The following is a 576,716-nucleotide window of genomic DNA, read 5'->3' as shown; positions in this document are numbered from 1 at the left end:
CATTCTGGATGTCTTTCTACCCCATTGAGAATCAGTGACTCGTTCATCCACTTATTCCTTCATTTTGTAAAACACTGTTATTTATAGTTCCCTGTTTCTCTGTTTCTTTGTCCTTCTCTTTGTCTATCTATACCATCCTCTACCTACCTACCTATTTACAAAAGAAATGCTGCTTTAATAGAAGATAGCCTTAACACATAGGAAGAGTTTTTGCCAACAATATCAGAAAAATCCATAAAAATTTTATTCTTTAATATCTGTGGAGGCTATAGAAGATTTTACCATGCTTCGCTGCAAAAACAAGAACCACTTTGAGAAACACATACTAAAACTCCCATGAGCAGAATGACCGAAAACTGCAGTAAGGATAATGAGTTTCTGTTCAGTGGCATTTGAAGTACCTAGAGGATGTTTAGGAGGAAATGTTAGGTAGAAAGGGATATATGAATGTATGGGTTTGTAGAACAAGAGAGAAGTCTATTTTGAATAAATAAAGTTAAGAGTTTGAGCCATTATGAGGTAACTTTGGTGTATGTCGCGGCCAGCGCGACAAACACCGAGGTCAGGGTCCTGAGGGTAGGGGAATGCAAGAAAAAAAGAGAGCAGAGAAAGTTTGGGAACAGGAGGGTCCCCTGGGCTGATGGCCCAAGTGACGGCTTTATTGTTGCTGTACACAATCTTTTATAACCAGACTCTTATGGGTTAGGTCACTCTAAGAATAAACAGGTTTCACATAATTGCTGCCCACCAAAACATTTAGTTCTGTGTTTCTTGTGCATTTTCTAGATGGGTCACAAGACCTTGTTGATAAGATTGCTAGCAAAACACAATTCCCATGTTTGTTTCTATCTGACTCGGGGTAGAAAAAGGGAGGTAGCATTACTGCCAACACCTGCAGACCACAGGCTTCAGGAATTAACTTTCTCAGCCTTGACAAGGCTTCCGTATGCCCTTGAAAGTGGGGGAATGGGAGGGGGAACCACCGGGTTGGCTTGAGTCAACAGGGAACATTGCTCGACCCGGTCTCGGTCTCAGCCTGGCGCCGGGGCCTGGCCTCCCACATGAATGGGAGGGGGGACCACCGGGTTGGCTTGAGTCAACGGGGAACATTGCTCGACCCGGTCTCAGCCTGGCACCGGGGCCCGGCCCCCCACATGTCCCCCTATTGTTTGTAATTGCAACATGTGCATCCTGGCTTGGTATGTGGTAAAGGCAGTAAGACCCCATCTCCAGAAATAACACAGCAAGACAAGTATAACAGATATTACGGAAACAATTCCAATAAAGATCCAAAAGGAATGCTGAAGAATATTAAATGGATTAAACCCATTAAGTTGGTGCAGTATGGTTTCAGCGAGATCTCCAGGGTCAGGGAAACTGAGTGAGCTACTTGCAACAGCATTTATCTCTTCTTGTAGCTGTAAGAGGTCTAAGCTAGTATTAGCATCATGCCAAACCCCTTGTAAATGACGACGCACTTGTCCCCATGTGACATTGGTATACTCTAAAGGGGTAACACAGATATGCTTATATGCATCATGACAAATTAAAGAAAGTCTGGTACGCAAAACAGCAAACTGATCACCAAGATACATTAATGCTTCTTGTAGTGCCTCTAATTGGGCTTCCAATTTACGATCTATTCGTTCTTGAGTGGCAAACACCTTGGATACATTATGAGCCAATTCATTTACATGGGATGCCATTTGGGCACTTTCATGTAAGGATATTACAGATACAGTTGCAGAGGCAATTACAGTCACTGTTGCTATGAGTCCAACAATTAAGAGTCCAAGAAACCGTTTGGTCCTGCGCAGCCGTTTACTGATTTCTAAAGCCAATTGCATCCCATAATTAGGATACCAAGGTCCTGTAACATATACTGGCAACATCCAGTAGGGAGGTTGTAAGACCAGATAAACCTTCATTCCACTTCTAGAGGGTCCATCTACTGGTAGACAATTGGTCAAAACACAAGCAGGACACGTCAGCCGGTATAACTGATGACCATCTTCTTTTACTGGAGTAATGGTCCCATCTCCAACAATCAGATAGTAGGGTGGAGGAACACAGGCACGCAATTGCAGAACTGGAGAAACATAATATTCTGGAAAACTAAAGCTGTCATTAGTATATATTTTATCAAAGGTAGCATATAACTTCCAAAGATCAGAATGAATTCTTCCTTCAGGGGATTGCAAAATGGTTTGTGGGATAATCTTATGGTGTACCTGTACCTCGCTAGGAGGTGGATCCACGACCCTGGGATCAAGAGTCTCATGCTCTACCGACTGAGCTAGCTGGGCCTTTCGGGAATAATCTGTAATGGTATAGTTTATGTCTTTAGGAGTCATCCTCAAAGAAGAGGATTGGGCACATATACCCCAAGGTGAGTCCCCAGTAAGGCCTTGACCAGCTGAGGGACATATAGGAAGATTCTGAGGGGGATCATGCGGTCCAAAAAACATCCATTCTCCTAATAATTCTCTCTTTTGCCAATAAGCGGCAACAGAGCGGGGTACCCATTCAGAAAGACGCTTGTCATTTTGCCACATAGTATAAGTAATAGACCGCCCTACTGGTTTCGTACCCAAACACCCATAAGCAAGTTTGTACGGCATAGACTCCCTTTGCAGGCAGATGGGTACTCCTGCAGAGAGTGCCGTCCAATTTATAGAGGCCGACACAGTGGGCAAAAACCCTGCATCTTCCCCTCCCATAAAGGTGAGATTAGTGTATACTATGGGTGTGGGGTCTCTCCATGTTACAGGTTGTACTGTAGGAGGACCTACCATGTATGCCCAATAGAGGGCAGACTCTCCGGTTGTAGTTAGAATGCACAGGCATGCCAAGAAGACATGTGTGGCCGTTACCTCTCTACCTGAGGACATCACTACATCAGTGGCCTGGGTCAACAGGTTCTTTATCTGTCCCCAGGTGGGTGTACCCGCCTTATGACTCCGCCGTTGTCGCTTCTGGGGGGGCTCCGTCTCTGTCAGTTTGGCCATTTTTCGGCGCAACCGTAATGTCTCTGAGGAGCCGAAGTGGGACCCAGCGTGGCGCTTCCTCATCCTGTGGAAAAACACAAGCATACCCTCGCCCTTTTCGAAGGACTGGGTCTGGGCCTCACCAAATGCCTTCCAGCATATCTTTCCATCTAGCCATCAAGAGAGGTTCTTGACTCTTTCCCCAGCGACGCTCTGCGGCAGTCATCCCTGCTTCATTGACATTTAAAAAATTTAAAACATACAACACAAGAGTGAGATGTACATGTGGGGAATACTTTATCTTTCCCTTTAATATCTCCCCTTCTTTAAGTTTTTGCAGATATTGTTTTAGAGTCAGATGAGCTCGCTCAACAATAGCCTGTCCTGTGGAATTATAAGCAATGTCAGTTGTATGCTCAATTCGGAGTCGGCGGCAAAATTCTGCAAAAGATTTAGAAGTATAAGCACTACCATTGTCAGTTTTTATTTTATGAGGTTTGCCCATTGCTGCAAAGGCAGAAAATAGGTGATTTTGAACATCAACAAATGCTTCTCCTGGGTGGGCTGAAGCATGTATATAGCCTGAGCAAGTATCTACAGACACATGTATATATTGCAGTTTCCCAAAAGGTAAATATTGGGTGACGTCCATTTGCCACAAATCATTGGGCCGAAGACCTCGGGGATTAATGGCATAGACCGGCTGTGGGAAGAATTGCGGACAGATGCCGCACTGTTTAACAATTTGTCTGGCCGCTTCACGAGATATTTTGAATTCTCGTCGAAGGGCTGCCGCATTCTGATGAAAATTATCACGACTCCTTTTGGCTGTTTCCAAAGGAGTGGTAATGGGCAGAACTTGCAATAAATGGGTTGCTGCATCGGCTATCCGATTCTCAGCAACTAGGGGACCAGGCAGATTGGTGTGAGCTCGACTGTGGGAAATATAAATTGGACTGTGCCGTGAATTAAGAAGTTTTTGTATAGCATGAAATAGATGATACAGTTCCTCATCTGCTGTCAGTATAAAGGCAGTGGGAAGTTGCAACACGGCGTTGACAACGTATTGACTGTCAGAATAGACATTTATAGACTCTGGGTAAGTTTTTAGGGCTACCTGTACAGCATAAAGCTCGGCCCTTTGGACAGATTTAGTCGTATAATTTAAAGTGATCAAATTTTTATGTTGGGAAGTGACATAATGCACTGCAATTTTACCCTCTTTACTAGCATCCACAAAAATGGAAGCAGCATCTTCAATCGGCTGACAAACAATAGGATTATAGGGCAAAATATCTATAAGACTGAAACCTTGTATTAAAGAATCAGAAGGTAAATGAAATTTAATTTGACCTGTAAAATTAGCCAAGGCAAGTTGCTATTCGATGGACTGAGCAAAAGCAGCGTCCACCAGCTTCTGTGTCAGAAAGGCACATGCAATAAATTCTGGATCGTGTCCAAAGAGCTGAACAGCTCGGGATCTTCCTCTAATGATGAGAAGACAAACCATAGATAGTAAAGGATTAATGACATGCAGAGAGTGTAAGGCTAAATGTAGCCATTCAAGTGGACCATGAGATTGCCACAGAATTGCAAAGGGGATGACCTGAGGTTTTAATATTATTAGATACAAAGGCTGAGAAGGGTCAATTCTAGTGACTTGGGCCTGCTGAATGGCCTGTTCTATATGTCTTATAGCTTCTTTAGCTTCCTGAGTGAGACTTCGCAGGGATGCTGGAGAACTATCTCCTTTTAGAATATTAAACAAAGGCAGTAATTGTTCTGTGGTGACTCCTAGTGTATTTCTAATCCAGTTTATATCTCCTAATAATTTCTGAAAATCATTTAGAGTAGTCAAATGTCCAGTTCTAACTGATACTTTCTGAGGTCGGACAGTTGATTTGGAGATGAGATACCCTAGGTATTCAAAAGGTGCTTCCCTTTGAACTTTCTCAGGGGCAACAATCAAATTATATGCTTTAAGGCATCTTTGGAGAGAAATAAAAGCCTCCTGTAATAATTCCTCAGTTTCAGCAGCCAAAAGTAAGTCATCCATATAATAGATGCAATATACATGGGGAAAACTCTGTCTAAAAGGGGCAATTGCTCTGGCCACAAACTCTTGACATAAAGTCGGACTGTTAGCCATGCCTTGCGGTAAGACCTGCCACTGATACTGCTTAGCAGGTTCCTGTAAGTTAGTGGAAGGCAGGGAGAATGCAAAATGTTCTCCGTCGTCAGGGACCAATGGAATGGTAAAAAAACAATCTTTTAAGTCCAAAACTAGTAATTGATATTGTAAAGGAATGGCCGATAGGGAAGGGAGGCCAGGTTGCAAAGCCCCCATGGGCTTCATGACAGCATTAATTGCTCTCAAATCTTGCAGCAACCTCCATTTATTTGACTTTTTTCTAATCACAAAGATTGGGGTGTTCCAGGGACTGGTGGAGGGAACTAAATGACCTAATTGCAGTTGTTCCTCTATGAGGTGAGCAGCAGCCTCCCTCTTAACAGTAGGTAAGGGCCATTGGTCAACCCACACTGGAGTGGAAGTCATCCACTGGAGAGGCATAGCGTGGGGAGTTTCCAATGGCCCTAGGAAAAACCCAATCCGAAATGGTCTCTTTTAGGCTCGGGGACATATGGCTCAGGTTTCCCTTGTAACTCCTTCCCTAAGCCTTTCCCCTCAATATAGCCCATTTCCTTCATAAGGTGCATAGCAAGATTAGCCTGTTTTTGAATCGGGACTGCCTTAGTCTCCAGAGTCAAATTCATTGCAGTTAATATGTCCCTGCCCCAGAGATTAAGATCTATATTCAAAACAAAAGGCTGAAAAGTTCCAGTCATACCATCAGGCAGTCTCCAATGTAAATAATCAGAGCCTTGCAAATGGAGCAGAGGCATAACCAACACCTTTAATTGGAATATTAGTCACTTGAGTAGGCCATGTGACAGGCCAATTTTTTTGAGCAATAACTGAGACATCTGCACCTGTATCCACTAGTCCCTCAAAAGGGACTCCTTGGATATGCAATGTAAGCATGGGCTTTTCTACAGAGATCACTTTAGCCCAATAAAGATCTGTGGAGCCGAACCCCTGATTTCCCCGATAAGGTTTAACAGCCTTATTATTGGAGGATATCCGGGGTATCAAGATCAATTGTGCTATGGGAGTCTTGGGCTCAAGCACCAAAGTTCCCATAGTTAAGCCAGCCAAAATTTTTATTTCTCCAGTGTAATCTTCATCAATAACTCCAGGATAGATCATCAATCCCTTAAGAGTCCAGCTGGATCTTCCCAATAATAACCCCCAAGTATTCCTGGGTAGAGGCCCCCATATCCCTGTGGGGATGGCTTTAGGGGGCTGCCCTCCTTCGAGGTAAACGGACTGAACTGGGGCAAGATCTAGTCCTGCACTGGTGGGGGTGCCGCGGTGTAGTTGGCTAATACCTGGGAGGTCTCCAGTGTTTGACACAATGGGTGAGAAGGCGCCTGTGGGAACATTGCCGCAATTGTTTGAGGGGCCTGCAGCTGGCCCCGCTCCCAGTTTCCCTGAAGAGGTTTGCCATTACAATCAGTTTTAGAGCGGCATTCACTGACCCAGTGATACCCCCGTCTACATCTGGGACAAATAATTGCCGGCTTATTATTAATGTTAGGGCCACTTGGCAAACTGGGGGTGGTTGGAATTATTTTTGTACTATGACATTGGGCCTTCATATGGCCCTTTTGGCCACATTTGAAACACACTATTCCACCCAACTTCCTTGGATTAGTTCTTACGTTTTTACCCTGAAGCTGGGCATGCACCTGTAAGGGGTCTATTCCCTTTAAGACGGCTGCCAAGGTAATGCCCTGAATATAAGATGGTCCAATCTCAGCACATAGTCTGATATAATCCTCCAAGGTACCCTGATTTTTCCAAGGACGAATGGCTGCCTGACATGCAGAATTAGCATTTTCATAAGCCAGTTGTTTTACAATAATGGTACCTGCCTCCCCATCAGTAACGATACAACTGACTGTAGTCAAAAGGCGCCCAATGAAATCCTGGTACTTCTCATCTGGCCCTTGCCTAACTTTAGACAATTCCTCAGTTCTGCCCCCTGTGGAGGGGAGTTTTTTCCAAGCTGTAATGGCACAGGTATTAATTTGATTATATGCAATTTCAGGATAATTTAGCTGGAGGCCCACATCATAATATTGTCCTGTACCTGTGAGCATGTTAAAATCCACTGGTATGTTAGTTCTTTTATTATACATAGCCTGTTTTTCAGCATTCTCTGCAAATTCTGCTTTCCACAAGAGGTTATCTCCCACACTCAAACAAGCCTGAGCAATGACCTTCCAATCTCCTGGGCATAATGCCTCCCTGCTCAAATTATCAAGCATAGACAGGGTAAAGGGAGCTGTTGGACCATACTGGGCTGCAGAGGATTTCAAATCTTTCAGCAATTTAAAACATAGGGCGGAGTACACTCTCTGTCCCCCCTGCTGAATAACAGGGTAAGTGTGAAAAGCAGAGGTGTCTTCCCCATACTGTGTTGCTTGATACAGAGTCCGCTGCAAAGGAGTAGTTCCCATAACGGGGTAAGGTTCAGTGGACTGTTGATTCTGAGTAATAGGGAAAGCCATCCGAGGTAAGCCTCTATCTGTTGCCTGAAGAGAAGGTCGTTTTAAAGGTACCTTCTGGACCAGAGGGGCCAAGAAGGCAGGCTTCCTCTGATCTTCCAAATACGGCCCATCATCTCCCTGATCCCCAAAAGGAGAGTCATCACTATTTTCTGGATCTTGCATAGATAACTGTTCTAGGAGGGGGAGAGGAGGTAAAGGTGAAGGCACCGTGACTGTCCCAAAAGGGCATTGAAAGTAGTTTCTGGAGGGACAGGAGCATCTGAAGTCACTAAGGGTTGGGCTGCTTCTGAGCTAAGAGAAACTATTTCAATAGAATCCTGCAGATCAAGGACCTCCTTAATACAGGTCCAAGTAGACCACAAAGTCCCTGGAACCGCAGCTCCACGAATCTTCATTTGATTTTTAAGTTCCTGACCAACTCGCTGCCAATCCTTTAAATCAACTGTACCCCCGTCTGGAAACCATGGGCAATAATCATGCACTATGTCAAAAAATTCCCTAAGGGCTGACTGAGAAACCTTAATTCCCTTCTCCTTCATAAGAGCCTGCAAGGCAGTTATAAAATATCCCTGTTCCATAGACTGTTTCTGTCCCATAGTTTTACTCCCGTCATCTGTGCTGCTGGCACAGTTCCCCTACCTGAATTAGACGCCGCGCGGTCCGCTTTCGCTTTCCTCCTTGTTGTGTCAGGTCCCTGTTCGGGCGCCACTTGTAGCGGCTGGTGCGACAAACACTGAGGTCAGGGTCCTGAGGGTAGGGGAATGCAAGAAAAAAAGAGAGCAGAGAAAGTTTGGGAACAGGAGGGTCCCCTGGGCTGATGGCCCAAGTGACGGCTTTATTGTTGCTGTACACAATCTTTTATAACCAGACTCTTATGGGTTAGGTCACTCTAAGAATAAACAGGTTTCACATAATTGCTGCCCACCAAAACATTTAGTTCTGTGTTTCTTGTGCATTTTCTAGATGGGTCACAAGACCTTGTTGATAAGATTGCTAGCAAAACACAATTCCCATGTTTGTTTCTATCTGACTCGGGGTAGAAAAAGGGAGGTAGCATTACTGCCAACACCTGCAGACTACAGGCTTCAGGAATTAACTTTCTCAGCCTTGACAAGGCTTTCGTATGCCCTTGAAAGTGGGGGAATGGGAGGGGGAACCACCGGGTTGGCTTGAGTCAACAGGGAACATTGCTCGACCCGGTCTCGGTCTCAGCCTGGCGCCGGGGCCCGGCCTCCCACATGAATGGGAGGGGGGACCACCGGGTTGGCTTGAGTCAACGGGGAACATTGCTCGACCCGGTCTCAGCCTGGCACCGGGGCCCGGCCCCCCACAGGTGTAGATGGGGGTCATAGAAGAGAGATTGCAGAGAATGAAAGAAGAATTGAATGATCACTATTAAAATGTTTCAGGGGGCTTCCCTCTCTTTCATAACTATGCTTAATCAATATTACAGCATTGCTTTTCTCATAAAATGCCATTTTTATTACATAATTATAAAACTAAATCATGAGAGAAAATAGTAAATGCAATCCATCATCAGTGTTCACATCTCATCAATGGACTATGCCAAGAAGTCTCTTCCATTCCTGCCCCCTGTCCAATTATTTTTGGATTCTGGTTGTTCCACTATTCTTTTAAAGCCTGAAGTATTTTCTTGGGGACATTTCTGGATAGAGATATACAGACCAGAGTAATCCTTTTCATAAAAATAACAGAGTATAAAGCCTTCAGGAAATGGAATATGTGTAGATAATATTTCATTTATTGTCTCATTTCTTCTGAACCATAAGGTCCTTCATTTCTGTTTGTAAGCATTTTAACAACCAACATGAAATGGCTCTGAAAAGACTGCTACTTTTCTTCTATGAGACTTACTACTTTCTTCTTGATTGAAACACTGCTTGGACATAGTGACACTATTTGGACTTTTTATGCTGAAGCTATTTCTTTTAGAAGTCAGATTCTAGGGGTGCCCAGTTGGCTCAGTCAGTTAAACATCTGACTTCAGCTTGGGTCATGATCTCGCGGTTCATGGGTTTGAGCCTCCCATCAGGCTCTCTGCTGACAGCTGTATGCCTGGAGCCTGCTTCAGATTCTGTGTCTCCGTCTCTCTTTGTCCCTTCCCAGTTTGTGCTCTCTCTTTCAAAAATAAATAAACATTGAAAAAAATTTTAAATAAAATATCTGTAGAATCTGACTTTTTAATTTTTTTTAATGTTTATTTATTTTAGAGACAGACAGAGACAGAGAGCAAGCAGGGGAGGGACAGAGACAGAGGGAGACACAGAATTTAAAGCAGGTTCCAGGCTCCAAGCTGTCAACATAGAGCCCCATGCAGGGCTCAAACTCACCAACCGTGAGATCATGACCTGAGCTGAAGTCGGATGCTTAACCGACTATGCCACCCAGGCGCCCCTCCAGAGATATTTTAAATTCAACACAATAACTACATCTTGCACTATAATTCAAGTTCCTAATTATAAAACCATCTTTTCCTGCTTTCATTAACTCCTTTGTGGTCAGGACTGGTATCTGTCTGTGTGCATGACATCTACAGCATAGCATCTTGCAAACCAGATGCATTTGCATAATGAAATTGCCCTGAAAAAAAAAATTTAAACTTTTGACTTAGTCTTTAATTATTTGAAAATCTTAAATTATTAGGAAAGAATATTTTAAAAATCTTGTCTTTGTTTTCAATTATTAGAAAATATATTGGGGCGTTTAGCATTAATTTATACATGTCAGTGAACAGAATCGTAGATGTGTCTCACTATTCAATTTCCTCTTAGTGCTTTAAGAGATTTTCTTATGTTTTTCTCCAAGAAACCTACTTATAACTTTTGTTTTAATTGAAACAGGGATTGTTTTTTGACCAAGATTAAAATCATAAACAACATTCATGGGGTGTCTGGGTGGCTCAGTCGGTTAAGCATTCAACTCTTGATTTTGACTCAGGTCATAATCTTTTTTTTTTTTTTCAATATATGAAGTTTATTGTCAAATTGGTTTCCATACAACACCCAGTGCTCATCCCAAAAGGTGCCCTCCTCAATACCATCACCCACCCTCCCCTCCCTCCCACCCCCCATCAACCCTCAGTTTGTTCTCAGTTTTTAAGAGTCTCTTATGCTTTGGCTCTCTCCCACTCTAACCTCTTTTTTTTTGTTTCCTTCCCCTCCCCCATGGGTTTCTGTTAAGTTTCTCAGGATCCACATAAGAGCGAAAACATATGGTATCTGTCTTTCTCTGTATGGCTTATTTCACTTAGCATAACACTCTCCAGTTCCATCCACGTTGCTACAAAGGGCCATATTTCATTCTTTCTCATTGCCACGTAGTACTCCATTGTGTATATAAACCACAATTTCTTTATCCACTCATCAGTTGATGGACATTTAGGCTCTTTCCATAATTTGGCTATTGTTGAGAGTGCTGCTATAAACATTGGGGTACAAGTGCCCCTATGCATCAGTACTCCTGTATCCCTTGGGTAAATTCCTAGCAGTGCTATTGCTGGGTCATAGGGTAGGTCTATTTTTAATTTTCTGAGGAACCTCCAGACCGTTTTCCAGAGTGGCTGCACCAATTTGCATTCCCACCAATAGTGCAAGAGGGTTCCCGTTTCTCCACATCCTCTCCAGCATCTATAGTCTCCTGATTTGTTCATTTTGGCCACTCTGACTGGCGTGAGGTGATATCTGAGTGTGGTTTTGATTTGTATTTCCCTGATGAGGAGTGACGTTGAGCATCTTTTCATGTGCCTGTTGGCCATCTGGATGTCTTCTTTAGAGAAGTGTCTATTCATGTTTTCTGCCCATTTCTTCACTGGGTTATTTGTTTTTCGGGTGTGGAGTTTGGTGAGCTCTTTACAGATTTTGGATACTAGCCCTTTGTCTGATATGTCATTTGCAAATATCTTTTCCCATTCCGTTGGTTGCCTTTTAGTTTTGTTGGTTGTTTCCTTTGCTGTGCAGAAGCTTTTTGTCTTCATAAGGTCCCAGTAATTCATTTTTGCTTTTAATTCCCTTGCCTTTGGGGATGTGTCGAGTAAGAGATTGCTACGGCCAAGGTCAGAGAGGTCTTTTCCTGCTTTCTCCTCTAGTGTTTTGATGGTTTCCTGTCTCACATTCAGGTCCTTTATCCATTTTGAGTTTATTTTTGTGAATGGTGTGAGAAAGTGGTCTAGTTTTAATCTTCTGGATGTTGCTGTTCAGTTCTCCCAGCACCATTTGTTAAAGAGACTGTCTTTTTTCCATTGGATGTTCTTTCCTGCTTTGTCAAAGATTAGTTGGCCATATGTTTGTGGGTCTAGTTCTGGGGTTTCTATTCTATTCCATTGGTCTATGTGTCTGTTTTGGTGCCATGCAAACTAATTTTAAAATTGAGCAAAATAAACCTCAAAATTTAACTGTTGCACTCTCTACCATGCAGTCCACAGATAATATTGATTTTATTGGACAATGGACTTAATAATTCAGATATTTATTTATTTTATTTATTTTTTTTTTTAAATTTTTTTTTTCAACGTTTTTTTATTTTATTTTTGGGACAGAGAGAGACAGAGCATGAACGGGGGAGGGGCAGAGAGAGAGGGAGACACAGAATCGGAAACAGGCTCCAGGCTCCGAGCCATCAGCCCAGAGCCTGACGCGGGGCTCGAACTCACGGACCGCGAGATCGTGACCTGGCTGAAGTCGGATGCTTAACCGACTGCGCCACCCAGGCGCCCCAATAATTCAGATATTTAAACAGGACAACATATGTAAAGTACCTAGCACATCAATCAATCTTGTTATAAGTAGTACCAACAGATGGTATGGTTGAATACATGGTAATCCCTTTTGCTAGACCATTATTCTACTTGTTAGCAAACTCATTAAATGCCCATGCATTATTTTTTTAAAATATTTGTTAATGTTTATTTATTTTGAGAAAGAGAGAGAGACAGAGCATTAGTGAGAGAGGAGCAGGGAGAGAGGGAGACACAGAATCTGAAGCAGGCTCCAGGCTTTGAGCTGTCAGCACAGAGCCTGTCACAGGGCTCGAACCCACCAATCACAAGATCATGACCTGAGCTGAAGTTGGATATTCAACCAACTGAGTCACCCACATGCCCCACCCATGCATGATTTTTAAAAAGTAGCCAGGGTAAACAAAACATAAATATTGATATTTTATTTGTGATTTTTAGAATATGATGTAATACTTTTAAATTTATTGCTATTTTTAAAAATCAATTAATTTGAGTGTTAAGCGCCCCTAAGCAATCTACAGCTACTATTCCTGTATGGCTGCTTGACTGCTTTCCGAAGTTTGATAGCAGAATACATAAACTTCGAAGTCACTTTTACTAAACATAAGATTATCTTTTAAATATCTAAAAAATTTAATATAGATCTGTAGTGGTATGCTTTTCCTAAGAGGTAAATGACTACTAATCTAGGCTAATGAGTAAATTATAGTATTATATAATATTATATGAAAAGTAGCTCTGACACAAAAGATTATTCCAAGGAAAGGAAACAAATACCAACTGTTATGGTTACCTATATAAACATAGTGTAATTGAATGACACAATCCCAGGGTTGCAAGTTACCTTCATAAGATTTATTACTATTTCCTTCCTCTCTTCCCACCCCCTTCCCCAAAATGTGTCTGTTTCTAATCAGGAAGAATAAATTTCATGGCTGAAAGCCAGTTTGGAAATCCAGATGGGCAGTAGGAAACCACAGATCTCATTTTCTGTTTACAGGTCCAAATAGAGAAGTTGACATGGTCTATCAAATTGACAGGGTTGGTTATTAATAGTTTATTCTTTCCCTGAGCCTGTATACAGAGGTAAAAGATAAGGAGACTCAGAATAGACCTAATGTAGTACAGTGACATTACAAGTGGTGAGATAGATGTAAGCAGGTCCCAAGCTCTTGTCAGGAAATGGTAAACATCACCTTTCAAGGAAATGGTAAACATCACCTTCTCCTATGAGAAGGAGGAGGAGGAGGAGGAGGAGGAGGAGGAGGAGGAGGAGGAGGAGGAGGAGGAGGAGAAGAAGAAGAAGAAGAAGAAGAAGAAGAAGAAGAAGAAGAAGAAGAAGAAGAAGAAGAAGAAGAAGAAGAAGAAAGAGGAGGAGGAGGAGGAGGAGGAGGAGGAGGGTGGGGGAGAGAAGGGACTGTGCACTGAAACAACATTTGGAGTTGGAGCCATCCTTGATTCCCCTTTCACACCAATAGCCAAGTCATCAGCCAATTCTACTGCCAAGATTTTTCCAGGATTCAGTCAGTTCTCACCACCTCCACAGATATCTGGTGCTTTCTTCTTCTTCTCATATCTTATTCCCCACTACACTACCTTCTTCTCATATCTTATTCCCCACAGTAACTACCCATTTCTGCTCTGCCTACCATTCCCTCCTACGGTCTGTTCTCTGAGTGTGCCTTTTAAAACATAGTCAGGTCATATCACTCCTTGCCCAGAACTCTAATCACTTCCCATGTCACAAAACAATAGTAACAATCCCAAATCCCTTCCATGGTCTGCTTTCCTGACCTTACATGATCTAGCTCCCACCAACCCTCTGACTCTCCTCCTTTTACACACTGTGCCCCAGCTGTACTGACCTTCTTAATGTAACTTGAACATTCTCCAGCCTCAGGACATTTTAACTTTTCTTCCCTTTCTCTGGAACTTTCTACTTCCAGGAATCTACACAACTCACTCCCTCAGTTTATTCGGGTCTAAACTCCAATATCACTTTCTTCATCCCAGAGGCCTTTCTAAACCACGCTATTGAAGATAGCACCATGTACCCCATCATTCCCTGTCCCCTGATGTTGGTCCTATACTTGACCAACACTGCCCAATGACAACATGCCATTGTATTTGCACTGAGATATATAACCACCTCACAGGAGTATGAACTGCCTCACACAGAAGAATCTGAAGCTCTCCCTTTGAGTTGTTATAATCTGCTCTTGAAATGCCAGGAACTAGGTTTCCTGGACTTCAGAGGTGTCTTCTCTGAAACCCATCCAGCAAAGTAGAGGCCAGAGGCATAGCAAGTTGTGAGAAACCCTAGATAGCACACAAATGACCAAAAACACATATCTTTTGCAATGCATTTATTTCACCCTTACATTACAGAAGCTATTTGCCTAGAGCACTACCTAACAGAATACCTTTAAATATATAAACACTTCTAAGAAATTTCAGAAAAAAAATTTAAAATAAATTTTTCCCAAGGAAAACTGCAAAATGGTCTCTTCTCAAGAGCCATGATCTCAGCTGCAGAAAAATCTCAATGGTAGTTAAGTCTCAATGATAGCTGGTTGTTATCATGTCACCCAGAACATCTCTGAGGATAGTGAAGACTATGGTTTGCCTGCTGTAGGAAAGACATCTGAATTCTCCCAGTGGTGGGAGAGTTGCCTGTGATGGTTCACAGCCAAGTCCTTCTCTAGGCCTTCCCCTTAGTGGAAGGGAGCTATCTCACCCACAGTTATATTCCCTACCTGGGGACAGCCCACATCTGATGACTAGTCAACTTGGAGATAAAAGACTTGATGACTATACTTCAGTTTGAGATAATTCTAATGGCTTTCCCAGCTTCAGAGCACCTTATGACTGGCTGTGGCCCTTCTTTCAACTGATTCACCAAACCTTGCTTTCCTCACTCCCTCACAGGAAGTTATGTGCCTAAGTGTGCCTCCCACTTGACTGCATTCAAATCTCAATCTCAGAGTCTGTTTCCCAGGGTACCCAACCTATGACACTGAAGCAATTCAATCTAATCATTACAGTGGCCAAAAGAACCAGCCTGCAGTGTTTGGGGGTCAAGTTATTGCCACTGTGGCTGATTCAGGAACTTGGGGAAATGTACTGACTCTTACAGACTGCTAATGAGTAGTGAGTCGCAGAGCCAGGGCTTAATCCCCATCCTCCCTTTCCAGCTAACTCTTTCAGAAGAGAGCTGGACCCATTGGAATGGCATGCCATCCTCCTAGGCTTCCCCACATTCCAGCCAGACTGGACTTTCAGTTCTTCCAACATGCTGAGCCTTCTCCTGATTCAGGGCCTTTGATTTTGCTATCACTTCTTTCTTAGTAATCATTTCCTGCAATCTTGGCTTTTTGTCCGCCTCAAGGTTTCAGCTTAGTGCTGTATCCTCGGGGAAGCCTTTCTGGAATGACTCTACCAAAGGCGTTTCTCCCACCTCACTAGATTCCCATTGAGCTCATCTCCTCCTCCCATTGAGCTTATTTCTTTCAGTGGCCTTACTCTAAATTATCTTGCTTGTTTATGTCTACTACACACAACTATTTTTCATTTCTTCTCTTCCCCTAAAGAATATAAGCTCTGTGGAGGTAGAAATGATGTCTATCCAGTTCACTGCTGAATTCATAGTGGTTGGAACAGCACCAGGCACATGGTAGGTGTTCAGTTAATGTACTGGATAAAAAAATGAACATCCTTTCTATCAGTCTTGTCTCTACACACAATTAGAAGCTATCTGAGGGGTGTCTGGGTTGCTCAGTCAGTTAAGTACCTGACTCTTGGTTTTAGCTCAGGTCATGATCTCAGGGTTCTTGGCTTCAAGCTCCTCATCAAGCTCCACAATGCCAGTCTCTCTCTCTCTCTCTCCCTGTCCTGCCCTCCCACTCTCACTCCCCCCAACATGTGTATGCTCTCGCTTTCTTTCTCTCTCAAAAATAAATAAACTTTAAAAAAAGCTATCTGAGACAACTTAAAGACACACAAGTACAAGTGCAAAAGCTCTTATACAAGGAATTGGCCAGGGGCCAAATTACAAGGTCTGGAGAGAGTTTTTATTTTTATTTTTTTCCTATTGTCTGTGTTTATAATGCTGGAGAGGGTTGAAGGGGGTGAGGATATTTGTAATATATGAACAAATTGTGAAACTGAGTATTGGGGACGGGAGTGTGGGTGGGGTGGGAGTTTCTATCTGATGCACTGCCTCCAAAGTGACAAACTGATTTTCCTGGAACTGTTCATTTAATGAGAATGAAACTTATATGGAAATATGGAAATAGTTCCGTATTTCTAGCTGGGATTCAGAATAGAGCAGTCTTTGAAGCATCAGAGAAAGTTCCAGCTGACCAGCTGTAAGTAGAAGATGGATAGAAATGAGACAAATGTGTGTCTTTATGTGTGCTCCAGAGACCTTGCAGGAATAGAGGATTCACACTCTCATGCGGCATCCTTTCCCCACCAGCCCTACCACACTTGTGAAAGTGACAAGGTGCTCAAACCCACATGCATTCTCCCAATCCATATCCCTGCTAGCCTCTGCTAGCATACAGGATACCTGGTAGCACACAGGATACTTGAGGCAGAAGGGGCTCACCCCTGCAGTGCTTTTTTTATGCTGGGTCCTCTGCTTTAACCACAACAGCTCTGCTTTTCATCCATTTTCTGTATTTCACTTAAGAAAGGCAATATACTTCTGAAGAAATTAAAAACTACTGAATATCCCAGCCCTTCATGTTAGAGTCAAGGAAACCAGAATCCAAAGAGGTGCTTTGAGGAGCTATAGTCCTGTAACAATTAGTGACAGAATCAAACTATGACCGTGGGTGTTGTGTCTTCAAACCCAGCTCCATTTCTCTACCCCATGCCTTATTGCCTATGCCAATCACTTGATATGGCATTCTTTGTTACTTAACTCCCCCATATGTTAATATGATTTCCTCCACCAGTTCTTACAGGCCTTAAGTGAAGAACAGAGCACAGGATGGCACCCTTTGTGTCTCTAAGCCCCACATAGCCCAGCCCAGGGTACTATACCCCCTAGGTATTTAGGAAGCCCTTAGTACTTGAGTGATTGCAGCTGCCCTCTCCTGGCTGCCCAGAGCCTGAGAAGTAGAGCCAGCTCTGTCCTCTTCATTTGGCACAGTGCTTCCCTCCTGGAGTTGTAGAAAAATGCAGAACTATGAAAAAAGTAGAAGATGTGGTTGCTTCTAAAGCTGATCCATCTGGTCTGTAGAGTCTGCTCTTCACTCCTTTCACCCTACCTCCCCTTTTTTTAATGGGGGGATTTGGTGGCGAAATTACAGACAAAAGGGGATATATTAGTAAGCTATTGGTGTGTAACAAATTAATGCAAATTTAGCAGCTTAAAGCAACATGCATTATCTCACAGCTTGCATGGGTTAGAAGTCCAGGAAAAGCTTAGCTGGTTCCTCTGTTTAGGGTCTCACAAGACAGCATTCAAGGCTGGCTGCAGCCTCATCTGAGACTCAGAGGTCATCTTCTAAGTTCATGTGGATGTTGGAAGAATTTATTTCCTTATATCTGTGGATCTCGTGACAACTTGCTTTTTCAGGGCCAACAGGAGAAAGAGAATCCTTGCTGTCTGGAGTCTGTGAGCTTAGGGAAAGAAGAATCTCTCTTTTAAAAGGCTACCTGATTAGAGTATGCCCATCTAGGATAATCTCCTTTTGATTAACTCAAAGTCAAGCTGATTAGAAACCTTACTTTCACCTGTAAAATCCTTTTATAACCCAACGGACTCACAGGAGAGCTAGCAAAACCTACTAGTTAGAAGCCAGAAGCAGGTTTTGCCCACACTGTGAGGAAGAAGGTTTCAGGAAAACATGGATACTGGGAGGCAATGAGCACTGGGATCATCTTAGGATGCTGCTACCAGAGAGAGGTTCTTAGAAGAAGAATAAAAGCTAACTGAGGTTAATTCAAGATAAGGAAGTGAAGGCTCAAAAGGGTCAGAAGCTTACTCGTGGTTATCTCATGGCAGAACCAAGTCTCTAATTAGGATTGCCTGAAGTTAGGGCTTATTCATTTAATGTCTATGCCCTACATCATATATTTGAAAAACAACTGAAGACTGTTGTGAGGGTCAATGGTAAGAAACCTGGACAGACAACCAAAGACCTGTTTTCTCTTCCAAATTTGTCATCCTATCTGGGTATATAACCTTAGGTAGCTCCCTAACTCTGTGCCTCATTCTTTCTTCCCCACCTGCTTTTTGTGAGCATTAGTGAAAAGAACAAAGCATTGCAAACAGTAGGTACCTGTAAATGTGCTCCTGAAGGCAAAGTAACACCCTGGAGCAATTCTGAGCAGCACAGTTTTAGGATCAGATTTCTGTTTCATAAAATTTGCTCTGATGGTGGAGTGAGAGACCAAATAGGAAGCTGCTACAAGTGAGAGATAATGTTGACCTGAATCAAGTCCAGAAAGGGCTGGAGGGGAAGGGAAGGGCCTCTGTAGATACAGAACGTATAGAATTTTGTGGTCAGTTATGTGTGAGGATAAATAAGGATCTTAAAACAAAGTCTAGAATAATTGCTAAAGAGTTAGGAATAAAAGCAACAAGGTTTCCTATGAGAAGATGACAATTCCTATCATAGTCACCATTTCTCTTGCTCTTTGAGGCTCAGAAGAGAGGGGTTTATCAGAGATGTAATAGCAGGTGAGGTGAATAAGACCACACCTAAGTCTGGCTCCCATTGCTCTCATTAGCCTGGAACTCTGGGATTGACAGAAGTATCACCTGGGAACTTGCTAGAACTTGTTCCACCCCAGACCTCTTGAATTAGAAACTAGGCATGGAGCCTAGCAATCTATTTTAACAAGCCTTCCTGATGATTTCTATGCACACTAAAATTTGTGTGCTTCTCTAGAATTACAGTTTTGAAAACACATCTACTCATAAAACCTCTGGGCAGTTAGGGAAAATGGACGTATAGCCAGGGATCTGAAATGGGCCAGGACTCAAGTTAAGGAACAATTGGCTAGACATATCAGAATGTAATGAGGAAAAGGGAAAAGGTTTACCTTTCATCTCCACCTGAAGATGCTAAGTGAAACCTTCCAAATTCTCAAGAGAAAGAAGATGCCTCTGACTCCTGTCATGTTTAAGTCTTGCTCAAAAGGAAAGACAAAATGAAGGAAGGAGGGAAATGCAAATGCCATATAGTGTTGCCTTTGGGAATGCCAGACCTTGCTTCCTCACCTTGCATTTTTAGTTACCATCCCCACAGTTTGCTCAAAGGCCTTACCCAGAATCCCCTGATGTTTTAGAGTCTGTAAGGGCAGAGGGTTGTGGATGGAAGAGGGTGGCATTAAGGATACCCCAACTCTTCTTCTCAGACTCATTCAACCAGGTGAGGATTCCAGTGAAACTTCTAGAGTGAGACATTCAAACTTCCCTCATCACTGCAGCAAGAGGATAGGCAAGACCTGGAGTGAGACCTGGGTGTGAGGCTGTTTTCCTGCTACCTGCAGAAGAGACCTCAGGATTAGTTTAATTGTGCACTTCCATCTCTGACCCTTGGATGCCTGGTCCTGAAAATGAAAGAGACAAGCTAAATGGTATACCTGGTATTTTAATTTTTATCTATTTTTCATGTTCCAGTATTCTTGGCCCTACAGATGATATCAATTTAGTTCTCCTGGCAAGAGAGAATGCTACTCACCTGGATCTATTATCGAGGGAAGATTTTCAGAATTGTGTTGATCCTAAAGCAAGGCAAAGCCAGTCAAACTCATATACTCCAAAAGAGTTCTGTGAATATTTTTATCTTGTATATCTAGAGCTAGCATTTTTTTTGGGGGGGGGGGAGGCATTAAGTGTCTATTTGACAGAGAGATTTGAAGTATTCAAAAGTGGTAGTTTCTCCAACCTTTGAAGTGGTTCTAGAAGAAAATTTTGCAATCTTTCAAATGTCTTTGAGACACAGAGAAAAAGCCCTCTTTCTGGAGAAGCACCACAGACCCGCCATTCTTCAACACCTTAGCTTCATCTTCAAATTAAGGCACTGAATAAATTAGGTTGTTTTCTTTTCTTTTTAATTTTTATACAGTTGTAGCCAAGAGATTGCACAGCTGTGTTTTCCTTCCACACAAAATTAGGTCTCTGCGTTTTAATGTTTCTTTCATTCTTTTTCCACTTGAAAAAATACTTTGAGCAAGACTTAAAGGCAAATGGAATATGAATCAGAGGCATCTTCTTTCTCTTGAGAATTTGGAAGGTTTCACTTGGCAACTTCAGGTGGAGAAGAAAGGTGAGCCATTTCCTCATTTTAAATGTCTAGCCAACTGTACTTCAACTTGAGTCCTGGCCCATTTCAGAGGATTGTAAATCCGTTTTGTCCAACTGCCCAGAGGTTTTGTGAATGGGTGCATTTTCAGAACCAAACATAATAAAAGTAAAACATTCACACAGAACTTACTGGGGAAAAAAAAAAGACTCTGAACTGCTTTTTCAATTTCAGCAACTATGGTACTCTTTTATTACAACTTGAACCGAAGTATTCTTGAACTGAAATGCACTTCCTTGTTTATTCTCTTACACAAATGCTTGTGTAATTTTGCCTTGCACGTAATCTCTCCCTGCAATTTTTAGAGTAACTGAAAGCAATTTCCAGAATTATTTTGAAAGTGAAATGATTCCTCACAATATTTCTGTGATAAGTATTTGGAACGAGATTGGAATAATTGTTTTCAAATAAGAGTAAGGGCAAAGAAGGAAGAGGCAATAGATTAAGACTACCCAATGAATTACGGTCTGTACTAGAGCAGAATTTAGTTCATTCAGTAAATGTTCAGTAATGTTCCCTTTATAAATATAACTCTTCTTTTTTTTTTAAACAAAAAACAATTTTATTGTCTCACAGTTCTAGAGGATAGAAATCTGAGATCAAGATGTTGGTAGAGTTGGTTCCATCTGAGAGTTGTAAGGTTGTTACAGGTTTCTACTCTCACTTCTGGTGGTTTGCTGGCAATCTTTGGCATCATTTGACTTGTAGAAGCATCATCCTTATCTCTGCCTTGTTCTCATGGCATTCTCCTTATATGAGTATCTGTGTCCAAATTTCCCCTTTTTTAAGAACATCAGTCATATTGGATTAAGGCTCACCCTAATGACCTCATTTTACTTTGGTTACCTCTGTAAAAACTATCTCAAAATAAGATTATATTCTGAAGTACCAGGGTTAGGACTTCAATATATGAGTTTTCGAGGAGGATGGGGAGAAAAATCCAAAAAACCCCCCAAAAAACTGTGTAATATAATAGCAAAAACAGGTTTATTATTGATTTAAAAGTATTTAAGCATCCACTACATGTGAAACATTATGCCCATGTGCCCTTTATTTTTTTTTTCCAATATATGAAGTTTATTGTCAAATTGGTTTCCATACAACACCCAGTGATCATCCCAAAAGGTGCCCTCCTCAATACCCATCACCCACCCTCCCCTCCCTCCCACCCCCCATCAACCCTCAGTTTGTTCTCAGTTTTTAACAGTCTCATGCTTTGGCTCTCTCCCACTCTAACCTCTTTTTTTTTTTTTTCCTTCCCCTCCACCATGGGTTACTGTTAAGTTTCTCAGGATCCACATAAGAGTGAAACCATTGCCCATGTGCCCTTTATAGGAATAATCCTATCCCAATATTTTCCTAATTCTTCCTAAAATACGTTCTGAACGTACACAATTACATTATCAGGAGGGACTGTTTGCTACTCTGAATCCAAAAAGAAAAAAAGGAGAAGAGGGAAGAAAAATAGAAAAATTAACAGAAGTCCAAGAAGGCACACTAGAATGATTTTTATCCGTCAGCTGTAATAGAGTAAAATGAAAGGTTTCCCAAAACAGAACCAAGATTTTCCCCTACCCCCATTTAGCAGTGACTTTTACAGAAGAGCTTCTGTGCAATTTATCTTGGTGTAACTCCTGATTCAGAAAATCCTTGCTATGAAATACTAGGTAACTTCAGAAGATTAAGATATTATAACTGAAATATGTATTTTATAGATAGTACAATACTCTCCTACTTAAAAGGATAAAAGATTGCTAGATCTAGAAAGGACTCCAGAGATCATCTGTTTCAGGCAGGTAGTTCCCATCCTATATTGTTTTAATATAGTTTTTATTGTTATTTAGGTATAGTAGGGCCAACAGATCAGGAAACAGCTGCCATTGAAAAGGCAGTATGTACTATTCACAGATCCCAAGATAACAGGGTATGTGATGCCATGAGGGAGAGGCATATGGAGAAAGTACAGACATCAGGCAGAGGCAGAGGGAGAGGGAAGAATTCTGGACAAGAGCTGGGGGGAAGAAATGGGCAAGGCCGGGTAAGCAGGTTTAGGATTGACTAGCTTGAATAACTTCAGCAGAGTCTAGGATTTAGGCACTACACCTAGTTTTCTGGTACCTGGCCCTGGGGGTGATTAGGACAGGTGGATAATGGCTCAGAGTGTGGCAGCCTGATAAAAGAGGTAATTGTGATGTGGGCTCTATCTTTGCCAGTTTGTATTTGAAAAGTGTGCACCTGGACAAATTGTTTTCTATCTCTAGGACTTGACTAACTTTTGGAGGGGCAGTCCCTCTAGGGCCAGCAAGGCCCAAATATCAAAGTGTCAGAACACAGAAAATAAAAGACATATTTAACATACATGTGTCATTTATAATTGATAGGATAACCTAGATGGGATGTTGATAAGGATCCTGGGATCATATATATGGGCTCAAAAAAAAAAAAGAATTATGTTTGATTTTCAATGTCTGCTATGGACACTGGGTGGGGTGTGACCATGTATTGATCATCACACATTTAATCCAACTCTTCCTTATTTAGATGATACAGATGGGGTCCAGTGAGGTAGATTGACTTGCCCAAAGTCACACTGCTAGTTAATCACAGGTCGGTAAATATAACCCAGATCTTTTCAACTCCTAAATTAATATACCCTGCTAAGCATACTGGCTATAAACTACTCACAAAACAGAGGTACTAAGTGTAGACGTAACAGGATTCCAGCACAGTCCCCTACAACATCCCACATCACCTATAATTTTTGAAGGAAGACATTTTTTTGTTCTGTGTCCTATCCCTGATTAATTATTCCCATGAAGTGTTCTGCAAGTTCTTCTATAAGCTGGGACATCCTTATGGGTCTGTTGTTTTTCATGATGATCATGCTTGTTCTCCTTTGTCAATGAAGCTCCCAGCCTAGTCAGAGACTCTCCAACCCATCCAGAGTAGTTGGTATTCTTCCAGGGAACCTGGATAGCAAGCAGAGTGTTGAAGAGTCTACCCTCCTGTCCCAATTAGTTAACTGGTTCTTTCACCAGACTTTCTTTGATGTTCAGCTCTTGACATCAGTTTCTTCTCTTGACATTCCTGGTCCTGGCTGTAGCAGTATTAGTCTCCTTCATAGTCAAAATGATCCTGGGATATATTGTGACTTATTGAGGGAAAGTATTTCTCAGTCCTCTAGAGTAACACTCAATGCCCTGGGCTGTAGGGCAGAATTATGAACACTCAGCACTATTTACTCATTTATTGTCTGTCAGGCAAGCATGCAGTAGTGAGCATGTACTATATATAAGACACTTCTATAACCATTCTGGGGGTTTTAAAAATCAGTAAGAAATGGTTCTTAAAATAATAATCAAAAAGGGGAGATCAAATAAATAGTGGTAGAACTAGGGTTATGGCAAGGGCTGGCTAGCTGGTCACCCAACCCATTTCCTTTAATTCCTTGTTACGGTGTATGATTAAATTTCCCAACCTCCCATGTGGTTAGCTGTGGCCAGATTACCGAGTTCTAGTCAAAGAAATGGAGAGCCAAACTTATATGTACTTCTTTCAGGTCTGGCCTATAAAAACTCACTTTAAAAACTAAAAAATCCTTTTCTGCTCTTTCTTTTTCTCTCAGCTTGTTACTGACAAACATAGAAATCTTGGAAGTGGCATCTTAAAGATGACAGAGCCATAAGGTAACAGGATCCTGGGCCCTGTATCACCACTTGGAAGAAAGCAGCACACAAATCACTAATGCACGTTTGGATTTTCCTGAATGAGAAGTAAGTTTCCATTGGGTTTAAGCCTTTATAGATTCGGGGATTATTATAACAGATAGGATTATCTCAATTAGTATAAACTAGAATCCAAGTGTCCTCAATCCTAGTTCAGTTCTGTTCTCTTCAAATCACAAACCCACATGAAATAATTTGGTAATGCCCCAATTTTAACCTTAATAAATACTAAATTCACAATCTAAGTCATTAAAAATAATACATGAGGAGTCAAAATAAATTGGTATTAAGAAGCAGCACCTTTTGGGGCACCTGGGTGGCAGTCAATTAAGTGTCCAACTTTTGATCTTGGCTCCAGTCATGATCTCATGGTTTGTGGAATCGAACCCTGCATCAGTCTCTGCACTGACACCATGGAGCCTGCTTGGGATTCTCTCTCCCTCTCTCTTTGCCCCTCCTTCACTCTCTCTCTCTCTTTCTCTCTCTAAATAAATAAACTTCAAGAAAAGAAGGGGCACCTGCAAAGCATGAGTGTGTGAAACAATGGAGAAACAAACCCAGTGTCCAGTTTATTACACAGTTTGTACTTGAGGCCTTGATTTGCCATTGCAGGATTCCAAGGTTGAAGAGTATTCTGAGGGTTTTAATAAGAGGCTTCCCTTGGTTGATCTGGATGTGGAATGCTACAAACTCTCATCTCCCAAGGCTCCTTGTTTCTACATCTTGAAATCCCAAATTAAATCACCAAATACTAATGATTCCCATGGTAGGACACAAACTATTGAGACACATGGCTGACCCTAACTGCCTCCTCAAGCACAACTGATGGACACTAAAAAGGCTCACACAAATGGCAGGCCAGAAGCACAGGCAAATCTATTATGTAGACATAATTTTTCTTTAATATATTAAAATTTTACTTTTAGAAACATTCTCCACCCTTCTCATACTTATTCTCTGGAGCCTCAGTACATGTATTCTCTTAGCTAGATGCCCAGGGTCCCCAAATTTAGCACTTTTCACTGGCCCTCCTTTTTAAGTGTCACTGCCTACCTCATCTTTTATTCACATATTAAAAAGAAAAAAACTACCCAAATTATGAGCTAAAAAAAAAAAAACAACTAAGGTAAGCGTGGGAGTGTCTACCAGCTTATGCCTGTTATATTGCCTGGAAGAGAACCTAGTCCATTAGGTTACATCTGTCTACAATTAACTGCATAACACCAATTAGCTGGGTCCAAAAGGAGGCAGTAACTTAGAGAATTGTCAACGGAATAGGAATAGGAAAGTAGAGATCTCTAGGTAACAACATCCCTGGCTGCCCAGAGTAGGTTGCAGGAAAAAGGGCTGTGATAACTTCCTTAGGAAAAGAATATCTTGCAAAAGAGAAGGGAGAAGCTGTTAGAGCAAATATTGCCTATTCTGCTTAAGAACAATCCTAACTTTATGACATCTTTTCCCCAAGAATACATGTGTAAGCAAAAATAGTAAACTGCATACACCCATGAGAATTGAATAGATCATATACGTTGCACAATGTACGTTGCAAAATACCAAAGTTCATTCTTATGCTGTAATATTTAGCATCAGTAGTTAAGAATGCCCTTGGTAAGTTGTTTGCCTGACTGAAGAAACAGCATCCTGTTTTTTATAAATATTTTGAGGGGGTGGAAATAATAGCTTTTGTTATTTTGTCTTGTTTTTATAGGGTACTTTGAGACTAGCTTATGAATTTGGGCTTGTTCTGATTTATAAGTGACATTTGGATGAGTCTGCAGTTGTTCCTGGAATTTATACCACAGGGATTCCCTTTCTGTCCTCCTTAGTTAGTTATCCAACATATCACACATAAATGCAATGAGAAGGCAAACATTTAAATTATTTTCAAAAGGAAGCTTATGTTGGAAAATATTTGAGCTACATCCATCTTGTGGGTTTCTTTTGTCTAATTCAAGCATTCTTTCATAATTTAGTCTTCCTGATAAATTATTACTCAAAAGCATTTAAGCTTATTGTTCTTTCTTCAGAGTACTGGTGGTAACCCAACAAGCATTCAGACGTTGCCTCTGACTTCAAGGTTTGGTAACCTCACCACACTATTTAATGAAATGCTTCATGTAAAAGGTCACCCCTAAGATATCAATTCCTGAGAGGGAGAAATTTCCCACTCTGCTGACAAGTTAGTTTCTAAGATCTAGAAAGGACACTTGAGAGATAAAAAAATGCAGAGAAGAAGCTCCTTCTAGAAGCCATGGATATTTGTCCCTTTGGTGACCTGAATGACAAATCTGGGTAGGACAGGCAATGGGAAAGTGATCTGCCTGCCAGAATATCAGCAGATGTCCTCCTGGATGCCTCATCTGTATTGCTAAAAACACATGGAAGTTGTTTTCCACAGAGGCAAGACTCTGCCCCAAATTTGGCACTAGATGAGTTCCATACTGGGTAATTACTGGGAAAGTTTTTTCCTTCAATACCACTGTAATTATGCCACTTCCTTGATCAAAAATATCCCATGGTGTGGTACTGCTATTGTCCGAATATTTGCATACTTCCCAAATTTATGTTAAATCCTAACCCCCACCGTGATGGTATTAGGAGGTGGAGCTTTTGTGAGGTGATTAGAGAAGTGTCCTCATGGATAGGATTAGTGCCCTTATAGAAGAAGACTGAGAGAGCTCCCTTGCCTCTCCCATCAGGTGAGAACACAGCAAGAAAGCACCAGCCAAGAATGAGGAAGTGGGCCCTCACTACAACACCATTGTGCCAGCACCCTGATCTTGGACCTCCCAGACTCCAGAACTGTGAGAAATGAATTTCTGTTGTTTATAAACCACTCATCTATGGTATTTTGTGACAGTAGCCCCAACAGAACAAGAGAGTTAGGCAGAATAATGGTCCCTAAAAGATGTTCATGTTCTAATCCCCAGAACCTGAGAAGATGTTGCCTTACATGGCAGAAAGGCCTTTGTAGATGTGATTGAGGTGATGGACCTTGTGATGGGAGAGTAGTGTCAATTATCCAGGTGGATCCAATATATTTACATGAGTCCTTAAAAGCAGATAACTTTTCCCAGCTGTCGTCAGAGAAATGCCAGAAAGAAAGAGAAGGAAATGTAACAGCAGGGTCAGATGGCTCAGAGCATGGAGCCTGCTTCTGATGTCCTGTCCTCCTGTCTCTCTGCCCCTCCCCCACTCATGCTCTGTCTGTCTCTCTCTCTGAAAAATAAATAAACATTAAAAAAAGTAAAAAAAAAAAAAAGTCAGAGAGGTGAAGTGGAAGGAGAGATTTGAAACATGAAAGGGACTTTTACTGCTTTACTCAAAGTCCTCCAAACCTATCCTGACTGTTCCTACTACTACACCTTTTCTCACACTGTTCCTCCTCTGCTTCTCCCATTTGAATCTTAGCAGCCTGTGGTTTGCATGCTATTCTGGTACAACGCCAAATCCAACCCATAATTCTCTAATTTTGCACTCCTGCACACTTACTGCTTCACTGCACGGTACATGTAGCACAGAGATTCTCAAACTTGTTGGTCTAAGGATTTCTTTACATTCTTAAGAATAATTAAGAACTTCAAAGATCTTTTGTGTAAGTGAGTTATATTTGTAATATTGATAGTATTAGGAACTAAATAAAATTTTAAAACAATTATTAATTTATTTTAAAATAACAACGCCATTTCATGCTCAAATAACATATTTTAGTAAAGAAAGCTGTGTTTCCCCAAATAAGAAAATTTAATGAGAATTGTGGCACTGTTTCGCGGTTTTGCAAATCTCTTTGTTGTCTGGCTTAGTAGAAAACAGCTAGATACTCCATCTATGTTCCATCTATTGCTATATATCATTTTGGTTAAAATATTTGAGGAAAATTTGGCATCAAACTAATTGCAATTGTAAAAGGGAGATTATTTTAAATGCATTTCCAGATAATTCTAGATACTCTTCTTTGATATTACACCAAAACTCAGTAAGTAGTAGTAGTAGTTTCTTAAAGGTTAATTGCATTGTAGAATGACAAACTATATCAGTTAATACTCTGTTATATTAAAATCCACTGGTTTCCCTTGCACTTTGAAAGTTTTTCCCCATCCATGATTTTGTAGCATGCATGGTTGGTCATTTGGAAAATGCTGGTTTATTCAGTTATGCAAATCTTAACAAGTGTTGACACAATTTATTATGCAATATCAAAAAATTGTGTTTATTAAAATCACCACCAGTCTCATCAGAAAAGTATTTATGTATTGAGAAGCTGTCAAGTTCATAGTGGTGAATACAAGATTTCAAAAGTTCTAATTTTCTCTTGAAAGCTTAAATTTTATTGTTGTCAACAAATATTGTCAGTTATTTTGCTTGATGTGACAGCTCATTTCATTCATTTTTGAGAAAAAAAAAAGTGCTGCCAAATATCCAAATCTGAAAACCCAAAGTGACCTAATTTGTCAGTCCTTATTTCATGAAAAAAGTGGCAAGTCCAGCTTACAACTCGAAGTGCAATGAGGCAAGTCATTGAAACTCAATGAAACCCATGAAATGCTTACATCTAGAACAGATTTCCCTATAACTGAGCATCAAAGTTTCAAAGGTTCCATTCAGTGTTCCTTCACTTAGAGTAGTCAAGTCCACACAGGCATGTGCCAGCCCCAAGAGAAATGGGTAATGTTCCCATACAGATCCTGCTTGGCTCAAGATGGTAGGGAGGCAGAGCTGAAGGCAAAGTTGGTCTGGCCTTCTGTTTTTTTTCTATATCCTCTCCTTCTGAGTCATAGAAATCAGGAGATGAGGAAGAGTATATGAGGAAGGGGCTCTCCCTTGAGCTGGTTCAACGTCTTGATGTCAAGCTAAGATTGAGCAAAAGGAAGAGGAGATCTAGAGAGGAGTTCCAGTAGAATCAACTAAACTGAAGCAGTGGGATTCCCAAATACATCCCCCACCCCTTCCCATTCTATTCTTTAAGGACACCGGGCCCCAACCAGAGAGATGTAATAATCAGAAAAGAACCAACATAAAACACAACCCAGAGAGATAGCAGACAGGGGGTGGAGAGAAAGGAAGGGAAGACAAACAAAAGGAAGACAAAGATAAATTTATCTTTTGCTAAATAAAAGTTAAATAATTTAAACAAATAGTTACAGCTTCAAAGAAATTTAAAACTTAAAAGGCCTAATAAGATATAAAAAGGAATTATGAAACAAAGGAAGATGATAAACAAAGTCATATAGCAATTTGGAAAAGAACATATTACATACAGGGATATCATAATTAAATAATAAAAATAGAATAAGTACAATTTGAAATTAAGCCTATAGAAAAGTATACAGAGAAAATGCAAAAAAAATCACAAAAGTATATAATTTATAGAAAAGACAATTATGTGTAAAATATATAGAATACTCCATCTTCCTAAAGAATATAGGGGGAAAAAAAGAAGCAAAAGTATTCAAAAATCTACTAGAAGACATTTTTTTTCAAATATTTGAGTCTGTAGACAGAAAAAAAAAAAACTGCCTACTGCCAAGAAAAATCAATACAAAAAACTACTGTGGCACATCCTGGTGAAATTACTTAGCTTTAAGGATAAAGAAATAATACAGGCATCCAAGCAGAAAAAAGAAGCGTAGTGTTAGTGTTAAAGAGGGAAATTGGGTCTTCCTCAAACTTGTCCATAGCAATAACTCTTACTACCAGAAAATAATGGAACAGTCTGTACAAAATTGAAGGGAAGTATGACCAAAGAATTTTATGCCCAGATAAGTTGTTTTTCAAATGTAAAGGCAACAGGCATTCTCAAACATGCAAACCCACAGACTATAGCATCCATAATTTGTTCATCAGAAAAAGAAAAACTTCTCGAAAACAAAAGCAGGCTAACTAAGCAATAAATCAAAATTTAAAACTTGGGAATAAAGAATCTATGGTTAAAAAAAACAACTGTGACATGTAGTAAACAAATTTAAATATAAAATTAAGACTAAACAATTATAAAAAATATGGTTACAGTAAAACTATGGCTATTACAAATCTTTACATTATCAGAATAATATAACAAAAGTCAGAAACTAGAGAAAAGGCAAGTTGGAATAATGTTGAAGTGTGCTAATTTTCTCTTCACCTACAGCAAGTGATCAAAAGATGATCTGCATCGGTATCTGGATGGTATATCTCCCTCACAGAAGGACAGTGCCTTAGATTGCTTTCTGAAGATACTATCAACAAATCTGTTCATCAGTAGTAGTGTCTTTGGGGTCAGGAGAAAAACAAGTTGCTACCACATCTCCAAAATTAACAAAACAGGCATCTTAAAGAATGGAGACATAATTTGGCTTCAACCCCCGAGATGGATTTGTTTGGAGGCAAATCTATGGTTAATAGGGTTTTCATATTCATCTAAAAAAGGATATGTGTAGGTTAAGAAAATGTTTCCTATTCCCTTGTGATTACTAGGTTATACAAGAGCTGTCAGCAAAATGCTTGAAAATTTTTTCTTCCTGATTTTGTTTATGGTTTTACAAAAAATAACCATATTGACTAGGCTAGGTTTACCATTGGTGGTCATTTTTTTCCTATTTAGCAGTGTTATAATTGGATACATGAGAGTGATTCATATGACCACACTTACATGACAACAAAAGCAGAAAAAGAGTACATGAGTACATGTGGTATAATTTGGCTAGAGAAATGTATAAATATAAAATTACAAAGGAAGATGAAATTTCCAGTGAGTAAACAGTTCTGCATAACATGTCCCTGCTATATAGGTAACTCAGAGGAAGCACAATTAGAAGATGGACTTGCACATTTGTTTAGATTTCATTTCAGAAATATAACAGAGCTGAAAGAACATGGGCACTGACATCATGTAAACCAGATTCTAAATTCTAGCACTGCCTCTTTTTTATTGAATATCTTTGGACAAATTAGGCAATTGTTTCCTCATTTATAAAATAATAGCAATAACAACAACATCGCCTACCACAGAGTTGTTGTAAAAACTGGCGAAATTATAGATGCGGTCAACTCAGTAGAGTGTGTAGTAGGATAGGTTCTCAATAAATGGCAGGTGGATATGGCCAATTAAGAAAAAAAAACAATATGAAAAACTTAGATCTAGAAAGCCATTGTGGAAATATTCTTAACTAGTTGAAGAAGGCAATCAGTTGCTTTTCACTTCACGTTGCACGAACTGTCAACCAGATAGGAGTCAAGTTCTAACCCAAGATCCTCCATTCATAATGGACCTTGGACCAGAATATTTCTTTGGCTGTATGATAAGGGGATCACTACCTACTGATGTTGTTAGAGCCAAAAGAAATTTAGAAGGTATAGTAAGAACTCTGAGAAATATGGCATTCTATGATGGGGAGGAGACAGAAACAATTATGTTTTAGTTTCTATACTTGTTCATTTCACTTCACTATTCTTTCTCTTAAACTAAGGAACTAAGAAGCTGTGTGATCTAGGAGGGGGGAATTTTCATGTCTCTGTGCCTAACCCTACCAAAGACCCTTCTAAATGGAATACCCGTCTCTCTTATTGTACAGAAGCCCTATTTATCCCTCAAGGTTCATTTTAAAATTCACTGCTCTTTGAGCACTTCCTTAACTATACTCTTATCTGTGTTCTTCCTAGTATACTGTTTCTTTTGCAGTTCTTGTTACATCGTCTGGTGGTTATTTCTTTATGACTCTGTCTCCCAGTATCGTAGAGCAACTAGAACATGAGCTGCTTACAGTAGAGACATTTTTTTAAATCACTATCATCTAGCAGAGTAAGTAACTTCGAGAAGGGGCCCAGTAAATGTTTTGGGGGAAACACAAAAGCTAAAGTAGAGAGGAAATGACAAATTACTAAGTTTCAGGCACATACAAAACCCTTCTCATACAGTATCTTATTTAATTCTTATATCACTGACATCCTTTTTTTGTATTCATTCAACGAGTATTTACTGACCCCTATACTATGTCCCAGTCACTGTTCTCAATGTTGGGAATATAGCTATTCTTACATGCTTAGATCCAAGTGAGGGGAAACAGACAGCAAACAAACAAATTAGCAAAACATATATGCAAATGTCAAGTGGCGATATATTCTATGAAGAAAAATAAAACTGGATAAAAAATAGGGTTATAGGAGTTGGGATAGTTTTCTATTAGATTAAGGACCAAGGAGGCAGTTTGTGATCAGGGGACTTTTGAACAAAGACTGAATGAAGTAAGTGAATGAGTTACAGGTATCTGTAAAGAGAATGTTCCCTAGAGAGGGAAAGGCAGTGCAAAGGATCTGAGGCAGGAGCACAGATGGTGTGTTTGAGGGCCAACATGAAGGCCAATAATCTGAAGAGGAGTGATCAAGGAACTGAATGATCTGTAAAGTCATAGAAATAATAGAAGAGAAGCATGTCATGTAAATTCTCATGGGGAGACCATGAGAAGGCTTCATAATTTTATTCTCCATGAGAGGGGAACGCATGGGAAGATTCTGACCAGAGAAGTGATCTCTTGGATGCTGTTGAGAATATAGACTATGGGAGAGCAAGGTAGCTGGAGTGGGGAAGGGCACTTACTCCTTTATTGCAATAGCCAAGGACAGAGGCGATAGCAGATGACAGCAGTGATGGCACTGGATACAGTTTAAGTTAGGGCCAGTAAATTGACTGATGGATTAGAAGTGTGCAGTGAGAAAAAGAGGCTTTAGGACAGAGAAATTGGGCAAGTGAAGAGGCTACATAGTGAGGTTGGGAAGGTTGTGAAAAGATGAAGTTTGAGGAAGAAAATGAGTTCAGTTCGGACATACAAAGTTTGAGATGCCTATTATATATCAAGTGGAGTTGTTGAGTAGGCTATTTGACTCCAGAGTTTAGGATTTGGGGGAAAGTTTATGGCTTTTTGAGAGTCTCAGTGTACAAGTGATACTTAAAGTCAATCAAGTGGATGAAATTATCTACGAAATCAAGGTAAACAGGTGAGAAAAGAGGTCTGAGAACTGAGTCCTGAGCACTCCAACAATTCAAAGTTGGTAAGGTAAAAAGAATTCAGCAAATGAATCTGGGAAAGAATGGCCAGAGAGCAAGAAAGGAATGAAGAAGGAGGAATGTCCCAGAAGCTAAGCAGAAGCTAGGGCTCATGAAGATGGAAGTGGTCACAAGGGTCAAATGCTGCTCATAGGTCAAATGAAGCCTCAGAAGTGATTCGCTAGAATTAATTGTACTGTTGGATTTGGTCATTTTAGTAGACAGCCATCCTTATCCCTCTTTGATATATAATCAAATTGGGGTTCAAAGAGATTTAAGGGGGTGCTTGGCTGGCTCAGTCATTAGAGTGTGCAGTTTTTGATCAAGGGGTTATGAGTTTGAGTCCCACATTGGGTGTACAGATGACTTAAAAATCAAATCTTAAAAATTAAAGATTTAAGCAACTTACCCAAGTTTAGACAGCTAGAAAGTGAGAATTGTGGCTGAAACACAAATCTGCCGTCTTGGAAGCCAATAATCTTTTTCCTCCTCTGGTCACAGTTGTGCAAGTCATGCCCTACACAAGTCACCTAGCCAAGGGGACAATTAGGGACTGAAATCTAGCCTGTGCTCTGCTTGCCAAGCCAAATGCCCTGGAGGAAGGGAGGGAATCTGATAGAAAGGGTATCTGTTTCAACAACGGCAAAGAGACTTGGGCAGTGGTAAGGAGAGTGATAAGAAACCATGCCGAATCACGCCAAATACAGTAAATCTGAGCTTTGGCTGTGTATCAAAATCTCTTGTGGATATTTAAAAATGTACAGATGCCTAGGCACCACTCCAGACCTATTAAATCAGAATCTCCAAGAATGATCACCTGTGCACCCTAGCACTTACAGGTAGACTGTACATTCCAACATCAAAGACATTAAGATCTCTTCACACTGAAGGGCGCCTGGGTGGCCCCATTGGTTAAATGTGCAACTCTTGATTTCGGTTCAGGTCATGATTCCTTGTTTCGTGGGGTCGAACCCCCCTTTGGGCTCTGTGCTGACGGAGCCCACTTGGGATTCTCTATCTCCTCTCTCTCTCTACCCCTCCCCTGCTTGTGTGCTTGTTCTCTCTCTCTCTCAAAATTAATAAATAAACTTAAAGAGGGAGAGAGATCTGGGGCACCTGGGTGGCCCCGTCTGTTAAATGTCCAACCCTTTCAGCTCAGGTCATGATCTCATGGTTTGTGGGTTTAAACCCTGTACAGGGTTCTTTGCTGACAGCTCAGAGCCTGCTGCCTATTTCAGATTCTGTGTCTCCCTCTCTCTCTGTCTCTCTCTGTCTCTCAAAAATAAACATTGAAAAAAATTTTTTTTAAAAAAAGGTCTTTTCACACTGAAATGGTGTCCAGAAGACTGTGGCTCTTTGAATTTGAGTGGGATTTCCAACCCATGCAACAGCACAGAGCAGTGGAGAGTCTGGAATGGATTTTCTCACTCTATTCTGGATATCCCTACTCCTGTCCCCTCCAATATATTCAGGGTCTTCACTCTGGTGACCCTCATATGCCAGCCCCTTGTGATCAGCAGAAAACCTCTTTCTTTTCCGCCTTCTTTTTCCCTTTCCCTCTCCCAAGGCTCTTCAGATTATATACCTTGCCAAACCTCCCTTCACTTCCCATGAAAATCTAGTTATTTCCAGTTGAGCTGGGATGGGTCTGGATTCTGTGAGAAGAGTAGAGACAAAAAGTAAGCTCTGAAGCATTCTTTCTCTAGCCTAACTTCATGGTAATTATCTAAGAGGCTATGAGACCTTTTGGTTGTCAAGGTTAACCTCCTACAAGAATAGCTCCCATATATTATTCTGAAAGAATGTGTCTCCTTTTGTCATCCTAAGTTAGAATGTGCCAAGCCCCCAAATGGACAAGGTGGGTCCCAATCAATCACATTCAGGAAAGCCAGAACTGGCTCACTATAGCAACATGGAAAATACAGAGAGAGCTGTGATGTTGTTCCTAATTAGCTCCAGATAGCATTGGGAGAAAATTTCATCTGCTACAACTGCCTAATGGTGCTTTGGCCAGTGGCTGTGGCATATCCACCTGAGTTGGTCTCACTGCTGGGGTGGCATCCCAAAGGACAGGCTTATCTTTCTTGCTTTGCTTGCTAGCTACCTCTGACAACACACTAAAGCCTTGGCTTGGGGTCCCACTGGTTTGTGTAGGTTAAAATTTTCAATTATCCCCACACAAAAGGTTATGCAAACAACCTTTATTTAGCCACCATGTCAGGAGTTGAGGGCCCAATAATTTACTTAACTAAAAAGAAAATAGAGTGTTTCTTGGGATCCTAAGAACAGGTATTTATGTTAGTAGCCATATTAAATCCCCTCTTGCTCTTTGGAACAAAATTGAAAAGGCAGCTGCATGATCTGTGGAAAGTGATAGGCAAAGCAGAGACCCTGTGTTGAGGGGTCGTCACTCTTTATTGCTTCCAGGGATACTTCTCTTCCAGATCAGGAGCAGGAAGTCCAGTACTGTCCCCTCTTGATTTGCCCTTTCAGCTAAGCCTTCCAAGGCCCTTAGTGCTAGTGAGATGCTGGTCTCCCAGGAACTGGAGAGAGTCCAGGGCTGAGCTCACTATGACCAGAGGAAATTCAATTCATGCTAGTGACTTGTGGTGCCTGCCAGCCTGAGCTAGATGCAAGACAGAGATTCAAGAAGCCAAAGGTTCTGTGTCCTTTCACTGTCCTCTGGAGTCATCTTGTTTCTGCCATGCAGTTTCACTTGATGTTTCCCAGACAGAGATAGCCAATAGAATCCAAAGGTCTTCAGCCAAGCTTCAAGATGAGACTAAGCTTGAAAAGTTGGGTCAAATCTGGTATTCTCTTCCATTGCCTATGCTCTGCTCATTGTCCCTTCATACCTCTCAGTCCCTATTTACACTGATTTCACTTTCAGTTTATGGGGAATTTTTTCTAGGAAATGCCACCTGGAGGCTTCTAAGCTCTGAAGATTGACTGCAACTGATCCCTGTAAGTCTTAGTCCCCTGGACCTGGCTGAGCATCAGAAATGTTTTGTAATTCCTAAGCCCTATTCCATGCTACTGTATCAAAATCTCTGTGGTGGGGCCAGGTATTAGGGCAGTGTCCTAGGTTGACAACAAGTTAGCCCTAGTACTCTACTACTACTAGATTACATTCATCTTTCTCCTGTTCCAGACTGAGAATTGGATCTCCTGACTCCTAACCCTTGATTTGCCACTAAACTTGCTACATTACCTTGCCTACCTAAGTCACTTAAATTTCATAGGCTTCAAGTTCCTTATCTATAAGAAGGTGGGAGTGAGAGAGAGGTGCTAGATCCTATTAGTTATTATCAAATCTAATTCCCCAACATGTTCACTTTTGAAGCTTTTGAAAAATTTGAATGTGATAATTCAGATTTATTTCTCTGCATTCCCCTCCAGTCCCCACCATCCCACAACCTTTCTGGGGCTTGGGAGGTTCTAAGCTAGGATGACAAAAGAAGACATGCATTTGTGTGTGTGTGTGTGTGTGTGTGTGTGTGTGTGTGTGTGCGCGCGCACAAAGGTGATTTTTATTTTTTTAAATATAATTTATTGTCAAATTGGTTTCCATACAACACCCAGTGCTCATCCCAACAGGGGCCCTCCTCAATGCCCATCACCCAATTTCCCCTCTCCCCCAGCCCCGCCAACCCTCAGTTTGTTCTCAGTATCCAAGGGTCTCTTATGGTTTGCCTCTCTCCCTCTTTGTAACTTTTTTTTTCCCCTTTCCCTCCCCCATGGTCTTCTGTTAAGTTTCTCAAGATCCACATATGAGTGAAAACATATGGTATCTGTCTTTCTCTAACTGATTTATTTCACTTAGCATAATAAACTCCAGTTCCAGACATGTTGCTGTGAATGGCCAGATTTCATTCTTTCTCATTGCCAAGTAGTATTCCATCGTATATATAAACCACATCCTCTCTATCCATTCGAGGAGACACACATTCTTTCAGCATAATGATATATGGGAGCCATTCTTGTAGGAGATTAACCTTGACAGTGTAAAAGTTCTCATAATCACCGTGAATCAATACTGCTAGTCAGTCCTGCCTAGGATAGGATAAGTGTTTGCTGCACAGTTAGGAATAAGTATTAAAGAAGGCTGCCCTCACCAATAATACCCCACCTCTATTGTCTTCCCTAAACTTTGTATCCTCTTCCAAAATACAATTACTCCTGGAAGATTTAGCACATTAAGTTTATTGAGAATTCAATTATAATTTAGTATAATTTCATTGGTTTATGCTCAACCTATTCCATAGGGCTAAGAATATTGAGTTTGTGCTTATGTATGAGGGGCTGGGGAAGGTGATAGGGGAAACTTTCAAGGCTGTGATTCCAGTGTGAGAGTCTATAGAACCAGAGACAGCACTGCGGACCTGGTGGTAGGTGAAGAGCCATTAGGATAAAAAGCTAAGGAAGGAGGAGAGACTGTGCCTTACATCAGCATTTCCCAAATGTTTATATGACTAACTCAATCATTTGCAGAACTTATAGAAAACGCAAACAGTAGGACTCTATCCAAAGATCCTGTGGCTCAGTGCGTCTGGGGTTGGACCAACTAAATTGAAGAACCACCACCTTAGGTGCCCTTTATCTACCTCACAATTTTTCACAGGGTCAGCTGCCTTAATGGCTTTTTATTACAAACACTTTTCACTTGGAAGAATAATCTGTTCTCCCTCATTGGTCTTCTCAGCTGAGAACAGAATAGAGCAGTAATAGCAGACTCAAGTAAGAAAGACCTCCCAAATGTGAGGTAAATAAGTCAATCCCTCTCCCAGGCCTGAACCTAAAAGGGGAGCAGGATTTCTTGAAGTGGCTCAGTTTCTAGTGGTTGAGACTCTGGCTTTTGTTGACCCTTATAGTCCTTTAAGACTTGGAATTCTGTCAGTCTCTGAAAGTATGTAAACACATATCCAAGGGAAGATAAATTTGAAGCTACTACCTTCTAGTAAGAGATGCTGGTGAAAGCCAATGAATGATGGAAGCTCTTTGTGCTTTGTTAGTGGCAGAGTGTGGCTGGTAGCCTGGGAGGTGGGTCTGATTAGTCAAACAGGGACAGCTCTAGAATGTCCTTGAGACAACACAACCATGTTGAAAGCCTGTGAGTGATAGGAATGGGAGGGGGTTAACAGGGAAGATTTGTAAGGGACATCTCTTATTCCTCAAATACTTTGATGATACTTAATATTTTACTGAGTTGAATCTGCTCAGTGTCTGAAAGGATTCAAATCTGAAAACATTTCAGCATGTAGTTTGTATCAGGCTCTAATTGGTCCAATATTTGAACCAGTTTGGATTTTCATTTAATGAATTCCTTATCCAGATCCAAATGACTCTGGAATCATTTCCAAGCTTGAATTGATTCAAACTGTGACTATTTCTGAATGATGTTAGGTTGGGTGGTTATTTCATGATGCCCTGTGGAGCTATGTGGGAGGGCTAGGATAGGAGCAGCCATGGGATCTTTACACATCCAACTCTCAGCAGTTGAAGGGTTCTGTAGCTGGACAATCCAGTGCCCCTGAGCCAGAGAGCACAGAACTATCACTTGTCCCCTTGTGACTCAGTAAAATATCCTGACACTCCACACTCCCCCCGCCCATAAGAGAAAGTAAGACCAGTTTGTGTCCAGAACTCCTGTTACATTTTTCATCTGTAGGGAGAAATCAAGTCCAGGCCTGGGGTTACATTTGCTTGAGTGAGAATCCTATAAATCTGGATTCTACATTCAGAAGGGCTCAGAACAAGGTATCACAGGCTGGTAATAATCAGTGTTGCTCAAATAATTCAACTAATGACTTTGACCCTATAAAACAGGTTGTTTTCTACAGAAATAATCAACTCTCAATGACAACAGAAACAACTTTGGAGGAGATACATGATTATTTGGAATCCTGAGATTATAGGCAACTTGGACATATGCCAGATATGTAGATATAACTTTTGTGTGGATATGAGTTTACATATCAGAAGATGAAGCTCCCATTCTCATAGCTAGGATGTGAGCCATTTAATGACTCAATAAGACATCAAAAAATGTAAAAATAATAGTGGCCATCTCTAGCTTATGAGCAATATCATAGTGAATTGTATGAACTCCTTAAGCCAAGAGAATGAAATGGGTGTCATGTGTTGCTTTATATTTCTTTGTCTTTGTGAGAATAGCTGAAAAGAGAGGTATAGTGCATATTTGGTAGGATTCTAATTAGAACTATAGGATCATGATCAAATAATCTTGTTTTTCATTAAAATTATAACCCTGGGTGAAGGCCAAAAGTGTACCAGCAACGCTGACTTAATGTACTTAGCTAATATATAACACTCTTTAGTTCTTCCTGTTCAATTCATTTTCAATAAAAAACAAGATAGAAGTATACAGTTTTAATGATTTGTGTAGGAAACGTTTTCTCTGATAAGTATACTATTTTGTTTAAACTTCTTTAAACTTTTCTTGGCACTAGTTGAAAATTTCTAAGGGTATTGGTCAAATTAAATTATAAACTCATATTTTCCATTAGTCAATAAACTACTTGGACCAAGGGAAAAGCTATCATGATATGTTTATGTTCTTTAGATGATAGCCCTCAAATCTGGTAGGTTTTATTGCTGGTCCCTGAATATGTTGTAGGCATCTTCGCAAAAATTGAAGGCGAATTACTGGCATCTTTTCTTCATTCTATTAAAAAAATATTAATCTAAATCTCAGATCACAGGAAAGTCCTACCCAGCATTTAAGTCTGAATTTATAAAAGCATAAAGATAAGAGAACTAATTCTGATTATCTCTTCATCATGTTCTAATTCATTATGAAGTTGTTAGAGAAGGACTTTGCTGGGAGAGTTTCCATGCTCCATATTGCAATTGCTAACATCCAAACTAAACAGGTTTCAGTACTTGAGATAACACCTGGGGCTTTTAAATTCCTTCTTATCACTAGAGTCCTGAGAGGGACTTGACATTTACTTAATTTGGCTGGCAATACTCAAATAAGAACCACAGTGGATAAAATGACTTTTGATTTTTCAAAAGTCACTTTGCTGCTCACCACCTGCAGCAACAAGTTTATTTAAAGGAAGACTAAAACTTGAATTCTTACAATGATTAACTGTGGTAAATCTTAAGTTGTACTTGAGTGAGAACTTTGGAGAACAGATAGACAAGATGCTTGTCTCATCTGTTCCTTTCTATTCTGCTGAATTTATCTTGTAAAAATGAGATTGGCCCAATTTTTCATGCCTCAGTATCAACATCTGGAAAATATGGGTTATTTATCCCCTAAGGTTACTGGGTGTGTATATGCATTAAAAAAATAAATGAAAGAAGGGAATTGTTCACTTATGAACAGCGTGAGGAATCTTCACTACAAACCAGTCCAGCTTTACACTTCATTTATTTAGCACAGTTTGTACTTTATACAAATTTAAGATATGATGGTAGTAATTTGTTCCATAGATTTTTGTCAGGTCTCCTGGGCTTAGCTCTTTGACTAGAATAAAAATAAATCCAGAAATTCTCTGCTTCCAGAGAAGCAGATCTGGAGGTCTCAGCATCTCCTTTTAAAGTATTTGTAATATGTTAGTATCTATAAGAAATTTCTAAAATGACAAAGAATATGCACTTAATTGAAGTAAATCTGGGCAATGACTGGAAAAAAAATCAAGAATAGTTTCCTCAACAAGATGGTAGCAGTGTTTTTAAATTCTAGACATTCAGTAATGAATGTTTGAGTCAAATATAATAAAAACGTCTTCATATAGGCTTCCATCCTTTCTCTCAAATTTTGGTGTGTTTCAAAGCAGAAAACAATATTGCCTATCTAGCTATTTGAATATTAAAACCAATACAGGAAGAACAAAGAGACTATGAGATAAGAATTAAGTATCAAATAAAGAAACAGGGAGATAATCTATGTGAACTCTTTATTTTTTTATTTTATTTTTTTTTTTCAACGTTTTTTATTTTTATTTTTGGGACAGAGAGAGACAGAGCATGAACGGGGGAGGGGCAGAGAGAGAGGGAGACACAGAATCGGAAACAGGCTCCAGGCTCCGAGCCATCAGCCCAGAGCCCGACGCGGGGCTCGAACTCACGGACCGCGAGATCGTGACCTGGCTGAAGTCGGATGCTCAACCAACTGCGCCACCCAGGCGCCCCAATCTATGTGAACTCTTAATGTGACTATGAAGATTATATAGATAGTAGTCCATACGGCTTTTGATTGCATAGATGAGTTAAAGGCAATAGACTATGTTTACTTATGACTTCACAGCTATTGAAAAACAAAGCAATTAGTCAATTAAAATAAATACTCTAAAGCAATCATTTTTATTTAACTAGATGGAATACAGTTTTTCATTACACACAGGCTCTAAGTTTGGAGAGGAGAAAGAGAGGAAGAAAGAATACAGTCTTAGTTAACATAATGAAATAACAAGAACCAAAAATCTTTCCAAAGTAGGGAACTTTAGTGATTTTACATGTATGCAAGTGTTAGAATAATTAAACAAAGAGTCCATTAGGCTCAGGGCAGTGTAAGTAAGCAAACTGAAACCTAAGCCAGAATTGATTCCTGTAAATGCCTCAGGGTTAAGAAATCAAAACTTAAGAATAACCAATCACAGCCAACTAAGTTTTCCCAAATAAGGCAATGGCTTAAGCTATAGCCAATCAAATAACTTCCTTGCTTTGCTTCTGCGTCTGCTCTATAAAAACCTTTCCCTTCCTTCCTACTGCTGAAGAGCTCCTACACATTTTTGGCTTGGCACTGCCCAATTCAAATCAATGTTTGCTCAAACAAATTCTTCAAAATTTTAGTGTAGTGCAGTTTGTCTTTTACAAAGAAGATTATTTTTTCCCTGATGGGAACTGATCTAGAAATAGAATATATTTCAGTCGGTAAACACAATCTGATGTACAAATATTTGCTTTAGAAACAACATGTTTAAAAGGTACTCATTCAAAAGGTTTGTTGGATGCTGGTGGCCAGAGTTAGTATATCTTCAAAAAGCTAGTCACATAATCTTTCATGGGGTAGACCAAAGGACTTAAGCATTTAGAGGTTTAAGATACTGCTAAGGAAGTATCATTGCAGCGTGCGTTAGTAACAAAGGATCACTAGAAGCAAGTATGAGGTTTAGCATCATCTGCAAGGCAAAAATAAAGTAGTGATCAGGCAGATAAATACACCCAAATATTGATGGTCAAGAAGAATCAGGAAGACTAAAATAAAGTGGTGATTCAAGTTAAAAGTTCATTAAGATATCTACACTCGAGCACTTTCAACAATAGCCAAATTATGGAAAGAGTCTAAATGTCCATCAACTGATGAATGGATAAAGATGATGTGGTTTATATATACTAAATATCTACTATTTAGTAGTATACTAAATAGAATATACTTAATAGAATAGTATATAATATATATATATATATATATATATATATATATATATATATATAATAGAATAGTAGTATACTAAATAGAATATACTTAATAGAATACTACTTGGCAATGAGAAAGAATGAAATCTGGCCATTTGCAGCAACGTGGATGGAACTGGAGAGTATTATGCTGAGTGAAAGAAGTCAGGCAGAGACAGACAGATACCAAATGTTTTCACTCATGGATCCTGAGAAACTTAACAGAAGACCATGGGGGAGGGGAAGGGGAAAAAAGTTACAGAGAAGGAAGGAGGCACACCATAAGAGACTCTTAAATACTGAGAACAAACTGAGGGTTGATGGGGGTGGGAGAGAGGGATATGTGGGTGATAGGCACTGAGGAGGGAACCTGTTTGGATGAACAGTGGGTGTTGTATGGAAACCAGTTTGACAATAAATTATATTAAAAAAAGATATCTGCACTGGAAAAACATAGTGAATACAAAAAGTAATTAATGAGGCAAGGGCTTTACAGAGTCTGAGTGAACTCAAGGCAAGATAGCTGCTCAAACTAGGCAAAAAGATAAGAACAAAAGTATATGATTCCAAACACAGGATCAAAGACCATAGTTGAAAGCCCTAAAAGAAGAACACAAGAAATAATTACCCACAGCAAATGCAGCAGGTGGTGCTCTCCATGCTTGAGCGAAAAATCTGGACTGCCAATATAAAGCACTTCAATACTAACAACTTCTATCCCATCTCACTTCCTACTACAGCAGTCAGTTTTAGGGCTTAAAGAATTCAGTCTGAAGGTTGAGGCAGATAAATCAACTCAAAATTAGTATCTTGGCTGAAATTGGGAGTATGAGGACAAATCAGTGGGCATGCATACTTAGTTCATTTATTCATTCACCCATTCAAAAACATGTACTAAGAATGTCAATAAAAATGGAGGAAGGACATCTAAAAATCCTTTTTTATTGAAAGTTAAAAGAACATTGGCAACAACACAACAAATTTATCAGAATCAACTTTTTTAGAAATCTGGAAATTAATCAAAGGCTTAGTGCAATCTAAAGAGCATTTATTAAAGAAAAGTAGCTGACTCCTGAAAAGAAAAAGCAAACTTTGTGGTGATTTTATTTGTCCTATTCTCACCTTGACCTTCCCACTGCTCCTAGCTTTGTGTTAGCCTTAAAATCCAACAGCCTACAATCATGGTGAAAACCAGCAGTCTGGTAGCCAGTGGAAGAGACCAAATGAAATTGGAACTTCTACAAAGCCACTTTGTAGAAGAGTCATTATTTGGCCTATCTGGTGGTTCCATGGAAGACTCCACTTTAAGGCTGTCTTTATTTGAACTGACACAGAGCTTGCCCAGTGAAAACAGCCTTTTCTAGAGGAGATTTGTCAAAAACAGTCACAGACAGTAGTGGCTGCCTGAGGCAGTGGGTAGCATTTATAGCAAACACTAGGCTATTTACAGAGCTCATATCTGATAAGGATCTGATATCTATAACATATAAAGAACTTTCACAACTCAACAATAAAAGGACAACCAAATTTTAAAACGGGCAAATAATTTGAATATACTTCTCTCCAAAGAAGATGTATGAATGGCCAATAAGCACATAAAAAGATGCTCAATATAATTATTTATTAGGTAAATGCAGATCAAAGCCACAGTGAAGGAGGTGGAGGCAGGCAAAATGGATGAAGGGTTAAAATGTAAAATTTTCTAGTTATAAAATAAATAAGTCATGTATAATATGGTGACTATAGTGAATAATAATGTGTTGCATATTTGAAAGTTAAGACAGTAGATCTTAAAAGTTCTCATTACAAGAAAAATTTTTTATAACTTGTATGATAACAGATGTTAATGATTTATTGTGGTCGTTTCACAGTATATACAAATATCAAATCATTATGTTGTACACCTGAAACTAATATAATATGTCAATTATATCTCAATTTTTAAAAACCACAAGACCCCCTTTATATCCACTAAGATAGCTATAATAAATAAAAGAGAAAATAACAAGTCCTGGAGAGGATTTTGAGAAATTGGAATCCTCATACACTGCAGATAAGAATGTAAAATGGTGCAGCAACTATGGAAAACAGTTTGGTAGTTCCTTAAACAGTTAAACAAAATTACCAGAGATTATACTCCTATATATCCAAGAAAAGTGAAAACATACATCCATACAAAAACTTTTACATAAATGTTCATAGTGATATTATTCATAATAGCCCCAAAGTGGAAATAACCCTAATTTCCATCAACTATGTGCTATATCCATATAATAGAATATTATTCACTCATGAAAGCAATAGAGTACCGATTCATGCTACAACATGGAAGAGTCTTAAAAGTTTTGTGATAAGTGAAAGAAATCAGACACAAAAGGCCACATATTGTATGATTCTATTTATTTGAAATATCCAAAATAGGCAAACTTATAGGAAAGAAAATGGATTAGTGGCTGCCAAGGACTGGAGGGAGGGTAAAATTGGGAGTGACTGCTATTGAATATGGGGTTTCTTTTTGCAGATGATGAAAATATTATTGGGTTATATGGCGGTAATGTTGTACAGCTTTGTGAAAAACCACTGAATTGTATACTTTGAAAGGATGAATTTGATATTGTGTACATTTTATTTTTAAAAAATTGTACTGAGGATCTGACAAGTTGCTATTTGAGGCACTGAAGAAGAGTAATGCAGTGAAAGTGTAATGAGGAAGAAAGTCACAAATAATGTCCTACAATGAAAAGCAGTATTATAGATTACCAGGAAACAAAGGGAAACCAGAAGATGTTCCTGGAATATTAAGACAAACAAACACACAAACAAACCAAACAAAAAAAACTCACAAAGGAGTTAACATCTTTGAGTACTAAAGCAGTTCACCAGAAAGGCAAAAGGGAGAAGTATATTCAAGGCATAGGGGAAAAAATGTTCAAAGATCTAGAAACATGACAGAGAAGGCTCTGACAGAAATTCAGTACATAACACAGTGACTTTCTATTTCTGAGTTTACTCTAAGAGAGACACTTTTAAAAATGAGACCAGGCAATGAACAATGTAGCTATGTCTCATCAGCTATGTCATGTCCCCAAATAGAAATTCACGTTACAAGAACTGTTTATACCAGTCAAGATTAGCTACATGTATACAGTGAGGTTTTTGTCAAAAATCACTTCTGGGTGACCCCCTACATGACAGGCAAAAAAATGATTCAGAGTAAATAAATGAAGTCGTTGGCATACCTTTAATGGACTAAAAATGTGTGAAATTCAGTCCCTTGAATCTCACTAAATATAGACTCAAGACTAGTCTCAAGTTTTTGTATGCTTTAGATGACTTTTTATTCAAATAAGGGATGGATTAACAATGAAGGGAAAGAATCAAAGAACTAGCTCAACTATTTTTCACATAATGAAGCAATTTCACTAATTTGTCATTTCATCAACATTTATTTTATGTTTATTTTGTGCCAGATGCTGGGCTAGTTGTTCTTCAGTTATCTAAAGCTAGATAAAAAGGAGTAAGGATGAGAAGAAGTATGAGAGCCATACCCTTCTTTATATGCAGAAAGATATACAAACATATTTGAAGGCACAATAGGGTTGTGGTAGAAAGGTTTACAAACATAATTCTTTGATATATTTCATACAGAAAGCTTTCTCAAAGCTTCAAAGATGATAGGATAAAAGAAACATCCTATTTGTAAAGTTTAAATAAAAAATAATTCAGGGAATCATTTATATTGCCATCCAGGTAGAGGTCAGACCAGACACTGGGACCAGGTTTTATATAGAAATTGTTGGACTTTCTTTGTAAACAGAATACAAATATTCCAAATCAGTACTTCAAGAAAGAATATGCACTTCTCCTAACTATGACAGAATAATTAAGAATAATTATAAAAGCTGAATAAACTACCATAAGACAGTAACTTGTAAGAGAGCAACTAAGGCAGCTAAAACTTGAGGAGCCAATATCCCAGAAAGTAGGTGCATGCATTGAAAAAAGTCTCATATTTGCCATTGATTTTCCTCTCAAGACATTTTCCAATATAAATCACAGAGCATGAAATCCCTAAAGTGGTGGCCTAGTGTTGTGATAATCTCACTGAGTTGGAAAGATAAAACATCCAGGTCTTGAGGGGGCAAGTTCCCAGAAAAAAGGGAACCAAAGAAAAGCAAGTCTAACTTTCTGCATGAGATTTTGTTTTGGTGCATTCTATGGCTCCTAAGCTGGATGTGTGTGATGTAAGAAACCAAGAATCAAAGCAGAAAGCAGCTACCAAGAGGCTAAAATACTAACAGATTTTTGGTAGTCTATAGTGGTAAGGATATAAAAGCTGGAGTTCGGAACCCTTTAAGTAGGAAATGGATGAAATACCCCAGGCTTTCAACTAAGATTTCTAAAAGGGCTGTACCCTAAAAATAAGGGAATACCAAAACAGACCAACCTTGAATAAATCAAGATGTTCTGTCCATATATTATCTGCCCACCAGAAGAAAATTAAATGTTCCATGAAGATGATAAATCATTCAGAACCCTTACAATATTCAATATTAGAACTAACATACAATTAAACTTCACTAGGCATATAAGAAGACAAAAAAAAAAGAGAAGTGACTGAAAAAATAGATAATAGAAACAAACCAAAAGATGACTTAGATATTGGAATTATCAAATGTAGACTGAAATAATCATGATTAGTATGTTCAACAAAACAAAAGATGGAGAATTTCACTAAACTGCAATATGTGAAAAAGGAAGGGAAATTTTAGCACAAAAAATGCAATAATTGAATTTAGAATTAAAAGAATACATTTAATAGCATATTAGACACAGTGGAAAAGAGAATTAGTGAATTGAAAGATAGGTCAGTAGAAAGCATCCAGAATAAAGTCCAGGCATAGAAAAAATAAGAATATCTTTAAGAGATCATAAGTGATATGTGGAACACCATGTCAAGATCTAACATATGTGTAATCAGAAAGACTGGAGAAGAAACAGTACTTGAAGAGCTACTGCTTGATAATTTTCTAAAACTGACAAGAGATGTCAACTCATAAGTGCAAAAAGATCTGCAAACCTCAAACAGAATAAACTCAAAGCAAACCATACCTAGGTGCATCATAGTAAAACTGCTTAAAAGCAAAGAAAAAGAGAAAACTCTTCAAAGAAGCAAGGAAACCCACAAATTAGCATCAAAGAGGCAGCAAGACTGATAGCTGACTTCTCAATAAAAGCAACAGAAGCTATGAAATAGTGGAATCACATCTTTGAAATAATTAAAGACAATGTGAACTGAGAATTCCATACTTCAAAAACATATACTTCAAAAATGAAGGCATAATATATATTTTTTCAGACTAACAAAAAACTAGAATTCATCACTGTTATACTGACCCTAAAAGAAATAACAAAAGGAGTTCTTTGGGCAGAAGGAAAATGATCTTAGAAGCATAATCAGGGGAACCTGGGTGGTGCAAATGGTTAAACATTGGACTCTTAATTTTGGCTCTGGTCATGATCCCACAGTCCTGAGATCAAGCCCTGTGTTGGACTCTGCACTGGGCATGGAGCCTGCTTGGGATTCTCTTTCCTTCTTCCTCTACCCTTCCCCCATTCACATATGCTCACTCTTGCTCTCACTCAAAAAAAAAAAAAAAAAAGCATAATCAAAAAGGAAAAACAGAAAAAACTATAGTGGGAAATATAAAAAAATATTGTTTAAAAAATAATGTCTGTGGGTTTTTTAATATCTGTACAATTGAAATATATAAAAGAAAAGCACAAAGAGTAGGTAGTTGAGTCCTTGAGGGGCATTGTGATAAGTGCAATACGTCAGAGAAAGGCAAATACTGTATGATCTCATTTATATGTGGAATCTAAAAAAGCCAAACTCATAAAACAGAGAACAGATTGATGATGTCAAAGGTGGAAGGTAGGAAGTGAAGGAAATAGGTGAAGGTGATCAAAAGGTAAAAACTTCCAGTTCTAAGATAAATAAATGCTAGTGATATATGGCATGGCAACTATAGTTAACAATACTGTATTGTACATTTGAAAGTTGCTACAAGACTAGATCTTAAAAGTTCTTATCACAAGAAAAAAATTATAGCTATATGAGTTAATGGATGTTAACTAAACATATTGTGCTAATCATTTCACACTATATACATATATCAAAATCATTATGTTGAACACCTTAAACTAATACAATATTATATTTCACTTATATCTCAGTGAAATTGGAAAAAATATATTTAAAAAGTGTTATACAGTTCTTCCATTGCCTGGAAAGTTGATAAAATATTAATTTAGGGGCGCCTGGGTGGCGCAGTCGGTTAGGCGTCCGACTTCAGCCAGGTCACGATCTCGCGGTCCGTGAGTTCGAGCCCCGCGTCAGGCTCTGGGCTGATGGCTCGGAGCCTGGAGCCTGTTTCCGATTCTGTGTCTCCCTCTCTCTCTGCCCCTCCCCCGTTCATGCTCTGTCTCTCTCTGTCCCAAAAATAAATAAAAAATGTTAAAAAAAAAAATATTAATTTAAAGTAAATTCTAATAAATCAAAGATGCATGTTGTAATAATCAGGATGCAAAATTAAAAAGTATTAAAATATTAATAGAAGGGAAAACTGAATAATTAAAAATACTTTAGTATTTAGTATTACTAGAGATAAAGTAAAACTGTCATATGCAATAATTCTAGATATTGCGTTGTTTTTGACAAATTCAATAGAAAGTTTTAATACTTCTAAATATTTTAGTGTTTGGGGCACCTGGGTGGTTCAGTCGGTTAAGCGTCCGACTTCAGCTCAGGTCATGATCTCATGGTGCGTGAGTTCGAGCCCCGCGTCGGGCTCTGTGCTGACAGCTCAGAGCCTGGAGCCCGTTTCAGATTCTGTGTCTCCCTCTCTCTCTGCCCCTCCCCTGTTCTTGTTCTGTCTCTCTCTGTCTCAAAAATAAATAAACATTAAAAAAAAAATTATAAAAAATAAAAATAAATAAATAAATATTTTAGTGTTTAATGTTATTAGAGATAATTATTTTATTATTTTGTATTGATAGCAATTAAGAGGAATATTTTATAGTGATAAAATTATCAAAAGGAAGATTCATATATATACACTTAATAATACAGTGTTAATGAAAGATATAATGTAACAGAATTAAATGGAGAAATAGATTCACAATCACACATTCAATAACTACAGAATGCACAATATTTTCAAATGTACATGGAAATTTACCAAAATTGAGCATATGCTGGACAAGAAAACAATTTCCAATAAATGATAAATAATTGAAATCATATTTTTCCTGACCACAGTGGAAATAAGCTGGTAACATATAAATAGATTATTCCTAAAATAACTAGAAAATAATGTTTAAGAAGGGCATTTAGCAATAAATAGACTAGAATATATTCTTTAATAACAATGGAATAAGATGCAAATCCTTGGCTTAGTCACCATCTTTTCATTTGAAACTTCTTTTTGACTTGTCTGTATACTTCAACTAATGCATCTATCAAGCTTGATTCTCCCCTCCCGTCAAAGGTTGAGTGCTCTCTTGCACTGGAGAGAGAAAAAGCTCTTCTGACTTTTACCGCAAGTCTCCCCATTTTTGTGAATTTCTACGTAAAGTTTTGTATTTGTAAGTTTTTTTGTTCATTTGCACATAAATGCAAAGAAAAAAGGTCATCTGGACATTGGAAACAAAATGAAACCAGCATATGTTCAATTGCTATAATGGACAAATCAGTCTCTAGCCTTCTGGAGAATAAGTCTGACCAAATTGAGAGGTTTAGTATGACAAAATGTTCTATGAACAAATGAACTAGTTAATGAACAAATTCAAGATAACTATGACCAGGAAATCTCTTTTCTTGGCTTGTGCCCTATCTGACTTCATGAATGACAATACATAATTGGGATGCAGCCTTCTTGAATGAGGAATCAATGAGTCAAAAACCAAAACTGACTGGATTTTGACTGACTCAACCACTGTAACCAGCAGATTGGGTAGGTACCCATGGCCTTAGTCCTTCCACAGTGTGTTCCACCCTTCCCTTCCTGGCCAGTTTATCTTTTGTAGTAGATTGGTCATCAGGCTAAAGAAACATGTATGCCCTGACTCTACTAGATTATTCAACAGATCTCTTAGGATTAATAGGGGTTAATACTTCACAGAGTTCAGAAAGCCACCATCCCTTCATGTGGCTGGGTTGTCAACTCCTTATGGCTGCATCTTCTTTTGCTTCATGGATCTCTGCCTCTTCTCTTGCTGTTTCCTCTGCCTAGAGCCCTCTTCATTTCTCAGCCATTTGCAATGAAATAGTACATGGCCCTTTCTGACAAAATGAATAGCTATTTTCATCTGTGCTTTACTGTACTTTTTTGTGTGTATGTTGATTATAACACTTTCGTCTTGATATAATTATCCATCTCTTTAAATAATTACCTTCCCCTTTATACTATGAACTCCACAAATTGGAGACTATGTTTATTTTTTTAATGATAATATTGGGCTCTCATTATGTGCCAGACACATAACATAAGCCTCACAACAAACCTCATTATAGATATTGGTGTCAGTCATGCTTATTTTATAGATATGGAAAAACTCTTAGAAAAGTGAGGTAACTTCCCCCAAATCCACAGCTATTTAAGTGACAGAGCAAAGAGTGAGCTCCAGCTGGTCTGACTCCAGAGCCTAGTTCTTATCTGCATTGTCCATCTTAACCAATTTCCCTTCAGAGAAAGCCCTTTGGTGCAAGTGCCCAGTAGAACATATTTAGAATAGTATGTCTGTAGAACTGATGAACATAGAAACCATGTGTCTAATAAAAAGATCTCTCTCTACTTATTTTTAACCAATAAGTAAACAAGCAAATGCACTGAATTCAAAGGATGTATCTTGCTGATGAAGGCAAAGGGACGACATTGCTGGAGCCTGGGAGTGATTGCTTAAAGAGATTTGGGAGGAGTGGCAATGCCAAGCCCATAAGCAGAAAGAAGGGTCACAAAACTGCTTTACTGAGCAGCAGACCATGGTTGGGAAGTCCAATTGATTTAAAAGTGCAGATTGTTCTCCACAAGAAAACACTGTGTGGGGCCCAGCCTTACACTGCCACAGAAAGTCACCACCCTTCTCATCCTTGTTGCTGTTTATTCTGATGTTTAAAGTGGGTCCATGAATTCTTTAGAAATGTAGAGTCAGAGGTGCCTCAGGTAGCCCAGAAATATACATCCCCCTTTAGTCTAATCGCTTGGAGGTTTGTGTTGTCACTGAGGCAGAGGGGGGGCAGGGATGCTACTATTCTGAGTCAGTTCTGATTTTGGCCGACAGTCCCATGTTATGAGGTTTTATACCCCTCTTGTGTCATTAGTTGTTTTGTTTTCTATTCTTAGAGGCCTTGCCAATAACAACATTGCCCTGAGATATAGGTACAGTGTTGATTTTCCATCTGTGAAAGGAGGAACCAGAGCAAGTCTCAACAGCTCCTGTCAAGAAAGAGATTAGAGTAACTGGGAGAGCTCAGATCAACTATTCCATCCCACTCCTACAGACTCATTTGGGAAGGGTGGGAATAATAGCAGCTTTTTATAATGTTTGAATGACTATGAAAACTCATTTTAAGCTTGTATGTGGAATATAAGGACAGGTCTGCCTTCCAGACAAATGTTCCTCTTAGAGCCTGGGAAAACGTATGCAAAGCAATTTCAAAGACAATGCTGTCCAATGATTTTTCCCCCCTTGCTTTGTCACTTTTTTCTTCTTTCAGTTAAAAATTGGTGCATTGGCTTCCTTTCTCAGAAAATAAACAATTCTTCCTGCCATACTTACCCCTTGGCAGGAGACAGAATTGATATAGACACATGCAGCTGAAGCAAAAATTTTTTTTGACTATACTTAATTTCCATGTTTTGGTCTAAGTTAAAGAGTGGGAAAATTAGGAGGTTGTTCTCTTCACTTTTTTTTTCCTGTGTTCATGTCATTCGACATTAATAATCAAGATCTCAGATACATGCTTGGAGTTTCTTTCCACTCACTAATTCACTATTCCCTGACCTCAGGGACTGTGTTCTACATCTCATCATGGACAAGAGTGTTCTTTTGCTAATTAATACTCATCATGTGTATGCAATATTATGAAACCCAAGCCTTTCATAGAACATAGAATCGTTATGGAATGCACAAACAGTATTTATTGGAACCCATACCAACAATTCAGTGGGAGGGGTATTGGGGTAGAATTCTGGTTTAAGGCTAAAGGAGTGGCTAGGTCCCAGCAACAGGTACATAATCTTCATCTCTCCTCTGGCCCACCTCAGTCAGCATGTTACCTCAACTGCCAAGACCCCCAATGATGATTGCTCCTCACCCTCCAATGGACAAGAATTGAATGAAAATTAGCTTAAGGATCTCTTCCTCACTATCTGTTATAGAGTTACTAGAGTTTGTTAACTGCCCAGAGTCTGTTGCTATCAGTCTTTTGGCTAAAGTTGTCTCCACACTTTGATTTATCCCTCCGCCACTCGTCTCCTGCCACACCTCTATCTTCTATCATATTTTGAAAGGCTCATCCCTGGCCCCAGTCACTGGCAGGCCATTTTCATATTGAACATGGTTCTCATTTCCTTATTTATTTTTGTTTGTAAGCTGGTAACCATACAAGTTTCCTCCTAGGGCTGCAACATGAAATGCAAAAATAAGCCATTTAGTCTGCTCCTTAGCATTATGGACAATTTCTGAGCACCAGCTAGGTGGAACCAGGAGTTGGCAATAGGCACCCAACCCAAACCTGATAGGCCTAGTAAGAGAAACTGAAGGAAGAGATGTCTTTATAAAAGATAAGAGTCATTTGATTGGCTGTACCAGTGCCTAACAGATTCTATATCAAATATGTTCCTTCTACTGGTCTCAAACATTGACACATTATACTGATTAGCAAAAGGAAATAAGTAAGCTCATATGTTGGAACGTGGTAGAGGATAGAGGAAGAATATGGACTGTGGGGTCTGTAAGACCTCAGTTTGGAGGTGTGGACATCTCCATCATTATTATCTCTATCTGTGATCTGAGCAAGCTCCTTAACCTTTCTAAATTTCAGTTTCTTTACAATAAAATGGGAATTATAATAGAAACCTCCTTTCCAGTCCTCATCTTTTCTGTGTAAAATGGGAACTATAGTAGTTCCTACACTGAAAAGCATACAAGTTCTTCCCTTTAGTAAATATTAGCTATTGCCTTTATTTTTGTTTTGATTTTTTAAAAGTAAGAAAGAAAGATATCACAAGCCCAAGCTAGAGCCCTAAGGCAAAGATTACTTTGATCAAAGACAAAACAATCATATTTCACTAAAGGGTTCATTTCAAAATATCTGTCAGATATTAGCAAAAGTAAAATCCAAATACTCAGGGACTGAAAAAAAAAATAACCCAAGATATCCAGTGATTTTTTTCTTAGTGACAGGCCTATGAGAAATTGTTTTTTCTTTAAACATTTTAAAAACTTAAAGTCTTCTACAGTGAGCATATGGTACTTTTATATAGTCAGAAAAAATCATTACCTTTTTTAATAGATATACACAATTATCAGATGATAGTGCATGGACTTCGCCTCTTTCCTCAATGTTTCAGATTTACTTGAATATCCTCAAGGTGCTCTTTGCTGGATTCTTTGGTTAAAGATGGTGCCTAAGACTGGAGGGTTGATAAAGTGTGAATGTATGGTTATATATATATATATGTGCATGAATGGATGACTGCATGTTATATTAGCCTGATTTCAATTTTTTTCTCTATTTCATCTTTGCAACATTAAAATAAAACACCAAAACATAAAAATAACCCACTTTCAAAAATTATCAGACATTACTAGTCCTTTTTGCTTCAGATACTTTGTTTATATAGATAAAATAGAATATTTTAAACAAAATTCAAGTTCCCTTTGTTTCTCTCTCCAGGTTCCATCTCCTTATCTGTTCTCTCTAGGGGGGCATTATTATGACTTTGTAGGGTGCCATTTCAGTCCATATTTTTGTATTTTAATTTCATGTATATGCTTTATGAACAGTAGATAGTATTGTTTTATATGCTTTGTAGTGCAGTGTTTACAGATTTTTTTTATATTGTATCTATCATTTTGTAGCTTTCTTATTTTAACTCAAATTATATTTTCTAGATCAGTGCTCTCCAACAAAAATATAATATGAGCTATATATGTAGTTTAAATTTTTCTTATGGCAATATCAATTAAAAAGCAAGAAGAAACAGATAAAAATTAAATTTAGTATATATTTAGTTAACCCAATATATACAAAATATTATTATTCTAACATATATCTTTAGCCACTTTTCAAGTGCTCAGTGGCTTTATGTAGCTAGTGATTGCCACATTGGAGAGCAAAATTCTAGATCTACGTAATATTGATACATACTCACTGAATTGTTGTAGAGTATCTCACTAAATATATATGTGGTATATATATCAATATGTATATCAATATACATGTATACATATATACATATATGTGTATAATATATGTATGTATATTGATATATATATAGGTATATGCACACATACCACAATTGATTTACTTATTCACTTATTGATGGACAGTTAGGTTTTTCCCTACTGCAAATACTGTTCACTGAACATTTGCTTCTGTGTAACCTGCTGCATATGTATGAGTTTGTCTTAGTGAATACCATGGGTGGAATTTCCAGTTCATAGGAGTGAACATTATTTAATTGTAGGACTGTTGCCAAATTGCTGCCCATAGTGGTTGTACTAGTTCACATTCTTAATATTCTTAACAAGCTGAGAATGCTTTATTCCTACATATTCACTATAGTCTACCAGAATGGAATCCCACCCCTACATCTGAAGTGGGAGACCTTGGCACACTATTTTACCTCTGTTTATCTGTGAAATGAGGCTAATAAAAATAGTAACTACATCACTGTTGTTAGTGTTAGATGAGTTAATACATGAAAAGAAAGCACTTAGAACAATGCCTGGAAAATGGTAATTCCTCAATAAATGTAAGTTACTGTTATTTTGTCATCATCTAATTTTTTGTTCAAACTATTCCATATAGTAAGCCAGGACAGTGTTATTACTACCAAGATAAGAGGTTGGATAAGACACAATCCAGGTCTGGAATTCATTAAATGATGTTAAATGTCATAGCTATAAAGAGATAATTTCATCCAAGTTTGGAGAAGAAAAAATTTGGATTTCCTGGGATTTTAACTAACAACTAGTGTCTCCAAATTGATTGGAGTATTAGAGACTAGAACTAAGTATTCTTACTCTCAGATATTACTAGTTGTGTAAATCCTTCCCTTTCTCAAGAAACATTGGAGTAAACATAAATTAGGTCAGGATCTAATGCCAAAGTTCATGGGAAATACCATAGATGTATAATCTCCTTTAATAGAGCGAGGATTTATAATACTTTCTTTGTATATCCTTGTATTCAATTAGAATTTAGTTTCTGTCTGCCACCACTGCTACCACCAGCATCACTAATACCACCATCTACCCTCTTTGCCATTGAAATCAGACCTACTTCAACTGGGATAGATGATGCTGAATAATTATCAAGTGTGTCTTCATAAGGCTGAGTGAGTAAATTAGAGCCTCGTGCTTAGAAAAAATACCAAAGCCTAGACAAGTAGGAAGGATACTAGCATTGGGAAAGCTTCTCTTTTTTGCCTTAAATTCTACTGAAATTTCTCCTTCTTTTCCATTCATTGTGTGTGTGTGTGTGTGTGTGTGTGTGTGTGTGTGTGTGTACACATACACACGCATACATATTTTTTTTCCCTTAAGTTTTTGGACATATTTACTATGGCTGCTTTAAAGTCCTTGTGTGCAGTTCCCATCACCTGGATCCTCTCAGGGTAGGTTTCTATTTAATGCTTTTTTTTTTCTTGAGTATCTTTTATGATTTCTTTGTACATCCAATGATTTTTGAATGGCAGTGGGACATTATGAATTATACAGTGTAGGGTCTCTAGATTCTGTTATGTTCTTCGAAGAGTAATTCTTATTTTAGAAGGAATTAATTTGGATGAACTCAAACTCCCAACTCTGTATTCCTTGTAGGAACAGTAAATGAGCTCTCCATACAGTTCGTTCAGCTTTCAGCTACTGTTATTTTTCAAGACCCCCTAGGGCATTCTTGAGACCATGTAAAACAGTCATCCAAGGTTTTAGGCAGATTTTATGTATGTTTGGGGCTCTCCTCTTGTGCAGCTCCCTCCCTTCCAGGATTATCCCTCTAACTTTCTGCTCTGCTTGCCCCAGACTGTGTTTGATACCTCAAACCAGTAATATGGTGGCTTTCACTAGAAAGAGCCTGCAAACCTTCAGATCTCATTCATGGAAATTTTTCTTTCAAGGATTCTTCTAGTTTTGATTTTGGTCACTTTCCAATTCAATAATTAAAAAAATATATATATATTGTCCAGATTTTATAATTACCATCTGAAGGAAAGCTAGTCCAACCAAAATTCTCCACTATTTCTGAAGGTACAACACCCTGGCAAGTGTCTGTTAACCTAAAATAGCTCCACCTTCCCTGCAGCTATTTAGTCACTGAAGAAATCAGATATGAGTTGAAGATGGATGAAATCATTTGTAGCATTCTCTATTCTTCTGAAAATGTCTGAATTTTTACCTTAATAGAAACTTTAAAATGAAAAGATTACTTCATGAGTGGTACTTTATATTTCCTATTATTTGGTAAAAGGAGCATGATATTTTGTTGTTTAACTTTTAATAATATTAAGACTACTCTACCTAGTTGGAAGTTTTCAAGAAACCTAGGCAGAAATCAAGATCTCAAGGGGGTGTTGAAAGCATAACATCTCTCAGTGAGATGAATCATTGCGTGCTCAGGTGTGGAGCCACAGGAAAGAAAACAAACTTTGATTTGACATATTATTTTCTGCATTGCTTCTGAGAAACCTGCAAACTCAGGTCAGATGAGAAGAGAAATACAATGATCCAAGAACTGAGAAAAAGTCTGACAAAGACCCCAGAGAACCCTTATAGAAGGATTGTTAGTAAAATTGTGGAGTACTGAGAGTCACTGGAGTTTCATAATGGAAAGGGCCTCATAAAGCCACAGAGTTCAGTGTCAGGAGCTTCTTGCAGGACATGGTTTTATACTCCTGTGTTGCCTGTTCTTCCTTCACTAGTAGGATGATATTGATAACCTCAAAGGTCCCATACAGCTCTAATAGTCTCTGATTTTATAATCACCATCCCCTCCCAACTTTATACTGATAGGGAACTGGGGTCACATCTTAAGTTCGTGGCAGAACTAGAATACAGCATGAATTTACTCTCTTCTACTCAGTATTACTTCCATAAGAAAAGGGGCTAAAATTTATTTGATGTAGTGAGCATTTTATATATCACATATAATTTAATCTTTACTATAACCTACTATAAGGTAGGTACTATTACTATCCCAATTTTTAAAATGATGAAATTAAGACAGAGAAAACTAAGCAGTTTAACAGATATGCCTAAAAAGCATATCTCAATCCTTTTATTTTTCTCACCAGCACTATCACTATCATAGTCCCAACCTATGCCAGCTCTCACCTAGATTCTTGTAATATAACTTCTCTACTTGTTGTCCTACTCACCCACCCGCCCCCAGTCCATTCTCTCTCAGCAGCCAGAGTAATCTTTCAAAAATGTAAATCAAATTGTGCCACACTTCTGCTCAAACTCTCCAATGGTTTTTTATTGCATTTAGAATAAAATGTAGATTCCTTATCATGGCCTTTGAGGCCCTTTGGAACCAAGCTTTTATCTGTCCTTCTGATCTTACCTCCTGCCACACTGCCCTGGAGGATGCTACTAAGATTCCTGTCTTTACATTCCCCAAACATGCTGCTCTTTCTGGGCTCCAGCCCTTCACATTGCCCACCTCCTCCTCCCCCGCCTATTTATATCTCATCATTTGACTTTCAGCTAGAATATAACATGCCCAGAGACATCCTCCCTGCCCATATAAGCTAAAGAATAAAGTGCTTCCTCCCCAAACCCCATCCCTGGTGATCAATCTGTTCCAGTCTGCCATTTTATTATCCTAAACAATCTTCACTATCTGAAATTACCTTATTATTTACATGTTTATTTTCTTGTATTCTCCAATAGAATATATGTTCCATATGTTTGTCTAGGTTTCCTAAGAAGCAAACACCAAGATTATATTAAGTATGCAAGGATTTTTAGTATGAGAAATGCCAGAGAGAGAAAATGGGGAGTGAGCACAAGTTTGAGAGAGCCATCAGAACTTGATGAAAGTCTGACCCTGAGTGAAGGAAATAAGGCAGAATGGGAAGAAACTAGACCACTGTGTAGTATAAGGATGTTCAGCAAGACCATCATTGAGTTCTCAAGTCATAATCAACCATTTTATGAGTACCATGTGTCCCAGAAATGTACTTGCCTTAGTACATTGCCTGTCACAGTCAGTCACTAGGGGGAAAACAGCCTATGGGAAATGTGGTCTTGTACAAATGGTATAGTGGATTTCAGAGGACAGAATCTGAGGCCATTGTGCTACTGTAGCTGGAGACCTTTGAGGCATATTCTCATGCCTGACACACTCTATAAGAGCAAGGGCTGTGTTCTCCCCCTCCATTACCAGAGATTTCCACAATGTCTGATGCACAGATGATGCTCAAGACATACTTGGACAATGCCCATTTCTTCACAGGATTATTTCTTTTTTGGGTGTTGAGTTTGATAAGTTCTTTATAGATTTTGGATACTAACCCTTTATCTGATATGTTGTTTGCAAATATCTTCTCCCATTCTGTCAGTTGCCTTTTAGTTTTGCTAATTGTTTCCTTCGCTGTGCAGAAGCTTTTAATTTTGATGAGGTCCCAATAGTTCATTTTTGCTTTTGTTTCCCTTGCCTCCAGAGGCATGTTGTGTAAGAAACTGTTGTGGCCAAGATCAAAGAGGTTTTTGCTTGCCTTCTCCTTGAGGATTTTGATGGCTTCCTGTCTTACATTTAGGTCTTTCATCCATTTTGAGTTTATTTTTGTATATGGTATAAGGAAGTGGTCCAGGTTCATTCTTCTGCATGTCACTGTCCAGTTTTCCCAGTACCACTTGCTGAAGAGACTGTCTTTATTCCATTGGATATTCTTTCCTGCTTTGTCAAAGGTTAGTTGGCCATACATTTGTGGGTCCATTTCTGGGTTCTTTATTCTGTTTCATTGATCTGAGTGTCTGTTTTTGTGCCAAGGACATACTTGAACAATGAATGAATGAATAAACAAAAGAATGCACAACCTTGCCCAAGATCACATAGGTGGAAGAATAGAATTTGGGAACCTGTTTTCCCAGTCCTAGATAATTAGTGTTACAACTGCTTTTTGACTATGCCCACTACATTCTACTGTCTCTAAGACCTTAAACCAGAAAAAAATAAAATCAACTATATCCCTTGACCAGACCTCTGAAGTATATTTATATCACTTCTGCAATGTATTGCCCAAATATTCTACTTTAACACATTTTTTTTTTCTTGGACCTGACAAAGAGAAAAGTTTATCACCACTGTGCAGAAGTATTGTTAACTGCCTTCCCTGCCACCAAACATATTAGATATACAAAGTGTATTTTTTTTTTCTTCTTCAAGAAAAGCTACAAAGACCAGAGAGAAAATAGAAGCCAATGCTCTTTCAGAGAGATTAAGAGTGGGCATCAACCCTATACTCTCAGCAAATGTCATATAAGGAAAAGCAATGCATTCATGTTACCACTGTTTAATACAGTAATCAATTAAGTCTGGGAAACTCAAAGACATTGTTGAGTTTTATCACAAAGGACAAACATCTAACTTGACCATCTTACAAAAATGCTCAAAAACAGAAGAGACATCTTAAAACAAGCTTCAATGCATGCAAGGCAGGCAAAATAATAGAAACCACATAAAATTATTTTTAAATGTTATACTTTGAAGCTGATAGCTCGAGATCAAAGACAGTGGTGAATTGCTTATCTAAAATATCTTCTTCTCAGAAATTTGGATGGCAAAAATAAACAACTTTGCTCTAGGCTTTAATACTAGTTGTCCGTAGACAGAGTCCAATGTAGTGAGCAAGTAAAGAAATACTGGTGCTGCATAAGATGTTACAGTGACTTGTGTGATGCAAAAGAGCTAATTTTCTGTAAATAAACCTTTGTTTTGAAACCCTGGATATTTCATCCTACATAGTGACTTGGAACCCAGAGAAAGGAATACCTTTATGATTAGCCTGGGATCTTTGGATTGTTTTGACTCAAACAAAAGGGATTGGAGACAGGTGAGAAGAAATGAAATAGGGAGAGATAGTTAGTCACAAAAGAAGAGGTAGAATTTGCCATTGTGGGTCACCATGATTTGCATAGGTGAAAATTAGGCAAGTGGGAGAGGATTTAATATGATGTAAGAGGGGAAGAGAACAACAGCTTGATGATGGTGGAAGGTTCTAGTGGTGGCAAGGGTGAAAATGTTAATTTTGTCTAATGCTATTGTTTCTAATCTTAATTTATAGGCAAATTCCCTGTGTTCCACCTCAGACTTACTAAATAAGAATCTCTAGGAATGGGTGCTGAGGAACCACCCCCCCCTTTTTTTAAGACCAAAAATTAATTTGCATGGTCATTCAAGTCTGGCTGACTGGCTCAATTTGAATTATAGGTCTCCAGTTGTTAGGAAATTAATGTCAGCAAACGTCACTACCGGTATAGATACAGGCAATATACACTTTTGTTTGCCCAGCTGAAACCAGCAAGAATACCCTTGAGCAGACTGCTTTGAGTCCTTTAAGATGTCACTCTGAGTTTAGACAGTGTTGCATTCCTATCTCCCTTATGTGGTAGAAAGGAAAGAGGCTGGAGTCAGACTGGAGATACCACACAGGCATGATAAAGATGAATACAGATGATTGCCAAGCCAAAGAAAATGAAAATGAACATTTTTAACAGTTCATTGAAATGTAATTGACTTACAAACAAGGGCATATATAGAAAGTGTACAGTTCTTTGAGTTTTGATATAAGTATCTATCTTTAAAATCATCCGCACAATCAATATAATGATCTTATCTGTTGCTTTCCAAATTTTACTTGAAATCCCATTCTTCCATCTTTCCCTGTTTCCCTTTCTTGCCCCTAGATGACAATAAATCTTCTATCAGTTTAGTTTTAATTGTCTAGAATTTTTGTTGTTGGAATCACTGAATATTCTCTCTTCTGTCTGGTGTCTTTCACTAAGCATAATTAATTTTATATTAATCTATATTCTTATTATATCAATGGTTTATTTCTTTTGTTTGCTAAGTCATATTCTATTGTATGGATATACCAGTTTATTCACCAGATGAGGAACATTTGGTTGGTTCCCAGTTTTTGACTATAACAAATAAAGCTGTTATACACATTTATGATAGGTCTTTACTATGGACATGTTCTCATTTTTGTAGGGTAAATACCTAGGACTAGAATAGCTGGATTATACATTAGGTGTATGTATTTCTTTTTAAGAAACTATCAAACTGTGTTCCAGAATGGTTATACCATTTTACACTCCTTCAAGCAGTGTATGAGAGTACCATTTCCTCCACAAGCCAAATAACACTTGATCTAATGTGTTATCAATTTTTATAAATAACTGGATTTCATTTGCTAAAATTTTGTTCAGGATTATTGCATCTATGCTCAGGAAGGCTATTGGTCTATAATTTTCTTATGTTTGCATGGCTTTGGTATCAGGATAATACCGGACTCATAGAATGGATTGGGAAATAATTTCCCCATCAATTCAATTTTTTATAAGACTTTGTGTAGATTTTGTAATATTTCTCCATTAAATGCTTAGCAGATTGATCAGCAAAGTCATCTGGGCCTGGTATTTTCTTTGTCAGAACATTTTTTAAACTAAAAATTGAATTTCTTTAATAAATATAAATCTATTTAGGTTATTGGTTTCTTCTTGAGTAAACTTTGATAATTTGTGCCTTTCAAGGAACTTGTCAAGAGTAACTTTGAAAGTCAGAGTGAAGCAATGCATTAGAAAGTCTGAGAGAAAGTTATTTTCTATTGGCCAAATAATTAGGCATGAGTTAGAATAAAGATATTTTAGGTGTGCAAGCTCTCATTCTCCAGAAGCTGCTGAAGGATATGCTCCCCCACAGTAAGAGGTTGAATCAAAAGGGAAGAAGACATGAACCAGGAAATAGGCTGTCTGGCATAAGAAATGGTAGAGTGATGGTTATACCTACAGAAAACCAGTCCAAAATAGAGCAAAAGAACTCTACAATGGAGACCTCAAAAAATTATTTAGTTCATCAATTATAAATAAATAAACATGCTTTTGATTATGTGAAAAGTAGAATTGAAATAAATTTTTTCTATTATTATATTTGGGGAAAATTAGTAATAGGTACCTAGAAAACTAAGCAAATAAAAGAGTGAGGCAGGAAGGAAGAAAAACAAAATTTGTATAGAAAAAAATTATCATATATGCCTAATAGTGAATAATATTTATATAAATATAATAATATAACACTGAATACTCAATTAAAAATAGTGATTAAATTGATAATGCCAATTATTAAATTGATAGATTAGGATAAAGGGAAATGGGATAGAAAAGAGAAATAGGGAGACAAGAAAATTCTTATCTTCTATAACATGAAGTCAACAGATAATTTTTAAAGTAGATAAATAAAAAAATAAACATAGTATTTATAAATATGAAGATAAATTACAGAAGAGAAAGCTAAGAAACAGTACTTACTGGGGCATAGGTAGGTACATAGCTTGGAACTAATTTTTTTTCTTTTATAAGCCTTATAATACTATTTCACTTCTTAAACTATGTACGTTTATTATTTTGATAAAAATAAAATTAATTTTAAATCAACTAAAATTATCACTACATTCCGCTATAATATTGACAGGAAACTTACTAATGGACCTTCCTTATTATAATACCTACTAATAATAATTTACATTATTTATAGAATAAAGATCTCAAGCTTCTTAGCTATTGCTATTGCAGGGTAACAAATCACACCTAAACATAGTGGCTTAAAATAATAAGCATTTCTCATGAGTTTACAGGTCAGCTGGGTGCTTCTTATCTTATTAGGGCCCATTCGTATGGTTCAAGTAGGCAGCTCTCCTAATTATAGACAATATTCTCTCACATGTGTGGAAATTGCTGGTTCTTGGCTAGACTAGGATGGCTCTGGCTGGGACAACTGGGCTCTCTTTCACGTGGTCTCTCATCCTCCGGCCTAGTAGCTGGACTTGTTTATGTGGCAACTGGCCAGGGTTCCAGGAGAGTGAAAAGGGGTGCAAGGTCTGTCAAGCCCTAGGCTCAAAATTGGCACATGATTACTTCTGCTATTTCATTGGTCAGTGCAGTTATAAGGCCAGCCCAGATTTAAGGGGTAGGGAAATAGATTTTATTTCTTGATGAGAAGGGCTACAAAGTCATGTTGCAAATGGTATGAATATGGGGAGGAAAAGAAAATTATGACCGTTTTTGCACACAGTCTCCCTCAGTATTGACGTTCCCACTTTCCTTCTTACATGGGTTTCCAAAATCTATATACATTGTCTTAGTTCAGGCTGCTTTAACAAAAAACATCATAGATTGGGTAGCTTAAATAACAAACATGTGTTTCTCCTAGTTCTAGAGTCATGTAAATCCAAAATCAAGGCTCTAGCAGGTCTAATGTGTGGTGACTGGCTTGTAGACAGTGGCCTTTTCAGTGTATCCTCACATGGCCAAGAGAGATCATCTCTCATGCCTCTCCTAAGGGCAGTAATCCCATTCATGAGAATTCCACCTTCATGAACTAATTACCTTTCAAAGGCCACACTTCCAAACACCATCATATTAGGGATTAGGGCTTCAGCATATAAATTTTGGAGGAACACAAACATTCATTCTGTAGCATACATATAGGCCTCTATGTTGTTGCCTCACCCAGAGGGCTTTTCCATACCTTGTGTAAAGTATTAAAAATCTTCCCACCCACTCAGATTCTAGATCAAGTCTGTTTCCCCCTTTTAAGCCTTTCCTCGCCTCTCTAAGCCTTTTGTGACCTTCTCTATTGTCAATATCACTCATTTGTCAATCACATTTATCATAGAGCTATCTTAGCCCTGAACTGGACCATACTTTCCTTGACAATAGGAATTGTATTTGCAATATTTTTAAAATACTGCCTGTTACTTGGAAGACTATCCTTAACGATTTACTGGAAGGGTGGATGGATGGATCGACGGACAGATGGACAATCAGGCTGCCTCCTATGACTTGGGAAAAACTACTGCCTATATACTATTAGATGAGAAGATAATTGGATAATATTCTATAAAACCATGCTTCCAGAGTATGTAAGTTGAGCAATTCCCTGGAATACAAGGGGAAAAGAGAAAGAAAGAAAAAAGAAAAGTAAGATACTCTTTCTTTTCACCCCCACAAAAGCACAAAGCACACTAATGTAGGGTCACTGAACCTCCTCCTGGACTAAAATTACAAAGGCTGCTCCAGCCTCTCCTGCTGAGTGTACTACTTATCTCTATTATGTTGGAAAATGCTCTTCTCCTGCCTGGGCTCCACTCTTGGCCATGTGGAAAGGGGGAGGAATGGAGGCATAGTGAGAGTCTTTCTTCCCTTTCTCATGCTTCTTTCCTGATGCATTAGTATCTTGGCCCAAGGCACTTTGGACAATCTCACAAGAACTAGAGACTAGGCGTCCAACATTTTTTTATTGATTATTATGAGAAGTTGAGTGCCAGTCTGCGGGGAAATTGGCCCTCCTGCCGACTGCTGGCTTCCCTTCAGGACAGAGAGAACCTATTACCATGTCTCCTAAGCTCTTCTGCCAATCTGCTGTTGTTGAAACCTCCTCTTTTGCCCATCTGTATTTGATCTGCAATATATTTTGTTGCTTGTTTCCTGGTAAAATATTTTAAAGCTTAGGTATTTGTTTTTTAGTGGCTCTTATATGCGTTCCATTAATTCTTCATCTAAAGGTACCATCTTTTCTCTTACTTTAACTCATGGAATTTGCTGCTGGATTGTGCTGTCACCACTAAAGATTCTGACAATCTTTCTTTTCCAATTTAAATGCAGGCTGTCAGCTGCTGAATGGATTTAAGATTCTTTTGACTAGTAATAAGACTGTCCAAATCAACCCCACTCCATGAAATTAGGATTCTCCACAGTGCTGAGCTGGCACCATCTCAGGCCTTTTTTTTTTCCTTCTATTGCCCCAGAGTTTAAAAGAGACATTGCAGTTTAGTTTAACCCTACATTTTGAGGTACCTAAAACTAGCTGTAAAAAATCTGATAAAGATTAAAATGTTTTCAAAGTTTAAAATGGTCTATGTGTCTCATAAATATTACTTAATTTCCAAGTTGAGACATCTCATTATTTTGACAGTTAAGCATCAGTTGATACAAGTAGAAAATAAAAAAAAAAAAAAAGAAGAGAGGAGGTGGGTAGTGTTTGAATTGTGTGGGCTATTTGCATTGCCCGTGATGAAGATGCGTATAAAACAAAACATAATTAGTAGAAACTAGAAGGGAGACTAATAGCCAGGATGCTATTAATCTTTATCTCCTCTTTCAGATTCTGGGTAAGAAAACTACATAGGTGGTCTATGTGGCCCTGGGCACCTCCAGGCATTCTTTTCTTTTTCTTTTTTTTTTTTTAATTTTTTTTAACGTTTATTTATTTATTTATTTATTTATTTATTTATTTATTTATTTTGAGACAGGGAGAGACAGAGCATGAACAGGGAAGGGTCAGAGAGAGGGAGACACAGAATCTGAAACAGGCTCCAGGCTCTGAGCTGTCAGCACAGAGCCCGACGTGGGGCTCGAACTCACGGACTGTGAGATCATGACCTGAGCCGAAGTCGGCTGCTTAACCGACTGAGCCACCCAGGTGCCCCCAGGCATTCTTTTCTTAAAGAAGATCCTGGTGTTTGAGACCATGTACACATATGACCTTCTCATTGAATATTGCACAATACCATCTAGTAAACTCCCTGTAATTCCTCAGTGTTTTATTGGTTTCTTCACATTCTCCCTTTTGCATCTCTCTCACTAACCCTGTAGTCACTTAGCAAAGAATCCCTCAGAGTTATATGTCTATTTTCTAGTTAGATGGAAAAAAAAATTTTAACTATCCCAACCAGAGAGGAATATTCTATAAAGATAATGAAGCTTCATCTCAAGATTTCTCACTTACATGTCCTTTTCCAAGGCTCTATACTTAATTTCATATTCATATTATTTTTCTCAAAAGCACTCTTGTAAATCATTTAAGATTCAGGTTCCACAAAGCCCATATATGCCCCTGGTGTCTTCTCACTCCTGGATTCTGTCTTGCCTATTAATCCATTTAAAATCAAAATACAATAAAAGAAGCACCAAAATTGCTTTCTCTTTGAATTTCTCCATCAAACAGACAATTCATCAAAGCTTTCTTTTGAAAGGTATCTTTTTCTTCCTGAGTTCTTCCCATATTTGCACATCATCATGTTTTTTTATCAACTGAAAAAATTATAGCTTTAAACTAAAAAATTTGGCTTCTCTCTATCAGTTGATTATCTTCAAGGTAGAGAATTAAGTCAAACTGGGAGACAGCTCTTAGCTTTCCATCATGACTCAGGACATCTCCAGTCTCCAAATGGAAAAATGCAAGGAGGGGTCCTTTAAGATGTATGCCTTGGTAAAATGATAAAAAAAATTTTTTTTTAATTAAAAAAAGAAGATATATGCCTTTGTACCTCCCAACGGACTAGAGACTTTTCTGCAATGTATTATTTCCTTTTCCTTTCCTTAGAACTGGGGTTTCATAGTCTTTGGGAATGAAAATGAGGTCATGATCCCAGGGTCAGTCTCTCTGTCCAGTAGAAAAGGCCCTAAGTCCATAGTTTTGTGATGACTTGTGATGTTTATTCACTGGGTGAGTCTTCACACACCTGAATAAGTGATACCAGGCAAGGAAACAAGAACACTGGGGACAGGGAGTCATGACCCATTACTACTAACTACCTATACTGAGTTTGACAATCAGATAGGCCTGATCCCAGGGTTGAGTCTGAAACCCACTGAGTAAGGTGCTCTAGGGATGGGGAAGAGAAGCAAGTGAAAGAGGCAAATCCTTAGAGCTGTGTGTGTCCTCCTTCCTCTGAGAGCCCATGTCCTCTCATTAGCTAGAAAAATTTGTAAAGTGCAATTCCCATCTTAGAGCTTTTATTTGGCCTTCTGCTTTTCATGCCTAGTTTTATTTTAGGAAATTTGGTTACAACCACCCAAGAATCAGTTAGGAACACAGGTCAAGCAGCGCTGGGATTGCTTCTGTCACGCATTTCGGCCTTGGGTTAACCTCATTAAGCTTCAGTTTCTTTATGGATAGAATGGGGCTAGGATTAATGTGTTCATTAGAAATTAAACAAAATGTCAGTAGAGTCCTAAGCAAATAATAAATGTTCAGTAAATATTAGCTATTGTTATTGTCGTGATTATTTTCCAAGAGTCTCCTAAACAAGGTGAATCATTTGGTATTTGATAGGTAAGAGCCAAATGATATAATACCAAAGATGATAGAAAGACATGCCTATTGCCCACTCACCCAATTCTTTTCCTAGACCCACTGGGATCCCTGAGATAGGGGCAGACTGGAGCGGGGGGGAAGAAACAGATGGGAAGAGAGGGAAACATAGAGAACAATAAGTGTGTTAAAAGAATATGAATCCTCAAGGGCTAGAACTGCTGATGACCATCAGATTCTTAATGTATACTGAGAACCTTCCTCAAATTCCGGAGAGGTTTCTTCCTCCAGATGTGTTTGATGAATCTCAAAGTCTGGGGGGAGCACCAGAGAAAACTGTAGTCTAAAGAATAAGTTCTTCCTATTGGCAGAAGAGTTCTGGTTAAACTGGTCAAGTCAGATAAAATACATATACTTACTCAAGCTAACAGGTTTATGACATTTTAAAAGTAGAGATTATTAGTCTGTTTCATAATGGAAAATTATGAAGCTGTTTTAATAAACAGTGTCAATTCAAGTGTCACAAACTCTTATGGCTAGAGAGCAATTTAAAGACCATTTGGTTCATTCCTATTGTTTGTCAGATGATGTAACTCAGGTTCAGAAAGGCCAAATGACTTGCTCATGGTCATGTTGCAATTTTAACCAGATAGCCAAAATAAAATCAGCTAGGACAGACAAACAATTGGCTTGGCTTTTAACTTTTTGTTAACTCAGACTTGATCAGTTACATTGGTTTAGAAATGTAGATACAGATTAAGAAGTGCCTATAAGTAAATGGAAAGAAAATAAAAAGACTTGGCCTATATTTATACTGCTTTTTCTTCTCTAAAGGATAATGTTTATAAAGACTTGTTATTGTCAAGCCATAAACTTTGAGAAGGTGGTTTTACTTTTTACTCCTCAGTTTTTCTTTAAATATGGAAAGATAACATGATAGAATACAGATTATTAATGTCCAGATGTCCCCTCCACCCCTGTCTGTCAAAGAGTAGCTCACCCCTCCCACCCTACCTCCAATCAGCTTCTTAAAAAAAAAAGGAATCTTTCCTCCAGGAGAGTAGTAAATATGGAGAAAAACATTTTTTGAGTGTAAGTAGAGAGGAAGAAAAGGGAGAAAAATTCTTAGTGATGTTAAAAACAAAATTCAACTGAGTAAATTTGAAGATCTAACTGGCTTTATTTAATGACCCATGAATAAGGCAACATTCCATCTAGCAAGTAGAAAGGAGCTCCAAAGAGCTACAGAAAGGGAAAGACTTTAAAAGGCAGGAAAGGAAGTCATAAACAAACAAAAATTTCAGGTAAGATCACCTTCCTTTTGGGGACTAAAGGGTCTTATTAGGTGTATTACCCTACCTGTGCTGACTAAGAAATTCCAGACTGGTGAAGATTACATTCCTGGGGAAGGTTGAAACTGCAGTTAGGTTAGATATTGAGCCTTGATCTCTGGCCTAGCATCAGAGACTTCCTTTTGGGCCTGTGATTTTCTTTTTAACAGTGGTTTGAGGTAGAAGAGGACAAATTTTATCAGGGAGTTGGAGTAATATGTTTTAAATTATATATTTCAATCTCCTCTAATATTTCTAACTACTTTTTGTTCTTAAACTGTGCTTGTTCCAAAGAGCACTGCTATAAAACTAAACCTCCCTAGAAGCCCTTCTGCAGGTTTATGAGGTTATAAACAGTGGTTTACTGAAGCCAACTTGCATTTGCTCAAAAGAACAAATTCAGCGCATTTCTTCCCAATTGCATTTAGTGGCCTCACATTGGTAGTGAAATTTGCCAGAGTAGGAGTATTTATGTGAAGCCCCTCCCTAAGGAATGTGGTGAAATCCTCAAGACAAGGAAAGGCAACCTGGCTTATGTGCATGTATGTGACATTCCTCATGACTGTAACATAGACCACCCAATCAGACTGTATGTCTGTATGTTACCATGTATGGGAGACAAAAAAGTAGAAATTGTTTAAAAGGCTACACCCCGCTGCACTCAGGGCTCAGTTTTTCAGTTACAAACTCACTGAGCCTGTGCTAGTACATCGAATAAAGTTGCTCCCTGGACAAAGAAAGCCTTGGTGTTCCATCTCTCTGTGAGATAATCCTGCTATATATACACCACAGAAACTGACAAACATCACAAATCAGTGATGTAGAAAATGTTGGGGTTTGGACCTGAGGGCCAAGAAAGAATTCTTGAGATGTCTTTGGTGCAAAAATGTGGTTTTATTAAAGTACGGGAACAGGACCGGTGGGCAGAAAGAGCTGCATTGAGGTTATGAGGGATGACTTATCATATACTTTCCAGTTGGAAGAGAGTTAGGGATAGTGTAAGTCACTAAGGAATTTTGGAAGCAAGGTTTCCAGGACCTTGAGGGGGCTAGCTATTGTTCAGAAAAGGTCATTTGTTACTGTCTAATAAAACCTTAGTCATGAGACCCTTCAGATGTATATCAGTGGGCCATCTGCTTGGAAGATAATTGCCAGCCTGTATCATGGAGGGTAGAGATAAATTTTCCAAAGGAATCTTTATATGTTAAAGGAGACTTACAGGATCCTGGAGATTGGGATGATGTTAAGCTAAGATTGCCTTTTGCCCTTAGCAAAGTATCAACATCAAGGCAGTTGAATTCCTAGAGGGTCACTCTGCCTGTCTCAAGGACTTGTTCATAGTCTGTATGTAGCTGGGAAATTTAATTTTTTTTCTTTTGCCTTTATTTCCCACATTATCAGGACTTGTTTTTCTCCCCCTAGAGAGCCAGTTTACCAGCACACTACTGGACAAAAAACACAATGATAAAAGAATCCTCCTCCCAATTCTCATGTTTGGATTTGGGTGTTTTTTTGTTTTTTTTGAACCATGAAAACTGTGTTCTCCCTCGGACCCTCCATTTAAAAAAAGTGCTTCTAAAAATAAATAGCATTGGGAACTGGAAGATAAGCAATGGAAAACTAACCTCTCAGTTCTGTCAAGTAATAACTCTAGTGTCATTTGTTTTAGTTAACTCATTGTGTTAGAATGTGTCACTAACAAAACAGAAAAGTCACTGTATGCATCCTGACAGTCCCATTTTCTTTTTTCCAAGAGAAAAACCCTTTTTCCAAGATGACAGTCCACACAGGCAGCTGTTTGTTTCAGGAACACTTGTACAAAGGAATTCCAGGAAGAGAGGTTGAGGGAATGTCTGTAGTTCCATTCAAACCCACCCCCCACCATTAAGATAATAATATGAGCTATAAAAATAGATGAATAGTATCTCTTAGCATATGAAAGCACTTTTTTTTATCTCTTAAATATTTAAATTTATTGTTAACATTATAACATTCTCCTAGGAACCTTGGCACCTGTAAAATATTTTCTTAAGGATTCTTATCCCCTATCTGTCATAAATAATTCTGAAAATAATAAAGTAATATACCCTCTAACTGGAAAGAAAATATAAGACAAAAATCTGCACCCAACTTCAGTTAACTCCAGGTTAAGAAACCTACCCAAAGATAGATAAAGCCCCTATTCTCTAGGCATTTGCAATCTCCTTGGGGGAACTTTTTTGGTAACTTCTATTCTGAAACTCCCTTAAAAATCCATAACACTTTTTGTTCTTGATCTTAGTAGTCACATCTATCTCCTCTTGGGTTAAATTCAATTTATAAGAAAAAAAGCTAAAGGTCATTTGGCACCAAAGTTGATAAAGTGGGCAAGGAAGTTGGATATTACCTTTTTTGGTAAAAAAAAAAAAAAAAAAAAAAAGAAGCAGAGAAAACTAATAGTACACTTTCTCTTTCTGACTCATAAACTTGCTCTGTAAGCAACTCCAAAAGAGGATTTCTGGAAAAGATCTGGGCAATTGTAACATCATCAAACTAAGTGGGGATATTCTTCTCATTCATATAACAAATAGTTAAGGGGCAGTTGATAAGGGAAATTGCTCATTTGGATGCATAAATTCTTAATTCCCACTACTTTAGTTGAAAGAAATCAGTCTTATTACCATATATCCTATTTCTTATAATTAACATGCATCATATTTTCATCATGTAGCTGGTACTTGTTATGCTTTGTGAGATATACATATATTGCTCGTATCTTTAATTTATAAATGAGAAAACAGAGGCTTAGAATGGTTAAGTAACTGGCAGCCTAGAATTTGAAACATGATTCTTCTTCTCAATCCTGTGTTCTTAAAAACCATTGAGAGTGCTTCCTCCTGTCCACACATGAAAATCATATACCAGCTTCCATCACTAAACAAAAAGCCTACAGAATGAAGCAGATGAGAATTGAAAAAGGAGTTCAGAAGAAGTAGCCACCTGTGTGGGCTGTGATATAAGAGAACTGTGTGGATGAGGCAAAACTTTGGCTCAACAAGATTAGGACAGAGGAGAGGAGTGGTTGCAGGCAGCAGTACTAGCAAGGGGAAAGGTTTGAAGGTAGAAACAGCAAGGTTATTTTGCTAAGGGAGAGCTCAAAGAGACAGAACAGAACAGGCAGAATGGCAGCAGGGAAGACAAGTGAATACGAGTGATGGTGGCAGCTAAGAGAGACAGGGCAGTGATTACTAGATAAACAAAAAGCAGCCATGCTGCCACCTAAACTCAGAGGGGGAAACCAAGAATAGCATCTAATACAGAAGTTCTCACTTCAAAGTTTTCAGGGAACTTAAAAAAAAAAAATCTCAGTCCCAGGACCACAATATACCGCCCCCCTCAATGAATCTGGATTTCTGGGGGTGGAGTCCAGGCCTGAGTTTGTTTGGTTCATTTTGGTTTAAGCTCCCCAAGGATGAAAGCCACTGGTCTAGTACTTTTGGTTAAAGTGGATGAAAGAGAGAAGGAATGGAGTTTGAGTATGGAATAATGAATTTGCAATCTGAGAAGCAGGCCAAGAACAGGGGACACAGGCAGAAAGGCAGGAGGACACAAGTGTGGGCTGGTGCCAAGAGAACATGGGTAAGCAACAGGTTCTTGGGTTCAAACCAACTCTGCTTACTCCAAACAGAGAGAGAACCACATCCAGATGCAGAGAGAGTACAGAGGTTTGATTACAAGTAGACACTCTACCACTCCTTAACTATGGGAACATAGGCAAGTTACGTGACCTCTGCGAGCTTCAGTGCTCTCATTTATAAAATGGGAATGAATGTTAATCGTATCTCTCCATCAATAACATACATGCACACTAGGCATAGGAAAAAAGATTATAAGCTGACAGTTTTCTAGGAGATGTAGATTCTAAAACAGGTTGAAAACTGAAGTGAAAAGTGCACATTCCTGAGAAGGAGGAGATGGCAATAGAAAAGTAGATTGGTGCCAGGTGGTAGGAGAGCTCACTTGCTTTTTTGTAGTAATAATGGGGAAAGAGAAGCACAACATTTTTGGAAAGCAATGTGGAAAAATATATCACAAGCCAGAAAGATGTTTATACCATCTTATCCAGTAATCCCACTCTTGGAATTTATCCTAGCGAAATAAATCAACAGAAGAAAAAGGAGCTACAGTGTATAAAGATCTATAATATAAAAGAATGGAAACAACCTAAACTGCCAAATATAGGTCAATGACTAAATAAATTGTTACAGGTCAGCTCAGTGGAATAGTAACTTTGGGATTCAGGAACCTTGTCTGATTCATCTTCAAATTTTTAAAAGTTCATCCTTAATTATACAAAGAATACCTAAAAACATTTAAAAATAGAGGAAAAGCTAAAGTCCCCTTGACCAATCTTAGTTTCCTATCTAAACATGGCTACTGTTAACAGTTGGGTGTGAACTCTCCCAGACAATCTTCAACATATTTACATACAAACATACTTACAACATATACATATATGTTGATATATGCATATACACATATATACTTACACATTCATGTATCTGTACAGCTATATATTTTGGTTAGCGTGTGTGTTAAGAAAATGCTATCTTGGTGCACTTATTTTTCTGCCAACTTTTTTTGTTTGCTTTCTTGTTTACTTAGCAACAAGCCTTGGAAGTTTTCCAGGTCAGTATTGATCTATAGAACACATTCTTTCTTTTCTTTTTTAAAAATGTCTATTTATTTTAAGAGAGAGAGAGAGTGGGGGAGGGAAAGAGAGAGAATCCCAAGCAAGCTCTGCACTGTCAACGCTGGGCCAAATGCAAGGCTCAGACTGAACCATGAGATTGTGACCTGAGCCAAGATCAAGAGTCATATGCTTTAACCAACTGAGCCACCCAGGCGCCCCAAAAACACATTCTTGCTAAGAGTAAATATATCACAGTATATTTTACCATTCCAAATACTGAGGAGCAGTTACGTGATCTTCAATTTGCATGATTACAAATGTTGTTATAGTGAACAACATCCTTGTTTTTGTCTCCTGAAAACAAGAAACTTAGCAACTGTTTCATGAGAGCAGATATGGAAGAGTGAAATGGCTAGGCGTAGAGGTTTGTGCATTTTAAATGTGAATAGTTAAATGGCTGCACTAGCTTACACTTGACCAGCAGGAAAGGGGAATGAATATTCATTGTCCTACATCTTACTCTAAAAGTGGATATTAGCAAACTTTTTAATGTGGTCAAGTTGCTAGGCAAAAATAGTTAACTGTTGCTTTAATTTGTATTTCTTGACTTTTTCTTAGGGTAAGTCCTTCTTTTGGCCATTTATATTTCTTTTTTGGTGTGTTTCCTGTTCATCACCTTTGCCAGTTTTTCTAATTTATCATCATTTTGATATCCCTGTCATGTAGCACAGTCATTTTTAAGATAAGTGCTCAACAATTAAGTGAATTAAATTATACTGTTAAAAATTATAATTAAAGCTTTCATAGAAATACATACAGTATTTATGACATAGCATTAGATTGAAGGACAAATATAAATAATGTGCAACATGAAATGACATCCACACATTTGGACACATGCTGGCAGGGAACACTTAAAATAATAACCATAAAACTAGAAATCATTGTTAACGTTTATAGAACACTTAGCAGATTCTAAGCACTGATAAGAAAGTTTTACATACATTAATATCCTTATTCCTTACAACAATCCCTACTAGATTTCTTTGAATTTGCTAAAAATCACAATTTGCTTAAATGGCAAAGCCAAGATTTAGTTGATAAATCTGGGAAGTCTGATTCCAGAAACTGTATTCTTTTCTTTAAATTTTTTAAAATGTTTTATTTATTTTTGAGAATGAGAGAGAAACAGAGTGTGAGTGGGGATGGGGCCAGAGAGTGGGAGACAGGCTCCAAAGCAGGCTCCAGACTCTGAGCTGTCAGCACAGAGCCTGATGTGGGGCTCTGGCCCACAAACCGTGAGATCATGACTTGAGCCAAAGTCTGATGCTTAACCGATGAGCCACCCAGGCGTCCCTCCAGAAATTGTATTCTTAACCACTACATTACACTAATATAACTTCGTTTTTGATTAAGGAATGATTTTCAGTTTACCAGATGGAACAGACTTGCAACATAGTCTGAATAACTTTTTAAAAAACATTTCTTTACCATTTCATGATATTATTTTTACGATAGAAAATAGCAGTAGAGAGAGGTTGGGGGGGCCTTTTTAGTCATGGATATTTTCAGTCAGGGTATCTGCACCTTAGGAGAGTCATCGTGCCCTCTTTTTGGCAAATTCATAAACTCCATCTTGGTACATCCATGTGGCAAGGACCCAGGGAACTGAGCCATGTTAACGAAATTCACAAGAGATTGACTAATTTATAAATCAGACCTATGTCAATTTTGTTCACTTATACTGAGAGTTTTCATTGCCACGAGAAATACAACATTCATGGTAGTCCAAACATGTTCTTCTTGCTGGAAAAGTCTAAACTGGAAACCAAATTAAAGATTAAAAAGTTATCCAGTGAAAGCAGAGGCAAAGCAATGGTAATTGAATAAGCTTGGGAAGTAATGTCATCACAGAGTAGTTAGAGTGAATCCCAGTCCACCAACACAGGTGTACAAGAACAATGACCCCTTTTTATAATCTAATTTCTCTTCTTCCTCCCACCAAGCTACCAGGAAATCTAATTCCAGTCATTTTCTTGTTTCCATCTCCTCTCAGTGATTTCTGGAATCTTATGCATGGGGGTGGGGGAGGGTCACACTTCACATCATGTGATCCTCCATCACCAGGCCACCAAAGTTGCCAGTGAGATATCCTCTGTCTCTGTCAGCAGGCTGTCTGCTGCTTCTGTGCCATTCCTGATGTGCAAGAAGCTTTTAACTGCCCTCAAACCCCACTCAGGGCCAAGGCTGCCTGTCATCCCATTATCCTCATTTCCCATGCAGCCATTCCTAGGTATGCCTTCTCACTCTCCCTTCCAAAACCAAGAGAATTGCTCTTCTAGGCTGTGGAAAATCCTGCCTTTATGGTTCTGGCCATCTCTGGGCTGTGTATCCAAATCCAAGATGACTATTAGAACAGTTTCTTGCTTTTGTGCTGGCATACCTCTCCCTTGAGATAGTGAGCACAGAGATAACTGTTGTCTTGGGATTGGGGTAGAAAGGTAAATATACTAAAAATTAAGTGCAGATCTATGCAGATTAAATAGGTAGATAGATATGAATATTATCTCAAGGTACACTGGCACATAATCTTATTCAGGGATGAGAATATCCAAGGATCTCTCTTTCCTGGACAATGTTGGTACTCAGTTGGGTCTATACTAGCCACTATAATTTTTTTTTATGAGTTCTATATACTTATAGAAACCCTCTGTCCTTCTCTGGTTATTCTGAGAGACATAGTGTATTCATTCTCCATCACATTTTCATTCTGTTGCTTTCCCTCCAGATATCCCATGGACAGCCAGGGCCATCTGCCTACATAACTATTGCTGATGTGTAGGTAAGTCTCATTTGCTCCCAATGACTCAACTGAAGGGTAGCTGGAATAGCACTATTGGGGTCTTGCTGCCCTGAGGATAGAGCCAACTTCATGGACATGCATGTACAGTAACATAGGACACCACATTTAGCTTAAAGCACTTCCATCATCATCCTTATTTTTCTTTAAAAAATTTTAATTCCAGTATAGATAACACACAATGTTATATATATTAGTTCTGTATGTCATATTAGTTATATATATATTAGTTTCAGGTGTATAATATTAATTTCAGGTGTACAATATAGTGACTCAATAGTTCTATTCATTAGTCAGTGCTCATCATGATCAAGTGTACTCTTAATCCCCTTCACCTCTTTCACCTATGCCCCTACCAACCTCCCCTCTGGTAACCATCAGTTCTTTATAGTTGGAAATTTGATGTGTGTGTGTGTGTGTGTGTGTGTGTGTGTGTGTGTGTGTGTGTGTTTTGTTGTTGTTGTTGTTGTTTGTCTCTTTTTTCCTTTGTTCATTTGTTTCTTATATTCCACACCTGAGTGAAATCATATGGTATTTGTCTTTTTCTGACTGACTTATTTCACTTAGCATTATACTCTCTGGATCCATCAATGTTAGAAATGGCTAGATAGATAGATGGATGGATGACAGTTACTTATTTTTTAAAGGTTTTATTTTTAAGTAATCTCTATACCCAATATGGGACTCAAACTTATAACCCCAAGATCAAGAGTCACTTGTTCTACTGACTGAGCCAGCCAAGTTCCCCTTCTTGTTTATCCATTCATCTGTCGATGGACATGTGGGTTGCTTCCATATTTTGGCTATTATAAACAATGTTGAAATAAATGTAGGATGCATATGTCTTTTCAAATTAGTGTTTTCATATTCTGTGGGTAAATAACAGTGGAATTACTAGATCTTATGGTATTACTTCCATACTGTTTTCCACAGTGGCTGTACCAGTTTGCCTTTTCATAAACATTGAACAAGGGTTCCTTTTTCTCCATATCCTAGTCCACAATTGTTGTTTCTTGTGTTTTTTATTTTAGCCAATCTGACAGGTGTGAGGTGATATCTCATTGTGGTTTCCATTTGCATTTCCCTGATGATGAGTGATGTTGAGACTTCATGTATCTGTTGGCCATCTGTATGTCTTCTTTGGAGAAATATCTGTTCGTGTATTCTTCCAAGTTTTAATTAGATTATCTGGGTTTTTTGGTGTGAAGTTGTATAAATTTTTCACATATTTTAGATACTAAACCTGTGCATATGTATATGTCATTTCCGAATAGCTTTTACCATTCATTAGGCTGTCTTTTCATTTTGTTGATTGTTTCCTTTACCATGCAGGTGCTTTTTATTTTGATGTAGTCCCAATAGTTTCCTCTTGCTTTTGTTTCCCTTGCCTCAGTAGACAAATCTAGAAAAATGTTGCTATGGATAATGTCAGAGAAATTACTGCCTGTGCTCTCTTCTAGGATATTTATGGTTACAGGTCTCATATTTAGGTCCTTGATCCATTTTGAGTTTATCTTTGTGTATTGTGTATGGTGTGTATGGTATTGAGTTTATTTTGTGTATTTTGTGTATGGTAAAGTCCCTTGCATGTGGCTAACCAGTTTTCCAACCACCATTTGTTGAAGAGACTGTCTTTCTCCAATTGCATATTCTTTCCTGTTTTGTGAAATATTAATTAACCATATAATTGTGGGTTTATTTCTGGTTTCTCTGTTTTGTTCCGCTGATCTAAGTGTCTGTTTTGCCAGTGTCATACTGTTTTGATTACTGCAGCTTTGTAGTATATCTTGAAATCTGGAGTTGCAATACCACCAGTTTTGCTTTTCTTTTTCGATTGTTTTGGCTACTTGGAGTATTTTGTGGTTCCATACAGATTTTAGGATTATTTGTTCTAGTTCTATGGAAAATGCTAGTGGAGTTTTGATAGGGATTACATTAAATCTGTAGATTGCTTTGGGTAGTATGGATATTTTAACAATATCCTTTCTTCCCACCCATGAGTGTGTAATATCTTTCCATTTATTTGTGTTACCTTCAATTTCTTTCTGAATACAGGTCTTTCACCTCCTTAATTAAGTTTATTTCTACATATTTTATTATTTTGTTGCAGTTATAAATGATACTGTTTTCTTTTTTTCTTTCTTACAAATGAGTTTTATTTGCATTCTGACCCAGCACAGATCCCACAGACAGATTTCTCATCTGCAAAATAGTACAGTAGCAAGTGCAAAATATGCTTTATTTCAGGTACAAAAGACAATGTGGCAGTATGACAATTTCTGTCTCGATGCCTACCTCCCCCCACGACCCTTCACGCCCACTTGACCCATCCAAGGCCCATGCCATCCCACTAGACTCCCACCACCTTTAGGAAAGGGTCACCCAATCTGGAGAAAGCTGGGGAAGTTAAATTTTAAGAAAGAATAACACTACATACAGGAACATTCGAAGACACAGTCACCAAGTTTTTACCCAGCAAGGGGAGGGCCAGGGGGTGGGAGGAGGCACACAAAACAATCCCCTTCTCTTGTAACAAACAACCCCCACAAATGTTTCCCCAAACCTGGTGATGCAGTCTTGGGATAAAAGTTAGCACTGGGGAAGGAGCTAGCCCCCCAAATCTGGCATGTGAGAATGTGGGGTGTGGATGTGGGACCCAGACTCAGATTATTATCCTGGCTCAGTCCACCAGTAGCTGTAAGACCCTGGGCCGGCATCTGGATACTATTTTCTTAATTTCTCTTCCTACTACTTCATTATTAGTGTATAGAAATGCAATGGGTTCCTGTACATTGATTTTATAACCCAAAACCTTATTGAATCCATTTATTGGTTTTAGTACTTTCTTGGTGGAGTATTTAGGGTTTTCTGTATATAGTTATCATGTCATCTGAAAATAGTGAAAGTTTACTTCTCCCTTACCAATTTGGATGCTTTTTATTTATTTTTCTTATCTGATTGCTATGGCTAGGACTTCCAGTGCTATGTTGAATAGAAGTGGTGAGGCTGGACATCTTTGTCTTGTTCCTGATCTTAGGACAAAAGTTCTCAATTTTTCACCATTAAGTATGATGTTACCTGTAGAGTTTTCAAATATGGCCCTATTATGTTCAGATATGTTCCCTCTAAACCTACTTTGTTGAAGGTTTTTATCATGAATAGATGTTGTACTTTGTCAATTGATTTTCCTGTATCTATTGAAATTATCATATGGTTTTTAACCTTTCTCTTGTTGGTATGATCTATCATGTTGATTAAATTACAAATATTGAACCAGACTTGCATTTCAGGAATAAATCCCACTTGATCATGGTGAATGATTTTTCTTCATTGTATTGTTGGATTTTGTTTGCTAATATTTTGTTGAGTATTTTCCTGCCAAAGTTAATCAGAGATATTGGCCTTCACTTCTCTTTATTTGTAGTGTCTTTATCTGGTTTTGGTATCAGGGTAATTCTGGCCTCATAGAATGAATTTTGAAACTTGTCTTTTCTTCATTTTTGGGAATAGTTTGAGAAGAATAGGTAATAACTCTTCTTTTAAGTGTTTGGTAGAATTCATCTGTGAAGCCGTCTGATCCTGAGATTTTGTTTGTTGTGGGGTTTTTTTTTGATGAATAATTTAATGTTATTGTTGGTAATTGGTCTGTTCAAATTTTCTATTTCTTCCTGTTTCAGTTTTGGGAGATTATATGTTTCTAGGAATTTATATCCATTCTTCTAAGTTGTCCAATTTGTTGACCTATAATTTATCATGATATTCTCTTGTCATCCTTTGTATTTCTGTGGTGTTGGTTTTTACTTCTTCCTTTCATTTCTTATTTTATTTCTTTGAGTACTTTCTCTTTCTCCCCCGCCCTTTTTTCGTTGATGAATCTGGCTAAAGGCTTATTAATTTTGTTAGCTTTTCAAAGAAACCAGAATCCTGGTTTCATTGATCTGTTCTATGGTGATTTTTGTTTGTTTGTTTTTAGTTTCTATTTCATTTATTTCTGCTCTAATGTTTATTACTTCCTTCCTTCTTCTGGTTTTGGGTTTTGTTCCTTACTATGTCTCTTGATTGTAAGGTTAGGTTGGTTATTTGAGATTTTTCTTGCTTCTTGAGATAGGCCTATATTGCTGCTATAAACTTGCCTGTTAGAAAGCTTTTGCTGCATCCCAAAGATTTTGGATCAATGTGTTTTATTTTCACTTATCTCCATGAATTTTTTAATTTCTTCTTTGATTTCTTGATTGACTGGTTCATTGTTTAGTATAATGTTATTTAGCTTTCATGTATTTGTGGTTTTTTTCCAGACTTTTTATTATGGTTGATTTCTAGTTCATAGTATGCAGTCAGAAAAGAGGCATGGCATGACTTCAATCTTTAAGAGATTTTTTAAAATATTTTATTTATATTTTCAAGCAAGAGAGACAGAGCACAAGTTGGGGAGGGGCAGAGAGAGAGGGAGACACAGAATCCAAAACAGGTTCCAGGCTCTGAGCTGTCAGCACAGAGCCCGATATGGGGCTGGAACTCACAAACTGCGAGATCATGACCTGAGCCGAAGTCGGATGCTTAACCAACTGAGCCACCCAGGTGCCCCATGATTTCAATCTTTTTAAATTGTTGAGACTTCTTTTGTGGCCTACTATGTGATCTGCTTTGGAGAATGTTCTATGTGCACTTGAAAATTGTGTAATCTGCTGTTTTAGGATGGAATGTTCTGAATATATCAGATCTATGTGATCCAATGTGTCATTTAAAGCCACTATTTCCTTGTTGATTTTCCGTTTGAATGGTCCATCCTCTGATGTAAGTGGGGTGTTAAGGTCCCCTACTATTGTGGTATTACTATTGATTACTTCTTTTATGTTTGTTATTAGCTGTTTTGTGTATTTGGGTGCTTGCATGTTGGGTGCATAAATATTTATAATTGTTATATTTTCCTGTTGGACTGTGTAGTGTCTTTTTTGTCTCTTGTTACAGTCTTTGTTTTAAAGTCTATTTTGCCCAATAGAAGTACTCCTACCCTAGCTTTCTTTTCACTTCCATTTGCATGATAATTGCTTTTCTATCCTTTCACTATCAATCTGTAGGCATCTTTGGGTCTGAAATGAGTCTCTTGTAGGCAGTGTATGGATGGGTCTTGCCTTTTTATCCATTCCATCACCCTATATATCTTTTGATTTTTTTTTAAGTTTATTTATTTAATTTGAGAGAGAGAGAGCAAGTAAGAGAGTAAGGGAGAGAAAGAGTGAGAGTCGGGGAGAGGCAGAGAGAGAGGGAGAGAGAACCCCAAGCATGCTCTGCACTGTCCTTGCAAAGCCCTATATGGGGCTTGAACTCACACACCGTAAGATCATGACCTGCGCCGAAACCAAGAGTAGGATACTTAACCAACTGAACCATCCAGGTGCCTCTCCATCACCCTATGTCTTTTGATCAGAGTATTTAATCTCTTTACATTCAAAGTAACTATAGATGGGTATGAACTCATTGCCATTTTACTTGTTTTATGGTGGTTTTTGTAGTTCTCTGTTCCTTTCTTCCCGTGCTCTGTTCTTTCACACTTTGTTGGCTTTATTTAGTGATATACTTGGAATCTGTTCTCTTTGTTTTTTGCATATCTATTACCAGTTTTTGATTTGTGGCTATCATTAAGTTTATATAAAATGTCTTATGCATATAACAGTCTATATTAAGTTGATGATCACTTAAGTTTGAACCCATTCTTTACTCTTCCTCCTCCCTATGTTTTAGGCATATGATTTCACACTTCATATCCTTTTATTTTGTGAATCCCTTGCAGTCAAGGGACTTTTTTTTTAAGATATACTTATTTTTACTGCTATTGTGCTTCCTACTTTTCTTACTCCTACTTATGGCCTTTCCTTTCCACTCAAAGAGTACTCTTTTACATTTTTTATAGGGCTAGTCATGAATCTTTTTAACTTTTGTTTGTCTGGGAATCTCTTTATCTCTCCTCTCATCTAAATGATAGCCTTACTGGATAGGGTATTCTTGGCTACAGGGTATTTTTCTTTCAGTGCTTTGAATATATTGTGCCACTCCCTTCTGGTCTGCAGAATTTCTGCTGAGAAATCAGCTGGTGGCCTTATGGGGTCTCTCTTGTATGTAATCGGTTTTTTTTTTCTCTGAGTTTAGCATTCTTTACCACTACTTTTTGCCATTTTAATTACTATGTGTTTTGGTGTGGACCTCTTTCGGTTGATTTTGTTGTGGTCTCTCTGTGCTTTCTGGGTCTGGATTTCTGTTTCATTCCCAAGATTCCATTAGTTTTCAGCTTTATTTCTTCAAATGAATTTCCAGCCTCCTTTTCTCTCTTCAGAATTCTTCTGTGGTCCCTATAATGCAAATGTTAATACACCTGATGATGTTGCTGAGTTCACTTAGCCTGTTCTCATTTTTTATTTTTTTTCCTTGTTCAGCTTGATTGCTTTCCCTTACTATTTCCTTCAGGTCACTGATCCATTCTTCTGCTTCCTCTAATATACTATTTATTCCATCTGGTGTATTTTTAATTTCAGTTATTGAGCTCTTTACCTGTGATTGATTCTTTTTTATGTTTTCTATGTCTTTGTTGAGGGCCTCACTGAGGTCCTCCACTCTTCTAAAGTCCAGTGAGTAACCTTATGACTACTTCTTAAGTTGTCTGTCAGGCATTCTTATCTCTGTTTCATTTTGCTCCCTTGCTGTGATTTTGTCATGTTCTTTCATTTTGGGTATATTTCTCTGTCTCCTCATTTTGCTAACTCTTTGTTTCTATGTGTTTCGAAAGTCAGCTATGTTCCCTGCTCTTGAAAGTAGTGGCGTTATGAGGAAGAGGTCCTTTAGGGCCTTGTAGTGCCATGTTTCCTGTTCACCAGACCCTGGTGCTTCAGAGATATCTCCTATATGTGTTGTTTGCACCCTACTGTTGTGGCTAAGCCACTTTTGCCTTCAGTCCAGTCATCTGTAATGACCCTCTTTGCCTATTGGCAATGTTTGGTCCCTGTATTGTTATTGGGCCTGTTGAAGGCCCCCTGGACTTGAGTTTAGTTGGACTAGACATTTTCCAAAGATGCAGTAGCACTGAGCTGTGGGGCACTCTCCCTGTGTTGTCTCCCGAGAAACTATTGTTAATGGGTATCGTCTGCATTCAGAACAGCTGTCTGCCCCAAGCCAACTGCTGGGGCCATAGTTGGCCTGGTGTGGGTGGTTATTTTCCCCTCCTCCTGGGGGTGGGAGTCACTTTGGAGACGTGTTGGCCCCTGCTGGGGCTGCTTTTACACTGCCAGTCTTATGGCACCACTTTGGGTGGGCTCTAGCCAAGGGGATTAAAAAGGGTAGGTCATAGGAGTATGCAGGGATGGGATGCACAATGCCAACAAGATCCACTCTGGTCTGTTGTCAAGGGGATCTACAGTTACCCAGGAAAAATTGTGCCGAGGCATGCCCAGTTGGAGAGGGTGGATCTACAGAAGGAGCACAGGGATGGGCAGGTTGTTAGCAAGCTCAGTAGAGTGTTGGATTTGCACTGGTTCCCAAAGGTGTCTGTGTATGCAGCCAGGGTATGAGAGAGGGAAATAGTGCCCACCAATTCTTTGTTCTTGGAGATCCCCAAAATCCCTGCCCCTGTAGCACATGCTCTGAGATTAGTAAATAAATCTCCTTCCAATATTCCCCATGCATTTTCAAACTGCTGCTTCTATTCTATATCCTGTGGGACTGTTTGTTGTGCTGTCTCTTTAAGAGTAGGGACTCTGCCCTTCTGGCTTTCCCAGAGCTGCTCCCACTGATTTTTAATGTTCCAGGTGTTAAGCCCCACTGACTGTTAGGTCCCTCTGGCTTTCAAAGCCAAATATTATGGGGATTTGTCTTCCCCATGCAGGTCTTCCATGCCTGCAGTACCTGGTGTGGAGGTTTAGTCCTCTTTACTTCTCAGGCCCATGGCATCCCTCCCTCTGTTTGGCTCCCAATGGTGTCTCTGCCCTTTCTACTCTCTTTGATGTAGCCTCTTCTCTACATTTAGCTATGGAGAGTGTGCTCTGTCAGTCTTCAGGTCATTTTCTGGGTTATTTACACTGATGAAATGTTATCTAGTTGTATCTGTGGGACAAGGTAAGCTTAGGATTTTCCTATTCCATCATCTTCCTTGAAAGTCCTGTCTTTAAATTCTCAATGAGTTTTTAACAAAGGGTCTGTACTTTCATTTCGCAGTGAGCCCCACAAATTTTGTAGCTGGTTCTGTCAAATGGTTATCAATTCAAAAGGGAATTTGCCATGTCTGCATTTGGAGATCGTCCAGGATTTCTGAGACTGAGAAACTATGAAGAGACACCAGATTACGATTGTATTGTCAATTATAGATAAATTTGTTAGGTTTGGTACCTTCTAGGGTCCTTTTATTTTTTTTTAGGTTCAAAACTCTTAGTCTTTTAGAGTGATTTTAGAACTCTAACAGTTTCATTTGTGAACTTAATGTGCATACTCTATTCTTCATCTGTGGCTATATCCATACTTTCATTTATGTTTGTAGTCCCACATATACAAACTGATTAGAGTAATAGAATGGTTGCAAACTATATGTTGGAATTAATTCAAACAACTGTTTTTAGAATAGCCAGTGGTTTAGGGGCACCTGAGTGGCTCAGTGGGTTAAGTGTCTGACTTTGGCTCAGGTCATGATTTCACGGTTCGTGGGTTCGAGCCCCTCATTGGGCTCTGTGCTGACAGCTCAGAGCCTGGAGCCTTTTTCAGATTCTGTGTCTCCCTCTCTCTCTGCCCTCGCCTGCTCTCTCTCTCTCTCTCTCTCTCTCTCTCATACACACACACACACAAAAAAAAAAATTTAAAAAAATTTTTTTTAGAATGTCCATTGGTTTGGGGTGCCTGGGTGGCTCAGTCAGTTAAGTGCCGACTTCAGCTCAGGTCGTGAACTCACGGTTTGTGGGTTCAAGCCCCATGTTGGTCTCTGTGCTGACAGCTCAGAGCCTGGAGCCTGCTTCAGATTCTGTGTCTCCCTCTCTCTCAGCTCCTCCCTCACTCATGCTGTGTCTCTCAAAAATAAATAAACATTTAAAAAAAAATGTCCAGTGGTTTAATTGGATGGTGTCTTTCTGCAGCCCAAATGTCTGTTGAAGCCTAACTGGACCAAAGCCATGAGCAACCCTAAGCCAATTAAGTTTATGTCTCGTAATTATTCATGGATCAGTAGGTACCCTTTGACCATAAGCTTCCCATTAGCTGTGGCATTGGCCTGAGACAGAAGCATGACACCTAAACTTTGGGCTCCCTGATAAGGTTCAGAGAGATTGTCAAGAATCCATTTTATTAGCCAGTCCTGTTCCATTCCATCCTGGTAAGGATAATAAAACACTCAAGGAGTTACAGGAAAAAATGGTAACACATCTCCAAAGAATTATAGCTTTAAAAAATATTTGTGTTATTTCCTGTCAAGTAAAAAATAACTCAGGCACAGAGGATCTAGATCAATGTAGTATTCTGCCAGTTTGGAAGAGAAGCCACTCTTCAATTTACCTCTACATTTATGAGAATCAACAGATGATTCTGTCTTCAGATGAGGATCTGTACAACCTTCCAGAGAACCTGGAATGTGTTTCATCGCAGAGGAAAGAATGCTGTGGTCTATTTCCCAAGATGATTTATCGGGATAAGTTTGGGTCCCCAGCCTTTGACTGGCATACATTGACTTCCCCAATAAATAGTCCCATGCTGAATGTCTTTTGACACTTAACAAATTACATATGTCAGGTGCATGTATCAACCACCAAACCAGGAAGGCCCTGTCTTCTCATTCATGCTGCTCTTCTTTCTTTATTAATATTAAATATGCTAATAAGGAAATCAGAGAGTTTTTGTTTTGAATGTTTCTACAGTCTAGAGTAGAGATGTATTATGGTCCAATGAATGATATTCAATGACAAACTGAATTAAGGGAGTTACAAAGTAATGGAAAGAATAATGGGAGCCAGGACTCATGGATTTAAGAATTATTTCTGCCCTAGAGAACCCAGAAATGGACCCACAAAAGTATGGCCAACTAATCTTTGACAAAGCAGGAAAGAATATCCAATGGAATAAAGACAGTCTCTTCAGCAAGTGGTGCTGGGAAAACTGGAGAGTGACATGCAGAAGAATGAACCTAGACCACTTTCTTAGACCATACACAAGAATAAACTCAAAATGGATGAAAGACCTCAAGGTAAGACAGGAAGCCATCAAAATCCTCGAGGAGAAAGCAGGCAAAAACCTCTTTGAACTTGCCTGCAGCAACTCTTACTCAACATGTCTCCGGAGGCAAGGGAAGCAAAAGCAAAAATAAACTACTAGGACTTCATCAAAATAAAAATCTTCTGCACAGTGAAGGAAACAATCAGCAAAACTAAAAGGCAACTGACAGAATGGGAGAAGATATTTGCAAATGACATATCAGATAAAGGGTTAGTATCCAAAATCTATAAAGAACTTATCAAACTCAACACCCAAAAAAGAAATAATCCAGTGAAGAAATGGGCAAAAGACATGAATAGACACTTCCCCCAAGGAAGACATCCAGATGGCCAACCAACACATGAAAAAATGCTCCACATCACTCATCATCAGGGAAATACAAATCAACACCACGATGAGATACCACCTGACACCTGTCAGAATGGTTAACATTTACAACTCAGGCAACAACAGATGTTGGTGAGGATGCAGTGAAAGAGGATCTCTTTTGCATTGTTGGTGGCAGTGCAAGCTGGTGCAGCCACTCTGGAAAACAGTATGGATGTTCCTCAAAAAACTAAAAATAGAACTACCCTATTTGAACTTACCCTACCCTGCCATTTGCAACTATTTGCAATTTGGATGGAACTGGAGGGTATTATGCTAAGTGAAATTAGTCAGAGAAAGACAAAAATCCTATGACTTCACTCATATGAGGACTTTAAGAGACAAAACAGATGAACATAAGGGAAGGGAAACAAAACTAATATAAAAACAGGGAGGGGGACAAAACAGAAGAGACTCATAAATATGGAGAACAAACTGAGGGTTACTGGAGGGGTCATGGGAGGGGGGATGGGCTAAATGGGTAAGGGGCATTAAGGAATCTACTCCTGAAATCATTGTTTCACTATATGCTATATCCAACTAATTTGGATATAAATTAAAAAAAATAAAAAATAAAATAAAATTTAAAAAAATAAAAAAGAATTATTTCTGCCCTTATCAGCTGTCTATCTCAGGACAAGTTACTTAACCTCTCTGAGAGCTCCATTTTTAAAAAATATTCAAACTGAAGATAACATGCAAATGTGCAAATAAACTAATATACACATTCAGACTGTTTCAAGTGGTTGTTTTGAGGTTTGACAGATTATTTTGGTGAAAAATTTTTTAAAGGGTGCTCTTGAAAACAAATGGTGATAAAAAATTGAGACAATACAGGAAAATTCTGTGTAGTTTTATTAATTCCTAAGACAGTGATCCTCAATCTTGGCTGTTTTTAAAATTCCCAATGTCCAAGTAGCAACCAGATCAATTAAGTCAGAATCTCTGATATTGGATTCAGAGATCAGTATTGCTTTAAAAGCTCTCCAGGTGATTCCAATACACAGTCAAACTTAAGGACAACACAAGGAAGAAAAAAAGAAAACGGAAAAAGAAAGCCACTTTCATGGTTTGCTTCCTGTAGCCTGACCAAGCAACTTACCAAGATGATTTGGTTACAGGTTCCCTCGGGGACCCGGGATGCTGGTAAGCAAATTGCAATTGCTAAAGAAATATTCTGTTGATAACCCCTTTAAATGATTATGAAGAGAGATGAAAATGCTTCACATTAAGTTCATATTATTGCAACTCTTGTTTAGTGAGTTATTCGGGGAGAAAGGGACAGCAGTGCCTGTCAAAAAAATTTAAAGGACTTGGCATGAAAAGTCAGGTGGCATGTTGATCACAACCACATAGAAAGTAATAAAAGGAAGCAGAAGAGAAAGAATAAGCTGTGCTGGGACCTGGCCAGCATGTGGTGTGCAGTAGGCAGCCTTTGGTGTCTGGCTGATCATGGAGGATGCCAGAAAAGTGTAAAAAGCCTTATAAATGTGTCCGCTGAACATCACTGATGAGTGACTGGACTCTAGCTCTCCCATCTGCCTCTGGCAGCATTGCCATCAGCCTTCCAAGTCTGGGAAAGCAGCTGATTAATCACTCAGCGGCCTGGGAAAGTCAAGTTTTCTCATGGTGGAGAGGTGGCTGCCCTCCAGGTAGTGGTATCTATGAGAGAGAGCAGGCTCCTGTGAGCAGTCCCATACATGGGCTAAGGAAAGGCTTAGGGAGGGTCCCCAGAAAACCTAGAGGGACAGATATTGTTGCACTGGGCTGGGAATTTTATATATGTGATCACATTTAGTGCTCATAACAACTCTGTAAGGAGGGTATTTCGTGATCTCTGCCTTATAGATTCATAACTTAAGGTTCTAAAAACTTAAATCACTCTCTGCAGGCTGCATAACTAGGAAGTGACAGAGTGGGGGACATAACCAAGTTGTCTGTCTCCAAATTTGTGACTTCTCTGTCATAAGGACCAAAGGTGATCCATCAATCAGCTAAGTCTATACTCAAGCCAAGAAAATCTTTGGGGTTACTATCCATGCTTATATCTTTCTTCCACTCTTTACTCTTATCTATATTATTTTCATCCCAAAGAGGAAATCAACCTACTACAGGACTGCATAGTATCACATAAAGCTTTGCTACTTAGAGTGTGATCTAGGAATAACCAGCAACAGCAGTTGGGAGATTAGCAGTAATGCAGAGCAAGCCCCCTGCATTTTAGGGATTCATTAAAGTTTAAAAATCACTGACCTACACCATGTAATTCTTTATCTGAAAAGGCACTTAAGTCAGTAATTCTCAAATTTGTGTGCATTAGAATTTATCTTGGTGGAAGGGGATAAAAATGCAGAATCCAGATCCTTTGCCAAGGTGTTTTTAATTTGGGAGTCACAAGGTGGGATGTGAGGAATATATGTGTTTTAACAAGTAGACCAACTGATTCAGCTAGAGGTGATCTGAGAACAAGACTATGATTAACATGGTCTCAAGAAGTATAGCACCTGCCTTCAGTTACAGATGATGAGACTGAGGTCAAGAAAGGGGAGGTTATGACATGTAGTGGTTAGTGACAGAACCAAGATGAGGACTTCAGTCCTCGAAGCAGACTAACCACATCTGGTTCAAGACTTTAGGCTTTGGAGAAAATTGCTGTCAAGCCTCTGCCCCTTTATTCTTTCTAGAACCTTAGAATTCTTGACCTAATTGCAGTTGATTGACTCCTTGCTGAGAAAAGAATATTCTGCACATTCTGTTGGAGGACACAGTGGGTGTCACTGTATTTCACTCACTGAGGTCTTTGCTTTCATAGACCTCGTTTTTAAAGTTTGTTTTGTTCTTAATGAGTTAAGAAAAGGAAAGGGTTGGGATGAGTTGGGAAGCACAGAGACCTGAGGGAAGCAGCAATACTTCCACTAACATGTGCTTACGTGTACATTATCTCATTTAACCCCTGCAACAATCCAGTGAGGTACCCTTTTACAGACAGTAAACTGCACCATCAGGGATGGAACCCAGCCTTTTGGCTTTAGGGATTTCTCTTTTGTACAATTACCACCTCCTGGGGAAAGTTAGGAAATTCCACCTAGAGATTTTAAGAAGTTGGTGGACCATGGTTTGTAAACCCAAGAGAACCAATTAAATTTATTCTTAGATCATTATTTTAATTTTCTTGTTCTTGACCTTGGAAATTTAACATCACCCTTAGCCCTTTAGTGCATCCCTGAGAAAGAAAGGCGAGAAAAAAGAAACCCCATTTATAAAATGCTTTTATTCAGAAATCGTTCTGTTCTTTGGGGATGTGACATGACTTAGTGGGAAAAGTGTAAAATCATGCCTCCTCCCTTTATTATGATACTGGGCAAGTTTTTCTAATATCTCTGAGGCTAGTTTATCTCATCTGTAAAATATGTCATTGTGAGAATCACATAGATCAGGTTAATATTTAGTCTAACACAAAACCTGGGACCTAGTAAGCATTCGATGTCCCTAAATGATTGCTGAAATAGTATTAAAAAGGGTTCAGAATTTGTTTGCAATTCTTCCTGCCTCACCTCTCATACTCAACCTTGTCCAAGACTGTGGGTATATAGTAAAATATTTGTGTTCATAAATTTACTTACATTTATTTATATATTTATTATCAGTATGGACTCATGAATTTTAATTTTCATCAGTGATTTATAATTCATCATTGTACTTAATGATGCTCAAATTATCCCAGATTTGGCTAGCTGTAATTCTTTTCAGCTAGCACATTAGTCCTTGTGTCATGACCTTCTAATTTTAAAAAATGCCTTTTTATTTTCTAGAATAACAAGATGTTCCAGGTTCATCTTTTGCCTATTCTGCCCCATTCCTGGAGTCAGTCATTTATCCAGAGAGTCTTGATTACTTTTAGTGGATAATGGTGTTAGAGATCAAGATTTGGGTTTCAGATATGATCTTTGCTACTGGGGCATCTTTAATTCTTGGTCCTTTGAACAGAGCATAAAATAGTTAGATGTATATAACTTCCTTCCTTCCTTCTTTCCTTCTCCCTACAGTGTGATTATCATATTTATTTGAAATACAATTTGTTTCTTTCTACTTTCAGTTAGCTCTTTCCTTCCTCTTCTTACTGATTTCATTTTAATTTTTGAATATGTAGAACATTTACATGCTTTACAAAGCCAAACTTCTTTTTTTCTCACACAGAAATTAACATACTTTGTATATTCTTTACTTTTTTACTTAATGTTATCTCCTGGAAATTATATCATATTTGTTCATAGAGATATCATAATTCTTGTTTATAGCTATATACTGCTACATAATGTAAATGGATCTTTCGTGGTGACAAATTCCTTCAGTTTTTGTTTGTTTGGGAAGACCTTTATCTCTCCTTCTATTCTAAATGACAGACTTGCTGGATAAAGGATTCTCGGCTGCATATTTTTTCTGTTTAGCACACTGAAGATATCGTGCCAAGCCTTTCTGGCCTGCCAAGTTTCAAAGGAGAGATCAGTCACGAGTCTTATAGGTCTCCCTTTATATGTGAGGGCATGTTTATCCCTTGCTGCTTTCAGAATTTTCTCTTTATCCTTGTATTTTGCCAGTTTCACTATGATATGTCGTGCAGAAGATCGATTCAAGTTACGTCTGAAGGGAGTTCTCTGTGCCTCTTGGATTTCAATGCCTTTTTCCTTCCCCGGTTCAGGGAAGTTCTCAGCTATAATTTCTTCAAGTACCCCTTCAGCACCTTTCCCTCTCTCTTCCTCCTCTGGAATACCAATTATGCGTATATTATTTCTTTTTAGTGTATCACTTAGTTCTCTAATTTTCCCCTCATACTCCTGGATTTTTTTATCTCTCTTTCTTTCAGCTTCCTCTTTCTCCATAACTTTATCTTCTAGTTCACCTATTCTCTCCTCTGCCTCTTCAATCCGAGCCGTCGTGGTTTCCATTTTGTTTTGCATTTCATTTAAAGCGTTTTTCAGCTCCTCGTGACTGTTCCTTAGTCCCTTGATCTCTGTCGCAAGAGATTCTCTGCTGTCCTGTATACTGTTTTCAAGCCCAGCGATTAATTTTATGACTATTATTCTAAATTCACTTTCTGTTATATTATTTAAATCCTTTTTGATCAGTTCATTAGCTGTTGTTATTTCCTGGAGATTCTTCTGAGGGGAATTCTTCCGTTTGGTCATTTTGGACAGTCCCTGGAGTGGTGAGGACCCGCAGGGCACTTCCCCCGTGCTGTGGTGTATAACTGGAGTTGGTGGGCGGGGCCGCAGTCCGACCTGATGTCTGCCCCCAGCCCACCGCTGGGGCCACAGTCAGACTGGTGTGTGCCTTCTCTTCCCCTCTCCTAGGGGCGGGATTCACTGTGGGGTGGCGTGGCCCGTCTGGTCTACTTGCACACTGCCAGGCTTGTGGTGCTGGGGAGCTGGCGTATTAGCTGGGGTGGGTAGGCAAGGTGCACGGGGGCGGGAGGGGCAGGCTTAGCTCGCTTCTCCTTAGGTGATCCACTTCAGGAGGGGCCCTGTGGCAGCGGGAGGGAGTCAGATCCGCTGCCGGAGGTTTGGCTCCGCAGAAGCACAGAGTTGGGTGTTTGCGCGGAGCGAGCAAGTTCCCTGGCAGGAACTGGTTCTCTTTGGGATTTTGGCTGGGGGATGGGTGGGGGAGATGGCGCTGGCGAGCGCCTTTGTTCCCCGCCAAGCTGAGCTCTGCCGTCTGGGGGCTCAGCAGCTCTCCCTCCCTTTGTCCTCCAGCCTTCCCGCTTTCTGAGCAGAGCTGTTAACTTCTGACCTCCCAGACGCTAAGTCGCGCTTGCTGTCGGAACACAGTCCGTCCGGCCCCTCCGCTTTTGCCAGCCCGACTCGGGGGCTCAGCTTGGCCGGCGAGCCGCCCCTCCGCCCCGGCTCCCTCCCGCCAGTCCGTGGAGTGCGCACCGCCTCGCCGCCCTTCCTACCCTCTTCCGTGGGCCTCTCGTCTGCGCTTGGCTCCGGAGACTCCGTTCTGCTAATCCTCTGGCGGTTTTCTGGGTTCTTTAGGCAGGTGTAGGTGGAATCTAAGTGATCAGCAGGACGCGCGGTGAGCCCAGCGTCCTCCTACGCCGCCATCTTCCGGAACTCCCCTGTAAATGGATCTTTCAACTGAACTCCTACACTTAGATATTTAGGTAGTTCTTTATACTTTGTAATTATAAATGATGCTGCATTGAATAACTTTGTGTATATGTATTTTTGTATTGTTGGATATATATGTTCAGAGTAAATTATTAGAATTAGTATTACTGGTTGAAGGGTAAATGCATAATGAAGTTTTATTACATGTTTTAAAATTCCTCCTCATGGGAAAATATACCATTTTGCATTCTACCAGCAATGTATGAGAGAGCCTGTTTCCACACAGCCTCGCCGAAACAGTGAATTTCTAAGATATTGAATTTTTGCCAATCTGCTAGGTGAGATTATCAGTATAATTTTAATTTGGATTTTACTTATTATGAGACTGAACATCTTTTTGCGTGTAAGGGTCATTTTATTTACTTTTGTGAATCATCTATATATTTTGCCTATTTACTATAATATTTTGTATTTTTCCTCAATTTTTTTTAAATTTTTTTTTCAACATTTTTTATTTATTTTTGGGACAGAGAGAGACAGAGCATGAACGGGGGAGGGGCAGAGAGAGAGGGAGACACAGAATCGGAAACAGGCTCCAGGCTCCGAGCCATCAGCCCAGAGCCTGACGCGGGGCTCGAACTCACGGACCGCGAGATCGTGACCTGGCTGAAGTCGGACGCTTAACCGACTGCGCCACCCAGGCGCCCCTTTCCTCAATTTTTAAAGGTTCTTTATTTTTTAAATCATTTTATGTTATTGTTTTTCATTATGATAAGTGTAATCTTTAATCCCCATCCCCTGTTTCCCCCATTCCCTCTATTCACCTCCCCTGTGGTAACCATTAGTTTGTTCTCTATAATTAAGAGTCTGTTTCTTGGTTTGTCTCTCTCGTTTCCTTTGTCCATTTGTTTTGTTTCTTAAATTCCACATATGAGTGAGATCATATGGTATTTGTCTTTCTATAACTAACTTATTTCACTCAGCATTATACTCTCTAGCTCTATCCATGTCGTTGAAAAGGGAAGGATTTCATTCTTTTTTATGGCTGAGAAATATTCCATTGTGTGTGTGTGTGTGTGTGTGTGTGTGTACCACATCTTTATCCATTCATCTATCAATTGGACACTTCAGCTGCTTCCATAGTTTGGCTATTGTAACTAATGCTGCAATAAACATAAGGGTGTATGTATCCCTTTGAATTAGTGTTTTTGTATTTTGGGGGTAAATACCAAATAGTGTGATTTCTGGGTAATAGGGTAGTTCTATTTTTAATTTTTGAGGAACCCACATACTGTTTGCAACAATGGCTGTACCAATTTTCATTCCCACCAATAGCACAAGAGGGTTCCTTTCTCTCCACATCCTCACCAACACTTGTTGTTTCTTGTGTTTATTATTTTAGCCATTCTCACAGGTGTGAGGTAATATCTCATTGTAGTTTTGATTTGCATCTCCCTGATAATGAGTGATGTTGAGAATCTTTTCATGTGTTTGTTGGCATCTATCTGGCTGTCTTTTTTGGAGAAATGCCTTTTAATGTCTTCTGTGCATTTTTAAATTGGATTATTTGGGTTTTTTATTTTAATTTTTTTTAAGTTACATCCAAATTAGTTAGCATATAGATAAAATACAGGTTGCCTAGTTAAAGTTGAATTTCAGATAAATGATTTTTTTTAGTATAAGTATGTCCCAAATATTACATGGGACATAGTTATACTAAAAATATTTGCTGTTTGAGTTGAAATTTGAATTTACTGGGTGATATGTATTTTTATAAATCTGGCAGCCCTAATCCTGAGGAAAGATAAATCCCTAATCTTGGCATATACTCTGTTGACCATTTAGGTTCTTAGAAATAGATCAATCCTCCTGACTTAGTCCTCTTGCATTCCATAGTTGTCTTAATGTCATTGTTTGACCAGTGCATCTGCTCTTTCTTCTTTTGTCAAATGATTTCTGGTCCATCACAAAAATAAAAATTTTCATAGATCAGTAAGATAGAGTACATACAGCACAGACCTGGCTTTTAATTCTGGCCACAGAATCCTGGAAAGGTTATTTATTGCATTTGAGCCTCAAGTAAAATCTATCTTACAGGGCTTATTTTGTATAACTAAATGAATTAAATAGTGTTTACATACTATAAATGCTCCATAGTTTTTATCTATTATTATATGCTAAGCTCATAATTTTAACAAATATAGTTAAAGTAGGTCTTTTTCATCAGCAAAAGGGAGATATATAGTCATAGTATCATAATCTGTTAGTGAGTATACTCATTTCTCAGATAAGGAAACCAACATACAGCTAATAGTCATGATGCTGGGGCAGGGCTCTTCGAAGATGCTTCCCAGTACAAAGTTAGCCCAAAAGTGAGATGGGAGGTTGGGGTAACTTGGGATGGAATATGGCATTGGGAAGGAGTAAAATGGACACAGGAAAGAGTCAGGGAATGGAGGGCAGGGACTGACCGGTAAGTCAAGACAGACAATGGGAGAGACTAAGAAGTAAAGAGGATGAAAGGTTAACGAGTAAGGGAATACTTAAGGAACAGAGTAAAAGTGCAAAAGCAAGGATAAATGTGAGAGAAAGAAGAAATAGAAAATATTTTTAAGTCAATTACAGAGAAAGGGAGATCATATGAATAAATGGCTAGACAAATAAGTGGGTGAATAAGAAATCAGTGAAGTGAAGATGACCATGGGGAAAGAGTCGGCTCATATACTTTATAAAGTAGCTTTTACCTATAATGTCCTATTTAATCTCCATGGTAACTCTGTAAGGAGTGAAAAGGGTGGATATTATTTTCCTCATTTTACAGAGTGAGAAATCCCAGGCTCACAGAGGTAGTTAAATCACTTGCCCCAGACTGCCATATGAATCAATGCAGAGCTGAAATCAGATCTCAGAGCTCATAGCCCCTTCTCCAACACTACACCCTTCTCCTTAGGAACTGCAGTAAGGAGACTGAAGGGCATGAGATCTAAATGAATCCAGGGCACCTAAAGAATGCAGACATTTGGTATGTTCTATCCAGAAAGAGACCCAAAGGCCCACTCCATGGCAGGGACCAGCATTCAGGTTCTGAATGTTTCAATCCTTGTAAAAATATAAATGGAATTCTTATGGCTCCAAAACTAGGAGGCATACTCCTCCAGATTGTTTCTCTTTTATCTAGGTGATCCTCTACTATTTGCAAAGCGAACCATAAATTTGGTTTCACTTCATTTCTTCTCAAAACCTGCAGGCTACCCACTTGTCACAGAAGCCAGAGTACAGCCTCCCGTCTCCAAGCTCATCTTCCAGACTTTAATCCGTGTCCTTTTGATGGGGCCAATGTATTAATTGGCAGACAATGGGAAGAAGCACAATTTTCCTATAACCATTCTGAATTCCTCCTTTGATGTCCAGTTACAATTCTCTCCACATGCTGCAGTGCATACGATCTCATCTGAATCAAATTCAGCTCCGATAACCCTGGGAAGCCACGACACTGCTTGGGGAGAAAGATTTATACACACAATTCTTTTCCACAGTAAGAAGAAATCATAGTAGAAAATATTGTCATCAAAACACTGGTGCTTCTCTCCTAAAGCTTTCTGCTGTCTGTGTGAGGTGACTTACTCAGTCTTCACCCTTTTTGGTCATGGTTTTATTAGCCATTCATTTTCAGGAGAGAGTTAACAAAATAAACACAGTCCCTAATGACAGTAGGAATACCATCTTGGGGGGGCAACAAAATACTTTTACATTCCCTCACATGACTTGAACTCTTGACTCTCAAAAGTGGCTGGAGAAGGACTACAAAGGAGGTAAGTGTTGGAATGTGGCAGGAATCTTGTAAGGTCCAAGAACAACAGACATGTTGCTTATGTCTGCTCTCATAGCATGAGTTTGGTAAGTGTACCTATCTCAAAATTCTACTTGTCTCCTCTGCATCTGTTCCTGTTTTTTTCACAATTTGCTCTCTGTCTGGGAGAGACTTCCTAAGACAGGACCCAAGCAGAAAGTAATGCTTCATCATAGCATTTCCACTTGAATTTCTACCATGTGCAAGACTTTGAGCCATGTTCTCCTAGTTGACCTCATCTCTTATGCCTGCTAATTAGCCTTAACACAATTTATAACCCTTGAAACATAAGCATAATAATTTTGTTCTTCTTTCTAGTTCTAATTGGCACCAGTCATCATAGACTGGGCTAGGCAATATCTAAAATGCACTGCCCTCCCCACTGATCTCTGCCTTCTTTGTAAACCCCTCACTTTGAGTGTGGTCTGAATCTAGTGACTTCTAAATCATGGAATATGCCAAAAAATATGTTACTTCTAAGATTATGTTACAAAAGGCTATGATTCCTGTCTTGCTCTTAGTCCCTCAGTTGTACTCTCTTTGCCCTCTTACTTGCTCACTTTCATGAAGCCAGCTGCCTTGTGAACTACCCATTAGGTAGTTCTGTAAGCTAAGGAACTAAAGGAGGCCTCTGGCCACCAGCCAGTGGGGAACCAAGGCCCTCAGTCCAATGACTCACAAGGAACTGAATACCACCAACAACCATTTAAGTGAGGTTACATGGATATGGAAATGGAAATTTCTCCAGTCAAGTCTTCAGATGAGACCGTAACTCCAGCCTTGTGAGAGACCAAGAGCAGAGAACGCAACTAAGCCATGACCACAGAAACTGTAAAATCATAAGTGTTGTTTTAAGCCACTAAGTTTTAGAGTAATTTGTTATGCAGCAATTGAGAAGTAACACACAGGCTTTAACTCAATTAGGCCACTAAGTTGACATTGCAACACATTAGTTCCATCACCAGCCCTACCTGCCTTCCTTCACCCTCATGAGTTAAGCCCCTTCCATTCTGTGTACATTGCTTTATAGCATTGTTCAGTTTCCATATTCTCTTGGCCTGCTCTTAGTCCACTCTGTCATTACTCAATATCATTTCTTCTGGTAGCACCTGTATAGCTCATAACATTTTTATTTTTCCTTATCACCAACTAGCCTCAGCACATTCTCCAATCGTAGATGCTCATTAAATAATTGCAGATGATTTATTTTTTTAAATAATTGCAGATGATTTAAATGTCAACATTCATTTTAAGTAATTCACTTGAAAGATTTATTGAGTACCTATTACATGCTAGGTATCAAGGATAAAGCAATGAATAAATAATAGACACAAGCCCTGCTCTCATGGAGCTTACCATCTAGAGAGGAAGTTTGATATTGACACCGGTCAATTACATAGCAAACCTATTAGGTATTAAGTTCCCTAAAGGAAAGGTAAATGTGCTGCAAGAATATTAGAAATAAAGGGATTTTACTGAGCGAGGGAAATGAGGAGACACTCTGAAAAAGTGGTAACTGAGGCAAATTCTCAAGGGTTAGTGGGAGTTAACTTAGCAAAAGTGAGGAGGGAGTGGGGGATGGAGGGAGAAGGTGAAGCATTCCAGACAAAGGGAACAGTGTGTGCAAACTAGCATCTTTGAAGTGCTCAAAGAGAGCCAGTAAATCTCGAGATTAAAGACTGAGGTGGGGTGTGATATGAGATGAATAGAGAGGTAGGTGAGGGCCAGACCTTACCCTATCCTATTCTAGGCCAATTTTGAATAGTGGGCATTTCAGGAATATCCAGAAATTTCCTGGAACAACTGCACTCTTTTGGTAGCATTACAGCCAAACAGGTGTCAAATATTCTTGGGCCCTATTTTAGGGAGTTGTGTTTTGAGACTTGCTTTGATGACACCCTTAAGTCAGGACTGGGACACCTGGGTGGCTCAGTCAGTTAAGCATCCACCTCCAGTTTGTGGGACTGAGCCTCATGTTGGGATCTGTGCTGACAGCATGGAGCCTGCTTGGCATTCTCTCTCTCTGTCCCTATGCTCTCTATCCCCCCACCTCTCTCTCAAAGTAAATTAAAAAAAACATTAAAAAAATAAGGACCATGAAGGAATGAAAAGATATGGCCCTTTGACCACAAAGAGTGTGTATTCTAGTTGGAGACTTATCATTGAGAACACAACAGTCTCTAAATCACAACAATATAGTGCACGTAAAATAATAAACCTCTAACTCACAATTAAACCCTAAGGGGGGAAGGGGAGATGAGTGAGGCATGAACCCCACTTAGTCTTAGGTCTTGGCTACACCCAAAACCACTGTCAAGACTCTTTTTGGCTAAGTGAGTATCAGGCTCTTAAAGATGTTGTACAGTCTGGATCACGAGAGGAAGAAATCTCAAAAAAATAAAAATGGAGACAGGGTCCCATGAAACTCATGAAAGAAGGCAGAAGCAGAAGGAACCAAGAATACTTATAAGGAATTCTGTCCTGAATAGCTTAAAGCCACCATTCTCTCAGGGATCCTACTGCTCTTCTCATTTTATACAGAAATGATAGCGATGGCAAGCACATGTGACTCACATAGATACATATCATGCTGAGTAGATACTAGTTGAACAATTTGGGGAAGGGCCATTATAGAGGAGACCCTTCACCCACTATGGAGTCAGAGTTTTCCACAGAAAGAACCACATGGTTTATGAATGGAATGTCCTGGAGCCTTGCTGAGATATCCTGTCTCCTTCTCCTCTTCCTCTAACTTCAAGATGCATCCAGCCTGTGTGGATAATCCCACAAGACCTCCTGTAAGGGTAGACTACTGCAGCAGCCCTCTGCCATGGGCAGAAGAGGTGGTGTGTGAACCCATCCATGAAAGCTTTGCTCATGCACTCTGGCCATATGTGTACAAGGACTCACCTCCTGAACTGACTCCTGAATACTTGAAATTTAATTGGATCTTGAAATAGTCTTCAGTGATCCTGACTGCATGGTTGTAAACTCAGATGCAACCATCCATGAAACAAAAACATGAACATTAAGTTCCAAATGTGCCATAATTTTTCAAAAAAAAAATCCTCCCATGGAATTTTTAGACATATGCAGATCTTCACTGATTAAAAATGGCCACCATTTGTTAATTACAGTGTTCCTGGCACACTATATGTTTTATCTCAGTCCACACACAAAATCTTTAAAGATGGTGCCATTATCTTCATTTTACAGATGGAGAAACCAAGAGTCAGAAAGATTAAGATAACTTCTCCAAGATCACAAGTAGCAGACCCAGGTGGGTCTGTTTCTGGGAACCAATAGCTCAACACCAACATCATTTCCTCCTTGAAGCCTTGTGTGATCTCTTCAATCACTATGCCCACATTGGACTTTGAACCCATTTATATTATAAGCTGAAAATACTATATAGTGATTATTTAAGATTTTATGTAATTCTCTTTGAGGGCACTCCCTAGCACTGTGTCTGGCATATAGTGGGCCCTTCATTACTTCTAGAATAAATAAGTGTGCAGTAAGGCCATCTCTCTAGGAATAAGGTATGGACTAATTTTAGAGAAAAGAGTAACAATTATGCTAAGGAGCAACCAGAAACTGCTTACTGTCCTCCTCTTCTGACCCCAGAAGAGAAATTATTTTTTGAAGTGGATACTCAACGTCTTCCATACCTGCCAGAGGGAAGCAAGAACCTCTCTACCCCACCCTACCCCTCCTGCAGGCCTCCATCACAAAGCATCCTGGTCTGAGCACAGAGCCTGGGACCCTAGGCATGCATTCTCTGGCTTCTGTAGTAACATCTTTTTCCATGAGGCAAGACCTAGGAATGACTTAGCAAAACTCAGTGGGAGCCCAGGGAAAGTGAGGGCTGCTGTGGTTTCTCCTCTTCCTGTGGAAAGGTCAGCTGATCCTGGGCTCTCCCATGGGGACTGGGCTGCTAGCCTGATGTCCCTGATCTATTCACTTGGTCCCACAACTCCTTCTTCTCTTTCCTCAGGGCCAGGATGACACCTCAGTGGACTCACATCTGAATCATCCCAGGAAGTCTAGAGGGAGGAAATGAGAGGTGAGAATACATGTTCCTTCCCTGGCTGAGTGCATAGTCCTAGTAATCATAATAACTGGCAGTCACTTCAGGATCTTCAGGATAAAAAAAAAAAAGACAACTTTTTAGCAGATTATGCATCCATTAAAAACACCTACAATCATATTTGAAACAAAAAATCTAGCATCTTGAGAGAGAGGAAAATTGGCGGTGTTTTTCTAACAGTAGCCAAAAGTGATCTAAGAATTTTAACCCTTCAGAACTCTAGTGCTGATTCAAAAATGTGGAGCTACCACTTCTGGCTGACCTGGCTGGAGAACAGTTTCACGGCCATAAAAAATTTAGTATGAGTGCTGAAGAATTTACCACTATTGGTAAATGCTATATGGAGGAAAGCAACCCACATATAGAATTTATTGTGATTGATTTCAGTATGTGTGTTTGGAGAACCCCCAAAGCAGGGTTCCATAGCAAATCGACATTCTGTACCAGCCACTATTCCAGGAGCTTTATAAGTATTAACTCATTTAATCCTCACAACAGCCCCATGAGGTAGACCCTACTAGTCTTATCATTTTACATATAAGAAAACTGAAGCAGAGAGAGAAGAACCAACTTGCCTGGCAGCTGGAATGTGGTAGAGAGGGGTTCAAACCCTGGCAGTCTGGCGTCAGAGCGTATTATATAAGCTAATCCTTGAAAAATCCCTCTGCAGTGGCTATCATTCTTCTCATTTTACAGATGAGGAAGCTGAGGTTCTGAGGATGTTAAATGATGGAGTTAGATATAGAAGCAACGAACTGACATAGGAAGTGACTTCATTCTGCTTCCAGAGGCTGAGCTCCTGTGGCATTATGCTTAACTGAAGCTCAAATGGAGTCTGTAACAGGAAATATTATCACCAGAAAGGCAGGGATTGTTCTCTAGATGATTCTAGGACTGCTAATTTTGTCCTTGCAGGATGTCCTATTCACAGAATGGCAGATGCCACCACCCAGAGACAAGCCAAAGGCCCCTTCTCAAAACTCTGACAAGTAGGGGAAGCAAGCCAGCCTGGCTCCCAGCTATACCCAACATGTCTCTTTGAATCTCACTTCAGGACCTAGGAAAGAGCTCGAGGACCAGGCCACAGGCTGTCTGTCCTACCTGGTAAGTTCAGACTAAGAAGTTAGGATGCCAAATGAAATCCCCCACATGTACTACCTTCCTTCTAATTTCCAGCCCCCTCTGCTGTTTATGAAGAGTAAAAATTGACAGCTGCCTTCTAAGGAGCATTAGGTGGCCTAACCAGTACACAGTGATTTTCAGGACTGATGTTTGCAATTATTCTACACTTTTGACCAATGCCTGGTCCATGGAAGAAGGGTTCATGACTAAGATAAGAAGGTGCCACTTATGTTTGGCCTCTGGGGGAACTATATTTGCCTTGACTCCTCTCCAAGCATGTGGTTTGCATTACCTTGGCCAGAGACAGCAACTGGGCCCCAGTCTGCACTGTGTGCACAGGAAACTTCACAAAGGTTTTCGTATGGAAAGCATTTGAGGCTGTGTCAGTCTTGGCTGTTGGGACAGGTGGGGTGCAGCCGGCAGCTCTGCTCTCAGCTGCCAGACTGCAGGGAGAGACTCTTGCCTCTTTCTGCAAGGTGTTTCCAATAAGAGGGGCACATTTCCTTCATTAGAAATAAAACAAATACAGATTGATGATGTTATGGCGTTTCTCAGGAAAAGAGGAAAACAGTTTTCAGATGTCCTTATTGAGCTTCTCTCATGTGCTTGTGGGTGGGGCTGGTATGGGGAGGAGAGAAGTATATTTATGGCGAAAGCAAGAGGAGCACCCCACAATTCAACCACTGATCCTGCCTTCCCAAATTAGAGGGGTGGGGGTGGTACCTGCTTGGCTACATCATAGACCATAAGGGCTTGAAGACACAGAGTCCAGCCTCCCTGTTTGGCAGATGAGGAGGGAGGCCAAAGACCTCCACCAGCAGTCGGGGTAGAGCCACAGAAAGAACCTGCAACTCCTAATCCCAGTCCAGTGTGCTTTCTGGAATATTCCATTACATAGGACCATCTCAACAATTAAACATATATCTATTCATGTATAGCTTTAAGGAAATGGTTCTCAACTTGGATTTATGTAATAAATGCTTTGGAAGTTTGCAAAAACACCATTATACCCAGGCCTACACAAGGTCCAAGAAAAATTCAAGTGTGATCATGACTGAGCTATCTATGTCTAAAGGACTAATTGGAGTAATCACTACTGTTTATTTCACCTAAGCAAAGCTTACTCACCTTTCCAGGACTATCTCAAATTATTCCTCTTCCATAAATCCTTTTTAACAAGACAACAAATATAGTTGGCATACCTCTTCTCTGAACTCCTACACTATCCACCGGCTATAAGCAAACAATTTAGCACTAAATTATATACAATTTCTATTGTTAAGTTATATTAATCATGAAATGAAGGCTTTCGCTTATTCAGTTCATACTATGTGCCAGCCACTCTGCTTCATGATTTCCATGCTTTGCCACCAATATTCCTAGGAACTCTACCATACTCCATCTGTACCCATTATACAGATTAAGAATCTGAGACTCATAGGTGTCAAGTATGTTGCCTGAAATGAGATAGCTAGGAAGGGCAAGTAAATCCAGGTATGTATGCTCCAAAGTTCTTTCCAATGCCTCATTTTGCATCAAATATAAACACTATCTATTATAACATATACTCCTGATATGATTTTACAAGCTATAAGCTTCTTTGATGTTCATTCTCTTATTTAATCCTGACTATAGCACCACTGTCCTTGACAAAAAAGGGCATAGAATTTGAAAAACTTAGGTAAAAGGCTCAAGATTCCATGGCATAGCCATGAACCCAGGTATTCTGACTCCAAGTGCAGGGCTATTTTCGCTGCTCTCCTGTGCCATGTGCCAAGCTCCATTTCTTTTGATCTAAAGTCCCTTAAGGATCTATACTGTGTTTTACATTGCTCCTATATTCCCCACAGATACCAGATAGGCAGTCTAATGCTTTATTACTTGATTTTCCAAGAAGTAGAAAGAATGTCTTCATGAGGCATTCTGTCCCTAAGGACCTGAAAAACAAAACACATTTCTTTGGGGGTTGGAAAGAATTGATGAGGAGGCATAACTGATTCTTTTAGTGCCTTAAGTCACTGTTTTTTGTTTTTTAAAGCCTTCCAGTCACTTCCACATATTTTTGAAGGTATGATTTTCAACTATCTACACAACTAACAGAATCAAAGGGTAATGTGAACTAAGTGATCTACCTGTGATCATGGAGTGGACCATGGAAGAGAGAAAGAACTTACATCCACCTCTCCCAAAAGTCTCTGATTTGAATCCCTACCTAGGAGTTGGCAGTGTTTTTAAAATTAGTCCTGTCCCATATCATTATCCAAAGGACTCAAAGTGGCTTGGAATATGAATAGATAAAATAAATAATGGTAAAATGTAAACAAGTAAAGATAACCAAGGCTGGGTAAAATGAAAATATAAAATGTAAATTCAAGGGGAAAATATTAATCACAGAGGAAACGTTGCCTTAGAGCCCAAAATACTGCAGTGCCTTTAAAATAGATATTCCATGTGTGGGGTTCAGTTGATGATGTATTTTTAAGATTTTAGTAACTCCTGTGGGGTTTCACTTCATGCCAGATATTGACCAAGAATGATTAAAGCAGTGAAACTATAGAGTTTATCTCCAGGATGTGGTCAATACGCAGTATTCATACATCCGTGGTTAAATAGGAGATGTGTTTTCCAAGTCTAATGTTGCCAAAAAGACCACGTCAATGCTTTGTGCAGAACAGTATTTTTATTTCAAAAATAAGTCTGAATCATTACCATTCATTTAGCAAATATTATGACAATAAATTATCTGCCAGGAACTGTGTAGTGCACTGGAAATTCAAAGGCAAATATGACATGGAACCTTTCCTATAGGACTTCTCTGTCTAGAGAAACAGACTTAAAATATATAATCAGTACAACCAAAATAAGTGTGATTATACAGATGGGTACAGTGGGTGTAAAAGCAGAGACGGGGTCAACCACTTCACTGAGGTTGGCTGGTGTATCTTATCTTCTAACCAATACTCATCCAGTTACAAGGACATCAGGGTTCTGGTGCCATCCTTAATCAAGTGAACCTGGGGGGATCATAGAATAAATGATTTACCTTTGTGTCCTGCTAATTATCTCCATATTTCTGATTTGATTGTGTGGAGAAATAAGGCAGGGAAAATGCAGTGTCCAGCTTAAAAACAGTGGCCAAGAGGAACAGAATGGAGAAATGTGAAGAAATGCTATAGCAAATCTTTTATAACAAACAGGTTAGTGAGAATAATTTTTTGGCATGGCATAGGCATTTTGTCCTTGGCAATCCTCCATATAGTAAAAGCATCTTCAGGATAAAAAAAAAGACAACTTTTTAGCAGATTATGCATCCATTAAAAACACCTACAATCATATTTAAAACAAAAAATCTAGCATCTTGAGAGAGAGGAAAATTGGCGGTGTTTTTCTAACAGTAGCCAAAAGTGATCTAAGAATTTTAACCCTTCAGAACTCTAGTGCTGACTGAAAAATTTGGAGCTACCACTTCTGGCTGACCTGGCTGGAGAACAGTTTCATGGCCATAAAAAATTTAGTATGAGTGCTGAAGAATTTACCATGCTATATGGAGGAAAGCAACCCACATATAGAATTTATTGTGATTGATTCCAGTATGTGTGTCTGGAGAACCCCCAATGCAGGGTTCCATAGCAAATCGACATATGCCTGATGTTATCTCAAGGCAAGTTTCTACTGTATAAACAAAAGCAGATAAAGAAAATTTAAAGAAAATAACTTCCTCTTTTCTTCTTTATATTTACTCACAGATTGGAAGTTGAGCAAAAAAACTTAAAAAGAAAACGCTAAGAAATGCCAAAGCTGGATATGTCAAGGGATTAGATAAAGTAGAGAACCTTCATGAGAAGTGTGCACACTTGTGATACAAAGCTAAGCCACCAGGAACTACAAGGACTGAACCCAAAGTCTAAATGTATGTGAAAGATGGCATTGGATTAAGAACACACAGGCCATGAGTGAACGAAACTCCCAGAGTTGACTCCCAGCTCCTCCAGTGATTCCATGACTCTGGGTGAGTTACCCGAACTCTCTGGGGTTCAGTTAGTCTTCTCACTTGAAAACGGGTTGTTGTGAGAAGTGGATATAATTCATGTGAGGCTTAGCCCAACCCCCAGCACTTAATAAAGGCTAAAAACATGTTAGCTGCTATATTATAATCATTCTCTGGTGTAATCCTCTCAACCGTTCAAGGAATGTCCAATGATCCTCATTTTCCTGGTGGGGACATGGGCATGGAGATGGTAAGTGTCTTTGCTAAACAGTCCCACAGTTGACTTTCTAAGTCATAGCCATGCCCTGACTTCTTCCTTCTCTCCCTTTCCCAGGAAGATAGACTGCACACAGTATAGATGGTCCTTCATGTCTTTCTTAAACCCATCATGTCCCATGGCTTTCTCTCCAGCAACTCCCCCTTCCTAGTTCCCCAGGATCCCCACAGCTCTTTTTACCATGGGAATATTGTCTGTTTTGTTGCTGGCTTTTTTTCCCCAGCTATCACATGCCATGGACACAGAACTACCCCACGCTAAGCAGTGGTATTGGGAAAACCCTGACCATTTGGACATCAGCTTGCCAATCTCTGGAAACTTCTCCAAATATCACCTTTCCCTCAGTTTCTATTTTTTCCATATTTTGTCAGCCTCAAGGTACTTCCTCCCAGATATGGACAAGGTGCCCTGTGAAGATGAAAATATTTTAGAGGTCAGGGATGATTCCAACTTCCACTGTCAGACTGCAGGCCACTTCAGTCAGTGGAAGCTGTGATGTGATAGGGAAGAAAGGAGTACAGAGGGAAGAACTTCTGTTTTCTAACATTTGAGGTTCTGTGATGAGAGACTTATTAAGTCTTTTCTCCAAGGGCAGAAGCAAGCACAGGAGTCTTGATTACCGATTCAATTTCATTGCTGGTAATTGATCTGTTCAACTTTTCTGTTTCTTACTAATGCAGGTTTGGGAGGTTATGTTTCTAAGAATTTATCCATTTCTTCTTAGTTGTCCAATTCGTTGGCATATAGTTTTTCATAACATTCCTTTAAAATCCTTTCTATTGCTGTGGTGTCAGTTATTTCTCCTTTATGATTTCCAGCTTTGTTTATTTAAGTTCTCTCTCTCTCTCTCTCTCTCTCTCTCTCTCTCTCTCTCTCTCTCTCCCACCCCCCCTCCTCTGTCCTCTCTCCTCTCTCTCCTCTCCTCTCTTTTTGAGGAGTCTGGCCAGAGGTTTATCAATTCTGTTGATCTTTTTAAAGAACTAGCAGCTCTTGGTTTCATTGATCCGTTCTATCAGGGGTTCTATGTTTGTTTATAGTTTCTGTTTCATTTTTGCCCTAATGTTTATTTTTTCTTTCCTTTTACTGGTTTTGGGTTTTGTTTGTTCTTTTACTAGTTCCCTTGGGTATAAGGTTAGGTTGGTTGAAATTTTTATTGCATCTTGAGGTAGGCCTGTATTGCTCTAAACTTCCCTGTTAGAACCATTTTTGCTGCATCCCAAAGATTTTGGACCACCATGTATTTTTTTTTTAATTTCCTCTTTGATTTCTTGATTGACTCATTCATTGTTTAGTAGCATGTTATTTAGCCTCCATGTATTTGTGTTTTTTTCCAGACATTTTATTGTGGTTGATTTCTAGTTTCATAGAGTTTTGCCCAGAAAAAGATGTATGGTGTGATTTAGATATTTTTTAATTTGCTGAGACTTGTTTTGTGGCCTAGTATGTGATCTTTTGTTCCATGTGCACTTGAGAAGATTATATATTCTATTTTAGGATGGAATGTTCTGAATATATCTGTTAAAACCTATGTGATCCAATGTGTCATTTAAAGTCACTGTTTTCTTTTTGATTTTGTGTGGGATGATCTATCTCTTGATGTAAGTGGGGTGTTAAAATCCCCTGCTATTATTATATTATTGATTACTTCCTTTATGTTTGTTATTAACTGCTTTATGTATTTGGGTACTCTCATGCTGGATGCATAATTATTTACAATTATTATATATTCTTCTTGGATTGTTCCTCTCATGATTATGTAATGTCCTTTATATCTTCTTAAAGTCTTTGTTTTAAAGTCTATTTTGGGGGCGCCTGGGTGACTCAGATGGTTGAGCATCTGAATCTTAATTTTGGCTCAAGTCATGATCCAAGGGTCATGGGATCAAGCCCCATGTCAGGCTCCCCACTGAGCATGGGACCTGTTTAAGGTTTTCTCTCTCTCCCTCTGCCCCTTGCCACTACTCATGGTCTCTTTCAGAAGAAGGAAGGAAGGAAGGAAGGAAGGAAGGAAGGAAGGAAGGAAGGAAGGAAGGAAGGAAAGAAGGAAGGGGAAGGAAGGAAGGAAGAGAAAAGAAAAAAGAAAAAGTCTATTTTGTTTGATAGAAGTACTCCTACTCCAGCTTTCTTTTCACTTCCATTTGCATGATAATTGCTTTTCCATCCCTTCACTTTCAATCTGCAGGCATCTTTAGGTCTGAAGAGTCTCTTGTAGGCAGTGTATGGATGGGTCTTGCTTTTTTAATCCATTTTGTAACCTGTGGCTTTTGATTAGGGCATTTAGTCCCTTTACATTCAAAATAACTGTTGATATTGATAACTATTGATAGGTATGTACTTATTGCCATTTTGCTACTTGTTTTATGGGTTTTTGTAGTTCTTCTCTGTTTCTTTCTTACTATCTTCTCTCACAGTGGGCTAGCTTTCTTTAGTGATATACTTGGAATCCTTTGTCTTTATTTTTTGCATATCTATTACTAGTTTTTGATTTGTGATTACCATTAGGTTTATATAGGATATCTTATGTCTAAAGCTCTCTATATTTAGTTGAGGGTAACATAAGTTTGAACCCATTCTTTACTCCTCTTCCCCCAAGTTTTAGGTATATGGTGTCACACTTTACATCCTTTTATTTTGTGAATCCCTTGACTGATTTTTATAGATACAGTTTTACTGCTTTTGTGATTCCTTTTCTTACTCCTACTTATGGTCTTTCCTTTTAACTGAAGTATCCCCTTTGACATTTTTTGTATAGATGGTTGAGTGGTGGTAAATTCCTTTAACTTTTGTCTAGGATACTCTTTACTCTCCTTCCACTCTCAATAATAGCCTTACTGGATAGAGTATTCTTGGTTGTCGGTTTTTTCTTTCAGGACTTTGGATTTTTCATACTACTCCCTTCTAGTCTACAAAATTTTTGCTGAAAAATTAGCAGATAGCCTTATGGACTTTTCCTTGTATATATAACTCATTTTTCTTTTCACCTTGTGCTTTTATAATTTTCTATCACTACTTCTGCCATTTTAATCACTGTCTCTCTCAGGCTGATTTTGTTGGGCTGTCAGTACCTCCTAGATCTGGATTTACTAGATGTTTCCTTCCCCAAATTAAGTAAGTTTTCAGCTATTATTTCTTTAAATAAATTTTCTGCTCCCTTTTCTCTTTTTCTTCCGAGATCCCTATAATGCAAATGTTATTATGCTTAATGGTGTTGCTGAGTTAACTTAGCCTATTCTTTTATTTATTCTATTTATTTTTTTCTCTCTCTCCTGTTCAACTTGATTGATTTCCATTACTCTCTCCTCCAGGTCACTGATCATTCTTCTGCTTACTCTCATCTACTATTCATTCCCTCTGGTGTATTTTTAACTTCACTTACTGAGTTCTTCATCTCTGATTGGTTCTTTTTACATTTTCTCTTCGTTAAGGGTCTCACTAAGGTCTTCCACTCTTTTCTCAAGTCCAGTGAGTATCTTTATGACCATTACTTTAAATTCTCTATCAGGCACATTACTTAGCTCTGTTTCATTTAGCACTCTTGCTGTGATTTTGTCATGTTCTTTCATTGGGGATATATTCCTCTGTCTCATTTTGTCTGTCTATTTCTATGTGTTTGGAAAGTCAGCTATGCCTCCTGCTCTTGCAAGCAGTGGCATTATGAAGAAGTCCTGTAGTGACCTGCAGTGCAATGCCCCCGTTCACCAGAGACTGGTGCTTCAGGGGTGTCTTATATGTATGCTGTATATGCCCTACTATTGTGACTGAGCTGTGTTTGCCTTCAATCCAGTCATCTGCAATGGTTCTTTGCCTGTTGTAGGCAGGGTTTAGTCCCTGTGTTATTGCGCCAGTCTAGGGCTGCCTTGGGCTTGAGTTGAGACAACCAGCTGTTTGCCAAAGATTCAGTAGCACTGAACTGCAGGGTGCTTTCCCTGCTTTGTCCTATTGAAACTTCTGTTGGTATGCAGGCCTGTAATCAGACCAGATGTCTGCCCCTAGCCTACTGTCGGGGCTGCAGTTGGACTGGTGTGTATGTGTGATTATCTTCCCCTCTCCTTGGGGCAGGAAGCACTTTGGAGTGGTACTGGTCCCTGTAGGGGCTGCCTGTACACTGCCAGACTTATGGAAATGCTTTGGGTGGGCTCCACGCAAAGACTATTTGAGGGGGCAGGTACAAAAGAGAATTCAGGGTGAAGGAGCACTTGCTTGCAAGGTTTATGCAGGACTGATGTGGGAAGGGACTATGTCCACAGTAGAACATGGGGGCAGGACAGAAGCATTAGCAAGGTTTGGGCTGGTCTGCTGTGGGAGACCAGGAACCAAAGCCTAGCTGGTAGGGGCATGTCTGTAGGAGAATGCAGTGACAGGGTGCACCGTTAGCAAGTTAGCGAGTGTCGGTGCTGTGCTGGTTTCCACAGGTGTCCATGTGTCTCAGCTCTGGGTGGGGAGGGAAACAGTACCCGCCAACTCCTTTGTTCCTAGAGAAGTCTCCCAAGGATCCCTGCCCCTCCAGTACACACTCTGAGATTACTAAATCCCAGGTATTTTTCAAACTGCTGTTTCTCCACAGGGCTGTTCACTGTGTTCTCTCTTTAAGGGCAGGGGCTGTTTCTTATTGCCTTCCAGACTCTCCCACAGCTGAGCCCACTGGTTTTAAGTTCCAGGTGTTAAGCCCAGCTCATTGTAAGAACTGGTGAAATTATGCCCTTCTGGTTTTCAAGGCCAGATGTTACAAGAATTCATTTTCCCTGTGCGTGGGGTTTCTAGTGTGAGGGTCTGGTCGTCTTCTTCTCCATGCTTGCTAAATCCCTCCTTATTGAAGATAGTTCCATGGGTCCATTTACCTCCCAACAGCATTTCAGCCCTTCCTACCCTCTTCAACATGGCCTTTTCTCTACATTTAGCTGTGGAGAGTCTGTTTCACCATTCTTTGGGTTATTTACACTCATACTGGTGTTATATTGTTATACCCTGGGAGGAGGGGACCTTAGGATCCTCCTAATCCACCATCTTCCCTGGAAGTCTTATATGATGCTATTTTAGACAAAGTTTTCAGGCCACTTGCTGGAGGATCAGGTAGAAAGTCCACGTCAAGGGTAAATCGTAGTTGATAAGAATGAGTATTGAATAGACTTTGAGAGCTTAGGTCTGATACCTTTGATTTAGGTCTAGTGGATGGATTAAGGAACACCACCATGGTGTCGGGGGATAGGGACAGCACAAAAGCCCTACAAGCAGCTTGTATAGACACACATATCTCATTCAACTTCTTCTCAGAATAAGATGATAATGATAACTGTTACACAAAATAGCAAGTCAAAGAATTATTTAGTGGGTATGGGTTTGCTCTATAGAATTATGATGTAAAAGTGGCACATACTTTTACCTTTCTATATCCAATTGGACTAGCTTGAATCCCCAGTCTCCCCACTCTATCCCTTTGTCTAAGAATCTCAGATCTTACCTTGCCCCAGGAACTAGGGAAGGGCCTAGTCTTTATTTCAAAGGCCCATCTGTCACCACTGTTATTGCCCAGATGTGTAGAGCCAGACATTAGCTCCCTATTGGGCACAGACTAAGCTACAGAGACAGGGGTCATTGCTCTGAAGGCTTGGTATTGGCTGACCACATCCCCAGGCATTTAGGTGTCACACCACTTGCCATCTCTTGGGGCTTTTCAAGGCAGTGGAATTAGGATCGCTGCTTCTCTAAAGAATGCACTATCCCTTCATTTCCCAGGCTTAAGAAATGCAGATCCTTCCAGCATTCAGTCACTGAGACTTCTCTTCCACCCCTCGGGTCCCTCCTTCTTTCCAACAATCCAGTTCTATCTAGCCTCTATAAGCCAAAACTTTTAAAACAAAGTCCTGTTAAATCTCCTCTGGGCAAGTGAAATGCAGCCCTCTGCAGTACAGACCTGCAGTTGCTCTTTCTGGTAAACTACACAGCTTGTAGTTATTTGTGTTTATTTAGCTTTTTGTGCTAGGCACTATGACAAGTGTTTTGCAATAAGCATTGTCTCATCTGATCCTCACAGGAGCCATATGGGTAGGTAAGATTACTTTTCTTACACATCAGACTGGAATAAAGTTTGAAGTGATAGTTAAGGCACTTGCCTTGGCTGGAGCAAAACCCAGGCTACCGACTCCAGAGCCCAGACTCTCATTCACCACACCATCTGCCTTTCTCTCTAAAATTAATAAGTGAATCTCATTTTTTTCTTTGTGAGGATGCTGCAGCAGAAAATAAGATACAAGTAAATTATCAGATTAAGTTGCCAAAATGATAACCAATTGAATCCCAAGGACTCCATAGGCTCCACAGCAGAGTTCTAAGAAGGAAATGATGCTCTCTCAGCACTGGGCAAAACCTGTAGGTCCTGGGAAAATGCCACAAAGGTATTTATCCTGTGGGGTACTGGGGGAGTGCATATGCTGGGGGATAGTTGCTGCAGTGCTCTCCTTGTTCTAGGCATCACCAGTGCTCTGTGAAGAGGCCCTCTGATATGTTCCCTTGGGAAAGTACCCTCTTGCTCCTGTCCCTCCAGGCTCTCTCCCTTTCCCTTGGCTGTAAAAGAGATCCTATTTCCTATCCCCAAACAAGTGAAACTAATATCTTCAAACATCTGAGAACAGTAGTCACCATACACTGTAGTTTTCCACCAGCCATTTCTCAATCTCCCACAATCCAGAAATTACCATATTTTATATTTACAATTAGCAAATTTTTTTATTTTTAAAATAATATATAAATGGTGTATCTTTGAAATGAATTCAATGAACTATGATATGTGTAAGGCACTGTAGAAAGATTCTAGATTGGAACCTCCCCAAGGGCAAGAAAGAGAAACTTTCTGCTTCTTATGTATCCTATCCACTCTCCTTCCCAAACCCGGTGCTTAGCCTGGTAGTGCTAAGTGTTTTAGCACATTTCATCTGAGATGACAAAATTACTGGAAGTAAGCAAAGTATAAACCTTATGCTGAGAACTGTAAGGAAGAAACAGAGCCATAAAATAAAACCCTGCCCATCAAAAAGATATTTCCAATGATCTTTTCTATCGCCAAAAAATGTAACTAAACTCCCAAACTCCTGAACCATAATTATTTACAGGTTTTTTAAATTTATAAAACTATTTGATCAATAATAGCAATTTGTATAGGTAAGAAACCATTTACAATACTTAAGGATACTTTACATTAATGTTGTACAGTTAGAAGCTATTTCTGTTGTTTAATACCCATCTTACAGCTGTTAGAAATATAAATTATTACCTTATTTGTATAAAGAAATACCAAGAAAATATTTTGACCTTCCCTATAGTATCTATAAATTGCTTGGCTTAGAAAATCTTTTTTCTATCTGCTTCAGACCAAGTAAGTATCTTATAAAGAAAAATAAGAATTGTTTCCATATGTGACTTAGAATATGGTCAGAGTAAGAATGAGGGCCAGCTACCATTAGCAGTGGGGCAGCAAGTTATTAATAGCCTCTGTCCATTCTTATTATCTCTCCTAATCATCTAATTATCATCCCAATTTTTTTTCAAACATCATTTAATGAAAGTGACATCTCAAGAAAATAACAGGAGTTTTATTCAAAACTTTTTCTGAGGGTGTTCTGGAGTCAGAGTGACTGCTCTCCAATCTCTGTGCATCAGCTGTATTTATATATTTATTTATACAGCGTTTGCACACTGAGGAGAAAGAAAATGCACTAGAGGTAAAACTACCAACCATTAAATAAGGTATCCTACTCACTGCTCATATTTACATAGAAGAAAGCAGGGAGTACAGAAAAAATGGTGACAAGAATGAAATGACTAGATTTCTCAATCATTATTTCTAAATTAAGTTAGCCATAATTTCTCCATGTATCCTGGTTCAATAAAATATTTTTGTATAAGCCCAGGGCTGCAGTTTATTCAAAATTTAAACTTGCCCTTATAAACCTTACGGGAATCTGAATGGAGATAGCCAGAGATTCTGGCCAACTCATCATTATTATTTCTTGAACTCTGGACATTTACTTACGCAGCTTTAAACTGATTTGCATTCTGCACCAGTTACAGGAATAGATCTGCCAGGAAGTTTTGAAACTCTAGAACAGATAGGCCCCTTTCTTGGTTAAGTCATAGCTCCACATGTACAGATTAGCCCAGTGAGGGCCTCCAAATCTTTTGCAATGAGCATTTTGAAACACATGGGTCATTTAGTTCTGGCTTCCAGGCAGTTCGGCGAAATGCTTAGTCTAGAGAATTGCAAAAGTTTATGATTTTTCACTGAGGAATGAAATGTGACGCAGTAAAGCAAACTTCAGACGTTTAACACCAGATGTTAATGTAAAAATTGGAAAATTGTGGCCCCACATGATTTTCTGACCCCTGACCCACAAAAGCCCATCACAGTCTGAAAGCCATCATTATTGCTAGCTTCTTCCACTAATAAACTTCGTATCTAATTTTTAAAATGTGAAATAATAATTTTGAGGGTTTAACTGACGTAATTAGATCACATCAATATCAAGGCATTTTGTGCACACACTAACAGAATAATGCAACTCCTTACCATAAAATTCAGAATTACAAACTTTCTGATTTGTGGTACTTTCTAGAAATTTTAAAAATAGTTTGAAGCGTGAATATTTCCCTTGTTTGCACTCTATGCCTATGTAAGTTCATGAAATGCATAAGACAAAGGAAGCAATGGAGGAAATCTTGCTTATTTGCATTGAGAGAAAAGAGAACTCCTGAAATATACCTTTCAAAACATGTTGACCTTTGTTTGCTCTTCTTCCCTAAATCTGGACACTTGAAAAATTGGATTACTGCTTTAGAAGGAAGCTGGACTATTTGTTTACAAATCCCATGTCTATGAGGAGATCCTGGTGTGAAATGAGTAGTTATAGCTAAGAAGCTCTGGATTTGGTGGCTGATCTGAGTGGGTTCTAGCTTTTTTATTTTCTGTGGGATATTGGACAAAGCACTTAATCTCTCAGTGCATCAATATCCTCTTCCTAAAAAGGGTTTAACATGAACATTCTGGAGGATTTCTGGGAAAGATGGTGAAATAGGAGGATCCCAAGCTTACCTTGTCCCATGGATAGGACTAGATTACACCCACACCAATGTAAATAGCCCAGAGAACAACCTAAATGCTAACAGAACAAGATTCTCCACAGATAAATGTAGAGAACACATGGAAGATGGTAGGAAAGGTGGAGATGCAGTTAGGAGTGAAACTGACCCACAGGACTGTCTGTGGGAGGGAAGGACCCAGTGGGCACAGAAAAGGTAAAGAAAAAGACCCTCACATCAGACACCCCAGGCACAGGGAACCCACACAGGGAAGATGAATCCCCATAGCATTTGGCTATGAAAACCAGAGGAACCAAATTTCTCCAGTTCTTATAACCATAATTGGTTATAATTGGTTATAATTTGGCTTAACACCCAAACCTTTAAAAATCAGCAGGTTCAGTTCTAGAAGAGCCTGAGGGCAAGAGGAAAATGAGTCCCCAACCTGAAAGAGAGAGCACAATGGCCCTGGGAAACAGGGAATGAGATTTGTTTATGGCACAGGGACCCTTGGGAGACTTCTCCAGGAACAAAGGGGCTGGCAAGCACCATTTACATCCCCTGCCCCCCAGCTTAGACACACAGACACCTGCAGAAACCAAAGCTGCACCCACACCCACTTGCCAGCAGCATGCCCTACCCCATATTAGACTGCAGACATGCTGCCTCCATCCTGCCCTTGTCTCCAGGTCCCCTCCCCCAGCAGACCTTCAGAAACCTTCCTAATAAGTGCATGCTCCACCCTGGTGTTCTCCTGTGGACTTTCCCCCTCCAATATGACTTTGAGTAGAGCAATCCAAAGCAGTCCCACAAGCCTGGCAGTGTGCAAGCAGCCCTGGAAGGGACCAGCACCATTCCAAGGTGGACTCCCGCCTCCAGGGAGAGGAGAAGATAAAACACACCCATCCAACTATGGCCCTAGGGTGGGCTAGGGGCAAATATCTTCTTTGACTTCAGGCCTCCCCAGTTAATGACAGCTTCTCAGGGGACAACACAGGGTAAGTGCCCTGTAGTTCAGTGCTACCGCATATTTGGCAAACACCTGTTTGGCTCAACTCAAGCCAAGGCAGCCCCAGGTTGGCCCAATAACAACACAGGGAACAAACTATGACCACAACAGGCAGGTGACTGAACGGAAGGCAAATGTGGCTCAGCCATAATGTTAAGGTACACACAATAGTACATATAGCCAAAACCCCTGGAGTGCCAGTTCTGGTGAAGAGGGGACATTGCACTGCATGGCACTCTTCTTCATACAGCCACTACTTTCAAGGGCAGGAGATGTAGCTGACTTTCCTAACACATAAGAACAGACATACAAAATGAGGAGACAGAGGACTATGTCCCAAATGAAAGAACAATACAAAATCAGAAGCAAGAGTCTTAAGCAAAATGGAGATAATATGCCTAGTAGAGAATTTAAATTAATGATCATAAGGATACTCATGAGACTTGAGAAAAGAGTAGAAGACCTTAGCGAGACATTTAACTAAGAGAAAATATAAAAAGAACCAATCAGAACTCAATAAATGGAATGAAAAATGTACTAGATGGAATGAACAGTAGACTGCAGGAAGCAGGACAGATCACAACCTGGAGGACAGAGTAATTAAAAGCAATCAAGCAGAATAAGAGAGGGGAAAAATAATATAAAATAGACTTCGGTAACTCACAACACTATCAAGCATAGTAACATTCACAGTATAGGGATCCTAGGAGAAGAGAGAAAAAAGAAAGAAAATTCATTTGAACAAAGAACTGTTGAAAATTTCTGAGTCTGAGGAAGAAAATAGAAATACGGATCCAGGAGGGACAGACAACTGCCAACATCAATCCAAGGATGTCTAGACAAGCCACATAATAATTAAAATGGCAAAAAGAATTTTAAAACCAGCAAATGAAAATGATTACAAACAAGTGAAACTTCATAAGGCTTTCTGCTAATTTTTCAGTAGAAACTTTGAAGGCTAGAAGGGAGTATAATGATCTGCTCAAAATGCTGAAAGAAAAACACCTACAACCAAGAATACTTTATCCAGTAAGGCTATCATAGAGAATGGAGGGAGAGAGAAGGAGTTTCTCCACACAAACAGATTAAAGGAATTCATCACCACTAAACCAGACATATAAAAAATATTAAAGGGGACACTGAGTGGAAAAGAAAAATCATAAATAGGAGTAAGAAAGCAACACAAAAGCAGTAAATTTAATTATATCTACAAAATTGAGTCAAGCGATTTATAAATTAAATGGATGTAAAATATGACATCATATACCTAAAATGGGGGGGTGGGGTGGAGGAGTAAATAATGGATTGAAACTTCAGCAATTATCAACCTAATATCAACTGCTAAAGTATAAGATGCCATATATAAACCAAATGGTAACCACAAATCAAAAACCAGTAATACACAAAAAATAGAAATCCAGTTATATCACTAAAGAAAACCAACCAGTGTGAGAGAAGATAGTAAGAAAGAAATGAAGAACTACAAAAAAAACCCCATAAAACGAGTAAAAAAAATGGCAATAAGTACATACCTATCAATATGTACTTTGAACATAAAGGGACTAAGTGCTCCAATCAAAAGACATGGGGTGATGGATTAAAATAAAGATCTACCTATATGCTGCCTACAAGAGACTCATTTCAGACCTAGACACATGCAGAATGGAAGTGAAAAGAAAGCCAGTATAAAATGCTTATATCAGACAAAATAGACTTTAAAAAACAAAGACTGTGAGAGACAAAGGACACTATATAATCATAAAGGGAACAATCCAACAAAAATTAAAAAGTGTAAATATCTATGCACCTAACATGAAAGCACCCAAATACATAAAGCAGCTAATAACAAACATAAAGGAAGTAATCAATAGTAATATCATAATATTAGGGAACTTTAACTCTCCACTTAGGAGGATAGATCATCCAAACAAAATCAACAAGGAAACAGTGGCTTTGAATGACATATTCAAAACATGCCATCCTAAAACAGCAGAATACACAATCTTCTCAAGTACACATGGAACATTCTCCAAAGTAGATCACATATTAGGCCACAAAACAAGTGTCAGCAAACTAAAAAAAAAAAAAAAAAAAAAAAAAGTCATGCCATACATCTTTTCTGACTGCACACTATGAAACTAGAAATCAACCACGATAAGAAGTCTGGAAAAATATAAATAGATAGAGGCTAAATAACATGCTATTAAACAATGAACAGGCCAATCAAGAAATGAAAGTGGAAATAAAAAACCACATGGAGAAAGATGAAAATGAAAACACAATGGTCCAAAATCTTTGGGATAGCAGCAATATAGGCCTACTTCAAGAAGCAAGAAAAACCTCAACCAACCTAACCTTATACCTAAGGGAGCTAGTAAAAGAACAAACAAAACCCAAAACTAGAAGAAGGAAGGAAATAATAAACATTAGAGCAGAAATACATGAAATAGAAACTAAAACAACAAAACAATAGATAAGTGAAATCAGGAGGTGGTTCTTTGTAAAGACTGCCAGAATCGATAAACCTTTCACCAGACTCAGAGAACGAGCGGGAGGGGGCAGAACTTAAATAAACAAAATTGGAAGTGAAAGAGGAGAAATAACAACTGACACCACAGAAATAGTAAGGATCATCAGAGAATATTATGAAAAATTATATGCCAACAAATTAAGCAGCCTACAAGAAATGGATAATTCCTAGAAACATATAACCTCCCAAACCTGAATCAGGAAGAAATAGAAAAATTGAACAGACCAATTACCAGCAATGAAATTAAATCAGTAACCAAAAAACTCCCAAAAAACAAAAGACAGGACCAGACAGCTTCACAAGTGAATTCTACCAAACATTTAAAGAAGCATTAATACCTGTTCTCAAACTATTCCAAAAAGTGGGATAGTAAAGCAAGCTCCCAAATTTATTCTATGAGACCAGCATGACCCTGATACCAAAACCAGATAAGGACACTAGAAAAAAAAAAAAAAAAAAAGGAACTACAGAACAGTATTTCTAATTTTTTTTTTTTAACGTTTATTTATTTTTGAGACAGAGAGAGACAGAGCGTGAACAGGGGAGGGGCAGAGAGAGAGGGAGACACAGAATCTGAAACAGGCTCCAGGCTCTGAGCTGTCAGCACAGAGCCCGACACGGGGCTCGAACTCACAGACCGTGAGATCATGACCTGAGCCGAAGACGGACGTTTAACCGACAGAGCCACCCAGGCGCCCCAACAGAACAGTATTTCTGATGAACATAGATGCAAAAATCCTCAACAAAATATGAGCAAACCAAATCCAACAATACATTATAAAAATAATTCACCATGATCAAGTGGGATTTATTCCTGGGATGCAAGTGTGGTTCAGTATTCACAAATCAATCAGTGTGATGCATTTCTTCAATAAGAGAAAAGATAAACACCACATAATCATTTTAATAGATAACAGAAAAAGCATTTGACAAAGTACAACATGCATGCTCTACAAAATAGATTTAGAGAGAACATACCTCAACATAATAAAGGCCATCAATGAAAAATTCACAGCTAACAGCATACTCAATCATGAAAAACTGAGAGCTTTTCCCTTAGGGTCAGGAACAAGGATGTCCACTCTCACCACATTTATTCAACATAGTATTTCAAGTCCTATCTGCAGCAGTCTGACAACAAAAAGAAATAAAAGGCATCCATACTGGTAAGAAGGAAGTAAAACTTTCACTATTTGCAGATAACATGATACTATATACAGAAAACCCTAAAGATTCCACCAAAAAACTATTAGAACTGATAAGTGAATTCAGTAAGCTCAGAGGATACAAAATCAATGTACAGAAATCTGTTGTACTGGTACGTACTAAAAATGAAGCAACAGAAAGAGAAATTAAGAAACAGTCCCATTTATAATTGTACCAACAATAATAAAATACCTAGGAATCAACCAAAGAGGTGAAATACCTGTACTCTGAAAAGTATAAAACACTGATGAAAGAATTTGAAGAAAACCCAAAGAAATGGAAAGACATTACATGCTCATGGATTGAAAGAATATTGTTAAAATGTCCATATGATGCAAAGCCATCTACAGATTTTATATAATCCCTATGTAATCCCTTAAAATTTGTATGGAACTACAAAAGGCACTGAGTAGGCAAAGCAATCTTGATAAAGAAAAACAAAATGGGAGATATCACAATCCCAGATTTCAAAATATAATACAAAGCTATAGTAATCAAAACAGTATGGTCCTGAAACAAAAATAGACACATTAGTCGATGGAGCAGAATAGATAGCCCAGAAATAAACCCATGATTATATGGTCAATTAACTGACAAAGGAGGCAAGGTTATGCAATGGGGGAACTATAGTCTCTTCAACAGTGTTGAGAAAATGGGACAGCTACATGCAAAAAATGAGATTGGACCACTTTCTCACACCATACACAAAAACTCAAAATGGATCAAGGGCCTAAATGTGAGCCCTGAAACCATAGAAATTCTAGAAGGATCACAGGCAACAATTTCTCAGACATTACCTGCAGCAATATATTTTTTAGATAGATCAACTGAAGCAAGAGAAACAAAAGCAAAAATAAATTATTGGAACTACATCAAAATAAAAAACTTCTGAACAATGAAGGAAACAACCAACAAAACTAAAAGGCAGCCTACTGAATGGGAGAAGGTATCTGCAAATGGCATATGGGATAAAAGGTTAGTATCCAAAATATATAAGGAGCTTATACAACTCAACACCCAAAAAACAAATAATCCAATTAAAAAATGGGCAGAAGACACAAACAGGTATTTCTCCAAAGAAGACATACAGCTAGCTTACAGATGGCTAACAGAAACATGAAAAGATGCTCAGCATCACTCACCATCAGGGAAATGCAAATCAAAACTACAATGAGATATTTCCTCACACCTGTCAGAGTGGCTAAAATCAAAAATACAAGAAACAAGAAGTGTTGGCAAGGATGTGGAGAAAAAGGAACCCTTATTCAATGTTTGCCGGAAGGCGAACTGGTGCAGCCACTGTGGAAAACAGTATGGAGCTTCTTCAAAAAGTTAAAAATAGAACTACCCTACAACCCAATAATTGCACTATTGGGTATTTACCTGAAAAATATAAAAACACTAAATGAAAGGGATACATGCACCCCTGTGTTTATACCAGCATTATTTACAATAGCCAAATTAAAGAAGCAGCCCGAGTGTCCATTATTACATGAATGGATAAAGATGTGTGGTATGTTTGCGTGCACGCGCGTGCACACACACACACACACACACACACACACACTGGAATATTACTCAGCCATAAAAAGAATGAAATCTTGTCATTTGCAACAACACGGATGGAGCTAGAGAATAAAATGCTAAGTAAAATAAGTCAGAGAAAGACAAATACCATAATTACACTTGTATTTGGAATTAAGAAACAAAACAAGTAGCAAAGGGGAAAAAACAGAGACAAATGAAGAAATAGACTCTTAACTATAGAGAACAATCTGATGGTTAACAGAAGGGAGAGGGGAGGGGGATGGGTGAAATAGGTAAAGGGGATAAGAGTACACTTATTAGGAGCAATGAATTATATATAGAATTGTTGAATCACTATATTGTACACCTTAAACTAATATAACACTGTTAACTATTCTGCAATTAAAATAATAATAGGGCTAAAAAAACAAAACAAAACAAACCCCAAAGAACCATAAACATCTTGACCACCTCACAGGGTTGTAAAGGCTCAAAGAATCCAATTTGTTTAAATACGGCGACTTGCTACATAAAGTGAAAAGTTTCAGATGATGCATAACTGAAAAGTTCTATATAACTATGAAGGAAATTACTCAAGCTCTGTTGTTTTGCCTTGAATCCTAAGGAAGCAAAGGCCTAAGAGACCTTAGAGAGACTCTGGTCTCTCTAAGCCCAGAGACCAGGTAGAGATGACTTAAAAATGGCCCTCTTCTTATTGGGCTGAGTATTGTACCTTGTATCTGTATACCATTGATATTTAAAGTGGCAGAGGGGGAGAGAGAGTGTGGGTATAAGATCTCAGTGAATTATTAGCAAGAAACTTCAAGTGTTCAACTGACCTAGGTGAAGCATGACTATAGGATTTAGCACCTCTGTGGTAATATGAGAGAAGCCTTGAGACAGCAGGGCACCAGGGGTTGTTCTAGAGAAACACAAACCAGTACAGGACCCAAGCTTTGCACTCAAGAGAGCATCCAGCTTAATCTATCTCTCCCTCTCTCTTTCAATCTCTTTCTCTCTGTCCAATCAAAAACAACTACAAATACACTGTGGGCAATATTGGCAAGAACAGTTCACAGAATGGGTGGATGAGAAAGGGTCTTTGTGACCAGACTGCCCAGTTTCTCCATTGATGGACTGAGATACTAAGGCCTGGGCAAGTCAGGTGGCATATCCTCAAAGAAAGCAGCAGCCTTACTGTGAGGAGAAACCAGAGTTCCTGGCCCCCTTGCAAACAAAGTTTTCTTGGTCTCAAACCAACTATGAAGGAGGTTTTAGTATTTACTTCTCAATTACAATCGATTTTTTCCTTGAGGAATTAAATTTATTTTTCTGAAAGTCCTATCACCTGGAAACTCTTTTCTCCCTTTCTCCCTTCTTCCCTTCATTCCCTTTTTCCTTTCTTGCTCTATGGCTATTGTTTTCTTCAACCCTCTCTCTTTCCTTCATAGGTATGTATACCTGTAGGCACAGGAGAGAGACAAAGATAGCAGATCTAAGTCAAGGGAGTACAATTTGCAACGGCCTAAAACAGCTCAAAATTTACGATTGAGAATTTAAAACACAACTTACCAATTTCAGTCCTGAATCTAGAAAAAAGGGTGCCCCCCCAAGTAATCTGATAACATTTATGTAAAATTAAAATTTCATTATTCCCCAGAGCACCACCATCATCACCCACTCCTCAGGCTCTTTATCTTCAGGTTCAAAATAATCCTTGGCACTAGGAATTGCATGACCTCGCAATGGGTGTGGCAGCTTTTTTGGATCTCGTGGGGCCAAAGGGAGTTGATAATGTGTTTCTCTCACAATCATCCACATTATCTGTTTTAAAACAGCCTTATTTAATTTGAACTGAATTTGCAAACTTGGATGATTCCTAATCTTTCCCACTCCTTACACTTAGGTCCCATCAGTTCATTTGATTCTTGACTCTGATCCTAAGAATGGTATACATTTTCCCCAGCCATGTAAAGGAGAGGGAAACTCAGGAGGAGAAAAAACTCAGTTAACCAATGTGACAAAAACTCTCCCTGGTGAGTTCACAATAAAGAAGACACACAACATCAAACACCAATAGCGCCAAACCATTTACTGGAGGTTTTCAAATCTTTCAAAAATGTTACAAAAAGTGAGCAAACAATGAAACTAATCACAAGTTTGACATCAAAAACTAGTATCTGGGTAAGTCCATGCAGGCATGTCGGGAAAAAGGAATATCTATGAGTATTTACTATGATCAAAACACTGGATTAGGGTCTTTTACACATTATCTTATTTTATCCTATTCAGGAAAAATTATCCTGGACTAGGAAACTATGAACAACAACAACAACAACAAAAAGTGGGGGGGGGGGGGGCGGGGAAGATTGTGTCATCTCGTGTGCTAACCCATTATCCATCAAACCCAGCCAAGGGCCATCTGACTCTCTTGGGAAAGACAACTTTGAATAATAATTCAACAGAGACCAGATTAGGGACCTGGTAAAGTTGGAGATGGACTTGTAGAAAATTGGTAAAGCATGATGATGTTTTATTTGTACTTTCTGACAGAGAAATTTACCTCCAGGGCGATAGTTCTATTTCTCTGTAGCACACTAACCAGTTTTATATCTTATTTTGCAATCTCATTCCAAGGCTTTTCCTACTGACTAGTTAAATTCCAATTTCACATTCTCTTCAAATTGCTGCTATTCTGATGATGAGTTAAGTGGAAGTCTATTCATATGAAAAGTATGTTTTCAATGATTTAAGAATTTGTGCTTTGATAATCCCCAAACAACCACATGAGGTAGGTAGTATATCCTCATTTACAGAGGAAGAAAGTGAGTCTCAGAGGAGGCACATTTCCTGCCCAAGGTTATAGAGGTAAGAAGTAATAAATCTGGAGTCTGAACACAAATATGCCTGAATTCTTTTACAGGAACTACAGTGGTAACTCACATATGGATTCAAAATCTGGACTGGAACATCTCCATATATGTAAAACGAACTTTACATATACACTTCAATTATAAACACAAGAGCTGAATATCGAAAGTGACTAACTCTGAATGACCTAAACCTGAGTACTTAAATAGTAATTGAAGATACTGTTTATTAATTTGTTTGGTTTCAAATCTGAACTTTTTAAAATTGGAAGTGTTGAAAGTATTTGCCTATACACTATTTGGAATATTCTCATTAAAGTGTGAAATTCCAATGCTATGCTGGTTTCATTAATGGCACCGGATGATGCAGGGCAAGTTACTTCTGAGGATGGTATAAAAGTCATAGAAAAGTGTCCGGAATACTTACTAGAGAGCCCCTCTTGGACATTTCATGAACATGTCCCTGAGGGTTTGTGAATACATTTGACCAAATTCGCGGTTTTTATCCCACTATAAAGATGCTCCAATCTACTCTGTCTTCAGACCAGTAAAAAAACCCAAACAAAAAAACAAACAAACAAAAAAAAAAAAAAAAGGAGGAATATCAACATGTTTTTCTATTCTACAGGCATGAAGGTGATGTGTTTGTCCTAGCTGAACACACATGGTATGTAGATATCCAGACTTGAGAGTCACAAACAGCTGTTAATCTGAAAGCACCATAGTACACATTGTACATCTTAAAAATGTATTTTGGGAAAGGCTGATCTCACATATACATGCTTATCTGTCAACAAGCATGCTTTTCACAGCTGAGATGTATACCTTTTGATTGCACTCGTTTTATCCACTTGAAGATCCATTCAATGTATATGCAGAATTACAAATTTTTCTCCATTAATAAGATTCTAAAGTTCAATCTAGGTTGGTAAGAAAAACCTCTGTTTGTATTGTGAGGCCTTTGCCCAGCAAATCACAAATTAGACAGTGACCATCTGGCCTGGTTTCCCAGAGAGTGCACCCGTATTTGGTGGGCCCTGGCAGTTGTTTGCCAGAGATTTGAACTGAGGCAATCTGCCCACCTCAGCCCCTGATCACAAACTCTGGAGCCAGCTGAATTTCAGCTTCGGCTGAAGTGAAAAGTAGCTATGTGGTTTAAATTCATCTTGACTCACAGTTTCACTGTTTTATCCAGGCTAAAGCTGCTCACTGTGTCTGTGGTTTTCTTACATAAATTTTCAATCCAGCTAGTGCTATTATACAGTGTCTTTTCCAGCCCTGGTGTTGGGGGTGGATTTTTAGCTCGCATATTTTTTCCAGATGTGATAAGCTCTCCATAGCCCTCTTGGTGAGCAAAAGCATATCCAGATCTTCTTGAGCTTGACCTGCGAGTCTGAGGCCTTCGGCTACGTGAGGGCTTTGCCTTCTTTTGAGCTTTTTGCCTCCGACGGATCTAGAGAGGAAGGAGACCCAGAGTGAGATGATGCATCCAAATGACAGACTCTAGGCCCTGGGCCACTTTATGAAGAGATGTTTCATGAGAAACATCAACCATAACAAAATACCTTCATTGCAAAAAGAAGTGTTTCACCACAAAACCAAGAAATTTTCCACCCCAAAGACTGTAGTGGGCACTGGTCAAGTTTTACTCCTACCAAGAGACTATTAAGTAAGCAAGAAGTATTAAGACAAATTTCATTACTGTCTCCATCTTACAGGTCCATCTTAAATGAATAGGAACATACTTTTATACAGAAGGATTTTCTAACATGCAATACCCAAACACAGTCAGAATACTGATCTATAATCCCAGTCTCCGAACACAGGCCTTTCCCCCTTTCTCTTAAAGATTCTCAAGATCCAATAGTCATTAGTAACTGGACTAAGAGAAAATTTAGAAAATGAGAGTCAGAAATTTCCAACTCTTGTGGTAGGTCAGTATATCATGAGATTTTCAGGGTTTTGATTTCTTTTAGTTTTTTTGTTTGTTTGTTTATTTGTTTGTTTTGCAGCCTTTAGAAGAGCTCAACATCATTTGGGTAGGTTTCCAACATTTCTTTGATTTCCCTGTAAAGCTGAGGAGAAAAAGATCCAAGGTTTGGTGTAAGCTGCATTGTTCTCTGATTCAACTGATCTCTTGGAGTCTGACTTTCATGTCAGGAGAAAACCATTAAAAGCATAAAATCATGACCTGACTACATACTGGAAGAAATGAACATCATCTTCCTTCTTTCAGCTCATCCATCATTTTCTGGGTTTATATCAGAATGAGCTCATGGAGCCAAAGGGAAAGGACAGACCTAACAGGGGAATATGTGAATCATTTCAGAGAGAATCTTCTCATGCTTTGGCCCCAGAATGTGGAGGATATCCTTGCCTCAGTTCCTCTCAGCATCATTGGCCTGGTCACTCACTCCATAAGTGTTTGCCCCCTCCTCACGATGCAACTACAAAAGTGTCTCCCCCTTATTTCTCCTTTTCTGTTTTTTATCTGGTTCCTAATCTAACTTGACATAGTCTTGCTTATACTACTCTTCTCACAAAACACTGAAATATATACTGTTAATCCCTTAGTTTAAGAATTTCCATAATCTGTTCTATTTTCAACTTTGTATTTTCCAATCCAGTCATCATGTTGCTGTTCCCTTTCTTAATCTGTTCAAAAGGTAACATCTCCCCCATGTTTCTGAATCTACTACCACATTTCTACAAAAATTTAGAACTCCTTCACCTGATACATTACTTGTTTCTCTTTTACTGCATCCTTTACTTGCCCCCATTGTCAATAACTTTCCCTATAGTTTGCCTTTGCCTTAGAACAGTTTTGCACTCATATTTAGTCTAGACATTTATCTTCATTGGCATTCACAAAGCTGGTCCATTCAGATGTAGGCAGTTCCATCTACTGTGATGTGATGCCATATACCTATGGGTATTTCTGGCGAGATGTTCATTATCCCTTTCCTAGGTTTCCAATCAGGCACAGAAGGACAGGATTCCAAGAGCCAAGAACGAGCCCTTCAAATGCTCATCAGCGCTGCAACATACCTGGTCACTCAGGGCTGGGCATAAATCCACTTTCAAAAATCTGAATGCCACCACAGGCATAACAGAAGCCACTGTCGTTAAGAGAATAACAAGCCAGATGCACTTCTGGGCCAAAGAATGTCGTGCATTTCCTATTATTAAGGACAAAAATATACACTGTGGTTATAAATAGGACTGAATTATTGAATTAATAGTCTCTTTGTCTATTGCCATAAGGCCTTTTTTGAAATGGTGAGGTTTGGACTACTAGGGAGGACCACTAGGTGTCTTCTCCAGTATATAGTATGCTCAGAGGTGATGGTAAGGCAAGAGTGGTAGGATCATCACCCTTGGGAACTGCCTCATGGTCTGATCACTTGGAGACAGCCAATCAGAACCAAGTATTCTCTGATACAGACTCAGTCCAGCTCACTCAAGAAGCAGAATTCTCTCATCCAGCCTCAAGACCCCTTGACTACAAAGCAGCCATTATTTTTAAAAGGCACATTTGCTCTTAAAGACTCTTGAATAAAACTGTCATATCAAAACTATACAATATATGTCTGGGATGCAGGTACAATCTCAATAGTCTTGGTGACTGGCTATGCCATAAAAGGAGAGCTTTAGCTACTACCTTTACAACTCAGGCAGCAACCTCAGAAAACCTGCCTCAAAGGGACTTGCTGATCTCTCTAACATTTACTTGGTTATGAACAATTCAAGGTTCCAAGGAGATCAGGGATGTTCTTGGGTTTGTGAAAGGAGCATTCCTCTCACTAGGAGGCTTCTGATGCAGCCATCCAATATGCTAGTGCAATACTGTGGTGAAACTCATCACCAAGCCTGAAGCCGGTTTCCTTACTTTATACTCACACCTCATATCCTGGGGTGTTTGTTTAAAGAAAGCAATAAGGGTCAGTTAAGCAGACAGGCAAATTCTACAGAACCATGTCAACCCTACTTATATGACCAAAATAAACATCTGTCCCTGTTGGTTTTCTAGGGATTTGCCACAATACCTCCAATTAGCCAGGTCCCCTCTCTCAAAGTTAAAGTGTTAACCCCATTTGAATGTGTTTGGGGTATGAGGGCTTGGCTACTGACTGGTATGTCTGCACTTTCTGGCTTTGGAGGATAGAATTTGCCCACCAAAGAGCAGTCGATTACAGTTGCCTAGGCAGAAACAAACTTGACTCAATAAATTATATGACTCTTTGAGCTCCTTGAAGCTCAGTACCCCCAGGCACAGTTGGAAAAACAAGCTTCACTTTAAAACCACACTCCTGCTTGCTGCTGGCTACTAAGGAAAAAAATTTTTTTTTCTTAAACCCCAATGTTGATCTAACTTTTGAGAAGTCTCATTGGAGCTCAGTAATTAATTCCTGGAATGGCATGTGTTTAGCTGAAGAGAGTGGTCCCCACACAGACTACTTTCTCCAGTTGAGGCATTCCAGTCTCATTATGCGTGCTAAAATGCTCTCTTAGGACTAGAAGTCTTCTCATCAATGCGCTGAACTTTCAGATTTGGCAACCAAAAAAGAAAAGAAAAAAAAAAAGGAAGGAAGGAAGGAATAAAAAGAAAAAAGAAAAAAAAAACTAAAAATAGTTAAATGTCTGTCTTTCGTAACATGCTTATTCTTATTCATAACCGTCATATTTCTACATGGTTGAAATCTTTTGGTAAACAAAGTATTAATGTTTCATGCTAAGTAAGAGTGGTGCAATTTAAAGATTTCCATAGACATGCAAACTGAGGCAGAAGATGAAAAAGAAGGTTCTTAAGTGTATGTGCGCATTTAATTGGAATTATAATTTCAGGTGCCTTTGCATCAGTGGAAATACATAGCCCTATAGTTGCTCTTATTTTGCCTTCTACATAAGTAAGTTTTCCAAGAATTGTTTTTCTGGATTCCTTAGACTGAATTCCTCAACTGGTGGATGAAAATCTCAGTCCTGCCTGATAAAGCTCAAGAAGGCTGACACTATACATCTCTCTTTTCCACGGTTTGCTGGGATGAACTGAGAAACATCACTGTTACCAACTTATCTTACACATATTAGAGATTTCAAAACTTCTGAGAAAGTATATTAATAGCCTCCTTGTGGAATAAAGCTCAGTGGCCCTCTGGGAATACAATGGTGGCTTACACCATTGTAGTATTATAGAACAGGGTGTTAAGGTATTTTTGGAGTTCTTTGGCTACCCATCTGCTGCTCAAATCACTCTGCAGTGTTCCCAACTAATAATCAAGACACAGTTGCTTGAATCATCATCATCACCATCATTATGGTTAGCATTTACTAAAAAAGTACTATGTACCAGGCCACATGGTAACATTTTATATGCAGTATCTCGTGTATCCCTCACGTTTCCTATGAACATAGAAACTATTAATATCCCTGGTTTAGAATTTAAAACATCAAGGCATGAAAAGGCATCTGCCCAAGGTCATCCAGCATTCAAGTAGTGGAGCTGACAACTGAACCCTGGATGTCTAACTACAGAGCCCACTCTACGTGCCACTTATAGACGAACATGCAGCTTTTTTTTTAGATGGCTCTAAATTATACCTCATTTCTTTCTTAAATAAATGCAAGTGAGTTCTACAGGTGAACTTTGGCAGTGTAATTGGTGATCACGTGGGATAAAAGGGAGAGCCTAACACTTCTTTCTCTTCTTTGTATTATACATGACCTTTTTACAGACCCTCATATAACCTTGAAATATGTGTTATGCTTCTTGTTTGCAAAGGGACAGTCTGTTGCATCTAGGCTGTTGGAAACCTATATGCAGCTATTGTAGTGACTCTTCTCAATCTGGCAGGGAGAGCAGAAACTAATCTCTTGGAGCTCTTCTCAAGCCTGAAAACCTTTAGATGGCTGGCTCAATCCATTCCTAGAGAAAAGATTATTGGTCATCCCTCATCCCACCCAACACAGAAAACATCCCACCCAACACAGAAAAATAAATGACAGCATGACACTAGCCCCCATAGACAGTAGGACTCACTTACCAACGAATGGAAACTGGTTTGGGAAGATGCCAAAGATGCCATTACTGTGCATTGTAAATAAAATGGAGAAATAAGTGGCAATGCTCCCCCAGATGAAGACATGATTAATGATAGTCCAGTAACTGGTATCCAAGGCTATCTGTAAATGAAGTCGAATGCAAAGGGGAGGGCTTTGAGGATTACAAGAGTATCATTTTACTGAGTGATGGTTCCCCAGGACTGCTCTGTGAAGACACAGTTGCACCTGTCTAGCTACCAGCCAACCACAGGCACTCCTACTTTCTGCAAAACATTGGGAACTGACCTGACATTTCTGGTAGGCAACTGACTTCAGAACTTATATCTGCAAGCCATTATATCTGTCAAGGGTGAATCAGAATCAGGAGATAAAATGTTAAACTTCTTTTAAGTGTGAAATAAGAAAACAATGATTTCTAATTTCAAAGTTACTTTCCAAATTGCTCTTAAAGCGTTTCTGTTGGGAAAAAAATTTTTTGCAGTAGTGAGCAAGTGCAACATTTTATAATCCATACATAGATTTTCACAAGACTGCGGTGCCAGGGTGGCTCAGTTAGTTGAGTGTCCAACTCTTGATTTCGACTCAGATCATGATCTCACGTTTGTGAGTTCCAGCGCCACATCAGCCTCTGTGCTGACAATATGGAGCCTGCTTGGGATTTTCTCTCTCTCTCTCTCTCTCTCTCTCTCTCCCTCTCCCTGCCCTTCTCTCTCTCTTTCTCTCTTTCTGCCTAGTCCCCGCTTGTGCTCTCTCAAAATAAATAAACACTGAAAAATTTTTTTCACAACTATTTTACATGGGTATAATCTGTTATATATCAATATTCTTAATCATTTTCATAGTCTTTTTTCTTAAATTATTTAAATAATAAAGAAAATTTTTTTTTATTTAAAAAAATTTTTTTTAACATTTATTTATTTTTGAGACAGAGAGAGACAGAGCATGAACGGGGGAGGATCAGAGAGAGAGGGAGACACAGAATCTGAAACAGGCTGCAGGCTCTGAGCAGTCAGCACAGAGCCCAACGCGGGGCTCAAACTCACGACCGTGAGATCGTGACCTGAGCCGAAGTCGGCCGCTTAACCGACTGAGCCACCCAGGTGCCCCAAGAAAGAAAATCTTTAATTCTCTTTTGACATAATAAAATTCAGAAGCAAGGATTCAGAGAAAAACAAATAGGTTCTGGCAACATTATTTGCATCTCAGAGGCCCCAAGTAGTCCAAGGTTTGCATTTCTAGCGGAGTCTGGTGCAAAACAACTAATTTCTCACTTTCCTGAGGGGGCCCTACTTATACAGTAAACAGATCCTTCTCTGCATCTGCAAAGGAAGACACACTTCCTCCCCTCACTTGAAGGTTACTGTTTTTTATCTTGCCCCATTAAAAAGATGTTGGCAGCCTTGGATATAAACTGCAGGAGTTTTAAAAGGACAGCTTTTTCTTTCCGTAAGAGGCCTAAGAACAGAGAGCTTTGCCATTCATCCTTAACAAAGAGATGATGGTTTTCCAGTTCATTTGGCTGCCAACACATTAGGTCAAAATCCTCAACTGTACCTTCCACCAGCTGTCAATTCATCACCATCAAGAGATACTAACAGCTTGGCCTGTGTGGGTATGAGTAGAAAAATCACAACCAATTAAAGAGGACTCAACTGAAAAGAAAGAAAAAAAAAAAAAAAAAGACCAGGTGGCTCCTATTCAGGCAGAACTAATGGAAAAGACAGACAAGCACTATAATAATAATAAAAAAAAAATGTAATGAGAACTCTTAAGGGGATGCAATTAGATCACGGGGAAAAAAAATGAATTCTGGAAGAAAAAAAGCATTATTCCTGAATTTAAAAATTCAATAGAGAAACCAAATAAGAATAGTCACTGATGAGAACTGAATTAATATTCTGGAAAAAACAAATGGAAATAATATCTCACAACAGAGAGCAAAAACTTGAAGAAATGGAAACCATATGCAAAAAGATATGAGACATGGATGGCAAAATCCATAGATGAGAGACTTATGGGCCCAATACACAAATAATGGCATCTTAGAGAAAAAAGTATGAGAGAGAGAAGTAACAATCAAAGAAATGACAGAAGAAAATTGCTCTGGTATTGTGAACAAACAAGATTTTCAGATTGAGAGGGCACTCTAAATCCTAGGAAGATTAATGAAAAAAGTCACATTCCAGTGACATTTGTGAAGCCAAAAGACAAGAACAGAGACTTGCAGATAGAGACCAGATTACTTACAAAGGAAAGAGAATCGACATAATATCTGAAACTGGGTATAGTGGAACAACATTTACAAAGTTCCTAAAGCAAAAGTCTCTGACTCAAGAATCTCACACCTGTCCAATATATTATTTAAATGTAAGGACAAAAAAAGAAAGTTTTTTTTTTTTAATTTTTTAATGTTTATTTTTGAGAGAGAGACACATACATGAGTGTGAGCGGGGAAGGGGCAGAGAGAGAGGGAGACACAGAATCTGAAGCAGGCTCCAGGCTCTGAGCTGTCAGCATAGAGCCAGATGTGGGGCTCGAACTCACAAACCGCATTATCATGACCTACCTGAGCCGAAGTTGGACGCTTAACTGACTGAGCCACCCAGGCATCCCCAAAGAAGAAAGCTTTGAGCTCAAAAGTATAATATCTCTGTACGCTTTCTGAAAAAATTACTCAAGGAAATTGCTGCAAATAAAAATTCAATGAGAACAAAGACTTCAAAAGAGTGGAAGACAAAGAGCATAAAAATGGTGATGAGATGATTTTTGTACATTTATAGTTGGCTCTATAAAGAAAAAAAATTACAACAGTCAAAACATATGTTAAAGGAGAATTTAGTAACACCATGAAATTACAACTCTAGAATATTAACAAACACAAGAGTTGGGGAGGGGAGTAGGAGCAGGGAGAGAGAAATAATAATACATTTCCAAAATTGTTTAATTTGGAAGCAGATGAGGGAAGGTGTAGACAGGATAGTGAAACGTTTGGTGAAGGATTTAGTTATTTCATTTTGGTATCTCAGTATGGAAATAGAGACTTAAACGACTACAAAAATAGGGAGAACTCACGAGTAAGATGGGAATACAAATAGTAACACTTATAAATTATTTATGACAAATAAGATATTTAAAGATCACAAAGCATGAAAAGGAAAAAGTGGAAATAAAAAAGTATTAAAAGTAATCATAAAATAACATGAAAGGAGCAAGATAAAATATAGGGTAGTAACAATAAAAATGAGTAGTTTAACTCCCTTATCAAAGGACAAAAACAACAGAATGAGAGAAAAAAATGTTGAAAAGGAAGGGATGGGCCTACATTACATATCAGGACTAAAAAAAGCAATAGAAGTAAAACTAATATAAAAAATGAAATTTAAATAAGAACATTTTATCATAAAAGATAAAAGCTACAGAGAACAAATAACAATCAAGAGCCATTATATGGCAAATAATATAGCCTCAAATTATATAAGGTTAAATCTCCTTGAAACACAAGAACCTGATAAGAATCATAACCACAAGGGAAAACTTTAATACACTTGTCTCACTATTTGATAAGCATGGTGGTTCTCTGGAAATCTGTGGCTGACCTGGCATCCAGTCCCCAGTGTGATAAGGGCCAAGCTGTTAAGAGGTAGTTATGGAATTTACACTACAATAGTGCAGTCATATGGTTGCGTACTGTTCCCAAAGGTGACAGGCCTAGCTGTGGCTCTCCCTGGTTCCCTTACCCTCTTGAAGAGTCTGGAGCTACCTAACTGCTTTTAATAACTCTTTTTTAGTTAAACTGAAGAAGTGTCTGTTGTCTGCAACTATGATCCTTTTTGGAAAGTAATATAACAATATTAATGAAATTTAAAATGTACATACTCTCTGATCTATCAATGCAAACAACAAAAGACCATTCTTCATCTGATTAGGTTGTTAGGAATTCTGACTCCAGAAATTTCATTTCTAGGAATTTATCTGTCAGTACATAAAATGTATATACTAGTATATGCATTGTAGCATTGCTTTAATAACAGCAACAACAAAAGAAACATCCTGAATGTCTATCAATAGAGGATTGATAATGATTATAGATAATTATATATATTATTATATATGTTATATATATATTGTGAAATTCTGTGCAGCTCTGAAAAAGAGTAACGTAGATCTGAATATGTTGGGTTGGAAAGCTGTTCAGAATGTCTTGTTAAGAAAAGCATATTACAGAATAATATGCATAGCTATGCTCCTTTTGTCTTGAATACATATGTGTGTGTCCCAAATCAAAGAAAAAAATATGGAAGGAGTTAAGCTATGGTAATCATAATAGTAGTTAACGGGGGAATATGGGGAAGAAGGAGAAGGTGGTTCATTTTATTTTAAACACTTCTATAGTGTTTCAAATGTTAAAAGAAGTATTTTATAATTCAAATAACCAAAAAAAAAAAAAAAGAAAGAAAAAAGAAACCCACAAAACACAACAACCCTGATATTTAAAAAAAAAAAAAAAAAATGTCTCCTAAAGTTTGGCCAATAGCATCAGCAGGACACATAAGATTTATAACTATAATTATAGACCATGGATATTTCATGAGGGTTGTTATGCCAATGACAAGTTAAGCTTAGACAGCAAGGAAAGGATATTAATGCTGCTGTCAAAGTGAGCTTATTCACAAAACTCCTGAAACTTATTATTCTATATATCAGAGACAGCAGTTTCTGATTGAAGCCAAAATTGCAGAGGTTTCATGGTTATAAACATTTATGCACCCAGGTCTGAGAATTCTATGGTAAAACAGGCATTTTCAAGGCTTCTGAGAAATAAAAGTGAGTGTATTGCATGAGTGAGGGGCATTAAGGAGGGCACTTTTTGGGAGGAGCACTGGGTGTCATATGTAAGAGATGAATCACTGGGATCTATTCCTGAAGTCAAGACTATACTCTATGTTAATTAACTTGAATTAAAAAAAAAAAATGAGTGAACACTAAAATGACAGTAATTGAGAATCTACCCATTCCTCAAGTTGAAATTTTGATGTTGAAAGAGGATCTGTGTGTTTATCATCTATTGAGTTTCTCTCCCACTTTATTCAAGGGTGATACTGGTGTCCTAGGTATCTCCTCATGGAGGATAGGGTTGACAGTGAGTTCCCTGTAGCTACTATGCCTTTGGGGAGGCCCACAGCTTCCACTTATCCCTATAAAGAAGGGAGGTCCACTTGGATTTGGAGCTGGGCCCTGAGATCAGAAGATCTGTGTTCAAATCTTGGCCTGCCACTCTCCGTGTGACTTGAACTGTGGCAAGTCTATATATTTTTTAATATATAACTTTTTAAAAAGTTTATTTTTGAGAGTGAGTGAGCAGGGGAGGGGCAAAGAGGGGGGGGGAGAGAGAGAGAGAGAGAGAGAGAGAGAGAGAGAGAGAGAGAGAGAGAGAGAGAATCCCAAGCAGGTTCCACATTGTCGGTGCAGAGCCTGATGCGGGGCTCAAACTCATGAACTGCGAGATCACGACCTGAACCGAAATTAAGTCAGACACTTAACCAACTGAGACACCCAGGCACACCAGCAAGTCTATTTTCTTACCTATAGTAATTGTATCCATTTCAGAGACCTGAAAAGAGGATTAGATGAGATAATGGGATTATCTGAGAAATAAATCATTTGCATGATAAATGCTCAATTAATGGGAGTTGTTACTCTGAAAATCAGAAGCCCTGACACAGGCAGGTGGACCAAGTTTGCTTTCAGTAACTCTAGCCTCTCCTCTCTGTTCTTCCAGATATTATCTTTTCACCAAATGCCAATGCTTCTAGCTTTAGGACTGCTTGCTTGCCTTTCTTTTATTTTATTTTCTTTCTCTTCCTTCTTTCCCTCCTTCTTCTCCTCCTCCTATATAGACAACAAAGTATTTGACATCGTCCTTATACTCACTCTAATCTTTGTTCTTATACTTCCTGAAAATTAAAATTTGCATTTTAACCAGTCTTACTGTAGAATAAAAGACTTTGCTCCAGACAACACTGGAGTCAGAGAGGTCTGGTTTCCAATCCTGGATCTAGGACTCACTTTGTGACTTCAGGCAAGTTGCTTAACTTCTCTGAGCTCCATCTGTAAAAGGGGACAATAAATAATACCTCCTGCATAGTGGCACTGAGAGGATTAAGTATAACGCATGATACCACTCCTATCACTGTGTGATGATGACACGGGTTTTGGAAGGCTTCCACCAAGGACAGGCCTGCTTTGGCCATCTGGGGTAAGAAGGGCATGTATGTAACTAAGACAGGAGGGACAGTTGGATACTTCAACCAAATTATTCTCACTTCCTTTACTCAACTTTATTCTTTCTTTCTCTTATCTTTCTGCCCTTATATCTATTCCACAAATACTTATTTTCGTCTGGCACTACAGCAGTAAACAAAGCATGCCAGAAATTGGAAACTGGTATCCATTCTCACTCATACCTACTCTGCTTCCAAACCTCCACCTCCAGCCTGGATATCTCCTACGTTCTTCTCTTGTCTGTCCTCAGTCTCCTGGCTGTTTCAGGACCTTCCAGCACTCAGCAGGGGGTATGGGTGAGGGCAGGGAGAAATCAGGTACAGGAGAAACCTATGGGATAGGAGTATGCGGTAAGATCTAGAGGACTTCAACTTGTACGTGGCGAAGAGGCACAGCCACCAAGTGGTGAAATCCAGCACCTCATCTTTAGAAGTACAACTCTGGGTGTGTTTCCCAAGTGTGCCTAACTACCCTATAAGCCCAGTAATAATTGTGTTGTAGGAAATGCTTGCCCCATGTTTTTCATGGTTCATTCACAAATGCCTTTACTGAAAGTAAAATAAATAAATATTTGATTCAGGAAATAAGTCTAGTGGATCCTAGTCCTAAACCTGCAATGCAGTCACTGTGTATCCTGGGCAAATCATGGGCCCCAGTTTTTGTATCAATTTTGCCTTAAATTATACTGTTATGGTTTTGACATATGACCACCAATTATTTGAAACTCTGCTAAGAAATGGAGCTTAATTCTCCTCCACTTGAATATATTGGGCTAGATTTAGTGACTCACTTCTAATGAACAGAGTATGAAAAGGGAAACATAGTTTAGAATGGAGAAACCTGAAGAACATCATCCATATAAGTAAATGAGTTCACCATCACCGGTAATAAGTCATGCTGATATCACATGCTCCCTGATAGGATATGACAAGAAGGGCACAGCACCTCTTTGTGAATCTTACCCCAAATCCACAATCTCCATCTATCCCAAAGAAAGGATCGGACAAATCCAGAAAAATTCTACAAAATACCTGATCACTAGTATCCAGAAGTATCAAGGCCATGAGGGACACCTGGGTGGCTCAGTCAGTTAAATGTCTGACTTCAGCTCAGGTCATGATCCCACGGTTAGTGAGTTCAAGCCCCAAGTCAGGCTCTGTGCCGACAGCTCAAAGACTGGAGCCTGCTTTGGATCCTGTGTCTCCCTCTCTCTCTCTCTATCCGCCCCCCTGCCCCCCCCCCTCAAGCTCTGTCTCTCTCTCTCAAAAATAATTAAACCTTAAAAAAAAAAGTATCAAGGCCATGAAAGACAAAGCAAGACTGTATAAAGTCAGAGGTTATAGGAGACTAAGGAGACATTACAACTAAATGCAGTGTAGGATACTGAAACAGAAAAAGGTTGTTAATGGAAAAACTGAAGAAATCTGAATCAAGTCTGTAGTTCAGTTAGTAGTACCAATGCTAATTTCATAGTTTTAACAATTGCTCAATGGTTATATAAGATGGCAATGTTAACATTAAAGGCTAGGTGGGTTAGACCATGGTTACTCTTGAGGAGCCAGAAGGCAGAAAATGAATCTTGGAGAGACAATTGGCCCACAGGCCTGAATCAAAAAGACCTGGATAGCCCCACCCATAACATCTTGAATGAGGGCCCAGTGGTTACTTTGAGTCCTAAGGAAGAAGCCCCTCTGAGGAAGCAAGGGTATCATTTTTATAAAGCCCTGATATCAAAGGTAAGTAATTTTGAATAATTTATTTTTAAAACTCCAAAAGATAGAACATAAAATTCTTTTTTGTGAATAAAAAGTTTTTAAAATATAATTGTTTCCGTGGCCTCCAAATTTGTGAAAAAGGAGAAAGGTAACTGTGATACCCAACAGAAACTATGAATTTTACAGGGAAAAGAGCTTCTAAATCTAAAGTTAATATAAAAACACATTGCTATAATAGCATATAAGAAAATAAACTATGGAGGGGCAAAAGGAAAAAGAAAAAGATATGTACAACTATCAAAAGGCTTTATTTAATTAAAAAGATAACATTAACCAAAAATTGTAGAATTCATTATGAAAAACAATTTCACTAAACATGCAATGCCTATCATATCTACAGTGAATTTTCCAGGTAATTTTTTTATCCTTACTTATATAGCAGATAATGTTAATGACGGTTTGAAGAATATTTCTCATTTGCTTTTTACTTTAGATACTGGCCTTTTATCTCAGTTACTACCTTTAAAATCATCTTTTGGAGCACCAAGTAACAAGCCTGACCTGGTGAATAAGCTGTTACCACTAAAAAGATGTTCCACAACTGTCCTCCCCATCAGAAGGAGAATCCAGAGAACTGGAAATGTGCCTTCATGGCAAGGAGTAGATCACCTAAGTCTCTAGGCTGGAAACATAAAAGTATACACATAGCCTGCTCGGTGATCAAAATACAACAAAACAGGTTGGAGTGTCCAGTACGGTAGCAAGAGCTATAAGAAACAATGGAGCAACAGCTCCTTGTGAGGTGATATACACTTGCCCCAGTAATGGACTGTCATGATGAATGTCTTAACCATGTCAGATGCTTCCAAATCACTCCATTATTTCCCTCTCTACCACAGAACTGACCTAGACACGGAAGATTTGCAAAGCAACCGCATGCTTTATTTAGTTGTGAGACAAACAGAACTCCTTTTGAGTGGAGAAATCTGGTTCTGCTTTTGGATACTACCTGTCTCTGAATTTTGAACTCTCAAGATGTCAAGTGTTAGATTGCTTTGGTATAGATTTCATGATACTCACTTGGACCAAGGAATGGCAGAGAGATCCTTTAAAAGCAATATGTTTGCATTTGGTTCATTTAACATAATAAATGTTTATTTTTAAGTTGTGAAGAGAAAGTCTGGGGTTTAATGAGATTCTTTGTTGAAAATGAGCAGCTAAGATTTGTAAAAAAAAAAAAAAAAAAAAAAAAGATTGTTTATAGGATAGACAAAGGACTGCCCAAAGGCAATTTAAACTCTAAAAACCAAGTCCTTGACTGATATTTGCTCCTTAAAAAAACAAAAAATACAACAGGTCACATTGCTTGCTGTATCCACCCAGAGGTACAGATTTTAATGAATAGGAGAACTTCTGTGAACTCTAACTCAATAGTGAATGGTATTGTCCACCATTTGCATTAAAAAGGAAATAGACAAACTCAAGATGCCCAGTGAAAGTTAATGGATTATTAAAAATCATCCCTACCAGAAGAGCTTCTCTGAGTTTAGGTTCAGATATGCCAAAATATAACACTGAACCTCTCAAATAATTTCACAGATATGTATTGCCAAATAAATTTTAAATTTCACTTTAAAACCTGGAAGTTATTAAGCCTTATAGAAATCATGGGAAAGTTTCTCTCTGTTATTGTTGGAAAACTTTCCTTTTTCAAACACAAGAAGGAAGCAGTAGTATAATCATGTGTGCATACATACAATGCTCAGCCCTAAGAAGTGATTAATTGTGAGGTCTTTACTAACACAGAGATTATAGACACCTAATGCTAATCTCCCACATCTGGTTATTTATGTTACAGCTTTCTGTTTTCATCTCAAGATGCATAGTTAAAAAGAAACTCTGGGATTCCTTTAGAATTATTTTTCCCCCCCAACAAGTAGACGAAACGAGTCAATAATGAAAATGGATTTTAAAAGTTGTAAAGCCATCAAGTTATTTTCAGCAACAGGGTTACCTGCACACTGACCACAATGACCAACGATGTAGCCATTGTAACTGCAAAAGACTGGTAGTCAGCAACATGCTGCCCATCATCTCCGGCCACATTGTAAAAGGCTCCATAGGGTATGAAGAAAAGGGCCAATGAGGTGTAGATGCCATGTGCCATGCAGATAAAAAATTTACGCTTGTTAAACAGCAGATTGAGCTGTCCAGGTTCATAGAGCTGGGGATAGTCCATGCTGTTCTGGTCATCCACATCCTGTCAATAAAGTGTTACTTCAGTGGAGGAGGCTTGAGAAGTCAGAGAGGCCCTGAATTCACCATCTCAGGAAATGGCAAGTACAAGTCTAAGCATACCCTAATAAACACTATTAATTAGCTTGTTTTCATTCCCACAATAATGCAGAAGATAATAAAATGATCCCTATTTTACACAAGAGGAATTTGAGTCTCCGAGAGTCATGAGAGATCATATAGCTCTTATAGCATAGCCAGAACTTGATTTGCACCTAGATCCTCAGCTTCAGACTAAAGTTTCTTTTCTCTGCTTTCCTACAGCCACACTCACTCCCAGAATGCTCTTGCAGCCAATGGGGCTCAGGGGTTAATTGCCAAGTCAGTGAGTGGTAGTGACCAGGAGATGGCAGCAGAGAGCTGCAGAGTAGGACCTGGCCAATCTGAGTCCCCAACTGTGTGACAGGAGGAAGAGCAGAACAGGGAAAGGGGGATTGGGGGAAGGTGGGGGGGTGGGGAGGAAGCTGAGCCTGAAGAGCTGAGTGTTCTACACAGTGAGGATTCCAACACCGGCTGTTTGACAGAAATAATGTAGACAGAATGAGAAGGTATGTGTGGCCCCAAAAGTATCTTGGGAGAAATTAAAACAGTGCTTCTCAAACTTAATATGCACATAAATCATCTGGGGAGCAAATGATGATTCAATAGGTTGGGGGTAGGGTCTGAGACAGCATTTCCAACCAGCTCCAAAGTAATGCTGATGACCAGTGAGCACTAAAGCCAAATGCCCAAACCAAAAAGGATGGCAAGGCCTGACCACCGGGGACATCAGAGGACCATGAGTAGAGGAGAAGCACCCAAAATGGGAGCAACATAGGCATGAACTCTGGGGGCAGACCAGGTTCCCATCCCTGCTTGTGGGATGGCCCCAGCCTTGTTGAATGGGGTTCTATGATGAATACTGACATATTCTCTTTATGAGGTCCCATTTTGAAATGCTGCTAGTACTTCCTTCTCTAGTCCAGGGACTGGTGAAATGACATTCAGAGGCTTTGAAACCAGAAAACCCTGAGTTCAAACCCTAGTTCTGCTGCTTAGCAGGTATATAATCTTACACCCATTATTAACCTGTCTGAGCCTCAGTTTCCTGATCTCCAGACATGCAAACAATAGCACCTCCCTCACAGGACCACTGTCATGATTAAATTCATGTATTCAGCAGTGTTACTGCCACACCATAAGTAATAAAAAAAAAAAACCCAAAACTGATGCTTCTATAAATAATAACAAATAAAATAATGTTATATAATGATAATAGCATAGCAATCTCAGACTCAGGTGGCCTGGCACTAGGCTGAGTTCTGTCACACACCGGCTGTCTGGCTTTAGGGCAGCGACTTGAGCCTTGGTTTCCTCCTTATAAAATGAGCAGATCATAGGTGATCACGGAGGCCTTACAGTATAACATTTCATTATCCTGTGATCTATGTAGGGGCCAAAGTTGACAAAGTAAGAAAGGAGAGGGGCAGACACTTAACTTGATGGCAATAAGGGGCCTTATTATATTTTTTTTTAGAATTGCACAATAACCATCTTTTCCCAGAAACTGCTTTATTTTTATTATTTTATTCCACATTCTGGGCAGCTACAAAGCACTGGGAAAAGAAACGCTTGTAAACACAGGCACTTGGAAATGAATGTGCTTAATCCTTTACATCTAAGGTCTTTAGGAGTTCATTATGTTTTTATAGAATTCCACAAAATATGTTGTTCACAAACTGCCATTTTTACATACAAGAAGTGAGACAACTAACTACAAAGGCACAGAATAGGAGGGTGGAGTGAGCTCACAATGTGACAATTTATATTTTGAAATAGACAGCTTTGAGCCAGAAAAATGAGGCCTAGCAAACGGGTCTAACAGCAGCCTGGAGAAAATCTGGTCTCTTCAAATATACTTCCAAAATAATTTTTTTTTAAATAATACATTCTAATTGTGCCATGGAAACTCCTCTGGCTAGCCTTCCACTTCCTCATAGGCAGCCAGACTTCTCCCTTCCAGGAAGTACCTTCCAAGGCAATGAGTATGACAAGGATCCACCATTTTTGTAATTGATTCCCTCTCCTCTCAAGCAATTTGAGCTAGAAAAAAAGACTATGTCCCTTCTTTCCATGGCTGTGGGGCTTCATGTCTTCCTCTCCCATTGGCAGGGTATTCCACTGGCCTCTAGTTCCTGTTCTGGGCTGTGCTGGCCAAGGAAATCTCACCACAGATTCTGGCCGTCTGCAATCCAGCGGGTTCCATGATTTTCTATCACTATGTGGTTCTCTGCATTCGGAGGCTAATGTAGCATTTCTCAGCATGTGAACCACAAGGCACTAGTTCTGAGGCATATTAATAGGTGCTATATGAAAAATAAATAAATGGAAGTAAAGTCCTATAAACCTGGGAAATGCTGGAGCAACATAAAATTAGAGGCCATTTCATGTAGGATGTCTCAGAGCCTTTAAAGCAATAATGTGGGGTGTGAGTCTCAAAGAAAAGAGTAGCCAAACTTTGATCAGAGGACTGTTTGGGAGATGTGGGGGATCTGGAAGGGTTTCTGATCCATGCAACATGTATTCAAACAACTGAAATTCTAGGACTTTCCATGACTTGTGTTTTCTGCTTAGAATCTAGAAACAACTAAAAAGCATCAAAAGAGTAAAATAAGTTATAAAGACAGAAAAAAATACATACCTGGTCAAAAATCCCCATGGCTAAAACAGGAAGTGATGTGTAAACAATGTTAAAAAGGGTAATGAACCACTGGTCGTAAACGGTCTAAAAAGAAATAACATGTCAGTGAGAAACACCATTCACAGAAGAATATTCACTTTTAGGCTCTTGGATTAAATATCTCAATCTCCTGAGATGCATGAGAGTTTGATATTAGCAACAGACAGACATGAGTTCTCCCCTGACTCTGTCTCTTATCATCCCTGCTGTCTCAGTAGGATACTAGATCCCTCTAAACTTCAACTTCTTCATCTTTAAAATAAAGCCACGCTCTCCTTGCACAGCTACCATGTAGATGAAAGGAGATCACATATGCAGAACACCCAAGATACCACTAGACACATAGAAGGCCCTGGCCCTGTGGGGAGCTATTGAATTCTTCAGGTTCTCAATGGCTTTTATTTAAAAAAAATTTTTTTTAACATTTATTTATTTTTGAGAGAAAGAGACAGAGCGTGAGAGGGAGACACAGAATCTGAAACAGGCTCTGAGCTATGAGCACAGAGCTGGACGTGGGGCTCAAACTCATGAACCGTGAGATCATGACCTGAGCTGAAGTCGGACGCTCACCCGACTGAGCCACCCAGGTGCCCCCTCAATGGCTTTTAGAGTAAATCTAATGATCTGATCTAAGTGATAAGTAAAGGACCCACTAAAATATTCAGAGGGAGATGCAGAAATGAATGTGTCAGCCCTACCCTGTGTTCAAATGGAGAGTTTTTTTCTTGGGAGTGGTTTAAAATAAAGTGGGCATGGAGCTAGCTGCACAGTATACTGGGTATAAACAAGTTAGACAAATAAAATACCCCATACACTTGTACAGAGTACTTCCTTGCATGAGCCTCACTAAAAATTGGTGAGGCATGTGAAACTGTTGTTATATTCCCATTTTGTTGAGAACTACACAGACATGTAGAAACAAAATGTAGTAAGTATTGTAGAGCTTATCACTGGAAAAGGCAAAACCAAAACCTAGGTCTCCAGCTCCTAACCAATGTCTGTTCTACCACTCTATCATACATTCATCCATCCATTCACTCAATATTTATCAAAAATCTATTTTGTGCCAGGTGCTAGGTTTTAGGCAACGGTAATTCAACATGCTATAATCAGACACAAATTCTTCATAAAATTTGCATTCTAAGGGTGGCAGAAAACAAGCAATAAACAAGTTATATATACATATATACAAGTGATAAATACTAGGGAAGAAGGGCAGATAGGAAAGGTAGATAGGGAGGGTTGTAATTGTAATAAGGTGACTAGCAAAAATGTCACTAAGAAGTGACACTGAGAAAAGATCTGAATGAAATAAGGGATCGAATTATGCAGCTTTCTGGGACAGGAGCATTTCATACTACAAGTAGATCCCATGAGAAATCCCCAAGGAAAGATAGCATCTGTTCAGAGGACAGCAAGGCAGTCCAATTGGATAGAGAAGAGTGAGTGACCTATAGGGAGAATAATGGATGTCAAAGAAAGAAGGAGTTGGATCCTATGTAGGTAACTATGGCTTATTCCCTAAGTGAAATGGGAAGACATTAGAGAATTTTGAGCAAAGGGACAACCTGATCTAATTTATATTTTAACAGAAGCACTCCGGATGCTGTGCTAAGAAGAGACTGAAGAGGGGCAGTGGTGGAAGCTGAGAAACCATTTAGGAGACTACTGTAGAAGCCAGATGAAAGAGGGAAGTCAGGTGACCAGCAGAGAGAAGTGCTGAGTTTTGAATATATTCTAAAGTACATGTTCTTCTTAGGGGAGTTCAGAAAGCAATGAGGAATCTTAAATGCAATGTTCTGGACAGAGGACCTGAAGGTAGTTTCCATATAGTTATGTAAATAAGGCAATCCATTAAGTTATGTCCTGTGTGTGTAGATTATACCAAAGAGAGAATATTTTGGTTTCTTTACTGCTAAATATGGATTTGGACTACCCTATCTTAGCGTCATTGTTTATTCTTGAGATGGGTGTATATTTATTCAAGAGAAGGAGAAATGAAGGCCAATTTTCAAAGGCCAAATCTCAACCTGGACTATTTTGCTGAAGTTCCACAGGTGGCTTTATTCAACACTGAATAAACCAGACACTGAAATATATTGATTACTGTTTTCTGAGCAAGGTTAGCCCTGTGGGAAGAAGTAAGGAACATGGACATTCCTGCTGTCAATCATCTTGGAGAGAGTTCAATGTCAGGGCAGGAAGAAAAATGAGAACAGAAAAGAGAAAACGAGGAGTGGGGTAGATGAGAGAGGAAAGAAACTGTTTTATTCTTTGCGTGTCTCAGAGTTGAGCCCTGGAATCCATGTAGGAAAGATCTGTTCAACATCATTCTTTTTGAGGGTAGGTCAAAAATAGGCAGAAAAGTTGAATTCTACCACCAATAAATAGCCAATACAGGATTTAGATGAGACAGCATCATTGGGGACTGCTATCAACAAGAATAGGGTTATGACTCAGAATGGCCACTTCTAATTACCAGTTATTAAGTTCTCTAATTGATCATTTACTTTCATAATCCTTTGAGTCCTGTTAAACTGTATTCTTTGAGTCTGTCTGAACTCTGCTGTAAGGATTTGAAAAGGTGTCCTATGTCCAGTAAATATATTAAGTATTTAACAACAGGCTCTTTAAAAAAAAAAAGGCCCAATGTGGAGCATTTACCAATTTCCATGGTGTAATTATTTCTCCCATGGCTCTTTATGCAGCGATATCACTTCCATCATATATATCCGATAGACATAAATAACCTCAGCTGCATAAATAGTAAAACATGGTAAAATAATTAGAAAGTGATGAGTTTTGAGGATTGATAAACTTAGTTTCAATATTATTTATTTGTTTATTTTTAAAATTTACTATCAAGTTAGCTAACATACAGTGTATACAGTTTGCTCTTGGTTTGGAGTGTAGATTCCTGTGATTTGCGGCTTATAACACCCAGTGCTCATCCCAACAGTGCCCTCCTCAACACCCATCACCCATTTCCCACCTCCCCCACTCCTCCCATCAACCCTCAGTTTGTTCTCTGCATTCAAGAGTCTCTTAGGTTTGGCTCCCTCTCTGAAACTCTTTTTTTCCCCTTCCCTTCCCCCATGGTCCTCTGTTAAGTTTATAGAATTCAATTTTTAGTAATAGCTGTGTTTGAACACTGGCTCACATAATTTCTCAAAACTAAACAATTATCTTTATGAACCAATATGGACCAGTTCTAGCATACCCCAGCCTATGTCCATGCTTGGAGCAAAGTAACACAGAACACCAACAGCCATCTAGAGGATCACAGACTCAATGTGGCAAAAGAAAACCTGCAGAATGGCAGGGCAGTAGCCCAGAGCTTCAGACAACCATGAGAAAAGAATGGAAGAGCTAGCTCATCATCATTCCCTGGAAGCCCTCAGGGTATTTTAGTAGAGGTCTCCGAAACAAGCCTGGGTTTACGGTGTTCGTATAGGATGAGGGCATGTGCCATACAATTGATTTATAACAAACTGCCCACTGAAGATAATGAAAAAAAGTTGAGAAAAAAGAAAGCAAAGCACATCTCTATCAAAGCATCAATGAACTAACAATACAGAAGGAAATTGCCTGTTAAGATCAGGGAGAGAATCAGCACTTAAGAACTACTTTAAGGTCTAGGAAAATGTTCTCTTTCTCCAGAGACTGTTTGCTTCCTTCTAGCAGATGCTGAGGCTAGAAGGCTTGATGTTTGGGGGACCAGCCAGCTGTCCTGTCATAGTGCAGCCTGTGACCCTACTGCCAAGAGGCTTCTCTTGGGTCCCAGCCCAGAGTGCAATGTGTTTCATGAAGATCTCTACCCTTGATGGGCATGAAACTTGTCCTTCTAGTCCTAGGCAACAACCAGAAACAAATGATCATGAGCTTCTCAGCTGCCTCCTATAGACAGGCCATCAACACTCCCAGGGCCTGTGGCTCAGAGCAGTACACACTTCCAGGCACCCAGTCCAGAGTGGGAATGTTAACAGGGTCCCACACACCAACTCCTATCTACCCTGAAAGTCCACCAGAACTGTTGCTTGGCCTCTCTTCACTTTCTTCGGATAAGCAACAATTCTACTTCTAGATACACGTTCAGAATATCTGCCTTCATGTACCAGGAGACACAAGAAAATGCTCATAGCAGCATGGGTCATAATAGCCCCAAACCAGAAACAACCAAAACATTCATCAGGAGTGGAATGGATAAAGACATTGTGGTATATTGATATAATGGAATACTATAGAATAATGAAAAGCAAGGAACTACACCTACATCTCACACACACACACACACACACACACACACACACACGCACCACAAGGGGCACCTGGATGGCTCAGTTGGTTAAGCGTCAGCACTTGGTTTCAGCTCAGGTCATAATCTCACAGTCTGTGGGTTTGAGCCCTATGTCAGGCTCCATGCTGACAATATGGAGCCTGCTTAGGAATCTCTCTGGTGCGCACGCGCACTCTCTCTCTCTCTCTCAAAATAAATAAATAAGCTTAAAAAAATACAAATGAATTTTAAAAATATAGAAGGTTGAGCAAAAGAAGCCAGCCAAAGTACAGTTCCATATTAATAAAATTCAAAAATGTGTCAGTCTACTCTGTGTTAAGGATTCATGCTCATATGGGAAAATTTTAAAACAAAGCAACAAAGTGATGATAAAACGTCAAGGTAATGGTTATCTCTAAAGAGTTGAAAAAAGAGCATAACTGAGAAAAAGCAAGGGGAGCCTTGGAGGTTTGGCAAAGTTCTGTTTCTTGAAGTGGATGATGGCTACATGGGTGTTCATCCTACAACAATTTGTTAAGCTGTCATTTGAGTATTACACACTCTGTGGATTCATTATATTTTACAATAAAAAAGGAAATATGTGGCCTTTTGTTTTAGTCATTACCTGGTGATACTTTGGACACTGGGAGGATTTTAAAAATCCTGATGCCCATATCACACCCCAGGCCAGTTCAGTCACTGTCTTTGAGGGGGTGGGATGATCTAGGCATTGGTAGTTTTAAAAAATTTCCCAGGTAATTCCATTGTGAAACCAAGATTGACAATTTTGCTTGCCCCTATCAAGAAACAAACAAACAACAACAACAACAACAACAAAACAAAAACCCTGACACAAATCAACTATTTGATGATGACATCTGAATTTCATTCCCTGATATATCAATTCATGTTATGATTACAGTGGAAAATATAAGAGGGGAGAAGCAGTCAAACTGAAGTCTTATAGCCCCAGGCAGAAACTGATGCTGTAAAATCACCTCTTCCTCCACCTCCTCCACCATTCAGCTTCCACTAGCTGAGAAGAGATGATTTCAGGTATTACGAAGAAAGAAAGAATCTGGGAAATTATGGCACAAAGTGCCATCATTACTACAAACAGGTTAGCATTAAAACCTATAGTTATTTGGCAGTGGCATTTGCAAGCTGGTAATCAGATTTGAAACCTCATTTAACAATTGGAACAAGAGAGGACAGGAAGAGAAGGGCCAGTGAAAATAAAATTTAAATGAGTTTTTGCAATTTCTTGGAAGATTTTTTACTGCCACTCAGAATCACAGTAACAAAAATAAAATTAGCTGATACTTACTGAGCACCTGCTATGTACCAGGCACTGTTTTAAACGCTCAACATATACTGACTCATTAAGTCCTCACAATGACCCTATGGGATTGGTACTATTAGCAGACCTCAATTTAAAGATGGGGAAACTAAGGCTCATCAAGGTTAGGAGACTGTCCAACGTCATCCCCCAACACAAAGATTTTCAAAGTGTAGCCTAGGAAACTTTTAGGAGATCCACATGTCAGGACTATTTTCACAATGATACTAAGCAGTTATGTATATTTCATTTTCACTGTCATTCTCCCATGAGTGTACATGACTTGTGATATCATAACCAACTGAACACAGAAGCAGATATGAGAACCCAGCTGCCTCCTGCAGTGCCAATAGTAAGAAACGAAGTATAAAAAATGATTCTTCTCACTAACTTGTTTTTTGTTTTGGAAAATACAATCTTTTTTTTTTCATTAATATATGTCATTTAGGTAAACATGTCATAGGTTCATTTTTTTAATGAATTAATAGGAATGTTTAAATGTTTTCTCCTTTTTCATTTCTAATATGATGAATATCGATAGATCCAGCCCTCAGATCACAAAGGTTTGAGAACTGCTGGCAGAGCAAGTGTCAGGACCATGTTCCTACCCTGGGACTCTGACTTCAGCCTTCACAACACTGACCACCACATGAAGCCACTTCTCTCTATCCATGGTATCCTTTGGCAAGTTTCCTTAAAGGCCGGTTCCTCACACTGCTTTATTTGGTTGAGAGTATAAAAGAAATACAATTTGTATGCTGGTTTTTGTCATCTCAAATGATAACGTTAGCATTTACCCAGGCCCAAACCCTCCAATGACTTCCCATTTCACATGAGATGGAATCCAGACTCTTCCCAGACGCCTAAAGCATTTCCTGATCCCATGGCTGCCTTCCTCTTCAGCCTCACTCACCACACCCCCTCCCCTCCCTCAGCCTCAGCTTCACTGATTACCTTTCTCTAGGACTGGGTTCATTCCTGCCTACCTCAGGAGATTCGCACTTGCTATGCCCTTTGCCTGGAATACTTTAACCCCAGAGTATCCATATGAAAGTTTCCTCTGAACACTCAGGTTGGACTCCATGAGACTTTTTACATGACCCCATTCTTTTTTCAATGACAATTCTGAAATTTTCTTACTGATTTACTTCTTTATTATCTGTCTTTATTGCACTAGGATATAATCTCCATGCAATAGAGACTTTACATCTGTAACTCCAGTGCCTAGAACATTGTCAATGGTAGGTGCTCTATAAATATTTGCTGAGTTAATTACTTTACAACTTTTTGTAAACATTACATATTTAACTTGCCACTAAATGTTGACCCAAGGATGTGGCACAGCTCCTCAAACTCAGTATGTCCAGACCTGAACTCATTCTCACACCACCTTAACCAGGCCCTCTTCCTATGTTCCCTATATCTGTTTCTGACACTGCTACATTCATCCCAGAGCCCCAGCCAAAAATCTGCTATTTCTCCTTCTCTCCAACACATCAATTTAAGCCCCAAATCCCACTGACTTAACCATTACACATAGCTTGTGTTTCTGCCCAGCCCTTTACCTCTGTGACTTTCCTCCTGATGTCCTCCCTCCTAGGATGCCCATCTTCTTATCCATCAACTGCTTCACTATGATTGATCTGGAAGGGTTGGCCCAGGAACAGATCTTCCAGAGAGCCTTTCTGAGCCCTGCCCACTCCTACCCTCTAGGCTTGGGTTCCAGGACACTCCTTGGTGGTCCCATGACACACACCTCGCTGCTTCATAATTCAACTTGCAATTATTTATGTGAGATAGAGGGCATGTATAAGTGGGGGAGAGGGGCAGAGGGAGAAGGGGAGAGAGAGAGAGAGAGAGAGAGAGAGAGAGAGAGAGAGAGAGAGAGAGAGAATCCTAAGCAGGCTCCACACTGAGTGATGTGGGGCTTGATCCCACGACCTTGGGATTATGACCTGAGCCAAAATCAAGAGTTTGATGCTCAACCAACTGAGCCACACAGGAGGTCCTATGCACTGATTTCTAGTCCCATCCCACTAGGCTGAAAGCTCCTTGGGAGCATGTTATAGGATTTATTCATCTGTGGGGGCCCAAGAACCTACATCAGTGCCTGGCACGTGGAGAACATGCAACACAAGGATGCTGGTGTGTTAAGTGTAAGGGCAGTGGAATCAGACAACAGAACTGTGTGTCCTTCAGTAACATACTCAGTCTCTCTGAGTCTTAGGTTCCTAAGTTATAAAGTGGGGATTTGAGGGAGGCCTTTAATATTCAACCAAATGAACAAATGCCAGTACAGCAGCACCTGACAGAGAGTGCTCAGTTAGTGAACACCTTTATCATATATGGAAAGGAGGGAGGGGAGGAGAAAGGGAGGAAGAGGAGGAAAGGAGAAGGGAAGGAGGGAGGAGCATTCAAGGTTCCAAACTTTGAGTGGTAGGTTTAATGAATAAAGAAAAAAGTGTATTTCTCCACTAATTATAATTATGAAAATACAATTCTTTATTGCTACAGCCACATTTATTTTTATAATAAACTACTATATTAATGAAATCAATAGAAAATTAGGACAAGATTTAAAGGAAATGAATTATCTTGATAAGCATCTTCCTTATGAAAACTTAATTATATCAATCACTCTTCAGCTCTAGTTTTGCTGCAGGCTCTACCAAAATGTGTTAACCTGAGTCATTCACCTAAAAAAAAAATAAAAACACCTTCCAGGGGTGCTGGGTGGCTCAGTTGGTTGGGCATGTGACTTCAGCTCAGGTCATGATCTCACGGTTCATGAGTTTGACCCTGCATCAGGCTCCATTCTGACAGCTTTGGAGCCTGGAGCCTACTTCAGATTCTGTGTCTCCCTCTCTCTCTGCCCTTTCCCTGCTCACACTCTGTCTCAAAAATAAACAAACATTAAAAAAAAAATTAAAACAAAACAAAACAACACCTTCCTGGGTGATGTGCACTGGCTTAACACAGTTTACGCTTTAGGGCCGCCACAAAAATTAAAGTCACAAGCAGTATTTCTTCTACAATAGACTTCTTCCGCTCCTTGTAACAGATCTCTAACTACTTAAATAGTTATCTTAGTAAATATGTTCCTCTTCTCCTTAAGGTCCTTAGATAACCTCAGAAAGTTTTTAAGTCCCCCTCTGGTGACTAGGACTAGCTGGGTGGAACACACTAGCCCAGATGACAACCCACATGGAACTCATCCGGGCTTCTCCCCTTCGAGATATGTTCAAGCCCTCTACCACTTATCTCCACCACCTCCATCTCAAACACACATGCTCACACACATAGGTTGCCCAGATGCCCCCAAGAGATGGAGGAGGTAGAGAAAGGAGGGAAAATGGCTACTTTGGAGCCTCTGATGTGGGAAGCATTCTGGTCTGAGACTAGACCAGTCAAATGGCAGCAGCACTCTGATTTTGGGTGACTCAAATTATAAACAAAAGTTCTGTGTAAAAGTATCTGTCCTAGGGCTCTTGGACTCCTAGGGGCAGCCATACCCCCCCTCTACTTCCAAATTTTCTTTTCCCATGTCCAATACTCTGAATAAGAGATAAAAGCCATGCTCCTGTGAGATACCACTAGTCTGTTTGGAAACATGTGTCTCTTCACAGATCAGAAAAAAAAAAAAAAGGGAGAGAAGAGTTCTCCATTTTTCCAACTTTCCTGTTTTCCTTAAGGAAAGCTTCTCCTTGCTCCCTTCTTTGTGGAAGCAATTTATCAACCTTATCAACCATTTTATATAGAGTAAAAATACTCCAGCTACAAATTACAATCTAACAGCTTGAGGAATACACAATCTGTGATTTATAGAAAACCACATTTAAATATACCTTAATATGGCTCTTAAACACCTACCAAGGGCTTTCCACTCTGAGACCATTGGCTTAGCTCCTTGTTCAAATGACAGGATAGACTACCATGTACCTCCCCTCTGCCTTTTGCTGTGTGTTGTAGAGGAAAACTATATAATGATATTTTTCTTTTTGGCCTTAAAAAATATTTTTCATTTAAAGAAAACACATTGAGGAATAAGTATGAGGTGCTCAGTCTCAGCACATCTGTTACTGATTTGTGTAATTAACAGAAACCCACTAGCGGGAGCCAGGAAGAATGGCCCCAGCCTAAGCACCCACCCCTCCCCAGGTTTTCCACAGAGCACATCTGGAAGGCAAAGGGGAAAGGAACCACCATGCCAGGTTGAGATGGACTCACAGGTAACCACAACCATGAAGTCATCAAAGCCTGGAGATTAGTCACACTCTAAAATTTCACTTTCAAATTTTTTGAGTTTTCTTATATTGTTTGACAGAACGAAAGTTTTTCTTGATTTGACAAGATAATTGTTTCCATATCACAGCAGAATAAAAAAAAAACATACACAGCTCTGTATCTCACTGACAATGATAAATCATCATCAGATAGTATCACCCCTTGAGTACCGGTGCCAGTAGTTGCATAGTTGCAGACGTGAATTTCCTAAATAGGACTTCAACCAATAGTGGGGTAGTTTTTATTTTTTGGTTCTGTCCCTGGTGGGGGATGGTTCATCTTTCTTAAAAATCCTGAGGTATAGGGTGGTTTTAAAATAAGTTACTCATATAAGTGGTGTAGACAGGCCCACAGTGGATTCCATGAAAGCCATGCAGGCTTTGATACCAGATTGGGATAATGCATGTTGTTAAAAAAGGGTCCATGATTCAGTTTAGAGTTTTCTCTGGCCTTTATCCAAACTCCCCTGATCCAGACACTTTGTTGGAAATCTCACCAGGATAGATTATATTTAAATTCTCTCTCAGAGGCAGTTTGGTAGAAGTGTTTGCTGGCAAAAGAAAAAAAAATTACCTCAAGCTTCCAGATGATTCCAGAAGGCAGTCTGCCCTTTCTAAGGGCCTAAGCTCTGGGAGACACCACTCAAGACATGAGCTCTCTCTCTCAATAAGAGCGGATTTTCTCTTCATAGTCACATTGTACTGAGTGTTGTTAGATATTTCTCCTTTAGATATCAAATAAAGCAAACAACTTGCCTGACTAGGGGTTGGATGAAAACATTTTTTGAAGGAAAGAGTTTATGGCCATTCTCTCTTCCAAGTCTATGACAATTAGCCCACTTATCAAACAGAGTAGAGAGAACACTGAAGAGAGAGTCAGAAGATGTGGAGTCCAGTCCCAGCCTTACACACCACTGATCCTCAGATCTTGCAGGGCTCAGGCTCCTCCTCTGTAAAAGGAGGGGCTGGACTCAATATCTGTAACATTCCCTGACTGAGTAAAGATTCTAGATTTCAACAAAACAGACACTTTTTGTTCTGTGTCCCAGCTGTTTCCCCAAAGAAAGTCCACCCAGCAAGGCAAGTGAAAGGAGTGTAGTCCTTCCCAAGCAGATTCTTTCCCCATGTGTCCCAAAGCAACCACAACAGAGGCAGGCACTGAAATTAACCAGGGGAAAGTCCACAAACCAAGTACAAACCAGCCTGTATCACATCAACATCCATCTGAGATGTCCTAAGGCTACCACCATCCAACAGGCAATCAATGGTCCTACCCCCAGCCCCTTGGAGCTTTGCACACCACAGCTGGATTGGCTTGCACATCTGCCCCAGCCCACCTACCAGGATGGGACATTGATGGGAATCTCTTGGAGCTATCTTCAGAGAACAAGATCTTGGATAAAATTCACCAGGCCCCCAGAGACAAGCCAACGTAGTCAAGAAAGAGCACATGTCACTTCATTAAGAAATTAAACTGGTGTTTTTAAAAGTCAACACTGTGTCTAAGAAAGCACAATCTGTTTACATTTGATCGATGTTTTCAGCTGCAGAGTGGCTTACTTCAAAGCAATCTATTGAGAGGTGCGGGAAAGGAGTACTGAAGTACTTATGAATCATATTGGGATTAGACAGGGTTGGCCCCAAAGATGTGGCTCATCCATGACAAATTTAATTCAAAAAAAGTCTTGTGGAAAAATTCTAATTTTCCATCAAAAGTGACTATGGAGTTATTCAACATCAGTTTCACATTTATGAAAATAAAATCATTTCCAAACTGTAAGTTCCCTAAGGGTAGGAACTGCATCCCTCTGGTTCATTCTGGTATCCTTGGAGCGCACTTGGCCCTCAACTGGCCCTCAGTTTATTCTTTTTTTTTTTTTTTTAATTTTTTTTTTCAACGTTTTTTATTTATTTTTGGGACAGAGAGAGACAGAGCATGAACGGGGGAGGGGCAGAGAGAGAGGGAGACACAGAATCGGAAACAGGCTCCAGGCTCTGAGCCATCAGCCCAGAGCCCGACGCGGGGCTCGAACTCACGGACCGCGAGATCGTGACCTGGCTGAAGTCGGACGTTTAACCGACTGCGCCACCCAGGCGCCCCTTTTCTTGTTAAATGAATGAGAATTCAAAGACTCTAGACTGGTGTGTCAGAGGATGTGTGTGTGAGCCTCATTCCTGTCAGGACTGGACAGACAAGCGACTGGGGGTCGGGCCTCCCAAGAAAGGGCCTCTAAACTCATGCCTGCTATTCTGAAATCTGGCAGGCTCCTGAGTTTTTATTACTATTGGCTCCATTTCACCGTGGATCTTTCAATTCCACTGAAGCAACATAAGAGAGAGATGGCAGAGGTGGGAAGATCTCAGATGGCTTTCAGTGACAGACTGGAAGTGTTTATCTAATAGGTGTAGGGGCTACTAAAGCTGTATCACCCAATGCACGGCTTTGAAGCCTGGAGCCAACTACATGATTTCAACTGGGGGAAAGAAGCATCATTGCAAAAATGTCCCCTATTTAAAAATTCTCATTTTCTGTAGACTAGTGTCTCTCCCAAATATGTTGTTTTATTTTCAGTTGCCTCATTTGCAGCATATTGTCTTTGGGAAAACAGGGCGAAGAAAAAAAGCCAAAAGATTTTTCAGTTAAACCTGTTGCTAATCAGGACCTTCTAGAGAAAGACAGGGAATGATAAAGACAACAGTCCCTACCGTTCCCAGTTCCATATCCATGTCACCCTCACAGCCAGTCCCCAGATTGCTAGCACACCAGGGCGCACACATGCGGGTGGGGCTGGGAAACAGCACAGGCCTCATCGTCATAGTGGCATGACACCTTTTCTACAAGACATGTCTTGCTATACATACTACTGTTAAGATGCCCACACACACCAATGCCATGTGGTTTTTAAAGTGTTTCTAAATGAGTTGATTTTAAATGGAATTTTAGAAATTGAAAAGAGATTTCAAATTCAACTACTCTTCAGATCAGTTGCAAAGTGTTCAGTTTCAGTTTTTCTCCTAGTCCTCTACTGACTCACACCTTTATACAAGCTAGCCCCTAAATCCCCGCAGGTAGCAAGACTTCACACCTTCAGACCTCCACTGAATTTTGAAAATATTCATAGGCTCACTTGAGATTTACCAAGCCAGATCCTCACACATTTCTCCTTTTCCCATGTTCTCATGTTAACTTCTATTATAGTTTTCTGTTGGACCTATTCATCCATTTCTTTATTCCCTGGATGAGAAAATGAGTTCCAGGTGGGTAGGATACTTGTCCTATTCATCATTTTGTTTTCTCTTCCCAAGATGGTAAACAAATACTCCTATTAGCAATTTGACGTTGTTGTGTGACTCACAGCTATGGGGAAGGAATGAATTATTGAACTTAAAATAGAAACAACTTAAATGTTCATAAACCAGAATTGTCAAATGATTTATAATAAGTCCATGTTTCAGAATGCCATTAACAAAAATAACATTTTTTTTAAAGAATGTAAAACCAGAAGTGTTTCTCAAAATGTGATAAGTCTTCTTGTTTGTTTTTTAAAGTTTATTTATTTTGAAAGACAGCATGAGTGGGGGAGGGGCAGAGACAGAGGGAGAGAAGTAATCTTAAGCAAGCTCCATGCTGTGAGCAGAGCCCAATGCTGGGCTTGAACCCATGAAACCATGAGATCATGACCTAAGCTGAAACCAAGAGCCAGATTCTCAACCAACTAAGCCACCCAGGTGCCCCAGGTTTTGGTTTTTTGTTTTGTTTTTGTTTCTTTTTTGAATGAGAAAGATACAAAGAGTATGGTCTCCAATATATAAAAGTTGATATATATTCACATGTAATGATTTTTATAATCAGAAAAAAACCAAGGATACTGGAAAAGACTACAGAAGTTTAAATGTAAACACCCCATTTTAGCATACAAAAGAAGGCTGTTTTTCCCAGTGGACTAGAGTTAATTTAAAAAATGGAAGTTTTTAAAAGGGAGAAACATATAAATAGTTTATTCCAATGGGGATAATATTCTTAGAATCATTTTGTCCTCCATACATCTTCCTGACTCCAAAACAATGGAACCAGGATAAGTAGCAGGGTGATGTCTGTTTTTGCAACCATTGCCATAGAGATATATATTCCAGAATTTCCCAAAGTGGATTCTGTATGGCATCTGTTCTGAGGACAATATGCAAATTGCTTGGAAAAATGCGGTTCCATGCCAAATGAGTTTGGGTAATAATACCAAATCTCACTGACTCTTTTACATATATATATGTATATATGTATATATATGTATATATATATTACATATATATATATTTAATGTTTATTTATTTTTGAGAGACACAGAGACAGAATGCAAGTGGGTTGGGGCAGAGAGAGGGAGGCACAGAATCTGAAGCAGGCTTCAGGCTCCGAGCTGTCAGCACACAGCCTGACGCAGGGCTTGAACTCACGAGCTGTGAGATCATGACCTGAGCCAAAGTCAGATGCTCAACTGACTGAGCCACCCAGGAGCCCCAAAATCTGACTCTTAACATACTATTTATTGTGGCATCATTATTGATGCCAAGATTAGACCACATGGGGAATTAACATTCTTATAAAACTAAGGCAGCAAAGGCCTGAATCCTTAGTGTGAAAGTGAAGGAAGAACAAATCTTCACACTAAAAGGGGCTGCCTATGTCAACCTTGGCACTAGCTAAAGGAAGAGACAAAAAGTTTCTTCTGAAAATTTGAACCACAAATGATATTCATCAGAGTTTGCAATTCAAATTCAAAAAGTCCTGGAACAGAGAAAAAGGTCTCAGGTAGGCAGTATCCCCAGAGAACTGGCAGAAGCCACAAAAATGCTCTCTGGAAAAAAAAGCGATTTCAGGAGTGATGTCATCAAAATGGCAATGCAAATCCTCCCCACCTTCAGTCTCCCTGACAAGAATACCAACAAGCACCTACACACAGACAAGACACCATTGTGAAAATCCCAGAACCAGGACCTGAAGCGAAATCACACCACATTAGATGGGCAAGAGGAGCAACTCCACAGTGACCACACCCCCCTCCACAAAGCTAGCACAGTGCCTTACCAAGACAGCCCCTTGGGCCTATGGTTTCTCCAGTGGGAAAAAGACAACCTAAGGAGGACATCCAGCTCCCCCAGCATTGCACGACACTTCCTAATAGTCCCACTGAGGTCTTGCCTCGTGGGGATTACTGGGGGAATCTGCAGGGCTCAACCACGAGGATCAGATGGAGATGGAGATGGGAGGTGAGGCTTATGATAACCAGCACTCAGATATTAATGGACGTCATTCCTACTTGCAGCAGCACTGGAGCAGAGATCCCTGCTGGGGATTCTGCCAAGGGCAGAGCCAAGTCTGTGGCTATGTCTAGTTGAGGAGCTTGGTTGGCAGTTCTGCCTGATTTGAATACCCAGCCAATGAGCTCTATTTGCCATGGAGCCCAGTCTATGATCCCACCTAGGCAGGGAAGAAAATTCATAGCTCCACCCAACTGCTGAGTACAGCCCCCAGCCCCACCCAACCAGAGACCCCAGATATCCCTGAGGCCCATCCTACAGCCCTGTTTATGCAGGAACTCAAGCCAGCAGCCTTTCCCCCTGACAGTTCACCATGGCCCCATATAACCAGGGACCCTGAATAGTGACCCTAGGAAGCCTCAAAGCCCAGTCCTTGGTATCACCCAGCCAGGGAACCCAGCCTACAAGCCCACCCTTAGCAGAGTTCAGCGTGCAGAACTGCTCAACTTCTGAACACAGCCTTCAGGCCTATCCTGCCAGGGAGCCGAGCCAGTGACCCCACCCAATCCTGGGCACAGCCTGCAGTCCTATCTGATCAGGGAGACCAAACAGTTACCCAGCCCAATTTGGGAGCACACTCTGTGGGCCCACCTAATCACAAGGCATAGGCCGAGGCCCCACCCAATCACAAAGCCTTGCCTACAATGCTGCATGAACACAGGATCTAGCGAATAGTACCATCTGGTCAGGGAGCATAGCCCGAGACCTCATTCAAACATGAACAATTCCAGATCCTAGCCTGTAGCGCTGCCCAAAGAGCCCAGCAAGGGACAGTCCCTCTGACCTCAGAGCACAGAAGTGACTAGAGACTTGGAGGAAGCCCCACCTGCCCACAGATGCTGCCAGCTGACCCATCTGGTACCCCAATGGAGCTGAGCTGTCTTTCCTTGCTAAAGCAAACCTGTAAAGTATGGAAATGGAGACCACCTGCTCAAATGTGCAGATACCAACTCAAAGAATCAAGGTCATGAAAATTAGGTAAATGACACTACCAAAGGAAACTAATAAAGCTCCAATAACTGAATGTAAAGAAATGGAGATCTATGAACTAAAAAAAATTCAGAATGATCCTCTTAAAGATGGTCAGCGAACTATAAGAACACACAATTAAATGAAATTAGGAAAACAATGCATGAATAAAATGAGACGTTCAACAAAGAAAGAGAAATAATCAAACAAACAGAAATCCTAGCCTGAAGAATATAGACTGACCTGAAGAATTTAATGGAGGACATCAATAACAGACTCAACCAAGCAGAAGAAAGAATCGGTGAACCAAAACGTGGATCATTTCACATTTTCCAGTCAAACTCATAGAAACACAAAGTATATTAGAGGTTTCCAGTGGCTGGAGGGAGGGAAAAATGGGCAGTTGTTTTTCAATCGGTATAGAGTGTCAGTTTAACAAGATGAAAAATTTCTGGAGATCTGTTGCACAATGTACTGTTGTGAATGTACTTAACACCATTGAATTCTATACTTAAAAATGGTTAAGATGTGTTTTAAATTTTATGTTATGTGTTTTTAATCACAATTAAACTTTTTTAAAGTATTTTAAAAATAACTGATCTAGACCATGATTATATAACCTACTTCATATGGTTATTGCAAATATTGAGCTAATACAGGCAAAAAATTTAAACAATGCCTGGTACATACTAAGTGCTATTTAAGTGTTAACTATAATTGCAATTTGCTTTTATCTCTACTTGTTAGTGTCGACAATATGATTCCACCTAGAAGATGACACCATAGTGTTGACGCCATTATACGAGCATTGTCACTGACTTACTGCCTTTTCCTCTCCAACAGAAGGTTACAAATTACTACTTGCCACTCTCATGACAAGCCTATCTACTTCTCTGACAAGTCTGGAAATAGAACCTTGAATTCTCCACTGTGTGAACAGCTAATAAAATTTGTGAGATCACACTTTGCCATGTCCACTAAGAATGCACCTCTTAGACATCCTTCACCATGCCTGGGATACAAGCACCAGCAGACAACCACAGTCTGACACATACCAGGGACTTAGTAAAGAGTCATCCAATGAATGAAAGTTTGAAATAGTGGGACCAATGGATCTTATTCAGTAAGTCTAAGCCTGGGTCCCAATTTGATCAAATCATCACAAAAATGAAGGCAAAATAGATAGCTGTTCAGGATTCTTCCTCAGTAGCTCAATTGGTTTTATGAGGTGATTGCTCCTCTGCCTAAAGAGGATTTGCCCTGCTCTATTTAAATCAACCAAAACCTACGCAAAACAAAATAAACCTGGAAATCCACTGCTTTTCCTATAATGAAGCAATATACAAATAATTAAGAAATACATCATTTGTGGCCCAATTAACTTCGTATTAACCCAATACAACACACACACAAAACATCATTCTGCATTCTGAAATCAATGCCATAATCACACTGAGATCTTAAGACACAAGCCCCTCTCCCACCATGCTGGTCAGACTGTATACATTTACATGGACCAGATGTAGAGCCTGCAGAGGCAGCCCTGGGTTCAGGGAGAGGAAGCAGCAACCTGAAGGAGTGACTGGAGGCATATCTGAATGACTCTCCTTGCTGCATCTACCTCAAGCACACAAAAGGTTCTAGAAACACCCAACAACATGAAATGGCCAGATGCTTCTATATGCCAGGTTCCATTCAAGATTATGGATGGTACAGATGATTCAGACATGCTTCCTTTCCTCATGAAGCTTATGGTAAGCTGGATAAAACACAATAGCCTGGGTAAACTGAGGAAAGCAACTCTCTGACCTGAAACAGACCCCCCCTTTTTTCCTGACCCTGTATTAGTGCATGTATAACCTCAGGGGCGAAGGCTTTTGTAGGATGGGTAAAGAGATTCTAAGCCCTCTGGAAAAATTGTATTTTGGCGATAAGTTGTTTGCTAAACTGGCCCCTCCTCCTCAGGAAAGGTGAATGGAGTCTAGCATGGACTAAACAAAAAGCAGACTGGAGTTCATTCTGGGCTCTGAGTTCAAGGAAACATACCTTTGGACTTTCTTCTATATTGGCCAGTCTTGTGGTTCTCAAAATATGGTCCCCCACCTACAACATCAGCATCTCCCAGTGAAATTGTCAGAAATGCAAATTCTTGGGCTTTACCTCAGACCTACTGAATCAGAAACTTGGGTGGGGCCCAAGGAGCTGTGCTTTAAAAGCCCTTCAAGTGATTCCCATGCATGTTCAAGTTTGATAGCCCCTGGTCCAGCCCAACTAACCAGCACAGGAAAACACACAGAGGGTCAGTCAGGACTGACCATGGTCAAGTAAAGATTGTGCAATTAACTAGAGATTTTGGTGGAAGGAAGGAAGGAAGGAAGGAAGGAAGGAAGGAAGGAAGGAAGGAAGGAAAGGAGGAAGGGAGGGAGGGAAAGAAGGGGAGGGAGGGAAGGAAGGGAAGGGAAGGGAAGGAAGGAGGGAAGGAAGGAAGACAGACAAGAAATATGCTAAGTTGAACCAAACATTTAAGAAACCTAATCATAGACCAGTGGGGTGTCTTACAACTGGCTTTAATCATCAGATACTCAGGTTTTTAGAACAATCACTGTTCTCTCTTGCTGTTCTCTTTCAAAAGGTAAATACTGGTGACAGGATTGAAAATCTAGTTGCTTAACGTCTGACTCTGACAAGTTTTATCAGATCTTGAAAGCAGAGCAGAATATCACCTAAATGTAGAGATTAAAAGTCATTGAACATTAGTTTCCAACTTCACAGTTTAACAAAGAAAACTCTGGCAAGTAAACTTGCTATCCAAGCTCCATGTGTCTATAAAAACACAAATCACTGACCACTTTTCTGTATCCTAAGAGGCCTAAATGAGAGTACAGGCGTCCCTCCGTAGTTCAGTGATTTTTCAAAAGCTCCCAAACCTTTGCACTATGAAAGCTGGATCTCTTGGAAGCACTGCTTAGCAAATGGTCTTGCTTCATTTTTATGTGGAGGAGAAGTCCCCAGCCTAGGAAGGCACAGGCCACATTCTCACATTTGTTTTTGTTGGACAAGGTGAGATTATTTTTTTTTTTAATTTTTTTTTTCAACGTTTTCTATTTATTTTTGGACAGAGAGAGACAGAGCATGAACGGGGGAGGGGCAGAGAGAGAGGGAGACACAGAATCGGAAACAGGCTCCAGGTTCCGAGCCATCGGCCCAGAGCCTGACGCGGGGCTCGAACTCACGGACCGCGAGATCGTGACCTGGCTGAAGTCGGACGCTTAACCGACTGCGCCACCCAGGCGCCCCGGACAAGGTGAGATTATGAGCAAGTAAGTCCCTCTCCAGCCTTCTCTGAACTAAGGCTAAGAAAACTGAGCACTAAATTTTTGAAAAACTAAAATCAAGACTTTTGCTTTACTTCAATGTCTGGAGATTACAAAAAATATCAACAAAAATATTAACATAGTCTGCTTTTAGTTCTGGGTATATTATCCTTAAAAGAGAACATTAGGAATGGGTATAGGTGTGCCTCATTTTAAGAAATCTCAACCTCACAGATAAAGGGAAAAATGTATGAAACCACTATTTATATAGGCACCTGTTTGGCACCTCTAAATAACTATCTTTTAAAATGGATATGAGTAGAGGCACATGGGTGCCTCAGTCAGTTAAGCACCCAACTCTTGATTTTGGCTCGGGTCATGATCACATGGTTCGTAAGATGGAGCCCTGCATCAGTCTCTGCATGGGCAACCCAAACCCTGCTTAGGATTCTCTCTCCCTATCTTGGCCCCTCCCTTGCTTGTGTTCTCTCTTTCTCTCTCTCAAAATACATAAATAACCATTAAAAAATAATAAAAATATAAAATGGATATGAATAGATAGAAAAATAGAATCCTAATTCCTAATTTATCAATTGCTAATTTTTCTTCTTTGTTACAAACAGTATCTATTTTATCAATTTTTATCTGATGAAGTGCTGTCAAACAGCCTTGATGTCAAGGTATCAATTATTTCTCCCTAATATAAAACTTATTTGCTCTCAGCCCATATACAGTCAATGTGTTGGGTGAGTGACCATCTTCCCAAAAGAGATACATCAACATTTCTTGTTAGTGTTTCTTAGTCTTCTGTTCTGAATTAAAGCTCCACATCAAGTTTATCAGCGATCATACCAAAATATTTCAATAAAAATTAAAATGCTCAAGAAGGAGTACTCATTGGTTTTATATATATATATATATATATATATATATATATATATATATATAGTTACATATATATATAGTTACATATATATATAAAACAAATAAATAAAATTCCAGATAAATGTATGTTGTTTTGTGTTTAAACTTCAAGTCAACTATAAATTACCTATTTGTCATATTGTTATTTGTATTAGACATATACAAAAATGCTCTCTATCAATAAAGAGCCATGAAGAACAGTCATTTGCAATTCAGGGGGATCTAATAAAAGAAAGAAAAGTGCCTTTTTTTTTTTTTTTACCAACCTGGGCTGAGAAGCCGCAGAAGAAACCAAACCAGAAATGCACAAGTGTGAATGCAAAATTCTTATAGAAAAAATAGCATAAGAATTTGCACATTCGGAAATAGGACCACCTTCCATGAACAAGGAGAAGCCTTTGGAGGTATCTAAATTGTGCGAATGAATAGTCACTGGCTAAGACTGCCTGCATTCCTTCCTGACCGCTGATGCCAACACCAATGTGAGCACCTACAAAGGAAAAGAGGAACATTTTCATTCCCTGAACAAAGATACAATCTCTTTTATGTCATTATTTACCTACAAAAATCTTACAGATATAGCACTTATATTTTTTTCACATATATTATCTCATGAAACACTCATTAGTTAGGTATTTATCTTAATGTTGCAAAAGAGGAAAGTGGCACAAAAAGTTCAGTCATTTGCACGAAGTTTTACAGTTTGTAAGTGGCTAAACTGGGATTAAACCCAAGTGTTGGGACTGTGGATCCAGTGTTCATTCCTTACACCATAGCTAGTTATTATACAATATAAGGTGATCAATATCCTTTTCTAGCCTAAATCAATATCCTTTTCTAGTGTAAAAACACACAATATAAGGTGATTAATATCCTGTTTTAGCCTTTTTCTTTTAATTAAAGACAAAGTTGTTGTTGTTTTTAATGAATGCTAGTAATGCTGAATGCATTGGATCCATAAAGTATTCATTTTAGAACTAGTGGGAAAATTAAATTACAGTGCAACCTCCATTACATCTTGCCAAATGCTGAACCCAAGGACTCCTGCTATACAGCAGACCATACTGAATAATACCCTTACTTTTGATCATGCTGACATCATTGGCTCCATCACCTATGGCCAAAGTGACAGCATTTCTGTACTTCTTCACCAGCTCTACTACTTGGGCTTTCTGGAGTGGGGTGACTCGGCAGCAAACCACAGTCTTACACATGCAGGCAAGTTCTAGGAGATCACCCTTGATACCACTTTCTAGGGCATGGGCCTATGTTATTAAAAAAAAAATCCAGATTAGAACAAGAAATAATTAATGAGAGATGTCTTGTTTCTCAACTGATATATTTTCTAAACAGTTTAACTAAGTTTCAACAAGTCATTGTTGACCCAGAATCACATGAACAACTAACTAAAGATGAGTACAAAACTCCTACTAAGTGCCAAGGAATTTTAGAATGAAAAAAAAAAAAGACACAATGCCCTTGTGTGTCCTCCTTAACACATTATCACGCTACATTGGTGAGATATAATTAAATGCCAGAAAATCTCCAGAATCCACTAAAAGAGAGAAAAGCAAAAGACTGAGCCTACCCACCATCTCACCAGGTTTAGAAAGAACTACATAATGATGATGACTTCTTTGTTCTAAGTGATGGAAGTTTTGTTTCCTTTGCATTGTTGTTTTGTATATTTAGTGTTTGTTGTTGTGGTTATTAATGGTTGGGCAAATGAAAAGCAGATGACCTGGAAATTAGCCCTTGAAAAACAAAGTGATTGAAACCAAGAGAAGCCTGTACAAAAGGGTGGCATGCAACCTGTGTCTCAGGCAGGGTTCCCAACCAACTCCAGCCTTGCTCTTCTCCAAATAACCACAGCCTTTATGTGTGCCAAGAAATGACTGGAAAGGAGAGCATAATCCTTTGCAGTTAACTGTGTGATTTGTTTTCTAGAAAACATCTCATTGTACATTATTTAGTAAACACATTGAGAGGAAACAGGAATCCACCTCAACTTTGAGTCATCAGTATCTCTGAATGAATCTCTAGCAAGATATTCACAGCCTGTCACAATCTGGCCTCTACGTTTCTTTTGAGTCCTGGCTTCTACCACCATCTTTAAGTTTACTCTGTACTCCCATCATGCCAAAGTGCTTGTTTTCGTAACATGACAGGGTCTTTCTTGCCTCTGTGCCTTTGTACTTGTTGCTCCTGTGCCTGAAAGCATCACTTCCTCCAGGAAGTCTTCCCTGACTTTCACACAAGGAACTAAATGTGTCTGTCTCTATGCTTTCAAAGCTTTGTGTTCATTTCTCTATATAGTATTTGTCATACCACTTGAGATTAGCTCTCCTGCTAGATGGCAATCCCTAAAACAAGAACCGAGTTCTATTCACATCCTTATCCTCAAGCTCTAGCATCTTGACTTGAGCATGCTTAATAAATGTTCATGATATCAATGAAAGGATGGGTGAATAAATAGAAAACATGACTCTGATGTAGAAAATTCTTACATCAAGGCCTATGATTCCTAAGGGAATCTGTGAGTTAGCTTTCTCTTTCTGAAAGAGAAAGCATGTAACTGGTTTTCTTGCCCAGAATGGTCTCCTTTTCTCTTTCTTTTTCTTCTTTATTATCAACAAGTGAAAACCTAGAGTCTGAGAAGGAAGAACCCAATTACATTCCACAAAGCATCAAGATTTAAGCAAACTGGAATCATGATTTACTTAAAAAAAAAAAAAAAAAGAAAAAGAAAAAGAAAAAAGCTTCTGACCATACCAGCAGAAATGTGGTCCATTCTCCTTAAATGAAAAATGACATTTCATGGTTTCATAAGCTTCAGGCTTTGAAGCTGAAACGGTTCTTGAAGAGCATCTATTTTAGCTCTTCCTTTCAACAGATTTAGAGACAAAGGAAGAACAGTATATTTTATCACCTGGGTAGTCTAACCCACCACACACTGGCTTCTTTGAGCCTGAGGGAAAGTCAAAGCACCACTCATTAGGGACCTTTCCATAGTGTAGTCCCTGGGAAGTTCAGCCTGGAGGCCACCAGCTCCAAGCCCCAGTTGACAGGCTTATAATTTTCAGTTGCTGCTCATTTGTGCAAGGGAGAAGTTTGTGTCATCTGGACAAACTTTCAACTGAGCTTGGCCTGCAGCTGAGCTCTGTAACTTTCCATGGTGTAGAAGGCAACACATCATTACGTCTGGAATCCAGCTGGATAATGCTCTAAGCACTAAAAGCTAACAGACAGCTGATCACAAGGGGGAAAATAAAATATAGCCATATCCAACTTCTTTTGTCCTCTAAGAAACTGTCTACAAGAAGATACATTTATTTTCCAAACTCCAAAAGTGAAAAATGATCATCAAAGCTGGGGAAAGATGTGAGATTAGCTCTTTGGGCATATAAATGATAATTTCACTGGAGTGCAATCAGAGCTTTTGTCTTCTAAATTAGAAACTCAGAGGAGTGTTTTGATATTTGTTCAAGATTTGGAACCTGAACTACATTAAAAGCACAATGCAAGTTTATTCTATTACGACAAGAACCAGATTTCCTAATCAAAGCAAATTGTTTGGCATTGCTGTAAAATACTGCTATTTAGAAAAACCACCAGAGGTATCTTAATGGCAGTAATTTGGTGTGGTAATTATATGAAGATCAGGTTGTGCTCTGCCAAATCACAAACATCAGCAAAACAGTAATTGCAATACATCCAACACTTGTGTTAGTTTAATTAAATAACAGTGAGCTGTGACACTCTCCTTAGAAAAGCATTTAAACAATACTGCTAATGGTTTACAGTCACTCACATAAGATGGATATTCTGTGAATACAGTATTTCTTTGGAACCTCCCTTTCACTGCGGTGGTTCAAGCAATAATGTATGAAATATGTATCAGAAACTTCCTTTCCCCTTGCAAACAGGAAACCATCGTGTATACCCTCGTTTCTAGTAGTGTCATTTGTTTGGAAAACACAAAAGGAGATCTCATTACGACAGCACAAAAGAGACAATTATTGGAATAAAGGAAAAGAAAGAACAAGAGCCTTAAGCAAACTCACCAAACTGTGGCCATTGATGATTAAGGCATAATCTCCTGTTATGGTTTCTTCTACAACTGAGTCCAACTCCAGCTGCTGTTTTTCAAAAACTACATGGCCGTTGGAAAAACTTCTGTTTTGTTCAAACAAATTTTCCTTTGCTTTTCTTGAAGGAGAAGGGGGAAACAAATCATAACAAGTATACGGAGCATACCTATTACTCTGACAAGAGACCGGCCTGCAGGTAAATTCAGCTCATCACCAGTCAGAAAGACTATGGCATAAGATTCCATTACAGGAAGTAAGTTGGATAGTTCTTTGTGATTGGAAGGCCATTGCAAATTTGCAAATTCCAGGAAGTAGGAGTGTAAACATAATGAAAACAGAATCATTTTGAACATTTAAAATTACCTAAAATCTAAATTACCATCTTGAGCTGTGCTTCAACTAGATAATCTGGATACATTTGGTATATAAGGTTGTCTGTGCTTCAAAGACTTAAAAACCACTGGTCTGGCATGAAATATTGTTAAATAATAAAAAGGGAAAGACTAAAGATCTCCTGCAGAGATCTTATAGCAATTCTAGGGCATTAATATATAAAATAAATTCATTAATTTGCAGAAAATTGTCATATAATCTGGCTTAAAACAAGTCTTTCAAGAAGCACATTTTAAAAAAAAATGTGACAATAAAACTAAATGTTATTAGAATATAATGGACTGTTTTAAGTGAAAATTCATTCATTGATTCAAAAATGAATTGATTGTTTCAATGAATTGATTCATTGAATCAAACAATAGAATAAATCTCTGAGAAAGAAAATATAGACACCAAGGATAGAGGGTTGTTCTAAATGGAAACTCACCCCAGTGCCCTAGATCTAATTAGCAGTAGATTAATCCTGCTCACACTCATCCATCTCTGCTATTTAAGAAAAAGATTGTATGGTCACTTAACATACTTAGAAGATGGATTTTACTCTTCTCTTCAAAATGGACAGATAATGCCTTTAATGGAAGGGAAATTTCCTCTCCAAGGATATTTGGATGACAGGTTTTGAAGTAACATAGGGCAAGCTGCCATGACTCCAGAACTTTCAACCATAACCAGAGAGCCACGTGGCAGATGCTCCCTCAAGATGAGTGCCAAAGCCAGCCATGAATACACTGGGCCACAACTTGTATATACAAAATGAGGCCCCTGGAGAAAATGGGGAGTGAGAGGCCAAAAAATGGATGTTTTGCCTTACAGCACAATGAAATGGTTCCCCAAAGGCTCATCCTAGGTAGAAAACATTTATTAAAATATCTTTATGTTGTAAAAAGAAGGCAAGGTTGACTACACAAAAATAACTGTTTTAGCCCTTAGCTTTCTAATTATTTGAAAATTCAACACTAATTGTTTATATGCGAAGTTAAAAAAAAAAACACACAACACACACATACAAAAACACCCTTATCTTCTGGCTCAACATCTCCTTCTGCTGTCCAACACCAAAATCACAGCCTGCATTTAGGAACCCAAGGAACCCAGAGATTACATGTCTCTGGCTCCAAGAATGATATCATGCATTTAGCAATCAGTCTGTAGAATCAAAGAAAAAGATTTATAAAGTAATAGTGCTATGTGTGAAATTTAGAGAGTTAAGGTGAGGGGGTGGGGTGGAGAACAGACATGAAAAAACAATGTTGTTAAGTGGGAAAATCAGAGTTTACATCAGATAACCATGTCAGGGAATCCTCCTAAACAGTCATGAAAATTTACTGTCCCATATAATGAAGGAAAGCTAGAAAAACAAGCTCAGAAGCGAGCATTTTTCTGACAATGTTGCAGAGCTCATAAATTGGGTCTTAAGAAAGCACCAAAGGGCAAACATCTCCTGAGGTTTCCTTTTTAGTAAAGTTCTCACTCGCTGTATAAATGACTCAATCTCTGTTTCCCCCCCGGAGAATAAAAACATTCCAAAGAAGGGTGAAGTTCATGAAAGTATTGGCTGAAATTCTATTTACTTAGGATTTTTCCCCCCCTAAACTGTCTTAACATCTCCAGGCAGAAAAGGGACAGTTTTTTCAGTTCAGTTTAAATTCCCACTGTGTTCCCTCCACATGGGCCAACAACCCTCCTCACCAGACTGGGCTCATGCATTTTCAGACCTTTGCCCATGCTCTATAGCTATCATTTCTTTTTCTTCCCGGAACTTAGCTCTTAAAATACCAGCTGGTTCTCAAAAAGAAATAAAAAAATTAGGAGGAGGGGGAAAACTACTCATGACTCCTTTCCTTGAACAGGAACTATAGATTTTTGTGGGCAAAACACACAATGTTTAACCACAGAGCACAAATAACGAATGCTAAAACAAAAGAGTGCCTGTTTTTCCCCAAGCTTTGTAAGGAAGGGCAGTCTATTATAATCCTGGCATGAAGACACGCATTAACGGCTGAGGCAAATGTGGCATTCACAGCCCTGTGCCACCGTAAACATAGCAGAGCACAGTTAGGCCCATGTTGGCTTCCATGCACTCTGCACTCTATAAAAAGAGATGGTAGGGAAAAGGATCATTTGTTAGTGCTTGTAAGGCACTCTGTTTTCAAACACTACCTGGACCTGTTAAGGAAACATGGCACCATGTTTAAAAGAAGACAACCCTGACTTTGATAGAAGAGCATTGATCTTGGAGCCTGGAGAGCTGGGTTCAGGCCCAGGGTCACCCTCTGACATCTCATGTGCCCACAGTTGGGTGATCTGACCTCCAACTACTTGACAAGTCAGTTACAGACCCAGTCAAGAACCTAAGTCTTCAGATTCCTGGCTCTCAGTTCTCAGTCTCCCACACTAAGCTGAGTTACATACAGAGTAGGCCACAGGCTTCCTCTAGGATGGGACAAAAACAGTGCCAGAGGAGCAGTTAAGGGATGGGACCATGCTGCCAAGAGTAGACAAAGGGAGGAAGTACATGAAATTTTGATTTCAAGCCCCAGTTCCATCCCTTACTACCCATGTGATATCTAAGACACTCAACCCCTAAACCCATATTTATTAGCAATTAGGGGAACGGGACAGCCAATCAGACTGGTTGTCACCAGCTACGAAAACAGGGGCAACTGCACCAGTGTGTACTAAAACATCACAAAGATCTGTTAGTACTCTAAAATTTATGATAGAAACTTAACCTACTAAAATATTTTGCCTGGGTGACTAGAAGTTTGAAATGAGGAACAAAATGCATTTTGTTTGGCTTGCACAGTGTTTTTAAAATTCTGTATGAGTTTATGGACAACCTGACTTCACTTTCACCCAAGGCTCCACCACTCCCTAATGTCTTATATACAGCCCAGATCACTCAACTAATATTATCTGTCTGGTTCTGGAGCCATTTGCATTTGAGAACTCTGCTCACTCATACAGATAACTTTCTACCAGGTAGTGCCCAAAAAAGTGTAACGCATATTTTGCTGATTAAAGAAGAAATGTCAGTTCCTAGATACATCACTGGGGTATTCCTCAGAAGCAGTGGAGACATGTCATGGTTTAATTAGTTATAGGACATGAATTTTTCCAACAAGACGTGATCAATACAACAAAAATGAAACATGGAGTGAGTTGGCCTGTCAGCCCAAGCAAAATTACATTCTTGGTCTGTCTTCCTTTGGGCAGAAGACATATCTATGTATTGGCAAAATATAATCAATGCAGTAATCTTCTGAGGAGCCATAGCAGCATTTAATTGTAGATTTCTGGCATACCTTTAATAGTAAAACAGTTATGGTGGCAAAATTAACACAGAAGCCAAAGTGTCTAAGACAGTTTCATAACACAAAATTTGAAACAAGCTACATGCATGATATGCATAAAAATTATATATCCATGTTTGTGAAATAATCTCAACACATTTAATAGGTTTAAATATAATCACTTAGTTCATTTCCTGCTAATAGCTACTATCATTTAGATCCTGTTCTTTTGACATACCTTTTTGGGTTGTTTTTACATCAACTCTCACTGAACTCACATACATATATACAAATACATTCTTTGGAAAAAAGGAATCATATACATGATACTTTGTTATCTCATTTTTCACTTAAGTTTATTATGGACATTTTTCTTTTTTTTTTTTTTTTTTTTTTTTTTTTTTTTAATTTTTTTTTTTCCAACGTTTTTAATTTATTTTTGGGACAGAGAGAGACAGAGCATGAACGGGGGAGGGGCAGAGAGAGAGGGAGACACAGAATCGGAAACAGGCTCCAGGCTCCGAGCCATCAGCCCAGAGCCTGACGCGGGGCTCGAACTCACGGACCGTGAGATCGTGACCTGGCTGAAGTCGGACGCTTAACCGACTGCGCCACCCAGGCGCCCCATATGGACATTTTTCAATGTCAGTAGACACATAATCACTTTTGTTAACTGCATAGTATTCCATTGCTTAAATATGTCATAGTAATTAACAAAATCCCTTGTGGCTGGGTATTTGAGCATTTTCTAATTTTCTATTATAATTGGTAAAGCAACCAATATTTCTTTATATACATATTCAAACATTTTTACACTTGTTTAAGGACAATTCCTAGAAGTAGTGATCATTGGATGAAAAGTGTATATATATGTAATTTTGAAATATGTTGCAAGTTTGCCCTCTGGTAAGTTTCTACCAACGTACACTCCCAACAACAGTTTATGAGAATTAATATTTCTGCACATTCCTTCCATACAATGACAGTTATCCCATCTACTTAGTCAGCCATAGGTAGTTTGATAAAATCTTGAGATATTAACTTTGGTTCCCTACCCCTTCTGTAATCACCACCACTACCATAGATGATGCTATTTACTCAGAAACATACCTTGCCTCAGGAGATCTCAGTCAAATACAGAGGGAATAAAAAAGAGTCATGACCTTGCTTTTTAGGTACCGAAATAGACTCTTGAAACTGATAGCAGCATTGATCTTGAATTTCACTATGGGGTTTTGAGAGGGAACAAAAAAAGTTCTCCATGTATCTTAAGACTAATCCTTAAAGGAATCAGGGCATAAAATGTTGCCATAAGCAATAGAGTAGAAAGCCCATCCAAGCCTAGAGGAAATAGACTATGAAGAGGAGCTTAGATGCTGGTGAGAGTCACTAAAAGAAAGAAAACTCATAACCTGGATTGGTAGTGGATGGAGGAGTGTGTGGGTAATGGAATCCTCTGATGAGTTTTTGGGAAACTGAGTATGGAATAGTTGCCGCTGAAGTATGGTAACAAAGAAGATACAAGAGTAAAGGGATTTCAGGAACAGAGGTAGCCATGTGAAAGCACAAGTCTTCTTGGATACAGAGATGAAGAGCAGCCACACTTGCCCTGTTTACCCAGAAGCATGTGGAAGTCAGCCAAGAGGGACAGCCAGCAACCCAGAGAGTCTGGAGACCAGACAGGGACACAGAAGTGGGAAGTGCTAGATGCCAGTAGGGTAGATGCTGAGGATCAGTAACAGGTAAGGCAACTGTGCATCTTAGACCTTACCCAAAAGTACCTAGTTTAATTCTGTCACCAGGCAGAAAAGGAGTTCAAGTTCAGTTTTATAAAATTTAAAGAGTTTCTGTTCTTGCACAGTTGAGTGTATTCTGGGCTATGAAATTCAGACAAGCTAGAAATTGAGTCCCAACCATTCTACTTCCAAAAGAGCTGTCAGTTTGATTCCACACTTTCCTCATCTACTGTTAACAGCCTCACTGCCTTAAGTTCAACCCTCATCATCTCTAAATTTGGGTGTTCCAACAGCCTCCCCGATGCATCTCCCCATAACATTCATTTTCCCATCAAACATACTCCATCTATCCAGTCACTAGAATGTTATTTCTAAAACGTAGAATTGGGCTTATCACTCATCTGCTTAGAAGCCACCCACATTCACCCAATAACTTCAGGATAAAGGATAGCCACTTTTACTTGTCAATCTATCACCAATCTGTCTCTGAAAAAATGGTCCCCACCTCTAAGTTCTATCATACTCTCTAGCTACAACTTGGAATATTTTCTCTAGAATAGAACATAATTTCTTTCATGTTTCTATGCCTTTGTGTGTGCTGTTCCATCAACCTGCAATATCTTTATCCAATGTAACCAATCGAAGAAGGACATCCATAAAGGTTGTAAGGGATCAGTGTGTGGTCTTCAATATATTAAGAAGGTTAATAAAAAATACAGATTGCTCTATGATAAGAATGTATGGACTCTCCACCCGTAAGTTTTTTTTTTTATGTTTAGTTATTTTTAGGAGAGAGAGAGAGAGAGAGAGATCTGGGGAGGGGCAGAGAGAGTGGGAGACAGAGGATCTGAAGCAGGCTCTGTGCTTACAGCAGAGAGCCTGATGCAGGGCTCAAACTCACAAACCACGAGATCATGACCTGAGCTGAGGTTGGTTGCTTAACCGACTGAGGCACTCAAGTGCACCTAGACTCACCACTTTTTTTTTTTTAAGTTTTGTGTTATTCTATTTAACATGGACAAATACTGATAGAATTTTTTATATAATTTTAATAGAGACTCCACAGAGTCTATTAGGGAAATGTTAATAAAGGGAGTCCCTGTTGTGGAACAACAGCTAAAGAAAAGAGAAAAAAGGGAAGGGACCAAGTGGAGGGGGGGGAAGGCAAGAAGCATGCTCATTGAATGGCCATAAATCTTTACATTCTTATCTCTTTGAATCTCCCAAATAAAATAATCTACAGAGTAGATATTTGCATATTTTACCATTTACAAATGAGGAAACCAATCAAAGAGAGGTTGAACAGCATCCTGAAAATCAATCAGTCTACCAGTTGAGTACAAATCTGAGATTCAAACTTGGGTCCCTCTAACACAAAGCCCATATCCTTCCTCTTACACCTGCTGTCACTCTCTGGAATTTATTCACACTGGTGTATGACCTTAAATGAAGCAGTAAGATGCCTCAACAGCTACATTTTTTATATCAGTCATTTAAAGGGAGTAAGAACACATTGAAGGTAAAAGTTTAGGGAGACACATGGCAAGTGATTCAGTGCACAGGATCTGGGACCACGCTAGATTCAAATATCAGCTGAACCACTGGCCACGTGTGAAACTTCAGGCATGTATTGAGCTTATCTATGCTTCAACTTCCTGATCTGTAAAGTAAGGATAATTATAATGCCTACCACTGGGTTGCTTTGGGAATGAAATGTAATACATGTATCCAGCTTATAATAGTGCCTCAGGCACTTTCTTAAAGCATTTAGCACTAGGCTCATCAGAATCTAGATCTGCTCATACCCATCTTCCTTCAGCAAAAGTTAAAGTCCCCAAACAAAAGGTCATTTAAAGAGAAAGATTTTCTTAAAATAAAAAACTTAATTATTAATTATTAAACAAATTAATATTTCCCCCAAAAAACTCCATAGAATCTATCATTAAAGTTATATAAAAATACCAATAATAACATTATGTCCTTAATAATTAGATTTACCAATTTATTTGGCAAAGACACGCAGTCTTCAGTCATAGCTTCTACCAGTATGTACAGCAGTTTCCTACCATGGGTAAAACAGTATAGAAGTCGGAAAATTTAATCTACAAGTAGCAATTGGTGGTGCTAACAGTTAAGACTTCCTTTCTTTTCAAAGTAGGGAGAGGAGGAACATATTTCAACATCATAAAAGCCATATACGAAAGACCTACAGTTAATATCATCCTCAATAGGGAAAAAGTGAGAGCTTTTCTGCTAAGGTTAGGAACATGACAGGGATGTCCACTCTTACCACTGTTGTTCAACAGAATACTGGAAGTCCTAGCCTCAGCAATCAGACAACAAAAAGAAATGAAAGGCATCCAAATTGGCAAGGAATAAGTCAAACTTTCACTCTTCACAGATGACATGATAGTCTACATGGAAAACCTGAAAGACTTCACCAAAAAATGGCTAGAGTTGATACATGAAATCAGCAAAGTTGTAGGATATAAAATCAACATACACAAATCTGTTGCATTTCTATACACCAATAATGAAGCATCAGAAAGAGAAATCAAGGAATTGATCCCATCTACAATTGCACCAAGAACTGTAAGGCACCTAGCAATAAACCTAACCAAAGAGGTAAAAATTTGTACACTGAAAACTAGAACGTGGGAGGAGTTAAGGCGGCAGAGAATTAGGGGGACTGGGATCTCCCTCATCCCTCAAAGACAGTGATGTTGAGGTTACAATACTTTGAACACCCAGGAAATCTATCTGTGGAGTGACAGAAAAATCTCCACAGGTGGAGGGAAACAGCTTGGCAGGACAGAGGTGCATGTCTGCAAATTAAGGGAGATAAAACAGCCTGGGCACAGAGGGGAGGGATCCCCTTCTATGGAGAGACAAAAGGGAGAGAAGGAGAAGCTGTGGATGCAATATTGTGTTAGGACAAGAGAAAAACCCCTCTAGACCACAGACTGGGGAAGAAGGAAACAGACAGAGCCAGTTTCTCCCTTGCAAACAGCTTTAGAAGCTAAAGATCACAGTTTTCAAAAGTGTGTGACTTTTTCCCAACCAAAGCCACCACTATGTGTGTGAGCCTGAGGGGAGGGGAGCCAGCCCCAGGGTGTGGTAGTGATCTCAGGGGTGCCCTGGGAGAGAACCGTCCCCTCCCTTAAGTACTGTGGGAAGAGGGTATATTGATCCCCAAAATACAAAAGACAGTGCAGGCACCAGCCATATCGGCAAGGCGGAGTGGCACTACCCCAGAACCAGGTCTGCATGGCTCGGGATCCCCTAAGATATCGGGTTTTAAATCCCAGCTGAGTGCCTAGGAGACACAGGAAACTATAGAGCAGGACAAGCCAGCCGCCCACACTGCTCTGGGAGGACAGCCTGAACAACATGGTTTGAGACACCTGTCTGGGGAGCAGAGATTGGGATGTCGCCAATTTTTCTCCCCATCACCAACACAGTGGGGTTTCAGAGAATAGGACAACAGGCCCCCAATGGAGGCAGGACCTGTTCACACCAAACCCCAACCCTCTGTGCCTGGCAACTGCTCATCTACTAGAGGAATACTGACACTGTGCCAACCAGAAGGCCTCTCCTCCAGACCAGTACAGCCACCGGTCCCAGGCACCAACAGACAACTGTCCTGCTGTTTTGAATGTTAGTCTGTTTCTTTTCTTTTTTCCCTCTCTTTTCATTTCTTTTCTTCTCTTTTCTCTTCTTATTCTTTCTACCATCTTCTTCTTTTTCCTTTGGAAACAGGCTCATCCTTTCTGATATGATTTTTGGTCATTTCTTATTATATATATACGTTTTTTTCTTTCTTTCTCTGTTTTGTCAGTTTAATCAGGTATTTTTACTCTACTATTTTTACACCTTTTCTAGATCTCCTTTATTTTTCTTTCTCTCTCTTTGGATTAAGCCTTATAATTTCTTTGATTCTCTGCTTCCCTCCCCCCCACACACACCCTTTCATTTTTCTCTTTGTATGGGATCAGATTCCCGGCCCTTTCTTTTTTTCCAGGGTTATGTCAATGAACAAATCAAAGCACACCTGATGGAAGAGCTAAACAATGAATTAGGAGGAGCTTTGTAGAAGACTGACCAGTGGGATACAGCAGCCAAACACATAACAATGAAGCGCATGCAACACTCTCCAAAAACACTTCTTGAAGTGCCAGGCCATGGACAGCATATGACCACTTTTTAATACAGTAGTTCTTGCAGGTGTAGGACACATAACAAGTCATTAAAACATATTAAAGACAGAAGCCTAGTCAAAATGATGAAACAGAAGAATTCTCCCCAAAAGAAATTCCAGGAAGAAATGACAGCCAGAGAATTGTTCAAAATAGATACCAACAATATATCTGAAGAAGAATTTAAAATAACAGTCATAAGACTAATAGTTGGGTCTGAACAAGCATAGAAGACAGCAGAGAATCTATTGCTTCAGAGATCAAAGACCTAAGAAACAGTCATGATGAATTAAGAAATGTTGTAAATGACATGTAAAATAAACTAGATGCAGTGACAGTGAGGACAGGAGAAACAGGGGAGAATAGGTGAAATAGAAGATAAAATTATGGGAAATGATGACGCTGAAAAAAAGAGGGAAAAGAAATTACTAGACCATGAGGGGAGAATTAGAGACCTAAGTGACTCAATGAAACAAAATAATATCCATATTATAGGAGCTCCAGAAGAAGAGACAGAAAGGGGCAGAAGGTTTATTTGAACAAATTACAGGTGAGAACTTTCCAAATCTGGGGAAGGAAATAGGCATCCAAGTCCAAGAGGCACAGAGAACTCCCTTCAAAACAAAAACAAGTCAATACCATGACATATCATAGTGAAACTTGCAGAATACAAAGATATTTCTGAAAGCAGCTAGGGGCAAATGGGCCTTAACCTACAACAAGAGACACATAAAAGCAGTAGCAGACCTGTCCACTGAGAGTTGGCAGGCTAGAAGGGAGTGGCAGGAAATATTCAATGTACTGAATAAGAAAAATATGCAACCAAGAATCCTTTATCCAGCAAGGCTGTCATTCAGAATAGAAGGAGAGATAAAGGCTTTACCAGACAAACAAAAACTAAAGGAGTTCATGACCACTAAACCAGCCATGTAGGAAATGCTAAGGGGGACTCTGAGTGGAAAGCAGTAAAGACTACAAAAGACCAGAGACATCACCACAAGCACAACACATACAGCAACACAATGACCCTAAATCCATATCTTTCTTTTTAAAAATTTTTTAATGTTTTTATTATTTATTTTTGAGACAGAGAGAGATAGAGCATGAGCAGGGGCAGAGAGAGAAAGTGGGAGACACAGAATCTGAAGCAGGCTCCAGGCTCTGAGCTGTCAGCACAGAGCCCGACGAGGGGCTCAAACTCACAAACCATGAGATCATGACCTGAGCTGAATGAAGTCAGACACTTAACCGAATGAGACACCCAGGTGCCCCAAATCCATATCTTTCAATAGTCACTCTGTATGTAAATGGATTAAATGCCCCAATCAAAAGACACAGGGTATCAGAATGGACAAAAAAACATGATCCATCTATATGCTGCCTACAAGAAACTCATTTTAGACCTGAGATCACCTGCAGTTTGAAAGTGAAGGAATGGAGAACCATCTGTCATGCTGCCAGACAGCAAAAGAAAGTCGGAATAGTCATACTTATATCAGACAAACTGGATTTTACAAACTGGACTTTGTAGTTACAAACTGTAACAAGAGATGAAGAAGGCCATTATATCATAATTAAGGGATCTATCCATCAAGAAGATCTAACAATTGCAAATGTTTATGCCCCCAATGTGAAAGAACTCAAATATACAAATCAATCACAAACATAAATAAATGTATAGATAATAATACCATGATAGTAGGGGACTTTAATACTCCACTTACAACAATGGACAGATCATATAGGCAGAAAATCAATAAGGAAACAATGACTCTGAATGATAAATTGGACCAGATGCACTTACCAGATACATTCAGAACTTTTCGTCCAAAAGCAGCAGAACACACATTCTTCTCATGGACCATTCTCCAAAATAGATCACATACTGGGTCACAAAACATCTCTCAACAAATATAAAAGGGTTGAGATCATATCATGCATGTTTTCAGATCTCAATGCTATGAAAATTGAAATTAACCACAAGAAAAAAAAAATGGAAAGCCCCCAAATACATGGAGGTTAAAGAACATCATACTAAATAATGAATGGTTCAACCAGGAAATTAAAAAAGAAATTGAAAAATATATGGAAGCAAATGAAAATGAAACCATGACAAGTCCAAACCCTTTGGGACGCAGCGAAGGCAGTCCTGAGAGGAAAATACATTGCAATTCAGGCCTATCTCAAGAAGCAAGAAAGTTTCCCAAATACAGAAACTAACCTCACACCTAAAGGAACTAGAAAGGCAGCAGCAAAGAAAACCCAAGGCCAGCAGCAGAGGAGAAATAATAAAGACCAGAGAAGAAATAAACAATATAGAATCCAAAGAAACAGATCAATGTAGAACAGTAGAACAGATCAATGAATCTAAGAGCTGGTTTTTTGAAAGAATAAACAAAATTAACAAACCTCTAGCAAGACTTCTCAAAAAGAAAAGAGAGAGGACCCAAATAGATGAAATAATGAATGAAAGAGGAAAGATCACAACCAATACCACAGAAATACAAACAATTAGAGGATACTATGAAAAATTATATGCCAACAAACTGGACAACATGGAAGAAATGGACAAATTCCTAGACACTCACACTCTACCAAAACTCAAATGGAAAGAAACAGAAAGTTTGAACAGACCCATAAGCAGTGAAGAAATTGAATCACTTAACAATAATCTCACAAAAAATAAGAGTCCTGGGCCAAATGGCTTCCCAGGGAAATTCTACCAGACATTTAAAGCAGAGTTAATACCTATTCTTCTCAAGCTGTTCAAAAAATAGAAATGAAAGGAAAGCTTCCAGACTCATTCTATGAAGCCAGCATTACCTTGATTCCAAAACCAGACAAAAACCCAACTAAAAAGAAGAACTACAGGCCAATATCCCTGATGAACATGGATGCAAAAAGTCTCAGCAAGATGCTAGCAAATCAAATTCAACAGTATATTAAAAGAATTATTCACCAGGATCAAGTGGGATTCATTCCTGGGCTGTAGGCCTGGTCCAATATTTGCAAATCAATCAACATGATACATTAATGGAAGAAAGGATAAGAACCATATGATCCTGTCAATAGATGCAGAAAAAGCTTTTGACAAAAATACAGCATCCTTTCTTTTAAACCCTCAAGAAAGTGAGGATAGAAGGAACATACCTTAACATCATAAAAGCAATATATGAAAGGCCCAGAGCTAATATCATCCTCAATGGGGAAAAACTGAGAGCTTTTACCCTGAGCTCAGGAACATGACAGGGATGTCCATTCTCACCACTGTTGTTCAACATAGTACTCGAAGTCCTAGCCTCAGCAATCAGACAACAAAAAGAATAAAAGGCATCCAAATTGGCAAGGAAGAAGTCAAACTTTCATTCTTTGCATTTGACATGATACTCTACATGGAAAACCTGGAAGATTCCACCAAAAAAAATGACTACAGCTGATACATGAATTCAGCAAAGTTGTAGGATATAAAACCAATGTACAGAAATCAACTGCATTTCTACACACCAATAATGAAGCAACAGAAAGAGATATCAAGGAATAGATACCATTTACAATTGTACCAAGAACCATAAGTACCTAGGAATAAACCTAATCAAACAGGTCAAAGATCCATTCACTGAAAACTATATAAAGCTTATGAAAGAAATTTAAGACACAAAGAAATGGCAAAACATTCCATGCTCATGGATTGGAAGAACAAATATTATTAAAATATCAATAATACCCAAAGCAATCCACACATTCAATGCAATCCCAACCAAAATGGTACCAGAATTCTTCACAAAATTCTAAAATTTGTATGAACCACAAAAGACCCCAAATAGCCAAAGTAATGTTGAAAAAGGAAACCAAAGCTGGAGGCATCACAATCTCGAACTTTAGCCTGTATTACAAAGCTGTAACCATCAAGACAATATGGTATTGGTACAAAACAGACACATAGACCCATGGAATAAAACAGAGAACCCAGAAATGGACCCACAAATATATGGCCAACTAATCTTCGACAAAGTAGGAAAGAATATCCAGTGGAAAAAAGACAGTCTCTTTAGCAAATGGTGCTGGGAGAACTGGACAGCAACATGCAGAAGAATGAAACTGGACAACTTTCTTACACTATACACAAAAATAAATTCAAAATGGATGAAACACCTATATGTGAAACAGGAAACCATCAAAATCCTAGACGAGAACACAGGCAACAACCTCTTTGACCTCAGCCACAACAACTTCTTACTTGACATGTCTGCAAAGGCAAGGGAAATAAAATCAAACATGAACTTTTGGGATCTCATCAAGATAAAAAGTTTCTGCACAGTAAGGGAATCAATATAACTAAAAGGCAACTGACAGAATGGGAGAAGATATTTGCAAATGACATATTGGATAAAGGGTTAGTATCCAAAATCTATAAAGAACTTATCAAACTCAACACCCAAAAAACAAATCATCCAGGGAAGAAATGGGCAGAAGACATGAACAGACACTTCTCCAAAGAAGACATCCAGATGGCTAACAGGCACATGAAAAGATGTTCAAAGTCACTCATCATCAGGGAAATACAAATCAAAACCACATTGAGATACCACCTCATACCTGTCAGAATGGCTAAAATTAACAACTCAGGAAATAACAGATGTTGGCAAGGTTGTGGGGAAAGGGGAAACCTCTCACACTGTTCGTGGAATGCAAACTGGGGCAGCCACTCTGAAAACACTGTGGAGGTTCCTCAAAAAGATAGAGATAGAACTACCCTACAGCCCAGCAATTTCACTAGTAGGTATTTATCCAAAGGATACAAAAATGCTGATTTGAAGGGGCACATGCACCCCAATGTTGACAGCAGCATTATCAACAATAGCCAAACTATGGAATGAGCCAAAATGTCCATTCACTGATGAATGGGTAAAGAAGATGTGGTATACACACACACACACACACACACACACACACACACACGCGCACTGGAGTATTACTTGGTGATTAAAATAATGAAGTCTTGCCATTTGCAACAATGTGGATGGAACTAGAGTGCATTATGCTAAGCAAAATAAGTCAGTTGGAGAAAGACAATATCATATGATTTCATGGAATTTAGGAAACAAAAAAGAACATAGAGGAAGGGAAGGAAAAATAAAATGAGATAAAAACAGAGAGGGAGGCAAACCATAAGAGACTTAAATATAGAGAACAAACCATAGGTTGCTAAAGGTGAGGTGGGTGCAGAGAATGGGCTAAATGGGTCATGGGATTTAAGCAGGACACTTGTGATGAACATTGGGTGTTATATATGTAAGTGATAAATCACTAAATTCTACTCTGGAAACCAATACTACACTATATGTTAACTAACTCGAATTAAAAAGAAAAAAAAAAAAGACTTCCTTTTTTTCCCCAAGGTTCATGAACAAAAGTGTAACGATGGAGACACATTAAGGAAGCCATAGTGCTCCACTGTTGTGTTGAGGGAAGGTTATCCCCTTCTAGAATGCAGCAAGATACAAGCAATTTGTCTCTAATTCAATAGTCTGCTTGGCCAGACCCAGGATGGGCTGAGCTTAAAGATGCTACTTCAAGCATTAACAAGCAAAAATTGTTATAGGACAGCATTTTTTAAAGTTCTTAGAAAATAATTATGCAGACTTTTAAAATGTTCTTCTTAAAATGTTCTTCTAAAAATTTCACAGTATTCTATATCTCATAAGCATTATATATTTGGGTTTAATAGTAACTATGTCAAAATATCTACTTTCTTTAATGCTGAAAGACTCTATTCCAACTTTACATACCATCTCCTACAGTGGTGTTTTCCAAATTTATCCAATCATAATTTCATCTAGGTCCTTATGAAAATACAAATCCCCATACTCCATCCCCTGGAGGTTCTTAATTTGGGAGCCAGAATGAAGAAGCTAGTGAATTGCTATTTTTAACAAATGCCCTCATTAAATCTGATCACTCATCATATAAGAGCTATTTCTAAAGGACAACCCAAAGTAAATGATTTGAAATCCTTTTCTAAAAATATGTGGAAAATGTTGGAGGCCTGAAGATGACATTTCACTACTGATGTCAAACTTATCTCAGTTTGTCACCAAAATGAATAGGAGTTTAGGAAACATGCAGAAAGAGCTCTATACTCAACTAAGGCCGCAGAAACTATAAAAGACCTTTCTACTTTCTCAACTATCTGACCTTCCCTTTCCCCCTCCCTCACTCCCTGTCTTCCTTTCCTCCTTCCTTCAACACTTACCTGAGTTCTTCTCTGACTTCCACTGCCGTGTTCCCTGATATAATGAACACATCATTCATATCATCAGTCAGCATGTTGCAGGCATAGCCAATGTTGATGGCAGTTTCTAATACAAAATAATGTTCAGTTAGAATATTAATTAATAACATAAGTACTTTTCCATAACAGTTTTGAGGCATTGCCCCTTAATGTCAGAGAGACCACAATGAGTAATAAAACACAAGAAACCCAGAGCTAAATTCAAAGACCCAGGTTCCATGACCAAATTCACCACTTGCTAAATCCATGGAGAAGTAGCAACATCTATAAATTCTCAGCCTTCTCATCTAGCTTTTGAAAAAACTTCTTGATTCCCAAAATTAGTACTTAAGAAAATACCCTAAGATCCTGTGATACAGTGAAATATTTTTTTCCCTAAAGTCCCAAATACTGCCTCTGAAAGAGCTGACATACTTAATTTAGCAATTATTCAATCTGATGGGGTAGACACATTGAAAAAAACTCATAAAATGTTCATCTGAACAGCAAAAATGCTCTTATGATAGCTTTATAGTTCTCCCACACGCAATATTGCCATTTCCCCATTAAGTAAATAAAACTTTGGAATGTGAGATCACCTCAAAGACCACCCAGGAATGCTGCTACTAGGTAACTGGAGAACTACATAATGTTGAGCAGTCCTTCCTCTCCTTCTGCAGAACTGGACCCTAGGATAATTAGGTAACCCTTCCATCTTCGATAGGGCCATTTGTTTCTAATTCTATTGAGTCATTAGGCTTTAGTTCTTTTCTTTTTTTTATGTTTATTTATTTTTGAGACAGACAGAGACAGAGTACAAGTGGGGAAGGGGCAGAGAGAGGGAGACACAGAACCAGAAGCAGGGTCCAGGCTCTGAGCTGTCAGCACAGAGACCAATGCAGGGCACGAACTCACAAGCAGTGAGATCATTACCTGAACCAAAGTCAGATGCTTAACTGACTGAATCACCCAGGCGCCCCAGCTCTAGTTAATTCTGTAGAACAATTAGATTTTTCTTAAGTCTCAAGGCAATTGATAAAATCTTAGCATATTCTTTGTATAAGCCATAGAAATGAAAGTTCAATGAGAGTAAACCTGTGGATATTCATAAGTAAGTGAATAGTTGTGAATGTACCTACTGATCAACACCAAACTCTAAGAAGTCTCTGTTAACACACCACAGAGCTCAACTCTCTAATGTTTATTTTTTATAATCAGTGATTTGGGTGAACATATAGAGAACTGATTTATCCTATCTACAAATCCTCCAATGTCCTAAAAAAATGTAACAAGTAGAGAAAATCTTGAAAACATATGTGTGCCAAGTAACTAAATATTTCTGATTTACAGATGACCAAGCATAAAATGACATTTGTTTTAACCATTACTGATAGCAATAGATCTAAAACGTATTGATCCCTTTTCATTCTTAGGAAACAGAGTACTCTGAACATAATGACTCTTCCTCTGCTGACTTGGTGTTTTGTCATGTCTGAAAGTGGGTCAGCTCTCATTGTACCACTACGTGGGCAGTCCTGGAATTTAGCCAGCTTGCACTGGTACACCTGTGTTGATTGTTAAAATGTCAAAATATTTCCACACGAGTTGATAAACAGCTGCTTCTCCGAGTCTCCCCAAACCTCCCAAACATCAAGAAACTAACCAAGTAGCCCTGAGGTATCCAATGTGCTGCTCCAGTGCTGTGCCACTCTCTGTCCTAACTGGGGGAGGAAGTACCCATGTGAAACAATAGCTAAACATTATTTAATGCCATTGTTGCCTACAGGTGAAACTATTATATTTAAGAAGCAATTGCACTGAAACTCAAATGACCCCAGGGTATACTACAGAAGATAATTTGTTAGTTTGTTTTCTTTTGTTTTTAAATAATAAATTTTTGTAATGTATTAGCTTTCCTTTTTGTATTTCTACTCCTTACTATTTGAAGGACTGGGAAAATATCTAATTCATTAGGCTTTCTGGTTTAAATTTTACCATAGAAATTATTGCCCTCCCCCACCCTCCCTCCCACCGTCCAGGGCGCCTGGATGGCTCAGTTGGTTAAGCATCCGACTTTGGCTCAAGTCATGATCTCCCGGTGAGATCCGGGCTCTCTGCTGTCAGCTCAGAGATCACTTTGGATCCTCTCTCTCTCTCTCTCTCTCTCTTTCTCTCTGTCCCTCCCCTGTTCACTCACACTCTCATTCTGTCTCAAAAATAAATAAACATTGAAAAAAAGAAATTAATCCCCCCTCTTTTCAAGACATCATCATCATCCATTTTCAAATTACCTTGTTTGTCTCCTGTTAGGACCCAGATCTTAATATTGGCTAGCGATAAATTTGTAACCGTTTCAATAACACCCTCTTGTAACTTATCTTCTACAGCAGTAGCACCTAGTAGCTTTATTAAAAATAGAGAATACCATATGTTAATGCAGGCAAACAACATCCACAATATGTATGGCTTTTAATCACAGAGTTTAGAGGTCAGGGAACATGAACTGAAAATGGAAGTTATGATGTACTGACACAGTAAGCATCTTATTACGTGCAGAGATGGGTTGGGAAGGACCTCAAAAGGAGGCACACCAATTAATGGCAGGGATCCTGGAAGTTAGAATTCACATGAGAGATCTGATCTGCTCAGATAACATATTAGCATAAACTATCAGAAGCCATTTGGGCTTCTAAGAACTGAAGAACTCCCCAGATGCTTCCCCACTTATGTCAACATGGAAAGGTCCAAAGGAGAGCCCTAATCTCATAGTAAGGATCACCAAAAAGTAGAGTCATTGTCCTAAATTAACAAACCAACAGATGCCATAAACTAAAAAGTGAAGATTCTTGTAGAATATTTTACTCAGAGATGAATATAACATGCTCCTTAGTAACTCATGATAGATGAGCATAATGGCCAACTGGGGCCTCAGGGAGGAGCAGTTTCTAAAGCTCATACTCTGGGAAGCACAGATATCATCAGAACCTCATGGCCTAGGATGGTTTAGAGCTACAGCCACTCTTCATGGCAAGTTTTCCTGCTCTAAAAAGGTAGATCATAAAGCAGGGAGAAAAAAACCCCAACATATTATCAAGTACATACCAGAGGCTGACAAAGAATAAAGATGCTACTATCTTCTACTTTGAGGGGACAATTGTATAACCTACTGCTAATAGAATTAATCCTCTAGGCTATCTAGGGCCATACATGGAAAACTTGAAGCCGGGGCGCCTGGGTGGCGCAGTCGGTTAAGCGTCCGACTTCAGCCAGGTCACGATCTCGCGGTCCGTGAGTTCGAGCCCCGCGTCAGGCTCTGGGCTGATGGCTCGGAGCCTGGAGCCTGTTTCCGATTCTGTGTCTCCCTCTCTCTCTGCCCCTCCCCCGTTCATGCTCTGTCTCTCTCTGTCCCAAAAATAAATAAAAAACGTTGAAAAAAAAAATTTTTTTTTAAATAAAAAAAAAAGAAAACTTGAAGCCAATATATATGACTCAGTGTTTGAAAGGGGGACATCAGCTGTGTGCAAGATGATTTAGCAATGAATTACTCCCATGCTAGATCTCTAAACACATACTATCCCTTCTGTAAACACAAACCATCATGCTTCTAAATGCATACCATCAAATCCCTTTCAATTTCTTCATATAGCCCAGCTACCCGCTCATCTCTCTCATCTATAAGAGTATTTGCATCTTCAAGCATCTTATGCCATTCTTTAAAGTACTTGTCATCCAGATCTCTGTATGCAATGGCCAAAGTTCGAAGACCTTCCCCTGCAAATTCCTGCCGGAGCAGAAACAAATTTAGGAACCATCAGAGAATAATAATCATGGCAACAACAACAACAACAATAATGGGTAAGAAGTTTTTCACTTAAATTCATTTTGTCCCAAGAGTATTATTTGGCCACGCTGACCTCCAACTTTTTAATCTCCTTGGAAATGGGATAGAATGTTTGTATTTTATATTTTATTTCTATGTGGTTAAAACACTCAGGGGAGCTAGCCTTCTCCCTAAAGACAGCTTAAATACCTGCTTAAGTGTCCTAGCTGAGAAGTGATCAACCACACCAATTACTTGAGATATCCATTTGAAGCAACATATATTGGTTCCAACCTATCCCCTACATGAAGAAGCACTCTTGGCAATAAGAGACCTAGCCTGTTTCATGGCTCATGGCACTCGACTTCTAGTGGAGAGGAAAGGCTTCTCAGAGGAACCATAGGTCTCAAATCAAAGGTAGGAGCTCTCTCAAAATATGGCAGCATGACATCTCAATACTCTTGTCATGTTCCCCTTAACAATACAGCTGTGTCTAAAATTAACTGAGTTCTACTTCTGTTTATGCTTGAAGTCTTCCATAAGAAAAAGTACAGATGAATAAATAAATGCTGGTCAGGCAACAGAAGTCAAAGCTTATTATGCTGTAATAATAACCTCTAGGGGAAAATGGGAGAGTAAGACCAAAAGTTAATACAAATGTTTACTTCTGGGAAGTAGGACTAGAAGTGGAGGCTAACTTTTACTCATCATTCCAGATCGTCTATAAATTTTCTCATTTTCTGCTATATGAAAGTTTTATTTTAATAATGAAAATTCTTAGAAATTGTAACAACACCATCAAGTCATGTTATTTTTAAAAATCATTATTTTTGAGATGCTGATTTCTATGGAGTTAGTGTGTAATAATTGGTCAATTAATTGAAGAACCATACGTTTCGTTTAGTGTCTCAGTAAACTGACAAATAAATAAAAATAGGAGACTGGTAGTTGCTTACGTGTCTCACATAGTCACAATAGCTAGAAACATATGTAGATTGCTTTGTGGAAATGCTGGAAACCTCCCACTTTGTCTAGGCCTCCAGTGGTCATTTTATGGGCCTCCACACTGCAAGTGTTTTTATAGCATTTCTGCTCCTTTGGACAGTGCCACCGAGCATATCTTCTCTGCTGTGTTCTGGCTTATAGAAAAGACGTAGGTCTGTGATCAGGCACAGGTTAAGCCATGACACACCCTAATTAGGTAAATGAAAAGAAAATTCAGTGCATATGACAACGATGTGGTTTCGCCCACAGAGACCATGAGAAAAAAATTATCCAAATGTATCTTGTAGGCAATTGGTAGCACTCTGGACATTGCAGTCACATTTTGCAAGACCACCAGTGGGTCCCCTACTGATCTGAAAATCTAGTTACTTCCTTGTAACAATCTTTTGTCCTCTTAATTCACAGAAACGCTTCTTTGCCTTTAACTTGCAACCGCACTGAGCATTACCAGTGCTCTCCTCTCTGTTCTGCACAACAGTGAATTAACTCTAAGACGGCATTACAAAAGGGGACAGATGATTTAAGTTATTTAATTAGTGCATGAATCACAAGTTTAATCCTAAATGAGCATTTGAGCAAGGTCGTTTCCTACCATTAAACAATTCAAAATCAATTATTAAATATAAACTGAAAACCTCAGAATTTAAAGCCAAAACAAATAAAGTAAATGAAGCAAAGAGCAAGTCAAATCGATGCTACCTGGAAAAAAACTCTTATGCATAGAAATGTAAAAAGACCAAATTAGGCTTCCTATACTTCAGTATGAAAGGAGAATGTATGAAATCCAAGGCCTGTGGTGTTTGAGCAACGGCAAAAATCAGATCCTTATGATTCCAATGTTGTTTTCAGAAAAAAAAAAAAAAAAATTAAAAAGACCATGTCGGCCTTCTGGAAGAGATTAAAAGATAATCAAGAATGCTCTATTCGAAAGACAAAAACAATAGCTATGTTTGTAACCAATATTACTAAACCATCATTCTTTAAACTTAAAGTCAGGCAAAGTAATTTTTTGTTTTGCTTTGTTTGTTTGTTTGTTTGTTTTTTAAAGATCCAGGGAATGTTCTGTATTAAATATAGGGCTTGACAAAGAACATGAATCCTCAATAATTTTTTAAAGGAGAGAAACCAATGAGGATATGAGAGTTTTGACCAGCTGCCCTTAAAGTTCATATTCGGTTAAATGGAACCTCAAACAAATATCAGAAAGACACCTGAATCTCAGGTTTAAACCAGGTTAATGTTCACATTAAATCAGACTCTTACTCTTTTGCATATATATATATATATATATATATGCCAAAGATTAGTCCTGCTCCCTTCAGAAAGCTTTTATAAAGATACTATGCATAGTCTCAGAATGTATGCATTTGGTAGCTTCAACCTACAGAACATAGGTGACTCAATATAATTTATGACCTGATCAGAAGGACCCCTGGAGGAGAAAGCTGGCTATGATTTTCTCCTCAAGCATCTGAACACAATCCTAAACTATTCGCTAGGGGTAATCATAAAGGATTCCTTTGGTGTCAGACACATTAGAACCCAAGGGAAAGCAACTGTCCTGCTCCTCTTCCCAGAACCCATCCAGTATCCAGGGAAAAAGCCTCAAACTGCAGGAGAGTTAGAGCAGGTGTGTCCCGAGCCTTTCCCTGGCCAGAGTTCAGGAGGCTACACGCAGCAGCTACTTCACAGCTGCTGTGTGTTAACCTGTCTGTGGTAAGACTGATCAGACTTTCAGCAGGACAGGGGTCCATGTGCCAGTTTCCAGACATTCACTGGTACATTTTCCTGTGCTTTCTATTTCAAAAGTCACATCATTTAGCTTATATTTTTAAAATAAGACCTAATCACAGGAAATGGCCAAAGGGCCATTGTGCTAACCTTAAGACAGAGGCACTTACACTGAGATGGTCTGTCGTCAAAGTCAGAAGGTCTTCATTGGATGGATGAAGTTTTTCAAACAGAACAGTGTCTGCTCCTTTGGAATAAAGCTTTATCTGTCCTTCTGGGTTTCTAACTGAAAAGAAAAATTTTGCATAGTAGATAATCAATGAAATCCGTCAAAACTAGACTTTCCTAGGACTCCAGCCAGGAAATTTGAAAATGGGCATAACGTTTTAGCTAGTAGCAAAATACTCAGTGTCTTTAATTAGAAGGTCACTATCTAAGTCAATTGGCTTTATTCCTGTTCTATTAACTTAGAAATATTCCATCTACTGAAATGCTTTGATTTCCCAAACTCAGAAACAAGTGTTTTTATTCTGATGTATACAACCTTACTATTTTTCTTACCTACTGTTTTGAAGAGTTGATAAATTCAAATTAAGCCTTCTGGATTGAACAGAATTGACAGCTTTGCTTGCCTGTCTCCTGTTGCAAAAACTCAAGACCTACCATAGGAATCAGCTTTTAGTATTATACCAAATGATATCCACATGGAATTCTAGTCATTCAAAGCCATGGTTTATGCATTTAGTTCTCAGTCTTTGCTGATGTTTTTCTTTATCCTCTTTACTCCTTGGGAATGCCCTTTCTTTCATTCTTGGTGGTTGATTTTGGGGTCACAATCCAGGCTGCAAGCATGCCTGGGGGCTTTCAAAATTATTTTCTACCTTCTTTTAACTGGAAGTCTGTATTAGTTATGGCTATATTTTTAATCTGCCCCCCCCCCCAGGTTTGAGAATGACAGCCCTGATGAGGATCCCCTCATCTCCAGTCCTTAAGCCTTCCCCTGGCTGTGCCTCATGTTGCTTCAGAAAAATCTTTTTTGAAACCACAGAATACTTGGCCTACATTTGTAGGCATGGTTTTACAGCTTGGCACATACTATATACTTAATTACTTGTTGAATGAATGACATGACATGACAATATATTTCTTCCAAGTAACCACCTACAGTTTGAAACAACTTTCTGGATCACAGTTCCACGGTCTGAACACTGACCATCACAAGTTTCATCAAGTCAAAGACTACTGCATGCTTTCCATTCGATTATACCTTTTCTCTAAAAACAGAATGCCTCAAAACAGATGAACATGAATATTGACTATTAATAGAATATAAAATTTAGAACTTGATTTAAAGAAATATAAATAACAAAGTACAGTGAATTAATTTCCCTTCTAACCTTTTACTACTCTTAGCTAAGACTTAATCTAGTCTAGTTTCCTCCTGGGTTTGAATATGTATAATGCACCTTGGGAACTCTTTTGTGTTGACTTATCCAGGACTTATCTTCTCTCCTAAGACTGTTGGTCAGCTCTCCTAGATGCCAGAACTCATGCAGTTTTTCTTGTGCCCTGGCTCTAATTGCCCCCATTGTGGAAAGAGTTGGAGGGTGGTGGAAAGCATATATAATTTATCTAATTGTTCAAGTGGGGGAAAAACATTTAATTCTAGGGAAGCCTTTCTTGCTTTTCTTCTACAGCAATCCAATTTAATAATTTCTCCCATATTTTCTCCCTTCCACCACCAGAGCTATAAAGGCAAATTATGTGCCTTCTACTTTTACCAGTATGACTTCCCTATGACTGTTTTTTATAGTCTAGGCTAGGACATCAGTTCTCAAGCTTTTTGGTCTCAGAACCCCTATGCACTCTTAAAACTTTGTGAGAACTCTAGGCCTTTTTAAGCGGGTTAGATCTAATAATATTTACCATATTAGAAATTAAAGTTGAGAAATTTTATTATAGCAATGGTCTTAGAACACTAATTATATTACTATAATAATAATATGACTATTATAATAATTATGATAATAAGCATATGACATATTAACATAGGTAACATTTCTATGAAAAATAATTATATTTTCCATAACAAAAAAAAATTAGTTTTGGGAATGGCATTGTTTTACATGATTACAGGTCTGGTTTAAAAAACGGTTAGATTCCCATATCCGCTTCTGTAGTTCAATCTGTTGTGATATCACACATCATGCGGCTTTTGTAAAACTCCACAGTATACTCATGAGAAAAAGAATAAAAAAGACAAATACCATTAGTATTATTATGAAAATGTTTTTGTCCTTGTGGATCCTCTGAAAACCTCCCAAAGTTTCTTAGGGTTCCCCAGACCACACATGGAGAACTACTGGTCTAGGAAATCACACCAATTATGATTTGTTCAAATCTCTTACCATCTCTTTGTCTCAGTTTCTACATGTGAAAAGGAGATATTTAAACAATCTAACTCCTAAGGTCTTTCCAAGCTATATTCTTCTCATTCAGTAAACAGTTTACATTTCCTTCATGTTTCTTAATCAAGCATTAACCCCTTAGAATTTGTGTGAATTCAATTTCATGGAATCCTGCTTAATTTTACTCACTAAACCTTTCCTTTTGCAGATCAACAAGTTTTTTTCTCTTCATTCAAGGCTCCTAGTCATCTCTGCTAGGAAATCCCAAGGCTAATCATATCTCACTCATTTCAGAAGTTAGCCTTTTTAAAATCGATTTAAAGAACACAACAGTTTTAAATGGTCGAGATAACATGTGGGCAGAGTCTGGACAAAAGTCATAGATTTTTAGTTATAGATTCTTCTCCTCTTGCCAGTCCTTTATACATTGTTGTGCCTCAAAGACTTTCCCAGGATCTAATTCCCTCCCACTCTTCATGCAGTCACATTCATTTCTAAGGCTTCAGGGTACATTGACAGGATGATTGATTTTAAATGTGTATATCCTGCCCAAATCCATCTCCAGCATTCCCTTTGAATATGTATATCCAACCACCAGCTAGATACCTCCTTTCGGATATGCTCAGCCACACTAAATTCAAACTGCACACATTATCTTCCTCCAACAACTAGGTATCTCTCCTATGTCTCTGCCCCAATAACCAGTTTCACCCTTCACTAAGTCTCCCAAACCAGATATCCAGCCATCATTCAAACTCCTTCTCTTCTACCACCCATACATCCAACTGCAGCCACGGATTTCTCTTCATCACCTTATCTCTTGCTTATATTATCACATTAACCTAAATGTTCCACTTATTGCAATCCTGCTTTTCTTCAAACTCCTCTGTAATCTATCTGGAATTATCTTCACACAACTGCATACAACCCTGCAATAGCTTCCCTCTGCCTTTGGATCAAGTATGGACTCTTAAACATGGCATAAACAGGAATCATCAAGACCTTTCCTTTTTCAGCCTATTTTGTACCCTGCTTCACCATCTTCTCCTGGGTGCAATCACACAGAACACTTTTCAATTTCACATTCTCCCTTAGCTTCAAGTCCCTGGGACATGGTAGGCACTTACTAAATATTTGCTTAATTAAGTTGAATTATAGTTATGCAAAATTCATTGAAAGCAGCTATGCCTTTGTGACATAAAAAGAAAAAAAGTCACAAATGGTTTCCAGGTTTATGCTATAAGAGTAAATGTAATAGCAACTCTGTGAATGATGATGAATAATTCTACTTTGCCATATCTCAGTTGGATGCCTATTCATATATACATATAGAAAAATGCCTGTCATACGGCAGTGTGATTTATACTTTGATCATCTCTAAAAAGTTTACAGTTGAACAGGTCTTACTAAAGATCTTGCAAGGGCTTTTCAAGGAGCTAGACTAATTTATTTTTCTTTAATGTTTATGTGCCACTTGCCTCTATTAATATCTTTGAATTTTATCTCTGTGTTTTTATTAGAATTGGTCCTTCCAAAATTGTACAGTAAGATTTATATGTTTATCAGTATAGTAGATTCTATATCCTCTGACAAAATTCTATATAGAAATCTATTTTTATTTAAGTAACTGAACTAAACCAGGGCTCTTGCCCCAGAATGAAAGTAGTACTAGTATTGAAACTACACATTCATGATTCAATGAATGATAGCACCCCTCCTCCAAAAAAAGGAAGGAGGAGAAAGAGGAAACAGAAGAAGAGGAAGAGGAAGCAGAGGAGGAAGAGGAAGAAAGAGCAAGAGGAGGAAGAGGGGGAAGAGGAGGAGAAGGAGAACGAGAAGGAGGAGGAGAAGGAGAAGGAGAAGAGAAAGCAGCAGCAGCAGCAGCAAATATCTGAGTCTTCGCATCAGGGTGTTGTCCCCACAGACCAACCCATGTGACAATCATGAGACTAGCACTGTTTTATTCTTTGCCTTGTTATCAGAGACTTTTCTACCCTAGTGGAGCCCCTCTTTCAAATTCCTTCTGATTAGAAACCAAACAGAACCTAAATAAAGCCCATAAGCCTCCATGCATTCGGTGGTGGAACAATACCTTGCTTCATATGGGATCCATTAAGTCAAACATCTGAAGTTTGTGGTTAGGCTGTGATTTCTCCACAGCCCATAGTGGTGACTGATGCTGGGGAAAAGCCAAAAATTTCCCTGTGTAGCAATTTTACATTTTTGTCAACACCCTCATAGCAAAGAGAAGCCAGTTCTAGGCCAACCCGACATTAGTAACACCTCCTCTGAAGCTGTAAATAGAAGAGAGCTTCTGCTGATATATGGTTAGGCCAACGCCTAGAGCAGCGTATGTGCTCATCGGCAGCACTGACGATGACTGCCTACAGCCTGTTGTCAAAAAAATAAACATAAACATCCCCAAATGATGTTTGGTTTTTACCTGCTGAGAGCATTCTACCACAGCTACTTTCCAGTAGTTAGAGGCCAAAAACCCAACCATGTACACACACGTTTTCCACAGTAGAAATTGATTTAATATGTCCAGGATATTCATAAGTTACAAAGTATTGGCTTAAATTTTACTTAACAAGCATTTATAGAAAACCTACTATGTGCCAAGCTCTATGCTGGGCCTTGGGCTGGGTAAGATGGCTAAAACACAGCACTGCCCTCTAGCACATACTCTAACAACTGGGAAGGTCATGAGTATCATGGCACTGGTATCACACTGGTGTCATGAACAAGGTGCTCTGAAGAACAGAGGAGAATGCAGTTATTTGGAGAGTAGAAGAATTAAAAGAACAGGTGGCATTTAAATTGGACATTTCCAGGTGAGTAGAAGTTTCCAAGAAAAGAATTAGGGAAAAAGAGTCTTAGGTAGGGGAAATAGCACACACAGAGGGTGAAAGCATACAACGCATGCCTGGAATGCAAGACCTAGTAAGGCTGGGGAAGTTTGAGGAAGTAGAAGATAAATAGACTGAAATCAGATTGCAAATAATCTTGAATGCCATGCAAGAATGTTACCCTCTAAATTCTAGGAAGCTACCAAGGTTTTTTATGTAGGTGATGGCAAAATCAGGTCAATATTTTGGAAAGAATACCTTGGTATCAGCACAGAGCATTATTTTAAGGGGAAATAGTTCTGAAGATATTGCAATAATACAGGCAAGTAGTGGTAAAAGCCTGGGAAACATCTCTAGAAAACACAATGAGTAGTAATTGAGGATCTATTAGTTCTGTGTGTCTCAGTTTTGTTATCTTTAAAATGGGCGTTATGAATAGACACTTCTCTAAAGAAGACATCCGGATGGCCAACAGGCACATGAAAAGATGTTCAACGTCGCTCCTCATCAGGGAAATACAAATCAAAACCACACTCAGATACCACCTCACGCCAGTCAGAGTGGCCAAAATGAAGAAATCAGGAGACTATAGATGCTGGAGAGGATGTGGAGAGACGGGAACCCTCTTGCACTGTTGGTGGGAATGCAAATTGGTGCAGCCGCTCTGGAAAGCAGTGTGGAGGTTCCTCAAAAAATTAAAAATAGACCTACCCTATGACCCAGCAATAGCACTGCTAGGAATTTATCCAAGGGATACAGGAGTACTGATGCATAGGGGCACTTGTACCCCAATGTTTATAGCAGCACTCTCAACAATCGCCAAATTATGGAAAGAGCCTAAATGTCCATCAACTGATGAATGGATAAAGAAATTGTGGTTTATATACACAATGGAATACTACGTGGCAATGAGAAAGAATGAAATATGGCCTTTTGTAGCAACGTGGATGGAACTGGAGAGTGTGATGCTAAGTGAAATAAGCCATACAGAGAAAGACAGATACCATATGGTTTCACTCTTATGTGGATCCTGAGAAACGTAACAGAAACCCATGGGGGAGGGGAAGGGAAAAAAAAAAAAAAAGAGGTTAGAGTGGGAGAGAGCCAAAGCATAAGAGACTGTTAAAAACTGAGAACAAACTGAGGGTTGATGGGGGGTGGGAGGGAGGGCAGGGTGGGTGATGGGTATTGAGGAGGGCACCTTTTGGGATGAGCACTGGGTGTTGTATGGAAACCAATTTGACAGTAAATTTCATATATTAAAAAATAAATAAATAAATAAATAAATTAAAAAAAAAATAAATAAAATAAAATAAAATAAAATAAAATGGGCGTTAAAATAATAGTACCTACCTTACAGGGTTGCTGAAATAATTAAATCAGTTAATTCATGTAGACAATCTACAATAGTGCTGGATTCAATAAGCACTTGCTACCCATCAGTTATACTTACTAGTGCACTGTTGAGGCTAAGTTGAAAATGAAAGTTTATCAAGTTACAAAAATACCACAATTCTCAGTATGTAAGTAGGAATGAAATAATGCTTAAGAAGCATCAATGTGATGAGTACTACCAAAAGATCAAACATAATCTCAGCTACCAGTCATACCTATGACAGACATCCTTTTTCTGATATTGTTGAAGTCCAAGAAGGCAAGAAGTTGGTAAGTAACCAGTGTTCCCAATTCTTCTATTGTTATTGTCTCTGAGGTTCGAGACTTAAAAATGAACCCCAAATTTCTTGCAGCAGTCACCAAAGCCCCTTCATCAGGTGACTGAACTTGGTAAATCAGCTGCCCTAAAAGGAAAAGAAACTATCGCATTAAACTATAGCCAAAATAGATTGTATTAAACAAAAAAAGTAAAAGAAACAAATGTATTGATATCGAGAATAATCGCTAATATTCACAGAATGCCAGTGCTAACTCCAACTCATCCTATAACACTCAACTCAAGTGTTAGCTCCAGAAGTCAGAACTTTTCTACATGCCAACCAGCCAGACCAAGTGCCTATACTGGGAGATACTACAGGACACCACCCATACCACCATCAGAGCCCCTGCCATCTTATAAAAAAAAATCCATCTATGTGTCTGACTCTCCACGATGCTGAAAGTTCCTCAGGTCAGAGGCCATGGTTTTGTATTTTCAGTGACTAGACATGTGTAGTGAAAGTTTCACAAACTAAAACACTTAATATGTATTAATGCTCATAATCCTCATGATAAGCCCTTGAGGTAGGGATTATTAAAAAATTATTATTTCCATTTTATACCAATGACCTATGACTGAAGAGTTTATATGATTTTTGCAAGATCACACAGCCAAAGAGTTGATGAAGCAGGTATTCCAAGTTCCACTTCAGTCTGCTACTAATGACCAGTTTATTATAATGCATACAAGAAACCGCTTGAGATGTAAGAAATCAAACCACTGTGCTCATTCTTGGCGCCTGATGTGTATGTATCAGGCTGGGAGGAAGAGGGGAAAAGAGAGAAAAAGAATGAAATGAGCAAAAAAAAAAAAAAAAAAAAAAAAATCAAACCAAAACAAAACCAATAAACTATAAAAATAGAGCATATACAAAGACATTCTATATAAAATTATATTGTCTTTGTTTATAAAAATACATTTGAAAAAATAGGCAAAGCTATATCCCTATCTACTGACTTCAGGCGATGTACAAGATCAATTCTTAAGAAAATGAGTTGCATATTTATATACTATGATTCCTTTTCATGTAAAACAAATAACTACCTATCTACTGCATATATTAATTTATATATATTAATATAATTTATTAATTACAAATTGATTTATATTTATATTATATTTATATTTTATATTAATTTATATTTATAAATACTTATTAATATTAATTTATATATATTTATATATATATATATATATATAAGGGTGAAATGATGACACCAAATGTTACCAATTGGTTACTCCTGTAGGGGTGAGATTAGAATACTTCATGGACGAAATTATTAGCTCTGCCTTTATAAATTTTGTAGTGTGGTTTCACTTGATACAGTAGGCATAAATTAATTTTGAAATTCAAAAGGGAAAAAGTTATAGCAGTTTCTTTACCTACCTATGAAATTATTTAACTTTCACTTCTTCAACATAGTAAACTGGGTGCCAGGACCAACTTCCCTGCTACAAACAACTACAGATTCTGTATAAAACATTTTAATAATTTTAAATACATCCATAAAAGATGTACTGGCAAGAAAATAAGAACTATTTAGGCCAAAGATGAAGAGAAAAAATACAGATAGAATAAAGGTATTACTGTAGCCAGCTTTTGCCTTGAGGACATTTTCTGATCATTGATCATTGGTTTCTAGCCTCTGAGAGCTTGAGTTAGAGAAGACGTAGCCCAGGTAAGAAGTTTAATGGGAGACCACCTCTTAAAACTGGGCCTCCAAGGGTGCCTGAACGGGTCAGTCAGTTTCAGTTAAGCATCTGACTCTTGGTTTTGGCTCTGGTCATGACCTTGTGGTTTTGTGAGTTTGAGCCCCACCTCAGGCTTTGCATTGGCAGCATGGAGCCTGCTTAAGATTCTCTCTCTCTCTGCCGCCCCCCTCCACTCCCGCCATTCGCACTGTCTGTCTCTTTCAAAATAGATAAATAAACTTAAAAAAAAATGCCTGTGCCTTCAAAAGACTACTCTCCTGGTATAGAGGAGAATTGGAAATCAGGGCCTCCTTCAAGAGTGCCTGTAAGGAAAAATTATCTACCTATAAGCGGAAAGAAAAATTTTTTCTGCTGAAACTTTAAGACCAAAGACTTACTTTCACACATATTTGCATCCTAAATTCATAATACTTGAGTGACTTGAAAAAAATCAAACTGGAAATTTAGCTTAATATGTTCCTACATTAGAACACTACAAGTCCTTTATGGAGGAACTAGCCTTCATCTCAGGACCCAAAGAATTTCTACAAATAAAGTTCCAAGTAAAATGATCATCTCACAGTGAAAAATCATTAAAATCACAATAAATAAGACACAATCAGAACTAACAGAAATAATCTAAGATCTTCAAAAACTTCAGATGTTGGAGGTATTAGAAATAGCACACTCAAATACTTGATAGATTTCAAAAATTTTTTAAAAGGCATAAAATTAGGCAGATTTGAAAAAGAATCAAAGACCTTGTAGAAATTAAAAATTAAAAACTGCATATAGATATTGCTAGAGAAAGAAGCAGTGTACTGTGAAAAAAAAATGGAGGAACTATGAGAATATATCCCCAAGAGATAGGGAAGAGAAGAAATGAGAGACGTGTTAAAACACATAGAGAAGAGAATGAAAATATCTGACACTGAAGATCTAACATGAGAGGGAAAATGAGTCAGAGGCAAAGCTGGAAGAAATACATGGCCAAGCAAATACCATGTCATGGTAAAAAATGACATTCTACAGATTCAAGAATCTCAATGAATTCCAAGTAATATATTTTTTAATCCACACCTATAGTGATAACATGGAAGAAGAAATCTTAAAAGTAGCCAGGGAGATAAGACTGACGACCTTCACGCCACAATTGGACTAGGAACTGACTATACAGTAACAGAAATAGCAGCAGGACACAGTGGAATACCTTCAAGGTGCTAAAAGAAAACTGTCACCTTAAATTTTTGCACATAGCAAAATGTTCAAGAATAAGAACAGATGAAGTTGTTTTTCCAAAGTTTTTGAGAGTTTATTAGCAGGAGGTTCTCTCCTAAAAGAAATTCTCAAGAATACACTTTATGTCAACAGAAGATCAGAGTTGGGACAAGCATTAAAGAGCATAGAAATGAGTAAGTATGTAGGATAGATCTAAGCAAACACTGACTATAAAAACAATAAAAGTAACCTCTTGGGGGATTAAGAAAGAAAATACATGATAAGAATACTGTATAAGTCAGGACAGGGTTGATTAGTATTGAAGGGTTCTAAAGTCTTTGTTTGGTTTAAAAGAAGGCTTAGGCTTTGATAAGTTCATTATGCTAAAATTTCTAGGCTAACCACTAAAATACAAATAAGGATTCCAAAGCAGAAGTAAAAATGGACTAAATCCATAAGAGGGAGAAAAAAGAGAGAGAGAGACTAAGACAAAAGTTGGGGCAAATGTAAAGTACAAAATAAGATGGTAGAAATAAACTAAATGTATCAATAATTATATATTAAGTACTTAAAATCTACACATACCAATACTCAAGAAAGATAATGGACTAAATGTTCTGCTTAACCTTTAGTTCTATCAAACTATTCTTTTTAAATGTCAAAAATTATCTCATTCATGAAAGATGTGCCTAAAACACAAAGAAAAAGATAGATTGGCAGGAAACAGTGGAAAAAAGATAAATAATGCAAATACTAACAAAAGCAAAATACCTATAACTATATTCATATAAGCCAAAATAAACTTTAAGGCAAATATGTGAAAATTGTGTAATTGAGTAGTCAAAATAATCCAAAGAGAGGTAGAAAATTGAACAATACAATTAACAAACACTATCTAATGGATATATTTAGAACTCAGTGCCTAATAACTACAGAATACACATTCATTTCAAGCACACATGAAACATTTACTGAAACTGAACATAGACCAGACCATAAAGCAAACCTCAATAAATTTTAAAGGATTGATATAATGAGGCAGTAAGAAAAAAAAATTCTAAAACTTTTATCTTTCCATACACTAAAATAGAAGAAAAATACTACTAAAACACTTGTATTTTCCACTTTTCCTGCCTCTGCATTTTCATCCTGGAGAAGGGAATGAGAATGTCAACTTCTCCAAATGACTTCTCCATGAAACAGTACACCTTTGAAATAAAAGCAATAGCTTCAACTATAAATTATACAATTATAAACTTTAAGTTTGTTAGATTTGGTTCTATTCTTTTCCATAATTAATGTTTATATAAAAAAAGTTTGTTTTCCAAGGTACTTTAACATACATGGATTTAAGCAATCTATACTGTAAATAAATCTTTAAAAGGAGAGCAAAATAATCCCCCCTTACTCAGTGATATAATCCTTCACTTAGAATTTGATATCTTAAAGCAAGAGATAGAAGTAATTTAAAGATATATACATCTTCCTCTCTTTACTTCAAAATACCTTTATATGGCAGGATGTTAGCCAATATCCACAAGAATGGGTAAAATTTAAGGAAGACCACACTAAATGTTGGTTCGAATGTAAAGGTACTACAGCTCTCATACACTGATGGTGGGAATGTAAAATAATGCAACCATTTGAAGAAAAATGGTTGTGCAGTTCTTATAAAGTTAAACATATACTATGATCTGGCAATTTTCATACCTAAGTGTTTACCAAATACAAATTAGTTAAATGTTTTTTTTAAGACATAAAAATGTTTATGGCAGCTTTATTCATAATAGCCCAAAGCTGGAAACAACCCAAATGTCCATGAACAGAGGACTAGAAAAGAAAATTATGGTACACTCACATAATGTAATATTACTCAGCAATAAAATAATGAACTATTGGGGCGCTTGGATGGCTTAGTCAGTTAAGTGTCTGACTTCAACTGAGGTCATGATCTCACAGTTTGTGAGTCTGAGCCCCACAACAGACTCTGCTGTCAGCACGGAACCTGCTTTGGATCCTTTGTCTCCCTCTCTCTGCACCTCCCCCACTCCCACACTCACTCTGTCTCTCTGTCTCTCTCTCTCAAAAATAAATAAATAAACTTAAAAAAAAAAAAGAATGAACTACTTACTGATACATCAACATGGATGAATAACAAAATCATTACATGGCATGAAAGAAGTCAGACACAAAAGAATACAAATTGTATGATTCCATTTTTATGAAGTACAAAAACAGGCAAAATTCATCTTTGATGATAGGAATCACAGCAGTGGTTGGCTGAGCAAGGGGGTTGGGAACATGGACTGGAAAGGGATATCAGTAATCTTTCTAGAGTAATAGAAAATATTTTTACCCTGTTGGGGTGATATGAGTAATCTCTCTAGAGTGGTAGAAAAGATTTATACCCTGTTGGGGGGGGGGGGGGGGTTACATGGGTACATATAATTGTCAAAACTCATCAGAGAAAACACTTAAGATCAGTGTGTTTTACTGCATTTAATTATATCACATTGTGAGAAAAATGTAAATCATACTAGAAAATAAGAATGAATACTATTAGTAAACTAGAAATTTGAGGAATGTCTGCAAGATAAAAAGTAGATTTGATCAATGAAGAAGAGAAAAATGCAGCACAAAGCATCTGCAAAAGGAAATGAATACAGAAGTAAGAGAAATCCCCAAGAGTTTCCAAAGTCAGAGTTAACAAATGAAAAGAGAAGTGCTCTTGGGGGCATCATTAGTAAAGTTAGTTGAGGAAGTGTACTCAGCACTCCAGCCCATTTGAGCTCCTCCATCTCCCAGCTTACTGTGAACAGGCTTCAGTGACCGTTGCCTCCAGAATAAAACCTTCCCATGTTACACTACACAAAGTGCATAATCCGCTTCTGGAAACCTCAAAGATTTGAGTTCTGCAACTGGAGACCAAAACTAAGAGCCCAAATCACTCCAGAAGTCCACAAGGAGAAGAGAAAGAAAATGAAAGAAAAGAACCCGGGTGAGTGATGTTTTCTTCCAGGCCAGACCTTAAGTACAACTCTCTCTCAAGTGAGCATATTGGCACAGATTCCTAGCACTAGATCTGAAAAAGTAAGACAGTTAACCCCGGATGCCATATGAATTCCTGGAGGGAGGAACTCCACACCCAGAAGGCCAGCCATACATTCTACCTCTTCCACACAGTATTGGGAGACTGGTCACAGTAATCAGAACCTACATTCACCAACAGGCAACCAAAAGTTATCAAATGTTTGAGAACATTAAAGGTAGACACAGAATTCAAAAAACAACATTCTATAATATGAAACCTCATAAAGGAAACAAAAGAAAATTTCAAATCAAGAATAATTAAGATCCTTAAAGAGATCTAAAAAAGTATGTAACATTAAAATAAAAGCAGATTGCTATTAAAATAGTTCAGGACATGAAATAAACTCAAAGGCAAAGATAAAATAAACGTACTTAAAGGCACCGTGATATCCTCAGATAAAAATATAATTAATCACTGCCCTCAGAATTATAAAGATCAGTTTAAGTCATAAATGTAACAATATGAATCCTCACAGCAATTAAAACTGGGGGAATGGGTTAGCCCAGCATATCAAGGACGCAACTAAGGCTTGAATGTAATCCCAACAAAGAAAACAAAAATAAATAATAGAGAGAGAAAACATGTATACATACATATATATGACATACATATATACAGTCGACAGTCTTTATATATTTCACTTTTGAACTGAAATTAGTTGGGTGGTAATTTTTACTCAATCACTGGCAGCAGAAAGAAATCAAACTTGTAAACAAGGTTCACCACTGAAACACACTTTGTACTTACCTGCACTATTTTCCTCCGACATGACGGTGTGGCAAAGAGCAAGTACCCTAAGAAATTCATACACTTTGGAATCCCCCAGTTTAATGGATTCCATCAGACGGTGGTCAGAGAACTGACATGTTCTATCTGCTTGGGGATTGACTGCGAAATCCACAGGTTCATTTTTCTGTAGAAGAACAACAGAAAAAAAAAACTATATACCTCTTTTCAATAATAACCTTTTAAAATTCAAAAACGCTTCCTCTATATATTTTTAGTGCTTGTATGATTTTTCAGCCTCAAACATCTGGCACTACAATGGCTTTCTGTCTCCTCATTACTGTTAAATATTATCTTCTCATTTCAGAGCCAAGCACCAAAGCAGTAAACCTTCCAAAAGGATAAGGAAAAAATATCCAATGGGTGTACAGATCCTCAAAATACTTATTGCAATTCCAAAATACAAAGAAGCCCTGAAAATGGTAAGTATTTTTCAAAACCTACTCAATGGCAAAACCTGACCTGACTTGAACTCATTTTGGCAGCAAAATCTGACCTAGAATGGTATGTGTCTAATTATAGACTTTTTTAGTCCACTTAGTATGAATTAATATTTTCCAACACAAAAAATATTAATGCATTTCATTATAGAGTGCTTTCTGAGATCCCTCTGGAAGTACTTGCATAATATAATGATAGGATTAAAATTGGGATCTTGAAGAGATATTTGCACTCCCATGTTCACTGCAGCATTATTTACCATAGCCAAGAGGTAGAAACAACATAAACATCCATCAAAAAATGAATGAATAAATAATATGTGGTATACACATACAATGGATTATCATCCAGCCATGATCCTGTCTTTAGGCACAACATGAGTGAACCTTGAAGGCACAACGTGAAGTGAAATAGGTCAGTCACAGAAGGACAATTCCTGCATGATTCCACTTATATGAGGTACCAAAATAGTAAAACCCACAGAAACAGAAAGTAGAATGGCTGTTTCCAGGAGCTAAAGGTATGGGGAAATGGGAAATTGCTGTTGAATGAGTACAGGTTTCAGTCACTCAAGATGAAAAAGTTCTAGAGATCTGCCTTGCAACATCATGAGTATTGTTAATCACAGTTTAGTACACACTTAAAAGTATGTTGAGTAAAAAAAGAAAAACATGATAAAAGAAATAGGGTACAACAAAAGAGTGGACGATGATTCAATGGTAACTAATATCCCTGTTAATTCACTGACTTCCGGACAACACAGAATGTACTTCTAAAAGTTTATTACTCAAGACACTAGTCCTGTGATAATGTTTTTGCTAAAAATAGTTGATGGGGAAATACTTTTAATATATCCTTTTCTTAAAGACTATAGAATGTTTTATATTACACCCAAGTATATGTATACCAAGTCCTGCATACAGGACACTCAGTTGTGTTTATCCCAGAATCATAGACTTACTTAATCATAGATTGTTTTGTTCATGTGATAAATTTTAAGAACTGCATTAGTGGAAAAAATTATCAACTCACCGGTAAGGAGTAAAATACACACTGACCTTAGACTTCCCTGAAACTCCCAGGGAAGAAACTGTGACTCAAAGAAATTAGAGTCAATCAAGCTGTCATTCAAGTATAAAATTGGCACACATATTTGTCATGAACCCTTCTTGACACTAAAGGATGAACCTCATCCCAGTAAGAGATAACTGGAAAAAATCATTAGTAAAGGCCTAGTTAGGGGTGAGTACCTAATCCCTTTAAGGGACTAAATAAAGAAGAAATAGAGAGATTAAGATGCTAAAACAAAATCTGTATATTGTGTACCTTGACTATGCAAGACGAAAAGACAGCTAAAAAATGGTAAGATTCAAATTTCCTCATTTTATTGTTTGAAGGTCAGATGATATCTATCATTTAAAGATTCAGATCAACTTATAAAAATCTATATATATTTAAGATTAATAAGTTTCTATAAAAATAGTAGAAAAATATGAGGGAAAGAGGCAGAAATATAACTTCATCGTTGTTCATATTAGAAAATTAACAGACACTGCCTTAAAAAAAGTATTAAGAGTATTATGAAAAAAAAAGAGTATTATGTAAACTCTTGAAGGTATGAAGTAGAAAAACAATGAAATGCTTTCCTAATGTTTCTAAACATTATAAGAAATGCACACATACAGAATAAAGAATCCATATAAAGAGTTATTAAACACAAGGTACATTATTGTTAGACACAAAGTACAGAACCTAAATGTTATAACTAAGACAGTATATAGCCCAATGTAGATGGGCCAAACTCCATTATTAAAAGATTGGAGTGCAAAACAAACTCCAATCCTATGCTGTACACAAGAGACACATATAAAGTTATTCAGAAACACAGAAAATAAAAGGTGGGAAAATGCAAATGAAAACAAACCAGGAGTCAAGACATTAATATCAAATAAGGTTGAATTCAGGCCAAGAAGAATTAAATGAGTCAAAGAAAAGCAGTTTTGATGTTAAGTTGTGTACTTCATAAAAAAAATAAATAAATAACCAATATAAATATCAATTCACCCCCAAGTAGCATCAATACTTCTAAAACAAAGATTTCAAGGGGAGCCTGGGTGGCTAAGTCAGTTAGGTGTTCGACTTGGGCTCAGGTCATGATCTCACAGTTTGTGGGTTCGAGCCCCGCATCAGGCTCTGTGCTGACAGCTCAGAGCCTGGAGCCTACTTTGGATTATCTGTCTCCCTCTCTCTCTGCCCCTCCCCTGCTCACGCTCTGAGTCTAAAAAATAAAATAAACATTAAAAAAAAAAAAAAAGAAAAGATTTCAAGCTATGTAAGACCTATATATAGGAAGAGATTTTCAAAATATCTAATTAACCTCTTTCATGCTAACAGATAAAAGATAAATAATGAAACAAGAGTTAAATAATATAATTTACAAGGTAGGACTGAATGACATATAGGTAAGTTTATATACCTTGAAAGCAGAATATGCATATGCTTTCCTTTTAAGAAGCCTGGAACATTGACAATTTACTATATTGAGCCACAAAGACAACCCCAATAAATTCCAAAAGGCAGAATCAATACAAATCTATTCTTTATTAAAAGTACAATAAAGTTAGGGGGAAGGCCTCTATCACTTGGGAATTTTAAAACTCTTGCTTAAAAACGTTTCAATGTGGATATTCAAGTTGATAGGACAAAAATAAAAAGTTTAATAAACTACAGGCCAAATCTATGTGATAAAATTGAAGAAGTATTCAGAGAAAAATTAAGAACCATAGACATTTGTATAAAAAAAGGAAAAAATAAGTTAAGCATCCAAGTATGAAGTTGGAAAAAGAACAAAAGAAAATTTAAGAATGAAGAAAGGTGGTATTAATAAAGATAAAAGCAGAGCCTACTGATTAAAACACAGGAAAATACATACAAATAATAAATAAAACCAAAGGCTATACTTTTGGGTTGGGGGGGGGTGGGGGGAGAAGGGGCAACTTTCTAATGTAATCAAGATAGGAAAGGAAAAAGACAATCAAAAATAAAAAATGATTTTTTTAAAATAGCCACAGAGAGGGGCATCTGGGTGACTCAGTCAGTTAAGTGTCTAACTACAGTTCAGGTCATGATCTCACAGTTCATGGATTGGAGCCCCAGGACAAGCTTTGTGCTGAGAGCTCAGAGCCTGGAGCCTGCTTCAGATTCTATGTCTCCCTCTCTCTCTCCCTGCCCCTCCCTGCTCACACTCTATCTCTCTCACTCTCAAAAATAAATAAACATTAAAGAAATTAAAAAATAAAAGAAAATAGCCACAAAGAAAAAATTAAAAGGATCCTAAGAGACTCCTTGCTCATCTGTAAAACACAGATCATTTTTATGTTATATAAACTGTCCCACAGAATAAAAAACTAAGGAAAAATTTTTAAAAATTATTCTTTTTCTAAAGTAAATTTAACATTGATAGCAACTCAAACATTACGTCCCCCAAAACCTTGAGGACTGATGTGTCTTAAAAATCCAAGTCACGTACCTAAATAAACCATTAGCAAACAGAATCTAGAAGCACACTGAAAAAACAATTTAACATGACAAGTGACATTTATTTACAAAAACCAGGGATGGATGATAATCCAGTAGAAAAATGGGTAGGGGGTGCCTGGGTAGCTCAGTTGGTTAAGCATTTGACTTCAACTCAGGTCATGATCTCAGGGTTAGTGGGTTCGAGCCCCCAGTCAGATTCTGTGCTGATAGCTCAGAGCCTGGAACGTGCTTCAAATTCTGTACCTCCCCCCATCCTACCCCCCCCCCCCCGCCTCTCTCTCTGCCCCCGCCCCCAAAATTAAATAAACATTAAAAAATTAAAAAGAAAGAAAGAAAGCATCTGCCTTTGGCTCAGGTCATGATCTCACATAGTTCATGGGTTCGAACCCTGCACCAGGCTGTATGCTGACAGCTCTGAGCTTGAAGCCTGCTTTGGATTTTGTGTTTCCCTCTCTCTGCCCCTCCCCTGCTTGTGCTCTCTCTGAAAAATAAGCATTTAAAAAAAAAGAAAAATGGATAAAAATTAAATACAGTAAACTATTAAAAATATAAAAAAGATATCCAACCTCACTCATAAGAGAAATTAAAGCTAGAATCATATTGATATATCATTTTACATGTCTTGCAAATATCAAAAAATGACAAAACACTGTATTGGTAAGGGTGGGGGACAGCACTCTTGTACATTGCTTGTAGCAGGATAAACTGGTAAAAAATTTTAAAGAAGACAATGGCAATATTTATCAATTATGAATGGACATACTTTGGATTTAACAATGCCATTTCTAGAAATGTAACTTGTTAGCATACAATCCATGCAAAGTAACATAAGCACACACTGTTATTTCTGTTGCAATTTTTTTACTAGCAGAATATTGGAAATATCCTGAATTTCCATTGGTGTCTCCTTACCATGAGACATAGAACAATATAACAGAATACTATTTAGCCATTGGAAAAAATAAGACAGCGCTTTTTTTTTTCCCACTGATCTAGTAAGATCTCAAATACACTGCTGAGAAAGAAAATTAAGAATGGTACAAATAGTAAGCTACAACCTATGTAAAAAATGGAGAAAATACTTCCTCATATATACATAAATATCTCTAACAATTAAAAAACAGAGAACTCTGTGGTTGAGGTACCTCAATAGAAGGAATTCTGAACCATATGAAGCTATTTTTTTTAATGTTATGTATTAAATATATCAACTTGTCATAGGGAAATCAGTCCTCCAGGGACTCATTTTTTTTTAAAAAAAGTATGTACAATTTGAAATTAAAAGAATGAAATTTATCACCTCCACACCTTAGTCATGTCTGTCTTCTGACCCATGTCATCATCAGCTTCACCTGCCAAAAAAAAACCCCTGAGAATTAAAAATAAATGAAATAGAAACTAGATTTACACATTTGGTTTTTAAAAATACACTTATTTATTAAAGCACCATTACCAGATGGCATTATGAGCTCAAACGTAGACTTTTTAGGAATTTTTTCAAACTGTAACCCTAGACATGGTGATTAACCCAGAGAAATACTCATGTTTGCCCAAGATATAACTAAAATAGAGTATGCATTAAAAACAAAATATGAAGCTCATAAATCATATTCTTCTGTATTTTTATCCTTCTGTTGCTACATTTTATCTCTGATGTTTGCAAGAGGCAAATTTTTGTTTTCTACTTTATCCTCACTATTGGGGAATCCAAAATGATATCCTAGACAGACCAATTCTCATCAACGCTTGAGCTTAGTGAGTACATCTTTGTCTGTCTTGGTTGGGCCAGATACATTTGTGTAATATCAAGGTCAAATTAGCATGTAAAAGTTAAACAATGTCAGTGCCTTCTGCAGTAAAACATAGCCACCTATGTGCCAAATATTGAAAAATAACTTTTTAGTATAAAGCCAATATATGCCTATTATAGATATATTGGAAAACTCAAGATGTTTATAGTAGAAAATAAAAATTACTAATAGTTCTATCCCATAAAGATAACCAGTATTTATAGAACTTTTTTCATGTTGATTATGTGTGTGTGTATACAAATATTTCTCAGATTGTTGAAAAATATCTTGTTCCTGCTGTTTTTAACCCAAGTGTCAGAATTTCTCTGGTCATTAAAAGTTCTTTGTGAACCTAATTTTGAATGGTTGTATACTAGCTACGGAGTATAATTTACTTTAGCTTTCCCCTATGTGGAAGCTTTTAAGATTTTTCTAATTTCTGCTTGGCATTTGAAGATGTAATGGTATTTGCCAAGACTGTATTTCTTGTAATGATAACAAGAGTTCCTTGCATCAATCCTTCGCCAGGCATTTGTATTATCACAAACTTGCACCATTTATTGGTGAGGGAACTTAAGAACAGAAATCCACCTGACATTACTAAACTGGGGTGAAAAAGTCACTATAGTGTGATTTTGAACCCAAGTCTCTCTCTTTTCACTACACAATGCTATGACCAAAAAAAGCCCTTGATGAACAGTTATTTGCTGTTTATCTAGAGCACAGGGTCTAAATTCAGACCATGTTGTGACTGCTGTGTGGGCGGAGCCCCTGAGCTAGTGAATGAACCTCACCAAGCTCCTGGAATTTAAATCTCAAATGCACTGTGGTTATGTTCCAGTCAGTATACCATAGGCAGTAACTCATAAAAGATAAAGACAAAACAAAGCTGTGCCTTTGTGTAAAATTGTCCTCCAAAAGGAAGCATGCTTATAAAGATGGTAATGGAAGTGAAGAAAAGTTAAAGAAGTTGAAGAAAATAAAAGTTCTGAGCTAGAAAACAGAAGATTTAGATAAACCTGAATGGAATACCAAGTTTTCCCAAGGCCTGGATCTAGAATATAAATAACACAAGTTCATAGGAAAACAAGAGGACATGATTCTTAAACATTTTGTGAGTGCTTTAGTAAGAATATATCTTAGTGGCATCATAAATACATTATAAATTATAATGGGATAAATTAAGGGTCTAAAGGGGTTAGTTAATATTTCAGTTACTTTCCTGCATTTTATAAGGGAAACTACAAGCTATCATGGGATTTGTAAATGTCAAGACTTGCAAGATCTTGGGATATATATACTTTGTGAAAATCAAGGGCCTTCCCTAAAAATAGCCCTGAGGCAAACATCTATACAAATAAATCTTGGTCCACATATCTGATTTTCTTAGGATCATTTCCTGGAAGTGATATTATCATTATTATGTTATTATCAATATATATCATAGCAAAAGAATCCCAAAGGTCCTCCAAATTAAAAATATCTCCAATACTCTAAAATTTTCCCATTTAAACTACTCTTTGGGTTAACTCATTATTCTTAGAAAGCCTCTGAAAATAATGTCAAAAGAAAATTTTTAGGGAAATTTTCTATTTTACTTACCATTTAAAAAAAAAAATTTTAACGTTTATTTATTTTTGAGTGAGAAAGTGAGTGAGTGAGCAGGGGAGTGGCAGAGACAGAATCCGAAGCAGGCTCCAGGCTCTGAGCTGTCAGCACAGAGCCTGACGTGGGGTTTGAACTCACAAACTGCGAGATCATGACCTGAGCCAAAGTAGGTCACTTAACTGACTGAGCCACCTGGGCACCCCTACTTACCATTTATTATAACAGTGATATGAGAAATGTATAATGTAACTGAGGGCTTATGGAAGTCCAGGTTGAAAATCATCTGGTTCTCTCTCAGAAAAGGGGGAGGTGGAGCAGAGGAGAGGGGATTAGAGGGGTAGGGGTAGCGAAGGGAGGTCAATAGGTAGGACAGCATAAAAATCAACTTCTTGTATTTCTTAATTTTCTTCAAGTTCAAATCTTACTTTAAAGTGTTTGGCAATGTGTGAAGTTGCTCATCAGGAGATAAAGGGAAGTTTTCCCTCTCTTTCTTGGATTTTTCTTCTTGAGATTTCTGGACTGAAAAACTGGACACTCAGAGTCCAGTGAAAGGAAACTAGGAATCCAGAGGCACCCAACAAAAGGCTTCTGCTGCACCTCACGCTTTCAGCAGAGGAAACTGTCTGCTAACTGGCTCAAATCACATACAAATAGAATGCCTGAAAATCCTGGTACAGAGCAGGTATCCTGACAGATGTATACAAAATAGGAACTGGATGTTGATGAAATAGTTTATCTGCCCACTCAAAAGTAGCCCTGTGCAGTGTGAATTCTTAGGAATGAATTGTAAGTTCTCCCAAACACAGGTCCTAACATCAATTCCAGAGCTGTGAGGAAGCAAATATGAAATACTCCTTTTACAGAGATAAATCAAGTTACCAAGAACTTGCCCTCTCGGGGATATTGGCCTATTAAGCAACACAAAGCACAATCACACAGTGGGAGCACAAAAAGGAACCTCAGACGGTATCACATCTAACCCCCATCTATACCTAAGAAAGGTAACAAATCCAAAGTTTCATCTAAATTATTCAACATTCATTGAACAAACATTTAGTGACTGTTTATTATATGCCAAGCACTATGTTAGATGCTGGTGGTGCCCATATTAATGATAAAGTCAGCAATAAATGGTTTGGTTTTTAAAATAGGGCTGCTTATGTTTTTAAGGGAAATTAAAAAAAATATATGTTTTGCCTGGGTGGATCAGTTGGTTAAGCATCTATCGGCTCATGTCATGATCTCACAGTCTGTGAGTTCAAGCCCTGCGCTGGGCTCTCTGCTGTCAGCACAGAGCCCACTTCAGATCCTCTGTCTCCCTCTCTCTCTGCCTCTCCCCTGCTCTCTCTCTCTCTCTCTCAAAAATAAACATTGAAAAAAAAAACCAATATCAGTACGAAGAACTGCTTCCCTTACCATAGATTTTCCCATTAATAGAACATTTTTTAAAAGTCATGATGTTTTCAGTGAGGGTGCCTGTTTTGTCAGAGAAAATGTATTCAATCTGGCCCAGTTCCTCATTGAGAGTGGTCGTCCGAGCTTCAGCAGGTGTTGCTTTTTCAGGGTAATACATCTTCCGATCCCAGTTTATAAAATAACTGTGTCCCAGACGAATGACTTCCATACTTTCATCCATTAAAATGGGGAAAAAAATAAAAAAGAAAGAAAAGCTCCATCAGTTTCAGAACATACAAAACGTTGCCAAAGTAAGAAGTCTGTCAAGGAGCGCCTGGGTGGCTCAGTCAGTTAAGCTGCTGACTCTGGATTTCGGCTCAGGTCATGATTTCACAGTTCAGGGTTGAAGCCTCGCATGTGGCTATACACTGACAGCACAGAGCCTGCATGGGATTCTCTCTCTCCCTCTCTCTCTGCCCCTCCCCAGCTCACTCTCTCTGGCTCTCTCTCAAATTAAGTAAACAAACTTAAAAAATTTAAAAAATAAAAAAATAAGTCTGTCAAAGTCTTCAGAATTTAGAAAAAAAAAAAATGTGGATGCTCTGTCTCCAGGTCCTAGTGACCTTCAGAAGAATCTCAGCAGAGTCTGTTCATAAAATTTCCTATGTCATTTTCTTGCAGCACCACGAAAATATAGACTTTGCATAAAGTCTTGGGGAATATTCCATGGTTCACCATTTATATTAAACAGGCCTAGTGGAGATTTCTTGTATAGCCTGTTAAGTTAGCATTTCTTTTATATCTTCGTACAAACTATTATTAAAGATGTTTGTCCAGCCATCTAGGTGGCTCAGTTGGTTAAGCATCTGACTTTGGCTCAGGTCATGATCTCACGGTTCATGGGTTTGGGCCCCACATCGGGCTCTGTACTGACAGCTCAGAGCCTGGAGCCTGCTTCAGATTCTGTGTCTCCCTCGTTCTCTGCTCCTCCCCCACTCATTCCCTTCCTCTTTCTCTTCCTCTCTCTCAAAAATATACATTAAAAAATTTTTTAAAAAAGATATTTGTCAGATATCTGATCTAAAGAAATGTATTGTTGAGGACTAATATATCGTTTGATGTGGCTTCAATTTGCCAAAAAAGGTGGCAGTATCTCTGTAAAGCACTAAGCAAACCATAATAGATACTGAGTAAATCTCAATATTATCATTGTTATTATATTAGTTTGCCCATTTACCAGGAAAAGAGCATTGTCTCATGATCTAGTGGCAATTTATGACTTTCCAACTCTACAAATGTTATTTCTATGGCCAAAGGTATGTCTTTTAAAATCTCTGTCATATGTAAGGTTAAATCAATTTCCAAAAAGGTTAGCAATGTAAGTTTCTACAATAAGATTACTGAAAATTAACATTTACTATGCATGACATATATACATCATACAAATGTTACCAACTTATCATTTGTATTTTGTTTCCACTATTTTTGACACAAAGAAGTTGTCTTTTTAACTCATCAAATTTATCAGTAGTTCACAGTTTCTGTTTTGGGAGTTTTGTTGGATATGCTCTCCCTATGCCAAGATTATATATACAGACATCTATATTTTGCTAGTAGTTCTTTGCCGAATTTTCCACATCTAATTCTTTATCACAATTGGAATTTTTATAAAGATGATGTACATATAATGTGCTAATTTCAATTTTTACAAACATAAAGCTTTTTTATCACCATTTATTAAAAAAAACAAGTCCTTTTCCCTTATTGCATTGGGATGCTTCCATGTCACATATAAATTATTTTTCTCACTAGAATCTACTTTAGGGATTTCAATTTTATTCCTTAATATGTCACTTACTACATCTCTTATTTTCATAATTACGGCTTTATAAACATTGGCGATACCTGAGAGGGTGTAAGAGAATACTTCTCTTTTTAAAAAGTTCTTGGCTGGAACCACTCATTTATTCTTGCTGATATGTTCAACACATTTTAGCATCCACACCCCCACCTTCTCATAAAACTTCTTTAAGATTTGTATTAAGTCTATGTTAAACTTTTAATTACTTGGAAATAGCTCATTTTAATATACAAGTGCAACTTCAAAGAGAAGGGTAAGTCTTTCCAGTAATTGAATTTTGAAAAGTACCTCTATTGATAAGGAGTTTTAGTTTTCATTTGCTTTGTTTTTCACATAGGTCCACATTACAGCTGGATAGATTTGCTACTGGACATTACATCTGTTCATTGATGACATACTTGTTTAAATTATTGTTAGCCTAATGGAAAGGTTTTTTTTTAATGTTAAAAGCTTTATCTAATGTTAACAAACTTTGCTTATGCCACAAAATCAGACATTGAGCTGAATTATCTTACTAAGATCTTCGCAGAATTATTCTTTTGGATTTTCTAGGTTTATAATCACATTGTCTATGCTCGTCCCTTCTAAGAGGGTTATTTCAGTTTCAGGTTCATGTCTTCCTTTGTTCCTTGATATTTCAGCTGCATGTCTTAGAACATTAGCAAGGACATCCAGACCAGTATCACAGAGTAATGACAATAGCAGTGACCCATGGCTTATTTCTGAACTTAATGGGAATTGAGCCTTGGTGTTCTCATCTGTCAAGTGAGAAAATTAACAGTGACTGATTACACTAACTCTTAACATTTGTCTCCCTGAAGACAAAAGATGATAGAAAAATCCTTTCTAGGCATTAAATTCTATGCTTCTAACATTTCCCTCTCTGAAAGTGGTATGGTGCTAGTTCATTTCCTAACTATTTAAAATTTTTTTTTTTTTCAACATTTTTTATTTATTTTTGGGACAGAGAGAAACTGAGCATGAACGGGGGAGGGGCAGAGAGAGAGGGAGACACAGAATCGGAAACAGGCTCCAGGCTCCGAGCCATCAGCCCAGAGCCTGACGCGGGGCTCGAACTCACAGACCGCGAGATCGTGACCTGGCTGAAGTCGGACGCTTAACCGACTGCGCCACCCAGGCGCCCCCATTTCCTAACTATTTAAATGGCAACACTTTTTTCACTTAAACTAAAAATTACTCTATGATTCTGTAGAACCATACAAAAGAAAAATAAGGCGTTTTCTGTATTCGTTTATGTAACTTACTGTTATAGCTGACCCATACATATCCACCACCGCACAAACATACTTCCCTGTAAATTCTCTGCTAGCTTTTCTACTTTACCTTTGTTTTCTTTATTCCATTCACTCAAAAAGCATTAGCACTTACAGTGGACCAGGAACAGTGCTTTATCTGTCATAAGCAGATGAATGAATGAATCCTGACCTTCTATTCCCTAATTTCACTAGTAAGGGCATTAAGACCTAGAAGTCAAGTGACTAACCCAAGGTCACACAAATAACTAACCACAGAGCCAAGACTAGACTTCAGACATTGGTAAAGCCAATGTAGACCTGACTCTAAAAATGGCATTATACAAGTAACTGTACAAACAATTTGAAGCTTTGATCTTTCTAAAAGTAAGATAGCTTCCTGAAAATTCAAAGCAAAATGAATGAAACAACATGTGATCCTTCTGTATTATAATACAAACCAATGGCAGTATTGTAAATTAATTTGAATTCTTGGATCTTAAAATAGTCTGTAGAGAGGAAGGGTGTCTTTTTTGTTTGGGAAAGAGGATTCAGGACAGTCATAGTGGAACATTCAGCTCTTTGTCTTATAATAGCAGGAAAAAGGAGACAAATGTTCATAATTAGCATAATCAAGCGCTTAGTGTTTTCTGCCTGAATGCTCAAAGAGCAGGGCTTAAGATTCCACCCATTCTGTGGCAAAACAGGCAACATAGAAATGAATTCCTATTGCTTTGGGAAAAACTTCCCAAAATTTAATTCCTTGGGAGTATGTGGCTGCATTTCTTAGGATGATGTATTTAAAAAACTGTAGCTGGGTATGTTTTAACACTACAGATAAACAAACTGACAGCATAGAAATATCCTACCAACATCAACATCCTTTGCTCACGTGGAATTGTTAACCGATCAAAGTAAATTCAGCACTTTTATCCTCAAGTGACCTATGGCACTAATTTATTCTTCATACCCATTCAAAAGCCTAAGGGAAGCTTTTGTAGAAGGTCTTCTCTCCAAACAGAAATACGCTGTTTTTGTAGATCTCGGTCTTTAGGATTGAGCAACCTGACATTCTTTCGAATGCTTTCCCCCTCCACATTGAGATCAGAAACACTGCTCTTGTATGATGAGAGGAAAGCTCACATTTACCTTCATAATTATTATGCCTTACCAACAGGTACAGAACTCTAGGCTCTTTTTTCTTTCTCTTGGGGTCTTTGCTGAGTAATAAACCAGACACAGCTTAGGGAGAGAAGAAAACCAGTGTACCAAGTGTCACAAGACTTGGGTTTGGATCTTGGTTCTGTCTTTAACCGGCCCCATGATCCCAAGCAAATCATCTCATTTATGAAAGAAGTTGGGCAATAACTACTTCATAAGGTTGTTGGGAGACATAAATAAAATAAAGTATATGGAGACACTTTATATAAAATACACAATGTTATCTAGGGTAAGGTAGTATTATTTGGAGCAGAAAGGAAGTAAGAAACCAATTATTTTAGTCCCACCATTTTCCTTAGCAGTTCATTGGCAAACTAAGGCACAGAGAAGCCAAGCGCTTTCTTCAAGGTCACACATGCCAAGATGATAACCTGGGTTTGGACTATTCCAACTGGGTTTCCTTTCCACCACTGCAGGGGACACATTAGAAAGAAAAGGAATGCTAACCTGGGAATTTAGCCTTGACCTCTAAAACACCAATATTTCAAATTATTAAATGAAAAATGCCAACACACTTCAAAGAAAGAGCATACACAGAATATACTTCCTTCATGAGGACATATGAAACTGCACATGTGCAGATGGTAAGCCACTATGAGCATTTATTGTTCATTTAGGACATAAAAGGAAAGCTATAAAAGCTGACCATAGCTCTTCTGGCAAAAAGCAGGATTTACTACAGACTTTATAATTGGATACAAGCATAAGAGGTCCTCAGAATCAAAGATGAGCCAGTAGGATACAGTTTAAATAGAGCCTGCTCTGACCACAGCTCCAGAAGGCCCAGAGCAATTTGTGGTGTTGTGGCCACATGCCACTACTTCAAGTCAATTTCCCACAAGTTGACATTTCAGTTTCCTGACTGCTATCCAAAACAAGGGTGGATTTTGTGCATTGAACTTCCCTTGCTTCATCATAGTTAGGATTTTGGAAAGAGAGAAAAAGAAGCTTGTAAAAATTAGTGGGGATTTAGAGCTGGTAATTTCTTGTATTGTTAAAATACTGGTGATGAGGAATGTCAAACAACCAAGTCTCATCTTGGCTCTAGTGTCTTTAGGATTATCTGTCTCAGTCTTGGTAGGATTAGGATTGGGGCGCCTGGGTGGCTCAGTCAGTTAAGTGTCTAACTCTTGATTTCAGCTCAGGTCATGATCTCATGATTCTTGAGTTTGAGCCCCGCATCAGGCTCTGCACTGAAAGCACAAAGTCTGCTTGGGATTCTCTCTCTCTGCACATGCCCCTCTCTAACTCTCAAAATAAATGAATAAACATTTTTTAAAAATCTCAGTTATACACTCTAGGGCCAACTCCTAAGCCTTATCAAATACACACACATACACACACAAAAATGTACATATATACATACATATAGAGGGGTGTGTGTGTGTGTGTGTGTGTGTGTGTGTGTGTATGGGGAAAGAGAGATCATTTTAGTTCTAATTTGTGGGTCCAAATCTAGAAATGATAAGTCCTGTTGCAGTGAGAACTAGGAGTCAGACTTCTTATTTAACAGTGGACAAGTACCACCCACTATATTTCAACTTCTTTATATTATAGTTACTAATAATAGGAAAAATTAACATTCATTAAGCTTTTACAATGTGTCAGACATTCTTTTAAGAGCTTTACAGTTTGTTTACTCTTTATACAATCCTATTAAGTAGAATATTGTCTTCTTTACTTTTAAAATGAGGAAACCAAGGCACTGGAAGGTGAAATAACTTGCCCAAGGTTATGGAGCTAGTGAGTGGTGGAACAGAATCTGAATCCAGGTATCTGGAGCCAGACTAGTAGCAGGGAAGCATCATCTCAACAGATCTCATCAAATAGTCTTCCACTTCTTACCCAATATCAACTCAATTCTAACTGATCAGGTTGCATGAGATTATATTGTAGTCCATTTATTCCAAAGAAAAACATTCCTAAGAAACCAGATCAAATCAAGAAGAAAATGAAATGCATTTATTATAATTTGAAAATACAAAAGTGAAGCAGATTAAACAGCTTAGTTGCCTCATTTGTAACAGCTGTAGCAGATCATAAGCAGTTAGAGCAAGACATCTACCTCACTGTGGTAATTTTAAAACAAACAAAAATGATTAGGCACAACATGATGATGCAGAACAAAGTCTTTTGACAAAGTGGCTTTTCTAAAGTATAAACTCTCATCTTACCTCACATATAATGAAATGGGCACAACTGTATTGAGAATAATAATATATGACCAGAATGTTAAGAATCCCGAGAACACAGAGTTCTTCTCTCCTTCATTCCAAAAGAGGAAAGTTCTGAATTGGTCCCCAACTTGATTCTCCCAGATTGAATTTCCTATTGCAAGAATAACTCCCATGCATACCAGAAACCCAAAAATCTGAAATGAGAATGGAAGTCTGGTTAAGGTTAATTTGAACACAAAACTAGTCACATCAACACAATCCAGTTACACTCCTAACTCCAAGAAATTGTCATTTGAAAAGCAAGTCATGCGAAGCTCTTCATACTTATCAATAATCGTACAAGTTTAATATTTTTATGTTTTACTTGACTAAATATTTTACATGCATTTTCTCACTTAATTCTTCCAGTGATTTTCTGATATAGGGACAATCTTTAGTCACACTTTGCTGGTCAAAACCAGAACAAAGTAAAACGGAAGCACTGAAAGATTATATAACTTGTCCATGGTCAAAAGCCAGTAACTTCACAACCTTGATTTGTGACAAGGGCATATATTTAGATGGCTTAGGAAGGCAGTATGTCCTGATTTCCCCTGGTCAGCCCCAGTTTGTATCTGTTATCCAGGCAGAATATTAATTGTGTTCCCTCCTTTCACTTGCAAAAGTGTCCTGTTTGAATGATAAGTTATACAGTCGCCTAAGGCATAAAAGCAAAAGGAAGAAAACGTCAGTGCTAAAGAACAACCTGAAGCCAGTCAAGTCTCTTGGCTACAGATCTAGCTGCACAATCCTTACTTAAGGCTAACAAGGAAAAGAAAGATTAATTAAAATACTGCATGCCATATATGTTTTCCTTTGGAGATTAAAAAAAAAAAAGTGAGAATCAACCTGAAAACTGTTAGCCAACTCTTACATTGTGATTAGTATCAGTATTAGGTAGAGCAGACATTTTGGAGGTATAGCAACTTTCAGAAAGAGAGCAAGGTCAGTTCCTTATGAGCCCAAATGCCAGCCTTGGAAAGGAAAGACACCAAATCAATGAATAAATGAATACGTAAGATCTGAGCTGAATATGGGGCTTTGAGAACTTTGCTCTACCAAGTTCATTCTGTGTTAGGAGCAGAGATCAGCCACTGATGGGAGGGGGAGTGTGAAGCTAGGGAACAGGAATGTATTTAACCTGCTATTTCCTTCTTCCTCTAAAAAAGGAATATTCAGGCATTCTAGAACTGCTTTCTTCTTTATTCATGAACAAGATAGACATTAAGACATTTATGTAGAAAGAGTATGGGGAAAACCCGATTTAAAGTGCATTAGAAAGCCATGTATTAGAGAAAAGTAGAGTTGTGAATTCCTGAAACCCTACCTGATACCTGTATCATGGTATCCTCTTTTCTTTCAATAATACTACCAATTAATTGAAGTAAATTACTTTAAGGGCATTAAAATTAGTACTATTTGGCATTTAGTGCTCTAACTTAGGATGGAATCAGCTTCTAATAATCTAATGGGGCATTCAATGTTCTAATATGAAAAGTTGGAACAGTCTCTCCTTCACAATCAGTAATTTTACTCTGTAAATACATATTTGTGTATGTGTGGTAGATACATATACAATCCCCACGCAAGCCCTAGAAGTGGGCTCAAGGCCATTTAAATAGAGAATTCTAGGAGGGGGCACAAGCTAAACATGTTCCCTTGGCCCCTGAGACTCTGCCCCAAGAGGATGAGTTTAATAGGAAGAAAGCCCAGGTCTGAGGATGATACCAAAAGTAAAGCACAAAGCAAGGTCAATATTTTGTGCCCAAAAAGAATTCACTTCCTTCTTTCCTTAGTCAGAGTCGCACTATCACATATCAGTTATGCAAATATTTACTGAACTCAAATTCTTTATAATTGTTTTTGAGTCTATGGAGGGGGGCGTAGTTCAAAGCCACTGTCCTCATATTTAAAGTCAATGTCCTTCAACTTAATTCCAATACAATGATGCAAAACAATATTACACAAAAAGTCAGAGAACAATCAGGTACCTAGCATCAGGTAGCACACAAGATCTACTGACAAAAGGGTAAAACACAAAGAATACTAGACTGTTTTTGGTAAATGGATGGAAAAGAAAATCATTTCAAAGGCACAGAAGAGAAAAAAATTCAGAGGAAAGAGATAATCCTGGGCTAAGGAGGTTTAGAAGCTTTCATGGAGGAGGAGAACTATGACCTGGGCCTTAGAAGATTCATAAGCAGAACCAGCTACACAAATTGGGGAGTTCAGTGCAAAATGAAAAGGCAGGACCCCCTTGTTCAAAGGTTATTGATAACCTTTGGATTTTTGGTAATTTCCACGTGGCAACAGCAGATCAATCATCCAAGTATTGAGGCCCTTCTGAGTGGAGAACCTGTAGAACTACAAAGATCGCACACCCATGAAGCCAGCTCCATCCATAAGCTAGGTGGAGAGGACATGAGCAAAGATAAGACAACAAAAAGACCCAAGTAACTTAAAAATTATGTTTTATTTTTTAAAAACAAATGCAGGTACTTGGAATATGGAGAACTTGCAAGACCATGAAGGCCTCCATAAGCACTGATCTACTTCTCATGAGAAACTCTACTGATGGTTGAGATATCATAATCTAGAAAGTAGAAGGCAATGTAACTGGGCCCCAAATGCAAAATATCCAAATAAAATTCCACAAAAAAAATAAATATTTATGAAAGAATTCCCAGCAAAATGTAAGAAATATATTAAGATACCAATGATACTGATTTGCCTAATTTTGTTTTAGTACCTTACCCATAGTACTAGAGTATTCATCAGTCTATCAATGCTTGTCCTCTTAAACTTTGTCTTACCACTGTTCTGCATTAATTTAGTGTCGGGACCTGCAAAAACAAAATTAAATAAAAACTTTAAAATGATTTGATGATTTATTATTATTATTATTATTTATCATGTCAAATGTTCCTGAAAGGAGAACAGTATTGTTTTCAAAATAATTTAACTTTTATTAAGGACAGGGACCAAAAAACATTGAGAACTCTGATCTTGATGGCTGGTGGTAGAACACTACTGGCTACCATCAACTTTTCTGCCTGATCTTTAGGTTAATGAGTGAGTCTCCTAAGAGGTATGAACGGGGAAGTGATGGTTATGTGGATGGAGAGAGTAAGTTTTGCTTCCCACCTTGCAATCAAGCTATGCATCTCCTTGTCTTATATCAGGATCTAGGTCTGAATCATCTTTAGGTCTCTTACACACCTAGCCCATAATTTTAGTCAATATAAGGTTAAATTTTTATTTGAAAATTTAATTAATATGAATAAATACAAAATTTAGTTTGGAAAGAAAAAAGAACAGGGGCCAATTAAGTTTTGTATAATTCTCAACTGGTTGCTTAACAACAACCCTGGAGACTGCAAGATAACTGGTCTCCCTCAAATAGGATAAATCCAGACAGAACTTGTGGCTTAAAAGTTTGAGAAATGCTATTTTTCAAAAAGCTGTGTATGGATGTGCATGTAGTTGAAGCAATGAAAGATAACAAAGTCAATCCAAGTAAGGAATAATTTGGAATGTTAAAAAGAATGTAGTAATAAACACAATTCAGAACACTGAGATCAAAAATGGAAAGTTAAAATAAGAAATGAAATTATAGGGGCACCTGGTGACTCAGTCAGTTGAGCATCTGACTCTTGATTTCAGCTCAGGTCATGATCTCACAGTTCCTGAGTTCAAGCCCCACTTCAGGCTCCATGCTAAGAGCATGCTAAGAGCATGCTAAGAGCATGGAGCCTGCTTGTGATTCTCTGTCTCCCTCTCTCTCTCTGCCCCTCCCTCGCTTTTCCCCCACTCTCTCTCAAAATAAACAAATAGACTTAAAAAAAAGAGAGTGAAATCAAATTCAGGATCTGTTTCCCAAAAAGATTTGTGGTGCCTTTTGGAGAAAGAGAATAACTCCAAATAATACATCATCAGGTTAAACTATTATTATATATTGCACACTGTGCATATGATACATACTTTCTGTAAGGGCAAGAATAATCTTAAATCTTATGTTAGATTTATTTCAGGTAAATACACTATCTCATGATATATTTACTAAGTGCCTTCTCAAGTAATTCTAAGAATCTTACTAACTGCTTTAGAAGTAGATAACTAGATGATTAACAAAGGAACATATTAGAATATATTACTAAGGGCATTCCTTGCATAAAAAGAAGATGCTAAATGGAAGTAAAGAAGCTTTAATTATACTGATTTCGCTAGTGTTCCTCTTCACGTGTTCTTCTCATTATTATCATCAATCCATGTAGCCATTTAATATAGCAGGAAAGTGGAACTGAAAGAACGAACAGAGGCACACATAAAATTTTATGCCATCCTAGAAGTCAGGGAAGAATGGGCACATCCTTAGAAGACTTTCTTTTACTTAAAAGACAAATAGCAGCAAAGATTGGGGTCCCATAAAATTCAGTTTTGAATTTGAAATCGTACCCCAGTGTCCTATTCCCAACTACTGTTGTGTAAAGGAGACCACCCACACTTTCTCAGAATAGTTTATTGAAATCATATGGACACTGAGGGTGGGAAGTATTTCTTGTACAGTAAAGATGACAATGAGCAAATAAAATTTGTGATTAGTAAAAGCTGAAATGCTGACAGAGCCAGTGTTGTGCTAAAAATTTACATTTCTTGGACACACACACACACAGAATAGCAGAGACTATACTTAATGGGTTTTTAAGCACTTATTGAAATATATCTACAGATGCTGATTTACACATCTCTTCTTCCCTCATAGTCACAGATCTTGAAAGAATTTTCTATACTCAACAGCCCCTGTTTCCTCATCTCCTACTAATTACTCAACCTAGTTTCAGATCTAGTGTTTTCAATATCCTCCATGCCTTTTCTGTACCTGTCAGCAGCCCTTGACATTGTTGACTATTCCAACCTTTTGAAACACACTCTTCTCTTAACCTCTGTGTCACAGTACTGTCCTGTTTTTCCTCCTACCTCTTCGTTCACTCCTTTGTCTTCCGTGATGCTCACTCTTTTCTATACAGCAACCAAACCTTGGGATTCTTTAAGACTCAGACAGAGCCCATCTTCTTTCTCAATCTACTTTCCCTGAGCCATCTCATCTAAGACCACAGCTCCAATGATCATTTGTAGACCAAATGTAAATTTCCAGCTCACACTGCTCCTCTGAGCTGTAAACCCATATATTTGTCTATATGGCATCTTCGCTAGATTCTTCTAAGGCCCTTCGGGCAGCCCTGGTCCAGCCCAGCTTGTGATATCCCTCAGAGTTCCTTATATCAGTGAATGGCACTGCTATCCATCCAATTGTGAAAGCTGAGGGAAGCCTAAGAGTCTAGTCTATGCCCATGACTTCCACTCTAGCCCAGAGTACCATCATCTCTCAAATGGACTATAGTAAAAGGCTAGTAACTGTGTCACCCTGCATCCACTCTTCCCCCAATTCGAATATTTTCCTCCCCAACCCCAATCATACACTCTTATAAGGACTTGCTATTTACCAACTTTACAAATACTGTAGGCAATAATCAGCTTTTCAAATTTAACACACACACACACACACACACACACACACACACACACACACATGCCATCTCTTTGAAAAACTTGCAATGGCTTCCCAATCCTCTTAGGATAAAGACCAAAATTCTAGATACAGATCTAGAATGTCCTGTCTGGTCCAGCTCCTATCCATATCTCCAGTCACATGTCTATCTTTATCCTCCATGTTCTCCATACTCCACACTGGCCTTCTTAAATTTTGTTTTTTCTTTTTTGTTTGTTTGTTTGTTTGTTAGTTTTACCTCACCATCCTTAGTCCTACCACAGGGCCTTTGTCCACAATGTGACTTTTAGCTAGCTTGCTCTTTCTTCTTCATATTCCTCCATTATATACTGTTATAAGTCCATGTTCTTTTCTTTCAGAGCACTTATCTCAGTTTGAGATTATATATTCATCACTACAATTATCTGAGATTAAGGTCTCTTTCTTCTACCAGAGTCAAAACCACAAGTGAATGGACTGCATTTGTTTTTGTTCACATTCTTTTTTAAAATGTTTATTTATTTATTTTGAGAGAGCACATACATGCACACACACACATACGAGCAGGGGAGGGGCAGAGAGGGAGAGAGAAACCCAAGCAGGCTCTGGGCACTGTCAGCACAGAGCCTGATGAGGGGCTCAACCTCATGAACTGTGAGATTATGTCCTGAGCCAAAATCAAGAGTCAGACACTTAACTGCTGAGACACCCAGGTGTCCCTTACATTCTCAATCATAACGAAAAAGTACAGTGCCTGCCACATAGTAGGCACTCAATGAATAACTATTTAATGAATTAATTTATTAAGTACCTGCTATGTTTTAGGCAATATGTATATGTGCTTTTCATCTATTATCTCAGCTAATGCTTAAAACAATCCAATGGGGCACTACGTGACTCAGTAGGTTAAGCATCTGGCTCTTGATTTCAGCTCAGGCCTTGATCTCAGGTTCGTAAGACTGAGCCTTGGAATATTCTCACTCTCTCTCTCTCTCTCTCTCTCTCTCTCTTTCCCTCTCTGCCCCTCTGCCATTCACTCATGAAAGAAAGAAAGAAAGAAAGAAAGAAAGAAAGAAAGAAAGAAAGAAAGAAAGAAAGAAAGAAAGAAGTTAAATAAATAAATAACCAAAACAAAACAAAACAATCCAATGAATGAGGTATTATTATCCTTATTTCACTAATAATGAAGTATTTAAGTAACTAGGATCAGAACCAGAGTTCAAAACCAGATATATCTAACTTAGAAGCTCTTGATCTTAGCCACTATTTTTAAAACTATATGAAATACTCCATTAATTCGTTAATTCACTGACTCATTCAATCAATGTTGTATTTAAGACTGACTCATTCAGATTCCAAACAGGAAATAGATGACGCACTGAACAAGGATAATTGGAGAAAATTTTTTTTATAAAGGGACTCTTTACAAAAGTGTGGGAGGGGGTATAGAGTAAGCAAAAGGTTAATGCAGTAACCAAAGACTTAGTAACAATCAAGAGGTTCCTCTAAGCCAGGGGGAAGGGTGAGTGAGGGGAGGGAGTGGTAACTGGACTCTAAAGGACAATATAGAGTTTGCAGCCTTAAGAAAGACAAACTTTATGCTGAGGGTCCCAGTCAAGCTGAAGTGACCACACAGGGAGGAAGTTTGGGGAAATAAATACCTTGACCTCAGTGTTCTTTCTCCCTTTGATCTCTTCCCGAGATCCTTCCTTAACTAGAAGCCAAAATTCAAGGAAACCTATTTGGGGAAACCATACAAGTCAGCCTCCCAAGGCAGAAAGAAGAGTGGGAAAGGTGAGAGTAGATCTGGAGGAGCAAATGGAAGACATCCAATGCAAAAATCTACTATGCACCAAATGGTGCTAACTCCTATGGATTCCTTAAATGACTAAGACTCCTACAACTCAGAAACAAGACTTCCTCCTCTCTTGAGTGAAAGAAAAACTATTAACAGAAAGGCATGACCTAGCTGTTAATGCATATTAAACCCCCGTAAATTATAGATTTGTAAAGCAAACCATGTCTGCATCAACTATATTCCTTACACAATCCCTAGTGATAGGTGCAACCAGGGTAATAAAGAAAGAATAGTTAATAATTCACTTTGGATAACTTTCATAAGATCTAAGTGTTCAGCTGGAACTCATTCCCCAAATTAGATATCTTAAGATTCAGGGTTATGAAAGACTCATCTGTTCAAATCTGACATTGATGAAACCAACCATTCCCAGCCTGTCACTGTTCTAGTTAAGCTTCCTCTTAACATTTGCACCCAGACTCAAGTCAATGCAGGCATTCTCTGCTTTACAAATATCTGCCTCATGAAGGTCCAGTGAACATCCAGTCCATATCACAAAAGAAGAGGATATTCCCTGCTTCTGCCTGCCAAGATCCAAAGGACAGTACCCACTCCCAATTCTCAGTCTATGGAGCAGGCAGTGCATTTGGAATTGAAGCTAGAAGGAAGAAGCAGGGAAGGAAGAAAACTAACATTTATCAAGCATCCTCTTCCACATGCATTGTCTCGCTGAGCCTTTAGAGTGACACTAATGTACTCATTATCTCCATGTTACAGCTGAAGGAACTAAAGTTTAGGAAGTTTAAGTAACCAAGGCTTAACATCCTACAGCTGGTAAACAAATCTGAACCTAGCTCTGTCCAGTCCAAATTCTGTGAGCTCTTTATTATACCTGCTTCGAGGGAGACCTGTTCAACTTACTACCCCTCTTTCTCCTAGGTATGCACATTTTCCCATAGAGCAAACCTTATGGAGGAAAACTTGGCTTCTGAGTGGCTCACAGCAGCTGTCCTAGCATAACATGCTGTAGCTGAACCATAGCTCAGTCATTCCAAACAAGTTCACAAGAATGCAAACAAAATGTTGGGCTATAGCCCATTCCTAGGATAAAGCTCCTCAATTTCTATGATGACAGGAAGCAGACCAGAAGGGTCCTTCCCATGAAAGGACCTTCAAGAAGTCTCCCCTTCATTGTGTGGGAAGATAAAGGAAGGTTGATATATAAGCCTCTTTTTTCAATGCAAGAGAGATGCAAATAAGAAAATATGTGGTCACAGGTTTATTCCCCTGACTAATGAATGAAAGCATCTAATGAGAGAATTATGAAAGCAGATTCATCCCCAGATAAAAGAACATATACTGCCATATTTCTAGGGATTTCTCAAGTCCGTACAATGGCAATACCCCAAGCAGCAAAAGCCTTACTAAAATCCACAGCTGAAAGTATTTAGGAGGAATTGGGAGGCCTTTTCCAGGTTTGGAACACTTTTGAGTCTTTAATAAACATTTGTTGTTGTTGAGGAAAGTCAGTTAAGAAAAACATTCCAGTTTTGATTGCACATAGTCAACAGACCCAAAAACACGTCTTATTTCGGTGTCATAATAAACAGGATTTTTAAAAATCCAGGGCTGGCAACTGATGCCATGAGTACAATTTGAGTGGCTTTATGTAGTGGAGCTACTGTAAGCTCCCTTAGCAGGAGAATGCCACCTTGGGCCTGTAGAGATAAAGGAGAGATGCAGAAAGTGGCCAGCAGGAAGAGTAAGAGGCACTTCCCCTCCCTCACTGCCTCCATCATGTAGTCTTTCCAGGACCCACTGCCTGCTGACAAATAATAGAAGAAGCTACAGAGTATAAACAGAAATGATTGCAGTATCTCCAAGAAACCTTTTCCAAAAGGATTACCTGACCTTTGCAAACTACAAAATTAACAGCAGAGAGGGGTGGGGGGCTTTGTTTCATCTACTTCCCCCACTTTAAAGTTGATTAATACACACAAGGATGGGCATGACTGAGGTGAAGATAAAGAAAGAAAAATTAAACATTGGGGATCTAGCACCCGCCAAGCAATGAGGGCCCAAGCACCCCTTAAGAACAAGATCATGATGTCAGTGGCTGCTCACACAGGGGGGCCACCCAGACTATTTCCAGAGCAGTGATGCTGTCCTCTGCCGTCAACCCAGAGCAGCACCTTGTGTGGAACAGATGCACCATGCTCATCCAACCTGGAGAGATGCAGACTGCCCATGCATACCTCAGGAAGGACTCCCCCATAGCCAACTCTGGGCAGTCATCTGTACCTGCAAATATAACCATTCCGAAACACCAGCTGGTGTTTCTCAGGATGCAGCCCCTCAGGATTATCTTCTCATTGTTGAGGGAGTGCTTGCTGTCCTTCCAAGAGAGAACTCCTGTGAATTTATCTAATTTGTTGTTAGGCGCCTCACAGACAACAGTCCCTGTAAAAAAAAACAAAAACAAAACTTGTTTATGACTCACCTCAAACTCTCTTTGGAAGTCCACAGTACTGTGTTACCACCCTGCTTCTAATACACAGGATATTTTTCCTTTTTTTAGACAGTGCAATGTTATGTACACAAGATTGTACTAGAAAAAACAAGCTTGACGGGGGCGGGAGGCGAGGTGAGGGGGCGGGAGGCGAGGTGAGGGGGCGGGAGGCGAGGTGAGGAGGCGGGGCGATGAATACAAAGATGGAAATCTATTAAGTGTTTTTAACACAGCTTTCCACATTGTTCAAATAGCAATAGAAACCTTGAGATCCATGGGTTGTTTTTTTTTTCCTTACATAAAAATCATTTACCTGTACTTCTAGTTTGTAACAATGATTTCTGAAAAGATAAAGCAGGGACTGTCCTAAAGGTCTTTCTTACACTCTTTTTACTTACTGTGAACTTTTACAGAGGTTAAGATGGCATACTTCAGTTTCACAACCAAAGTCAATCAGGCCTTTCTAGGCTCAGAATTTCGGGGGTCCTACTATATCCCCCCACCAAGAAACCTGGGCCTTGTTTGCCACATGTGCCTGAGAATGCATGTGATTCTTTTCAGCTGTTGTAGGTTTCTTATCTTGATTAGATGCAGAGTTCTGGGGCCTCTCAAAGCCACCATATAACTTGTCCCAACCTGACCAGAATATGTTTCCAGTTGTTGTTTTTTTTTTTACTTCCAGGCCTATTCCAAACCAAGGGTATGCCCATTCCAAATCAATAAATCAATTCGTTCCATTATTTCAGTAAGAAAATACACTTTCAGGGTTGGGGTTCTTTTGACAGAAAAAGAAACCAGAAATAATCTTGTATGGACCTTTTCACAAAATACAACTATTAGATTAAATGCATTTGCACTGCAAACTGCTGGGGTTAAACTTCAATAAGTAATGAGTACCAAGACTTGAAAGACAGAGGGAGAGAGGGCAAAAAGGGAAAGGAATTAAAAAGAGAGGTGGTGGGGAGATCCAAACAGGGCTCAAACCCAAGTCGGCAGTGAGATTAGCACCTCTCAAGAACAATAAAAATACACGTGTTTAATCAAAGCCAAAGGGAACATACAAAGTGGCATTTGGAAAATACAAAAGGAAGTCTTCAGCACTGACTGGAGAGAAAGGAGACCAGCCCAGCCTACAGAGCCTCTGTAGTTCTCTGTCACACCACTCACCCAGCACCTGAACCTAGAGGCTTCTTACACAGACACCCTTCCTTCCTATGATGATAACTTTTGCTTTTAAAACTCTTAGAGGTGACAGCAGCCAGTTTTCACATGGCCTGATGACTCCTGGCCAACCAGATTACTAACATTGGATCTTGCATGAAAAACAAAAAAATAAACAAAAAACAGAAAGGAGAGAGGGCCTCAGGGCCTAAGGACTGCTTTTTCCAAACTCCTTTTTCCTTTCCCCAGTTATAACAAAGGTGCTGCCTAAATAGCCCCCACTTGGGCATTCACTAGCGGCTTCCTGGACATCCACCACTTATCGAGAGTACTGGCAGGATGATTTGGGTGAGGTTAAATAACCTGCACAAAGTCATTTTTTATACAAAGGGAAGTGGCTAAATTCTGGTTGCTCCCATTATGGCCTATCACTGATATTAAAAAGTAAATTAAAGTTGATTTCAACTGGCCCAAGTTGTTTGGACAATTATGTTGTGGAAGAGGGGACTTTTTCTAAATTCTAAGAATTCAAAGTCTTTTCCTCTTGACCAATAATTTTCATTCCTAAATTTTATAGAACTTTGAATTGAGTATCGCCAGCAAAACTTGCATAAAATATTGGGTTGATAGCAACCCTTAAAGCTTATTCCAGTTTCTTGACCCAAGACTCAATTTCTCAAGTCTTCAAAGTTGGCCACCAAAAAAACATAAATAAATAAAAATGTGTTTTGGGCAAAAACAACATGATACACAGTCCCTGCCAATAGAAATATAAAAAACAGGCTCATTTGATCATTTTTATTGTCGCAAGCAAAGACTGACATGGAGACAAATACAGCCTTGAACATGTTGGCTCACTCCTCCCTGGCCCCAAGGCTCTTCCAACTTCTGGCCTGACACCAAGGGTGTGGTTCTAGACAGGAACAGGCAGTAAGGCCAAGGGGTTCTGCCTTGGTTCTTGGAGGCCAACCTCCAATTCAGCCTTTCTCAAAGAGTGTGGTCCTACTGATTTAAGTACTAAATACAGAGCCTGGTCAAAACAAAGTGGTGGGAACAAAGCCAAAGTACATTTTCTTTTTTTTCTTTTTTGTCTTCAGAAGTACTCAGCTTCCCCTTTCTTAGCCTTGTTAGCATAAAACAAAAGCTTCCAAACTTTTTCTTCCCTTTTCCAAAAAAGGGTAAATAGTTTCCTCTCAAGAGAGCACTGTATTCACGTCGTATCCCCATAGCCTACCATACTGCCTACATAATAAGATCTTAGTGCGTATTTGTTGTAGAGATGGAAAAAAATTTCCTATGGTTTCCAAAGAGAAGGTGGGAATTGAGATGGGTGCTAGAGTAGATTTAAGATGAATGAAAGAAGTGGATTTATTTCCATGGTGATAATGATAAAAGAGGAGTGGAAGACCTAGGAGGCTAGCCACCATCATGGGCTTAGGTTGACCTAACTCTAACAAGATACAAACATATCTGAGAACTCTAGGCGGGGAAAGGGGGAACCTTAAAGCACATCAGAAGCAAACAAATAGGTACCCTAGCCATAAAGCATAATAAAGACTAAGGAAAAACTTTAGGACCCTTCTTCCTTTTGCTAATAGTACTGGAAAAGAGTTGGAGGCAGTAAACAGTCAGTTAGACAATGAACGAGAAAACAATTTAGGAAAAATAGTATTTTTTTCTCAGATGGTTATTCACTATAAACATGTTTAGAGCACAAAGTCATCTTTAATGCGCAATTAAACAACTGGGACAAAGATCATGTCAATGAGGAGATAGAAATATAATCAGACTAGCTAGTTTTATGTTTTCCCCTCTGAGGAGAACAGATATGAAAGCAGATAGCAATTCACCCAGTTCACAGTCACACAGAAATATTCTAGGTCCATCCTAGACAAAATCCACAAGATTTTATTCTCACCCTTCCTCAGGACTCTAAATTTAGTCATCTGGGTTGTTGGTTAATAACCAACCTAATAACTTTTTTTACCTAAAGCATTTACCTCCAAATGGAAATCTATAGTTTATCATGAAAATGGAAGTCAATACCCAATATTCCATGATTCTCCAGAGAAGTTGGCTTTCGTGATATATATTATTATTAGCATTATTTCTTGATTATCTGCACTGCAACTCTTTAATAAGACAAATTATCTACTGAGTAAGACATCATCATTGCTGTTAAAGAGTTTCTCCAGCCAAGAGTTTCTCAGAGTTTAGGAGACTGACCATTAATTGTTGCCCTGATGATGTGATAAATTTTTTTTTCTTAGAAAGAAGAGTGTCACCTTCCTATTTTCTAAAGCCTCTTCATTCTTCTAACTTCAAGCCTCAGCCACCCATCATCACTACCATAATAGCCATATCAATACCAGCAGTAAAAAGGGAAGCTGTTCTTCTTGCCTTTAGATGGAATATATGTCTCCTACAATCATATCAGTATGCTGTTGGGCTGTGCCTCTGTCCAGGTGAATGGGAAACTATCTGGTAAGTAAAAAGTCATAAGATGTTGACCAAGCCTTTTTTTTTTTTTTAATTTTTTTTTTTTCAACGTTTATTTATTTTTTTTGGGACAGAGAGAGACAGAGCATGAATGGGGGAGGGACAGAGAGAGAGGGAGACACAGAATCAGAAACAGGCTCCAGGCTCCGAGCCATCAGCCCAGAGCCTGACGCGGGGCTCGAACTCACGGACCGTGAGATCGTGACCTGGCTGAAGTCGGACGCTTACCCGACTGCGCCACCCAGGCGCCCCAAGCCTTTTTTTTTTTAACAAAAAAGAGATGTTTGTTTTTGTGTATTTTAATTACACACATGCTATTCTTTATAAAGGACCATAAAATACACCAAGATTCCTGAGATAAAGAGTCAACCTTTCCCTGGTTCGGAACTCAGTATTAACAGTCATACAAAATATGTAAACTTGTCATAAACTGCAAAAAAACAGATCTCAGTCCAGTCAGTAACAATATGCAACAGATTCTTAAACACATTTGCACAATTTATATCCAGCACTTTCCCCAAGGCATAAAAATGTCCAGTCTACAAATGTATAACTGAAAACTATCTCCAGCTACTTATTTATAAAAAGCTTTTCAAGTCCCGTAAAACTTTAACATGAAAAATCAAGGCCTGCTCTATTTTTAGACTTGTTACAATATTAGATCAACTTATTTATTTTTCCTTACAAAATTTAACAGACTATTTATCAATTATTTTCTGATGTTAGAAATGTATAAAAACATTTATATAAAAATTTTTTAAATAAATAGATTTACCTACCAAAACCCAAAACACTGTCTTGTATGTACTGGTCTCTATATTTAGCCAACTCTTCTATAAACTCTTGTCAGGGATCCTGACATTCAAGATCACTGAGAGCATTGCTGCTTTTTAAAAATATGATGATGTCATCTGAGTCCTAGGTATACTTGATCTCTGGTAATTAATTTTGTGCCTTTCAATTTAGAGTATTCTTAAAATTTATTTCTTATCCTGATCAGGAGCTAGGTTGTCATGCTAATTCCCCTACTTCTCCAATGCTGACTTTCTGCTTGTAGTTCACAGCCTCTTGTGGCCTTCCATAAAATAGGCTTTGCCAGCAGTCTTGGGCTCATATTCTGGCTCCTCCACTTAGTAACCATGTGCCATTGGGAAAATTATTCAATTTTTCTGAATCTCAAATTCCTTGCCCATAAATTAGAGGCAGTAATAATCTCTTCCTCTCAAGGCTATAAGGATTTAATAAGATAATGTGTACAGTTACTTAGCACAATGCCTGGTATATAGTGAGTGTGTTTATGTGTCAACAACATGCTTAAGGCCTGCGAACTGTAGGACTTTTGCCAAACTAAATTTGGCTCATTCTTTGGGAATGAGCACTTGTTCAAATGTCTTCCCTGCCGGGCTATCAGCTCTGTGAAAGCAAGGCCTAGGTCTGATTTATTAACCACTGTATCTGCAGGCTTAGGAAGCCCCTGGTCATTGTGTTAAATGTATTTTTTACTGAGTAAATGGACAGATGACTGAGTGAATAAATGAAAGAATGAATGAAAGTTTCATGCCATGCCCAAGGAGGTTACTAGCAAGACACTGTCCTCGGGTTTAGGTGCAAAAGTGAGGAGGCAGGAAGACTTATGAGGGATATCCTAAGGCCCTAGCCATCTCAGTTTTGAGTCTTGGTGTCCCCCATGAGGACTTCTCTAGGAATATGAGTGGGAAACTCAGGTCTCCAAATACTTGGAAGATGTGCACTTACGATTCAAAAACAAAAAACTGTAGTTTGGTGCTAGAGAAAGTATTTTGGCAAAGTCTCAGAAGAAAAACCACACAGTAACTAGAAGCAAAAATAACACCATACCCAGATTTGCCCAGAAGTCACAAGCTAAAAGATATACTTAGCACAGACAGAGAGCATGGGAAAGGGCGTGCCTCACATGTCTGTGTCATCTATTAGACCATGCCACAGCTAGGCAGGGCACTTCCAAATGTACACTATGTTGATATCATGCTTTTAGTTTAAACTAAAGGATGCAATATGTGGTTTCACTTCCCACGACTCAAGGAAGGTTTTTCTAGTCATCAGAGGAAAACCTGAAATCTAGTGATAAACCATTATGACAACGGTGAATAAAGACAAAAAAAGAGGAGGGGCTAAAGAAAGGAATGGAGGAGAAAAGGTATCAAAGGAAACTAGATAATATATGTGGAGATATCCTCTAATCCTACACACTTCCCACTGCATCTTGTGCCTAGGAGATGCTTAATAAATGGATCTCATTACTTAATTAATATGGAGAGAGCAATGAAAACAGAATCGGTGAAGAATTACAGAAAATGAGATAACGTATGCTGGGAGACAGCACATGTAAGCTAACACAAAGGGTGGAAGAGGAAGATGGAAATAGATTAGTAAGAAATGGAGGGAAGGGAGGAGAGAAACAGGTAGAGAAATGTGTGCTTATAGTATAGAGGGTTCGAATATGTGTGTCAGAGGCAGGGAAAGACTGAAATGAAAATGTCTTAACTAGGGTTTGGAAAGAATGGAGTAGAGGAAAAGTTGAAGGCTTTAAGAAAGCAAGAGCTTTAATGGGAAGGATTTAGTGTTTATTAACTATCCCAACACTTTCAAAGACTTTCCATACCACATCTTGCATCACCTTTCTGGTCTTTAAATGTGGCTGCTAACAGGGAAAATATAATTTGTATATTGTGTCTAGTTTATTTCCCCTTAATCCCTCTAGTTATTCCAAGATGCTTTCTTGGAAATAGGAAATCATATTTTAATATAAAGTTCAATTCAAAATATTGCCTTAAACTTTAAGGTAGATTGAAATTCAACACAAAATTCAAGAACAAAAGAGTAAATTCAACAGAAATCTGGTCCTTAGTTCAGTTCTAAACTGAAAAGTGACCACAGTTTAAGTATAAATGATTTCTAAATAGAGAGGTCTGTGTTGCCTTTGAGAAAACAATTATGTTAAAGATTTGATGAGTTACTTATGCTCCATGAAGCAAATTCAAGCCACATCTAGTATGTAATAATTATTCATGTACTTTAAAAACAAATTGTATGAAATATTTTTAAAAACTGTTTTCATAAAGAGGCAAGTCCCTTAACCTTTCAGGATACCCCAGCTATATGAAAGAAACTATTTTAGGTGAGGAAATGTCTTCTGGCTTCAGCCCGAGCAGCACCACTTTTATTGACTTAAATGTGGTGCCTATGTGTTAAATTTTGTTTGAAAAACTATTCTGAGATGAAGACCTTATAAAATCACCACAACAGATAAGCCCTCTCTCAGCCACCTGCCCTCTAGGAGCAGGGTACCCAGCACTCTTGCTTCATCCCTCAAGTTCCCATCAGGAAGTTTCTACCTCACCCCATTCTTCCACCCACCATTCCCAATCACTTGACCTTAGGCCCTTCCTTTGCCTTCCCCTGTCTTTCTGGGGCCTCATGTTGATCCTGCCCCCCATTTCTGGCATTTGCAACCATTTATTCATGCACTGAACAAGTATTTATCTAGCACCTATTATGTGCAAGGCATTGTTCTAGGAACTTGGCATATAACTGAGCAAAACAAAGATCCCCATGTGGCTTACACTGCAGCAAGCAGAGATGAACAATAAATAATAAACAGAAAATAAATAAGTTATAGAGTATGCCAGATGGTGATATGTGCTATGAGAAAAAGAAAAAGCCAAACAGGGTAGAAGAGATAGAGAGTAAGAGGAGTCATACTCTGACTGAGAAGGAGGATTCTTGGCCCCATTCCTACAGTTGCATGTAAGAAATCAACCTAATCCAGCCTGGCCCTTGATGCACTATCCTGGCCTTGACCTATGATCAGAATTCTTGGAGGGTATGGTAAAGACAGCACTCAACAAATGTATCTGCTTGTTATTTCCCAGCCTCCCTTGCATTTGGGCCAGGCCCATGTGACTCACACTGGTCAACAAAATGTGAAAGGAAGAAGCAGTTAAAAGTCAGTGTGTCCTTGCTTTAGTGTGGTGACCTTAGAGGCCATTAGTCTAGGCACCATGGCTATAAGATGGAAAAGGCCGCCTGACCTACATCAGAATGTGACATGCACAAGAAAAAACTTTTACTGTTTACACCGCTAAGATTTCTTAGTGTCTGAACTGAATCACAGTATGAAAAAAGTGAAGTGGGCAATTATAACAATAATTTTCTGCTTTTTTATGGTAAAGAAGACTAAAAAGCAGGAATGTTTACCTCCTCATAGATTGATAGAGGAATAAAGGTACAATTCTGCCAGGAAAGAAATGAGTAATGGTAAATTATATTTAGGTTGCCCTTTTAGGACTCCATAAATATTCTATGAAATATTTTAAGCAAGTATTTTGATTCAGGAAAAGAATTTACTTTCCTTGGATTCAAAGAACAGTAAATTTTCATTGAAAAAATTACTTAGTAGAAAATGTATAATTTGTTTTACTCCAATCAAAGTATTTCTTGGGCCATTTAAAGTTTCCTGGCTATTCCCCCGACTTAAATCTCAAACTGGAGGAATATTTTTTTCTATAAGCATTTATTGTAACAGCACACATTTAATAGAGATGAAAATATTAACAGCCTCTAGACAGAGTTTATAAGCAAATGCAAAGTATAGGCAATATAAACTCTAAGCGGTGCACTGGGGAAATTTGACAATTTAAAATTCACCAGTGCTTTAACTCATAGGATCATGCTAGGACGCCTGACCACATTTTCCTTTAAATAGACTCCAAAGAAAATATTTGGAAGACAGTCTCAAAATCAAAGATTCATTAATAAATAAAACCAGTCTATATGGAAATATTTGTGTTCAAGGACAGACATACAAATGTGTAAAGCAAGAGACCACTGAACCCAAAGATTCTCCCATAGCCTATTCTGGTGCCTATAGCCCTACTGTTAATGGTTCTTTCCTTTTACTCTTGAAGGATTTTGTTTCTCTGTGACAACTTTAACAGAAAATAACAAGACATAGGTGGAACAGAACAGGCAGAGGAGATGGTTTCCCATGCTGAGAAGAAGGGACTGGGTTGAGTGGTGTGAAAGTTGTGATAAGGAAACCATGGTCTCAAAGAGCAACAGCTGACCGACTTATTAATAAATCAGGATTTTCTTCCTGAACACCTACTACCTTTAAGACATTATGTCAGGCACTATGCAAGATACAGAAATATATGAGGCTGGATTATTTTCTTGGCAAACTTTGCAGTCTAGTATTTGGTCTTTGTCATGGAGCCAAAGAATAGATGAATGGTTAGACCTAGAGCTAGAAGTACAAGTATGGCTTGTGTTCATCCACAGCAAATCTGCACAGGACCCCAGGGAGGCCAAGGTCAGGCAAGGGAAGGGTATTGTGGGACTAAAGGGAATGAGATCTACAGAAGAGGAAACAAGGATGAAATGAACAATGAACTAATAAAGCCATTCTCCCCTTGGTAAACATTTTTACTCTTTTGCATGAGATTACAGGCTTTGATGCCTGCAGAATTTTATGTCCTTCCACCAAGTAAAAAGAAACATGAATTAAATTTCAGATAATTATTTCATTACATTACTTTTTGGTTTTGTGATTTGTGTTTGTCTGTTTTAAACACTTACCATCAAACTTTGCAAGTCTGCTAATATCTGCTCCAAGTTCTGAGGTAACTGATAGTGCATGGCGGACTTTCAGGTTCGTTTCCCTATGAAATTAATTGACACAACATGAATTTTTACATGGAACAGCCCAATAGCATCTTACATAAAGTAATCACGCGGGTGCAGCACATGCAAAACCCAACGTAAGAGATTCAAGAAACTCCCTTCAAATGTCATTCACACCTCTCACAATGTCTCAGTAAAGTGGACAGGGCTTTGCATGCTCCCGAGAGTTGGCATTCCACCCATGGCACATCTGCATAACAACACAGTAATCTCTTTTGTTATTTGAAAGAACAGAGTACATAATAAATATGGTTTCATTCGAACCTACTCAGACATCATGCATGAGTTACAAAACACATTAGGAATGGGAACACAGTTGCCAAATAAAGGAGGCCAGTATCACTCTGGAGTCTACTATCTACATGAGAATTTTACTTGTGAAAGATGGTCATGGCTAATTTCACAGTAGCTGCAATTTAAATGGGAAGGGGAATATAGCTTTCTGCCCTGTGGAGAATCAAGCCCAAAATCCCAGAAGTCTGGAATCATACAACCAGACAGGAACTCAGCAGGTCGTAGTGAGCTGGTCATCTTCTTTCAGGCAGAACCACAGATACATTGGACAGATGGCCCTGTGGTCCTCATAAAATGACCAGTTGTGAAGATTCTATGGCCATTACTCACATCTCGCATGTAAGGGCTTGACATGCTGGTTTTCTCACTGAGTTCAACCTAGTTTTCTTCTACTGTAGCTTAACATCATTGGTCAGAGTTCTTTTGTGGAAATGTTTAGTAGTGAGTTCACTCAGTCAGCAAATACTGATTGAATACATACCATAGTCACCCATGAGATTCAGTGCTGCCCCACAAGGGTTACTGTTCTCTTGAGGGAAAGAAGTGGTAGGTAAAAAGCAAATATCACCATTTGGAATGACAAACCATGAAATAACTGAATTCAGAGAACCAAGAAGCAGGTACCTGAGAGGGCATTTAATCTAAAATTTCCATAAAGGAGTTTCACAATGATACGACAGCATGAAACCAATTCAAGGAGTACCCCCTTGGTGAAATAGCTTTCTGTAGGAGACACTAAGTTGGATATATAATTGCAGTTACCTTGTTTAAAACTAATCTCATGGCTCAGTCTTTGCCAAATCTATCAACTCCTAAGAGGCAGAAATGAGTAGGGGTTGAGATACTCAAGAAGAACTTCAAACTGAGGTAGAAATTGAGCTGGGCTTGAAGAACAAGAGTGAGATAATGGCATTGAGGCCAAAGGGCCAATGTGCCCATCGTTTAAGCAAACTTATATTAGGCAGTGGCACCAGTTAAGCAAGACAGCCATCGTTCCTTAACCTAGCTCTACACAATGTGTCATTCATCAAGGTTTATCATCTTTTTAAGCTACTTCCTCAGAATTCTCTCCAGCATCTCACGTCCATCTTCAGATGTGTAAACTAAAAGGGAAAAGTAATCCCCAAGACTCCTAATTACTAGTGTTGTGTCATGCCATAGTCTTCTTCCTATGCCTCAGTATCTTGGCTTCAAACTTCAAAATGACTTTCAGCATAAGAAATAATACACAAAGATCCTGCATACCCTTTCCTTAGTTTCCCCAACAGCAACATTTTGCAAAACTGTATCACGGTGTCACAATATCACAATGGACACCAATACAGTCAAGATGGGGAACACTGACATCACATATAGCCACACACACTTCCCTGCCTCCTCCAACCATTAATCAGTGGTCCCTTTCTATCATTTTGCCAATTCAAGAATGCTACATAAATGGACCTTTGGGATGTGACCTTTTGGGATTGGCTTTTTTACTCATCATAATTCTCTGAAGATTTATCCATGTTGTTGAATGCATCAATAGCATTCCTTTTTATTGCTCAATAGTGTTCTACGGTATGGATATACCACAGTTTGTTCAACCTGTTGAAGGATATCTACGTTGTTTCTAATTTTTGGATGTTACACATAAAGCTGCCATAAACATTTGTGTACGAGTTTTTGTGTACCTTAAGTCTTTATTTCCATGGTATAAATGTACAGGAGTGAAATTACTGGGTTGTCTGGTAGTTGCATGTTTAGCTTTTTAAGAAACTGCCAAACTATTTTCCAGAGTGATTGTAGTATTTTACATTCCCATCAGCAATATGTGAGTGATCATGTTTCTCTAAATCCTTGCCAGCATTTGGAGCTGTCACTATTTTTAATTTTAGCCATTCTGATAGGTATGTACTGACATCTCATTGTGGTTTTAATTTTAATGTCCCAAAGGGCTAATGATGTTGAACATCTTTTTATGTGCTTATTGGCCATCTGTATGTCATCTCTGGTGAAATGTCCCTTCATATCATTTGCTAATTTACTAATTAGATTGTTTTCTTAATATTGAGTTTTCAGCATTTTTCAAATATTCAAGATAAAAATATTTTGTCAGACAGTTTGCAAATATTTTCTCCTAGTCCGTAGTTTGTTTTTTTCATCCTGTTAACAAGGCCTTTTGCACAATTACAATTTTTAATTTGAGGAAGTCTGATTTATCCAATTTTCCTTTTATGAATTATATGCTTTTTGTGTCTAGTCTAAGACCTCTTTGACTAGCTCTAGATCTTGAAGATTTTCTACGGTATTCTCTAAAAGTTTTATAGCTTTATGTTTTACATTTGAATTCAATTTCCTTAAAAGTTACAGGGCTATTCAAATTGTCTATTTCACATTGAGTTTGTTGTGGTACTTTGTGTTGTGATGAAGCGGTCTTTTTCATCTAAGTTGTTAAATATGTATGTATAAAACTGCTTGGAGGATTTTCTCAACCTTCTGGCATCTTCATGCTCTGTCATAATATCCCCTGGTTCATTCATGATATTGCTATTTTGTGTTTTTTTTTTCTTTTTCAGTGTTCCTAAGGTTTATCAAATTTATTGATGTATTCAAAGAATCAGCTCTTTGTTTCATTGATTTTTCTCTTTTTGTTTTCTGCTTTCAAGTTCACTGATTTCTGCTCTTATCTTCATCTGCTTCCTTCTGTTTGCTTTGGGTTTATACTGTTATTTTAGAGGTTCTTGGGATGGGATATTGCATTATTGATTTGAGATTCTTTTTTTCTTTTCAAGTGTATGCATCTAGTGCCATAAATTTCCCTCTCAGCACTATTTTAGCTACTGCCTAAATCAAGGGTAGGACCACCCAGGCCAAATAGACATAGATCTATTTAACTCACTGTTTCTCAAAGAAAATAAATTCAAGAGAAAAGACAGAGCTTTCTACAGATCCACAAACTAATTAACAAATAGAATTTGCAAGTTATATTCCTAGTTGTTCCAAGAAAATTAAGTGAAAAATAAGATTTAGGTTAAGTCCTGTTCCTAAAGCTATTACTGTTAAATTAAAAATCAATCTAATTCATTATTCTGACTTTAATAACTTACCCATCAAGCTCAGCAGTTTCAATATAACAGAGGCCATGTGGCTCACTACTTGATAGGAGAAGCAGATCAGCCTATTAAAAAAAAAAAATCATCAAGAACACTTGAGAAGGGAAGAGTGGTTGAAAGCCTTCTATGTTGGATCATCCCTCCACTACTTACTAATGAGCCAGGAGTGCCTTAGGAAAAAAAATGAGAGAGGTAAAATCCTGTTCCACTTTTCTGCTACATACCTCAAATACAACCTTCCCTCTACTTCTCTGTTCCTGTTGAGCATACCCCTTGAATACCAGAATATAAGCAAGGGCTAGGGGATATCATATAAATTTATAGCCACTTCATTTACTTTTTTGTTTGCAAAAATATATATAAAATTCTACTTTCTTGTCTTGATAATTACTAATGGAAAATATACAACTTTCCCCAGTAAGTAAGATCATTTTAATTCCCTAGTATTATCCTTTAAGAGTAGGGGGTAGGCAAAGCTGATGGGGAAAAGACAGAAGTAAAGTAGGAGGAAATTGAAAATCACAGAAAAAATAAGGCAGGCACAGAAAATTTTAAAAAAGAAAAAAAATAAAAACATAAAAAAAAGAAAAAGATGATGGGTATAAATAAGGGAAAAGATAATATAAAACAGGGGCTAAGCAAGAGGCAAGACAGAATAGAAAATGCTCTAAATGACAGCAGACAACATTCAGAAACTAAGTAGTTGGTCTTTCACAGAAATAAATCATTCTGTTCAGCTGTCCATTTGAGCTTTAAAAATGACCTTTCACAATTCGGTTTGAGAATTCTGGCTGCTTCCTATACTGGGGAATTGTTCATTTCAAATATCATTTTTAAATAAGGGTTTTTATGAAATTCTGACAGATTTGAAGATCTAAAATGAATTCACTAAAATTCTAACAATTACTTTGACACATTAGCCTAACAAGCGTGTCGCACTGTTTGAATGTACAATTGGCATTCCAAATCTGTGCAATTTTCTTTGTTTTTTCAATTATTAGAATTGTCTCATTCTCAAGTCCTGGAGGTTTGGGTTTTTTAATGTTTGTTTGGAGAGAGGGGAGGGGAGGGGAGGGGAGGGCAGGGCAGGGCAGAGAGAGAGAGAGAGAGAGAGAGAGAGAGAGAGAGAGAGAAAGAAAGAAAGAAAGAAAGAAAGAAAGAAAGAAAGAAAGAAAGAAAGAAAGAAAGAAAGAAAGAAAGAAAGAGAGAGAGAATCCCAACCAGGCTCCACACTATCAGCTTGGAGCCCAAAGTGGGACTCAATCCCACAAACTATGGGATCATGACCTGAGAGAAAATCAAGAGTCAGATGTTTAACGGACTGAGCCACCCAAGCACCCCAAGTCCTGGAGATTAAATTTATAATCAACCCACTCATTTCATTGCCTCAAGCTTTTATATTTCCAACTCAAATATAGACAAGGGGTGTCTGTGTGTGGGCATACATGTGCATGTTCAGTTTTGTTTCAATTGTGACAAAACAGAATTAAGAAACAACTCAGTGACAAGCCCCTAAAGCTATAAATGGGTTTATATTATCAAGACTCCTTTTCAGCTCCAATGCAAGAGTCACAGAGGCCTGAGGAGGCAAAAATTATTTTCTGACTAATCACAACGTGCCTACAGCAAACCCACCATACAGAGAATATGTAAAGAGTTGTACACCATTCTTGAGCCAAAATTACCCACTATGTTTTTAAAGAGAAAAAAATGTTTTTGAAAATTTACCTTGGTCTTACTTCTCACAATTTAAATATCAGTGAATATGATAGCAGTATTACTTCATGTTCTTTGGGCCTATGCCTCTCCTCCCTTGAGCTTAATAGGATCATTTTACACAAAATCCAGAATGCTCGATCATCATCTGTGACTGAAAATAGTTATGAAGTACAGAGAAAGATCTTGATTTGTATCTAGAGCGACTTCTCTTCTAAACTGTACAGTAAGTCTGATTCAACATTCCTATTTAATATTGAGTTTAGCAGCTTAATACTTATATTTTTGTTAGACAAAGGGAGGAGTCATCCACTGCTGGCTCAGAACATGTGACTGAGGCACCACCATTTGGCAAGTGGATTCTCTCCTGAACAGTAACTCAACTTCCTAAAGGCTGTGACTGAGAATTAGAAAGCCCACAGGTTCTAAGCAAACACCTGCCCTGACTACCTCCTGGGAAGCTGGGACAACTACCTTCCTACCTCAACCTTCCCCACTCTTCTTGTCCCTTCTGTTGTCATCTTTTTCTTTGATGACTTCTGAACCTTGCTCCTGCTTCCCTATTCCCTGATCTCTGCATGCCCTTCATTCATCCCTATTCTCCCTGCCCCACTGACTGAGCTTTGGCGTTCCTTTTTGCTCCCTTGAAGTTTTTAAATTCATTATAGTTGAGAAGGAAATGTGAAGGGGCAGGACCAAGAGGGGGCATGCAGAGAAATAAGTGGTCTGCCCACTCACAATCATGCAGCACTCCTATTTCCAGGTGCACTCAGTAAGAATTCTGAAAAGAAAAGGAGAAGAGAGATGCAATAACAGCCCTGTCAGTCCCTGGTCATCATGCTTTTGTCAGAGGTTCTGGGCCAGACGTGGAGGAACATAAGAGAGGTCTTAGAGCCCAACCAGCCCGTGACTCTGAGTCCCAGACCAGGCCTCCTGAAGCTGACCCCTTCAGTATCTGCCAGGGTACCCAATTCTTAGTGGATCCAGAAACTTGTGTTTGAGTTGCAGGGGTTTGTAACACCAGTGTTCAGTGAGAGCTTACTCCCACAGAAATCCTGTAGTGTAGGTCCTGTTGTTATTCCCACTTCACAGATGAGCAAAGTGAGGCCCAGAGAGGTTCAGTAACTTGTTTGAGGCCACAAGTGACACATGAATCCGGGCAATTTAAGGTGAGAATACTAAAATGAATAAAAACCTCTTTCCTTCAAGGATTTTATAGTTTAGTAAAGGCAGAATACAATAAAGTTTCTAAAGGTCTTATTACCAAAGTGCTATGGGGGGAGTGCAAATGAGGTAGAGTACATCAGGTTGGTAGCCAACGAATGGCTTTATGGAAGATTCTGGATGGAATAACGGAAGGTGTCCCCAGGCAGAGACATGAGCAGGAGTTAAGAACAGAGAAAGAGGGGCGTCTGCGTGGCTCAGTCAGCTGAGCATCTGACTTCCACTCAGGTCATGATCTCCCGGTTTGTGAGTTCAAGCCCCATGTCAGGCTCTGTACTGACAGCTTGGAGCCTGAGGCCTGCTTCACATTCTGTGTCTCCTTCTCTCTCTACCCCTCCCCCACTCATATTCTGTCTCTCTCTCTCTCTCTCTCAAAAATAAATGGACATTAAAAAGAAAAACAACAACAACAACAACAACAACAACAACAACAACAAGGAAACGAAAGCACATTTATTGGAACTCACAAATGTGCCAGGAAAATAGTCGTTAATTCCTACCAAAAACATCTTCTTCAGATACCATTTGTACTTTCTTCTCTCAATTATTGGTGACTTTTCCCCATGTCCTGCCAAGAGAAGTTCAACTATGTCCCCCAAGGATGAAGCAGTGTTTTCCAACACAATGCCCTTTCCTCCACCTTCCACATACAACAAAAAGCACAAGCAATTGCTTCAAAGAAACCTTAAACAAATACTTCAATCAGAGGAAACTTAAGAATCCACTGAACACCTTTGAGTTCTCACAACCAACAACACTGTCCTCATAGATTGATTAGGCATAATTAATGTTTGCTGAATTGAAGAATTCAGAATAAAGCAAAATCTCAAGCAATGAGAACACCTAAAAGCTGTACAATTCTTTAAGAGTTTATAAAACAAAGAGTTTATAAAACTCTCCACAATTCTGTCACTTTATTCTTTCAACAATCCTGTGAGAAGATAATATTGTTCCTGTTGTGTGAATAAGAAATGTGGGAAATTTATCTCTGGCCCCACAAGCAGTAGATGAACTAAATTAATTCATGTAACATCCATAGCCTTTACAAAGTCATGGTGAGAGCTTTGTCACTTCTAAAAGGTCCTAAGGGATTTAATGCCCTGCTCGTGCCACACAGTTTAAAGGGCGGAGCTAGAACTAGAATTTATGACTCTGTTCCCAGATGTATACTCTTTCCTCTGGGTGGCTACAAAATCACTGGACCAGGACAAACAGAAAGTGTTTTGTTTTGTTTTGCTTTGTTGGTGTTTAAAAACCAAAACCACAATGGTTAAGAATAGTGGGATATTAACCCCATAACCTGATGAAAAGATAAATTTGTAGAATTAATTGGAATGTCCTATCTGAATCTCCCTATTAAGTCATTCTGGTACATGGAGCTCCTAATCTTCTTTACTATCTACAATATTATCTTTTACTTTTGTAGTCCCCAAATAAAAATCCAAAATGCCTCATGCAGTATGAGTATACTTATAGGAAAATAGGTTTGATACAGACAAGAATCAGGATGTAGTTGTAAAAATGAAAATGTGTAAGATTGTGGGTGATATTTTTATTTAACGTTTAAATTTCAGATCAAACAAATGCATGTTGAGTGTCTACTAACATGTATTAGATACATCTAAAACATGTTTTTAATAATTAACTATTTGAGAAGAATAAGAAAAGGATGGAAGAAAGGAGAAAAGGAGAACAATAATGATCATAGCTTTTACTTACTTTACTAATTTTTACTTTCTTTAGTCAAAAAGAATCCTTACCTTGTATATTTCACCCCCCCAAATGAATAATTGCTTATAAACAAAACACTGACCATGTATTTTTTTCTGATGTAGAAAATGGCATGCTACCACCTCTCTATACTTTAGCAAGAAGCTTCTTTTTCAGTGCAGCTTACACAAATGTTTTAAAAAAACTTCCTCTGGAAATTTTCAACTTTCTACTGTCTCACATATTTTTAAAAGTGAAAGAGGGCTTATTTACAACAATTAGTGTGAAGCAAGTAATTCTGACTTGAAGCTATAAAATTTTAAATAACAAAGAGGACAATGAGACCACCACATGGCCTCTCTGGAAAGGACTAAGGTGCTGCAAAAAATGATACGAGATGCCCTGATGGGTGAGAGAGCCAAAGCCCACCCTTGGTCAGTACTGGAGTTGAGGTCAGATTCATCTTTCTAGTTCTTTAATTTCTAAACGTGATATTTCCAATTCAGGTAGCAGATGAATGCCTTTGTTTTAAAACAAAACCTTTACTGTTGTAAACACCTAAAAAATGAATGCCTTTCTTCTGGGGGGATGGGGACAGTAGAGGAAGAGAGGACACTCGTTCAAATGTTCAAATATGGTCATGTCCAGTAAGGGGTTTATTTCTACCACCAGGTAGGAAAATGAAAACAAAACAAGGTTACTGCTGTCAAGTAAAGGAGGAAGGTGTGCCTGGCTCCCAGGGTCCAAGTTCTGGCACTAATAAAGACCTTTGCAGTGTGTTTGACCATTTACTTGGTTCTTCTTATGCAAGCCAATCTCATTGCAGTAAGTGAATCACACTCTTCATTTTCCCCTCCTGGTCCCAAAATTAAACTAGGAGCTCTGGAAGTTCAGCCCAAACATGTTTTAAAATTTCTTTTTAAGTGAGGAGTAGTGAGGGTTCCTTGTCTGGAAAATAAAGGTAACTTCTGAATATGCCAGCTAATTAGCCATCGAAGGCAAGCTCCTTTCCTTGCTTAAAATAGAATAAGCTGACATAAATTAATTTAGAATTCTAAGTATGAACAACTAGAGGTTATGCGTCAGAATTAGGTACAACATTCTGTGGTCACTTCACTTCCAGCACCCAAGCCTGAAGACCCTAACTTAGGAAACCCAGGTTCAAGGCAATTGGGATGACTTTTAATGGGGTAAGGAGCCAGCATATGGTAGCAATTAGGAGTGGAGTTAAAATCCAGATGGCCTGTGTTTAACTCTTAGCTCTCCTATTGGCAAGCTATTTGATGGCACTGTTTTCTCATCTGTAAAGTGGGAACAATAATAGAACAACCTGCCTTCCTTGAGCTAATGTAAAGATTAAATGAGCTAATCCTCAGGGAGCAGGAGGTATATTCATACTTCTAAATTATTATAGCAGTTCACCCATAAAAACATTGGCCCTTAGAAAAAGTTTTGTAGATGCCAAGTAGCTGGACAGACATAGAAAAATTCTGAAACAAAGTGAGATAATCAAGAGACACTACAGAGTTTTGGCATTTGAAGAACTCCTTTCTTCACTTATCCAAAGATTAAACCAATAGAACTATAATTATAGGAATCAGACCAAGATCAATGGAGATAAACACATCATTCTTGTTATTAATAAAGTTGCTGGAGACCAGGCTATAGGTCTGTGGGCCAAATGGGCTTGCTAATACTTGATCCCTGTTAGATTCACCTAGCTGTAGATAAAGGGAGCTCTAAACTACCTGGACCTTCCAAGCACCTCCACCACAAGGATTTGCTTTTGTAAAATTGTTGGAATGAAAGAGCAGCGCTGAATGTACTGTGAACACAGGCAGAGCCCAAAGAGAAGGGGAAGGAAGGAGGCTCTGGGTCATGGGCACCACTCCCTGCCCCCAAACCCAGCAATCACAGAAGTCACTCCTGGGAGAGGGATGTGGGCAAGGTAGTACAAAAAGCTCAAAAGATTATTTTGGTGCTGCCCCTCCAAGTGAAAATGTAAAGAACTGGATGTAGAGAAGAGTGGAGAATAAGCATTCCCATCCCATCATGTAGCCACAATAAAAAGGCCACATCTGTGCCATCCAATCAAGCAGCCCCAAGTCACATATAGCTATCTAAATCTAAATGTTTTTAAAAATCAAAATTAATTAAAATTTAATAAAATTTTAGGGACACCTGGGTGGCTCAGTTGGTTGGGCGTCCAACTTTGGCTCAGGTCATGATCTCATGGTCCACAAGTTCGAGCCCGGAGCCTGCTTCGGATTCTGTGTCTCCCTCTCTCTCTCTGCCCCTCCCCCACTCAAGCTCTCTCAAACAAACATTTAAAAAAAAATTTTTAATTGAAATTAAATAAAATTTTAAATTCAGTTCCTCAGTTGCACTGGTCACATTTTATGCACTCAGTGTCCACACGGGGCTGTTGGCTGTCACACTAGACAGCACAAATATACAGTCCCATCACTGCAGAAAGTTCTTTTTTTTTTTAAAGTTTATTTATTTTGAGACAGAGAGAGAGGGAGAGAGAGAGGGAGTGGGGGAGGGGAGAGAGAGGGAGAATCCCAAGCAGGCTCTGCATTGTCAGCACAGAGCCTGCTGAGGGGCTGAAACCCACAAACTTCAAGATCATGACTTGAGCTGAAATCAAGACTCAGATGCTTAACCAACGGAGCCACCCAGGCACCTCTCACTGCAGGAAGTTCTACTGGACAGTGCTGGGACACATGGATCACTGACTTCATGGAAATTTGTCTAAATGTGTGATTCATTTTAAACCAACGCTAATGAAACACCTATTGAACTGGTCTTCTTTCACCTGATGTGTGCACTTACACTTGCCTTCCATGCATCATTCCATAGACAGTTTTGCAAAAGCAAAGCAAGCACATGTACCATAACATAGAAAATATAACTAAATGAAGAATAAAGATGAGGGGAAATACAAATTAGAATATCAAGGCCAGAGGGCAAGGTGGAGCACAGATAAGTTACCCAGAAGGTCCTATAGAGTTAGGAGATTTGGGACATATGGTTGATTTCTGCCTTTCTTGGATTCACCCCAAAGAATGTGATAAATGAACACACTAGAATATAGATTAGTGAACAAGTGATTTCAGTCTAATATTTATCCTTGTTAGAGCACATACAGGGGGCTCTTTAAATACACTGTTTTTATGAATACATGAAGTGGGAATATGTCTAGCATTGCCACTGAAATATTCAATTGTAAATAAAATAATAGTTACATGTGTGGCACACTTTAATTTTTTTCTAATTCCATTATAATCTAGTGCCATTCCTGGGACAAAGTAGTTGCCAAACATTTTTTTGAATGCACACATCTTAGAATTCCACATATGCCAGTGTTTTTAAAAAGTGAAGGTTAATCATCTAGTTGCACCAAAACTTTTTCACTGTAATCATTTTAATTGAACGCAGAACTAAATTAAGTTACATTAAGACTTTTCTTCTTAAGCAAAGAATCCTGAATATATGTGACCTTTTCTTAGAGCACACAGATGTATATTAGTATCCCATTGAGCCAGAACACTCCGAATTTCCAAAGTTTATATCCATTTTCCCCTCTGTCTTCTCTCTTACAAAAGACTGACATTTATTCATTCAGCCATCACTTGCTGTCTGCCCACCATGACCCAACATGGCACTAGGTGTGAGAGACCAGCCAGATCAATGTGCTCTTTGCCTTCAAGAACCCTGTAGTCATCTCAGTTCAGACAGAGAATTAGCACACAGGACTGGAAGGGATCTTTGGGATGATATAGTGGTCTGGCACCTTGATTGACACATGAAGAAACCATAGGCAGAGAAGATATAGTGCTGTCACTGAAGGAATGGAGCAGACTCAGTTCTAACCCAATTCACTTCACTGCCCTTACACTACACAGGTATCCCCAACTTTTTGAAAGTTTTCATTACACCACTTCATGAAAGAACTATTTCAGTACTTGTTTTCACTAACCAAAAGAAATATGAAAAGGATTTTTACCTTTATGAAAAGAAGGAAAAGCAAAAGTAGCATACAAGTTTGTAGTGAACCCTTACAGAAGTAGTGTGCACCTGAGAGCAAGAGAGTCCCCACCAAGCTCCTTCTCCCAGAACTATCCTCAGCATCTCAGTGTCTAGCCTCCAAAGCTTTGAACTGTCTGTGAGCATCTGTGCTTTATCTTGACTTATTTTGTGCATCATTAGCAAGATGTGTCCTAAGGTATCAGAAAGGCCTAAGAGAGATTATTTTGGGGGCCTGGGAATACTCAAAAAAGTTCTCCATATGAATTAAGGGTAAGAGTCTTTGATTTATGCTATATTGGCTTATTGAAGGTTTCACAGGACCGCTCTACTTTCAGATAACAAAAGATACCTGTATCTGTCTGCATCTTTCCTACAGGTTAGAACCAGCAGATGCCACTCCCTAGTGTATTGCTGCTAATCTTTAATGAGCTGGGAAATAAGCTGGATAAGCTAATTTGAGTTGTGTCTAATCTAACAACATGGGGCTAGAGGTGCCAACCCCCACTCAGTCAAAAATCCATGAAGTATAACTTTTGACTCCCAAAAAACTTAACTACTAATACCCTACCAACCAGAGCCTTAATGATAACATTAACAGTCAATTAATACTTATTTTGGTAGTTATATGTATTATACACTATATGCTTACCATAAAGTAAGCTAGAGAAAAGAAAATGCTAAGAAAATCATCAGGAGAAAATACATTTGTAGTACTGTGTAGTGTGTGTGTGTGTGTATATATATATATATATATATATATATATATATATGGAAAAATATAAATATAGTGTGTATATACACACACATACACACACACACACACACACACACACACACACACACACACAGAAAAAACCTACCAGTAAGGGCAGGGACAGGGGGGTGACCCACGCAGTTCAAACCCATGTTGATCAAGTGTCAATTGTAAACTGTGAGAACCTGGCATATCGTCCTACGTATAAGGAGTCTAGGCCACAGTATGTGGACTTTGAGACCTCTCTTTTGGCTGTGCCAACCCCGTTGTACTTATTTTTGGTTCTCGGCTATTTTCCAAAGAATCGATGTTGTCAGGGACATAAACACTTCTCCATTTAGCGGGTGAGCTCTTTTGTAAATGGTCTGACCACTGAGTAGTCTTCTTAACATAGGCTGTTCCAAAGGATCAGTATACGCAGACAGTGCATTAATGAAAGAAGACTATTTCTGAAAGTGAATCTTTAGGAGTCTCAACTGAGTTATTCTTATTTTTTTTAACATTTATTTTTGAGGGGGGGGTGGTGAGAAAGGGAATGGCAGAGAGAGAGAGGGACAGAGGATTCTAAGGGGCTCTGCGCTGACAGCAGACAGCCTGATGCAGGGCTCAAACTCAGGAAAGGCGAGATCATGACCTGTGCTGGAGTTTGATGTTCAACCGACTGAGCCACCCAAGTGCCCCACAACTGAGTTATTCTTGTAAAGAGATCTTGGGGTCACTCCTTTCTCCTATAGGAAAATGCCTCAGATTTAATGAAGGACACAACTTGATACATAAAACTGTACTGAACACAAATTTTCATAATGAATATGTATTTGACATAAAGACTACAATAACTTGAACTTTCAATCTCTCATATGGTTAGTTTTCTTGCCCTTTATTTAATGTGAACTACAGTTCATCACATATATTTTAGTCATTGAAGTGACCCCTTGAATTTTATCAAGGAAATTGTAACATAGGAAGCTTGAGAATATAAATTATAGTACATTTGATAGGCAAAGCAAAATGTCATAAATAGCATTTTATTAGTTCAGACCAATAGAAATTTTTTATTGTGATTATTCAGGAAGAAGCATACATTTTTTTGTCCTCTGGTTATCTTCTTCAACTATATTGCAAATTAACAGTAATAATCCTATTATTAAGGGATAGTATTCAAAATATGTGAGAAAAAACTGTTCTTAAAGTACTGGAGCATTTTAAAATCTTTTATATGAAATGATAGCTTCATTTAAAATCTTCTGTGTCTATTGATTGAAAATATCACAAAGGAGGGCGTCTGGGTGGCTCAGTTGGTTAAGCATATGACTCTTGATTTCGGCTCAGGTCATGATCTCAGAGTTCCTAGGATCAAGCCCTGTGTTGGGCTCCACGTTGGGCATAGAGCCTGCTTAAGATTCCCTCTCTCCCTTACCTTCTCCCTCTGCCACTCCCCTCCTCTCTCTCTCTCTCTCTCAAAAAAAGAAAAAAGATCACAAAGGAAATAGACGAAGAGATAATCACTCAGGCTATCAAAGTAATTAATTAATATGTCTTTTTCAACATTTTATAATTGAGACTTTTTAGTAATACATTCTGGTATTCTTTTCTTAATTATTATTAATTAGTACAGATTTACCAAATTTTCAAATGTAAATACTTCAGTACATATGCTATTTTAACCTGAGATAAATTCTTTAAATTGTACTAAATACTCACAGCAACAAACTGGTTATTTTCTAATTTAACGATGTCTCCCACTTTGACATTCATCCATTTTTCATTCTGCAGTCTAAGAACAAAAACAAAATAAATTTTTTAATTAACAAAGAAGAATCAAGGAAATGTATTCACAATGAAACATCATATAACAGAAGACTTTTCTACAATGCAAAATTCAAAGGACCTTATATAACTAAGTCTTTTACCTGAGTGATGTGGGAACTAAAGCCCAGAGAGGTCAAGTGATTTGCTCAAGGATACCCAGTGAGTTGGGGGTATCCCTAGGATTAAACTCAAGATGCCTAACTTGGCTGTGTGCTCCATGGTGTCACCACCCCATGGTGCCAGCTTTGTATACCAGCTATTAACTCTTGCTTGCATTTCCTTGGCCAAAACATCGGCTGGTTGGGCTGGGGGCAGGGGTGAAGAGCGGGTAGCAATAAATTTAGTCATTATCATTCTTCTCAGACTCTACATTAATAAACATAGAAATAAAACATCACTGCCATTGTCTCAGAATTCTATTTAACTGGAGGCAAAACAAAGTGGTCCAAGGCAATAGCTACAATGCAAGTAAGAGGAAAAGAATAAAAATTTCGGAAAGGGCATGAACAATGGGGGATCAAAGCAGCCTTGTGAGCCTGAATGAGAAAGAACACCTACACATCATCCATAAGCCTGTGGCTGAAGAACAGGCTTGGTCGCACTTTCATAGCCAGGAGCAATAGCTCAGAATTGAGAACCACCTAGCCAAGAGGCCGCACTGCTTTCTTTTAGGCTTATGTATATAATGGAGCCCCTAGTCTACCCTTCACCACGTTCAAAAGGACTTATGATAAGCTATTGAATCTAGTTGGTTTGGCCCCTTGTGACACATTAGGAAGACAGGCCATCTGGAAACAGAACACCTGTGGCAGTATACCATGATGCTAATCACTCCATCTGAAATTCTCTGAAACAAAAACCAGCTTTGTTTTCCAAGTTGAAAGCCTTCTTCACACTTCTTTCCCAGCAATCCCCTTTTAAGAGAGAAGGCTGGGATGAGAAGGGCAGGTTCCCCAACAAGTTAAGGTGGGCAGGTTAATTTCATTGTGCAGTATTTTAAAAAACAACCTAATTTACTTGTTTTATAGGCTGGAAAACAGTTTTAAATATTTATACAACTGTGAAATATGCCTCACACTATCAACCCTGCTGGGTCATTTGGCTTAAACACTCAAAGAATTTTTCTTTAATACGGATCCAAGTACATGTTGTTCTGGAAAGTTTTCAATTGGAGCATTTTCATCTCTAGCCAGAATTCAATCGTTTTTCCAATACCATACTTTTCTGCACTTTATCTACTTCAAGAACAATGGAGAACACACGAAGTCCTTCTAAATCTCATTTTATTTATTTTTACAGGTATGGATTATGTGCTGATTTATTTCTCCTGGATACCACCTCCTTTGGAGCATGAGTGGCATTTCTCAGGGGACAGTATCTCAGATAAAAGCTTATGTGAATGGACTGAGATGAATTGCCCTGAATGGACTACTGAAAGTGCATCTGCTTTGAGGGGAAGCTCAGATGATACGAAGTTTCATTTCCAAACTCTTATTCCTCCGTCCTATCTACTAAAGCTCTAGGAAAGACTGTACCCTAACTCTTCCACCCAAATAGATAACCAACCAAAGTAAAAAGGGAGCTCTATAGGATATCTTACACATTTCAAAATGTACATTTGATAGTTAAGTATGAACAGATATAGCAAAAGCCACTATTTGGGAGAACAAACTAAAACCTGAGTTTTGGGTTTGTTTTTTTTAATTCTAAATTGCTTTTCTCAAGTTCAGTATCTTATTACATTTAGTTCTTATATTTATAGAAGCATCTTATATTTAGGTATTAAATATTATAGTATCTTACATTTATTTAGTTCTCTCTGTAGAACTAAACCAATTAGAAAGAAATTATTATAAGTGTGGTGGTATCTATGGGAATTACTTGAATTAACTGCGACACTTGGAAAAATACTAGAACAAAATCTCTTTAAGAAAAAAATTTGCAGAGGCACCTGGGTGGCTCAGTTGACTGAGCATCTGACTTTGTCTCAGGCAATGATCTCAGTGTTTGTGAGTTCGAGCCCCACATCAGGCTGTGTGCTGACAGCTCAGAGCCTAGAGCCTGCTTCAGATTCTAAATGAATAAACATTCAAAAATTTTTTTATTAAGGGGCGCCTGGGTGGCTCAGTTGGTTGAGCGTCCAACTTCAGCTCAGGTCATGGTTTCATAGTTCATGAGTTCGAGGCCCACATCCAGCTCTGTGCTAATAAACAGCTCAGAACCTGGAGACTGCTTCGGATTCTGTCTCTCTCTCTCTCTCTCTCTCTCTCTCTCTCTCTCTCTCCCCCCCCCTCCCCTGCTCATGCTCTGCCTCTGTCTCTCAAAAGTAAATGTTAAAAAAAATTTGTTAAAAAGTTAAAAAACAAATTTGCAGAACCCCAGAGTATGCAAAGAATCACTGATATGATAAACATGAAACTTTATCAAAACCATATGGAGAAAGATAAAGCAGAGCAAAATATCTTTCCTCATGCCAGGTGCTCATGCCTTTCTCCCCTCACACCTACCTGCACCCCTACCTATATGTTAACCTCTACTTTCTCACATACTAAATAGTTAAAAAAGTAGAAAAACACTCAGATTAAGTATTTACTAATATCTTGCTAAGATCTGACTATTCATCTACCAATGTCATCTGACAGGCAAAGAAAGCAGAAAAAACCTGAACACCACATATGAACCCAGGATCCTTTATCTCACCCAAGTCCTCTTTTCCTCTCTTGCCACCTGTGTGCCCTGTGCCTAAAACATATATCTATCAGTCTCTCTGAGCTCCTCTTCCCAGAAGTCCCCTTTGTTATTCCAGATATCTTCCAACACCTGCTCTACCTTGACCACCTACCTTTCTCTACTTACCCAAATGGAAAGTTCTCCCCTAAAAAGGAGCATTCCAAATATTTTGCTTCCAAAGTCTATATTTAACAGTATTTGAGACCTTAAAAACTTTCTGGTATGTATATGTGCAAATTCCACAGGACACAGTATCATTTCTGCAGGCCATGGGCTATAGAAAACCTTCACCAGGCAAAAATGCAGGTTGGCACAAAATTTTTCTGAACTTGAAACAAAATATTGTTGGCAAGGTACATAATCATGGGAGAAATTTCCTTGAAAGAAATATTATCCCAAACTAATTAAGCAACCTGGCAAGAAACAGCAAGCAGTATCCGATGCTTATTTCATCAATAACCCCAACAACAGACACACAGACCTATGTGTCAGATTTGTGGACAGCACCCTGCCAAGAAGACAGCATAATCCTTACCAAGTGAGCTTATGACAGAAAGTCATCTTATGACTTAAAACAATTAACAGAAAGTAAGTGAAGAATAAAAGGAAGAAGAAGAAAATGGATTATTTTAGCAAGGAGAAGTAATACTCTACAGATCCAATTAGAGTTTTGTGAGAAAAGGGTATGGGATATTAGTAAACAACAGGCTATGTGTGGTATCTTGGTTAAACCCCGTATTTGAATGTATATGTTGAAAAATCTGGTACGTGTACAATACAATCAAGGAGGGAGGGGTTTAATATTTTTAATATTATTTCCTATTCTATCTTGGCAGATAATTATAACTACAATTAACTAGGATATCAGAGATATGTTTCAGTGAGCACTCAGGGTCTTAGCTGTCCAAACTTACTGAAACTTACAGTATCCAAACTTACTGACCAAGTATAAACTGATAAAGACCTGAAAATAAATTTAAATCATCTATATGTTAAATCCCACCATTTTTCTTGTCCTACCTACTACAACCACCACTGATGACACATCAAAGACATACCAACAAGACCAGAGGGGCAGACCGGAAGATTTAATTTAAAGCTCATCTTCAAAATATTTCTAAACTTCTTCTAAGATGTTAGCCTGTATAGTGATTGCATTTCGTCATCATCCTGAAACAATGAAAACAGACACTCCCCTGGCTCTCCATGTGTGGTGCAGCTGTTCTCGGGGCTCGTGTTTGGAGCAGGCTTGCATCACAGCTCTGTGAGGGGGACACAGGATGGCCTCATGGGCTGCAAGGAAGATATCTGGGTCCACAGACTTGGCCATTACCTTTGTCAAGGAAAGCCTTCTGCTCTCATAAAGGAATTAAAATATATGAATATTCTGAGAGCAAGTTAATTCATTTAATTGCACTGAATCCAGAAATTCCAAGATTTTTAAATAAGCTTCCATTTTCCATATCATTACATAATTATCTCACATTTTGAAATGACATAATCTAATTAATGCATCTTTGAATCAGGCTTTTGTAAAATAGATGCGGTAATGGTAGAGACTTTACCTTAGTAAACTCACAAGCTGATTGCTAAATATAAGCCAAAATTAAAGAAAAAAATTCATAAAATTTCAATTCCAAAGTCACCATAAAACACATGAAGTTAAACTGCCACTGAATGGCAACTAGAATTACTTTGAGGAAGGAATTGTTTTTAAATATACCCACTAACTATATACCTATTCTCAGAACATCAGATAATCTGAGCTCTAAGAAAAGTGAGAGATAGCAACTGTATTTAGTAACTATTAATAAACTGTTCTGAATCTTCTTCCTCCTAATGTGACATACAGAGCTGCTAGCTAGGCTATGCTGAGAAACTTCTTGAGAAAATGCAATTCTAAGAGTGAGATAGTACCTACCATGTTCCCTGTTGTTGAACTATTGGCTCTAGAGGCTAGAAATCAAGCATTTGCTTTGAGCAAAATACCTTAAGCTGACTGCTGAAGCTTAAGGGACATAAGGAGATCTTCAACAGGCTCCTCAATATTCCTGTCATCTTTTCCATACTTTAATATTTCTGATTGCCCATTAGAGCCCGAAAAGAGAATTTCCTCAAAGCTACAGAAGACATGTTGGGGTACCAGAGAGATAAGATAATTAAGAAGGTCAATATAATTGACCTCCCCTAATTAACCAGTCAATCCACATCAATGATTTTGGTTCCTTCTTTAACCTCAAGCCCACATCAGACCTGTAACACACAAAAACATTCTTCTACCCACACAGACCTTGTTTTATTCACCAGTGTATCCCCAGGACCCAGAATAATGCCTAACTCACAGCAGGAACTCAAGAAATATTTGTTGACTGAGATACCTGGGGGGCTGAGTCGGTTCAACTTTTGATTTCAACTCAAGTCATGATCTCACAGTTGGTAAGATTGAGCCCTGCTTGGGGCTCTGCACTGACAGTAAAGACCCTGCTTAGGATTCTCTCTTTGCCCCTCTCTCTGCCCTTCCCCCACTCATGCACACATGCGCATATGCGCACATGCACAATCCAACCAGGACTGGAAACTGAGTCTATCTAACTACAAAGCCCATGTTCCTAATATATCTATATTTATTATTCTTTTTTACTTCATTTTCAATGATTACTACATCTTGCCTATTTAGAAAGAGGATGGGCCCTCAAGAGCTGAAGGGATTTAATCAAGAGCAATAGTATATACCACTGTGTATAAAAACAGCTGATCCCAAAATAGCTTGCGGACATGGGCCCCTGACATAATTTTCTCTCTCTTCTCAAGACAAATAAACATTTAAAAAATACAACATTTGCTGAATGATAGCATTTCCCTAAATGTCTAATATATAGCAACCAGTATTTATTTAGTGCTTACTGTATTCCAAGGACTGTGCTGATGCCTTCATATACAAGGTTTCCAAATAAAAATAAATGACACCCAACTAAATTTGAATTTCAGATAAACAAGTAATTTTTTCATATAAGTATACCTCCTACAATATTTGGAACATATGTATACTAAAATATTATCATTGTTTATCTGAACTTCAAATTTAACTGGACATCCTGTATTTTAATGTGTTACATCTGGAAACACTACTTGTGTATCTTCTTCCCTCATTTAATCCTGACGACAACCCTATGAGATAGGTACTATTGCTACTCCCATTTTATAGAATACAAAACTGAGGTTCAGAGAAATAGAGACATTTGCCTTATTTTGTAACATCAAAAATTGTAATGCCCACACACTTCGAAGTAGGCATTTCACTTTAAGCAACTGATCATACAGGTGTTCAAAGATGGATGTACAATGATGTTTACTGCAGTATTATGTTATAAACTATCAATGCCCATCAATAACGATTAGACAGATGTGCCAAGGTACATGTATTTAATTATGGCCCATCTACTCAATGGAAGGAATACAATTCAGCCACTGAGAAGATAGGTTGCATGTGTAATATAAAATATCCTCTAAGTTACATTATTAGGTTAAAAATAAGCACGTTCAGGACACTACATATGCATGGTAAGATTCTAACTGGTTCAAAGCAAGGATATACCTACATAACCTCTATTCTTAAATACATGGAAAATTTCTTAAAAGAAATGCAAGAAATCATTCAGTGATTGCCACTAGAGAAAGAAAATGAAGAGGAAAATTGGAATGGAAGGGAGACTTCACTTTATGGTATACTTTTGTGTACAATTTGAATTTTTGGCATTACATAGATTGGTATTCAAAGGTCAATTGGGGAGGAAAAAATTATAAGAAAACTCTTCCAAAGCCACATGTAAGTGGCAGAGCCAGGACTGGAACCCGAGTCTATCTAACTACAAAGCCCATGTTCCTAATATATCTATATTTATTATTCTTTTTTACCTCATTTTCAATGATTACTACATCTTGCCTATTTAGAAAGAGGATGGACCCTAAACAGCAGAAGAGAGTTGATCAAGAACAATAGTACAGGGGTGCCTGGGTGGCTCAGTCGGTTGAGTGTCCGACTTAGGCTCAGGTCGTGATCTCATGGTTTGTGGGTTCGAGCCCCGTGTCAGGCTCTGTGCTGACAGCTCATGGCCTGGAGCCTGCTTCAGATTCTGTGTCTCCCTCTCTCTGCTCCTCCCCTGCTCACACTGCTGTCAGAGCCACAGGAGAGTAAGACATAGAGCTTGGCCCTGATCCTATAACAGACTGGTGAACAGGATCTCATTACATTGAGAAGGAGCCTAATATTTGTATCTTTGGAATCTATTTATTTTGAAAAATGCAGATGTTTCCCTTCTTTTCCTCCCTTCTTATTCACACAGTGCTTATGCTGAGGCAGATCCACACAGGGAGGTCTGAGATCAGCTGCTGAAGAGGCTTGCATACCAATTTGCCCAGGGGGAAGGGTGGGAGGAAGGAGAGATGATAAAAGATATAGTCCTTCAGCACGGATAAATCAGTTCAGTAATTTGCTGAGAAAAAGTAATCAATTTTATAGATGTCCTGCCTAATTTATATAAATCTTTGCAGCTTCTATTGTGCATTATGTGGATGCAGAAACAGACACACAATTTAGCCTTCCTATTCTCAAAAGAAAATAATCAATTCACTAAGTTTCACCTGAACAATCAGCCTACTGAGAGTTGTACAGAAAGTGTATTCTCTTTGATCATTTCCCTAAACTGAAACTTGTCCTGAATCAGCCTCCTAAGATCCTGTCTTCTGTAAATTCTTAGTAGGATTCTATTAACAGATGCCTAAGAAATGATGAGACCACAAGAAAGTCAGAAGAAAACTGTTTCAAGGAAGATGATTACAATCTTCTCTCACATACGAATGCTGAAGGAAATGCCTTAGATTGGCCATGGAGAAAACAGAGCCGTTTAGGTCTAGTCTGATTTCTGGGCAGCAGCTTCAGAAGGAGATCTGTGTGCAAGAAGTTTATAGGCAAGTTCTCTTGGCACTGACACCTGGGAGAGAGTGAGGGAGACAGTTGGGCAGAGGGAGGAGTTGGACTATTGATACAGTCACAACAAAGGTTTAGCCAACTTCATGGGGAGCTCTGGAGCTTCAGAGCTGGATCAAGGGGGCCAGATTATACCTTGGCATTGTTCACTCAATGGATGAAGTGTGACTTCAGCAAGAAGGGGTGACCTTGAACAAAACAGTTCTCCTCAACCAATGGCAATTCCCAAAGGGGCCTGACAGTTGAGAGTTGTATGTAGGCAGCACTCCTGATAGCTGGGGAAATGTGCTCTGCAATCTGGAAGGGGGCTATGGGTGGCACAGCAGAGCAACCCCTACAAACTGAGAGCCCACTTCCCAATTTTACTATTGACATGCTCTTGCAATTAGATTACTTTTCCATTCTAATCTATTTCAATTTCTAACAACTCCAATTTCAATCCTGTAAAGTCAATATGAGCAACTGCCATGAGTCTTTGTGCTCCCTACTCCATCTTATAACTTTTGGAGGAAAAGTCTGTAAAACTTTGGATTGCCCAATTCACTGCAATGATTAGTAAATGAAGTTGAAAGATAAATTTTTAGTAGTTTGCTATTAAAAAATACTGTACTGATAACCACTTACTACCCAAATATCTTAGAGTGTCTATAGGAAAAAAAATCACCATTCCTAAAATATTCCTCATATGAAGAACACATTTTGGTGGAAAAAAAAAAAAAAAACAAGCTATTACCTTAGTCTGAGTAGATCAACCATTCTCTTCATCTAAATTGCCGCACCTTATTTTGAGAAATCAGAGAATATGCTCTGACCCAGATCAGTAGTGAATAACAGCAACTCTTTTTTAAAACACCCCAAAAAAAGACAGTTCCCAATGGAGGAGAATGACACCTGAATATCTTGGTTCCAGGATTAAAAGCCTGTATTATGCTTTCCATTGCTATTATTAAAACAAAAACAAAAACAAAAAACTTTAATGTTTATTTATTTAGAGAGAAAGAGAGCATGCACGTGAGCAAAGGAGGGGCGGGGGGGGGGGAGAGAGAATCCCAAGCAAGCTCTGTGCTGTCAGCACAGAGCCCGATGTGGAACTCAGTCTCACGAACCATGAGATCATGACCTGAGCTGAGATCAAGAGCAGACACTTAACTGACTGAGCCACCCAGGCACCCCTCACGTTGCTATTTTTTTAAAGTTTGTTTATTTTAGAGAGAGTGTGTGTAAACACAGAGAAAGAGTGAGAGAAACCCAAGAAGGCTCTGCACTGTCAGCATGGAGCCTGACACAGGGCTCACTCTCACTAACATGAGATCGTGACCTGAGCTGAAACCAAGAGTCAGATGTTCAACCAACTAAGCCACTCAGGTGCCCCCCTCATTGCTATTCTTGATCAATTTTCCTATATAGAGAAAGGTTAAGAAAGAACCAAATGTCTATTAAGCTAGAAAAGAAATATTAGCTGGTTAACATGCCAAGTAATAACACATGACATACCAATGAGGATAAAGCAGTGGTGTCTCTAGTGTGATTTTATTTGCTCTTGTCAGAGAACCTAGTATTTCTGGAAATAGTAATCCTGATTTTGTGGCACAAAGTACTACTATGGATATTAGTGGAAGATCATGAGTTCATTTACTTACTAGAATTATAGTCACAGTAAGTCCTACACACTTTTTAAGAAAGTTTTTAAGTAGTTAGTAATGTTTATCATTTTCAGTTTCTCAGCACTAGGATGGATGTAGGTAAAATTCTTAATTAGATCACCACTCAGTAGCATGTGAAGTATCATCTCCCTTCATTAATGAATTCAAAACTGTCCCATATCTGCAAAATGAATACTCTGAGTCAGGGGCTGAGTGTCAGAGCTACAAGTGGAACTAGATACAAACCATGGTTATAAAGGAATCTACAGACTAGTGGGAAATATAACTCTAGCCCTTAAATAACATTAGTTAAATTATCTTTGCCTTCTGATACCTGGAGCATGTGGATATTGTTTTAGTCAGGAATGAAGAATACCTGTACTCCAGAACAATGATCTCAGTAGTAGACTGTTTGCCATACAGCTGTCATCAAAGCCCAGCAAGAAAACTGACAGACCAGAGAAACTGTCTAATAAAGTATATATCAACTTTCATTCCTCAAGATATTCCCAGATTTGTCCCCTTATATAGTGAGCTCATCAGAAAAATATATGCCTGGACTGTATTATTCTAGTCCCTCTAGACTTGACTTTTCATGACTTAACATCATGCCAACAGATTTCAGTCGGGATTTACTCATGGTCATGAGTAAAATATCTCCACTTTTTGAGGATTCAACCATTATGTCATTCATATTCCTCTCAAGATCAGGATAAATTTTATTGCTCCCAATTACTAGAATACTTCTTTTCATTAGGTCATCAGTTTCATACCCCAGACCATTAGGAAGAGAGACAAATTCAAGGTAATGTTTCAAATTCATGAATGACAAATCCTAATGAATTGTTTAAACAAACACTTGGGCACTTTATAGTAAAGACCCTATCCTTTGAAGATGACATTCTTAAAAGGGAGAATCATGACCTCCTATTTATGAAAGGAACAATGTAACACAGTAGAAAGTCTGTGTCTGGGCGCCTGGGTGGCTCAGTCGGTTAAGCGGCCGACTTCGGCTCAGGTCATGATCTCACGGTCCGTGAGTTCGAGCCCCACGTCGGGCTCTGTGCTGACAGCTCAGAGCCTGGAGCCTGTATCAGATTCTGTGTCTCCCTCTCTCTGACCCTCCCCTGTTCATGCTCTGTCTCTCTCTGTCTCAAAAATAAATAAAAACGTTAAAAAGAAAAATTAAAAAAAAAAAAAAAAAAAGAAAGTCTGTGTCATTAGAATAAGACATGGAGAACTGATCCCATTCACAATTGCACCAAGAAGCATAAAATACCTAGGAATAAATCTAACCAAAGATGTAAAAGATCTGTATGCTTAAAATTATAGAAAGCTGGGGCGCCTGGGTGGCGCAGTCAGTTAAGCGTCCGACTTCAGCCAGGTCACGATCTCGCAGTCCGTGAGTTCGAGCCCCGCGTCAGGCTCTGGGCTGATGGCTCGGAGCCTGGAGCCTGTTTCCGATTCTGTGTCTCCCTCTCTCTCTGCCCCTCCCCCGTTCATGCTCTGTCTCTCTCTGTCCCAAAAATAAATTAAAAAACGTTGAAAAAAAATTTTAAAAAAAAGTATAGAAAGCTTATGAAGGAAATTGAAGAAGATATAAAGAAATGGAAAGACATTCCCTGCTCATGGATTGGAAGAATAAATATTGTCAAAATGTCAATACTACCCAAAGCTATCTACACATTCAATGCAATCCCAATCAAAATTGCACCAGCATTCTTCTCGAAACTAGAACAAGCAATCCTAAAATTCATATGGAACCACAAAAGGCCCCGAATAGCCAAAGTAATTTTGAAGAAGAAGACCAAAGCAGGAGGCATCACAATCCCAGACTTTAGCCTCTACTCCAAAGCTGTTATCATCAAGACAGCATGGTATTGGCACAAAAACAGACACATAGACCATTGGAATAGAATAGAAACCCCAGAACTAGACCCACAAACGTATGGCCAACTAATCTTTGACAAAGCAGGAAAGAACACCCAATGGAAAAAAGACAATCTCTTTAACAAATGGTGTTGGGAAAACTGGACACCAACATGCAGAAGGTTGAAACTAGACCACTTTCTCACACCATTCACAAAAATAAACTCAAAATGGATAAAGGACCTGAATGTGAGACAGGAAACCAACAAAACCCTAGAGGAGAAAGCAGGAAAAGACCTCTCTGACCTCAGCCGTAGCAATCTCTTACTCGGCACATCCCCAAAGGCAAGGGAATTAAAAGCAAAAGTGAATTACTGGGACCTTATGAAGATAAAAAGCTTCTGCACAGCAAAGGAAACAACCAACAAAACTAAAAGGCAACCAACGGAATGGGAAAAGATATTTGCAAATGACATATCAGACAAAGGGCTAGTATCCAAAATCTATATAGAGCTCACCAAACTCCACACCTGAAAAACAAATAACCCAGTGAAGAAATGGGTAGAAAACATGAATAGACACTTCTCTAAAGAAGACATCTGGATGGCCAACAGGCACATGAAAAGATGTTCAAAGTCGCTCCTTATCAGGGAAATACAAATCAAAACCACACTCAGATATCACCTCACGCCAGTCAGAGTGGCCAAAAAGAACAAATCAGGAGACTATAGATGCTGGAGAGGATGTGGAGAAATGGGAACCCTCTTGCACTGTTGGTGGGAATGCAAATTGGTGCAGCCGCTCTGGAAAGCAGTGTGGAGGTTCCTCAGAAAATTAAAAATAGACCTACCCTATGACCCAGCAATAGCACTGCTAGGAATTTACCCAAGGGATACAGGAGTACTGATCCATAGGGGCACTTGTACCCTAATGTTTATAGCAGCACTCTCAACAATAGCCAAATTATGGAAAGAGCCTAAATGTCCATCAACTGATGAATGGATAAAGAAATTGTGGTTTATATACACAATGGAGTACTACGTGGCAATGAGAAAGAATGAAATATGGCCCTTTGTAGCAACATGGATGGAACTGGAGAGTGTTATGCTAAGTGAAATAAGCCATACAGAGAAAGACAGATACCATATGGTTTCACTCTTATGTGGATTCTGAGAAACTTAACAGAAACCCATGGGGGAGTGGAAGGAAAAAAAAAAGAGGTTAGAGTGGGAGAGAGCCAAAGCATAAGAGACTCTTAAAAACTGAGAACAAACTGAGGGTTGATGGGGGGTGGGAGGGAGGGGAGGGTGGGGATGGGTAATGAAGAGGGCACCTTTTGGGATGAGCACTGGGTGTTGTATGGAAACCAATTTGACAATAAATTTCATATATTGAAAAAAAAAAAGAATCAGAAGACATGGACTTGGGTCCAAGTTCCCCACGCATCAGCCATGTGACTTGGCCAAAAGGTTGACCCAAATTCCAATTCCCCACTATGATCTACATTAATTAGTTCAGCCAACCCTCAGAATGCCTCTTATTCCTAAGACTAAGGTCTTTAAAATAGGATAAACTCATCTGACATTTCAACACCTATCAAGATATCTATGAATGTCATGTAAGACACATTTATGAAAGCATTTTGTAAACTATAAAATTATATATAAAGTACTGTGACTACTTTTTATTATTATGAAGTATCTCCTTATAAGGATGGTACAATCTGATTTTTACTTCAAGTCTTCAAAAGAGCAATCTATATTCAATACCTCCACTTTGTGACTGCCCATGTTTTCTCCAATTAGGATTCTGTCTCCATCCCTCCAACTCCAGCCTCTCTTCATACTGCTAAATCCAAGGATCAGTTCTCAGCCTTACTTTACTCAGCATTAGCTACACCCTCCAGCTTCAAACACTTTATTTGTTTTAAATCCAGAGCACCACATTTCCTTGATTGTGCTCTTACTTCCTCAGACATTTTTTCTCAAATCTTCACCCAGCCTTTTCCACCCTTATTACATTTTCAATTCTTAAAGCATCCCAGAACTTCTCCCTTTACTATCTAGTGTCTGGACTCTCACCCTAAGTGGCCAGATGACTTTCACATAGATTTTCAGACCTCTCCACTAAGTTTCAACTACCCATTCTATACCTCTTCAGAATGACTAAAATCTCAATAGAATTCTAGTCTCCCAGTCCAGTCAAAAAACAAAACAAAACACTATCACAATAGCATGTTCCTTCCCAGTCTTCCTCATCCTGGAACCTCAGCCAAGAACCATGGACTTCTGATTTCTCTCTTCACACACACCCAAAATGGCAGCACTCTTATTGGCTCTACCCTCAAAATACACTTCAACCTTTGTTTTTTTTTTTAATATGAAATTTATTGTCAAATTGGTTTCCAACCTTTGGATATTAGATGATATTAAGAGAGTATCATGGTTAAATATATTTTAGGCCCTATCTTTTCAAGACAAATGCTAAAGTAATTACTGGTAATGTGATGTGACATAACAGGATTTGCTTTTAAAATATCCCAGAAAATAAAAAGTGAGAATGGATACAAAAATGGAAGAAAGTTGGCAACTGCAGCTGATTAATACATAGATAATAATTCATTATACTGTTCTATTTTCATGTGTTTGAAAATCCCTAAGATTTATTTCTATTTTTTATATCCTGCATTGCTACCACCACGTCTGTGGAATCATCTCACCTGGACAACAGTAAGAAACTCTTAATTTGTTATCCTAATTTTGTTCTTGCCCCTTTCTGCAGTCCACTGTCCACACAGCATCCAGGAAAATCTTTTTGTCATTCCATGCTATTCTCCTGCCTAAAACCCTCCAATAGCTTCTCATTACATTGAGTATAAGATTAGAATTTCCCAACATGACCACCAAGAATTGGCTCTTGCAAACCCCTCAGAACTTACCTTTATCGCAAAACTTTAGCTACAGTATGTATCTTAGTATCAAGTTCATTTCACTTTGAAGCTTTTATATTTGTTCCTTTTACCGAAGATTTTGGCATGGCTTTCTCACTCTCAAATCTCATCTACCCAAGAGGTCTTCTCAGGCCACCTTATTTGAAATCACTTCCTCATTTTTAATCTCTATTATATTATCCTTTTTATTTTCTTTGTTACAACCACCTGAAATCATTTTATTTGCTTATATTTTATCATTTGTCTTCTCCACTTATAGTAGGCCCCTTAGGGCAGGGATTTTTCTGTCCTGCTCATTTCTGTATCCCCAATATTTAGGACAGTGCTGGCTCCATATATATTTATTGAATGAATACTTGAATGGACTAGCTTTTTACATGGCCATTCATGCTGCATACTTAGCATATGTAGCTCTGGGGCTGAAGTGAGTAATAGTTCCAGATGGCTACACCTGTTGGGGAGGCCCTAAGAAAGTAGCCCTAGCAGAGGTAACTGCAGGATATAGAAAGAGGGCAAGGAAAGGATGAATCATTTCAGGCAAACGATAACAGCTTAGAGAATAATAGCCTTATTCATTTTCCTCAAAATGTTAACTTTCGACTTGTATTTCAGATGGCTATACAGCAAGATGTGCATCCCAAAGGGATGCCAACTTTTTTCACGTCTTTGAATTTCCAATTCCTTATCATTATCTATGTCATGAATGTATGTTGCTGGTTGGAAGAATAAACGGATCTCTGACTTTAACAAATACTGAGCAACTACTATACATCAGGCAGTGGGCATAAACACTGTGTAGTTCCTGGTCTGAAGAGGCTCACAGCCAATGGGAAGCCTAAAGTGAACTAAGTATTAAAATTCTTGGTTAACTCTAGCCTGTTGGAGGACAAAAGGAATACTCATTGCCTACCTGCCTGACATGGATATTGGAGAGATTTCCAGAAATGATTAACACAGGAGCTAAACCCCGTTGAATTAAAAAAAAAAAAAAAAAAGGAGAAGAGAAAAGCAAAATGCAGATTTAAGAAAGGCAAGTAGTTTTGTGTGATTATAGGCAATGGTAGAGAGGCAAATTGGAAAAAAAAAAACATGATGGCAATAGGTGCTTTCATGGTAAGAAATGGGTAGGAGAGTTACTAAGGAGTTTTTAACAAGAATATCTTTTCAAAGATAACAAATACTTGGAGACTAAAGAACATCCTACTAAAGAATGAATGGGCTAATCAAGAAATTAAAGAGGAAATTAAAAAGTATATCGAAGCCAATGAAAATGACAACACCACAGCCCAAAAACTCTGGGATGCAGCAAAGGCAGTCATAACAGGAAAGTATATAACAACTCAGGCCTTCCTAAAGAAGGAAGAAAGGTCTCAGATACACAACCTAACTTTACACCTTAAAGATCTGGAAAAAGAACAACAAGTAAAACCCAAACCCATCAGAAGACAGGAAATAATGAAGATTAGAGCAGAAATCAATGCTAATGAAACAAAAAAAAAAAAAAAAATCAGTGAAACCAGAAGCTAGTTCTTTGAAAGAATTAGCAAAATTGATAAACCACTAGCCAGTTTGATCAAAAACAAAAAGTAAAGGACCCAAATAAATAAAATCAAGAATGAAAGAGGAGAGATCACAACCAACACAGCAGAAATACAAACAATAATAAGAGAATATTATAAGCAATTATATGCCAATAAAATGGGCAATCTGGAAAAAATGGACAAATTCCTAGAAACATATAAACAAACAAAACTGAAACAGGAAGAAATAGAAAATTTGAACACACCCATAACCAGTAAGGAAATTGAATTATTAATCAAAAATCTGCCAAAAAACGAGTCCAGGGCCAGACAGCTTTCCAGGGGAATTCTAACAAACATTTAAGGAAGAGTTACACCTATTCTCTTGAAGCTGTTCCAGAAAACTTGAAATGGAAGGAAAACTTCCAAACTCTTTCTATGAAGCCAGCATTACCTCGATTCCAAAACCAGAGACCCCACTAAAAAGGAGAACTATAGACCAATTTCCCTGATGAACATGGACGCAAAAATCCTCAACAAGGTATTAGCCAACCAGATCCAACAATACATTAAAAAAAATATTCACCACGACCAAGTGAGATTTATACCTGGGATGCAGGGCTGGTTCAATATCCATAAAACAATCAATGTGATTCATCACATCAATAAAAGACAAGAACCACATGATCCTTTCAACAGATGCAGAGAAAGCATTTGACAAAATACAGCATCCTTTCTTGATAAAAAAAAAAAAACCCTCAACAAAGTAGGGATAGATAGAACATACATCAACATCATGAGGCCATATATGAAAGGCCTACAGCTAATATCATCCTCAATGGAGAAAAATTGAGAGCCTTTCCCCTACAGTCAGGAACAAGACAAGGATGTGCGATCTCACAATTACTATTTAACAAAGTATTGGGAATCTTAGCCTCAGCAAGCAGACAACACAAAGAAATAAAATGGATCCAAATCAGCCAGGAGGAGGTCAAACTTTTACTCTTCGCAGAAGACATGATACTCTATATGGAAAACCCAAAAGATTCCACCAAAAAATGGCTAGAACTGATCCATGAATTCAGCAAAGTCGCAGGATATAAAATCAATGCATAGAGGGGCGCCTGGGTGGCGCCGTCGGTTAAGCGTCCGACTTCAGCCAGGTCACGATCTCGCGGTCCGTGAGTTCGAGCCCCGCGTCAGGCTCTGGGCTGATGGCTCGGAGCCTGGAGCCTGTTTCCGATTCTGTGTCTCCCTCTCTCTCTGCCCCTCCCCCGTTCATGCTCTGTCTCTCTCTGTCCCAAAAATAAATTAAAAACGTTGAAAAAAAAAAAAAATTTAAAATCAATGCATAGAAATCGGCTGCATTCCTATACACCAATAATGAAACAGAAAGAGAAATCAAGGAATCGATCCCATTTACAACTGCACCAAAAGCCATAAAATACCTAGGAATAAATCTAACCAAAGAGGTGAAAAATCTATACACTGAAAACTATAGAGAGTTTATGAAAGAAACTGAAGAAGACACACACACAAAATGGAAAAATATTCCACGCTCCTGGATAGGAAGAACAAATATTGTAAAATGTCAATACTACCCAAACCAATCTACATATTCAATGCAATCCCTATCAAAATAACACCAGCATTCTTCACAGAGCTAGAGCAAACAATCCTAAAACTTGTATGGAACCAGAAAAGACCCTGAATAGCCAAAGCAATCTTGAAAAAGAAAACCAAAGCAGAAGTCATCACAATCCCGGACTTCAAGCTGTTATTACAAAGCTGTAATCATCAAGACAGTATGGTACTGGTACAAAAATAGACACTCAGATCAATGGAACAGAATAGAGAACCCAGAACAGGACCCACAAACGTATGGCCAACTAATCTTTGACAAAGCAGCAAAGAATATCCAATGGAATAAAGACAGTCTCTCCAGCAAGCGGTGCTGGGAAAACTGGACAGCGACATGCAGAAGAATGAACCTGCACCATTTTCTTACACCATACACAAAAATAAACTCAAAATGGATGAAAGACCTAAACTTAAGACAGGAAGCCATCAAAATCCTCGAGGAGAAAGCAGGCAAAAACCTCTTCGACCGTGGCTTCATCAACTCCTTACTCGACATGTCTCTGAAGGCAAGGGAAACAAAAGCAAACATGAATTATTGGGACCTCATCAGAATAAAAAGCTTCTCCACAGTGAGGAAACAATCAGCAAAACTAAAAGGCAACCGACAGAATGGGAGAAGATATTTGCAAACGACATATCAGATAAAGGGCTAGTATCCAAAATCTATAAAGAACTTATCAAACTCAACACCCAAAAAACAAATCATCCAGTGAAGAAATGGACAAAGACATGAATAGACACCTCTCCAATGAAAACATCCAGATGGCCAACTGACACATGAAAAAATGCTCAACGTCACTCATCATCAGGGAAATACAAATCAACACCACAATGAGATACCACCTCACACCTATCAGAATGTCTAAAATAAACAACTCAGGCAACAACAGATGTTGGCAAGGCTGTGGAGAAAGATCTCTTTCGCACTGCTAGTGGGAATGCAAACTGGTACAACCACTCTGCAAAACAGTATGGAGGTTCTTCTAAAAATTAAAAATAGAACTACCCTACAACCCAGCAATTGCACTACTACGTATTTATGCAAGGGATACAGGTGTGCTGTTTCGAAGGGACACATGCACCCCAAGGTTTACAGCTGCACTATTGACAATAGCCAAAGTATGGAAAAGTCCAAATGTCCATTGATGGACAAGTGGATAAAGAAGACTTGGTGTTTGTGTGTGTTGTGTGTGTGTGTGTAGACACACACACACACACACACCACACACACACATACATATACATACAATGGAGTATTACTCAGCAATCAAAAAGAATAAAACTTCGCCATTTGCAACTATGTGGATGCAACTAGAGTTTATTATGCTAAGTGAAATTAGCCAGTAGAGAAAGACAAATACCATATGACTTCACTCATATGGAGAATTTAAGATACAAAACAAATGAACATAAGCGAAGGGAAGCAAAAATAATATAAAAACAAGGAAGGGGACAAAACATAAGAGACTCTTAAATACAAACTGAGGGTTGCTGGAGGGGCTGTGGTGGTGGGATAGGTTCAATGGGTTAGTGGCATTAGGGGGGACACTTTTGGGGATGAGCACTGGGTGTTGTATGGAAACCAATTTGACAATAAATTATATTTAAAAATAAATAAATATTTAATAAAATAAACTATATTCTCAAACAGAAAACACAAAATAATACTATATACCAAAAATAGGCAATAAATATAAATAGTAAGTCACTGAAAGGAAAAATACAGTTACTAAATATTAAAAAAATAATCACCTTCCGTAGAAACCAATGAATTTTTAAAACAGCAAGATACCTGTTTATTCTTATCCAGTTGGCCTAGATTTTCTAAAAAATAATGCTCAAAGTTGCGATGATATTGTGGAAAAAACACTCATTTGTTCAAGTGGAGGATAAATGGGCTCAAACTTCCTTGAAAGTAATTTAACAATATGCATTAAGAATCTTTTTAAAAAGGCAATGTAGTTCCCTAGAAATATAGACTAAAGAAATAGAGATGCATATGAAATTTATGTTCAAAGATGTTTCTCTGAGTTATTAAAACAAGAAAATTAGAAACAAACTAACAACAGGGGAATAATCAATGCATCTATTATTCAGCTATTAAAAATGTTTTTTAAAAAAACTTTAGGGGCGCCTGGGTGGCGCAGTCGGTTAAGCGTCCGACTTCAGCCAGGTCACGATCTTGCAGTCCGTGAGTTCGAGCCCCGCGTCAGGCTCTGGGCTGATGGCTCAGAGCCTGGAGCCTGTTTCCGATTCTGTGTCTCCCTCTCTCTCTGCCCCTCCCCCGTTCATGCTCTGTCTCTCTCTGTCCCAAAAAAAAAAAAAAAAAAAAAAAAAAACTTTAAATGCCATATAGGAGTTGTCATGTCAATAAGAGTAGAATACAAATTGTATATGTTGCATGAGTTTTTGTATATGTGCATATTTGCAAACACGAAACAAATACAACAGTAAGGGATAATACTTTTCTCTAAAAAATAGAAATTTTTACTATTTTAGATTTCTTACATTTTTTAATGTTTATTTTTGAGAGAGAGACAGAGAGAGAGAGAGAGAGAGAGAGAGAGAGAGAGATGGAGAGAGAGAGATGGAGTGCAAATCGGGGAAGGGGCAGAGACAGAGTGGAAGACACAGAATCCGAAGTAGGCTCCAGGCTCTGAGCTGTCAGCACACAGCCCAAAGCAGGGCTCAAACTCATGAACCACAAGATCATGACCTGAGCTGAAGTCAGACACTTAACCGACTAAGCCACCCAGTCACCCTAGATTCTTTACATTTTTAATTTTAGTTAAATACTCAGCTTTTCAAAGGAAGTCTCCTCTGACCCCTAGACTAGGCTAAGTACCTGTCTTCAGTACTTCCATGGCAGTCCATAACACCCCCATCATCATACATATCATATTGAAACCATTCACTTACTTATGTCCCTCCTCCACAAATTGTGAATCCATACAACAAGCAATGGCATGTTAATTATCTTTGGTACATTGAAGGTACTCAGTATTTGGGGAACTAAGGCAAACCTATGCATTCTTCTTTGGTTCACAACAGCCATGTGTCTGGCTTTAAGAGTACCAGAATAATAATTCAACTGCCTTCAACAAGATTGTTGAGCCCCATAAGTGTTTCCAATTCAAGCCATTAGGTTTTGAGTGTAAACAGAACTGCAACACTCTTCCCTGCCCCAACCAGACACATGAGCTAGAGCTCAAATAAATCCACTATTTCTGGACCCTGAAGGCCAAAGGTAAACTTGGCTTTTGGTGAAGGCCCTTACACATCCACTACCCCATGCTCTATGGACCATAATTTTGTAAGTCCCTGGAACAGCTGAGAGCTTTGGGTTGAGGATTGATGTACCAAATGGTGTCTCCACTTCTCACATTTTAGAGGTAAGGGAAGATGAGAAGGCCCTTCTAATACAAGCCCTTTATTTCTCTCTACCATTACATAAGTACCAAAGTCTCTAGAATTTTCTGATTCCTGCATATAGCTAGATGATGCCTTTTAGCCTGGAGCAGACTCCAGTGTACTCCATTGTGTACTCCAATGTACTCAGGATACAGTTTTTCTCCTTCAGAGCAACAACAGGCTGGCCTCACTCCCTGCCAAGTCCTCTATGCGTTCCAGCTATCAAGAGATTTCAGGCCTTATGTTTTTATTTGTTATCTGTAAAAACTTATTTAAATATGTGTGTAAGCAGTCTTCTCTCTTCTGAACTTCTTTCCTAATCATAAGAGCCACTGCCGGGAATTGTATTTTGACTTGGTTAATTGGGAGATCTCATGTCAGAGATGGTGACCAATAATCAGGTACCATTTAAATAAAACTTACATTAGTTCATCATTTTCAGTACCAGATTTGACACTGAACATCAGCAAATCTGCATGACAATTCTAAGCATGTGTGCTGTGGTCCTCTGCACATTTATTTGTATAAACCCTGCTATAATTTCTAGGAGACATCTAATATTCTAAAATGTCCTCTATTAAAAGGGCCTATATTGAATATTGTTTTCCTTTCACTTTGTATCTCAACTTCATTGTTCTTTCTTCTTTACCCCTAGAGAAAGAATGATAAAGAGATACAGAGAAAAGATTAAATTTGGAATACAGAGGGGATAAAAAGGAGAATCTAAAGAGATTTGCCAATTCCAAATGAAAGGGTATCTAGGTAACCTACACATAAGAAAGATTGACAACATCTCTGTGCTTTGGCACCCCCAAGAATTGAGGACAAAGGCAAAAAAAAAGGAAGAAAAAAGTCTTACAGAACTACTTTATATAATGAAGGATGAGGTGAAGAAGAGAGAGAAAGCCCAACAAACAGGACATATGATAGGCAATATTTCTCAAAGTGGAAGGTGATATCACCTGATGGGGAGCAAATAAAGGAAGCATGACCCTTTTCTTATTTATTCTTTTTCTTGCCCTCGCTAGAAAATTAAATTTCTAAAAATTAAAAAATATTAAACTATTTGTATCACCCAAGTTTTATAAGGAAATATTAAGTGAAATAACACAATTTCCATTAAAATTATATACCTGACAACTTAACTTATGGTACATTGTTATGACCTCAAAATCTACTTCTAATAAAGCAAGTGTTGGCAGAGCTGAGTCCCCAAGGGGGTTAAATCTGGCTGGTCCAGCCCCAGCTGATAAAGATAGTCAACAGACTGTATGATAGAGGTCAGTAATTTCCAACAGATATCTAATAACTGAGTCTACAGAGAAAAAACAAAAAACCCTCAGCTCTCCTCTTTTGGCATAAAGCTTTACTTTTTTACATTTTAAAACTATTTACAGTTCATATGGTTTCCAGACTCGCTCCCCAGAAGCGAAGGCACAACTCCCTGCTTGGGTCTATGAGCTCTCCACATGTGACTTCTCAGGCAGTCAGCCATATGAGCATTTGACTTGAAAATTAAGCCTTAAATTTAGCAGTGTGAAGAGGGAAAGTATGTCTGAACACAAATGCCTGGAAAGGGACAAGGTAACCAGATGAAGCAAGCTGGGTTAACAGTATTCATTAGCCAGGCAATTCAGAAAGTCCTGCTGGAGCAGGCACAAAGAAACTCATCTGTGCTTCTCTGTCCAAGATCCAGGAGTCTTGGACACCCAGGTTACCACATTTTTGCTTTTCTGACATGCTACACCTGGGGAAGGCTGCAAACAAAACAAAAAAACAAAAACAGTAAGCACTGCTTCAATGAACTCTGCTAATTCAGAAATGAGCCCCAGATGAAATTTAATCCTCTGTCTTTCTTTAATGCCAGGCACAGTCTCCTGCATGTTAGGTACAGTGATGTCTGAGAGACTCCTAGTAACACCGAGCACCTAGATTAAAGAAAGGTTTGGTATTCGATGATCCCATAGCAGACAGCATTGGTAAGTGGCAATGACAGCAGACAATGATGTACAGAGAACATGTAATATGTGGATACTTCCCCTTGCCCCATATTAGTTGGAGGGAAGAAAGAGTGGGAGGAGAAGAAGAGGGAAATAACTAAAAGAAAATCTGATCTTTGAAATGATTCATTTAACTAACATAAATGCATCTGGCTCATACATCATATAATTATTGAGCATTGAATACCAGCAGGACATTGTTAAGTTAGTTGATGGGAACACAGAGATGGCCTCAGGCTCCAGTAATTCACAGGAGTATAAGAATAGATAAACAAGTATAATGATAGGCAACCACCCTCCTCCCTATCTTTCCTGGCCCTTCTCCACTGGCTTTCCCCCATGAAATAGGCATGATTTTGCCAGAGTTAAACTCTTCCATGTATTCCCTTTGTTCTTAGGGAAAAGATCCAAACTCTTAACATGGTCTTCAAGTCCTGCAGGGTCTGGCCTCTGACTGTTTTTCCAGCCTCACCCTGCTCTTCTCTCAGCCATATTCTCTGTGCTTCAGTCCCTGATAATTACCATCCTCCTTCCCTCCCCAGGGCCTTTGCACATGCTGTCCCCTCTGTTTATAGTTCTCTTTCCCATCCCATCACTCCCCTTGCCTGACTAATAGCTGATGAAATTCTAATCATCATTAAGTTCCCAGCTCAAATTTACTATTTCCTGAAGGAACCCATTCCTAAACTGCCTCGCCTCTGCCCACTCCTTCCCCCACAATCCTTTTTTCAGAACCATAATCTTTTCCTTATCAGCATTTGCCTCAGTATGTAATTATATTCTACTTAGCATGATTATTTTATTAAGTCTACCTCCCCTCTCCCAGACACTAAGCTCCATGATTGCAGAGATCATGTCTGTTTGGATTCACTGCATTTCCAGCACCTAACACAGTACCTGGCACATAATAAGCATCAACAAATAAGTAGACAAGTAAGTGAAAGGTACGGAGACCATTATGACACTATATGCTATGACAGACATGTGCACAGGATTTGTGGGAGTATATGGTCAGGGCATTAACTGTGCAGCCTCATGCTCTGAATTATCTCCTGACGCTTTTGTTAATTTCTTTACAATTTCTTCCATCTGGCATACAATATCCTCATTGTTGGAAGATCCTATAAAGTTTCTCTCTTCTTTCCCCAATCCATTCTGTAACTTGCTCTCTTCTATCTGACTCCTCGGTTCTATCATCACCACTACCACCATCATCATCATCGTTATTATTATCACGATATCCACCCATACACTTCCAACCTTGCATTTTGTTAGATCTTGTTATCCTGTAGAGCCACTCACTGACTTCTCTTCTTTGGCTCCTAGCTATCATGACAACACTGAAAGAATCACAGAGTCATAGTGTTTGGGAGCTGGGAGGGACCTTGAAATACCTGGCCCAATGGTACTCAAACTTCAGTAAGTATAAGAATTCCATGAACTATTAAATTAAAAATAGCACCTTTCCCTAATTCTCCTCTACTCTCCTCCCTCTCACTCTACCATTCAATTAGCTTTTCAATAACTTATACTTCCTATGGGCCCATTCTTCTCTAACTTCTGAGATAATGATGTCCCTCCTATCAGCCTCATAAGACTTGCGTGTGCTCCCAAAGCATCTCATGCTTCATTTTACCATGGCACCTATTTCTGTAAAAGTTGTCTTTTTATTTGTCCACCCCTGCCCCTGGACTTCAGGCTCCTTGAGGGAAGGAACATGAGTCCTCATAATCCCTGTACCCTAGTATCCAGCACAGTGGCTGGTACAGAGAAGTGTTACATAAATGTGGGTGAATGAACAGATGAGTGTTGAACATGGATCCCTGCCACTACTCTTACTGCCACTATAAAACTTCTACTTCATGTCCCTGATAAAGCCCCAGCACATGCTGACTGACACAGATCAAACCAGGTTATCTGAATAAAATGCATCCCCTGTTGCCAAAATAGCCCCTTCAATCTTCACTAATGTTCATGTGTTCTCCAGGAAGCCCACTCTACCCTCAATTCCATTTCTCAATGCTGCACTTTTCTTCTTTTCCCCTAGAACTCCCCCACAATGGTTTTAACAGTGGATTTCTAGGCACATTTAAAATCCAAAAAAGCTGCGGTACTTATGTACCATGGAGTATTAGTCATAAAAAAGAATGAGATCTTGCCATTTGCAACAACATGGATGGACCTAGAGGCAATTATGCTAAGTGAAATAAATCAAAGACAAACATGATATGATTTCACTCATATATGGAATTTAAGAAACAAAACAACTGAAGAAAAAAAGAGACAAACCCTTAAATATGGAGAATAAACTGGTGGTTGCCACAGGGAAGGTAGGGATTAGGTGAAATAGATGAAAGGGATTAAGAGTACCCTTATCATGATGAACACTGAGTAATGTATAGAATTGTTAATCATTATTAATGATTAATAATATAAACTAATATAACACTGTATGTTAATTATACTTCTGCAAAAAAAGAATCCAATAGGTATTTACTGTGCAAGAATGCTACTTCTTTTCCAAAGCTTACAGAAAGCATATTCATTATACCATGTATTTTCCATTAAAAAATACTATCAACTTTCTTCACATCTTCAAAATCTACTCTTTCCCCATCATTAGAGTCCATTTCCTTCCTTCTGTTCACCATCACAATCTCAATTACACTTTCTCTTTCTTCCTTATCTCTAACTGGTACACAAAGCCACTGCGACAGTTTTCTTTCCCTATGTTGCTGACAATATCATTCTTTCATCCCACAAATATCACAGATTCTTTTGAGTCTTTGAATCTTAGATATCACTACTTTTCCTTTCTATGCTCTTTGCCCCTCTTTTATTTTTTCTTCTTTATTGCACATCTAATTTTTACCAAATATCAACAAGTAGAGAGAATTTTTTAAATTCCTGATATTAAATAAGGAAATAGATCTTAGTTTTTGAGAATGCTACTCAAGTTTAAAGGTGGCCCAACATTCCCTTGAGTTACAGCTTCAAGGCAACATTTCCAACCAGCTTCCCAAATCCTACTAAGGTTTTCTACCACCTGGCATTGGTTTGTCTACAGAACTTGTGTACTGATGAAAATTTCTGAGAGCTGGACATCCTAATGAGTCATTTTTCCACCCATCATACCCATCAGCATAAACAATGAAATATGAGAGCATCATGGCAATTCTAGAGATAAAATTATTGCAACTATGTATGGATGATGACATCATACTTGAAGCAGAAATTATGTCTTATTTAACTCTGCATGCCCAGCATATAGCATTCTGCCTGACACATAATAGGCATTTAATAAATATGTACTGAGTGAAAGAATGTACAAATGATCAAATATTGAACGTCTCAACTAAAAGCTAAAAACAACTGACCATTATTCTCCTAGGAGGATTACCTATAACAGACTAACTACCACAAGCTAGATGGCTTAAAGTAGAAAAACTTTATTCTCTCACAGTTCTACAGACTACAAGTCCCAAATCACAGCGCCAGCCGGGCAGTGCTCCTTCTGGAGGCTCTAGGAAAGGAGCTGTTCCAGCCTCTGTCCCAGCTCTTGGCAGCTTTGCACATTCTTTGACTTGGGGCTGTAAAACTCCCATCTCTGCCTCCATCTTCACATTATCTTCTTTTCTGTTTATCTTTTGCCCTTCTCTTCCCTTAGGAAGACATTTGTGACTAGATTACCAGCATGATCTCGTCTCAAGATCGTTAACTTAATTATATTTGCAAAGACCCTTTTTCTAAATAGATCATGTTCACAGGTTCCAGTGGACATACTGGGGAGGGGGCACCATTCAAACCACAACAATAGGATATAATATAATCTCAATTATTTTTAAAATGAATGTTGTATATAGGAATAGAGAGGAAAAAGCAAAGATGGGGAAGGAAAGGGTGGCGATAAAGTGCCTTCCCAAGCACACTATAGTTTGCTCTAATATGGATGATGGAATCAAGAATAGTTTCTATATTTTATTTATACCCTTATTATAGCTAACAAATGATAAGTAGTCAACCAACAGTGTTATTCAATATATTCATTTGGCTTGGTATAGACAACCTATGTGCTCTGTTGGAAACCAGGTTTATTCACTATAACACTATGATTTCATTTAGCTTTCATATTTTTAAGATTTTTTTCTAATTTTTTAATATTTATTTATTTTTGAAAGACAGAGATAGAGCACGAGTGTGGGAGGGGCAGAGAGAGAGACAGACACAGAATCCAAAGCAGGCTCCAGGCTATCAGCACAGAGCCAGACGTGGGGCTCAAACCGACAAACTGTGAGATCATGACCTGAGCCAAATTCAGACGCTTAACGAATGAGCCACCCAGATGCCCCCAAGATTTTAGGATCTCAAGAAAGCTTTATTTTATTAAAGTTAATGTTTTAACAATTCCAAGGCCTGTGTGGCTTAGGTTTGCATTTGTTTTTTCAAAAGAAATCCTATGACAACCGAGAAGAGATGCATAAACCTATTTTTAAAAAGAGAGAGAATCACGTGTTACATAGTTTGGTGTATTTTTTACTTCCATTATTATCTAAGGTAAGTGGGTCCTAGTTACAAGAAGAGCCTGCTGTTTTGGTAAGCAGCTGTAACAGGTTTGAGTTCAGAAGAGCCAAGGAAGAACCAAACTATTCTGAGTAATAAAAAGAAGATAGATATGAGGGGCCCCAGACACTGAGAGAAAAGACTCGAGCCAACTACACTGGACACTGAATGGGTGGGGGTGGGAGGGGGAGGAGACATTACAAAGGCCAGAAGAAGAGAAAGAGAACTTGGCGAAGAAAATGTTAAAATAGGATTTCACATTGTTTGCTGTGGGGTGTATAAAATAAACCTAATTTATATCACCACCACCACCACCACCCCCACCCCGACTCAAATCTTCAGTCAACTCTACCTTGTTCTCTAATGCTTTATGGGGGAGGGGTGTCTTTGAGGGAGCTTTAAGAGAAGGAAAAGGGAGCAGCTAACATCTGGGTTATATCAACTTTAAAAAAGAAATTAGGAGATGCCACTGAAAAGCCCATGTGCAGAGTTTTGAAAGTGTTATAATTTCCTATTATTTCAAGATGATCCTCATTTGGGGAAATGGTCACCATTTAGAAATCCACCACTTTAAAAAATTATATTCATGCAATATAATAATTGATTACAATGGAAGATCATTTATAAGAACTATAACAATGTCACAGCTCACATACAGAAACCAGCCCTTTGGTAAATGGATCCTTCCATCTGCAAAGCTGACATGCAGAAACTACCCAAGAAATTATCAATCCAAGACTTAAGAAACTGAAATTTATTGAGGGTGAAACTATTTTTGAAACACTTGTACTTAGAATTAGTAGCATGAGCTAAAAATTAAGTTAATTTTTTTATTCATTTCCACAGAGTCCAAAAATTACCAAGACTACTCCTATTAGCTTGCTTTTGAACTCATTGTTATTTAAACCCACAATGGTGTACTTTATTAACATTGTTTAAAAAAAGAAGAATCGAGGAACATAGGGAAGATGGTGGCATAGGAGGACACTGGGCTCACCGCATCCTGCCGATCGCTTAGATTCCACCCACATCTGCCTAAATAACCCAGAAAACTGCCAGAAGACTAGCAGAACGGATTCTCCGGAGCCAAGTGTAGACAAGAGGCCCATGGAAGAGGGAAGGGAGGAAAGGCGGTGCACCCTACATGGACTGGCAGGAGGGAGCCGGTGCAGTGGAGGGGCAGCCCGCCCAGCAAGGCAAAGCCCCCAAGTCTGGCTTGCAAAAGCGGAGGGGCCAGACGGAGTGTGTTCTGACAGCCAGTGGGACTTAACATCTGGAATGTTATAAGTCCACAGCTCTGCTGAGAGAGAAGGAGGGCTAGAGGACAACAGGAGGGAGAGGTGTTGAGCCCCGGAAGACAGAGCTCAGCAGGGAACAAAGCTCAGAGCTTGGCGGGGAACAAAGGCGCTGGCCAGCGCCATCTCCCTCTCTCACCCCCAGCTGAAATCCCAAAGGGAACCAGTTCCCATCACCGAACTTGCTTGCACCGCGCAAACACCCAATGCTGTGCTTCTGTGGATCCATCCCTCCGACGAATCTGCCTGCCTCCCTCTTGGTGCTGCAGGGCCCCTCCTGCAGGGGACCACCAACAGCAAAGTGAGCTGAGCCGGCCCTTCCCACTCCTGTGCACCTTGCGGATCCACCCCGGCTAATACGCCAGATCCCATCGAAGCAGCACCACAAGCCTGGCAGTGTGCAAGTAGCCTAGATAGGGGCCACACCACTCCACAGTGAGTCATGCCCCTGGGAGAGGGGAAGATAAAGTACACACAGTCTGATTGTGGCTCTAGCGGTGGGCTGGGGGCAGACATCGGTTCTGTGGTTCCGCCCACCAACACAAGTTACTCTGGACAGCACAGGCGAAGTGCCCTGAAGTTTAGAGCCACCCCAGGGACTACCCAAAAGGATGAAATGGAAGAATTCTCCTCAAAAGAAACTCCAGGAAGTAGCAACACCTAACGAATTGATCAAAAAGGTTTTAAGCAATATAATGGAACAAGAATTTAGAATAATAGTCATAAAATTAATCGCTGGGCTTGAAAAAAGTATAGAGGACAGCAGAGAATCCACTGCTACAGAGATCAGGGAACTAAGAAACAGTCATGAGGAGCTAAAAAAAATGCTATAAATGAGGTGCAAAATAAAATGGAGGCAGCCACAGCTCGGATTGAAGAGGCAGAGGAGAGAATAGGTGAGTTAAAAGATAAAATTATGGAAAAAGAGGAGTCTGAGAAAAAGAAAGATAAAAAAATCCAGGAGTATGAGGGGAGAATTAGAGAGAACTAAGTGATGCAATCAAATGGAACAATATCTGTATAATAGAAATTCCAGAAGAGGAAGAGAGAGAGAAAGGGGCTGAAGGTGTACTTGAACAAATTATAGTTGAGAACTTCCCTGATCTGGGGAAGGAAACAGGCATTGAAATCCAAGAGGCACAGAGAACTCCCTTCAGACGTAACTTGAATCGATCTTCTGCACTATCTGCATGATCTATCTATCTTCACTATCTATCTGCACTAGATCTGCATGACCTATCATAGTGAAACTGGAAAAATACAAGGATAAAGAGAAAATTCTGAAAGCAGCTAGGGATAAACAGGCTCTCACCTACAAAGGGAGACCCATAAGACTAGTGGCAGACCTATCTACTGAAACTTGGCAGGCCAGAAAGGAATGGCAGGAGATCTTCAATGTGATGAACAGAAAAAAATATGCAGCTGAGAATCCTTTATCCAGCAAGTCTATCATTTAGAATAGAAGGAGAGATAAAGATCTTCCCAAACAAACAAAAACTGAAGGAATTCGTCACCACTAAACCAGCCCTACAAGAGATCCTAAGGGGGACTCTGCGAGTGAAATGTTACAAAGACCACAAAGTCCCAGAGACATCACTACATGCATGAAACCTACAGACATCACAATGACTCTAAACCCCTATCTTTCTATAATAACACTGAATGTAAAGGGACTAAATGCTCCAACCAAAAGACACAGGGTATCAGTATGGATAAAAAAAACAAGACCCGTCTATTTGCTATCTACAAGAGACTCATTTTAGACCTGAGGACACCTTCAGATTGAAAGTGAGGGGATGGAGAACTATCTATCACGCTACTGGAAGTCAAAAGAAAGCTGGAGTAGCCATACTTATATCAGACAAACTAGACTTTAAGTTACAGGCTGTAACAAGAGATGAAGAAGGGCATTATATAATAATTACAGGGACTATCCATCATGAAGAGCTAACAATTATAAATGTTTATGCGCCGAATACTGGAGCCCCCAAATATATAAAACAATTACTCACAAACATAAGCAACCTTATTGATAAGAATGTGGTAATTGCAGGGGACTTTAACACTCCACTTACAACAATGGATAGATCATCTAGATACAGGATCAATAAAGAAACAAGGGCCCTGAATGATACATTGGATCAGATGGACTTGACAGATATATTTAGAACTCTGCATCCCAAAGCAACAGAATATAATTTCTTCTTGAGTGCACATGGAACATTCTCCAAGATAGATCACATACTGGGTCACAAAACAGCCCTTCATAAGTATACAAGAATTGAAATCATAGCATGCATACTTTCAGACCACAATGCTATGAAGCTTGAAATCAACCACAGGAAAAAGTCTGGAAAACCTCCAAAAGCAGGGAGGTTAAAGAACACCCTACTAAAGAATGAATAGGTCAACCAGGCAATTAGAGAAGAAATCAAAAAATATATGGAAACAAATGAAAATGAAAATACAACAATCCAAACGCTTTGGGATGCAGCGAAGGCAGTCCTGAGAGGAAAATACATTGCAATCTAGGATATCTCAAGAAACAAGAAAAATCCCAAATACAAAATCTAACAGCACACCTAAAGGAAATAGAAGTAGAGCAGCAAAGACACCCAAACCCAGCAGAAGAAGAGAAATAATAAAGATCAGAGCAGAAATAAACAATATAGAATCTAAAAAAACTGTAGAGCAGATCAACGAAACCAAGAGTTAGTTTTTTGAAAAAATAAACAAAATTGACAAACCTCTAGCCAAGCTTCTCAAAAAGAAAAGGGAGATGACCCAAATAGATAAAATCATGAATGAAAATGGAATTATTACAACTAATCCCTCAGAGATACAAACAATTATCAGGGAATACTATGAAAAATTATATGCCAACAAATTGGACAACTTCGAAGAAATGGACAAATTCCTAAGCACCCACACACTTCCAAAACTCAAACAGGAAGAAATAGAAAACTTGAACAGACCCATAACCAGCGAAGAAATTGAATCAGTTATCAAAAATCTCCCAACAAATAAGAGTCCAGGACCAGATGGCTTCCCAGGGGGATTCTACCAGATATTTAAAGCAGAGATAATACCTATACCTCTCAAGCTGTTCCAAAAAATAGAAAGGGAATGAAAACTTCCAGACTCATTCTATGAAGCCAGCATTACTTGGATTCCTAAGCCAGACAGAGACCAGGCAAAAAAAGAGAACTACAGGCCAATATCCCTGATGAATATGGATGCAAAAATTCTCAATAAGATACTAGCAAATCAAATTCAACAGCATATAAAAAGAATTATTCACCATGATCAGGTGGGATTCATTCCTGGGATGCATGACTGGTTCAACATTCGCAAATCAATCAATGCGATAACTCACATTAATAAAAGAAAAACCATAAAGATCCTGTCAATAGATGCAGAAAAAGCATTTTACAAAATTCAGCATCCTTTCTTGATAAAAACCCTCGAGAAAGTCGGGATAGAAAAAACATACTTAAACCTCATAAAAGCCATTTATGAAAAGCCCACAGCTAATATCATTCTCAATGGGGAAAAACTGAGAGCTTTTTCCCTGAGATCAGGAACACGACAGGGATGCCCATTCTCATCGCTGTTGTTTAACATAGTGTTGGAAGTGCTAGCATCAGCAATCAGACAACAAAAGGAAATCAAAGGCATCAAAATTGGCAAAGATGAAGTCAAGCTTTCACTTTTGGCAGATGACATTATATCATACATGGAAAACCCGAGAGACTCCACCAGAAGTCTGCTAGAACTGATACATGAATTCAGCAAAGTTGCAGGATACAAAATCAATGTACAGAAATCAGTTGCATTCTTATACACTAATAATGAAGCAACAGAAAGACAAATAAAGAAACTGATCCCATTCACAATTGCACCAAGAAGCATAAAATAACCTAGGAATAAACCTAACCAAAGATGTAAAAGATCTGTATGCTGAAAACTATAGAAAGCTTATGAAACAAATTGAAGAAGATATAAAGAAATAGAACAACATTCCGTGCTCATGGGTTGGAAGAATAAATAGTTTTAAAATGTCAATACTGCTCAAAGCAATCTACACATTCAATGCAATCCCAAACAAAATTGCACCAGCATTCTTCTCAAAGCTAGAACAAGCAATCCTAAAATTTGTATGGAACCACAAAAGGCCCCGAATAGCCAAAGTAATTTTGAAGAAGAAGACCAAAGCAGGAGGCATCACAATCCCAGATGTTAGCCTCTACTACAAAGCTGTAATCACCAAGACAGCATGGTATTGGCACTAAAACAGGCACATAGACCAATGGAATAGAATAGAGACTCCAGAATTGGATCCACAAAAGTATGGCCAACTAATCTTTTGACAAAGCAGGAAAGAATATCCAATGGAAAAAAGTCTCTTTAACAAATCATGCTGGGAGAACTGGACAGCAACATGCAGAAGGTTGAAACTAGACCACTTTCTCACACCATTCACAAAAATAAACTCAAAATGGATAAAGGACCTGAATGTGAGACAGGAAACCAACAAAACCCTAGAGGAGAAAGCAGGAAAAGACCTCTCTGACCTCGGCCATAGCAATTTCTTACTTGACACATCCCCAAAGGCAAGGGAATTAAAAGCAAAAATAAACTACTGGGACCTTATGAAGATAAAAAGCTTCTGCACAGCAAAGGAAACAACCAACAAAACTAAAAGGCAACCAACGGAATGGGAAAAGATATTTGCAAATGATGTATCAGACAAAGGGCTAGAATCCAAAATCTATAAAGAACTCACCAAACTCCACACCCAAAAAACAAATACCAGTGAAGAAATGGGCAGAAAACATGAATAGACACTTCTCTAAAGAAGACAACCAGATGGACAACAGGCACATGAAAAGATGCTCAACGTCACTCCTTATCAAGGAAATACAAATCAAAACCACACTCAGATACCACCTCACACCAGTCAGAGTGGCTAAAATGAACAATCAGGAGATGAGAGATGCTGGAGAGGATGTGGAGAAACGGGAACCCTCTTGCACTGTTGGTGGGAATGCAAACTGGTGCAGCCACTCTGGAAAACAGTGTGGAGGTTCCTCAAAAAATTAAAAGATCTACCCTATAACCCAGCAATAGCACTGCTAGGAATTTACCCAAGGGATACAGGAGTTCTGATGCATAGTGGCACTTGTACCCCAATGTTTATAGCAGCACTTTCAACAATAGCCAAATTATGGATAGAGCCTAAATGTCCATCAACTGATGAATGGATAAAGAAATTGTGGCTTATATATACAATGGAATACTACATGGCAATGAGAAACAATGAAATTTGGCCTTTTGTAGCAACGTGGATGGAACTGGAGAGTGTGATGCTAAGTGAAATAAGTCACACAGAGAAAGACACATACCATATGTTTTCACTCATATATGGATCCTGAGAAACTTAGCGGAAGAACATGGGAGAGGGGAAGGGAAAAAAAAAAGGTTACAGAGGGAGGGAGCCAAAACATAAGAGACTCTTAAAAACTGAGAATAAACTGAGGGTTGATGGGAGGTGGGAGGGAGGGGAGAGTGGGTGATAGGTATTGAGGAGGGGACCTGTTGGAATGAGCACTGGGTGTTGTATGGAAACCAATTTGACAATAAATTTCATATTAAAAAAAATAATAAAAAAAGAATCAAGATTTTCACCTCAAATTTTCCTCTTAAATATGTGGATCTCTTCATATAGACCCTAAATAGCTGTCCCATAGACCCAATGGTACCATCATAACATATAAATTATCTGGATGAGGTGGAGATAAACTCAGAGTTTGTATTCTGCCTGCATTTAACCACAAAAGTCTCCACTCTGATTGTAAGCCTACAAATCCAGATAAAGAGGAGGTAACTCAGTGCAGGTACTGGTGCTTCCACGTGATCAACAGAAACCCAGGCCCTCAAGTACTCCTACTCCCCCACTTACAAGAAACACACAGACAAGCTAAGTATGTGTCAGCTTCAGGCTCATTAAATTCAACGACCTTTGGTATTTTTTGTTGCAGGTGCTCAAGGAGAGAAAGAAAGCATATTTAGTAAGAACAATAATCCACTTTTACCCAAGACTGACATTTGGAATCAAATCTAGCAGAGGGGAATACCATACACAAAGTCTCCCTCTCCTAAGTTTTTTCCCAAGAATTCAGCAGCAAGTGATAGATTTTTTTGACCATATGTCCATATACGTTTAATCTGGCAGGACAAGGAAGATGGGAAGAGTTCCTCCAGAGCTTCCTGAAGGATCTACTAGCCACACTTCTGAATCACTGCCCAAATTTCCCTCTAGGAGCTCTGTAGTTCAGAACTGATGTATACATATAATATATGAGTGCTATATAGCTAGCAATTGTAATATAAAACTTAAACTGTTTTAAATTATTGCTGTTTGCAGATTTACATATGTCACTAATACATTTTTTAAAGCAGAATATTTTGTGGGGTTTTTTCATGCTGTGCTGTGATTAATAAGAAATAAACTTAGAACTTAGGTGGTGATGGTTTGACTCAGGAAACCATCATGTTTGATGGAACTGAAACCTCCCAGGGTTCAGTCAGTATGCTCAACCTAGTCTTACTCACACTTAAATCCAGGATTCTCTGATAAAGGTTGTCATCAGTGAACTGAGTAAGAGTGCTTCAAGTTCTCACTACCTCACATAGGAAATAATGTGTTCATATAATCATCTTTTGTGAGTTTTATAAATATATTACAAAAACTCAGTCTTATGGAAAAGGGATCAATTCAAAAAAGTTTCCAAGAATAAGAAAAAAGATGAATAAGGTTGATGGGAATGGTTCCATAAAAGAGCTTGATAGATTTAAGCAATATTTATTGATGCTCAGGAATTATAAATGAAACGTGTTATACAGAAAGTGGATGGTCAGAAGCCATTTAAAATCTAGAGGTGTCAAGGAAACATCCAGACTCAAAGGTAATTGCATTGCAGCACCTGAACTCACATTGCTCTAATGCACAAGTGTAAGTTCAGAAGATGTCAGGGAAATTAAATATTAACAAAAATGACACTGACCCTATTTGTTTATAGTGACACAAACAACAATGCTGGCAGCCTGGAAGATTGCACAGAAAATCTGGGCCTGAGAATCAGGAGACTAGGCTTGTAGCACAGACTTCATTTTCTTCTCTGCTCAGTTCTCTCACACATACCTAAATGCGTTGTATAGAGCAATGTCATCCAGTAGAAATAGAATACCAGCCAAAAATGTGGACTATGTAAGTAATTTTAAATTTTCTAGTAGCCACATTCAAAAAATGTTTAAATTTTTCCTCCTAAGGTCAGGAACAAGACAAGGATGTCCATTCTCACCATTTTTATTCCACATAGTACTGCAAATCCTAGCCATAGCAGTCTGACAACAAAAAAATGAATAAAAGGAATCTGAAATGGTAGCAGAGAAATACAACTTTCACTATTTGCAGGTACTTGATATTTACAGGTATCTGATACCTTAGGTAGAAAACCCTAAAGATTCCACCAGAAAACTAGTAGAACCGATAAATTAATTCAGTAGAGTCACAGGATACAAAATCACTTTACAGAAATCTGTTGCATTTTAATACACTAATAATGAAGCAGCATAAAGAGAAATTAAGAAAACAGCCCCATTTAAAATGACACCAAAATAATAAAATACCTAGGAAGTGAAAGACTTGTACTCTGAAAAGTATAAAAACACTGATGAAAGAAATTGAAGAGGACACAAACAAATGGAAAGACATTATATTCTCATGGGCTGGAAGAACAAATAATGTTAAAATGTCTATACTACCCCAAACAATCTACAGATTTAACGCAATCCATATCAAAATACCAACAGCATTTTCCACAGAACTAGAACAAACAATCCAAAAATTTGTATGGAACCACAAAAGACCCCCAATAGCCAAAGCAATCTTGAAAAAGAAAAATAAAACTGGAGGTATCACAATCCCAGATTTCAAGTCATCTTACAAAGCTCTTGTAATCAAAATAGTATGGTATTGGCACAAAAATAGACATATAGATCAATGGAACAGAACAGAGGCCCAAACCCCCAATTTTATGTTCAATTAACTAACAAAGGAGGCCAGAGTATGCAATGGGAAAAAGTCTCTTCAACAAATGGTAATGGGAAAACTGGACAGCTACATGCAAAAGAATGAAACTGACCCATTTTCTGATACCATTCACCAAAATAAACTCAAAATGGATCAAGTACCAAAGAGTAAGGCCTGAAATCATAAAAATCCTAGAAGAGAGCACAAGCAGTAATTTCTCCGGCATCAGCATAAAAACGTTTTTCTACATATGTATCCTGAAGCAAGGGAAACAAAAGCAAAATTTAACTATTTGGAGTACATCAAAATAAAAAGCTTCTGCACAGCAAAGCAAAGAATCAACAAAACTGAAAGACAGCCTACTGAATGAGAGAAAATATTTGCAAATGATATGTCAGATAAAAGGTTACTATCCAAAATATATGAAGAACTTATACAACTATACACACACACACACACACACACACACACACACACACAAATAATCCAATCAAAAACGGGCAGAAGACACAAGCAGACATTTCTCCAAAGAAGACATTAAGATGGCCAACAGACACATGAAAAGATGTTCAACATCACTCATCATCAGTGAAATGCTAATCAAAACCACAATGAAATATCACCTCATACCTGTCTTAATGGCTAAAATCAAAAACACAAGAAACAACAAGTGTTGGAGAGGATGTGGAGGAAAAGGAACCCTCCTGCACTGTTGCTGAGAATGCAAACTGGTGTAACCACTGTGGAAGACAATACAGAGGCTCCTCAAAAAATTAAAAATAGGGGTGCCTAGATGGCTCAGTCAGTTAAGCGTCTGACTTCGGCTCAGGTTTTGATCTTGTGGTTTGTGGGTTCAAGCCCTGTGTTGGGCGCTGGGCTAAAGGCTCAGAGCCTGGAGCCTGCTTCAGATTCTGTGTCTCCTTCTCTCTCTGCCCCTCCCCTGCTGACACTCTCAAAAATAAGTAAACAGTTAAAAAAATTTTTAAATTAAAAATAGAACTACCCTACAATCCAGTAATCACACTATTGAGTATTTACCCAAAAAATACAAAAACAGTTAATTCAAAGGGGTATATGTGCCCATATGTTTACTGTAGCATTATTTACAATAGCCAAATTATGGAAGAGCCCAAGTGTTCATCAATACATGAATGGAAAAAGAAGAATATATATATATATATATATATATATATATATATATATATATATATATATACATATACATATATATATAGATAGATAGATACATATATATATAGATACATATATATATGTAGATATGTATAGATATGTATCTATATATATGTAGATATATACAATGGAATATTACACAGCCATAAAAAAAGAATGAAATCTTGCCATTTGCAACACCATAGATGGATCTAGAGTATACTGCTAACTGAAATAAGCCATAAGAGAAAGACAAATACCATATTACTTCACTCATATGTGGAATTTAAGCAACAAAACAAATGAACCAAGAAAGAGACAAAGGAACCAGAAAAAAAGAAAAAAAGAAAAAAGAAAAATAGACTCTTAACTGCAGAGAAAAACAGATGGTTACCAGTGGGGAGGTCAATGACAGGATAGGTAAAATAGATGAAGGAGATTAAGAGTGCCCTCATCTTGATGAACACTGGTTGTTGTATGGAAGTGTTGAATCAGTGTATTATACACCTGAAATTAATATCACACTGTTAACTACATTGGAATTAAAATAAAAAATGAAAGAAAAATGACACATTTAAAAAACAGGTAAATTTCATTTTAATATGTTTTATTTAACCAATATATAGAAAATATTTCAAAATGGAACCAATATAAACATTATTTTTTAAGTTTATTTATTTACTTTGAGAGAGAAAAATAAGTGGATGAGCGAGTGGGAGAGTGGCGGAGAGAGAGAGAGAATCCCAAGCAGGCGCCACACTGTCAGTGCAGAGCCCAGTGCGAGCTCAAACTCACGAACTGTGAGATCATGACCTGAGTTGAAGTCGGACACTTAAGCGACTGAGCCCCCTCAGGTACCCCCCCCGATGTAAAAAAATTATTAACGATGCATCTTACATTCCCTTTTTGGTACTAAGTCTTCAAAATCTGGTATATACTTTATACTTAACAGCACATCTTACTTGCACCTGCCACACTGCCAGTGTTCAGTAGCCACATGGGGCTAGTGGCTGCCTAACTGAGTAACAGTCAATCTGTATACACTTCACCTTGTCCTAAATCCCTATGACTAGAAACACTGATGGGAGAGAACTACAAAAATTGGAAGTTGCATAAATATGTGAAAGTAATAAAATGATTCCACAGAGAGGACAAAACACAAATAAGCATTACAGAATTTTATATTCTGTCAAGAATCATTTACAATATTTCTTTGTAAGGATATTTATTATGTGGAAAAACCATGCTTACCATTTTCAAAATTAATGGAATTCCCTTCCTTGGATGTCTTTTCAAATTAGACAAATATAGACATAGAGATTCATATATGGACATAGCAATGGATTTGATTAGAAGTTCTCAACTGTATCTGCATAGAATCATCATGGAAACTTAAAAAACACCAGGCTATCATCTCCAAGACCCATATTTCATTACTCTGGAGTTGCTGGGGGCACTGATGCAATGTGCAGCCCAGGTTGAGGGGCATCAAGTAGGATAACCTCTGCAGGGACTATCACACTCCCTCTCATTGCCCCTCACTTGCCAGTTGCTCCCACAGTAGTCAAGTATATTAGCATAATTTGAGGCACCATCTCAAGAAACACTAAGATAGCTATTGGTATTCATACATGCCATCAGCAAATGGTACAGGAGTCCCCCCTTATCTGCAGGGGACACATTCCAAGACCCCTAGTGGATGCTTCAAACTGCAGATAGCACCGAACCCTATACTATATTTTTTCCTATACACACAAACCTATGATAAAGTTTAATTTACAAATTAGACACAGTAAGAGATTAATAGCATTAACTAGTAATAAAATAGAACAATTCTAACAATATACTTAAAGTTATGTGAATGTGATCTTTCTCTCTCAAAATATCCTATTATACCACACTCACCCTTCTTCTTGTGATGATGTGAGATGACAAAATGCCCACATGATGAGATGAAGTAAGGTGAATAACGCAGGCACTGTAATGTAGCACTAGGCTACTACTGACCTTCTACTGATATGTCAGAAATTAGGTCACCTGCTTCCAGACCATGGTTGAGCATGGGTAACCAAAACCATGGAAAGTACAAGTGCAGAGAAAGGAGGGCTACTGTATTTCATGGCTTGGGGCAAAAATATGCACTTATATTTAGCAATCACAATCATTTCTACAATATGGAATCATGCCACCCCTACTTAGTTTTAAAACCAAAGTCAGCAAATTTTGTCAAAGGCTAATACAACATGTATTTCTTAAGCACTTTACATATTATAAGAGATTGCAGATACAGAAGATTGGTACTGATTTTAAAAGAATATGAGTAACAACATTAAAAAAAAGTGAAATTGAAAAGGAAGTTTATAAAAGAAAGGGTTTTATTGCTCTATTTATTTTGTGACCCAGGTTTACAGTGCTTAGCATTACAGCTCACACAATCCTAACAATGTTAAAGGAGTAATGTATATAATACAAATGTATATTACATACAGATAAACTACATATATATTATGTAACTATGTTATATTCCTGTAATTGTATACAAAGCCCTTCAAATACAAAATAAATAGTGAAGACAGGATCATACCACAAAGTCCACACTTACATACCTCTTCATGAATGAGTAGATTTCAGGCTACTAATTTAGGCTCTCACTTGCCATGGGACCCTGGACAAGTCACTCCCTCTCAGGGTTAATCACTTCATCTCTAAAATGGAGCACTGTTACCCACACTTTGGGTTTTTTTTAAGAAAGTTAAACTTGGAAGCACTGGAGCTCACACAGAGTAGTTGCTCAATAAATACATATTGAATCTGAATGTACCTGCCCAACTTCCTCACTTCTGAGCACAGCAGGAAGAAGCCCAGAAGGAAAATTAATTGCTCAAACTCACACATGAATCCAGGTTTCCTGACTAGTGCTTTCTTCCCACCTCCTTCCCCTTAAAAATCTCCAGCCTGAGGCTAACCATGCCTCCCCTCTTTCCAAGACAAGCCAATGATGGCTCCTGCCCTAGTGCAAAGACCACAAGTCCAAGACCTATCATTGCCCCTCACCTGCCCAGTTGCTTCTATACTGGTTAAAGATTTAGCACTGCTTGAAACCTTCTCTGGAGAAACACGAAGATAGCTATTGGTATTCATACATGCCATCAGCAAACGGTACAGTAGTTCCAGACCTTCTGCCAGCAGCACACAAAGGTAGCCACATGGACCTGGCATACACCCCACTCTGACACTCACCTCCAGCAACACTTGTACTCCCCTGATCCCCTCCAGGCATCTTACTTTATTACTGGATCACAACCCACAGGTGCCAAGAATAGACCCAAAAGCACTTTCTTAACATTTTCCATTAACATTGCAATGGGATCTAGTATGCATTAACTACTGTCTCACATCAGGTTCCCTGGAAGCAGATCCTGAGATAAGGATTCACATGCAAGTGTCTCATTAGGAAAGTACTTCCAGGAGAAACTGGTAAGGGACATGAGACACAACACAGGGAAAGGGAAAAAAACCACACAGGGTGTGACTGCATGCCAAGTCCCATCCTCTGTCTGATCTAAAGGAGTGGTTGAGAGTACAAATTAACCTCAGAGCTTGTCTAATTGAGGCAGGGGTGCTGCTCTTTCACACTCCTTCACCCACCAGTCACTGACTCCAGCAGTTCAAGGGCAGTGCTCTGGAAGAAAACAGCAGGTGCAAGTGCTTACAAGCAATGCAAATTGAAGCTGGGGATGAGTACAGAAGACAGTGAGGGTCTGTGTAGAGCCCCAACAGTATCCTCTACAACCACCAGCTTCAAGGGAGGACTTGAAGCTTGACTGTCTCAGATCTGAGCCCATTTGATCTTTCCAACTTTTCAAAATCCAAAAAATGGAAAGCCAGTTTCTGTAGCGTGAGCATATAGTACAAAGACCACCACCCCAGCCACTGGAATTGGCCAGTGATGCAACTGAGCAACATTAGATAGATCAAGCTACTCTAGCATATTGCTCTCTCAGCAAGAATACTTGTTACCGCTCAGTTTGAAAATTCAATAGACATTGTGCTAGGTTCAAGGGACACAGATGTGATCAAGAGATGACCCCTGCCCTAGAGGATTTCACAGTAAAGAGCCATCTTCTAAATGGAAAATCTGGCCTGATTTTTTACTGAATCTTAAGGAACACTCCATACTCAATGATATATGCTTCTCCTGTCAATTTTACATGATCAGCAACAATACATACTAAAACATCACACCATATTGAACTACAAAGAGATGTTACTTCATGAGGAATCAACAGAAAGCTAAATGAAACCACAAGAAAGTAACACTAATACTACTTCTAACAATGATAATGATAGATAGCATGTGTGGGAGACATACAATCATCGAGTTTCTGAATATCTAAGTTCCTAGATAAATCCCTTGGCCTCTAATTAATGCCCCAAGGTACTGCCACAAGATTTAACTGGTAATTTGGGGGGACATTAAAGATATGCTAGGGCCATTATTTCAAATTCATTATGTAATTGTACATTTTAAACATACTTTATATGAGGTGATACTTCAAAGGAGTAAGATTTGTTATCAAATGTTCCTTGGGGAATTAGTTATATCATATTGTCAGATCTAATATCCAGTCAGAACTGTAAGACTTGAGAAAGTCAAGATATGCAACAGTGGCTCAAAGCCACATATTGCATTAGCTTACAAAGATTCACCACCTCTTGACAATAAATTTCATATATTAAAAAAAAAAAAAAAAGATTCACCACCTCTTAAGAATTTGCTGTAGACCACAGAATTGTTTAGGGTCAGTACTAAACTCATATTTAATGTCTCTCAGAGTGCAAAACTCATGCTTTTAAACACCATGCTCCAGTGGCAACAATCCAAAACCTGCTAACATTGGAAATGAACCACATGGTTCCAGGCATCTTTATGGCTTATCTGTGTCCCACCAGAATCACCCCTTCAGAGGCTCTGTCTCTAACCACTATAATTTTATATTAAGATCCTTTTCCTTCATTGTACATTAACACTATTTTCTAAAACAAGCAAATACAGAAAAAACTATATGTATTCATTATGTTATTAGTGATCAGTCAATAATTTAGTTATGGAGATTAATTACTTCAATCCTACCAATTATTGTCTAGATTATACCTAGTCCCTCTTGGTATCTCTATCATTTCTTGGAATTTCCCATATCACATGATTACTTCATTTTATGATATTCCTTTAAAAAAAAACTGTCCTCACAGTATCCAAATGTTTCAAAAGCACTGGCAGATGTGACTGACTACCAGAACGAAGTATATCATAGCCAGTTTCCTTTGTCACATGTTATTATTAGCAAAAAAAGGGACAAAGAGTAAGAAACCATGCAATGAAGGCTTGAAATTTTGCTAAGTTTTATGGAGGTATTTTTGTTGTTATTAGTGTGTAAATACATGTTTTAAAGCATTTCAAATCCAAGAACCATTCCCATAAGTATTTATCAATTTAAAAGGAATAAAAACTCTGTTATGGTGAATATTCCATTCTAAATTTAACTATCAAGTAAATCCAAGATTCATTTAATACAGTAATGAGTCAAAGTCTTTCTAGCAATATTCCCCAGAAATTACCAAATTAAATAATTCAAATCCTTATAAAACGTCTATGACATACAAGACATTACAGAAGTGTCAAGTCTAAGCAGTATTAGATCCAGAGATGAAAAGTGATAATGATTTGCCTGTGTCCACAAAACAAACTCCATAGGGATTTGATGTTGAGTAGGTAGCACAAGCACCAGCTGAACATTAAAATAAGCCATGAAGATAAAATGGACTTACACTGCAGTTTTTAACAAATTGGAAGGGAAAAGTAACATATACTTAATTAAAAGAGAAAACCACCAATTGTCAAGATCATTTTATGGTCCCCAAAATCTTAAAAATAACCCAAAAATGTCTTTCTTACTTGCTGTCGATGAGCACTTCAGATAGCCGATTATTCACTTGATTATCACTCTTATGGCGAAACTGAAAGTCAAAATGTTTGTGAAAAAAATATATTAAATCATGCTTTGTCAGCACAAATAGGAACACTGAAAATACTTTTGAGTTCATCTGTTTGGACAATTTCACCATAGATCCAAAATTAGCCAGTTTATACTTACCATGAACCCAGCTCCATGTGTTCTAAATCTTAATCAATACCCTTCTCACTAACCCTTACTCTGGATGCTACCAATGCAACAAGTGTAGCCACATGCTCTTCTAATTCCCACACATTTTTAGGTGCTTCTAAGAAGACAGTATTCCCTTTACTCTGCCACATGGTTCTAGAAAACTATACATTTTGAAGTCCTCAATAAGGAATAGAGGCTTCCATTTTTCTTACATATGTGCTCAATACTTTATTGGAACATCAGTCATTCTGTTTTATGGATTTCTTTGAAGCCAAGAAATTACTTGTAATAACATGTATTCTTATTCTCCAGAAATTCTAATTGCTAACAGTAATATTATGAAATACTGAGCCTTTAAAACAAAACTCAAAATACAATACTGAACAACATTTGGTATGGATTTGTTTTTTATGCCCAAGTGATACTATTTCTTATTGTATATTCTAGTAATGTAAACATCTTACATTGCTTAGAAGAGTCCAAATATTATGAACCCTCTACTAAACTCATAAATTAGCAGTCATTTAGATAAGACTATCATCAAGATTAGTGTTTTCATTTAAAAAATTCAAAACATTGTACCAATATCACAACATATAAAATGCTCCAACCATCCCTTCTCTTTTTCAATATCTTTCCCAAACCCATCCCAATCTATTCTGCCATGCCCAGTGCATGCAATTACACTGATTTCCAGGTGTAAGTTAATGTATATTATCAGGAAAAACAAGATATTTAACATTTGTTAACAAGAAAAAATTTACAAAATCAATAGAGGAGTAAATTAAATCAACCCATCATTGGCATGCAAATTTCTCACCAGCAGAAATATTATTTTTTCTCAGTATATCATTTGATGTGGGTGCTGGATATTCTGTTTGCTCCTCTGTGTTCACACCCCATCCTTCTCCACTCTGCCCTCTGTCATGGGAAGCTGACCCATAAGATCCTTACCCTCTGGCTCCTGGTTGGGTTTGGCCAAAGGTGGCAGAAGATCAGAGTAGCCAGAGGAGAGTGAAATGGGGGTATCTTTCTGCCTGGCCTCATTCAAGCTGAGTTACAGAGAGCCCCAGGTGCCATGAGCAGCCCTCAGATACAGGTAATTGCTTCCTCCCATTGCCCCTTCAGACCAAGAAGTAGTATTGCCATCCATATTGCTACACTATGTGCTTTTCTTTGACCACTTTTCTTTTGCCCTTTTGTAAATAGTGCCTTCATTATTAATCTTTCTCCAATCTTTCTCATTTCAGGGTGACGTCTCTTTTCTGTCAAGACCCTGACTGATAAATATATCTGGTTATTGGACCCACACATATCATCACAAAAATAAAAGCATATTCAAGCATTAACTGCAATAAAGACAAAAGGAGACTTAGAATTTAGTCACATCTGTATCAAACCTGAAAATAATCCCCAAAATTGACTAGTTGGGAATCACAGAAAAAGGCCAAACAGTTCACCCCCCTGCAAGCTGAGGAGCCTATTCCCTGGGCCTTAAAATAAGTCACTCTCACTTCAGCTCAGGTTTTGCCAATAAGTCTTGGTATTGGAACAAATGGAGTCTGGTAGGACTAGAAATGGTAGTAGAAAGGCTTAAAGAGGAATTTCCCAGGGCAGGAAGGGAGCAGAGTACTAGCACTGATTGTATCCCCACTGCAAGACAGGCTCTGTGCCACATGCTTTATACATAGCATCTCATATTGTCCTTCCAACAGTTCTGGTATCATTAACAACATTATACAGACAAGGAAGGGTCCAGAGAAGTGGTTTCCCTCATTTCATACTGTTAGAACAGTAAGTTACAGTTACAGTAAGTAACAGGGTAAGGAGTCTTTCTTTAAAGCCCATGTTCTTTCTACTCTACCATTTTATTCTTCTATGAAATGTGACTATAATGAATAAGACATTTACCCCAATATGTAGACACTTAAGCATATAAATAAATATTATTTCCCAGAAAGATCAGCTATTGTGGAGAAGACATACATTTACTCCAAAGTTGCCATTACTCAAATCATGGTTAAAATTTCCTCTCCTAGAATTTCTTGGAGATTACAGTCCATTCTTTAGAATGTCCTCTATTCTTTGAAGATGGAGCTATTTAAAGACCTGAAGGGATGCTTTATGTTTGGAAATATATAAAAGCTTCTCTTAGAAAGCAGGTAGGGTGAATACATTTTTTTAGGGGCTTGAGAGATAGCATTTGTTTCCAAAGCTGGGTGAACACAAAATCATGAGATTGGCTTTCTTCTGTACCTTGAACACTGGCCATGAAGACAATTCTTTACAATGAGCTTCAAAGTACTTTGAACAATGGCAACCTTATAGGAATGAATAAATTCCAAGCTGACCACTTTTAAGTGACATGATTCATTAGTATGAACAGGTCCTGTGTGTTAGTTAAAAATCCTGCCTCAAAGGTTACAGTCACAATGTTAACCATGAAATACATGAGGCATTTCACTAAAACTGAAGAGAATCAGGGTTGCCTGGGTGGCTCAGTCAATTAAGCCCATGCAGAACCTACTTGGGATTCTCTCTCTCTCGCTCTCTCTGCCCCTCCCCTGCTCATGCCCTTTCTCTCTCTCTCTCAAAAACAAATAAATTCTTAAAAAAAAAAAAAAGAGTCATATCTTATATATCCTACAGATACATGGTATACAAAGACACACCCCTTAGCACAGAGTAGTATGAATAAGGGTTCAAAAGCCACACTGCCCCAGGTAGACTATAAGTTAAACCCTAGAACAACCACCATATAGGCCTATAAAGCTAATAATAAAGATAAGAAGAAATCACAAAAATAATCTAAAAGAGGAAAAATGGAACAAAGAATCAATGAGGCATACAGAAAACAGTAGCAAGATAATAGATTTAAGTCTAATCACATTAAATATAAATGGGTTAAACATTCCAATTAAGAGATTTTCAGATTGCATAAAAAATCATTACCTAACTATATGCTATCTACAAGACACTCACTTTAAAGACATATATAAGTTAAAAATAGACAACAGGAAATATGGGTATGAGTTCACAGGAGAGGCCTAGACTAGGAATAAAAATATGTAAGTCATTGGCATATAGACAGTTATTAAGGATAGCGCACATACAATCACCGAGGGTGAGAATATAACTTCTCTAAATTTAGAACATTTGGCTTCCTTGAGACTGTTTTTAAATCTTTGAATTTGAATGACCTCCCTTGGCTTATGCAGACTTCAAAAGTCTCTACTGCTTTATATTTCACTATTTACATTAGTTGCCTGACTTTTGAAGTGATTTGACTTTGCAACTCCTGGTATAATGAGCAGAGGATGTGAGAGCACCAAATATCTACCAATTCTCAAAACTTAGAGAAAGACATATAAGATAAATAATACTTCACTGGGTAGAAGGAGGTTTGTGTTCTAATTCTGATCTTACCATTAATTGCCTGTCTGATCATTAACATATCACTGGTTCTTTAGAAACCTTGGTTTCCTCATCTGTAAAATGAGGGAGTAAGTCTAATTTTTCAAGTCCTCTTGCTTTCAACTTAAACAGGCTCTGGTTCTATGACATCTGTATTAGTCACTGAACAAACAGCAAAAGAGTTTTATGTAATATTAAGCAGAAGAGCTCCATTCAAAAATTTCAAATAGATCTCTATTTTTTATTTCTGGGAGGTCACAATTGAAATTGATAACTCAAGAATGCTCAAAAGTAAATACTCACATAGTCATCTGTGGCATCTTTGACAGCTGTCATAGTTATCACCAGGACCAAAGGCACCATGGTAGTAAACCAGGTCAAGGAAGAGATTTCTGGAATCAGCTGAAACAAACATTTCAAATAGTTTAGGGCTTTTAAGTTAGAAAATACATCTTCCAAATTTTGTCATTATATCTGACACACAGAAAGCAGTAAGATTATACTCAGTTATTTGTACAAATGTAGAATAACTTTCAATAATTTAAGTACTTTCATTAACTTATAAGACACACGGAAGTATCACTGAATGAATTTTCAGACTACTTGACAAAAAATAAAATTTTTATAGCAAGTTGAGAAGTAAGCTTCTTGAAATCCTTCAGATAATGATCTTTCCCCAGTATGACAAATGTCACTTCTCTATTCTCAGCTTCTCATCTCAACTTTTAACAAGTTTTTACTAACTTCTCACCAATTCCAAAAGAGATTCTTTGAGCCATCTACCCTGCACCAAGCAAGTACTTTTCATAAATTATGTCATTTGACATTCAGAAAAGTTCATTGAGTTAGATTATGTACCAGAGTTGTTTTGCACATACCCACAGAATTTGTATTCCATGTAAATAGCACCTCCAGGGCACAACATAGAATACATTGTGAATAATTCCCTAGAGTCAGGAAATGCAGCAGTCCTAAGTATCATTTTCCCATCTTATAAATAAGTATCTGAGAGGTCACCCAACTGGGCCAAGAACATACACTGCTAAAATTTGAACTTTCATTTATTGGCCTCCAAAGCCTTGTACCTATACTTCCAAAGCTACCCACATGACAGAGACATAGTGACAGTTCACATGACTCTCTTAGAAAGAGAGTTTTCAAATGGGGTTCAGTATGGAAGTGCTTAAGAGTCATAAGATAGGAAAAGAGTGGATATGGTCAGTGTATGGAGATCAGGCCCTAACAAAAACAGCTCTAAATTAAATCAATTTTATACAATAGCTTCCACATAAAATTTTTTAAAAAGGAAAAAAAAAACTCAAAAGCCTCTGTGATACCAATAAAAACATCAGCCTGAGTGGCAGAAAAGCTAGATTGTAGTCCTAATTCTATCACTGACTCATTGTAAAAGATTTACACATCACTTAACCTTTCTGGGTCTCATTTCTTGATAAAAAAAAAAAAAAAAAAAAAAAAAAAAAGGCTGGACTAAATCATCCCAAAGGCTCCTTCCAGACATAAAATTCTGTGAGCAAGAGCCTTTGACTATACATAAGAAAGCCATTAGAGCAATGAGCTCAAAAGTCTGGAATGATGTAAAGAGTTATATAAAGAAACCAAAAGCAAATTCATAGGGGGCAACAAAAGAAATATTGGATTCCAAAGTCTTTTCAGTAAACTGTAAGGTATACATTCACTCTGGAGTTTTTATTGTTGTTTTGTTTTGTTGTACCTATTCAGCATTCAGTTCTTCTCAAGTACACCTTAGGGAACTATCTCACTCCCCCTCTTCCACTTTCAGTCCATACAATGTTGGCAGACTCATTCCATTCTGGCTCCACATTTTGGCATGTGATCTAGAGCAAGTCAACCATTGCTACAAATTCTTAAGCCACCATGATTTATTTATGGATAGCGATGTAACTCAGCATAGTCCAGGGAGAGCTAATCCCAAGATTTGCTGAAACAACCAAAAAAAAATGATTCATTCTCTTTCTCTCTCTGTCTCCCTATCTCTCTTTCACGTTGGAGTTGGAGCCAGGAGAATAAAAGTCTAAAGCTTTCAGAGACCACCTGGTAGAGAGGGCCTGCCTGAAAGTAAAGCCAACATGGAGGAAAGAAAAGTCCCATCTTGGGGCACCTGGGTGGCTCAGTCAGTTAAGCAGCTGACCTCAGGCTCAGGTCATGATCTCTCAGTTTGTGACTTGGAGCCTGCATTGGGTTCTGTGCTGACAGCCCAGAACCTGGAACCTGCTTTGGATTTTGTGTCTCCCTCTCTCTCTACTCCCCAACTTGTATGCTCGGGTTCTTTCAATCTCTCTCTCAAAGTTAAATAAACATTAAAAAAAATTTTTTTAAGAACAGTCACATCCTATTGAAATAGTCTGCCCATGTATCCAGTCGTACACAAAATGAGAAATATTCCTAAATATATTCCTATTTTGCTTAAACGAATTTAGGTTTCTGCCACTTACAGCCAAAGGTCCTTAATATAGTTATTCAATTAAGTAAAAATAGTACTCAAAGTTATTAATCTTGACTGCACACATCTAACCCATCTTTTTACCTCCTAAAATTAACACATTCTGAATGTACCACTTTGGTCTGATTAAATTACTCTAAAATAAATACTAGGTAAATAACTGGCTATCATGAACTGTTTATATGTATGTGTATTGTTTGATTTATGCCTTCTTTTCTTTGCTAAAATATCAGTAAAAGCTAAAATTTTCTTTAAGCCCAAGTTTTAGTCAGCTGAGAGGAAAAAGAAAGTTTATTAACTACCAATTAACCTCTCAAAATTGCAAAAAATAGTCACTCTACAGTGAGACAAGATATAACATATTTTACACACACACACACACACACACACACACACACACACACACACAAATAGGTTATTGTTCTTAGATGCAAATGAAATTTTCCCAGTTAGCTTCCACTGACTACTACTCAGCTAGACTGCCTCAACTCTGATAACACCCATACTGTCAACACAAGAGGGAGATAAAGAAAGGAGGAAGGCTATGAACAGTAATTATTAGGCTCTGGTGTGGTTCAAATAAAGTGCAAGGCTGCATTCTAAAATGACCTCAGTGTTTAAAATGATGAATGTACTAGTTTTTACCCATTCCTGACCCTCCCACATTTGTAAAGAGAAACAGCAATAATAACATTCAAAATCTGATAAGAAGGGTTTTACCTAATCATGAACATTTAGCTAAGTGAATTAACTTTTTCCAATTATATGAATACTTCTAACAAACTGATGATTAAGAAATACAACCTAAACATTACCTGTAAAATCAGAAGGAAAAGGAAATAGGCATTTGCCACTCTTTGGAACTGTTCAAATAAATTAATTGGCAAAAAGGTAAGAATGTTGTACTTGGATGTGTGGATACAATTATCCTGGAAAAAAAAAATAGCATCATGTTAGATAGGGGCAAGGCATTGCTCATTTATCAGAAATAGCTCTAAAACTTACAAGGATGAACATGAATTATGCCAGAATGAGACACATAAACCAATCACCGAGAAAATTTTAAGTTCTATGTGGCCCAAGGTGTTCATTTTTCCCAAAATGACACTCTCCTTATATAGTTGAAATTACTGTCCAATGCCATAAAATATACCATGACTTAAAAATGTATCAAGTACGAGTCTGCCTCTGAAATTTTTTACTCTTATGTATTCATTCATTTGGCAAATATTGCTTGAGCACCTACTGTATGCAACACTGAGCTTGTACTTAGAGCCGTGAAGTCTGAATAAACTAGAGATCATCTGGTCCACCTTCCCATTCTTTAGATAATTCTGACAAGGGGAATCCTAGTCAGGTCTTTAAAAGTCTTCTGTGATGGAAAACTGACCACCTCACAAAGCAGCCTCTTTCTATTTCAGAACTGGAATTGATAGAAAGGTCTTTATTATGAGAAACCCAAATCTGCCTCTCCGTAACTTTTTACCATGTGCCAAATTCCATCCCCCAGGTCCCCCAGACAAAGTCTAAGCCCTTTAAATGTTGGAAACCTTCAAATATTTGAAGACCACTCCTAGGATTCCCCAAATCATCTTTACTCTAATCCAGACATTCTCAAACCCCTCAGCCATTCCATGACTTATTTTATCAGCATCTCTTCCTGATCAGTTTCTTCTAGATCTATCCCGGCCTCTCTGCATCTCTCTTAAAACATGTCGCCCAAAACCAAACACAACCAATCCAAGTACAGTAGAAACTTTGATGTTCTGTGTTCTGGAATATTGTATTAACATGCCTTAAAACTTCATCAGCATTTTGGCAGTTGTAGCTCACTGTTTATTGAGTTTTGATGAACTAAAATATGTAGATCACTTCTTCATAAATCACTATGAAATCAGATACTCCCTTCCTAAACATTTACCATTGATTTTCTCAAATATTGACATCTTTGATATATTCCTATTATACTAATCTAATGAAAAAAATAATTTTAAATATACTATCAAAGTATTAAATATTCCTCCTAGCTTTGTGTCATCAAAAAATTTCAGGGGCACCTGGGTGGCTCAGTCAGTTAAGCAGCCAACTTTGCTCAGGTCATGATCTTGCTCTTCGTGAGTTCAAACCCCACATCGGGCTCTGTGCTGACAGCTTAGAGACTAAGGCCTGCTTTGGATTCTGCGTCTCCCTCTCTCTCTCTCTCTGCTCCTCCCCTACTTTACAGTCTGTCTCCATCTCTCTCTCAAAAATAAATAAACATTAAAAAGAATTAAAACAATTTCAATTTTTAGCTATTCTTCCAAAGCTGTATGGACTAATACACTATAATTTTTTTAACATTTATTTATTATTAAGAGACAGAGAGAGACAGAAAATGAGCATGGAAAGGGCAAAGAGAGGAGGAGACACAGAATCGGAAGCAGGCTCCAGGCTCTGACCTGTCAGCACAGAGTCCAACACGGGGCTCGAACCCACGAACCATGAGATCATGACCTGAGCCAAAGTCAGAAGCTCAACTGACTGAGCCACCCAGATGCCCCTAGACTAACACATTATAAAGGACAAAACTAAAGACTCCCTCCAAAAAACAAAAAAAAAAACCCCACAGACACAGAAAAACATTTTTAATTAAAAAAATAAGCTTTTTCAGCCACTTGTATTTTAAAACTCAGCCTGTGTGACTGGTTTTAAGTCAAACTACACTGGCTCCTAGTAATCGCTGCTACCTGTTTAAAGAAAATACGGTCCCCTGTTAAATAGCCATTTTTCAAATTTACCAGGAATCAGTGTGTCTAGCTCTGTGCAAGAAGCTGTGGGAGAGTAAGAGAAGTGCTAAGCGGAGAATTCCCAGCTTAGTTGGTCTGATGCACAGTCATGTCCTGCAAACTCTTCTGTAAGCTGATGATGACTATTTTGCAGTGAGCTATCAACTCAAGGTGTGGGCTGGAAGAAAGGCTGTGAGAGCTGCTAATCACGTAACAGGTTTCTGAGGTAGGGACTTGGAGAAAAGAATAGGGAGGAGGAAAGCTAAGGAGAAAAAGCAGTTAATAAAAAATCACATATACTTAACTGTTTTATATTTTCTTCTAAGTTGAAACTAAAATGAGGTTAAGTCTGTATCTTGTAAAAGGACAGATGGAACATCTGCTGGGAAGCTCAAAACCATGACAGGAATTGTAAAGAAAATCTTCTACAAAACTGAATTCCACATAGGTAAAAAGACAATTGTGTGGGATAAAGTGATAATGCCAAATGGGGACTGTGACGATTTTCTTCCATTTGTTTAACTTGACATATAGCAATGATTGTGTTGTTCTTCTGGCTCTGTTGTGACTTAGTCACAGATGATGCAAACCCTCACAGCTATGATTGGGAACAAAGAATGAGTGCTCCCCCTCCTGGAGGATCTCTGGACACATTTACCTTTCTTTTTCAATCAAAAGGGAAAAAGTGGTTCTATTTCTACTGCTTGTCCAAGGACGTAGGTATTGATAAGACCTTAAATATTCAGTCACTTCACTGATCAACCTATTGGCTTACAGTCAAATTTTACTACAATTCATGCCATTATATAGCACAGAAGATCTTTACTTCTATCCTCTTAGCACTTTTCTTTTCTACCACGGACCACTTAGAAACTTAGTGGTTTAACAAAGTTAGTTTGTTAACAAACTTAGTTTGTTAACCAGGTGGGCTAGTTAACTGACCCCAAGATGTCATAGGCAATCCTGGACCACAGGAGGCCTCCCATGTAGTGGGAAAGGTTCTACCCCTAGAGGAATATCAGAGAACACCAGTTCTCTATAGGAAGCTTGCTTCCAAGAGGAAGAGGACAGAGCTGAGCTGGGAAGGCCCAGAGATCCCTGCAAGATTGACACATTGAATAAGTAACTCCACCATAGAGTAAAGGGGTGGAGAGAAAAGTGTTGCCACAGTAGAGATCCCTCCACCAGGAAGACAACATCAGGATGAGGGGGAAAAAAAACATCGCTCCTCTAAAATATATTAACACAAAGGCCCTAAAGTAGGCAAAAGATGGCTCACTTGGGGTTCTAAAAAGGGGACTATGAGGCTGTAGTAAAGGGGTCAGCACAAACTGAGGCTAGAGAGAGAAGTTCCCTGAAAGACATACTAAGAATTTGGTGTTTATCATAAAGACTAAAATTTTAAGTGAAGAGGGAACTACTGAATGGCTTTAAACAAAGGAGTAACCTGAAGAACTTCTAATTTTAAAATATCACAGTAGCTAGAGTGGAGAACAAGTTGGAAATGACACAAGAATAGATGAGAGAAGACCATGAGAAGGTTTTTTAATTAGTCCAGGTGAGAGATGATGGGTGGCTTAAAACAGAGGGTGACAAAAAGGTTGACAATGAATAATAATAATAAAATAAAAGAGCAGCTGGTATTTATCAAGCTCTTCCTATGCATGCTATTCTGAAAACTTTAAATTTTACAGCTTATTTTATCTTCACAATACCTTTATGCAATAGGTACTATTATCCTTACTCTATAGAAGAGGAATCCCAGGCTTGGAGAGATTAAGTAATATGTATAAGCAAGGTTATATAACAGATAAGTGATGGAACAAGGATTTGAACCCAGGGACTCTGCTTCCAGAGCCCACTCCTCAGCAGTGTACTTCCCCAATTCAGGGCAAAGCAGATCTCTCTTCTGCTTTCAGATCAATCATCCCCTGCTCTCGCCTCCACTCTGAATTTCTGGTCTGCTGCCACTTTCTCACCAAGGAAAATAACACCGTATATCTACCTTTTCCTCTTGAGTCAACCCCTGCTGTAGGAGCTCTGGTTATCTATTGCCTGATGTATGATTACAGTTTCCCGTGTTCTCTTTCAGACCCCCTCAAGAGTGATTCTCTTGGTCCCTGACAAAGTTCAATGCAAGTAAATAGTATAAATAACCACTCTTTTTGTTTAGCTTTCTGACAGAAGCAGCATTGGCCAAAGTCCTTTACATTTTCACATTAACTATTTGGTACAGGAAAAAGTAAAGTAAAAATGATAAATTCTTCAGAGGTGGAACATCAAACTCAATATTAGCAAAATGAGAGGCATTATTTTTTATAATGAGATTTTATTGTGTAATCGTATTGCTTAAGAAAACAAAGCAAAGAGAAAATAACAAACACTGCTAAATTAGTAAACCGAGCATTTGGGGAGTTTACTTAAATTCTTCCACTGGAAATATGGAGCTAATAATATTTCTCACCTACATATTTATAGGACTATTGTGGAGATTAAATGAGATCATAGATGTGAAAGCATTTTTGAGTTTTACTTTGAAAGAATTAGACAAATATAAGATTTCTGTGAAGGGTCCCCAAATAATCCAAATGGTTTTAGGAAATTCAATGCCATAGTAAGAAACAACTCCAGAGTCTTCATGGCTTAAAATAATAAAGGTTTATTTCTTGCTCGTGCTACTTATTCAACATGAGCCAGCAGGGAGACCGTTTCATCATAGTTACTCACAATGGACCAGCCACCATCTCAGACACTTGCAATTACAGTTCCAGAGGGAAAGAGAATGCTCTGAAGGGTTTCTTACCTATAAATTTATGCTTCATCCCAAAGGCTCAAACTCATTGATCAGAACAAGTCACCATATGCCCAAAAGGCAGAAAGCCAGAAACACTTATGGACACCACAACCAGAAATGGAAACTAAGCCTAATATTTGGGAAATGTGGGACACATCAGCCATAAAAATCAAATATCAAAAAACAAACTTAGTGCTACAAATCCAGTCTTATTTTAATGCTAGGTGTAACAGACATTTGACTATTTTTCCCTTCCCCTGAGCTAACAGTGCTGCAAATTTCTTAGTCTTGTGGTCAGGATAGATTCAATTCTCATCGATAACTCCAGGGTCAAACCCAGAATAGCTAAAACTAAATACATGGCCCATCTTCCTAATTGCAATCTTGAGTTCAGGGATTAGCACGTGAACCATGTCAATTCTGGGAATTTGCTAGAATTGTTGGCTTTCTCTTTCCTACTGAATTCCAACCTGGAAGCAAAGAGCCCTAAGAATCACTGGCAGCATCTTGGGACCCTGAGTGGGGAGGCTGCCAGAAATAAAATCTACACTGAAGATTCAGGGCCAAGAAATGCAGAGAACGAAACTAGACCAAGCCTCTCCTGAGGCCAGCTTGCCCTATTTCAGGACTTCTCGGTTTTTTATCTATTCACTTATTTTATTATCTAAGTCACTTTGACTCAATTTCTCTTTTACGCCCAATCAACCAAATACCAGTTAAGAACATTAATAATATATACAAGATCAGTTTACATTTTTATATAATAGTGTACTTTCATCTCTATATTTGCCTTAAGGAATGAGTCACAGAAGGCCAAGCCAAAACGCATCTGGTGGTTGTCCCAGGACGTTGCCTGCGTCTGTGATCCCACAGGCCAAACCCCAGGAGCTTTCGCAATGAGCACCACAGTTTCAGCCCTCTCAGATCTTCCCACATTTGATGAAACATTGTTATGTCGTGACAGCTGTAAAAAGTAACAGTCAGGGAGCTTGAGTGGGGGAAAGAGCCTAACATTCTTGCCATAAGAGGAGGCAGAGAAAGATGGTACAATATTCACTTCAGAAGGAGAAACAGTCCTGACTCTTAAAGAGAAATTATCTCTAAACCATAAAATAAAACCCAAAATGTGATGGTGTGCACAGGACACTTGCATAAAAAAGGAAGTGGCCTAAAGACATTTGCACCACTCAGGAAATATGTGACACACCCTTGGTTATGCAAAGGTCCCAAAAGAACTCACACACGGGGCACATAAGCCTGGAGATTGGGTGTGTGGCGCCTCACCGACCCCAGGCAGAACCACAACTCCTCAGTGTTAGTCAAATGGTGCCCAGTGAGGAGTGTATAGCCCTCAAGGTTGGGAGGCAGGCCAAGATGATAGTGCTCCTCTGTGAACACTGCTGACTGCGGGTCAAGCCACAGACGAGGCCTTACAGACGGCCATCAATAAACCGCACTGTCATCACCACCACCACCATCTTCATAATGTTCTTCTGAGCCTGGGATCCCCAATAGGAATAAGGCATTGGTGGGGAGGGCACATTGTCCCCAGCATTCCTTCATTCATACGACTAAGGGCCTTTCATGTGACAGGCACTGTCATTGAGCCAGGACTGCAGATATGAATAGACAAAGTCCCAGCCTTCCCGGAGGAAGTTTGTATTCTAGTCATGGGAAGAGAGGCAGGAATACACAGACAAACTTGTACACTGATGACACAGTTAAAGAAAATGATCAATGCTATGAAGTGAGTAACAATACAGGAACACCTTGCCTACCAAGACTCCCTTAGGAAGCCTGCACATTTGACATTTCAGGTTAAGGCAACTTCAGGATTATCCTATCTGATGAGACCACTGTGGCATCTGTCCTCCAAGGGACACCCAACAGTCCTTCAGGCTATTAAAAAAAATAGTAACTTCCGTGTATGTTTTAACAAAGAAATTTAAAGTTGCGGTTATTAATGTTTAATGTACAGATTGTCTTAACTCTTTATATACACGAACATACATACTTACATTTATATATATATATTTATATATATATATAAAATGTAATGTGTATATATATGTCTGTATATATATATATATATATATATATATATATATATATATATGTAATGTAAGTATATATGGATCTATACATACAAACACAAGGTAAATATACGTATATTGGGAAGGTTTTCTTTTTTTCTAACTAGGTATTTGATCTGGGCAACATATTTGGATCTACTTTTTTTTAATAAAGTATAGTTGACACACAATGTTAAATTAGTCTCAGGTGTACAACATAGTGATTTGACAATCCCATACATTACTCAATGTTCGCCATGAATAAGTGTAATCATACAACGTTATTACAGTATTCTTACCTATATTCCCAAATGCTGTATCTCTGCAACTTACTTATTTTATAACTTAAAGTTTGTACTTCTTAATCCTCTTTACCTATTTCCACCATCCTACCATTACCCTCCCATCTGGCAACCACCAGCTTGTTCTCTGTATTTAGAAGTCTGGTGCTGGTTTTTGTTTGTTCATTTGTTTTGTTTTTTACATTCCACATCTAAGTTTTATTTGTCTTCCTCTGACTTATCTGACTTAATATAATAATACCCTCTAGGTCCATCCATGTTGTTGCAAATGGCAAGACCGCATTCTTTTTGAAGGCTGACTAGTATTTCATCATCTTTATCCATTCATCTATCAATAGGCACAGGACGGTCTTATTTTTATAAGTAGGGAACATGCTCAAAAAGTTTGAAAACTGTTAGACTAAACACTGTTATAATCAGGGAAAATGAGTGTGGCCCATGTGTCACCAAGAAGTGGATGCAAAATGAAGAAAGTATGACTTTGTGTGTAATGATGTCTGTTTCATGCAATGACACCAGCTAACATGTAGTGTCTCCCTGCACAGGCTAAGCACTGTGCCAAGCACTGTACATACATCATCTCAGATAATCTCCAAAAAATTTAATGAGCTGTTGTGACTTCAGCACCATTTTACAGAAGAAGAAACTGAGGCCTAGAGCAATTACAAGGGCTGCCCATAAAAGCTCTTTTGTAGAGTCATGTGTTCTCCCAAATGGTATGTTTTTCCTAGGAAATTAGTCAGAAACAAGCAATATCTGGACTCCCTCTTGATTAATGAATCCACTAACCTTCCTATAATATTCTTTGGTAAAGAAAAGAACCTCTCAAAACTGAGACAGTGGAAGGTGCACATGAATTCAACCATCTAGAGCAGTTACTCTCAGTCCCTTCAACTCAGGGACAGCATCATCAGGCTTGTCTAGGGAGCTCCATTTCCCCTCTAGACTTCACAAACATAGACAGTGGCTAAGCAAGCTTTCAGGCCTCAGTCTCCCCCCAGAGCAAATCTGCCTGGCAGTATCATAAACCTTGTTTTCTTTTCTACCCTCAGAATTTAATGTAGTGTTCCAGCTTCTGCAAGACTGTTGTAGAACTAGTAAATGGCCTATGAATAGTAATTTGTCTACAAAGAACTAATTTTGGACAATTACCAGGGGAACAAATTAAATTTCCCTCTGAGATTAATTTAATCACACTAATTTTTTTTCCTCCAGGGTGTTTAGATGCATAGAACATATAAAGGCTTTTAACTAGGTCCAAATAAAACTTTTCTTTTGTGACATCTGAAAAAAAGCAAAAATACTATTAAAATTATATAGAGACAGAGAGAGACCTAGTATATGCCTTCTCCAGAGAGCTAAGATATAAAGCAAAAGGAAGCCATACACAAGAGGAAAGAAATCAAAAGTTGTATTTCAGTGGGACATTCACTGGGCATCCCTAATGATTTGTTTGCCTATTTCTGCTTACCAAAGCTCTTCTGTGCCTCCTCCATATAGATCTAACATCTACAGGGAGTAGGTCCTCAGCTTTGACCTATTTGCCCATCTCATTCTAGGGCTGTAGAGGCCTTGGAGGACCAGAGTAGGCATTTATTTGCATTGAAATGAAGCTGGTTTGCTCAGGTCCATTTCCTGAACCACCAGAGTGTCTTTGGACAATGTAGTCTATATGAGCTGCTTTGTTTATGAGGACTAAAAATTAGACCATGTTCACACTGCTATGCCATCTGGGAACTAGGCCAAATTTCAGGCAAGACCTCAGCATTTAAAATAACAAAAGCACAATGGAAAAGTCCAGTTAATGAGGAGACACCCATAATGAATTTCCCAAAGGGCTGAGGGGTTTTAATAACACACTACAAGTAGTCTAATCCTTTCTAGGACTCTACCTCTTACACTAGGTTGCTACACAAATAACACCATGCAATCTTCTCCTGAACCCCTGGGGATCAAATGAGTAAGTAAGTGCATCTCTGAATTCCCACCCTCTTCAGGGTGCTGTGCAATAAATCTAAGTTTAGAAAAACCACATCACCTGCCTTTGTGATTTTTGTTTGTTGAATAGTTTTTAATTAAGAGTAGAGGTTTTGAAAGGGAAGGATCAAGAACTGGTTGGGACACAGGAAAAGAAAATTCTCTACATGGAAAGGGAAAAAGAAAGAGGCTTCAAAAGCATCTTCTGTCATTAAAACACAGTAACAACAATAGTAATTTATAAATAAATTGAAGTGTTGATCTTTTATTTTTTGTGACGACATCTACAAAGAGTTTAGTGAATTTTCACCAAATTTGGAAGTTTCACTTAGAATGGTCTGAGTTAAACAAAGACTAAATTTGCTTCAGGGAACTGGAAACAGGGCTCCCTAGAGACATACATAAACAGAGGCAGTTGTCTTCTGCAGGATCTGACACAGAGATTCAATAAGAAGCTCATGTGAGTGCCTAGCAGAGCAAGAGCTACCATGATGTGGGCAGAGAAAATACACAGTGGCTTCAAATGTGAGTCTCCAATCAAAACTCACTAAGACAGATGGTCTAAGTTGCTGAGCTGCTTCTCACAGGAACAATTCTAAGTATTAGGATCCAGGGTGAGTTATAGTGGGGATTTGTTTATTTAATAGTTAATGATCCACACCATCCTAGTGATGCCAGCTAGGAATAACAGTGAGTGGCCAAAGCAGACCAGATCCTCTCCCCTGTTTCCTGAATAAAGGAATGAATGAGTGAATGAGTGAGTGAGTAAGTGAGTGAGTGAGTGAATGAGGAGCTCCTGGTTGCATCACCTACACCTTCTCCACCATCTCATTCTACTTCCTTCTCATTCCTTTTCCCCAGTGCATTCCTCTGATACATTCCTCCTCCTGATTCACTCCATCTGGGGTAAGGGTTCAAAACCAAAGTTCATCCTGACTCCTATGCAAGTGTATCAGTTTGGGGGAGAAAAAAGCCAGAGAGATTGTTGCATTTGGCAGAATAGTATCAGGAGGCATTTCATGGGAAGAGAAGCCTGTGCTCTGTGTCCCTCCACGAGGGTCACCTGTGGTGATATAAATAAGACAAAGGATTTGAAGAGTGTGGAGGAGGGGGAAACCTAGGGGTCTGACATGTGGCCTGAGGATGTTATGAGAAACTGGTTTTCCCAAATGGTTATTATCTTATTTATAACAACAAAGGATGTCAAACCATTTTAGACATTCTCTTCCCACAATAGTCCTTTCCAGGGGGATTTTGTCTATATCCTCAGTGAGGAAATTGACACTCAGGAAGGCTAAAAACACCTGCTTAGGCCAAGCCAGTCATGGCCCACAGCACCCCCTCCCTGGGCTCCTAGGAAATTAACTGATCCCAGACCTGAAGAAGAGCCCCAACTGGACTGTGAGCTCCTTGAGGAAAAATACTACTGAGTCTTGTTGACTTCTATGGTTCTCACCCCCATGCCAGGCACACAGCAGTTCCTCAGTAATCGTTGCCCTTTATAATTTAGCTTTTAATAATACTTTTAATTTTTAAAAATGAACTATTGGGACCTCATCAAAATATAAAGCTTCTGCACAATGCAGGAAACAATCAGCAAAACTAAAAGGGAACCAACGGGATGGGAGAAGATATTTGCAAGTGACATATCACATAAAGGGATAGTATCCAAAATCCATAAAGAACTTATCAAACTCAATACCCAAAAAACAAATCATCCAGTGAAGAAATGGGCAAAAGACATGAATAGACACTTCTCCAAGGAAGACATCCAGATGGCCAACCGACACATGAAAAAATGCTCAACATCACTCATCATCAGGGAAATACAAATCAAAACCACAATGAGATACCACCTCACACCTGTCAGAACGGCTAACATGAACAATTCAGGCAACAACAGATGCTGGCAAGGATGCAGAGAAAGAGGATCTCTTTTGCACTGCTGGTGGGAAAGCAAACTGGCACAGGAACTCTTGAGAACAGTATGGAGGTTCCTCCAAAAATTAAAAATAGAACTGCTCTATGACCCAGTAATTGCACTACTAGGTATTTATCCAAGAGATACAGGTATGCTGTTTCGAAGGGACACATGCACCCCAATGTTTATAGCAGCACTATCAACAATAGCATAAGTATGGAAAGAACCCAAGTGTCCCATCAATGGATGAATGGATAAAGAAGATGTGGTGTGTGTGTACACCCCCCACACACATACACACAATGGAGTATTACTCGGCAATCAAAAAGAATGAAATGTTGCCATTGCAACTATGTGGGTAGAACTAGAGGGTGTTAGGCTAAGCGAAATTAGTAGTCAGAGAAAGACAAATATCATATGACTTCACTCATATGAGGACTTTAAAATACAAAACAGATGAACATAAGGGAAGGGAAGCAAAAATAATATAAGAACAAGGAGGGGGACAAAACCTAAGAGACTCTTAAATATGGAGAACTGAGGGTTGCTGGAGGGGTTGTGGGAGGGGGGATGGGCTAAATGGGTAAGGGGCTTAAGCAATCTACTCCTGAGATTATTGTTGCACCAAATGCTAACTAACTTGGAGGTGAATTATAAAAAATAAATTATAGAAACAAATAATACTTTTAATTTTTAATAACTATGGTTGTTAAATAAATATATAAATAAATGAACAAATAAGGGGTCAACTATAGTAATGATTCAGAGAACCCCTCTACCAAAAAACTGTACACACCTATTATATGACCATGTATTATAGGCCAACTCTTTGTGTCAAACATGTTCTCTGGCTGTTGCCTTCCATTTTGACTTGATACCCAAGGGAAGACACATTAATTTCTAATTCTTCAATGTGAAGAAGATCTCCTTCCTGATAGGAAATATCTTGGAAATAGCAAAGTGCCAGGCAACTAGGTAGAGATGGGAAGTCAGATATGGGGAGGGAAGCTGGAAAGTAGAAGGAATGAGATAGTCCATCCATAAATAGCTGCTCCTGAAAGCACTTCACTTACCATTAGCATAATCTTGAGGAAGGGACTTCTCACAGCCTGTATCACCAACATTGTACACCATCCACACTGTGAATTCAAACTGGGTTTTGCATTTATGAACAACCCCCACTGTTTCCCTGAAAATGCTATTGAAAAATGCCAGGTTTCTGTAGCAAAATCATGATATCAAATATTTTTCATTGTGTGCCTTCTTACTCATAACAGAGGCAGCTATTTTGACAGGAGCTATTGCAAAGGAGAAAGAGGAGGCAGAGAACAAGGAAGGGAGGAGGGAACGGAAAAGGGAAGGGATACAGTTAAGGAGGCAGATGTACCTTAAAGAAAGGAGTTACACATGGAAGAAAATAAATCAAACCTCCAATTTAAAATTTATCGATTAAGATGACTCTCCTTGCAAGCCTTATTTCAGGAAAGCCTCAAGAGCTTCTTGAAGACACTTTCCCAAAAAATCTAAGTCATATTTGCCATAAAGAATATTAATCCAGTTAATAAGTACTTGGTGAATGCCAATTGCCTTAAGAAATAATTGACTATTAGGAAAAAGTGAGGGCTTGGATTCTGCGAACTGAAACGTTTTACCAACTAAGTAACCTTAGAACATTATTTCCTAGTCCCTCCAATCTTCAGTGTCCCCATCTATAAAATATGGGTAATAATACCTACCACGCAGAGTTATGAAGATTAAGAAAACACATTTAAAGCATTAGCATTATGCTTCATAATTAAATGTCTTTTCCCTCCTCACCTGTTCACTTTTTTCAAAATCTTTAGGGCACTCCTAAGACAAAAAATAGAGGATTGGTCTAGTCCTTCTGAAATGCAAATGTGTATATGAATCCTTTGGGAATTTGGTTAAAATACAGATTCTGACTCAATAGTTTGTTGGGGGGCGGGGAGGTTCTGCATATCTAATAAGCTCCTGGTCTGAGGTCTGTGGAACACACTTCAAGAAGCAAAGTATTAAATAACCTCTCAGAATATTGATAAAGACAAATTTCTGAGATATAAGATAGGTTGCATGCATTTTTTTCAAAAGGCTATGTAAACAATTTACATTAGTACAAATCCAAAACAGTCCCATTTGTGCACTATAGATTATGAACCTTCAGAGATACTTGATTTCACCAGCAGACCATGCAGCTGCATCACCACAGATAAATGCCTTACACCAGGACTTAGACTATAAAGACAAAGCGTCCTTTTGACTGAGCTGAAGATATTCTTCTGGACTTCTCCTTCAATCCTTCAAGAAAAATACATTGAATGAAAAAAAAAATCATTGGGGAAAAAAACGGAGCTTTTTCATACACTTTACTTTTTTTTTTAATATGAAATTTATTTTCAAATTGGTTTCCATACAACACCCAGTGCTCATCCCAACAGGTGCTCAATACTCATTACGCAATACCCATTACGCACCCTCCCCTCCCTACCCCCCCACCCCCCCCAATCAACCCTCAGTTTATTCTCAGTTTTTAAGAATCTTTTATGGTTTGGCTCCCTCCCTCTCTTTTTTTTTTTCCTTCCCCTCCCCTATGGTCTTCTGTTAAGTTTCTCAGGACACACTTTCAATTTAAGCTCTTGCAAATAAAAGATCAGACCAAGCATTAAGTTGGAAAACACGGGACCGTGGAAGAAATTCCATAGGTATATGAAAGCAAGGGGGAACATGGCAGAGTGAGGAGAAGAAATGCAGGTGCAAGAAACCCTTTTTTTTTTTTAATGCTGAAGTGCAAAATACTGATCATTTGCACAGACAACAGCATATAGGCCTTTATGGCTTCAGGAAATTATCTGTAATTATTTGTTCATAAAACAAGTTCAGAATTATTCCCTATGTTAAAATATTTGAAGTATTGATTTTAAGTAATCATATATGTATATATATAGTAAGGACAGTTAATTATGATATATATATACGTCATATATATGACATATATACACGTCATATATGTATATATATATATTTAAGTACACTTAATATATATATTTAAGTACACTTATATTATATATATATTAAATATATATATTAAATATTAAATATTAAATATATATATTTAAGTACACTTAAAATCAGTACTTCATTTATTATATATTATATATATAATTCACATTTGAATTAAACAAAAAATCAACTACCTTTCATACTCAAAAAAATTTAATTTCAATATACCCCAGGAGTACTTTTGAATGAGTTCATCATTTTCTTCTGTCAGTTTAGGCTGAGATGGGCTTAAAGGTGACTGACACTTGACTTTTTGAGTGGCCAAATGGTTCCCCAAATCTAGACAGGGTCTGAAGTGCAATGCAAATTAGTAGGTTTCCAAATCAAGTCAGACCATTTTTATATAAATGCAACATTGTATTTTACCATTTTGTAATTTTTTTAAAAAGACATTATTAACAATATGAACTTCAAGAAAATATTCATCTCTTAGAAAATTGTCTTCCTTACCCAGATATAGTAAAAATGCTAATTGTAAGTCTAACACCACGTATTTTCATACTTAGTATTACAATGCCTTATACTGTTATTTCATTTGTGTATATAAAATCCCAAGGGGATAGCAAACTCTTGAAGGACTAAGACTTATTTTATACTTTTTTAAGTCTCTAAAGTACTTAACAAAGTGACAAACACCTACTAATTACTCAATACAAGGCTGATAAGCCCAACTGGAAAAAATACAAAATGATACAGTAATTTCCGGTACAAAACCTAGAGAACTACTTTTGCCAAAATAAGATAGGCACTAGCATAGAGACTTTTCACATTTTTAGCACAACATCTTCAAACAGTTTATTAACTTTCCCATATCAGAGAGCAAAGGAGAAGGAAAAAAAATCCAATATTTCTTTAGCTTATTTTCTCACCTAGAAATGTCTGAACAATGCTGTCTCTGCGAAACATTATGAAGTTCAGCCCATTTGTGCTTCTAACCTCAAAAATGTCTTGCCTAGAACAATGGCGTTTTTGTGGCATTTGGTCTACAAGAGTATTTAAAATATCACAACATGGAACTAAGTGGTTTGCAAGAATCATAGAAACACAACTTGGTAAGGAATCTTTAAAGTTCAATTATTTATTCCATCCTTCTGCTTCCATATAGAAGCCATTTAAACCAGCACTGTAACAGCTTTAAAAAAAAAAAAGTTTTCTGCTTATTAAGATAGAAAGCAATAATCTGCCTAGAAATTAGGTTGGTGGTAAGGACAGTTAATTATAGAAACTGGAAACTCGTTAAGTCAGCAATTCATAATGATTAATGGTCCAATGGCAACTACAGGGAAGTATCCAGTGATAAGGTACATGGTTCTGTCTCAAATGTGTTATACTCAATATTTTTATTACTTACTTATAACAGTGATTCTCAATCCTGTTGGCTCATTAGAATTACCTGGAAAGCTTAAAAAAATATACTAATGCTTGGACTCTACTTCCAGAGTTCCTGATTCAATTGGCCCATTCGATTAGACATCAGTGAAGATGTAGAAGACATGCTCCTAAGTCTGCATATGACACAATAACCAAAGGAATAGTTTATGACAGAGGAAATCCTATCTGTTGTGTGCCAAATTCCATGACAAGCAAGATAAAGAGAGAAATGTGACAGTCTTTGCCATTAATGATGAAAATGAGATTAGTATGAGATTAAGATAAGTTAATCATCACCAAAAAGCCAGTGCAATCTTAGATGCATTAATAATTCTTCTCCTACTTCGAGCTACTCAAATAACTTCTAGAATATGGTGTTTGACTTCGGAACAACCCACATTAAGGGATTATAGAAAAGCTGAAGATCTTTGGGAGAAAAAAAAGAGGAAACTGCAGATGACTGTCCTGGAGATAAGTCTACTCAATGAACCCAGGTTTAGAATTTTAAAAACATTATCAGGTTTGTCATGTGAACCAGAAGACATGTTGGCTCTCTTTTGGCCTCAGAAGATAAACCAATAGATAATAAAGCAAGAGAAAATCAATTTGGCTCAAGTGAAGGAAAAACTGTTTAATGATCAAAACTATCCAAAAACAGAGCACCAGAGAAGTTCCAAATTCAGTCATTAAATACAAAGGTTGAAAATGTGTTATAGATAGAGTGACAGTCCCGGTTTATGCCCACTGTCTTGGCAAAATAACTAATAGGATCCCCTTTCATTCTCACAAGTGCCCTGGTTTGGAACAGAAATTATCTATTCTCCCTAGTTTTGGAGGATTATCAGAATAATTAAAGAAAAATTAAGCCAGGTGGGCCCCCCACACTCCACACCCTTCCCCACTGAAGAGAGGTGGTGAGTTCCCCTTTTGTAGAGTGATATAAAGACTAGATATGCAGTCAGTGAGAATTCTGGAGACAGAAGTGAATGGGAAAACTTTAAAGGATAACTCCATAATTGAGACTCTCTAATGCACTTAAGCCAACTTCCTTACAGTACCTGAAAAGTGAGTCATGTTTTATCATTTGTATAAAACAACTTTTCTTCCCTGTATGTCACCATCCACAACCTATCCAAAATGCACCTGGATAGCCACAGCCATAATGACATGACCTTGTTTCACAGCAAGCTTGACAACCAAGGAGCATGAATGAAACCCAGAACACTTAGGGCTTCTAGAGAAGTCAAGACAGGTATACCAACAGCCAGAGGTTTATACCACTGATCTGTATATAGGAATCTGATTGCTGTCCTCTGCTCAATTCCTCAAAGAACAGGCTTTCTCTAGTCAAGACAGAACATTCTTCCAAAGATGCACACACATAGTTACAACTAAAACCTTACTTACATGCACACATTCATGCAACACACATACAGTTACACACATACATATATAGCTCCTAACCAACTCCTAGCATCATATTTCATATATTTTCAAGTTTGACATTCATGCTTAAATAGCTTACCTTTGTAAGAAACTGCAGAAAAAGCCAGATTCAAAATACAACAGTAATCTGACCACTGGTTTCATAATTGTGGACATGAATTTGAAACATTAATACAAATGATTAATTTTCCAGCTATAAAATGTAAAATATGGTAATTGCCATCTTTTCATAGTATGATTCACAGAACCAAACTATTTGGTCCAGTAAAGAAAACTACAAAACAAGATAAAAATCACTTTGAAACCGTTGGGGTTGGTGGTTTTTCCGTTAACTTCTCAACTGTTACTACTCTTGCCAAATTTTATCCACATGATTGATTTATGGATTAGTTTCATAAACCATTTGCCAACAAAGGAAACTGCATTTGTGTTGCTCACTCCACACAGGAAGTTACTTCTCTTCCTGCTCCATCTTTTCATTTCTTTGCCTGGCAATAGCCAGGCAACAGTGGAGCTCTAAGATTCTAACACCAAAATTAGCTTATTTTAATTCTTCTAACTGCAATTACACATTGCTTGGAACCTTTTCAATTTCATGTCACTGCAATGAAGAAATTAAAATTAAAAAAAAAATCTGTGTGGCTTTACTTGAAGTTTACTTCACACACAGATGAAACGGAACAAGTTTATGAAGACACTAAAATTATCTCAAACATGCAACAGGTACATAACAAACACTTCAGAGTTGTAGAGTTTAACTGGATTCTTTAACTACCTTAATGCGCCATTTTAGAACATTGAGAAATACGAATTCAGAGTCTAAAACAAAAGATTAAAACAGACCAACCAAATAAAAGAAACAAGGAATCAGACAAATGCTTAGCCAAAGAATAAGACTATTTAAATAAATCAGATGTCAAAGAGATAAAATGTTTATACTTTTAAACTCTTAAATCCAGAAAGAAAATGAAGTAAAGCCCAAAAATTACTTTTTATCCTCCACATAAATTATTTATAAAGGAAACACTTCTGTCATATAGAACATAGAATAATTTACACGTATTAACAGCACACAAAATAGAAGACATTTGCAATGTTTGCTAAAAAGCCACTGTTGCTATGGGAATGCCCTAATACAAAACACAACAACCAACAACGAGAAACCCATAACAAATGCAAGTTACTGGCACTTTCCACAACTAATTCCAACTTGTCACACTGCTTGTCATCATCTGTACTCTTTGGTTGGTGCATAAATTGCTCTAATAATCAGGCCTATTGGTGACGATCTACAGCATATCGGTGCTGCTGCTATGCTGCTCATGAAGAAAAGAAAGAGAAACCCAAATTTCTCATCAGGCTGAAGATTAAAGCAGGACTCAGATGTGTCTCAACATATTGATATTTTAAGAGTCTCCCCTCTCCCTAAAAAAATATTTAGAGTTTTACCTTCCCATGCATTTGGATAGCCAAAATATGTGAGATTGATTCAAAAATGTACTTAATTTCACTAAGCCTGAAAGCTTATATACTATTTCCTTCCTTTTTGTTGCAAGTTCTTAACGGTGGGCTATACCATGCTCCCTACTTTTGCATTTTTTTCCTGCCTCTGACTCTCAAATATTATCTTTAAAAAAATAATAATAAAGGTATTTTCTTCAGGTCCTCCAATTGCTCCCTTCTGATTTAAAGATGTTTTTCTTACTATATGGAGGTTCCTCAAAAAATTAAAAACAGAAATGCCATATGACCCAATAATTTCACTACTAGGTATTTACCCAAAGAATATGAAAATACAAATTCAAAAATCTGTATGTGCCCCTATGTTTACTGCAGCATTATTTACAATAGCTAAGGTATGGAAGCAGCCTGTTTATGGACACATAGATAAGGAAGATATGATATATATACAATTGAATATCACACAGCCATATAAAGGATCTTGCCATTTACAACATGGAGGGACCTAGAAGGTATCGTTCTAAGTAAGTTCAACTGAGAAAGACAAATACCATATGATCTCACTCATATACGTAATCTAAAAAACAAAACAAATGAAATAAATGAACAAACCCAAAGGAGAATTAGACCTATGGAGAACAAAGTGATGGTTGCAGGGGAGGCAGGGGGAAGATGGGCAAAATGGATGAAGGGGAGTGAAGTACAGGCTTCCAGTTATGGAATGATTAAGTCACAGGAATAAAAGGTACAGCACAGGGAATACAGTCAGTAGTATTGTGATGAGCACTGTATGGTGAACAGATATGTTGTGGTCAACATAGTATAGCATATAGATCTGTCAAATCACTATGCTGTATGCCTGAAACTAATTTAACATTGTGTGGCAACTACACTCAAATTAAAGATCTTTTTAAAAATAAAATAAAGATGTTTTTCCTTAGCTGTTAACCTGATGAGCACCTAGCATTAGAATGGTTACGCAACCCTACCCCCCCCCCCTTTCCTGAGAGGCTCCTTTTCCCCTGGCTTTCATCTCACTGTCCTCTCTTTGTTCTCCTCAATCTTTGCTGCTCCTACTCCTTCTTGGGCTCCCCCCTTTCCCTTTTCTAACTAAATGTGGGTTTCTCCCTCCACACCCCACAAGTCAGCCATCACTCCTCAACAAGTTCTATTTTTCTCCTAGCTCGAAGCATCTTCTTCCAACTAATATCCCTACTCTACAGTTATAAGCCCACCCAGTTACATTCTGTATCACCTGGGCATCTCCATTTGGATACCTACTCTATTTTATCTGGAAGGCAAAGAAAATCCCTTTTCACTTTGTGACTCCTTAGCTCCTGGGAGCCTGTTACCTCATATTCAAGTTTTCTTAAACAATCTTATCTCACCTACCTGAATGTTAATTTCCTATGACACACCCCTCATGCCCAATTGGGTCTAACTACAGGACTTTGCCCATTTCCCCCCCTTCTTAATATAGGTGGTAAAACAACAAACAAACAAGGCTCATATCACTTCCCATTTCCTCTGACAAGACTTCCTCAAAAACTCACAAGCCATATCGCACAATTAGGATTTAGCATTATCTTTTCCTTATTACCTGTTATCAAGTTTGTTCTCATGGGTTAGTCTTCTCTTCTTGAGTAGATCGTATATGCTCAGGTAGAAAACAGAATATATAACCCCTGTTTTAGCAAACCCCGTAGCAGGCAACACATTGCCATTCTAAGCAGATAAGGCCTGTAGCATGCACTTTGGGGCCCACTAAAAATAGCCTGCTCGTCTTTTTCCTCATTTTTTTAAATTGAAGTATAGTTGACACACCATGTTACATTAGCTTCAGGAGTACAGCACAGTGATTTGGCAAGTCTGTACATTATGCGATGCTTACCACAGTGAAGCTCCCATCTGTCACCATACAATGCTATTACAATGCCATTGACCAAATTCCCTAGGCAATACTTTTCATCTGTGACTTACTCATTTCATACCAGTTTCCTTGTGTATGTTTATCCCTTCAAGCTTTTTTTTTTAATTTGTTTTAATCTTTATTTATTTTTGAGAGAGAGACAGACAGACAGAGTGTGAGTCAGGATGGGCAGAGAGGGAGACACAGAATCTGAAGCAGGCTCCAGGCTCTGAGCTGTCAGCACAGAGCCCAACGCAGGGCTCGAACTCATTAACTCAGAGATCATGACTGAGCTGAAGTCAGACACTTAACTGAGCCACGCAGGTGCCCTATATCCCTTTGAGCTTTACATTCTTTTTGCACACTGCCTCAAATCTTTGAAAAGTAAATAACTCAACAAACACACGTTTTTAGACTTAGAGTGGGCACATTGTGTATATATTGAATTTTGAATATCATTTTTATTTCTATAAAAAAGGGGACAGTGGACGTTCAATTCACCCACACACACAGGAACATGAAGTTTTACTGAGGTCTACAGAGGTCCAGTAACCTCATTCAAGCTCACATACCCAGAATAATGGTGAACCAACCACATTTTTCTACTCCACTCTCAACCACCTATTCTAAGAGAAAAGAGAAGTAGAAACATATAAACCCTGTATAAATGGATGAAGAAAATAGAAACTGTTTTGAAGGGAGTCTTGGTGATGTCACTGTAGCACTAACTGCTGAGTCAGCCAAATTGCCACACTCTTTGGAAAACCCCAAATGTCATTGTTCTAAGCACAAAAATCACAAGACCAACAGCAAATTCCATCCAACAACCATGATATCAACAAGACATTTTAAGATTTTAGGAATAAATCAAGATATCAGAATTGCAATTTTTGGATGCAAGACTTTCTTTATAAGCATGCAAAATGATTTGGTTACATTTTCACCAACTATATAAGCTTGTGTACACTTCCTAAACAGGATATTTTAGCTCAAGAAAAAAAAATCCTTTAGAAACTTCGTGTCTACATTTGTGCATAAAAGGCATTCGGATATTAAATGTGCAGCTTTACTGAAGTTTCTGAGTTTGACGCAAGACAGTTGCATCACTCAAATGAGTTCATACCCCTTCTCAATTCTGTTAAAGTCCCAGAGAATTGAATGAGGATGGTGTATGCCTACGTGGAAAAGGGAGAGAATAAGAACCAGTAGGAATACCAACGTTTTCCAACATCATTTATTTTTAAACAAAATCAGAAAGTAACCATAATTAATCTAACGCTTTTTCTGACATTTCTTGACATCAACACATATTAATACGACTACAACGGTTTTCACAACTTCTACTATTCACTTTGAACTTCTTTTAATAGGGATAACGAGTCTGGATATTTGGCTGGCTTTACCAAGTTTTCTAACATTTTTAACATTAACATATTTTAATACAACAACTGTTTTCCTTACTTGCATTATTCATTCCTATTATTAACCAGGAAAACTTTGAACTCCTTTCTAATGAGAATAATAATTCTAGCACTTGGCTGGCTCTCCCTAGAGTCTCCAATCCTACTTTGCTGTACACATCTTGGCAGTCCAAAATCCCTCTTGTAATTTTATGTTTTCTACCTTCCAGTTTTCACAATGTCATGTCTAATTTACCAATTAATTTCACCTAGAATCATTAACCTTGTCTCTTGTTAATGTTCTAAACCCTTTAGCTCTTAAAAGCACTTTTGATCATTTTTTAAGCCTGTGTTATGTCCTATAATGTGCTTTGAAGCTTTAGGCTTTGTTGACAAATTAAGGTTCTCTAGGTATTGAAATATCTTCCTTCAGCCTTCAAAGAGAAACATTTGCTCAGCCAGGCTTAGTGCTTATGGAAATCACACCATTTATCTGAGCTTTGTGTAAATTTTTCTCCCAAGTGCTCATTTACAAATGCTAAGAGTAAGATTTAAGGTCATTCTTAGACTCACATTTGTAAAATTTTGTATCTCCTTTATCTGTCTTTGTCCCCAGAGTATAAATATTTTACAAATAGGTATATGAGGGAAGGAGAGAGGATTTGGAAGATTTTGTCCTTTCGTTGGTGCTGTTTGTTTTTCAGGTTGGTCAGAAGAGCACTATGGTATCATGGGAAAAATAGGCTTTGGAATCTGGCCAATCTGAATTAGAATTCCAGCTGTGCCACCTATTAGTTCTGGAAATGGAGATCCACTTCATCTGGCTGGGTTTTGTGGATGATCAGCAATGTACAAAGCCCCTGGACACCAAGCTATAAGAATGGGAGCCACTACCTAGCTGTGCAACCTTGAGCAAGTCACTTGAGTGAGATCTCCATGCCTCAATGTTTTTACACACAAAAGTGAGGTGATAAAAGATAATAAATATGCTCTTATTCATTGAACTGTGGCTAAGTTCAGTAAGTTTAGTATAGTAGAGTGCTTAGAGCCACACTTTTCACATGGTAAGCACTATGTGTGTGAGCTATTACTATTGTCACTATCTTTATTGCTATTACTATCACAGTTGGTCATGTATCTACCTGTCAATATCCATGCTGAGAGTGTCAGGAAAATTTCCTTAAGTCGCCAAATGCTTTGCACAGAGTAGGTAATCAATAAATATCTCATTGAATTATCATTTACACAGAGCTTATTTGGTGGGACAGGGTGGGGGGTCTCTACCACCGCAATCTTTATACTGTAGTCTTCTTGCTGTCGCTGCATTTGTTTCTCTACTACGGCATCAGCAGCAACTTCTATACCTTTAGTATCAAAGATTTGCTAATTTGGGGGGTGATACTTGCTACCAAAGTTTTACGACTTTAGCTCATTTTTCAGTATCTTCCTAGCATTGTTATTATCGATATCTTACTTTATTTAATGCTTATAGGAAATCTGTAATTTATTGTGAATACTTGCCCACCACCAAGTTAGATTTGAGACAAAGTCCATATAAAATATTTAGTGCAGGTCCTGGTACATGGCAACTATGAGATATGTATGTATGTATACATGTATGCTAGTCTTACTATTGTCAAATATTTTATGTAAATTATCTCATTAAATCTTTAATAAATAATCCTATGAGGGGCACCTGGGTGGCTCAGTGGATTGAGCATCCTAGTCTTGATTTCAGCTCAGGTCATGATCCCAGGGTCATGGGATGGAGCCCTATATCTGGCTCCACACTGAGCATGGTACCTGTTTAAGATTCTTTCTTTCTCTCTCCTCCTTCTGCCCCTCTCCCCTGCTTGCACTCTAATTAAAAACAATAGTCTTATGAGGAAAATTCCTTATTTCACATATGAAATAACTGATGTTCAGAGAAATAAACAAATTAAAATCACAAGTTAGCAAATGAGAGAAAGCATTCAAACCATGGCCTATCGTATCCTAAAAACACTCTTTACACTACATTTGGGTGGGACTTCACCAGTTCTCCCTTTTTCTTTTTCAGAAATAGTTTGTTTATTCCCATCTCCTTTTCAGCCTTTAAGTGGGAATACTGCTTTTCCAATTATAAGCATTCTCCTCCCTAAGATCTACAGAGGTCTCTTCAAATCCTTTTCCATTTGGGGCAATATCCTTCAAAGCGAGGTTGAGCAAAAAGTCCCAGGCTTTCATCATTCTTACAAACATATTCCATATAGTAAGTAGTTTAAAAGCCTTAATATCAGGCTGAATCTGTGTGAATCTGAGTATCAGGCTGAATCAGATTCAGATCCCATCTCTACACAGACTAGCTCATAGGGTCATTGTGTGTTACTCTACTTCAATCTTTACATTAACTGAAATAAGTACTTGTATCATCCCCAATTTGTACCTGAATAGATGGGCTGAGAATGGTCCCACAGTTCACTGTATGGTCAGCCATCCTGTTCGGAGTTCCCAAACCAAGCTGTGTACAGTGGGGACCCACGCCCATTTTAGGTGGGCCTGGCTCATCCTCTCTGAGCCACAGTAGTGATTGATAGACTAGGGATACCTGTGCTCATCTCTCCTCTGCAGCTTCCCTCTCTCAACTCTTGTCCTTCTTGGTTTCTCCAGCTCCTAATGAGTTTTGTTCTTTCCTTGGAAGGTTTTAACTCAGAGACTGAGCTGCCTTATTTGATACGCTACAGTCATAGAATATTGTTCTACTGTTTTGTTGTTGTTAGGAAGCCCAAGAGAACACAGAGCTGTAGCCACACATCTAAGTGCTTTTGTTCATTAGCATGCAAGCTCAAGAGAAAACCATCTCTGTGTCATTAGTGTGATATTACTCTTAAAAGATCTGAAACAATCATGGCAAAAATTGTTAACATCTATTTAATCTGGGTGGTGGGCACACAGGTGTCATTGTTTCCTATACTGTTCCATAAGTTTGAAATATTTCATAAATTAAGTAAAAATAGCTGTAAGTAGAAAAAACTATCATCTCACAAAAGGCAAATAAAATATGGCTTTCCTAATAGAGTTACTACTCACAGAATGAAAATATTTGCTACACACTGGAAAACAAGTAAATACTGAAATGCATAATTACTTCACAGTGGATTACTTATTACTGTTTTCCCCAAGGGTTTTTTTTAATTTTTTTATTTATTTTTGAGACAGAGACAGAGAGAGAGATAGAGAGCACAAGCAGAAGAGGGGTAGAGAGAGGGAGACAGAGAATCTGAAACCAGCTCCAAGCTCTGAGCTATCAGCACAGAGCCCGACATGGGGCTCAAACTCATGAACCACAAGACCATGACCTGAGCCAAAGTCAGAGCTTAACCAACTGAGCCACCCAGGTGTGTCCACAAGGTCTTAAAATATACACATGTCTACTCTTCTGATTTGAGGTTTGATGGTTAAGGCTTTCAGGAGTCATCCTCTACAGTTAAAGGACTAGCTATAGAATGGATGTAAAGGTATGGAGCCAAGTTTGGTGATGACCAGAGGTGCCAAATAACTAGACGTCAAGAAGCCAGAGAGAGTGACATAAATCACCAATAGGAGGGAAAGTGGATGATGGGCAGTGATGAGGGCACCTGTTGGGATGAGCACTGGGTGTTGTATGGAAACCAATTTGACAATAAATTTCGTATTAAAAAATAATAATAATAAATAAATAAATAAACATTAAAAAAAATTTTTTAAATCACCAATAGGAATTAAAGCCTCATTCTCTCAGGCTAAGCAACATGTTCATCAGCCTCCTGAGAAGGATTCCTTCTCTAAAAGGCAGACTTATGTTAACCAAACTTACAAGACTGATGAATAAAATCAGGGTGCAAATATATTATTTTACAATGAGAACTCTGTCATAGAGCCAGTGTACTGATTCCGTGTAGAACAACTGCCACTGGACAACAAAATATAATTACACGATTCGTACAGCATGAGAAAAGTGGAGTTGTTAGCTACCTTTATTGAATATTTAATAGTACCAAGCTTAGCCCAACGCATCCATCTCCATATATGGGAAAAACCTACCAATAAGAACAAAATGCTAAAAATTATCCATTGTGCAAAACTCTGTCTTCTGGCTAGTGCCTAAATAAGCAATGCCAAATATCGCCCTGCCTTCATAGTTATCAAAACCCTCTTTGAATTGAGACCTTCCTTCATGAAAGGTGTTGCTGCACTCAATCTTATAAGCCAAATGTCACCTACAAAATCACTTCTACCAATTATCTTTCTTAGAGCTTATAAAAGACTCCATGTAACAACTTAGGTTGAATCATAGATAGATGAGAAGATCTTTATGAGGTCCTATCTTGTAATGCATGAAGTTGTTCATCAATGTATCCAAAGTTCCTAGAGCAGTGCTAGTGACTTAACAGACAATAAATATTTCTAACGTAAGTGAAAAAAATCCTCTTGAAAAACATTTTTTTCAAGTAGTTCAGTACAAGCTTAAAGCCTGCACATTTTAACTAATCATTTCCACTTCTCATTTGATAAACACAATCATTCCAGACTTCAGAACTTTGTCCTACACATACTTTTCCACACTGAGCCTGAGCTAGAGAAAATCCCCCATAAGCCATTCATCACCCATCAGTCAATACCATCACTTCTATCACTATTACCACAGAGGCCTATTTATTCTAGTGGCCCTATGTATTCTTGTGGCCAAATAGACACCAAAATTAACTATCAATTCGTGAGAAAGAAATTTTGTCTTCTTCCTATACCAAAGAACATACCAACCACTCTTACGGCATGACAAAAATAAGTGTATAAACATTACTAAAACCTGTATTCATGGAAACATATAGCACCTTGAAACTAAAATGGGCCAAAACAAAGAAAGTTTTTGGTGAAGTTGTAAAGTTCGAGAAGGCATAAATCCAACTCTTCTTAAGGTAAAACTCATCCCAGCATGCATGTGCCATGTATATTTTACTCACTGCGTACTGGAACTTTTCATTATGTTCACGGTCATTGGCTTTCACTATCCGTTCTACTTCTAAAGAGAAGGAGAAATCAGGTATGAAATTAAATTTTTGACCCAAAGAAACATATAACTCATTAAACTAACATCACTTAGGTTACTTTGATTGTAGTCAAGGTTGCAAGAATTCTTTCCTTTGAAATTTGAAGGGCATTGGTTTTTTCCAGCCTAAATGTTGGAACATGTGTTGGAAAGTCCCAAAATGGAAAGCTGAAATTTGTCTCATTGTAATTCTGATGCCAGCCATAAAACAAAACATTATGTGTCTCCAATTTCTACATCCCTTTAGCTCCACAAAGACCCTTTCTCTTAACTCCGAGTAGTTCCTAAAGGAGAATGCTGTTGAAAGTCAAAGGCCACACTGAGATTTTTTTTTCTTTTTTTTTTGCTACCAAATCACAAAATACTGTAGAGCCAAACAAAACCATACTGAAGTGGCCATGGAGGTCACTGACCTTCTGGTCACTGAGCAAAAATGATTTTTTTTTTTGAGAGAAAGAGAGTGCATGATCAGGGGAGAGAGACAGAGAATCCCAAACAGGCTCCATGTTGTGAGCCCAGAGCCCAATGCAGGGCTCAGACCCACGAACCATGAGAGTTGGGTGCTTAACTGACTGAACCACCCAGTCATATTCAGAGGAACTGCACATCATCAGGAGACTGAGACTTGCCCTTTGCTGGAAGTAGCCAAAATATCTTCTGGGAAAAAAATGCAAACACAAGTACAAATAAAAAAATAAAATAAAATAAAACAACAAACTCAAAGATTATGATGGTGCAGAAATTAAAATTTGCACTGGCAAAGGAAAAACAGTGCACCCGAAACACCAGTAGAGCATGTTTTTGTAGTAAAAGTAGCAAGTTCTTGCTCCATTTAACTAAATTCAGAGTTGACAAAAGGGTGATGATGGACTAATGAAAGCTATGGAATGGAGACCAGCAAAATGAACACCAGATGTCAATGCAGAACATTCAAGATAAGTAACTTCACCATTTCACCTGGGACCCCCTTAATCCCACAGCTCTCCACCTGGGTAAGTGACAGGTGGTAAAAACTACAGGGATAGTAATAAGAGTCTGAGTTTGGAGAAGGTACTTAACCACAGAGATAAAGGAGACTGGAGGGTGGAAAGTAACTTAGAGGCATCTATTAGGGATGGGAGAAGGAAGAGCAAGGGGAAAGCAAGGAGAGGAAGAGCTGAAAGTAGAATTAAGGTGACAAAGATGAGGGAAATGAAGAGAAGTGGGGGAGGAAGAAAGGAACCTATTTTATCACCACTACCCTCCCTAGGCCAGGTTCCACGATTTGTAAGAACTGACAACTTTTTCCCCAAAGTCCAAGAGGAATCTGTCTCTACAGCCCCATTGGCTCAAGTCTCAAAATATGATGCTACGTTTATATCTGAAGACTGCTTCTGACAAATGACACCCTGTCTTTGGTTATGGCTGATTCTCTACCTTTTGTGAAAGGTCTGTTTGACATCCACCTACATGGCTTTCTTCTTACCTATGTAATTAAGTCAGTTCCCTGTGACTATTCCTGTTTTCAAGACTAGCTCACCTAGTTTTTGATAATAACAATATTGGACTGATGTCCACAGCTGATGACACCTGAGTGGGCTTGTCCCTAACATATGTAACTCTGAAATCCTGAATTCACCAGGAGGCAACCTCTTAACCAATCATCCCCTGCAGGAAACATTTCAAACCCTGGCTATCAAAGCATCATCCTATCCTTCTTATTGCTTCCCTAACGAAGAGCAAAAATATCAAAGCCCAAAATGGTATTTTGGAGGGTGAGGGGACTTAAAGCTTAAAAAGCTGGATGATTTGTTTAAACATCCCTACCTTCACCCAGGCATGGTAAAACGGCTGACAGGAAAACAATGGATGTTATTAGGAGGATGAAAGTTAACCTGGCCCACCTGGCATCCTGCTTGTAAGTTAAATATTAACTTTAGCTGTAAGTCAAAAATTAGATATGCTAATTTGTACATTAATTGCCTTTAGTTGACCTCACACACATTCAGATGGTCATCATTTTTAAATTTCACACTATAAGGAGCATATCCAGGGATAGAATTCTATAGTTATGCACCTAATTTTAGTCACTCCAAACACCAGAATCTTGGCTCCTGTCCAGTGTCTCCCTGTAACCACCCTCCCCAAAGACTGAGAATAGCCCTTTACCCAAGGGGCCAGAAGAGTAATTTCTGCGCTAGGAAAGTTTGAACGTTCTTCTCCGTGTTCACGAGAACTTGGACTTGCTCTTGCTCTTGTCCCGTGAGATTTTGTTAGAGCCAGGAAGTCTTCTTTTGGCTTCCAAATCATTATTATTAAATCTTTATCTTTGCTTCTGTACTTCTACTAAGTACTATCTTTCTGAACCGAGTCTTTATGAATAAACTCTGGCATCCTATTTTCCATCCCTTCACTAAGCTCTACAAAATCCCAACTTTGGTTCTACATCCCTATAGCTTTGTGCCTTTAACCTAACTCTGCTAGGCCAAGAACTGACATTCTTTCATGTGCTATGACCGTGGGTGAGGGGATGTAAACCTCTCTTGGCAATATGTCACATCATGTAAGAAGAGGAAGCTGAAAATTAATCCTCAATAAACAACTCCCAATCATTGTTCAGAGGTTCAATGACTTAATGCCCAATATTCCATAGGCATTTCAGGAACCTTCCAGCTGTGAGAATACTGAAAGAAAAGTACCCACTAGGAGATGAATGATTTACTAGGATAAGCTCACTGCTACATAACCATTATCACTGAACTTTTGTGGTTCCAAAAAGGTGTAAAGTGATACAGAAGGATGTATAAAATATAGTGAGCCAGCATATGTTAAACTGCAGTTCAAAGAGCTTCCAGGTAAAGATAGCCAACTAAATATGTCCTTCTACCACTCTTCCCACTCAGGCCTCACTGAAATAGCAGCAATAGGTCTTCTTTTTTTTCTTTTTTTTTTTCTTTTTTGAAGAATAAAAATGTAACAGTTTTAGAAAACAAGTGGAGGCTAGAAGGGGTTCAAAATTTTAAAAATTCCCAGTGAAGCCCCAGAGAAGTTCCAAATTCAGTCAATAAATACAAAGGTCAAAAATGTGTTATACATAGGGTGACAGTCCCAGTTTATGCCCATTGTCTTGGCAAAGTAACTAATAGGATCACCGTTCACTCTCAAAAGTGTCCTGGTTTGGAAGATAAATTATCTGTTCAGTCTAGTTTTTGAGCATCACCAGAACATTAAAGAAAAATTGAGCTAGGTGGGCCCCTCACTCACACCCTCCAACTTTGCCCACTAACGAGAGTAGGCAACATGCCTGGGAAGGAAACCAAAAGTGGGTGTTCAGACCTAAGAGAAGCAGCTCTGAACCTCCACATCAGCTACAGGAGACTCAGGTCCTAGTAAACCCTGCCTTACAAAGGCAGCTGTGGGATTTGCCAGACTATGGACTGAATGCCTGTGACCCCAGAAAAGTCACATGTTGAAACATTCTTAATGTGATGGTATTTGAGGGTCTTTGGGAGGTGGTTAGATTATGAGGGTAGAGCCCTCATGAATGGGATTAGTGATCTTATAAACAAGGCCCCAGAGAGTCCCTTGCCCCTTGCATCCTATGAGGACATGGCAAGAACACAGCCATCTGTGAACCAGGAAGCAGGCTCTCACCAGACACCAAAACCACGGGCACCTTGATCTTGGACTTCCCAAGCCTCCAGACCATGATAAATAAATTTCTGTTGTTTGTAAACAACTCAGTCTATGGTATTCTACTATCGTAGCCAGAACAAACTGACACATGCAGAAAAACCTCCCTGGGAGCTGGCTACATCACCAACCCTCCAATTTAGAGAAGAGAGCTGGCAGGGGGAAAGGGTTTTACAACTGCCCTCATGTATCTAGTTAGTCCTTCATTTGTAAACACAAACCAGCAACCGTAAGTCACCAGACATCTGAGAAAAAATCAATAGCACAAAAGGGAAGGACGCAAGAGGAAGAGATAATGCTAAAAACAGGTGGGGAAAATGTTTTTTATGCTAATTAGTAGCTTGAAAATATTCAAGAAGACATAGCACCCATGAAGCAAAAACAAGCTGATAGGAATAAAGATAGCAGAAAATAAGAAAGAGTTCCTGGAAATTAAAAATTATTTAATGGGAAACTGTATAGTAGGATAGACAGAATGAAAAATAAATTGAAGAAAACTCTTCAAATATATAGTAAAATGACAAAGAGGAGGAAGATGTGCAAAGAACACTTAGGAGAAGAGAACATAAACAATGGATAAGTAGAAATAATCAACTAAGCAGAAGAAAATTTCCCTGCACCAGTCTAAGATATAACTCTTCAAAGAGGATGAATGAAAATGGAGGGACAGATATGCAAAAATTTTTGAGCTCCAAATACAAATAGAAAATATTTTAAAATTTCAGAAGAGGAAAAAAAATGGCTAGCCCTTATAGACACAAGAATCAGACTAACATGAAATTTCTCATCAATAACAAGGATGATAGAGGACATTAGAGTGATGCCTTCTGGCTTTAAGGAAAAATATGTTTGAGCTTAGAATTCTACACCCAGCCAAATAATCAAGTGTGAAGGGGCAATAAGAACACTTTCTGACATACAAGTGTTTATGTACAAATACATCTCCAAAATAACTCAAGACTGTACAAAAGGAAAATAGTTTAAGTATTAAAAATAAAGCCAAGTGAGAGAAGATATAGAAGCAAGGATGATAATCAACTATAGTGAAGAAGGAAAATAAAACTGACATGATCACCCACATACCTGTTCTAAGTGGGCCACAAATTCACAGAAAAAGGAAAAGCTGGTCTATTTCCATTTATTTCACTGCCTATATGGTAAAAATAAACCAGTTATTCAGGAAAAGTACAATTATATATTAGTTCTTGGCTCAAACAATAATATCTCTAACAAATCCTCATAAAGAAGTCATTGTTTGATACAAAGAACATAAAATGAGTTTTTTAGAGCTGTATTTTGTAACAATTGCAGGCATGTCCTTCCAAACACAATTCAGAGGGCCAAATACTAGGGTCTCTGTACTCAGTGTCTACTGAGCTGATCAAATTCAGGAATGTATTTTAGGATATTTATATGAATAGATAAACTACATGTCCCTCCAGAAATCATCCTAAACATATTTCTCTCCACTGCACTTGGCTACATGCTAAATGACTATGCGTTTCAGACTGAAATTCTTGAAAAATACCTGAAGAACTACTGTGCTGTTACTAGCTGAGTACAGATTCTTAAGACCCAAAATCAAGCTGGTAAAAGTGTAGCATCCTTTTGTGACAGCTGAGGAGCCTAACAAAGACGTTTGCCTAGATAGGAAGCTATCCTTCATCATTTCAGCAAGCAAAGAGAAAAGCCATTAGCAGAGGCAGAATTATCTTAGACACCTGTTTTGAATCTACTTCAGAATACAGAAACATAGGTATAGAAAAAAAAAAAAAGGTAATTAAACCTGTGAAGTCCTACTTCATATAAGATAAAGGAAATAGCCTTCACTCTCCAAAACTCATAAAGGCCAGTATAATCTGATGCCTGTCTCATTCAAATAAAGAATCAATGAAGCAGTCATAGAATCCTTATCTTTGAGCCATTGCTTCCTGTTACCTTATCCAAGAGAACTAAATAAGGATACAGCATTTACTTTGTGAAGTGGTCATTTATAAATCAGTTAAATGTTAGGAAACATTTACCAAAAATGTTTTACCAATTACCTCAATTTCAAAATAATTGCCCTGCAGTCTACCCCATGCCTCCCTGAAATAATTATCTGATTGGGCAGATTATAGGTTTCAGATAGTAAAACTATACCCACTTATGTATGTGCATAGGCTTGTCTTTCCATTTGGAAGGAAAAGATGCACCAGTTATCTGACCACTAAAACACAAGCTTAAAAGATGAGAAGGACATAACACAACCCTGCTGGAAATTGTTCTTTGTCACCAAGACTGTGGGGACGCATAAAAATGAGTTTCCTAACAGTGCCTTGGATCTTTAAGCCAGAGGCCTGAGATCTTCTACCAACTGTGTGTGTGAGCATGTTTTAAGTCATGACTTCTCCTTATCTGTGGTTCCTCAGAAAAATAATGCCAGTTTGTGTTGCTTTCTTTCTAAAAAAAAATTTAAAAAAAAAGTGAATAGGTGAGAAAAAGAAATCATCCAAGCTTGGCTAATCAGTCTTAAAGTTGCTTACATTATTATTTCTTAAGAGGATCTGAAGTAACATCCAGATATTCTTAATGAAAACAGGCAAATGCCTCTTGATTCTTCCCCAGGTTGTTGGAGGCAACACCTAACTCCTAGGCTCTTTTCCCTCATATTCTATTAAGTTATAAAGGATTCAACTTCTGGGGTGCCTGGGTGGCTCAGTCAGTTAAGCGTCTGACTTTGGCTCAGGTCATGATCTCACAGCTTGTGGGTTCGAGCCCCACATCAGACTGTGCTGACAGCTCAGAGCCTGAAGCCTGCTTCAGATTCTGTGTCTCCCTCTCTCTGCCCTTCCCCACTCACACTCTCTCTCTCCTTCAAAAATAAGTAAACATTAAAAAAAAAACACACAAACAAAAAAAAACAGAGAGATTCAACTTCCACTTCTAGCAGGCAGGAGAAGACATTCATTTAAGCCTTTTTCTCCCCCTTAGTTTGTCTATGAACAATGCCTAACATATTAGTATTTAAGACTAGTTAGTGAAAGCAGTAGCTCTGTTAAAAGACCAAGAGTAAGGGGGAAGATTTAGAATGCTTCCATTTGACCCATAAGCGATCACAGCAACTACAAATTCCTGATTAGTGAACACAATGGTCTTTCTTCAATTAACTCCAGAGCATTTTGTCCTTCACCAAATGTGGTTTGGGACACAATCTTCAGGCAATTGGCTTTAGATCCCCAAAAATATGAAACGATGAAGCACCACAAAAAAATTGGGGTCTCTGTACAAAACCCTGATGACAGGAACTGATACTTCCTCAACAAGGTTGGTCCCAATCCAAAAGCTGAAGAATGTCTCCAAACATGGAGTGTCGCTTGGGGCTTGGGGTTGTTGTTGGTTTTTTGGGTTGGGCCAGAAGTCTCAGAAAAATGCCCTCAAGCTAAATCAATAACTTAAGCTTTTCCTTTCTGAATTTTCTTTCATTCTTCACAATCTGGTTTGTGTGGTTGGGAGCCAAAGCAATTCATTAAAGACATGAGGAAAGAACAATAAGTGGGGAGAGCATTAAAGAAAAGAGTTCCCCACCCTCCAAGATTTCCTGATTTGACTCCAAAAGCACATTCTGATACAATTGAAAAATATGTGCCCTAAATTGGGGTTTCCTATTGAAACCCAGTGGTGACCTGCGGCTGCTGGGACTTATTGACATTTGAACAGCAAACTGAAGAGAATTGAGGCAAAAAAAGAAAAATCTTCCCACAATTTTTTTTTTTATTCTTGTCCTCACAAAAGAGCTTGGAAACAGAGTTAGGGGATTCAAACAAATACTAAAAGGCCTTGGGTTTGTTTTCCTCTTGGCTGAGCCAACTTGCTCATCAGGTCCAGATATTTGGAAAATTTGATTTATTGGAAGCTCTATTCCTCCCATGGCTTACTTATAGCTTCACAAAAAAATATAAAAAAATTTAACCAATTCATTCTTCTTCCACCATTACATTAATTGTATTACACAAGTTACAAGTAAAAATTGATACATCTTCATGTGAGCCCATGGTACATTGCTTTCTGTAAGTACAGATTCACAACTGGAGATTTAACAATTATTACAACATAACAGCTAACATATTGAGCACTGGTAAAAGCTAGATACTTTATGAACTATTTTGCATGCATTATTTCATTATTCCTCAAAACAATGTTACTAGGTACATGCTAGTATTAATTTCACTTTACAAGTGAGGTAAACAAAGGCCCAGCAAGAGTATGCAGTACAGTCAGTATTCAAACACGGAGCTGCCTTTCTTGTCAAAGCTGTTTGGAAGAGATTCTGAGTATAAGAAGATGGCAGATGATACTGTTCAGAGCTGGCTGGGAAACCACAAATGGCCATGTGACTACACCCAGAGGTCAAGGAGAGGAAGATGAGAACTCTCTCAGTGAATGCCTTGCTGCAGAGTATACTTCAAACACACACTCCCTCCCAATTAACCTTGCAGCCCTGTGACCTCCTCCATTCTACTGCTTCTAGGCTTCTCTCTGCTTCCTGGTGGAGGCCAACCTCAAGAACCTACCTGCCTTCTCCTTGGAGCCTTTGGGCAGCCCTTGCTGAGAATATGCTCCCAAACTGTTGTTTGAAACTTACTGCTTTCTGTGCAACCTGTCCCATATGGGCCCAGTGCTAAACTGTTAGTTTTTATTTCCACTCTTTTACAATTTTATTATGTATAGCAAATGAAACAAATGCATTTTTATGGACTGGGCCATGATCAAAATGTTTTCTATAAAGATGAAAAAGAGCTGTATCTTCCTACAGCATCCCCTTACACAAAAAAAAAAAAAAAAAAAAAAAATCAGGATCTACCCCAAGAATCAGAGGAGCCTAAATGAAGCTGAAGGACATTTAGTTTTTAGTTTTCCCCTGTGAGACACATTCTGGCCATCCAAGGAAAGCAAGCCACCTGTCACCAAGTGAGAGGAAAGAACCCCAGGTAGAAAAGAAAGATACACAAGAAGAAAATGTAAAGATGTCTCTTATCTGTTTGGTATCTCAGGGGTTAAACAGGAAGCCGTGTTTTGCAAGGCTTATGTTTGTTACTTTGAGATGCATGGGGCCTATAAATTGGACTTCTTTAGTACTTACTGGTTTCTGTGCCTCAGATCCCTGAATCCATGTGGCAATTAAAATCTGCTGGAGCCAAAACAGTGATTTCTTCCAGAAATATTTATTGAGGTCCTTTGAGCAAGGTTCTACTGTATACAGTGAAAGAAAAGCAAGTAAGACAGCAACAGCCTTCAAAGGGTGAACATGCCCATGAATACCCACACAGCAAGGAAGCACAGGAGAGGCCCAAGGAACCATGGAAACCAGAAAAAAAAGAAAGTCAAGGCCAGATGCATAGTGAAAAGGCATCACCACCTGTCCCAAGCAGGTCTGAAGAGAACTTATGCGGCTAGATACACACTGTGGAGTATGGCAGGTTGTTTAGCCAAGCACCTTATCCAAACTGAGCTGTACTCATTTACTGGAAAGAGAAGAAATTTAGTAGAGGCAGTCTGCCACCTAAGATAAAATATGGACTTTTCAAGAGGACATCCCCAGTTCCTGCTCACTGTCCCTTCTAACAGAATAATGGACCACATGCGACAAGGCCAAAAGAAAAATTAGGAACTTTGCTTTATTTACCTATGAGTGAAGCATTCAGATACACATATTATAAAAGAGACACAATGGGACCAGAACTTTGGGCAAAAAAGAAATCTGCCCACTTCTCACACTCCTCCCCAATCCCCCCCTCCACCCTGCCCCCATCCACACTCTGGTCCAAGTCACTCCTCCTCTCTTCTTCTACTCCTGTAATAGCCTCCCCTAGGCCCTCCCTACTTCTACCCCTGCCCCTGTAATCTATTTTCAATAGAGCAACTACAGAAATCCTTTTATAATTGTATTACTTTCCTATTGTTGTTCTAAGTAATCACCACAAACTCAGTTGCTTAAAACAACACGTTAGCTTATTAGCTCATTATTCTGTAGGCCAGAAGTCTGAAGATGGAGCTTACAGGGCTAAAATCAAGATGTTTCATAAGGACTGAGCTCCTTCTAAAAGCTCTGGGGAGAAGCTGCTCCTTGCCTTTTACAGCTTCTAGAAGCTGCTCACATTTCTTGGCTCAGGGCCACGTCACTCTGACCTGTAACTTCCACTGTCACATCTCTTTCTCTGACTCTCCTGCCTCCCTCTTACAAGGACCCTTGTGATAACAGTGGGCCTACAGTGGGTATAAACCAAGACAATCATCCCATCTCAAGATCCTTAATCACATCTCCAAAGTTTCTTTTACCATGTAAGGTAACCTATTCACAGGTTCCAAGGATTAAGACATGGACATCTTTGGCAGCATTAATATGCCTGGCACAAGAATCATCTTCTTCTGCTCAAAACGTCCAACATCCAATGCAAGAGAAAAGTTAAGTTCTTACAATGGCCTTCAGAGCCCTGCTTGGTCTTCACATGACCATCCCGTTACCACCACCAGAAGCCCACTAACCATGAAACTAAAGAAGCTTGAGCTACAGCTCACCTCACCTGCACTTTCCATTCTCAGACCCTGGGAGTAATTCTAGAAACGTGTTTGCTCAGAAAATCTTACCATTTCCCACAGTGTGGATGGGCCTTGAAGGCATTATGCTGAGTGAAATAACTCAGACTGAGAAAGACAAATACTGTATGATCTCATTTAGATGTGGAACCTAAACAAACTCATAGAAAAACATCAGAATATTTGTGGTTATAGGGTGGGGCAGGGTGGTGGGGAGGCACTTTTGGTTATAAGTAAGTATTAGGGATGTAATGTACAACATGATGACTGTAACTAACACTGCTGGATGATATACAGTAAAGCTCTTAAGAAAGTAGATCCTGAGGGGCGCCTGGGTGGCGCAGTCGGTTAAGCGTCCGACTTCAGCCAGGTCACGATCTCGCGGTCCGTGAGTTCGAGCCCCGCGTCAGGCTCTGGGCTGATGGCTCGGAGCCTGGAGCCTGTTTCCGATTCTGTGTCTCCCTCTCTCTCTGCCCCTCCCCCGTTCATGCTCTGTCTCTCTCTGTCCCAAAAATAAATAAAAAACGTTGAAAAAAAAAAAAATTAAAAAAAAAAAAAAAGAAAGTAGATCCTGAGAGTTCTTATCACAAGAAAAATTTTCTCCCTTTCTTCTTTTCTTCTTTCTTTTTATTGTCTCTACATGACAAGATGGATGTTAGCCAAGCCTACTGTGGTAATCCTTTCACAATACATGTAACTCAAACCATCATGCTGTATGTCTTAAACTTACACAGTGGTGTAAGTCAATTATTTCCTAATAAAACTGGAATAAAATTAATTTTTAATTTTTTTTGAATGTTTGTTTATTTTTGAGAGAGAGAGAGACAGAGCATGAGCAGGGGAGGGGCAGAGAGAGAGGGAGACACAGAATCTGAAGCAGGCTTCAGGCTCTGAGCTGTCAGCACAGAGCCCGACACGGGGCTCGAACTCACAAGCCATTAGATCATGACCTGAGCCAAAGTCGGACACTCAATCCACTGAGCCACCCAGGCACCCCAAAAGTAATTTTTAAATTAAAAAATAAATAAAAATAAAGGTGCAGTTTTTTTATTTTGATTTGCAAAAATAAAATATTTTAGCCACAAAGGCTAAGATCATTGTCTCTTCCAGTCTAATTTCTCCCATCATACTTTGCCTTCTGTCAGATGGCAGTAGGATCCAGATAAGAGGCTGTCAAGTTGGAAATGCATTGAGTTTGTGTTTACTGGAGCCTACTGATGTGATTCACCGTCAATTCTGTACAGAGTTAAGTCAGTGGTGGTCCCCCAGGGTAGGAATGGTGCTCAGGAATACTCCTGCTTCCGTGGGGACTCACCCAGTGTCTAACATGAAGATGCAGGGCCCAAGGTCACACAGCAATATGACCGTGTCCTACAGTACCTAGCAGCAGAATTATGTGGATCATGGAGGAGACAGGTTTGCAATACAGACCCAGAAGTCAGCCTGTGCAGAATTCTTCCAGCTATCACACGTGTAAAATTGTATGTGAAAGATTTCATTTTCATCAACTCCTAATCAAAAGAGAATTTATCTCCTAGTAGTAGTATTAGGAATTTTCAAGTATCTAGTATTTTTGACACCATATATAATAAGCATACCATGTATTTTTTTCTATGGGAGGGAATAAAATAAATTAAAATTTATAACAATTTCTGTGCTTATAGAACACAAGCCCATATGTAGCAGGACTACACATGGCAAGTACATTTGTAGCAGCTCATATATGAAGCCATCAAGCTGAAAAGCTATTCTAAACCATCATAACTTTAGCTAGAGGAAAAACTGAATTATCTTTCTAATGTTTCTATAGAAAATTATGTAATCAATAATGGTCCTATAAGAGGCAATCAAAAATAGGGGGACAAAAATATAGGAAAAAAGTACTATAAAGTTGCGTTGGACAGTGAATTAATGAAGACCTTAGGTTATTTTTCTGGATTTTGTGGTATGCGTGGGATTTTCAAATTTTCAAAATTGAAAATTGTAATTTATAGGGATTTATTTTGTTACTGTAAATAAATATTCTCTATTATACCTAATTTTGTATTTTGTATTCATTTAGGCCTAAAAAAAACAAAACAAAAAAACAAAAAACCTGGGTCTAGCCCTGACAACCCTCCCCATTGTTCATTCAACTCCAGCCACAGTGGTCTTTGTTATTCCTTGAACACAACTAGGAACACACCCATCTCAAAGCCTTTGCACTTGCTATTCCTTCTACCTAGAATGCTTCTTCCAGATATCTACATGGCTCCTCTCTCACTTCCTTCAAATCTTTGCTCAAATAGGTCTTCCTCAATTCAGCCTTCCCTGATTACCCCTTTTAAAACTGCATCCCCCTACCTGCCTCCTTAGTGCAACAGGCAGCATGTCAGTCTCATAAAATTGAAGCCCCTCAAATGTACAAGATAATTTACTTTGTCACTGATTTTGCTGACCAGCTTTCTTCCTCTCCCCCAACAGAAATGTAAGCTCCACATAGACCGAAGGTTTTTTTCCTTTTTAAAACCTGTTTTGTTCACAGCTGTATCTGAAACTTCTGAAATAACATCTGGCACATAATGGATGTTCAGTAAATACTTGTGAAATGGCTGGATAGATGGACGGATAACTAAATCAAAGAACTACCAAAGTTCTGATTATCATAAGACAACAACCACCAACATAGTCAACCAAGATCATTTCAGCCAAAAGCCCTGAAACATGATGTTTTAATTAGCTTATTCATATGAAGATAAATTTACAATTCACAGTACACAATTTCAGGTAATAAGGGTACTTTTCTTTATAGAAAACACTATGTTGGGAATTACTTCATAAGCTTTAAGATTTTATTTCACCATCAAAAGAGTCCAGATTTCAAAGTTAAGCCCAGAAATAAAAATTATAATTTCCTTTAAATTAGGAAATTCTGTTTGAATTAATAGCAAACACAATATTACATGAGAATGAGGTCCACCAGGAGACTATAATTCGAATAGCACTTACACAAACTACTCAAAATAATAACTATGACAGCTACCATTCATTAAGGGCTTACCATATGCCAAATACTGACTCAAACACTGAACCAAAGAAATATCTAAGGTGTGGGTCTATGGAAGGGCTAAAAAAGCATTCTTTAAAATAAATTATTATAATTCTAAGGATAAAATTAAGGATTTTTCTTTTATAAAACCAAAGTATAACAATTAGAATATTACACACTTGGGAATGCTGAGTAATAAAGAAATGGAGAAGTGGAACAAATGCATTTATAAATATGTTCTAAACCCACTAAGTATGTATGGCATATGATTCTAAGTAGTATTTATATTTTTATTATTCCTGTAATGAGGTAGTTCACAGTAGACTTACTTTTGTGTACATGTCATGGCTAAAGCTTAACCCTATTCTAACAGACGATACTGATTAACATATTCATTAACCATTATTTTCTTATCCAACCTCACTATTCATTTGCTTATTCCTTACTCATAGATCTTCCTGATATATTCAAATATGCATATAACTACTATAGAATAGTAATATTTAATGTAGTCTTCTGGTAAACTTATAAGACATTATTAAAAATGTGTTTTTCAGCTTCCCACTATAATGGAGTAACTTGTGTCAGGATCAACCCATCTGTTAAGAACAACTATAACAGCTTGATGAACTATACAAAATGTTGGAAAATATAGAACAACAAAATCAGACAAAACTTGAAGGGCCAAGAACCAGCAGAAAAGAACAATGTATTGATGTAAACCTGATATTCTGTACCTTTCCCCTTAAGGGATTGCTAATTCCTCAGCTTCCCAGAGGTGAGATAAGACAATAATTAAAGCTCAGAATCTAGCTGGGAGGAGAAGCCTTGGTAACACTCTAGGTCTCCAGTTGACTTCTGAAGGACTGCATTCTAGGAGTAAGAACAAAAATAGACTAGACCTTATAAATACTGAAAGACAGCCTCAAAGTATTTCAGTTCATGACTAGATAATCTGTTCCTTCTCTAAGTGTGTGTGAAAAGAAAAATAAATTCTCCTTGAGGAAGATAACATTATCCAGATCCTCTATAGTTTTTTCATATGTAAGGCCTATACTTCAATAATAAATTATGAAGCATGGCAGGGGACAATAGCAAACTATTGGAAACAGAGAAAAAAGTAGAAAATAGAAACCAACCGACAGGTGATCTAGATATTAGAACTATCAGAGGTCGACTTTAAAATAATTCTGGTTAACATGTACATTAAAGTGGATGATAAAATGAATAATTTCCCTAGAAAACCAAATGGTACAATAAAAGAAACAAAAACTCAAGAATTTAAAAATATAACAATGTAAATTAAGCATTCAGTGTGCGTTTAACAGCAAATTAGACACAGCAGCAGCAAGGAATAATTGTAAACTAGTCATTAAAAATATAAAAACTAAGCATGGAAGGGAGAAAAAAGTTGAAAATATCAGCAAAAGCATAAACACATAAGATATCTGGCAAAAGGTCTACCATATGTATAACTGGACTTTCACAAACAAGAACTGAGAGAATAGGGAGTAATAACAATTTTTGATACTCAGATGAGAATTTTCCAAAACTCCAAAAGAAATCAAGCTGAAAATCTGAGAATCTCTGTGAATTCCAAACTAGATAAATATGAAGCAAACCATACCTAGGCACAGAATAATAAAAATACTGAAAAACAAAAAGACAATTTTTGAAGTAGCCAGAAGACCTATCATCCCAACAAAAGAGTCATAAGAATATCAGCTTACTTTTTAAAAGAATGAGTGGAGGTTTGAATGTAATGGAGCAATACCTTTAAAGTGCCAGAAGAAAAGACTACCAACCTAGAGTTCTATGCCCAGTAGAAATATTCATCCAAATATAAATGCAAAATAAGGATTTTTTTCCTAATAAAAAGTGACTGAATTCACTACCAGTAGCTCCACATTTAAAAAATAAATAAACAAAAGGAATTCTTTTTTTTTTTTAAGCTATTAGAATCTAATTTAATTTCCGCCCCCCCTTGACCTTTTTTTTTTTTTTTTTTTTTTTCTTTTAATATATAACAAAAGGAATTCTTTAGGCAAAAGGAAAATTATTCTGGACAGAATCACAGAAACGCAGGAAAATGAAAAAAAAAAAAACTGAAAAATTGTAGGTAAACCTAAGCAAAAAATGACCATATTGACAACAACAGATGTTATTTGTTACTGCTGTCTTGTTGATTTTAAAATATACAAGGAATTAAATACATGATATCAGTAACACAAAAAGTAGGTAAAGAGGTAAAATGTTCTAAATTCTTAAATGGCTCACAAAATGATAAAAGTACTATAAGTTAATTAAACAGATATGTTGCAATCTTAAGAATAACCACAAAAAAAATATTACGGGAATGATAAGCAACAAGCTAATAGATGCTTGGAAATGGAATAATAGAAATATTGCAAATGCAAAGGCAGGCAACAAAAAAGAGAAAAGAAATGTAGAATAACAAATAGTAAGATAATTGATTTAAACAAATATATCAGTAATTATATTAACCACAAATGAACTAAATACTTAATTTAAAAGTCAAAATTTGTCAAACTATTTTTTTTTAATGTTTATTTTTTTGAGAGAGAAAGAGAATGAGAACGAGCAGGGGACAAGCAAAGAGAATCCCAAGCAGGCTCCACGCTGTCAACACTGAGCTCTGTGCAGGGCTCTATCTAATTCACAAACCATGAGATCATGACCTGAACCAGAAACCAGCTGGATGCTGAGGCTCCTGGGTGGCTCAGTGGGTTAAGTGTCCTACTTCAGCTCAGGTTATGATCTTGCGGTTCATGAGTCTGAGCCCCACATTGGGCTCTGTGTTGACAGCTTGGAGCTTGCTTCAGATTCTGTGACTGCCTCTCTCTCTGCCCCTCCCCCACTCGCACTCTGTCTCTGTCTCTCTCAAAAATAAATAAGACATTAAAAAAAAAAAGAGTTGGATGCTTAACCAACTGAGCCACCCAGATACCTCTGTCAAACTATTTTTTAAAAACACTATATACTGCATCTTAAATTTAAGAACATTAAAGCACTGAAAGTGAAAAGAAAAAATATATAACATGTAAACATTAATCAGAGGAAATCTGGTATCACTACATTAATCTCAGATAAAGTGGACTTTAATACAGTAAGAATTACTGAAGATAAATAGGGACAATCCATAATAATAGAAGATTATTCTTCCAGGAATATGTAACTCTAAATTTGCATACATCTAATAATGTAACCTAGAAATATATAGAGCAAAAACTGACCAAACTAAAAGGAGAACAAGACAAATTTAAGAATAACAATACACTAAAATATGGCTGTGCTGGTTAATTTTACACTTGATCTTAGCCAAAAGGCCAAGAAGCAATTTGTGCTGGTTAATTTTAATATGTCAACTTGACTGGGCAATGGGATGCCTGGATATTTGGTCAAACATCATTCTCCATGTGTCTGTGAGGGCACTGATATGAAAAAGACCTTTAAACATTTGATGATCTTTAATGTAAAAGGCAGAATAAATATTCTGTTATTCCAAACTACAGAACAGAAAGTACACTTAACAAGGATGTGAAATTCTAGTTAACATGCAGAATTTACTGCCCAGAGAATGATGTATCTTCTAAATTACATGCCTGAACTACTATTAGAGTAAATATTCAAGGGGGGAAAAAATCAGCAACACTATAGGAATAGATTGTCAGGTTGGAAGAAAATGTGGACAAGATGACTGAAGATCCTTTTAATTCCCAAGTTTTATCATTCTGTACAACTTAAAGCTATATCAATAGAATTATTAGATCAAAGACAGTAGCAATTGGGAATAAAGTATAACATTAGGCAAGATGTCACGATAGGCACTGTAGATTTAAGAGTCATCTCCAAAGAAATGAGCAGAAGAAGAGGAGTACTCTGAGGAACACATTATACATAGAGACAAGTATAGAAGACTGAACCAGGGGAAATTTCCACCACTGAGGTCCAGTGAAGGAAACAAGGCCATAGCACGCTGAGAATCAAGAATTTCCACAAGAATCATGAAGACCAGGAAAAAAGAGCATTCAAGGAGAAAATAGCCACCACCCCCCAAACCCATTGAGAAGTGATAAAGGATGTTGTTGAGGATCAGCCCTCTTTAGATAGTCTCCAGTGACTAGTGGTTCTTTAATAGCAGCCCAACCTAGTCCACATCCTGAGTAATAAAACATCAGATTGCTCAAAGCCTACACAATACCACAATTGAAAAAACTTAAGAGCAGCACACAATTTTGCAAAGTGTATGAGAGCCAGAAGACATCTCTTTTCTACACTTTCTATTTGCAACTGTGCACAGTGACTATAAAGGCAAAATTTTAAGTACATAGTGTACTCTCTATGGAGAAAAAAAGACTTCTATTTCAAAGAAATTTAAGCAACACATAAAAATCTAGAATGTAAATAGGACTAGGAACACTAACGCTGCTCCTCCTTCTCTTCCAGGTAAAAAACTGATGAACCTATGAATGGAAAGCTCATGCCCTGAAATACTTAGGATGAGCAGCAAAGATTTAGTCTCTGGTTCAATTCTATCATCTTTTACACAGAATTTTACTAAAGTGAAATGGAAGAAATTGGGAATTTCCCCCTCATCTCTAGTGGTACCAAATAAAATTTCCCATGTCCTATTTCCTCTGAACACCAAAATGTTATTAAAACATACAGGAAAATTCATTAGAAAATCCTAACCCCAAAGTTATGAGAGTTTTTGCAAAACCAGCACTGTTCTTAGTGTATCATTGGTTAGTACTGATTATCACTTCATTCTAATGGCCTCATTTTCAGTTAAACTAAGAAAATAGATGATTTTGAAAAAAATTTCATTTTCTTCAAATTATTATATTAAACAAAAACCAAGCTCAAACAACAACTATTACCTTCACAAGTGTAACTGCAAAACTACTTAAGAAAGAACTTTTGGATTTATCATTGTTCCATAAGGGATAAACGCAAGCAGAAATAACACTCTTTAAACACATATATTAAAATATATACATGTACTTTTATATGCATTGATACGGTGCCACCAGGTAGTTTCCATGTCTTCTTTGTCTTTATAATCAATCCTCTACCGCAGGACCAACCCACTACCTGATAAATAGTATATGATCACAATAATGCCTGAGAAGCAGGAGGATAAATTTCAACCAAAAAAAAAAAAAAAAAAAAAAAAATACCTCCTTTGTAAGCACAAGAGATGCATTGCCTAGGGCCCACAATACTTTTAGGGACACATAAAAGTGTTTAAATTTTAATTTATTTTAAAATTAGAAGAAAAAATGAATATAGCAGTAATACATTATACTTGTCTTTATACACACACAATTGTAAACTACAGTTTTTAATATTTTGTGGAGGAATGAGCCAACAAAATGTCAATGAAAGAAATAATGTGGGGGCGCCTGGGTGGCTCAGTCGGTTAAGCGTCCGACTTCGGCTCAGGTTATGATCTCACGGTTGGTGAGTTCAAGCCCCGCATCGGGCTCTGTGCTGACAGCTCAGAGCCTAAAGCCTGTTTCCGATTCTGTGTCTCCCTCTCTCTCTCTGACCCTCCCCCGTTCATGCTCTGTCTCAAAAATAAATAAACGTTAAAAAAATTTTTTTTAAAAAAAGAAAGAAATAATGTGACCTGTCACACCCCATAAACATACTGAGCAAGGGCTTCCCTGTGGACTAACGCACGCTGGCTCCACAACCTCCTTGGTTCTTTGGAAACAAGAAAAGCTTTAGCTAGTTTAAAGAAAGCCTTTATTACCTACTTCTTTTCCTTCCTATGTTACCAAACTACATGAAATCTCAATTAAGAATTTTACACAAGAGGGGCGCCTGGGTGGCGCAGTCGGTTAAGCGTCCGACGTCAGCCAGGTCACGATCTCGCGGTCCGTGAGTTCGAGCCCCGCGTCAGGCTCTGGGCTGATGGCTCGGAGCCTGGAGCCTGTTTCCGATTCTGTGTCTCCCTCTCTCTCTCTGCCCCTCCCCCGTTCATGCTCTGTCTCTCTCTGTCCCAAAAATAAATAAAAAACGTTGAAAAAAAAAAAAGAATTTTACACAAGAATAATGCTCTTCATAGGCTTTAAAATGATTTGTATTGGGCCTCCCATATAAGCTATATGGAAACGGTGAATTATCAAGAACAGAGAACTTCCAGGGAAGACGGTTCAGGAGCAGAACCCTAAGCTCATCTTGTCTCAGGGATACAAACTAGATAACAGCCACATCAGTTTAAATAACCCAGAAACCACCAGAACTCTGGCACAACAAACTCTCCACAGCTAAATATAAAGAGGACACATCAAAGAGGGTAGAAGTGGGGAGACACAGTCAGGATCTCAACAGACCCATGGGCCTTTCCATGGAAGGAGTGACTCCACAGGTGCTGAGACTGGAATGGAACAGACCCTCACAATGGGCACCCCAGGCCCAGAGAATCCCCATAACATTTGGCAATGAAAACCAGAGGGGTGTAATTTTGCAAGTTATTTTAACCATCAGAATTTAACACCTGGAACTTGAAAAGTCAGCCTGTTCTACTCTGGGAGAGTCAGGAGGGAGGACAATATGGAACTGAGTCCCTACCCTAAAACAGCGCAACAAACATTCCCAAGGACATGCATGAAGCACAGAAGCACCTGTTTGAAAAACGCCTGGAGTTTACAGGAGGGCTACTTATTTATAATTTCAGAGCATATACTGGAGAAACAGGGGTCCTTGGGAGATGCCTCAAGGAATAAAGAAGACAGTGGGCACCATTTCCCTCCCCTGCCCCTCAGTCTAGACAGAGACCTACAGGAACCAGCACGGCACCAACACTGGCTATCTAGCTTGCTAATAGCTGTGCCCTTCCCCAGCATTCTCCAGGGTCCAGACCTCACTTCCAGGTTCTCTCTCAAACACGACCCAGGCACAAACTTTGTTAACACCAGTGCCCGCCCCCAGTACTTATGTGGATCCACCCCCCTCCAATATGCCCTTGGCCAGAGCCTACCCAAAATGGTGCCACAAATCTGGCAGTATGCAAGCATCCCCAACAGCAGCCAGCACCACTCCAAAGGGACTCCTGCCCCAGGGAGAGGGGAAGATAACCACACACCCCCATCCAACTGTGGCCCCAGCAGTGGGCTGGGGACAGACATGAGGTCTGACTGCAGGCCCTGTCTACCAACAAAAGCTTCTAAGGGGACAACACAGGAAAAGCACCCTGCAGTTCGGTGCTACTGTATCTGTAGAAAATGCCTGATCTGACTCAAGCCCAAGGCAGCCCCAGACTGGCCCACTAACAACACAGTGACCAAACCCTGCCCACAACAGGCAAAGACAGCCATTGCAGACAACCGGAATGGAAGCAAATGTAGCTAGGCTACAACAGCATGGTGCACACAACACACATAGGAGATACCTCCAAAGCACCAACTGCTGGTGAAGAGGGGACACTGCATTTCAGGGCACTACAAGACCTCTTCTTCATAATGCCTCTACACATAGAAACACACAGAAACAGACACAATTACACAAAATGAGGAGATAGAGGATATGCTCCAAATGAAACAAGAGGACAGAATCACAGCAAGAGACCTAAACAAAATGAAGGTAAGTAAAATGCCTGATAGAGAATTTAAAGTAGTGGTCAGAAAGATACTCACTGGACCCAAGAAAGACTGAAAGACCTCAGTGAGACCTCCAACAAAGCGATAAAGAACATTAAAAGGAACCAGAGATACAGAACTCAATAACTGAAATTAAAAATACACTAAATGAAACCAAAAATACACTAGATTGGGAATGAACAGTAGACTACAGGAAACAGAAGACTGGATCATGACCTGGAAGACAGAGTAATGGAAAATAATCCAGCTGAATAGGAGAGAGAAAAATTCATTTTTCTTTATTTTAAAGAGAGAGCACAAGTGAGGGAGAAGGATAGAGGGAGAGAAAGAGAGAATCTTAAGCAGTTTCCATGCTCAGCATGGAGCCCAACACAGGTCTCAATCCCACAACCCTAGAATCATAACCTGAGCTGAAATCAAGAGTCAGATGCTCAAACAGCTAGCAACCTAGGTGCCCCCAAGAAGAAAAATAACTTTAAAAAAATGAAAATAGACTTAGGGAACTCAACAACACCATCAAGCATAATAACATTTGCATTATAGGGACCCCAGAAGGAGAAAAGAGGCAAGGGGGCAGAAAATTCATTTCAAGAAATAATACCTGGAAAGTTCTCAAATCTTGGGGAGGAAAGAGAATTCCAGATGCAAGAAGCACAGAGAGCCACCAACAAAAATCGACCCAAGAAAATGCACACCAAAACACATAGAAATTAAAATGGCAACAAGCAGTGACAGTGAAAAAATTTGAAAAGTAGCAAGAGAAAAGTAAAATTACATACAAGGGAAACCCCATAAGGCTATCAGATGATTTTTTGGCAGTAACTTTGCAGGCCAGAAGGGAGTGAAATGATATATTCAAAGTGATGAAAGAAAAAACTGCAGCTAAAAATACTCTATCCAACAAGGCTATCATTCAGAATAGAAGGAGAGATAAAGAGTTTCTCAGACAAACAAAAATTAAAGGAGTTCATGACCACTAAACCAGCCCTTTGCTTGAGTGGAAAGGAAAAACCATAAGTATGAATAAGAAAAGTAGGAAGCCCAAAAGAAATAAAAAAAAATAGGTCTATTTTTAAAAATCAGTCAAGAGATCACAAAATAAAAGGATATAAAGTATGATACCATATACCTGAAACCTCGGGAGGGAGAACACTAATGAATGGGTTCAAACTGAAGTGAACATCAACTTAATATAGACCACTATATGCCTAAAATGTCACATATAACCTAATAGTAACCACAAATAAAATACTGATAATATATATGCAAACAATAAGAGAAAGGAATCCAAGTGTATCACTAAAGAAAGCTAGTAAACCATGAGAGAAGACAGCAAGACAAGAAAGGAACAGAGAAAAACTACAAAAACCACCATACTAACAAAATGGCAAATAAGCACATACATATCAATGACTACTTTGAATTTAGGTAGACTAAATGTTCTAATCAAAAGAAACAGGATGACAGAATGGATTTAAAAAAAAAAAAAAAAAAAAAGCAAGCCCCAGCTATATGCCACCTACAAGAGACTCATTTCAGACCTAAAGGCACCTGTAGATTCAAAGTGAAGGAATGGAGAAGCATTTATCATGCAGATGAAAGTGAAAAGAAAACAGAGGTAGCAATACTTATATCAGACAAAATAAACTTTAAAACAAAGACTGTAATAAGAGACAAAGGAGGACACTATACAATCATAAAACAATCCAACAAGAAGATATAACAATTGTAAATATTTATGTACCTGACACAGGTGTACCCAAATACATAAAGCAGCTAATAACAAACATAAAGGAAGTAATCAACAGTAATACAGCAATATTAGGGTATTTTAACACCCCACTTACACCAATGGACAGATGATGCAAGCAGAAAATCAACAAGGAAAGAATGGCTTTGAATGATACACTGGACCACATGTATCTAACATATATTCAGAACATTCCATCCTAAAACAGTAGAATATACATTCTTGTCAAGTCCACATAGAACATTCTCCAGATAGATCACATATTAGGCACAAATCAAGACTCAGGGCACCTGGGTGGCTAAGTCAGTTGAGCATCCAACTTCAGCTCAGGTCATGATCTCATGGTTCGCGAGTTCAAGCCCTGCATCAGGTTTGCGGCTGCCAGAGCAGAGCCCACTTCAGAACCTCTGCTCCCACCTCCCATCTCTGTTCCTTCCCTGCTCTCACTCTCACTCTCTCAAAAATGAATAAACGTTTATTTTTTTTAAAAAAGATTCAAGAAATTCAAAAAGATTGCAATCAAACCATGCATCTTTTCCAACCACAACACTATGAAACTAGAACTTAACGAGAAAAAAAAAAATCTGATAAGAGAATACCTGGAGGTAAATAACATGCTACTGAACAATGAATGAGTCAACAATCTAAGAGGATATCAAAAAATACAGGGAAACAAATGTAAATGAAAACACAATGGTCCAAAATCTTTGGGATGCAGCAAATCTGTTCTCAGAGGGATGCTTACAGCAATACAGTTCTGCTTAAGGAGCAAGAAATCTCAACTAAACAACCTAACCTCACACCTAAAGGAGCTAGAAATAGAAAGAAGTAGAAAAAAAGAAATAGTAAAGATTAAAGAAGAAAAACAAAATAGAAACTAAAAAAAAAACAATAGAACACATCAAAACCAGGAGTTGGTTCTTCGAAAAGATCGATAAAACTGACACCACAGAAATACAAAAGATTATCAGAGAATATTATGAAAAAATTAGAGTCCAACAAATTGGACAACTTAGAAGAAATGGATACATTCCTAGAAACATATAACCTCCCGAAACTGAATCAGGAAGAAACAGAAAATTTGAATAGACCAATTACCAATAAGAAAATTGAATCAGTTGTCAAAAAACTCCCAAAAAACAAAAATCTAGGATCAGACAGTTTCACAGGTGAATTCTACCTAACACTTATTTTTTTTTTATTTTTTTTAACGTTTATTTATTTTTGAGACAGAGAGAGACAAAGCATGAACAGGGGAGGGTCAGAGAGAGAGGGAGACACAGAATCTGAAACAGGCTCCAGGCTCTGAGCTGTCAGCACAGAGCCCGATGCGGGGCTTGAACTCACTGACCGCGAGATCATGACCTGAGCCGAAGTCGGCTGCTTAACCGACTGAGCCACCCAGGCGCCCCTCTACCTAACATTTAAAGAGGAGTTAGTACCTATTCTTCTCAAACTATTCCATAAAATAGAAGAGGAAGGAAAGTTTCCAAATTCATTCTATGAGGCCAGCATTACCCTGATACCAAAACCAGATAAAGACACCACAAAAAAAGAGAACTACAAGCCACTATCTCTGATGAACATAAATGCAAAAATCCTCAACAAAATACTAGCAAACCAAATTTAACAATACATTTGAAAAATTGTACACCATGATAAAGTAGATTTATTCCCAGAATGCAAAGGTGGTTCAATATCCACAAAGCAATCACTGTGATACATCACATTAGTAAAAGAAAGGATAGAAACAATCATTATACAATCATTATAATAGATGCAGAAAAAGCATTTGACAAAGTATAGCATCCATTCATGATTAATAAATAAAATAAAAAACCTCTCAACAAGTTAGGTTTAGAGGAAACACCTCAATGTAATAAAAACCCACAGCTAACATCATACTTGATGGTGAAAAACTGAGAGCTTTTGTCCAAGATCAGGAAGAAGACAAGGACGTCCGCTGTCTCCACTTTTATTCAACATAGTACTACAAGTCCTAGTCACAACAGTAAGACATGACACAAAACTATCCAAATTGGTAAAGAAGTAAAACTTCCACGATTTGTAGATGACATGATACTGTATGTAGAAAACCTTTAAAGACTCTACCAAAAAACTACCAGAAAGAACTACTAGAATTCATAAATAAATGAATTCAGTAAAATTGTAGGACACAAAATCAACATGCAGAAATCTGTAGCATTTGCATACACTACAAATGAAGTAGCATATAGAAAAATTAAGAAAACAGTCCCATTTATAATTGCACCAAATACAATAAAATACCTAAGAATAAACTTAAGCAAGGAGGTGAAAGATCTGTACTCTGAAAACTATAAAAAGTTGATGAAAGAAATTAAAGACAACACAAACAAATGAAAAAATTTTCTAAGCTCATGTTTTAGAGGAACAAATATTGTTAAAATGTCCATAGCACCCAAAGAAATCTATACATTTAATACAATTTCTATCAAAATACCAACAGCATTTTTCCCAGAACTAGAACACCCAATCCTAAAATTTGTATGGAATGTCCCTAAGTGGCCAAAGCAGTCTTGAAAAAGAAAAAAAATGGAGGTATCACAATCCCAGATTTCAATATATACCACAAGGCTATAATACTCAAAACAGTATGGTACTGGCACAAAAAATAGACACATAGAGTGGCTCAGTCAGTTAAGTATCTAACTCTTGATTTTGGCTCAGGTCATGATCTCACAGTTTCAGGAGTTCAAGCCCCATTTCTTGTTCTGCTCCGACAGTGCAGAGCCTGCTTGGGATTCTCCCTCTCTGTCTGCCCCTCCCCCATTTGCACTCTCTCTGTCTCTCTCAAACAAATAAACTTTATTTAAAAAAACATAGACACATAGATCAATGGAACAGAATAGAAAACTCAGAAATAAACCCACAATTATATGGTCAATCAATTTTCAACAAAGGAGGCAAGAATATAAATGGCAAAAAGTCTGTTCGGTAAATGGTGTTAGGAAAACTGGACACTACATGCAAAAAAAAAAAAAAGAAACTGGAACCGCTTTCTCACACCATACACAAAATAAACTCAAAATGGAGCAAGGACCTAAATGTGAGGCCTGAAACCATAAAAATCCAAGAAGAGAGCACAGGCAGTAATTTCCTGGACATTAGCTGTAGCAATATTTTTCTAGATATGTCTCCTGAAGCAAGGGAGACAAAAGCAAAAATTAACTATTGGGACTACATCAAAATAAAAACCTTCTGCACAGCAAAGGAAACAATCAACAAAACTAAGTGACAACCAACCAAATGGAGGAAGAGATTTGCAAATGACATATCTGATAAAGGGTTAGTATCCAAAATATATAAAGAATTTATGCAACTCAACATGAAAATAATCCAATTAAAAAATGGTCAGGAGACATTAACAGACATTTCTCCAAAGAAGACATACAGATGGCCAACAGACACATGAAAAGATGCTCAACATCACTCATCATCAGGGAAATCCAAATCAAAACCACAATTAGATAGCGCCTCACACCTGTCAGAAAGACTAACATCAAAAACACAAGAAACAACAAGTGTGGAGAAAAGGAAACCTCATGTGGGTTTGGTGGGAATGCAAACTTGTGTAGCCACTGAGGAAAATAATATGGAGATTCTTCAAAATATTAAAAATTGAATTACCCTATGACCCAGTAACTGCACTATTGGGTATTTAACTAAAGAATACAAAAACACTAATTTGAAGGGATATATGCACCCCTTTGTTTATTGCAGCAATATTTACAATAGCTAAATTATGGAAGCAGCCCAAGTGTTCTTTGGTAGATGAATGGATAAAGAAGAAATGGCGTGTGTGTGTGTGTGTGTGTGTGTGTGTGAATATTATTCAGCCATTAAAAAGAATGGTATCCTGCCATTTGCAGTGACATGGGTAGGACCAGAAAGTATAATCCTAAGTAAAATAAACCAGAGAAAGACAAACACCTGGTAATTTCACTCATATGTGGAATTTAAGAAACAAATTTAAATGAACAAAGAAAAAGACAAACCAAAAACAGACTTTAACTAGACAGAGCTGAAGGTTACCTGAGGGGAGGGGGGGAAGAATGGGTGAAACAGATGAAGGAGATAAAGAGTACACTTAGGATGAGCCCTGAGTAATGTATCCAATTGTTGAATCACTATACTGTATATGTGAAACAAATATAAAACTATATGTTAACTATACTGGAATTAAAATTTTTAAAAAGAACAGAAAATAGGGGCACCTGGGTAGCTCAGTCGCTTAAGCGTCCGACTTCAGCTTGGGTCGTGATCTCACAGTCTCTGAGTTCGAGCCCTGCATCAGGCTCTGTGCTGACAGCTCAGACCCTGGACCCTGCTTCAGATCTTCAGATTCTATGTCTCCCTATCTCTCTCTCTCTACCCCTTCCCCAGTCACACTCTCTCTCTCTCTCTCAAAAATAAACAAACACGAAAAAAAGGAAAAAAAGAACAGAAAATAGACTCAATTAGCTGGAATTCTTTACATCTTAAAGAATATGAGATTTATATGAATATGATGATAATAAACAATAAAGCATACATGACAAAATTTTTGTTTCCCCACAATACCGTGTTTGGGCTTGTTATATTTTCATATACATCACCAGTGGCCCAAGCTTCCTGATGATATTGTGAAAATTTACATAAATGCAAATACATTTTTATTAAATGTTGCAGACATTAAATATATCATTGAGGTAAAATACCACTTCTGTATGATTTTTTTCCCCTGACCACCCCGGGCTGATTAGAAGGTCTCTAGTCTGTGATCCTCTGGCAAATTTACTACTTGTAGTAATGTTTAACAATTCTTAAGTTATCCGTGCTACTGTAAACAACTGTGTAAAGATACATGTATTTTAATGAATTGTAAAAAACCTACTTAAAATCAAGAAAGAGTGGCACTTCCTAGCCTGTCATAGGGGCTCAAAAATGTTTCTTAACTGACTACATAGCAAATGAATACTTTAGGTTATAATAGCTCTCCAATCTATTACCAAATCTATACGAACTGATATAACCCAAAGATGCATCATTCCCAATCATGATGATGCAAAGGATGGTGTCAGCTTTCTCCAAAAATCTGCGCCAGAGAAGATACAGACCCAGATGTGTGGCCAAAACATTTAGCCTCATTACACAGAAATGACTATTGGTCGGTAAAATGAAATTTTATGTGAGGAAGATCAGAAAGTTGCATTCCTCATAAAAAACACTAGTTGTCCACTAAAAAACAAATTATCTATATGGTATTTGTGCCAAAAATGTACAATCCAAATATGTTTAGGAGTTGGACTGGACTTTTCCAAAATTCTATACAATGAAAAACTGTTCTAAATTTAGAAGAAAACAAAGGGACTAAAAGCCAAACACAATGTGTGAACATCCATTAGATACTATACCAAAAATAAAAACCAGCTCTGAAAGATAATATGTTTTAGGGACAAATGGAGAAATTGAAAAACAGAATCTATGTCATTAATTAAAGTTATACTTTTTGGGTGTTGTGACAATCTTGTAGACAAGAATGTCCTTGTTGTTAGAAGATTTTCCAGGGATGCAAGGATGATTCAGTAGCCACAAATCAATCAGTGTAATACACCACATCAACAAAAATGAAGGATAAAATCAAATGATCATCTCAACAGATACAGAAAAAGCATTCAACAAAATTTAACATTCATGATAAAAAAAAAAAATTTCAGCAAAGTGGATACAGAGGGCACATATCTCAACATAATAAGGGCCATGTATGACAAACCCACAGCTAACATCATCCTCAGTGGTGAAAAGCTAAAAATGTTTCCTCTAAGACCAGGAGCAAGACAAGGATGTCCAGTCTTGCCACTTTTATTCAACACAGTGCTGGAAGTCCTAGCCACAGCAATCAAATAAGAAAAAGAAATTAAAGGCACTCAAATGGGTAAAGAAGAAGTAAAATTGTCACTATTTGCAGCTGACAATAAACAATTGGGACTATATCAAACTAAAAGGCTTTTGCACAGTGAAGAAAACCATCAACAAAACAAAAGGCAACCTACTGAGTGGGAGAAGATATTTGTAAATGATATATCTGGTAAGGGGTTAACATCCAAAATATTTAATTCATACAACTTGAGATAAAAAAAAAAAATCCAAGTGGGGCGCCTGGGTGGCGCAGTCGGTTAAGCGTCCGACTTCAGCCAGGTCACGATCTCGCGGTCTGTGAGTTCAAGCCCCGCGTCAGGCTCTGGGCTGATGGCTCGGAGCCTGGAGCCTGTTTCCAATTCTGTGTGTCTCCCTCTCTCTCTGCCCCTTCCCCGTTCATGCTCTGTCTCTCTCTGTCCCAAAAATAAATAAAAAAAAAAAAAAAACGTTGAAAAAAAAAAAATTAAAAAAAAAAAAAATCCAAGTAAAAATGGGAAGAGGACTTGAACAGACATTTTTCTAAAGACATACAGATGGCCAACAGACACATGAAAAGATGCTCAATATCACTAAGCATCAGGGAAATGCAAATCAAAACCACAATGAGATAGCACTTCACATCTGTCAGAATAGTAGAATCAAACAGACAAGAAATAAGAAGTGGTGGTGAGGATGTGGACAACAGAGAACCCTCATGTACTATTTGTGGAAAGGTCAATTGGTACAACCACTATGAAAAACAATATAGAGTTTCCTCAAAAGATTAAAAATAGAAATACCAGGGGTGCCTGGATGGCTCAGTTGGTTGAGCATCTGACTTTGGCTCAGATCATGATTTCACAGTTCATGGGTTTGAGCCCTGCATTGGGCTCTCTGCATCAGGGCGGAGCCCACTTTGGATTTCTCTCTGCACACCCCCCCACTCATGCTCTCTTTCTCTCTCAAAAATAAACATTAAAAAAAAAAAATAGAAGCACCATACCATCCACCAATTCCACCTCTGGTTATTCACCCCCAAAAAACAAAAACTCTCATTCAAAAAGACATATACACTCCTATGTTTATTGCAGCATTATTTACAATAGCAAAGATGGAAGCAGCCCAGTGCCTACCAACAGATGAATAAAGATATGCTACACACACACACACACACACACACACACACACACACTGGAATACTATTCAGTCATTAGAAAGAATGAAATCTTGCCATTTGGGACAACACGAATGGACCTAGATGGAATTAAGTTTACTGAAATACATCAGACAGAGGAAGACAAAACCGTATGATTTTACTTATATGTGGAATCTAAAAAAACAGATGAACAAACAAAGCAAAATGGAAACAAACTCATAAATACAGAGAACTGGTGGTCCCCAGAGGGAAGGGAGAGTTAAAAAGTACAAACTTCCAATTATAAAATAAGTCACAGAAATATAAATTGTTACATAGGGAAAATGGTAAATAATATCATAATAATTTTGCATGGTGACAGATGGTAATTACACTTACCACAATGAATATTTTGTAATATATATAAATGTCAAATCACTATGCTGTACACCTGAAACTAATATAATATTGTATGCCAACTATATTTCAGTTAAATATAAATAATTTGGGGGGCACCTGGGGGGCTCAGTTGGTTGAGCATCCAACTTCGGCTCAGGTCATGATCTCGCAGTTTGTGAGTTTGAGCCCCGCATCGGGCTCTGAGCTGTCAGCACAGAGCCTGGAGCCTGCTTCGGATTCTGTGTCTCCTCCTCTCTCTGCCCCTCCCACATTCATGCTCTGTCTCTCTCTGTCTCTCAATAATAAACATTTTTAAAAAATTTTTTAATCAATCAATAAATAAATAATTTGGGGGCACCTGGGTGACTCAGTCAGTTAAGCATCCAGCTCTTGAGTTTGGCTCAAGACATGATCTCATGGTTCTTGGTTTCGAGGCTCGCATAGGGCTCTGCACTGGCTGACAGTATGAAGCCTGTGGGGGAATCTCTCTCCAGCCCTCTCTTTCTGCCCCTCCCCCACTCACTCTATCACTCTGTCTCAAAATGAATAAACTTAAAAATAAATAAATAAATATTTTTTTAAGAACACAAGGGAACTTTCTGGTGTGATAGAAATTTTCTGTATCTAGTTTTAGGGTAGTACAGACAGGTGTATACACAATTGTCAAAACTCATCAAACTGAATACTTAAGATTTGTCTATTTTTGTATATAAATTACACCTCTACAAAACAAAATGAAATGAGTTTAAAAAGTAAAATAATAAAATTAAAATTAAAAGTCAGATTCACTTTGTGTCATCTGAAGAGCTCAACACTTACCAAGTGATTTCTTTTTACTGCAGAACATTATTGCAGCTGATTATTTTTCACCAGGGTTCCACAGTTGATCTATGTAGAAAACAAGAAAAGTACACAACATTAGTATTTGTAAAAATGCCCATTAACCATAAGTTTACACCTTTTAACTTTCTTCCTTGTCAAATACAGATGACTAGGAATCACTGACAAAATCACGAATAACAGATTCCATTTATCTTATGTAGATAATAATTCTACACAAAAATAATCTATTCGTATCATAGACACTATTTGAAACAACATAAGGTAAGCCCAAATGTGCCATTCAATTGGGCATTAAAATTAAGCCAAATTTTCTAATTTATCTCAAACCCTATGAATCAGAACGTAGTAAAGCTACAGCATCTACTTTTTATTCAAATGTCATTAGATGACTCCTTCCCACAGCTAGCACTGGGAATCACTGCTAAATTGTGGGAGCTACATAGGAACCTAAATTATTGGCCAGGCTCAAGGGAAACAAAATGCAATTCAAAAATGTTCCTCAATTTATTCTGTGCATAGTCTTCCCCAGGTAGTTACCTAAAAAAAACCCAGAATAATGTCGTTATCATCTTTCAATTTTTCCCTACATGTGTTCTAATTTCCTTCATATGGCAAACTCTATTAAATATTTAGAATGAATATAGAAAGGGGCAAAAAAAGGATTTCAAACATTTAGAACCCAATAGACTGTGGAAATGAAAATGAACCCAGGAGGGGGCGCCTGGGTGGCGCAGTCGGTTAAGCGTCCGACTTCAGCCAGGTCACGATCTCGCGGTCCCTGAGTTCGAGCCCCGCGTCAGGCTCTGGGCTGATGGCTCAGAGCCTGGAGCCTGTTTCCGATTCTGTGTCTCCCTCTCTCTCTGCCCCTCCCCCGTTCATGCTCTGTCTCTCTCTGTCCAAAAATAAATAAAAAACGTTGAAAAAAAAAAAATTAAAAAAAAAAAAAAAAAAAAGAAAAGAAAATGAACCCAGGAAACATTTCAAAGACATGACCGGGTAGGCAGAGGTACTGAATACATGTTCTTTCGGTTTCAAAGAGAAACAACTTCCTTGATTCCTGCTCAAAGAAGTAGTGTGGCAGGATGCAATAAACACACATGAAGAAGTTGGTCAGTCATATAGAGATCAGAGGAGAGGAACAATAATGCTTATGGCTTAGCAGTTACAAGACAGGGGGATGCAGAAGAAATTCATCAATGCCTATTGCTCTAATACATATCTCTCAGAGTCTAAAAAGCCTGAAACCATCAATATTTCTTCCTGTCATGCCCCCAGATCCACAAGTTCCCATCTGGCCCCCGCCCCCCCAGGAAAAGCAGCAGCCTGCTGAGGGCACACCTAGTCCTGAATGTGCCTGACAAATAGGACCACTGGCATTTTGTGAGACCTACTGCTTTTCTAGGGATTAGATATTAAAATGATGAATCTACTAAGAAAATAGGGCAACTGCTGCCAGGTGCTGCTAGCAGGGATAAGTCCTTAAATATTAAATGTAAATCACTAACTCTTCTGTTTCTCCCCTCATACCTTCTACCAACTGTGCTGCCCTAGATGAGCCCTCTGCTGCCTCCTTGCAATGTACCCCACCACAGCCTCAGGCATCTGGTTGCCTCTAGGAAAGCCTGCTGACCAGTGATTGCTTTTCCCTGCATTGCTCAGAACAGGTTTCCCTGCTCCAGCCTTAGCCACCTACAGGCCAGGGTCCACAAGGAAGCACAATCATTGATATAAAAGATAAATGACATCTGTGACAGCCCTGACAAAAACCCCCAATCACTTCCCAATGGCCTTAGGGGGAAAAAAAAAAGACCAAGGGGAGCCTGGGTGGCTCAGTGGGTTAAGCATCTGACTCTTGGTTTCAGCTCAGGAAACAATCTCACAGTTCATGTGATAGAGTACCACATAGGGCTCCATGCTGACAGTGCAGACCCTGCTTGGGATTCTTTCTCTCCCTCTATCTCTGCCCCTCCCCCACTCACTCATGTGCACATGCTCACTCGTGTGCTCACTCTTTCTCCCTCAAAATAAATACACATTAAAAAAAAGAAAAGAAAGGCCAAATTCTAACATGACTCCTTGGATGTTCCACATCTTTGGATGTCCCTGTTCATTTTTCTAGCCTGATTTCTCCTCATAGCCCCCTCTCCTCCTTGCATCCCCTCATGTTTATACTCCAGAAATACCCAGTTCAGCTTATTTCCAGCTAGGAGCCCAGCACATGCTCTTCCCTTTGCCTATAGCCACCTAACTCCATCCAATCTCTTAACCAGACTAACTCCTACTTATATTTCCAATATCAATTCATATATCACTTCCTCTATGAAACCTCTCTGATCCCCCAAATCAGAGATAGAAGCACCTCTATGTGCTCTCATGTAATCTAAAAGTTCCCATTTCAGAGCCCCTATCACTCTAGAACATAATCTCCTATTACATTATATTGGCTATATCCTCAGTCCACAAACTCCAGCAGGGCAGGGACTTCATCTGTCAGGTCCACAGTTCTATTTCTAGCCTCTAATGCTTGACTGGCATATAGTAATGCTTAATAAATATTTGATAAATGAAAGAATGAATGATGTCTTCAATTTCTATTAGGAATGGACCAAGGGCTTTCAGACACAAGAAGGTGCTTCCCTTGTCTAATTTTTTTATTCAAGTATAATTAACATACAATGTTATATTAGTTTCAAGTATACCACATATTGATTTCACAATTCTATACATTACTCAATGTTCACCACAATAAGTGTAAAGACACTTCCCTTTTAGCAACTATCCCTTCCCAGGACCCAGCCCCATGTTCTAGAATGTCTTAGACCTTCCCAAGCTGGGGGCCACCATGCCTTTGTCATCAACTTCTTCTTTCTGGCCAGACCCCATCCTCTTTTATACCCCCATCTCCAGCCTAGGAAAATTGTCAAAGGATGAACAATATTTGCTTAGCAATAGGAATAGTGTTGCAGGCAAACTGAAGAACACAAGAAAGAAGAGAAATTAGCAAAGCTTAGGGAAGAGAACAAAAGGAAGCACTCGAAAGAGAGAGAGAGAGAGAGAGAGAGAGAGAGAGAGAGAGAGAGAGAAGGAAAGAAAGGCACTGAAAGGATGTTTTGAGGTAGGGCCTTCCTACAAGAAATAATAGGTTTTCACTGAAGAATGAAAAAGTGGGTTTTCACTGAAGAATGAATATCTTTGTTCTAAAAAATAGTCACAACAGGGGTGCCTGGATAGCTCAGTCAGTTAAGTGTCTGAGTCTTGATCTCAGCTCATGTCTTGAACTCATGGATTCTGTGACAATGATATCTGGATCTTGTGGCCCCATCTGGCCAGATGGTTAAGGCTCATCTGCAAGTTCTAAGCTAACTTGTTAGGGCTTTAAAATTCTCTCTGGGGACTACGTCAAATGTGTTGTGTTTTCATGGGCTCAGAGTCCCTGGAGCAGGTGAAAGGAATAATGATTCTTTAAGCAAGATGGCAAAAGGGACTCTACACCCTGACAGGTGGCAATTAGAATGCAAGCAGAAGAAAGAAATTCAATCTCTCAGGAAGTTAATAAGAGTACTGGCCACTGGCCAGCTTATTTTTTCTTCTTAATGATTTGCTACAGTGCTTTGAGGGATTAATACTAACAGATACCCATTTCAAAAGATGAATATATAATATAAAGGTAACTAGAAAATATATATATGTGATATCACCCCTCCCCTCTCTTCTTCTAGATCCTTCTGTAAGTACTTCTCATTTTAAAAGCTCCTAATCAAGCAAACAGAAAGCAATACCATATTCTTCCTAAAACTACCTCTAAGCCATACAGCTATTTCATTTTTTTTTGTTTGATTTTGTTTTTCTTCCATCACTTTATTTTTTTATTATTATTTTTTTAATTTACATCCAAGTTAGTTAGCTGATAGTGCAACAATGATTTGGGGGGTAGATTCCTTGATGCACCTTACCTATTTAGCCCATCTACCCTCCCACAACCCGTCTAGTAACCCTCTGTTCTCCATATTTAAGAGTCTCTTATGTTTTGTCCCCCTCCCTGTTTTTATATCATTTTTGCTTCACTTCCCTTGTGTTCATCTGTTCCGTGTCTTAAAGTCCTCAGTTGAGTGAAGTCATACAATATTTGTCTTTCTCTGACTAATTTCACTTAGCATAGTACCCTCTAGTTCTATCCACATAGTTGCAAATGGCAGCTATTTCATTTTTAATTTCTCTAATATCACCTTCCAAAATGTCTTCAAAACCTTTTATTTTAAAGGTACTGAATAAATTTATTTTGTAAATTTTAGCTGTTTTGGCTCTCGTAGAAAATATTCTCTACTGAATAATTCATCCACAATGATAATATGATCACTATTGTATGAATATTTCAATAAGATTTGTGAAAGTTATTTCTTATCAATGACCTTCGTCAAGTGTTCTCACTCCCTAAGACATAAAGTTATAATGAAAAGTTAAGAACTGACCTTCAGGCCCATATTGCCTCCAATCCAATATTTTCCTTCTAACAGCACCAATTCCAGGCACACTTAATGGAGGATTCACACTGGTGTGAATGGAGCATTCACACCAGATGCTAGTTTAACTTTCAGGAAGTGAAATTTAGTGCTGTCATTCTTGGACATTTATCAACTCACCAAAATACCCAGCTGACACTCCAGTTCTAAAAGATGTCAGAGGAAAGAAAGTCATCTTTTGTTGAACTTTTGGAGCAATTAAGGTCTAAGGAAATAAACCAATCAGGTGGGAGAAAAGGTTTGCTAACGTGAAATCTAGCTCTAGAAGTAGGAACTCAGGATTCTGAAATTCAACCATTTCCAAGTACTGAAGCAAATAGTATTCATTTACATGCATACATTCCTTGCTTTTGATGTCACCCCAAAATAGAGGAAATGGAAAAAGGAAAGCTGCTGGTAGGTCTTATTTAATTCTTGGTTTCATCTTATTTAATTCTTGGTTTCATCTTATGCAAGTAATTAAAATGGTGGTTTCCTTGTGTGAAAGTGATGGGGGGGAGGGGGTTACAAAAAAGAGAGATGGGAAAAGAGGAAGACAGAGAAAGGAGTAGCTAACAGCTAAGTAATAGCTAAGGGTTTTTATGTATATTAATTCATTTTCAAAGGCAACGACTACTCTTTTTTTTTTTTTAAACATTGGAAGTTATACTTGCATAAAGGATTTTTTTTTTACATTTCCAGTTCAGGTTTTGAATCTTGGTTACAGAAAATAACTCTTCTAATGGAAAAATAACAAAGTCCAAAGAAGACTCTAGTTTGTTCAGGGAAAATAAAGAGTTGGTTTCAAACACCTTGAGACTGAGGGCAATAACAAGACATCCAAGTTAGGAATGCTACTTCAACAGCTGTATGCAAAGGAGAGCATCCTGTCCATAATATGATTCCACAAGGTCTCTACTTATAGTGAAAATGGGTACACTTGAGTGCAGGTGACTCAACATTTTAAACAAAGGATTCAAATGGAGATTCCCTTTAATGATATGAGGTCACTCAACAATCAAGTTATTACAGTTAATTCCCCATGCTCCAATTCCATGATCACCAAGCCACCTGCTGATAATAACTTGCTTTCCCACAGAAGTCTGCCTACAGGGAAAGAGTACACTAGTCATGCATGCTGAAATGAACATTCTGGTCCTCCTGACAGTTATACTACACGTTCTCAATTGTCATTCTTATTTTATATTACCAGTCTCCTGAGCTAGTATTAGTGTAACTCAGAAAGATAAATCTGGTTTTGGTATGCTGTTCAATTGTGGTCAAAAACCTACAGGACAAACAACCCGTTCTGAATGCAATAAACTCATCAAGAGGCCTCCAAGGGAATAGCCAGACCACTGACCTGCTTAAGGGGCAGCAGGATGTGGTGGTTGGAAGCTTGTCCTTTGGAGTCAAACAGGCTAACCTTGGATCCCTGCTTTTTCCACTAACTCATTACAGAATGCAGGACAAATATACTCCGTAAGCCTCAGAACCTACTGGTTGGACTGTTGGGAATGGGGGCACATGATGAAAAGGCTCATTAGATATTAGTTATCTTGAAGCCACCCTCTGAACTTTCTCTGTCAAAGTATCTACATAAACATTAGGATTAAATGAGCACAGTGAGTCTAACTTCCTTCAGGACATTCTACAATAAAACAAAGCAGATAAGTGTGAATGGATAAGAAATCTTTAAAGAAAAGATGTGTTTGTGGTGGGAGGGAACAGTCCTGTGAATAAACTGAGGGGAGGGAAAACAGTGGGAAGAGAAAGATTGAAAACTCGAGATAGAGGGGTACCTGGGTGGCTCAGTCGGTTAAACATCCAACTTTGGCTCAGGTCATGTGAGATGGAGCCCACCATCAGGCTCCGTGCTGACAGCACAGAGCCTGCTTAGGATTCTCTCTCTCCCTCTCTCTCTGCCCTTCCCCCACTTGTTCTTTCTCTCTCTCCCCCTCTCTTTCAAGAAAAAGAAAGAAAGAAAGAAAGAAAGAAGAGAGAGAGAGAGAGAGAGAGAGAGAGAGAAAGAAAGAAAGAAAGAAAGAAAGAAAGAAAGAAAGAAAGAAAGAAAGAATACAAGGTAGAATGACAGAAATGCAAAGGAAATGGAGGAGATAGAAAAATAAAGGGAAAAGAAAGGAGTCAAGGCAGTTGAGGAAAAGACAGGAGCACTGGAAACCAGGAGAACAACATGGGGCAGATTCCTGGCAGCTTCTCCTTCCTTACCCAGAGCACTGCCCAGGTGAGCCCATCCCTGCCTGTCTTCATCTCAGGGTCTTGAGAGGAACCAGAGTGCCCCCCAGGGGAATCCTCTACCTCCTTTGAGCACAGTGGGTTCTCTCCAGTTCTCAGGACATGGAGCCAAGGGAGAAAGGACCCATACAGCTTCAACAAGCCCAATCCCAGACCTCACCCCTTGTGAGGACCTCCTGTCCTCTTCTCCCTCTATTCTCCATTCTCTTCTGGTGAGCTTTCCTTCTGCCCTCCCCAACTCTGCCTTCTCGTCTTCTTTGGAAACACTGTACTATATGGAAGAGACTTTTAGGATAATAGGATTCCAATCCCAGCTCAGCTACTTTGTATCTAGTGTTACTCTGACCAAGTCACTTACCCTTCCTAAGACTAAACCTTTGAATCTGTAAATTAGAGACAATAATGCCTTCCTCCTAGAGCTGTTGTGAGGTTAAATATATACGCATATGTGGTTCACTCCATAAAACATGTTCTCTCCCCTCCTCCCATTTGTCTGTTCTTCTACTACTTTTTCCCTCTTTCAGTCTCCCAGCTTCCCTTTCCTGTTTCCCTAACTTTCCTTCAGGTTTTTCACTCAGCCACTTATTTCCCAACCCAATTCACCTGGTCTCTGAGGACTAACCCAACCAAGAGTGGAAGGGAGGGGGACTGACCAGCACCAGGGTGGCCAGCACCAGGGTGGGCACAGGAAAACCTTGAAAAGCCCTCTTGCCTGAACAATAGTGGCATCTGAGGATGGGAAGCTAGGAGGGCAGAATTAGGGCACTAGCCCTTTCCCTCCTCCTGCTGCCCTCCATCTTCTCTGGTCCTACCCTTTTCCCTTTCCTTTCTCTGCCTCCAGGTCCCCAAAGGCAAAAAAGCAAAGCCTCAGTGAATTCTCCCACTCCTGGACAAGGTGACCTTGGGGTCATATCTGCTGGCAACCCTGCCTACCAGCCTAAGAATATCCCCTGGGACCAGGCCCCGGAGGGATAAGGGAGGTGAGGCAGAAGCACAGGGAGAAGACTCAGGAAAGGGAAATCCTGGTGCAACAGGGAAATCCCAGCCTTGGGAGGGGACATCAGTGAAGGATAAGGAGTAAGACTGTGCTTCTTTCCTACATGGGTACAGCTTTGAGTGTGATAGTGGGTGGGAGGTGTAGATAATGTTTTGATCATATTTAGTGTCAGTGACAGCTGCCAACAGCCACAGTCACTTGCCAAGTGTCCACACTGGACAAAAGTGAACACAATTTAAGCCAGTGAGTGTGTGTGCATGCCTGTGTGTGTGTGTGTGTGTGTGTGTTGTGTGTGTAAGTGATGGCTGTACAGCCAAATTTCTAAACTGCTTAGCAATTACATCTAATTACCATGGCCTAACAATAAATTATTCTATTTCTTGTATAATGTAGATTAGATTTTGTTGTGAGTTGTCATGTCAACACTGCAGTCTGTTTATGTTCCATTAGGCATGCAGCTGTTCCCCGGCCACAAAATTCTGAAGCAGTGGGAATCCTGCTTCCCTTCCTCCTCTTGTTTATCCCCTGTTCATTTTTTCCCTTGCTCTCCTTGTTTCTTTTTCACTTTCCTTTCTCCTTTCCTAGCCTGCTCTTGCTGCCTTCTCTTGTGCATTTCTGCCCTTCTCATGCTGCCTTTCTCTAACAAACATGCCTGCTTTGGCTTAGTCATCTTCCTTCCCCCTCTCACTTCCCTTTCCTTCCACCAGTTTGCAAGTCAGACAGCCGGAGCCTGGTCCTGCCAGCTTCAAAGCCTCCAGCAAGTTCCCTCTCTTCTAAGCCTGGTGTTCTCATCTGTAAACGGGACAGTTAGAGTAACTCACTGGATCACTAGGCATGCCTGTAAAGAATTTAGCACAGTGCCTCCTGCTACAAAGTTAGTACTCAAGAGAGGGAAAGCTTTTTTTTTTTCTTAACTGTATGTTTAACTCTCCACAAGTAGAAAACCTCCTATCAAATTTGAGAGTCATCCCTATGGGTATTCAATCACCAAACACTTATGGGTGCCTATTCTATGTCAAACCGGGACTCAGTAGATGGAGGTAAAGATCATTAGTTCCTACCTCTATCCCTTCCAAAGCCTGTAGTCTGGGGAAGATGAAAACAGATACACAGACCATTAGAATGGCAAGTTCTGGACTGTGATGGAAGGAAGGACTGAGCACCATGGAGGCAGAGGAAAGGGAGCCACCAAGCCTGTTTTGTGCAGTCAGCTAAGACCTCACAGAGAATAATTCCGAGTTGAATCTTTTTGAAAAGGAAAGAGTTTGCTCAGCAAAATGAGGTAAAGAGGCCAAAGGAATAGCATGTGAAAAGATCCAGTACTGTGAAAGGGAAGAGAAGGTTGGGGAAGGAGTGACAGTCATGGCAATGAGATTTTATGGTGATGGAGCTGGAAAGGTAGATTAGAGATGGATTCTGAAAGAAGTGATCACCTTCATCATTGCCATCATCATTACTATTCACTGGGTACTTGATCTTGTGCTAAGTACTTGCCATGTATCATCTCATTTTATCCTCACCAAAACTGTATAGGTGGGGACTATCATCATCCCCATTTGATAGGTCAGGTGACACAGAACAGGGCTATGTTCAAGACCCATGGTTAATCCTGCAGGTAATGGGGAGGAAGAAGAGATTTTTAGAGAATGATATGGTTATAATCCGGGCTCCCTTGTCCACTGTCATTACTCTCTTGGTTCTCCCTATGCAAGTGCATGCTGTCAGCACTTTTAGGAAGGTTATGCTCACAGCATGGCCTGGCATGGAGAGAGGTGGAGAAGCAGTAACAATAGGCAAGTGGAGCCAGATTCTGGAAATGTTTCTGCAGTTGAATTAACAGAGTTTATAAATGGCCCCTAGGTTGGTGTACAGGACAAAGAAGAACCTCAGATGACTTCTAGGGTTTTTTGGCTCAGGACAATGAGGGGACAGAGGTGCCATTAGTACAGCAGGGAAAAGAGAAGGAAGAGAAAACAAAGGAGCAGGAATTGGGATGGGAGAATAATACATTCAGTTTGAACACATTAGGCTTGAAATTCCTCTTTATCTTTGAAAACATCCTCAGCACTAAAGACAAAAGACAGATTTGTAGACATGGAATCATCAACATACATGAAAGCATTGAAGTCATGGGAAATGAATGATCTCACTCAGAACAAGAATAAAAAGAAGTGAGGAGAGGACAGAGGATGAGGATGAGTCAATACAAGGACAAGGACAGGTCCTAGGGAACACTCAACTTGAAAAGAAGAGTCAGAGAAGGATATATCAAAATAAAATGCTCAGCCTTTCCTACTGTGGCATCTTCTCTGGGCATCCAGCACAGAGCCTGACATAGTGCAGGTGCTCGACAAGCTCAAGCTGACTAAAGAAAAGGAGAAAGGAAAGAAAGGGGAAAAAAATCTCCAAAAATGCAATGACTGATATATTTAGTATTTGAATTTACTATTTAATCAGAAATTACTATTTGAAAAATTTTTAATATTGCTAAAAAGTCAAGTAAGTCTATAGGTATGTGGAACACTTGGAGGTTACTATTTTCTTTGACACCTTTTTTTTTTTTTATGTTTATTTTTGAGAGAGACAGAGACAGGATGCAAGTGTTGGAGCAGAGAGGAAGTCAGAATTTGAAGCAGGCTCCAGGCTCTGAGCTGTCAGCACAGAGCCTGACACGGGGCTCGAACTCACAAGCTGTGAGATCATGACCTGAGCTGAAGTCGGATGCTCAATCGACTGAGCGACCCAGGGCCCCTCTTTGACACCTTTTTGTAAGAAATCCTGAAAACAAATACCAGCATCTAATTCTTGTACATGCAATGCAAGCATCTAGAATGCACCCATTAAGAAGTTTTATTTCTAGGAAAGCTACAATTATAATTTATTTTGAAACAAAAAGTGAAGTCTTTTCCTACTAAATGGAAATTTCCAATTTACCATGTAAAAACAAAATAAAATCCTCCTGTGCACAAAAAATCCCCCAGGGGCACAAAAATTACTTGATCCCTCATTTTTGAAGATGCATGCATGATGGAACAATATAAAAGCACAAGACAGATAAATATAGGTTTTTAAAAATCACTCTGAATTTCCATTTCAGTAAATGCAAAGACTAGCACAGAACAACACCTGAACAAAGGTGGCCATTCATGAAGAGAGATGTTGTTAATTCTACATATGATCCTATATTTCTTCATTTCCTTTCTAATAAGCCTTCAGCCCCCAATTATTGTTTCTCACCAGTTTCCTTTATTTTCAAAACAGCAAATTATTAACCAGGGACCTGAGAAACTCTCTCACATCTGTCAACCAAACAGCTAGAAGTATCGATTTCTCAGTTCAGACAAATCTCAGCACTAAAAACATACCACTCCAGCCTCAGAGAGTATTTTAGTAAACTGTTCATGTTTAAAGCATGAATTGGTCATAGAATAAACAATACCTTGAATAGGGGAACTAGATACAAACCCCTTGAAAAAAATGAAACCAACTACTCCCAAAGGAAGTGACAAACACCCACAAGCCAAGAAGAAATGGACACTGATGCTACTCCCATTAGCCATTTAATAGGTGATGCTAACTGAATAAAAATTTGAAAAGGGAAATAAAGCAGATGTCCTATTTCTCACACCCAACTAGTTTCTAAAGTGTTTTTAGTTAGAGAAAAATGAAGACTTTTGCTAAACCTCAACCTCACCAGAAGATGAAAAGATCAAAAGAGCAACCTAGAAAACAGAAACAGAAAGCCCTAGTCAGCCCTGAGCTAACTCTCCTCTTGGCTTCACCAACCCTTGAATGCTCCCCACAAACTCACCTCAGCCTGGACCTAACCCTCTCTCCCAAAAGGGAGGGTGCAGGGAGATCAAACAGGTACCCATTCCATGACCATGCAATGAGAACAGTGAGAAAAGCAAAGCTATTCTGAAGGCTCTAGCAATTACACAGAAAACAAACTGAGTCTCTAGAGGACATTCTTGAGAACCTGAGATCAACTCCCGGAAAAACACTCTTGACCACTTACCGCTACCGGAAGCTGCTAGATGGCAGATCAGAATCAGCATCTCATCTGAAGAAGGCAGCGTTGTGGGAAACCGGCTTCACTACCAGTGAGGAACTGGGGGAGAAAAAACACTCCTTGGAAAAATACCAAAAGCCCAGAAGAGCCTCTCCTTCCAGAGTTGCCTGCTACTGCTGCCAGGGCAGAACTGGTTAATCTTGAAGAAACAAAAGGAAGCTCCCTAGAGGCTGACTTCAGCAGGATGGCTTCCTCTGTGGGAACCAAGTGTTCAGTAGGATGGAAGCGGACAACGGAAGAAGTCACAGTTATCACTTCTGCTTACCAAACTTGTATGAGCCCTCAAGTGATGGAAATTAGCAAATATCTTTAGAGCTCCTACCTGTTTTTCCCAGAGATGAAGGAATTAGCATTTTTAAAAAAATCATTGCAAGGGGAGTTTCACTCTCACATGGATGAAAGCTAAGCACGCTCCTGTTTTTAAGATGGGATTAGATGAAAACAAAATATTTTGGTCTATTTTTAAAAGAAAGGATTATGTCTTAAGTGTGTCTCAAGCCATTTATGGGTTCTCTAGAAGTTGCATCAGATTTTCAGTTAAATACTGAAACCAAATATATTTTAATGTCTCTATAACCAGAGCAAGTTGATTCCCTGTACATATCAATCCACTCTCCTGGCCAATCCTGGTACTGAGCCCACAGGCCTCCAGAGAGAGCCAGATCAGGGGAAAAGGAAGGACTGTTCCCTGCCAAGCCCTCCTCCCACCCCTAGTCACAAAAAACTGCAGATTTCTTGAAACAAGAGTGGTGGCTTTCTCCCTTACATGATAAAAAGAACCAAGAACAGCCTATAAGAGGAAGTAATCATTTCTTCAAGATATTTAAAATAAAAAACTTTTTAAAAAATGTTTTGGGACACCTGGGTGGCTCAGTCAGTTGAGCGTCCAACTTCAGCTCAGGTCATGATCTCATGGTTTGTGGGTTCAAGCCCCGCCTTGGGCTCTCTGATGACAGCACAGAGCCCACTTTGGATCCTCTGACCCCTCCTGTCTCTCTGCACTTCCCCCACCACTGTCTCAAAAATAAACAAACATTTAAAAAATAAATAAAAAATAAAAAAGGTTTTTAAGTGTAATTTCTATACCATTTTTTTTTAACCTACTGTATTAGCAACTCCTATACCCTTGGCAACTCCCTTTGTTGAATAAGCTATAAAGAAATCAGCACCTTCTCCTACAATGTTGGTGGGGAAGTTGGTAAAATAATTTTAAAGGGAAACTAAGTAGTGTCTATCAAATACAGAAATGTGTATTTTTCCATCTCTTAGGAATTAAACTTACAGATGATCATAAACACATGTACACAAGTGTGTAAAATGTTCATTATAGCACTATCTGTGATAGGAAAAAACTAAAAATGGCTTAAAAATAGAGGACTGGCCAAATAAGTGAAGGAACATCCATACAATGGAGTACTATGCAGCCATCAAGGGGGAGAAGAACTGGATTGAACAATCAGATGGTCTGGGCTCAGGTCTGCCTCCACCAGCGACCAGCCAGGTGACTTTGAGCAAGTTCCCAAACCTCTCTTGGCCTTGGTCCCTCACCTGTAGTAAGGTGAAAATTATAGTACTTACTGTAGGGAATTGCTGTGACCAAGACAGTGCCTGAGGCACAGCAGATGCTCAATAAATATTAGTGAGTACCAATTAAAGAGATAGGCCTCTTTACACTGACATGGAAAGATGTCCAAGAGACACAGTCAAGAGGAAAGAGCAAGTTGCAAGAGTATGCATAGGAGAAAAATATTGGCTAAAATATTTTAAATGTGCTTGCTGTTTACTGCCTGTTTCTTCCCAATAAAATAGAAGCTCCCTGAGAGCAGGGACTTCCATTCACTGTTGTATACCCTATGCCCATAATAGGAATTCAAAAAATATTTGTTGACCTAATAAATCAGGAAGGATAAACAAGAAGAAATATTTAATGGTAGTTACTTCCGAAAAATGGCATGGGGGTGGAGTGGCTGGTGGGTCCTGGTGGAACTATGTCATTGTTTCTTACAAAAGCACTGCTTACATTTTTTTTAATTCTTTTAAAGTTCATTTATTTATCTTGAGAGAGAGTGTGTGTGCACACAAGCAGGGGAAGGACAGAGAGAGAGGGAGAGAGAGGATCTCAAGCAGGCTCAGTGCTATCAGCATGGAGCCCAACGTGGGGCTCGATCCCATGAACTGTGAGATGATGGCCTGAGCCAAAATCAAGAGTTGAATGCTTAACTGAATGAGCCACCCAGGTACCCCAAAAGTACTGCTTACATTTTTTTACAAGGAGCTTGTATGCCCACCAATAAAAATGGAGCTCTTAGAAGACAGTGTTTTTGTTTACAGGGAGCATCTTAAGATACATGGTTGTTCCCCTAACAGCAGACCAATGAAGGAGCAAGGGATGATCCTCCCTATCACCTGATAAGTTAATGAGTCAAAAAGCAACTTATAAAAGAAGGAAAGCACAGAGCTCTCCTTTTCTTCTTGGCTTTCTGTTTATCTTTCCAAATTTAACCCTACAATCTCCAAACCAGATCCTCTGTCCTAATGTATCAGGACCCCTCTCCTTTACCTAAACATCAACTGCACATCCCCACCATGGCATCTCTGCCCAGACCACTCTCTCTTCCTGGGAAACCTTTCCCTTCATCTTCTCACTTCTAAACCTGTCCTTCAAGGACCATATCACATGCTCCACAGCCCTCCCCAGAGCATTTTCTGACTTTCCTAGCATCTCTGGTCCCTCCCTCTTGGACACTGCTAGAGACTAGGTTGGATATCATACACTGGCACTTATTCTGCAATGTGCTATCTCGTCTACCACCTTGAGGTGAGGAGTATAAGGACTGAGTCTTCAGTTTTGCAACTCTTCTCTCACCCTTCCCCTCCCCCCATCATTCACACATATGAACATGCACACAGGCACACAAACCTGCATTATAAAAAACAGACTGCCACATTAAGGAGCTATGTGTTGTGATTTTGTTCCATTTGCCCAAGTTTCTGACACCAGTAAAAAAAAAAAAAAAAAAAAAAAAAAATTCATGTGCCGTCATTGTCCCTGAAATTTCGAGACTAAGGATATCTTTCTTTAGCTTCCTTGGTATATTCTTGTTAAATGCTTCTAAAAGCTCTAAATTGGCTTAAAATTCTCTAGTTCTTCATGTACTAACTAGTCAGAATTTATTTGATCAAATTTTTTCCTAATTAACAACCCTTAATGAATGAGGAATCCTAATGTGAGAACACAGTTGGGATAGAAAAAGGGCTTACCATCCTCACAGTAAGGCCAAAGAATGACTACTTCATGCTCATCTCATACACAGAGATTCTCATAATGCATACAGCATGAACAGAGGCAGGGGGATCCCCAGCAATGATTTCCTATCATTTTGAAATGTTCATTCATCCATTTATTTTTAAATTTTTTTTTCAACGTTTTTAATTTATTTTTGGGACAGAGAGAGACAGAGCATGAACGGGGGAGGGGCAGAGAGAGAGGGAGACACAGAATCGGAAACAGGCTCCAGGCTCCGAGCCATCAGCCCAGAGCCTGACGCGGGGCTGGAACTCACGGACCGCGAGATCGTGACCTGGCTGAAGTCGGACGCTCAACCGACTGTGCCACCCAGGCGCCCCTCATTCATTTATTTTAAAACACAAGTATCTTGCCATTAAATACTCCCTTGCAGAACAATCTTTGGGTGCTTTAAAACTGATTTTACGGTGTCACAAAATTATGTGCCTAAAATCACAGAACATCAGATTTATTTGTCCCATTACTTTAAGTCCCAACGCTCTGGGGTACCTGGGTGGCTCCAACATCCCACTCTTGATTTCAGCTCAGGTCACAACATCATGGTTTGTGGGTCTGAGCCCTGTGTCAGGTTCTGTGCTGATGGTGCAGAGCCTGCTTGGGATTCACTCTCGCTCTTTCTCTCTCGCTCTCTCTCTCTGCCTTCTCGCTCGCTCTGCCTTCTCTCTCTCCCTCTCTCTGCCTTCTCGCTCTCGCTCTCTCTGCCCTCTCGCTCTCGCTCGCTCTCTGGGCCCTCTCGCTCGCTCTGCCCTCTCGCTCGCTCTCTCTCACTCAGCCTTCTCGCTCTCTCTCACTCTCTGCCTTCTCGCTCTCTGCCTTCTCGCTCTCTGCCTTCTCACTCTCTGCCTTCTCACTCTCTGCCTTCTCGCTCTCACTCGCTCTCTGCCTTCTCGCTCTCACTCGCTCTCTGCCTTCTCGCTCTCACTCGCTCTCTGCCTTCTCGCTCTCTCGCTCTCTCTGCCTTCTCGCTCTCTCTCTCTGCCTTCTCTCTCTGCCTTCTCTCGCTCTCTCTCTGCCTTCTCACTCTATCTCTCTGCCTTCTCGCTCTCTCTCTCAAAATAAAAAAAAAAAAAACTTTTAAGTCCCAAAGCTCTTTATCCATCTCTGAAATCTAACATTATAGCAGATGCTGCTACTCCCCTGCCAGGCTGCCTTATCACCTACACATCCCCTTGACTGTCTCCCTCACTTCATTCAGATCTGGGCTCAAACTCACAAATTCTGAAAGGCCTGCCTTGGTCAGCCTACGTAAAACCACCCACACACACGCCAGTCACTCTCGATCCCTTATCGTGCTTTATTTTTCTCCATAGGAAAAACACATAGCTATTATACTGTGTATTTCCTTGCTTACTGTCCCGTTTCCCCAACCAGAAAGTCAGCTGTAGGAGAACAGAGACTTTGTCTTTGACTGGATGTATACCCAGGGCCTAGAACAGCGTGCAGCAGGTGCTTGAGCAATGTTAAATAAACAAATGAATAGTAGTAGCATTGTTGTTTAGTTTCTGTAGCTTCCTAAATATGTATGCATCCTCCTCTAGAATTTGAGCTGCTTGATAACAGAGCTCTGAACTCATTCCCTGTTGTCTATCAACAGTGCTCAGCAGATAGTAATTTATCAAATGAACTGAAGCTCAAGTCTAAAGTATAGTTCTCTGTATGACACTTTTTATTTCTACTAGATTTCCATTTATAATGGAACTTACAGTTTAATTTTTCTTAGCTCACCTTAATTTGTCAGTCCCCAAAGTAGTGCCAGTTGGTGGGCCTAATTTGAATAGAGCTTGTTACAGTGGTTAGCATCAGATTTCAGACTCCTTTGTAGCTACATCTAGAAGTATCAATTTCAGAGGAGGAAGAGGAGTCTAGGGGAAAACATGGAGGCCTGAAGCACACTGAAGATGAAGAAGCAATTGCTCACTCTTTAGGGCATGAACAGAGGAGAGAGACTTGCTCTGGATAATCTCAAAAGTGTCCGGAGAAATGAAGTTTAAAAGATCTGTTTTCCACTCCTAGATACATACCCAAAAGAAAAGAAGCCAGAGACTCAAACTGATACTTGTACACCAACATTCATAGCAGCATTATCCACAATAGCCAAAAGTGAAAACAACCCAAGTGTCCATCGATGGGTAAAGGAATAAACAAAATATGGTATGGAATACTACAGTCTTAAAAAGGAATCCAATTCTCATTCATGCTGCAACATAAATAAACTTTGAAAACATTATGCTAAGTGAAATAAGCCAGACATAAAAGGAAAATATTGTAATAACTCCACTTGTAGGAGGTACCTAGCATAGGCAAAGAATAGAGGTTACTAGGGCTGGGAGGAGGGTAAATGGAAAGACATTTACTAGGTAGTGTTTCAGATTGGGATCATGAAAAAATTCCAGAGATGGATGGTGGTGATGGTTACACAGCATTGTGAATGTACTTAATATCACTGAACTGTACACTTAAACATGGTTAAAATGGTAAATGTTATATATTACCACTAGATAATATTAGAGGACTAGAGCTTAATTTTTAATCTTCATTACACAGCATATACATTGTCAAAACACCAGAAGTTGTTTTTTAAAAACCTTATTTTGCTTTAAAATCTTACCTTTTAGAAATATCCCTGTCTATAATCTAGAGTTTCCAAAGATTTTTCTCAATGATCACCTCAATCTGTCCTCACAACAATCCAATGAATTATGTTAAATGAATTTCGATTAAATATCTGAGCACTCAAGAGAAAAATTTTTCCTAATTTATTCACCCTCTCACCTTTCCTCCAACTTTGCACACCTTTCATCAAAATTAAGAGATGGAAATTTTTATACTTAAGAATACGAAGCCATGCAAATAGTCATGCTATCTTTTCTTAACAGAATAAATAGCATCGTATATCTGTCAAAACGTCTAGCTCTACTGCCAAGATAGCTAAGAAAGCCAACAAATCACCATTTTACGTCAACAGATAAACCACCCATAGCAACTGGGATCAGGGCGTTCAATATTTTCACTCAACAAGTGCAGATACTTTGCTAGGCACTTTGTGGGACACAGAAGGATAAACAAAATGTAGTTCCTAATCAGGAGACACTTACGTGCCAGCAGGAGTCAGACATGAAGATGAGGGGGTTCTACAATCAAAGGGGAGAACAACACGTCTCTGCTACTGAGAATGGGACCACCAGGAAGTAGATTGAACCACTTTGTGTCAATTCAATCTAATCCCAATGAAATGAACTAGTTAAAATTTAATCAATTCCCTGAAATATAGCCATTCCAAGAGTTTCAGGTTTGTTTGCTTGCTTGCTTGCTTTTAATGCCAGGAAAGGAAGGTTGAGCTAACTGAAATGTCAAACCAAGGCTTGGTTTCAACCTGAATGGCAGAGAAGTATCTCTGGCCTAAAATTATGATTTGGACATATACAATAAAAAAGAAAATAAAACTACAACCAAGTATTCCCTGATTCTGTAAATACTTTCTTGAGCAATCCAACTGCTACTAGCAGACTAGAAACCAACTTGAACATACTGAAGGAGCATCTCTTTGACAGAAGCCCTGGAGTGTATATTATAAACCTATGCCATAAGGCATGAGAATTGCAGGGGTATAAATCATATGATGTAAAAATTACTTAATTGCTTTAAACTTTAGCTTCCTGAGCAACCTAAGTATCCATCAATAGTTGAATGTATAAACGTGTGTGTGTGCGTGCACACCTGCACACAATGGATTACTACTCAGCCATAAAAAGGAATGAAATCTTTCGATTTGCAACAACATGGATAGACCTAGAGGTTATTATAAGTTGGAGAAATACAAATACTGTATGATTTCAATTATATGTGGAATCTAAAAAACAAAAATGAACAGGCAAAACAAAACACAGATGCATAAATACAAAAAATAAACTGGGAGTATGCACAAAAAAAGCAAAGGGGATTAAGAAGTACACTCTTCCAGATAGATAATAAATAAACCGCGGAAATGTGATTTATTTATAAGAGAATACAGTCAATAATAGTGTTACTACACTATTATATGGTAACAGATGTTACTACACAGTATATGGTAACAGATGATAACTTGACTTACTGTGGTAATCATTTAATATAATAAATGGAGAATCACTATGCTATACATCCAAAACTAATAGTATTGTATGTCAACTACATTTCAATAAAAAAAACACAACTTTAGCTTCCTGGTTGTAAAACTGGAAAAATTAAAATCTGCTTCTCAAGCTATTTGTGAGGATTAAATGAGATATTCACTAAATGAATAATAAATAAAAGAATGCATGTATATGTAAGTTACATGTGCAGTGATTTAACAACAATAAATAATACATAACCCAATGCCTGTCGTACAGTCATTGGTCAACAAAGGTCAATGTCCTCCCTGCTTTCTCCAGAATCTTCCCAAATGACGACCACATTTCTTTTATCAGAAAAGAAGGAAGACCTCCACATTCTGAGCTATTCCACCTCTCCAGTTCTTTCCATCCTGATACAACCATCTGCCTTCTCCTCTTGTCTCTGGGACAGTGGTCCCCAGGAATATCCTTTCTATACACCATAAAGCAGCACAAGAAATAGACAGTTTTAAAGGATGAAATCAATAAGGATAAGTGGCAGTTTTAGTATTTCCTTCCTCCAGCCCAGAGGATTATTTAAAAACCACTGTTCCAGGACAAGTTTCACCCAGTGACAGAAGACATTAAAAATGTTCCTGCCCACCATACCCTCCTCTCTTCAGTAATTGAAACCTACTCACTTCCCATTCAGAAACAGTTTCACCAAACCTTGAAATCATACATACCTTCTTGGTCCTTAGTATCTAAAAACAAAGTAGAATTTTCAACCTCTTATGGTTTTATGTACTCTATGGCACTTCCCATAGTGTGTTAGGCTGAATTTCATCAGGAAAAGGTAACTCAACTCCTCCTCCCCCCATCCTCCCCAACAATTACTTCCTCTTGGTTAGTTAACCTTTTGTGTAAGAAAGTAGGTTTCCTTACATTGGCCAACATAAACGACTGACCCAATGCTAGTGGTACCATTTCCTATGTGGGACTTTCCATCCTAGATGAAAAGACTCACCACTGAGTTTTAGTTATTACTCAACTATCTCACAAAAAGAACAGAAAGAAAATCAGAAAATGCAAGAAGACAGACATTTCTTTAGAAGTTAAGCCCTGGATAAGGATGTAGATTTAGGAATAGAGCAGTTTCCTGCTCTACTGTTAAAATTTCAAAAATTAAAAGTAAATTAAAAATAATATAAACTTACCACTACATTAAAATTAAGCAAGTAGGATTTCAAAAATTAAAAAAAAAAAAGATATCTAAAATCCTAGGTGCTAAAAGTCACCTCTGGGGAACAGCTCCTCCCAGCAATTTGGACTATTCCACAAGGGCTCTCCTGAACAGCACTTTCAGTCCTGACATTCAAACACAAAGCAGAACAGTAGGATCCAGAAAGTTTGTTATCCAAGCCACCGCACCCAAACCAGGTGATTTGCGTTTAACTTGCCCTTTCAAATGCATTCTGAACCATGTGTTCCAGAACTAGATGACCCAGCTCTAAACCAGACAGCCTAACTCCAAGCCAGACAACTGGTATCTCTAGTTATAAAAGTCATTCTAACAGTTCACTTCCAAATGACGAATGCGCCACAGCCAAAAATGGATCCTGGCACTGGCTGTTGCCACCAGTGAAAGCAACACTCCCCTAAATGATATCTCTCTTGCTATCAAGAAAGCACAGTGTCTTCTTTGCATATAACAAGTGCCCAGGAAATATTTGGGGGCTCTACTTTTTTTTTTTTTTTTTTTTTTTTTTACAGACTGTTATCATAAGAAGTCTTTATGACAAAAAGAGGCATTTACCAGAAAGGAGTTGATCTGCATCAGTTTCAGGTCTCCAGCGGCTCTTGCCATCTTAGAACCTTCAAGACACAGGAGTAGCCAAACACTTAGGATCTTCTAACACTTACTCCAACCCCACTTTCTCCTTAACAGACTGTCATCCCAGAAGGAAAGAGCAGGGCCACATGGCTTTAAAGAAGCTCTTACCTTTATCTCTTTACCTGTTAGTCTGTCCTGTGCATCAATAAGTGTGAAAACTCCCTACCCCTTATGTGTCTTCTGGAAAGTGCAGGAGTTCAGGCTCTTAATCAGTACTATTTCGGGGACATTTCATACATTCATCACCATTTTCCAAGCCCCAGTTCTGCAGCAATCCCTCTGCAAGGCATTGGGATCCCAAGATAACCAAGATCTGGTCTCTGCCCTAGCAAGAACTTTTCTAGTGGAAGGGAAATGAATTCTACAATACAGTGTGGTAAAAACTCTAATAGAGGTACCCCCTGTCTAAATATGCCTTGGAACTACAGGAGAAGACATACTCATTTCTATATGGTTGTGGAGTATCAGAGGAAAACCTCAGGATTTGAAGCTGAATCCTAACAGATGAATACAAAGGATCTGGTTAGTTCCACAATCTAACAGTCCATGAGAAACAATACCACTGCTAATTTTTATCTCCTCCCCTTGGCAACTACTCTATACCACCTAAGAGAGTGGGGGCCCTTTACTATGACCCAAGTTTCCATTCCAAATAGCAGGAGTGAGTCACAAACACGCATCCTGCAGCATTCATGAATGTAGAGAGCAAAAGTGAGTTCATCATCACGTCAGTACATCAGTGAAGTTTATGAGTTTATAGCAAATCAGAGACCAGGCAAAGTTTAGGAAGGAAATGAGTTCTGAATGCCTTAAGTGCTGCCTTGGGCACGCCACCTGTGAGAAAAGCAACCTGAATGCATTCTTTACTGCATAAGGTGCTGCAGCTGTACTGTACTGTAGGTTGGAAGAAAATCCACCCTACTATGAAACTGGAAAACTACACTGGGACATGGTACGGGGGGTGAAAGCACAAGATGGTGAGAGGGAGGCAAAACTGTCTGAGGTAGCTTCAGAGTCATCCTGCCCTCTAGAGGTATCCTATATCTAATGGAAAGTCATAGATACCATTAAAGGCTTTGAGTAAATATTAATTCCAGATGAACAATGACAAAGTGTGCATCATTCCAGTTCTGGACACATCCCCACTCATGCTGAGCCACCTTTAGGTAGAACATGCTCCAACCTCAAGGCTTGGGATCTACAGTGGCTGAGTGGATAATAAAGCTATGTCTGGTGCATTGTCATGTTCTTATGCATCATTGGGTAAGGAAGAGGTTTTTCAGCTCTTCCCTTATTGGTAAGCTAGTGTTTCATCTTGTATCCAGTCTGTCAAGGGGATGGGGCATAAATATCTTCCCAGAAAAGGAGGGTGAGACATGGGGTTAAGTGATGCCAGAAACAGGGAGAAACGGGGAACAATGGAGATAGACACCAGAATCCTGGTTTTTCCTAGCTTGGGACCTAAGCTTCAGAGGGTGCTGACTATAGAAGCATTCAGAAAGACGGAGGCACCTAGGAATTCTGGGTTAGTGGCCTGTTTCCTCTAGCTCTAAAGGGTTCCCTTGTCTACCATGGCATGAAATCTAGCAAGGCTGTAATCAAGAGGAGAGAAGTGGTGGAAGAAGGTAACTACAGACACTTGAGGCTGTGTTCTTGCTTCCTTGTGGCTGACAAAGAACAAGGCCCAGGTCAAGATGAAGAGAGCACTCTGAGCAAAGAAAAACCAGAAAAACCCAGCATGGACACAAGGCTCCAACATCCCTCACTGTCACAGAGCCAAATGAATCCTCCATTTCCCCAGATGCCTTGGGGAGAATCAGGGGGAGGAGAAGGATACACAAAGGTCCTAAAAAGACTAAATATTCAAAAAGAGCTTATTTGAACTGGGAAATATTACAGTATATTATTTAGCTATTTCAATGTTTGTTAGAGATTATTTTTCCCGACTCACCCATCATGCCATGTGAGTTAGTGAGAAAGAACAGATCCTTTGCAAAAAATTAAACAGCCACATTTTTTCATGCATGTAATAGAGTAAACTGTGGCCTACTATACTCATTTGCATCACTGAAGACAATCTATGTATGCCTTTTTCTTGTCACCTGGAAAAGTCAAATTCATACCAAGAATGCTATATTTCTTTGCTCGGACTGCAACAACAAATTATTACAAACTAGGTGGCTTAAAACAACAGAAATTTTTTCCCCCCTCTCGGTTCTGGATGCTAAAAGTCTGAAATCCAGGTATTGGCAATATTGGGTCCTGGAGTTACTGAGGGAGAATCTGTTTCATACCTCCCTCTAGCTTCTGGTAGTTGCTGACAATCCTTGATAATCCTTGGTTTACCAATGCATCATTCCGGTCTGCCTCCATGTCACATGTTGTTGTGTCTCCTCTATATCTTTGTATCTTCACATAGCTTCCTTAAAAGGATACCAGTCACTGAATTTTGCACCGCCCACCCATTCCAGTATCTCATTTTAACTTAATTAATCACACCTGAAAAGATTCTGTTTACATGTAAGTCCACATTCTAAGATTCTGGGTAGACATGAATTTGGGGGCACACTATTAAACCCAGTACAAATATAATAGGAGGTTTTAATAAACAGCCAGTATTGAAATTACAGGGTATATACAGTACAGGAAGCTTTTCATTTGCTACAAAGAAAGTTAGAGGTCGCCACTCTTTGGCAAGACTGGACATTTTTTGTTTCTCTACATACATTATGTGCACATTGGGGCCTTTGTACCCACTACCCAAATGCTTTTCCCCCACCTCCTTTTACATGGCTAAATCTTCTACATTTGTTATGGACTCAATGCATCTCTCTAAAATTCATATGCTAAAACCCTTACCTCCCCCCAACACACCACACCCCCTCGGCCCCCCCACCCCCACACACACACAGCCTCTCCAGGTGATGGTATTAGGAGGTGGAGCTTCAGGAGGTAATTAGGATTAAAAGAGATCATAAGGGTAAGGCCCTTATTGACAGGATTAGTGCCCTTAAAAGACTCACTGCAGAGCTTCCTTCCCCTTCTGCTTTCTACTATGTAAGGACATAATTAAATGACAGCAGTCTATAACCTGGAAGAGGGCCCCCACCAGAATTCAACCATGCTGGCACCCGATCTCAGACTTGTGGCCTCCAGAACTGTTGACAGTTAAAGTTCTGTTGTTTATAAACTGCCCAGGCTACGGTAGTTTATAACAGCAGCCCAAATAGACTAAGACAGCATCTTTAAGGTCTTAGCTGCATGATCATTTCCCTTGGAACCCCCTTTGGAGATTATCATGATCAGCGCAGACTTTGGGGAACAGAAAGCATTTGTACTGGGCCATGAAGGGTTGGTATGACTTAGTATACAACAACAAAGAGTAAAAGCCATTCAAGGAGAAAGAACACCAGTAGCACAAAGAGGTAAAAAAAAAAAAAAAACAAAAAACAGAGTATCTGCATGGATCATCTAATGTTATCTGTCAGTCTATCTGGCAAATGGGAATGTACAGAAGGAGATAATGGGGGATAAGGAAGAAAAACCTATGTTAGGTGTAGATTATAGCCTCTGACAATTATCTTGGCAAGTGATAACAGTAACCTAAATTAAGGCAATGTCAATGGGAATGGAGAACAAAGTATAGATTCAAGATGTATTCCCAACATAGGGGCACCTGGGTGGCTCAGTTGGTTAAGCGTCAGAAAGCAGCTCAGTGGTTCATGACACTTACGCTGCTGTCAGCGGGGAGCCTGCTTCAGACCCTCTGTCCTCCCCCACCAAAAAAATAAACATTTTTTAAAAAGAAGTAGTCCCAAGATAAAATCAATAACACTTGGCAACAGGAAGGGAAAGGAGAGGGGCAAAGTCAAAGACGATGCCAAGTTCTAAACCCTAATGGCTGGGACAATGTTGGAGATATTGACAAAAATTGGGAAAGAAAAGTAAAACAAGTTCCAGGTCATCTATGTCAGCTCCTTGCAGGAGTCTCAGCTAGGACATCATCATTAAGCAAAAGGAGAGAACATTTCAAGTCCAACAGTCACTCTATGACTCACCAGAGGGGAGGGTGAAGTTATTCTTACTCTCACAGCAGTAAAACAAAACCTACACATTATTAACCAGATCCTTCAGGATGCCTGAATGTTCAGAGGGTGTCGACAATGAGTAGGTCTTCACTCAGAAGCTCAGAATCTAAACTTGGGCAAAGTTTTAAAGGTGTTATGTTCCCACTCTTTAGCCCTTAGCTGGCTGAAATCTGAAAGCTGTCTTTTCTCTTTTTGAGGTACAGTTTTGACATATTCATTTCCAAAGATCTTAGTTTCATCTACATTAAATAGTTAGTGTGACAAAGTCTCAACTTGTAGGTCGATCAAGGAGGTCCTGTAGACTTCATCATTTGGATATTACTTTCTATCCAGTCTATCTAAAGATTCTTTTCCTATCGGTATCAATCTTTAATCACTCCACCATCACTTGATGTTATCACACTTCAGAGAACCGTTAATTTTAACTGTTTCCATGAATCATTTTCATTGTGATTTGTGGGAATTGCTTGAACACCTAGACCATTTGACACATCATTTCTGTCCATCAAGACTGCTTTGGGTAACCTTTCAGTGTACATGTATCTAAGCTCCTACACATTCTTTCAAATTTAAAACAATCTGGTCACAACTTGCATAATTTTACCAAAGTGTGGGAAGCAGACCGATTGAATATCCAAGTGCAAGAATTCTGCATGGGACTTCATCCAGCAACACAGTAAGCAGATACTTCTGCTAAACAATGGAGTATATCTCCTAGACATTTTCATAAGTCATCATAATTGAAACTTGACATAAATAAGACTGTAACTAAATACTGATGCCATTGGAGCAGAGCACCACAAAGAGAAATGTCCTAAGCTCCTATTGTAATCTACTGGGAAATTTTTGGTCCAGTTAAGGGAACACAGATGTAACTTCAAAGGGCCTCTAAAAAAGTGCAAATTCTCACTGATAAACCCTTATCTCCTCATGATTAAACTGTACAGTTCCCAGACATTAAAGAATTCTCTCATGTACATCTCAAAGAAGGATGAAGTGTTTTTTTTTTTTTAATCCAACCTTGAGTCTAGAGACTTTCTTCTGAATTATTGATAGAAGCATGGAATTTAACTACACACAACAAGTAGCAGCAAATCTGTTTGGATCTCCTAATTGTGTCAATTACTGTGATGCTAACCATGCCCATTCCATCCCAGAGTTTAAGTAAACAGGACCACCACTCTCTGCTCTTAACAGAGGATTTATAGGGGCTGTGTGTCTGGCACTTGAGGAGATATTGGCTTGCTCTCATCCATGATTACATATACAACATTGTCATATAATTTTCAAAGACTTCAAAGCTCACAACCTTCTGTGAACTTACTATCTGGGCATGTTTATCATGGCAAGGAATAAAGGGAGGAGTGCTATGCAGAAACTTCAAATTCTAAGTACTTCACAAATGCATTCTGTATGTCTATAAAATGTCAAAATGTCCAGGAGAAAAATGAAAAGGCCAATCCATCTACCACCCATACGGGGATAAAGCCAGGCTGGAACAAATGTGGCTTAAATGTTGGTTTGGAAGGGCTGTTTGATTTTTCCATGATTAAGATACTTCACCCTAATTGTTTCCTTTGCTAAATGAGTAGTGCCTAATTGGTAAGTAGAAATGAGTTCACTTCCTCCCACTCTCTTTTTTGAAAGTGACCAGATGTCTCATTCGGGTGAATTATCCTTGTGACATGGTACTGAGAACACAGAACAGGCCTGCGTGTCTGAAGAGGCCATGTCGCATGACTCTGAGAATAGGGACTCTGGAGGCAGGCTTGGCTATAGGTGAAGCCCAGCTGTGCCACCTTGTAGTTGAATACCACTGGATAAGTTCCCTATGTGTCTCAGTTTCCATGTCTATAAAATGGGGTAGTAATACAGAACCTACCTCATCAAGCTGTGAGAATGAAATAAAATAATCTGTGCCTAGTACATGGAAAGTATTCAGTAAATATTTTATATTATAATTGAAACACTGGACAGAAGAAATAAGAGTACTTCTTTTCAGCCCAGGAATTAGCCCCCGAAGGACCAACAAAAACCCTCTTGTTGGGGTTCTGAATTCTGCATCCCCACAGCTTTTGTTCCTACTTTACTGGAGCACTTGTAATATTGATGCCCTCCTCTGCATGAAGCACTGTGCAAGAGGCTCCTCATACTTAGGACAGCCACAGAATCAAGCAGCATGTTAGCACTGATATGATGTCAATCTCTCCATGAGTATTTTTCCATTCCTTCTCTCATTAGGTTTCATTCATCAAGTAATGACCTATCATGGGACAGCCAATGGGCTACACAAGTGCAATGTCCCAAATCCCTGGCTCTCACCAATCAGTGAGTAAATTTTTCTTAAAAAAAAAAAAAAAAATTGGGGGGAGATGCCTAGATTCCCTATTTTAGCCAGAACTTTCTGGGAAGACTAATCCCAAAGGATCACAAGTTATGCATCTATCTTTCTGTGCAGTGCTGGCTGCAGACAGTCACTGTGTCCTTTGAATGCTGGGCATCATAGTGCATCATCATGACTCACAAGTAATCAATCACTGAGTGACATTTAAACATCTTGATTAACTACCAGCCGCATTTTCCCGCAGTTATTGGAAGCTCCTCAGATTGAATGTGCCCTTGGGATAAGATCTGAATCACTGTTTCTGACAGCAACAATGCATATTGCCAGGAAATGCATAACTGGGGCACAAGAATGGTCTCATTTATGTCCTTCTTCACTGTAAGGCATCTGCTTCTCTCCCTCATTAATGATACTTACCATGCTTCTCTTGGGAAGTGACACAGAGACCCTTATAGCCATTTGCAGGGTGAGAGGGGGAGGAGCATCATGTTAGACACAAGTGACAGAGAGGGGAGTGGACAGAATCCAACATTTCTTAATTCCAGAACCCAGGCTTCCTAACTGCCATACCTGGTGACAAGATTTCAAGACCTTCCGCTCAGCTACTCTTTCACCAAAGTCCTACTGATCAACTCAGTTAACAACATTTTGGTGTAAGCTGTGAGCACAGCCTGCCAACAGCAATGATCATCTCCATGCCACTCTAGGAGCTGGCTGAGAGAATCTATCACATTTTCATCCTTCCACAATCTGAAGCCACACTCGGACAGTCTCTCTCATACACTGGTGGACAGAGAGTGGACTGGCATAAGCTTCCTGGAGCTCAGTCTGGTATTGTATCAAACACTTCACACATGAGCATACCTTGGGACTCAATCCTTCCATTGCTGGGAATATACAGAAATGATCAGAGACACAACAAAAATATGGTTGGCAAGAGACAGGGCAGCACTGGTCTAAATATAGATACATCTAAAACTGAATGAAATATACTCGGCAATCAGTTAACTACACCTGGACACCCTAAAAGGTACCACCGCCCACCTGGTGGCAGATACTGGAATTGAAGGCACAATGCCAAGAATGAACTATCAAATAGAAGGGTATCTTGTAAAGTTGACCCAATTTCACTGATTGCAAACATCCCAGTTTCAAACCAGAAATTAGAAAAAAACAATTTTAATAAAAACACCACTCTCTAACCACTTTTTATTTATCCTTTTCTCCTTTTGCTGCTCTTTTATACCCCCTCATACCACCATCTAACTAGGAAGACTGCCTGCATTGTAAATTCTCTCCTTTTTTTCAGAGCCAAAGTACACATCAACAGGACTCCATTGCTGGTATGGGAGAAATTGTGTGAATAAATAAGGTAGTTAAATGTGTCCATTCTATAGAGGACTTGGAGTGACTCTGACATAACAGACTGAATTAATAGTTCAAGTACTAGGTCATTCTCATTGTTAGCCATCTTCTTACAAAACCTCAAATTCATATTTGAAATAACTCACCGATTATCATAGACTACACATATTAGGGGAAGTAATGTCATTAATTGACTATGTTCTAAATAAAGGGTTTTTTTGTTTGAAATCACATTTTATCTTGAGTCCTGGAGTTTATCTGCACAGCAGGATGTTTTCTGTTTGATAGACAGAAATTAAACCTGGACAAGCACAGTAGGTAGCATCATAAAGAGAACACAAGAGTAGAGAGATTATCCCACAGGGGTTCTGAGAGTACCTAGAAACATAAAACCAAGTTCTCACTGTCCAGGGCTGCTTTACCAGCCTCCTATGCCCACAGGCTCTTCAACGTGGCCCCTACCTACAAGATCTGAAGACCAATCTAGTCCTTTTCTGATTCTGCACCCCTTTGTCTTACTGGCACCAAGCTTCAAGGCTCTTACATTTCTGCAGCATCCTGTACACTTTTAACTATTAATTGCCTGTAGTTTTTTTCTTTAATGCTGTCTTCTCCTTAAAACCCTAAGCTTTCTGAAAACAGAGACTGCCTATGTCTCAGTTGTGGTTTTCTCCCGAGTGCCTAGCACAATGTCTAGCATATTGTTGGTGCTCAATAAATTTTGCACCGCAAGATTGTGATTTATAATAAAATAAAATAAAAAAATTTCTTTGGTCTTCATCCCCATTCCTAGCCTAGAACTTGTAAAACTCTTGGAATTTCCAAAGTGGAGAGAGAAATAGAAGAGCCGTTTATGTTAATGAGGCAACTTTTAGAAAGCACTTAACGTTGGGGGCTGGTTGCCAGTAGAGTGAACCAATGATCAGAAAGTTGGCGCTTTGGGTCCTGACCTCCCAGTATCCCCGAAGCCAGGTAACTTTCTCTTCCACATTCAGCCTTTTGTGCAAATCTTTGCCTAGAACATGCCCATTGAAGACGGGGGGGGGTCTGTGGCCCTCGACCTTGCTCTTACCAGCAAATACCAGGGAATTCCTCCCCTTTGAGGGACAGAAGTCAGTCCCTGAACGTCCTCAGGCTTCTGAATCATGTTGATTCTCTTCCTACTAGTTCCACTCTCCCAGTCACTGCAGCTGGATTTTACCCCATGTGAGGCCCCTTCACAGGCTGTATCTTATGTAGGCTCTTCCCAGCCTGGCCCCTTTTCATACCAACAGAGCTCTGGGTCTGAGTGTGGGAACCTAAAGAGAGCTACTAAGACCCTCAAAGTACCTCAAATAAATTCAAGACCTGAGATAGTGTGGAGAAAAATACTAGGAGTTGTCAATGTAAAGAAAGTTATGTTGAGTCACCCACTATAATGTACTGAACGGTCCTAGACTCCAATGAAAAGCCAGTAAGAGCATTTAAAACATAGTCTACTTGAGAGCGTGATTTATTCACAAATATGTACGGAAATCTTTTTAAATTTCACAAAGCAAAATTGTATACACGTTAAAACAATGCAAATGGAAAACATGAAAAAAATTACCAAATGCTACTTGGTCAAGGAAGGGACTCAGGAGAGAGGAATGATTGCTGGCTGCTGTTAGTGTCCTAGTAGTGATATGTAACACTGTAGCAGCCAGCCTTAGTCTGTGTCCACTATGGGCTAGTCATTACACCAGTTACATTACATAAATTATCTCAGATCTTCACTATAAACTTGCAAAAGAGATGATGTCCTCCTTTTGAAGATGAGAAAATGGAGGTTAGTAGCTCTCCCCATGGAACACAACTTGTCAAGAGAAGAAAGATTTAAACCAGTGTCTAAGACCAAAGGCTACGCTTTATCTCAACTCCACACTGCTTTCAGGACTTAAGTTTGCTACTCGGTGAGGTCACCCAGAAGGAGCTCCTACCTAAGGTGGGTGTCTTGGTAAAAAGTATCAAATACATTTGTCTGGGAGGTGTGTGAAAGTTACTTGAGTCTGTTGCAAACCCGAGTTTGGTGAATAAAAGGATCACATTTGAGGGTATTAAAGGTCAAAAAGAGTTTTAACGAGCTTACACAGCCTTTTTAATTAGAGTGGCCAAGTGAGGAGAATTCTGCATTGAAAGAATGTAGGATTCCGTGTGTCTAGAGTAGAATTGAGTAAGGCAAGTAGAAACTGAAAGAACAGGAAGGAAAAGGGAGAGCTGAAGAAAGACCAGCCGGTGTGGAAGACAAGAAAAGGGCAGCCGTGGGGAAAAGAAGAGCATGAAGAAAATAAGATTCTGATTAAGTGTGCAGTGGCAGTGGGGGGTGCCTGGGTGGCTCAGTCTGACTCTTGATTTTGGCTCAGGTCATGATCTCAAAGTTCAAGATACTGAACCCTGAGTCAGGCTCCACACTGACAGCACAGAGGCTGCTTGGGGATTCTCTCCCCCTCTCTGCCCCTCCTCTACTTGGGTAGGTGGGTGCTCACACTCTATTTCTCTCTGTGTCTCTCAAAATAAACAAACATTTAAAAAAAAAAACTGTGCAGGGGATTTGTGTGATCTAACTTGGAGTTATTTGGGTGAAAAGGAAAAAAGACTATAAAGACTGAGAAAGTGGAGGCTGCAGTCAGTTGTTACAGATCACTTATTCTAAAAGCCTAGAAGGAAAATGAGACAAGCTGGTTGGAAAAATTAAAGTTAGTTTGGGTTCTTCCTGTGTAATTAGGATTTTGAATACAATGGAAGGAGAACAAAAGGGTAACAAAAATGAATACACTGACTCCTAACTGAACTCTAGGAGATCCTGCAGGGTAACCATGGCAACACTAGAGCAAGGTGAACACACAAGTCTCCAAGCAGCAGAGCCCAGTATCTGAGGAGCCAGGCTGGGTCACTGCAGGTCCTGACTCCCGACTCTTGTAACCATTGGCCTTAGGACATTAGTTAAGTCCCTTACAATTCATTTCCTAATGTGTAATGGGGGAGCAATAATCATTTTCCTGTCTAACCAGCACTGTTCCTGATCAACACTAGGAACTCATTAAATATTCCTTGGTTGATTACCTCATGGAGTAGTTATGAGGATGTAGATAAGAAATCATGTGGGAAGATTTAAAAGTGTTATAAATGTCATTCAGTAAATGTTATTTGCCACAGTAGATCAATATTTATGTGTTAAAGTCATAACATGATTTCATTTGTTCTAATTACTAAATCTCAAATACACATGGAGTGAAATAGCACCCTGTTCTCTGGGGGAAATTTACACCTAAGTTTTACTATGTTTAGAGCAGTGGTTCCTAAATATCCACCTGAATAAATTCCAAGAGAATCAACAAGGGCACTTTTCAAGAGGTAGAGACATTTGGGGCCCACTCCTGCAGACTCTGATTCTGTAGTTCTAGGGTGAGACTGAGGGGGTGGGGGGTTCTATAGTATTTGTAGTTCCTGAGGTGATTCTAACCTGCAGGCAGCTTCGGGAAGTACTGAGAATGTTTTACAGAAATACTGACCTCTCTCAGACAATTATTAGACTGTCCTCCAAAGAGCAAAAAGCCACAGGCACATTCTCGAACTCTGCCCTGGCAGGACCTGTGGGACAGATATTCCCACTAGTATCTGTGAGCCCTGAATTACTCTTGGCCCACACCTGCTCCCTGGGCCCACTTCATTCTGTTCCTATTTCACTTTTTTTTTAAGCTGCCTCCACCTACCCCAGCCCTTGTGGTTCTGCCCTCCTTCCCAAAACCAGCTGTAGCAAGGGGAACCACCTCCTTTTCTTTTTCCTGTCCCTGTAGATAAGCACATCAGCCATTTCCCTTTTAAGGGTTGTTAACCAATGATTACTACAAAGAAGGAAAACAAAAGAGAACAAACTTGGGGGAAAGATAAAGTTTCCAGACTCTCCAAGATCTTACTGCCATGATGTTGGGCCATGGTTCTCAATTCCGATCAGGGAGAGTGAAGTAGGTGAAAACTTTGAGAGAAAGGTTTCAGGCCAAGATGGCGGCATTGGAGGATCCTGGACTTACCTTCTCCCCTAGTTACACTGGATGTGCAGCCACATAGGGAATAACTTCCTCTGAAAAAAACCTACAACTTGTCTGAGTGATCCCTTCACGTCCCATAGCAAAGCAGGTAGTAGAGGCTGAACAGAATCTCCCCATGAACTCCACCCCAGGTGGCTTGAGGCACAATCAGGAGGGAACTCAAAACTTGGAGCTTCTCTCTTGAGGAGTGAAGGGTTTGAATTGTACATCAGGCACCCCAACTTTTAAGACCTGCACTGAGAGGCAAGCCCTTGAAACGTCGAGCCGTGAAAAGGAGCAGGACTTGAACCCAGGAAACCAGCAACGTTTCAGAAATGCTCTTAAATAGCCACACCCACTGACTCACCTGCCCCGGGCTCAGCGCAGTCGCTGAGAACTAATGAGGCTCACGTGCTTTCAAAGGCCTGAGGGACAGGCATCTCATTTAGTGGCATCTAGGGTCTAGCTGGTTGGCTCATGCTCCACCCCTGTCTTGCTGTAGCCAATGGGCGCCATCTTTTTTTTTTTTTTTTTTTTTTTTTTTTTTTTTTAACGCTAGGCTTTTTTTTCCTTTCTTCCCTCCCCCTCTCTTTTCCCACCTGCATGGCCTAGATGCTCTCCCCCTGCCTCACTCCAGCCAGTGAGCATGCTCTCCCTCTGTTGCTCCAGCATGCCAGTATTTCCTTGAGGGGAGCTTTTTGCACACATCTTGCTGCCTTAAAAGCAGCAGGAGAAAACAACTTGTTACATACAAGGAAGCCCCTAAAGGACTATTAGCAGATTTTTCGGCAGAAACTTTATAGGCAAGCAGGGGTGGGGGGAGCACAATATATTCAAAGTGTTAAAAAACAAACAAACAAACAAACAAAAACAACCAACTTCCTACCAAGAATACTCTATCCAGCAAGTTATTCAGACCTGAAGGAGAGATGAAGATTTTTCCGGACAAACAAAAGCTAAAGAAGTTCATCACCACTAAACTGGCCTTAGAAGTTTTCAAGGAACTTCTTTAAACTGAAAAGGAAAGGTGCTAACTGGTAACAAGAAAACATATGGAAGTACAAATCTTACTGGTAAAGGTAAATATACGGTAAAGGTAGTGGATTAATTACTTATAAAGCTAGTAGGAAAGCCTATGCCTATAGTATGATGTTGCTGGTACAAAGACAAAGGAGGGTAAGAGAAATGAAAGATTCTCAAATAATTCTAGTGAACACAATAGAATTTTGCATTCAGACTTAAGTCATGTTTTCCTTCATTTAGTCACAGGAGAATGCTATGTTATAAATGGCATGATTTGCAATTATCCATATGTTCTTACATATTTCCTCCTATCCACTCTGTCTGCCTTTCCCCAACCAACTATTTCTTCATACTATTTTCTTCATCACTTTTTCAAAGCTCGCCACCTCCTGGAAGCCCTGCCTGACAAGTCCCAGTTGATGCCATCAGTCCTTTGCTCTACACCTATGAAAACAGTTCATTTCGTATCATATTAAGCTAGTAAACATTGTGCTTAGCCTTGTTGAGTCACTTCTGGATATAGTATTGCCATTCCCTGAAATTAGGATCCCTCACACTGCAGCCCAGCTTGGCCCCATCATTAATCCGCTTGTGTGCCTCAGCAGCCAGCTAGAAAGTGGGAGGGACCAGGGACGCAGGGGTGGCTCAGTCCGGTTGAGTGTCCGACTTCCACTCAGGTCATGATCTCTTGGTTCGTGAGTTTGAGCCCCACATCAGGCTCTGTGCTGACTGCTCAGAGCCTGGAGCCTGCTTTGGATTCTGTCTCGTCTCTCTCTGCCCCTCCCCGCTCACGCTCTTTTCTCTCTGTCTCTCAAAAATGAATAAACGTTAACAAAAAAATTAAAAGAAAAAAAAGAAAGTGGAAGGGAGCAAAAGAACAGGATGAAGAGTAGAGAATCCTGCTGCATAGCACCTGGCTTGCAAGTTCCAGGTTTCTTCCCACAGCCCCCACCAATGTGGCTCTTGGCAGTAAGACTAATTATAGACCCACCTTGCTGCTGGGAGGAGCCTGCAGATAGAAGATACTTAGTTTCTCTATCTCAACCATGAAAGGCCATGACTGATATTAAATAGTACTTTTTGCAAGATCTGCTGAATTAATCAAGGGTATGGTGTTACCTCTATAATTTCTAAAACTAGCTGCCAGTTCCTAATCTGAGTTAGAATAAATCTTGCTATTTAATTTACTTTTCAATTTTGTCTGTTTTTTTACTTGTTTTTAAAATCGGGATCAAACAAAAGGAACTAAGAGTAAGAAAGTTAGGCTACTTTTAATGAAGAAAGCTTAATTAATTTTAGATTTAAAAGCACATTTTACTGATCCTAAAATTATTTTTAATATTTGCTGTTCGTAGCATCTTATCTGATTTGAGACCATCTATATAGATTGATTCAGGGTCAGAGTCTGTTTTTTGTTTTGTTTTGTTTTGTTTTGTTTTTCCAGAATAATATTAAATTACTGAGGGATAAACAGGGTTGAGAATTAGATTTTAAAAGTTACATTGGTATGATATGAAGAGTAAATCCATTTAAAAGATTCTGCAGGAAAGAAAGATTGTACTTAGACATGTTCCTTCCAAATAGGTTCATTTATCCCTTTCCCAGAACCCTTACCAACCTTATTCCTGGGATGTTACTGCCATCTAGTGGAAGTTTTAATAAATGTGAAATAAATGCTTTCTCAAGGTTAATTTTTCTAACTTCCCCACTACTCTCCCTGCCATTCTTTTCTGTTTCTCTTTCTCTCTATCATAGGCGCCATCAGTCACCTCATTGGTACCCCAGAATAGGAAATGTTTGGTCAGTCATTGGGAAATTCCTTGAAATTTGAGGCTTTGCGCCAACAGGACAATATTTCTCTTCAGCCAAAACTGATTTGTCAGAACCATAATAAGAGAAAATAGAAATTAAAATCTTTTTTGCATAAATGAAGCAATGTAAAAAATGAAAAGTATATATAGTATGTTGCCTTCTGTAAGAAAGAAAGTGAATAAGAAAACATATGTCAAGTGAATCTCAATAGAGCTGGGGGAAAAATATGTGCTTATTTATGCAAAATGAAACACAGGAAAGATAAACCAGAAACTGGTAGAATTGGTTACCTAAATGTAAAAGATGAGAATGAGTGGGAAATATAGGGAAGGGAATGGACTACCTTAATCATATTTTCTGATCATATTTTTACAGAATTTTGACTTTTGAGCCATGTAAATGTTTTCATTTCCAGAATATAAAATTAAATCCACAGGTTGGATTGACTCTAAACTGAACAGAAACAGAAACAAATCATTATAAGTATGATCACATCAATAACATGACCACTTGAAAGAAGAAAAAGAACTATTCCAAGTAATTTTTTAATGCAAAACTCTAATTTTCCATCATCAGGGGATGGTCTAAGGAAAGAACTCCAAGAAAATCTTGAAGCATCTTTGGTAGGTTCGTTGTTGACAGTGGTATTGATCAAGTAATTCTGAAAACAGATTTGTGTGTATTTTAGAATTTCAAATAAATAAATATATTGATATTGGGAACCAGTTTTCCCCACTAGGGGAGATTTTTGCTTAAGATATGGAACAGGGGGAAAAGAAGCAAACCCTATAGCATTGGATTAAGGAATTATGGGACGCTTGGGTGGCTCAGTAGGTTAAGCATCTGACTCTTGATTTCAGCTCAGGTCATGGTCTTGCAATTTGTGTGATCAAGTCCCACCTTGGGCTCTGTGTTGACAGTGAGGATTTTCTCTCTCCTTCTGCTCATGTGCCTGAGTGAACGCTCTCTCTCTTGCTTTCTCAAAATAAATAATAAGCATTTTTAAAAAAAAAAAGGAATTAGAGGTATCACTTACAAATTCTTGATTTTTAAAAGTATATTTTCCTAGTTTTGTCCATTGAAAGATCCTGGAAGCCATGACCCTTTGTAGCAAGGAGTACACCTTTGTACCCTGATCTTAGCGTCTAAACACCAAAGTGCAATAGAAGGAAGCAGGTCATATGGAAAAAATGGCTGATTCCAGGGCTAGGTCAGGGAAGATACAAGGGAACCTGTATCTTGAACCTGTACCTTGAGCTCAAGGGAACCTTGAGCTCAAAGGCTGTTAGGGAAATGCAAAATACATAAAATAAATAAAGGAGCCAGAAAAAATAAATAACCAAAAAAATGGGGCACCTGGGTGGTTCAGTCAGTTAAGTGTCTGATTCTTGGTTTTGGCTCAGGTCATGATCTCATGGTTCATTGGTTGGAGCCCCACATCAGGCGCCGTGCTGACAGTGCAGAGCTTGCTTGGGATTCTCTCTCTCTCCCTCTCTCTCTGCCTTTCTCGGTCTCTCTCTCTGTCTCTTTTTAAGTTTAAATAAACTTAAAAATAATAAATAAATAAATAAATAAATAAATAAATAAATAACTGAAAGAACTATAACATGTTGATTTTTTTTCAAATACATGACTCTATACCCATCTTTAAAAAGAGAGGAAAAGAAAAAAAAAAGGATGCCAACAAATGCATGTGGAAGGGACACTAGAAATAGAAAATCATCATTCTAGAATCACCATAAGAATAATAGATTCAGCCAAGAATCATCAAAGTGCTAAAACCATTCAGTAAAAAAGTTGGGGTATAAAAGAATATTTATACAATCTGAAAGTATTGCCCAACAGAATATGTATAAGTTACAAATAAAAACACAACTTTACAATGAATCTTGACTGACCAAACTTAATATGAACAATAATGGCATAATCTGATAGCAGGTGCCTCTTGATATGACACACTGAGAAGGATACAAATCACTTCTATGGTAATCCTGCCAAAACTGCGTGACCTCTCTCTAATCTTAAGGAACCATTAAATAAACCCAAACTGAAGAACATTCTACAAAATGCCTGGCTGGACTCCAAAAATGTCAACGTCAGGAAAGACTGAAAAAGGCTGGAGAGCTGCTCTTGATTAATTTTTTTTAATGTTTATTTATTTTTGAGAGAGACAGAGACAGAGCATGAGTGGGGCAGGGGCAGAGAGAGAGGGAGACACAGAATCCAAAGCAGGCTCCAGGCTCTGAGCTGTCAGCACAGAGCCCAACGCGGGGCTCGAACTCATGAACTGTGAGATCATGACCTAAGCCAAAGTTGGACGCTTAACCGACTGAGCCACCCCGGCACCCCAAGCTGCTCTTGATTAAAGAAGATAAAAAAGACAGATAATTAATGACAATGTGTAGTCCTTGATTGGTTCTTGATGATTAAAAAATTCTATTAAAGAAATTATTGAGATAATTGGGGAAATTTGAATAAAGGTTCATATTAGGTGATAATATTAAATATATTAGATAATAGAATTGCATTAATTTTAAATTTCCCAAGTGTTATAACTCTATGAAGGCTCTTGTTTTTATGAGATACATGCTGAAGTATTTAGGAAGAAAATGTCACAATGTCTACAACTATCTCTCATATGGTTCAACATGATCTCATCCATAAATATGTTAGTGTGTATTTCAAAAATATGAGAGCACCTTAAAAAACAACAATATGAAATGCAATTTTTAAAGTTTCCCTGGTAGTCCTATTGTCCAAATATAAATCAATACTACAGAGATGATAAGCAGAACTAATCTCAGAAGTCAAATCTGATAATTTGGTCATGACAGCTTATAGCACTGTGTTAAACAAACAAACAAAAACGATTCTGATATATGCTTAGCCTCAGCCAGAGAGAATGCTATGATTGATGACTAGGTCTGTCTTGGTGCTCAGAAGGTCCCTATATATTATCTGTGTCATGTTGTAAGCATGAAACAGGGTAGCACAAAAGAGCAAGCTAAAAGCTAGAAGATAAAAAAGGTTACCAGTTCTAGCATCACCAGTTCTGAACTTATCTTAGATAACTGGCCTCCTCCCTCTTGAAGAAATCAGAATCAGACTCATCTTCCTAGTTACTATGACTAACATGATAATGAAACAAAAGGCAAGTGTTGGGTGGTACCCATGTGTGCATTAAGCTTTGAAGAACTCTTTGCGACAGAGTCCACTTCCGTGGGTAGGAAAGAACTGTAGGGAGGAGCTCTTTAGAGTAACAGACATTTTTTTTTTAAATGTATGAGCAGATGGGGAATATTGGTAAAAATTAAAACCACAAGAAAGAGTCAAATTGAAGTGCTAGAAATTAAAAAAAAAAACAATACCAGAAATGAATTATTTAGATAGACTTATCACAGGTGAGGAAAAAATTCAGTAAATTTGAACATACGTCAAAAAGTTATCCAAGGTATCTATGGTCTCAAAGAAAGAAAAAGTTAATACACAAAGAAAAAAAAGTGAATAAAAAACTGTGCATCCAAAAACTGTTGGACAATATCAAATGGCGCCATATATGAATAATTGAAGTCAGAGAGAGTGAGGAGAGAGAAAATAGGGGAGAAGAAATATTTGAAGAGATAATGACCAAGAAATTTTCCAAAATTAAGAGACACATCAAGCCACAGATCCAGAAGTTCATAGAATCCCAGGTGGGATAAATTAAACACACCCACACATACACACCTAGTATAACTGCTAAAAACCAAAAATAAAGAGAAAATCTTGAAGATATCCAGAAAAAAAAATAAACTATGTACTAAGAAACAAAGATAAGAATTACAGCATTCAGAAACTGTGCAAGCCAGAAGACAAGAAAGCGACATCTTGAAAGTACCAAAGAATAAAACTATCATACCAGACCTCTTTACCCAGTGAAAATACCACTCAAAAAATGAATGTTAAATAAAGATATTTTCAAAAAAAACTACAGCTGAAATAATTCATTGCCAGGATATCTACAATTGAAGAAATGTTAGAGGAAGCTCTTCAGACAGAAGGACTATGACATCAAACAAAAACCTGAATCTACACAATCTTGCCACATAAGTAAACACTAAATTATGAACTATGATTTGTTAGTTAATAGGAGTTAGTTTTTCATGACTGCTATATGTAGTAATCAGAAGAATTCAATGGGGACATTACAATCTGAAATAAACAGAAGAGAAAGATAAGACCAGCTAATTAATGTGTTTTACCATGTCCACAGTCCCTTTAGAGGGAAAAAGTCAAATCTTACTAGTGAGTACTTAAGTACAGTGACCATGTTTATAGTGAATCAGAGGCTCCACCCCCCTCTCTATTCCCACCTCCAGGCATCCCCACAAATACACAGAGCTGACTGGAACAGGACTGTGCACTTAACTCAATTTCAATAATCTACAGGCTGGAGAGTAGCCAATGGATATTGATTTTAAGAATATTATATAGCAGCCACTCTGGAAAACAGTATGGAGGTTCCTCAAAAAATTAAAAATACAACTACCCTATGACCCAGCAATTGCCATACTAGGTATTCATCCAAGGGATACAGGTGTGCTGTTTTGAAGGAACACATGCACCCCCATGTTTATAGCAGTACTATCAACAATAGCCAAAGTATGGAAAGAGCCCAAATGTCCATCGATGGATGAATGGATAAAGAAGATGTGGTACATATATACAATGGAGTATTACTCAGCAATCAAAAAGAATGAAATCTTGCCATTTGCCACTACATGGATGGAACTGGAGGGTATTATGCTAAGTGAAATTAGTCAGTCAGAGAAAGACAAGTATCATATGACTTCACTCATATGAGGACTTTAAGATATAAAACAGATGAACATAAGGGAAGGAAGCAAAAATAAAAATAGGGAGGGGGACAAAACATAAGAGACTCTTAAATATGGAGAACAAACAGAGGGTTGTTGGAGGGGTTGAGGGTGGGGAGATGGGCTAAATGGGCAAGGGGCATTAAGGAAGACACTTGTTGGGATGAGCATTGGGTGTTATACATAGGGGATGAATCACTGGATTCTACTCCTGAAATCATTATTGTGCTATATGCTAACTAACTTGGATGTTTATTTGTCAATAATATATAAAAAATAATATAAATACAAAAAAATATAAAAACAGGGAGGGGGACAAAACATAAGAGACTCTTAAATATGGAGAACAAACAGAGGGTTACTGGAGGGGTTGTGGGAGGGGGGATGGGCTAAATGGGTAAGGGGCACTAAGGAATCTACTCCTGAAATCATTGTTGCACTATATGCTAACTAACTGGGGTATAAATTAAAAAAGTAAAATTTTAAAAATTAAAAAAAAAAAAGAATGCTATATAGTCATGGGGTGTCTGGGTGCCTCAGTTGGTTGAGCGTCTTTGACTCAGGTCATGATCTCATGGTTTGTGCATTCGAGCCCCACATCAAGTGTACTGCTACCAGCGCAGTGCCCACTTCGAATCCTCTGTCCCCCCTCTCTATCTGCCCCTCCCCCACTCATGTTCCCTCTTAAAAATAAACATTAAAAAAAATTCTATATAGTCATGTATATGGGTAATTTGTTTGGACCATTTGCTCCAGAATATGAGCTAGAAAACTGGAAACATAATTGAGCGAGAAGGGAGCCAATGGTGAAAGATTTGCAAGATGAAGGAGGTAATCACATGTCATTAGGCAACAGAAGATATGACTGGAGCAGATTCCATGTAGCAGACAGGGGACATAATATACAGAACCAAGGGTAAAATGTGTGGCAGGAACTACAAAACAGTGATAGAGAAGAGTTGAATCACCATAACAGCAGATGATCAATAAGTTAGGTTCTGGGGTCAGTAAAATGATCCCAGTCTGCTTGGGAAACCAGATTGCCAGATCACAATTTTACTCTCCATGAGGCCTAGTACATGAAGATTCTTATTGTTTCAGTGAACACAGTGGCACTTACTTCAGAACTTTGTACTTTTTTCTCTTTTGTCAACTGCTGGACTTTTTGACCCACTGCCCAGTCTTGAGGTAGGAATCCTAATTTATTTGAAATACAATGTGGCTTAGTAGATGAGTTTTCTAGGACTACTGTAATAAATTGCCACAAACTCATTGGCTAAAAACAACAGAAATTTATTCTCTCAGAATTCCAAAGGACAGAAGTTCAAAATCAAGATAATGGCAGGACTGGTTCCTTCTGAAGCATCTGGGAGAGAATCCATTCCAGCCCTCTCTGTCACCTGGTGGCTGACAGCCATCATGGGCATTCCTTGGATGACAGAGTCATTTATAATCCCTTCTCTGCCTCCATTTTCACACGCCTTCTCTTTCATGTGTCCTCTTCCTTTCTCTTTTAAGGACACATATTATTGAATTTAAGGTCCACCCTAGTGCAGGATGACCTCATCTCCAGATCCTTAAATTAATTACATCTGAAAGATCCTTTTTCCAAATAAGGTCACATTCACAGATTCTGGGGCTCTAACTCTCTTTTTTGAGGGGATGGGGGCGGAGAATCGTTCAACCCATGATACCTAACTAGGAACTGAGAAACAGGTTATAGTACCTGCTCCACAGTTCATTTACCAGCTGTGTGTGACCTTCAACACATTGGCTAACTTCCCTGAATCTCAATTCACTCACCTGAAAATGAGAATAATATCTGCCCTGCCTTTTCCCCTGGAAAGTAGTGTGTACCTAGTACACTTTAAATACATGCTAACTTAATAAATTAAAGAGTGACTGAATAAATGAATTCATCTGAAGGTGTTCAGTTTGCCATTATCAAATGAGACCTGGCACTCAGGAGAGAGATTAGGGCTGAATACTCAGACTTGATACTTCAGCATGGACAGGAACAAGTGAGGCCACCTAGAGAGAAAGACAGAAGAAAGGTGAAGCTACAAGCCTAAGAACTTTAACATTTAAGAATCAGACAGGAAGATACACCTGAAACTAATGTAACATGATGTGTCAACTAGTCTCCAGTTAAAAAAAAAGAATTGGGGGCACCTGGGTGGCTCAGGCAATTGAGTATCTGACTTCAGCTCTGGTCATGATTTCACGGTTCATGAGTTTGAGCCTCCACATCAGACTCTGCGCTGACAGTGTGGAGTCCACTTGGGATTCTCTCTCTCTCTCTCTCTCTCTCTCTCTCTCTCTCTCTCTCTCTCTCTCTCTCTGTCTCTCTCTCTCCCCTCTGTGCCCCTCCCCGACTCATGCTTTTTCTCTCTCTCTCAAAATAAATAAGTAAACTAAAAAAAAAAAGAGTTGGACAAGAAGAAGATATTTCAAGAGAAGGTAAAATAAGAGTAAAGGGACTCAAAAGTAAAGAATTAACCAACACATTCAGGAACAGAGAAGAGTGACTGGGAAGGGAAGTCATGGCTTAAAGTGGGATGTTGAAAGAGGAGAGAGAGCGCTGTCCAACAAGCAGAAAAGAATCTTGAGAAACACACATAGTATCTCTAGAAGCAACAATCGCCTCACTAGGATATTTCCCTCGGTTAGAACTCCACACCAAATCAAAGGCATTCTGGTGAGAACTAGCAAGAACACACACCTTTTTCTCAAATTGTACTCTCTTGATTGCTAGTTAGCAAGCACAGCTGGGCTGCCACAAAAGAGGGGGAGGCCTGCTCCCTCATGTCTAACACCAACAACCAATTGTTCCCAGTCTCTCTCCTTCATTCTCCAAAGGAAGGGCCAATCTCAGCATATGCCATCTCCACTGACCTTTTACCATTTCCCTCTGGATACCTACACATCCTGTACATCTGTCCCCAAATGCTACCATGCCAGGTACTCCACAGGATACCAGGCACCCCTCATTTCAAGCAAAGTGATTGATTCATGGCAGACAACACGATTGGAGATAAACCTTCTCATAAGCCATTAAACGAATCAATGACAAAATTCCTATTTACACTAAGTGATGTCACAAAACAGCAGGCTTCATAAGTTACACACTTTTGTCAACCTTAGTCCCCATGCATTAGGTACCTCAAGGCCTACAAAATTAACACAAGGTACCCTGAGAGTTCAGGGAATTCACCTAAAGGTCCCCAGCCAAAATGTGATGGATAAGGATTTGAACTGAGGTCCTCTGACTTCAAGTCTCATGCTGTTTTCTATGACTTCATTGAGGAAAGCTGAATTCTATTTGGGAAGGCAAAACTAACAGACACAAAATCAAAAGCCAAGCTGTAGGTTTATAAGTTCAATACAAGGGATAGATCCTCATGGGCTGGAGGATTTGAAAGAAAGTGTTTTTGGAAAACTTTGGTCATGTGAGATCTACAGGAAAGTCCAATAAGTAAAACGGACATATGTGGAACTGCTCTGATGAGCTAGGGTAGGATCCCAGACTGCCTTTCCCAGGCTCTGCAAGGAGTTCTCCTCACTGGCTCCTCAGCAGTCCTGGGGTTCTGCTGAGCAGTTGGGAAACAACTGGGCTAAGGAGGTAGAATGTAGTCCCTGGACCAGCAGCCTGGTAACTTCTTCAAAACGTGAATTCTCGGACCCCACCCAAGCCTTACTGAATCAGAAATTTAGCAGGCTGCATTTCAGCATGCTGTCTGGGTAACTTGATCCCCATCAAGTTTGAGAACCAGTGGGCTACTTCATCTCCATAAAATAGGAGAAGAGACCACCCACATTTGAGGTTGGGGTTGCGGACTTTGAAGGGAGTTGGGAACTGCCGCTGACAGGCCTTCTGTGAGACATCAGCAGAGATGGATGAGTGGGGTGAGCAGGAGAGAAGTCCTCACCAAGGTTAGAAGGTGCCAATATGCACTCCCCAGTATTTGTGTCTATCCCCTGACCTCCTCTGGCCATGTCTCACAATAGGACAGAAGAGAGAGGGCATTTGCGGTGACCTGGCACTCTGGGTAGAAAGTTTAAGGAAACAAGGGGTCCAGGAGGCTGCACAGAAAGCTGACCATGAAAAGACTAGACTTGAAGAACTAGATCTGAGTGAAGGTAGCTGGCAGGCTCAGTGGGTGTGGGGCATGGGAGAGGTGGGGGCACTGAGTAAGGGCACTGGGGTGGACAAGTTCTGTGTTTGAGGTCTCAGTGCTGAAACAATCCGAAGTTATATCAAAGCCCAAGATTTGGGTATGCTTGATACTTCACTGTTGAATGTATATTTCTAAATGGACACACTTGCATAGAAACAAGTTGTATATAATAAACAAAATAAAAGTATTTTTCTACATTTAAAAATATTTTAATTTCTATATTTTTTTGTATGTTTTAGTTTTATCTTCATCCTTTCTGGAATCCTTTCTCCCTTTTGTGTGTATTTTTTCCTTCTTTGTATATTTCTGTGGTAAAATATACTTGGTATAAAATTAACCATTTGTAAGTGTCTGGTTCAGTTATACCTTATTTTTTAGTGCTAAAAGTGGTATTCCTTTATGAAATAAGAATAAAAACAGGCTGTAGTTGGTGGGCAGGGAGCTGTTTTTACTTGAAAAATGTAAAAGTTGGTATTTTATTTTGGGTTCCTAACTTTGTTTTGAAATGCTACTGGATTGGGAAATTCAGACATCTCTGAACCACTGCCTTAAAGAAGAGTTGGGGTTTAGAGGAAGAGAGTTCAAGGTATTTGAAAGAAGCCAGAATAAAGCCACAGAGAAACATGCAGGGCAGTTTTGGGGGTGGGGGTGGAGGGGAAGAGGGTGTAGACCAGACATGCTAAAATAAAGTGTTTTTGAAAAGGAGTAGTTGAAATGAAGTTTGGGTCCATTTTCAAATATTTAGTGCCTGGCGATGTTCCGCTTATTGTGGCAACTCAATAAATGTTTATTGAGTGCAGTGAAAGTTCGAGTCAGATTAGGAAGAGTGAGAAAATAAAATCTGAACTTCATTTATAAACCAGCATTTCCCAGCAGAGGTTCCTAGAATGTGTAACCTACTGATCTTCTCCACCCTCAAGGGCGCCAGCCAGGACCCAGAACATGTGGTCAGCTCCAGCCTAGGTGTATTAAAACATGCTGTTTGTATATAACAGCTGGAGAAGATGGGAAGCAATGGGGAGCCACTGAAGATGACTAAGCAGTGGAGATATAAGATGACAGCAGTATTTCCAGGAACACTATTAGCCTGGTGGTAGTGCACGGTGGAGCCCAGGCTGGAAGCTAGAATCATTGGGAAGAAGAGCTCCAAGATATATAGGACTGACTCTACCCCAGCTCCATGGGTGAGCCTTGATTGGCTTAAAGAAATCAACATTTCTGTTCCCCAGGCCACAGAGATTGGTCTGGGGATGGGCATATAACCCAATTAGACAGATGATGATAGATAGATAGATAGATAGATAGATAGATAGATAGATAGATAGCCTCCTAAGAAAAAGATTCTCACATTTCTGTCTGGAGTTGACATGGGAAGCAAGCATGTAGTCTGAAGGGGTTGGTTGGCAAGCATCTTTGGATCATGAGGGGAGAGACTATGTGAGAATAGAGGTGTTGGAACAACGGTGAAAGAGAAATGGGGTCCAGGTCCTAGCACCAAAGCCACCAATGAAGGCTTCTCCAAAGCCTACTCTACCCCTGGACTCTGAAGTTACTGCTAAAATTCTTATTTCTATGCAAGCCAGTTTGGGTCTTGTTTTCTTTCACTTGAACTGAAAGACTACTGATGCACAAGGCTGAAGTGATCCTCAGCATAAGAGAGAAGAAAGGGGTCATTCGCAGTGATCTAGCACTCTGGAAAGTAGCTATTCGAAGACATGACAAGAGGGTTCTAGGAGGCTCCCGAAGTGACCGGCCATGAAGGGACAGAGGTGGCATGAGGACATAGAGAGAGGGCTGGCTCTAGGGTGCCTGGGTGGCTCAGTTGGTGAAGCATTGGACTTTGGTTCAGGTCATGATCTGACCTCACAGTTGGTGAGTTGGAGCCCAGCATCGGGCTCTCTGCTGTCAGTGCAGAGTCCACTTCAGATCTTCCATTCCCTTCTCTCTCTCTCTCTCTCTCTCTCTCTCTCTCTCTCTCTCTCTCTAAGATAAATAAGCATTTAAGGGGGGGGGGGTGGCTCTGAGCTGCCGCATGAAAGAAGCAGTGCCACAAGAATGATTTCTGTCCTGACCCCTCCTTTGATTAACACTACGGCCTACTCCTCAGGGATAACCAAGGCCCCCACCCCATTCCCAGGGAAATGATGCAACCAGTCACTAGCTGGTAGCTGGATCTGCCATGAAAGACTCGGGAAAGGTAAAGAAAGTGTTGTTTGAGCAGGTCCCAGGGATAAAAAGAGGGGGCTTAGAAAATGGAGGAGGGGAAGATTGTGAAAAAAGCAAAGAAAAGATTGCCAAAGAACATGGATAGAAACTTGGAGAATAAGAGGGCAGCATAATGTGGTTGCTAAGGGAGGGCCCTGGGGCCAGATACCAGTTTCAAAACTCATGAGTCACTTACTCGCTGTCTTAATTTACCTATTTGTAAATGAGCCTGAAAGTGCCACCTTCAGGTGACTGTGATGCTCCAGAAACATATTACAGGGAAGCCCCTAGCACAGTGTCTGACAGGAGGAAACGTTCATTACTTGTGGTTATCTCCTAAGAATAAGAAGATAAATGCGGGAAGGCAGGAGAGGAAGGAAGCAGAATAGTGCTTTACCTAGATCCCCACCCTCCTCAGTAGCAAGCAGCAAGTATTCACTCCATAGAAGCAGCACTAAGGGAAATTTAAAAAGAGGGTCACACTAAAAAAAATAAAAATAAAAATAAATAAATGGCTTTTGAGAAATGCAAGTGTTTCCTTAATTTGCTCTGTGTTGTAATGTTCTCTGACGAAGCCCCTTAGTAAATGTCTGTTGAAGTGGGCTGACACTAGTTGAGAATCTTCAACATACAGGAGACAAGAATCACGTAGAGCCAAATATTAAAAGTCAAACACACACATGTCCAAAACTGCCGGAGCTTGGTTTCAGCTGGCAGAGTGTGGCGCTCCCTCACACCCAATCTGGGCTAGCTGGACTCGGCGGGGCCCGACTAGGATTACAGTGTCCTGTCCTCACCTACAGCCCAAGGACTGGGGTGAGGTGGAGGTGACAGTCTCGGGTGTCTCTGTTCAACCGTGAAATCCTCGCCACAGGAGACGGCCCGGCAATTGGGCTGCGGGGGAGGGTGCAAATCTGACAAGACACCAAGCGGAAAGCCCCTGGGCCCAAGAAGGGAGAGATGGGATTCTAATTTGGCAGTGGCGCCTGGTACCCGTTGCTAATAAATAACCGGACTCACATTTACAAGGCGCTTCACTGGTAATAACAGCAAGTCGTTTGTATAAGGCACCCTGCTAGTGGTGGCAGTGAATAGCGCGACGCTTATGTTATCTCCTCTAATCTTAACAGCCGCTAAGTGCCTCTTGTCATCAGCATTCGGACAAGGAAACCGTGGCTCCGAGGTGGAAGGTACTCGGGTCACAACGCAGACCGCCGGCGGCGCGCAGAGCGCCTCAAAGCCTCCTTCCCCGCCGGGGGAAGACCACAGGGCCGAGCGCGCAGGTGGCTGCACACCCACCAGGGGGCGGGCTCAGCCGGCGGGTCCCTCCTGTCACCCCGGCAGTCCACACGTCGCTCCACTTGCCCGAGAGCCCGCGCTGGTGCCGGCAGCGCAGGTGCTCCGCCGCCGCCCCAGCCTCGCCGCGCGCCCCCTGCGCAGCCCGCCCGCCGTCCGCGAGGAGCCCTCCCCGCCGCCGCGCTGCACGCTCGGAGTGCGCCTCCTGTCCTCGCGGGGACTGGGGGCCCCGTCGCCGTCATGCTGCCCGCCCTGTACACGGCTCTGGCGGGGCTGCTGCTCCTGCCGCTGCTGGTGAACTTCTGCTGCCCCTACTTCTTCCAGGACGTGGGCTACTTCCTGTGCCTGGCCCGCGTGGCCCGGCGAGTGCGCAGCTACGGGCAGCAGCGGCCGGTGCGCACCGTCCTACACAAGTTTCTGGAACAAGCGCGCCAGAGCCCGCACAAGCCGTTCCTGCTTTTCCGTGACGAGACGCTCACCTATGCGCAGGTGGACCGGCGCAGCAACCAAGTGGCGCGGGCGCTGCACGACCACGTCGGCCTGCGCCAGGGAGACTGCGTGGCGATCTTCATGAGCAACGAACCAGCCTACGTGTGGCTGTGGCTGGGGCTGGCCAAGCTGGGCTGTGCCATGTCGTGCCTCAACTCCAACATCCGCGCGAAGTCCCTGCTGCACTGCTTCCAGTGTTGCGGCGCGAAGGTGCTACTGGTCTCACCAGGTGAGCCCGAGGACCGCCCGCCCTGGCAGTGGGCTCCCCCGCACCTTGACAGACCAGCCACTGCATGGTATAGGGGGTTGGAAAGGGAACTTCAGGTCCGAACTGGAAGTGTAGAGGGAGGGGATGGCAACCCTTCCTCAAGACGCTAATGGTCATTAAAACAGCCCGTTGTGGAAGCTCTTTCAGGCACTGTGCTAAGCACCGTGCAGTACATAGTGTTGCTTTTAATCCTCACATAACACAGGGCTTACTATCGGGCTTTGTAGGTGAGACCACCGAGGACCGTGAAGCCTTAGGTCCCAGGTTGTAGAGCTGAGGAGAGGGGTTAACCAGAGCTGTCTATCTTTAGAGTCCAGGCTTTTAACCAAAACCGACAATATGGGCATTAAAATGCAGAGTCTTGAGTGTGAACTCTAGAGGATCCCGAATGTTCTCATCTCTGCTGTTTGATTGGCTACATGATCACGAGAAAGTCATTTTCCCTTCCTGTCCCGTGGTGTCCTCCTCTAATAGAGGGTCTTCACGGCTGCTTTGGGCTCTCAAATGCTGTTAGCCTCTCTGGATTCTCACTGCAGAGAAGGTTACCGCACCTGCTCCCCAAGAAGACTTTGGGGATCTGCTGCAGTGCCCTCGTCAGCCCCCATTACATCTATAACCAAAGCGACCGTTGGTTCTGTAGTTCCCTCCTGCCACACTTCAACAAGACCTGAAATGGTAACTCCATGCCCCAGTGGTGACCAGGCCAGGAAGAAACTGAGAGCCCATTCCCCACAGGACTGTTGGTTTTCCTTTCCTAGAAAGCTTGTCGCTGCAGTCAAGGGCTAGGAGTTGCTTCTCACTCTGTTGGTCAGGGGAGGACCAACAAGCTGTGAGCCGAAAAACATGAAGAAGTAGGGAGCCAGGACGCCTCACCTTTCTGGAATGCCTTTGCATGCCAACCCCTATGCCAGGTGCTTTTATTACCCTAAGAGATAACATATTATTACCTCCTGTGAGTTGAAAAACCTGAAGCTTAAAATTCCAGCCCAGGTCCATCCAACTTCAAAGACCACAAATTTCCCTGCATCGTGCTACCTTTCTCTGCATGGTTGTAGTCTTAGAGCTGGAACGGATTGAGCATCCTCTGCTCTTCGCCTACATTTCGTAACTGAGGAAAGGGAGGCAAGCTAGGCAGCTAGTGTAGTGTCACAGAAAGATGAGATGTCCATTGACTCATGGGAAACCAAGAAACTTACACATTATTTTGGATAAAATAATCCAAAAAATGAAGGCCTTGTATAAAAGTTTAAGATGCAGGGGGGACAATTTAAAGGCAGCCAACTTATATAAAGGGGATGATCCTTTCAAGAAAATCCCCAACAATTTCTAGTTGCCTGAGAAAAGAGACGATTTAATCTCTTAGTAACTGGAAGACTCTCTTAAACCTATTACTTTACCTTTTGGTTCCTAAGAAAGTATCGCAGTGATCTTTTTTACCAATTCAGGAGGGATTTAAATACTACTTGTCTGCATAGTATCTCAGGCTTTGTGTGAGGGAGGTCAGGGACTGCAGAGATTAGGTCTGTAATCAAGTCTTGTAGCACAAACTTTTGAAGTTAGGTTTAGAAAAGCAGATGATATAAAAACCACCAGGTAGAGAGTCCCCACAAGGTACAAGCTAGTTGCCACAAAAGGACAGGGAGAAAATAAGATGAATTACTTCAAGGATGTTACAGTCCAGTAAAAGAACTAAGCCACATACCCAAATGTCTGTGAACGTGATATCCAGAAGAATGTGATAAGTATGCTGAAAGAACTACAGAGTTGGGCGTTGGGGGGTGGGTAGAGGCAGGGGATGAGCAGAGAGTGAAAATTCCTGGAGGCATTGACACTGAGCTGGGCAAGTGCAGTAGGGGAGAGGGGATTCCAGGCAAGAGGAGCCCCAGAGGCTGTTTTCATCAGGTTCATAACACAGATGCTTCATTAGAGTTTTGCTATGTAAGGACAACAATAGTGGTAGTTTTTAAAGGCTGTTTACTGGAGGGACTCTACTGTAGAGAAAATAAGGACTCAGGGAATTCAAAGAATGGCCAACAGCAGAGGCCTCACTTCCATGAAGGGGATTAATTTTCCAGTGCCAACTTTAATCAAGGATCAAGGCATAGAGATAATCTGATCTCCACTTCTCTCCTCTCTCTGAGTTGTACAAGGAAAAGCTTAGATGAGTTGCTTCACTGGACTTTGATTATCTCAAAGGCTTAGAATTCTCTCATATATCTTTGAATAACGACCTAGCAATACCTAGCATATAGTAGTCATTCAATAAATGTTTGTCAAATTAATGAGTTCCATTATTCTGGTTGGTTGCAATAGGCTTTCTTCTCTGAAGCATAAGAACCATTGGGTTAGGCATGAGTACATGAAAAATGATGTAAAAAAGTTAAATATATCCTGATTTGAGAAAATCCATTTAGATCCAATCTCCCAGGCCCAGCCTCACCCTACCAGATTTGCTTACCTCCCAGTTCACCTCTGGCAGTTGGCTGTAGGAGAGAGGTGCTCTCCTGGGGTCTCATTGCCAGAGAGGGAGCTGGTCATGAGCATAGGATGGGCTGGGACCATAGTAGGGAGGGTCTGTGCATAGGATAGTGGAGGACAAAAACGGAGACATCAAATAATAATGTACTCAAGGGCTGAGATCTCAAGCAGCCCAAGGTCTGAACAGAGAGCTAGCTTAAAGACATTCTCTAAAATTTTTCTTCTTACCCTGCTCATAACTAAAGGTTGCAAGGCAGGTGGTTGTACATCTCCATCAAAATAAACTAGCACTTTGCTAGCATATTTGGGAAGGCCAGCAATTCTTTTTCCTTAGAAACAAGAAGGGTAGAAGCAAAACAACTTTAAATCAGACGTTAATGTTATTGAATCTGAAGAAGGATAGAATTCAGATTATTCTGCACATTGAGTGTAAGTGGCCAGTATTCTAAAAAGACCTTCCTACAGCCTCTTGAGAAAAATAGGGAAGTAGATAGCTAGTAGAAAGGTGACATGGCTGCTTGTGGATATCAAATGATAACAATTATGTAAGTCCTGGTATGACTGGGTAACTTCATGACAAAGAATTATGCTTGATTCTGGGACTATTTAGAAAGTGAGAGTTCGCTTAAGTAAGAACTTTAAAATAACATTAAGAAGATATATAACTACACAAAGGTAACATGAATATGTATTCCCCTTTTAAAGATTTACTTGTTGCTGGTGAGGCTTAACCTTGGTTAACATCTTTCTGACCTCAGGGCAATTTGTTTTGTGGGGGGAGGGGAAGAGGTGAATGCACGCCTCTATCTGAAGGTGTTCTAACTCGTAGCTTGTCGATGTACAGACCAGACAATGGGTTCTTAAATGTGATTAATTCCAAACTGCCGATGCCAAAAATGCAAAATCACAGTTACAAATGGCATTTGAAAGGCTGTTTTCAGACTGTCTCCAAGGGCTGTCAAGAACCAGTTTGTGTTTCAGGTGCCTTTTTGAATGAAGAAAAGGTAAAGCCTCCAATCCTGACTTGCCCATCTACCAACCATTTCACAATCATCCTAGAACTTTGATCAAAACACGTTTCCTTTCATTGCCTCCTTTCCAGGTCCCACTTTATTGATAAGCATTTCTGGGGTGTTTGATTTAACTCTGTCAGATACCCATTCAATGAGGCAATGGAGTAGCAGAACAAGCCTCTAGATTAAATGCCTTTCCTAGCAGAAAGCTGCAGAGTTAGCCAGTAGCATCTTACCAGCTCAGTGGTGAAGATTGGTTCAGCTCGCCACCTGCCCTCTCTCCCCACTTTCTAAGAATGGGCCCAGGTATTCATAAATTTCTTCTTCTTTTATTAAAAAAAAAAAGCAGAGAAACTTCATATGCTATCTTGATTTTCTTTTTTTTTCTCTTAACAAGATAGATTTTAAGGAAGAGAGGAGAAATGTGGTAATCACTCAATTTTCCATCACTCCAGTATGCACTGCTTTCTCTGAGGTTCTGTTTCAATCCATGGCTTAAAACCAGACCATTGAGGAATCAACAGGTCTGCTCTACACCACTGAGATAACTTTCTGTGAATACTGTTTTTCACTCCCAAGCTTTTAATAAAGCTCAAGGTTATGTTTTTCAAAGAACATGAATAAGAGATTGTCAGTAGTACTCTTCAAAGGCAGATTCCACATGCTTCATTTAACAAGTACTGAGCAGAAAGTCAAATAGGCAGCATCTTCTAAAAAGTAAAGCCGTCTTTCAAAACTTTAACCTGAGTGGCTGATATAAGGAGACAGGAATCCTATAAACCCAGTATATTTCTGTTCATTTTGTATCTGTCTTTTCATACATAGACTCACTGAGCTTCTGTCCCCATTTGTAGAAATTGGGTTACTGTATCTTTATCACAGGGTTCTTGTGAAAATTATGACATAAATTGTGTAAAGCTACTCTACAAATTGGTCTATACAAATGAAAAATATAAGGGCTTTGCTATCAGTAAGGATGCAATGTATAGTGGATGCTGTGATAGACTACCCAAATCCCCTCTCAGGACTGAGATGCTCATTCCTTATCTGTTGGGAGCATTGGCAGCTAAAGTTCTCAGCTGAGACCACTTCCAGGATTTGCCCTTGCTTAAAAAGAGCCACTGTGCCCAAGGTTAAGCACTATCCTCCCCCCACCCCCACCACCCCTGCCTCCTGCATCCAGTGACTGGTTCATGGGCAGGGGTGAAAGTATAGCCCACTTTCCTTAGTTTGGAACAATCCTGAAGGGCCATCCCAGGCCCAGAGTCCCCATAGGATCAGAGGATCAGTTGAGCGAGTCCCCTATGTGGCTGCATCACTGTTCAACTTTCCCTCTATCCAGTCCGCTCCTCTTACAGCCTCACAGATGTCATTCCCAAGAACATTCCTGCATGTAAATCTCAAAACCCAGAGTTCCCAGCAACTCAACCTGTGCCAAGTAGAATTATTTGAGCTTTTGTATCCTGGTTGATTGCCGCTTTTAATTTTTTTTTTTAACGTTTATTTATTTTTGAGACAGAGAGAGACAGAGCATGAATGGGGGAGGGGCAGAGAGAGAGGGAGACATAGAATCGGAAGCAGATTGCCACTTTTAAGTAAGCAGACTTTATGGTAAGAATTAACACACACACACCCTACATAAAAAATCTGTGAAGGGGAAAACATGTATGTCCAAATGTAGTCATAAAAAGCTTAAGGAAAGACACTAAATAACAAAGAGATAGTTAATAACTGATATTCACTTCCAGAATTTCCTTTCAAATTTCAGTTTTATAGCAGCATCTCTAGGGGAAGAAAGGCTGCTACAATTGGACATGTTAGGTGTGTCTAACATGGTTGGTGAGTCACTGGACCCTCAGGTCAATGCCCAAATGCTAATTGTACACCAGCAGCCCAGAGGACATGTAGGGAAATTGTGTTGGGCAAGGTCAGCGGCCTTCCCTACAGCTGAGATGCCTTCTCCGAAAGGTATCACAAACTAAATGTTTGGTAGGGTAGGAAGATGAATGTAGTAGAAGATATATGACACCAAATTGCTTGAACTGTAATCAAGCATGACACCTGCTTAATTACATTTTCTTTTTCCTTTTTTAAAAAATGGAATGTAAATTTCATGCTGAAAAATTTATCATGGTCTTCCACGCAGTCCATTTGCCTGACTTACACCAGGGACTTGGGCCCTGCCCCCATCCCAGCCTCTTCTTCCAACCTTCTTCCCTCCTGTTCTACACTCCAGTCAGCTTTAGCCTCTTAGTTACTTTGGTACCATGTTGTGTGCCCCCTAGCCTTTACATAAGCTGTTCCCTCTGCTAGAAACAGGCACAGCCAATCTCAGTTGATCTTCAACTTGTTGCCAATTCCTGTTTATCTTTCAGGTCTCCATTTAGATGATCCTGCCTCTGGCCTCTCTTTGTGTTCCTCCCCAAACATCATAACCCCTATTGTGACACCTAGGACACCCTATTTTAATGGATGATTTCCTCCCCCATTAGGCTCTATAGAAACAGGGACAGTATCAGTTTTGTTCACTGTTATATCCAGTGCTTAGAACCATGCCTGGTACATAGGGAGCACCCTTTAGATAGATATTGAATAAATGTTGGGAAAGAGGGAGGGAGAGAAGAAAGACTAATCCAGGTAACTTATAACACAGTATTTAAGTATATAGCCTCAAAAGAGGGAGGGAGGGAGGGAAGGGAAAGAGGGAGGAGATTTCTTCATTCTTGAAGTAGCAATTGTTGTTGTCATTTTTAATTTATTGGTCTGGGCCCTTGTATGCAAGGCATATCTGTATTATAATAATTATTTCGTTGTGCATTATATTTTATTAGAGGTTTATCAACTCATAGTATTGTAAGATCTGCATCCTTTAAAATCAACAGCTTTAGGGACGCCTGGGTGGCTCCGTTGGTTAAGTGTCTGACTTCAGCTCAGGTCATGATCTCGCAGTTTGTGAGTTCGAGCCCCGTGTTGGACTCTGTGCTGACAGCTCGGAGCTTGAAGCCTGCTTCTGACTCTGTGTCTCCCCATCTCTTGGCCCCTCCCCTGCTCATTCTTTGTCTCTCTCTGTGTCTCAATAATAAGTAAATGTTAAAAAAAATTTTTTTAAATCAACAACTTTAGTTTATTCCTCTGTCTCTTCCACACAAACACAATCCTCTGTGCACATTCTTTGAATTACAAGCACTTGTTGAGCACTCACTACTGTTGACTATGTGAAGAGGATTAAGTTATGATCCTTAATCTCAAAGTTTTCACTAATAGAGGAGAAAAAGAACGATCAAGTTGTACTATGTACTAACTACTCTGCCAGAAGTATATGCAGGCCCCTGTGGGAGCACCTCACTTTGTAGAGGGAGGGAAGGCAACAGAGAGAAGTGTCACCAAGGGTGAGTCTTGAAGGGTGAGCTGGAGTTTTCCAGGTGACCCAGATGTAGGAGGGCACTCAAAGCAGGTAAAACCATTTGGACAAAGGCCATGAGATGTGAGGATATGGGTACATTCTGTTCACATAGATCAGTGTAGTTAAAGGAAAGGGGACAAGAGATGGTACTAAGAGATGACATCAGAAAAGTCCCCAGGGGTTAGACTGTGAATGAGCTCGGGACCTCACATGTTGCATAAGGAGAGTGGACTCACCACAAAGGATGAGCAGCCATTGAAAGATTCTGAACAGGGCAGTAACAAGAAGCCATAGCGTAGCTGATCAGTTGGAAGCAAGGAAAGATTAGAGATAAGGAGATTGATCAGGAGGCTAATGGGATGATCAAAGTAGGAAATAATGAGGATCTGGACCAAGGCAGTGGCAAGGAATGGGGTGTTTTTATAACAGTCATATTTTTGGTTAATATTTTGAAGTGCTGAAGGAACCTGTTAAAATAAAAGAGTAGAAAAGGAGAACGAAAGTTCAAGGGGCCAAAAGGAGGAGAAGCTGATCTGATGGAGGTTAAAAAAATATTTGAGGCAAATAGTTTATTGAAGAATGGTGGCCAGGGGTGCCTGGGTGGCTTAGTCAGTTGAACATCTGACTCTTGATTTCGGCTCAAGTCATGATCTCATGGTCCTAAGATTGAGCATGCATCGGGCTCTGTGCTAGTGTGCAACCTGCTTGAGATTCTCTCTTTCTCTCTCTGCCACTGTCCAACTTGAGCGCTCACGTGTGCACACTTTCTCTCTCTCTCTAAAAATAAAATAAATAATAATAAAAGAATGATAGCCAATAGAAACTCCAGGAGAAAACTCAGGAAGTATGATATAATCATACTATACTATAAGTGTGTTACTTCTGCAGTGAATAATATTTACATAGTTATAATCTTGTTGATCCTGATTATTGGTGTTCAGCTTCTAGAACCAACCCATAAACAAAGCTGGGAAGATGGAATTATAGCCTCAGAATAGATGTACATACTATTAACCTAGACAACATAAAGTGGAGATAGTAACTGTTGGGAGTGGACAAGGGTAAAACAAGGGTGGGGATCAAAATTGATAGGTCCCAAGGTAGCAGGGAAAGCACATTGTTTGGTGACAGAGAAGTGACTGTTACAAGACACAGGTTTAAAAAAAATGAAAAGTGATTGTGCCTCTAGGCAGCAGGTTTAGTTGTTAAGAGGGATGGGGTAAGGGACTGTTGATGTTTATTATAGACTCTTTTGTACTCTTTGATTGATTTTTACCAGGTGCATGAGTCCTCTGGTTAAAATGTTTTGAAATTTTTTTTAATGCATCTGTCCAGATGATATTTTTTGTTTTGATGGAGACATCATATATAAACATCTGAAAAACAAAGTATATAGGATGCATTAGGTATAGCCTCCCCAAAGTAATTCCTTCCGGTATTGAGTCACCTTCCTATTAAGTATATTCACCTCAGCTATCACAATTTCAAGATAAGTAAGCTTAAAGGTCATCTCATCTTGTGATTTAAGGGCACATAAATCAAGTAGCAAACATGAAGGTTTTTTTCGCATTGACCTATAGTAAAAAATATATTTGTCTGTGGCCCAGTACCCAGGCACCCACATAACTGAAACAAATTTTTAAAAAACTGATACTTCCCTCTTACTTTGTGTGATACACTCTGAAAATTTATATTTCCTTCTATTTTAATTTTTTTTAATGTTGGTCACTTCAAATGATTTTAAAAACCCACTATTGTACTGTTCCCTATGGTTTGAAAAACATGCTAACCAGTCCTGTTCTTTTCTCATACCAGAAAATGTGCTTATGAAATTTGGAGGTTATTTCTCAGATAAGCTGAACCTTCCTTGGGGAACTATTTGTTACTGATACGTTAAAAAAAAAAAAAAAAAAAAAATATATATATATATATATATATATATATATATATATATATATATATTTTTATATACACATATGTTGGGGCACCTGGGTGGCTCAGTCAGTTAAGCATCTGACTTCGACTCAGGTCATGATCTCGCAGTTCATGGGTTCAAGCCCTGCATCAGCTCTGTGCAGACAGCTCAGAGCCTGGAGCCTGCTTCAGATTCTGTGTCTCCCTCTTTCTCTGCCCCTCCCCCACTGTGCTCTGTCTCTCTCTCTCTCTCAAAAATAAACATTAATATATATATATATGTGTGTGTGTATATATATATATATATGTATATATATATATATACACACACACATATATATTATATAAAGTTCACTTCTATCATCTTAGTTAGCATGGCTGCCTTGTTTTCATTCCTCGTCTCCTACCTTAAAATTTTCTTTTTTTCTTTTTCATCACTAGGGGACACATATATTAGGAATAACCAAATTCATTTCTGGAGTATTTTGAGATGTATACCAGACATGCTTATAAGTTATATGCTTATATATCTTGGTTTTTATCCACGTGTCCATTTGTTTGTACAGATTTCAACCAACTCTCTGCCGCTTATGAAACCATTAAAACCTAGCCTTCCCTCAAACTTTGAAATCTTGTGATATTTTTCACATATAGCAAATTCATGTTTAATATCACGTGACTATAAGCTCCACTTGTCATGTCTACACAGTTCAACAAAAATTATGCCAAAAACAATTACTGTGAGGCTTATTATAGAACTTTTTAAAGTGGACTAATTTTATGTGTTTGGATTTTTTTTTCCTTATTAAGAACTACAAGAAGCTGTGGAAGAGGTGCTACCAAGCCTGAAAAAAGATAATGTGTCCATCTATTATGTGAGCAGAACTTCTAACACGGATGGGGTTGAATCTTTACTGGACAAAGTGGATGAAGTGTCAACAGAACCTATTCCAGAGTCGTGGAGGTCTGAAGTCACTTTTTCCAGTCCTGCCTTATACATTTATACTTCTGGAACCACAGGTAAAAATAAAGAGAGGATTCTCAAAGAAATGGACCTATCCTGAAGGAGTTAAAGGTTGGGTTAGGTTTTCAAATGGTCTTTTCCTTTGGCAAAACTTACCCAATAACTAATACTTAGAGGATTTAGCTCTTTCACCTGTGGGAACTGATCTTATTTCATAGCATATAATCCTATTTGGGTTTGCCCAGGCTACACATATTTCCCCCTAGTTGGTGTGTAGAACAGATAAATAGGTTAAGCAAGAAATACAAAAATAATTGTGAGGATGGATGAAATTTGGCCCTGAATAGGTTTTTGGAAGTTTTAAATGATTGTTGGATTTTTATTATATTATATTCCAAGTCCACACATAATGTATAACCAATTATTGATGGGACTCCAAAGAAGACATTAGGACAATAATGGGGTTGTATTTTACATAAACGTTTTTACCGCTATCTTCCCATGCAACACTGACTTGGTGCAGCCCAGGGCCTAAAATAGTGTATTTCATCCAGTCTAGGATATCTTCAACTGTAAGCTGCACCATAACTTTATGAGCCACTAAGAGAAAACACTGCCAATTAACAGTGTTATTGGAACATTGCTATATAGAACATGCAGTATTAAAGATAGAATGCACTATCCAGTCTCCTGTGAGCTTTATGGTCTATGCTCATACAATTCTTCTACCATCCTTAAGACAGATACCAATCTTATTCCCATTTTACCAATCCAGAAACTGAGAGGGTAAGAACTTCTCAAGACAGATAGAAGTGTCAAGATTCACCTTGGTAGGCTGACTCCACAGCTCATAAATCTGACCTCTCTGCCACAATACTGCCCAGTTCTTCCATTTAACAGATATGTGGTGTCTGCCTAATCTAGGCCAGGGAAAACATCATGAAAATGTAATAATATGAGGCCTGAGGGATATAGTTAGAAGGAGGACAGGAAGCCAGTACCAGTATGCTGACCATTATTACTAATACTGGAAAACTGAATATGTGAATCTTCTTTTGATTAAAATTTTAACTTAAGGTAACGCACACATGAGTTTCCTTGTAAAACACTCTAACTGATTACAGGTAAAGCTAAGGTTTCCTTTGAGCCTTTTATCTCAACACCAGCCTATAAACACTCCCTCCTTCACCTTAACAAGCCCTCGGCACCCATCTGCTCTCCCAGTTTTCAGACCTGAATGTCAACTTCCCTTCATACAATCACTTTCACTTAGTGTTTTCTTTAAGTAAATGAAGAAGGGAGATTGGGAATGGCATATTAAAACCAATGCCCAAAGCATGTCCATCCTTTTTCCATCTGCCGGCAGTTATATCCTAGCATGCCAACAGAATGGTGGAATGACATAGTTAACCAAATGCTTCCCCTATGTACAGATAGTACCTCAATATATGAGACTTCTACCCTCATTTCTTAATAGAATGGTAAAATTTAATTGTAACCTTTGGGAAATGATTGAGAAAAACGGAGTCCTTGGTTACTGACAAGGAGTTCTTGTCTTAATGCCAGACATTAGACCTGCAGGTTGGTCTGCAGGTTTTAGCAGTCAAATATAAAGCCCATTTTAGGGAGAAAAAGAGAATGGAGGGGAACCTGGGTGGCTCAGTCGGTTAAGCCGACTCAGGTCATGATCTCATGGTTGGTAAGTTCAAGCCCTGTGTCGGGCTCTGTGCTGACAGCTCAGAGGCTGCAGCCTGCTTCAGATTCTGTGTCTCCCCCTCTCTCTGCCCCTCCCATGCTTGTGCTTTGTCTCTCTCTGTCTCTCAATAATAAATAAATGTCTTAAAAAAATTTTTTACAGGAAAAGAGAATGGACACTCCTTAATTTAATCCTGCAATTCAGAATTTATATTTAATTGGAAGATAAATGGTTTGGTGTGTATTTACTTCTCTCCTTATCTCTGAGTAAAATATTTACTAAGTTACTCTGGTAAAGATTACATGAAAGAACTCATTTAATCAGTTGGAGAACAAAGTTCCTCACAGTCTTTAGCACAAAATTACATAATACCTACCAAACATTCGTATTTCTTCACTAACACAAAATCTTAAATTAGGAAATTTTTGAAAGTACTTCAAAGCAGCAAAGGCTATGTATTTCATTTTTAAAAATATACTATAGAGCTTTTACTATCCAGACAATTCTTTTCCATGGATACAGTTGATTTATTGATGCCTTCTTCTATGTCTTCGTATTAGTGTAGAATGGGGCATTGATACTGACACAATGCCACTGGCCCTCTGCCAAAGAAAATGAATTTTGAATTGTGTTTACAATTATGGTAGTGTGCTGGACATACTGCTTTGCCTTATAATGAATGGCTGTTTCTTAGGCAATACCGATCAAGGCACCATCAAATATGGGAGGGTCTGAGTCTGCAGAGAACTATCTTCCTGTTTACAACATCCATTTACCCACTCAGGTCTTAACCTCTAGCCCCAGCTCCTTAGTAATGGCTTTGTGCCCTCTCCCCACTAAACTGACTTTCCCTGAGAAACAACATAATTATTTTAACGTTTATTCACTTTTGAGAGAGACAGGCAGACTGTGAGCAGGGGAGGGGCAGAGAGAGAGGGAGACACAGAATCCGAAGTAGGCTCCAGGCTCTGAGCTGTCAGCACAGAGCCCGTCACGGGGCTTGAACTCACGAACTGAGAGTGGAAGTCGGACACTTAACTGACTGAACCACCCAGGCACCCTTCCCTCAGTACAATATAAATATATCCTTTTAATACTGTCTTACCAAAAAAGTGACATAAATTACATGTAAGAAATTGCAAATATACCGAAACTACACTGAGATACCATTTTTCACCTTTCAGACTGGCAAAAATTCCAACGTTTGAGAGCATACCTAGGCAGGGCTATGAGGAACAGGTACACCCAGATATTGCTGGTGGGAGAGTGAATGGGGACAGCCCCCATAACTCTCAATGTGGCAATACCTATCAAAATGACAAAAGATGTTTATCTTTTGACCCTGCAATCTCACTTCAGCAAGTTTATCCTACAAATACAGCATCGTTCATACTGCAAACTACCATGTGGACTAGGCTATTCACTACAGCATCATTTGAAATAGCCAAATAGTTAAATAAATTATAATGCAACATACAAAGGACTTGATGCAACTGAGAGAGAGGGAGGGAGGGAGAGAGGGGAAGAATAAATGAATGAATAAATAAATAAGGGAAATTTCTTTGTATAAATGCGGACAGTTTTCTACCATACATTGCTAAGTAGAAGGGGGAGAAAGTGCAGAAAGGTGTGAATTTTTTAAGGTTATTTACTTTGAGAGAGACAGAGAAAGTAGGGAGAGGCAGAGGGGGAAGGAAAGAGAGAATTCCTTTTTTTTTTTAATAATTTTCTTTTTTTTTAATTTCTTTTTTTTAACATTTATTTATTTTTGAGACAGAGAGAGACAGAGCATGAATGGGGGAGGCACAGAGAGAGAGGGAGACACAGAATCGGAAGCAGGCTCCAGGCTCTGAGCCATCAGCCCAGAGCCCGATGCGGGGCTTGAACTCACGGACCGCGAAATCGTGACCTGAGCTGAAGTCGGACGCTCAACAGACTGAGCCACCCAGGCACCCCAGGAAAGAGAGAATTCCAAGCAAGCTCTGTGCTGTCAGCGCAGAGCCAGAGGCGGGGCTCAAACTTACAAACTGTGAGATCAAGACCTGAGCCAAAATCAAGAGTTGGACATTTAGCTGACTGACCCACCCAGGTGCCCCTGGGTGGAGAAAGGGCAAGAACAAATAAGCAACTCTTCATATTTGCTTATATTTATATAAAGAAATTCTAGAACAATACTTAAGGAATGCATAAAAGTGATTATGAAGGAAAGTGATGGGAATGGAATAAGCTATTTAATGTCTCTGAATCTCAGCCTTCTGATCTGTGGATTAAAGAATATAATTTTACTTACCTTGTTAATTATGAGAACTAAACGAAATTTGAAAATACCTTACAAGGTGGTAGCCACAAAACAAAAATTTGATAGACATTCATGCCTTTTTCTTCTAATTACATCTAACTCAGGTGTCAACAAGCTATGGTCTGTGTGCCAAATACAGCCCCTCCCAACCTGATTTTGTAAATAGAGCTTTATCAGAACACAACCGCATTCATTCCTTTCTGTGGTTGGCTGCTATTGGCTATAATAGTAGAGTTGAGTAGTTTTAACAGAGGTTGTATGACCCTGCAAAGCCTAAAACATTGACTATCTGGTCTTTTACAGAAGAAATTTGCTGGCTCTTGATGTAACCAGTCATGGCCCTCTCCTCTGCATTCTCTAACCACTGGATGATGGATTTTCCTAAGCCAGATCTCTCTTCCAGACCACTGGTCTGTGAATGATTCCATCCTGACTCACTCATGCCTTCTCTTGTATCTTTGCAAAGGTCTCCCGAAAGCTGCCAAGATCAATCACTATCGCCTGTGGTATGGAGCTAGCCTTGCCACTGCAAGCAGAGTTAGGAAAGATGATGTCATCTATACCACCCTGCCCTTGTACCACAGTGCTGCGCTTATGGTCGGCCTCCATGGATGTATCATGACTGGTAAGACTTTTCTCTCAACAAGGCACTGGAGTCCAGTACACATTCATATGTGCTCAACAGGGAAAGTAATACAAAATTTGCCTACTTGCCTGTCTGCCAGGGACAGCGTTTAATTCAATGTTAACAGCAAAGCTATTTGGCTCACGTATCACCAGCAAGTATCTAGAATCATTTCTATTTCCTCAGGCCTGCTTGTCTGGTAAATAATGCTACAGATGTTCAGGATATCAAGGAGGAAACTTCTTTAAAACATTTTTATCCAAGTTAAGACACTTGATTCTTTTTAAAAAATTTTTTTTTCAACGTTTTGTGGTTTGTTTTTTTTTTTGTTTTTTTTTTTTGGGACAGAGAGAGACAGAGCATGAACGGGGGAGGGGCAGAGAGAGAGGGAGACACAGAATCAGAAACAGGCTCCAGGCTCCGAGCCATCAGCCCAGAGCCTGACACGGGGCTCGAACTCACGGACCGCGAGATCGTGACCTGGCTGAAGTCGGACGCTTAACCGACTGCGCCACCCAGGCGCCCAAGACACTTGATTCTTAAGTTCCGTAAATAATTCCCCTCCGTCATTTATGTCTTCCGAAATCTGCATGTGGATCTCCATCTGCATCTGATGTAAACTTCTCCCTTAGCCGTCCCCATCCTACTTCATTCTTCCCCCCTCGCTAAACTCCTCAGCTCTGGTCAGAATACCTTGCTTTCCATCTCTTCTCTTTCTTTCTGAAATATTGCCATTCAAATTAGAGTTGCCATTTTTTTCCTTTCAGTAGGCTTTATGCCACTTGTATACATTAAGACTCAGTCCAATGTCCACCTCTTCCAGAAAGCCATCTCTAACTCTCTAAGTAAAAAAACAACTTAATTTTTCCCCTGTGTGGCATTTCCTTTTAAATACTCATATATGTATATATAATAACATATATCCACATACATATATAAATGCATGCATGATGGCCCAAGCCTCTATCTTTTTCCCTCATCAACTTATTGATCAGCTGTAAAATACTTACCCCAGCCTCAGCACCAGCCTCCACATCAGCCAGGAACAACTGACTGGGCCTGATCATATAGCTGGGCTCTTCAAGAACTGGGGAACTCTGAGGCTCCCAAAGGGACTAACATTTGCTTAAGCACCAAATATACATTCTAAGGAAGAAAAAATCATATTTAAAAAATCTTTTCCTCTTCTAAAACATCACACTCTTGTATATTTAAGAGTAAAGCTAAACTAAGAGCATGAAAAAGTATTTCTGAGATGTTTTTATTTCACTTTACTACATCTTATGACTATAATTTGGGTGTGATATATATTATTTTTACCCATTGTAATGTGATATAGTTTCACATTGATATATATATTTTTTACCCATCTTTCCCTATTGCTATTATAACAAATTACCACAAACTTAGTGGCTTGAAAACAACATAATTTTTTTCTCTGTTTTGAAAGTCAGAAGTCCTATAATCCAGGTGTCTGCAGAACTGTATCCCATCTGGAAGTTCTAGGAAAGAGTCCATTTACTTGCTTTTTCCAGCTTCTAGAAGCTGCCTGCATTCTTTGGCTTGTGGCCACTTTTGCTGTCTTCACAACACATTCCTCCAGCCTTTTGTTTCTGCATCCATCCCCTTCTGCCCTTGACCTGCCTGCCTTCCTGTTAGAAGGCCATTTATGATTACCTTGGACCCACCCAGGTTATCCAGAATGATCTTCCTATCTCAGAATCCTTAACTTAATCACATCTACACAGTTCTTTTTGCCATGTAAGGTAGAATGTTCACAGAACATTCTAGAACATGGACATCTTTGGGAACCATTATTATGTCTACCTCACCCATCAAAGAATAGATTTCCTGCTTGTTCAAGACCTTGGCTCTCCATTGCCTGCGAAGTTAAGTCTGACTCCTCCACCTGGCACTTCCAAGTTCTCCATGATGGCACCCCTGGCTGCTTCTCTAGGCTCATCTCCCATGAGCCACCCCCTGTTCACCACTCCAGTTACAGGCCAACTGAGTCTTGGCTATCTTCCAACGCCTTCTGGACTGTCCTATCTTTTTGTTTCATACTGTTTCCTCTGCCTGGAATTCTCTTACCTTTATTCATATTCATTGCTCAAGACACAATTCAGATCTACCTCTTCCAAAATATGCCTTTCTCAGCCCTTGCCCCCAAGCAGAATTAATACATACACACACACACACACACACACACACACTCATGTTCACATTCCCTTAGAGATTCATTTGAAACTCTTATTTATTGCACACTGACTTTTATTAGAAAGATGTTTGTATGTGTCTTTTCCCTCACTAGATTGAAAGCCTCTGTTTTTATCCTGGTTAAAGCCTGGTTTCATCCTAAACCATGTCTTATTCATTTTTGTATTGAATGTAATTGATACTCAAAACTTGTTTGTGAATATAATTCACATTTAAAGTTCTACCTTTCAAAAATGACAAATATAACCAGGGAGTTTTTTGTAGCATCTCTTTATTAACACTTTTTATACACTTCTCTGTAGGTGCTACTCTTGTTTTGCGGAACAAATTTTCAGCCAGCCAGTTTTGGGATGACTGCAGAAAATATAATGTCACTGTCATTCAGTATATTGGTGAACTTCTTCGGTATTTATGCAACTCACCTCAGGTAACGCTTCTGATGCTTCATTCATTTTGAAATGAATAAGATAGAAATTCAAGTAACTTTGGTCATGCTAGGTTTCAGCTGCTTCTCACACATCTATCAGTTTTCAGTGTAGACTACAATTGTGTGTCATGATAAAGTGCTTGGCACCACACCTATCATATAGAGAGGATTTACTAGGTGGCAGTTGCTATTAATATTATTATTCCCTACCTTTTTACCTGTTTTCACATCTCGCCCTCTAACATATCCTCCACTTCCCTATTTGTTTAAAGCCTTCTCACTGTCAAAGCCCAGTTCAAATGATACCTCCTATGTTAAACCTGTTTGGTCACTCCGACAAAAGTCATCACTCCCTTCCCTTACATCATTTGATTTCTACCCCTTTGTGGCCCTTGTCACATTGTAAGTGTTTGTCTTCATACCTTTTTTTCTCCCTAAGCTATGAAGTCTTTGATGGCAGGGACATCTTGCATCCTTACTTGTCTTATAACACAAGACACACAGGAAATTTTTACTTAATGTTGATTAAAAAATCCCCTTGTGGCTTTGAAACCATTTGACTAAGTCTGTCAACAAGCTGGGAGCAGACGCCCAAAGTTACTCCAGAGGCCTTGGATCTACTCTGTTTGCAGATGTCCAGATGTCTTGATGGGGCAGTTCGAAAGAACATCTCCTTCCTGGTCCCTCAACTCTCATCAGAGGTCTGGCAGCCTTTCTGGGGGCCAAATCAAAGTTTCTCAGTAGCGACACTGCTGACATTTGGGGCCCATTCATTATTTGCTGTATGAAGTTATTCAGTGCACTATAGATGTTTAGTAGCATCTTTGGCATTTACACAGGACATGGCCATAGTACCTTCTCCCTCCCCCCAGGCTGTGATAATCAAAATGTCCTCAGACATTGCCAGATGTCCCCTGGCAGGCAAAATCAACTCCAGTTGAGAACCATTAGACCAGACAATGCAGTAAACTCGGCAGATTCTGCTTCTTTTAGTCCTTTCAATCATCGTAAGACAGCAAACTCAGAGGATCACTAAGTTGATAAATTACTATTTAGAAGCACCTGTTATGTTCAACTTGTATAACAGCTACCGTGTGACTTGCAAAGGAATCTAGGATGCTCCTGCCCCGGTTCTTCCTCTCCTCACTTCATTCAGTCTTTGCCCACAGATCAGCTCATCATAGAGGCCCCTCCTACTAATTAACAAATATATCACCTCATCCCTTACCATCCCTCTCATGGGTGGGTACTGTCCCTCCTGACATAGTACAGGTTATATGACAATTGTCTATCTCCCCCAGTTAAATGAACATTCCATGCACCAGGGGCTTTGTTCACTGCCAGATCTCCAGCACTGAGATGTGCATCCGGCACATTCTGGGCATCAACAAACTCTGTTGAATGAACCTCTAAATTCTGGCCCCTGAAAGATGTATGATTAACTTAAGAGAGGTAATATGTTCCCCCTGAAATGTTTAGGCTTAGCACATATTATTCTGATTTGGGCAGCAGATTCAACAGCTTCATGAGCATCATAATTAGCTATGAGCTGGATTAGGACCTTTCCCACAGCAATTTCTGTTGATGTCATTATTGAATTTTTTTCACATTAGTATCCCATCTGGCCTTCAAGATTGCATGCCTCTCTATTAAAACTCAGAAATCCGTATGGAGCCCTTCTGTTTGGCTTTTCTTCTAGGCCTCAAAGGCACCCCTTTGTCAGTTAGAAGTCTCCTGGGGGAGGGTGTGTCGACTTGAAGAAAATAAACATGTTTGTGTAGCTCTTTCAGGCTTACACACATTCACACGTATAAACACTTCCACCTTTGTCCCTCCTTATAATGTTGTCTCAGATGCTGAAAAAAAAATGTGATTTGGGTTTTATATCCTCAAAATATATGTTGATTTGTTGTATAATTCATGGAATATATCAAATCTAGAAGTGGATATGGAGTTTCTGTTTGCTCATGCTTCTCCCTACCCCTGATTTCTGGTTTGTTTTAAAAATACTTACAAGAATTGTAAGGAATGATCAAAGTTACCTCAAAAAAACTTTCAGTTAAAGACTTTTTAAAAATGATAGGAGCTTATATATAGAAAATCCTTAAGACAAAAAACTGTTTTTACTAATAAATGAATTCGGCAAAGTAGCAGGGTACAAAGTCAATACACAATAATCAGTTGTATTTCTATACACTAACAATGAAAAATCTGAAAAGACAATTACAAAAAACAATAACATTAAAAAAACAATGACATAAGATACTTAGGGATTAACTTAACCAAGGAAGTGAAAGACACATATAATGAAAACTAGAAAACATGGATGAAAGAAATTAAAGAAAACATAAATAAATGAAAACACACCCCATATTCACAGATTAGAAGATTTAGTATTGTTATAATGTTGCAGCTACCCAAAGTGACCTATAGATTCAATGCAATTCCTATCAAAATCTCAATGACACTTTTTGCAAAAACAGAACAAACTTATCCTAAAAGTCATCGGGACCCCAAATGGCCAAAACAACCTCAAAGAGAATAAAACTCGGGAATTTACACTTCCTAATTTCAAAACTTTCTACAAGCCTATAATAATCAAATCAATATGGTACCAACATAAAGACAGACATATAAACTGATGGAATAGAATCAAGAGCCCAGAAATAAGCCCTCATATGTGTTGTCAAATGATTTTTGACAAGGGTGCCAAGACCATTTACTGGGGAAAGGACAGCCAGCCTTTTCAATAAATAGCACTGGGAAAACTGAATATCCACATGCAAAAGAATGAAGTTGGACTCTTACCTAATACCGTATACAAAAATTATCTCAAAATGGAAAAAAAGACCTAAATTTAAGACTTAACACAATAAAACTGTTGGAAGAAGACACGAAATAAAACTTTATGACATTGGATTTGGCACTTATTTCTTGAATGTGACACCAAAGCCATAGGCATCAAAAGAAAAAATAGACAAAATGGACTTCATAAAAGTTTCAAAATTCTGCCTCAGAAGACACTATCAACAGAGTAAAAGTGCAACAACCAGAATGGGAGAAAATATTTGCAAATAACATATCTTATGAGATATTAATATTTAGAATATATAGAGAACTCCTAGACCTCAATAACAAATAAAGAACCTGATTCAAATATAGACAAAGGACTTGAATAGACATCTCTCCAAAAAAGACATACAATGGCCAATAAGCATACGAAAAAAAATGCTCCACATCACTAATTATTAGGGAAATGCAAATCAAAACTATGGTAAAATTCCAGTTCATTCTCATTATGATGGCTACTATAAAAAAATAAATAAATAACAGCGAACAACCAGCATTGATGAGGGTGTGGAGAAATTAGAATCCTTGTGCACTATTGGTGGGATGTAACTGGTGCAGCCCCTGTGAAAACAGCATGGCAATTCCTCAAAACACTCAAAATAAAATTACTATATGATCCACCAATTCCATTTCTGGGTCCTATACCCAAAAGAATTGAAAGCAAGGTCTCAAAGAATTATTTGTATGTTCATGTTCATAACAGTATTACTCATAATAACTAAAATGTGGAAGCAACCCAAAGGTCCAAGCCAAATCTGGACAAACCAAATATGGTATGTACATACAATGGAATATTATTCAGCCTTAAAAAGGAAGGAGATTCTGCAGTATGCTACAACATGGATGTACCTTGAGGACATTATATTAAGTGAAACAGCCTACCACAAAAAGGCAGATACCGTATGATTCAACATATATAAGGTACTTAGAGTAATCAAAATCATAGAGGCAGAAAGTAGAATGGTGGATTGCCAGGGACTAGGAGCAGGGGAGAATAGGGAGTTATTGTTTAATGAGTATAGCGTTTCAGTTTTACAAGATGAAAGAGTTCTGGAGATGGATCGTGGTGATGGTTGCACAACATAATGAATGAATTTAGTACCAGTGAACTGTACATTTTGAAATGGGTAAGATAGGAAATTGTATTTAACCATAAATTTTAAAAAATAGATCACAATAGAAAACCCAAATTCTAGGGCTTTAAAGGGAGCTTAAAGAAAGACTGTGTCAAAAGGACTTCTCAAACAACGTGGATAAAAACTAGAATGCTTGGTGGAAGGCTCTGGATCAACATAATCAGAAAGTTTCTCACTCTTAGAGCTGCCTAGAATAGGCTGTCACAGGAAGGGCTAACACCACCAGCCCCCCCCCCCCCCAAGCAGTGGATATCAGGGAGGCAATTCCTGCCTTAGCTGAGCAGATAAAACAAATGACACCCCTCCACAGCAAAGCATTTCTCATCAGGAGAATCTGAGACAACGTTGGAGGGGTAGAGGCTTGTCCCTTGTCTTAATCATATTCAGTAGCTCCTCGGATAAGGCAGAGGACCAGGGAGAAATACTGGCAGCCGCCATTAGCCTGAGGCAATAATGTAGTTCTCAATTGGTTCTCAATGTAGTTCTGCAATTGGCAGTCTGAAACCTGATTCTACTGTTTGAGTAGGATAGTTCAACTCTCTCTCATTTCCCCATCATCCAGCAGGGTAAATGATAGTACTTACTTCATAGGGGGCTGTGAAGACAAAAATGAGATAATGTATACAGAAAGCATGTACAAAGTACCTGGCTCTTCGTAAATAATCAACTAATAGTAGCCATTATTATCATTACCTTCAGTACCAAAGAATGTGCAGCTCATAGTAGGTGCTCCACACATATCATCAAAGGAATCAGTGAAAATTCTGCCCCAGAGACACGAAAGAAGAAAGAAGAGAAGACATCCAAACTAGTCAATCACTTTCATGTAGGGTTGAGTGGGAGTTGGCTCGCAAAGCTGTTGCCTAGTGAATTTATGGTGTTATTGATTGTAGAAAATTATTACACCATGTTACCTGTCTTCCATTGTATTTGGCACTTAGCATCCAGCGTACCTGTTTACAATGAAAGTCCACTCTGGTTCATTTTCTGCAGTGTGCACCTGTCATGTCCCATTTTGTTTGTGTAGTTGTCTAAAAAAACAATGTAATTTAGGGGAAAAATATGTGGTGGAACAAGATACTGCTAAAGCTCAATATTACTCCAGTAGGATGGTAGAAGCTGTAGGATGGGTGTAAATGAGGTTTTGTATTGCTTGCTAGGCATGTGGCCAGGATGGGAGGAGCAGAGGGGAGAGGGAATAAGGAACCAGAAAAGAGTTCCAGGGGCCACACATAGAAGTTGTCAAATTTGGAAGGGGAAAGAAGACAGACCAGGACCCTGAGTCCGCTGAATAGACTCAACTTACTTCCCTACTGTTAACTCCCTAGCACCATCTGGCTTCCTTCCAAAATTAGGTAGCCCCTGTGGTCCTTTCCCAGCCTAAAATCTCTGTCCCTGCATCACCTCCATTCTGACAGAAAACAGAATGGAGGGGTATTTAGCAGCACAGAGGGTAGAGCGACCAGTTTGACCTGTCAGGGCCAGGCCAGGGGCAGGGGTGGGGGAAGGGAAAGAAAGCAGAAAAACAAATGAGGGAAAGAGAGCAGGATCAGAGAAGTTTACCCAGAAGGTGAGTTTGGAAGGGTCCAGAGATGCTTTCCAACCATGCACTTCTAAAGAAGGGCTTCTGGTTACCCAGAGCAGTGTACGCAGAGTGGAAGGAAGGGTCTGGCATATTGGGAGCTGAAAGCAGTGTAGCAGGAGGTGAGGCTGGTTGGCTGGGCCAGGTGACAAGGGCTTTGCTTTGCTGAGACTTGTGAATGACAAAGCACCACTAAAGGGCCTTGGATGGAAGAGTGATGGGGAGAGAGGGTGTTTTTAGACAGTCCCTTTGGCTTCACAAGTGGGAAGATATGCTGGAGGGAGAAAGCCCTCTTTGGTAAAGCAGAGAAATTGAGGCTCCTCCTTTGATTCCTGTCCAGTGGCTGCTTTCTTTTCTCCTGAGGGAGCCGGGCTGAAGTATAGCAAGTTAGTTGTCAAGATCATGGACGCAGGAGTTTGTTTGTTTTTTTAAGATGGTAAATGCCTTCTGCCTTCTCACCTCTTGAAAATCTTCCAAAAACAAGGAGACCAAGGAAAAGACATATAAACTGCACGCATTTCTTAGAAACTAAGAGGCATTGCAACAGGAAACTACATAGAACAGAGAGCTGAAAGATGAAGGTCACTGACATCACAATACTAAGAAAGGTGAAACCTAATAGGTCAGTTCCAACAAGAAGGAAGCCAAGTGATTTCCTGAAACCTGAGAAATCAGAGGCACCAAATACAACTAGAGATGCGATCAGGTTTCAGGCTTGAAAATAGGAGGATTTTGGAAAATCTGTGTAAGAAGTAGCTGGACCTCTGCTCCCCTCTCATACCCCTTTAGGAGACAGGAGGTTTATTCTCTTGAGAAGACCTTGAAGAGCTGTGAACCTCAAGGACAGCAGGGATGAGGGAATGAGGGCAGTGGAAGACAGCAGGGATGAGGCACTGAAGATAGAGACTGAGTAAATATCTACTTATTAACCAGAGAGACCGCCAGCTCCCTTTCCCTGCACAGCTTCTAGAACTCCGTAGCTAATTTATACCTATAGGCAAGAGACAGAGAAGTCTGATCCTCAGGTCGAACTACCCTGTCACAGGACCGTGCAGCCCCCTTAGCAATAGTCACTGCCTCTGCACACAAAGATGCTCAAACATCTTTTACTTGCCTTACTTCTGAACATGAACAGACGTCAAGGATCAGCAGACACCCGAGGAAAGCCTCCAGTATGAAATATCACCAAAAGAATAGAAGAAACAGCATCAACTCAAAGAGCAGGAGAAAACTTCCAAAAACCTATAATTAATATCCTCAGAGCTGTTAGAAGAGATATTCTATCCATGAAACAAGAATAGTATGCTACAAAAAAAACTAATAAAACCTCCTGAAAATAAAAATATGATTTAAATTATTTAATTCATAGAAAGTTTGGAAGATAAACTTGAGAAACCTTAAAGGAAGTTGGAGAAAAGATAAAGTGATGGATGTGAGGGGAGGCACGATAAGAAAATAGAAGATCAATCAATCCAAGAGGTCCAACATCTAATTAATAGAAAATCAGGAAAATAAAATAGGGAAAATGGAGAAGAGGATATTATCAAAGAAGCAATACAAGAGAACTTCATAAAGGGATGAAGAAGATGAGATATATATATATCTAATATAATATACATATATAATATATATATACATATATATTACTAAGCTATAAAAAAGAATGAGATCTTGCCATTTGCAGCAACGTGGATAGACCTAGAGAGTATAATGCTAAGTGAAATAAGTCAGTCAGAGGAAGACAAATACCATATGATTCCACTCATATGTGGAATCTAAAAAGCTAAATGAACAAAAAAGCAGAAAACAGAATCATAAATGCAGAGACCAAGCTGGTGGTTGTCAGAAGGGAGAGGGACAAGGGTATGAGTGAAATAGATGAAGGGGAGTAAGAGATTCAAACTATAAAAAAGCCATGGAGGCAAAAAGTATAGCATAGGGAATATAGTCAATAATTGTGAACCATGAGTAATGTATGGAATTCTCAAATCACTTTGTTGTACACCTGAAACTAATAAAACATTATATGTTAGCTATCCTTTAATGAAAAAATAAAGAAGGAATAGAACTTTAATATTTTTAAAAAGTGAAATGAAAACAGTAATGGTCAGCCTATTTGTACATAAAAAGAATGCTGAAGAGATATAGCATTTTAAGATAAAAAAAAAAATTAAAAAGGAAAGAAAATTTCCCAAAACTGTAGGACAGATTGAAAGAGCCAGGGGGGTACCAATAAAATGAGTGGAATTAATACTTTTAACACTACATCAGGATGAAACTTAAGACTACCAAAAAAAAAGAGAGAGAAGAAAGATTCTAAAAGAATAACATTTGACTTGGCAACATCAACACTGTTAACTGCAAGACTGGAAGCTGGAAGGTCAGTGCCTTCAAAATTCTAAGTAAAAAGTATTGCCTCTCTAGAATTCTATATCCAATAAAATTATATCAATCAAGTGTACAGTAAGAATATTTCCAGACTTTCAAAGTCTCAAAATAAATTACGTCCTCTACACTCTCCTTTAGGAAGTTACTAGGGAAAGTGTTCCATGCAAACAGGAGAGTGAGGAAAGCTGAGGAGCCAGGAGCCAGGAAAGAGAGACAAAGGGAATCCCCAGGCCTGGAAGGTAACCAGTCCGGACTGGGGCAGAAGGCTAAAAGGAAGCATAAGGGTCTGAAAAAGGAAATTCTAGCATCTGGTGGATTTCACCATAAAGAACATTGTGTTTCGAGGCTGTTGGGGGGTGAAGAAAGACCTATGAATCGAAACTAAGAACACGAAGCAATGGGGCAGGAGGCAGTTAATTCTAGGAAAAATTACAATTTACTCAAGAATTTGATCACGGCATATTCCTTGGTTCATCAGTAGTGTATTATGAGCAAAATAATGTGAGCACTGAAAATTGATTTAACCAATAATTGTGATATTGAAAAAACTGGAGAGGATGATAGAGAGCTTCATCTTCCTCTAGCACAATAGAAAATCAATAAGTAATGTCTAACAGTGATGAATCAAAAGATAGCAGAATAAACATTTAACTTAGAAAATGGAGAGAAGAGGAAACAGCTACAAAAATGGAAGGTGTCTGCGTCCAGATGGTAAAATAGATGCAAAGGATGGAGGCAGGTAAGCAGGGGGGTGACATTCTCCATTTAAAAGCCTTTCAGTATGTTGAACGTTAAACCACGTGTGTGCCCCCCCCCCTTTTTTTTTAACGAAAGGAAAGACTTCTCTCTAAGTCACATAGATTTGGATTTGAATCTTGGAGCAACTGTGTTATTACCTGTGTGATCTCCGGCAAATTATTTTAATCGTTTTGAGGCTCTGCTTCCTCGATTATAATTGAGGCAAATACTGTTATTACCTATCACATTTAGGTATGATTCTGTAGAAACATGAGTAAGACAATAAAGGTCAAATACCTGGCACGTAGTAGTAAAGCCCTCCATAAATGTTTTCTGTTTACTCTATTTACCTGGTGCTTTCCATTCCTCTCTGGGCACCCTGACCTTTCACCTTTCGGTCATTAAATCCTGGTGTAGATTTAACTCCCCAGGGTGTGTTTGCATGTGACCCCTCACCTCTGAAGTGGAATCGAAGGTTTGATCCTTGTTAAAGAAAAAATGAGCCAGTGACCCTTGACCTAAAATACAGCTCCTTTGAGGAGTGACTTTGGTGATAAGGAAACACTGCTTCTCCTGTGGGAAGGGAAGACTTGAGTCACACCCGGTACTCTCAACCAGTGATGAGCAAAACTTAGATGAGAACCAGACATCTCAGAAGGCTCCAGGGCCCTTCATTTCGTGTGCACAAACACTTCCAGCTTAGAGACTTAATCCCCTGCTGGTGTAATACGATCCTTCAGGTCATGATGAAAACTGAGCTGTTGGTATTGTGACTCTGAACCCAGCTAACTGCCACCCGCAGGTGACAGCTGCACCTGTGAAGCTGGCCTGCTTCCCATGCACCACAGGCACCTGCAGCTCCCCTGTGCCCCAGGCCCTGCCGGTGTCCTGATGTCCCAGCCATTAACTGTCAGACAGGGAACTTGAGGGCTTCCTGGTGGAGGTTATTCCTTCTTTTATTGCACTGTAGGAAAAACACAGTGCGGGTGATATAGAGATGTATTTGGCCTCAGAGGAGTTAACAGTCCAAGCGGGGGAGACAGATGTTCACCACCCATTAGGAAAGGAATGGAACTAGGAGGGTGATTACGGGCTGCATATGGATTAGTAAGGTCTTGGGTTTACACATTGGAATGCTAGTTTGGAGCTTCTCACACAGGCCTGGGAGCAGGTAAGCCCCAGGTCTGGAGGTTATTTTTAAGCCAAAGTCAGTATTCTTCAAATATTTTATGATGTTTTCTTCCCAGAGGGGGAATGAGGGATAGCACTGTGGGGGGGTGAGGGTGGTCTCTGAAAAGCTGATAATTCTTACTGGGAATAGTGCCTTCTGGAAGAGTGCCCCTGCGATTCACCATCCAGATGGGAACACTTGAGAGTGAAAGCATGTCATTGATAAGCACATCAGGACAACAGCATAAGCAGGACTGGCCCCGACAAACTAGACATAGGGTCTCCCTGCTTAGAGGTACTTGGTGGTTATAGAAGGAAATACAGATGGTCCCCAACTTATAATGGTTTGACCTATGATTTTTTGGCTTTACAATGGTGTGAAAGTGATCTGCACTCCGTAGAAGCCATACGTTGAGTTTTGAATTTTGATCTTTTCCCGTCTAGCAATATATGGTACGATACTCTCTGGTGGCACTGGGCAGCCGCAGTGAGCCTCAGCCCCCAGGCAGCCACACGATCACGAGGGTGAACAACTGATACCCACACAACCATTCTGTTTCTCACAGTATCCAATCAATTACATGAGATAGTCAACACCATATTATAAAACAGGCTTTGTGTTAGACAATTTTGCCCAGCTCTATAGGCTGATGTACGTGTTCCCAACACATTTAAGGTATGTTAGGTTAAGCTATAATGTTCAGTAGGTTAGGTGAATTAAGTGCATTTTTAACTTATAATATTTTAATGGATGGGACTTAATTGGGATGTAATGTCATCATAAATTGAGAAAGATCTATAGATTTAGTGACCTAGGGAGCTGATGAAGACAATAGGTTCCCACTCAGTCATAATGTCTAAGGTTCATGCAGGTTCAGAAGGCTTCTCAGGTAACTCTCCTGAACACCCTGGTTAGGAACTACTACTAGCATGAGACCCCTGGTCCCTACACATTTCCTCCTCAGAAAGGCCACACAAGGGCCCAGTTTTTACCAGTGACCAGGATCTGTCCACCTCTCTGGTTAGGACTTCTGAAGGAGGTCAGGCCTTTTTGACCATGGAGCTACTCAGAAATGAAATCCATCTATACTTCCCTCCTGACCTACTGCCTCCTCTCACATGAAAATCAATCCAAGGTTTGTTTTGGTTTGGTTTTTAACTGCTGCATCCAAGGCCCTCCCCCTTATCAGAGAACGACCAGCCTCTCTATTCCAACAGTTCTTTTTCAAAGAGGAACTCTTACTCCAAACTAACTTCACAATGATTTCACAAATTAGGAAATAATGTAGGAAATGCTCTTCAGAACATTTGCTCTTGTAAGCAAATTGCAATCCGATCAAAGAAATTAATACTTGATATGAGAGGGGAAGCCTCGTTACCAAGCACTCTTACCCATTCCATTCTGTTTTCTGTTAAAGGTCATAGAGTGACAGAATTTTCGAGTTAAAATTATACTTATTTACCTTTCTCTACCACCAGACTCTGATCTCCTAGAGGACATAAATTGCCTTATTAATATAAAACATCATTTAAGTTACTCTGGGCTTGTTTGGACATATTTTTAGGGGCCTCATAAATGATTGCGGTTGCATGGAAACCAGCCTGGTCCTAACTCCACCTCTTGGGGACACAAGCTGTCCTTTCAGTTCCTCACACTCAAAACAACTTTTCCTTTGTGATTTGTGTTTATAGCAAAGCACATTCCTCCCAGGCCACCTGAGGCGACTGGGAGCCAGCTTCCTCTCTCTCTTCCCTTTCCCAATCCCACTGGGACAGTTTCATTGTATACCTGCCTCTGGGTCTATCTGTGAAATGAGGACATGATCAAGAGTCTTCTCTCCAGCCCCCTGAGGCCCCCACAGTAATGACTCTGTGGAAAACCATTCCTCTCTCCTTGCACTGTGTTCCCGGTTTTCTTCTTCCTCACCACGTGAACATTGTTGCTTCAGATTGTCAGTCTTCGATAGATCTTTCCTCCTTTCTGACAGTTCACTGAGATTCACCAGCCCCATCAAGAAAACAGTCAGCACACTGTTCTAGCTTCAGATTGGATGTGAATTAAATGTTGACATTACTTAATTCTATCAAATTATCTCACCTTGCCTCTTAAAAATCAAAATGAAAAAAGCCAATTCTTCTGGTTATTAAGTCAGAGTTCCAGCCGGCGGCTTAAACTGCATGTGTTGGCGGGGAGGAGGTGTTATGTGTGTGAGTAACAGAAAAGATGTGCACAAAGGTGAATTCCTAACCAACATGAATATGTAGAAACATGAAGGCAATCACTAGTGTATAAGTACGGGCTTCAGAGAGGTTTCAATTTGGTCTCTCCTCCTCCTACCACAGAAACCAAATGATCGTGTCCATAAAGTGAGAATGGCAATAGGAAATGGCCTGCGAGGAGATGTGTGGAGGGAATTCACCAGGAGATTTGGGGACATTAGCATTTATGAGTTCTACGCTTCCACTGAAGGCAATATTGGCTTTATGAATTATACGAGAAAAATTGGTGCTGTTGGGAGAGTAAACTACCTACAGAAAGTAAGTACACTGAAATATGAGACTATATGTAGCCAGTTTTCAGAATGCAGAGACTTTTTTTTTAAGTTTACTTATTTATTTTGAGAGAGACAGAGACAGCATGAGTGGGGAGGGGCAGAGAGAGAGGGAGAGAGAGAATCCCAAGCAGGCTCAGCCCTGCCAGCACAGAGCCCAACAAAGCACTTAAGCTCACAAAATCATGAGATCATGACATGAGCTGAAACCAAGAGCTGGACACTTAACTGACTGAGCCACCTAGGTGCCCCAATGCAGACACGTCTTAAGAGATATCATGATGACGTTATTTCTTACTGCATCAGAGCCATGGCCAATCCATGTAACCAAGAGAGAGGATTTGCTCATTCTCTATGACAGTGAGCACAAAGTGACAGGACCCTTTAATTTTAAAATCTTAATTTCTCTTTTTATTTTCAAAAATTTTTTTCAGTTTATCCTTTCATTGTGAGAGAGAGAGAAACAAGGCACATGAGTGGGGGAGGGACAAAGAGATAGGGAGAGAGAGAATCTCAAGCAGGATTTGCATGCTGTGAGCGCAGAGCCCGATGTGGGGCTCAAACTCATGAGCTGGGAGATAGTGACCGGAGCCGAAGTCAAGAACTGGACACTTAACTGACTGAGCCACCCAGGCACCCCTAAAAATCTTAATTTCTCTTAATAACAACCTATTACACCTTTGCTATCTGCAACTTATGTGAAGTCTTCCTGATGCCATTTATACACGTATGTGACCAAACTCCAGAAGGTTGCCAGTTCCATAAGTTTACCACACACTGTGAAATCACAGTTACCTGGGGAGTTTTTCATGTATGCAGGTGCAGGGTGTCACCCTCTGAGCTTTGGATTTAGTAGTTCTGAGGCAGGACCCAGGCATCAGTGTTTTCCAAAAGCCAGGGCTGAGGAACTGCTATGTAGACCTTCGAGAGAACTGGAATGCACTCCAGTTCTAGGGTCTTATGAACATTTGTATTTGCCTGCAAACTCCACCGGTTATCTCTTATGCGTAAGTCAGCCACATGGCAGTCTCTCTTCCCTCACAGTCACTTCTGGCCTAGGGTCTCTAGACAGTCTCTTTGCATTTTTTTTTTTTTTTTTTGCTTTTGAGAAGTCTTCCAGGTGACCCCCTCTTTTTTCAGAATTCCAGCAACATTCAGCAGATGCTGAGCCTCCACATGCGTGAGCCATCGCTGTTGTCATTACACCTCTGGCGGCCCTTCCTGCCCAGCTGGCCGTGAACAGATACACCACAGCTCCCAGGCAATGTGTCCCCAGGGACTGATGGGCAGAGTACAAAGGATAGCAATGCATGTGCATGAGAGAGCTGCCCCAAGAGATAAAATTTCAGCACCTTGCATCCTGAGTGACCTTGGGCGAGTCATTTATGTTCCTTAGGCCTCAATTTCATTGTTTGGAAAACAGAAATAAAAAAGAGAAAATGTAGGGCCTAGTGCCTGGCCCAAACTCAGTATTTAGCATAAGGGGAAAAGGTTATTGAAAGAATTAAATTAAATAACTTCTGAAAAAAATTCTTAGAGGACATAGCCCAAGGCCTGTCATATAAAGCCTTGAATAATTGTTAGCTGTAGTGATATTACCATCCTGTTCCTCACATCCGGGCCTTATCACGAGGCATTCTCAAGCCTGGGGAACCTCTCTGACATTGACAGCCACACCTGTGCCACGCAGGTCCCTCCACTGCCCTCCACATCTGTACCATACAGTGTGGCAGCCACTAGCTATGTGTGGCCATTTAAATTTAAATTATGTAAATGGAATTTTCAATTCAGTTCTTCACACACACTAGCCATGTTTCAAGTGCTCAGTAGCCACCTGTGTTTAGTGACTACCATGTTGAGCAGTACAGATGTAGAACATTTCCATCATCACAGAAACTCTACTGGGCAGTGCTGCTACAGACTAAGAATCAATTTCTACTCCCCACTGGAACCACTGCTGATAAAGTTAGTCTTTTCTAGTTAGCTTCAGTTCTACTTGTACCAAGCCCAGACGCTGGAGACCCAAGTCTAATGTAGTTCAGAACAAGAAAGGGCAGAAAGCTGAGTTGAGACATGGTGCAAGGTATCTATGTTGTTACTAATGACCCTCAAGAAGATAGTTTCAAGGAAACTTTTGTTTTAAACCAGACCTAAGGACCTTAGAAGTCAGTGCTACGTATTAATAGTTCTTCCCCCCCAAAAAAATAATAATAAATAAAAAAATATATATATAAATATATATAAATATATATATATAATATATATATAAATATAAATATTATATATATTATATATATAATAAATATATATATAAAATATATAAATATATATAAATATAAATATATATTATATATAAATATATATATAAATATATATATAAATATAAATATATATAAATATATATAAATATATATAAATATAAATATATATATAAATATATATAAATATAAATATATATATAAATATATATATATTTTTTTCTTTGCTCCTCATCCATGGACTGCCATGTTTTATTGTCAGTTTTTCTACTTAAAACAAGAAGAGGGGTGCCTGGGTGTCTCAGTTGATTGAGCACCCACCCAGCTCTTGATTTTGGCTCAGGTTATGATCCCAGGGTCATGGGATTGAGCCCCACCTCAGGCTCTGTGATGAGGATGGAGCCTGCTTAAGATTCTCTCTCTCTCTCTCTCTCTCTCTCTCTCTCTCTCTCTCTCTGTGTGTGTGTGTGTGTGTGTGTGTGTGTGTCTCTCTGCCTCTCCCTCTGCCCTTCTCCCTGGCTTGCACTCTCTCTCTCTCTCTCAAAAAATAAAAGCAAAACAAAACAAAACAAAAAACAAGGAGTTATTTTTTAACTGAAGCAGAAAGGGAAGAAGATGCCCCTGCAACTGATGTGGAAAGAAACATTGGTTACCAGCCCCAAATTTTTTATACTCTTGCAAATAAACAAGCCCTCCATTTGTTGACTATGAATGCTACTTGCCTTGTAATGGTTATTTGCTACTATTAAATATAAAATTTGAAATGGACACAATAATCATGACTAATCATTACTTCTAAATCCTGTCATATTTAGTAGGGAAAGTAATAGTAGAGAGTATTAGTAGAGTTGAGAAAATAATATACTGATTACTCTTACTGCACTACATACATTTAAATTCTTATGCCATTGAAATATGTAAAATATGTATATGTAAAATATAATAGAGTTTTAATAATTTTATAGCCATAGGCATGAAATAATTATACCATCGAACCTTAAATATATTGGAGAACAGATGGAAACATGAATCATCTAACAGCGGCATATAGGATTTTTAAAATCCATTGTGATATGTTCACCAAAACACATGTATTGAGAGTGTTCATAACAGCATCATTTTTAATAGTCTAAAACTAGAAACAGTCCAGATGCCAGTTAACAGAAGGATAGATCAATTATGGCATATTCCTGCAAGGAAAATTCCATGGCAATAAAAAATAAACCACTGAAAAAAAACATTAACATGGCTAGATGAGTAACAGATATTATGTTCAGTGAAACCAGCAGCACAAAGGCATATATTTCATTTCTTATTTCATTTATTTCAAGTGTAAGACTAATTGATGGTGGGGCACCTGATGGCTCAGTCAGTTAAGCATCTGACTTTGGCTCAGGTCATGATCTCGCAGTTCATGAGTTCAAGCCCCATATCTGGCTCTGTGTTGACAGCTCTCTACCCCTCCCCTACTCACTCTCTATCTCTCTTTCTCTCAAAATAAGTACACATTAAAAAAAAATTTTTTTAAGACTAATTGATGGTGGTAAGTCAGAATAGTGTTTACCTTGAAAGAAAGGGGGCAAAGGGAAAGTTTTTACAGTACTGGAAATGTTTTATTTCTTGGTCTGGGTGGTAGTTACATGGATGTGTCCATATGTAATTTTATCAAGCTGGACACTAAAGATAATGCACTTTTTGTACTTCACGTATGCTGTACCACAATAAAAAGGAAAAATTGTGAAGGAATTTGTATTTAAAATGATATGTGTTAATTTTGCTAGAAAGTCGTAACTTATGAGCTGATTAAATATGATGTGGAGAAAGATGAACCTGTCCGAGATGGAAATGGATATTGCATCCGAGTTCCCAAAGGTACAGATTTTTGCTCAGCTAACCTGTGCCCTGTCTTAACTTGATCAAGTAACTGTTAAGAACTAGCATAACATTGCTAAAATGAATATATGGTAAAAAAAATTTTAGAGTGGGGGGATAAAAGAGGTTTATTTTAAGTACCCTCAGAAATAGTTACAGAAATTCCAAAAGATACTAATTTACCACTACATGTAACATAATTATACTTTGAAACCTAGCTTAACTTCTTAATTATGAGGTAAGTGTTTTGAGGAAAGGGATATGTAATCATGGTTGCAAAGCTATAGTTAGCTTTACAAGGTCTACCTTCAAGCTTAGACTACTGTGCATTTGTCCAAGTATGTGTGTAAATCATTATTCCATAAAATACTAGCATTTTTAGAATTACAAGTGTGTGGCCACATGGGATACTGTACTTTGTGTGTATGGTCTATATGTATGTATAGGATGTATATGGACATACACGTGCACGTGCATGGATAGTGACACTTCCTTCAGCTAGCTTGTTGCCAATGGACTGTATGGCAACAGTTTTGTTTGGTTAGTTCGGTTTTTGGTTTCTTTGGTGTTTGTTCTTTAGCATTCACCACTTCTTATTATTGTGTTATTTTGCTCCAAAGCTGGGCATTTTTTAACATTTCTCTCCAGGAGTGAAAAATGCAAAGTTGCTAACTGAAAATTCTCATGACCTCTGTCGCTCCCACTCTACCATATATCTGAATTCAGACATACCCTACCTGTTTCAAAACCCCCTGTTCATTTTTTATCTTTTTTTTAAGTTTATTTATTTGGGGGGCGCCTGGGTGGCTCAGTCGGTTGGGCGGCCGACTTCGGCTCAGGTCATGATCTCACGGTCCGTGAGTTCGAGCCCCGCGTCGGGCTCTGTGCTGACAGCTCAGAGCCCGGAGCCTGTTTCAGATTCTATGTCTCCCTCTCTCTGACCCTCCCCTGTTCATGCTCTGTCTCTCCCTGTCTCAAAAATAAATAAAACATTAAAAAAAAATTAAAAAAAAAAAAAGTTTATTTATTTGGGAGGGGGAGGAGTGCAAGCAAGGGAGGGGCAGAGAGAGAGGGAGAGAGAGAATCCCAAACAGGCTCTGCCCCAACGCAGGGCTCAATCCCATGACACGGGGCTCGATCCCACGAGCCTGGGATCATGACCTGAGCTGAAATCAAGAGTCAGACACTTAACCAACTGAGCCACCCAGGCACCCCTATCACAAATTTTAAAATCTGGGAGTAGTTTGGAAAAAAACCTTATATGCTAATTTCAGCCCAGGGCTAATTTAATAACTGGAGCAATGTCCATTGGCAGGACTTAGGCTTAGATGAGGGATAAACATATTTTCTGTAAAGTGGGATAAAAATTATTTTGAACACAGTTGCTTTTCAGAGAATTTAATATCAACTTTACTAAAAAATATATATGGAAGTTCAAGATCTAGTATTTGGAAAATCTATGCATATAGTCAATCACAACAGATTGAAAGAGAATTTTGTAAGTTTATGTCTTGGAAATGCTATAAAATTAAGATGGAATGATGGGGATATCTCACTTGTGAGTTGTCTTAGGTTGTGGAAAATTAAAGATTGAGGTAAAGGAGAAAGTATCTTCCATTTGTAAGTTCAGAAACTGATTCCTACTAATATATGCAAATTATTGAAATGATAAGCATGTAAATGTTGCTTCCATACATAGAAAATGAAATCAATGTTTTATCAGCTTTTTAAATGATTTATAATAAAGGTAACTGAAGGGGTACCTGGGAGGCTCAGTCGACTCTTGATCTCAGGTCAGGTCTTGATCTCAATGTCATGAATTCCACACTGAGTGTGGAGCCTACTTTAAAAAAAGGAGGAGGGGAGAGGAGTAACTGAAAATGCAACTTAAATAACATTGCATTACATTTTTCTGAGTGTATTTTAATTACAAAGAAAGTCTTTAATTTTTTCATTGTTGAAGACAGGTTTAGTACTAGCCTCTGTAAGGTTAAAAAATGATATTTGTCGATTTAGGGGCCATGTTTTAAGATGTCCATTTTTGAGTGTATGGCAACAGTTTTATGAGAATGTTAGTAATAAAATTTGCCTACTGCTTTGGGGCGCCTGGGTGGCGCAGTCGGTTAAGCGTCCGACTTCAGCCAGGTCACGATCTCGCGGTCCGTGAGTTCGAGCCCCGCGTCAGGCTCTGGGCTGATGGCTCAGAGCCTGGAGCCTGTTTCCGATTCTGTGTCTCCCTCTCTCTGCCCCTCCCCCGTTCATGCTCTGTCTCTCTCTGTCCCAAAAATAAATAAAAAACGTTGAAAAAAAAAAAATTTGCCTACTGCTATCGCATAAAATAACAATTTACTTTCTTCTGTCTTAGGTGAAGTTGGACTCCTTATTTGCAGAATCTCACAACTCACACCCTTTAGTGGCTACGCTGGAGGAAGTACTCAGACGGAGAAGAAAAAACTGAGAGATGTCTTTAAGAAAGGAGACCTCTATTTCAATAGTGGAGATCTCTTACTGATTGACCATGAAAATTTCATCTACTTTCATGACAGAGTTGGAGATACTTTCCGGTTGGTTTCTTTGAGTTATTGAGTCAAAAACAAACACATGCACAATTTGGCTTACTCCTAAATTGGAACTGCATTCCACTTTGGCTCCAGTGCCCCATTTCCCTCTATCTCTTTGGCATGTCCATCCAAACTTCTATATTCCCAGAAAGTAAGGAGCAAACCACAGGAAGTGTCACTCTTCCTACAAGTGTCACTCCTGCAACGCACAGATAAGTTGGTTGAGCAATACCAGTTGAGAAATAGGCAGAAAACCTGTGCCTGATTTTTGGAGCCTAACTAACAGTGTATCCAGTTTCTCTCACTTATCCTCAGTTGTTACCAGTCACCCCTAGGAGAGCCCAGGGTTTCACACTATTTCCAGTCGTGGGGCTTTTCTTCAGATAAAATCAAATGCAAGCTAATACGGAGCTGATCTAGCCGAAGAGGAAGTGAGGGGTTCTGAAATCCACTATTCACCTCCCTCCCACTCTCCATCCCTAACCATTCCCACAGAAACCCAAGTCAGCACCATGAAATTTGAAAGTCATTATAATAAGACCATGAAACTAATTCCCAACAACAGCATGGTCCTCCAGCTTCTCTCATGGTCCTCTCATGACACTTTGGTTTAATCAACTTCCCTCCTGTGCAAGCTCCCTGAGGCCAGGCCTTGTGTCTGCTGGTTCACTCCCCAGCACCTAGCACAGTGCTTGACACACATAAATACTTTTGCATGAATGCATGCGGAAGGGATGGAAGTTGTCTGGTTGTAGTAGGCAGAGCAAGAATACAAATGAGGAGACCTGAGCTCCTAGGCTCACCCCTACTCCTGGCCAGCTGTGCTGTCAAGGCTGGTAACCTTTTTCACCCATGAAATGAAGGTCCCAATGATCCAGAGTGTTCCTTCCGTCTTTGGAGTATTCCATGACTCAGGATCCATACCATGATTTTATGCAACCTTCATGTTACTAAAAAGATACTTCCAGGAGATCTAAAGAATTTTTAAATGTAGACAAATTTTAAAGCCTTATTAAGTAGACGAGTGTAGGTTGGGCACTAACATTATAATCTCCCTGTAAATAAAGCATGGTATTTTATTTGCTACTCAAAGCTTTCTCATTGCCATGAGACCCTGAAATACAGGTATGAAACCAACCAAAGTTAGTGAGTGAGAAAAGTGGGAGACCTAAACACAACAAAAAGTTATTGATATTTGTTCTTGATTTCCAGTACCTTTCTTAGGCCAAACCTGTATTTCAACATTAGCACATTCTTTGTATCGTGTTTCATGTGGTGAGATTGGAATTCCACATTTTATTATTTAAATGCCTTTGTCTATGCCTTTGTCTTTTGTTTCTCAAGCAAAATGCCTCTCCTGTGACTAAGTTCCAGGGGATTTGAGAGCAGAGATGGGAAAACAAATGCAGACACCTTGCAGGGCCTAGAAGAGATGCGTGCTCTGCCATGGAACCGTGGGCCAGGGACCACCAGTAACCTCTGCTAACCTTACCTTTTCTTCCAGCTGGAAAGGGGAAAATGTGGCCACCACTGAAGTCGCTGATATCGTAGGACTGGTTGATTTTGTCCAGGAAGTAAACGTTTATGGAGTGTCTGTGCCAGGTACACATAAGTCTCTGAGTAAACTTATACAGTAACTGAACATCATTTTAACCCCATGGCAAAGTTTGTCATCACTTTTGCCTCCCTGCTGGAGAACCAGTCTCTTTCAGCCACCTGGGAGTAAGGGGCTGATGTCTGGTTTATATTCCATTATAAATCAGCCAACTCAGCACATCTGAACTTGGCCTTCCTCTGTGGCTCAGCTCCCCAGCTGTTCTTGGGCTCTCAGGCAAGCCAGATCTCTGCAAGATGCAGGGTCCCATGCTACATTTGGCATGCCTCGAGAAAAGACGTGTCAGGCTTGATAGCTGGGAAATGGTATCTTGGCCTCGGAACCGAGTATCACAAGTAACAGCAAGTATATTTGCTAGGAGAAAAAACTGAAAAGGAGCTGCCTTTGTCCAGACTTCTTTTAAAACAGATCCTTGACCCCAGCTCACCCCAGTGAGTTTCAGAATCATCACACAGAGTGGTGTCACCAAGCCTTCATCTGCAGATCTGCCTCTGCCAGCAGAGTGGGGAGAGCTGAGGTCTGACTTCGGGTCCTTGGCTCCAGTACCTGGGGCTGTTTGACTTCAGGCAAATCACTAAAATTAGGGGTAATATCAGACCTGACATTGAGATTGTTAAGAGAACTCATTCGCTTCAATTATGTAAACACTAAACATACACCTACCAGACGTATACATGAGTGCTGTCATTGGAAGAAATCGTTTTAATTATATAGATGAGAGAGGATTAAAACTTCCAAGTCACTGTCCAACTCTAAGGTGCTAGGGATATTAGTATTCCCCCAGAACTCAGTATTTGGGATTCTCACCTATATTCAAAATAGAAATCCAAGAGTCTCTCTTTCCTAAGCTGTGGTGGTTTCACATGACTTTGTGCTGTCTTTTTTTTTTTTTTTTAAGAATATTTGAGATTTTCTCTTCCCTGTTCCTCTCCAGCCCTACGACAATGATATGATAGAAGTGCAGCCACATCTCAGGTCACAGAGCTTGACCTGAGTGCACGCTGCTCATGTTGGAACGTGGGCTGAATTAACACGAGAGCCCATGGCAAGGTTGTCAGTAATCACGCTGCGCTGGGCTCTCACAGACCCCACCTGGCGTGTTGTGTGCACCTCTAAATGCTGGATTTAGGTAGCAACACAAAAGAATGTGTATGAGAAGGTGAGAGAATCTGGGGGAATGGATTGGAAGGATCGAGTCCACTGCTCTTCAGAGTGGGGCCCCTGGCCCAGCACCACTGGGGAGCTTGTGAAACAACATGATTTCTCAGGCCAACCCCAACCCTTACTGAATCAGAATCTCTGGGGTGGGGCCCAGGGACCTGTGTTTTAACAAGACCTCCAGTGATTCTTAAAAGCAATGAAGTTTGACTTGGGGGTGATGAAAATGTTCTAGAACTAGATACTGGTGATAGTTATACAACATTGTGAATGTATCAAATACCACTGAATTGGGCACTTTAAAATGGTTAAGATGATGAATTTTATGCTATGTGTGTGTTACCACAAATTTTTAAAAGATACTAAATTTTGAGAAGCACTGAAGCCTCGTCTGACCAATCATCAGAATCATCTGGGAAACTTTCATTTTTTTTAAGTTATTGAAATTCAAATTAATTAACCTGCAGTGCAATATTAGTCTCAGGTGTAGAGTACAGTGATTCAGTCTGGGAGAGTGTTTAAGGCCTAGATCTAATGGATCAGAACCTCTGGGGTTTGGGACTCAGACACTTCATGTCTTGTTTTAGTCCCCAGGTGACTCTAACAACCAGTAAGGTTTGGGAGTCACCGATCTAGAACAAAAAGAAGAGGAGATTAATGGTTTTCACATGGTTGGAAGGCAGTCAAAGTAGAACAAGGAGCAGGTGTGCTTGCCATACCCACAGTGAGCAGAACGAGAGCCAAGGGATTGAAATGACCAGGGAGCAAATTTTAGCCTGAGATGTCTCCTATAACAACACAAAAGTCTATCTCCTGTGGTGGGGAATGGCCCACCAGCTGGGGCGTGTAGAGAGGCTGGATGTCCACTCAAGATCCTGTGAGAATTCTTGCTGCATTGAAATATTAGAGGTAGGGGCACCTTGGTGGCTCAGTCAGTTGAGCATCCAACTCTGGATTTGGGCTCAGCTCATGATCTCAGGGTCCTGGGATGGAGCCCCGAGTCAGGGTCTGCACTGAGCATGGAGCCTGCTTGAGAGTCTCTCTCTCTCCCTCTGCCCCTCCCCTGCTTGCTCGCTCTCTCTCTCTCTCTCTCTCTCTCTCAAATAAGATGGAAAAAAAAAAAAGATTAAAGATAAACTGAGAAGTGTCTCTCAGCTTTTAGATTCTGTGATTCTCAATGCCATGCCAGCCGCTGGCTGGCCTGACAGGCACACGGCCAGCCTTGCTGCAGCCCAGAAATGTGGCAGGTCTATCTAGAAGGCAATCTACCAGGGTGAATTTCAGTACCAAAGGGCTCAGCAAGGCCTTCACAGATCTCAGCTTTGGACCAGGAAGGTACACCAAAGTGTAAGCCCAGTTGACTGTTATTAGATGTCACACCAGAACTTCCCAACTACTCTCTAGAACTTTTTGTTCTCAACAGAACTTTCTGCAGTGATGCAAATGTTCTATATGTGCACTCTCCATTATGGTAGCCAATAACCACTACATGGCTATTAAGGACTTGAAATTGTGGCTAGTACAACTGAGGAATTGAACTTTTTTTTAGTTTGTGTTTTTATAATTTTTTTTTAACGTTTATTTTTGAGACAGAGAGAGACAGAGCATGAATGGGGGAGGGGCAGAGAGAGAGGGAGACACAGAATCGGAAGCAGGCTCCAGGCTCTGAGCCATCAGCCCAGAGCCCGACGCGGGGCTCGAACTCACGGACCGCGAGATCGTGACCTGAGCTGAAGTCGGACGCTTAACCGACTGAGCCACCCAGGCGCCCCTAGTTTGTGTTTTTAGAATTAATTTTGATAGCCAAATGAAACCAGTGGCTACCATACTGGACAGTGCAGCGCTAGAGAAACTCTGGCCAGAACAGTTGTAAACTGGAACCTCCCCCCTGGAGCTAAACTAGCCCCAAACCAACCCCTGGGAACTGGGGCAGAGATCTGAGACTCAATAGGCCTATTCGTCTCTCAGTTGGGCATTGTCTCTGTCAGAGCAAGAGGCAAGGAGCCAGTCAGTGCTGAAGATTTCTGTTGCATCAGCCTCTGCCTTGATTGGAAAAGAAGCTTATTGGAGACATTTGAGATTCCTAAGATGGTTGCTTTTGAGCAAGCTACCAGGGACCCCTAGAGAAAGAGGGTCCTGTGCCCTGTCTCCCTCCTTCAGATATGAGGCAAATCGTAGAGGCGTGCATTTCCTTTCTCTTAATGTTTCCTCTTGTTTCCTGCCTTCTTTGGAGCCACAGGTAAACATACAATCACCATGGGAGAGGTTTCAAAAGCTGGGGCCCAGGTGACAAAGGGCACAAGGCGGCCCCTTCCCCTCTCTGATTACAGCTAGGTAGTAATCAGCAAAGTGGATCTCAGTGGATCTCAACTCCCACCCAGTCTGCTGGATCAGGCAAAAGATGTACTAATACCTAATTATTGCTGTCTTTACAAGAAAACAGTGCAGTAATTGTGCTTAACTCCTCCCCACTTACCTTGCTGCCCAGACAGGAAGGAGCTGCTGGATCCTGGTCTCTGTGGAGACACAGCCTTGGGGAATATAGCTCATCAATGGGAGGGCCCACAGCCGCTTGCCTTTGCACCTCCCATCACTCTCCGGACCCCCAGCTTCTCTGAAATGCAGAAAGGCAAAATCTCAAAGGTGGTATTTGTGTCTGGATGCACAACAGACCTGACCCTACACCCTAAAGAACAACCCGAGCCCAATTGTTCATGACTGTGGAACAAGGACTTCTCACTGGAGTCCAAAAAAAAAAAAAAAAAAAAAAAAATTCCCTCGGCCACCAGTAGGGCCTGTTTTCTACTCTGGTGTTTTCATTTAGGCTGCTGAGAAGGATGACTGTTGATTGCCTCAGTCTGGTTTCCAACTTTGTCTATTGTTTGCTGTGTGAACTTGAACAAGTCTCGTACTATATCTTTAAGCCTTAGTATTTTCATCTGTAAAATGGAGATAATATTTATACCTTTTCAGAAGGTTGTTGTGAGGGTTGAATGAAATAGTCCATAAAACACACTTAGTATAGGGTCTGGCATATAATGAAGATTTAATCAGCGTATAGCTCTTGTTATTGTTGTTATAGTCACTTTAGAATAACTTCCACATATACCTGAAATAAAAATTCCGACTATCCAAAAGAAACCCATGTCAATGTTCTCAGCCCACTTTGAACTAGGAAAACATCATAAATAGTATAACACGGCTAATTTTTTCTCTTTATTTCTAGGTCATGAGGGTCGAATTGGCATGGCCTCTGTCAAAATGAAGGAAAACCACGAATTTGATGGAAAAAAACTCTTTAACCATGTTGTCGATTACCTGCCCAGTTATGCAAGGCCCCGGTTTCTAAGAATACAGGTGAGACTTCTTGTTGTTGAGTTCAATTATCCTCTCTCTCTTGGAGACCGCTGCGTCTTAGGGAACAACTCCCTTCTACCACGGTGACCATATTGGCCAGATTGTCACTACCCTTGCCAGGAAGCTCCACAAGGAAGCAGAAGTATCAGAAAATAGAGCTAGCAGAAGCCAAATCCTGATCCCCTTTTCCCTAAAATGACAGACCAGATCATTCAGCAGTAGTATTAGCAAATAACTCACAAAGTCTATGGTTTGATGAAGTATGACAGATACTTAAAATGTTTCCAGTTTTAAAGGATGGAAAAATCCACTGAAGCTCTACACCTTCCTACGGTGTGAAACTTAGTTGGGAAGCATTAGCCAGTTGGAGCTGTCAAACGTTTAACTATCACCACTAGAGGGATGTGTTTTTTCGCAAACATTAATCCATGTTAGCCTAACATTCTCTCACTTTTGGACTCTGAGCAATATGATTCTGTAGCTGAAGACTTGAGAAAAGAAATGTTAGGGGCACCTGGGTGGCGCAGTCGGTTAAGCGTCCGACTTCAGCCAGGTCACGATCTCGCGGTCCGTGAGTTCGAGCCCCGCATCAGGCTCTGGGCCGATGGCTTGGAGCCTGGAGCCTGTTTCCGATTCTGTGTCTCCCTCTCTCTCTGCCCTTCCCCCGTTCATGCTCTGTCTCTCTCTGTCCCAAAAAAATAAATTAAAAAAAAACGTTGGAAAAAAAAAAATTAAAAAAAAAAAAAAAGAAATGTTAGGCTACCAGCTATTGTGGAAGTTGTGTGTTATTTCTGTTGATGTTCATAAAGCATGGACGTTTATAATGAGATGGTGGAGAGACGTGAAAATTGAAATACGCTCAGATCATCCATCACCTATCAATTGAAGGAAAAAAGCTTCAGCCTAGTGGACAAACAGGCTGAGAAAATAGAGTGGTCTGTGTGTAGATGATCCCTAACCTCACCCCACCCTAAATCAGGATATTTTAGTAAAACCAGAAGCTCACTAAGCGACAGACTGCCCTACAGGGGAGGGGTAGAGGGAGAGAATCCCAAGCAGGCTCCATGCCTGCAGTGCAAAGCCAGATGTGGGGCTCAAACTCATGAACCATGAGATGATGATCGGAGCCAAAATCAAGAGTCGGACACTTAACGGACTAAGCCACCTAGGCACCCCTGCTCTGCTCTGCATTTCACCCTCCACAGCCCCTCCCTCCCCACAGGTGATCTTAAAGTCTCAGAGGAATGAAAAGCTACCTGCACAAAGGGCCCCCTAGTGGAGCTTCTGTAAACAGGAGGTATTGAACTAGCTTCCCCAACCTCTCTCAGGAGCCAGAGCTACCAGACACCCCACCCTCTGCCGTTTGCCCGAACCCTAATCTGTCCACAAAACACTGCAACAGTGTGGATTGTTTGATGTTTTCCAGGACACCATTGAGATCACTGGAACTTTTAAACACCGCAAAGTGACCCTCGTGGAGGAGGGCTTTAATCCTGCAGTCATCAAAGATGCCTTATATTTCTTGGATGACAAAGCAGAAATGTATGTGCCTATGACTGAGGACATTTACAATGCCATAAATGATAAAACTCTGAAACTCTGAATATTCCTAGGAGGATAACTCATATTCCCAGAAAGAAATTAAAAGGACCTAGTGCAACCACTTGATATAATCCAACCTTAATTTGATTGAAGATTGTAACATGCCATTTTTTATGCATTCCAATAATGGGAGACTTTAAAAAATTATACCCGAGCCATTGCACGTGAAAATATTTAGAGATGATTAGTTTTCAGTTTGCACCTACTGTTTGTATTTGCAGACTAAGCTTGTTAGAGGGTGCATTATTTTTTAAATATGTAATAAAATAGATAAATGCTAACATATGAGATGGCATTGTCTCTTTCCTGACTTTACTCTAAATGCAAATCCTGAGCCTAAGAGCCTCATTGGCATCTTTTCATAGGTGTCCTACTCATAATGATAATGGCATCCTAGGTTTAAAAAAAAAAAAAAGGCAAGGAATTGAAAGGTGAGGGGGATGCAACACCAATGAACTCCAATGAACACCAATGAACAGTCCAGCTCTACTGTGAAGCCAACTCTCCCCTCATATCTGGGCCACTGTCTACAAATTGTGTTGTCCAGCAGGTGAGAATGCCAACTATAGTTTTTGAAGGAACCTAAGTCAACAGCATCAGAATTCTATATATAGAAGGTGTCAGTAGATATTTTTTAACTCCATCAAGGCCTGTAGGCTCGAGTGTCTTCAGGAATCACATGAGTAATGTGGACGAGAGAAACAGGTCACAAATGAATGTGGCAAACGTGAGGGTACTACTTAGCTTCAGTTGGCTGATTATTGTCATGTGGGAATACAGTTTAGGTACTTCCAAGATCTGATTATTTAGAAAACAGAAACCCAGATATTCATGTGAAACTCCCAGTCTTTTAAATTTGTGAAGTTTCAAATTTTATAAGACTTCCATGCACCCAACAAAATGGATGTGTGGACCAGATAAGTCCCAGATCTCCAGTGAGTACCCCCAGTCCCACATACTCCTCAAACCTGAGCTGGTTTCACTCCACACCCAGTCTCCTATCAAACAGCCTGTTTATTTAAGGATCCAGAGCCCTTTGACATGATGCAGGTGGGTTTGGGAACTTCACGGAGCTCCTTCAGACAGGCTGTTTCTTCTTACACTCAGCTGGCTCCCTTCCTCAACAGAACTCCTTAACCTCTGCATGTGTTAGCTACAGACAGTTTCAGGAATAGGTCCTCAGTAGCAGCAATCAAGACATGTTTACTAGAGTTTTTCCTAGGAAACAGGAATGTCATGGTCACTAAGTCCATGTCAAGGAAGTATAATCCAAGTTTACCCCAGCCTCCTTAAAAGAAGTGGAGTTTCCTTCCCTAAAGGACATCCTCCGATGACCAGGAGCTGGCAAGGGGCCCCAATTCTCCCTCAATGTAATCCCCATAAGGCCCCGGGAAAACATATCTAGGGATCCTTAATGATAGATACAGGAGAGGTTGCCGCTCTCACCCCCCACACAGTACTAGAAGTATTTTTTAAACTCTCATTCTTTCAAGTGACTACCAAGAAGAGTCATGACCAGAATCCCTGCCCCCACTCATTATGCCCAATGATGACCATTTCTGAATGCTTAATATGTATAAGGGACTTGAGCATGGCCTCAGGAAAACTCTGGATACCCTTGTGTCTTTGCGAATTTTGCCAATAATTTAGAACATTGTTTATGAGTTAGCACTTAAGAATGCAAAATTCTAAGTATCTCTGCCTTCGCTATATTGATCTCCCAGCGAGAATTGAACCCAAGTGATGGGAAAGAGCATGACTTCTGTTTTCGGAAGTATCACATTGTGCAGTTGTGTCACTTGTGATCGTGTTACAGTGGATCTGGTGGTAAGCAGAGGTCATCTCAAAGGGCATGTTCTCAGATGAGACACCAGCACTTACACTGTTAGCCAGAACATTAGTGTGCCTGTAACCAGAGCCTACTGGAGCCTGACCACCTTTAAGCCACATTTTACATTTTCCAGTTAGAAACTCAGAAACTCTCTCTCACAGCCCGATGGCTTCCTCAGCCTCCACTTTCTCCAAACTTCTGTGATTCTGGCCAGGAACCACAGGTCCACTCTGGCGGATAGAGACACCAGCACAATATCCTCAATACCTGGGTTCACATGTGTGTGCATAAAAGTAAGCCCATGACAGATCATCAATTTTAAATACTAATTTTTCTCTTTTAAAAGGGTCACAAATTGTGGCTGTAGACATACCTGCACAAATCATCAGGTACAAATGGATATTTTTAAAAAATATAAGCTGATATCCGTGTAAATCATTCAACAGGTCTGATTTTAAATGTATTGTTTGGAAACGTAGTCAGTGCATAGATAGGATGCTATAGACTCCCAAATAATTTGGGGATAAAACTAAGAAATGTCAGCATCTGAAATGGAAGCTAATGAGAATCACTATAAAAATGAATAAGATTAACCAAGTGCAGTGACCTACCTAACAGATGATTTGTTAATGTGTTACTCATTTGCACATCCACTCAATAGGCATTTAGTGGGTGCCTGCTCTGGACCAAGAGATGAGATGAGCACTAGCGTGATAGAGTTTTCCAAGCCTCTATTTAGGAAGTCAGGTCAGACCTTCAAGAAAAGCTGACTAGAATGATCACTGGAAGGAAATGTCAACATGAAACTGCGCTCTTGATAAAGACTATCTCCTTGACCAGACTCCTGCCAGGTTCCTCCAAGCCATCTTGTCGACCGTGGCCACAAGGCCAAGATGGGCCTCTGTCTCCCAGCCTCTGTGGGAGGGTAGGAGTCTAACTTCAATGCATACCAGTTAGCAAACCCAGATGGATTTCACATGAACCAATGCTGTCTTCTTGCCTTTTGTCATTTTTCAGTTCCCTGACTCTACCAAGTCCCTACTTGCCTCCTTCTCTACCCCTCATTCTCCCTTTAAAATGCCCAGTCACCTCTGTATAAATCAAAGTTGAGTCCAGTTTATCTTGGACTCTTTTCCCTATTGCAATAGCATATTACTGATTAAAATCTGTCCTTACCACTTTAACTAGTATCCAGCTTTGTTTGTTTACCATTTATGCTGTTAAAATAACCAATTTCAGAGCTATCTCGTATGGAAAGAAAATGGTTCTTGGCATATAAATTAACCATAGTCAGGTTGCCTGTGAGCACAACTTTTATTTGACTACAGCGTCCAGAAGAAGAGAAAATGTACAAATTCCAAACCTACAGAGGGAACATTTAAATGTACTGAAGGACCGGGGGCCTGCTAGACTGGGAGCTTCTGATCAAGTACAAGCCTGAACAGCACAGTATGGTGGAAATGGCATGGGCATTATTGAAGACAAGGAGACCTGGCTTTCCCCACTTACAAGCTTTTGTGACCCAGAGCCTTAGTTTCCTCATTTGTCAACTGGAAGTCACAGTGCCTGACTCAAACTGCCTGCCTTCTTCATACCAAGGGCTCCTCCAAAGTCATTTTTTCACAGTTAAATCCAAATCTTTAGCATCCTGCAAAGTAGAATCCATTAAGTACATGCATTTAGGCTCCAGGATAATCTCTTATTAACTAATCAATGTTTCAATGGTCAATTAAGTCACACAGGATACTTTTTTTAAAGACAAGTACAATTTATTTCTATGTTATATTTCATATCACAAGCTGAACCACAGAAGCTGCCTGTCAGTACACTACCTTGGGTCCTTTCTCTCTGACCAGACTGCTAGAACATTCTGTACCATGCTGGCTTAAACTCCCCATTTGTATCCTGTTGTGGGTCATGAAACTCTGTGCGAATCTGATAAAATTATAGGCTCTGTTAAGAAGAATGCACATACACATTATAAGCACACAAATTCAGCACACAATTTTGAGGAGTGCAGAGACTCCCTGAAACACATTCTTGGGTTCTGGCCGAAAACCCTGATCTAAACCATTGCCTGCAGAGGGCAACAGGGCAACTGGAGCCCACACTGAGAACTGCATTCGGGAAAGCTGGGGACACTGTAAAACTTGATTAGTTTTTTGAAGGCACTTTTCTTTAGCATCATCATTTCTTCTGGAAACCTAGAGAAGATTCTGGCCCTAGAAGAGCCCTTCACAGAGCCATCTGTGGGCAGTGGCTTCTGAGCACTCATAGGCATGCTGTTGCAACTGAAGGAACGCACTGCCCTCTTCTTATTTTGCACGGACAAATAATTGAACAGGAAGGAGGACAGCTTGTGCTTGGTGACATCCGGGGCCTCTTCTGAAAAGCAGTCGTCATCAAGTGGGTCCAGCGGGGTTTCAAGATGGCAGCTGTCTTCCTTTCTCACAGGACTGGCTTCCACATGCTGAGGCTGCTTGATGATCTTCCTGGCCTGGGCTGGGTCATATCCGGCCCCATTGACAGACTGAAGGGACATCCCATTGGCCAAGGCTCTGGGTCCCATGGTTTGGCAGATGAGGTTCCCAACCTGAGGGCTAGGTTGGGAAGTACAGTGCTGACTCATGATAAGAGTGGCAGCATCTCGAATGAGATTCCAGTCTCTCAGGATGTCATCTCTGGTGGTGAACTGGGATGTCACAGTGAAACGAATAATCAGTTTGTCCTGGATAGTGGCCGGAATGAGGAAGAGACGACCATCTCTAGCTAATTCCTTTAATACACTTTCTGTGAGACAATTAGGACCCTGTTTGAAAAATAAAGAGAAGTGAAGTCTATATTACATCCCCAATAAGCATCCCCAGAAGCCCAGCATTTATATTTCCAAGAGGCTAACCAGCCAATACTATTAATCATAAGCCATAGAAGATGGCATTACCTTTAGACGAAAAACCACCAGGCCAAGGTGCCTCTTGGCAGGAATTTCAAAGAAAGGGTCATTTCTGACCAGAGATTCAAAATATTTTGCCATTTCAGTTCCCTAGAAGTGTAAGTAGAGAACAGAGTTTAATAATCAGACAAGGGACAGTTCCGCATAAACTTTCATTCTGCTAAATGGGTTTACACCAGTGACACCTTTGAACTGAAGAGTTCTGAAAGTCTTCTGCCTGAGTTTCTTCTCCATTTGATTTTGTTCATAGTCCAAGCCAGAAAACCTCCAATGGCTCCCTATTACTTGTCACATCAGATTCATCTCAAGAAATCACTTCTGAGGGCTCTTTTTCAACTTGCCCCCAGAACAAGAAGGCATCAATGCAATCTGGCCTCATATCTTGGTTTCACAGCTTTTTGACTGGTTGAGGTGGCAAGCGAGGGCAAAAACCCAACCTATTCTCTGCATTCCCAGCCACGTACCTCGTGTACTAGCTGCATCTGCCCAAACGAAGACATCCTTGTTTTTACGGTATGTAGAGGCACCATGGGGCTGTCAACAGCTGTGCCCTCACCCTAAGCCTACATCTTTCCCTCACCTCTCAAACCTTTTCAAATCTTATACCTCAAATGCTATTTCATTTCCCCCACTTTTTTTTTTTATATTACACAGGGTACATATTTTTACATATCCTCCCCACATACGTCACAGAAAACTGAACCAGTTTATCAAGTATAGAATTTCTATTTGAGATGATGGAAGAAGTTCTAGAAATAGTAATGATGGTTGCACACGTTGTGTGTGTACTTAATGTTACTGAATTGTACACTTAAAAATGGTTAAAGTGAAATTTTTATGTTATGTATATTTTACCACAGTAAAAAAATGGAAAGCTTTGTACCATATTAACCTTTCATTGAAGTTTATGTCATTTTTTTTTAAGTTTCCTTTTTTTTTTTTAACCTAGGATTATTAACCAAACAAAGGCAGGTCTTAACTTTTCTTTCATTTTAAAAAAATTTCTTCAAGCATCCGGAAGGATCTCAATAAAATATTTGCTAAGTAATTGCTATCACCTGGTTCTCATTGAATCACCTGGTTTTCGGACTTGATACTTGATTTCAAGAGAACTCAAAAAATTCAGCTAAGCTCTTGTTTGACCACGTTGAAGCAAGTTGCTGCAAACCTCATCCAGACCCCTTTCTTTCTGGGAGAGACCACTGTGTAGTCTATTTAAAATGGTCTCCAATCAGGGGCGCCTGGGTGGCGCAGTCGGTTAAGCGTCCGACTTCAGCCAGGTCACGATCTTGCGGTCTGTGAGTTCGAGCCCCGCGTCAGGCTCTGGGCTGATGGCTCGGAGCCTGGAGCCTGTTTCCGATTCTGTGTCTCCCTCTCTCTCTGCCCCTCCCCCGTTCATGCTCTGTCTCTCTCTGTCCCAAAAATAAATAAAAAACGTTGAAAAAAAAATTTTTTTTAAATAAATAAATAAATAAAATGGTCTCCAATCACTGCCCAAGAACTTTTCATTTTCAAGTCCTAAAGCTCTGAGAGAAGGCACCCTTCTAAATGTTTTCTAACTATTTTATACTTTGGCAATTCATGTTCTAATTTCGCCAGGATTCTCCCCATATCTCCTTCCCCTCCAGGCCAACTTCCACGAACCACCTGCCTTACCAATTTTGATCTTTCCAAGTAAATGTTTCTTAACTCTACATGAGTACCATTAAGACATCTCAGGTACAGACCTAGAGTCAGGCTAGGTAAGAACCATGAAGCTGACACTTTTGAGTAAAGAGACCCAGAAGTCATCTTTGTCCAACCTCTTCATTTTCCTAGGAGGGGCTGAGAGAAAGTGACTTCCCCAAGGTACAAGTGGCAGAATGCAGGTCTCCTGGTCACCAAGCACATGCTCCTCCCACCATGCTCTGCTGCTTCCTACAACATAAGCTGTTTGCAACAAGGTAGAAACAGGGGCCAAGGGAAAAGGGAAACCACACAGCATCCCTGCCACCAGAAACCACCTTTATGGACGAATAAAAAAACTGCTGCTCCCAGTGCCCTGAACCACTCTAGGTCAAGGGTGGGCAAACTATAGTCCCAGGCCAAATACAGCATCCCCCAACCTGTTTTTGTAAATAAAGTTTTGCTGAAACATAGCCATGCCCCTTTGTTTATGTATTGTCTATGGTGGCTTTTGGGCTAAAATGGCAGAGTTGAGTAGTTGCAACAGAAATAGTATGGCCTACAAGGCCAAAAATATTTAGTGTCTGTCTTTTACAGAAAAAGTTTACTAATCCCAATTCTAGGTGACAGTAAATGATTGGTGATGATGATGATGATGATGACAATGATCTGTTGTCATTAGAAGAAGGGGGAAATGGAGGAGGAAGGGAGAGAAGGAAGAGGAAGTAGGAGAAGGAGGAGGAAGGGAAGAAAAAAATATTCATCGACTGTTAGCTGAGCATTAGGCCCTGTACTATAAATAAGGTCTGTATATGTATTATCTCATTTAATCATCACCATAAACCACTGAGAGAGGTATTACCATTTCCCATTTTATAAATTAGAAAGCCAAACACAGAAAGTTTAAGTAAATTGTCTAAGATCACCAAATAGTAGGTAAAACTAAAACACCAAACCCAGATTCCATTTTCTAAAGCATTACTGTATTACAGAGGGATACACAACTTGGTTTTCTATAACCTTCAAGAGCTCACATAGTAGAAGATAGCCCAAAATTGTGAAGAGAGAAGGCCTTCCACTCTTGAGCAGGGCAGTATGGGGCCAGTCTGGGTGACCACCCCAAGCATTGTTGTAAGAATCTAATAAAACACTATAAGGTATTTTTAAAATTTAAGATGCTATGCAAGTCATAATTGTGAGCACAGTCAAGTTGAAGAAATAAAATTAACTCACATCAAACAACTCTGTTTTAGTTCCACCTCTTACTGTTGTGGGACATTGGTAACCTTTGAGCCCAGTTTTGTTAAGTGCGCTTGAATAGGTGATCTTAGGAATGACAAGGAAGCAGTGACTGGGACAGATGGAATAGTCAGGAAAGCTCCTGGGAGAAATGGAACCTAAACCATTAATAACATACGGAGAAGAGAGAGCAGTCCAGGAGGGCAAAGTGAAGGTGAAGGTGCAGAGGCAGACTGAGGATACAGCTGAAATGGGTCATTGAGAAGCCTGAGCTAAAATAAAGGCTGATAACCAGGTCTTTGAAAGCCAGGCCTAGGAGTGTGGGGAAGCTGATGGGAATTCAGAGCTTTGACTTGTAAGAGGAGCATCAGGGGAGTTGACCAGCACCTACACATTGAATACCCAGTCCTAAGAGTTTTCCTGATGCCTTGTAACCTCCACCATCTTCATTCCTCAGCCACTACCTCCAATCATGGGTCTGAGGATTTAGAGTACAAAGGGCCTAACATCCCTCAATATCCTAGGTGACAGTCACTCATTGATAAATGTCCAGTTGACAAATACCTTGACGTTTATTACAAATGTAAAATTACCAACACTAAGCCAGTCTTTGTTACTGCTTCAAACATCTTATTTGGTTTTGTGTTTACTTAATGAAAACGGAATTCCTAAAGGAAAGGTAGGTGGACAGAGTAATAAAGGACAATGTCTTTGGATTTATCTAATGCCATGGCTTTTACCAATGGCTTTGTCTTACTCATAGGCACTCAGAGAAATGAGAGAAAAACACTGCTGGCCAAAGTTCTCAGTGAAGTCCCACCCCTTTCATGAAGAATATGACAGAGAGACAATGCCTGTCTCACCTCTGGGTCTTGTTTCTAGCGCAATGATTTTTTTGTTGCTGTTGTCGAATTGAGTCAAAATAAATTGTACCAAATAGACTTTCAGTAAATACCTACTGACACGATGAGAGATGTTTGTTCCAGACTTGGTAGGTCTACCTCTCACAGCCAGAAGAGCCATGTCTCAGGTGTAACCATAATAGGGACTCAAATTTTCAGACTGCTGTGATAATCGGAAAATTCTTAAAAGGATATACTCCTACCGTAGACACACTAGCTGCCCTGTGATTTATTTTCTCTTTCTCTCTCTGCAAACCAGGCACTGGGAGCATCACTCCCAGGTGCTTGATGATAGCAGAAGGAATAATGAGACACTTATTCAAGGGGACAGACAGCAGATAGCCCTTGGTGTCATGTTCTGCTCAGTGTCCCTCTAACTAACAAAGAAATGGCTACCCTAAATAATCAAGTCCCAGGAGTCCAAGAACAGGCTCAGACACCTGAGCCAACACCACAGGTCCTCTGGGCAGAAACCAGCCTTCCTCCCCATGAGGACACATAGCAAGACTACATACATGTCTGACGTGTGCTTGAAGATTCTTCACCCCAAAGGACCGAATCACGAACCAGAGTTTAATAGAGCGAAACCGCCGGCTCAGGGGGATCTGCCAGTGCTAGAACAAAGGAACACAGTGCTCATGGTTAGAGGCAAGGGCACTGCTCCCTCATGCACTCCTCAGCTTTATCATCCCCTGCCTGCCCAGACCTCCAGGGACAGAAAGTGTCACCATGACTCCCAAAGCTGTTGCTAAGGAGAAGCTAAGGCAAATTATCCCAAGGCTGCCCTGTCATGTGACCAAGTCATGGTGAAAGCGGCCAGTAGTTACCCTTGTCCAAGAGCAGGACAAGTGGAAACCAAGTCCATGGCCCTGAACAAAGGAGAAGGCAGGAAAAGAACCAATGCAAAGAGCCTCGCAGGAAGTTGTCAGCAAGTGTTGGCTTTTTAGATGATAAAAACGTGAGCTACAAATCACAGCAGGATTTCTGCCTAGGACCAAGATAATCAGTATTTAACCTCTCTGTCTTGTCCTGACTTCATCCTGTGACACCCCTGTGCCCACAAGAGGCATCACTCCAGCTTTCAGATTTGAAATGAACATCCACATCTCGGCCTCTGTTTAACCAAAATTGACCCTTTGTTCCTGGTGACCAATTCAACAGAGCTCAAAGTTCAAGGTTCGGGGGGCACCATAGATCTAAACATTACCAAACCAATTTCAAACTGATTTCGCAGATCTGAAAACAGACCAATGGGTTTGGAAAACATTGGAAGTTAACCTGATGAGTAAGGTGGCTTCTAATGACCTCTTCCTCCGATGGTCAGAAAGTAAATGTCCGAATGCTTCACCATAATTTCTGTTGACTAAAAATAAATATTTGTCCCACTGAGTATTTATCTACTCATCCACAGGATTGCCAAATCCTCAAAACTGTACTCACCTTCACCGTTCACCCTTATTTCCTGACCCGGCACGCTCCCTTTGGGGACATTCCCCCTTTGTTGATGGACAAGGTTCTCCTACATCAAATACTAAGCCTTTTGTTTTTTAAGCAAAACATTCTAGTGGTGAGGACTGGCTTGGGGACTCATTCACCAGAAAAGGGCATCAAAACCTGGACACAGGACAAAATTTCTGTGACAGAGAAAGCAGTCAACTCTACCCCTTGTTAGATAAACACTCTAGGAGAATAATGAATGGATAATAGGAGCCTTCTCTAAAAATATGGTTTCTCAAATTGTTATGGCCAATTGACTGCTTTATCTCACCAGCAAATTAAAATGAGAGGCAGAGGGGCGCCTAGATGTCTCCATTGGTTGAGCATCCAACTTCGGCTCAGGTCAGGATCTCCCAGTTCTTGGGTTCGAGACCCGCGTCGGGCTCTGTGCTGACAGAGCTTTGGATTCTGTGTGTCTCCCTCTCTACCTCTCCCCCATTCACGTTCTGTCTCTCAAAAATAAATAAATATTAAAATAATAATAATTTTTAATGAGAGGCAGAGATTATTTTTTATTTCTTCATACTCTTTCGTATACCTGGTTTTTCCTCTGGCCATTATTCCAAACCCAATCCATGCTGACCCAGCAGGGTGGTTCTAGCTGATACTTTCTGTTAGAGCAGGAAATTTGGACTTACAAAGAATGACATGGATCTTCTTGAACTCGAGACATCCCCAAGCCTCCTCTGTGTCCTTGCAAGGTTTTGCAGGTCTCCCCTGCCAAAGGAAGATAATGCCCCATCCACTAGTGGGAGCTGGATGTCAGAAAATCTAGCCCTAATTTTAGGTGGTGCCAGGGCCTAAGGATGAAGTCCCTAAGTCTTCTCTCCCAGGAAGGTGCTCTGTTTCTGGCTTATCTCAAACATGGCTGGCCTTCAATTTAAAGCTACAGCAACCTGAGTGAAAAGGAGTTTGGGTCAGAACAGCAGTGAAGACTCCCAGGATCACAACAAACAGAAGCTTCAATTTTCTAGGACTTTCTTTGAGACTTGAAAATTAAATCCATACAGTTAGAGGTGGGGGAAGGAAAAGGATACAGCAGTACCTTCTGGATGTAGAAATATAAATAATAAGGCTAAGAAATATAAATAACCAGTGCTAAAAAAAGTTTAATTCAATATTTTTATAAGTTATCTGGAAGAGAGAGAGCACCATTAAATCTCCAAACTGATGGGAATGAACCACAGGAACATCTTGAGATACTGGTGTGAACAAACAGACAAAACAAAACAAAAAAAGGAACACGAGATCCAAAGTGGGCCAAGGTAAGATAATACTCTACAATTATGATCCAAATTCACTTATAGGAGGATGGGCACCATTTCACACTCAAGAAAGAAACAACTTAGAATTACCCTTAAAGATACGTGCCCCTTAGGATGCTGGGGGAAAAAAAATTTGTTAATTAAAATTTTCTGAAAACCTACCAGACAGGGCAATGGAGATGAAAGAACCATTATTTGTCTATTTTTATCAACTTCTACAGAGTCTGTAAGCTTACTACCTGCGATGGCAATCAACAGTCTCAAAAATCTAAAGGAAGTGTAAACTGGCCTGAAGGAGAATAACCAATAAAAATCAAGAGATGACAGAGCTATTAATTTAGGACTAAATGGGCAAGACATCTCAGCTGCCCAAGGAGACAAGACAGAACCATCTCTTTACAAACTAAATCTCACAGACATCAGGCATTGCTCTCTCCGCCTCACTGCATTAATTCATTTAATCCTCACAACAAGCCTAAGAAGCCAATATTATCATCATCCTCATTTTACAGATAAGGAAACCCAGAGAGAGAAGTTAAGTCATTTGACTAAGGCCACACAAGTTAACAAATGGAGGAACAAGGAGGAATAAGGAGGAACACAGGCCATCACCCTTTAGCACCTAAATGCTTAACCATTTTGCTATAGCAAATCTCTACAGCTTAAGAGTTTTTAGGAATATTAGCCCTACCGTTTATTGAGCATTTGGCACGTTCCCAGTACTGTGTTAAGTGATCTACATGTACATTCCCATTTCAGCCTCATAATACCGTATCAAATCCGTGCCAGTGTGCCCTTTTTACAGATGAGGAAGCCACAGCTCAGAGAGGGCCGTTAAGTTTCTCAAAGGCCCACTGCTGGCATGGCATTTCAAACCAAGCTCATCTCTCTCTGCTCTGCTGCCTCCCGTTGGCCACGGATATATAACTGGTTTACATCTCTGTCTTCCCTACAATTAAAGGAAAGGCTTGTCTTCAAACTGAGGAGTAAATCTGAAAAGATTGTTTCCACAAGAGTCAGTACAGGCTGAAACTGTGGGCAGGTTCAAGAAACCGAGCAAGTTGGGATGGCCAGGACTGCTCAGAGGCATCCAGAAGCTCAAGAAGTTTGGTCCCTGTGCCCCATCACCTCCCATGGAGCCTCCCACCTTTTCTCTGAGGGGACAAGAGATAAAAACGATTTAAGCAAGGATCCTCTTTCCCTACCCAAGGAAACTCTCCACCCTTCCCCGATGCTGGGCAGAAAAGATTATCCAAGATGGAGACAGAAGGGAACTGATCCACTCATGATAGAAAAGACATTTCTGGGAATTAAGGAATGCCACACATACTCAAGAAATGTGCATACTGCCTCAGAGGTTGGTCTCATTTTCTAGGCTTTTTAACTATTTTCTGGGTTTCATTGCATATACTTAGAAACCAAAGGCATACAGCAGTATATTAGGGGATGGGCTCACAGTGTGCTAATTTCAGATAGGAGCCAACATAAAAAAGACCCTCTGGGGCCAGGTGCAGCCAGTTTCCATCTCAGAGGCCACCATTCCTGGCCACTCACCATGAAGTCAGTGGCCATGCCCGAGTTGGCATGCCTGAGGTAGATGGGGTTCACGCTGAAGGTCTGCTGCAGCTTGTACTTGTCCTTGACCCTGTGGGTTTCCAAATGGGATTAGTGGCTGAGGCCTCTGCAGAGGAAGGAAGGCTTGCCCATGGGCTAGAAGCTTGGCTGTCACACTCACCAGAACCCAGTACAGTCAAAGTGCACCATCATCCACTTGGAAGGATTAAAGGTGAAGGAATCGGCATACTCGATGCCCTTCAGAAACCCCCGGAACTCGGGGCACAGGAAGGCAGTGCCTGCGTAGGCAGCATCGATGTGGAGCCACAGCCCCTCACTGGCACCTGGAGAAGCAAATGTCACCCGGCTGGGAGGCAGGACTGGGGGTGGGAGTTGGGGTTGCCACCAGCCAGCTCAAAGGCATCTCTCTCCCTGTGCAGTGGCTGGTGGGCTTCAAGAGAAGAGAAGAAGGGATGGTTCACTATGGCTGGAGGATGTGGAGATGGGAGCAGGGGGGCACATCAATGGGAGTGGAGCCTTCTAAAGGGAAAGTCCACAGAGCCATACCTGGCCTTTCTTTCTAACTGGCCAGAGGGTTGACATCTTCTTGGCATCAACCTAGAAGTTCCTGGCACAGAAACTAACTTCCCACCAGCCCAAATGTTAACGCATCTAACACCAACTTTAGAGAGGGGACGTCTCTCTTTCCTAGTGGATTTCTTGCTTGGGGACTTTAAACAATCTGCTTTGGGTCTCTTCTCTGCCTTTATCTTCTCCTATGGCTTCCCCTAGCCTACCATTTTCCTTTCCTTAGCCTAGAAGAGAAAATATTTCACTGTGCCTCATTTACCCTGGGTTTTGCATATAGTTTACTTTGAGTAGATTTCAGCATACAACTGAGAGGGCAAGAAAACCTGGAGACCTCCCAGTGTTGTCTCCTGACAGGATGCAGGGCAGGGGTCGAGGGGCGGCTCTCTAACCCCTCGCCCACCACTGGGAAAAGCTGTGACCTGACTGCCTAGGAGAAGGCATTTGTAAGCTGTGGTGGCTCTTCTTACTCTCTCTGCAATGACCAAGGAGGATCATTCCACAGAGCTAGTTTTGGGTTCTTGCTCTAGGGAACATTCTGAAGTTCATTACTTGTTTTCCTAGCCAGACAGGGCAGACACTTACAGATGGGGCCCAGCTCTGACAGGCAGTCAAATGCACAGACCCCTGTGGTCCCCAGCGTTGCACACACCTGAAGGAAAATAAAGGAAGTCAACATGGGAGGGTGGGCTTGTGTGACACATTTGGCCTGAAACAAAGATTCTAACCACAGGTATTCTCTACCCCACCCATCCCACCTCAACAGTATGTATTTCACATTACACTTTACCAAGACCCACAGTGAGAAATATATTTTATAAAGCAATCTAGTACATATATATGTGTGTATTTGAAATAAAAGTCTCACCAAACAATACATAGTCTGGCTACAGATAGTCTCTATTCTACTTATTTTTTCTTATGCGGGTTATGATCCACAGAATTTATTTCCTAACACACCAACAAACAATAACTCATAATTTGTAAAACATTGTATTTGACAACATCTCTGTTTTTCTTTGCAGCAGGTTACTTGCCTGAATTCTGCCCATACTCCTTCCTCACCTCCAGGTTCTAAAATTCTAAGCTCAGAACACATTCTGACTTACAAAGACAGGCACCAAGCCCCTCTCCTTGTCCTCTTTGATGGCTTTCTGAAGAGCTTCCCCTCGGAGTGAGAAGTTGTCATCCACAGGCAGAAATTTCATCTTCACAAGAGAAATCAAACCAGCTTTTTCTACTGATGAGTGAGCCTAGGACCATGGACACCTGTTAGCAGTGTCATCCTGGGATGAGCAGCCCCCTGGCCCCCCGCCAAAAAACATACTGCTGAAGCCAGACTAAAGAAATCAAAACTAACATTTGTGTGTCTTCCCCTTCGGTTCCTGGAGATTACCTCCAAGGCCTTCACTGCCCTGAGCTCCAGCATACTCATGTCTAGAAAAAAATTACTCAAGAGCTAAGACTCCAGAAGCCAAGCCCTAACCCCAAGGTTTGGCCTGTATTGGGCAACTCACCTGGTCAGAGGCATAGGCAATGAGCCGGGCGTTCAGGGAGGACTCGTCTGCCCCAGGTTCAGAAGCTTTCATTTCTAGGATTTTGTTCTTCCTTGCTGCCAGCAAGGCAATCAAGGTGGACTCACTGACTGTGCTCTGTAGTGGAAAAAGGATTACCAGTGGCAGCCTCTCCTTGAGTTCTCTAGGCATATTCCCCAGGCTTCTAGGTGTGGTGTGGTGGTGGTGGTGGGGTGTGTGTGTGTGTGTGTGTGTGTGTGTGTGATAGCCATTCCTAAGAAGGGTCTCCTGCCAAAGGGGCTGTCCTTCCTCCTGACTCTCAGGCCTATTCCACATTGTCCCTTCACAACACCTTGTGCACTCCTGGGACACCTCCCTCTCCTCTCATTTTCTAGGGAGGTAATGAAAGCACATTTTCACCTAATACCAACCTCTTTATTCAGAGGCCACAGAGACCAACAGGAGAATGTTCGGCCTCAGCTAGGTACAAATTGCTTACAGATATGTTTGCTCCCCACTTAAAACTTGCTGAACATAAAGAACTTTCAGTTTCTTAGGAATGGCAACAGTTTGTTTCTAAAGGCATAATCCAGAGAGAGAGGTCCTGGCCTATGTGAGAGGCTAGTCACTTCAGCCTTGATTCTGTTGCCAATGGCTCTCGTGACCTTGGGTTAACATTGCCTCTCTGGAAGATTCTTTTCCACTTATAAAATGGAAAGCATCCCTCTGGCTGCCTCCCAGAGTGGGAGGATTGATCATCCAAATGAGGGTTGAATAGGATTTCATTCTGGCCACACAATTATGGGAATCCTGTGGGCCCCCTCAGCAACCTTACAGAAATCTTGGTTTCTCATCATTCATTCACTCAGTCTTTGGTGCCTTTGCTTCTTGAAATCTTGAGGTGACCGACATCTGATAGCTCCTTGTTAAAAAGCCTGGCAGACAGTGTCATGGGGAGTGGTAGAGATCAGATCCCATTAGATATTCAGTAACTGGAAATTACTCTGCAACAAGGAAGTCAGCAGAATAGTAATACTAATAATAATGCCACCTTCCGTCTACATTGCTATTCGTAGTTTACAAAACTTTCTGTGGTCCCTTCGGCTCCTCATAAAACCTCTCTGAGGTTATTGTGACTCCTGTCTACAGATGAGGATAGCAATGCTCAGAGATGTTACAGGACAGAATCAAGTTCACACGGCTGATGAATACAGGAGAAAGCAGAGTTTGTATTTAGACAGGCGGGGGGTCAAATCCTCACTCTTCTACTTATCAGCTGAGCAAGTGGGACAAGTTTTTAATCTCTCTGAGTTTCAGGGCTCTTATCTCAAAAATTAGCGATGATAGTATTTACCTATGGAGTTCTTGAGATAATTAAATGAAAAGCAAGATCGTGTACAGCAGACATTTAGCATGTCTCCCAGATAGAATACCTGAAGCTGTAACTATTTTTGCAAACAATACAGAAGGTCCACAACATGCAGTAATTTGTCTTCCTTGTGAGGATTTTAATCTTGCTGCAAGACTGGAGAGAGAGAGGGAGTCACTTAGCTAGCAAATGAGCCCAGCAACCTTTCTGGTTCTCAGCTCAGGGCACCATGGCTGGTTTTATTTTAAAGAAGAGCTCATTGAATGTCCATATCCACTCTGTGAGGAAAACATTATTGTTATTATTATTAATTATTATTATCATCTCTATCTTATAGAATATAAAAGCAGGAAAATTACATACTACAGTGGAATTTAAGAATCAGAATTCTCGGGGCATCTGGGTGGCTCAGTCGTTTCAGTGTCTGACTCTTGATTTTAGCTCAGGTCATGACCTCATGGTTCATGAGTTCAAGCCCTGCATCAGGCTCTGCGTTGATATTGTGGTACCTGCCTGGGATTCTCTCTCTCCCTCTCCCTCTGACCCTCCCCTGCTCATGTTCTCTGTCAGTCAATCTCTCTCTCTCTCTCTCTCTCTCTCTCAAAATAAATAAACATTAAAAATAGCTTTAAAGAAAAAAGAATCTGAGGGTTCTCAAAGGTCTCAGAACCAGGCCCTCCTGAATATCCAAGGTTTATAGATGCAAAAGAACCTAGCAATGTGCACGGTCTGTGGGAGGCACTCAGCAAGCTCCATTATGCTGATTGCTCTTGACAAAAAAAGAAATATTTGAGGAACTATCATCGACAGATATCCAAATGATAGGGTTATATGATAAAATAAATCGATTTATGTCATTAATTTTTCTTACTACCAAGGGTCTCCTGGACCCAGGAGGGAGGGAAAGAAGTTTCTACTTGCCTTTTTTTTTTTTTTTTTTTTTTCCCATTGGCCATAAGATGTTAAATAAGACAAGGAAGGGGAGTTGTCAGTTCATAAACTAGGAAACCTGAATCAAGCAATACTGGAAATGTGATAATGTGTTGATTTCTCAATCTTTTTCAAACGAAAATGAAAGGAAGTATGGAGGCGGCAGCAGTGTTAGTGGCGGAGGTGGCAGCCATGACAGTGGTGGCATCAGTGATACTGGCGGCAATCAGGACAGTGATGATGGTAAAGGCAAGAGCGGTGGCAGCAATAGTAGGGCAGTAGATGACATAGGGGAACCTCCATGGAGAACAGGAGAATTGCCTGGGCAAGGGTTCAGCTGATCTTTCACTACTCAGCACTCAAGCTGGGAGGAGCTTTGCCAATGGAGGCACCTGCAAGACGCCGCCTCCCTGACTGCCAGGTTGGTGATGCAGGAAGTGCTCTGGGAGTCCCAGCATTTTTGCCAGCCAGTCCATGACGTTCATCTCCAGCTCCGTGCATGCAGGGCTGGAAGCCTGAAAGAGGGAAAGCAACTTCATCCAGACAGCTCCAGGACACCAAATGCAACTCCACACCGGCCCCAGAAACACATCTGTCTCTGCCCTGGCCCTCCCCGGGTCCCTGCACTACCAGTGAGAACCTGACCTATCTTCCCCCTGGAGAAGGGGTCAATGTCAGTCCCTGGGCCCCATTCCCACCTCATCCTTTACCAAACCAAAAAGGGAAGAGAATGTAGGGCTTTGGATTGATGCCACCCTCAGTGAAGTGGAGTCTTTCCTAACTCCAAAGCTCTATGGAGAAACAGCCCTAAAAATGATTGCTTCCATTTGGCCTCCCTAGTGTCCCAAATATCCAGCCAAGCGGCTTTCTGAAGGCCAGGGACAAGTTCTAGGACTAAGAAAGAAAGCACTCCTTCCTGGAAAAGACATCAACACTCCCCCCTCACTCCTCTCAGCCTCCCCTCCCCACAACACACCCTTCAGGCTTAAAATATAAAGCTGTTCTAGGAGGCTTCTGGCACAGTTTAAAGCTGTTTGGTGCTTAGGGGGTTATTAAGGGAAGTCTGAGGCTATATCCCTCACCCCGCAAAGACAAGAACACAGGGAAAGTTGTACCCACAGGCACCAAAGTGCTTAGTTAGGATCACAAACCGTGGGAATAACCGGATCTCGGTCCAAATCTCATCTCTGCCTCTATGAGCTGTGTGAGCTTGGGGAGATAAGTTACTTAAGCCTCAATTTCTTCATCTACAAAATGGGTCACTATTCATGATTCCACAGGGTTAAAGGATAAGATGAGGTAATTTATATAGAGCTTAAGACCAAAGAATGTAGCCATTGTTAACATTTAACTCGGAACCCACTTCAGAGATCAGGACAAAACATGTCTGCCTCAGGATGTCACTTTCTGCCAGTTGCCACTGGTTAGAGCTACTGCCATCGTTACTCACCCAGGTGAATCCCAAGCAGTTGATGGCATCGGCCAGCATGTCTCCCAGCAGTGATGGCCACGAGGTAAGAGCCGGGTAGTAGGCGTGCATGTGGGGGCTCTGCCAGTGTACCACCTGGAGGCAGAGCACATACATGTGTGGCACCAGGAGGCTCATCTGGGAGGCTTTCCTCTACCAGACACCCTCTCTGGAAAGGGGAAGCACCCACTCTAGAGATGGGCTGACACTTTTAAGACAGTCCAGTAAATGACACAACTCCGTAAAAATAAAACAGACTCATGGTGTTCTTGCCACCCATATTCCTCATAGTCTAAGCTGCTTCCTCAGTGGAGCATTTGTGCAAAGACCAGAAGGGAATATGCAAAATGAAAACAGGTATAGTAATTAGGGTTGTGGATTCTGGATAGTGTGCACATTAGTCTCCAGTGCTTGTCCCCCATGCCACCCTGCCCGGTAATAAAGAGGAAGAGGAGACTATGAGCTCCAGAAGAATAGGCTACCTGCCTCATCCAGTTTCTTGTGAAAAAAACAAAAAAACACCCTTTGTTCTATGGACGCTGAGCTCCCTGGGCACACAGCTCCTGCAGAGGATCAGGATGCAGAGATTCAAAGCTGTCCTTAGCTTCCCAGTGGGGATGGTGAAAGGAGAGAAAAGGGCAGGGGAAGTGCCAGCCCAAGGGCATGGGACCCCCACCTCCAAGTTAACCCCTGAGCCCACAATCAGGTCGAAGAACCAGATGGAAGCAGGAGCCAGGTGGAAAGACAGGGCCCCACATTAGACTCATTGATTATCTAATCTGACTTCATCTCCCTGTTTTATGAACATGCCCTTTTCATTTCATGTTTTGAGCAATACTGTGTCCCCTGACAGGAAGACACTTCCCCTACTGACAGAACCTTCCAAAACCTATTAATTCTTAGAAAGGTACTGAATACCCATTTCCTCCACAAACCCTTCCCCAGTTTCCCAGCCCCCTTTGATCCTTTCCCTGAACCCATGGAACATTCTCATTCTAGATAGATGTTCCACCCTACTGAGAACTCATTAGTCAACATCTTAGTGTATCATCGAGCTATTTGGTATGCACAAATTCTTTTCATCCCTCACTAGGAAGGGTAGTGTCCTAGACAGTGCAGGTGGTAGGAGAAGCATATGATTAAAGTCCAAGGACACAGGTTTCAGTCTTTCCGTAGTCCCTAACCAGCTGTGTGAGTTTGTAGGTTTATTGTGAAGCTAAGGAGCTTAAGCTCCATGGCCCCATGTTTGCATGGGTCTTTTCCAAGAACCACACTTAATTTTATTTTCTTACAGGGGATCTCAAAATTTATACGTGATTCAGACCCCATAAAAACAAGATAGTCCTCTACACCTTTCTTGACCTCAGTTTCTCATCATAAAATAAATCTTGTTTCCTGGGGCTATCATGTGGATTGGTCTAGGAAGAAAATTGCCAAATGAAAAGCACTAATGTTCATGGTAAGTTAGTCATACGGTAATAGACACATCATTTATCCTGACTTGACTCAGATAATCAGACCTCTTCCTCCGATTTTTGCCAGACAAAATGCGTTCTACCTAACAATATCTCCCCCTTTCCATGCTTTATCTTGTTTAATCCTCACAAAACCCCTATGAGGTAAATTCTACCATTACCCCTGTTTTACAGATGAGAATGAGGGCTGGCTAGTGCGAAGCAGCATCCACATGATCACACCCACCTCACAGACACAGATAACCGTGCCAAGACAGAAATCCAAGGCTGTCTAACCCCACAGCCCAAGCTCCTAAGCAGGATGGTGTCCTGCCTTCTCCCACTGTGCTGCTTTCTCTCCCATATGAAGAGAAGAGGTTTTCCTTTCTTTCTTTTTTTTTTTAATGTTTATTTACTTATTTTGAGAGAGAGCACACAAGCATGCGCTCAAGCTGTGAAGGAGCAGAGAGAGAGGGAGAGACAGAGAGAATCCCTAGCAGGCTCCATGCTGTTGGCACAGAGCCCAACACAGGCCTCAAACCCACAAACCGTGAGATCCTGACCTGAGCGAAAATCAGGAGTTGGACGCTTAACCAACCGAGCCACCCAGGCGCCCCTAGTAGAGGAAGTTTTTCTAAAGCAGAAGGACAGTTATTGTTTGTGTCGCGGCATGGAGAGAAAAATCAATCCAGTCTTCAACGAGAGGCTGGTCAGAATGAGAAAGCAAAGGGCCAACTGCTTTCACGCCATCTCTCAGAGGCTGGTACGGCCTGTGAGATTAGATGGAAGACAGGGCCCTCATTATCAGTGTCCTTAGTGACGGTATTTTGGAAACCCCAGAGAAGGGCTTCCATCCCCTCGCCCTATCAAGAGCCAATTATCTGTCCTTGCAAGATAAATATGATAAGATAGGCTAGAGGAACACTTATCAAAAACAGGCAGACCTCTGGGTCCAGAAGTGAGTCTCTTTGACCACACACCCCCAGCAACTGCTGGAATTGCAATCAAACAAATCAGCTCACTTCCGCCTCTTCTGACAGTTGCTCTCAGTCTCACTACGAAACTACAGTTGGCCCCTCAGGAGATTACACTTTACAGAATGAAATCCATGAGATAATCTTATCAGGGAGCTAGCTTCCTTGGTAAAGCTTTACGATAGGGAAATTTTCAAAAGATGCTTATGAAATAGGCTGAGTGGTCAGACAGAGCTGTGTATTTGGCTTTGTACAAACTTGCCAACCAATACGTTTGTAGACACTTATTCTGAGTTTAAATAATTTAGCATCCCTGCCTCCAGGCACATTTCTGTCACATCTAAATCTCTTAGAGGATGATGGTTGTAAATCTCAAGTCAGCCTCAGAAAGTCTCTAGACACATGTGGTTCAGGGGCCCCTGGGTGGGTCAGTCTGTTAAACGTACAACTTCGGGTCAGGTCATGATCTCACGGTTCGTTGAGTTTGAGCCCCACACCAGGTTCTATGCTGACAGTCCAGAGCCAGCCCACTTCAGATCCTCTGTCTCCCAATCTCTTTGCCCCTCCTCCTGCACTCTCTCTTTCTCCCTCTCAAAAATAAACAAACATGGAAGGAAGGAAGGAAGGAAGGAAGGAAGGAAGGAAGGAAAGAAGGAAGCAAGGAAGGAAGGAAGGAAGGAAGGAAGGAAGGAAGGAAGGAAGGAAGGAAAAGACTAGACACGTGTGGTTCAGGACATCAGTGTCCCCAGCAAGCAGAGTGAGGACAGCCTGCTTGTTGGGGTGCTGCTGAAAGGCAGTGCCTGGGTGCACAGGCTCAGGCTGGAACACTCTGTCACACACTAGTAGGGATACTAGTACAGGAGAAAGAGCAGAGCTTTTGGACTACGACTGCCCTCGGCTAAAATCTTGGATCTGCCAGCCACGAATTCTGTAACTTTGAGAAAACAATGAATATCCCTGAGCCTCAGTTTCCTCATTTCTAAAACAGGGATTGTAGGATCACTGTGGGATAAAACAGGCTAGCCTGTAATGGGGCTCATCCAGTGTCTGGCATGTGGCACGGAGCTCAGTATAGGTAGCCCTTCTGTGGGAGGGGGACTGGTACACCTTAACACAAGCACCTTGGCACGGCTCCTCGCCCCTGGTGGTCAGGGATGGCTCACAACCCACAGAGGCGGGCTCCAGCTCAAGCACCAGCCAGCCTCTGTCTGTTTCCTGGCCCTGCCAGTGCTGTCACCAGCCTGTGCTCTTTGTCACTGGAAAGCTCCTTCCTACTCTTGAAAAGCACCTCAATCACGAGATCCCCCTTGGTAGGGAACGACACGGTTCCAGCCTCACTCAGCATCCTGGGCCTCCCTCCCTGACAGGGTGTCCTCTGAAGGTGTATTCTGGGCCTCCTTCCCTCCCTTCAGTGAGTCACAGCATTCTGTAGGAGAGTCCCTGGCTCTCCCAGCTGGGGCTTCAGGGACTGTCTCCAGCCTCCTCTCTCTGTCATGCTATCCACATCGGCCTTTCCCCTCAGACCCAATTTTCATTCTCATCTCATCCGATTAGATTTCCACACATCTGTCAGGCCAGGCCCTGGGGTGTCAGCCTCCTACCCAGCATACAGGTCAGCCCTCGCATCAGAAACCTAATTTCGGTCACAGTCCTGGCCCTCTACAGCCCACAGGTCAGGCTTGTGTGTTGGTGTACAAGGGGCAGGCATCCCAGGCTTACCCAAGGCAGGCCTCTCTTCAGGCCTACTCCCCCCCCCCCCCACCTCCTCTGCTCTAAAACCCAGAATCATCTTTGTGGCGACTATATCTCACCCCAGGCATGATGATTCGCTCAATATCCCCAAAGATGCTGTCCCAGCTGTCAGGTTCCTCGGGAGCACTGTCAGGCAGCTGGGCTCGCAAGTAACCAGGACGCACGTCTGGAGTCACCCGCCGCTCCCGCACGGTGCTCAGGTACTGGCAGATGTAATCCACCATCTCTTTTCCTACAAGGGGGGAGTAGAAACCAGCCTCATGTCCCCCGACTGGGCCCGGCCAATTCATGCCTGACCCCCTTGGCTCACAGCCAACAGACTTGGTGAAGACGGAGATGGGTTCATGGGCTGATGGGCAGAGGGTCTGATCCCCAGCATCAGCCTTGTCTTCAGAATTTAAGAAAATAAGTGAGCGTGGGGCACCTGGCTGGCTCAGTCAGCACAGTGTGTGACTTCTGATCTTGGGGTCGTGGGTTCAAGCCCCACATCAGGTGTGGAGATTACTTAAAATAATAATTTTTAAAAAGAGTGAAAAAATAAGTAAGGGGATGAATGAATGGTGGGGGGAGTGTGTGAGTGAACAAATGAAGAAGACGGAAAATCTTGAAGTGTAAAACTCTAGCACTGAAGTAAAACATTTTTTTCCTCCCTCTTCCATTATCTATACCAATCTTGATAGTCTCTCCTACCTTTCTTTTCTTCTCAAAAACAGAACATCTAATTAATTCACTACCTTGCAGGTTTAGTAGAAACTCTGTGGCTCTTTCTATCCAAAAATTGTTACACACACACACACACACACACATACACACACACACACCCTAAATTCCTATGCCATGTTCTGATCCAAGCTGAAAAATCTGCTTGCTCACTATTCCCATTGGACCAGTAATTCCTCACTTTTGGACTCATGGGCTTCTTTGAGAATGTGATGAAAACGGTGAGCTTGCACACACAAAAAATATGGTATGTAATTTCTGTGGTTCAGGGAATCCTGAAAGCACAACCACACCCAGACTGAGAACGGGGCACTAGCCTCAAGTCTTGGGGAAATGCAAAACCATGTCTTAATCACTCAACTTCTCTCCCTCTGTTTGCACCAATACCTCAATGCCTGGGGCATTTCTTAGATACTCAAAAAAAAAAAAATTGTCAAACATATGAACAAATAAATAAGGAAGAAAAAGAGTCAACTCAAATACTCTGGAGCCACTGTAAATTATTTCCTTTTTCTCCCAGACAGTGCCTCTGTCTCTTGCTCTAAGTCTCTCTCTCTCTCTCTCTGCTTCTCTCCCTTTCTGTGTCTGTCTCCCTCCCTCTGTCTCTCTCAACATCTAAAATTCCTCCTTAGTACTCTTTAAGCTTTTCTCTCCCTGAAAAAAATAAAACAGAGAAAAGGAGAGGGACCCCTATTTCTTGTCTCTGCACCAGCTCTGCAAAAATTCTCATGTGCAGGACCAGCTCCAGAAAAAACTGTGAAGGAGACAAAGTGGGATTTCGACACCCTCCTCTCTTCCCTTTGTGCTCTCCTCCAAACCGCCCACAGCTGATGCCTCTTGTGACTGTAGTGGCACCCCAGCAGAGCTCTGAGAGCACTAGACCTTGCCCGCCACTTGTCCAGGGGCGGGCGGAGATGTATTTGTATTCTCTGCACAGGATACATGTCTACGGGAACCTGCTGACGACTTTTGGGAAGCGATGGAGTAAGCCAGCGCGGGCAGACAGGTAGAGGCTGAGGTGAGTTACGTCTGGGGGGAGGAGAGAGAGGAAAAGTTGCATTTCACATGGGACAACAGCTTACAGCAAACACATTTTAGACGATATAACCTACCAGCGGGGATGAGGACAGAAAAAGCTACGGAGAGAAAAATGGTTAGCAGCTGTCCACTGCTCCCCTTAGCCAGCCACGCCTGAAAACGGGTTAACCATGGCTTCCTTCTCACCACACAAGGGCTCCAGACAGAGTAGCTGCTCACTAAACATTTAGGAAATGAGGGACTACATGAAAGAACAGTGCTGACACATCCACGCAGAGAGAAACGAATATAAAGAAAGGCTTTTGCAGCGACGACAGAATATTGGGGGAAATTTTTGTTGCCACTGCAGAATATGAATTCTTTTCCCCTTTCGCGGATCAGGAATCCGAACCCTGTGTCTGTGGGGCCCTGGACCAGAAAAGCGCGACACACGGGAGAGTGGACGGAGAGGCGAGTGGGCGTGTGAGGGGTAGGGGGAAAGCCAGGTTGAGAAAAGTTTTAATTTCCCATCCTGCATTCTTTCCTCAGGAAAAAGCTGCGCGGAAGCCAGCTCGCAGAGGGCACGTCTGATGCTCCAGTCAAATGACACCCCCAAAACCTAAGGGCGGACCACCAGCACCAGCTGCTGCAGGGCATCAGGGTGCCCGTCGCTCACCTCTCTGCCTGTACTCCTCGGGCTCCATCGTGTCCCTCGGGCTGCGGGCCGGCCGCGACTCCTTCTCACAGACAGACACGGAGGAGGTGGAGGATGGGCTCCTGGGCAGCCAGTGTGGGCCCTTTATTTAAAGTGTTCTTTCTTCCACCTTGGCTCCGCCCTTCAGAGGCCCTTCCTCTAGGCCTGATTAACTCCACCCCTCCTCCCCCCAGGGCTGGTCAAGAGATCCAGGATAAAAGGCGCTTCTAGATTAAACAGGCCACTTAGCAACCCAGGCCCTCGCGTCAGTCCCCGTCAGTTCTTTCCGCCCCTCCATTCCGACCACAGAGCCCCCGCCTGGGACACAGCACAGCCCGGTAACCCAGAACAAAGCCGAGGGGAGGCAGAATTAGCCGCACAAGTTATCCGTTATTTCTCCCGCTACTGCTTCTCTGTCAGCAGCGGGCAGGGAGGAACGGGCACCCCTCAGAAAGGCCGGCCGGCCGGCCACAGGGCGCTTGGGGACACGCAGATATATATTATCATCTCACGCGATGGGCTTTTTAAATTGCCACATAACACACTTACCGTTGCAGATGAGAAAACACAGAGAGGCAAAAAGAAAAGAAATGGAAGCCTCACCCAGACTTCATGGCTTTTAGCACTTGACAGGGTGCGTGCGTCTGCACGTGTGTGTGTGAAAGGGCAGGCCGCCTATGCCGCGAGGAGAACAGCGCCTCTCTCCGAGCTTACTTCTGAGGGAAAAGTGATCAGATGCACGCTCTGGTTTCTCTTCAGATAGCATAAATCTTTTGCCATTTCCTAAAGATTTCTGTGGAGAGGTAAAGATTGAAAGGTGATCAAATGCTGCGAAATTGCCACATAGGGGCGCCTGTCAGTTAAGCGTCGGACCTCGGCTGGGGTCATGATCTCACGGTTCTGTGAGTTGGTGAGTTCCAGTCCGGCGTTGGGCTCTGTGCCTGACAGCTCAATCTGGAGCCTGCCTGCTTCGGATTCTGTGTCTCCCTCTGTCTCTGCCCCTCCCCCGCTCATGTTTCTCTCTCTCTCTCTCTCTCTCTCAAAAAATGAATAAACATTTAAAAAAAATTGCCAAATAGAATAGACTTGTTTTGTTTTGTTTTGTTTTGTTTCCTGTCTTCATCTTTCTTGTCCTCTCGATGGTATTAGACAGATACTACTTCCTTGTCCTTGAGGCGCACAGTCTCTCTGGGCTTCCAGGAAACGGCTTGTCCCGCTCTCCCATCTACCTCTGTGCTGTCTGTCCCCTCCAATCAGGCTGTGGACGTTGGCACGCATACAGGTTTAAAGCTCGCATCAAATTTATACCATGAGGCCCTCCCAGTTTCTGAGCTCCAAAATCTTTTATCCAACTGCCTCCTTGACAAATCCCTTTGCATGGTGTCAGCCGACTCTGTGTCTGATGAGAACCCTCTCCCTGGTTTGCAGATGGCTGCACTCTTGCTGTATCTTCACATGATAGAGAAAGAGAGCACTAGTATCTTCCTCTTCTTATAAGACACTAATCCCATTAGGAAGGCTCCACCTTCAGAAAGTTACCTAAACCTAATTTTCTCCTAATACTATCACTTTGGGTGTTGGACTTCAACATGATGAATTTGGCTGGGGGACAGAAACATGCAGTTCATAACAGAGTGCATCTTAAATCTGGTGAAATCTGAATCAGACCTAATTAATAGTATTGTACTGATGTCAATTCCCTAGTTTTCACGTTTTACTAAAGTTTTGTAAGATGTCTTCCATTGGGAGAAACTGGTAACAGAATGATTCATGGACTCTGTACTATTTGTGCAACTTCTTCTGAATTTATAATTATTTTGAAATAATAAGGGTTTTTTTTGTTAATTGCTACTGAAAAATTTACACCTACTAAGATGGCTATAATCAAAAAGACCGATGGGACTCCTGGCTTGCTCAGTCAGTAGAGCATGTGACTCTTGATCTCAGGGTGGTGAGTTCAAGCCCCATTTTGGATGTAGAGGGTACTTGAAAAAGAAGGAAAAAAGACAGATAATAACAGATGTTGGTGAGGGTGTGGAGCAATTGGAGCCCTCATATATTGCTGGTGGGAATGTAAAAATAACGTAGCCATTTTGGAAAACAGGTGGTTCTTCAAAAACCTACACATAAAATTCCTTTATGAATCACCAATTCCACTAGGGGGTATACAGTTAAGAAAAATGAAAATTTATGTCCACACAAAAATTTATACATGAATGTTCATAGCAGCATTATTCATAATTGCCAAAAAATGGAAACAACCCAAATGTCCATCAACAGATGAATAGATAAATAAAACGTGGTATGTCCATACAAGTATTATTTCACAATAAAAAGGAATGAAGTACTGATACATGCTACAACATGGATGAGCCTTGAAAACATGCTAAGTGAAAGAAGCCAGTCACAAAGGACCATATATTGTATTTATATGAAATGTCCAGAAGAGTCAGATCTAGGGGCGCCTGGGTGGCTCAGTTGGTTAAGCGTCCGACTTCGGCTCAGGTCATGATCTTGCGGTCCATGAGTTCTAGCCCCGCGTCGGGCTCTGTGCTGACAGCTCAGAGCCTGGAGCCTGCTTCAGATTCTGTGTCTCCCTCTCTCTGACCCTCCCCTGTTCATGCTCTGTCTCTCCCTGTCTCAAAAGTAAATAAACGTTAAAAAAAAAAAAATTAAAAAAAAAAAAAAAAGAGTCAGATCTATAGAGACAGAAAGTAGCTTACTGGTTACCAGGGGCTGGGGCAGGGGAGAAGGAGTTCGAAGTTGACAGCTACGGGGGATAGGGTTTTTTAGGGGGAAGGGGTGATAAAAATGTTGTAAAATTGATTATTTTGATGGTTGCACAACTCTGCAAATATGCTAAAAACATTGAATTATTCATTTTAAATGGGGGATTTTATAGTATGGGAACAGCTCAAAAAAGCTGTTGATTAAAAATTTAAAAAAACAGATGAGGAGAATAAGTATGCCTGAGGAGCATAAGGTCTTTGAGGAAAAATGGTCTAGTGGATTTGGACTCCAGTGATATGACCAATAGTATAAATCTTTTATAGGACCAGGGGTAGAAAAATAATATTGACAGTGATAATAGCCGACATTTATTGAGCACATAAAAAGTACCAACCACCAAGTTCAGTATTTTAAATAGAAAAGTTTCAGTTTAGGGGTGCCTGAGTGGCTCAGTTGATTTAGTGTCCAACTCTTGACTTTGGCTCAGGTCACGATCTCACAGTTTGGGGGATCAAGCCCCACATCAGGCTCTGGGCTGATGGCGCTGAGCCTGCTTGGGATTCTCCTTCTCCCTCTCTCTCTGCCCCTCCCCTGCTTGCATGCTTTCTAAATAAATAAATAAATAAATAAACATTAAAAACAATTTTTTTAAGTTTCAGTTTATTTTCTCTTCAAGTGTTACTTCTGCTCCATTATCTCTCTTCTATTCTTCTGCAACTCCAGTTATGCTATGTTAAAATTTTTTACCTTATCTCATAAATATAATGTATATAGTATTTATGTGTGTGTTATGTATTTTATATAAGTTATATAAATTACATATAATATATATGTTTTATATATATATATATATATATATATATATATATATATAGTCTTTTCTTTATTTTCCATCTTCTCGTCTCTCAGAGTTTCAGTTTGAAATGTTTTCTGACCTGTCTTCGAGTTCTGTCTTCAGATGTATCTAATATGATAATAAACCTGTTTATTGATTTCTTAATATGTTAAGAACTTTTTTTCAGTTGTAAAATTTTCATTTGGTTCCTTTTTTACACTTTTCAATTTCTTACCAAATCTTTTAATCTTGACTATTAAGTCCTAGAACATAATAAACTTTTTTTAAAAAATTGCCACTAAACAATGTAAAACACCTGTATAAATGGAAAGACATACCACATTCTCAGAGAGTAAGACAAACCATCACAAAGATATCATTTTTCCTAAGTTAATTTATAAATTTAACACAATCCCAGTGAAAACCCCAGCAAGAATTTTGGGTATTCTGTTTTGGAATTCAGTAGCTAGTTTTACAGTTCAAAGGAAAAACAAATAAACTAGGATTGTAAGGAAAACTGTAAAGTAAAAAAAAAAAAAAAAAAAAAAAGGAACTAGAAGATTCTGTTTCCTACCAAGAAGGTATTAAAATATATTATGAATCCTCAAGAATTAAAAGAATGAGAAACTGATATATGAACAGACCAAAGGAAAAACAAAGTCACCTTTTTAGTTAGGTTTATTCCTAGGTATCTTATTGTTTTGGGTGCAATTACAAATGGGATAGATTCCTTGATTTCTTTTTCTGCTGCATTTCTGTGTATAGAAATGCAACAGATTTCTGCATGTTCATTTTATACCCTGTGACTTTGCTAAGTTTATATATTAGTTCTAGCAATTTTTTTCTTTGGTGGAGTCTTTTGGGTTTTCTACATAGAGTATCATGTCATAGTAAAAGTTTGACTTCCTTGCTGATTTGTATGCCTTTATTTCTTTTTGTTTTCTGATTGCTGAGGCTGACTTCCAGTGCTATGTTAAATAGTAATGGTGAGAATGAACATCTTTATCTTGTTCCTGACCATAAGGGAAAGGTTCTCAGTTTTTCCCCATTGAGGATGGTATTAGCTGTGAGTCTTTTCTATATGACCTTTATGATGTTGAGGTATGTTCCATCTATACCTACTTTGTTGAGGGTTTTTATCAAGAACGGATGCTATATTTTGTCAAATGTTTTTTCTGCATCTATTGAGAGGATCATATAGTTCTTATCCTTTCTTTTATTATGTGGTATATCACGTTGATTGATTTGTGAATATTGAACCAGACCTGCAGCCCAGGAATAAATCCTACTTGATCATGGTGAATAATTATTTTAATGTACTGTTGAATTCAATTTGCTAGTATCTTGTTGAGAATATTTGCATCCACATTCACCAGGGATATTGGCCTGTAATTCTCCTTTTTAGTGAGGTCTTCATCTGGTTTTGGGATCAAGGTAATTCTGGCTTTGTAGAATGAGTTTGGAAGCTTCCTTTACATTTCTATTTTTTGGAAAAATTTGAGAAGAATAGATATTAATTCTTCTTTGAATGTCTGGTAGAATTCCCCTGGGAAGCCATCTGGCCCAGGATTCATTTGTTGGGAGATTTTTGATTACTGATTCAACTTCTTTGCTGGCTCTGGGTCTATTCAAATTTCTATTTCTTCCTATTCCAATTTTGATAGTTTGTGAGTTTCTAGGAATTTGTCCATTTATTACAGAATGCCCAGTTTGTTGGCATATAATTTTTCATAGTATTCTCTGATAATTGTTTATATTTATGTAGTGTTAGTTGTTATCTCTCCTCTTTCACTAGTGAGTTTCCCTATTTGGGTCCTTTCTCTTTTCTTTTTGTTAAGTCTGGCTAAGGGTTTATCAATTTTGTTAATTCTTTCAAAGAACCAGCTCTTAGTTTCATTGATCCATTCTATTGTGTTTTTTTTCCATATCATTTATTTCTGCTCTAGTCTTTATTAATTCCCTTTTTCTGCTGGCTTTAGGCTTTATTTGCTCTTCCTTATCTAGCTCCTTTAGGTGTAGGTTAGGTTGTGCATTTGGGACCTTTCTTGCTTCTTAAGATGGGCCTGAATTTCAATACACTATACCTCTTTCTTAGAACTGCCTTTGCTGCATCCCAAAGGTTCTAGACTGCCCTGTTTTCATTTTCATTTGTTTCCATGTATTTTTTTATTTCTTCTTTAATTTCCTGGTAAACCCATTCATTATTTCTTTTTTAATATTTATTTATTTTTGAGAGAGAGGGAGTGAGAAAACACAAACATAGGGCAGAGAGAGGGGGAGAATACAGAAGATCCTAAACAGACTCTGTGCTGACAGCAGAGAGCCCAACATGGGACTCAAACCCATGAACGGTGAGATCATGACTGAGACTAACTGACTGAGCCACCCAGGTGCCCCAAACCCATTCATTCTTTAGTAGGATATTCTTTAACTTCCATGTATTTGAGGGCTTTCCAAATTTTTTCTTGTAGTTGACTTCAAGTCTCATGGTGTTCTGATCCAAAGATATGCATTGTCTGATCTCAACCTTTTTGTACTTATTGAGGGCTGATTTGTGACCCAGTATGTGCTCTATTCTGGAGAATGTCCCATGTGCACTCAAGAAGAATGTGTATTCTGCTGCATTAAGATGAAATGTTCTGAATTCATCTGTTAAGGTAAAAGATCTGTACCCTAAAAACTATAGAACACTTATGAAAGAAATTGAAGAAGACACAAAGAAATGGAAAAATATCCCATGCTCATGGATTGGAAGAACAGACATTGTCAAAATGTCTATATTACCCAAAGCAATCTACACATGTAATGCAATCCCTACCCAAATACCACCAGCATTCTTCACAGAGCTAAAACAAATAATCCTAAAACTTGTATGGAACCACAAAAGACACCCAATAGCCAAAGTAATCCTGAAAAGAAAAAACAAAACTGGAGGTATTACAATTCCAGATTTCAACTATATTAAAAGTCATCAAGCTAGTATGTAACTGGCCCAAAAACAGACACATAGATCAGTGGAACAGAATAGAAGACCCAGAAATGGACCCACAACTATATGGTCATCTAGTATTTGGCAAAGCAGCAAAGAATATCCAGTGGAGAAAAGACAGTCTCTTCAACAAATGGTGTTGGGAAAACTGAACAGCAACATGTGGAAGAATGAAACTGGATTACTTTCTTACACCATATACAAAAATAAATTCAGGAGCTCCTGGGTGGCTCAGTCAGTTAAGCGTCCAACTCTTGATTTTGGCTCAGGTCATGATCTCACGGTTCGTGAGTTCAAGCCTCATATCAGGCTCTGCACTGACAACATGGAACCTACTTTAGATTCTCTCTCCCTCTCTCTCTTCCCCTCTCCCACTCATGTTCTTTCTCTCTCTCTCTCTCTCTCTGTTTCTCAAAAATAAATAAAAATTTAAAAAAATAAATTCAAAATGGATGAAAGACCTAAATGTGAGACAGGAAACCATCAAAATCCTAGAGGAGAACACAGGCAGCAACCTCTTTGACCTTGGCCACAGCAAGTTCTTACCAGACACATCACCAAAGGCAAGGGAAACAAAAGCAAACACTAACTATTGGAACTTTATCAAGACAAATACCTCCTGAACACCCAAGGAAATAATTAACAAACCAAAAGGCAACTGACAGAATGGGAGAAAATATTTGCAAATGACATATCTGATAAAAGGGCTAGTATCCAAAATCTATAAAGAACTTATCAAACTCAACACCCCCCCCAAAAAAAAAAAAACCCAGTTAAGAAATGGGCAGAAAACATGAATAGACGCTTTTCCAAAGAAGACATCCAGATGGCTAATAGACACATGAAAAGATGCTCAACATCACTCATTATTAGGGAAATACAAATCAAAACCACACGAGATACCACTACACACCTGTCAAAATGGTTAAAATTAACAACTCAGGAAGCAACAGGTGTTGGCAAGGATGCAGAGAAAATGTAACCCTCTTGCACTGTTAGTGGGAATGCAAACTGGTGTGGCCACTCTGGAGAATAGTATACAGGTTCCTTAAAAAGTTAAAAATAGAACTGCTGTACAACCCAGCAATTGCACTAGTAGGTATTTACCCAAAGGATACAAAAATACAAATTTGAAGGTGTACATGCACCCCAATGTTTATAGCAGCATTATCAACAATAGCCAAACTATGGAGAGAGCTCAAATGACCATAGACTGATGAATGAATAAAGAAGATACACACACACACACACACACACACACACACGCTGGAATATTACTCAGCCATCAAAAAGAATGAAATCTTGCCATTTTTAACAACATGGATGGAGCTAGAATGTATTATGCTAAGTGAAATAAGTCAATCAGAGAAAGACAAATATCATATGATTTCACTCATATGAGGAATTTAAGAAATGAAACAGATGAACATATGGGAAGGTAGGAGAAGAGGAGAGAGGGAAACAAACCACAAGAGACTCTTAACAATAGAGAACAAAATGAGGGTTGATAGAGGGCAGTGGGTGGGAAATGGGCCAGATGAGTGATAGGTACTAAGGAGGGCCCTTTTTGTGATGAGCACTGGGTGTTGAATGTAAGTGATGAATCACTGAATTCTACTCCTGAAACCAATATTGCACTGTATGTTAACAAACTAAAATTTAAATTAAAAAATAAAAATACAAGTAAATTCAAATATATACAGGAACTTAGCATATAATAAAAATGGCATCTCAGATCAAAGGGAAAAAGATGAACTACTTAATAAATAGTGCTGGAACAAGGATAACCATCTGGAAAAAAGTAAGTTGTATTCCTCACACCCAGAACTTAGATAATATTTTTAAATCAAATTTTTAAATTTTAAAAATAAAAGCATACAATTACATGAAACCATCACCATAATTAAGATAATAGTTTCACAGATGTATGCATATGTCCAACTCATCAGATTATATGCATTAAATATGGAGCAATTTTTCATCTATCAATCATACCTCAATAAATCTGTTAAAAAAATAAAGATGAAAATTCCACGGAGGAAATTTAGGAGCTTTGCTCAGCAACCTTAAAGTGAAGAATATATTATAACTATGGCACAAAATCCAAAATCATGAATTTAATCACATTAACATATGTGCACACATGCACACATACACATACATGCACACCTACACAGAAGGAAAGTCAAAAGATAATGATAAACCGAGAAAAAAAATATTTACAACACACAGTACAAGGGCATGAAGAAAAAGACCATCACCCTAATAAAAAATCGGACAAAGAATAGTCAGAGAAATGAGCAGAAAGGGAAATATAAAACCCATAACTGAGAAAATCAACTTAAATCTACACTGAACTATCAAGTTTTACTTAATGGATTAGCAAAAGACCAGTTTGATCATACATTCTGCATGTGAGGCTGTAGGGAAACAAGTGTTCTCAAGCAAAGGCCTTGGCATGGCATTCTAGAAGCACCTACCCAAACTGCAACTGTACCTGCCTTTTGACCTAGCTATTCCACTTTTGGATATGTTTGGACTGGTGTGACAGGACAAGAACACCGGGTTTTTCTCTGCAGCATGGTATATAATAAAAAAAGACTGGTAACAACCCAAATATCTGTGGCTAGGAGACTAAATAAATCATAGCACAAGCACACAACACAACACACAAAAGAATGAGCACAATCTGTTAAAAAAGAGACAACAGGCCCAAATTAGAGTCCCTAATGCTAAGCTGCACATCACAAAATGAGACTTAACACAAAATTTAATTACGGTTTCAGCCTCTGAGGAATGGGATCTTAAACCAGTCGATGTAGAATGACAGTGCTCACTTAGCACTAGTCAGGTAATCTATGTGGCAGACCCCTGCCATACCCTTAAAGGAAGGTGACCTTGCCACAACCAATTCACTTTTTGCCAGTGTACTGTCCTTATTCCACTGCCTTTTGCCTATAAAAGTTTCGTTTTGTAGAGTTCCTCAGAGCTCCTATCTCTTTGCCAGAAGGGATGCTGCCCAATTCATGAATTGTTCAATAAAGCCAGACAGATCTTTAAACTTTACTCAGTTGAACTTTACTTTTGTACAGCTCCAAGGAACATTAAGGAAAATACCAAGATGCTGAACAACGTGTGCCTTTTGTGTAAAGAAACAGGGAGAAAATGAGAATGCAGCATGTATTTGTTTTTATGTCCCCAGAAAATCTACTGGAATATTAGTAAGCCACTAATAATGGTAGTTACCTAGAATAGGATATTTATTTATTTATTTATATTAAATTTTCTTATTTACTTATTTAATGATCACTTACTACCTATTAAAATTGAATCATGGGGCAGCTTGGTGGCTCAGTCTGTTAAGCATCTGACTTCAGCTCAGGTCATGATCTCACAGTTCCTGAGTTTGAGCCCCGCATCAGGATCTCTGCTGTCAGTGCAGAGATCCTCTGTCCCTCCTCTCTCCCTGCCCTTCCCCCCTCTCAAAAATAAACATTTTTAAAAATAAAAACAAAATTGAATCAAATAATTTTTAATATTATAATTATAATAAAATCTAACTTTCTTAAAAAGGCTTTCAAGGGCTTGCATAGACTGACCCCTTCTCCCCTCCATCCCTTCCCCCTCCATCCCTACCCCCTCCACACACACACACCCTGCTCACTTTGCCACAGCCTCCAGGATCTGCTTTCACCGTCTCAAATAGGTCAATTTATTTCCAACTTCAAGGACTCTGTTGTCTAAAAGGCGCAACTCGAAATTCAGCTTAAAAATCTCTCCTCGGTTTTTTTCTTGACTTCCTCCATCTAAATTTTACATCACCATTCCTACTATTGTCATCCTTTCCTTTCCCTTTTTTCTCCCCTTAACACCACTTAGTATAATTTTCAATTAAAGATTTCTTTAATGGCTCTGTCCACATCTTCAGTGCTATCCATTCCACAAGAGGGAGGCCCATACAGCTTTGTTCACCATCCCAGCACCTGTCAACTTGCACAAAGTAGGTGCCTATAAATATCAGTTGAATGGAAAATTTTAAAATCCTGGTTGGAGGTGGAGAGTAGAGAATGGGAAGAAGGGCAGGGACAAGGACAAGAACTGTTATTTCTAGAAGGTGGAGGTTGAATTGGCTTCCCACAGCTCAATGCTTTGTTACATGATTACTCAAATGTGCAATTTAGTTTCACACAAGAACAATAAAGACCTTCAGAAATGAATTTGAATGTTTTCTGAGTAAAAGTGGGAAAGGTTGCAAAAAGTCAGCCTCCAATGGAAAAAGTCTGTCGATCGTCTCAGAAAAATAAATCCCCCCTGTGTCTGGATTTAGATCTCCAGAAGCACAGACATAGCCAATTTGCTCTTGAATGTGTTCACATTCAAAGAGTCACCCGTGGTCTGCAGGGAGTGTGGAGTGGAGGTCTCTGGGGATTGCAGGCAAGAGAGGACAGAAGCACACTCCATTCTACCTCACACTGGAGGGAAAGACAGGAAAGAACCCGGACTGGCCTGGGGCCAGCTCACTTCAATATGACCCTGGCTATGCCTCCCTCAGGGTTTTTGGAGACTGAGCAACCAAACTTTGGGAAATCTGAAGATATTGAACTATTATGAAATTTCCCTGGAGGAAGCAAACCCACTCCTGGGGGTAGAAGGTGGGGCTACCCTTGGATGCGGTGGAAATTCTCCTGAAGAAAGGAAATTAGGATCTAGGGAGGTAGGTTTTAGACTAGAGGGGGATGAACATGGGTCTGCAGAGGTTGTTGGCTTGCTCAAGGGACATGCTCCCAATGTGGGGAGGTAGATCAGCCCCTGGCACTGGATGGCTGGGACCAGAAATATGGGCACAGCCATGGGACTCCCTGGTAAGTTTCGATACAACAGGGGCCACATCTGGTAGCAATGAGAAGTTTTCTGTGTGTGTGTGTGTGTGTGTGTGTGTCTGTCTGTCTCTGTATCCCTTGCCTCTCCATTTCTCTCTCTGTCTCCCTGCCCCCCTACTCCACCACCCCACCCGACCCCCACCCTGCTCTGTCTCCCTGTCTCCCTACATAATGCTTCTCTTCCAAAACCCCAAGCCTCCAGAAAAATATTGTTGTACAAGGTACAGCTTGGGTTTAGCTGTGTGGTGGGAAACGGAGAAGGGCTATAGAGAGCAAGAGAGGAGAACCGCCTATAAGAAGAAAAACCTGGCCCCAGAATGTCATCTAAAGCAGCAGATAGCAGGTTAGCTGAGGTCAGCACTTCGCAGCCAGCAGGAGGTAAGTGATAACCAGCACAGATTTATGGAATATGAAACTAGAGCATACTCTTTTCCAAAAACATGTGTACTTGCAGGGAGTGGAGAGAAGAAAGTCAGGTGAAAGACTGGATTTGGGGTGGGGCGGGGATAGAGGTTGGGGGTGTGATTAAAGATGGGGATGTAAACCATTTGAATGCGGGCATTAAAATTTATATGTGCAGTAATAGGCACAAGAATTGTTCATCGTAGCACGTTTGTAATAGCCAAATGCTGGAAATAACCTAAAATCTTAGAATGGACACATTGCAGGTATCATACAGAGAGCAATACCACACAGCAATGAAATTGAGTCAGAGGCATAAGCAACAACACGGATAAATCTCCAACATGATGTTGAGTCAAGTCAGCAAATTACTAAAGAATGGTTCCACTTAAATAAAATTCAGAAATAAATAAAACTATTACTTAGAGGTGACATACATGTGCTAAAAATATATAGAAAAAGCAAGGAAATGGTCATCACAAAGTCAGAAAACTCAGAGAGAAGTATATAGTTGAGGTGGGCAGGGATATTTCTTCTGGAAGTTTGGGAATCTATTTTTTAACCTGGGTGTCAAACTATCCATGTATGTACATGATTTTGAAAAAAAAAAAAGTGATTACTGTTTTATACCCATAAGTTAGCGTACCAGACTGGATATACCAAATGTGTCATGTTTTGTAAACCTATTTACTTAAATACATATTTATATAGAATATCTTTTGCTATCAATGATATTCTTCAGCAACATCTTTTTTAATAGCCAAAATCTATTTAGCCAATCCCTATTTTGAGCATTTAGGTGGTTCCAAGTATTTTACTGCTATAAGTTATGCAGCAGTGAACATTCTTGTAGTTTGATTTTTGTACATATCTTTCAAAATGATGATAGAAAAAATGCAAAGATTTAGTTTGAGTGTGATGTTGCGGAAAAAGAAATTAGAGCAATTCTTGCATACAGCAATTTCCTGGGTTGCATGTTTGGAGGCCTGAATAAGGGGAAGTCATGTTAGACATGACTGATATCTGGAAAGGGCTTACCTGGCACAGGCAAGTCCTGTGTAATTGTTAGTACTGTCACTGGTTTTGGTACAAAATAGAGGCACGTTTATTATTATTTCAATTCCTATCACCTCTTTTTTTCCCAGCTTCATAAATATAACTGACATATAACATTGTGTAAGTTTAAGGTGTGCAATGTGATGATTTGATACATGTACATATTGTGAAATGATTACAACAGCAAGGCTAATAAACCCATCCGTCACCTCACACTGTTACGTTTTGTTGTTATATGAGAACATGAACGCTGTCCTCTCATAGCAGCTTACAAGTATACAATCCAGTATGTTAACTGCGATCACCTGTACACTAGATCCCCAGAACTTACTCATCTTCTACCCTTGACCCTTGAACAGCTTGAGTTTGAACTACATGGGTCCACTTTACGTGGATGTTTTTTTTTTTTTTCCAATAAATATGGCACAGGACCATAAATGTATTTTCTCTTCCTTATTTTTTTTTAATATCTTATTTATTTTTGAGAGAGAGAAAGAGCATGAGCAAGGGAGGGCAGAGAGAGAGACAGACACAGAATCCAAAGCAGGCTCCAGGCTCTGAGCTGTCAGCACAGAGCCCGACACGGGGCTCAAATTCATAAACTGTGAGATCATGACCTGAGCGAAAGTAAAGGTCAGATACCTAGCCGACTCCTGTCCTTCCCCTCCCCCTCTCCCCTTTTCTTCCCTTCCTTCCCTGTCCGTTTTTAGAGAAAGCGTGCACATGAGTGGGGGAGAGGAGCAGAGAGAGAAAGAGATAATCCTAAGCAGGCTCCATGCTCAGTGTGGAGCCCGACACAGGGCTTGGTCCCATGACCCCGGGATCATGACCTAGCCAAAAATCAAGAATCAGATGCTCCATCAGCTGAGCCACCCAGGTGCCCCTCTTCCTTATGATTTCTTAATGTCATGTAGCCTTCCAAATATTTTTCTATTTGGAGCGCTCACATTTTATTCCCCATTCATCTCTCTTCATATGCCTACTTTCCCTCCCCACCTTACCTCACCTACCACACTCATACTTACTGTGTAACCCCCCCCCCACCGCCATGATTTCCTCTCTATAGACACATCACACACACCTCACCTGTAGACATGTACATACACATGTGCATAAACTTTTTAAAAATTTAATTATACTGTACTCCAGAAAAAGAATCTGTTTAACATGTTAATGGTTGCAGAGTATTCTATATATTGCAATTATTGCATATACTGCAATCTTCAACCAGTCCTGCATTTGGACAAGTTTTTTGTCGTGTTTTGTTGTTAGTAAGAATGAGATAGGCTAATTCTGCCACCTTAGATATTTCCCTAAAATATATTCCTCAAAGTAGAACTTCTGGGTGAAAGAGTTTTGATCCATTTACAAAATACCCTCCAAAAAGATTGTATCAGTTTCCCCATCTCTCCACACATGGGGATAATGAGCTCTGTTCCCTCTGTTTTTGGAGATGTGAACAGATTAAATAAAAGTTCTAGCAACAATTCTTTACTTTTATGAAATTAGCTGTTTTGAATGCTTAGGGAAAAAAATGAGATGTAAAGTCTTCCACGTCTGGTCTATCCTTCCTGCTTATAACTGAATTAAGAAATTAGTGGGGTGTTCCTTAAAGCCAGGCAATAACAGAAATAAGAGCCTGGAACTCCAACTTCACTGAGAAACTCCCAAAGATATATTATGCTTGCCTGATTAATGGGGAATATGTGAACTGGAAATGAAGTTTGGGCTATTGTTACCAATGAAACAAGATTTAGTGGAAACAGAAGGATTTATTAGGACTTGAGAGAGGGGAGCTATGTCATTCAAGAGTTGCTTAGAACTGAGGAATTTATTTCATTTTCCACCACATATTGAAAGATTTTTGTGCCCATAGCAATGGTATTTTGCCCCCAAAATATGCACTGGGTACAGATGTGAGCCAGGGTCAGTCTATAAGAGGTTACATGGTGGGAAGGAAAAGCAAGTCCATCTTCGTTCAGGGAGGAGCCAGCTGTGCCAAGAGTAATCAATCAGGCTTAAGAGCTCACTTGGGAAAGTAGCATAAGGATAGAGTGGATAGAATACTGCCCTAGGACAGCAGAAAATCATACCTGTTTGTCCAAAGGGAGAGTGTAGGGCTAGAACGAGTGCCCTTTACATACTTTCAATAGAGTTCTGCCCCTTCTACGTATTTCCTCAAAATATAATTAACAAATGCTTACTAAGTACTAACCATTATGCCTTGTGGCTTTTATGCATACTATTTGATTCAGTCTTCATAACAACCTTATGAAAGCCATCTTCTAGCTCATCTTTGAGAGATTGAGTCTCAAGGTAATTAAAATGTTTTGCTAAAATTACACACAATAATAACTGAAGGAGTCAAAATTCGAACACAGCACTATCTGTCCAATACTCATGTTCTTTCCATCACAGCAAGATGTCTCTCTCAATGTTGTTATCTGAGATTCTTTTTTAATTTTTTTAATGTTTATTCATTAAATAACATTAATTTGAGAGAGAGAGAGACAGAGCATGAGTAGGGGAGGGAGAGAGGGAGACACAGAATCTGAAGCAGGTTCCAGGCTCTGAGCTGTTAGCACAGAGCCCGATGCACAGAGTCCAAACTCATGAACCATGAAATCATGACCTGGCCGAAGTTGGATGCTTAAGCCACCCAGGCACCCCATGTTATCTGCAACTCTTAAGACACCAGACCTCGAGGAGCAGGAGGCTAGTGAAATTCTAATTTTTGGAGACTGTTAAATGCTCCCCAAAACTTTATTAAACATGATGTGCAATAATCCAAACACTCATTGTCCTTTCAAATATAACTTGAAATAGACTTTTATAAAATATACAAATATAAATAAATATATCAAAAGTTAGAGCAAGAATTGAAAAAAAATTATCTTAGGTAATATATTACATCTCTTAAAAATGATACAAGTAAAAACCAAATCTGTTCCTTACTGCATACATTATAAAAAGGAAATCATGTTGGACTAAAATGAGAAGGATCAAATTATAAATTAAAATTTCATCCCACCTTTAATTATACACTTGAGTGTTAGACTCATATGAAACTTCGGAATCTCCCTCAGCCTGGTGGCATTGAGAATCGCATATAGTAAATATGTACTAATTGAGACAATATAAGCAAATTTTTTAAACAATTGGACACTAGGGACATCTGGGGGGCACAGTCGTTTAAGCATCCACTCTTGATTTGGGCTCAGGTCATGATCTCATGGTTCCAATCCTGCCTCAGGCTCTGCACTAACAACGTGGAGTCTGCTTGGGATTCTCTCTGTCCTTCTCTCTCTACTTCTCACCTTCTTGCACATGTGTGCTTTGCTCTCTCTCAAGATAAACTTAAAAAAAAAATATCAGACACTGGGAGAAGATATTTGCAACTCATACAACCAACAAAAGATCAGTTTCCAGAAAAATATTAAGCTACAACAAAGCAATTTGAAAAACTACCCAATTAAAAATTCAGTCATGACCTGGCAATTCACAGAAGAATAAACACTAATGAACAAGAAAGAACAGGATGAAAATGTTCAGCCTCACTCATAATAGGAAACTGCAAATATTGAGAACAATTTTATACCAATGAGGGTTGGTAAAAATATTAAAGTGTGACAGTATCATGTGTTGGTGAGATGTGGGAAAATGAGAATTCTCATCACTTTTCACTATTCACAGCCACCTTAGAAAGGAATTTGACAATATTGGTAAAATTGACCACCCTAGACTAACAATTCCACCTTCTGGGGAAACTTAGCACATGTTAGCGCATAGTTCACAGAGTACTATTTGTAATGGCAAAAAGTTGGAAGTGACATATCTATACATAGAACAAAGAATAAATCAATTATGGTGTATTTTTACTTAATTTTACATAATAGTCAAAATGAAAAAGTATTCAAGTATCAATATGAATAAATGTCTAAAATTCTGATGAATTGTAGCACCTGGGTGGCTCAGTCAGTTAAGTGTCTGGCTCTTGGTTTTGGCTCAGGTCATGATGTCATGGTTTTGTGAGTTCGAGCCCCGCATTGGGCTCTGTACTGACAGGGTGGAGCCTGCTTGGGATTCTTTCTCTCCCTTTCTCGCTGCCCCTCCCCTGCTCATGCTATGTCTCTCTCAAAATTAAACTTTAAAAAATAAAATGAAGGGGCGCCTGGATGGCTCAGTCGGTTAAGCGTCCGACTTCGGCTCAGGTCATGATCTCACAGTCTGTGGGTTCGAGCCCCGCGTCGGGCTCTGTGCTGACAGCTTGGAGCCTGAAGCCTGTTTCGGATTCTGTGTCTCCCTCTTTCTCTGACCTTCCCCTGTTCATGCTCCCTCTGTCTCAAAAATAAATAAATGTTAAAAAAATTTTTTTAAATAAAAAAAATGAAATAAAATTCTGATGAATTGAAAAAATCGAAATGCAGAATGACATATGTATAGAATGACAGCTTTACTAAAGTTTAAAAACCACACAAAACTCTACCAAGTATTTACAAAATCCAGTGTGTAGTAAAAGCAAGAAAATGTGGGTAGACTGAAACATCTCAACCTCAAGGAAGTGGCGGCCTTTTGGTGGGGGTGGAGAATGGGATGAGGAAGGGAAACAAACGGACTTCAACTACATCTAGAACATTCTGTCTCTAAAAAGATTTGAAACAAACAAGATAAACTTAAGATTTATTAAACTTGGGTAGTAGGTACATGAATGTTTGCTATATTGTTGTTTTGTGCCCTTCTACATGTTTTTTAGTTTTCATTAAACCAACAACAGAACTAATGAGTATTGAATTATACCTAACAAAGATAGTAAACACACTTAACAATATGCTTCAGGGTTTGATGTCAAAAGTCTCTGATACTGAGCAGAAATGTTTGTAAGTAGTCAGTACTTTGGCAAACCAACAATTTTTTTAAAAAAGAGACTAGGTTCACTAAGTATGAGCTTTTTAAAAAATGTTTATTTCTTTTGAGAGAGAGAGCACATACATGAGCAGGGGAGAGGCAGAGAGAGAGAGAGAGAGAGAGAGATCTCAAGCAGGATCCACATGGTCAGCACAGAGCCCGACTTGGGGCTCCATCTCACGAACCGTGAGATCATGACCTGAGCCAAAAGCGAGTCAGATGCTTAACCAACTGAGCCATCCAGGCGCCCCTAAGCTTTCTTAATGGCAAATCAGGAGTAATTATGAAAAAATGGTAATACAAAAATAAATGCTTTACTTTTACCTGACACACAAAAAATATATAAGAAAATAATTTTCTTACAGAAAAGATAAAAGATATTTAAGTAATCTAGAAAACATATTACATATCAACTGTGCACGTGAGATCTAAGCTATTCAAATGAAAAAACTACATAAACAATTAATAAAGCATAATGGACAGAATCACAGAGACGTCAAAATTTTTCCAGGAAGCAAATTGTAGTTTTTTGGAAGTTATAGCCTTTATCTAAAAGTGAAGAGTCCTCAATGATTTATACCCAAACTATATTCATTCATATTTGATTATTCTTAAACTGAAATATTTTTGAAGGTGCTCAGGGTATCAAAATGATCAAAAACTATTAAGACCACTTATCTGTATATCTCTACCCTTGGAAAATAGTTTTAACAAGTCACAAAAGTATTGATATCGCAATTTTGATTTGGAACCAGAAGCATATTTCCAGTGATAATACTGCATTTTCCATCATGGGTTCCACAGAGTAATCTAAGAATGAATTCAGGGAGCTTACGTCAAACTGAATCCATGTGCACTGAGATGTTCTCACCTAACACAGAGAAAGCAAATAGCAAACATCATTCACAACTACAACAAACTAGCTATCTATAATGAAGTCCAAGTACAGTAAATATTACTTAATGAAATAACAAATCTGTTAGTTCATTCCTAAGTTGATCTGACATGCTGGAGGAGTTATTTACTCAATAGAAGCTAGGTGAATAGAAAAGGTTTTTTTTCTATTTGCTATATAAGCCTGAGTGCTAATGCCTTGGGAACCCACCCATATGGGTTCCATATGGAGCTCATCCACAAAGGTTCCTTCAATTGTTTTGTGATTTTATCTGAAAAGGTTTTTCTTCTTGGTATATTTTGAGTTAGTCCTCAAGGTCTTTCAGGTATTAAAGCACAAAGAAAACTATAGATTTTATCAGGAAGACGCTATGTATAGAGTAAACAGAAAAAAAAGATCAGTCATATTAGCACAAAGCATCCATGAATAGGTCTATCAACTCACCAATTCCTGTCATAGGCAATGGTTTCTTCTAATGTTCAATAAATGACATCATAAATAATCATGTTGAAGAAAAATATGCTGGCATAGATTTTCATTAGCAATATGCTTTGGATAAAAATATGTATACACATATCTTTTGGTCATAAACAAAAATGGCATGGGATTTCACATTTATTCCCTCTTCCATTTAACTTTGTTCTTTTGAATGTCACAGGAGAAAACTCCCCAACTCCCAGCCCTCCAGCACCACAAAGAAATAGAGCAATCCAGCGTCAAAGTAAAAGAATGGAGTACTACTCTGCCATTCATGGCATGAAAGATTGACGTAAGAAAACTTTTTCTAAAGCAAATTAAAACAAATGACATCACAAGCCCTTACAGAAGCGATTAGGATATAAATAAAATAGGTAACAATAAATGAAAGTTAGTTGAGAAGCACGGTCCCCGCAGATACTACTTGCCAGAGGATGCTTTCTTAAAGCATCACAGACCCAACTTAGATTTGTAATCCTCAAATTCCAGTGACTGGACACAGGGAAGTATTAAATCTGAACCAAGTAATGAAGCAATTAAGACATCAAATGAGCTCAGTGTCTAGATAGTACATAGCCAGTACTATTCTAGATGCACAAGGAAGAAACTAATTCATTAAAAGATATTAATTCATTAGGCCCAATACTTAGGGCAGTAGGGCTTGATTCTCTCACAGAACCCTGGAGTAAGGCTGCTCTAAAAAGTGTTTGTTCACACATTGATATGGTAACCAAATGACCTTTAACTGCAAATCCATCATTAGGTAGTGGAAACACATTAAGTATGGATTCCTGAAAACTTCTATATTATTTTATTCTGTCAGTTCCTTTAATCCTCTGCTCAAAACACAGAATGAGAATGCAAAGCTTTTTCAGCCCAACTGAAAACAAGCTAAAAAGAAAAAAAAAATTTTTTTTAATTTGTTATACATTCTTGCCTAACTATTGATTTCACAGCACACTGAATCAGATATAGATGACTGAGGAATTATACAAGGTCAATGGAACACTCTGAAAAAAGTGAACTTCTCCCAAAGACACCTGAGTATTAACCTGATACTATCATAGACTTACTCCTTTTAAGTACCAATTGTTTTCCCCCATCTATGTCAAATGTTATTATAAATCAAAATTCCTTCTTGTCCCAGGTCAAGTCTCTAGCACAACAGGAGACTAGAAGTCAAAAAACATATTAAATTAGCTTTCAGGAGTTGATTTCCAACACTGTCTCAAGGCTCTTTGGGGCCAATCTGGTCTGGAAGCAAAGTCTACAGTGGTTTGCACCCTGGGGTGTACATAGTGGTCCTTCTCCACTCCAATATTGTATATGTCAAAGGCACCCTGCCTAACAAAGCCATAAATGCATTAAAGTGATTAAAAAAAAAAAAACATAGAAAAAGTAGCTTCATGCTATTGAAAACATGGCCGAGCATTTGTTAAATCTATAGGTGTAGATCATTTAAAACATATGTTAAATTTAGTGGAAAACTGAAAAGGTTTTTTTCTCTTCTATTTGGAGTTCTCAAACCTTTCTAAGTTTCCAAACAGCAACTATCAGGCCGATAGTTCACAGATCCTTTTATTACCTTAATAACTATAATAACTCCAGTGAGAGAACTAACAAATTCCCAAGAAATTACCTCCAGGATTTATAAGACACAGTGTGAAGAATATATAATATTTTCATTCTGGTGGAATATAGCTATAAGATACAGAACAAAATTTTTAATGTGGGGTTAAAATATCAGTCTACACTAAACATATGTGGAAAAGATATTTAATTGTAAAATAGAAAAGTAGGCCAGAGTACAGTTTTAAGGGTAATTGCTTCTTTATACAGATAGGTAATCTAGGAGGGTATTAGGGTTAAACATTTTCATAAAGCAATAAAACATTAAAAAATAAAGCAAGAAAAAAAGAGCTTGAAGTTATGTTTTACAAAAAAAGAATGAACAGTATGTCAGAGTTTAATGTCCATACACTGTGGAATTCAACAATATTGTGATGAGAGCAAGTCACAGCACAGACATACGGCTTTCACAGGGAAAAGTAAAAGTTATGTTAGACATATCTATAGCATCACTAGTACAAAAAGTTCTTGTTCTACATACAAAAGCAAATTTTTTTTCCATAAGAATAATTTCCTGGGGAGAAATGAGTCCATGAAATACTTCAGAAACCCATATGCTTTGAGTATCCCAAAAACATTATCTTAAAATCCAGTGCCTTAAAGTGCTTTCATGTGGAAATCATGATGGAAGGCACAGAATACAGTTTCACGTCCCCACTATGAAATTTTCAAAAAAGCATAGATTTTGCAGTTTGCAAATTCAAGTTTTCTTGTAAGCTGCTCCTTCTAAGAACATTGTCATTCCAATAAAACCAGCTGCTAGCTTACTCACTCTCAATGACCTACTAAATAAAAGGATTTTTTTTCTCCTAGTAACTTTCATCATCTTTATGGGAAAAATACTTATGCAAGTGATGCATTTTGAAATTATAAAACATGCAGAATATGTACAAACAGAAAGTTTAAAAAATATTTGCTTCATATACATGTAAATCTACTTGGGTATAGCTGAAATTGAACAAATATAAAAATTTGCTTTCTAAAAAATGTTTTCAGAGAATCTGAGACAACTTAAAGCTGTACAAAGATTTCCTGGGAGAAATCTTCTCTTCATATAGAAGTTTATACCTACAGGAGTAATTCCAGCATCAGTCCACCACATAATTATTACATAACATTTGGTCTAATCAACAATCATCACCCTTAAAACTGTTCTGTTTCTGAGAAATTAAGGTTCATACTAAAATCAAAAAGAATTCACAAAAAACAGTGGCTTATTGTGTTTTTGGATCTCTTCAACAATCTTTATAACTCATTTGGAACTGTAAAAAAACAAAAACTATTTACAGAATTCAGTTTTAAATACATCTCACAACTTCTAAAGTTTTATGTTACAAGAATTCAAAGCTCATGGCTTAAGTCCAGTCATCAATCCGTAGTCTCGTCTGTTCTCCTCGCTTCCTGCGACTGCACCTTTTGTGTACAGTTCAAGACTGGGTTCTTTCTTAACCAAAAGTAAATCCAAACTACATGTTCATTTCAATTAAACAGCTTCTTTATTAGTCTGAAGGCGAGTCATAGCTTCTAATTTTTGTCTGTAGGCCTCTGCTTCCTGTTCTTTCTTTAGAAGCTGCTGTCGATATTTTTGTGCTTCCCGATTTGCTTCATCCAGCTGTTTCTGAAGAGCTTCTCTCTCCTAATTAAAAAAAAAGGTGTTTGTTTTTTCAATTTTTGCACAAATACATTAGGAACATATACAAGCATGCATCCTTCAAATAGAAAAATCTGTAGTAGCTAGATGTAGTCACCACCTATTGACATTTCCTAGGCATCTTGCCTTTTCAGTCAATTCATTAGTAATTAAAGCCCCTAATCCTGCGCTCCACACTGATACAGATTAGTTTCTGACCTCAAGAAATTACTCCGCTTAAAAATAAGATTCACATAATGAACCCAGACCGTGTACCTGTACTTTTATATATACTACAAAAACTAATGAAGACTTTAAGACAGAAATATACCTCTTCACACCTCTGTGATGTTTCTATGTAAACGTACAATAAACTATAACAGTTAATATTTACTGAGCACCTATTATGTGACTAAACAAGGCGATTTCCAATAACAAGCCTCTAGGATAAAGATTATGCCCATTTTACAGATGAGCAAAATGGCATTCAGAGAGGACATAGCTTTTCCCTCGTAACACAGTTGAGTTTACAAGATTCTAATGTTACTGCTTTTGAAACTATCTTCCTCTATGGTAACAAGCAGGCCTCCTCATCTCTAAAATCAAGGGGTGCTGGTCTAGATTAGTTTTTCCTAAATTATACCATTTTTACAAACCAATAAAATACTAACTTCTCTATGGTGATTCATTAAACTGTCCAAATATAAAATATATGCATTCAATTCTAAATGCTAAACACAAATCTAGCCCAATGAAAATGATATTCTTTCTCCTCCTCACTCTGCCCCTATTCAGTTGCCTAAGGGAAAGCATTTCAAAGACTCCTTTCTCATGCCTCTAGTATGCGCATGGACAAAAGCTCAACCTGCACAGGCCCATACACAACCTCATCACAGAGGGTAGGACCTCTCAGTGGGATGAAGGCCGAGGGTAGGACTATTATTAATCTAAGAAATGCCAGGTTCATACTGGACAAGACACTTGACCAGAGGGAACCGAAGGTGAGGGTCAGCAACCTACTGGGCGAGAGGGCAGTATGAGGGTCTCTTCCACTGCCCCTTTGACTCCTGTCCATTGTGAACACCAAAAGATTCCCTCCCCTTCACTAGTCATACATGGTCTCCAAGGAGGAGCATATTTAATACTCCTTCCTTTGATCCCATTCCCTTCCTCATACTGGGAATGAAGTCCAACATGTATTTTTTCCCCTGGGTCCACCAAATGTAGGAATGATAGATTATACAAGTAGGCTTCCATTTACACAAAACGTACAAGAAACACATGCACCCTTCATCTCCATTTAACAAATGCCCACCCCCTTCCCTGCTACCTTTTTCTTACCCTTTTCTTACCCTTCCTCCAGGCAAAATGGCAGAGTAGGAACAAGTCAGAAAGGACACCCAAGAGTCAAGCCTCGGGCAAGAAATCAACACCACTACCTTGGCAGTGAACTATGAAGAACTTTGAGCACGCCAATGAAAAAGGTGGGAGAGGGGTGCTGCTTCTCCAGGAACTAGACCCCCACCACTGGCAGGAGCACTCATGGCCGTGCATAAGTGTTTTAAAATTTTACATGTGTTAGGGTACCTGGGTGGCTCAGTCAGTTAAGTGTCCGACTTCAGCTCAGGTCATGATCTCCCAGCTTTTGAGTTTGAACCCCACATCAGGCTCTGTGCTGACAGCTCGGAGCCTGAAGCCTACTTTGGATTCTGTGTCTCTGTCTCTCTCTCTTTGCCCCTCCCCTGCTCATGCTCTGTCTCTCTCAAAAATAAATAAACATTAAAATTAAAAAAAAAATTTTGACATGTGTTAAGAAATAAAATCCTTTGGTAACCAAAGTTTTGAATTTGGTAGGATATATTGGGACAGATTCTCTAACTCTAAGGTATCTTCTAATACTAGCTATTCATTAACATTTAGAAACAGCAAGGGATTCACAATTACTTCGGAAGATGAAAGCAAATTAAGTGAGGTAGTCTAACAGTAAGTACAGTTTGTTTTTATTCAATTAGTAAAATGTACCTTAATATAAATGAAAAGACAGCTCCCTTCTGTCTACTAGGCCAAATAAAAGATTCATTTACAATGCATTTCTTAACTATATCTGTAAAGTCTGAAAGGTAAAGGTCATTGCGCTACACTTAATCCTCAAGACTGAAAGCAGTTAACATTATTAAAGTTTTTTTTAAGTGTTTCCATTTTTTAGTTCTCAGGAGTGTAGGTATTTAGGAAAACTTTTTGCCATCTCACTTTTCAAAGCAAATAAAAATCTCTTAAAAAGTGGAAAATATCACTTCTTACTTTACTCAAAGAGATCCTTTGTTTCCAAATTTATTTGTTATATGTTTATTGAACATATATTATATGCAAGACACTTCCTTAATGTAAACAGTAATTTGGTTGTTTCACACATGAACAATGCATCACGCTGACATTCGAGATTTATATTTAAATAGAAATGCCAAGGGGCACCTGGGTGGCTCAGTCAGTTGAGCGTCTGACTTCAGCTCAGGTCATAATATTGCGGTTTGAGTTTGAGCCCTGCATCAGGCTCTGTGCTGACAGCTCAGAGCCCGGAGTCTGCTTCAGATTCTGTGTCTCCCTCTCTCTCTCTGCCCCTCCCTTGCTCACACTCCATCTCTCTCTCTCTCTCTCTCTCAATCTCAAAAATAATAAACATTTAAAAAACTCTTTAAAAATAAATAGAAATGCCAGGTGCCTGGGTGGCTCAGTCGGTTGAGTGTCTGACTTCAGCTCAGGTCATAATCTCACGGTCTGTGAGTTCAAGCCTCACGTCGGGCTCTGTGCTGACAGCTCAGAGCCTGGAGCCTGCTTTGAATTCTGTGTCTCCCTCTCTCTCTGCCCCTCCCCCACTCATGCTCTGTCTCTCTCTGTCAAAAATAAACATTACAAAAAAAATTTGAATAGAAATGCCAAGGCTATGGCTTTGACCTTTTGCAATAAAAGCACAATAAAAAGGACTTTGACATGTGTAAATAAATATACCTTAGTCTATTAATATGTAATACTCAAGTATTTTTCCTTTAACAGTATAATATGGAAGAATTCCAAAAAAGTAAATTCGGATAATAGTCACAGTTTGGTTGCAATAGAGAAGCTATTCTCTTACACTACAACTCCAAACCCAGGCAATGGACTAATAGGGCAAAGACTTGAGTTTGCTTTTTTATTTTCAAACAAAATTCTTGAATTCTGCTTCAGCTGGTAGCAATGATCTCATAACCATTTTATTTTTAATTTTCTAATATTCAAATTTATTTTACCTTAGCTATTATAGAGCAAAAAAAAATCATTCTACTCATTTATCTTCTACTTCTATATGTATTTTAGAAGATAATTTTAATAGCAGCTAACATTTACTGAGCATTTATCACATGCCCATCATTGTCCTAGTCTTTTACATGCATTCTCATTTATACTTTGTAACCATCTGATAACGTAGGTGCTGTTATTTTCCGCCTAGTTACTGATGGGAAAATCAAGCCTTATAAGGTTAAACAACTTGATCAAGATAACACAATCAGAAAATTATAAAATATACCCATATTCTTAACCATTAAATATTTGCTTAAAAAGAAAGAAACTGGGCAGGGTGTGTGAGCTGCCTGTTTCCTTGTGTATAAACATCAATTTTCCAAGTGCCATGAGCCACATATGAGCCTGTTTTTATAAACAAAGTTTTACTGAAATATCTATTCATTTCCAAAGTGTCCGTGGCTGCTTTCCCACTACGATGGCAAAGATAAGTGGTGAAGCACAGACTATAAAGCCCATAAAGCCAAAAATATTCACTATCAGGCCCTTCACAGAAAAAAAAACTTTGCCTACCCCAGCCCTAGAGAAAAAACTTACCAAAAAGAGAGACTGCAGGAAATCTTAAACTGTGGTGGATCAAAAGAGTATCAATAAAGGAAAAGAGATTGAAAAAACTGCATCAAATAAAACACTGTGTAAAGTTTACAGAAATCAAATTTTAAAAGAACACTAAGGATCCCAGTCTATCACTGGTTACAAGACACAAATATTTCATTAAAAATAAAAAAAACTTGCTAATAAACATATTCATCTCTAACCTCCATAGCAATGAAAAGGTAAAGGTATTTCCTGAATTCACACAACTAAATAATAGAAGAATCTGTTATTTCTAATGCATTAATTATATTTCCTCCCTCCCACATTACAAAAGAATAGTTTTAATTTCAATTCAGAATAGCCTAATGTTTATTTATGGAAGAAATTCACAAATATCACACCTCTCCCCAAAAATACCTTTAATGCAGTAGTATGGAGGGGGTGATATGATATACATTATTGCAATTTGGTGTCTTATTCAGACCTCCCTTTCAAAAAAACAAACCTATTTCATTTCCTTTATTGCTATAATGCAAATATAAAAGCTTCACCATTTACAATACATTTCCTACAATTTAAGCTAATTTTGTAGAGATTATTAATAAACCTCTCCAACATTAGTTGGGAAATTGTAAATTCTTAGCACTTGACTTATAAACAGTCACTCTGGTAGTTGTGGACACAAACATACAGAGAAACCCCAAATATGTTAGATTCTGTATAATGAGTTAATTTTTTTAAATGTTTATTTATTTTGAGAGAAAGAGAGTATGCACGCAAGAACAGGAGAGGGCAGAGAGAGAATCCAAAGCAGGCTCCATGCTGACAGCAGGGAGCCCGAAACTGGGCTCAAACTCACAAACCGTGAAATCATGACCTGAGCCCAAGTCAGATGCTTAACCAGCTGAGCCACCCAGGCGCCCATAATTTTTAATTGCTGTAGAGCAGAGATCCTCAATCTCAGCATGGATAATTTTGAACCAGATGATTCTTTACTATGGAGGCTGTCCTGTGCATTGTAGGATGTTTAGCAACATGTCCTGCCTCTACCCCCTACATGTCAGTGGCCAACCTAGTTGTGACAACCCTAAATGTCTCCAGACATTGCCAAGTGTCCTCTGGGGTCAAAAACGTCCCAGATGAGAACCACTGCTTGTGAGAAACTTTTCCGGTTAAAGGCTAAGCTGTCACTTAGAGTATAAAAGTCTGCCCCCAAGACAACTCCATTGGTCATTTAAGAAAATAAGTTCAAAAGAACAACTCCAGGTATTATTAGGAAATGAGTGCCTGGTTTGATGAAAACAATGGAGGCCACTCTTCATTCTATATCCTCAGCCCACCTCTACCACCTATACTGACCACATACTTCAAGGTCTCTCTGTAATAGCTCTAGAGAGATCATGCAATGTTGGCATTAACATTTCTGGTGATGGAGAATGAGGTTTCCATTACCAGACAGCTCTAATTACTAAAAACAAAACACAACAAACAACAACAACAAAAACCCACTTCTTTATACCAAGCTAAAACTCCATCTCCCTGAAGTTCTATCTCCTTGGTTCCAGTTAATTTCTATACCTCAATTCATACTTTCCTGTTATTTGAAATTATTCTCCCTGGTCTCTGAAAGACCATAAGAAGGGAATCAGGCTGAACCTTGAAGAAAACAGCAACTCTCATTGGTTATTAGGTGAATGAAGGCACAGGCTGCACATTCACTGTTTTAAACACATGATTTGTTGAATTCAGTAAGTTTATGTTCAATAAAATTCAAAGAATTTAAAAAATGTTTTATTAGTTAAAGCAAAGTACATGACAAAACTTTTTAACCTTATGTGCCAGAAATGATAGTCAACATCAAAAAAAAACATATTTAAAAGATTACAAAATAAGTATACTAATACTGTTCAATGGAATAAACTGTTTGTAAGAACGCCCATGTACTGAATATCATTTTAAATTTTGAAGAAACAAAGCAATTTACCCTCAATAATTAAAGTCATACTGTTACAAAACATTCTGGTTAAAGTATGAATCAGATTCTTTTTAACTCAATAATATGTCCTTTGTGACTGTGGTTAAAGATGTATCAGCATTACACTTAGATGCACTGGAGCAAAGAAATATTCTAGTTGTCCTCAGTCAGAATCACGTTGCCTTTTAGTGACTTTTTAAAAAATCCTCTTTTCAGGGCACCTGGCTGGCTCAGTTGGTACAGTATGTGACCTCTGATCTCAGGGTTGTGAGTTCAAGCCCACATTGAATATGGAGACTACTTTTAAAAAACAGTAATAAAGTAAAATCCTGAGGGACGCCTGGGTGGCTTAGTCGGTTGAGCGTCCAACTCTTGATTTCGACTCAGGTCATGATCTCACAGTTTGTGAAATTGAGCCCAGCATCAGACTCTCCTCTGACAGCTCAGAGCCTGCTTGGGATTCTCTCTCTCCCTCTCTTTCTGCCTCTTCCCAACTCATTCTCTCCAAGTCTCTCAAAATAAAAAAAAAAATTGGGGGGCACATGGGTGGCTCAGTCAGTTGAGTGTCCAACTTTGGCTCAGGTCATGATCTCACAGCCCGTGAGTTCAAGCCCCACATTGGGCTCTGTGCTGACAGCTCAGAGCCTAGAGCCTGCTTCAGATTCTGTTCCTCTTTCTCTCTCTCTCTCCCTCTCTCTGCCTCTCCCCTGCTCACACTCTGTCTCCCTCTCTCTCTCTAAAAATAAATATTAAAAAAATTTTTTTAAAATAATAAACATTTTTAAAACAGTAATATTAAAAATAAATAAAATTCTGAGTGCCCCCTTCAAAATAAAATAATCCTCTTTTCTATGGATAAGAACCTTCAGAATTCCTATTCACCAACAATATTTAAGATATTCGGCAACACTTACTACTTACATATACCAGATATTACAAATATGAGTATAATGAGTATGCTGACTTCTTCAATTCTGATAAAATGTCCAAAATACAGATACCATTACCCAAAACTCTCATATGAGCGAAAATAAGACTGAAACTCAGAAAGGTAAGATAATGTGCCCCCAAGCTAATAGGGGCAAGAGGTGTAATTCAAATCTAACGCATTTAATTTCAAGTCCAATGTTCTTTACACTGCAGTTGATCTTTCAAAGTTATTCCAGAATAACTTTACTTACACTTTATATGAGTTAATATCAAATTCAAGGGACACAGTTTTATTTACAGTCATGCAAGAAAAAAACCCGGGAGGCATCTATGGTTTTTGGTTGTACTTCCAAACTAGAAGGAGAAAGACTGAATCCTTTCAACAGCTAGCTCAAATTTAAATTCCTTTTTAAAGAACTTAACAGTGAAATAAGCAGTTACTTATGGCTTTTTAAAAATAACCTAGTCAACAAACATCAACCTTCTTAAAAAGGATCCTCCAGCCCAAATAGGCCTTTGAATTTCACTTTTGAAAGAAAAGAATGTTTTTCATCAATACACAGTGACATTTCCTTTAGTGACTTGTGAGAATGATGTATGTAAATATAAAAGAAAATAAAGGATGAAGTGCAAGAACCAAAGACATTCCAATGTTATCACGATGACAGACTTTGTTATAAACAAATTCTTCACTCATTCATTCATTCATTCAATATTTATTTATTGAGGGCTTGCTATATGTATTAGCAAATAACTAGACAAAATAATACTATGTACTTTCATTCTGTATCAAGACAACACTGTCAGTAATAAATATAAAAGACCAAAAGGAAATTAAAAATAAAGAAAAGCAAATTGAGTTTATTTTGGATGACTGCAGCAAAACACACCGGGTAAAAGACTCCTTACTTCTATTTCTGCAGATTCCACCCGGTTTTCAATTATTTCGATACATTGTCTCTTAGCTGGTGGTTCTTCGCTTATAACAGTTTCTTCAGCAATGTCGGTTGCTGGTACTGTTAACACTGAAATGAAAAAAATGTATACATTAATTCATTTTCAGACAGGTTTAGTAGAAATAAAACTATCTGTGACATTGTTGACATAACTCCTCTAAAATAAATATGTTCCAAAATACTATTTTCAAAGCACTGATTTGCTTTCTATGAGGATGTCCATATCTGTCTTTGTGGTGCATTTTTAATGAACTTGTTGTTTAACACACCTACTTATTTTTTTTAAATTTTACAGATAACATATTCATTGTATGGCTGAAAATCAAAAAAACGTTTAATAAGCCTAACAGATAATCACTTTTATTGATTTATTATTGTTGTGTTAATTTATACAAAAACATGAATATACATTCTCATTTTTCTTTCTTATACAAAAGGTACCATACATTCAAATGCACATATAATAGATACATTGCTCTGCCTTTGCTTTTTTCATGCCATGTATCTAGGTTATCTCTCGTCAGTATACACAGAGCTTTCTTTTATTTAGCTGCATAATATTCCAATGTGTGGACACATCATTATGAACATTGTCTGTTTATAAACTTTGCCTGTTTTTCTTTTAGGTTGTTGGACTTTGTCCCTAATTTTTAGTATTTTTTATACATATGTAAATACACAGAGAGAGAGAGAGAAGCTGTCCTTGCTTTGCATAGCAAGCAGTGTGGGACCATAGAAATGACTGTGAGCTGGAACCATGCAATTTTGATAATCAATGGGGGAAATCACAATTGTTTTAGAGCCTTTGAAGTTTTTTGTCAAAATATTAAAAATTCTGTCATTTACAAATGCAAACAGAAATGAAAAAAAGTAAAATATTTATTTAGTACACTGTAATTTAAAACATTAGAGATATTGAGATTTAAGTGTTTTATTTCTTTTAACTCATATCACATTACACTTATAAATTAACTCAAAAAGAATTGAGAGCCTTGTATCTGCTTCATTGGACTGTCTGCATAGTCTGTATATATTCATATGTCAGTTACACATTTTTAAATTATGGGGGCTTTAAAAATTTATTTTAATATTTAGTAAGCTCTTCTCATTGCTCTTCTTTCCCAAAGTTTTCTTGCTCTTCTTCCCTCCTCCTCCCACTAATATAAACTTCAGAATCTATCTGGCCAGTTCCAGGAAAAAAACCTGTTAGTCTCTGTTATGGGATGAATTGTGTCCTCCTCAAAATTCAAATGCTTAAGTCCTAAACCCCAGTACCTCACCATATGACTGTATTTGGAGACTGGGCCTTCAAAGAGGTAAATCAGGTAAAATGAGGTCATGTGGGTAGGCCTTAATCCAATAGGACTGGTGTCCTTTTAAGAAGCAGAGATTAAGGTACAGACAACACACAGAAGGAGGGCTGACCACATGAGGACACAGTGAGAAGGCGGCCATCTGCAAGCCAAGGAGAAAGGCCTCAGAAGAAACCAAATTTGCCAAACCTTGATCTTGGACTTCAAACCTCCAGCGTTGTGAGAAGATAAACTTTTGCTGAGTCGCTCAGTCTGTGGTAATTTGGTATGGCAGCCGGAGCAAACTAAAATAGTCCTTTTTTTTTTTTTTTTTTCATATCACCCTACATTTATAAATTAACTCAGGAAGAATGGAGAGCTTTATGACAGTGAATCTTCCTATCCCAAAACATGACATTTCTTCCATTTGTTCATGGGATGAGATTAGTCCCTATAATGTCAGGTTTTAGAAACACTATATCTGCTCGATATAAGCAAATACTGTGAAAGTTTTCTTATTTCTATATAATTAGAATTAGTTCTGTGAAGCTTTGTGAAAGTATCTTGGATGAGCCATCAGCAGATTTCTGCAGAATTGGAAAGATCTCTGCAGGCTTCACAAGTCAATGGTTTCCTCTTCTGTTACAGTGACAAACTTTTTTCCTGAGACGTGGTGGCTCTACAGTGCTATACCTCCTCTGTCACTCTAAACCAAACCTGGTTTAGGAGAACTTCTAGCTCCAGCCTTTCCCTTCCCTAATTCCTTCACTGACCATGAATGAGCACAGTCTGTGCAATCCTAATCATTGTCTAAAAGGTTATGCGTGTGCACACATGTTTTTGTATGTATTGGGGAGGGGATGCTGAGTACATGGCAATGCTTGCTCAGATAGGAATTTTCTGAACCTTCTCTTTCTGCTTCCTTCAGCATTCATGCACTCCTCTGCCTCAGCCCTGCTTATGGCACCTCCTACACAGACTGAGCCCTGTCTTGCTGGGAGTGTATATTTATGCTAATGCCTGAGCTCAATCCCTTTTCTTTTCTTGATGCACCTCTGTGAGTTTCCATGGCTCTAATGGTCTTAGATGTTTTTGGCAGCATTTAAAATATGGAATTTTGTGGTTTTCTCAGCCTTTTAGCGTCCCTGAAAATGTAGTCGGGGCTTTTGTTGAATCTTACTACTCTCAGAGGTTTCCAAGGGGAAAAAATGGGAAATTACAAACAAAGATGCTAAAAGTGGCCACCACATTCCTACTACAAGTCCTAAGTCCAACTTCTTTGTAAGCAGCCTTTTCTTACATGGTATGATATGTGAATTGCAATAAATGACATAAGAAATTATTGTCCAAGGCATATTCTGAACTATTTATTTAAGCTCTTTTTCCAACGGGAATACTTTGGAGCCAGTTCCTCTTTCCACCTCGTATATACTCAGAGAAAGCAAGCTAATTTCAATAGTAGCCTAAAAAGCAGATAAAATTAGCCAATCAAGTCTACTGCAAAAGGTTGCAAAAATATACTTTAAGGCAAAAATAAATGCTTTGAAAAACATATCACAATTTCCCGAGCCTTGAGAATAAACTCAAACTTTAGGCAAATGCCTACTACCAACCTTGCTGTCCATCTGGCATGGTCACAATGATGGGCTGACCTATCCCACTGGTCGGGATGGAGTGCAAGTTTCCAAGCTGGATGCCATCTGTAACTATTGTGATGACTTGCTGGCCCCCCGAGCTAACTACTTGCTGAATTGCACCATCCACAGACTCTGCGGTAACTACCTCCTCCGTAGCCACTACTGGAACAAAATATATATGTAAAGATCAGTGAGCATATACAAAAGTACAGATAGAAGTTTATTTTTCTTTGCTACTTTGGCTTTCCCTGTTCTCTTACACAGAAACACTGTTACATGGTTTTTCTTAAAGGCAGTCTCCAGTGGTGCTGTGCATACCTATATTAACAACAGACTACAAGCCCCACAATTTATAACTAAATGAGTTCTGACTATGCATATGTATATTTAAATAAGTAATATCTCTTCATTTAGTTATATGAGGCACAAAATTTATAAAATCCTCTGAGGTCACAGATATAACAAAGGTTATGCTTGCTTAATAAAACTCTACAATCCAAAAGAGAATTTTGTATGTGGTTATACTCCATTTACGTTTATGTATGAGATGATATGCATTTCCATATTCAAAGAAACATGGAAATGTGTATTTTTCAAGTAAACAGAATAAGCATTATTCCCTTTCTGGATTGTGTGAGCAAGGGTTGCCTTGGTAGCAATGGCCTACAGATCTAGTACTGCATGACAGTAAATAATACAATACGTTAACATTTATATAAGTAAAATCCAACACTATGTTCTTAACAGAGGCTCAGAGAGGATTCTGACATCTGAAAGCAGCACCCCTGGCCTTGCTTGGGTAAAGAAATCACAAGTTAATGCTGCCAAAATCCTTTCCCACAGGTAATCCTATGCCCAACTACTGATCCCAAACAACATACACAGGAACATTCATAGCAGCTTTACTCACAATAGTCAAAAACTTGAAACCAACCAGATATCCATCAAAAGCAGAATGGATAAAAAGACTGTGGTAGATTCATGCACTGGAATACTACACAGCAATTAAAATGACTAAATGCAAAACATGGATAAATATGACAAAAACCATGCTCAGTGATATAAATCAGATGCAAAATATATACTGTGGAATTTAAGAAACAACAGATGAACATAGGGGAAGGAAAAAACAAAAAAAAAAAAAAGAGAGGGAGGCAAACCATAAGAGACTCCTAACTTGAAGGATCAAACTGAGGGTTGCCGGAGAGAGGTGGGTAGGGGATGGGCTAGATGGGGGGATGGGTAATAAGAAGGGCACTTATGATGAGCATTGGGTGTTGTATGTAAGTGATGAATCACTAAATTCCACTCCTCAAACCAGCATTACACTATCTGGTAACTAACTAGAATTTAAATTAAAACTTGAAACATGAAAAAAATAAAAATTAAAGTTAAATGAGAAAAGAGCAGAGCCCAAATTAGGACAACTGCCTGGTACACAATCTTAAAAAGAGAATTTTCCAGGAAAGGAATATTTGATGAAGGGTTATATATATTTATCATAAGGAAGGGTACTCCATAAAGCTACAGACTTTATCTTATGTTTTTCATACATGCAAGGCTCTGTGACTTTAATCTTATGGGATCCAAGGGGATTGTTTTTTTTTCCTTTATGCTTGGAATGCTCCTTTTTGGTTATTGTTTTTTAATGAAGCAGATGTACAATGTGTGATTGAGGCAGAAATAGAGCCCATGATTTTTTTCTCAGTCATTTTGACATCAGGAAATGTTAAAGTATAGCTTCCTTGACAGTCTAGAAAGAGGCACTACATACATTAAAAGTTGAAAATTTCCTTTACCACTGGAGCATATTAGACATGTTGAGTCCCACACTGACCTTACAAGTCCCTACCTGTGGCCACAATAATTGGTACAATCCACCATGAACCTGGAGTAGAACCCAGGGTTCTGGCTTTGAAGTCTGAGCGGCCAAGCCCACACTCCTCCCCTGCTTTGGATTTTGTGCTGTGTGGCCTTCCGGATTACTGCACTGGACCAGTGTGTAGGGTGCACCAGCCAGGCCAGCAGGCCACATCCCCAGGTCTGTGGGGTGTGCAGCACCAACCTACTGCCACAACGAGGGAAAGGTGGTGTGAGAGAGGGAAAACTGCCTGCCGTGCTCACTTTTTTAGGTCTCGATTTCCTTACGGAGCCACTGTGGGCATGTAATAAAACTTTGGGTTTTTTTCTCCTTTTAATCGTTCTCATGTAAATTTAATTCTTACTCCAGCTGGAAGACCCTAAGGGGTAGAAAAGAATTTTCCCCTCCCTTCTCCTACATGGTATTTTAAGTTCATCAAAATATACAATACTACTTTAAGACTGATGATCCCCAGAGGGGAAATAGATTGGGGCACAGCAAAATGGGTAAAGGGGGTCAGTTTTATAGTGATGGGTGGTAACTAGCCTTTTGGCAGTGATCACTCTGTGGTGTTTACAGATGTTGAACTATAATGTTGTACACTTGCAACATTTATAAAGTTATATCCCAGTATTACCTCAATAATAAAAAAAAATAGGTAATACTATTTTAAAACTCAATAACACAGTTTGGATCAGTCTTTTTTTTTTTTTACTTTTTTTTTTAAATGTTGATTTATTTTTGAGAGAGAGAGAGAAACAGGAGCACGATTCGGGGGGCGGGGGGGCAGAGAGAGGGAGACACAGAATCAGAAGCAGGCTCCAGGCTCTGACCTGTCAGCACAGCACCTGACACGGGGCTCGAACCCACAAACTGTGAGATCATGACCTGAGCTGAAGTCGGACACTTAACTGACTGAGCCACCCAGGCGCCCCTGGATCAGTCTTTATAGATTCTAAGAGTTGCTCAAAAAGCTCTGACAAACCTAAGGCAAAGGCTATACTATGCAAAAAGAGTAACGATTCACATTATGTGGCTATCAAGCAACTGAAATGTGGCGGTCTGAAGTGAGATGCTACTGTTAGTATGAAATTCACACTGAATCTCAAAGGCAGTATGAAAAAAAGAAAGTAATATATCTTACTAATAATTTTTATTGATTTCTTATAGAAATATTTTGGATATTTTGGGTTAAATAAAATATATTATTTAAAAAACAAAAAATATATATTGTGTACTTCCCATTTTTGAACTAAACAGTGATTACACAGGAGTAATCACTTTGAGATAATTCAATAAACTGTAAACTTATGATATATGCACTTTTCTGTATGCATATTACATTTCAATAGAGAAGCATCAAAAGGAAAAATGACACTAATGGATTACAACACAATGAATCTTTAAAAATCCGTTTCTCCTGGGGCGCCTGGGTGGCTCGGTTGGTTAAGCGTCTGACTTCGGCTCAGGTCATGATCTCACGATCCGTGAGTTCGAGCCCCGCGTCGGGCTCTGTGCTGACAGCTCAGAGCCTGGAGCCTGTTTCAGATTCTGTGTCTCCCTCTCTCTGACCCTCCCCTGTTCGTGCTCTGTCTCTCTCTGTCTCAAAAATAAATAAACGTTAAAAAAATTTAAAAAAAAAAAAAAAAAAAAAAAAAATCCGTTTCTCCTTCATGAAAAAGGAGAGAAAGGGAGAAAGAAGAAATATCTTGATAGAAGAATGACATCTAATTAACAAAATAAGAAAAATTATCATTGTAACCTCCAATGTAATAATTGACTCAAGCAAGGGTCACTAACGGATGTTAAAACCACTGAAATGTTCTGAGAAACAAGATATTCATATGTTCTCAAAATATCACACCGAAGATTAGTAAGAGGAAAATGTGCCTATAAGGACCTGGCAGTAACCACTCTCACCAAGTGGTCATTATCAGGATGGCCTGACATGTACCTCCTGACATGATGCAATGGGAGATTACAAAATATCACTTGTGTTCTTCCTAGAAATGTTTGACCTGCATCTACTTATTAAGAAACAAATGAATCCGGAATGTGAATGATCTTCCAGACAATGGGCATAGACTCTACAAGGATTTCAATGTCAAAAAGAAAATGGAGGGGCACCTGGCTGGCTCAGGTGGTTGTTCAGGTCATGAACTTGTGGTTAGTAATTTCGAGCCCCAAGTCGAGCTCTGTGCTGACAGCTCAGAGCCTGGAACCTACTTCAGATTCTGTGTCTCCTTATCTCTCTGCCCCTGTCCCACTAGCGTTCTGTCTCTGTCTCTCTCTCTCAAAAATAAACAAACATTAAAAAAAAAAAAAAGAAAGAAAAGGGAGGCAGCAGGACTGTCCTAGGTTTGGGGAGACTAAAGAGACACAACAACCAAATACAATATGTGAACTTTGGATCCTGGAGGAAAATAAACAAATACTTACAAAGGACATTTTGGGGACAACTGAGAAAACTTGAATGTGGAACGCATGTCAGATAATGTTACTACATTAATGTTGATGTTTTTAGGAAATATAATGGAGCTCTGAATATGTAGCAGGCTATCCTTGTTCTTGGGAGATATATGATGAAGTATTTAAAGGTGAAGTGCCATGATATCTGCAGCCTACTTTCAGATAATGTGGTAAAATAAAAGTGTGTGTGTGTGTGTGTGTGTGTGTGTGTGTACACATGCAGGTGTGGCAAGATTTTAACAGTTGGTGAGTACAGGTGAAAGATACAAAGTTTATCCCCCAATTTTTCTATGGGTTTGAAAACTGTCAACCTAAAAACTGTTCTAACATAACTAATTCTGAAAAGAGAAATCACATAAAAACTATTCCTTAACGATACAGGGTTTTTTCATGTATTATTTGAGGCAACACTTTATAAAAAGAGTAATTAAATAAAACCATTCTCTCCTGAAGTCGTGTTACCTACCATTCAGATGCAGAGTTGCTCTAAAACATGCTAAGTTGCTACCAACTCCAAGTAGAACATCATGGGTTATCAATGAGCTCCTTTTTTAGAAAAGGCAAGGTAAGTTATTGGGACCCCAGTTTTCAAAGATGTGGGGCGCCTGGGTGGCGCAGTCGGTTAAGCGTCCGACTTCAGCCAGGTCACTATCTCGTGGTCCGTGAGTTCGAGCCCCGCGTCAGGCTCTGGGCTGATGGCTCGGAGCCTGGAGCCTGTTTCTGATTCTGTGTCTCCCTCTCTCTCTGCCCCTCCCCCGTTCATGCTCTGTCTCTCTCTGTCCCAAAAATAAATAAAAAATGTCAAAGATGTACTCATGGCAGGGTGACAGACTTGGCTGCCACCCTGTTACTCTGTTACTTGGTAATCAAGGGTCACGATACAAACTGCAGAAGATAATACTGAAAACACAAAAAACCTTTATGTTTTGAGTTCTCTCATTTTTGTTTCTCTTAAACTATAATTAGGCTTTATCACCAAGCACTTAAGAAAATTTCAGGAAGAGAATTATAAAATGAAATGTAGGCCACAGTAATATATTCAAAAGAACAACTACTAAGGTTTTCAAACACATTAACTATTGCTTTGATTTTTAAAAAAATATATATCCATATGAAAAAGAAATGTTCACTCTGGTTGAATGCTAACTACAAGTAGTAAATGCTTTAAAGTGTAATCATCTCTAAGAAATTTCTGAGATCACACACAATCAAGGCACAATTCAAGAACTTTCATCTTTGCACTATTCGCAATGACTGTCATTAAAATAATAGAGTTCCTCCCTTTCATCTGAAAAGTTTTCTTTTTTAAGTTGTACTATAGTAAGGAATTTAAGAAAAAATTATAAGAAAACCAATTACGTAAGAAGACAAAGTGTCCCTCAGAAACCCTATGAACAACACAATAGTGAAATGTTGAAACATGTAAGAATAAAAGAGAAACCCTAAAAACTTTAAGAGTGTTAATTAAAATACATACAGGGGCACCTGGGTGGCTCAGTTGGTTGAGCATCTGACCTTGGCTCAGGTCATGATCTCACGGTTTGTGACTTTAAGCCCCACATCCGGCTCTCTGCTGTCAGTGCAGAACCCACTTCAGATCCTCTGTCTCCCCACCCCCCACCTCTGCCCCTCCTCCACTTACACTCTCCCAAAAATAAATACATCTAAAAAAAATAAATATATCCATACACACACCTCTAAATGTTAAAACACCTCTAAAGGATAAAAAAAAATTAGTGTACTATTTACTGGTCTAAATCAAAAGTCAGATTGTTATATACAAAGAGAGCCTAGATAACCTGCAGCATCTTTGAAAATATCTGAGATCTCTTGTTCAACAAAACTTCTTAATTATAACACCATAAAAGCCTAATAAGACAGAGAAAAACCCACTTTTAAGATGTTCTAGGGATTGAAAATTCTACATATAAATATTTCAACACTAGAAACTATGCTCACTAAAAACATTTCAAAGGTATTGTGCTTACAATTGAACCTGAAATTAAAAACAAAAAAGCAAAACCAAAACAATCTTATAAAGTCCAGTAACTTATCCCTTAAAGCCAATTAATTCACTTTTACAGATCTAGTTTAGGAACAGCAAAAAAACAATGTGCAAAGGGGACCTGATTCAAATTTCACTCTTAGGAGAAAGGAAGAAAAGAGCCACCAGGTGCATTATACCTCTAGAAAAACATCTTAATAAAAATGAACAGAAGTTGCTCTAAAGAAAAAAAAAAGGGTGGTCATAGATGTCTATTTAATCAAGAGATTATGTAGTTGGGCTGCAAAAAAGAATAAGGCTAAGCAAAGCAAAATCAATATAGGACCTCATGCTACAGCCAAAAATTAGTGTTTCATGAAAGAGTTTATTTTAAAAGGACCAGACAAACTACACTACAGCTGTAAGGCCTACATCCAACCAATCAAAACTTCCAATTCTACATCCCAAATAATTCTCAAATCTATTTGCTTCTTATCTCTTTGCCAAATCCTAACCCATGCTACCATTATCTCTCCCCCAGCTGACTGCATTAGACTCCTAACTGAACTTCCTTTCAGAGTGTGCCAAAGTAATAATCACTTTAAAGGTCCTTTATTTATTTTTTTTAAGTTTATTGATCCATTCTTAGAGAAAAAGAGAGAGAGAAAGAGAGCATGCAGCATGGAGAGGGGGAAGGGGCAGAGAGAGAAGGAGAAAAAGAATCCCAAGCAGGCTCCATGTTGTCACCACAGAGCCCGACGCAGGGCTCGAACCCGCAAACAGTGAGACCATGACCTAGGCCGAAATCAAGAGTCAGATGCTTAACCAATTGAGCCATCTATGTGTCCCAAAAGTCCTTTATAATCTTACTTTCAACCACCAGGAGTTACTCTCCCATTTGCCGGGCTTAGCCACACTGGCCTCTGAAGTCCCCTTACAAGCTCTTTCCTGCCTCAAAAGCTTTACATATGTCCTCTTCCTCAAATACTCTTCCCCCAATGTTTGCTTACTAATTCCTACTTAATCTTTAGTTTAAATATCTCCTTCTAGGAAGATTCTCTGGCCCACCAGACTAGGTTTAAATCCTGCATTCTTTGTATGTACCACTAATGACAGTTATTTTATCTGATTAATATCTTGTAGTCTACCAAAAGACTACATGTTCCATAAAGGTTGGGATTGTATCTGATTGTTTACCATTTTCTCTCTAGCACCAAGCAGAGTAATGAGGTCAAAAGAGATGTTCAACAAAAACCTGTTCAATGCATGAGTAAATATTTTCTCATTAAAAATGAATGGCTGTTTATAAACAACAAGTGGAAATTTGAGCACAAAAACAGTTTTCAGTGTCCATCACAAAACATGATCTATCCCTCCATGAATTTTTATTGTTTGTACATTTTTGTTTTGTTTTAAAGCAGAGAGAAAGAGGGAGTGAGGATCTGAGTTGCCTGAAGTTTTTATTTTTTTAATAGAAAATACCTATAAGAGTGGCCTGTAAGCTTTGGTAGAAAGACAGGATAATATAGCTGCCTCTGCTTATTAATAAATACAGCATACTACATGGCGGTGGTTTTCTTCATGGGGCAAAAGGCAGCTGCAACCTCCAAAAGAAAACCTTTTCACTTTTTTGTATCTTCATTTTGGAATAATTTCCAAAATGGAATGAACTGGAATGGAGTTCTTATCTACCTAAACCCCTAAATCCCCATCCATTAAAGAAGGACAGAGGAGCAAAACACTCCTCTACTTCAACAGACACACCTCAGAAGTAAAAGCAAGAATGGTGATGCTTTTGTTTGATATAAGACAAAATGATAATCACAGAAATAGTTATTCCTATCACAAGCCAAATTATACACATTCTAGAAGAGACAAGTCCACTGATCACCAAAAAACTGCAGTATATTATAGTTGTCACAGACATACATACAACTTGGGAATCAATCAGACCCTGAGCACAGAACTTTTTTACCACTTAATGACCACGCTATTTAGGGCAAAATTATTTAATCTCATGAATCTCAGTTTCATCATATATAAAATACAAGCACTACTTTATTTCCCAGATCCTAACTAGGATGTCCTTGAAAAAAAGTACACATAAACATTTCCTAAAATCGAGATGAGTCTGACAATTGATGTTAAAAGAAATTGAACAGTCAAGAAATAATTAGCCTGAGCATGTAGAAATTGAGTGGTGAGAAGATATTTCTTTATCTGATTTCACACCTCAGCTGAGTTATTTACACTGGTGGCAATGTACTCACCTGAACTTTAACTTAATTCAAGCTCTTAAAATATCTTCAGAAAGATTCCACTATGATGTAGCATTAAAATGAAAAACTACTGCGCTCAGAAGATTGTATGCCACATGCAATAAAAGTCAACTGAAATTCCTAATCTCTCAGACTAGACCATATATAACATTTTCAAAAGTAGAAGTTAGAGAAGTTGGTATGACTAATTCATGGAGCCAAATATCTAAGTGTCGAAATTTCAGATGACCTTCAAGAATACCTGCTTAATTTTCAGAGATATATACTTTAAGACAAAACATTTAAAGTTTAACCAAATAGAAACCACCAATGAAATTAATCTTCTTTGCTATGCTTATGCAATGACAAAGATGCTAAGGAGATCTAGGTATAGGCTATAAAAGCAGCATATCAACAGGGATTCTGAAAAATCTTAAGACTCCCAAATAAAAAGGCGTAGATTCAAACACTGATTATGATGCTGAAACTGGAGAACAGATAAATGTTTATTAGCACTAGTTAGTAAAAAAAAGAGAGAGAGAGAAGAGAGAGGTAGGTACATTTTTCCCCCTGAAAAAAATACACTTTTCAATCAGAACACCATAATGAGTCAAATCCAGTAATGAAGACCTTCAAGCTTTTGGGTGAGGATTCAATGAGATCATAAGTAAAACATTTACCATGGTGCACAGCATACACAGTAAGCATTCAATGACCTGTTGTTGTTATTTTTATTATTGATCACAATTTGAAAACACACTAATTTAAATAATGAATGACAACAAATTATACCCCCCTACCCTGGCCCCCTGCCTTCACATGGCCATAATCTGAAATCTGCTCACTTTAGCCCTTTATATTATCTTCCTAGCCTTGTATATATTTGAGTCTCCAACCTTTTAATGTACGCATTTGACTTATTTTTCTAACCTGGAGTTTCTGAAGAATTGGACAATGGAGCAGATGCTTCAGCTAAGGCAGCTAACGTAGCTAATACTGATGTGGAGGAGTTTCCAAACTGAACAGCTGATACACCTGTTTCATCTACGAGAAAAGAGAAAATAGATTTAAAAATTTTTTAATTTTAAAGGAGCTTAATTCTACTGCATTTTTCTGATATTCTATTTTGCTTTATTCAATTCTTAAATGAAGCTTGGATAATAGTTTTGTGAAAAACAAGCTTTGATAGCATTAGTTTTTGAAAGATAATATTGTAGCTCATTTTGCAATATCATCTTTCTTGATATCGTCTCATAAAAATCTTTTTTTTGCCAATACGAAAGAAAACCAAGTGACTGATATAATCTTACCCTCATTCTCCAACAGTCCTTTCATAAAAGGAGGAACACCTACTAAAGCATAAAATCCCAACAGCTATCCTATATGCATCTCAATACCTGTTGCCTTGGATGAATTTTCTGAAGATACCAGACCTGTTAGGTTCACCACCCCTCCAGGTCCGATGATAAACTGTGGTGTGGCAGCATGTATCGTCACAGTGTCAGGACTCTCAGGGTTTGTGTTGATTTGGTTCTGCATAGCAATCTAGGGGCCAAATCAACACAGTGTTTTCAGAATTACAACCAGAACATAGGGCACAGATTCTCAATGCAGTACAAACACAAAGGAAATTCTAAAATTTAAGAAGAATCCTATAATACAAATGAAAATCTTTGTATACAGTCTACTGAGAGCGTAGTGGTAAATCAGAGACAGGAATTTACATCCTAATTCCCTGTTAGGTAAAGCAGTAAAATCCCATGAGAAAAGAATATCTGAAAGGCTTTCATAGAACACAGTTGGATATTTTGCTGCCCTGTGGCTATAGAAATTATATTACTTAAATTATTTCCTCTACTATATTCAGCAATATATAACACTATACATACAAAGCATGTCCTTCGCAGGGCACTTGTTATGATGAGCACTGGGTGTTTTACGTAAGTGAATGAATCATTGAATTCTACTCCTGAAACCAATATTGCACTGGATGTTAACTAAATATAATTTAACTAAAAATTTGAAGGGAAAAAATAAATAAATAAAGCATGTGCTCCCCAATTAATTCTTTTCTATCTTCAACCCTGGCCCCCAAATTGCACTCCTAGGAGTAAAAGAATTCCAAGAGGCACCACAAAATCCATCTTCCTGAACATATAACATCTTTTCAGTAGAGTCAGAAGTGTCTTAAAGAAAAGTTCTAATGGGAAGGAGAACAAGAAGATAGGCAAGAGGTTGTGACTAAAGATAATTTACATCAATGTTGTGTAGCTAAAAAAAAAGAGAGACAATACTGGTTATTTAAAAAACCTGTCTCAGGGCGCCTGGGTGGCTCAGTCGGGTAAGCACCCAACTTTAGCTCTGGTTGTGCTCTCAAAAGTTGAGTTCGAGCCCCACGTCGGGTTCTGTGCTGACAGCTCAGAGCCTGAAGCCTGCTTCAGATTCTGTGTCTCCTTCTCTCTGCTCCTCCCCCATTTGTGCTTGGTCTCTCTCTCTCTCTCTCTCTCTCTCTCTCTCAATCTCTTTCAAAAATAAACATGAAAAAAAAAAAAAAAAACCTTGCCCAAAAGCCATAAGTAACTAGGCTCATAAACAGATTTTTTTTTGAGGATGATGAAAAATAAAAGAAACCAATCAAAATTATAAAGACTGCATCAATTACTCAGAGGGCAATGTTATAGTTGCTAAAGAAAATTTTTAGTGGAAGTTTAACATATTTTGAAAAACCACATTGTATCCAAATATGCAACAAAAATAATTAATAGAATAAAATGTCTAGAAGGGGAATTCAGGAACTTAAAAACACAGAAAGTAATCACCTTATTTAATCTTCTAATGTTACATGTAAAGACTATGGTCTCAGAAAAATGAATAGCAATGAACAAAGAGTAAGTGAAAGAGGAAGGGACTGTCCAAAATAACGAAATCCAAAATGAAAAGCTAGAAGCTAAATAGCTCAAATCACCCCAAGACAGAGATCCTTTTATTTTCTCAAATTAAAGCCAAAGGTTACCTGTAATATCTCTGCCAAATCTTCATTCCCGTTGTCTATTGAAATATCAAACGCAGTTTTACAAAATTTACTTTGCGTGTGTACATCAGCACCATATTTGATTAGAAGTTCCACCACCTCTTGATGATTGTGTTCTGTGGCCCAGTGCAGAGCTGTCATCTTCAACATGTCCTTTGCATTAACATCAGCACCATGCTATAAATATATTGCAAAATAAGATATTTCTACAATATGAAATATAAAGAATTCCAAATAGGAAAATACTAGCCACTATGCTTTAAAGCAATAATGTGCTACTAACATGATCGGCTATTTTTTGTGTTGAATAATCTGTATGTTCCACAAATCTCCACACATCTGTCACTTAATCAGTTTTCTATCATGCTAACTTTGCCAACTGTTATCCTTCTAATTTCTTAAGAGTGCAGCAATGATTTTTTCACTCACCCAGAGGTGAGCATCATGACATAAAATGGCATAAGAAGTGAAGGACTGCTATGAGCACTCCTCCAAAACCCTCTTTAATTCTACTCCCTTATTTATACAGAGATAGCCTCTGCTTTCAAAACCAGTATAATACAAATAAAAGGAGCTATCCTTTTATATAAATAAAATATATATAACATATGTATAAAATATATATATAATATATAAATATAAAATATATATATTTATATATAAATAAAATAAAATATATCCTTTATATAAATAAAAAAGGAGCTATCAGGGATGTACTGTCCAATGTGGCAGCCACTACACACATGTGGTTAAGCACATGAAATATGGCTAGTCCCAATCGAAATGTACTAAGTATGTAAACACACACTGGAATTCAAAGACTTAACACCAAAAAAAAGGATGTAAGATATCTCATTAACAATTTTTACATTGACTTCATGTTGAAATGACAATATTTATATATATGAGGTTGAATAAAATATAATATTAAAATTAGTTTTTACTTTTTTAATGTAGGTAATAGAAAATCTAGAATTACATGTGTTCACATTTGTGGCTTACACATTTTATGTCTTTTGGGTAAGTTGATCTAAAGGCTATAATAAAAATCCTTATTTGTATTATTTATTTGTTAATCATCCAAGCCTTATGTTTCCTTCCATATTTTAACTGTGTCAAGTAAGACAAAGCCATAGTCCCTCATCATAATGGAAACCAAGGTCTCAGAAATCAACTGTCTGACTTAACTAAGAACATACCTAGAGGAAGTTCTTCTTCTCCCACAAAGAAAGCTTTAAGATAATTTTCATTTGATGGAATTACATACAAAAAAAATGAGGTAACATAGAAAAAAAAAAGTAGATATTTAATAAAACTAGTTCCCTTCTCCCTCTTACAAAACCATAAATCCTTTGAAGGCTTTCTTTCAAAAGCAAAGTGCAAAAAGAGAACACATACCTTAAGCAAAACCTCTACTATGCTGGCATGGCCCTCAGAAGCTGCCATATGTAATGGCGTTCGGTCCACTTTGGTTCTCGCATCCCTACTTACACCAGCTCGGAGTAGTACTTCTGTGGTGGAGTAATGCCCATACTGTGCTGCCAGATGAAGTGGAGAGGTTCCCAGCTATATCGCAAGAAAAAAAAATCCACATTTATAATTGTGGTTTGTTTTTTTTTTTTATATTTATTTTTGAGAGAGAGCAAGTGAGAGAGAGTGAGAGAGAGAGACAGAGAGAGCAGGGGAGGGGCAAAGAGAGAGGGAAACACAGAATCCGAAGCAGGCTCCAGGCTCTGAGCTGCCAGCACAGAGCCCAACACAGGGCTCGAACTCACGGACCACGAGATCATGACCTGAGCCAAAGTCAGGCACTTAACTGACCGAGCCACCCAGGCTCCCCTATAACCGTTTTTTAACACACTTCTATTACTACCTTCTAGTTTATATTTTCTGTTTACATAGCAAACAGATTATATTATCTGTTTACAGAGTAACTCAAAACTCAAGAAAATAATTTATGCTTACCACATATTCGTCCTAGAGGAATTCCCATACATTTCTCAATGAGGAAGAAAAGTCAGTATTTTATTTAATTCAAACTTGCTTTTTTATTTTTAACAGATAAATAGCATGAACAAAATTAACTGCATCATAAATTAGAGATAATTAGGGTTTGAGAAATTTTTCTAAGTACTGGAATGTTTTCCCCATATCAGTCACACAAAACTAATTTTCATCTATGAAATTCATATCAAATAAATATAATAGTGTAGATTTTGCATTAAATTGTTTTTGAAGCACTTAAAAAAATAAATTTATTAAAGCAACTCAGTGATCTTTTTAAAGAAGTTCATATAATCATTTTTCAAGGGAAAAACCTGCTGAGGTATACTTGCCAAAGGTGAGTCAGGACAGACCCAAAACAGAGCCCAGTTCTCCTGAAACTCTTGCATGTGGTATAGCCACTATAATAACATTAAATTCACAGTATGCAGGGGAAGTAGTAAAATGTAAGTTAGGAAGAACCTTATCAGAGGCATATACTTTAATAGGTGAAAGTCAGAATTAAGTTACACACATTTAGAGGCATAGAAAGTCCCTATTAACTCTGATTACCAAAGGCACTGATGTTCCAAAGAACCAAGATAGTTCACTAGAGCATGAAATTTGTTAAGATCACTACTATAATGATAGCAAGTAAGATTTCTGTTAAAGCACTTTCCATGGCAAGCACTATTCAAGAGTTTCTTTGGGGAACATTCTTTTTTTATTTTTATTTTTAGAAAGAGAGAGAGAGCATGCACACGAGTGGGTACAGGGGCAGAGAGGGAAAGAGAATCCCAAGCAGGATTCAGTGTGAATCCAGACGTGGGGCTCAATCCCTCAATCCTGGGATCATGACTTGAGCTGAAATCAAGAGTCAGGTGCTCAACTGACTGAGTCACCCGGGTACCCCAATTTGGGAAGTATTCTTGTAAGTTCAATTGTTGCCTCATAGATCATGTACACGTTCAAATTTACAAGGAACTGCCAAACTCCTCCACAATGTTTATAGCAATTTACACATATCCTCACCAATGTCTGAGACTGCTAAGCTTTTTTTGGCAAATCTGGTAGATATGCAATAGCGTTTCATGATTTTACTTTGCATTTGCCCAATTATTAATGTAGTTGAGCATCTTTTCACATTTATTGGTCATTTGAACTTTCTCTTTCATTTGACCGTAACAAGTCATTTGCCCAGTCTTCTTTGCCTTGTGTGTCTTTTTTATTGCTGTCATGGGAATTCATTATGTGTTATTGATACTAACCCTTGTTAAGATCCTTTTGTCTGGGGGTGCCTGGGTGCCTCAGTTGGTTGAATCTGACTCTTGATTTCAGCTCAGGTCATGATCTGACAGTTTGTGGGTTCGAGTCCCACATCAGGCTCCACGCTGACAGTGTGGAGCTTGCTTGGTATTCTCTCTCCCTTTCTCTCTGCTCCTCCCCTACTCCCATGCATGCACCCACTCTATCTCCCTCAAAAATAAACATTAAAAAATTTTTTTTCTAAGATCCTTTTGTCTTGATACACTATAGTATCACTATGATATGTTTAGATATAGATTTTTTTTTAATTGTTCCTCCTACAGATTAGCTGGGCTACTTGAATCTGAGCTGCTCTCTTTCACCAGTTCTGGAAAAAATCCCACCCATTATCTCTTAAAATTATTTCATCCCTCTTCTCACTATCCTTGTGGATTTTTTATTAGATACATTAGACTTTCGCATACCAGCCTTCATGACTTCTGAGATCTTAAATTTTCTATTTTTCTGTATTCTGGATTTTTTTTCATACCTTTCAGTTTATTAACTTTCTCTTTAGCTGTTCCTAATCTATTAAAATCTTATCTAGAGGGGCACCTGGGTGGCTCAGTTGGTTAACTACCTGACTTCAACTCAGATCATGATCTCACGGTTTGTCGGTTCAAGCCCCACGTCAGGCTCTGTGCTGACAGCTTGGAGCTTGAAGCCTGTTTCAGATTCTGTGTCTTCCTCTCTCTCTGCCTCTCCTTCACTCCTACTCTGTCTCTCTCTCTCTCTCTCTCTCTCTCTCTCTCAAAATAAACATTAAAAAATTATTTTAAATAAAAATAAAGAAACAAATAAATAAAGCTCAGGTCATGATCTCACAGTTCGTGAGATAGAGCCCTGCCATCAGGCTCCAAGCTAACAGCACAGAGCCTGCTTGGGATTCTTTCTCTTCCTCTCTCTCTCTGCCCCCCTCCTGCTCACATGGGTGCACGCTCGCTCACACACTCTCTCTCTCTCTCTCTCTCTCTCTCAAAATAAATAAATAAATAAACTTAAAATCCTTGTCAATCTGCTCTGGTGCTAGTTGTTCCAGTGAGTTATTTTCCAAGTTGCTTTGTGTCCTTGTGCATTTAGTCATTTTTGACTGTTCATTTTCCTTGAAATTTCATTTGTGGATACTGTGATGAAGGTAGGTCCCCCGGGAAGAATATTAATTTGCTTCTTCCAGGAACCTGGGGTAACCTCAATCCAAAGACCATTTTAAATTCATTTTTCAGTGTACAGTTTTTCAGAATGCACAAGAATTTATGAGTTCAGGTGACAAATGTGTCCAGGGATGGCTTGTGACTCCAAATCCTCATCAATAATTTTTTTTCTTTCCATTTGGTGACTTGTTTCAAGTCAGTTCATTTTCTTTGCAGTGCCCTAACAACAGGGCAAGGGCAGGGACAGAAGTAGGTAGGAAGAGGGAAAGGGCATTTCTGGTTTACGCTTACACAGAAGGTGCATCTCTTTGGGATTCCAGAATTATGAGGAGAGGATTTCTTAGGAGGCTTCTATGAGCAGTCTCAGGTCTCTGTCTCTAGTAACCCATGCCAGTGAGGTGGGCAAACAACAGGCAAATTCACTGAGTTCAGCAAATATTCTTAGGGTCAAAATTCTCTGGATTCTGGTTGTTTGCTTAGTTTTGCAAGTTAATAATTCCTTATTTTCTTTCTAACTCATTAGTGCAGTAAAGAAGATTTTTTTAAACAGCTAATCAAAAAACGCTTTATCTTTTAGAAAGACAAATGCTGAAATATTTATGGATGAAATAAAATATTTCATAGAATTTGCTTTAAAATAATACAGAACAAAAAGTGGATGAAGTTATAGAGGAAACAAGATTCATCATTTTTTGGTATATTTGGTAATTTTTGAAGCTGGCTGAAGGGTATGCAGGGGTTGATAGATACTTGAAATATTCCATAATAAAAAATTTTTTGTTTTTAATGAAAAACAAAAAAGAGCATAGGACAAGTATACTAGAAACAACAAAATCAAAAATCTGGAATTTTTAGTTGTTCCCAGTTAGGCAGGTTAATCCAGATTCCTAACCCTTCACACTCCCAAGACCATCTCTTTTGACTTACCCCAGGAATTAAGTACAATTATGTATGGTTTTTATCTTCCTCACAATTGCCTTCTGTAGTTACTAGGAACATGTTCCCATTCCTTTCTTCCTCTTTGATCATGTTTGCAATAGTGTTACAAGTATCAATTGAAATATGAATATATTTCCTTTTTAGGAGCAATTATCACCTTAACCTCAATCTTTATCTGTTATTTTCTGAATTATAAATTCTACCTGTGCCATTTATCAGCTTTAAATTAAATTCCAAGCGCTACATTTTATATTCACCCTAAAATATTGAACTCCATAGTTTAAAAGAAAAACCCTTTTGTAGACAGAATATCTAGATAAGGTTGTCACATATACATGACATAAAGATACAAATCATTTCCTTTAAAAGACAGCTATAATTCTAAAACTACAAATTTGCAAAAAAAAATTTTTGTTGCATATAAATACAATACTGACTTTATCTGAAAAAACTAAACAGAAGAAGAAAGAAAAAAAAAAGAGTACAACATTAAAATCATTCTTTACCCAGTCTGTAGTAAAAGGAGCTCCATTTGCCATCAAAATACGAACTTCATCATCTTGACCTGCTCGTGCCGCTTCTAAAAGCTTCTTCCCCAAATCTACCAGGGACATCTAAACAAAACAAAGATGAATTTAACATCTCTCTTCATACATTATGACATGATTATTTTTCTTGTATCTTTATTAATACCAATTCTCAAATATCCCTCTAAAAGTTTGTGAAATGGTTAATCTGCAACTACAGATCACACAAAAGCAATTTATATTTGAATTTTTGGAACAGATATTCCCTTTTTCATTAAGTTTTTACCTAGCATAATAAAATTAGTTTGAATTCTCCAAATATAGCTAGTAAGCACAGATGAGGTAAGCAGCAGAGAAGGCTTGTCTAATATTTAGGAGTGATAAGAAACTGTTTTCACTGGAGTAGTTGCAGCAATAGTTTTTCATAAAAGTAAACAGAAATAAGGTACAAGATACTGTCTTCTGTAGTTGATGAAAATTTAAATAAATATATCATAACAGCTTTTTGCAATGGTAAATCAGTAGATGTACTCAGAACGTAAAAATAATACTTTGAATGATTGCACAGTCAATATACATTCAAGTTCTTCCAGAAAAGGACACAATTCACATTCAAAGAAAATGCTGAAAAGAAAGTTGAACAGTATTATCAAAAGACTACATGTCTCACTAAGAACCTAGAAAGTTAAGTATACTTCATACCTTGTATTCAAGATACCTGAAAACACTAATGTCACAGGCCAGAGTTGTAAAAGTGTGTGGGAGTGGGGGTGTGGAGGTAAGTGGGGAGTGTATCTTCTTGAATAAGAAATACTGAAATATATGTTAGGGAACGATCATGAAAGGGTACACAAGTGAAGAAAGATTTGAATGTGTCAGAGATGCTCAAATTCAAGAGATGATAGTTCTGAGGAGAAAAAAGGTCCCAAATTCAGAAAGACTATTCAACTGGAAAGCTATTCAATGATATTATATAGTATCCTTGAGGAAAGGCAAACAGGTAGGGTTTGAGGCCTGGGAGGAAGGGAAGATACTGAATCCCTGAGATTTCCATGGGGAAAAATGTGCCCGTGTTACGAATTTGCCTCAATAAGTGAATACCCTTTGAGAATTCAGTAGTCAAGGGGAAAGAAGTTCTAAGAAGGCGATGTCAGGTTGATTAGTGTATTCTAATCTTGTATGAAGAGGTATTATTCAAGAAGGAGGGGAGAGGACAATGCATGTATGTATATATGTATGTACGTACATATGTACATACTTACGTGAGAAGGGAGTTGACAGAGCTTAGAGAGGTTATTTATACCAGGAAGGACAGACTTCATTACATAATTAGAAGAGATGTTAGGGAATGTAAAAAGATTGATTAAAAGACGTCCCTTGAAAGAACAGATTTATGCTTACATTACTGTATTTTTTAGTAGATTCTACAACATGAGAATAACCAAACACAGAAGGAGTAAGCAGAAACAGGTACTAATGCTGGGAGGCTTGCACAATGATTAAGTGAGATGAACATGTCCAAAACAGGTATTTGTCACAAGGCAGGAAAGAACTTCTTATAATTATTCAATTTATAAGGATAAAAATAATTTAGAATATATTCCATGGTGAAGAAGAAAAACAATCACATGAATTTATGTGTTTGATGTGGGGGTTTTTGCATGCTTTTTTGTGTGTTACATTTTCACCCCTGAATTTCTGATTTCCTTTCTGTTTTCTTCCCATTCTCTCATACCTCGATGGAGTCACTGGAACCCAAGATACAAATTAATCCTGTTAAAGACACTATGATCTAAAGAGATTACTGATCTCTGATGAAGGATTCTTCCCAGGAAATATGTAGCAGGTGGATAGTAAAAATTTACATTAAACTCAATAAGCAAAGAACCTGCAATCATTTCCTACAAAAGGCAGGGTAAGGCAAAAAGAAACTGACCTCTCTTCCAAAAAACCGCAGTAAAATCTAAACTGGCCACACTAACACAGTGACTCCACTTGTATCACCAAAACTTAATATAAATGTGGTTTTATAATGAAATAAATCTTCACCCAAAATATACCCTTTTGAGTATGTCTACACAGGTAATATAAAATCAGTTTGAATTCATTTAGCATGCACACTTCCAGATGACTGAGACATCTGGGTATAGGGATTTTTCTCATTTTTGGAAGCTGGGTTGTCTGCCTTTTTCTTAATGTTTGTAAGCATTCATAACATACATTATGAATATGAGTTCTTTGTCAGATGCAATATTATAAATATCTCTCTCCAGAACCTGATTTCTTGACTCTCCACCCCTTTCTTTGATACCACATATTATCTTCTATGGGTAGATAATGAAACCTCAATGTACTAAAAAATAAAATAAAACAAAATAAAATAAAACAAAATAAAATAAAATAAAACAAAATAAAATAAAACAAAATAAAATAAAATAAAACAAAACAAAACAAAACAAAACAAAATAAATAAAATAAAATAAAATAAAATAAAATAAAATAAAATAAAATAAAATAAAATACAGCAAAGGAAAGTTTGCCATAAAAATGAATGTAAGAAACATCAATGTTTTAATTACACAAAATTTTGGTCTGATTCAAAATGAAAAGGGAAAAAAAAAAAAAACACCATGAACCCAACATAACAACAATCAAAGGACATGACCATATATTTTCCAAAAGAGAAAACAAATAATTCATAAGCATAAAAAATGTTCAGTGTCATAACAGTCAAATAAATGTAAATAAAAGTAATTTCTGATGCAGTCAAGAATGAGTTGAGACTCACACTTCCATATATAGTGATATAATGTTGATAGCAGTATAAAGGGATCAGATTTAAAATTTTTTTAATGTTTATTTATTTTTGAGAGACAGAGACAGAGCGCAAGAGGGGGAGGGGCAGAGAGAGAGGGAGACACACAATCCGAAGCAGGCTCCAGGCTCTGAGCTGTCAGCACAGAGCCCAATGTGGGGCTTGAACTCTTGAACTGCGAGATCATGACCTGAGCCGAAGTCAGACATTTAATTGACTGAGCCACCCAGGTGCCCCTGGATCAGCTTTTTTAGAATGTCAATTTGACAATACATAAAAGTTACCAAAATGTTCAAGTTTAATGACTTAATAAATGATCCTACTTCTGAGAAAAAATAATATACTGAAACAGATCTATCAATACACATATATACAAATAGATCTACATACATATTATTACATTTTTATCATGTGAACAAAGTAGGAAAATTGTGGAATCTGAGAATATGCAGTAGCTTAAAATATAGTTGGAAGTTACATAATAACATTAAAAAGTTATGCCACATTAAGTTAAAAGATACAAAACTAATTTTTGAATGTCAAAATATACACACAGAGAACAAAACACAGGAAAATATGTCAGTGATAAGCTTACGGGAAATTCTGCTTTCATTTTACAAAGTTTCTATAATGTTACTATATTATCTTCCTAAATCAAAAGTGGGTTTTTTGTGGTGCCTCAGTGACTCAGTCAGTTGGGCATCAGACTCTTGATTTTGGCTCAGGTCATGATCTCATGGGTTCATGAGATCCAGCCCAGCATCAGGCTCTGCACTGACAGCACAGAACCTGCCTGGGATTCTCTCTCTCTCTCTCTTTCTCTCTCTCTCTCCCTCCCTCCCTCTTTCCTCCTCCTCCTCTACTCACACATGCATGGTGTTCTCTCTCTCAAAATAAATAAACATTAAAAAAAATAAAAAGATTTCTTTAAGGGACAAATTACATTGTATGACTATCAACTAACTAAATGCTGACATTAAAGAGTTATATACTACTGACTTACTAAACAGGAAAAGTGGAAAAAATAAAAATGCTGGTATTGGGTACTTAAAGTAGTAAACTTACTGATCTGCTTACAAGAATTACAATGAAACAGTGATGCGTTTGAATGAATCAACTTCTCCCATAATTCATAATTCTGTAGTTGTCTTGGTTATTCAAAACATGACATATTTAAGGACTCAGGATACTTAAGTTATTGTAGTTTTAAGATCCCACGACTGGGGCACCTGGGTGGCTCAGTTGGTTAAGCCCCCGACTTCGGTTCAGGTCATGATCTCACAGTTCGTAAGTTCAAGCCTCACATCTGGCTCTGTGCTAACATCTCAGAGCCTGGAGCCTGCTTCAAATTCTGTGTCTCCCTTGCTCTGCTGCTCTCCCCCACTCGCATTCTCTCTCTCTTTCTCTCTCTCTTTCAGAAATAAATAAACGTTAAAAATTTTTTAATAAAATTCCATGAGCAACATAGCCATATAGTAGATATATGTAGCTGGATACTCTGAAAGCATTAGGTCTCAAAATGGTAGCAGCACTGCCACCTAGAGGGCCCTTTGGATATATGTGAAGGCATTTTGGGGACTGATGCAGGACACAGTAAGGTGAAAGCTCTACTACCATTTAATGGGCAAGTGTCAGGGATATTAGAAGTCTAGCAATGCAGGAAACAATTCAGTATGGCAAAGAATTGTCACATGTTCTGGGTGGCTTCCAAAGGCTCCAATGAATATATCTAAGACTAGAACTTAATATGTAAACAAAATGTATTTTTCCATAGTTGTTAATGTATCCCAAATTTCTCAGAAGGCAACCATACAATAAATCTGTTTTGTTCAGAACTTTACTAAGAATTGTTCACTATTTTGGAAAATCACATCACCCATGTCAATGCCACTTGGTTATCTGGAATCACCAATATAAAACACTATCAATCAGCTTTCACAGCTATCATTCATAGTGACTCTACAAATGACTCTATGGGGCAAGCATTTGACAACTTCTTGTCTCATCTAGAGTAGTCTGCCTGAGTATTTACATACTGAAATATACATTTTATTATAAATTGCTTTCCTTCCATTTCTTCATTATAATTAGGTATTATAATGATCTTTTGAAATTATGTAGATATGTAATATTAACCATAATTTTCACTTCAAGTTAGCAAAAGGGACAATACAAAACATTTTTTTATAGAAAGACAGCAATGGATCTAAATAAGATTGGAAAATCATTGGAAGAAAATACATAGGAGATCAAGTAAGACCAAACTCAAAGGCACTCTTAATTTTTTTGTAGACAATTAGTAAAACTTAAAACAATGACAATACCAAAATGTAGTAATTTCATTTCTGATTCTCACCTGAGGGGAACCACACACATCACAGAGTAATTCTAACCTTCAGAGGATCTCAAATACATTAAGACAACAAACTGACTGAGGGGCCATAGCTCCAGAGAGCCCCCTCAATTTACTTTGTTCATTATTTATCTATTAAATCCCCACAGATAGAGTGTTAAATTTACATAAAATCATTTAAGGACCTAGCAACAAATGTTGCTTTTTTGGTATGGCAAATAACTTTCCCCCAAGCAAATAAACAAGCATAATTCAATCCAGCAAATTTTATTTAATGTTAAATATACTTACTGAAAATACACTGTATGTATGGTACTGAATGCCATCCAGGTTAATACCCCTTTCCTCTCAAAAAGAAACGTAATCTAAAAACCCACTGCAATAAATTCCATCCTTAGTTTTTTTTACTACTTCTGAAAAAGTTGATCACAATCTAATACAAACCATTATTTTTTTAACTTTAATAATATGAATTTTAATAAGATCTATAAAAGAACTTCAAAATGTCTACAAACTAGTTACTTTTTGCTCAAAACTACATGCTGAGAGAGCCATCTAGTGGTAATAGGAATTACTAACTCTCCATTGTTAAAGCTTAAAGTCTATTTTGTTTTAAATTTCTGTTAATTCATAGCTCATAGAGATATTTTGAGGATTAAAACATCTACTGGATGTGAAAACTCTATGAAACTGTAAAATACTAGCTCCATGTGAACTGTTACTATCATTAAAAAAGAATATAAAAGCATTTAGAAAATATAATCCCATCACAATATACTTAATAATAAACCTTGACTGCTTAATTAAAAACTTCAGAGTAAATTTACAAAATCACACCTATGCCCAATGAAAACAATTATAAATCCAATAAAATTTTTCTAAAGTTTTTCGTCCAAGCAATTTAGTACTGTGTATGAAAATGATCATACTCTTTGACCAAATAATCCCACTCATGAACCTAACACAAGGAAACTATCTGAAACATAAATATAATAGTAATGTTATTTAAAATAGATAAAAACTGGGGCGCCTGGGTGGCGTAGTCGGTTAAGCGTCCGACTTCAGCCAGGTCACGATCTCGCGGTCCGTGAGTTCGAGCCCCGTGTCAGGCTCTGGGCTGATGGCTCGGAGCCTGGAGCCTGTTTCCGATTCTGTGTCTCCCTCTCTCTCTGACCCTCCCCCGTTCATGCTCTGTCTCTCTCTGTCCCAAAAATAAATTAAAAACGTTGAAAAAAAAATTAAAAAAAAAATAAAAAATAAAATAGATAAAAACTGGAATGCCTTACTACAATCAATAGTTAAAGAAATTAAGATAGATCATAATGGAATATTGCAAGCGTTTTTTTTTTTTACTTTTTATTATGGGAAATTTTGAGCAAATACAAGAATAGACACAATAGTATAATGAATAGCCATCAACTAGCTTGAATATTATCAATTTATGGCCAGCCTATTTCCCACGCACACATATTATTTTGGAGCAAATGTCAGACATCATACCATTTTATCTGTAATATTTCAGTATGTATGTCTAAAAAATAAAGACACCTTTTAACACAGTACTATAGTCATTTAAGACTATTACTTATAAATAATATGCAACAGTTAAAGCATGTAAAATGTGACTCTAAGTAAAATTAAGTAATTACAGTCATGTGTATAACTATATGTAGGAAAATATCCTTGGGCATGAGAATTTAGTTCCCTACATTCTCATAAGAAAATAATACTGATAATAAAAGTAGCACCTGGCATCTTGCTAAATCTTTATCTACATTGTCTCAGGTAACTAAATAGCCTTACCACAATAGTCATGGTCTCCATTTTGCAAAGGAGACAAACAAAAAGTTAAAGGATTTACCAAAGAGCACTAGTTTTAGTCTAAAGAGAAGACCCGTATTTCTTAACTCTTGCGTTCTAAATTAGAGGACACTGGGAATCTGCTGGGATATAAAAGAACATGCCCTTTAAGTCTTTCTCTGTGCAATTCCTTTGAAGAAAACTAATCATATGAACTCTGGTATATTTGGAATTTTCTCCCTTTCCCATTTTGTATAGTGGTTGTTTTTTTTTTTTTTTTTACTTTTTTTTAACTTAAAAATAAAATGACACTTTCAAACATAAAACGTCTAAAGAAAAATCATCTCCCACAGACCCTTATTTCAGAAAGCCACTAGAAGACGTAGTCCTCCAAGACCAGGAGTAAACCAGAAACAAGAATCAAGGAAATAAGGGACATAAATAGGGTGAAGAGGATCCTCAAGATAATGGTAAAGGAGACCCCAAGATGTGCTGGACCAGAGACCCGGAAAGTAAATCCAGACTGGAGCCAGAGGACAGAGGTTCCAGAAGAAGGTCTTCAAGGAAAAGATAAGCTAGTAAGACTGCCAGGAAAAGAATGAGATTTCCTGTGGGGAATTTGAGATGGGTTAATGATGGATACAAGAAAAGTAAGGCAAAAGAAAAAACTACACAATTTGTTTTTCAGAGGGAAGAAAACAAAAACCTATAGAAGAAAGAAAATGTAATCCCAATATGGCATGGGTTAGTAAAAAATGGTAGTTCCAGGATTATAATAACCATGGAACACTAATCCAGGAAAATTTTTGGTACACTTCTATTAAGAAGATGAAGAGTGAGGAAAAATATGCTTAGAGGTGGTTTAAGATAGCCAAAGCTTCATCTTCATAAGTAAGAAGTCAAAGATACCTAAAACAGAAAAATCAATTAATAGCATAAGCTTGTTATTTAGAAATATGGAGGGAAATACTAGGGGGGAAAAGCGAAAAGAAAGAACGGATACCTCTGGGAAAGAGGGTTCTGGGGTGAGAAGGAATAACACAAGGGACTCAGGGTTATTGTTTTCTGTTTGTGTGTGGTTTTTTTGTTTTCACTATAAAACCTTGTATTTTTTACTTTTCAACTATGTACATGTATACTTTCATAAAAATAAAATTGTAATAAATACATTTTCACTGTATATTAAAAATGTAACATTCAAATTCAAAGTCATCCCCACACTTCCCTGTGGTCTTATTCCCCAAAAGTTACAACAATTTAAATGTTTAGTGTGTAGCCTTCCAGATCTTTTCTATGCCTACAGGAACACACATAAGCACAAGACTTCTTTTTAAACAAACAAAAAACATAAAAAGGGATCATACTATATGGTTTTGCAACTTGCTTCTTTCCACTTAACAGGGATCCTCTTGTTTCATCAGTGACATCTAAGTGCACACAGATAAAAACATTCTTTTTACTGGCTGCACAGTTTTACAAAGGGTGGTAGGCTGAATAATGCTCCCCACAAAGATGTCTAGATCTTAATTCCCAGAATCTGTGAATGTTAGCTGTTAGCTTACATGGCAAAAAGGACTTTCCGGGTATGATTAAATTAAAGATCTTGATATAGGAAGATCCTGGATTATCTAGATGGGCCTAATGCAATCAGAAGAGTCTTATACAAGGAAGGTTGGAGGGTCAGGATCAAAGAGAAGGTTGCAGAGAACAGAGAGAAGAGAGACAGAGATTTGAAGCTGCTATAGCTGCTAGCCTTGAAGATGGTGGGAGGGGGGTGCTGCACCAGCCAAGAAATGCAGGCAGTCTTTAAAAACTAGAAAAGGAAAGAAAACAGATTCTCCCCTGGAGCCTCCAGAAGGAACACAACCCTGCTAAAATCTTAATTCTGAGTCTTCAGACCTCCATAACTGTAAAATAATAAATTTGTGTCGTTTTAAGGCACTAAGTTTATGGTAATTTGTTACAGGAAATAGGAAACTATTACACTACAGAAATAAGAAACAAATATATGGAATATGAATACATTAATTATTCAATCCATTTTCATTTTTCATCTTTACAAATAGTGCTGTAACAAACCCATACACTTGGGTTAGCACTTTTATGAAAACTATTCTAGAAAGCATAATTTTGCTAGGGCCGCGTGGGTGGCTCAGTTGGTTGAGTGTCCAACTCTTGGTTTCAGCTCAAGATCTCACAGTTATAGGATTGGGCCCCATATCAGGCACCTTGCTGAGTGCAGAGCATGGAGCCTGCTTGGGATTCTCGCTCTTTCTCTTTCTCTCCCTCTGCCCCTCTCCCCCACTCATGCTCTCTCTCTCTCTCTAAAATAAAAAAATAATCTTTAAAAAATTTTTTACAAAAGAAGTATAATTGCTACATTTTTAACATCACATTAAAAAAATTATTGTAATCTTTATTTTTGAGAGAGAGACAGACAGACAGAGAGACAGAGCATGAGTGGGGAAGGGGCAGAGAGAAAGGGAGACACAGAACCCAAAGCAGGCTCCAGGCCCCAAGCTGTTAGCACAGAGCCCCACACAGGGCTCAAACTCACGAAATGTGAGATCATGACCTGAGCTGAAATCGGATGCGTAACCAACTGAGCCACCCATGTGCCCCTACATTCACATTTTAATTGTGATAGACACTACCAAATTATCACCAAAAGATTATACCAATTTACACTCCCACTATCAGTATAAAATAATGACTGCTGCTCCACAAGGTTCCCAATCCCCAAAGCCAGAACTTTGATTCCAGATCTAGATTTTCCCAAAGTTAAAGCCAAGGATCCAGTGAACTCATACTCACAAAGCTGATGAAAAACTTCCTTCCAGAATAACTTTTCTTGAGAAAATATGACCTGAGGAAATCCCACTACCACACAGGGATAACATAACACACAAAGGCTTTAACATCTTTAAAGCCTTCTATTAAAAGGGCATTCTTTGCTTCCAACTGGGAATCAGAAGGAAAGGGGATTCTCATACCATTTTTTCACCCACTTTACCAGTGAAAGCCTGTTTAAAAACCATGTATGTTTACATTAAGTTTCATAGAGGGAACATTTCTTCTCTGGTGCCTACCTATCCTGTCCAAATCATGAGCCCTCATCAGACACGCCATTTATTAAATGATAATTCCTAACATGTATATAATACTACATATACACATATAGTGGGTGTAACATAGTAAAGTATAACACAGCCATCCATGTATGTGTATGTACATATAGAGAGAGAAAACAACAAGAGAGATTGTGCCAGACACAGTCTAAGAATTTACACATACTAACTCATTCAATTTCACAATACCTTCAAGTCAGAATTATCATGATCATCATTGTATTGCTGAGAAAACTGAGTCATAGAAAGTTACATGCCCAAGGCCATACTGCTAGTGGAGAATAACCAAGGCTGAATGGCTCCAGAGTCCACATTCACAACACAGGCAATACACATACTATGCAATATACCATCATCTGAGTCCTTCTAGTGACCACAGGCTAGATGTCCCCACTGAATGCATGCACTACCAATGCTACTCCCTGGCCTAAATACTAACCACTTCCTTTATACACTTGACTTCATTTCACATAAAATACAAGAGGTGGTACAATAAAAGTTGGCATCAAATTAGACTCTGACTTGCACTGGTCACCAAATGATTCATGTTTATGTGTCTCACTTAAATTATAAAATGCTTAGAGGCAAGGATGGTAGCTTATGTGTCTTTCAACTGGATCCCTTTTCTCTTCCCCTTAAATATTGGCAGTTTCTCAGTGTGTCATTTTTCAGCCCTCTTTTTCATTCTCTACATTCTCTCCTCTAGAAAGTTTATCTTTCTTAGCCAAGATTACCTGATGACTTCCAAATCTATCTTCAGTCCTAGACTCTGTCCAAGCACTAGACTCAAATGTTCAACTGGATAGATGCCTCCACTTATAGATTCGAAGGTACTTTAAAAATCAAGCTGGGGTGCCCGGGTGGCTCAGTCAGTTAAGTATCTGACTTTGGCCCCAGTCACGATCTTGTGGTTCACAGGTTTGAGCCCCATGTTGGGCTCTGTGCTGACAGCTCAGAGCCTGGAGCCTGCTTCATGGATTCTCCCTCTCTCCCCGCCCCTCCCCCGCTCATTCTCTCTCTCTCCCCCTCTCTCTCTCTCAAAAGTAAATAAAACATTAAAAAAAAAAATTAAAAAAAAAAAAAAGTCAATCTGTCCAAGTAGTGGCTTGTTTTGTAGATCAGAAACTTTGGAATCGTCCTTGACCCCTTTCTTCTACCCATTTCAATTCCAATCAATCATTAAGACCTGTCACTTTTACCTCCTAAATGTCTCTTAAATTCTTCTACCTCTTTCCAATGCTAGAAAGTAGGCCTTCAATAAATATACGTTGACAGTCTTGTCTCTCTGCCTCAATCTTTGCTCATCTCCATCCTTTCTCTCCTAGGACACCTCTAAATTAGTGTCTATGCCTCAGTCTTGTCTTCCTCTAATTTATTCTCCATTCTAATACCAAACTTCTTAGTCATCCTTAAATGAAATCATGTTCTTCCTCAGTTAACTCAGTTAAAGTCAAACTCTCTGGGGCACCTAGGTGGCTCAGTCGTTTAAGCATTGGACTCGGTTTTGGCTCCGGTCATGATCTCATGATTCGTGAGATCGAGGTCCACATTGGGCTCTGTGCCGACAGCTCAGAGCCTGCTTGAGATTCTCTCTGCACCTCCCCAGTTTGTGTGTGCGCAAGAGTGCTCTCTCAACAACAACAACAACAACAACAACAAAAATGTCAAACTCTGCCATAAGAGGCCAGGCCTTTCACATTTGGGATCTGTTGCCACCATCCCATATACACTACTCACTACCTCTCACACTGAATTCTGTATTACAGGAAAAAGTTGTACTTGGTTCTTTTTCTCACTGTTGGATATCTATAAAAAATATTCCCTCTGCCAGGAAGAATCTTCTCTTCTCCACACCCACTATTACCATATTTATTCCTACCTGTCCTTCAGAGTTCAGCTTATCTCCTCAGAGAAGCCATTCCTGATGCCCCAAAATTAACTGAAGTGTCCTTCCTTGTTTTCTCCTACCATATGAAGTTTCTATCATAGCATTTATCAGACCACACTAAATGTGCCTGTTTACTTGGCTACAAGTTGTCACTGTGCCTAAAGTATGGTAAATGCTCAAAAACATTCATTGAATAAACATTTAGCACACAGTAGAAACTCCAGAAATACCTCAGATAACCAAGAGTCATAACATTTGACTTTAAAAATGCAAACAAGGCTGACAGTGTCACAAATTCTAAGAAATACCACAATCAATAAAATGCTTGCTGAATTCCTGTCAGCCTTGTAACTAAAATCCTTACAAATGAATGAGATTAGAACTCGCCTGAATATTCTTTTTATTGGCAGCAACTCAAATTGACAGATTTGTTTCAAAACAGTCCAAGGTCAGTTCTAGGTTTTCTGAGGCAAAAGGGAAAAGTGTGAATATAATCAGTAAATCTGGATAATGGCTTTGTCTGGGACCCTCAAAATCACTCTTGGACAGGAAGATTTGGACAGGAAGCCAGAACTTATCTAATAACCAGCAACAGGTCTATGAAGCAAGATCAGCTCATGGCCACCCTCAATGACAGTGGGTCAAATCAGCACCCAACTGAGTTCAAACGTTTCAACTGAGTATGTTCTAGAACTGAGCTGTCCAATACAGTAGCCACTAGCCATAATTATAGTGGGCACTGAAAATTAGCTACTCCAAATGGAACTGTGCTATAAGTATAACACAACAGATTGTGAAGACTTAGTACCAAAAAAGAATGCAAAATATCTCATTAATAACATATCAATTACATGTTAAAGTGGCAATATTTTGGATATATGGGATTAAATGTAATATATTATTCAAATTAATTTCACTTTTTTTAATGTGGCTGCTCTAAAATTTTAAATATGCTCCTCACATTATATTTCTGTTGGACAAAGCTATTCTAGAACCATTAATCAAAACTTCTTGAAGGCACCAACTTTACAATTTACAAAAAGTTGCAACATTTTAAAATAAGATATAGGACATTCTCTTAGAAAAAACTACATCTGATTAATTACCTCTGTTATAACACTGGATAAACTTTCCCCTTAAAAACTACAGGAAGATATCCTCTGTCCTAGGAAGACTTCACAAACTGACTTGGGGATGAATCTACCCACAAATTCTACCCATATTACTACATAAATTCTTCCATCTTTGCAACCCACTGCCCCTTTACCCCATTCAACTACTAGTCTCTTTTAAATCAATATCTTTATCCCAGGAAAAGACTGAGGCTTAAAAAGAGTGCAAGCAGAGGATGAAGAAAAGGCTAGAACTCTACTAGAACTAGGTCAGTAGATGGTTTTGAGTTAATAGGGAAGCATAACTTACCTGTTTACTATAAAGTGAAGCCAACAAACTACTGGGTATTAGAAGTCACAACAGTGAATCATCAATATCCTACCTGACAATAAAAGCACATATACTTCAATCCTTTCTCTCCAAGATTTCTAATATTCATCCCTTCCTCTCTACTACCTCCAGTCTTACACACTCACTGCCTCATACCTTAAACATCACAATACCCTCTTAGCTGACCTAATCCTAATTTCTCATCCTGCTAAAATACAGTTCGTCCCACTAAAATACAATTTCGTTCAACTCAAACATTTCTATGAGTCTCTACATGGTACCTACCCTCAAAGAATTCATCATCTAATAGGGAAGACATACATTTCATATTTCTCTTGTCTAAAAACCTCATCAATACAACCATTTGAAGAACAAATTATCAGTATTTAGCAGAGTTGAAGGTACGTCTACCCTGATCCAGAATTCCACTACTAGAAAGTTGCCTTATCTCCTTAACATGTACACAAGGAAAGGAAGCATGTATAGGAACGTTTACAGAAACATTATTTGTAATTGAAGAAAAAGAAACTACAAACAACCTAAGTGTCCATAAACAGAAAAATATTTTTAAGTTTTTATTATGAAATCTTTTAAATATAGAAAAGTGTATATGTATGCATATAAATGAATATATGTGTGTATATACACAAACACACACACCCATATGCCCATCACCCACATTCTAAATTAAAAGTTGGCCATCTTGCTTCATCCTACTCCTTTCTAAAAAAAATGTACTTTACAGCTGGCACATACTGCATTTGGTTGTTATATCTCTAGATTAATTATATGCTCAGACAGTTTCCTCCTCCCCGCCTCCCCCTCCCCCCCCCCCGCCCACTACCCTTGTTTTCCTCTCCTATGACATTAAATGGCCAGTTCATCTATATCTCACATTCTGTATTTTTCTGATTGCTTCATCTAAGGTGGTGTTTAATTTCTTTCATCTCCCATATTACTTATAAACTGAAAGTCTGAAAAGTCCGACTAAATTCAGATTTTAAATGTTCTACAAAATTACTTCAGGTGTGCCTGGGTGGTTTAGCCGGTCAAGCATCCAATTCTTGATTTCAGCTGAGTTCATATCTCATGATTAGTGGGATCGAGCCCCATGTCAGGCTCTGTGCGGACAGTGCAGAATGTGCTTGAGATTCTCTCTCTCTCTCTCTCTCTCTCTCTCTCTCTCTCTCTCTCTCTCCCTCTCTCTCCCTCTCTCTCTCCCTCTCTCTCCCTCTCTGCCCCTCCACTGCTCTCTCTCTCTCTCTCTCTCAAAATAAATAAATAAACATTAAAAAAATACTTCAGTTGATGCAGTCTATTTGATATTGAATCACATCAGGATGCACATATTTTTTGGCTCATTGTTAGTGATGCCAAGATTAATAACAAAGCTGGTAATAAGCCTGATCCTTCCACTGTAAAGTTTTATTGTTTTGAGACCAACTAGTATTCTGTGGAGTGTTACTTTGGCACCATGCAAATTTCTACCAAAAAAGACAATTCAATTGTTAAATTACCAATCTTCAGAGTAAAGAATAGGTAATAGCCACCTCCATTTGTTTTTTTTATTATATATTGTTTCAAATTATTCTCCTTATTCTTTTTTATGTTCAAATTGTCTCAATTTTGGCCAAAAAGAGCCTCTTCAGGTAGGCTTTTCTTGTGTCTTTGAAAGGTTTCTTGCTTCTGGCACAAATTGTCCTAGGTTCACTATGTACGTTCCCTGCCTCAGTCCTGGAACCAGTCATTTCTTCAATAAAGTATTTAAAGAACAAAACTGAGGTAATACAAGTACTTATTATCTATGAAAGTGATGCACTTTCAAGATCCTTTCAGAGGACACATCTAAGAAAGAAATATATATATGGATGGAATTAAGAAATATGGATATTTTGGGGTGCCTGTGTGGCTCAGTCAGTTAAACGTCTGACCGGCTCAGGTCATGATCTCATGGTTGGTGAGTTCGAGCCCCATGTCAGACTCTGTGCTGACAACTCACAGCCTGGATCCTCCTTCAGATTCTGTGTCTCCCTCTCTCTCTGCCCCTCCTCCATTCATGCTCTATCTCTCTGTGTCTCTCAAAAATGAATAAACATTTAAAGAAATTTAAAAATAAAGAAATATACATATTTTAAATCCTGAATTCATACTGACATTTATAATTCAAGTTCAACATTATAAATATCCTTTTTTGCCTAGCTCCTTTGATTTTGTATTTCTATTGACTTCTAACATATAAGCATACAATCTTATTTATTGGCTTTAACCTAAACATGTATCCAATGGTATTAGAATAAAAACATCAACATTACAACTAGCAATAAAATGAATGAGGTTTAAGATTTCTCTGCAGTTCTTTTTGTCCTTAGCATATATGCCATTTGATATAGAGCTCAAAAGTCACTTGAGAGTGTGTTTTTCTCCATGTATTTACAGAACTATTTTGATATACAATAGGTTCATTTTTTTAAGTTTGTTCCCAATTTTAGAGATTGTTTTTATTTTCATTTAATCGTAAATTTTGAATGTGTAAAATATTTACATAATTCAAAAGTCAAAACTAAACAGGAATCTCACTTCCATTCCTATTTCCTTCACATCATTCCCTCTCCCTCTCTCTTCCCCACCCCAAGGTAACCATTTTATTAATTTCTGGTTTGGCTTTTCAGTTTTTCTTTTTGAAACATAAACAAATTAGTATATATATTCTTACTCGCACACACACACTTCATATACCAAGAGAGTATACTACATACACTGTTCTGCACTTAGCTTTTTTTTTTCCACTTAATATATTTCCCAGAAAATTCTCCAGACATTTACCTCATTCTATTTTACGCCTGCATAATACTATGTGAAAATACCACAGTTTATTTTTAATTAAAAAAAAAAAAAAACACTAGTCATCTTTTACTCTCTAGCAAGTAAAAGACCACCTTATTATTAGTTCAAGGCCCTCTATCACCTGCTGTAACCTCACACCTTCACCTTGTCCACTTTTCTCAATTCCCACCTCATAAAGGACCCTGATAGCCATCAGATTCTAAACAATTCTTATTCGATACGTGTCCACTTTACTCCATACCCAATGCCTTCCCTCATGCTATTTGCCCATTTTAGATAGCTACCTTCCTTCTCTCCAAATCTTCCAAAGCCCATTTCAAAAATTTCTCTTCTCCAATAAACTTTCTTTTAAAATTTTTTTAATGTTCATTTATTCTTGAAAGAGAGAAGGTGGGAGAATGAGCCGGGAAGGGACAGAGAGAGAGGGAGACACAGAATCTGAAGCAGGCTCCAGGCTCCAAACTGTCAGCACAGAGCCCAATGTGGGGCTCAAACTCAAAACTGCGAGATCATGACCTGAGCCAAAGTCGAAGTCAGATGCTCAACCAACTGAGCTACCCAAGCATCCCTCCAATAAACCTTCCTTAAATGAGCTAATTCCTCAATAATCCTTCCCTTTAAATTTTCTCAGGTATTTATAGCATTCTCTATGTTTTCCCTTCATTCATTAAACAAATGTTTACTAAGCATATATGTGCCAACAGAAAGGTAAACAAAAACAAGTCCCTACCCTCATGGAGCTTGTGTTCCTGGGGAAGAGGCTAGCAATTAATCAATCAGTAACAGTGGTACTATGAAGAAAATGTAAGGCAGAATAAGAAAAGAGAAAATACTGGATTAGAGATGGGGAATCACCATCTTAGACAAAGTCTAAGGAAACGCCTCTTCGAGGAGAGGACATTTGAGTAGAAATGTGAATTAAGGGAGGAAGCAAAGCAAGGAAGGATTCCTGAGAAAAGCATCATAAAGGACAGGTCACTTTTTTGGCTCAGCATCAAAACATCTTCATATGTCCAAGGAATTCCCTTCTGATGAGTCCTGAAAGAAGCCAGAAACTTCTACCTACTAGTGAAGCTAAATATTTGCTTTTCCAGCTTTCCATGCAGCTAGGATGCAGTTACATGACCTCCACTCCAATAAAGAAGCGTCCAGGATGGACTATAACTTAGGAAATAAATGCATAAAAAAGCAGCAAGTATATAGAATCCATTATGGCAAGAATGGAAGCAGATTCCATTGACAGTGGTGGTTTCTTCCTGTGACAAATTCCTTTTCTGCTCAATTAACCAGAGGTGGTTTCTGGTTTTTAGAACTAAGCTGCTTTTTTTAAGAACTAAGAATTCTAAAAAATTTTTTTTTTTTTCAACATTTTTTATTTATTTTTGGGACAGAGAGAGACAGAGCATGAACGGGGGAGAGGCAGAGAGAGAGGGAGACACAGAATCGGAAACAGGCTCCAGGCTCCGAGCCATCAGCCCAGAGCCTGACGCGGGGCTCGAACTCACGGACCGCAAGATCGTGACCTGGCTGAAGTCGGACGCTTAACCGACTGCGCCACCCAGGCGCCCCAAGAACTAAGAATTCTGACTGCTCCTGGTGATCCAGGGAGATGGCACAGCAAGTTTAAGGGCCCTAAGCTTGAGTGAAAAATGATAGCAGGATATGCAGTCACAGAGACAGAAATGGACCACATCATGTAGGGTGTTATAGGCACTACTAAGTACGGACTTCACTGAATTTACCAGGAAGTTGTTGGAATGTTTTCAACAGGAGAGTGTTATGATATGATTTATATGCATGCGTATGTGTATATATATATATATATATATATATATATATATATATACGTATATATATATACGTATATATATATACGTATATGGTCCATTGAGGCATTTTATTTGCACATATGTATTATATCCCTAGAAAAAAATCCCAGGATATTCCCTCCGGTGTGTTTCGTCTTCCTTCTTCATGGTCCATGATGCCAGCTGAGGTTAGTACAATGAAAGCAAATTGGCTAGACAGGAGATTATTCTGCCATTTTTCTACATCTTTGAGTTGCCCATCAAATCTGGGGCTGATCACTCCACAGTTTAACCTGCCCATGAAGTTCCCAACAATTTTCCCAGCTCTGTGATCATCAACGATTTCAAAATCGCCAGCGTAACCATGCCTCATCATCACAGCTATGACTTTGGAGCATGGCCTGATAAGAACCTGGTGTTTGCCTCTCTTTTTGGCATTGTTAATACTCTTGAGAGAATCTGCCAGGACATTTATGTGCATCATTACGGTGGCACAGAAAGATGGCAGAAAAGAGCTGATTTATATTTTTAAAAAACTACTCCTGTTATTATATGGGTAGTACATAGAGGGAGGCAAGAATTGAGGTGGGAATACTACGTAGGAAATTATTGGAGGAAACAGCTGATGATGCCTTAGGCTAGGAAGATACCTGTGCAATTATTTACTTTTTACCTTTAACTATTATATACCTAGGTTTAAATCTAGCATCTAATTTTGTGCTCTCTCCATTTGTTACCTGTTCAGTTTCTTTTCTCTGTCTTCTTTTGGACTGATTCTTTTTTAACATTTTATCTATTTCTTCTACTGATTTGGAAGTTACAGCCTCTATTTTTGTTCTTGCAGTGGTTCCCTAAGAATTATACCATGCATTAAAAGTCTAGAGTTAACCAAAATCTTGCTTTAAAAGACCTAAGCAGGGGCACCTAAACGGCTCAGTCGGTTAAGAGTCTGACTCTTGACTTCAGCTCAGATCATGCGGTTCCTGCACTTGAGCCCGACATCAGGCTCTCTGCTGTATGCTAGGAGCCTGCTTCTAATCCTCTGTCCCGCTTGCAGTCTCTCAGTAATAAAACGTTAAAGGGGCGCCTGGGTGGCTCAGTCAGTTGGGCGTCCAACTTCGGCTCAGGTCATGATCTTGCAGTCTATGAGTTCAAGCCCTGCATCGGGCTCTGTGCTGACAGCATAGAACCTGGAGCCCACTGCTGAGTCTGTGACTTCCTCTCTCTCTCTGCCCCTGCCCCGCTCAAGATCTATCTCAAAAATAAATGTTAAAAAAAATTTTTTTTAAAGAAATAAACATTAAAAAAATAAATAAAGACCTAAGCAAGCATCAGTCAATGGCAATGTGTGGACCCTGTTTGGATTACAATTTGAAGAAACTAAATGTAAATTTTTAAAATCTTTTTTTTATGGAGCAGTAAAAATACTCAGTATGGTACCATGATGATGAACACATGTCATTATACATTTGCCCAAATGCATAGAACATACAACATTAGTATGAATCATAATGTAAACTATGGACTTTGGGTGACAATGATGTGTCAGTGTAGGTTCATCAATTGTAACAAATGTACCACTCTGGTGGGGATACTGATAATGGGGGAGGTTATGCAATGTATGGGGGCAGATGGTGTATGGAAAATACTTTCCCCTCAAGTTTGCTGTGAACCTAAAACTGACCTAAAAAAATTATTATGACCGAAAAAATTAAGTTGGTAAAAAAAAAAAAAAAATCATTTTGGATAAAGAAATACCTGAGAAAGTTTCCAGTTGTTAGATGTTCAGTACTCTCCTTTTTTGTTCCATAAGATATTTCAATAAATGTGAATGTTGCATTAAAAAAACAAAACCAGGGGCGCCTGGGTGGCTCAGTCGGTTGAGCGCCGACTTCGGCTCAGGTCACGATCTCGCGGTCCGTGAGTTCGAGCCCCGCATCGGGCCCCTGTGCTGACAGCTCGGAGCCCGGAGCCTGTTTCGGATTCTGTGTCTCCCTCTCTCTGACCCTCCCCCATCCATGCCCTGTCTCTCTCTGTCTCAAAAATAAATAAACGTTAAAAAAATAAATAAATAAAAAATAAAAAAAACAAAACCATCAGCAGTTGTGGGGAGCCTGGGAGGCTTGGTTGGCTAAATGTCTGACTCTTGATTTAGCTCAGGTCATAATCATTGGGATCTGCACTGGGTGTGGAGCCTGCTTGAGATTCATACTCTCTCTCTTTCTCTCTCTCTCTCTCCCTCCCTCCTTCTACCCTCCCCCAACTCAAGCTCACTCTCTCTAAAAAAGAAAAGAAAAAACATCATTTTGGAGATGGAGGAAATGTTAACACTGCCTAAATACGTAATGATATTAAGGAATTATGTTTATATTTTTCTGGATAATTGTATTATAGTTTAAGTTTATATATTTTTAGAGATAAAAACAATATATTTACAGATTAAATAATGTGATACTTGGGATCACTTTTAAAATAATGAGGGAGACAACTGGGTGGCTCAGTCAGGTAAGCGTCCAATTCTTGGTTTTTGCTCAGGGCATGGTCTCATGGTTTGTGGGTTCAAGCCCCACATTGGGCTCCACACTGATGGTGAGGAGTCTGCTTGGGATTTCCTCTCTCTCTCTCCCCCCACCCACTAGTGAGCTTGCTCTCTCAAAATAAAATAAAAATAAATAAATAAATAAATAAATAAATAAATAAATAAATAAATAAAATAAAATAAAATAAAATAAAATAAAATAAAATAATAAAACAAAGAGGAATATGTAAGAAACCATTTTAGTCTTGAGTTGATCATCATTGGCCAATGAATACATAAATACATGGAGGTTTCATTATACTCTCCTTTGCTTTTACATATTTAAAGTTTCCCATACAAAGGATATTTTTAAAACTGACCCTCCTTCTATATAATACAAAGACCTCAGAACCTAGAACCCTTTATTCCCCTTCTATTGCCTTGTCTTTTAATCCATTAGACGTTCTCACTGTTTTATGCAGTTAAGATTCATTTTTATTTTCCAAATATGTGTCACTTTACTTTTCAGCCCTTCATACGTTTCTTTCCTGCCATGTGGTATCAATTTCATTCTGCCCAAGTATGTCCTATAGAACTGCACTACTATGATGCATATGGCTATTTAATTAAAACTTCAGGGGTGCCTGCGTGCCTCAGCACGTTGAGTCCGACTCTTGATTTCGGCTCAGGTCATGACCTCACAGTTTGTGAGTTCAAGCCCCACATCAGGCTCTGCACTGAGTGCGTAGAGCCTGCTTGAGATTCTCTCTCCCTCTCTCTCTGCCCTTCCCCTGCTCATGCTCTCTTTCAAAACAAACAAACAAACAAACAAACACACACACACTTCAGTACCCTGGGGAACCTGGGTGGCTCCATCAGTTGAGCCTCCGACTTCAGCTCAGGTCATGATCTCACCGTTGATGAGCACAAGCCCTCCATCCGGCTTGCGGCTGTCAGCGCAGAGCCGGATTTGGATCCTCTGTCCCCCTCTGCCTCTCCCCCATTCACATTTCCTCTCTCTCTCTCAAAACAAACAAACAAACAAACAAACCAAACTTCAGTACCTCAATCACACTAGCCACATTTCAAGTGTTCAATGGCCCTATGTGGCTTAAGACTATAATACTGGACAGCACAGATAAAGAGTATTTCCTGGGGCGCCTTAGCAGCTCAGTTGGTTAAGCGTCTGTCTTCAGCTCAGGTCATGATCTCACAGATCCTGAGTTTGAGCTCTGCGTCAGGCTCTGTGTGACAGCTCAGAGCCTGGAGCCTACTTCAGATTCTGTGTCTCCCTCTCTCTCTTCCCCTCCCCTGCTTGCGCTCTGTCTCTGTCTCTCTCTCTCTTACTCTCTCAAAAATAAATTTACATTAAAAAATATTTTTAAGAGTTTGGCCACAAACTTACTAAGTTTAAGATGCTTTAGCTAGGTTATAAGTTTCTTGTGGATATAGACAAGGTTTTCTTTTAGTGCCATTTGCACCCATAAGTACTTTGTAACAGTGTTACATACATAGGTGGTATTCAACTAACCAAGGATTTCTCTCAGTACTACTGACATACTGTGACTTTGTCACAGATTTTTCTATGCATTGTATGACATTTAGCAGCATCCCTGGTCTCTACCCATCAGATGCCAGTAACACCACCCTCTCCCCCATTTTATGACATCAAAAAAAAAGTCTCTACATATTGCTGAATGTCCCCTGGAGGTAAAATATACTTGATTGAGAACCACTAATGCTTAATTTCTATATACTGGGATATTACCATCCTTTCACTCAACTGGACACATCAAAGTTATATGAGAAATACAGAACCCAGAAATGGACCCACAAATGTAATGGCCAACTAATCTTCAACAAAGCAGGAAAGAATATCCAATGGAAAAAAGACAGTCTCTTCAGAAAATGGTGCTGGGAAAACTGGACACCAACATGCAGAAGAATGAAACTGAACCACTTTCTTATACCACACACAAAAATAAATTCAAAATGGATGAAAGACCTATAAATATGAGACAGGAAACCATCAAAATCCTACAGGAGAAAACAGGCAGCAACCTCTTTGACTTCAGCCACAGCAAGTTCTTACTAGACCAGTCTCTGGGAAATAAAAGCAAAAATGGAACTACTGGGACCTCAGCAAAATGAAAAGCTTCTGCACAGCAAAGGAAACAATCAACAAAACTAAAAGGCAATGGATGGAATGGGAGAAGATATTTGCAGATTACATATTGGATAGAGTATCCAAAATTTATAAAAAACTCATCACACTCAAAATACAAAAAACAAATAATCCAGTGAAGAAATGGGCATAAGACATGAATAAACATTTTTCCAAAGAAGACATCCAGAGGGCTAACAGACATGAAAAGATGCTCATCATCACTCATCATCCGGGAAATACGAATCAAAACCACGAGATACCACCTCACACCTGTCAGAATGGCTACAATTAACAACTCAGGAAACAACAGATGTTGGTGAGGATGCAGAAAAAGAACTTATGCACTGTTGGTGGGAATGCAAACTTATGCAGCCACTCTGGAAAACAATATGGAGGTTCATCAAAAAAATTAAAAATAGAAATACTCTACAACCCAGCAACTGCACTACTAGGTATTTATGCAAAGGATACAAAAATGCTGATGTGCAGAGGCACATGCACCCCAATGTTTATAACATTGTCAACAACAAATTATTTAACTATCACTATCAACAATAGTCAAATTATTTAAAGAGCCCAAAGGTCCATTGACAGATGAATGGATAAAGATGTGTGTGCGTTGCAAATGGCAAGATTTCATTCTTTTTGATCGCCAAGTAACATTCTAGTGTGTGTGTGTGTGTGTGTGTGTGTGTGTGTGTGTGTGTATGCGCGCGTGCATATACACACACTGGAATATGACTCAGCAATTGAAAAGAATGAAATCTTGGCATTTGCAACAACGTGGATGGAACAAGAGTGTATTATGCTATGTGAAGTAAGTCAGAGAAAGACAAATATATGATTTCACTCATATGTGGAAGTTAAACAAAACATGAACATCGAGGAAAGAAAGGAAAAATAAGATAAAAACGGGGAGGCAAATCATAAGACTCTTAAATACAGAGAACAAACTGAGGGTTGCTGTGGGGGGTGGGGGGAGGTGGGGGGGAAGGGCTAACGGGTGATGGTCATTAAGGAAGGCGCTTGTTGGAATGAGCACTGGGTATATGTTAAGTGATGAACCACTAAATTCTACCCCTGAAACCAATACTACACTATACGCTAACTTGGATTTAAATAAGTTTTTAAAAAAATGAGTAGATAGACGTGCCACTTATAGAGATGGTACTCTAGAAATAGGATCCGCTTTAGGTGGAAAAATAAGAGTTAAGTTTTGGCTTGTAAGTCGTCCAGGTGAAAATGTCCAATGAGAACTTGGCTGTACAAAAAGAATGGTCATTGGGGCGCATGGGTGGCTCAGGTGATTGAACATCTGACTTCAGCTCAGGTCATGATCTTGTGGTTAATGAGTTCAAGCCCCACACTGGGCTCTGTGCTGACAGCTCAGAGCCTGGAGCCTGCTTAGGGTTCTGTGCCTCCCCGCCCTTGCCCTCTCTCTGCCCCTCCCCCACGTGCACTTGGTCTCTCTCAAAAATAAATGAACATTTTTTTTTTTTTTTTTTTAAAGAGAGGTCAGGGCTATAAGTACACTTTTGGGACTCATCAGCATATAAAATGGCATTAAAAGCCAAAGGAGTGGATGAGATCTTTGAGGCTTAAGAGAAAAATGTATACTGAATTAATGTACAAAGAATTGGTTTATTTATAACTTCAAACTTACCATCTAGGAACATCTTACATCTATTCATGTATTCCAAACTTTTACTGTATGAATAAAATTTTGTGTTGTGTGCTAAAAACAAAACAAACAAACATATACGAGGTAAGAATCCATCCATGCCCAAACTGTAGCCCACCCCAATCCAGCATTTCTCAAATTGTGTTTCCTAAAGCTCCAGAGGACTGTGGTGCTGAGAAAGGCAAGGGGTTAAGGAGTAAGCATAGGTTGGAGGTGACAGAACAGTTTCACCCTCACTAAAGCAAAACCATCTCCAAGTGTTACAGGATTATATAGAGAACATTATTTGTTATTTTTAAAAGAAGATGTCTTTTCTTCAGATATAAAACGGTTAAATTTTTAAATCTCAAGTAAGAATTACTTAGCAGCTCTATTGTACTGCTATTCCACACCCAAGTCCTTATTAACATAAACCTAGAGAAGATTTACTACATTCATCTGCAAGTCCTGGCATGTATGTGATTTACCTGTGCTCCTGTCTTGTTTTTTTACTCTAGCCAAACAGAAATCAGGTAAAAGGTGTATGGATAAATTAGGGCCTCAAAATTAGATTCTGAAATATAACTCATTCAAATAAATGTTAAATACCAAATTACATAGCATGAACTTGTTTTAGGCAGTACCCAGAATGTTGTGACTCCTTTTCTCCATTAGGGTTAAACTTCCTTGTCTTACATAACATACATTTACTCCCAAGCATGCTATATAAAAAATAACTTTCATGCTCTACTATAAACTTGTCTAAACCAGTTTTAATATTGTTTTAAATATTACAGTATAATCTCAGGTACCCTAAAGATCCCATCCTTATACAAAGCTATGTTTATTTCTTTGAATTTCTGATACCAAAAGATGTGATTAAATCAGAACCATGCTAATAAATTAAGTTCCTAATTCCCATAGAAGCTTTGTATTTATCAGATCTACATTCCCTATTTCTCTGTCTACATTCTATCTGTGCATCCCAGTGTCCCTATTTAACTGTAAAATTATGAAGTCATTACAAAGCTGTTCTCCATAAAACCTAAAACAGAAATGTAATCTAAGGATAAAAAATATTTATTGATGATTATTTAATATTCATGTTTAAAATAAGCTCAAGTTCCTTATCTAAAGCACATAAATTACACACACAAATACATACGCAAACACTAAACTAAGAAGTAGTAAGGATTCATCTGGATATTAAGTCCAGAACTTCCCATGCACAGGCCAAACCCTAATCTTCCTCCTATACTCCCTGATGTTGCTATGACCTTTTTTTACCTCCCTGAATTAGAAATGTGAGAGCTACCCTTAACTTCCTCCTTCCCTCATGTCTCTACATACAATTGGTCATCAAAGACTATAGGGTCTACTTCACATCTCTTTTTCTCTTAATTTCTTTTTTCTCAAATAGGCAACAGTTTTATATAGCTCAAAAATCCAAACACAGAAATGTATGCATTGAAAGTCTCAATGGAAGCACTTACACTATTACCCTTCCCCACAGCCACAAATAATCACCTTTACTAGTTTCATGAGTATCCTTCCACTATTTCTATTATTACCAAATGGTAGCATTACTACATACACTGTTCTCCACTGGCTTTTTTACTTAACACATCCAGGAGATCTTTTCCCATTAGTCCATAGACAGCTTCCTCATTTTTTGTACAGATGCTTAGTATGCTGTTGTGTGGATAGGCCTTAGTTTATTATGGCTGGACACTATCACTATTACAAACAACACTGCAACTAAGAACTGTGTAAATATATCACTTCATTTCATATAACTGTAGGATAAATTCCCTCAAGTAGGATTGAGACAAAAGTAAATACAATTGTAATGTTGATACACATTGTGAAATTACCTTCACGTCATTTATAAATTAGTCCTCTTCTCTCCACTGTCTTTGCCACTGCATTCTCATGCCTACTTAAAAAAAATTTTTTTAACCTTTATTCATTTTTGAGAGACCGAGTATGAGCAGGAGATAGGCAGAGAGAGAGGGAGACACAGAATCCAAAGCAGGCTCCAGGCTCTAAGCTGTCAGCACAGAGCCTGATGTGGGGCTCCAACCAACAAACTGTGAGATCATGACCTAAGCCGAAGTCAGAGGCTTATCGGACTAAGCCACCCAGGTGCCCCTCTCATGCCTATGTTAATCAAGTACCCCTTTAACTGGTTTCCTTCCATCCCAACTATTGTCAATCCTATTGTCAACTGATCATCACTATTTTAATGATTTTTTAAATATACACTATAATATTCTAATTTTTAAGTTCCAAAGATTACTGAAAAACTCCCTTCAATTTCCCTCATTTCTACTGTCCAAACCCAATCCTCTATCCATCACCCAAGAGTTAAGCACTTCACTACCAGTTCGGGATTTACCTTACCAGACCATATTCTTCACATTTACACGCATATATACCTACCCGCCCCTCCAAAATACAGCACTGCTCTGGTTTTTTTCCTTATGTATATATTTAATAACATAGTATATATACTGTTCTACAACTTATCGCTCAGTATATGCCATGTTCATTTCTTCAAATGACATTTTATCCCATAGTATGAATATACCAATTACTTGGTTATTTTACTATTATGACGTTTTATTTTCCAGATTTTTTATCATTATAAACTGCTGCAATGAGCAAACTTGTATATGCCTCCTTATGCACATATAATAGTGTTCCTCTAGTGCAGACAACAGGCAATAGACTTGTTGGGAATACCATTTTAAATTAATAGATACTAACAAATTGCCCACATCAATTTACATCCCCAAACCAACTTATATTCCCAACAGTTTATATAATACTATTTCCTCACAATATAGCCAATTTTAGTATTAGCAAGCTTTTAAAATTTTGCCTAACTTTAATATGTAGCTCTCATATTACTAATGAGATTGCATAACTTACCAAATATTTATTGGCCACTTACGTCTTCTCGTCTGAAACTGCCAGTTTGTATTCCTTGTTTTTCTATGTCACTGTTTCTTTGTAAGAGTGCATTATATATATATTTCTTGTTTATTATATACATTACAAATATTCTTCCCAGTTTCTTTGAAATTTCTGTATTTTGGACATTGTCATAAAGTCTTAAACTGGGGTTCGGCTCAATTTATCAGAATATCTTCCTAAAACATACAGTCATGTATTCCAATCACCTATCAAATACAGACTTTATATGTATATTTAACTTGAAGTGAAAAATAAATAGTTGGCCACCTACCATTCCACTTCATAAACATAAAGCCCAGAATTACCCTGAAATGGGAATCTCCCATCTCCTCAGTGGGTCTCTGTTCTCAAATGCTTCTTATAGAGTCAATTTAATATTGCAATGGGTGAAAATTTAATGTTTAAAAAACTTTATTTGGTACAACATAACCCATAAATGTAGGTCAACTTCCACTAGGGCACAATTGAGGAAACAGCAATATATTTCATCACTTGGGGGAAAACTGGCTGTATTGGACTTACTGAGAGATGATATCTCTACTTCCCATGTAGCAACTTCCTACAAAGCATTTCAGACTTTTCTGGATCTGGCCCGTGCATCACTGTGGCTTCATCAACTCACCACTTCCTACTTGCATTTATACTCCAATAATACAGTTACCTATAATTACCCCTACATACTATTCTGTCTTGGGACATCATTCCTTTATATGTTATTTTACCTAAGAAGTCTCCTTACCCCAAATTACCTCACCATGTATTCATATTCTTTCTTCAAAACTCAGTTCAGACATTACCTCCTCCAACAAGCTCCTGTTGCCCTTCTCAGCAAAAAGAATTAATCATTTCTCTATTTTCTCATTGTGCCCTGAACCTACTTCCATAAATATATGGATTCCACTCTATTACAAGGATTTGTTTACAAGCTCTCCTCTCCTGTAAGCCTTAGGAAGTCAGGAAGCGTTTATCTCATTCTTATGTGTATTTTAGTATTCAGCAGTTTCTAGTATCCCACTCAATAGCTATTTGCCAAATTAAACAAGTCCTCTCTATTCAGCAGTACAACAAACACTAAAAACACATACAGAAAATAATTGAAACCATGTTCTTTAACTGAAGATATTTCATAACCTGAAAGGATATGTGGATTATAATAAGAGTGGTTGTGATTCTTTTTCTTAAGTGGGCTTATACCGTAGATCACTGTTTTCCAAGCTGTAGGTCATGACCCTTTAGCAGACTGTGAAATCATTTAGCAGGTTAAAGTCAACATTTTCAAAAGTATCACCATATAGCAAATACAGTAAAAGTAAGCCATGTTTCATGAAACTGTTGTTCCGGTCATAAATATGCACACAGAACACACACATACAACATGTACGCAAAATACATTTATTGATGTATTGATTATTGATGCAAAATACATTTTTTACTCTGGGTCACAATAAAAAAATAATTGGAAAGCAACTTCCATAGTCGCTATACAGGTTCAGAGAAGCTTTAAATCAACAAACAAAGTGATGTAGTAGAGGAAGGCCTCTTCAATGAAAGACATTTGTTTGGAGCACAGTCTAGCTCCCCACTACCTCTCTAATCTATCACACTCCTCCTTATTCATTCTGCTCCAGGCACACAAGTCTTCTTCATCATTCAAACAAGCCAAACATGTTCCCACCTCAGGGTCTTGCACACGTTGTTTCTTCTGCCCAGAAAGCTCTTCACTTCTATAACTGCATGGTTTACTCCCTCGTTCTAGGACACCCAAAGAGATCTTTCCCTGACCACCTAAAATAGCAACCACCTTCCACCATTCTCACCCCTATCCAGTTTTATTCCTTTTCATTCCACTCACTACCACCTGATAATTTATTTCCTGTGCTTTTCCTCCCCTCTCATCCTGAATGTCAGCTCCAAGAAAACAGAGACTGTCTTCTGTTTTTATTACCATACCACCAAAGATTAGGACAGGGCCCAGCTAAAAGCATACATGTCAATAGGCTCTGACAAGACTATCAAGGAAAAGGAAAAGGAAGAACATGCAGAATTGTGCCTGAGCATGGTAAACTACAGAGGAAACAAGGTTGAAGTAAGGTTGAAGATGCACAATGTGAAAGGTTTGAAAGCCAGAAAGCAGAGTTTGGACTTTATCCTGCAGACAATTGGAAGTCATTCAATGTTTTGAGCAAACGGTGATCCATTCAAACATTTATTCAGCACAAGTTCAATTCACTTTGCTTGGCACAATGCAGAGTGCAAAGGCCTCAACAGCACATGCTCTCTCCTCCACTGTTTAGGTTTAATAGCAGTGGGTTCAAAAAAAGTTTTAGGAAAATTATTCTGGCAGCCGTATGTAGGATGGATTGGACGAACAGACTCTAAAGCTAGAAAGGGAAATAATAGGCAAAGCAGAGCCTCAGGACAAAGTGAGATCCAGTAAAGAGTAATCTAAAGAATTGTGCTGACTAATGGGTATAAATAATAAATTAGAAACATGTATTATAAACAACTTTAAGATTTAAGTATGATGATGATAAAGCTTACAAAGAAAAACTGAGCAATTTCCATCACTTTTAGATTTATTATTACCCAACCACTGCACTTAACAATCAAAGTGATCCAAGACAAAAAGTTGTGTGGAAGCAAGATTCCTAGAAAAGCAAAAAGAATTCACTTCCATTCAGTTCACAAAATAAGATAAAAGAATAGATTCATCATGGTGACAATGAAAAAAAAAAATGTGCAAGCTCGTACTCTATTTTTTTTTTTTTTTGAGAGACTGAGAGAGGGCACAAGCAGGGATGGGGTGGGAGGGGAGGCAGGGAAGAGAGAGAGACCCTTAAGCAGGCTCCAGGCTCAGTAGAGCCCAATGCGGGGTCTCGTTCCCACAACCCTAGGATCATGACCTGAGCTGAAATCAAGAGTCAGACACTAACCAAATGAACCACCCAGGCACCCCTCTATTCACTTTTTCAATTAAGTAGAAATCAAATCAATGTTATCTTTTGAAAAAGAGAAAGAAGACATACGAGAAAACAGAAAAATGTGAGATTAATAAAACAATGGCCAAGTAACAAAGGCCCGTTGGGAATTGTTCAGCATAAATTCAGTGGCCAAGAAATCGTCATTACCCACCTTCCCCCATAAATATGCTGTGACTGTGAAGAAAAACAGAGGAGATAGTGGAAAGATTTAACAACAGGTAAATATGAAAGAAGTGACTGGTGTTAAGTTCAGGCTATTATCTAATGCATACAGGAATAAACTAAGACAGAGAAATTGAGAGTCTGTATGAAAGGAATGGCTGAAGACACAGGTGGAACAATCACAGGGGCAAAATGTAAGACTTCACACAAGCCAGGATATAAGGGAAATTTTTCGGATCATTCACTTAAACACCATACCATCTGCTATGGTCTGAATGCCTGTGTGTCTCTCCCTCGCCCCCAAATTTATATGCCAAAGTGATGCTATTAGGGAGGTGGAATGTTTGAGAGGTGATTAGGTCATGAGGAAGGATCATGAGTAAAGTTTACGTCCTTCTAAAAAAAAGCACCCAGAGAGCTCCCTTGCTCCTTCCAGCACATGAGAATACAATGGACAAGTCTTCAACTGGAAAAGGGTCCTCCCCAGACCCCAACCATGCTAGCACCTTGATCTTGGACCTCCCCGTCTTCAGAACTGTGAGAAATAAAGTTCTGTTGTTTATAAGCTACCAAGTCTGTGTTTATTATAGCAGCTCAGACTAAGGCACAGTTTAAATTTTTTCCCTCTGTTTAGATACATGTGTTGTAGACACAAAAGAGTACAGGAATCAAAGACTGGACAACCAATTTTATAAGAGGAAATGACCTAATTCCAGTGTACAGTTCTACAATTAATAATATTATGACTTAGGGGGTAAATATCCATCTAGTTTCCACAGCTGCAGAATGGAAGGGCATATTAAAAGAAAAGTACCATAGCGGCCTCTACTCACCTCCTTTAAAAGAATTACTACTGTAGTAAACCAAGTTACAACAATCACACTCTTGGGTATTTACCCAAAGAAAACAAAAACACTAATTCAAAGGAATACATGCACCCCTATGTTTATAGCAGCATTATTTACAATAGCCAAAGTATGGAAGCAGCCCAAGTGTCCACTGATTGATGAAATGGATAAAGATGTGATGTGATATATATATATATATATATACACACATATATATATACACACACATATATATGCAAAATATATATATATGCAAATATATATGCATGATGAAATATTATTCAGCCACAAGAAAGAATGAAATCTTGCCATTTACAACAACATATGGCTAGAGAGTATAATGCTAAGCAAAATCAGTCAGAGAAAGACAAATACCATATGATTTCACTCACGTGTGGAATTTAAGAAACAAAACAAGGGGGAAAAATGAAAGTCAAAGCAAGAAACAGACTCTTAATTATAGAGAACTATCTGATGGTTAACGCGGTGGGGGGGGGGTGATGGGTAAAACAGGTGATGGAGATTAAAGAGTACACTTGATGTAATGAACATAGGATGATGTACGTTACTATTAAATTACTATATTGTACATCTGAAACTAATATAACACTGTATGTTAACTGGAATTAAAAAGCAAAATAAATAAAATAGAAAAATAAATAAATTAATGTCTTATCCCTCAAGTATAAAACAGAAAAAAGGTAACTGGGTTAGAGGTTAGTCTCTTCTAGAAGATTCTACACAATGTAATAGAATCAACGATATTGGTGGAGATCTAGCATATTTTATCATCAAAGGAAATAAACGTGAACATTTTGTTTTCTTTTTAATTGTTTAATTTTTAAATTCATGGATTATAAAGCTATATAATAACATGAAAAGGTGTAGGTTTTAATATTAAAATAGGACTCAAAACTGAATAAATATTCTACGGGTTCCTTAACTGCAATTCCAAAATACAAAAACTCTTTTGATGGTAAAACCTTACCTGAACTGACATGAAGCTATTTATAGCCTTTACCCCATTTGGTAAAAATGTTCATACATCTCGCTACAGAAATAGTAATATGTTTGAAGAGGACTGGACTCTGTTTAAAGATTATTACCTTGCCTGTATCCAAAAAACTCTTTTAATTCCCAAACCTATTAGACCCCAAGGGTTTTAGTGGGCTATGATCCTATAATACTAATGGCTAACATTTGCTGAGCTATTAAATGTGTCAGACACTGTTCTGATCACTTTATATGCAGTAAATCATTTAATCCTACCAACCACCATGACATAGGTATTATAATCATCCCTGATTTATAAAGTGGCAAACTGAGGCACAAAGAGATTAAGTAAATTGTCTGAAGTCACAAAGCTAGAGAGTGACTAAACTGGGATGAGTACATTTAAAATATTACACGTAAGAGGGAGAAAACACAAAATAGAGAACTGATTATGATAGAATGGTAGGATTCACTGATTGTTTTCTCTATTCAATTAATGTATTACTATTAGAATAGTAAAGAATCAAACTTAAAAAAATACAAGACTTCATTAACCTACAAAGTCCCATTTATGTGCAATCCCTAAGTCAAATTCCATAAACTGCACAGTATAAAACCCAAGCTCCTCAGTTTATGCTAATCATCTTCAATTTTTTATTGAAATACAACATTTTAATATGCTTTTCACTACAAGAAATACACAAAAACATGTATTCATTTTAGTAATCAGAAAACCTGAATAAACAAAAAGAAAATAATCACTTTTAAAACTACACTCAGAAAAAATTAATTACAATTTGGCACATACCCTTCCAGATGTCAATACAATTTTTCCTTGAACAATGCAGAGCTTAGGGGCACACATACAACCCCCCCCCCCATACACACACACAGCTGAAAATCTTGAGTATAACTTTTCTCTCCCCAGAAACTATTAATAGCCTACTACTGACATGAAGCATAATTATGGATAACATAAACAGTCAATATACGTATTTTGTATATGTTATATACTGTATTCTTACAGTAAAGCAAGCTATAGCAAAGAAAATATTAAGAAAATCATGAGAAAATACAGTACAGTACTGTACAACACAAACAAAAACCTGTGTATAAGTGGGCCCAAGTAGTTCAAAGCCCTACTGTTCAAGGATCAAGTGTATTATTTGTTTTTTAACCAAAATGGAATTGCTTTTAAACCTACTTTTTCACTTAACATATGTCAAGACATCTCTTCATGACTTTACCTTCTTCTAACATCATATTTTAATAGCTAGGCAGTACCCCACTGTGAATATGTACCCTAACAATCACTGTTAAACATTCAGGTTGTGTACAATTTTACAGTACAGTGATCAAGAGTTACTGACTCTGGAATCAAACTGCTTGGATCCAAGTCCTGGCTCTACCACATACTAACTCTGCTCCTTTAGACAAGCTAGCTCACCTCTCTATGCCTGTTTTCTCTTCTGAAAAATGAAGGTATTTTCTACTTCATATAATTAATGTGGGACGGGGGGGTCAAATGTTAATACACAGCTTTTACTATCAACAGTGCTGCAATTAGTATGCTCAGAGCTAAATCTTTGCACACACCCTTATTCTTATTACATCAAGAAAAATTCCCTTAAATGAAAATTCCCATGTCAGAAGGTATGACCATTCTTAAGGCTTTGAGTCTGCCAAATTACAGCTGGGTTTAAAGCCCTCATCAAATAGCTCTCTCACTTAATACTCATTTCTCTTCATCCAAGAAGGTGAAAACTGTGATCCACTTAACAGCTGTTTCACTCAATTAGTTTTCGCTCTTCTACTTCTGTACCACAAACCTAGACCTGTATCATAAAAACTCAAAACTTTGTAGGAAACTTTAGGACGCCTAGCCCAAATCCTCATTCAGCATATTAATTCCTCCACCCTAGAATCCCTAACTGAACATCATCAGTGAAAGCAGAGAGCCTACCACCCAAACCAACCCATTATATTTTTACTGTTTCATGGAAATTTCTCTTGAAAGAATGTTGAAACCTGCCTCCTCCTACTACTCACTGATCCTAGTTCTTTCTACGCAGATCAAATCTGATCTTTCTGTGTGATAGACCTTTAAGTATTTACAGATAGCTATCATTTCTTAGATGAGCTTCTTTTTCTTCTTTGAGCCAAACAGGGCATTTTTCAGCCTTTTCTCCTTTCCTCATGTCCATTTCCTCCATGATCAAGGTCCTCTGGATATGCTGTATAGCTCACTGGTTTATAAACTTGAGTGTCTACCACCTGGGGAACTTGAAAAAAAATACAGTGGCCCAGGTCCTATCCTACTTAAGCTTGGGCTTCCATGTTTCTGCTCTCCAGGTGATTGTAATATGAAGTCTGAGAACTGATGCAAGGGTCACACGTATTGTGACAGTATTCTACCTAAAAAACCGACACAATATCCCAGGTATAATACAACCAACACAAGTAAAGCAGAGATAACACCTGCTCTTTCTACGTTGTTCTACCAACTCCAAAATGACATTTACTTTAAAAAATATTATACCATAGTGTTGACTCACAGTAAACATACAGTTAAAATGATCCGACTCTTTTCCACATTCTCTATTTGTGCACTAGCACCTTGGGCTCTAACTGCCAGCCTTTCCAATTATTCCCATTAAAAGATTAAGAGAACCAGGACAAAGAGTTTTAGACTCCCATTTCTTAATGTATCAATGACTGCATATGGATTCACCTTCAGTGGAGAAATCATTTCATGCTTTAGCCTCTACACTTCCATCATGGACATACTTAGTCTAAATTCAAGTATACTAGCCCATCAACAACTAACCTGACAGCTGATTGCAACAACACATCTACTCTGTGCAAAACACTGTTATGAACAAGGTGGGAAAACATACAGGCCTTAATACTAGTACACAGACCGTCTGGAGAGCATGATGGAATAACACCTTCAAAAAAGTTAAGTCTAATACCAAGATAGACACATTAATGCTATAGAAATTAAGGACTACTAGTTGGAAAGCTCTGGGGCCAAAGAAATACTAGAAAACTAAGTTACCCTGAACTTTAATGTTTCATTTCCTTTTTTTTTTTTTTTTTTATATTTACAAGACAGAGAGGAGATGGACCATCAGTGAATTCATCCACACTTAGGCTACTTTCAAAGGGACACTGCACCCTCAAAAATACACACTCAAAATAAATTCATGATTCAAAATTTCATATGAATTCTGAATTCGTGATTTGTTTGCCTTACCTGTCCCTAACTTATGAGGTACTCAAGAGGAGGAAGAAAAAAAAAAAAGGCCATTCTACAGATGAGACCCATTATAAATACATCTTAGATATGCTGGGTGAGGGGGAGATCCCATCTGATATTTATTTTCATTTGCATGGCAAACATCAAAAATATACCTGGCATTTTCAAACAATTATGTCAGGAATGACCAGATGCTTCCTGTTGATGGAACAGTAGAGAACTACAGCCTGACAGAATCAAACTAGAGTTCACAGAAACAACTGGAAATGAATTTAGCTTCTTTTCAAAACCATTAAACCAAAGTATGGCCTTACATTTTCGCACATTTACAGCATAACTGGCCCCCAACCTAAAATACCCAGATTGAGAGAAAGAGACAGAGAACTCAAACTCTAAGTTAGGAGACTTAACTCTAAATATATGTATCTGCATTACAAAAGTATTGTTTGACCAAATGTTTCACTGCAGGATTCCTTTTAAATGGAGAGGTCCTGCAGTGCTTTGACAGTGTCCCTTCTTCAAATATTACATTTACACACAAGTTTTCACAGGTACATCTAATATGGAATTCATATTTTACTTCCATAGATTAAGATGTGGAACTAAAAATTAAGGTTAGTCACTTAAAATATTTTCCTGAGTCTCCAGGATATGTACATTAAGCAAACTTTACTCTTGATACTGTTTATATATCTAAATACCAAATTAAAAAACTTAGAACCCAAGACAAAAGTATAGGAATCAATCTTCCTAACCATATTTTTTAAATTTATCTTGTTTAATATACTCATTTGACATGTATGGTGACAGAAAAAAAATGACAAATTTCTCAGTTAAAAAAAAAGTGATAAGCATACAGTGGGGTTCTGGGAGTTTTCAGAAGTTACATGGTGTGATACCACAACAGACTGAATGCAGATTTAAAAATCTAGCTGTCTTGTATTAAAGCAGACATTTAAAAGACTTGCAGAAATGCAAAACAATGTCAACTCTTGCCAATATGTGACTTGTGTTAACATGTAATGGAATTTTATTGCTGTTATTTTGGGGGAAATACTTAAAAAGACAGAATTTTTAAAACGCATAAAGCCATCTTTAATTTCCTTAAATTCAAAGTCTGACCCTGAAAGTGGAAGTGTCAAGGCTGACGTTATGGGTCACTGCGAACACATTTAAACCAAGCTGGGTGGGCCTACAAGTGAAATAAAGTATCTGCAAAAAGAATTTTCGACTACTAACATCTGCATAATAAATTACAGCGCATCTTTAATTCTGGAATGCAAAATTACTTTACAAGGATTATTTACGGACTACATCAAAAACATTTTCCAGATAAAAACTATACTTCAGGGGGGAAAAAATGTACTTCAGAAAGTAACTTGCCTGAATCCAGACAGCAAATCAGTCTTCGGAGAGAGTACTTAAAATATTTCCACATTACCAAGCCCCCTTCAAAAGTACTGTGGTCGCTACCCGTCCTTTGAGCAAACGTCTGCTCGCCACAGTCCAATCAGGTTTAAAACAAGAGTATGTGTACAGAAAACAAGCTTAAAGTGGGGAAACACACACAAAGCAGGCCTCTATAATTCCTTCGGTTTCAGTTTTCACGATGCACCCCTGAGGCTACGCACGCTGATTCAACACGGCAGCACAGCTTCAACGAAGCACACTAAATACACACTGATTTCACCGTGTCCAGGCAAAAATGACCTGGCAAAATTCTCAACTTCTTTTCCGAAGCAGTGCACCCGCCCGGCGGCCAAGTCCCAAGAGCAGAAGTCTCAAGCATCCAGAACCGCGGGCTTTGTCCCCTCAGGGACTTGAGTCCCCGAGGTCGTGGCAGTAGCCGCGATCGTCCCCGCGCGGGCTGGGCCCGGCCCTCTGGTTAACCCTGTCCGGGCCGGCCGCTCCCGCGGCGGCCCGAGCGCCTCCCGGTCCCGCAGGCCCCGCAGCACACCGCGCCCCGGACCGGCCGCCCCCGCCACCCCTTCCTCGCTCCGGGTAGGCTGGCGGGGCCGCCAGGCGGCCGAGACAAAGAGGCCGGCAGTTCCCGGGGCGGCGGGCGCCGAGGCCCGGCCGGGCCGCGCCAGCCTGCCTCCCTTCCTCTGCCGCCAACCGCCCGCCTCCCGGCGCCCGCAGAGCCCCCACCGCCCCGGCTCGACCCCATCCCCGCCCCGGGGCCGCCGGCCGGGATCCGGCCGGCTGTGAGGCCGCGGCGCGCCGGGGCCGAGGAGGGGGCGGCGGCCGCCACCATGTCTGCCCGCCCCTCCCAGAAGCGGGGTGCCCAGCGGACAAAGCGCGGCTGCGGCGCGGGCGGAGCGGGCGTCCAGGCCAACCCCGCCGACCCCCGCGGAATAAGCGGGGCCAGGAGCCCCGGAAACCCGGCGCCTTAATGCAATAAACAGGAAATCGCGGGGATGATCTGGGTTCCGGGGGAAGTGGAATTATTTTTTACCAGCGAAGAGATCAACTTCCACATCCGGTGGTAACAGGGCCCTACACAGACCCGCACTGACCTGGAAAAGCTTCGGGAGCGGCGACGGGGGAGCAGCAGGAGGTGGTGCGGGGACCCGAGGCGCCTCGTACCCGGCCGGGCTGACGCGGCCCCGCTACACACAAAGCGCTTCAGCTGCACAGGGCGCTATTTTCCGAAAATGCCGCGTCTGGTCGGCGCCCAAAATCCCCACCGAAAAGTCCCCCGTGCTGCGCGCGGAGGGACACATGGTGTGCGAGTGAGTCAAAGCTCCCAGCATCCCTCCCGGACCCGGCCCTTGTCAAGCCCTCGCCTGAGCCTTTCCGCCCCTGCCTTTGGCCGCAGATCGCTCCCCCACTCACTCCCTGACCCCATTCTAGCAGGAGGAAAGGGACGACAGATCTGATATTTCTTTTTAACGGTCGAGAGGGAAATATGCCATTTGTGGAGCCTGAGCCACACAAAGAAAGCGGCGGAATGATCCGCTCTCGGCGACCGCAAGTCCCGGCTCGCCCGGCGCCTGCGCGGCACGGGGGTGGGAGCTGCGGCCGGCCATGTGCGCGGTGGAGCAGCCCGGCTGGTGGCCGAGTCTTCCCGCCTCTTTCTGCGGGGGCTGGCGGTTGGGATACTAAAGTGCGTGTTCCTACCTTCTTTTCTCTCTGACAAGACCGCCGAGACGGGGAATCCCCACTCCGAGGTTAACCAGAGTCGCCAGCAGAGTCCTGGGAGACGGAAGAGCAGCCAGCAGGCTAGGATTTAACTTAAAGTGGCCCTAGATTCAACTAGCCAGATTGGGACAAGAGTAGCGGTTGAGGTACAAGAGGAGGAACGAAGGATGGTCCTTCTCCACTTCCATAAACTGAGCAGTCAGGTTCATGACAAAGACGTACTTATTTCTATAGCCTTTGTTTGTTTGTTTGTTTGTTTGTTTAACATACCGGTGGTGTCACAGGCGTCTCGTACTTAAGAGACCCTAAAATAATTGCTTGCTAATTTTCCTTGGATTACTGTCACCTCGCAGGTAGAGGTCTGTGTTTCCGTGGCTGGAATGTCAAGATTTTTGTAGTGTTGTATTTTATTAAGAAAGTAGCAAAAGTTTATTTGGAGGTTGTAATTTACAAAGTAAAAGTCTTTGGAAGTTAATTTACTTGTGATGATTTGCTAAGAAATCCAACACACCGGTATGTTTTTAACAGATGAGCTTAAGAATGACTTTCCTACGTGGCTTTCCCAAGTTGCTAACGTGCAAATTTTGGCTTCCTATATTTAGGAGTTGGTAATATCGGAGACAGCGCCAAGAGTTCAATCTAGGAGAGTTTACAAGCTTAAATGAAATCCATATTACTTTTTGATTTTGTGATTACTTCAGATAAGTAATTTATCTCCAGTTATCCTTTTGTGATATTGACGTGGTAAAGGCTTGTAAGTCTTTAACATATTAAACCATTTTGCCTAAAACAGAAGCAAAGTAAGTGGCATAGGAGCCACATTGTTTTCTTTTGATGTAATGTTTTCAAGGCTTCAGTTGATAAAAACTTGTCAAGTTTTTTATATCATATGCTTTAACATTGAGTTGATTTGAGTAAACGTTGAACTAATGATTGTTACGGAATCCTTGCCCTCCTTGATCTGCCATAGAGCGCAGACAAGTAAATAGGAAACATCAGTAGTAAATGAGGGTAAACTGCTGAATACTGCGAAATCCCATACAGGAGAAATCCTTTACTCACCTGGGAGGGAGGTGAGTAAATTAGCTTTAATAAGGAATTGGGGAAGAGTCTTCCAGGCAGAGGAAGCAATGCATGCAAAGTTAGGAGACAAACTGAAGAGAGTGTTGAGTAAAGAAGATAATGCTGTTTTAGGAGTGCCTAGAGATGTTCTTGAAGACGTTTAATCGTGAAGACCTTGAGTGGTATGTGCAGAGATTAGCTTTTGAGAGCAAAGAGGAACCTGCTAAGTAAAAGTGTCATAGAAATGGATTTGCATGGTAGGCAGATCAGACTTATGCAAAACTCAGAGGCATGGAAAACAGTTTGGAAAAAACAGTAATATGTGAGAGAGTAATGCCTTGGACTGAGATAGTGACAACTAGTGTAAAGAGTGTGGCCAAAGTAGTTATTGAGAGTTTGGTGATTTAGTTGAGCAGGTAAGGGAATGACAGAGGGAGATGTCAAAGATGACTCCCAGGTGTGTTGGGGAGCAGTTGGAAAGATGGTGCTGTCTTCACTGAGATTAGAAACAGGGAAGAAGAGTAACATGTTATAAGGTTCTGTTTTGACCTGGTTGAATTAGAAGTGTTTGTGAGACAGCCAAGCAAATATGTCTGGCAGGCAATTAGATATTCATTGAAGTTGTTTCATGAACACCCTTCTGTAACTGGCACTGTTGTAAATACTGGAATAGATTAAGCAGCAACAAAACCAACAAGGTTCCTGCTCCTGTTGCTAGTGCAAGGAACAGACCATAAATAAGTTTTACAAAAGGAAAGATAGTATCTTTTTTTTTTTTAATTTTTTTTTTTTAATGTTTTTTATTTATTTTTGGGACAGAGAGAGACAGAGCATGAACGGGGGAGGGGCAGAGAGAGAGGGAGACACAGAATCGGAAACAGGCTCCAGGCTCCGAGCCATCAGCCCAGAGCCTGACGCGGGGCTCGAACTCACGGACCGCGAGATCGTGACCTGGCTGAAGTCGGACACTTAACCGACTGCGCCACCCAGGCGCCCCAGGAAAGATAGTATCTTATAATATGCTCCATTAAGAAAATAAAAGGGTATTTGAATAAAGCGTTTCTCTAGGGGAGTGAACAGGCAAAATTTTGGAGGTTGATCAAGAAGTAGCTTCTTGGTTGATCAAGAGAAGGTATTCTCTGAACTAAGACCTAAATGGGAATAAGTTAAGGGCAGTGTTTGAGACTAAAGGGAATAGCAGAGCAAAATCCTAAGGTGAGAAAGAGTTTGTTGTGCATAGCAAGGAGGCCAATGTAACAAGTTTAGAAAGCAAGAATGGTAGAAGTAGTCGGCTGCCTTGGTAAGTTTAAGTGCAGTAGAAGGCATTGAAGGGTTTTAGGAAAGGAGTAACATGGTTAGTAGCAATAGAGAAAAGGTGGATAATTTGAAGATATATTTGGTGATTAGACCTGACCTGTATTGCTAATGAGTTGACATGAGTGAGGGAACGGGAAGAATCCAGAGTTATTCTTAGGTTTGGGCATGATTATCTAGGCTAGCGCTGTCCAATATAAATATAAAACAAACCACATATGTAAGTTTATAGTAGCCAGACACATTAAAAAAGAAACCATTGCAGTTAATTTTAATGTTAATTTAATTTTAATCCAGTATAGTCAAAATAGTATCATTTCATATGTGATCAATATTTAAAAATATTAAATGTTTTTAAATGTTTTGCAGTCTTTTTCTCATTACTAAGTATGTGTTCAAAATCTGGTGTGTATTTTATGTTTAAACATACCTCAATACTTGATTCCATAAAATTTACAGTTGAAAAAGTAGATTAACATGCCCAGTCATTCTGAACATACTTAAAAGTTTTGCAGTATTTGAATTATGTATCATTCGTTATTTAATTTTAAATTAAAGATTAAAATTTTAATTCCTAAATTAGTCACATTTTAAGTGCTCAATAGCCACATGGCTAGTAGCTACTATATTGGACAGTGCAGTCTAGTGGAAAATCAGAGTAAAAAAGTTGTGTGGAACCAGCCTGGAAGGCCTTGGATGCCATGTTAAAGGATAGGGATTTTATCTTAGATACAAGGGGAATAATAGACGGTTTTTGAGCTAGAGTGACTCAATGTTGTACTTAAGGCTAGAAAAAAACAGTAGGGGGCGCCTGTGTGGCTCAGTCAGTTAAGCGCCCAAATGTTGGTTTTGGTTCAGGTGGTGATCTCAGGGTTTCCTGGGTTTAAGCCCCACGTGAGGCTCTACAGTGCAGAGCCTACTTGGGATTTTTTCTCCCTCTCTCTGCCCCTCTCTGACTCGTGCTGTCTTGGTCTCTCTCAAAATAAATAAATAAATAAACAAACTTTAAAAAAGAAAAAAAAAACAAAACAGTAGGTGTCTAGCTGGTGACTCAGGAACAAGAGCAACCCTTCAGTTCAGTCCCACTTTCCAGGCTCTAACTTCAGCCCTTCAGATTCAGAAGTCTGATTTTTGTCAGTGCTCCAGAGCAGTGCTACCAAAGTATGGTCCACAGGGTAATTCCAGTCTGCAAACCCTCTGCTATTGTTCCTAGACAAGGCATTTACAAAAAGTGAGTAAGAATTTGGGAACTTACAGTAATTGAAGACTAGTTTTATGTCTGTGGATCTGCATTGTTTTATATGTCTTTGTTTAAATAGCTTTTTCTAGTAATTCATATTTAATAGAGGTACCTATGATCTTTCACCAGAGAGAAATTTTTTTTTTTTTTTTTTTTTTTTTTTGATGATGAGAGGTTTTGGGTTTGTTTTTTTCCCCCAGATATGCAAACTGTGTGTCCTCTATGCCATTAAGATCATCTTTTTTTCTCTTATGTTACTGTTAAATAATGCCTTTTTTTCTAGGTGTCAGTGAAAGCCAACTCCTTTCTTTTTATTTCATATCTTCACACTTCTGAATCACAGATTTAAGCGCACTGACTTGATCACATGTCACTTGGCCCTTGTCCACATAGTTATGCTCCCCCACTGTACTGTTTGTTGTTTGCAGACCTCTTTGATTCATTGGGTTTTCAGAATGACTTCAACTGTTAGGCATTTTTCTATATGAACAGGGTGATAAGGAGACTCTCGTTCTGCACCATCTGCCTCCTGAGCATGCTCCGGGCCATCACCATCAGCCTCTGCATCTCCTGGTTGACCAGGTTTAATATAAATTCACAAATTTGATTACCCATATTTTTTCTTCTTATGGTCCCTCAGTTTGTTGTGCAACAGTTACCTAATCTTCACTGCACCATAGGTAATTTGTGAAGCCCTGCTCTAGAGGTACTGAGACAGAGTCACAAGAACCAAATTCCCAGATTACCTAAAACAAATGCTTTTTTTTTTTTTAACTTTATAGTGAGAACTATAGCAGCTAAGAAAGGAATGGACATCTATCTGCTCATTTTCTCCCTCCATAGAGAAATGTAAGGCTACAAAGAAATAACCCAAATTTATAATAGCTACCACTTATTAAATGTTACTGTTTGCCAGCCACTGTGCAAAATCGGTTATATATGTTGTGTCACATTTAACCCTCACAACAACACTAAAAAGGTATTATTAACCCCATTTTTCCAGTAAGGTAACAGAGGCCAAAATAGTCTAAATAACTTGCCTAAAGTCACAAAGCTGATAAATGTTAGGCAGGATTCCAATACAGGTCTCATTTCAAAACCATTGTTTCTAGCAAATTCCCTAGCACAATGATTCTGTTTTGTTTTAGCGATAGTACATGAAGTTGACTACATTACCTCCGAGAGAGTTCATTAATGAATTTGGGCCAGAATAAGGGGAGTTTGTGGTATTCTAATGCCACCAGACAAATGTGTTCAACAGTAGAAAAGTGTCTGCTTTGCTCCTATTTAGAATTTATAGTTTTCCACAAATCAATAAAAAGCCCAGGGCACCTGGATGGCTCCGTCAGTTAAGCGTCCAACTCTTGATTTTGGCCCAGGTCAGAATCTCACGGTTTGTGAGATCGAGGCCTGCATCGGGTTCTACACTGACAGCATGGAGTCTGCTTGAGATTCTCTCCCTTTGCCCCTCTCCCCTGCTCGTGCTCACTCTCTCTCAAAATTAATAAATACTTAAAAAAAAAAAAAAAAGACAACCCAATAGTAAAGGAGGTAAAAGACTTGAACAATTTACCAAAGAGGGTATCTAAATGGCCAATAAACATGTAAAGGCACCCAACTTTTACAATCAGGGAAATGCAAATTAAAACCACAATGAAATACTGCTGCACATTCACAATAATGGCTACAATAGACACTACAGTAAATGCCAAATGTGGCCAAGAATTGGAACAACTGAAACTGTACATTGCTAGTTGGAATGTATATTGATATAGCCACTTTGGAAAGTTCAAAAACCAGACAAAACCAAACTAGATTTAAGGATTTATGTTTAGGTAGTAAAAACTATAAAAAGAAAGGAAATAGTATGCTTTGGGTAAGGCAGTAATATTTGGGAGGAGGGCACAGGGAGCTTCTGGGGTGCTGGCAACATTTGGTTTCTTGACCTAAGTGCTGGTTACGTGGGTATTCACTTTGTGATTCATTGTGCTGTAGGTTCGGGGGTTGGTGACTTCTCAGTATGTGTATTATATATATATATATATATATGTGTGTGTGTGTGTGTGTGTGTGTGTATATATATATATATCATGGTTTTAAAAAATTTGTTGGGAAGAGTGCTTGGGTGGTTCAGTCGGTTGAACGTCTGACTTCAGCTCAGGTCATGATCTAACAGTGAGTTCAAGTCCCACATCGGGCTCTGTGCTGACCGTGCAGAGCCTAGAGCCTGCTTTAGATGTGTCTCCCTTTCTGTCTCTCTGCCCCTCCCCTGCTCACACTCCCTCTCTGTCTCTCAAAAATAAACATTAAAAAAATTTTTTTAATTTTGTTGGAGTTAACAAGTAGGGAAAAAAACTTTTGTGGG

At 39.0% G+C, this 576,716-nt stretch overlaps 5 protein-coding genes, 1 long non-coding RNA gene, 1 other non-coding gene and 1 pseudogene across 35 annotated transcripts; 3 read left to right on the top strand and 5 right to left on the bottom strand.

The window, feature by feature from the left end:
- Positions 1-1,016: 1,016 nt before the first annotated feature.
- LOC131516584 (endogenous retrovirus group K member 6 Env polyprotein-like) lies at positions 1,017-8,804 on the bottom strand. Its single transcript, XM_058737784.1, has 2 exons — positions 8,262-8,804; positions 1,017-3,072 (listed from the first exon to the last, which is right to left on the bottom strand). The coding sequence occupies exon 2, from the start codon at positions 3,069-3,071 to the stop codon at positions 1,125-1,127; it is 1,947 nt and encodes a 648-aa protein (XP_058593767.1). The 5' UTR covers position 3,072; positions 8,262-8,804; the 3' UTR covers positions 1,017-1,124.
- Positions 8,805-20,147: 11,343 nt separating this feature from the next.
- Positions 20,148-103,430, top strand: LOC131516593 (uncharacterized). Its single transcript, XR_009264163.1, has 6 exons — positions 20,148-20,666; positions 24,328-24,475; positions 27,127-27,231; positions 101,123-101,186; positions 101,904-101,972; positions 102,912-103,430. It is a non-coding gene; the product is annotated as an uncharacterized LOC131516593 (long non-coding RNA).
- A 22,371-nt stretch (positions 103,431-125,801) lies between these two features.
- Positions 125,802-383,059, bottom strand: ATP8B4 (ATPase phospholipid transporting 8B4 (putative)). 21 transcript variants are annotated; one of them, XM_058737764.1, is made up of 28 exons: positions 382,971-383,059; positions 362,997-363,065; positions 331,985-332,043; positions 305,322-305,435; positions 302,328-302,426; positions 298,400-298,461; positions 254,465-254,537; positions 243,322-243,392; positions 239,834-239,916; positions 230,350-230,508; positions 223,457-223,545; positions 220,661-220,857; positions 214,173-214,381; positions 210,667-210,710; positions 205,339-205,504; positions 198,487-198,675; positions 191,790-191,905; positions 188,680-188,844; positions 187,355-187,466; positions 185,046-185,151; positions 169,148-169,292; positions 166,165-166,348; positions 165,350-165,573; positions 144,627-144,710; positions 141,666-141,911; positions 131,636-131,774; positions 128,643-128,773; positions 125,802-127,047 (listed from the first exon to the last, which is right to left on the bottom strand). In XM_058737764.1, exons 2-28 carry the CDS (start codon positions 363,022-363,024, stop codon positions 126,766-126,768), a joined length of 3,576 nt encoding a protein of 1,191 aa, XP_058593747.1. In that variant the 5' UTR covers positions 363,025-363,065; positions 382,971-383,059; the 3' UTR covers positions 125,802-126,765. The 21 variants fall into 21 exon arrangements, 19 of the variants coding, with proteins under 19 accessions (XP_058593747.1, XP_058593746.1, XP_058593748.1 ...); XM_058737763.1 differs by lacking the exon at positions 382,971-383,059 and adding an exon at positions 374,791-375,108; XM_058737765.1 differs by lacking the exon at positions 382,971-383,059 and adding an exon at positions 374,584-374,730.
- A 28,346-nt stretch (positions 383,060-411,405) lies between these two features.
- SLC27A2 (solute carrier family 27 member 2) lies at positions 411,406-456,248 on the top strand. Its single transcript, XM_058737762.1, has 10 exons — positions 411,406-412,049; positions 421,707-421,916; positions 426,322-426,480; positions 429,000-429,124; positions 441,332-441,526; positions 445,580-445,670; positions 448,036-448,234; positions 449,736-449,833; positions 454,231-454,361; positions 455,788-456,248. Exons 1-10 carry the CDS (start codon positions 411,572-411,574, stop codon positions 455,962-455,964), a joined length of 1,863 nt encoding a protein of 620 aa, XP_058593745.1. The 5' UTR covers positions 411,406-411,571; the 3' UTR covers positions 455,965-456,248.
- A 2,841-nt stretch (positions 456,249-459,089) lies between these two features.
- Positions 459,090-482,265, bottom strand: HDC (histidine decarboxylase). Of its 3 annotated transcripts, none has more exons than XM_058737759.1 (12): positions 481,895-482,265; positions 478,978-479,150; positions 474,721-474,834; positions 473,663-473,785; positions 470,975-471,109; positions 470,567-470,710; positions 470,043-470,109; positions 469,051-469,213; positions 468,870-468,960; positions 465,069-465,167; positions 460,736-460,837; positions 459,090-460,603 (listed from the first exon to the last, which is right to left on the bottom strand). In XM_058737759.1, the coding sequence occupies exons 2-12, from the start codon at positions 479,140-479,142 to the stop codon at positions 459,860-459,862; spliced, it is 1,947 nt and encodes a 648-aa protein (XP_058593742.1). In that variant the 5' UTR covers positions 479,143-479,150; positions 481,895-482,265; the 3' UTR covers positions 459,090-459,859. The 3 variants fall into 3 exon arrangements, with proteins under 3 accessions (XP_058593742.1, XP_058593741.1, XP_058593743.1); XM_058737758.1 differs by lacking the exon at positions 481,895-482,265 and adding an exon at positions 481,332-481,810; XM_058737760.1 differs by lacking the exons at positions 465,069-465,167; positions 481,895-482,265 and adding an exon at positions 481,332-481,810.
- On the top strand, positions 482,090-482,204 carry LOC131518312 (U5 spliceosomal RNA). The gene has a single exon (XR_009265003.1). It is a non-coding gene; the product is annotated as a U5 spliceosomal RNA (small nuclear RNA).
- Positions 482,266-502,278: 20,013 nt separating the features above from the next.
- Positions 502,279-570,530, bottom strand: GABPB1 (GA binding protein transcription factor subunit beta 1). Of its 7 annotated transcripts, none has more exons than XM_058737753.1 (9): positions 570,111-570,530; positions 531,928-532,035; positions 527,442-527,609; positions 526,026-526,220; positions 524,410-524,557; positions 523,943-524,056; positions 514,417-514,602; positions 511,465-511,580; positions 502,279-503,783 (listed from the first exon to the last, which is right to left on the bottom strand). In XM_058737753.1, exons 2-9 carry the CDS (start codon positions 532,033-532,035, stop codon positions 503,631-503,633), a joined length of 1,188 nt encoding a protein of 395 aa, XP_058593736.1. In that variant the 5' UTR covers positions 570,111-570,530; the 3' UTR covers positions 502,279-503,630. The 7 variants fall into 7 exon arrangements, with proteins under 7 accessions (XP_058593736.1, XP_058593740.1, XP_058593733.1 ...); XM_058737757.1 differs by lacking the exon at positions 570,111-570,530 and adding an exon at positions 570,050-570,067 and having other exon boundaries at positions 511,446-511,580; XM_058737750.1 differs by lacking the exon at positions 570,111-570,530 and adding an exon at positions 570,050-570,067.
- Positions 550,117-552,036, bottom strand: LOC131517916 (small ribosomal subunit protein uS8-like; annotated as a pseudogene).
- Positions 570,531-576,716: the final 6,186 nt, after the last annotated feature.

Source organism: Neofelis nebulosa, chromosome 7, assembly GCF_028018385.1.
Source record: "Neofelis nebulosa isolate mNeoNeb1 chromosome 7, mNeoNeb1.pri, whole genome shotgun sequence".
Lineage (NCBI taxonomy): Eukaryota > Metazoa > Chordata > Mammalia > Carnivora > Felidae > Neofelis > Neofelis nebulosa.
The sequence above is the reverse complement of the archived record's forward strand: the minus strand, read 5'-3'. Positions and strand labels throughout refer to the sequence as shown.

Excerpts from the sequence above, each read along its gene's own strand:
- LOC131516584 (XM_058737784.1), bottom strand. The coding sequence starts at position 3,071 with ATGAGGAAGCGCCACGCTGGGTCCCACTTCGGCTCCTCAGAGACATTA.
- ATP8B4 (XM_058737764.1), bottom strand. The coding sequence starts at position 363,024 with ATGTTCTGCAGTAAAAAGAAATCACTTG. Across the intron at positions 166,349-169,147 it reads TCATCAATGGCCACAGTTTG|GCCCATGCCCTAGAAAGTGG; the intron begins GTGAGTTTGCTT and ends TTAATAACATAG. Across the intron at positions 144,711-165,349 it reads TCTGCGGCTTCTCAGCCCAG|ACCGTTTACGACCAGTGGTT; the intron begins GTTGGTAAAAAA and ends ATTTCTTTTTAG.
- SLC27A2 (XM_058737762.1), top strand. The coding sequence starts at position 411,572 with ATGCTGCCCGCCCTGTACACGGCTCTGGCGGGGCTGCTGCTCCTGCCG. Across the intron at positions 445,671-448,035 it reads TTGCATCCGAGTTCCCAAAG|GTGAAGTTGGACTCCTTATT; the intron begins GTACAGATTTTT and ends CTTCTGTCTTAG. Across the intron at positions 454,362-455,787 it reads CCCGGTTTCTAAGAATACAG|GACACCATTGAGATCACTGG; the intron begins GTGAGACTTCTT and ends GATGTTTTCCAG.
- HDC (XM_058737758.1), bottom strand. The coding sequence starts at position 481,359 with ATGGAGCCCGAGGAGTACAGGCAGAGAG. Across the intron at positions 479,151-481,331 it reads CGAGGAGTACAGGCAGAGAG|GAAAAGAGATGGTGGATTAC; the intron begins GTGAGCGACGGG and ends CCCCCCTTGTAG. Across the intron at positions 460,604-460,735 it reads TGGTGGTTTTTCGTCTAAAG|GGTCCTAATTGTCTCACAGA; the intron begins GTAATGCCATCT and ends TTTTTCAAACAG.
- GABPB1 (XM_058737753.1), bottom strand. The coding sequence starts at position 532,035 with ATGTCCCTGGTAGATTTGGGGAAGAAGCTTTTAGAAGCGGCACGAGCA. Across the intron at positions 527,610-531,927 it reads CTCCTTTTACTACAGACTGG|CTGGGAACCTCTCCACTTCA; the intron begins GTAAAGAATGAT and ends CTTGCGATATAG. Across the intron at positions 514,603-523,942 it reads CAATTCTTCAGAAACTCCAG|TAGTGGCTACGGAGGAGGTA; the intron begins GTTAGAAAAATA and ends ATTTTGTTCCAG.